Source organism: Vanacampus margaritifer, chromosome 6 (genome assembly GCF_051991255.1).
Source record: "Vanacampus margaritifer isolate UIUO_Vmar chromosome 6, RoL_Vmar_1.0, whole genome shotgun sequence".
Lineage (NCBI taxonomy): Eukaryota > Metazoa > Chordata > Actinopteri > Syngnathiformes > Syngnathidae > Vanacampus > Vanacampus margaritifer.
Window position 1 is genome coordinate 19,684,572 of NC_135437.1, and position 540,614 is coordinate 20,225,185.

The following is a 540,614-nucleotide window of genomic DNA, read 5'->3' on the forward strand; positions in this document are numbered from 1 at the left end:
GATAGATAGATAGATAGATAGATAGATAGATAGATAGATAGATAGATAGATAGATAGATAGATAGATAGATAGATAGATAGATTATATCAAAATGCCATTTAGGGATGGACGGGTGGCAAAAAATGAGATGATTGCCACTATTTTCATGCATTTTTAAGGAAAATGCTACATTGTTATATCTGTCTTTTTTTATTGAAATAATCTATCATTGTTTTTTGGTGGAAATTTTATATATCAAAAGTACTAGTGGTATTGGTACTTGGGATCGGTGACTAGTCAAGAGTTGAGCGCTGCTATCAGTTTGAAAAAAAAAAAAAACGTGACATCAAACATCCTTACATAAAAATATAGATATTTTTTTCCCTTTCTGGCACCTGAATGTTTTTCATGCTGTGGAAAGCATTTAAACTTATCTTATAAAAGACTTGACTTGGGTTTAACTTTGTAAATCTTCCAGAACACACATCCTTACATCACATCTGGAGGAGGGAACGCGTGTACTAAACTTTATACTGTCACTACAAGTTATGTTAGACATGGAAAAATTCATTGGATTTACTGCAGATAAGACCACGAAACATCATTCTTTTATGCAGTTTGATAATTTAAAACACATCTGCGGGGCCTCCGCAGCTTACATCAACAGGAGTGTTTTGCGTTAAGGCCTGGCGAGGAGGGGAGGACTTGAGGGAATGATCCATTTCTCTCACTCTTATCAGCTGCACCCCCACCCCCATAACAATGCCACTGTGTGCAGCCCCCGCAGCCTGGACGCCGGCCCCCCCCCTTCGCCACATGTGAGATGCTGTTTTGTTGTCTTGTCCCCCCACAGCTGGAGCATCTCCCTCTTCGCCCCCTTCACCCCCTGTGCTTTTCCTCCATTCAAGGCAAACAACGCCTCCCTTCTTGCCGCCACACTATGCAGATTGTTTGCGAGGACAAGCGAGACAGAGAGCCAGATAGATGCTGAGGGGGACAATGAAACAGCTGGCCATGTTAAGGCAGTTCATTTTGCTTTTCTATATCTCTTATCGCGCTTTTATAATCATGTGTGGTATATGCATATTTGTGTCAGGAGGAGTTTTGTTAGCTAAAGATTATCTTGGGTCAATATAATTATGAAGTGCCTTTGGTGTCCTCATTTGAATCACACATGCAGTCGTAATGAAAACTTGAATTCTTTTAAAAGTGTTTCCTTCCTTTTATATTACTATAAACAACAACAACAAAAAAGTATTTTGTTGTTGTTGGCTGACACTGATTTGCTGGATACTTTGTGTGCAATGAGTGGTTTAATTGGACTAAAAATAAAAAATAACAAATACAATTCTCATATACTTTTTACACCAAGTGCTCCAAAAAATACTTAGCTCTTCAAGTACCACTATCATGACTAAATTCAATAAACTGCAGCATGGTTGGACTAAGTTTGATTCAAAATTAGGGTAGAATTAATTCTATACACATATACATATGTATACATATATACAAGTACCATTGATCTGTGCTTAATTACGGAAGCGTATTGCATTCACTTGAAAAAAAATCATTTTCCTATTTTTTAGTATTTTTGGAGGGGGGGCTTTTTTTTATTTTTTTATTTATTTATATATATGTATATATATATATTTTAATTCTAATTTATTGAATATTTTTTTCAGGTTTTTTTTGAGTAATATTTTTCTATTCTGAATACTTTTTTTCCTGTTTTTCTGATTTTTTTGGTCAGTTTTCTGAATATTCACACCCCCTGTTTCTCTGAATATTTTTTTCCCAGTTTTTTTTCACAATTTTTTTTAATGAGAGAATTTTTTTTAATAAACAGAAAAATATTCAGAAAAAACATTAACATAAAAAACATGAAACATTATTTAATAAAATGGAAAGAATACACAAAAAATGGCCCATTTGGTCAACCAAGGTTAGTCCAGATAACATTCATCCTTCTTATCACACAAATTGACAATGCGGCCTGAATTTAAATCTGTGTAATTAGCATCTTATAGTCTGTTCTTTCCTATTGTGTTCTTTTTTTAAAACTATGTTTAAATTATTGATCAGAGTGTTATTCATTCAAGTGATATTGTACACCAAAGTGTAATTCTGCCACATCCTCAAGGTTTCAAGATACCAGTGCAATATCAGACTCACAGTGGATACAAAGTCTTTGTATATTATTTTCATAGGGACACAGATTTGCTCATCTGTCTAAAATAACAATATAAGAAGCACCAGGCTTGGAATGCTTCACAAGCGAATTAATTAAAAAATATATATATATTCAATAAATTTAGTAGGATGTCCAAATTCATGTATAGAAAATGATTGGAAAGTGAACATAATTTCAGCAAGGTCTCAGAAAATTCACTTTGGCGTGGCAAGTCCGAGTATTAAGTGCTGTTTTTGCAATAAACATCGGTTTCTGCTCTGTGACCATTACCACACATCCTCCAATAGAGGGCGCAGTTGCTCTGATAAAGATTAAACAGAAGTATGTAAGTACAGTACAAGGGTGAGAGGCTGGAATTCAAGCACTTAACACATTTGGTTTATTGGAATGTAGTGGAAAAACAGCATAATAAGATTTTAAACCATAGACATAAATTTGATAAGTTTAAAAATAATACATTTGCTCCTGTTAGCTGTCAAAAAGCTTTTTGTAATGGCCAAATAAGCTAAACACTATAACAACGACAATAATTTCAGGTTGTTGAGATAACCTCTTGTACATTAATTACACAAGAATTTCCAGCCACTTTTCCACCTGACATTCTTCAAGCAGGTGATTTGTCAGCGCTGACAACTTCGGTTAATGATCAAACTCCATAGAAAGGGTTTCCATAGCAACTGGCATAAAAACAAATCACATAGAGGCCTTGAGCAACAATCAAGCGCATGGGTCAAACTTTTGTTTGGACAGGCTTTCATCACGCTCTCCCCTTTTACATGGCCCCTCGCTGCTGGTATGCGCACAATGTATGTGGAAAATTGTTTTTTAAACAACAATATCATCGCAATATAATGAGAAATAATCCATCTACAGATTAAAATGGAACCCAGGGCCATCAGATACAATGAAAACAGCAGGGGCCCCAGAATTGAACCCTGTAGAACACCATACGTTCCTTTCTACATGTCAATTCAAATTGCACATATTCATCTGACCACTTTCTTCTTCTTTTTTGCTTGACAGAGTTAGACAGAATTGCAATAATGTCTGTTTAAATTTCTATATTAACGAAATGAAAGAGGTAAAATCAGTTGCATGATTTGCATCACACCCACCCTCAGTGCCAAAGGAACTCCTCTCCTCACATATTGAATTACCTGGGAGGCATCTGTCACTCACCTGCTTCCTCATTCGCTCCTCAGCGACTGCTCCGGGGAACCAACAACAACTTTCCGTGTGCTGCTTGTGTGTGTGTTGTGTTAAAGCAGCCGCAGGAACGCTTGCAAATCCGGGATTAAACAGGTCGGCTGCGATACCAACTTTTTGTGTCTTTTGATCGGCGGCAGGTTGACGCTTCTATCCCCCACATGTTGTCACCTTGAGCATCCAGTGCAGAAAACAACGGAGTAAGTTGATTTATTTATTTATTTTTTAGTGTTCTTGTTCGCAAAGTGCATTGTTTTCTTCGTTCGTTAAAAAAATAACATCGATCAGTGCCACCTACATTTTTTTTAGTAACATCTCTGTGCACACAAAGCAATGTAATTAAGTGGCAGAAGACAACATAAATTATTAACATTCTTTGCTTATGTCATCCCCCTGAAATTGCGCACACCGATCTGAATTTGAGTCATAATCTCCCACTTTCAGTTGGACAGTTTTACTGCTTGTCGCTATCATACATTGTTACATCTAATCATGCTCAACATCAATGGCCGCAGTTAGCAGATTTAGCAGTTAGCTATACATTAGCACCCAATTGATAAACACTGATTGCTAACGTGCTAAATCCTGGCACAAGACTGCTCGTACTTGGAAAAGGAAACAATCAAAAAAGGCGTTGTTTTGGTGACATTTCATTCATCTTGTCACATTGATCCAGTTGTCAAAATGAACCAGGACAAGAAGCACCTAGATCAAGCAGCATTTAAAGATATAAGACCTGATAACTGTTATCTCTGACCAACTCAGAGGGTGAAGTCCACATTGCTCAAGTTTATAATTTTTCCATTCGTAAGCAGTATTGTGAACACTCCCCACACACTGATTATAATGTTTCAATACGATATTCACTCGACTATTGTGCTGCCATGGAAACAGCCTCTCCTTTATGCAGGCAAACTTTAAATCACACATGTCAGACTTGCTGATTGGTAAATAGTAGAACAGCCTGACTGGATTATTTATTTACCATTCATGTGTGAGGAATGATGTTGCGGATTAGCAGTGTAGTGTTGCTGCTGTGTAGCTTTATTTAATGGATCAGTTGTTTAATTCGGTGTTTCTCGATTTAAATTGAACCAAGGAACTGATAGCTCAGGTGGTAGTGTGGCAGTCTCCCAAGCTGAAGGTCGGGAGTTCAAACCTTAACCCTTGAGTGAGTTTTATTTATTTATTTTCATTTTTTTTTTTTTTACTCTCTTCCTAGTGTAAATCTTAGTTTACTCTAAAACTAAGTCCATTTGGCCCCCATCTAAATAGAGTCAAAATTGACTCTAAAAGAGTCAAATTTACACTACAGAATTTACCGTTATAGTATCTAAAGAGATATAGATCAAGTTTGAGTCTTCTTAAGATCGTAAACAAATTTTGGAGCATTTTGAAAAGTTTCTCTGTTGGTTGCAACCCAATCACGCACTTGCTTCAAGACAAGATTAATTCTAGATATGAATTCTTAAAGATGAGACTAATGGATTCGTATGCATATTTCTATCCTTGACGTTGACTTTTCCAGCTCACGAACATTGCAGTCATTTTTGGTCGTAAAAAAAAAATACAGTTACCATGGAGGCAAATTACGGGTCTAACTTCCACTGTACAGCATCAAAAATGTCAGCCTAATATTTGATTGGGCATTTGAGCAGAACAAGCCCTGTTGAGTGATACCACAAACGTAGACATAGACTCAACAAGAAAGGACTCGCCTCAGTGACTAGCTTTGAGGCTATTGTGAATGAGCAGCCGTCTAACCTCATTCCAGCAGATACGAATATCAAAACATCCAGTCTGGAAATATATTTCAGTCCAGCAAATAATGCTCACAATGAAAATCTTTATGCAGCGATCGCAGCTCTAATACCACATAATTACCTCGAAATGAACGTCTGGCTTTGTTAAACAAAGAGGTTGGGTAGCGCAGTGGGCCTCTTGACAACACCTGACACCCAACCTGCCCTCCACTGCCTTCACCTCCCCTATGAAAGCTGGCTCTGATCCAGAGGAAGGAACAAAAGAGTTACAGAGACGCTAGGAGATAAGGACAAAAAGAGGAAGTATTGCGTTGGTCTAGCTTAAAATGAGCAGGACAGTTTTTCTTTTCTAAATCTCTTGTTTTTTTTTTTTATTGCAAAACGTTGGTTTTGGCAGGAAAAGTTATTCTTCTGTATTTCTGCTGAAAGAACGTCTGTCAAAATGTGCTGCGAGATTGTTCTTAGTGATTTTGTTTTACATCACCCAAATTTCTGTTTCGCTAAACTGGTGCATATACGGTAATATTTCACATAATAAATCACAGAGAATGTTTGTGTAGCGCAGGTCCAAATGTTATATATGCTGCTTTTGTTCTTACACGTCTCAGTAAAATCCTAAAGTCAATTTATTTTTGAATTATGTTAGCAACCTTTTATATACAGTACAAGTACATTGTTAATTTATTATCTAAACCAAAATTAGCTGAATTATGTAAAAACTACTCAACCTATATCCATGACACTTCAGCGAGAGTGCACATATGTCCACCAAGAAACACATTAATAAAATAATAATAATAATCATAATAACAGTGATAAAACGTCAGAGTAGATCATGTTACGGTCGACATATCCTGCTATTTGTATTCTGACTATGACTTATAATTGTTTGTGTTGACTTAAATTGACAAGATGTTATGATAAACCGGCAGTTAACTGGCTCTTATCAGGACAGAAATCTCAGACAATATAATAATAAAAAACATTGATTGATATCTACTGCACACCATCATGTTGATTTTGGAGACTACTGCTTGTTTAATTGTGGTTGGAGGAACAAAAACATGGCCTTTCACCATTTAAAAAAACCCTTTTGATACTGTTATAGTTTGTTTGTTTTTAGGGAGGAAATTTGGTGTTTACAATGAAATATGATGGAGGCATGGGAAAATGAAGAACCTTAGATTTTCGTGTGGATCAAGAGCATGCAGAAAGTGGTTCTTCTTGTAACAAACTTGTTTTTAATGCGGGCTACATCCAAGTTATGGTTGCCCACGCTTGGGCCAGTTGTAATGGTGGGACCATGTACAGTAAATGGATAATTGCTCGTGGTGTAACAGTATGTCAAAAATCACATTACAGTGGGTAATTTGATTTTTAAAGGGGAAATTTGCAATTATAAAACTGCTAGAAAGTTTTTAATGTAGCTTCACAGCATTTAGATCATGCCCTGTCTCTGATTGGTTGTTTTTCCTCGACCTTGGTGGTTTCTTGAAAATCATATTAGAAGTACCAGAGAAGGATGGGACCCCCCCCCCCCCCCCACACACACACACACACAGATCATTTTAATAGGGCAGGTCAGACCGACCGCTTGTACAAATATGACTGAAGGGATTTTTACTAAAATTGTAAACTTTGCATGCAGTACAGTAATGAAATAAAATACACACACACACAAAAAATGCTTATCTTGAATGAGATTAACTAACAAAAGCAAGACAGAGCAGCTCAAATATTTTCTTTTTAGGAATGGACAACATTAATATCTTTTTTTTTAGGGTATGTTAGCAAGTGCAACAGTAACAGTTTAATTATTATTATTATTATTATTATTATTATTATTATTATTATTATTATTGTTTTAATATCCAACTCATTTAAAAACAACATATGGCTAGATTGTGGCGTCTACTAGTAAGAGGCTGAGCTGCACTGTGTTTGTTTACCGACCAGGCATGTGGCTCGATGCAAGGCAGCTCTCATACCTAATAAGCTTCTTGTGGCAAAATCCTAATTACTAGATTAGCCTGTGAAAATGTATGGCAAGCTTTGGCAGTTTAACACCTGTGATCTGCAACATAAATGTGCACAATTAAGCCATTTTCACTGAAGCAACTCCCTTCGCTCACGGTTGTGTTACTGGATTTTGACTGATTTTGCAAGGCCCACAGAATATTGTATTCTATTGATATAAAAACATGGAACCTACCAAAAGAAAGATTAGAGTCTCTTCTTTCATCGAGGAAAAAAAGTATATTTATCATTATTCACAAATCTGTTGAAAACAAAACATAGCCCTGGTTGATCTCTTATACTCTGCTGCTACCTGCTGGCCGTTTTTGTAATAGCCAAATTGCTTCAAGCATTCTCTTCAGTTCAGAGGCTGCATCAAAGCCTTCTGTATGCTCTAGCATAAAAAAAACATGTAAATACGTCTTTGGGAGCATGGTCATATTTAAAATAGAACATATTTGTCCGTTTTTGTTAGCAAATGAGTTAAGAATGCTCAGGCATGCCTGGCTGATTCCGATTCCAAATTGCAAGCTACCAATTGTTATCCTAACTTCCATTTTGACTCCGCGGCAGTTCCTCATTAGATCAATCCATGAATAAGGCCCCTCTGCTGTCACCGCATCATAATCACCGCATTACATATATGCAGTGAACTGCAGGCATTGTGAAAGAAAACAAACGGGCCGTTTTGTTGTGCAACAGCTTGTTAGGGTCCACGTTGATAGGAGAGGAGCTGGAGCATGTTTCGTCTGCGTGTGTTGGTATGTGTTACGTAACGTCATGAGGGCATGCCTTGACAGACAACGTGGAGGCTCCGTGCTCTGAGGTGACTTCTCTCATTTCCTGCTTCTCTGATTTCAACCCGCACACAGGCTCACCTCCTCGGAGGCCAAGCTAATTGTCGCTAATGAGCTAGACCGAGTGCGAAACCGAATCAAATGATTAAACGTGAGTGGATTTAATCAAGCAATTCATGTCTACCGCTGTCGCAGATGAGTCCCTCGGCTGCCAACAGTACCGACACAGCGCCTGAATGGGCGCAACTATTTCCATGTAGCACACTCATTCTACTTACACGCTAGGGGTTGTGTTTGGAAACACAGGATGGATTGAGAGACAGGAAAGGCAAGAAAAAAATAGCAGGTTCAGGCAATGGAAGATGGATTACACACACTTATATGGATGGAAAGGTCTCATTTGCCTTATTTCTTCAAGCTGTCAAGACCACATTAGTGTTCGGTTTCCTGTTGGATGACTGCTTGTAAAATTACAGAATTGTGCAGGTCTTTAATCCGTCACTGGCTTTGCTGTTTTGTTTTTTTTCCACAGCAGATATTTTGCCACTGAGCACAGATTACACAAATGCAAAGCTAAAATTTCATAGAGGGAAAGTCCATGGACCAAAGGAAAATATTTTTGTTGAAGCTCTAGATAGAGGTTGCGCTATATAGCTGCTGTATATATCAGTCCACCCTAAGAACCAGGAAGTTGACTGCTTGATGCTAACTGTAATAGAAGGACAAACAAACCTACCTGTTTGTTTTTTATTTATTTATTTATTACACTTTGTCCTTGGTTAAGGTCCACACGCCACTAAATGGTATTCATTCACTATATGTTTCATTTGTTATTACAGAATAGCCAAAAACAAAATAAATATTTTGTACTTTAGCACTAGCAAGAGCTTGCGCTTGAGAAGGCATGCTACACCTCATTTACAAGTATGTATGAGAAAGTATTAGACAACTACATTATAAATAATAAACATATTGTTACGGTAATAGTGTGGACCTCATTTGATTCTTTCTTTTATTTTTTGTATTATTATTATTATTATTATGTATTTTTTTACATTTCTTATATTTGGTCTCATTACACCAAGTGTAGGCCTCATTTGATTTTTTTTTAAATTCATTTTTGCACTATTAATATTAAATGTATGTATGTTTGTTTTGTATTTGTTTTTATTGCAATAAATAAATACAAAACAAATCACTTAATAATTCAAATTTAGAACATCAATTTTAAAGAAAGAATATTTTTATTCACCAAATTTAGAAAAAAACAACAACATCTAAATGGAACAAAAGGTTTAGTGGGTCAACCATCATGCCATACTTTGCACTCCCCTTCGAGACCGGATTGTATTGCAAGTGTACCTAATACTGTGGCCAGTCTTTCATGTTCTGTCGTCTCATTCCTTCCTCAGGTGGATGTCTTGAACCATGAGTACCTTGGGATCTCCAACAAGGCAAAGCAAGTGAGTTTGCTACGCATTCCATCCTCGCCCACAGTATTTACCTTTCCCTACCTCAGCTCTTTATCGCAGGTGACTGTCACAGCGGCCACAGAATCACTAAGCCAGTATGTGGAAGGTGGTGCAGGTCAGGGACCTCAGGCACAGAGCGCCTCTGTTGAGAATTATTTGCTTTGCCCGGGCTATTGGCTCCAGCTTCCCTGCGGGCCCCCTCCTCGTCCTCCTCCTCTCCCTTTTCCACTCTCCCTCCCTGGTCGGTCCATATGGTCTGGATCTCAGGCTATAATCTGGCGGACACTTTCTATATATCACTGCCGTTTTGTGGGCTTGTGACTCATGAAGAAGTGACAGAGTGGGAATTTTGGTTGCTTTTAGTAGGAGACAAGATGAAGGGAATGCAGCGTAATCCCATCTCTTCTTGTCATTGCAGTGGAGTGGCCAGATCGGACAGCAAGATCAGCGCCAAAGCCCTCTTTGGTAAGCGGTCTTACCTTTTACCTCACCGAGCACTTTATGCTTTGATTTGCTAGGAATTTATTATTTATCAAGCCAACTTTGTTTTTTTTAAGGGTTCCCTTTAAGTATTTGGGAGAGTTCACACATAAATGAACAAAATGTATGTTTCATTTAGGTGAGATGTCGTTTCTACAGTTGGGAGCAATTTCAGTTTAATGTGGAAATCCTTTTCAACACGTACACTGTACCATTGTCCAATCTTATTACACCAAGCCGTCGTTTGTTATGTGGGTGAAAAGTTTGAGCTAATTGTAATTGTGTAATCTGTCAAGATCCTACAGTGCAGACGTTCACTGGATTGTCCGTGATCTTGTTAGCACATGTTTCATTTCATGAGTGATTTATTAATGACCACTTTTGTTTGCTCTAACTTGACATGCACCTGTAATTGAACAGTCCTACACTTTTGTATTTTTTACTTTTTCTTTTTGAGGGAGAATTGAATATAAATGGCCAATACATTGGAGTTGACTTATTGATTTGAGGCCTACTCAACTTGACAAAACTATTTTCAGATGCAACCCATGTGTTTATTCAGTATTATCATATTTGTGCACGTATGCACTTGTTATCAACTCTGAACCAATCATCTATTAGTCAATTGAGCAATAAAGTAATCGGATGGATTTGTTTTTTTCTTGACTGCATTACTAACTTTTCTCCAATAGAGTGTGATAATGGACTGAGAAATTGTCATGAAGTTGAATGATGATGTTTGAATATGGTACAATCGAGTTTGATGTCGATTGGAAATGTATTTGTGGATGCCGTAACTACAACAACTCCAGTGGTGCCTTGAGATAAAAGTTGGTAACTCAAAGTTTGTAAGTAAGTAAGTACGTTCGTAACTCAAAACACACGTATATAAAATATTTTTTTCCAATTCCTGTGAATTGAAATGCCATTAATGCATTCATTCTATGCTCTGCCCCAAAAACAAACAAACTGACATATAAACAAACAAACATTCTTTTTAATTTTTTTAAACAACGTTTATGCATCATGATTAATTCATTGTGACTCCTTCTGGTGAGTTCAAGTTGGCCACCGGGGGCAGTATAATGCAGTCATAAAGACAAACAAAGAAGACTATCAACTACTGGAAGTGACTGAATGGTCATATTAGTTGTTTTTTCCAAAATATAAATAATATACGCCATTGATTAGTGTTATATTGTCTGTCTAAATGTGCTGATGTAGCGTTTGTTTACAAAAATAGCTGGTTTAAAGGGTTATAACACTGCGACTATTGCTATTCCTTAGCCTGTCTATGAAGTTTTACATTGTGTGTTAGCATTAAGCTAGCGAGGGTTCACTGTATATATAAATATGTCTCCATGGTTTTGTATACATAGCATGTGTGTTCTATTTGGCCTTAGCGGAGGGTGCAGGGCGTGCCTGTTTATAAAGTCTGCTTGGAACAGGGTGGGGATGCCCACGTCCTGCAGGTGAATAAAAGCCTCATTGAAAATGGGGGAAAAGACGAGGCAGACTTCTTTTTTTCTTTTTTTTTGTACCTCTGTTGCAGCCTCAGACTTTGGCTCGACTGCACACCGCACATACAGAGGAATGTTGATTCAGAAACAAACTGCTTCCATGAGTGGCTATTCTAAATTTAGAATGTTGTTGTATGATGGTCATACTGCCATGCAAGATGTTCCCACGCCGTCTGGCTTCACACCTTGTCATCTGTTGGTGCTTTAAGACAGTCTTCCAACAATCCGCAGGATGTGCCTGCCTGTGTTGTTCCTTATAATGTGACTCACAGCATGTGTGGCGACTCGAGGCTATGTTGTTCTCCTTTCGGCTCGCCTCAGCCTGCGCGGCAGATGGTCAGCACGACGGTGTGTGCGATATGAGAGCAGCTTGCCTGAGATGGGATGCTGTTGTGTATCAACAACAACAACAGCAGTGGCTATCCGCCTGCTGCCCATTCCATGCTGAATACACACAAAGTACAAAGGTCCAGTTTCAGTATGTTGTATGCAAAACTTGACACACTGATGCAAATGACTCTTTATCAGCGCCTTTGGGACAGAGAAAAGAACCGCAGAGAGACAGAGAAACGCACCACATCGCATTAGAATTACATTGGCTTACATCGAAAACATCCAGACATTTAATATTACAGGGGAATAAATAAGTGTGTTAAAAAGCTATACACTCAAAGGCCACATCATTAGGTACACCTGCAGTCTAATGACATTCAATATGAGAGTTTGATTAGAAATCACTATCAGCTGGAAAGGTACTTGGTCAAGTGTAGCGTGTTAACAGCAGTGAAAAATCAGAAGTTTATTTTTGTTTATTCGTCAGTTTGTTAGCAGGCCACTACTTCCTTGTTGATATGCATGACCGGCAGCCATTTTGATTTTGCGGTGAACTGTTGCGTTCATCTCATTGGAAAAGACAATAAATTAGATGTTGATGTAAGCTTTCTTCCTGTCAATTAGTTTTTTTTTAAACTAACAAACAAATGCGACAAAAGGTAACCGTTTTGCGCTTTGATTCCTGTTATTGTGCTTGTACAGTGCTAGCTTAAGTAGCTTAGCATCGCTGTCGGGCAGAATCCTCCTATGTCAGAATACGGTCAATTTCGTATTTCGTCGTGAATCAGTACTATTTGTCAGTTCCCCACACGGGTCTGTAAATAGCTGATCAAACATGCTGTAGTCGTATTTTTTGTTTCGTCACCCCCCAGAAATGTGAAAGTTTTGGAGATGTGACAATTCCACCACACATATGTAACTACATGAGAGGCGTGGTAAACAGTCTCATAGAGCTGAATGATGTGTAGTTCACTTAAAAATAAGAATACTGTATATTATTTTATGTTAAGACATCACTGTCAAAATCATTTATTATTTTTGTAAAGGACGAATTACATTAAAAGGCAAACCATTATTAATGTTGTTTCTTGGACTTCTTATGGCTGGGCAATGATTCTCAAAGTGTGGTAGTAGAATAAGTGCGCCCTCTAGTGATACTTAAAAGAATCACTGTCTAAGTATAGGTCACTTGTATTAACAGTCTTCATTTATATAGGTACACTTTTTTATTTAACTTTCGCATGCAGTACATTTTAAGTGGATCATTAGTTCCCTTTTTTAAGGTATATGTTCCTAATTTTAAGCACAATCTTAATGTTAAAACTGTGCATAATGTTTTAGTGGCTTACAATGATATTAAATAAATATCTCTTGTCTGTTTTCTGATGAAGTCCTATATTCTAGAACTTTTACACCACTGCATTTTTATGTTGTTTTGTTGGTTATACTTGGAGTGCAAATTATTTTTTTGTTCGTAAATGTTGTAAGAAGCTTGACAACCATTGCTGTAGTGAATACTTCCTGTTAACAAATAGCCAAATGTTTGTGAACACAGTCCTACACTTACATCCAAATGTTGCTAGGCAGTAAAAACAAAAGGCAACTGCCAGTAAATGTAAATGTTCCACATCATAATCACACGGCAGTTTATTTGTATGCACTTAATGTCGACTATGTCAAATTGATCTGGACCCCATGTCAGTTTGACAGTCTGCCCTCTCGCCACCAATGTTTATCTTTAGTCATTGACTCTGGCTTCTCGGCCCAACTGCTTGCTAAATGGATCTCACTGCGAGCTGTTACGGCCCTGTGAAATGATTGCCATAAGTGGCATTAATAAGACATGGCGGCCAGCTCGGTTTTCAGACAGACACCTGATGCCTTTCTTTCACCTGTGTGGAGACAAGCAGGAAGAAATGAGCCGAGAGGGATTGGCTGCGAGGCAAACGCTGGCGTCGTTTGCACATGGTGGCTTGGACACAAGCTATCACTTTTCAAAATAGCACTTGAGTCACACAGTTTCCAACAAGGTGCATGGGAATGAAAGGACACTTGACAGATTCAGTGAATTGTTGTTCAAACTCTGTGCCTTTGTGTTGTATTCAACACACAGTACAATGTGTCCAATGCGGAGGGAACAAGAGCTTTTAATGTTGTGTGTGGCATCCAAAGTGTTTGCTCTCCTGGGCGGAGGGGGGAGAAGACATCTGGCATTGTGAGCCTGATAGCAACATGCTCTCATTTAATAATCGTGTAATGGTTACCTGTAAGCCATTTGCCTGGTAAATAGGTCAGCGGGCGCAGTGGCACACTTTTGTTACGTGCCAGTTCAAGCACAATAGAGTATCGCATCATGAGTGTCGCTAATTTCTTTTGGCTGTGGCTATATGAAACTCAACACAACCAAAGTGTGAATGAAATTTAAATAATTAAACAGGAGCATTTCTTAAGTAGCCAGCCATTTCCACTGAAGCAACCCTCTTCGCTCCTGGTAGGGAGGCCCACAAAATATTGTGTTCATTGGTTATAAAACCATGGAACCAACCAAAAGAAAATTTCTTCTTTCATCAGGAAAAAAAAAGGATATTTGTATCTGTTTCAGTTTTGCAGCAATTAGCATTAGAATATAGCTAAGTTTCATCATTATTCACAAACCTTTTGAAAACACTGGGGAAAAGAACTTGTCGCAACATGGCCCTGGCCGATCTCTTATACTCTGCTTCCACCTGCTGGTCGTTTTTTGTAATAACTACCATTGCTTTAAGGGACCTCTTCAGGTCAGAAGCTGCATCAAAGCCTTCTGCATGTTCTAGCAATAAATAAATAAAAAACGGTTAAAAAAAACATATAAATACGTTTTGGGGAGTTAAGGACATTAAAACCATATTTATACGTTATACTCTATTTTTGTGACTGGCGCAAATTTGGCGTGGCAAGTAGTGTAAATTTGTGTAAATTAATTAAGCTTTTTTTTTTTTAAGAGCACATTTTTCAGATCAATATCTGGTTTCTTCCTGAGGCACAAAAATATTACAATACACAATTTGCTGCCTTAGCATCATCATTTATGCATATATAGCAGACAGCAGTGATAGAAAACAAGACAATAATTTATTATAATGAACATGATTTAAAAAAAAATCTAAACAATATTAATAATTTAAAAAAAAAGTTTGGTAAATTATTGTCTGCCTGAACTCAATAAGAATAGACGCACAATACAGTAGTTCCTGGAAAACTGTGGTCTAAAAATAAATTATTATATCATAAATGCACTGTATTATATTTTTGCTTTGAAATTTCTCAAAGGCCTTGCAGTGTTTTTTTTAAAAACAAACTTGCTGTAAATCTAAGTTACTAGCAATGTTTGTAATAGGGTCCATTATTAAACCAAGTTATCCACAGAATCATTCACGACACACTAACTGGGGCACTGGAAGTCGAGTTGGAAGATGACAATTTGTAGCTTGCATCAATAGCGCACAAAGATAAAGATGAGGAGGTTTCTTTGTTGTTGTGTTGTCGTGTAACGATCATCTGTGATCTTTGAGCCTGAAGTTTGGCGCTTTTATGGCGCATTTACTGTACGTAATCCTTATTATATAAAGTGAGCAGGAACACTTCAAGTTGCACCGACTTTTTGATAGCGTAATTAATATTTAACTTTTTAGATATGCATTGGGAGTCAACCTTTAGGAAAACAAATAAAAACATTCTTTTGTTGGTTTATTTGCAGCAAAATCTACTTGTTGAGTAATCTAAATTACGACATGAGATTACTTCCCGCTGATATGGTTTCCTTTGGTTCCTATCATTTTCCAGTAGCGTATTTAAAAAAAATATAGAGCAAGCATACACAAAGTAGGTGTTCTTCCTTATTGCCCTGCTGGTGTTGTAAGTTCACTCATGTGTGTTTCTTTGGTCCATTCACTCCTACTCTGGTTGGTGCAACATGTGGTTCCCAGGCGAGTCTTCTTACGGTTACTATTTTTCTTTAAAACGGCGACATTTTCTAAATGTTTTTTTTTCTCCTTTTCAGAGCAAAGGAAAAAGTATTCCAACTCCAATTATATTATGCAAGAGACGTCACAGTATCATGTTGAGGTAAGGCTGTCAATGTTTGTAAATGTTGAAGTGAAGATTTTTTTTTAGTTTGTTTTATGTGTTGAGTTGCTCTGCTTTTTTTTGGTATGGCGTTTTTTCTTCCTTTCATATCGTTGCTTAATTATTTTTTTACTATACAGTATTCATTTGCATTAGTATTTAATGAATTCATAATTACTTTTGTAAATTAATCGCAAATAGGAATGTGAACATTGTTGTGGTATGCGAAAAAGTTAAGCTGATAAATAAATTCTAGTACTTTATAATGTACTTTATAATGCAAGCAACCCTCCTCATAATCACCATACACAATAGAAGAAATTATATTAAAATGATGATTGAAATGATAAGCCATGTCAGGGTAAGCCAGTTTTTATGATTTTATGACAATGCGGAAGAGATTTCTTTAAATGTCATAATCAGCTGACTTGTTATCGGTCACCGCATATCGAATGAGGAACTGTTGATGTCTTGTGCAAAGTGGAGCAAACTCACAAATATAATATAAAATTATATATGGTTGCCAGCTAAATTCTGAGAATAACACATTGAGTGGACCAATAGCTATGCTCTTTAAAATAAATGTTCTTTTCAGGAAAAGTGGAGCATCTAAACCACTGCTTTTGGTACTATTAACCCTTTGTAGTACAAGGAACCATATTTGATAACTTGAACATAAACCGGCCAATCAACAAAGAATCAGATTTGAAATTTACCACGTTAAAATGATTTTTTTGCTCAGTCTAAACGTTCAGCAAAATTTGCGTCTCACTGATCTGTATATATTACTGGATGGCCGATACACGCCCATGCAAGCTATTGAAGGCGGCCATTTTACTCCTTCCATCTCGCGAGCAGACTACTGTATAAACTATACGTATATGTACAGATTAGACATATACAGCTCGTAGGCTCTTAGTATAGGGGCGGAGGGGTGGGGGGTATTTGGCGGGGTGGTCACTTTTTTTTTAAAACATGTACTGCATTTAAGACCTTTTATTTAATTCTTTAATTTAAAAAATATATACAAGTTTCCTCCTATAAACGTCATTAAGCATATCATTTATACATGTATTTAAGGCAAATTGTAAAATGTATGAAGTCCTCTTATTTATGTTTAACAAATTTGAAACATCATAAATCATGCTGTTTCTACTAAGTACTATCTCAAATGTTCTCCAATTTCGACACTGTAAATGTATACGTCGTATGCCGAAAAACGTTTCATGGGAGGAGCAATATGGCGGCCACGAGGCTTCAAAATTCTTGGCTATTCAGTAATGTAATAATGCTATCGATTATTTTCATTTTGGACTTTTACCTTTTTTATAAAGTGCTCTTCATGTTGATATTGTATGTTGATGGGAGGAGTTTTCTTTCTGTTGGTATATTCGTAGACGGTCACATTTACAAATGTGAGTTTGCGCCGCTGTGAGAGTGAACACAGCCGTCTTGATTCAATGTACGTTTATTGGGGATTGCAAGAAGATCTCAACCTGTGGATGATGTAACGTCAACCGCTGTAAAGTGGGCACTGCCAAATTCCCAGCCCTGAAACTTGAACGAAAAAAAAGATGTAGCAGTTTTTACTCTCTACGAGAATAGGACCCACTCCACTTAACAGTACATACTGACTTAGTGCTCCACTTAGGGAACTAACTTAACGGTATACCTCGTACTTTTTTCCACCTCAAGTAATGCTTCAATCGCCTTTTCCTTATGTCACCTTTTCTCTGTCCCACGGTCAGCATCTGTCCACCTTCATCATGGACAAGACCGAGTCCATCGCCACTGTAGACGACGCCATCAAGAAACTTGCACTTCTGGATTCAAAAGACAAGATTTGGACTCAGGAAATGCTCCTGCAAGTCACTGATAAGGCCGTCAGGCTGCTGGACTGTGGCACACAGGTACTGCTGCCCTGGAGCAGCCTTACATGGTTACATGAAGTGCAATTAATTAATTAATTAATTAATTAATTGCAGGAGGAGCTGGAGAATTTCCCCCTACCCACAATCCACCTGTCTCAGGCCGTGCTGAATCAGACGCGTTACCCGTCCGTGCTGCTGCTCGTGTGTCAGGACAATGAGCAGCACCGGCCAGACATTCACTTCTTCCATTGTGACGAGGTGGAGGTAAGTGTTGCTGAGCATCCTTCACTTTGCATCCTGGATCCTGAACTCGATTGCAGTATTGGCTGTATTAGTTTAAAGTCACATTTCACATGCTCTTTAGCGGCTTTGCACTTTTGTGTGAGGACTCAAAAGTGTCTGACAGCTCAGCAGAGTGTACATCTGCACATTGGTCTTTCTCATACGATATTAGAGATTTTTACATTATTTAAAATGAACGCATTCACTGCCATTGACGTCTATAAACGTCAAATATCAATTTTTACTGGGCTGGCGAGTGAATGAGTTAAATGATATACTCCTGTGTAAATATATAATATTTGACTAAATCCTTTCTCTCTTTCTCTCTCTCTCTCTCTCTCTCTCTTTTTCTCTCTCTCAGGCTGAATTGGTTCACGCAGATATAGACAGTGCCCTTGGAGACAACAAATATGGAAAGAAGTCGAGGCTTCAGACACTCAAGTAAGACATGCGCACACGCAAGCACTGAGGTAAATTTTTGAGCAAAGGTCCTGATGTCCTCTTCCTCTTGTAGAATTAACCAGGAGAAAATGAAGCACCGAAGAGAGACCATCCTTCCCCAGTCGCCCCCCAAGGCCGCCCCAGTTGCGAAGGGACGCGTCGCCGCCCCAATCCCACAAGGTGAGATCCCAAAAAAATATTCACATCTTGACAGTGGCCAAAATCAATCATAGAGAATTGATTGGTCATCACTTGTGTCTATCAAATCCAAAAAAAAGAGATATGCCAGTAAGCCTGTTTAGTTTTACGTATTGTTAAGACTAAGACTTTTATTGTCATGAATTGAATATTTAAAAGTAAAGTGAAAATAAACAACTTCAAAATTGACGCAATTGTTAACAACCCTGCCAAATTTGAATGCTAACCTTATTGCTAGGATTTTTCACACTGTGACAACGAGGCGCTCTAAAGTAGCCACCGCCAGAGCAAACCCCATGTCCACATGTTTGCTGTCAAGTTGGACTTTTTAAAAAAATATATATTTTACTCTTGTGCCTTCTCTCCGTTACGTGCGTGCACTCACAGCTGACAACGAGGCACTCTAAAGTGGCCGTGCGAGCCCAAAGCTCCGATCCACACACTCCACTTTAATTGCATGCTCTCTTTTATGTTCAAACATGTATACTGTACTTTAAAGTACATTTCTGAATTCACTTTACAGGCTCTTTAAACTTGAGAAGCAGCAGTATTACATCATAACTAATGTTTTGTCATGAGCTACCTGATTGAATGTTAATGGTTGTAACTTGTTATGGATTGAAATTTGCAATGTAATAATATCTCTTCAGTTTAAAACTGTGTTTTAATGGATGGTTGTTATAAATGAAAGTTGTTTATTTTGATATGAGATTTTTTTTTTTTTAATTTTATGTAAAAATAAAATTTCTGATTTTGCGTAATGCCTGACTTTGTGTGCTTTGGGTGCAGACAGACGATCCTCTGGGCACAGTGACCCAGAGTCACATGAAAAGTTGGCCCAGCGCATCGAGAAGGATGTGGTGAGTGTTTTCCTCCACCTTCAACTGGACACTTCATTAGGTACACTTGTGGAATTTAATGACACCTAATGCAAGAAAAAAAAAGCTCCGTTTTGATTCACACTGTTTACTGCACTGTATCAAATAAAATAAATTTCATACCCCAGTTGTGCAGTGCAGGTGTACCTAATATTTTGTCGGATGTCATCATGGGACACCCTCATCATGCAGCTTGTTCTTCTCTGTAGCAAATCCTCAACTGTGCCCTGGACGACATTGAGATATTTGTGGCGCGGGTGCAAAAGGCAGCCGAGGCCTTTTCCCAACTTAACCAGCGCAACAAGAGTAAGAAGAATAAGAAGAAAGGACCAGCAGGTCTGTCTCCCTTTCTTCTTCTGCGGTGGCAACTTTGAAGTGACAATATGTTGAATATTGCTCACACTGCCATGTTTGTATCTCTTTGTGTTCTCCAGTGACATGCGTGGTGGTAAACACCAATATTACAATATGGCCTTTGCGAACAAGTCATTTGGCAAATACTCAGTTTCCATTGCAGCGGTATTATTATTATTATTATTATTACTACTACTACTACTACTAACTTACAATGATTTTATTTGTTTTATTTGGCTCTTTAGTGTTTTAACATAGTCCTGCAGTATGTCAAGTCGCAAAAATAATAATAATGCCGTAATGTGTTGGGTGATGTTTTATTTATGACATTCTCATTTCTGCATGTTTGGTCAGTGGTGATTCAATTTGAGCACATCAAAAATTACACAAATTTAGATGAATGCTGTCGCTGACTACACATACAGATGACAGTCATGTACAGTATTCTCTATTCAGAGAGTTTGACTGTTCTGTCATCTCTGGAAGTCTTGGTATTTGAGGATTTAAAGATTTATCTGCAACTAAAATAATGTAAATAAGATTACATTATTGAAGTTGCATAATCCTCAATAATAACAAGCAACACACACGTTGGGCTCCAAGAAGAGAGACACTTTTAAAACTGCTGGACCATAAATAACTCAAATTGGGTGAAATAGCTAACGCAGTGCTGGGTCCAAAAGAAACCGAGCCAATGCTGGGCTATTTAAACCCAGTGTATTTTTGGGTTGAGGATTTGGGTGAAGATTTGGATTTAACAAGGGGTAAAAACTACCCACTGATGCGATACAGCGACCAAGAAATAGGTTTCCAGCCTATCAGAACAGCTGTATTTAAAATTAATATTCATTTTATTACAAGAAGAAGAAGAGGCAGTTACAACTTGAACCCCAAATTCTGTGTTCAAAACCAGGCGTGCTTACCACAGAACCATCCAGCTGCAACCAATGTTTTCCAAAATGTAACATTAAATTTACTGTACTTCAACTTCAGTACGCAATCAAAATGGCGTCCAGCTTCAGCTCTGAAATCTTATCTACAATCTGCTGGGTCAAAAATAATAACCCCACCCTTGGGTAAAATTAACCCAGTCTGCTCCAAATCCACTTCTACCCAACAATCCAGCATTAAAAAAAAATAAAAAAATTGGTTGCAAGTTCTGTCTTGGACTTGTTTGGCCAAGGTCAACAACAGTAACTATACTAAAGGTATTCATTTACCACATGTACCTCGAACCCTGGCAATAGGGTGAAAGGGTGCTGCTTGCTCAGACTGTAAACGTGTGTGTGTGTGTGTGTGTGTTCATTGTCTGCGGTCTTGTGGTTGTACGCAGAGGGCATGCTGACCCTGCGAGCCAAGCCCCCCTCTGAGGAAGAGTTCATCGATAGCTTGCAGAAATTGAAGCTGGCCTTCAACCTCTTGGTGAGATAGCTCAGATCATTTAACCTCACTCTTGTTTTTGGCCTCACTGCCTCCTCACTGGCTCTGTCATTGCACCCCCTGCAGGCCAAACTTAAGAAGCACATTCAAAATCCAAGCGCCTCAGAGTTGGTTCATTTCCTCTTCGGCCCTTTGGAGCTGGTAAGAGCTACAAATGGAGTGTTTGTTGTATACTATGATGTCTTTCTCCATGGATAGCCTACATATTGCACACAGGTGTACTTACAGGTCCATTCTTTAACATTGGTTTCTCAGGCTGTAGCCACACCTTCCAAAATGGAAAAAAGCACTCTGCTGTGATTGCTTTCATATTGATATGGTGCACTTACATCCGGACACACCATATTTGCTTGATAAGCTACAGATAAAGCGTCAGTTTGAATTTTCCTTGTCCTCGAGTCAACACCATGTTGGTGACGCCTGCGCTATTTGGCTACGGCTCACATGTTTTCTGAACCTGAGCTGTAATTGGTCGCTACCTGAGCCCTGAGCAACTGTGATGTCATTTTCAGTCGACAGCAAGTGGCAAAATGGCCGCGCCCTGAGGTGGATAAAAAACAGGTGTATTAGATGGTAGTAGGTGATGTCTGGTCGGTGCTGGATTTCACTTTCCTTTCTTTTATTTGATCCTTCCTCGGGTCTCCTGACAACCTCACGACTCTAGCTGGATTCTGAAGTATTCGGTTTAGGTGAGCGGTATGGGATTTTTAATAGGTTTTAGGTGAATTAATGAGTACACACTCACATGCACGCACACATGCACACACACACCCGCACATGCACGTACAAAAAAAGAAAAAGAGGAAAAAAGAAAAGAAAAAAAGGCTGGATTTTGCTGATTAACTCATATTCCACAAATGCAACATTAATAAGAATGCTGTGTTTAGACTACTGGGGGCACATACAAATTATTATTGCAAAGAAAATGTTTGGGTTGACTTCCTCTTTAAGTATTATGAAAATCATGAAGTGTATAGTACTATAATACGTTTGCCTGCGATAGGTGAATTTCCGCGAAGTAGAGGATGTACAAAAAAAAAGTTTTTGTTTTTTCGGGGTGAGATGTGTCATGTCATCATCATTGCACGCTCTTTTTTTGTTTTGTGTGTGTGTGTGTGTTCATAAGTGCGTTTGTGTGTGTGTTTGTGCTCATTAATTCACCTGAAACCTGTTAAAAATCCCATACCCTTCACTTTAACCGAATAATTCAGTGTCCCGCCAGAGTCTTGAAGTTGTCAGGAGACCAGAGGAAGGATCAAAGAAAAAAAAGAATGAAATCCAGCACCAACCAGACCACCTACTACCCACAGCGTTACAAACCAGAATCTTTCACCAACCCCAGAAACATCTAAATTCCAACAAATTAGGGAGACCTCAAGAGACCAGAGGAAAGACTAAAGAAAAGAAGGAAGGATAGATGAAGCAGAACACCAGCCTCCACCGATTCAGCGACCAGAGGGAGAAGCAGATTGTGTTTGAATTTCAGTAGATGCTGGTGTGGGGGATCTGGCACGCGTGAGAACCTCCACCAAAGAGGGAAGCCGTCGACCTCTGCTAGACACACTTCGACTGCACCATAGTGAAGCTACCACACTGTTCTCGCCCTTCTAAACACTTCTTAACTTTGTAAATATAATAAGGAAAATGGCTAATAAATGGTACACCTTTTTGGAAGTTGACATGTTTGAATCGCCTTTGCGGGCCACATAAAATGATGTGGCGGACCAGATCTGGCCCCCCGGGCCTTGAGTTTGACACCTTGCCACTTTCTGCTCGTTCCATCTGGAGTCATCGCATGGCACAGTTTGTCGTACAAAGCATAAGAAAATCCATGTAAAAGTGTGCCGTGCTGACAATTAGCTGTCTGTGTGTGCAGGTGCTTCAGAGTTGCGGCAGTCCTGAACTGGTCCGTTCTATTATCTCCCCCCACCTTTCCAAAGATGCTGTGGACTTCCTGCGAGGGCACCTCACCCCCAAGGAGACCACCATATTTGAGCTTCTCGGAGAGGGTTGGACCAAACCCAGGTTTGTCGTCAATACTCAATAGGGGCACTTTTTCAAGGATCAAATTGAATATTGATTTATTTTTCCGCGTTCAGAGCGGAGTGGCCGAGGGATCAGTGCGCTCCTCCTTACTATCCCAAGTTCCGGAATGGCTGGGAGCCTCCGGCAGAGCTCTTCAGGTTGGCCCCGTGGGAAACAGAGGGTCCCGCTGCGTCTCTGGGTTCTCCCACTTCTTTGAGGTCCCCTATTAGCCCCGATTACAGGAAACACTCAGCTGATGATGTAAGACTTACTTTATAACTGAATAGACATCCAAGGCTCAGCAGGTCCAAACAGTCTGTGTGTTTTGTTGCAGTTCTATGGAACCCATTCCTCAAACTCACCCACTGGGTAAGAAATGACGTCTTTAATTTGTGGTAACTTTGAAATCAGCCAAGGTAAAAAGTCGGACATATGTTTTAACAGGTCCTACAACGGGATGTCCCCCACGCGCAAATTTGCCAAAATCCGCTACCATTTTGTAGCGCGGAATGCCAACGAACTGTCAGTGCTGACGGATGAAATTCTTGAGGTGACAACATTTTTTATATAATCACAGCCAGGCCAAACCAATGTGGCACACTATTGGGTATTTTATATCCTACTTCAGGGTATCCAAATATTATGCCAAATGATTTGTTTCATAATAAATTCATTTCTAAATCAGTGGTGGGCAAACTCGGTCCTCAAGGGTCGGCGTCCTACAGGTTTTGGGGGTTTCCCTACTGCAACGCAGCTGATTCCAATCAACAGGATCGTTAACAAGCTTATGCAGAGCTTGCTGATGAGCTGATCATATATCAGCTGTGTTGGAGAAGGGAAACATCCAAAACCTGCAGGACTCCGGCCCTCGAAGACCGAGTGTGCCCACCCCTGCTCTAAATGTTGAAATATATTTAAGTACATAATAAGCACGGAGGAAAATTTTTGCACATTATGTGCTGCTTATTAACAATGTACAAAAACATTTAAAGTCTATGAAATAATTAACATCAGTGTTTAACATGAATGAAATTTTAACGCATACACTAATTATTCTTCAAGCTGTTTTGTGTTATGTTTAAGTATCTTATTTTGAAATCTGTGCTTTTAATTTGGCAGTCCGTACTTCTGTTTCCTGTTTCACATCTACGTTTGCCATCCAGCTCAGGCATTTATTTTTAGCTTGTGCAAAACAACATTAACTTATTGATGTCCGTCCAAAACAATTGATCTGAACATAAAAAATATTTTAAACAGTCGCTCAGGTCTCACAGGGAAACCAACCCGACATTGCCAAAAACATGACATCTTGATTGGACTCTGGATATTCCTCTTCCTCAGACTCCTAGTAAGGTAGATTCCAACATTTTGTGGCAAATAGCGCCGGCTAGTGTGCAGGAGAGGTATAACAATTAGTAGGCGTCGAATTGAAAAAAAATGCTGGCAGGCTGCAAGACGTGCGCCGGTGTTGTGATATGTCAATCATTTGGCGCGTGCAGGATCCAAACACATTTGATTACATGATTATTGTATACTAGAGGTTAATTTTTTGATAATTTTGTGGCGCCCTCTTGAGGCTATGACATCCTTTGCATTTGCCGACACACTACACAGTATTGCCTAAATGGCCAGTCAGCTCATCATGCTTAGCCAGTATTTAAATTGAAAAGCCTGTATAGCATATTAAATGATGTTTGTCATGTCTTAGGTGCTCGAGGACGGCAAGCAGTGGTGGAAACTAAGGAATCGTAGCGGCCAAGCAGGTTATGTCCCTTATAACATCCTGGATATTGTTAAGCTAGAAGAGCCTGATGCTATATACAGCCAGGTAAGATGCAACACCTCTTTTGCCAACACTGGATCTAGCATCTGTATTCAGATTCTATATTTTCTTCCTTTTGACCATAAAATATTCCTAATCTAATAAAAGAGCAAGCATTTTGCATTCATAATATATGCATACTAATGTGCAATTTTGATTGACATTGCGCGTTTGTAGCAAGGCTACAGTGCGTCCTCCCTCAGCCCCTCAGGAGACAATTTCAGCAAAGGTCGACACATAGACAAAAGTAAGGCAACCTCATATTTATAATTTTTTTTAGATCACATTACTCTTCCATTGATTTGCGTTGCTGCTGCGTTTCAGAGATGGATGAGGTCAACAACGAGCTCCTGAAGATGATCACCGCTAACAAAAGCCAGCCACCCGCCAGAAAGTTCCGTGTTGAGCGACCGGCTGCCGCTCAAGTGCCGCTCACGTACAACTCCAGCCCGGAGCAAGTCAAATACTGGCTTATTTCCAAGGGCTTTTCCGCACCGTGAGTGACACATACAGCACTCAGCTTTAAATATTCCCATGATGTAAATGACTTTTTTTTAAAAAAAATTTTGCCACAAACAGGACAGTGGAATGTTTGGGCATCCTGACTGGAGCTCAGCTGTTTTCTCTCAACAAAGAAGAGCTGAAGGCCGTGTGTGGAGAAGAAGGCGGTCGCGTCTCATCGCAGATTACCGTGCAGAAGACGCAAATTGAGGTTAGTCGCATATTCGCCGCCCAAAAATATGACATATCATTGGAAAAACATAAGCGAGACTGTGCTGCGTTTTCCCGCCCGGGCAGAAAACGTGTGGCGACAGCGAGCTCCAGGAGGTCATGAAGCGCAGACAGGAGCGAATCGACTCGGGGAGCACAGACTGAACCCACAAACCCCGCCCCTTTCAAAATGGCGGCAGACCATATTCACACGTTGTACACATTTTAATTGTATATTTATTTTCTCCCATTTTGTATCTGCGCAAACTAATTTGCATCTTTAATGTCTCAAGCTTCGTGCGGATCAGCAAATGTTAACGCAGGATGTACAGTTTTAGATGTACATGCATGTAACTTACAGTACATGCGTGTAAATGCGACATGTTGCATGTTGTTGCGTAAAGGGGAAGTCAACCTGAAACATTTCTTGACAATAATATGTTATATGTAACCTCACTAGTCTAAACAAGACATTCTTTTTAATATTACATTTTTGGAATATGACTAATGAAGCAAAATCAAGTTGTTTTTAATCCATCTCAGGGAGCAGCCATTTTGGAACTTGCTGTCGACTGATGACATCACAGTTGCTCAGGGCTCAGACAACGGCCATTCACAGCTCACCTGTTTTCTGAAGGTGAGCTGTGACTGGTTGTTAACTGAGACCTGAGCAACATTGATGTCGTTTAATTTGGGGTTGACTTCCTCTTTAATGGCAGTTTATTTAATGACTCAGTAAGATTGTTGCATAATTTGTGCCAGATATTTTGACACATATCTCATGCTGTAATGTATAGCCAATGATTTGCATATTGCTGTTTACAGTAGGAAGCAGAAGATACTAATCGTGAGGCTGGGAAACACAGGTTCGTCATTCTACATTTCACCATAATTCTGCATGGAGTCTGTAAATTGGAGTCATTTTGTGTGTTTTGTTCAACTGTTCTGCTTCAATGAGTAAATGAAGATTGACACAAAATCAAAAGGATTGTAAATATGATGGGAAACAATTGTGCAAAACAAGCTGATTAAAAGTTGCTGAATGTTTGATAGTGAAAAATCTTTGTTATTCATGATTTTCCTTTTGGATAAAACGGGACACGGACATTGCCACAGATGAACTTTTGTGCGCCATCTTGACACTCCCGGGGCACACCTTAGTCCAAAGGACAACTTTTTTCTTAGCCCTTCATGTAAATCAGAGCGTACATCTCCGTTAAGTTATGGGACGCATTGTGCCGAGGCTTCAACGTGCGTGTTGAGAATTTATAAAGCGTATATCAAAGCCTGATTGAAATACTGTATATAATTTTGCTTTTCTCAGAAGTGGTTCACAAGCTCAGCCAATTTTCCACATTAGGTGTGAATGTGACAAATGAATTCCTGTTTGCCTATACTGTATATCACCCAAAGACAACTGAGATATGCTAAAAGTTTATTAAACATCACGTTACAACACAAAATACGCAAAACTGTATATTTATTAACTATACCAAATATATTCTTATTTGGTGCTACCTACATCACAGCGTGGTCCTTTTGATGATTCAAACGGAAATTCTACCTATTGATGTATTAAAAGCGATACAAGAGACATTGCAGTATTCCTGAAAAAAAAGACACTCACTCCATTTTACAGTACAGAATCAAAGTAATTGATCCCAGATTAAGAAAATCAGATGTGAGAAAATGATCATTTATGAAGATAAGCATCAAGCCAGAGATTCCCTGAAGTCTTCAGTGATCTGCAAAATGAAGGTAATAAGTGGTTAAAACGCCTCTAAAGATGGATTTCCGTCCTGTTCAGACACAAATACTTCAAACAGATTTTACCTGAAGACATCAATCATGCCTTTCCCCAGTGTCTTCACTTGGTAAGGAATGTTATGTTTGTCACACAGGGCGTGCACCAGCGGCGCCACCCGGTGGTAGTTGTGACGCGGCATTGTTGGGAAAAGACTGCAATGCGGAAAATGTCAATCATTTATTCCTTAAGTCTCATTATCGTGCTTATGTGACTTACTGGTGTTCAATTTGAAAGTTGAGGTGTCCGCTGAACCAGTCGTTGAAGGGCGACTTCTCAATGTTGCAGGTGGCTTGTAGCTAACACACAAATGCATGTAAAGAATGAAGTAGTGACAAGAAAGAGAAAGCGTAGTACCTGCATGGTGAGCCAGTCTTGATGCTTCTCGTGGTCAATGTCCATCGGGAGGTGATTCATCTGGGTCACCCAAACGAACCAGTGGCTCTCCAGAAATCTGAAAATCACAGCAATGACATCAGCTGTAAAGGTCAAGAAAATGAACGACACCAGCTCGGCTTGATGGCTTTAGTTGAACAACAGTGGCCTCTGCAGGTAGTTGTTGTCATTGCAGGATACATCCTCTGGCAACAATCCTCTTTAATGGTCATTTGTGTTGGACTTGTTCTCAACACAAGCTTGTGAACATGTGTAAAGTGAATAATAACAATGAGGGAGCACTTTTGCAAGTCAATATAAAGCAATATTGTCAGTTAATAGTCGCATGGTGCAGTTTCAGCGAGCACTAAATCATTTGCTTCACATCTGGGCGCAATTGAGTGTTCATTTTCCGCTACAGTATTATTCAGCGATGATTTAAACCCGCGACCCAGCAGCCGCAGTACATTAACTTTACATTAAAAAAGGTGATTTTAAAAAGCGTAAGCCTTATGAGATACTAAATCACTGACCTGACAAAGATGATGAGCGCCACTGAGCCCAGGACACCATAAAGGGGAACGTAACAACTGAGGTAGCGAAGATAGTAAGACAAGCACCAGGCCATATCCTGCAGAGGGGAAAAATGCTTAATGGCTGGCATTTCTTTGTTGAGAACGTATTGTGTATTACATAGAAACATTTTTAAACTAGAAACTATTGTGAAATTGTATTATACGAATATCAAATAGTACACGCACTATACCGTGACTATAAAGTGTTCTACACCTTAACAAAGTTTGGTGGACACATTAGTAAGTGAATTAACTATCATGCTAAAAATAGGCCTACTAATGAAATCTCTAACATGTTATTGAGCTAACTTGCTTAAGAGTTGCTAATAAGCTAACTAAAAAACAATCATGCTGCTAAGCTGCCTGTTCAAACTAAATAAATATCTTAAAAATATTATGAGCAGCTAACATGTTAAACTAACTAACCTGCTCATCTAATGCTAAAGAGCTAATAGACTTTAGAATTAACCTAAATGACAACCTAACGTGTATTAAGCTAGTTAACTACTGCTAATGAAGTGACTAAATAAGTAGCATGATAATGAGCTAAGTAACCTGCTAATAGGCAAAATAACCAAAGACTTAGCATGGTAAAGCTAATGAGCTAACTAACATGTCAATCAGCTCCGTAACATGCTAATGAACTCACCTCCCAACATGTTAATGAGCTAAACTAGTGAGTTTATAAGATTGATATTAAGCAACTAATCTGATATTGCAGAAAATAAGTCAACAATTAACATTCGTATGTGCTAACTAACTTGTTAATGAGTGCATTCAAATGAAGCTAGTTAACTAATTAACCAAAGAACTAACAATACATCCCTATGCACGATCTTTATAACAAGCCAATGAGCTTACTAGACTGCTAATGAGCAATAATATAAACAAAATAAAAATAAAAGTAAAATACTCAATCACTAACTTGCTAATAAGTTAACCAACTAAGATGCTAATCAGCTACGTGCAAATAAGGAAAACTAACCAAATATAAAACATCCTAAGGAACTAACTAACCTGCTTATGAGCAAATTGACCAACAAACTCAGATGTTATAGAACTAACTCATGTTAGTGTTTTTACTAGCAAGTTAAAAAAAGAAAAAGGCCTTTTTTTTTCAAATATTATACAAATTCTCGATTGAGCAGAGAGGAAAGTAAACAGGTAGGGATCTTCTTACCACCCAGTCACGCCGCGAGATCATCACATGCATGATTTGAAGGTGAAAATAAACTGGAATTAGCAATGGAGGTCCAACTAAAAGACAACAAAAATGTTCAACATTAACTTCATTGTTTCATTGTAGTGTATTTATAAAAGCGTGAAAAGAGGAGAGTACCCAGGAAGAAGTAATGGTGCTGATGGTTGTAGGGCATACGTTTGATCTTTTTGGTGCCATACTGTGAAAGAGAGAGAAGCGCTAAGTTAGGAGGACAGGACGTCGGTGGTGAAGCCCGTATGTCCTACTTGCCTCCACGGGCTGAATGGCTCCAACAACAAAAATGCGCAGCATGTTGACGTCGGGGTCTTTACTGAAGATGTTGGGCTTAGCGTGATGCTGGAAATGTCGATGATTCCACCAGTTAGCCGAAGCTCCCTGTGGGTAAGAAAAAGTTACGGCGCGTATCTCGGGGGCTCTAGGGTTGCAAACGATGTTGTTACCTTGATGTGCCCAATGAGCAATTTTTGCCCAAGATGATTCCATGAGGATTTTTTGAAGACAGACAGGTGACCGAAATCATGCTGCAGCCATCCGGCCTGAATCTTATACCAAACACAAAAGAGGTGATAGTTATTTAATTATTTTTAAATAATGTTTAACTGTCATTATTTTAACCAATTGTTGACCAATCAATAACATTTGTGGAGATAAGCTAGCAGGCGCGACAATAATGAGATGATTTACCGCCAAACAATTTAAAGAGGAAGTCAACCCCAAATAAATGTTTTGACAATAATAAGCAGCCCTACTAGTCTAAATATGGTTAATATTGTGTTAGTGGAATATGAGTTAAGCAGCAAAATCCAGACGTTTTTATCCATCTCAGGGGGCGGCCATTTTGCCACTTGCTTGCTGTCGGCCGAAGATGACATCAATGTTGGGCATGTCTCGGGTAACAACCGATCACAGCTCAGCTTCAGAAAACAGGTGAGTTGTGATTGGTCGTTGCTTGAGTCCTGAGCAACTGTGATGTCATCGTCAGTCGACAGCAAGTAGCAAAATGGATAATAAGATTTTGCTTCATAACTCAAAAAAATGGAATATCAATCAGAATGTTATGTTTAGGTCACATACAACATATTAAGAAATGTTCAAGGTTGACTTCCACTTTAAGCAAATTTTATCTTTCAGAAGTGTGCATGTAACTGGTAACTCTTTGAATTTATCGGTACTAAAGAAGTAGCTCTCCATTTCAAAAACATTGGTGACCCCTGACATATAATAATTGCTCCTGTTACCTGTGCAGTCGCCATCAAGATGGCAGACAGCACCGTCCGGATCCAGCCGGTTCCCCCGAACCATATGAGCAACCAGGCCAGGACCTCCAGCAGAAGGATGTGAGCCAGGTGGGCCAAGAAGAAAAGCGAGTGTGCCCGGAACAGACCCTGTTGCTCTACATGAGCATGTAAAGCCTGAAAGTCCTGCATGATTGCAGCCTAGAAGCACAGAAGCGCACACGAGGAAGGACAAAAACAAATCTTGGGTTTGGTTCCCCTTTACAAGATGCTTCTTACGTTTTTCTGCCTGTCCTGGTTGGGTTCTGTTTCCGCCAGCTCGCCAATCAGCAGTGGCTTCAGAAAGCGTCGCACAAATTTCTTGTCCGGATGAAAAGCAGTAAACGCTTCCTAGAAAAGAAAATGAGAGGGTTGAACAAATAATACAAAAGCGTCGATAAGCGTGGCATACCGTGGCATCCTCTCCGGCGTAATGCTGGATGACCCGAAAGCCTCCAGGGTGCCTCTTGGCCCACTGAGTGATGTTGTACACCTTGCGATCAATCACCAACCACTGGTCACTCTTGCTGCAGTGGCTTTGCACCTCTTCCCAGGTGTAAACACCGCTGCCCGCTGGCTCGGTCTGCTGGCCTCCAGCACCCATTCCTCGGACCCTCCACACACTACAGCAAACAAATGGCGGACACTGAGAAGTTTGTACAGGCCAGCAACAGGGGGTGTTTGAACCTGTTGCTGTGTGTCCGCGCAGCTTGCTTGTGACACAAGTTAAGGAGGACAATGAGCAGTGGAACATGCGCATAAATAATTCATGATGAATTTGATATGCGGGATGCTATTAATGTGAAGCTGGTCGTGCATCTTGCGTCTGCTACACTTGATGCAATTCATTTCAATTCAGATCTGGGAATGTTATGTATTTATATGACGTCATGCAGGCATGCCTTGTCTTAAGTGCAAAATTAGACACGAAAACGTCGGGATCAAACCGCAGCTAACATTTTAGCACTGCGCATTCATATATCGTATTATCATAGTTGCAGTACAATGACTGACTGCAAGGCTTTTCGCAGCATGAAGAGAGAAAAAAAAACAGACTCACATGTTTCGAGTTGGTCTCACACGCTGCGCGTTCCAAGCTCACGGGCGCGCCTGTTTGCATCCATTCTAAATGAGTAAACAGCCGAATTCTAATAAAGCTCCCTCGATTTTGCTCGCGGACACTTCCACGCTTTCATTCAGTACAAATTCCGAGGCGATCTTCCGACGGTTTTTGGGCCAATCGGTGTACAGTAAATAAAGGACCCGCTTCATGGTGCCCAATTGTGTCATACAAACGCCCATCTATTTGTAGGAATATGTGCTGGTGCTACCAAAAATGAACTGAAGTATTGTCAAATGTCATTTCACATGGAAATATTATCTTACCTACACTATTATCTTTGTAAAGCCCTTATTTCTGTAATTGATGATCGATCTAGCTCTTATTCTTTTCTGTCTGTGATTGATAAAATAGCTAGCTAGTTAACTAGGTAGCTAAATCGATCTATAATGTGGAAGGGTTGTGTCTTATTTTTATTATTTACAAATAATGCGTTTGTATTGTTTGTGCCATATGCAATAAATTAAACATAATAATAATAATAATGATAATAAAAAAAAATATATATATATATATATATATAGATACACACACATTGTGAATGCATTTTAATACTGACCTCGACCAGCAGTTGGTGCAAGAAAGTAACTACTCAAAACACCTTGTCTTCAGGTGAACTGACTATGCTCACATCTGAGAACATCTTTAAAAAATATATATTCAAATTTCATTTTACATACATCTGTGGATGTAACATGGCAGAGTGAGATAAAAGCACTCAATGTGTGTTGTTATATTAACAAGAGCTGTGATTCTTTGGGTCGCTGTCCCTCAGCTCAATGAACAAGCGAGAGATTGTCAGACCGGCGCTTCACTTTTGTTTGCGGCTCGGGAGCATCAAGACACTGTTTGCAGTCATCAAACACAACAAATGAACAAAATGTCAGTTCAAAGCTCAAGATAAAATACAATGAAGCGCGCGGACCGTCAATCGCTTTAAAAAGCACAATGACCTTGTTCTTTGTGAATATAAAAGTCAACACTTTAGCTGTTTCTTCATACGGTAGCGAATGTTTAAAGATGAAACATTAATAAGATAAATCAAATTATCTACATCAAACAAACATTTTATTGTGTTTGTCAATGGCAATAATGTGAGAGCTATAATATACGTTCGGCCTCTTTAAGGTTGCATTCCTGTGCTGAAGCTCCTTTTTTCCTCAAGTCCCAATCATCTGGTAGTGTGAACTTGTCCCAACTACATTTGTCACACTAAAAATGAAACAGTTTGACACCACAATGTAGTTAGCCAGTAAGCTAACATGTAGCCTAGCTTCTTTCATTTCATTTCTTTTCTTTGACATCACAAAAGGAGTACAAAATGGATGTATGGCTATTTGGCATGGCATCATTTGTTCATTTGCATTCACCTCTGCAGTCACATTCAATGACCTCTTCAGCCGTCTTGTCTGTCTGCTGCTCAAAGTGGGCCGAGTCATTTCAGGGCGCTTTCAATGTGAGGCAGAAATGTGCAAATCAGCAAATCAGCATATCAGACGGGATTATCCTCAAGCAGCCAGAAGCCCGCAGTCGGCACCTCGCCTCCTCTCGGGGCCGCTTCAAAGACTGAGGTGCTGAACATCTGACCCCAGCAGCTTTGCCAGGCTTTTCTTCACAGTTGTAACGCATTTATACAGTGATGATGATGTCATTTTTATATATATACGTAGCCTTTACTGCAAAAGTCCAGGTCACTTCTGACTTTCTTGTTTGAACAACCTTTTTGTCATTTTGACCTGTAGATAGTAGGACAGCTGTTCATTTGGGTTACATTCAATTCAATTGGAAATCAATAAAAAAAATTAAAAAAATCTTTTTAAGGTGATTTATTTTTTAGACACATTTTTTGTGTCTAAAAAAATCGTGTAACTTGAAAGAAAATAGTTTTACAGTTGTCTTATGTATTTTATGAAAACATGAAGTCATAATAATAACACAATAGAATAGTTTCCTTGGACACCAGGGAGCAGAATAATAAAAACATACGACAAAAAAAAAAAAAGAGTTGGACAAATAAGCAACTTAGTAACCTGCAGTAACATCAGTTGTCTTTTTTTTTATTCATTTTTTTATAAAGAAGAAAAATAATGTATTATTGTATTGTCTGTCTGTGTGTGTTGCTGCACCATTTTATGTTCACATATCCATTTATCCATTTATTAAAAGAGGGCACTAAGTTGAGCTACAAATGAACTCACTGTTTTTCAATTGATTGCATTACATTAATGGCCTGAAATTGTATTTCATACACATATTTACAAGTAGGCCCATCATTTTAAGCGTAGCCTGATAGACTAAGATTGTTCCGATTTACACATTCGTGCCCTGCAAAAATAGTTACGTGTGGTCATTATGACATTGCTAAAACAACAAAATTGTTGTTGGTCAAGGACTGTTGAACCGTGTGCCAGTTTTGTGTCCTAGCTGAATGTTACACACGGGTTGTCATCACAGCTTTTTTTAACAGGTCAATAAAAAGCTGTGAGACAAAACAGTAGCCATCTTTGGTGGTCATGTTTTACTTCTCTAAATGTACAAATACGACTTGAAATGCCATTAATCCACAAATAAATAAATCGTGATGTTTTTTATGGGGGAAATAGCACTCGAAAATAAATACCTCAACAGCAAAAACATACAGTAATAGTATAGTTAAATAGAATGTAAAGAATTGTGTATAATCATTTCATTGTGCGCCTTTTGGTCAGCAGCAAGTTTATTGTAGAGTTTCAAAACTCAGTAAACTTCAATAATATTGCCCCGCCCCCTGTTTTTGGTATTTTGTAATTTGTAATTTTGTATTTCTGTTTTGTTTAATTAAGGATAAAGAATACAGTATATGCTTGTGAATATTTTTATATCGTCTTTCCGGAATGTTTGTGTTCAAATATCTGTTGCTTAAAGGCTTGGAACTACCACGGGATCGATGCTAATTTTGTTAGCATATGGAGTTTTGTGTTGTGTGTTAGCATTTTTTTGTAAGTAAAGTATATTGGTTACTTATATTACATAATGATCTGTTTTGTGTTCGAACTTAATCCGATAATGTCAATAAACACCTTGAAGCAAGCACTTGACCTCTTTTTTGAAGAATAATTCCACTGTTTGTTGTCAAGTTTGCTGCGTAGCGCTACAATGACATGCGGCGTCGAGTATCATTATCATGTTCCAAACTGGCAAACCTACCAAAGTTCATTCGTAATTATTTTTGGGCCAACCTTAGTTTTGAAGTGAGCTTTTTAGTGTTAACTTTTACTTTGTTTTTATTTTGAAAAAGAAAAGAAAATTAGCATGAGCTATAGCAAGTTTTTCTCAAGAAGCTTATTTGTACACATACTCGTGCACTTCACAATGTGATTTGATGACCAGCCGTTCTGGTTACACGGTGGTGGTGGTGGTGGGGGTGGGGTGGTGGGGGTTCGGGGGGGGGGGGTTGAGTTAGAGGGGGAGGCAGCAGTTGTGAATGCGAACCTCCTCACTGATGGCAACAAGCGGACCACATCGGGACGAGGCTTGCCGTCGCATTTGCGGTGTTGCTAAAAAAGTGCAATGACTTGCTCCATTGTGGATCGGACCTTTGGACAGACCTCGGCCTCGTTCTAATGTGAAGCAGCTGAATTAACTTCCTTTAAGTTTTTTTTTTTTTTTTGTCAGGAGGGTCGCCGTGCTGATCGCTCTTTGGGCTCATACACAAGCGAGGAGCCGGAAGCAAGACAGTAGGCGGCAATTGAATGTGTTCATGTGGTGCTTTTAATAGGGAGTGGCGATCATGTGACCTAAAAAGTGTGTTAAATTAACAACTGAGAAAGAGGAGTGTAAGACTCAAAATTGCGTTTTATATACTAGAGCTTGACTACCTTCAGTACTACTACTACTACTATTATTACTACTACTATTATTACTACTACTACTACTTGTATTACTCTGCATTGTGCTAGATGAAGACACAAAGAGCCGCCTCGCCGAACGTGGCGTGGCGACATCTAATTAGCCTGAGGGGCCATGTTTTTTTGCAAGCTCAAAACGAAAGCAGCGACTAAGTTGGTCTGTCATCACATCACATGACTCGGCTCTGACTCGAGCACGCAGTCCGGGGGCCGACCGAATGGGCAACTCCTCCGGGAAGGGCGAGGGAGACGAGGAGGAGGACGAGGAGGAGGAAGAGAAAGACGGCGAAGAGGTGGAAATAGTGCGGAAGAAGAAGAAAAAAGAGGAGGAAGTGGAGGAAGAGCTTCCGCTGGGGGTGGATGAGTTGTTGGAGAGCGGCGACCCGGTGTTGGACTTGAGCTACCGTAAATTCAAGCGCTTACCTGCTCGTGTTTGCGGACTGACGCATGTGGAGAAGCTCTACGTTTGTGGGAACGGCCTCCGCGGGCTTCCCGACGGCATCGCCCGGCTTCAAGGTCTGCGGATCCTCGCTCTGGATTTCAACAAAATGGAGGACGTTCCCCTCGCCGTCTGCCAGCTGGCGAACCTCAGTCGCCTCTACCTGGGCAGCAACCGCCTCATGACGCTCCCGCCCGAGCTGAAGAACCTGCGGAGTCTCCGCTGCCTGTGGCTGGAGAGCAACTACTTCCAGTGGTTTCCCAAAGAGCTGTATGAACTCCCCAACCTCAAATCCCTGCAGATCGGTGACAACCGCCTGAAGACGTTGCCTCCCGACCTGTGCCGCATGGACTCTTTGAGGGGTCTGTGGCTCTACGGGAATCGCTTCCAGACCTTCCCCAAAGTCCTCCTGAACATGGAGGGCTTAGAGATCCTGGACCTGGACCGCAACAAAATATCCGAGTTCCCCAGCCTGAAGCGCCTCCCATCACTTCGCCTCTTCTCCTACGATCACAATCCGGTCAAGGAGCCTCCGAAAGTGGGCGAGGAGGTGACGGTGGTCGGCGAAGGCGCTGCAGAGTTCTTGGAGGAGCGAGAGGCCAGGAAGGACAGGAGGCGCCAGGAGGAAGAGGAGGCGGCCCTGGTGGGAGAGGAGCCCATCATTCACGGCATTTTGAAAAACAGCTCCAAACGAGCCGCCGATGACGAGGACGAGGAGGAAGCCGGGTCTGCGGTCCTCGAGTACGACGAGGAGGCGTTTGAGTACGAGACGGAGGAGCTGATCTACGAGGGCGAGCGCTTGGAGTACGAGGGAGAAGAGCTGGAGTACGACAGGGCTTACATAGACTACGAGTATGAGGAGGATATGGACACCAAGATGGAGGCATGAGGTCAAACCTCCATCCAGATTGAGAGGATCTGCAGGCAGGTGTACAGCAAGGCTCTTTACTTTGACACTGCTAGTTTTACATTTCTCGTGAGCGGTGAAAATAAAAGTACGAGCTTCATCTCAGGCCACTGTGAAGCAAAGCAGAACTGTGTGTGTCTGTGCACACATGCGTTGTGTACCGTTTAGGGGTGGGAATCTTTGAATGTCTCACGATTCGATTCGATTCCGATTTTTGGGTCTGCGATTCGATTCAGAATCGATTTTCGAGTGAGGGCGATTTTTGATTCAGAATGATTTGATTGACAATGATTTTTGCTTCAATTTATAGATGTGCAAGGAATTGTAATGATCGACTCCAGTCTGACTCGCTAATGCTAAATAGCGCGCTACTCGCGGCACTTTTCTCACTCAAAAGAACGGCTCCACACTTAAAAAAAAAACTTTTATTGGAATAACTTGATCGGGACTTTTGCCTTCTACTCTCTAATGTGGGTACAACTTAGCAATATATTACACCGCGTGGAACCACACTGCCCCACAGTGGCCAAAACGGGTACAACACCAACAGCGCTCCAAATAAAGGCACACACAAACAAAGGCAAGACAGTATAAAATAATTTAAATAAAATTTATTTTGGGACATTTAAAATCGATTCTGAATCGTATTAAATGATAATCACGATTCTTATGAGAATCGATTTTTTGGCACACCCCTAGTATCGTTATTAAATTGCCGCCTACCTGAGGAAATCACTGTCAATTATTTCTAATAAAGGAAGCCCACTAGTTGTGTCATCACTGCAGCTTTTGTCAAATGGCTTGTCACTACTTTGGTGCTCGGGATAATAATTAATTTGTCAAATGATTAGTAATCAATCAAAATGATGTGATTGTGTGCAATAGTTGCAGCAACAACTAGAAGTTAAACAAGATTTCAGTTCTGGCAAGACGAGCTATATCCACGCTAAGGGAAACATTCAGAGACATTCTCAACAAAAATAATGTAATTGATTACTGATGCAAAAAAGCTGGGTTTGGAAATGTAATAAAAGTTGGCACCTGCCATGGCACTATACTAAACCTATAGATAAAGGTACAAATAGTTACCCCGAAATCCAGTACCCATTAGGCTGAATTATGCTGCTCAATTATGGGGGACTATAATTTCACAGACAGCCACAAGAGGGCACTCTAGACTTATACTATAATATACTATAGATACTTAATGTGACTTATACTCCAGTGCGACTTATGTATGTTTTTTAATGCATTTTTGGCCTTGTGCAATTTATACTCTGGAGCGACTTATAGTCCGGAAAATACAGTATCTGTTTAAAATCTTGTAAATTATGTTTTGCCATTCTTGGTCTATCTCTCCATGGTGTTGTCAATTGAAGCCGGTCAGTGAAGTCGGGATCCTTTTTTCCCCCCGACTTCCTGGTATAAAGTCGTAAAAATCTGACTTCCCATTTACCTTGCTATAGAGGTAGACTGTACAAAAACATTAATTCAATATCTTAAATATTCATCTTAACAAGATATTGTAAACAGGGCTTTCATTTACAACAGTTCGGCCGTAACTCTTTGCGAAAAAATGCAAAACAAATTTGGGGAGAAGGTTAGAACGAATTAACAGCATTTCTATTCGTGTCAATGGGGAAAGATGATTTTACATACGCGTCGGGGTCATGTAAGAATGAAGCTGCCATCTCAAGTCACCAGTGTATTCACTACAAATATTCTATCTTGGTTCATCTATCACTGCCAGGATCTGTGACAGGAAGAACAATGCTATGCTTGTCCACTAGATGGCAGAATGTACAATTAGCCAATGAAGCCACCTGCTGCCACTCATACAAAAGAATAAGACTTACTCTGAAGGTGATTTTTCTAATGTAAAATATGTGCCAAGGCTCAATTAGGTTGGAAAATACTGTCCTGCATTTCTTTCTGGCAGCGTACACTCATCGTGGTCCGCGTGTGTTTTATGTAGCTAGCGGCACACCTCAAGGCCACCGTGTAAAAGTCCGTATTGGATTTAGAGCTACAAAATATTTATGACGTGCTAAACACACGAGCCCCTTCCCGGCGTCAGCGTCGCGTAAGCACTGCCGTGAGGCCCAACATAACAGATTCACCATATAAGGTAAGTCCACATGTAGGACGCCTTCAAACAGGAAGCAACAAGCAGCCCATTCTAAATTTTCCTCACTCGCCGCACCTCCTTGTAGGTCACGGCCTCGGGTCCATCATCAGCTTTGTGTACTTCTTTTTTCGCACCTCTGTGCCTCCGAACGTGAACATGTCCTGCTCTCATCCTCGCAGTCATTATTCATGGAGGGCTCTCAGCGTAACGCAATCCTCGCATCTTTTTTCCCTTCTCATTGAAAGAGTGAAATATTCATCCAGGCGCTGAAATATTCATGCCGCCGCGTACTCTCGTGTGTCGGTGTGTCGTCGCTGCCGGTGTTGCCCGGCACACTCGATCCGATGATTGCTTTGCTGGAATATTTATCATCCCGGGAACACAAGATTCACACATGAACGGGCATGCATTAAATGTCGAGATGTAACCAAATTCATTTTTCATTTTCACTGTCCATCCTTTTCCTATATGGCTCGTTTGCTTGTCCTCGTTAGAGTCTGGTGTGAGCCTGAGCCGCTGATTTCGGGTGCGAGGCGTGGTACAGTACACCATGGCACCGTATTGTCACTAAATATTCAGAAGTAATGTGTCATTTTTGGGGGTGTAAGGAAGGAGTTGTTTTGTTTTACACTGCAAGAAAAATGTTAAAGGGATATTTGACTCATTTAGCCATTTTCAGCAATAAAAATTTAATATTGTGTCTATAATTCACTTGATACCTTTGTTATTTTTCATGTACAATATTTTTTTTAAATTTTTTCTAAGCAGGGTAAAATTTACATTTGGAGGAGTAAATTGTATTTATTTATTTATTTTATTATTTACCCAGAATTCGCCTATATCCCACGAAAAAAAAAAAAACTATATACAATTTTTACTCAGAAATTTTAAGTAAATTTTGTAAGGGGAGATTTTGACTAAATTTGATTAGTTTATATATAAAAAAAATGTTACACAGGAACGAACACGTGAGCTTCAGCTTGGGAGACTGCCACGCTACCACCTGAGCTACGCCACTCCTACGGTTTGCTTAATTTCAAAAGGAGACCAAAAAATATGTTTTTGGTCTTGCAGTTACGAAGATTCCATCTGACACGAGCGATATACTAACACAGCATATATATTTATGACAGACGTCTGTGGGAATCTGTGTCGCACCCCCTCGCAATATTTCGCGTTTTTGTTTACTCTCACCCGTCCTATGTAGGTCAGTGAACACCAGCAAGTGCCTCGCTCACTTTCCACTGTAAGAGAAAAGTCTCAACAGAGATGTGTTATTTCACCAAAATGATGATGTGACTGAAAATCGACTCCCTATTTATTTTTTTAATGCACCACATACACTCACTGACATGCCCGGGAGGCGGGTAGATCGGAGTGTGGGGATATCATTTCCCTCTGCTCCGGTTCACCTGCTCCCAATTTTAATGCACCACACACACACTTGTATATACACTGGGTGGGGTCACATTCAAGGTTTAGGGGTAGAGTTCGCCAGTCGGCGAGCTGGCGAACTCAGTAACAGGGTTAGCTTTCAACTAAGAACGCTGGAGTGACGACCGGGGCCTTTCCCCGCTGGGCCTGGGGATCGGGGGTGCCGCCCGTCCCCCGGTGCCCCCGGTGTTCCGTCCCTCCATGCGGCGGGAGGTGGGGTGGGCGCTGTCCGGCCCCTCTTCGGCACCGATGCCTGGGTGCGGGGGGTCCCCGGGGTCTGGGGGGCTGGCTGTTGGGGTACTGGGGCTGGATTGAGGTGGGGGCGGGGGGTCATGGGAGGAGCGGGTGCTGGGGACCGGTGGGGTGCCTGGCAGGCCTGCAGTGCCCTGTCCTGCTGCGTTGGGTTGGGGGCGCGGGCCGTGTTGGGGTGGGTCCGGGGGTTGTCCCTTGGCGCTGCCGTGGCCTGGGGGGCCCTGGGGGGTTGTGCTTGCTCTGTCCTGGTTGACGGCTCCCCTCTTTGGTGGAGGTTTTCATGCATGTCAGATCCACCACACCAGCATCTATCGAAACTCAGACACAATCTGCTTCTTCCTCTGGTCGTTGAATCGGTGGAGGCTGATGTCTGTGGATCTCACTCTGCTTCGTCTGTCCTTCCTTCCTTTCCTCAGTCTCTCCTTTGGTCTCTTGAGGTCTCCCTGATTTATTTCTGGGGTTGGTGAAGGACTCTGGTTGGTGGCCTGGTGGGTGATGTCTGGTCGGTGCTGGATTTCACTTTCCTTTCTTTTCTTTGGTCCTTCCTCAGGTCTCCTGACGGCCTCTCGACTCTGGCTGGAAGTGATCGGTTTAGGTGAACGGTATGGGATTTTTTAAATAGGTTTTAGGTGAACTAATGAATACACAATCACACGCACGCACACACGCACATGCACATACTCACCCACATAAAAAAAATAAAAATCGACTGACAAAATAGGTCTCAGTAGAGAGTTGGCTTTGGCTAAACTTCTACAAAAGAAAAAAAAGAAAAAAGAAGCTACTTCTTAGTCTGTTGGCATATTTACACTTGATGTTTTGCATGTCATCTATCAATCTTTGTTGTGTTGACTGAGATTGAGTTTTGTTTCCTGTTTTCCCCGTTTCCTTTTTTCATATCTTGCTTCATTAGGTTTTTGTTTCCACATGTTCTCGTCGGGCCTGGTCCCTTGTGTCAACCAATGAGCTCCCTCCAGTTACTCGTGTTTTGTCCAGGTGTGCCTCGTTGTCTCATTAGTTTTCGTGTATTAATGCTGCATTCGAGGACAGTGGGACGTCGGATTTTTCTGACTTCATACCAGGAAGTATGCACGGGAACACCCATTTGAACTCGGAAGTCTGAGTTGCAAAGTCGGGAAAAAAAAAAGAACCCAGACTTCATCACCCGGTTTATATTTGAAGTCATTCGAAAAGTTATTTGCAAAAAGTAACTTTACATAACATAATTTCGACTGACTGCGTTAAGCAGAACAATAAATATTTACGGATTCAGCCATCTTTGTTGTTTACACTTTCCTCGAATGCTTTGAGTTTGGAACTGGGTGAATCCAAGTGGGATATATCCGACTTCCCACCTTCCTCGAATGCAGCATTAGGGTCGGTTTGTTATTTCTGTTGCTATTGTTATTCCACAGCGCCTTATTTTCTGTTTACTTTTTAAAATAATGAATAGTAGTAATAATAATAATAATTAATTAAAAAAAATTCCAGATTTCTTTTTCTGTTTCCATTCTTAGGTTTTCATTGTATGTTGCACACGTTTAAGACATCCAATGGTGGATGTAGCAAAGCAGCCCCAGAACATAGCATGTCTCCTCAGAAAAGTATTTTTTTGTGTGTCTGTCTTGAGAATAATTCCTCAAAGCCTTTTGTTGAATTCTAATGTCTTTTTTATAAGTTGCTGTCTGTGGAGTGTTTTTCAGTTGTCTGATTAAATCCACTTGTGAAACCACCTTGCAGTTCACCTCTAATCTCTTTGGAAGTTGTGGGCGCTTAATTATCTATCTTTTCAATTTGTCATCAATTTTCCTCTCGTGGCCACATCCAGGGAGGTTTTCTACAGCTGTGTGAAACTTGAACTTTTAAATGTATGCAACTGTTGTCAAAGGATTAAGTTGACTCCCTCTTTAGCTTTCTATGGTTCATATTCAGTGAGGCACCGTCCCAATTTCCCAATCACCCGTATTAACTCATTCATTGCCATTGACGGCTATAGACGTCAAAAATTTATTTGAACTATTTTTATTAGTTTACCATTTTTTCCCACTTTTGTTAACAAGAGTATGAAAACCTAGATTTTTTTTTTATTGTATTAGAACAGATATAAAATGTGTGATTAATTGTGAGTTAACTAGTGAAGTCATGCGATTAATTACGATTAAAACATTTAATCGCGCGGCGCCCCTAATTTTTAATAATCTTTTCTTTAAAAAAAAGATTATTAAAAATTAAAAGAAAAAAATTAAAAGAAAAGATTATTAAAAATTAGAGGCATCAGGCGATAAAAATTTGTAATCGTAATTAATCGCATGACTTCACTCGTTAACTCACGATTAATCACAAATGTTATATCTGTTCTAAATGTAACAAAAAAAAAATCTAGGCTTTCATACTCTTAACAAAAATGGAAAAAAATGTTAAACTAATAGAAATAGTTCAAATCAATTTTTGACGTCTATTGCTGTCAATGGCAGTGAATGAGTTAATAGTAGCGGTTGAAGCACCTGTGTAGCCAATCCCCGTGCTCCCTGTCACCGATGTAACATCCCTCCCGTCTTCGCCCAGCCAACCATCACATTCTCGCCCCATAAGAAGAAGATCATGAGGGTTGTTGGTGGTCAGTCACAGCCCCTCAGTCATCACGACCGTCCGCTCCTGCTCAGCCATGCGAGACCGTACAGTAATGGAAACGTCATTGGATACGCTGATGGATGAGTAAATCCTCAGGGCAAACCGGCCGGCACTGTAAGCACAAATAAAAGAGGCAAACATTGTCTGGACGCTTTTCTTTGAGATTTAATGGAACGCAACTCAACTGGAAGTTGTCAGAAAATGGGATTTGCAGTCGACACTGATGTGAATCTTTTATTAAATGAGTGCAGAAGAGCTTTTGAAAACAACTTTCTTGAATTGAATCCAGATAGCCTAAAGAGTGCTAACACGAGATGATAATCCAGTGAGATAATTTGCATATTGTTACATTTTCACCTCTCTATAAATTCAAATTAAAACCAAGTTGATCATTATGGTCAAGTTACGGATATCATGACAGTTACTTCTTGGGTATTGATTAATATGAACGGGTACTATTTATACAATTCTAAAGTGACAAATTTGCTTAAATTACCTTTAATTAGTTATTTTTTAATTAAGAATTACATTCAGCTGCACCACTACAGTTTCTCATTTTAAAGTATAAACCTTGTCAACATTTTCTCACAAAATTTGCAAGAAAGATAAAATAAGTTCTTATATTTTCAAATGATCACTTATAAGGCATTCCTTGGAAATCACAATGTTCCACTACTGATAAGCAATTTGTAGAACAGGCCTGCGGGACTACTCATTTGTTTTTTGGCGGCTACCCGGTATAGGAAATGTGCTGACAATCTTAACATGCTAGTAAATATTATCATTTGTTTTCTTCTCCTGCTATTGTTGTTGTTAGGGTTAGGTAATTTATCTTTCAGCCACTGGGTGGCAGTATGACGCCACACTGGCCTCGGACTGTAAAATGGAGGTTATAAAATGATGGATGGTTGGAAATTTGCATTGACATCTTGATAAAAACGTCGAGCAGAATGCTAATTGGAAGAAAATGTGCACACTCGCCATCTGTGTACGATACATCTACATGTACATCGCATTATCGTCTCAGACACCCTCAGGTGTATTTAAAAAATCAAATAAAAATACAGAACAGCCTGAGCTGAATATCTGTGTGGTTTTTCAGACAATCTAATTCCCTTGTGTGTGTTTTCCCCCTTGAAATTAACTCAGCCAAGTAAAAGAGTCGTCAAACTATTAAGCATTAAGATGTTTAATGTTTTATTGCTCACGCTATGTTTTTGACAGAATCTGAACCCCCCCCCCCCGCACCCCCCTTTGGATTAGTGCATCAGTAAATGCGACACTGATAATCAAACTATTTTAATTGTCATCCCTCTCTTTTTTCTTTTCTTTTTTCCTGTCTCATGCTGCATCCTCACCTCCGTCACGCCACTTTTTGCTCGCCTTCCTCCCCCCCATCTGTCCAAGGCTGCCAGTCTGCAGGGCCTATCTTTACCAAGCTGTTGCTTTCAGTGCAGTTTTTTTTTTTTTTTTTTTTAGCTTGACATGCTGTCATGCCAAGTCTGGAGCGCTTCATTATCTTCGCCGGCAAAAAATAACTTGAGGGAAACGCCTGCGTCATTGAAAGTGACAGTCTCATTTCCTGCTTCTTTTCTCTTGCACACAATGCGCATATCGCTGGCATATTTCATATTTCTAATGATCTCTTTTGCAAAGGTGGCATTTGACTGGAGGTAATTTTGGTTGCAGTTAAAGGCGCATCGGCGCCGCAGTTGTCACCAGGCCAACATGGGATTGTCCATCGATGAACACAAACAGGCTGAGCGGTCGCCAGTTTCGGTTATGATGCGGCACGAAATGGAGGCGAGCGAGATCAGCAACACTACAGAAGTCAACTGCAACAAACTTTTAAACTGCTTAGTTTAAAACCCTACTTTGAAATCATGCCAAATGTTTTTTTTTAAAGGTTCATGGTAAATTTCTATACATGCTCCTCCAAAGTCTATTAACTCATTCACTGCCATTGACGGCTATAGACGTCAAAAATTCATTTGCACTATTTCTATTAGTTTAACATCTTTTTCCACTTTTGTTAACAACAGTATGCAAATTTTGATTTTTTTTTATTGTACATTTAAAACAGATATCAAATTTGTGACTAATCGATTAAAATTTTTAATTACCTGACGCCCCTAATTTTTTTATATATTTTTTAAAAATCGTTTCAGCCGTCGTAATTAATCTCATGACTTTAATAGTTAAGTCACGATTAATCACAAATTTGATATCTGTTCTAAATGTACAATAAAAAAAATCTCCTAGGTTTTCATACTCTTGTTAATAAGTGGAAAAAATGTTAAACTAATAGAAAGTTAAAATGAATTTTTGACGTCTATAGCCGTCAATGGCAGTGAATGAGTTAAGTAACGTGGTGTGCCTCAAGGTTCCATTTTAGATCATTTATTGTTACAATATACAGCAGGGTTCACCAATTCCGGTCCTCGAGGGCCGGAGTCATGCAGGTTTTAGATGTTTCCGCCTACCAACCAACACACCTGATACAAAGTAGGCAGAAACGTCTAAAAACCTGCAAGACTCCAGATCTCGAGGACCGGAATTGGTAAACTCTGGTATACAGTATATGCTCCCTCTAGGTCAGGGGTCCTCAACCCCGGTCCTCTGGGACCACTATCCATCCCTTTTTCCATGTCTCCCACAGCCAACACAGGTGATTCATGTGATCAGCTAATCGGCAAGATCTGGAGAAGTCTGATAATGATCCTCACCTGTGTTGACTGTGGGAGACCAGGGTTGAGGTCCACTGATCTAGGTGATGTTACTCATGTCGAGTCGAACCCCGCACACCTGCAGATTTGCATATTGTATTTGTGGATCGTCCCCCCCCCCCCCCAGTTCTTTTCAAAAAAAAAATCTTCACGCCTTGGGGGATCATAATTAGATTATTGTCCTGAAAAATATTATGCCAAAATACTAGACTGCAAAAACATACATATCCGGTTCAGGTGAGGGTGCAACAGTTTGCCTTTTAATGAGATGGCATTGAAGATGAGAAAAGGCGGGTGCGGCCATTCCTAAAAATAGACAAAGGTGACGCAAGCGAGGCTTTCCTGTTGAGTAGCTGAGCTTGGCTCGCCTGCGGCAGTCTGTCGTGGTTCGGGGAGGGCCCAAAGCTCGGGTCCCGGCCGCTAAGCCCGCCATGTGTCTCGGCTCGACATACATACAAACATAAGAAGACAAAGTGGTGTGTCTGTGGCACCTTCCCTCCTGCCTCACCGCACCCATGTTCTTATCTCCTTCCTGCTTCATTCGGACTTCGCCTCTTAATTGGCCAATCTGGAACAGACAGCTCGGAGTCAAATACACCGCCATATTTCTGCCGCTGATGGAATGGAGAGAGGACAAATTAACACGGAGGCCTCGCTGTGAGGTCATTTACTGTCGTTTTACACTTTTTCATAAAAACACATGAAAAAATATATGAAAGATTTTAAAACAACATAAGGAACTTTTGTTGTTGTTGAAACATTGGTTAGCATAAATTCTTGCTTTTGAGCATTTTGGGTTTTATCTTAACTCAAGTATCTCTACAGAGTGGTGACCCACTTTTAGAAAAGTTAAGAACAATATTAGCCTATAGGGGAGACCTGGGCTGGTTGTAGCATGGGGTAAGTTGTCACATTGCAATTTTTCTTCTCCAACAGAGGGTGTGACAAAAAAGTGGAATACTAGTTTTCTTCGTATAAATGGTCAGGGGTTGTGTACTGTCTGAGAAAAGAACAGCACATTGTGAGCTGAGATGAGTTCCAGTTATCTGTTTTGCACAACCCAAAGTAAAATGTTTCAACTTTATATATTTTCTCAGTCAATTTGGGGTTGGTTGTCACATATGCAAAGAATGGGCCAGTGAAAAATGCACCTCTGGCAACTCGGTTTACATATATCAGAATTGTTCTTCAGATGATGAGTCTGAAGAATGAGGAAATGAGTTTGCTAGGTTTTGTTTTATTGTTTAAAAACGTATTTTCCAGTTGTTGTTAGAACTACAGTATGCCCACGTCAGGACTGGTTTAAGTTTCATGGTGAACCATCCATCAATCCATTAACCAAAATGCTTTATTTTTTATTTTTATTCAATTTAATCTCAAATTTCCAGTTTAAGGGAATAAAAATAGGCATTTGAGGCTGAGAGCTATGACCTACATGCCAGCAGTTCCTAACGACTTTAATCTATTTCACAATATTTTATGTTGAAGTTTGCTCAATGACAATGTTAAATTTTCAAGATCGATGATAAACAATTTACAGGAGAACAAGGATAGTTTTGTCGTTGTTTTATTAGTTGCAAAATCCAGTGTGACATCTTACCCCATATAGTGTGACAACTTACCCATTGGTGGTGGCAGCATGGCTGTTTTCTTTCAGCTGGAATTGGGGCCTTGGACAAATTGGAAGGAATTACGAGCAGTTCCAAAGTCAGTATTTTTTTGCTATTAAGCAAAATACAAGTCAGGAGAAGATTACTAAAACATCTCAAATGTATTTAAGGTTAATCACAGAACAATAAAAATGATGGCAGGTGTGTGTTGCCCCCATTTGTGATGAGTTTGAATGTGATTGGTTTATTCTAAAGAACTGATAAGAGGGTGTGTACACTTGTGCAACCACAGTACTTCAGTCAGTTTTGCTTTACTTCTAGCTAAGATTACTTTTTTTGTGCAACTTATAGGACCCATTAATAGAAAAATTACCTGGCATTTGGGCGTGTGTAGACTTTTAATATCCAATATAGATAACATTATATATGGAAACAAGTGTGGACATATTTTTGATGCTTAACAAAAATGTGTGTGTTTTTTTTTTAATGTTTTCACATTCTATATATTCACCTCGCCTTTCACTTCAAGTCAAAAGCCTGAATATTATGAGTAAGCAAGATTAGTAGTTAAATTCCCTCTCTTCACTTTCATGAGATTCTACTTTAGTATCAAGTTTATATGTGGCCATTCAACTGGTCACAATAAGCAACATGTGATAAATGCATAATTCATCCGTGACAATAATTAGCAGTAGCCCTCTGATGTTTGTTTTCGAAAAACGACTCATCAATCATTGAGAGAGCCGATGAATTATGTAGTAAAAATGATTCTTTAATATGGAACAAAAAAATCAGAGCGCAGCTCCATGGCTCCGTCCATCACACTCTAACATTGATGGGAGGAGAACAACGACCACCAGTAAGATCACAGTCCGCTCGGCCAAAAAACAGGAGAGGCTGAAGAAAAAAAACATGGAACGCCAAACCAAAGTGCTACCGGGCGTGACCTTCAGACGCCCTCAATGTGACCTCTCGATCCTTGATGAAACACTCACTCGCTGCCTCACTGGGCTCAGCCGCCAAGCCTTCCTCACCGCTTTGCATTTCAAGCCAGGTCAGCTTGACGGCAGGCGGGAAGCAGCAGAGCGGCGTAAGGGTGACATTAACCAAGCATCTCCTTGTTATTATGATCATGGCTTGTGCGGAAATGGCTGACTCAAGTGCCAAGTCACAAGAGGCCGAGGACTTCTGCGCAGGACGCCCGGTAACAACCCGATGCTACGCTAACACGGAGACGTCAACAGAAGCACAACACACGTATGTACAGAGCAACCAAGCAACACGTCAGAGCACTTAGTTATAAATTTAGAGTGTGCAAGGGAGGGGTCGTAATGGTCCGCAACAAGTAGCCCACTAGCGAGCGGGTCCCACCTTTAATTAAGGCTGTTCACAGTCTCTCGCTACAAACGAGGCGCCGAGCGGGCCTGCCCTTGATTTGAAATTTGCTGTGCTGACAGCTGCCCTCCATTGAAAAGCATGAACACTTATGAGAATGTATATTTGTTGTTAAAATGGACAGATAGGCCTGGTCATTCATGGATGAGGTTTAAAAGGAAAAAAAGAAAAAGAAAATTGTGTATGTGCAAAGTTTTGTAATGATAATAGTTACAATTCTTTTTCAATTATTTCATTGTATTTTTGTAATTATGTCACTATTAACTACGCTCAATAAAATACATTAAAATGTTTTAACTTGCATGTAAAATAGTTGATTTTAATCATAGTTTCATTGTATATAAATCAATTGACCAACTATTTAAAGACATAAACAGCTAATTTAATGCTTTTTTTTTTTTTTTTTTTAACCCTGGAGAACCCACGGGGTCAAATTTGGCCCCTATAAATTCTGCTACTCAAATAACAAAGACCTTTTTTTTTTTTTTTTTACAAATTTAACTTCAAAAGTCCAGAGTGCCACTTCTGACCCCTGCATGGGGCCATCTAGTGGATGAATATTGCACTTACATGAGCCAGAGTGGTGGTGACAAGATGGCTGCCAACATGCTGTTTTGTTGAGCTGGAAATCAATCCAAACAAAACCATCTTCTCAGCAAACCATCAGATGGTAAAATTGTTTTTTTTTTGTTAATCTATTTCATATCATGTTGCAGAATGCCTAGGAGTATGTTTTATATATATATTTTGATAAATTAGCAACTCTGAGCTAGTTCAAAAAACAAGGATTAAAATTGAAAAAAACATATATTTTGGTGTTCAGTGAACCTTTAGCAGTCATTTAATGTATAATTCATAATTTTCCAAAGAAGAAAAGGGTTCTTGGGTTCTCCAGGGTTAAATAAAGAATTCTTGACAATATAAATGAGTGTAATGTGCCCATCTATGTGTACTGTATTTTCAGGTACTGGTCATGAAAAAGTTAAATGGTATACTTAAAATGATGAAAATAAACCTGATTCAGGTTTGGCGAATAAAATCACCACAAAAAAAGCATTTTAAATATTTCGGTTTGCATTTGGATTTAAAGCACAAAATCTCATCAGGACACTAATTTATGGGGTAGCCTACCAATTTACAACAAGGGATTACTGTAATAAATAAATTACAGACGGCATTAAAAATCGGGAAAAAAATAAGCAAAAATGACTTGACTAGCTAATTCAAGTTGTAATTAATGTGCTGCCCAATTTATAATATGTATCCTGTCAAATTCCCTGTAAAGTGAAAAAAAAAAAAAAACATTTTCTAAATCTTACACACCACAGATAAGAGTGATGTTGTCAAATTTGAATGGCTAAATTTTATTATTATTATTTTAAAATCAGCCCTTATATAAAATGAGGCTTTGAAATCACGTCTTAACAAGCCGTTTTCGCTGCCGTCCGCAGAATGTGTGAAACCACATCCTGCTGAAAAATGGAAATCACCTCATCTAGTATCTTTCTCAAACCCCCCGCCTGTCACATCCTTACACGTTTGAGATGTGAAAATATATCTATAAAATATATATATTGCTTGAGCACGAGCAGTGCTAGCCAGCAGCTAGCTTGCGCGCTAACAAGCTCGGGTCTTGTAACAACGGTGCTTAAGTTCTTTCTGTAGCCAATACAGTTAGGGAGGAGGCCTCTATTGTGAACGCCCAAGTGTGTCAGTAGTAAAAAAAAAAAAATGTAACAAATAAAAATTAGGAAACTGAAATGTGGAAAACCAGTTAAACTCCACAAATCTTTAAATTCACTTTACAGGGGCTCTAAACTGCTTTGAACTCTTACGACTTTCAAATGGAAGTCTAGGTTATTATATTATTACCAACTGTATATCGTTTTTTAAATTGTTAGCATGTGCTAGCTAAACTGTACATGAATTTGACTGACCTGATTTAAACCATGCTAGCTCCTCTGCCTCTCTTTTATGTGTTCAGCCCTGGGGGAGGAGGTTCAAGCTCTACCTTCTTTTTTTGTGTGCTTGGTCACTGTCTGGTCCACAGAGCTCTGCCCAAAATAAATAAATAATTAAATTAAATAAGGCAAGGAATAAGAGCCGCTAATGGACACAGAATCCCAGATAGATTAGAGAGCATGGATTACTGGTAAATTAGACTCTGGAGGTGTATGCATTACCGTCTGAATGGGAGAGTAAATGAACAATCGAGTGGAGGAAGTGGAAATCTATACTTGGTGGAGGATTAAAATAAAGCTTTGTAATGAAGGAGTTGAGTGGTTATGGGGAGGCGGAGCGTCTGCCAGCTTCAGCCAAAACGGTCATCCGGCACCTTAACACACACCGGGTCACATCAGAGGAAAGGGGGGGGGGGGGGGGCTTTTGCACAGAGAGCACTCGCACTTGCACTAGCGTGGACTGACACACACTTAACACACACGCACACATATTAATGCAATGGGTCCCAGTCTGCGTTCCATTGCACTCTCCTGGCTGCCAGAACCTCGCTGTGTCTTGTAAAAAAAAAAAAAAAGAAAAAAAAAAGAAGGGGAAAAACAACAACAACAAAAGAACTAACTAACAAACGATGAGGCAAATTTGACAACAACACACTTTGGCTCCCACTGGTGAGAATAAAAAAATAAAGCAGAACTCAAACTTAGGATATAAAAAGCGCCAGTGGCAGCGAGTTACTGCGAGAATGTCAGTAACTGGCTTTTGAACAGCTCTACACTTCTTTTAGTCTACCAAGTATATACTAGGAACCTTACCAGGCAGCTAAAATCTATACAGTACCGTCTTGTTCATATATTTATAGATATTTATACACTTTACAAAGTTGGCAAAAATACAGAAATAAATAAATAAGTAAATACATGGAATTAGATTGTACACATCACAATTGTGTGTATTTAAGCTTGAGCACTCTTTGTTGAGGAGGTGAGTCACGGAAAGTTCTGGGAGGAGGTGAAGAAACAGAAGTGCTAGCCGCAACATCGCAAACCAATACCGGGTAAGTCACATTTTTCACAGGGCATATCCCCCCCTTCCCCCCCCCCCAATCAAACACGATGTTAGACAAGCCAAGATGCTCAAAGTGCAGCCAAATTACTTCTACTAGCAGAGAGAGCAAAACACTCGTAGGGTGTGGATCCGGAGTAAAAGATTATTTTTAGATCATCGATAAATGTGTGTTGTCTGCCCACCCCCACCCTCCAACCAGCCCTCGGGACGCCCAATATGGGATGGCATTACAAATGGAGGCGCAAGCGAATCTACTGTCCTTCCTGCAGGCTGCTGGAGTAACTTTTATGGTGGGGCCAGTCTGAAACATGAAATGCGAAACCATACCTGCATTAACAGTTGACATAGAGAGGGATGGAAATAACTTGAGCCAGATTGTACATTTGCTTTTCAGTTACGGCACACATCTTTGTGGAGTCCATTTTGGATTCAGTGGAACCCTAAAGATACAAAATAATCTATTCTGTTGAAATGATTAAAAATGTTCACACAAAAAAAAAAATACTGCATGTGAATGGGAGAATAAAGTTGAACTTTTTTTCCCAGCTTTACTTTCTGATGACTTTTCACATTTACCGCCATTCTGAAAAAAACTTTTTCTTTCTACTTCTGAGATGGAAGATATTCCCAATCCGTGACCTTATTCGTTTTAAAGTTATCGGCTACAACAATAATAAACATGGCAAATGCCAACCTAAAAACCACCAGCTTCTGGCATTTAAAAACATATATATATATATATATATATATATATATATATATATATATATATATATATATATATATATATATATGGGGATTCGATTCGTATCACGATTCATAGGTCACGATTCGATTCAATACCGATTAATCCCGATACGGATCTCTAAATTGACTATTGCGATTTTTTTAAAACTCAAATTTAGAAAATACTAATCAGTAAACATGTACATGTACACTGTAAGATTTGTATGAAAATAGATTTATTTATCTGAAAATTCAGGTTGCAGTCTGTTTCATGTTTGAACAGCACTGAAATCAAATATTAAGGCTTAATGTTCCATTAATATAACATTCTCCCATGCTTAATATGCAAAACCAAACCCTAAGTAAGACTTTTTGTTGAATATTCCCATAAAAAATGACTTTTAAAAATCGATTCGGCCGCATATTGAATCGATTCGAGAATTGCGCGCCGTAATATCGCGATATATTGCCGAATCAATTTTTTCTAACATCCCTAATGTATATGTATATATATATATATATATGATAAGTTGAGAATTTCATTGAGCTATTTTAAGAAATTGCACACTAACTCCCTAAATTATAAATGTTTTTGTCAAGTCTTATGTGTGCACAAAGTTTCCTGAATTTTTCGCCGAGGTCTAGACCCTCAAAAACAGCACAATTGTTCTTTGCAAACAGTGCATCGCCACGGCAACAGCGTGCCAATAACCCAAAAGCTTTCACTAACTTTCTGTCTTATATATGTTTAGATGAAACGCGCAAAATTTGAAGATGACTGGATCTCACTGCGCAAGACCCGAGTCTCTTTTGTGGTGTGGGTTGTGCTTAAAGAGAGAATCCGCGCAGTCCTCGGGGCCAGACGCTTGCTCGCCCTCTTCTGGCCTCTGGCTGCACAATGCCCGCCTCCAAATGTGCTCTGGCATCATCCGTGTGAGCGCAGGGTCAATCCTGTCTAACACAATGGCATTACAGTAAATCCCAAAGCCCATAAGAAGACATGGTAAGGCGTCGCCAAAGAGACGGACGGGGAGCAGAGCGACTGCCTTTCGATAATTCTCATAAAAAGACATATCTGAGTGCATTTGTGACTCAGGCTTCTCCCATATTTGATTTGCAGGAGTGAAGCCACGTGGCAGTGTTACTACAGTGGGCCCGGGGATGCGCCAGGTAGCACTCCTTCCCTCTTCCCTCCTCCAAGTGCATGACCCCCTCCCACAAAAATACAGCGGACATCAAAAGCCCTTATTCAAGAAGGGCGGTTATAATCAGCATCATCAACATCACCACTGTTATCATAAACGCGTTTTCGTCATCATTTCAAGTGACAAAGGAAAACTCGTACAACAAATGTTCATTTCCACCGACGATATTTACATAAAGTTCTCAAAAACGGAAGGATTTTCTTATCACGTTTGTAAAGAAAGAAACCCAACACAAGAACACCAAAGCACACACATACTGACCAACAATCAAATGTGAACAAAAAAACAAACAAAAAAAGTTTCTCATTATTGTTACAATTCAAATAACGCTTGCTTGAACCCTGATTGGGAGAAGTCACACTGGTTTTTGAACAAATGCTTCAAACAAGTCAAAAGGTGAGTTTGGGGGCGGAGGCCGAGTCTGCCTGCCAAAAGGTACGACCCAGAACAATATCAGCGAGCTGATTCAGCAAAATTCAAAATTCACGCCCTCCCCCCGACAGCTTCATTTCAATCCACACGCTCGGCCCAGCGTAGCTTGAATTTAATATTGCGCAACGACAGCTGGCACCTTTCCAAAGAAGTCAGACACTTGACGCCACATCCCAAAACTTGCATTGGACAATAAGAAAAGACAAACAATAGAGGGATAAACCGGCTATTTCGTTGCTAAGCGCTAAAGTAGTCCGTCCACTTATTGTTTGTTAGCCGTAGCACAAAAAGCTAAGCAAAGTTAATGCCGGGAGCTTTGTGGAGTCTCACCTAATTTGTTGCACTGAATCATTCTCATCTCGAAAGGAAAAAGTTTGGACCTCATTAGATAGTCCAAGTCGGAGCCGCTTGCTGTGTTTATAAGACAAAAGGGAAAACATGTTGCTGACCGAGCTTATTACCTTATTATTGGGGCCTGTTTTTTGTTTAATGGGACATATAGTGTACAACGTACGATATAATTGGAGGATGCCCGGCGGGATACATCGTGTTCGACCTCGGCCGTGCATTTCGAGCACTTTTAGGAAACTAAGGGCTCTTTACCAAACCTCAGATTGAATAATTAATTCTTAATTCTGGGGTATTAGGGCCAAGTATAAATATATCTCTTTTAGAGGGCGGGGGCAATATTCAGAGAAAAAAAAAAGGTGCAAATTTGCCACATTTGAACACTTTCTAAAGTGGCAAATTTGCGAGAAAAAAACTCAAGAAACTTACGACAAATACACGTAGCGTAGCTATAGTCTAATCATGTGAGGATTCGTTGGTGGTTAATGGGACGCTGGTTATAATATGAAAACAACAGGATGGAGACGGATTCATCCTTAAATTTAAACGTTACTCGTCATTCACCGCAACCAGAGCGACAACACTTCCTGATGCCCTATCAGCTGACTAACACGATCCAATCAGATGCTAGCATACTTTAGGTAAATGCAAGTGAATGACGGAGAGCAGCAGATTCGACACATCAATTTAGATACTTGTACAAAAAAAATACCAAAATGTATGAATGTGGAAATAATAATTCTGGAAACATAAATGTACAAGTAAATATAGATTTTAACAAATTAACTTAAATGCGTGATGGTCCGGGTGTGGACCTTCGCAAAGCGTGGCGTCTTTGTCGCTGGCCGGTGGTCGTACACAACGCTTCAAAGAGTGAATGCTTAACATGATATGGTTCATTTATGCTAAAGAAATGACTATCTCCTTATTTGGAAAGCCGACCGAAAAGTATCGGCACAAACAGTCGAGTAGTACGCTACGTGTAGTTCTCGTAAATGTCTGAGTTTTTTTTCTCGCAAATCAGCCACTTTATAAAGTCGCAAATTTACGAGTTTTTTTTCACGGAATATTGAACAGGCCCTCAAAAAAATTCATATTCATACGTCGTACCCCGTCGTACTTATATATGTCCATATAGTGGATTATAAAAGAATATTGCCACAGTCGGGAAGAAATCTTGTTCAGTATGTCCAGATTTGATGACAAATTGATAGTGTTGGTGTGTCAGCACGTCAACTGTTATTTTTGCACGTTATGAACCAATTTCAAGTGTTCCAATATCTTGAAAACCAACCCTCTTTTGAACACTCAATTGTCTGATGACTGTTGTGAATCTCTGCCACTTCCATCACTCCGCGGGAGCCGTACAGAATTATATCCCCTCAAGATTGAAAATCTGGATGTTTTTTTGTAAAGATAGTAACAAGTGAAATTTTTGTTTTTTTTAAAGGATGTTTTTAAAGGAATTGGTCAGCCACGAAGGGAAATAGCATTATTTTATTATTGTTTATATATTTCATTCTTTTTATAATTATTATTTCTATTTTTTTTTTTGCCTGTTAAACAGCAAAAAAAAAATAAAAATAAATAAAAATCAGCAACCTTGCCACATGCTATATTCATGAGCTGGAGGTTCTTTGAAGGTCACACATCTCACAGTTTTGCGGCGTGGACTCTTTTATATTGTTTAATGCAGCCTTCATTCTAATGCTGCTTGTTTTAGGGCTGCTGGCAAAGCGCGATTGTTTGTTATGCAACTTTTTGAATAGTCATAGAAAGCGCATTTAAATGTTTATTCACTTTGCAACCTTGAGCATGACTATTCATGCGGTTTGCACTAGATGTAATCACGGAAAAGATCCTAGCAGATCGTTATCACAAAGTGTCTGTGCCCGAGGGATATTTGAGTTCAAACAAAGGTTATTCAGTGATATCACAAATTTGCATGAAGGGAAACAAAAGCTGCCGTGAGTTTGAAACGTGCCACCTAGCAAGCTAACTGCCTCCATTCTGCCGGCACCAGCAGCAAAACGCAGACTACTAAGAATAATTCCAGTTTACTGGGTCGAGTGCGGTGATTTATTCCTCCTCGAGTGCCTTGTAATCACGGTGAAAAGAACAAACCGTGGTAGTACATCACCTGCACATTCACCTTAAGAAACCGACTGTGAGGTGATTATTTTCCTCCATTTTAGCACTTTCCAGCATCTTTATGGTTACCAATGAGGGCGCGCGCTAGTTTTTTTTTTTTTTTCCCTTGGCTGGTGTCGCCTCAGCAAATTGTGTTCCCTTCTGTCTAAGGAATGGACACACGAGCAGGCCAGAGTAGTTTAGAGGCAAAGTAGATGTCTAATCTTGTGCAGATAAGGCTAAAATGGAGCTTTATTTGATGGCAATTGCAAAATCTTGAACCGAAGTTTGTAGCTTGTGCTCTGGGCGGCCTACTTGTCGTACTTGCTAATGCGTAGCCGTACAGTAACATGGGAATGCAGCATAAGAATGAATGCTATATATATGTAGATATGATCTGGGTTAGATATTTCACCCAATTTGGGTTACTTCTGACTCAGCAGTTTTAAGGCCTGCATTTTACCATTGAACCTAGTGGAACATGTTAGATATTATAACATTTTTAATACTTCATTTTATTTTACTAGCCATTGTTACACATTATGAACATTCCAATTCTTTATATTAACCTTGTCGAGATGTTTTGTGTCCTTAGCAGAGCAGATGGTGTTGATCTCGGTATGGTCTGACCTTAGGCTGGTACACACTGATTGGTCCAAAATTCCTTGTTTTATTTTGTACACGCACATTTCGGTCTTGAAAACAAAATTTGCTTTGAAATAACACACACACACTCTTTACTTTCTTCATCAGTCACGGCCACCGTAAATTTGGTTCAACTTGTTTGTGAGATTTTGTTATGGGGAAAAATAGAACCTATACAGTCCCGAACACACACCCAAATCTGACCTTGTTTACGCCACTGCTCACGGAAAAGTACCAGAGAGTATGTTTAGTCTATAAATGAAAAGGAGGAGGTCTTTTTAACTATAAGAAGCTATTGTACACGTAGAAGAGTACATTTGACACTCTGAATCCCACGATGTTTAAGTGATGATAGAGGCTGTTATTTGTCCAGAGATTCTCTGTTTTTATTAAATCATTTTTGCAAAAGGTGTATTTTTCTTACATTGAATCTATCTTCATTTTTGGAACACGCAAAGAGGACAAAATTCCTTAATTCCTTCAAAAACTCACTAAATTATCATTGTTATTTTTAAAGGACAGAAAAAGACGCACCTATTAATCTAGAACTGCATGGTCGTTGACAACCACGATGCCTAATTGCCATCCTCCCAAATGTTAAAGAAAAATAAATATTAGGGGTGTGGTTCTTTCCACAAAAGACGATTCAATATGTGTCTCAATACATGGGGTACGATCTGATTGAAGGATGTAACGATTTAGTTTGGTTCGATTCAGTGGGATACGATTTGATATGGTATGGCTATAGCTTTGGTCGTGTGTTTATTAATATAATCTTTCTTTATATAAATTTTATTAGTATATAATTTGTGTTTACAAAATCAGGACTTTTCTGCCAACCACTGATCAAGGGGATGGCCACGAATAGCTAAAACCCTCGTATAATTGACGGCTATTGAAATGCATGGGGAAAAAAATGAACCCAAATAATTCTTCAAAAAACACTGCTAACCATTAGATATATCATGTATTGTCTTCTTTCGCGGAGACAATTAATGACCTAATTGATCAATCATCAGGCAAATTAAGACATTATAGGCAATCACCAATTTTGCATAAAATGCTAAATAACGTCTGATCTCGATCCAGCCGATCAGATCGGAGTGAAGTCTATATAGTCTAGTACAGAGGTCCCCAACCCTGGTCCTCAGGGACCGGTATCCAGCCTGTTTTCCATGTCTCCCACAGCCAACACAGGTGGAGATCGTTATCAGCCTTCTCCAGAGATTGCTGATTAGCTGATGATATGAATCACCTGTGTTGGCTGTGGGAGGCATGGAAAACAGGCTGGATACGGTCCCTGAGGACCAGGGTTGGGGACCTCTGGTCTAGTATATATAAAAGGTCAAACCAATTTATATCTGGTCTAGATCTCTCTTAAAGGACGATTTGATACGGTGCGATACGATTCAAGAATGATTGAAATGTAATGATTTGATTTGTCAAATCAAAGCCAAATCGTTTTTTTTTTTTGTTACAGCCCAAATCTTGTAAATTTGTCACAGCAAAGAAATATTGTGTAAACAATCTTGATAAATGTCCAAATACGTAAAATGGGGGTAATCCCATATTGCCAGGATTGGGCCTTCACTCATTTTTTACTACTGTAAAAGCATTTCCGAGGACGTAGCTTTCAACGGCTGCAAGTATCCATGCTGTCCACAGATGTCTGTTTTATTTACTGTGAAGGAATTTCAGTTGACTGCGGCTGACAAAACAGGCAGCCACTGAAACACTGCGCTGGTCTCAAGCACCCGGGGAAAAGATTATCTGCTTCTCCAGTATCTCGCAGTCACAGATCAGTCCATCTTCAAAAAATCACATCCACAGAGTGCCAAACAGTGCCATGTGGAGAAACACAAAATTCGACGCTATCTTTTTTTTTAACAACAAAGCCAGAATCCACTCCGGCTCGACTGATTACAACATCGCCGGCAACATACAGAAACCGTCAGTTGGAGCTCTGATCATGCGTTTTACACTTTGTGTCATAACAATGCAGGCTTGGCAAGCCTCCTCATGACAAGCCAAGCAAGCGCAAGCTCTCTTTTCTCACCGCAGCGGACCGCCAGCAGGAAACATCCACGCACATGCCAGCAAATAACAAGCGGCGCAAAAAAAAAAGAGGAGGACGAGAGCCCTTCATCCGTCCTCTGCGTCCTCGTCCTCGTCTGCACACCCTCGAGTCACAGCGCAGAGGCGGCCTCGCCCCAATCTCGCCTTTCGCACACTCCTCCCTTCATTTTCATAATCAGCATCAAAACCGTCCTCAACCTCAAGGTTGTCATTATTATTATTATTATTATTATTACATTTTTGAAAAAGTGCAGATAGAACTTCCCCGCGCCCTCGTTCGGAAGGCAGGGCAGTAAAGGAGGATGGGGAAGCGATGGCAGTAAGAAGAGAGAAAGAGAAAAGAGAAGAAGACTTCTGAGTCGCGTTGCTAAAAATGCACGTGCGCGCGTACGCACGTGCGCTCGCAGGCATACGTTAACACGGGTGGCGCCACAGAGGCAAACGGCTCGGGAAGATGGAGCGATCCTCTGAGATCTTCAGCACAACAGGGCAAAACAAGAGCACGGGGCAGCACGAAGAATTCAATCCACGAATTGAAGTGAGCGCGCACATCGGAACGCATGCACACAAAAAACAGCACAAACTTGGCGTCGCCTTTGTTGCGAGAAGATTTGAAAGCGGTTCCCTCCTTCGCCGTGAAAAATGACATCATCGTAGCGTCTGGGATTTCGAGCCGGGGTCTTCTTTTTTCTCTTTCCGTGTTCAAGGGCTTATTGTCTGGAAAAATCAGGAGTGATCCGTCTCATGAGTTTATCGCGTTCCCGCTTTCCCGGCTTCGGAAAAGTTCAGTACATGTACAGTATATTCTTTTAACCTCTATTTTTGTTTTTGTTTGGAGCTACAGCACAGCACCCACAGCACACAGACGACAAGTGGAGGGACGGTGGGTGGGGGGATGGGGGGGGAGGTAGGGGACCACTAATATTGTGCCAGGGGATACGAAAGTGGGAACAATAAAGAGGAAATGAAGGAATAGAAGAAAAAAGAGGAGAGGGACACGAGTATCAACAAAACCATCTTGAACTCAGCTGGTTTCATCAAAAATTGCTTTTGACGACTTAGAGGAAGTCAAACCAAACATTCTCTTTCCAATAATATATCGTACGCAGCCCACTAGCCTAAATAAAGCAATCTGAATAATATTGTGTTTGTAGAATAAGCTAAGCAGCAAAAGCCATTTATTTTTATCCATCTAATGGGGCGGCCATTTTGTCTTATAATGACAACATAGTTGCTCACGGCTCAGGTAACGACCAATCAGCAGCTTGCTTGTTTTCTGAAGCTGAGCCGTGATTGGTTGTTACCGGAACCCCTGAGCAACTGTGATGTCATTTCACTGATCTGAATATATGACTGGATAGCCGATAGCTCATACACGCCCGTGCAAGCCGTTGAAGAGACAGGGCGGCCATCTTGTTCCTACCATTTCGCGAGCAGACTACTTTATAAACTATACGGTATGCGTACCGATTAAACAGATACAGCTCGTAGGCAGTTAGTTTAGGGCTGGGGGGTGGTCTCTAATTTTTAACAAGTAAAAAAAAAAGAAAGAATGAAAACGTGGGCTGTATGTGCTGCTTTGAAACCCCCCTTTTTCTTTTATCGCTCAGTTCCTTAGACCCCAATATTAAATCTGGCAGAGGCATCTAATGTTGAATTACAGTTATAATTTTTTAATAAAAAAATACGTTTTCTTCTGTAACCATCATTAAGCATATCATTTACTGTATACATGCATTTAAGGCATGTTGTAAAATGTCTGAAGTCCTCTTGTTTATGTTTATCATAAATCATGCTGTTTCCACTAAGTACTGTCTCAAATGTTCTCCAATTTCGATACTGTAAATGTATCGTATGCCGAGAAACGTTTCTTGGGAGGAGCAATATGGCGGCCTCGCGGCTTCAAAAGTCTTGGCCTGTCGGCTATCCAGTCATGTATTGAGATCAGTGTGTCATTTACAGCAAGTAACAAAATGGCCGCCCCCTCAGGTGCATAAAAACAGATAGATTTTGCTGCTCAACTCATATTCCACAAACACAATATTAATCTTTATTGATTAAACGGGGCTGCACAGAACATATTATTGTAAAGGAAATTCATGAGTTGACTTCTTAAACCAAACATTAAACCACACGAACTGTAAGTAAAAGGAGGGAGCAACATAATGGAAGATACGGCACATTGGAGGCAAATGACTGGAAAGATGGATAATATACCCTATTTGTATAGGGGGAGGGGGTCCTATATAAACCTAATATATTCATCATTATGTACATACAGTACATACTAGATAATATTGTGTTCCTGGAATTGTCATACACTTATATTCCGTATCACTTAAGATTCTCTGTGATCCCACGGGACTGGCACCTTCAGTGGGTCAGTGGCTGCAGTGCAGTTCAGGACCAAGAGGCCCGCATATTGAAAGAAAAGATTATGCCTCACTCCACAAAAGTGCAGAAGAACCACGTCAAACAGGAGAGACTAAGCGGGTGAGAAACGGAAATGGAGACAGGAGCGTACGAGAGGAGGAGGAACGAGAAGAGCTGGAGAGAAACAGGAGAAAGAGTTTAAAGGTTTAAGAGAGCGGATGGCTAATTGTACCCGTGTTTCGCGGCCTGGCAGCAAGTCAGTCTTGTGCATAAGGACGGGACTGGGAGGAAGAGAGAGTGCGGGGAGAGGAGGGGCCATGGAGGAAGGTGGGCGGTGCCATCAGGCCTTGAGGGCGTGCCACTGGGCCACGTTGGTGCGCGGCCGGGCCAGCATGTCTTTCCAGTGCTTGACTTCTGCTGGACCGCTCTTCCACGACAGGTAGATCTAACAGGAGCAAGGAAAAACATGGAATATCTTCAAACGGAAATGGAAAAAGTCCATTTACCCTCAAATTTGCTTACTCATCCTGAAATCTGACTTTGCTTGATTTAATTCAGGGATGTGATTTGACCAAAGTGAAATTATCTGAAAATTTAGCCGGGGGTCTGGGGGCCGCTGGCACCCAGCTAGGTCCAGGGAGGCCCCCCGGAGCTCATGGGTTTTCCGTGTTTTTAAGTACTTTCAATGCACTCACATGACAAAGAAATAGACAAAACAACAGCATAAATTTTCAATGTATATTGAACTATCCCATATAAAATGGCAGTTTTAGTCAACTCAAAATCAGTCACATTCAAAAACATTGGACTGCCTTTGCTTTTAAAAACTATCACTGAGAATATCATCATATCTAACTAATGTGATTACTAAGTTAACACATAAATAATGTTGAAGAGTTCAAATTTCATGAACAAATAATTGTATCATGACCAAATGAAAAGTAACTCATATTAGAGCATACCACAAATGTCTTTGTTATAGCAGAAGATGTTATCTGTCGGAGTCATGTGCATACACAATGAACTACTAAAAAAAAAAAAAAAAAAAAAAACGGAATTTTTTGGGGGGGCGGAATTCCGCGAATTAGTGGAAAAATCACATCCCAGTTTAATTGGACCTTCTGCCTCTATACAGCGCTGTTGTAGCAACAGGAACAAAAATACAGTATTTGTAGGGCTGGAACAATACAGTATAACTTTCGTATCCACAATGACTTTATTCGAGGAGCAAATTTCTAACTCTTTCACTGCCAATGACGGCCATAGACGTCAAAGATCGATTACATTTTTTTTTTTTCAGGCTAATCCCAGGGACCTGAAACAAGGATTTTATCAGCTAATAAAAATATGACAATATAACAAAAGAACAAATGGTTTTCTTTGTCTTATACATAATCAAACATTTTTATATCTTCTGTTCACATTATGATTAGCAAAGTATTTCTCATGTCTGGAAACATAGCTAAATAGATTTTTTTTTTATTTATAAAAAATAAAAGATATGACCTGGAAATCTCTAGGACTCTCTTATGAAAACAAACTACATTATATTATACTATATTAATTTACGTTTAACTTTACAGGCCACCCCTCTTGGCAGACGGTAATTCATCCATCAAACTGAGCTCTCAGAATGCGTTTTTTTTTTTTTTTATATGTTAAAGCCATACTGTACTTAGCTGTTAGCAAAGACCCGTTCCCTTATGGTTGTGGTAGAAATTTGTGCCGGCAGCTTTCTGCGAGAAAGCCTTTCTATTTGAAAGGCTTCAGGATGTCAAGTGTAGTTTAAAGTATAAATAGCTTCAAAATCCATTTACTGATGTTGTCTTTGATTCAGGACACTGAGCTCTTAAACCTGTGTGAAATATTGTTTTTAACGTGGAACTTTGATTTTCAGTTTTGTGTTAAACTTTGGTCAAAACAAAAAAAAAAAACGAACTTAGAAAGACTAAGGAATAATAATTCACTTTGAGGTTATCACCTTGTTAAAGGTTCAACTAATTACCTAAAATAACAGCTCTGTCTCCGTCTCCAGTTTTACTGCTTCCGGCAGAAACCAGACTCTTTCAATAATTGACATTGCTGTATGCAAATGTGCCATAGGGCGCCCCAGAAAAGTCAGCATATCCACTTATCATTTAGACGTCGAGGACAGCCGTGCTGTCGCACAAAAAAGTATAATATTACTTCAATCAAGTGACAGTGAAGATGACTGATGATTTTTATCTGTATGCTTATGCGAGGATCGTAAATATTCATGAGGGATGGTATCCTTGCGCCAAACTTTGGACGTATTTACATTTGCGTGAAAATCTGAAGGGGACACTCCTGTCGTAATAAAGGGCAACGACAACAAAGCCTACAAGCCAGACTTTACCTTGCCGATAACATCATTGCGGCTGAGTCTGTCCTTGTCCATGACGGTGATGATGATGGTGGTCTCCCTCAGCACATGGGCGGGAACGTCGAAGGGGAAGGACTCGTTGAAGACGGGATTGAGACAGCGCTTCATCGTCACCGTCTTTTTCTTCTCTACGCGCCTGTCTTTGTGCATCAGCCACACCTTCACGTATGGATCTGCAATTGGGAGGCAATGCGCAGCAGGTTATCGTATTGTACATGTAAGCGATGATCGAGATGATTTTTATTTTACTTGCACTTTGGCAATTCCCTCTTAATCACTAACGACAGCAGCGATGCAGAGACATAGTTTGAGATCAAGGTCAACAAGTTTTTGTGGAAGCGCTGAAAGGTTTGGAGCCTGTGTGAATGCTAAGAAGGACAAAAGCATCCATACTTATTTTCTATTATTGTTCCTCTGTCACTCATTTCGAATGGAAAATATGTTTAAAAAAAAAAAATATATATACATATACATATATATATATATATATGCATATATATACATTTATGCAAATATTGTTTATATATTAGGGCTGTCAGTCGATTGCACATTTCAATCGTATTTGCTCCCAAAAACGTCTAAATATGTTCTATTTTAATGTTTTAAGTGTCCCAAATACGTATTCAAACGTTTTTTTTATGTTTATTTTTATGCTAGAGCATACAGAAGACTTTGAAGCAGCATCTGACTTGAAGAGTTCGCTTAAAGCAATGGTTGCTAATACATAAAACGACCAGCAGGTGGCAGCAGAGCAAAAGCGATCAACCAGGGCCATGTTGAAAAAAGCTAATTTACCCACAGTTCTAAACAGATTTGTGAATAATGATGAAACTACATTCTTGCTGCAAAACAGAAACAGATAGAAATATACATTTTTCCTGATTAAAGAAGAGTCTCTAATCTTTCTTTTGGTAGTTTCCATGTTTTTATAGCAATAGAACACAATATTCGGTTGGCCTTGCAAAATCAGTCAAAATCCAGTAAAACAGCAACAAGGGGGTTGCTTCAGTGAAAACGTCTGGGAATAAATGAGTTAATGGTTTTTAATGACCCACAGAACCCCTGTTTATAAATATTGAGCAAGCGTTGTGCAACATCACATAATCCAAAGTCGCTCGAGGGTCCCATGACTGCTGAGCAAGGTTTAGAGAAAGAAGAGAAAAAGCAAATAATAAAAAAAAGTCTACCTGAGGTGCCCCCGATATCCATGGCTTTGAGATTACGGGCTTTGATTATGTTCACAGTGATGGTGTTGGCGGTGGGATTATAGCAGAGAGACAACAGCAAGTCCCCTCGTCTCCCCTGAGGGACACGGAAACAAACACATGTTGGTGCGTGGCATAAATCATCTATCAACTAATATCTGATTTCATAAGGGAATATCAAATAATTTGGTTGGTTAAATTAACTCAGTTAAAGATGGATGGCATTGGTATGTTCAGTAAAAAAAAAAAAAACACCAATTAGACATCATCAGGCTGCCCCTCCCTCTCTTACACTGCCATCACTGCAGGGCTTCAGCTCCTTCCAGAAGGTTTTGATCTGACCCAATTCCACCTTGTTAAGGGGGATTGAGACCTCTCCAATGGGGTCATTCCTGCTGAAGCGGTCGTAGTCCAACACCTGAAGGTAAAGTGTGCGCTCTCTCACCTTCTCATAGGGGAAACCTAAAACAGAGGCAACAGATGCGATATGCATTAGTCTCGATTTACTCTCTCAAACCACTAGAGGGACTAATTATAATAACGACATACTTAAGAGTGCAATAATGCTCATGACTCAACCACATGTCAATCAAATCTCAAAGTTAACCCTAAATAGGATTTCCTGTCACATCAAGTGCTAATAATGAGGATGACAGCATTCTGGTGGGCGAAAATAATTAATATTTAACTCTTTGACTGCCAGACGTTTTCAGAAAAGGGATGCCGTGGGTGCCAGTCGATTTAAGCATTTTGACTGATCTTTCAAGGTCCACAGAAAATTAAACACACATATTACCAAATGAAAGATTGGACTCTCATCTTTCATCATTTTTCTCCCAAAAAAACAAAAAAAAACTTGGTGAACGTCTTTTAACGTCTTTGGCGCTCCTCCGTAGGATTTTACTAAACGTTATTTAACGTTTTTGGCAGTCAAAGAGTTAACGGAAAATAGCCCGAAAAATCTCCAGCAAAGAGACAAAATAGAAAGTCAGCATGCCAACATGCCGGCATCTGAAATGTAGATTCTCATATCCGGTTAGTAGCTAGCCAGATCCAGCAGGTGGTGCAGTGGTTAAACTCGTTTGAATTTTTCATAAAAACACTGGCCTCATAATCCTTACAGTTCGGATTTTCTTAGTACGAGTCTGCCTGACCGTCTGTGCTCCAGGCTCATACTGTGCCCCCCTTTAAGGAGCAGAATTTGAGCCTTGTTTATGCTTCTTTTCATCTAAGAAACTGGGTGTGCTTGAAAGGCAACCCGCCAGGCTTCCTGCTCTGTCTCCCTCTGTTGGTCATTGTTGTTTTCATGTTTCTTGAACGGGTTGTGGTTGTCAGATCTCCCGTCCTTTCTCTGCGGTGTGAGGCAGAAAACCTGCTGCACTATTGCCATGGATACAGTAGAGTAAACATGACTGACAATTCTGTTACTACTGAATCGCAAAGTGCGTTGGATGTATTAAAAAAAACAAACATTTAAAGAGCAGATTTACTAGAATAAGGCCTTGAATGAATGAATAGAAAAATGCTACACACCCTCAAAGAGGAAAGTTTCATTCCAGTGGGGGTTGAGGTTCTTCCTCTTGACCTTGGTCTCCAACTTGTGCTTCTTATCAGGCAGCAGGTAGATTTTGACGAAGGGATCCGAAGTACCGGAGAAGTCCTTGGCTGGGAGCTCCTGGCCCCTGAGAAGTTTGACAGTAAGGGTTGTGTTCTGGAAGCTGTAGCCTATACTGAACTGGATCCGACCCAGCTTCTCACTGATTGGCCCCTCGCCGTCATCGTCCTCTGAACCTGGAGACAGCTGTAAGGACCGAAAGTAGTGCTGTCACTATCGACTATTTTTAGAATTGATTAATCTACCCATTATTCAATCGATTCGACTAATCAGATTCATTTAAATTTTGCATTAAAGTGTAATAAAAGCACCCCCCCCCCCTGATTACTGTTTGTTAAAGTATTAGTATAGTGACTAAAAACAAAAAGGGTTGGTGTTGTACTGTGTTACCCGGATTGTTTTCCAAAGTAAAAATTGATGTTTGAAAACATCTTATTTTGATTAACTCATTCACTCCCAGACATGGAACCTACCAAAAGAAAGATTGGTGTCTCTTCTTTCATCAGGAAAAAAGTGTATCTCTATCAGTTTCCGTTTTGCAGCAATTAGCATTAGAATATAGCTGCGTTTCATCATTATTCACAAATGTTTTTACAACACTGGGGAAAAGAGCCTTTTTTGCAACATGGCCCTGGTTGATCTCCTATACTCTGCTGCCACCCGCTGGCCGTTTTTGTAATAACTACCATTGCTTCAAGCATTCTCTTGAGTTCAGAGGCTGCATCAAAGCTTTCTGTATGCTCTAGCATAAAAAAAAACATAAATGTATAAATGCATCTTTGGGAGCATGGTATTATTTAAAATAGAACATATTTATACGTTTTTGGGAGCAAATGAGTTAAATACAGAAGATAATGCATGCAGGACTACAGAAATCAGTAAACAATTACTGTTGATATGCTGAAATCAGAGGATTTGGACAATTTTAAATGACAAAATGTCTCCAAACAATTACTTGATTATTAAAATAGTTGTCGATTAATTTGATTACTTGTCGATTAATTTTGACAGCTCCAAGCGCATGTGACACACGCAACGGTTGCAAAAAAAAAAGCTCATGCTGAAGTTAGTCTTACCATCACCATGTCTCCAGTGAGGGAGTTAGCCAGGTCGGTAACAGAGGAGTGTCCGTCGGCATCAGGGGGTTGACCTTTGGGACTGTTGGCTGGCTTGTTGCCCCTGGAAGCACAAACACACATTGACCGACGGAACTACGTAAACCCGCCTCCAGAAAGAGAGAATGTCTGAGTCCAGCCTCCACCTGAAAACTACCTATCACAAAAATCCAATTGAGGCCAATTTTGTTTAGCGACAGATGTCACTTGAAAGGTGATTGCGCTTTCTCTTGCTTTTCTTTGAGAACCGCCAAATCAGATCTGCCAAAAAATCCACATATTAACAACGGGTGCTAGAACTGAGGACGTTTGATGGAACTTGGAATCTGAAATGACTGTACATATGTCCGGTGTGGCAAACATCCAAACCTCCAACAAAAAAGTTACCTCCAAGTAAACACTACAGTGAAAATGAAGCACTAAATTTGTATTCTTGAAACCAATTCAGTAGCCATCCATTAGTTCCCTGGGAGGACATGGACAAGACACCCACATTTAAATGACACATATAGACGACAAAGACATTGCTAAAAAGACACAGGACAAACAAATACAGCAACGTGTAGAAGACGAGACATTTAACACGACGTTTTGTGTAGTGTGTGTTTAAATCTGCATGATTAGAAACAAAATAAAAACTTGAGATCTGAGCTGATATTTAAATAGGAATAGATTTCAACACCTGTTCCTTTAAATGTTAGAAAACATTAAGGCGGAATCAACACTCGGACACATGAAAAGAAGAAGGTGTACAGAATGTAAACAGCAATACAATTAAGATAGTTGATATGAAATTAAAGAAAGAGAATGTGAATATCCGAATGTCTTGACCGATACAATGTGACACTTTGGAAAACGGCACTCCATCAACGGACAGGTTTAAACACTCAAACACTGTTAGGCACCAAATGAACAAAAGAGAAGAACCACAGAGAAACCAATCAAATGAGAGGATGCGGAAGGTTGAAGACACAAAGTCGACAGAAATCATAAAGACTGTAGATAAGAAAGAAAAGCAAGCAGAGAATCATTTATCTGTATAAGAAGAGATAGCAAGTATTAACAGCATGAACAGTGAAGTCACAAAAAACCCAAAAACAAAACAGAGTGAGATTGTTACAAACACCACGTTAGAGAGAAAAAAGAGAGAGCTGCAAGAAAAGATAGGGAATGAAGGAAGGAAAGCCTGGAAACACAAGAGAGGCTTAGTTTGGTCAGTCTGATAAGTATCAAAGAATAAGATACCAAAAGAAAGAGATCTGCACACAAAATCTATCTAACAGTAGACAAAGGGGACACGCATGCTGAAGGGAGAGAACGATAAAGAAAAGGACAGTAAATACAATTGATCATCAGCAGAAAAGAAAACATGATAGAAATAATCATGGAATCAAAAAAAAAAAAAAGTTGTCGGAGACCAAAAAGAAAATGTCAAAAGAGGAAATGCACATTTAGAGTGTCACAAAAGAGGGTGTCATGTCAACTTGTGTAATTCGAGCCTGATTTCCCAACCATTTAGCAACACTCTAAAAGTGAGGACCGGGATCACAAAGGCCAAAGCACAAACTGGCATTGGCTACATGTGCATATAGGACATATGCAAGTAGGTGTCACTCACGGAGTGAAGGCAATGCCTTGGACAGGCCGGAAACAAAGAGCCCATCAACAAGTCTGTCTGTCTGACCAGCATCTGTCAAGTTGATTTGAAATTGAAAATCTTTCATGGCTTGTTCCAAATTTGGAGAGCTTAAAGGTGTTCATGTCGATTTTTCTCTCTTTTTTTTTTTTTTCCAGACACAAGGACAGAACTGGGGAAAATATACTGACAAAAAGACAGACAGAAAAAGCGAGCAAACAGGACAAGCACAAAATCACAACCAGCAAAGGAATTGGAGCAAGAAAGGGTGGAAGGAGGGATGTTAAGCAATGTAGCACCCTATAATGTCATCATTTTCTCAGAATGTAATGGCGCTTGAAATTGTAAATTTTATTGCACTTAACTCAATTAAAAACATAACAAAACCCAATGTAATAACTTCATAATGTACAAGAAATCCTGACAGACATTATAATACTTTTACCTATATGTAATGCTTAATACATTATTATTATTATTATTATTATTATTATTATGTAATAAATCCTTTATTACGCTTTCAGATGGGTCTTTTTTCTCAAAACAGATAATGTGATATATATTCATTTTCAGTCCAAAGTTCCATTGTGTTTTGAGAATCTAAAACTTAAATACATTCACAGAAAAAATTGGAGTGTTCAAATGTTGGTGTTAAATGTTCCAGAGTTGATATCAAACCCCCAAGTCAAATTTTAACACTGTCTGATTTGAATGGAGGTCAGTGTTAGAGTTATTTGCGTTGATTCATTTAGGGTTCAACTAACTCTGCAGAGAGTTCATCTAAATAGGCTCCGCCCACTTGGTTCAAACTTCTATGCTGCAAAGATTTCTGGGAGTTCTAAGTGTTATAGTGAAATGTACCTGTTAGTTTTTATTTACCAATGTTATGTTCATGTTTGGTTGTTAATCAAAGCCACGTTACGTTCGCTGCTACATCAAAGTATTTTGTTGTTATAATAACTGGGCAATAAGGTATTACATTATTGTTAAACTGTTATTACAATATCAATCAATCATTTTTATTAGATTATTGCGTTTGTATTATTATTTTTGATCAAGTTAAGTGCAAATTTAATTACATTTTCAGGCATTATTACATTTTCAGGAAATTATCACATTATAGGGTGCGACAAACAATTCCAGGGGTGAGGGGGCTAGTCATCATTGGGGTGTTAGTTGGATTAGTTGCCAGGGAAGGTCATTCCATTTCCAGGGGCCTTCTTTTCATTTTTTTTTTTTCTAACTGCAGGCAACAGGTTAAAGGCGAGAGAAAAAGACATCTCAAGCTCTAAACCACAATTTGAGACTTAGATCAAAGGAGCTGTGAAGCAGAAGGTGATGCTTAGGATTTAGAGTAAAGCAAGGCTCCTCCCTCCTCCTCCGCCTCCCAAGTATCGATGGGGGAGTCAACATCCTCAATTATTCATTCTCCTTCATGCTTCACTCAGGGCTTCATTGCATTCTCAGATTGTAGGAGCTCCTGGAAGCAGGGCAATGGCTTTCCTACCAGCACCTTAGGTGGTCCTCTGCTCCAGTGCTGCTTGTTCTTTTAACAAAGTGGCTGGTACCTCACATTAGTAGCAGGAAATACTTCTGTCCTCCAGGTCTTATAATGTATCATGAATTTAAATTAAGGGTTGGTTTCAGGCTTATCTAATCTCCCCAAAAATCGATGAATCGAGGCATTATGGCGCCAATGGCGATTCGGCCTGACCCCGTGGGGCTTGATGGAGATCTTGTTGATGCGTTAAAGCCTGCAGTTCCCTACAGTAGCCAGTAGAAGGCAGAGTCGGCCCAACCAGATTCCCCTGCAGCTCAGAAAGTGGGCTGTTGGCATAGCAACGGCTTTTAGAAACATAGATCATACATATTGGGATTTAGGGGTTAGGGCAGGGGGGGGCATTTGGGAGTGGGAACGGGGGCAGGTGTATTCAGAGGGGGGGCAGCAAACAGGCAAACACAATGAGAACGAAGAGTTTAGGATATATGACAGGTACGGGTGAGAGCCTCGCGGACACACACACTCACACAAACACACATGTGGAGGCAGGCGGGGCCACTGTGGGTTTCACCGTCCTGTGATACTATCCTGTTTTTGTTACCTGACCGAGGGGAGGGCCAGCAGCTCGAAGAGGGGTTGGGGGTAGGGGGGAACGACACTCCGCTTCAAGGCTGGAGAGAGACGCGGGAAACAAAAGCCCAACCCAGCCCCTCCTTCTTTTTCCCCTCCCCAAGACACACTCAAACCCGCCTGAGACCATGCGATGACGTATTTCAGCTACACGTCCGGGGCCATGGTGGAAACTCCCCAGGACGGACGGCACAGTCACAGCGAGAGCAACCGCTCACACAGCTCATCATCCACATGAACGTTCAGCCAGTCATCCCTGCTGCTGCTTGACCCTCCAGACCAAAACTCGGATGCGCTCACTGTTAACTAATTGCTGCCTGCGTGTCAGGGCTGCTGCAAACGTGACTTAAATAGCAACGTCTGCTGAAATCCAATTTCATGAAGAGGCAACGCGGGAGGCACTAAATGTTTCCCAGCAAACGAGCTCCTGAATGCTGTTGCGCAATTTTTTTAAATCACGGTTGTCGATTGAAGTCCTGTAGCCATGGAGAATACGATCAGATTGTCCAAAGCTAATTGTCCGGACAATCAATGACAATCCAGAGCCTTTCAATACTGTCTGTAATTTTTACTCCGAGTTTAACTCAATCACTGCCAGCCCAGTTAAAATGGAACTTTGACGTCTATAACCGTCAATGGCAGTGAATGAGTTAATAGATTTCTCTAACATTAACAGATCACAACAGATTTTTAAAAAACTCCTTTACTGCCAAAAACATCCATTGACGTTAAGGACACGCCCACTGTATAACGGCAATAGCGCCAAATGACGTCAATTACGTTCTTTTTTCTCAATGGGCAGTCAACGTCTTGTGCAGCGCTGCTTTGTGAATGGGGTTGTGAAAATCCAAAACCACTATGGCCAGGAGATGGCAGCATTGTATCTCTTTTCAATGGGCTCCGAGTATCAAATTACATGAAAACATGGCGGATCTTAGGAAATAAATCGTTTTCAAGGATGACGTGAATGATCAAACTCTTTGTCACATTAAATCTGATTCACATAGCGTTACTAAACAAAAAAAATATTAGTGTCAAAGTCACTGTTGTGCAGATAATGTATCTTTTCATAAAAAGCTTGTTTTCAAATGTTTTCCATTTTCGCTTAATGTCACTCAAATTATCTATTTTCAAATGGTAATAACTAAACAATGGAATAAGGTAGAAACTGTTTGTTTTTTCTAATGAAAGAATGGAATCCAATCTTTCATATGGTATCCACCATGTTTAGGTAGTCACATGTCTACCAGGCTCGTACCTGCTGACGGGCCCACATACCGCTGGGCACAGCCTCCCATTGCTCAATTGGAAGGAAGATACCACATGAATATAAGTATGTAAACTTCTTTTGTGTTCATGCTAATGCTAATCCCAAGGAGATGTACACATATGAACGACAGCCACAGTGATAGGAAGATTCAGGGGCCAAATTAATCAGCACGCCTGGAGAGAAAACTGATTAGTCAGGGCTGAAAAGCTCCCGTGATTGGAGGCACATAGTGTCAGAGCAGCAGTGTTCAAACTAATCCAGTGATTCTCACAACATGTGGTACAAGGGCTCCCTCTAGTGGTACATGTAAGAATCACTGCCTAAGTCCAGCTAAATTATTTGTGCTTATCTTTTATGTTCTCGTTTTTTTGATGATCTTCACGATATTGTATTTTAATGTCTCACATTCTGCTGGTACTTGCTTTTCTAAATTAAAACCGGGAAACTATAATTTCTTTGAAAATTAAATAGACAATAAATTCTCACCAGGAACTATTTCTAAATTTAATCGCTAGTCAATCTGGTTGTTTAGCTAATGTTAAATGCTATCTTGGTTGACAGTTCAACAGCTGTAAATAAACCAATGCACTCGTCATTATCCAACCTTTTTTTGAAGCTATTCTGGAAGCTGGCTGTGCCGTTTACCTCGTGTCAGTCCCACATTGTCACATTGGAAATATGCTGCCAGAAATACTCTTGACAGGCGACCGCTGCATTAGGCTAGTCGAACTATAGTTCCCATGATTCTTCGACAAGGAAGCAGGAAGTAGTTATATTTTTGGTATGAACACACCTGATAGCGATTTAACGGCTAAATTCTTTTTATTTGATTGTAATTGATTGATACGTATATGGCCCAAAGAATTGGCTTACTGACTGGAATTAAAAATAAATAAATAAATAACGGGACACCAGGGCGGGACCTGTGTAAAAGTGCGACATTGGGGCTAGCGAAAAGACCCAGTTAATCTGGGATGTCTGGTCCCCTTATGTAAACGTTTGCGAACCACTGGTTTAATTAATTCGTATGACATATTTATTTTAACTCATTCAGTCCGAGCCGTTTTCACTGAAGCAACCCCCTTCGCTCCCGCCTGTTTTACTGGATTTTGACTGATTTTGCAATGTCCACAGAATATTGTGTTCTATTGCTATAAAAACATGGAACCTACAAAAAGAAAGATTAGAGTATCTTCTTTCATTATTATTCACAAATCTGTGGGCTCTGCTTGATCTCATATACTCTGCTGCCACCTGCTGGCCGTTTTTGTAATAGCAACATTGCTTCAATTGTTCTCTTCAGTTCAGAGGCTGCATCAATGCCTTCTGTATGCTCTAGCAAAAAAAAAAAAAACATTAAAAAACAGGAATACATTTTTGGGGACCTTGGTAAGATTTAAAATAGAACATATTTATATGTTTTTGGGAGCAAATGAGTCAAATGCATAGATTTTTTTTTTTCAACGTTAAAGGTCAAAGGTCACAGCCTCCATCTATATTGTTTGATTTTATTGTTCACATCGACAGTAAGTAAACGCCACGCTCATCTCATAAAATATACAATACATTATATAACCCACTTGGTAATAAACAGACACTCTCACAGAGTGCATGCCATCTTTCAGGCTCGGAAATTTGCATCTATATCTATTAATATCTCCCAGATGTATTCTAAAACAAGCAACGTCTCCGCTGGCTTACACCAAATGATGCAACATCCATGCTTGAATAATTGAAAGGCCACAGGCAAGTGGATTGAATGTTAATGCGGCACAAGTATACATCCCGCCTCCCCTGTCCCGAATTTCCATCTTCATTGGGCGTCTGACTCGCCGCTCACACAGAGATCTAGATTCAAAGCTCTTGGGGAATGTGGCTTCTCTTTATAGCAACACTGGAGGATCCTGTACTGTATAGGTTCACTGAATCGCAACAGAATTGTATGAGTAAGGACCAATGAGGCGTTAACAAGCCACTTTAACATTCTAATTAAGCTTTCTAATATCAACAGCCTATGGATGCCTGCGACATAAATATCTCAGCACGCTTGCTTCCAGTCAGATTTTCCAGTCCGGCTGAATTTACGCGTTCTTTTGTCCCGCAATCATGCCTACGCCCCTTGCATTTCTCTGGCACGTCAGAAAATTGTTTGTTCAGCCCAAGCTCCACCCCATAAACTCATGGCCATGCAGAACGCGTTTATCGCATTTCCATCGTGCGATGGCACATACACAAGGTCAGTGACAGCGCCTAATGAACGTCGCGGCCTGTATCAGCTTCTCACGGCCGGTGGGGATGATGCCGTGTTCGTCCGGATGGCTTTCAAGCACAGCAAAGGAACAATTAAGCATTAGCACGCTGCTGAAGGGCAAGGAGGAGGCCCATTAAGCTGATATTTGACCCTTTGATACATTACATACATGCACTGTTGATTACTAAGCAAGGTTAAGTGTGTCAGAATATACTCCATCATGAGATCAAATATAGACCTTTTATCAATTAGCAAGTTTAACGTGGAATATTGATTTTGCAGTTTCGTACACTACGAGGCAGCAAGTCCGAGTCTCATGTGGATGATGTGAATGAATGTGCATCATTTTTTCTTATATATTGCAGTATTTAAGCTCTGTAATTGTAAAGAATATTAAAATATACCTGTTGATTGTTTAACAAGTCTTTATAAACTTTTTGACAAACTCTTACTCAAATTTGTGGAGTAGTGCAAACACATCATGAGAGTTGCATGTGATCCATTGGAGAGTTACACGAATAATCCACTTCAGCTTGATGTTTGACTTACGCCATCAAAATGTTGCTCATAATGCCAAATGGTTTCTCTATATGGACAAAAGTATGGGGACATTTACAGGAAATGAGCATGGAGGGAAATATGGCAATGAAAGTTTCTGGGAAGACTTTATGTTTTGCGCCATTCATTCCGAATTTATGATGCTATTTGTCTCAATACTATCCATTTAGAGTGTATGGATATGCGACAAGCGCATGAAGGGCATGTTTGATGTAAATACACGTTTTTTGATGAGATGGAGAACGTGAGATGAAAGCGAGTGCTGTTGTGTCTCCAGCTCGAGGCAGCTTCCAGATGATAATAAGCAGAATGCAAAAAGCTTGATCGATTCGATCATAGTCGCACATCTGTGAAGTCAGCACTAACGCTACAGGGAATCATAAAGTCCCAGAAAGTGTTCCCTGAGCATTAATAACACACCACGGATTTCGTTTGAGCCTCTGTATTTAGCATCCAATTACAGTGTGGCTGAATCGCTCATTAAAACACTTCAGTCTGTAATTTGTCAATAGACAAACAAAACAATAGGGAGCTGTAGTGGTTAACAGCACAGGTGAAGGACACTCACCAAAAGGTTACGACATTCAAATATTTCAATATAGCTAAAAAACGCCTTGACCATTTTTTATTCTATTTCTAAGAAATTACTTGAGCTTCGGGTTAATCTACACGCACTCAATCATAGCTAATCAAGGTGAGCAGTTGAGCCTCTGTGCTAGTGCACAGAGAAGCCTCACTGTGCCTTTCTTTTGTTGCTCCTATTAGTGGATTTCACAAGCCATTAAAGGAGGTTTCCAGGTGAGCACAATGGCTGGAAAAGTCAGACGTAATATGCAGGAAATGGCAGAAAAGGCTAATTCTCTGTGGCTGAATTTCACACTAAGCCTGGGCAACGGAGATACTTTTGATGTTCATAAAAGAGGTGTGCTTTCACAAAGAACACTTTCATATTTGCAGTGTTACATTAACCCCGGGGGAAAACATGTCATGGGAAAGTTTTGAAAGCACTTAAAGGGGAAGTCAACCCAAACATTTTCTTGACAACACTGTGTTAGATGCAGCCGCACTACTCTAAACAGGGCACTCCGTGTTATGACTGTGTTTTGGGTGAGGTCAATGGGTCAGGTCATGAGGTCATTGTATTATGACGTTGATGTTGTCAGTTGTTTTTGCAGTTACTATGTCCCTTACGATGATAAAGATGATGATGTATTAGCCACCTCTTAGTTTGTCTAGTCTTAATACGGTTACTATGTCCCCTAAGATAATAATGTATGATGATGTATTAGCTATTCTTAGTTTGTTTAGGCTTATGAAATATGCAGTTATGATGTCCCATATCATGATGATGATGATAATGTATATATTTAGCCATTTTGTCTAGTCTTATGCAATTGCAATGTCCCATATGGTGACGATCATGTTGTATTAGCTACTCTTAGTTTGTCTTGTTTTACACAGTTACTATGTCCCTTATGATGATGTTTGATGACGATGTATTAGCCGCTCTTAATTTGTCTAGTCTTAATGCAGTTACTATGTCCCCTATGATAATGTATGATGATCAATTAACCACTCTTAGTTTGTTTAGTCATATGCAGTTGCGATGTCCCATATGATGATGATGATGATGTATTTGCCTCTCTTTTTTTGTCTAGTTTTACACGGTTACTATGTGCCTTATGATAATGTATGGTGGTGATGTATTAGCCTCTCCCTTTTGTCTAGTTTTACACAGTTACTATGTCCCTTATGATAATGTATGGTGGTGATGTATTAGCCACTCTTAGTTTGTCTAGTCTTACGCAGTTATTATGTCCCTTATGATAATGCATGGTGGTGATGTATTAGCCACTCTTAGTTTGTCGTCTTATGCAGTTACGATTTCCCATATGATGATGATCATGATATATTAGCCACTCTTAGTTTGTCTAGCCTTACGCAGTTACTATGTACCATATGATAATAATGAATGATGATGATGATGTATCAACCACTCTTAGTTTGTCAAGTCTTATGCAGTTTCTCTCTTATGATGATAATGTGACAATGTCAGTTGCTTTGCAGTTGCTATGGGCATGACTCTTAGTTTGTCTAGTCGGTCCTATTTTATCATATAGGTCTTTATTCTGTCATATATAATTGCGCATTGCACTAGCAAGAGTTACTGAAAGACATTTTGTCAGTGCGTCTAAGTTCCTTAGGCGAGATTTTCTCTTAGCACGTCAAGGTTTCCTGTCCCTACTCTTCTATGCAAGCTGTTCGTCCATGTGTTCGAGGTTGCATCCATACATCCAGGACTACTCTCTCCGTCAGGTTTCTCCGTCACGTCTTCGAGGCCCCCGTGTCTTGTCTGTTTGGGTCCAAACGCCGCTGATTCCAGCCCTGCGCCCTGTTGTGACTTTGTATTTTTGTACTCTGTTTCCCAACTCCTTTATCTTTATCTGTGTTTGGGTCCTAATTCCTCACCTCACGTGACATACTGAATAATATTGCATTTGTGGCAAAATGGCCGCGCCCCCTGAAATGGATAAAAATTGATTTTGCTGCTTAATTCATTTTCCACAAACGCAATATCAATCAGAATGTTTAGACTAGTGGAGGCACATCCGTACAGCACATTATTGTAAAGAAAATGTGTGGGTTGACTTTAAGGTTCTAACTTGATATTAAAGTAGGAGAGTGTTTGCCTTTTGCTAAAAACATTTGCAGCATGTTGGGATGCTCAGACGGCCATTATGTTGTCCAACAGATGTGTAAAAATGGTTAAAACAGCTATGTCTTGTAATACAGCGAATTTCATGTCTTCTCTGTCTCATGCTGATGAAACACCTGCGAGTGAGACATAATTGGTGTGACGAATAATCAAAATTTGTTCACCCTACTACGCCATTTCAAGGCGTGTGTCACATCATGTACCTCCAAATTGTCTCCAATTTGTCACAGAATCAGAAGTGAGGTTAAAAAGAGATTAATAGGCCAGCGGGGGAAATCAAACGTGCCGCTTATGCCAAGTATTGGATTTCACCGAGGTACCGAGAGGGTACAGATACTGTAAAACTGACCACATTCATGCACAACACGCTCAGTGCACTTTGAGCATTTTGTTTCACAAGAACAAACCACTGTTGTAATTTGTAATGCTTGAAATGTTTCCTACCACGACCCCCCCCCTCCCATGCTGCAATTCCTGTAAAGAATGCAAAACCAATTATTTTGGGAGATGAGTGTAATGGATCCTCATAGATGAGTGGAAATCTTTTGGCTTGTGGTGCGTAAGGTGGCAGGCAAGGAAAGGGTTTATTTTTAGCAGCATATTTATGTAAGCGACGAACATGTTGTGGAATAATGAGAAGGCTCTCTGGGCCCTTGGTGGAGCTACAGAGACGGGACTCTCAGAGCAGCAGAGGGTGATTGAAGGCAGCTAATGAGCATGAGGCAAAAAAAAAAGACAGCAGAAGTAGAGCCTGGAATAATAAAAGCGTGAAAATACAAAGGAAATGTGATAACTATAGGGGGTGGCAGGAGTGAAATGACAAACAAAAAGGTAATGACAACACGGAGGAGAATGTCAGTGTGATACAGGGGATGATTATCATCCCAGATTAAAAAAAAAAAAAGATCACTAGTTGAGAAAACACAATTTGATGTGATTGGTTCTAATGTGTGGAGAAAAAGGACTGGCGCACCAGTGGGTGCAAATGATCCTGCTTCTCGTGTAAAGTAGTTCTTCATTATTGTTTTTACAGCTAACATCCAAAGTGCTTTGCATTTTTACTCATTTCAAAATTGCAGCCATCTTTTTCCCCGCGTGTGGTTGCCCCGTCATCTCGTTTTATTTCTGTGTATATCTACGGTCTTATTTCAGCTACAGTCTTTATCACAAAGCATTTAAGTGCCGTGACTCACCACTAGACAAAACTACTCTCCTCTACCTTGCTGCGGAAATCCTCTCTAAGCTTGTTCTTCGAGATCATACCCTTCCCGTTCTTTCATTTGCCATCCTTTTCAGTCTCCCAAACACGCGCACTCGCGCACGCTCATACATTATCTGGTACCTCTTCTCGAGGGGGGGCTCCTGACTGGCTGCTGGGACTGGCTGCTGTGTTTCTTGCAGGTCAGGGAGATTGGCAAAGTCGTCTTGCTCGGCCACACCGATGGCCAAAGACAGGACCACCAGCTTCCCTTCACTGGCTCCCCAGGAAACAAAAATCAGATAAGAGAGAGACAAACGGAAGAAAGGAGAACAGATGCAAAGTGTCGAGAAGTCGAGCACACAAGAAGGTGTGGCGCAACGTGGGGGGGGGGGGGAGAAGAGAAGAGAAGTCAATTAAGGTGCATGAGGACAGACAGCAGCACGGTGACAGGACATTTCAGGACCTTATAAGAAGGACAAGTCACAATCATTAAGAGAAACTTCACCACATTAGAGAACAGTAACGCTGTCCAGGGAAGGATATTAACGAACCTGAAATAAAAAACAAATGAAAAACTAATAATTATGGCACTGAGTGCTATTGAAAATCTCTGCTGAGACTGAACTAGCGACGTGTGTTTGACTAAATTTCCCTCAATGACTGGAGGGGAAATTAATAATCTATTAAACCATGTCAGTGTTGCACTGAGCTGTACAATGCTGACTAGAGGAACTGGTATCGTGTGGATGTAGCTCAACTTCCAAAAGTTTTACTTTTAACGATTCGAACAGCCAATTAGCAACATTCGCGTGAATGCTTGCCAAAGTAGCGAATGTTGGATGAAAAATCAGGGGTCACCTCTATTATTAGCAACATTTAGTGACTTTTAGCGTCGCTAACAGACAGTAAGCAACATTTGTGTGAATGTTTGCGAAAGTAGCGAATGCTGGATTTGCCAACTTCTCTGACGAATCTTAGTGAAAATCAGGGGGGGTCGCCTCTGTCAGCGACTTTTAGATAATGAGAACAAACAAATGCACAAATGTTTGCGAAAGACAGTTAGCGACTGTGAGCGACTGTGAGATTAGCAACTATTTGCCAATCCTTTGCCACTGTTATTGAATGTTTGGGACTTTTTTCCAACTCCGGTAAACTCTGGTAAAGTAGCAAGTGAATCTATGGACCCAATCCTGTAAAAAGGGTCAGCAAACCTTCCTCAGCATTCAGATTTCTTTTGACCACGAGGAAGCGGAGTTAGCATGTTCATGACGACATGTCTTACAATTGTTTGCAAAGGCTTACAACTGTTTTGCAAACATTTGCAACTGTTTGCAGTACACTAAATTTGCATTATTTGCGACAAATAAAAATGGCTGTGAATACATTTTGCAAAATTTTATGAAGCCTGACAGAACCTAACATTTGCTGTGTTCGCATACATTCACCACTCAGTGAGATGCTAGCTTTAAATATCAGTTTATAAATTAGCATTTCAATCGCTCAGCTGAACAATCCTAATTTAGTTCAATTGCATCATGACTCTGCAGGATACCATTACAAACCTCATGTGGATACATTTGTTTTATCAGTTGTACTCATGCAATATTCACTGAAAAATAAAGGAAAATGTCAATTAAATGATATGCTGTAAAGAGTCATGTAAAACATTTTTTTTTCCCATAACCCTACTAACAAAAAAACTGGTAAGAAAATTACCTTTGTGGCAGGGAATTAAAGACTTAACTTGACACAGACATGAACTAATTCAGGCAAACTGTAAGTGAATAATTAATGCATGTTAATGGATGTAATGTTCAACACATTCGAAAGTAACATCCATGCACTGCACATCTTTCGCCAAACACGTCCTCCACCCAATATGGCTGCTGTCGACTTTGGCCAGAGTTCGGATTGAATTAAGCCTCATTACAAGGATCTGGACTAATTGTTTCTATTTGAGTGACATAGCGTCGAGAGGTGCTCGCCGTGTGTCGCCGCTTTCTGGGTCACTGCTCTCTCGCTCGCCGTGCTGCACTCCTCACACTTCACTATTCAGCCACACTTCCTCCCGCAAATCCCCCGCATCCCTATCCCCTTCGTCTTAACCGTCCTGCCTCCTCATCGCTCCCCGCCGCCTGTCACACACACCCACGCTTCTATAGCTTAAGCCGCTGATGCCACTACTGTACCTCCGCTTAGAAAATATGCTACTGTCAGACTGCAGAAATAGATCCCCCTTTTGCTTCACAATTTTGCTTTTCATACACGCAATTCAGAGCTTTTCTCGCAAAAAGGATTAAGCTGTTTAATCATCTTTAGCTGCACATATATATCAGTAGTTCCCCACCTTTTCTGTCGTCCTAGCAGATGAAGGTACGTCCCCGGTCATAATTTGTTAACCAAAGATGTCCCACATTGCTCACTTTAAAAAAAAACTTGAGGCTCTTATAAAATTGGTAACCCAAATCTGTCCAATGAATTTCAACAAGAACCTAAAACAGCTAAAGGATTACAAACGGCTGGATATAGCATGCCCAGCTAGCAACTAGCATTAGCATAAACTTTTTGTTGGGCGTACTTTGAATTGGCATTACAGTAGGCCAATTCTGATACACATGTCATCCAATCAAATAACTGGTCATTATTTTCTTAGTTTACCATCAACATCCATATTGGTTGTCACATTGTAACATGTGGCGGTGTGAGCGGAGGAGGTAGCTAACTAGCTAGCTATAGTCACGTGCTATTAGATAGCAAAAGGAACAAAAACTTGTAGATTTTCACAGGTACTTGTTCGCCATAATAATGTCTGTTATAACTCATAAAATACACTCCTAAATATTTCAATTAGTTCCAAACATTGCCTCAAAATAGTAATATTTTCTTTTGACAAAACAATGAAAGCTCCTTGTGTTCACATTGACTTTCTGTTTAGGGATAATCATTGTTGTGTCAACTTTTTTTTTTTTTTTCATTTTACAACTCCATCCAGCCATCTATTTTCTATTCCACTTGTCCTAATTAGGATCGGGGAACAGCTGGGGCTTATCACAGCGGACTTTGGGCTGCTTTCCAGGCAATCGCAGGGCACAAATAGACAAATAATTCACACTCACATTCACACCTAAGGGCAATTTGGAGTCTGCTATGAACCTAACTTGCAGGAAGCCGGGATATGTGGAGAAAACCCAAATATGCAAAATCCACAAGGGAATACCAGAGCTGAAATTCAAACCATGAACTGTAAGGCAAATGTGCTAGCCACTCGAACACCATGCCACCCTTAATAGTTTTAAACTTAACTTTTTTCATCAAATGAATTAGCAGTTTTCCATTTGCTGTGCACTCTTCAATACAATGGTACAATGCGTGCACAATAGAGTGAATGAATAGCTATTGGCCCGCACTTGTTGATGAAGGCATTTACACTTCAGCAAAACACTCCAACTCTCAAGGTAAAGGAAGATGAAGTGAGAAAGGTAACAGACATTCATGACACCAGGACAAATCATTGATTTAAGGCTTAAAAAGCAGTTGCATCTCTCTTGAGATCCATTTAAAAAAAGAGCTGAAAGACCCGATATATATCTGTGTCAACGACTTTGACAATTTCACTCGACAATGGTTCACTTGTTTATCAGAAATTGAAATTAACTATTGCGAACGTTGTCTTGTGTCTACTACTGCACTGCTCTGTCATCAATCATCCGAAGTGTTTCTATTGCGCAGAAAATATAACAATGACCTCTACCTCACATTAACAATGATGAGTTGACTATTATGGGCAGTTCACTCAATGACCTTGGCGCTTGCGTGTGCTACATCGCTAACGCCCATTGAGCTGAAGGCATTAGTCTGGCTGTGTCATTCACATACGCCCGCAGAACCATAAACCTCACATAAAAGGGCAGGCTAATGTTAAAAAAAAGACTATTGTAGCACAGAATCAGCGCAAAGGTACAAAGAAGATACTGTATGCAGTACCTCATGCCTTCATCACCCCCTCCTCCCCTGTGTGACTCCATCCTCTTATGGCCAAAAGTAACAATACGTTGGAGACGTAATGGTGCTGTTGACATAAGATCAATGCTTCAGCTGCTTAACCCTTGATCTTATACTGATGCACAGTGACACGAGGCCTGGTGATGCGCCCTTGCAGACTCACGTCAGTGTCCGAGCAGCCCAACCCGCCAGCCCAAGTTTACCATTAGCACGAAAGTGAGCAAATGTCCCCAAAAAGATGGACAAATACTTGAATAAAATATGGATTGGGCCTACTTGTGTGTTTAACCGCATTTAATAGTCAGTCCAAAGGATGGCAGAGAAATAACATCATGTAATTGAGTGTGACTGTATGAATATAAACTAGAGATTCTCACTGACATCTCATGAATATTGTAAACTCATGCCACCGTCCTGTTAAGACAATTGCACGCGACAGGCTGAATTCTATCCAAGCAGATGTTAGTGTTTAGCAGAGCATGCAGCGTAAACATTGAACATTTTATCATGGAATAAAATAGCAGCAGCTGACATTTAGTGACCACTTTCCATGCTTGTTGTGATATTTAATTTATGGTTATAGGCAAGAACGGACTTTTGACATACCGGGGAACGTTTTGAAAAAAAAAAATTGGTGTGCTGATTCCAAAATTGCACTCATTTTTTTTTTTTTAGCACGTCAAGTTTTTCCTCCACAGCTCACCCTCCAGAAAAGCAAAATTCCACTGATTAGCTGTAGTAAAAAGAACTGATTATATGATTGGACTCATCTACAACTACATGGCAACTTGTTTGTGCAGTCAAAATTGAGATGCGGTGAGAGGTGTGCGTATCTCCCACTAGGTCAGTACTATCAATATCTGCAAACAGAATGCTAGCATATTAGCAATTAGCAATTAAGAGGATTTGTGCTGGCTTTTCTCTCCATCTTGTAACCATTGGCATCATTTTTTAGATTTTTAGTTTTCAACGGTAATTATTCCATCTTAGTGTTATATTTACATGCAGACATTTTTTTTTTAAGGAAACGGGGTTCTCATAGCTCAAAAACTTGACGTGATGGAGAAAAAGTTAAAAACTGCTGTCAGACCTAACTCAACAAAAATTGTAATTAGCAATGTAATACTATTCAACTCATAACTGCTAAGACTGCATGCATGAACATGTTCAAGCATTTTGTTAACCACTGAATAAATTAACATTAATTTCCATAAAAGATATCAAGAACCACCCATCCTCATATCAGAGGGAGATATATCCTGTCTGAGAGATGTTGATCCAGCTCAAAAAACAATGCTTGGAGCCATCAACAGCATCGAATTAACATTTATATTACAGATTTTTCATACATGCCAACATCACCATGTTGGCCTTCAATCTAATCCGTCAAACATTAGCCGGTACGCATGAACACCAACAGAGCTGACTTTATACGGAGACTTGATTAATATTAATAAGTTTTACTCAAAGTTTGAGTGCAATAACAATGATGCGCACACCCAGATTAATTAAATGCACATACAGTAAATTAGTGTGCAAATTTTGACAGATGTAATATCCTTCCCTAGATCTCAGATACAAATGAAAACAGAATAAATTAGTTGCATTGACGTATTGTAGAGATTAGGACAAATTAGTAATTAGATATAATTTAATGGATGAGGAGATTGCACAAACATACTAAGGTAAATACTCACAGAAAGGATTTGACGTCCAGGCCACGATTCCGGATCTGGTCCATCATGTAATCCCAACTGCCAGGATTGGCACGTGTGCGCCCTCCTGCACCGCCTCCTCTATAGCGAGCGGCACCCGCTCCTGTGGGGCTGCCCCTCGCCGCCCGCGGAGCAGCTCTTTTACCTGCACCCCCACCCTCACCACCGCCACCACCTGCCTCTCCTCTCCCGGCAGCCCCGCCTCCCCCGGGATGTCCGGGTGCTGTGTGCAACTGTCCCAAACTCTGGGATGTGGTGGGTGGCTGGCCAAATCCAGAGCCCGGCGGGTTCATGAGGGGCTGTTGGAGACTCTGCTGGCGTAGCAGCGTCCGAGGGCGGGTCGGCCCACAGGGGATGTGTTCCAGAGTGGACGCGTAGGACAGTACCGGATCCCCAAAACTGGGAGGGCAGAGCAGCAGGGAGGAGAGAGAACGAGAGGATGGCCACGGCCGGCAAAGGATGTGGCGATGGAAAGAGAAGGAGGAGTCAGGAGAGGAAGTAGGAGAGGTGTTAGGGCAAGAGGGGGTGAGTAGGTCAGGAGAGGAGGTGTAGCGGAGGGCGACAGAACCGTCAGAGGTGAGGCAGGGTGACCGAGGGCGGCAGGGAGTCACGGCAGAAACAGTCAGGTTGACGTCAGGGTGGATCGAAAGTTCATCCGCACGAGAAGTTGATGTCGGCGACGGGGTAGAGGAAGTGGAAGGGCGGGTGGGGATGGAGTCAGAGGGTGGATCATGGGGAGTTGGAGAGAGGAGAAGGAGGAGAGAGAAGGAGAGCAACGTGAGGCAGCAGCAGTAACAGCAGTAGCAGAAATAGCAGTAGAAGGTGCAACCCGAGTGAGCGCCATGTGCCGTCTGCTGGTCGCACGCCGGCGTCAGCCAGCCGTGCGCCAGCTGCGCGCTCGCCCTGCGCGTCTGCGTCACGTGCGAGTGCAGCTTGCGTGCCTGGCTGCCGTGAGCGTGCTGCTTGCGTAGAAGAGTTTTTCGAGGCGGTAGCGGTCGGATGCGCGGAGTCCGAACGGGCGCGGGGCGTCTGTGCGACGTTTGGTTTGTAGCTTTGCAGCTTCCAGGCCTTCCCGGTGAGGTTTTTTTGCTCTGATAAGAGATCCCCATTTGCCTCCACTCACAAGTGAAAATTATCTGACAGCCTCTCATCCTTTCTCCTTTTGGGTCTTTTAAACACATGCTGCCTCTCTAGAGACATCCACCAGCCAACCAAGGCCTACATTATGTCTCCCTCTCTCTGTCAAGTTCTCATTTCCACTCCCCTTTTAAGACTGTCCGTATTAGCACATTTAGCAGTCACTTGATCATAAAGCTGTGTGACATATAATCAAAACTAGTTACTTTACTGATTGCATGCTGTTAAATCGTTCACTCCCAGCCATTTTCACTGAAGCAACCCCCTTCGCTCCCGGCTGTTTTACTGGATTTTGACTGATTTTGCAAGGCCCACAGAATAATTTGTTGTATTGCAATAAAAACATGGAACCTACCAAAAGACAGATTAGACTATCTTCTTTCATCAGGAAAAGAAAGTATATTTCTATCTGTTTCCGTTTTGCAGTAATTAACATTAGAATATAGCTAAGTTTCATCATTATTCATAAACTTGCTGAAAACACTGGGGGGAAAAGCTTGTTGCAACATGGCCCTGGTTGATCTCTTATACTCTGCTGCCACCTGCTGGACGTTTTTTGTAGTAACTACCATTGCTTTAAGTGACCTCTTCAGGTCTGAGGCTGCACCACAGCCTTCTGTATGCTCTAGCATAAAAAAACAACATAAAAACGTGACCATGGCAATATTTAAAATACAACATTTTTATACGTTTTTTGTGAGCAAATGAGTTAAAAGTAGCCTAGTTACTTTACTGATTACTTTCTTTAAAAAGCATCCTAGCTACTTTACTGCTTTTAAAAGTAACCTAAAGGAATACTTGGATTAAAAAATAACTAGGTTAGATCACAAGTTACTTTAATAGATAGATTTAACAGATACCAACACAGTGCTTCACACAGAAATGATACCCAGTTTACCCAGCAACTACTCAAGTAACACTAAAGTATTTTTAGTCTTCACTGAACAAAATACATTAAAAAATTTAAAAAAAATCACAAATAAAGGCAGTCTTATTTACTTGATATATTTATAATATACATTGTTTATAAATATAGCGATTACATTTGAGAATTTGAGGACCCTCCTGCAGTCCCACCATCTGGTGTGATGGGAATGCATACTGGACTGAGAGCCTCTTTTTTTAATTTTTTTTTTACATAGTGTAATTGCATATAAACTTATGTACACATAAGTACTAACCTAAAATACGCATTCATACATTATTTACTGTCGACTAAATACTGTATATCCTCCACCATCAGCTGACTGCATTACCCAGACTACCCGAATTAGGTCATGAGAACTATTCACCTCAGTTTACTCCGCTTTGCATTACTTCACCCGACGTTATTTTGCAATTTTGGTCTTCGGTGCACTGTTAATCATATTTAATGGTCGTACATAAAAGATAAAAGGGGTGATATGAGGTTGTGTCAAAATGAAACAGGAGAATGGTAGGAGTGGCTGTACACACAAACAGTAAGATGGAGAGCGATAACAGCGGGGGATGAGGATGGCGGAGAGTCGGAAAATGGGGTGCGAGACACAAACACAAGACACAGAGACTCTTATGGCTGCCCGAAAATAGAAACCAATTATAGAGAAGGGGTAAAAAAAAGAAAGGGCGGGGGGGAAGGGGGGTGGGGGTTGGGGGGTAGAGCAGATGAAGGATGAGGTAGTGACGAGCGTGAATGCGTTGTGTTGGAAGAAAATCACAAGGTGGCAAAAGAAGGTGCAAAAATCACACCCAACTGAAAATTAACAGCCTTATATGCGCTGAATATAGTCCCGGTGATGTCATACGTCACGGGAGAGCGAAATAACAAAGTCGACATAAACTCGGTGCCAGATGGATGACACATCATTTTTGCCATTGTGTGGAAGTTACACTTTCCTGTGTTACATTTTTAGTAGGACCACTTGCAGGCAGTGCAGTCCCAATTTGGTTACATTGTGCAGTGGAGCTGAAGACTTGAGTCAGTGTGGTGTCAGCTCAAGGTCTTACTGGGTTCGCACCAAGATCTGCGCCCACACGCTCACCTTGACACCTGAGCCCCTCACACCTCGCTCCCTGCTGAAATTGACCGGCTTAGTCAGAACACTAAACATAGCTGTTGATGATTTGAAAATGTGCAACAGACTTCTCCTCTTTGCAGGTTATAAGGCCTGCCGCACAAAACAGGCTGATGGCGGGCAAATGGGCCCCGGGCGACTTACCCTAGCATGCAAAACTCCTGCCTCTGGTGTTGTTATTGGGACATATACTGTACTGTACTGTAATACTTTTATTTAACCCCAAGAAATAGCGCATCAATGAAAAAGCGAATGAAGATTTGGCTAAGTGCACAAGGAGAAATAAAGGGTACTTTGTGGATATTTGAGAGGTTGTCAAATATCGGCACATTCATTGACTTTCCACCCTTCACTTTTTAGCCAGCCACAGGTACATATGAAATTATAAGTATAGTTAAGTATTATAGTAAAACACCTTCTATTCCGTACCCACCAACAGTATTGGAACAGCAAGTTCAATTCCTTTGTTTTAGCTGTTTATTGAAGACATTTGGGCATTAGATCAAAAGATGAATATCAGACAAAAGTTGGGAATTCTTGCTTTGATTTCATGGTCTTTATGTGTGTATATATATATATATATATATATATATATATATATATATGGACACATAATTGAAAATGTATGTTTTATGTAGCCTGGACGAGTTGAGGAAGCCATCTTCTTTTCAAGGTGCAACCAGGAAGTAAACAGCTCTCGTCATGTGATAATTTATTCCAAACATGTACACATGCACAGATTTCATACGAATAAGGTATTCTGACAGTATATACTGAAAATATTTTTGAAAGATTACCCAGTAACAATTTTAGAGCCCTGTAAATGAAATTATTCTTGTCCATCACAATTGTGACCGGCGGGTTGATTCATCTAGATGTAAATACCATGAAATAAAAGCTGGAATTCTCAACTTTTGTCTGATATTTGATCTGAAACTGAAATGTTTTCAGCATACAACAAAAACAAACAAATTAACCTTGCCGTTCCAATACTTTTGGAGGGGAGTGTATTCTGTTTACACTGTTCTGGTACAGTTTAGCAGCAGTCGACTGGATCTCAATTCATACCTGGGAATGTCATTTTTGTTGTGAAAGCGAGATGGAATTTTTAACCCTGGAGAACCCACGGGGTCAAATTTGGCCCCTATAAATTCTGCTACTCAAATAACAAAGACCTTCTCTTTTTTTTCCAGCAGTGATTTTGTCCCTGTGTTCTTGTTTCCATTGGCCAAAGTGTGTTTGTTCATTCAAAATCCAGTTCTAAAATGCAACAAATAAAACAAAACAATTATATTGTTCAATGTAGCTGTGTATTTGATTGATTATTTTCTTAAATTCTAAATAGTTTACTGACAGTTTTTGTTATTCTGATTTTCGAAATGATACCCCTAAATCCCAAAAGGGTCAAATTTCGCCCTAATCCTAAATTAGGGAATAAAGGGTTAAAATTGAAAAAACATATATTTTGGTGTTCAGTGAATTTATAGCAGTCCTTTAATGTATAATTCATAATTTTCCAAAGAAGAAAAGGGTTCTTGGGTTCTCCAGGGTTAATCGGCCGTTATATGTGAGACTGAAATTTCAAACTAGCTGCCGTCGGCCGCTGGTGAAAACCGGTTGCAAAACCCCGCAGTTCAGTCGCGCTGCGCCTCATCGCTCGGTACGCGGCAGGCCAAACTCACTTGCTGGGTCTGAATCCTCCAGACTGCACGTGGCCCTGGACCGTCTGCCATCTCCCGGCCTTCGCTCCCTCCGTCATCATGCTCTTCAGGCTGTCACTGTGATAAGGCCCACCCCCATCATCCCCATGCCCAGTCGCTGCCCCCTTCTGACACCCTGACACTGCCCCACTAAGGGAGACAGACAGGATGCAGAGGTATGGCAGCATAGGGAGGATACAGAGAGAGAGAGAGAGAGTGCGACGACAAGCAGAGGAGGAAAAAACACCAAAAAGCGTGTGAGAGAGAGACACACATACAACATACACACAGGAAAAGAGGTTGAGCAATCACATGGCAAAGTAGGTGAGACACATTAGTTGAGCGTGTGTGAGGAGACAGCTTTCCAAGCCCAGTGAAAAGCAGGTAAATGAAAAGGGTCTTGAGTCCAGTGTGTTGAAAGACAGAAATGGGGAGTGGAGAGCGGGGACGAGGAGAAGCGTTTTGCAGGGAGCCTGTGGAAGGTGGAAAACCAACAAGGTCACTCCGTTTGGGCCGAGAGGACCGATCTCACAGCTGCCAGCGTTCGCCAGCCGCGGCAGCAGTGCGTGGATGCTGCCCATTAAACTCTCATTCCCTCCTTCATTTATGCGTTTGGGGCTTGCTATACGAGGCAGTTCAACGATGGCAACAAGAGCGATGGTTTGTGGTGGAGTGAAAATAATAGACCATTTTGAGGAGCCGGTGAAAGCGAAATTTGGCTAAATAGTGTTCCGATAAAACGTTGATTGCGATCTTTTTCTAGATGTAAATAACTGATATTTTAACTGCCATTTGATTACCACTTAGTCAAAGTGAATAGGAAGATGTGAAATACACTAAATGGACAAAAGTATTGGAATGAGATCCTTTATTTTAAAGAGTTCACTGAATTTGATTATTATCGTAAAATAATTTTCTCTGTAGATTTGTATAATACCTGGTAGGACCAAAGACCACTTTATGGGGCGTTGGGATTTTCTGCGAATGTATAAGTGATCATTTGAAAATGTAAACAATGGAAGACATTTATAGAAATAAAGGTGAACAGGATTACTCAGGTAATATAGTCCATATTGACGGAAGGTCTGTGAATTCGTCAATGACGGATGTCGTTTTTTTTGGTTTTTTTTGCCAAATAACGGATGACGGCAAACTTGGAAAATTGACAAACGAAGCATTGACGGAATCGGTTTTTCGTCCATCAACGTACCGTATTTTCCGGACTATATATATCAACACTTTTTCATAGGTTAGCTGTTCCTGCGACTTATAAATGGAAAAATATACCGGGGTTGTATAATTTCACAGATAGCCACAAGAGGGCATTCTAGACTTACGCACCGATATCTCGTACTCCTTAACAATTAAATATTTAAACAGTAAACGTTAGCTTACAAAGACAACTGAGAATGATTGAACACAAATGCCCCCCCCCCCCCCCAAAAAAAAAATCAAGATATGATTTAGCATATCTTACTCCTATTCAACCTGTTCTCTATTATTTTAGTCATGTTGTAACTTGCCTTCCAAGATGATGTCTGCTTTGGGTCAAGTCGTTTGTAAAATAAATTACCCATAAAAAATGTGACTTATGTATGTTTTTTTGTTCTACCTAATTATCAATTTTTGGCTTAGTGCGACTTATACTCTGGAACGACTTATCGTCCGGAAAATACGGTAATCATCATTAACCGGGTCAAGAGCGACTTATGAACTCCCGTTTCGTTGTTGCCTGAAGCTTGGTTTACGCTTGACACGTCCGCCTGGCGAAATTAGATCATTTCAACAACCGCATAATAAAGTTTTTTTTATTTGAAAAACATTAATTCACCACTCACAAGGTAATCACGATAATAACGATGACAGCCTGACGGACTGGGGAAATTTATTGACGGTCCTTAAATTTACTGAAGCGGCTATAATTTAGCGATGACAGAATGGCAGTTAAAATAATGACAAACTGACAGATACTTTTGGTACGGATTGAAATAATTGACGATGATGGACGGGTGTCTCAGCCATTGACGAATGACGGCCCATCAATGATGCGGCATCCTCTGGATGTTACCATATAGGTTACCCAATACTTTTGCCCATATAGAGTACTTATGACACCATACACCAAACAAGTAATAATTAAAACTTGATTTGAGTCTTTACATGATTGTTGCCAACTCAAATGATAGCTCAACGCTGTTTTGGGGTTTGAACATAATCGTGTCAAATTTGAAAGCAGCGGTAATCAAAATAAAGCACATTAGTGCCCTCTGGTGACATGACTGCTTTTCATCAACATGCACAGTCCTCCTGTAGAGGCAAAATATGAGGAATCACAGACGCTGAGGTCAGGGAACGCTAATATTTGTCTTGCTTCCGTTCAAAGGTCAACCTTCCTATTTGATTGTGACCAAGTGACCTGAATGTGCACGTGGATAAGCCATCAATCACAACAACGGCATGGATGACACTGCTGGAGCCACAGTCAACACAGGAGACATGGGCCTCGTTTATCGAGCTGAAGGAAAGGTGGGCAAGGTCTTACTTAAATTAAAAGTAGGAAAATGTAAATATATGCGGCCCATAAACCAACACGAGTATTTACAGGAATGTGCAGTAAAGTCAGGCATCAATCCCTTTACTGCCTAAGGTTCACTGGGAGTAAAAGTGATTTACAAAAGATAAATTGCCACATTACCCTTGACACTTCCTCCCAGTGTCAGATTGATCAGATGAAGTATCAAATACAGTATAGAAAGTTCAGTCTCATGGTGAATATGACAAATGATTGCTGTCAAGCCAGCAATTTTTACAATCGTGTCATTGTCACTAGGGACAAATAAATACACTGTACTGCAAAAGACTGAATAAAAAAAAATTATATCGACTTTAAAATGTAGTAATTCCTTAAAAATGAAGATGAATCACACAGGATAGCAACCTATTTGATAAATGAGGGCCAGTGTCACCACAGAACGCTGAAAGCTGCTGATCTCAAGGGAATTTTAAACAGGAAACGATGCTGTAGCTGTCTGCTTGAAAATCATATAAAAGTCAGAGACAGGAGGTCATCCTCTGTCTCTCCTTATAATAACAAATTGCTGATTTCTTCAATTTTTCAATGCCGATATATTTTCTGGCATGCTATTGAGAAAGAAATCCATTTTTCAATTTTTTGCAGGGAAAATTGTCCATTACTACGAGTGGACAAAAGAATAACTGCCGCATAAAGCAGTTTTATGGACAATAAATGCCAACCTTGATTTTTTACTTTTTTTTTTTTTTTTTCTTAAATGAACTACTCAAAACACAAGCACTGCCGGCTGGAGTAAGGCTAGTTAACCGGGATCAGCAGCCATCATCTTCTGGGGGAGTTTTTTGACGGGAAAAGCATATATCAAGCACCTTCACCAGCACACTGCAGCCTCATCTCTCCAGGCCATTTAGCACACGTTTCTCAACAGCTCAGCCTATTAAAAATGACCATTCATTAGACAGTTTATCTGACAGATTCCTGGTAGCAGGAACTCTAAGCCGCGAGCCCTCACACTGCCTGGAAGGAGATAAGTCTGACCTTGCTTGAGCTTTTACTGGATTCCAAACATGACTTTTATTGCATCACGTAAAAAATGCCATATCTCCCATTGTGACCGACAGTACATGCAGCTCAAGTGTTACGGTGTTAGTGTCGTTCACTTTGGAGATAGATATAATGGGAGATCAAAGGAAGGGCACAGACGAATGTCAACTACAGGTGAACAATGGCATCACACAACAAACTGGTCTAACGGTCAACCCTCCACAACAAAGGCAGGCGCATTTTTTTTTTTTTAGCTAGGAAGGCTAACGAGGGTTGTCCGTCTCCATGGTTACGCTCCATGGGAGAGAGGTGAGAGGTTAGAGCTCAGGAGTTAGTATGACCGGCAGGGCTGTAGGGAGTGGAGCGGGCATCGGAGTGTTCATTAAAAGGTGACAGGGAGTGAGGAGGATCAGCAGAAAGGAGCCAGAAGGAGTTGCAGGGCTGCGCTGCTTTTCTCTGCAGGAATAATAGGACGGCCGTAATGTGCGTGTATGACATTTTAATCGCTCACATTTCCAGAGCAGATTATGAGTAATCATTAGTAACCATTTGTGCCCTCCAGAATGGTTACATTGGCTGCATTTGTTTTTCTTGTTGTTCTTACAATAGTTCATGAAAATTGCGTTTAACAATAACACGCAGCCTTGAAAGCTGCAATTTGTATTCATTTTGCAGTTTATTCGAATATTTATACTGTGGCCTTTAAACTAAACATTTTGCCTCATTACTCATGTGAAAAAGTTTTTCTTAGGGACAAAAAAATAAATCAAAATCATTTATATTAGATTCGAAATGTCGTCTGACTAATCTAGGGATGCTTGATACCACTTTTTTTCAGACCGATACCAGTACGAGTAGTCAACTCTTGAATAGTCACTGAAATACTTTTGATCCATAAAATGTACCCCCCCCCCCCAAAAAAAAACAATAACTTTGATTTTAAAGAAAGATACATCCTCATATTAGGGATGTAATCATATCCAAACGTTACAATCAAATAAATATCACGATACGAACGTCACAATATGATAATTAACACAATATTATGGGGGGTGGTCGTCGTCAATCTATAAACTTTGTAGATTCTCAATGAAGGCATCAAGACTATGTATGAACTGATGTCGAGTTATGTACTTAACAAAAAAAAAGGTGAATTAACTGAAAACATGTTTTTTATTATTGATTCTTCAAAATAGCCATCTTTTGCTCTGGTTACTTTTTCGCATACTCTTGTCATTCTTACCTCTGGTAACTTCTTAAAGACTGTTGGAAAACCCTTTCAGGTGACTACCTTATAAAGCTTATCGAAAGAATGCCAAGAATGTGCGAAAATGTAATCATCATAAAAGGTGGCTTTTTATTTCTATATTTATTTTATGATTTTCTTTTTTTGTTAAGTACATAACTCCACGTGTGTTCATTAGTTGTCATAGTTGCCGTCATAGTTTTGATGCCTTCAGTGAGAATCTACAATGTACATAGTCATGAAAATAAAGCATTGTATTGAATGAGAAGGTGTGTCAAACTTTTGGCCTTTACTGTATATATTTAAAAAGAAAAAAAAGAAAAAAAAAAAAGAAAACTCACGGTACTCTTATATTGTATAAGAAGCTCAAGTTGGGGGAAAAAAAGCACAATATTGTGTTTTTGTTCATAACAGCAGTGACAAAGAAATAGGCTTAGTCATGTCACATGTCATTGTCATGTGCTCCTCTTGGCTCAGTGGCACAAATATCACGGTCAATGTAGTTCACAATGCTGTGTTCAGAAAAAAATAATGTTTTTTGATGGAGATATTGAAAAATATTTGCAGGTATGATTGATGTATGGGAGTGACAACCACTGCAGTGGCCAAAACATTCCTAATTAAAATTAAACTGCACTAATAAACCAACCACTAGAGGCTGTTAGAACAGTACAAATGGAATACAACCTGGCCTTTTTTAACAGATGTGGTGCTTTGAATATCGTGACATGACGACGACGATATCATGGCAGTTTTAATATCGCAATATCAAGATATTGGCATTATCGTTACATCCCCTACATCATATAGCAGTTTTCCTTAAAACTGTATGAAATGAATGGCAATTTTCTAGGAGGGTGCATCTCTCCACAAAAGAGGATACAATTCAGTTTTCAATACGTGTGGTGTGAAACGTTTCAAGGATGGTTCCATTTGAAAGTGGAACGATTCGATTCGGTTTGACTATGGCTCAGTTCGAGAGGGTATGATGTAACTACTTTTGTTGTTATTTTGCATACGGATTTGTCTGTACTGTAAGCGTGCCATTTCCTATGTAATATGTATCACGATATATCTGAAAGTGTAACAATTCGATTCATTTTCTAGTTCAAACTGTTTTGTTTTTTTTACACCTCTGCAATTTCCTATTCTTCTATTTTCTAGTTCCTGATTGTAAAACGGCCACCGTCACAAATATCTTGAAAAAGGGCCGATACCTGGTATAGGTACGCACCCATTCCTAGTTTAATTAGATGAGTGGTGGTGACTGTGAAGCCAGGGGGATAAGGGGCAGGGATAGGGATAGAGATAAGGATAAGAAAAGGAAGGCAAGGGAAAGGAGTGGTGGTGTCGCTGTCTCGTTACAGCCCTGCTCAAGGGTGAAGACTCTTACCAGTCTTGGACCAAGACTCACTTGAGTGTAAGGCGAGGGTCTCCATATGGGGCATAGGGAGAAATGTTAAGTACGAACTCCTTCGGCGGATAGGAGCTCCACCTCTGCTGCACTGTGCTGCTGTCATTGTTATTCCAAAAGTCTCTGTCTAGATCACTGCGGCCAAAGAGAAAGACAGGTCAGAGCAACACAACTGCGCACAGCCTCGGCACTAACCAACACTTTGCAACAAGCGTTCCTTCTCTGGAGATGAGGAAGAGTCGGCCTAAGAGCTGCATGAAATGGGAGGCTGTTTTCCAGCCTGAATTGGAAGAGTCACCACAGCGATTTGAAGGTAGCAAGGAAAGAGGGAGCACAATAGCATGTGATGACGTTTTGTTCACCTAGCAAGGCACCCCTAATGAAACACATTTGAGCGAGAGCAGAAATCTGGATCCCCCGGCCCCGCCCACCCCCATCATCAACATGAGAAGTAAGAAGGACACAAATGCACGAGACATGTGGCGGAGAGGTAAATCACAGTAGTAAAGGAGGAAAAGGTGAGCAGAATCACTATACAAGTCACACAGCAGTGGTCAGAGTTGGCAAAGCACAAAGAGAAGAAGAGTTGGAAGCAGAGATGAACAACAGAGCACATTGATGCTGCTTGAGCCCGTAAGTAAGAGAGAAAATGGAAACAAAATAAGTCACTCAAATCACAAAACATTCACATAACCCTCTTTAAAACATTCAAGTAGGAAATAAAAGGTCAAGCGTGACATTCAAAGAGGAAGATTAACAGAATATAAGAAGAGAAGTGGTGATGAACAGGTTAAAAAGACATTTGTGGAATTAAGAATCATACTTAGCATTACAAAGCTGACATTTTCCAGTATTGACCTATAGCTTCAATTCACCAGAGGGAGAAAAGCAACTTGAAAATCATTTCGTACCTTTACACTCTGACAGTTACACAAGGGGGAAAAAAATGAAATGAAAAATGAACGCACACCTCTTGTTTTATCAAAGTTAACATGGGCATGGCAGGCTGCCTGATCATAGGCCTCTTTTTCATACCTGGTTCGTGTCACTGTTTAAATTGAGAGCTTTCGAGATGAACCAAATGCAGGTCATTATCACCCGATTATTCAAGCCCAACCAGTTAGCAGGCACTTACTTGATGGCTTTCTTCTCCCCTCGCCCACGTGCTGAGTCTGGAGTATCTGCCGTTTCCACTCCCGGCTTATTTCTCTTCCCCTTGATCCAAGCGCAAGGAAAGGGAGCACAGACACAGTAGAAGAAAAAGAAAAAAGGTTAGCATACATTTGTCATTTGAAGCAGTGTTTTTGCATGTAAAGACGCCACCCCATTATCTCTTGAACGCCAGTCCTTTACCTGATGCTCTCCTGATTATACTCATCTTCGTCAAATCAAATCTGCGGCCGAGTGACATTTCTGGCTATGATTACCAATGGCAGCAACCCAGAAATTTCCATGGCAATTGCCTCTTTAAAGGTAATCATCTGGGCACTGGAGAGAAATGTCTGGAAAGTCCTGCTCCATTCTGATTTTAAGCAGCTCGAGCATGACCTGCCGTTAACGGGGAAATAACGACAATTGAAAAAGTTAGGTATGCTGGGCGCGTTCCACTAGAAAAGCTCATTAGAATCGAAAGTGTTTGGCCATCATCACAATGGCGGTAATCTCCATTGACATTTGGCTACATATGAGGCAAAAAGCGAGTGAGTCAAAAGCTGCCCGAATAAGTTGGAGTGCTGTGATATGCGGTGGATAAATGGACTAAGATTATATAAAATAGGCTTCTTCATCTTGACTACACGCCACCCCGGCTCACCATACTGGAGCTATATATATATATATATATACAAACATATATATAACATATAAAATTAAAATAAAATAAAATTATATATATATATATATATATATATATATATATATTTATTTATTTATTTATTTATTTATTTTAAGTCTATGTAAGTGTGCGGGAGATTCTTTATCCTTGCATCACATACATTTTTTTTATTAATAATGTTTAAATCTTTTGTTTTATATTTTTTAATCTGTACTGAATTCTACAAAAACATGATTTTTTTTAAACAAAATGGAAAAATATAAACAGCATGCAAAAATATTAAAACAGTTTTTTTTAATAGGACAAGTGTAGAAAAATATAAAATAACTCATTGTGGTGTTGCTTGTTTTTTTAGGACAGCAACCGCCGGCATACAATCGGTTTAATTTGTTCCACATCGCTTTGGAAATACCGCCACACAACCAACAGTGAGTCACTTATTTTGTCAAAATAGCCTCATCTTTGGAGGATGGCATCAATTTCATTGCTCTTTGCTATGTGTTTGGCCATTTTTAAAAAAAATTTTTTATTACTTTCTCTGTGTGTTTTCAACTTGCAAACAAATGAAGAGGAAAACGTCAACTGACTGGATGTTGTCCTGCACGTTTTTGCCACTTGTCATTGAGAAAATAAAGTTGTGCTTGTAAATTTACATACCCTATGTGAAAAAAGGCTTAACTCATTCACTCCCAGCCATTTTCACTGAAGCAACCCATTCGCTCCCGGCTATTTTACTGGATTTTGACTAATTTTGCAAGGCCCACAGAATATTGTGTTCTAATGATAATAACAATAATAATAATTGTATCTGTTTCCGTTTTGCAGCAATTAGCATTAGAATATAGCTAAGTTTCTTCATTATTCACAAATCTGTTGAAAACACTGGGGAAAGGCGCTTTTTTGCAACATGGCCCTGGTTGATCTCTCTGCTGCCACCTGCTGGCCGTTTTTGTAATAACTACCATTGCTTTAAGCGACCTCTTCGGGTCAGAGGCTGCATCAAAGCCTTCTGTATGCTCTAGCATAGAAAAAAACGTTTAAAAAAAAGAAGAAGGTACAAATACATTTTGGGGATCGTGGCAATATTTTAAATAGAACATTTTTATACATTTTATACAAATCCATGACTAACTTGCCATGAGCCATGTGACAAAAAAAGCACATTTACCTTTAAAATGTCACATATTAGTATTCAAAACCACATAATCTTCAACAGGGAAGGTTTATGGCTGTAAATGTGTTGGTCAGATTTGTGCGTCAGTTTAAGGTCTTAACTGTTTTCTGATCGATACACACTCTGGCAACAGCACTGATGAGACCTGCCCTGAGAAAGATTTGTTTGCCAAGAGCTTCATGACTGCCACTCAAGTATACACCCGCCCATCTTCAGCCTATCTATGTGAATGCAGTCCTTAAGAGCCAAGCACTCATCACTGCGCTTACATATGACTTTTTGGTAGAGACCGAAATGACTCGCATCTATCTATGATTCATTCACCGAGTACATCGGGATGCAAATAGCTCCTAAGCCTACATGGGATAGTGCACCAGGCAAACTGCTTGGCCCAGATAACTCTTCATTTTATCATTTCAAACTACAGCCTGCATCTTGAATACAGCAGGTTTGGACCCATTACAAAATCTGTGACCACAATCTTGTTGGCGGCACCCCACCAGTTTCTTATATGCCTTCATCGAAAAATGAAATTTGTTTGTTTGTTCGTTTTTTCAAATTTCAGACATAAGTATAGGGTTTACTGGTGAACACAATGCACAGGGAAAGTAGTCTGAGAGAGTAGTTCCGTTTTCGTATGCATCTTAAGGGAAGTGTTCCTTTCCTTTTGCTTGTTAGCTAGCTAGCTAGCTGTCGTTACAAATCTCGCAGCAACCAACCTATATTTATAGAGCACTTTAAAACAACCACCACTGTTTTCTTAGGATGGAGCCCAGGGTCAGCAGATACAATGAAAACAGCAACGGCCCTAGAATTGAACCCTGTGGAACACCATACGTTCCGTTATACATGTGAAATAATCTTGCACTTATTCATCCTACCACTTTCTTTCTTTGCTTGACATAGTAATAATAATAATGAAAAAATCACATGGCATAGGCAAAGTGGGGTGTATCATAACGAATCATATGAATCGGGTGTGTGTCTTGACCATTGCAGAACCCCTGGTATTTGACTGAACACCAGGTTAATAACCACTGATTTACAGGGAAGAAATATTCTCCCGAAATCTGGCGCTTTCGCTGGCTAGTCATATATCATTCAATGATGTCGTAAAAATTTCAGGACGTTGGGAAGACAAAGAAAATGAGTGAGAGTCCACTGCTCAGAGAGAGCTAAAAATAGAAATTAGATTTGTACTAAATAAATAAATAAAGGTGTCAGCCAAAGGTAGAGGGGGGAAATAAAGGGACAGGGGAGAGGGGATGGGAGGGGAGGGACAGGTGCGAAGTGACTGAGGCAGCGAGTGGCAGGAAGTCTCAAGTGGACTGCTGGTGAAAACAAGAAGAGACTCAAACATGCAGACTGAGTCCCACTGCTTTCGTTTCCACACACACACACACACACACACACACACACACACACATGATGCAACAGTTTCAAGGCAGTCACCTTCCTCCTAATCAACACTTGCGTGTGTGCGTGCATGTGAGACGAATAAATGCTGCAGGGATCCATCGCATATGACAAAGCTCTTACGACATGCGCAATCCAGAAAAATCAGCTCAGCGCCCCAAATGAGGGTTAAAGCAAACCAAATGGAAGAGTGAGCAATTTCCCTCTAATCCTCCACTCAAATACCCTTGAAAATACTTAAGTCTAATTTAAACCTGATACTTTTTCTGTTACAGGACAAAGGAGTTTCACGATTAGAATGCCGCTTGGCTCGGAGCCATCGGTTCAAAACAGCTCAATGCGATGTAATAATTGTGAGAACGACTCAAATTGCCACAAACTACACCAAATGCGTTTTAATTCGGGAAAGCTGAAGTGAGGTCTGGTGAAGTAGAGGAAGACTGCCTGCAGTGATGATGAGCTGTTTTTTTTTTTTTTGCTTTTTCTGAAGGCTCTAGACATGAAGGATGAAAGAAGCTAGCATTCTGTCTGCATCAGTTGGCAGTGTTCTGCCCTCCAACGCCCAGCTGTGTTTGTTTGAACTAAGACAGCAAGGGTCCACATGCTCGCTCAATATTACACTCATCACACCATAATTACAAAAGAGTGATCGTTTGTTTGTCAAAACATTATTGTATGTTAACCGGAATTAACTTTGAATCATATGATTCCCAAATTAACACAATCATGGACAGTCTGTCACTGACAACATTAGGGCATTGGATAATGGTAAATGCTGCATTATCATACTAATTCATTTTATTTAACTCATTCACTGCCATTGACATCAAAAATTAATTTTAATTATTTCTATTAGTTTGACTTTTTTTCTCTCCACTTTTTCACACAAGAGTATGAAAACCTAGAAAAAAAAATTATTGTACATTTAGAATGATTAATCACAAATGTTATATCTGTCCTAAATGTACAATAAAAAAAATCTAGGTTTTCAAACTCTTGTTAACGAAAGTAGAAAAAAAAGTTAAACTGATAGAAATAGTTCAAATAAAATTTTGACGTCTATACCCGTCAATGGCAGTGAATGAGTTAAAATCTGCAATCATTGATTGCCGATCCTCCTCCTCTTTCGGTGACTTCCAATATCCAAACGGATCCAAAATAAAAATGTTGCTGATACAATTGATTCAATGGAGCTCCGAATGTGGTCAGGTCCAATCTCGCAGTTATGTCACGGATCAAACAGCACAGCGCTCACAGAAGCAGACAGAGGCCTTCTGAATGCCAAATAGCCACTGCTGTTGAAACAGATGTAAGCAACACCCGCACTGATGTGTTCAAATCCCACCTAACACCAACAACGTGAGGCCCCACTGCACAGAACCAGCAGCTCCACAACATGAATTTAATAGTCACTTGATCTGCATGATCACTGTGAATTTTGCCAGTGATAAGGAGCTTTAGAGTCATGAAACAGTCAAAACAAAAATATTGTACAAGCAAATTCTCAAATCTAATGAGAATTCATTTCTGCTAGCATTACAGTTGAACATTTTAATTACTGCTACAGCGCAAGCTCAGTCCATGAATGACTAGTTGACGAATAAATTCAGTTTACAACAAACAAGCTTAGCGAAAAAGTGTGACCTCGTTTCACGACGTGTGTAATTGGAGGCTTCTGTGTATTTTTTCACTGTTAAATCAGTCTATTGTATGAATCCAAAGAAAGTGTAAACCTCTAGCAGTAACAATTGTGTTATTTGGAAGACTAAACTGTTGGGAAAAACTTGAGAATTTTGTTCATGCTTGTGATCTCACTGTGTAGTTTGGTTGGGTAAAATCTACCATCTGTAATATGGTAATACTATTAGATCAAATTTGTATGGCGCATTCCTCAACAACTAAAGATGATTAGTAGGTGAAGAAGACAGGAGCTGCTAGTTAGCAACCGATCGCTAGCAGGCTCATAAAGGAGGCATCTGACCCAGCCAGGGCGTTTTAACCTAGGTTGACCAGATGTCCTAGCTTTTGAACCTTGTGTCCCGCGTCTCATCGAATTTGGCCAGCCCAAAAGTTTTGTCCCACTTTTATGCGGGTCCCGTCAAGTCAGCAATACAATTGTTTGGGCCATGTGTATGTCAATCGCACAGTCAAAGTGATGTTAAAGTGATTTCATTCTCATTCTTATCTGCTTCTAATCACTAGCAGGCGTGTTTTCGTCATACAGGAAGTAGAACTTCTTCTTGCTTCCATATGAGAAATGCTAATGGATAATGCTAATAGCCTAATGCTGCGATTGCCAGTCAGATCCAAGGCAAGCGGAGGTTTTCTGGCAGCATATTTCCAATGTTAGAATTTTGGGACCGGCGCGAGCTAAACAGCACAGTCATCTTCCAATAGCTGCTGGGACCAAGCAAAAAAGTTTGGATAATGGTGGGTGCATTGGCTTGTTTAGCGTTATTGAAGTGTCACCCAAGATAGCTGTTAGCATTAGCTAAAGTAACACTACCAACAGTGACCAGATTGACTAACAATTACAATTGTTATAAATAGTTCCTGGTGAGTATTTATTGTTTATTTGCTTTTCAGCTAAATTTTTGTGTATTGGTTTTTAATTTTGACAATCTGGTCACCCTATTCACCGCATCAGAAGAGTTGAAAGTTTTTTTTTTCAATAGGTTTTAGTGTTTTAGTAATGAATACACACTCACTCGCACGCACGCACGCACATACACATCACCCACATACAAAAAAAATAAAAAATAAAAATCTATATATTAAAAAAAAAAATTTAAAAAGGAGAGCAATGATGATGACATGTCGAATCGGTAAAATTACCGAATGAACAATACTGAGCTTTCCAGAAAAAAAAAAAGAAGAAGAGTTGAAAGTAAGCTGGGTTCACCTTCGGCCACTGTATGATAGCTTACTGTTAATAGTGTTAGCGAGGTAGTGTTCGCAAACAATCACGTAACAAATTTATGAACCTGTACCGTACTGAACCGTACTTGACGTCTCTGAAAGGAAGTTGTCTTTCAGCTCACTCATTCAGTCTGTGCCATTTCAGCAAACAAACAAGAAAGGAGAATATGTGAGCCATAGAGGAAAAAAGAAGACAAAAACATTGTGCTACGAAACATGGCGGCAGGCAGCCCAGGTGGCAGTGATACACTCGTATTTCGCCTACAAAGAGGGCAAAGGGGCACAAGTGTGGGAGTTTTTCATTTTCTGAACGATGACAGATGGGAAATTAATTCAAGATAGTTCATCTGTATACAGAGTGTGTGGGATAAAGAAGCCACAATTGGAGGTGTGGCCAAGACGTCAACTCTTTGGAGTCAAAATTTAAATTCACCAACCTCTGTAAGTTAGAGCTACTTCTTGGGTAAACCAGCATCCTGGGATGGATAGTGTTTAACCTTTAAGGTTGCAATAACAGGTGACAGTATTTCTCGCCGGCAATGTGCAAAACCAACCTACGCATCTAGTGCTGCCTTTAAAAATGACACAGGCTTCTTAGTCATTTCCATAGATAGCAGGTAGTGTAAGGAAGTGATGGCGGGTTCACGATATTACACAACAGGAAGCAATACACATGGAGGAGTTTTCAAGACCAATGCACACAAGGAGTTTTTAAATAAAACCTTTTGCACTGGTTGCCAAAGCTAAAACACCGAAAGCAACACTTACTCAAAATGTCTTGCCTATTAACCTATGAATCATAAGCAAAACTGGCATGGGCCTCCTCACAAGTGACACGTGAAGCTGCGGGCAAACATTTGCTCTTATGAAGGCTGACACCGCCGAAGAGTAAACTCGGACTTTTGGGAAAAAGAAAGGTTTAGGATACTCGGCTGTATCGTGCAAAAGGAGAGAACATTCTTCCTGCGTGTATATAGAGCATAACCTCTATAAAAGGCACGCGATGCTCTCATGCAAATTACAGTGTGTTTACATTCTAATGACGAGTCCAGGGAATATAGGGCTCCTAAAGAAAAGAGATCAAGAGAGCCCAGATTGAGTACCTGCTAAGCCTTCATCGTATGTGTCGGTGATAATGAATGTGTAAGGCATTTGCCACGAGAACTCAACATACTACTTATAACAATCTTGTTTAACGCATACTGCTATCACCAAAGGTAAGATTATTCTTAACTACATTATACATCTTGTATTACCACTCACTGCTGTGTGTCTTTTGTAACGATCAGTACACCTTCACAATAAAATGAGATCCAATCGACAATATTGTGGATAAATGTTAAATGCAGTGAAACTCTCACACTTAACATGCATATTTTTTACTAACTGGCATCTTGGTGCCCCAAAAATCCATTGAGGTGAGTTGAGGAGCTTCATTCATAATTAATGAGGTCCAATAGAGAATATTGTGTATTCATATCACTGATGTTGGGCTGGAACCTCATAAATCACAATTTGGTAAATTTAATATATTTTTTAGACTATTAATCAGTCTATTCGTGAAGGTCACGAATAGAATAGGAAAAATTTATTGTGAAACAGTTGAATAATGGCAATTAATTTAAGTCAACAACGTGGATTCTAAAACAAAGTCCAAAAAGAAGGAAAGCAAAAACGTAATTTTAAGCAAAGGAAGAGCCTCAACTAAGGAAGCCTAAACTAACTAATAAAGAGTGTTATTTTGCTCTTAAAATGGTATAAATAAATAAATAAATAAATAAAATGTTCCTCATGCCAAATAATCTTCTTGTTATATATATAAAAAAAAAAAATTCTGATGTGTCAAATGAAGAGAAATGTTATGCCATCTTTACACAAGCTGATTTTTTAAAATAATAACCTTCTATTGGACGTTTCGATTCTGCATGTGTTACGTAAGTGTCTACACGGATATTGTTGACTAACGTGCATGTTAACAAAAGGATCTGTCTGCCACAGCAGGGTAATACATTGAAAGGGCTTTTGTGCAACATGCCAATCACATCACTTTGTAATGCAGGACAAAGCCGAAATAAAACTTTAAGGGTGATGATATCATCACATGAAATGGAGACAACACTAATGACCCCTAAAATATGTCATCAATAAATTGTCGTGCATTCCTCCCATTTATCACTGGATGTACCAGGAAGTGCTTATTGTGCCTTCACACCAGTGAGATGCTGACACTTTCTCAAGGAAAGTGGTCGAAAAACAAGGAGCTTAATCGACATCAATGTTACCCCTCCGCCGCCACATCACACTGACGTGAGAGAAAAGTACGACATCATCACGCACGGGTCGCGGGGCCAGCAGATCACCCGTCGCCTCATCCCGTGCAGCCTCTGCTCTGTCGAGTTGCTGCTGCTGCTGCTGCTGCTGCTACTCCAACAGCACTGTCACAAGCTGGAAATAAGATCCATTTACAACAGAGCTCCCGGAGAGGGCCGCAGGGACGTTCCAGAGAGCCGGCCGCTGCACTCGCTCACTCCGCAACAGGATATCAGGACCCATTCCCTGCTCCATTTCCTTCCAGGTTGAATAACTCGTATAACATGTTTCAGTGAAGGAAACAAGAAGGGACAGTATGCCGCTGAGATCATTACCCTCCTGCTTTATATTCGCTATAATGGTGTAATCTAGTTACAACGCCATTACGGGCGTGTCTTTAATGCAAACATTATGTAGAGAAGCTTGTTGTCTGCACAGCCTGCTGGGATGCCAAGGCCTGCCATCTGTGCGCCGGTAAGTTTCACAGCAATGCAGCGGTGAACTGGTTGCTCTTGTTGGTCGTTGTAGTCGACTACTAGCTAAACACGTTTTTTTGGCATCTCGTCTTACAATCAATTTAGTGGACTTTCGACTTGCCCGTATGTTAGTTTCGCCGGGCTTTAACGCTCTGTGGAGCATCAAAATGTCCGTCCAACAAGGCAACACAATGTTCGTACATCTGCGTGGGTTTGTGAGTATGAAAATAAGATGCTGATGGATGATATTAGCGTTTAGCCTCGCTAGCTTCAGCAAGTCTTAAAATATTTATAAAGACATGTTCAAATTCGCCATATGATCGCATTAAGATTTTCAGTTGAGAGGGGTAAGACAAAAAACAACAACAGCGCCGAAGCAGAGGGCGGCGCCGCGCTCTGCGCTTCACCGTTGCCATGGTGACTCGACGAATCGGGGCTCCATTGATGTGGTCTTTTTAGTGTAGTGGCAACGCCAGGCGAAACTACTCTGCGTTGATATAACTACCTCAAATCAGCTGTCCTGGAACCGAAAACGTAGTTTCCTCTCTCAGGGTATGTCAACTCGCTGTTCAGGGTTCGTCTCGGTGTTTGTTGAATATGCTTTGTGAAATGCAGTTAAAACAGTGAAACAGAGATTTTTTTTTTTTTTTTAACACGTCTTGTCTTTGCAATATGCTACACTATGGAGCTAGGGTGACCGGATGATTAAAACGGGACAGTCCCGAGATGAAACTTGTGTCCGAGCCTTGTGTTGCCAGCCCTAGCGTCTCATTTTTGTTTTTTGTTTTTCCATCTAGTCAGCAAGACAATTGTTTCGGCTGTGTTTATGTCAACAACACAGTTGTCATAGCGATTCATACAATACCAATTAAAAATTAATTTAACTGTTAACTTCATCTAGTGGCTAGCAGGCGTGTTCATCAAACCAGAACTACAACTACTTCCTTCTTCCACGTCTAAGAATTATGGGAAATGTAGTTCTACTAACCTAATGCTTCAGTGGCCAGTCAGACCCAACGCGAGCTGAGATTTTCTGGCGGTATATTTCCAACGTTACAATGAGAGACCGGCGCAAGGTAAACGGCACAAGCATCTTACAATAAAACCCGGGACTGACCAAAAATGTTGGGTAATGGTGAGTACATTGACTTTTTTAGTGCTGTTGAACTGTCAAGCAAGATAGCATTTAGCATTAGCTATAAAAAAATAAAAATAAAATAAAAAACACAAGCAATGGCCACCAGATTGACTAAAGTTTAAATTTGTTATAAATAGTTCCTGGTGATAATTTATTTTATATTTAACTTTTCATTTTGAAAATCTGCTCACTCTATATGGAGATGGGCCTATTTGTAGAAAACAAATATGCTCAGAACTCCCAATAATTACAACTACCATTCGCCACGCCGTTTGGTCTTCATTCTTTTTACATGAAACCAGTTCATTTTTTTAGACTGTTGAAAAATACCAATTCCAACTTTGTATAATCGATTTTGACATGACTTTCATCTCATTAGCGTCAACTACAAAATTCTTTGTTTGGCAAACCCCTAGAAGGTTGTAGGGCAAGTTGAGAGTAAACTTTCACACAAAAAAGTGACGGAAAAGGCAGTTTTGGCATGCAGCTCAGACCGACTGAAAAGGGGTTGCCACCCTTTTAATCAATCACATTTCATAGCACATAATCACAATGATGTGCCCTTAACAGAGGTCAGCGCGCTCAATCTTTGTTGTCGTCTAACTGAGGCTGTGTCAGCACACTTGGCTAATATTGTAGCTGCTTCTGGGAATGAATTACAGTCCTGAAGCTGCTGTGGTTTTTGGAAAGTGACGCAACAGGGGCCCCGCATTTCAGCTTCTGTAATCGGTTTTCATTAATTACTGTCTAAGAGGCCGTAAATTTCACTTATATGAGCATGTGCATCATTATTTTGGATTAGGGAGTCCCGTAAATGTTTGCACACATTGCTATTTCTTAAATAAATTACCCTTTCAAGATCTAAATTCACAGCACACAGTGAAGCATCTCTGATTATTAAAACATTTTGTGGCGCTGCTAATGTGACTGGGAGCTACAGTTTGTGGCGTGTCTGTGTGTGTAGGTGTGTGGGCGTGCGTGTGCGTGGGTGCGCACACTCACCAGCTTGCGTTGACACCAACCGCAGACGCCACAAAGAGCCACAAGCCAAACTGCACACACTGTCACTGCTAGGGAGACCAGGAACACACTGAGAGACACCGAGCCTGCGTGAACAAACACACACGCACGCACACATATAGACAGAAAAAGTCAAGAAGGGCATTTTTGCATTCATTAGATTACATGTGCTTACATGTACTGTAAAGCATGTATCAGTTCTATGAAAAACACATTTATTACTATAATGCTGTGGCCAGTGAGTGAAGTACATACAACAAAGGGAAATCTCTGCCTCATATCATATTCATATCAATTAGTTTGCTTCAAATTGCAGGGATGTGATTTGACCAAAGTGAAATTATCTGAAAATTTAGCCGGGGGTCTGGGGGCCGCTGGCACCCAGCTAGGTCCAGGGTCCGTGTTTTTAAGTACTTTCAATGCACTCACATGACAAAGAAATAGACAAAACAACAGCATAAATTTTCAATGTATATTGAACTATCCCATATAAAATGGCAGTTTTAGTCAACTCAAAATCAGTCACATTCAAAAACATTGGACTGCCTTTGCTTTTAAAAACTATCACTGAGAATATCATCATATCTAACTAATGTGATTACTAAGTTAACACATAAATAATGTTGAAGAGTTCAAATTTCATGAACAAATAATTGTATCATGACCAAATGAAAAGTAACTCATATTAGAGCATACCACAAATGTCTTTGTTATAGCAGAAGATGTTATCTGTCGGAGTCATGTGCATACACAATGAACTACTAAAAAAAAAAAAAAAATCAGATTTTTTTTTTGGGGGGGAGATAAAAAAAAAAGCGGAATTCCGCGAATTAGCGGAAAAATCACATCCCTGAAATTGTTTTTACTTAGTAAATATAGAGGCAATGTTTTTTTGTGTGTGTGTGTTTTTTTTAAACCATTTTAACATAGTTTACTGTCATACAAGTGAAAAACCCCATCCATTCATTCATTTTCTGACATAAAACAACAAAATAGTGTCAACTTCAGTGAGTAATAACATAGGCATATTACAAAGACAATTCAACATTTTATTTTTAAAAGATGCACTTCAATAATTGTTAACATTCTTCTTTTGTCACAGTAAAAAGAGGTTAACCACTGTAACAACATAAAAGTATTGGGAAACCAGTGCAACCAGGTAAAACCTTCAAAAAATTACATAAAAAATCCCTACTCCAAAAAGTTGTTTTTTCCTGTTGCTGTCCCTTTAAGAAGTGGCCAGTGAAAGTAGCATTGTCATGCTTACAGTAAAGTTGTTGTTTTTTACATTGATGTAAGTGTTTTCTTCATTGCGTGTCAACAACCATTTATTTCCAGGGAGTTGATTTTACGCCACAGTAGCCCATCTTGCAAGACGGTGGCACCAAGCTAAGTTTCGCCTGCTCCCGACAGATTTAATTGAAAAGCAGGAGCGCACTGCTGCCATTTTAACATTCTGTCATAAGCAGTCTGGAAATACAATCTCATGTGCGGGGGGCATTTCAATACCTTTCCGATAGGAGCTGAAGGCAGGCATCACTCAGAGGTGCACACATCACTGTCATGTGTCACGGCTTGTTAACTGACAGGCTGCAAGCAAAAGGGAGGGGCCGGGGAGGCTGACAATGCAACACAGCTCATGATTAATGGCTATCAGCGCAGGTGCAGCGAGAGAGTTCTAGAGGGGGAAAAAATTATACTTCTGCTTGTACAGTATGTGTCTCTCACACTCACAAATGCACCTGAGTCACGCTGCTTTTCAAAATGAGCAGATTCGCCCCGGTGAGCTATTTAACCAGCTCAGTGGCCTTTACTTGAGAGGACAAGGAACTAAAGCCTCATTGAGCTTTGATATTTGCACAGCAGGGGGAGATGCTAATGCATTCAAATGTGGGAGTCCCTTCCAACACTTCTTAAACCCAAATATACGGCGAGAAGCAGGTGTCAGGATGCATTTCCACGCCGTTGAGTGACAACCGCCCACACTTTGCCTTCAATAAGTAGATTTGTTTTCTCCCCAGTCGCCGTCTCCTCGTCTTTCCCTCTCTTGTCACGGCTGGCCTTTTCATCCCGTCATATTTTTGTCTTCCCCACCTCCAAGTGTCCTCTGGGAAGGGACGAGCGCGGCAAGGAGGAGAAGCGTTTCATATGGAGAGCCGGGATGGGCTCGACATCGGGTTGCGCAGCCTTCCGCTGGCTTCCGGCTACAGCTTTGAGGTCAACGGGACACCTGAGGCCGATTGAAGTTGGAATGAGCACACAAACACACACACATACGCACACACACGAGGAGCAGCTTGGAGACGGCAAACACCAAACGACAGCTTGATGATGACTCCACTTTTTGCACTGCGCATTCCTTCAAAATCAAGTCGCAAACCAAATGGCAGCAAAATGAAGAGGGAGAAAGATCGGCGGTCATAAGTGGGGAGAAGGGGGCTCCTTTGATGTGAGTGAACAAATGGGAAAAAATGCGAAAAAGTAGTCAAACCAAAAAAACTTATAAATAATTTTTTTAATACTTTGTCCTGCACTCCCAAAAATGTATTTAGATGTTTTTGATGTGTTTTTTTTTATTTATGCTACAGCATACAGAAGGCTTTGATGCCGCTTCTGACCTGAAGAGGTCGCTTAAAGCAATGGTAGGTATTACAAAAAACGGCTAGCAGGTGGCAGCAGAGTATAAGAGATCAACCAGGGCCATTTTGCAACAAGCTCTTTTTCCCAGTTTTGAACAGCTTTGTGAATAATGATGACGCTTAGCTATATTCTAATACTAATTGCTGCAAAACTGAAAAAGATACAATGTACTTTTTTTCCCCGATGAAAGAAGAGACTATAATCTTTCTTTTGGTAGGTTCCATGTTTTTATAGCAATAGAACAGAATATTCTGTGTACCTTGCAAAATCAGTAAAATCCAGTAAAACAGCCGGGAGCGAAGGGGGTTGCTTCAGTGAAAATGGCTGGGAGTGAATTAGTTAAAATATTGTTAATATAATAATGATAACAATTCATCAATAAATTAATTTCTACAATGATTCAGAGGGATTGTCCCACGTGGTCATATTTATGAATGAAATGCATTCACCAAACGCTGATCTGTCTTTCAATCGACCAAAATCGCGTTACTCCACCTATGCTACCATTTAGACCTGCTTTTACCGGGTCTAAAATCGAGTTTACTTTACACATTTGCCATATGGGTTGGGGGGCTTGGCAGCTCGGAAAGTGCGCCGGAACGCCCATGAAGGCATAGCGCAATTACCACATTCACAAACATGCTAAACTAGCTTTGCACGGTTCGAAAAATGACATGTGCCCGTTTTTAGCGCAGCTGCGTCTATATAAAAAATAGAGCCCTTTTTTTATTTAAACAAGTATATTAACTACAGACAGTTGAAGTTTCTGGAGAAAAAAATAGCTATAAATCGGGTACATTTAACAAGGCTCATTATTTTTTGACACCCCTCGTATACATACACACACGCACACTTATACATAATGCTAATTTTAAAAGCGCTACAAAGCGGAAGCATGCAGTTCTATTTATTTATGCAGGGCAATGGATTAGTAAACCACTTCTTGCTTTAATGTGAAAGCATATGCATATGATTAAAAAAATGCAAGTCAAATTAGGGATTACTTTCTTATAATAATCCCTCATTTTACAATATCCATCCCATGCGTAGTCCGCCAAATTACGAGCCATTTTGCAAAGAATTTGTGTGCTGCAGCCAATTTATGGACCGCATCCTAAACGTCTCAATCATCCCACCCAGCATCGTTTTATGTCCTGACATCCGCCTGGCCTCCTCTTGATTAATCTTGTTCTGATCGTAAAGATGTGGATTTAAACCTCGCGAGCATGTTGCCCCTCTCACCCGCTAATATTTATCTGCACTCAAAGAGGCTCTTAACGGCAAAAGCTACATTGTTGTCCTCCTCAGCAGAAGAAGGTCGAAGAGGGTTCATGCTTACCGTCTGCTGTATGTCTCCATTCAAAGCGGGTCACTAACAGTGAGTCCATTAGATGCACGACATCATCATTGGGAGCAAAGGGTCTTAAATAAGTAGAGCAAGCGCAAAGTGGATCAGCGATGGAGGTTTTGTTGGGCAATTTGTGAGCAAGGTCAGACAAGGGTGGTGTGGAGGTGCCATGTTTTATGACGTGTGTCAGGTGGATGGAATAAAATGCGGCATCCAATCAGGATTAACCACTGATAGACGCTGGAATCCTGCCGCCTGGCTGAAAAAAAAAAAAAAAAAGTGACTTAATTTTTGCAGCGCGTGCAGCTGAGTAAAGAGCAGAAATACTCCCTGAGAAGATATGCAAATCCTCAGCACTGGAGCACCAGCATTGCCTACATCGTCTTCGATTGTTTGTTTGTTCGGCAGCAGGATTACGTAAATACTACCAAGCTCATTTTCATAAAACTTGGACCAGTGGAGAATCAGCTTTGGGGAAGAAATATCATTCTCATTTTCATTGTTGGATCCTTATTGGGTACGTTTATAAGAGCATCTTTATTTGCCTGATGCCAGCTTTTGCACTTTTGTTGCTAGATTTAGCAACTTTTTAGGCTATGCCTTTCAAAAAAATCACCTAGCAACAACGTTAGCTACTTTTACAATGTGTTCAGGAACTGATTCAGATGCTAAAATGCATCAATTTCCCACCTAAACACAAATTAATTAATTAATTAATTTATTTATTTATTTCTGTCAAAATTGATATTTGTGTAATTGAAATTGTTAGTTTTAGTTTGACGTTTAACTACTTCGACAACCACAATTACATAAAACATCACAAATACAGATACAAATATTTATGTTTATATTATATGTATTCTGTTTATGAATAAAAATGTGATAAAAGTAAACAAATTAAATGAAAGCGGCAATTTGCAGAAGATTTTTTTAACAAACCATCGCACCCACGAAAGTTGGCTGGTCAATTTGAATAATGCCACTGTGTTAACGAATGTCCTATGTATTTACACAATTACATCATCACACAATTTAGCAATGTTTAGCAACTAATAAACACAGCTAAAACCTGATTCACACGGAAAGTTTTTAAAATTGGCGGCCGATTTCAAAACTGTGAGAAACTCCACACGTGAAGAGAAAAAAATCCCGGGAGTAATTTTGACCGTACCGTACGAGCCGAGTTCATTCATGAATGTGACGGGAAGTATCACAAAACCTCTCGAGATTAAACGTTACTTCCGAGTCAACAAACATGCAGGACCAGTCGCGATACTTCCTGGTTTGTTTTCAGCCGAAAAAGCGGCATAAAAACAAAAGGCGTTGTTTAAAGGTGTGTAAATGGGCTCTGGAGGCGATCGAGGTATCGCTTGCCCTCCTGGCTGGCGCCGCGGGTTCGCTTCCCACCCGGAGAACACGTTTATTGGTTAAGTATGTGTGTGTAAAAAATAAAATAAAATTGAAAAAAAAAGGAGTGTAATAGCGCAAGCACGGACTTTCTACTGCGTCATGAGTGTTTTGATTTTGGATTCCCCATCGGCTTCCTCGCCGGTTAACTTTCTGATTGGCTGCACGTCACCGTCAACCGGCTGCGCGGGGCACACCGCAAACGGATCGAAATCGGGCCAAAACAATCCAATATACTAAATATTCCCGATTTCAAGTCGGAGGTTTTTCCGAGGGCCGGACACACACGACAAGATTATCTGTTAAGATTATCGTTTGCGTGTCGGCGCGTACTTACGATTGTCAGGAGGGGAGATTCGGGGCTAAAATCGGGCCAATTCTCCTGCTGTGTGAACCAGGCCAAGGCAAAATTACTGCAACTACTTTATATCGCTACAATGTGTGGACAATTCTAAATTAAATATTCTTGTTAGACGTTTTTGCTGCTTAACTTTTATAATCATATTTATTGTCACAGAGGGCTCACAAAGTCTCAAGTCTACTCAGTTGATTATGTATGCAATGGGTCGCCCTTAACTTATGCTCTCTGGTTAATTCACGAGTTTATGTGATATGATAATGTCGTGCTGATGTTAATAGGAATGCTATCAAATGGGCCCTGCATTAGCTCGTATTCAGCAGTCAAGTGATCATTTGCAGTCAGCCCTGGAGAAAATAACATCACCACTATTCTAAACTCGGGATGTGAAGTGGGGAGGAGGCCATGTATGGATTTGCTCACTGAGTAAATGTGACAAGAGAGTAGAAGAAGCCATTGAGCCATTTGATCAGAAGCTTTATAAGTCACAGCCCTGCTGGTTCTGACAGGCACTTGTTTCCTTTAGATTTCAATGGTCATTTATTTTATGCGCACATAAAAGAGAAACCAAATGGCCAGAGGTACAGTATGTGAAGGTGGGTTATGCACAGTGACGTTACAAATGATCTTTTAAAAGTTCACTGAAGGGAAAAATAAAGTCATGCAAGAGGCTTCGTGTGGACATTGAAAGGGTAGCAGAGGTGGGACTTATATAAAAATATAGAACTTATGTAACACGCCGGCGTTTTTTAAGAGTGGAAGGTCTGCGAGTGTAACAAGCACCCGTGCTACTGTACCTGTAGGTGATGTGGCCCACATGAAGGGAGCTAAGCCATGCAGAAAGGGACCACTTCTCAGGGGTAAGAGAAACTGCTAATTGGACAGGCGGACCTCGAGCCGTGTCCAGTCAGCACAGCTGCCACAATGCATCACGCAAAATATTGTTATGCTGTGACTGAGGTGGAACAGGCAATGTTTCATAGCCACTTTGGTCCATATGCCTAAGGGTAAACGTACACCACTGAGATAGTATAAAAAATTTGATTTTGGTTTTTCTTTGTGTTCTTGAAAAGTTTTACATACAAACGATATTGTCACTCACGAAAACGAAAAAAACTGAAAAGCCTGTAATATGGGAAGTCCGTTTGTAAAGAAGCACAAAGCGCACACCATCTGCTTGTCCTACAATGAGAGGAGACAAAAAAATGTGACTTGGAATTTTACCTTTAAAGGAACAATGTGTATTATTTATTGCCATCTAGTGGTGAACTAACAGAATGGAACGATTTTGATGCAAGCACACTACGATGCCTCAAAGAGACCACATTTCACAAGGCTACCACCAATTACTACCAATTATTATTTGGCGTGGAGCAAGTGAGCAAGCGGGGGCTGCCAGCAAGAGCATCTAGCGAGAATTAGCAAAAGCTAGCAAGAGCAAAGCAAAGTGAGATAAGCAGCGGGAACCTAAAACACTCAGTGACAACCACCTGCGGGCCTCAGCTCTGGAAAGTAAGCGGCGGTTGACCCACAAGTTGCAAGCGCTACCAGAGACTAACTAGGTTCACGAAGTTCTTCTCCTTCAGGTATCCATAGCAGAAAGATGGCGGCGAAACATGTCGCAGCCACGTGTAAGGGGCGGCGTGACCTATGTAATATAATTGGTGATTACTAGACCTATATATCAAATGTAAAGTTTCTGGCTCACCCATGACGCTAATGTGGACAAGCAGATGAATAGATGTTGAATAAAGTTAGAACTAGCCCTAAGTTGTTGTTTTTTTCCTGATATTTAACACAATGTAAAGGCTTCCTTTACACTGCAAAACTGTCACACCGCGGTGAGGGTATCTTGTCATTTCCTGTTTTATTTTGAAAAAACGGAATCCTCTCGTTTCAGGTCACTTGCCCTTCCTCGTGTGGTGTCTGTGTCAACCCTGATCCCTGATTGTGTCCACCTGTGCCCCATTACCCTCATGTGTTAAATAGTCTGCGTTCCCCCTGTCTTGTGCCGAAGTGTTTTCGTTTGAGCCACTGAAGCCTGACATAGACCACAGCCTTGTTACCTTATTGCCTTGTTGCCTTTATCGCCTTGTCTCGTGAAAGAACTTTTGTTTGTAATTTTGTATAGCTTAGCTTTGTTTAGTCATAGAGTGATTTTTGTTTTTGAATGTAGTTTTGAACTTCCTCCCTTTTGGAGCGCTTTCAGTTAATCTTTGAATAGCATTTACTTTCTCCCTCTCAACGAAGAGCTTTTGTTTTGCTAAATAAAAGCTGCTAAACCCTCCACCTCTTCCTCTGCGTCTGGGTCCTAAAACAACCTCTTTGTGTCAAAAACAAATGATGTATTGTATTGCTTTTGCCTGTGACTACCATACAAACCAAGTGTAATGTTATAATAGTCAAACGACATTTCATCATATTTTGAAATCAAAATAATCCTCATAAATCAAATTACAACTTGGAGTTGGCCACCATTTTAACTTGATCGCCGCAAACCGAGCGGAGACGTCAACTACAGCACAATGAATGGGAAAAAGTTGATCTGAACACAGCGTGGCAAACAAGAGTTAGCCTGTTAGCGAGCTAGCTAGCTAGCTAGCTAGCTATCTAGAGCTATATAGAAAGGATGCATCTGGTCCCAGCCAGCAAGGATATATGCCACCAACAGGCACAAAACCGACCCGGCAATATTTACATGAAAGTTTTCAATTTAACAAAGCATCACGATGTGACCAATGTTCAAATGTTGTGTTTTCAGGCTCCTAACAATCTGTAAACTAACAGACAAAATGACCCCCATTTCAATTAACCATTAAACTATTACTTCCCTCCCACATCAACTTCTCCCTGTTTTTTACATCTTTGTGAACATTTAAGACTTTCGGTGGTCCTCAGGTGTCACGTCTACTGTGGCATAATATTCATGCAGTCACAAAATGGTATTTACCGAGGATTTCAGACTCCTTCTGTCTGCCTTTGTGGTTTAATTAAATGCCGCATTTAGGAGCTTTTGTCTGACAGTTATCACGCAGCGCGATAGAGAGCAAACCATTTAAATGCATTCAAGCTAAACAATTCTCCAGGTGCATAAAATAGATTTGAAGCTGTGAAATGCAGACAAAAAGAATAATAGCTGCTTCCACGTGAATAATGTCATTGTGACTTCAAGAACTGGGAGGACATTTCACACTGTGAGCACGGAGGCTTCGCGCGATGGGCACGCCAGGAGGATTTGGGGATGTTTTGTACTCATATGAGCATAAGAGCATTCACGGAGTGACATGACGGATGATTGACTGGTGTCGACTGAATGCCCTTCATGGACATTCATGCTACAAATGTGCGATGACAAATTTCACACCCAGTTAGATGTCATTTTTCATAATCCTTTAGAAGCATAGTTATCTGTTTAGCTGCATAACATTTGTAAATCTATTATGATGCATCTGAGATGTATACTTTCCGAATTCATGAAACCCAAACAAACGATCAATGCCTCTCACTCCTAAATTGAAATTGCTTGAGAAAAAAAGTCATCACTGCAAGTGTTTAGATTTTATAGACATTGTGGAGAGCAATTCTTTATTTTTAGCGCTCAAACATATTTGACAATGGCATGTCGTCCATTTATGGAGGACAGAAATTGAAATGAACCCCAAACACATTTCTCTGGTGTTTGCGTTTCATTAACGAGTGAGTGTTGAGCAACAAATTTCGATCAGTATTTTCTCCACCATTTCACACCCACAATGATGACTGGAGGGCTGTGTTTTCCTTTGTCATTATGCAGCAAAATGCTAATTAGGAGAACAAATAGGCACCTTGACAAGTTCTGAGTGGGGCTGGTCTTGGCCATTTATCAATCGTTAAAACAAAAGGCTTGTGGAATTGAGGATACAAGTGGATGTTTTTCCTGTATTGGCGCATGCAGGACGCAAGAAAAAAAATATTGGAGTATATTGGAATGAGGCAGTAAAGCACATGGTAAACCAGTAGGTGGCGTTATGACCCCTACATGTAGTATTAGCCACGGGTCTGCAACCTGTGGCTCTGGAGCCACATGTGGCTCTTTAGTCCCACTCCTGTGTCTGGTTATCTAAAAAAATAATAATTAAAAATGGGGAAATTTGTATTTGTATTTTTACATAAGTCCAATTTTTTTTTAAGTTGTCAGAAAAAGAGAAACAAAAGGTAGATACAAAAAAAAGTTTTTTAAATGGCCTAAACATGTCCAAAATGTGACCATAACATGTCCAAATAGGAAGAGGAAGAGCAGAAAATTACCATAAAATGTCCATGATACTGCCCAAAATGTCAGAAAATTGATTACAAAAAGGCAGAGGAGAAAACAAAATAAAATGTCCAAAAATAAAAGAAAAAAGGCAGAAAATCCCCATCCAATATTTTTGGGAATGGTAAAAAAAATGTTAAAAAAATAGAAATAAAAAAGTCAGAAAAATTATAAAATTAATTTGAAAAAAGGCATAAAAGAAAACATTCAAAATTATATTAATTAGATCTTGGGCACTCAGTCTATTCGACTAACACACTATTTCCTTCATCACAATCTTCAATTGTTTTTGTTTATTTATTTGGACTACTAAATGTTGCCGACCGCTGTACTAGACTAATAAATCCAGGACAAGGGGAATCAAACATACAATCTGTGATGTTATTTGTGAAAGTCATGCTTGAATATAAACTTGACAAAACAATAAAAGCTACATTAGCACTCATTAGAACGTAGACCTCCACCAAGGCCCAAAAGTCTTAAACCCGTTCTACTCATTAGGTCATGGTCATGCAGATTAGATTGGGCAGCGCTAGCTCTACCTGTAGGGACTTGGGCTTTGGAACCGAAGGGTAAGGTCAAATTAAAACAATTTGGCCTTAAGCAAGAATAATATAACAAAACAAAGATGTTAAAATATGCATGGAGGAAGATCATTTTGGTGATTTGTAAAGTCTTAAAAAGAGACAAGCCAAGGTAAACTCTTTCAAAAAAAATTGTTGCTATGCTCCTTCAGAATGGTCCAAGATCATCTGAATGCAGAGTTTATGTTACTGTAGCTGCATCGGGTAGAGGATTATTGTCAGGTGGAGAACACCTGTGGTTAAGAGCCACTGGCCCTGTAGGCTACACAAAGCGCGGCCTCCTTTCTGTCCTTGTGTACTCCCCGTGGCTCAGATGTAGCAGCCACACAGGCTGCGGAGAGGATGAGGGACGCCACCCACGTCCTATCTGCTCTCAAACCAGGGAAGAGCTCCATCAGCGACAAGCTTGGCTGGAGTTGGAATCGGGAAGACGTCATGTGACATGTCACCTATCATGGTGCCATCTTCTTATTAGCACCTCTGACACCGAATGAGAAAGCAACCGCGGAGATGTGGACACATGGGAGATAGGAAGAATTTATGTGTCGCGTGTGTTGAATGCAAAATGAAGAGGAAGGCCGGAGAAGTGAGTGATCCGAGATCTTTTGGGACTGAGATGAATAAACCTTCTGTCACAAATTAATTTCATATATACATAAAACACTGAGCAAAAGGTGTTTTTTGTTGTTGTGATTTTTTAAGAACCACGTCACCTTGTGACTGAATGGGAAATAACACCCACATCTATTTCCTTCCACGGCATCTCTCATAAGGTCTTTATAAAGTATGCATGGTCTTGATCTATCACATCATCTATCAATGCCTCAGCCTCGGAAAGACGAAATTAACAAGCCGGCTTGAAATAGATGGCTTTCATATGCAGACCGCAACATCTTATATAAACAACGCCTAACGGGGTGATTTGTTTTCCCGTTGGTACGTGCCCTTGCCTTCATGAAACTTGCATTAATGAAAGATTACAGTCATATATCCTGCACCACTTCTTGTAATCCATCAAGACTTTAGATTTGATTCTGGATCATGATCATTGATTAAGCTTCTCACCGCTGCTGGATTCAAATCCCCTTGCCATCAAAAACTTTCCTTTCCATTTTGAGTGTCACAGTGGGACCTTTTACGGAAAAAAACTGATCGAACTAAAGGAGCTTCTCCTGTTTAGTGGTCCCTCAGCTTTGGTATGTTATGGCGGTTTCGAGCGGTTACAAACAAGCCATTAGTCAACAGCCCCTCTCGCGCCCTTGACTTTATTGACTCGAGTCCGTGAGGTGGCTCTTAGTACTCGGGAGGTAGACGAGTGTCCATCACATTGATGAGTCTGTGAGCTAAGTCACCCATGACTAACATCAAATTACAGGTGTTGCCTTTATTACTTGGCGAGAATAAATAAAACCAATCAAATCAGATCGTATTTGTCGTAGATGTTTTACAATTCTTTCCTGGTTGGTTTGTTCCCCGTTTGCTCAGCTTTATTTGTATGTTGGGCACAAAAACCCCTTTCGCCCTCAATGCAGTCATTCTCAAACTTTAGATTTCCAGGGAGCACCGATGCAGCTGGAATTGATACTGTGCCTCAAACCAGAACCTTTTTTCTGTGTACCGGAGTGCACACTATGTGCTTACTCCAATAACGCCTAAGGTTTGGCAAGGTACATAATTTTTAGTGCACGTTTACAAAAATGGGAGTCGTGCTCAACATTTACATTACGGTTTGTGGTATGACTTTAACCAGCGAAGCATTTGCTGCAGGGTTCACTTCCTTAGAGAGAATTTTCAACTAAGGCTCGTTGCCCTTTTCTCATGTAGGAGACCATTGGGAAGAGTCGAACCCCGCTTCTCATACTGCAATATTCATCAATGTATTTCAAAACAAACCCCCCAAATCACTTCTCAAGGTCTTAAAGTGGACAGCATGCAAAGTTTTGTCAAACTTCTCCCCCACAGGTGGAACCCTTGCCCCTTCAGCCATTCTTTTACTTGTTGGTGTATTACAATTATAACTCAGCTCTCGCACCCAAAGTCTCCATTGGCCATTCTTGTTAACGTCAGTGAATGACGGCTGAATTTTTTCCATGTGTGCCATTACACAAAGGCAGAAAGCAGCATGCTCTCACTGCCAAGGTAGGCGGCTTCCTATAAGTCGGTGCCTCGGGGGAGGCAAGGTGGAGCATGCACCAGATTGTCTTAAGGTGCTTTCACACCAGCAGCCTTTAGTCTGTTTTAATTGAGCTCGAGTTACTTTTCCCCCTTGGTGCGACTCATTTGCTCAAGTGTGAACACAATAAGTGAACTCTAGTGCGAATACATTCAAACAGGTTGTCTGTTCTTGCTCTTTCTTTCTTTCTCTTCCTCTCTCCTAACCTCCCTCCCTCCCTTCGGTCCTTCTTTCTTTCTGTCCCCTCCCTCTCTCCTTTACACCCTCCCTCCCCCTTCTTTTCTTCCTTCCTTCTATCTTTTCTTTGTTTCTTTCTTTCACTCCGTCCCTCCCTCCCTCTCTCCCTCTCTACTTCCCTCCCTCTCTTCCTTCTGCCCTTCCTTCCTTCCTTTCTTTCTGTCCCCTCCCTCTCTCCTTCCCTCCCCCCTCCGTTCCTTCTGTCTTTTCTTTCTTTCTTTCCCCTCCGTCTCTCCTCCCCTGCCCCCTCCTTCCCTCCCTCTCTCCTTACCTCCCTCCCTCCTGTCCTTCCTTCATCCCTTCCTTTCTTCCTTCTGTCCTTTTTCCTTTCTTTCTTTATTTCCTTCTTTCTTTCCCCTCCCCCCCCTCCCCTCTTCCTCTCTACTTCCCTCCCTCTCTTCCTTCTGTCCTTCCTTTCTTTCTTTCTGTCCCCTCCCTCTCTCCTTCCCTCCCCCCTTTGTTCCTTTCTTCCATCTGTCTTTCTTTCTTTCTTTCTTTCTTTCTTTCGTTCCCCTCCGTCTCTCCTCCCCTGCCACCTCCCTCCCTCCCTCCCTCACTTCCTTCCTTCTGTCCTTTCTTCATCCCTTCCTTTCTTCCTTCTGTCCTTCTTCCTTTCTTTCTTTCACTCCGTCCCTCCCTCCCTCTCTCCCTCTCTACTTCCCTCCCTCTCTTCATTCTGCCCTTCGTTCCTTCCTTTCTTTCTTTCCCCTCCGTCTCTCCTCCCCTGCCCCCTCCTTCCCTCCCTCTCTCCTTACCTCCCTCCCTCCCTTCCTTCTGTCCTTCCTTCATCCCTTCCTTTCTTCCTTCTATCCTTCTTCCTTTCTTTCTTTATTTCCTTCTTTCTTTCCCCTCCCTCCCTACTTCCCTTCCCTCTCTTCCTTCTGTCCTTCCTTTCTTTCTTTCTGTCCCCTCCCTCTTTCCTTCCCTACCCCCTTTGTTCCTTTCTTCCTCCCTTCCATCTGTCTTTTCTTTCTTTCTTTCTTTCTTTCTTTCTTTCTTTCTTTCGTTCCCCTCCGTCTCTCCTCCCCTGCCATCTCCCTCCCTCACTTCCTTCCTTCCGTCCTTTCTTCATCCCTTCCTTTCTTCCTTCAGTCCTTCTTTCTTTCTTTCTTTCTTTCTTTCCCCTCCCTCCCTCCTTTCCTGTCCTTGATCAGGGTAAAACACAGAGTAAAACTGTTTTCTATCCAAGTATATCCACAGTGCATTGGTGAAATTTCTACACTCTTTTCCTCTAGTTTATTTCTTGTATATGCCTCCTGCTTGTCGTTGATCGGGCCACTTTAGGAAGCCGCTGCATGCGCAGGTAAACATGCTCTAATCCATCCGCTGCACTTTTGCGCTTGTATTTGTAGTTTTGAGACAGCTAAAAGAATGTATTAAATGCAGCTATCACTATCACCTCGCCTGCGCTCGCTCCTCATGCAAACATTCAAAGGTTTGCATTCATTTAATAAAGCATATTTGTTACACTTTACCCTTTTTATTCAGCCCTCCCTCTATCATCTGTGTTGAGTTGTGCAGTTCTCTTGTATGATCACACACACTAATAAACATGTTTTTAACGCTCGAGGGAGTGTAAACACAGTGACATGAGAGGGTGCCATGTGTGCTTAGGGTATGTTAAGACCTCAAAAAAGTGGAGAGACAACAGATCAAGCGGGAAAAAGTGGGAGCAGTGGAAGCGGGACTTAACTATAAAGCTATTGAGGAGCAATTATATGCATACAGGCCTAGAGCCCCCGTGTGCCCACATCATCAGCTCACTGCTAGGGACATAAACCAAGACAAAGCGGTCTCCGATGCTCCAGATGTATTATGTGGGTGGCATTCTAAAATCTAATCCAAGTCTATTGTATTTGCGTAAGCATACAGGCAGCTGAATGCCTTCACGGTATGTCTGTTTGTGTATGTGTGTGATTTTGCAGTGGGCTTTTGCCTCTGTGTCCAATTTTCATCTCTCCTCTTCACACTCTGGTGTCCTCTCTCCTTCAAAAGTGGCAAAACAATTATTGAGAGTGTAATTAAAGTATTGGCAGGACAAGTGCAACTGTAATTGAATGACAGCTAAATGACAGTGAGGCAGCCTCGTCCCACACTTTTCGTTGTTTTTTTTTTTTTAAACATCTCATCATACTTAGCTAGTTGCAAGCGAATTCACTAACACAACATTCACACGTGCATTGGATGCTCATCATGAATGAGTAACAATACCTGGAGCTCTTCACCTGCGCATTCTTCATTCAGTTAAATTCTGCTTCTTTTATGACCTGTCTACACCAGCCATTAACTTATTTACTGCCACACGTTATTTAAAAAAACAACAACTGTGCCAGCCAATTTCAAGCATTTCAACTCATCTTTCAAGGTAAACAGAATATTGTGTACTTTGACTACACGAACATGTTACATACCAAATAAAAGATCGCGTTCCATTCTTTCATTCAAAAAACAAAATTGTTTCTACCTTATTCCGTTCTTTAGTTATCACTATTTGAGAATAGGTCTTTTGACATGGCAATTTTTTTTTTAGTGCAGTTTAATTTTCATAAGGGATGTTTTGGCCCTTCTATGCTTAACTCATTCACTCACTGAAGCAATCCCCTTCACTCCCGGCTGTTTTACTGGATTTTGACTGATTTTGCAAGGCCCACAGAAAATTGTGTTCTTTTGCTATAAAAACATGGAACCTACCAAAAGAAAGATTAGAATCTCTTCTTTCATCAGGTAAAAGTATATTTCTATCTGTTTCAATTTTGCAGCAATTAGCATTAGAATATAGCTAAGTTTCACCATTATTCACAAATCTGTTGAAAACACTCGGGAAAAGCGCATTTTTTCAACATGGCCCTGGTTGATCTCTTTTGCTCTGCTGCCACCTGCTAATAACACAGTAGTTGCAGTTGAGAGGCTGCATCAAAGCCTTCTGTGTGCTCTAGCGCAAAAAAACCCCATAAAAAACGTATAAATATGTCATTGGGACACTTAAAACATTTAGAATAAAACGTATTTATACGTTTTTGGAAGCAAATGAGTTCAAATCCATGCTAATCGTCAGATGAAGGGGAACGTAATGTGCTTGTGAGTCAATATATGGAGGAACTCAATGTGTGCGTGCATTAGGAAGTAAGTGCCTCAATATTAAGTGCTATTAGAGATTGGAATTTGTTTACATGCTTCGCTGTTATGTATGAAAGCACAATATTGTGCTTTTTCTTTAGTATGAGCTCTTTTTTTTTTACAATAGCGTGACCTTTTCTTTTCTTTCGCCAACCTCCTTACAATATCGTGATAATTATCGTATCACGAGCTTCATATCATGATAATATCGTATCGTGATGTTTGGATATCGTTACATCCCTAATACGTTGTTATTGTTTTGCGAAATCCCGCTTAATGTGGTTTGTCTACTTGTAAAAATGGTGGTTTTAATTGGGAAGAGGAAACATTGGGGGACCACGCATGACGCCTTTCAAATAAAACATTCTGCAGAAATAGAGGTTCCTTTCAGATTCAAAGTCCACCTTTTAGCAGTCAGATTTGTTTTGCATATCCATGCTGGTCTAATATTTTTGTTGTTTTGCTTCTTGCTGTTATGCTAAACAGGCATTAACTGTTTGCGCCCTTTGTCTGTATTGCTAGTCTGATCCTCCTCGCAATATAATTTAGTAGAACTTCATATGAAGGTGAAAACAAAGAAGTGACATTTAGTTGAAAAATCCAAATAAAGCATCCGTATATCAGTGCAGTGTGTTTGAACAGGCGGCGTTGCTGCTGGAAGATACAGTCAAACGCTCCTGTGGTCATGCAAATTGGATTTCAGCCAAGATTTTTGTCAACAAAGTAGTGCAGTCAGATGTGTTTTATCAGCAATCAGTTCCACGCAATCAATTATTATGCCCATCCCAAGATAAAATGTGACTTGAAACATTGCCTCGACAGTTGATAAATATTCCACGATGGCAATAGTTTGACCCTGAAATTGATGATTTAATTCTTTCAAGCACGATGAGGAAAATATGTCCAATTCCTGTAATTTATTGGTCAGGTTGATTAGGATGATTTACTACTAAATTCTTAAGAGGAAACTTTAGCTGGCCTGTAGGCTTGACATTTGTCAGATGAGTGTTGGCAGCTTGCACAAAAAGGGAGGATCTGTTCAAGCGTACAAGTGTGGCAGGTAAGTGAGGGGCGCTGAAAGGTTACCGCGGAAGGCGTAACAGTTGTGATCCTGTCTTTGTATGAGCAACGGGCTGCTTTATAGCTATAATTTACACTGTCAAGGGTGCACCAGAAGAATGGTGTAACGTTACAACAGACTACATTATATTTGTTCAGGGGCTTTGCTCAAATTAGACGGAACAGAGATCCACCTTTTTCCCCAGGTGACCTCTCATCTATCGGAGGCGAACCTCCACAATGGTGCCGCTGATCTCGTCCCCTTAAGCGAGTGAAGGGAAAGGCTCTGGGGAGGAAACTACATCGGTTTAGAGGCACCTGCTTTTAGACTCCTTCTGGACAGGCGGTGCCAAAAATAACCCTCATTAGCATCAGCTAGTGTCAAAGGAAGGACACATCAAAGTAATGAAATATAGCCCATAACCTCTACTGCCAGTGTTGGGAGGTAACCAAGTACGAGTTATTTTTCTGATGACTTTTTACTTTTACTCCTTTTATTGACAGATCTCAGGGACTTAAAAGGTGGAGAGAGAGAGAAAAGAGAGCAGCAACATGGGTAAATTCAGCAGTTTCACAGGAGCAAAATAGTCCCCAGATTTGTTTGATGTTGTCAGCTCTAAGAAAAACTCATGGGGGAATACGTTGTGTCTTGTGCCATTCCAGAAAACACCAGCTTCTGCTGTTCAAAAGAGTTCTCCGATTAATCTGAAAACGCACATAACGTTGGGTTTTCATTTCAGTAAGCTAATTTAGCCATTTTTCTTAGCCAGTACACAACGTTAGCAGGCTACGTGAACATGTTTTCAGAGTGAGTCCAGATAGACCTGATAGATCCTGACCTGTATATTAGTAAAATGATCTGTACAGGGAAAAAAATCAGCCATCTCTTACCCCATCTTTAACTTTAGTGGGGTTTTTAACAAACCCCTGTACCCGAGGAAAAACAATGCAGGCACAATCGTTGTAGCATAATAATATAACAAAAAGTGTTGGTGGGGTTTTGCAAACTACCCCTTTTAAATAAAGAGTTGAACTAGTACTTCTACTTTTCCAAGTATCTGCATTTCTACTTAAATACAGAGTGCGAGTACTTTTTCCAGCTCTGTCCACTTACAGCAATGCATGGCTGTCCAAACTACACCCTGGGTTTTAATAGCCCACAGCATAATATACTAAATTTAATAGGAATGGACGAGTACCATTACCAGGTATCGGTATCATACTGATACTAGGCCTTGATTAAAAGTATCAGCACATTCTTGTGGCCTTTTACAATAAGAAACATAAGGCACATCTGTCTAACAGATGCCCATTAAGAATTGATGTGTTTATTTAAATTATTTTTATTGTATGTTCTATACAAAATATGCATTGTATGTACAAATGGGGAAAATATCATTGAATATTGCTAATCATTTTGTGCATTAAAAAAAAAATGCTATATTGTGATATAAAAGTGTTCCTTTGAAATTATTTGTTATTGTTTTTTTAGGAACTTTTATGTATCCAAAGTACTAGTGTTATCAGTCCTTGGTAGTGGTATCGTGACTACTCTTACTTCTGATAGTTTAATGTCTGTTAAATTGAGGGTTGACTGTACATAAAAAGTAAGTAAGTGCTTTACCCACACTGTTTAATGTGAATGTTTAAGGTGAAAAATGTCAAAGTGGCATTCTTTGATTTTTCTTGATGCTCTCCTTGGAAGAAAAAGTTTGGACATGCAATGTATCGCCTGCACCGAACTTACAAATGGGCCTCATCCAAGAAACACGATTAATAATTGATGACACCATTTAACATGGACTTTTCTTTGGAATGAAGTTTTTTTGTTGTTTTAGCCCACAGCGAGTGCTATATAAACACCATTTGCTCTCCATAAGCACACACAGGCCCTCAGCCCGGCTGTCTGTTGCTTGACTGCCCATTGATGTGTTTGCTTGTAGAACTGTCAACAATTTACAGCGGCGTAACACCCAGCAGACTGAGACTTATTGACGACGACGCGCAGCTGCTGGCTCTCATCAGGATGGAGTCGGTGGCTCATGGGAAATATAGTTTTCTTCTTGTGGCTTTCACTCTGCCAAGACGCAGACTGTAATTTTCCCATTGCATTAAACTCAATTATACAGCACCAGGGGACATTTTAGCCGACTTAATTCCTACTCACAAGTATATTAATGGAAACTCTTATGGCGCTAGCATGAGCGCAACACTTGCGTAGTTGCCTAAGAGAATGGCTACATTACCTGCATTACCAAAAGGGATGTCACGGTTTGTCACATCATCGAATACAGCAGCCCGCCGGCAGGGAATAAATGACAGGTCTGGCGGCCGCCATTACACGGAGTGACACCCAGCCCGTGCTCTATCACCTACTTCAGACGCCGTCGTCGCACAAATCATGACAATGATGTCAGTTGGCTAACTATTGCAGGCATAGCCAAGGCGGGGAAATAATAGGAGTGCGAGGCTTAACTGAAGAGAGACATTTAGGTTGTTAGCAGCAATCAGACAACGTCCCTACTGCAGATAGAGCTTTTAATTTAATTTCCTTGACCGACAACTGTGAGTGTCCTTCCTAAAAGCAGATACTACGTAGTAGGCCTACCTGTCCAATCCTACAGGAGGAGAAGGGCCACTATAGTACTTGCATGACATCATGTGGGCCACACATTGTGTGCCGTTCACGGGTGCACGGAATGTTGAATATCGAATGCGAACTAACAAAGGAGTGTACGGACAGAATCGAAAAGATAAATCGAAGAGATTTCCAAAATACAAAGTCTATCAAAGTGTGTTCTGACCATTTTGATTAAGTTAAGTATTATTGTAAAGTTGTTCATGCTTTTACCGCCAAAAACGTTAATTGACGTTTACTAAAATCTAAATGGATGCTGCCAAAAACGTTAATTGACGTTTACTACGGGGGCGGTTCTCAATGGGCAGTGGAACTTGTTGCGCAGCGCTGCCTAGTCAATGGACTTGTGAAATCAAAAACGCCCACTAAATATGGCCAGCAGATGGCAGCATTGTATCTCTTTTCAATTGGTTTCCGGTAGTATGAAATTACATTGAAACATGACGAATCTAATGAAATGGAACGTTTTCAAGGACGACATGGATGATCAAAGCCTTTGTCACATTCAATCGAATTCACAGAGTGTCACTAAACAAAAAACATTAGTTGCAAAGTCACTGTTGTGCAAAAAATGTATCATTTCACAAAATGCTTGTTTTCTCCTTATCTTTTCAATTTTTGCTCAATGTTACTCAAATTACCTATTTTCAAATGGTGATTACTAAAAACGGAATAAGGTAGAAACATACTTTTTTTTCTAATGAAAGAATACGATCTTTCATGTGGTAGCCACCATGTGCATGTAGTCATAGCACACTATATTGTTTGCCTTGAAAGATGAGTTAAAATGCGTGTGGCGGTAAAAGAGTTCAAATGCATTTTACCATAATGCGTTAATGATACCCGCTCTGGCTAGATCTGGCTAATAGATCGAGTGGTCACAGGTTTTGATTTTGAGATTCCTCCAAGTACCCTCCTTACGGTCTTTATTTTCCTTTACCAGCAGCCCAAAAGTTTGAATTGTAGTCAAAGTGTACGAAAATAAGTGGTGAGTCAACAATGTTGTTGTAGTAAACATGCTAGTGCTAGTAGCTAGCGCGGTCGGAAAACTAGCTTGGTCTCAAACTAACCGAAGATTCTTCACTTCTAATTCATAAATTATTTGCATAAATGCACATAACAACCTATAAAAGCCAAAAGTACAGACGCAAGAATGTCCGTGATTTGGATTTGAGCCATCCTACCTCACAGCATACGTGAATGGAAATGTTTGTAATACAAACTCGAAACGTTTCAAATACATCTTCTTTACACAAGTAACGTTAGAGGAAGCTGAGGATGACATAACAAACTAACATTCACTGTAAACACAACGGGAAGCGCTTTAAAACTAGCCACACCATAGAAACACAGCACAACTAAAGATTTTGGACTGAAGAATCCTTTTAGATTAAAGGTGAAACATCTTCAACAAAAAAGAAAAGTCAAGTTATCTCAATTCAACCTTTGCGAATGACCATGACCATGACCTGACTGACTGAAAATCTAAACAGAGGTTGTAACAAGACTACCCTGTGAAAGGCAACATGATGCTACAGGGCGGACAAAACAAAGACATATTACATAAACACTCAACTAAACTAGCTTTTGTTTTTTTCTTGAAGTCTGGCAACAACACAAGCTTCAAGTCGCTTCTTATTCCGTTTCATATCACAGTCGCAGAGAGTGGATTGGCCAACCTGTGTTGACCACACACATAAGAATTGCAATCAGAAATACCCAGATTCAGGATTATCTTTTAGAGACAACCAGTAAGAGGGCCTTTGCGGACTTTAATCGGTTAAGGGAAGAAAATGCTCAAATTCAGCTTGAAGATTGGTATCAATCAGAAACAGACAAAAGGATTTAAAAAGAAACACAAGCTAAGGTACTGTAGAAGAAAACATCTCAACTTCTGGCAACATCTGCTCACCCACAACTAACGAGCACACTCAAATGTGTAGTAAGTAATGGTCTTGTTTTCCCATTGTTTTTCCATTTTACTCACAGCTCTTTTGCGAGCTCGCCGCACTGCCCAGGGCACACGCATGCTAAATTGCCACAAAGCATCTCACTGGTACCACGCACATTATTTATTGCGATTGGATTGGAAAAACAAAGAGGCAGAACTAACCTGATCAAAGTTGATTTATTAACTGTCTTCAGGAGACCTATAGCTCCCTTCATGTGTCACGGCCCAGATGGAGGAGGCTCAGAGTAACGAATGCTAAGAGGCAGCCTCTCAGCCTGGTCTCGATGAGGTTTGTTAAATTACCGAAAGGACAAACAGGGCGCTTCAGCTATTTGTATGCAACCTGACCTTTAAGACAATTGAGGTGCTCTCGAGAGCATAAACCGATCCAGGAAAAGCTTCCAAACGAAACGAGAACAATACAGTTTTGTTCTAGTCAACTCTTCTTTCTTTCCTCTTTAAATGAGGTCGCATTGCAAGAGGGATTTAAAATCAAGTACAATACAAATGTGCTTCATTTTATATTTAAAGCAAAGGTTTAATTTTTGCATTGTCAGTTTTTACAATCATTGATAGCGCCATGAACATCTACATCTCGAGTACATGATAAAACAAGCTTATTTGAGATATAAAATAATGACATTTAACATATCCAACAGCAGAAATTCTGATAGAACTTATTCTTATCTTTCATAGTGCAGAATCAGAAATTGATAATGTCAACCTAAGGATGAGTTTTGAATGTCTGTAAATCTCTATAGGGAGGCATGGCAAAGAATTTGACATATAAAATGGCATTTATGTATGTTGTGGTAGACCATAGTGTTGTTCATTACGCCGTTCCCCGACTGCCAAAAGATACTCTTGAAAACAGAAGCGAATCCGCAATACATCAAAACGTCAATTATTGCCATTTGGATGAGGTATTTGCTCCAATTGGTGGACTCGCCCTTTGGATTGGTCTTAGAATTGATCTATTGCTTCCTGTCACTGTGGATCAATATTTGTTTCTAGATTTACGCCTCATTGCACCGCTGCAATTCTTAAGCTAAGTTTGCTAACATTGGATGGTTAAGCTAGCAGCTGCTGCTAATGACATCGTAGTTCCGCCACACAGTCAGACTTCATCATGAGCTTTGTGTAAACATCACGTTAAATAAAAACAAGTCACTTGTTATCATTTTTTTGTAATCATTTGTAGTCATTTGTAGTCATTGGTGAAATGATACTTGGAGGAATCTCAAAATCAAAACCTGTGACCACTCGGCCGCATCGCACCGCTGCAATTCTTAAGCTAAGTTTGCTAACATTGGATGGTTAAGCTAGCAGTTGCTGCTAATGACATTGTAGTTCCGCCACACAGTCAGACTTCGTCATGAGCTTTGTGTAAACATCACGTTAAATAAAAACAAGTCATTTGTTATCATTTTTTTGTAGTCATTGGACTGCTTGTTTAGTTCTGTATTTTGTTTTAGCATGTGTGTCTATAGATGTAACAAAGTCAAATGTGAATAATTAAAGGCAAATAGCACATGCATGGAATAATTGATTGTTTCAACCTCACACAGATTGAATGTTGATTTTTATGAGATAAGACTGAAAACATTGCATCCAAGCCGCCATAAGCCAACATTAATAAGCGCAGCGATATCAATCACAACACTGAAATAAATATCAGATCAGTAATTGCATACGTGTGACAAAAACACACCACTCCGCTTAAACATCAGCTAATGGCTCCGTTTTACACAAATTCCCAGCAGTTACCTAATAGCTATGTGTGAAGTGGTTACCACCGCATCATTCCAAAGACTAATTGATGCGCAAATGAAATGTAAAACAGGATGTGTGCGTTTCGGTGTGTGTGCCTGATGTACCGTGCACAGCCTCTGCTATTCCAGGCACCTCTAGGGGATTCCTCACAGTCCTGGAGGTTTGGACCTAAGACGACGGGGGTGGTGGTCCAGAGGAGTCCACAAGGGACCCCTGGTACACATGTGTTCAGGGACTGGTGAAATGACAAGTGTCACTTCCACTGCATTTCTGGCTGATTACTGTACAGTTGAATGGTTGAGTGGTCACAAACAGATGATGTAATAATGTGCGCGGGGAGGATTCTAGAGCATCTCCTCCATCCGGTCCAGTTAGATTATGCAAACCTTTTCTTAAAACACAGCAACCAAAATAGGTTTGGACGGACCGGCGAAGGGAAAAACATTAAGGACTGCTCACATGGCTTACCTAAAGGCTACGTTAGCTGCAGGCTGACAGGCCGCATCGTGGGGAGGGGGGCAAGGGCCCCCGCACATATGGTTGGCTGCGCTGGCGACTTAAAGAGGACAATGATGATGGCAAACAGGCCAACAGTTGCTCACGGCTCTTCACCGTGCAAGCCCAAAAAAACGACTAGGCAGGACTTTCTCACTTGCTCACATCTCTAAATTCCCCTTTGAAGAACATCTCTGCATGTTGTCAGCAATGCTTGCCAAGTGGGTTAGAGCGCTTGATGAAAGACTGCAGCTTTACCTGTTTACATTCATAACGGGGAAGAGGATAGGATCTATTTACCGTATGTAGTGCGTTTTTATCTTCAAGATACTGAGGGTAAGTTTCACATGTATACTGTACAGGGATGGGAGCTGATTATTATTTTTTTTATTGATGACCAATTCCATAATCAATACTGATTATTAAGTTGATGCTTTATTTAAATTTCTTATCTATTCTTATCTCTTTGACCGCCAGACGTTTTCAGAAAAGGGAAAACGGATGCCTTGGGTGCCAGCCGATTTAAGCATTTTTGACTGATCTTTCAAGGTCCACAGAAAATTATGTGTTTGGACTATGGAAACACACATACTACCAAATGAAAGATTGAACTCTCATCTTTCATCAGAAAAAAAAGTTTGTTTCTACCTTATTCCGTTTTTCAGTAATCAACAATAGAAAATGGTTAGTTTCACCTCTGTTTTGAAAAAAAACGTCTTTTAACGTCTTTGGCACTCCTCCATAGGATTTTACTAAACGTCATTTAACGTTTTTGGCAGTCAAAGAGTTATTGGTTGAAGAAATAATATAACTCAAATGGGTTGGTTTGCTTTCAATTTTGTACGTAACATTCAGCATACCGTAAGTATGCACTCATAATCTGTAACGTATTATTAACGGGACAAAAGTAAAAACACTCACTTTTCAAAGTATGTCGAGATATAAATGTGCAATGCAATTTTTTGTAACTTAAAATATATCAGATTGCCTTTAGAAATTCCAGTTCCAGCCTATTGTTGTCAAAAATGTTGAATATTGACATTGAGAACAATCAAAGGGCTTGTAACTTTCAACACTCCTCAAAGGACATCAGCTCACATTTAATCCACCAGGTATAGATTTTTCTCACCGCATAAAGTTACAAGTTTGCCATTGCATGACTCATCAGCTATGAGCATTTGGGAATATTTACAGTACTTATTTTACATCCAACTTCATCCAAAACCTATTAGGACATAAAGCAAATGATTGTTTTGTTAAATAATACTTTCCACATGATTATAGACAAGCACTTTTTCAGAATTGCCACCTTCAGAGAAAGTTGGGGGGATCCTCCCGAGAGACCAGAGAAAGCAGCACACCATCTGCCCCTGGTGATTTTTTGTGTGAAATATTCCATTTTTGCATTGTGTATAATGTTGATTATCTTGGACCTAACAAAAAAATCACCATCTCAAGAAATGTGACTATTACATAAGAGTCCAAATACTTTTTAACATAAGAATTAGGTAGGAATTTATATGCAGTCTTTGGTTCGTTGGAGCTCCTTTGGCATAAAGCATCAGCTTTACTATGATATTCAGTTTTTTCTTTTTGCTGGACCTGGGAAAACGATTTAAAGTACTAAAATATGCAATCTCTAGTCTTTTCTGAACCCTTCATCATAATAACTGTGGGCTTAGAAGTGGACTGATGTAAGCAATGTGTCTCAGTTGGGCTTCCTAATGGTGAAGTAAATGCTCACTTTGTGGGAGTGACAACAGTGCTTAGTTTGCCTACACTCAAAGATATATTTTTTATTTGAGATTAGAGAATCTATGGCAGTATCATACATTAGTGGTATGCATGCCTCATACTTCTAATGTTGATGATGATGATTGTATTCTCTAATAATCTGGATTTTATTGAACAAAATCACCATGACCACAGGAGTATTTTTTCAGATTACGATGAGCAATAATATAACGTAATCTTATTTGTAAAAATGTGATGTTATGGAAATAAAGAAATATTACCAACTTTGTAAATGACTTTATTTTTCCCCTCATAATTCTGACATTATTGTCTGAATCACTTTTCATCGTGCACTACATGGCCATTTATAATCCGCTCTGCAAAGCTATTCTGACACCAAAGAAAAATGAAACGTTCAGAATGGACTGAGTAGTTTGTTTACAAGTGGCTCCCTCTGAAAATCAGTGCAAATCATCCCTCTGCAAGGGCTCAATGAATGCAAAAGTAGAGCATCCCTGTCACACAATTGTAGATCTAAGAGCTATCATCAAAAAAAAAAAACAATGGCTCCATACACTGGTACTCTGCTATTACCACAACTTTCCACATTCTTATTCAATGTTTCATTCTTATCCCTAATTAAACGGCATTTCCTGATTATATGCTGCTCTGTATTTAAAATCAAACCACATTCATGGTGAGGAATGGACTTCTTTCCTGAAGAAAATGGGATGAATTCCCCCCGAGGCAATATTTTAAACTCACAGGGAATCCTTCTAAACCTCATTGCTAACTCACCCGGCCCTCGTGTCCTCAAGCTATCTTTCCATTCCATCCATTTCTTTATCTCCCTTACTCTGTCTAAACTATGAATCTCTAAGTACATGCCGGTTGTGATCCACCGGATAGTGTAGTGCTCGAGCAGGAGATGTTTTATGGGCCGCGTCCAGGTAGTCAAATGCGTGTGGAGTACATCACACAAAGTGCTGCAGCAAACAGTGGCTAGTAAACAGAGGAAGACATATGGGAGTTTTTTTTATTGTCTTTTACAGGTAGTTGAGGGAAAAGAGGGAGGGAGGGAGTAATAGAACAGACATTAGGACAAAAAGCTTTTTCTAGCCAACTCCTTGAGCCATTTCAAGCCGGTGCAATCACATGAGAAAGAATCAGACATTAAGTAGAAAATATAACCACGCCCACGGTGTAGTATCAGATTTTTAATGCTTCTTTTTAACATTATGAACATTTGGGCGACAAGAACACTTCAGTGTTAGGTAAAAAAAAAAATTCCAAGTCCAAATATAGTTATCGTATATGCCTGTGATGTGTTTTTGTTAGCGCACCTTTAGTATTAAGCTAGCAGTGTCCCATTAGATTGAATTATATGGTTGAAATTGTTTATTGATTTGATTAAATACACAATATTTAAATCTGTAAATCTATTGTTGTATGTTTTAATGTCCTGTTTGTCTTTAAATAGCATTTGTATGAAGGTTTACATCTATGCTAACTTACGTTAGCTTGTCTATAGTGTTTTATGTGCAGCTCAGGTTAGCCGTTTATTAGATGAGATTATGTGATGTTGTTGAACATTTTAGTGTTTAAATATACATACATTCTTTACTTTTTTTGTGTGTTTTATGTGTGAGTTTTACAGTTTAATTTAACTGGGAGCGACAAGCAGCTTGAGCGAAGCACAGTGCGAGCAAGAAAGTCATTTTTTGTCAGTAAGTTGGGGGCTTTAGGACCCAGATGCGGGAAGGCAGAGCAAGGAGGTGCAGTCCAAAAAGAGGTTTTAATTTCTAATCAAAAAAACTAACTTCAAAATACAAAATAAACTGAACTAACAAAACATGAAGCTAAACATGACAAAACAACTAAGGCGAGACTAACAACATGACATGGATCCTGATAAGGCAAAAAGGTCAGCGTGACGTGGCGAAAGACTTACGACAGTGGCAACAATGAACCGACACAGACAGGGGGGAGACAACCGACTAAATACACCAACACTAATGACATAACAAGACACACCTGGCTGAGGGCACTGATTGGATGACACATGAGGGTAATGGGGAAAGGTGGACACAATCAGGGTTGACAAAGACACCAAACAAGGAAGGGCAAGTGACCTGAAACGAGAGGAGTCAGACTTTTCACAATAAAACAGGAAATGACAAGACAAGGGGAAAACACAAGGAAAACAGAAGCTAAACATGACAGGGAGTAAACAAGACTGAAAATAAACATGACATTTTTGTTGTCTCAAAGTGATGTTACATGGTAGTCTCTGATGCTTAGGCATACTTTAGAAGTATGTTTTAAAACATTTTAGTGCATTTTAATTAGTTTAAAATTTTTAAATCACGCTAAAAGCGATTTTGGAAAAAAAAACAAGCTTTTTAATATGATCTCGATTTTGCAGAAATGAAATGGTGATTCACTATATTACGATCTACTGATACTTTGTGCCTGTGCTGTCCATAAGACTTGTATGTCCAGAATGATATTGACCTCAATATTAAGACATGCAACTGAATACAAGACCAATGGTAAATGTTCTCTGCAGCTTCTCTAATTGCTATAGATCCTTGTTTAAACTGTGCCACATAACCTTGGGTGAGTCATGTTTAATACATGACGCTTCCTCGTGTCCACGGAGCTCGCGAACTGTCTTTTAATGAGCTTTGCCAGGCGCCCCGAGACCAAGGAAAGATTGTCGGAAGAAGCCGGCAGCCACATGCCTGTCAATGCTCAGCCGCGTCCAATGTGCACTGGGTCTGCCTGGCCGTCAGGGGCTCACTGTGAGTATTATTGGTTTGAAAAGCGACGTTTAAGAGCAAACCTGAACGCGAATCCCTTCCCCATCGCGTGTCACAGCTGCCACCATGCGTTTTACCTCAAACTTTCCGTATTTGCTTTGTCCTCACCTCCTCCGCCTGCTAGTCTATAATGGTAAGTTTACACTATGTTCCCCACGGCCACGGCAGCACTGTTTACCCGAAACGTAGCGCGCTGTGGGATTTTAGCCATTTTGTTCTCGGTTGTTAAATCTTGGTAAGCTATCTCACAGTCTTTCAAGGTATCTGTGATGGGCCGTGGGGGGAAGAGGCTGCTGAGTCCCAGAGGCTCCAGGGCACACTAAGTTTCATTCAGCCTGTGGTCCACCACGGGTGACGGTACTTTCTCCCTTCTGGCTTGTCACATTCTAATGGGGTCCCTCGACTGCTGTGACAATTTTTTTTTTAACAGTTTACTAATTTAGCCAGTAGAAGTGCAACAGATCCGTGGTCGGTTCGGATCAGGCCCCACCGTTCGGATCGCCTACAATCCGCGGATTGGTTGGTAGGGGGGGGCACCAACAAAGTGCGCATTCACAGTGGACACGAAAATAAATTAAGACAAAGTACTATTTATCTTCCTTTTTTTCTTTTTTTGAGGCTGATCCGAAAAATGATCCGATCTGTGTCTCAAATCCGTGATCCGATTCGCACCATGTCACCTTTGCACATCACATCCACCCGTTTTGTCCACAGTGGCCTGAAATGTGATCGCTGTGGTCGCCAGGAACATAAAGTAAACGGAGCATATTTAAGCAAGTGTGTTTCAGAGGGCAGACAGGATAGTGTGAGAAGCCGATATTATGTTGTCCTATGCATGCATTCTTCTTCTTGGATGGCTTAATTAACGAGTTAAAACGCACGTTGTCTCGTTAAGACTGCTCTGAACACCACTGATGGGCAAACAAAACACTTTCCCAATGGATAATCACATAGCAGATATCATAATTTAGCAGCGTGAGTCTTATTTACTGTAGCGCCCAGGAAAGAATGCCACCACAGGCAAGATGCACACGGGATGATAGCATGACAATTACCATATACTGGAGTTGTTGTTTTTATTATGTAATCAACATGCTTTTTTTTGGGAGGGTGGTGAGTGAGCTGAGCTGAATCACTGTTGCATTCTGGGAGCTCTCTGTTTGACCTGCGTGTTTGTTTTTGCGGACTGTGCAGCAGGATTGTGCCAGTGACCACACATTCAAGCGCATGCAACTCACCGTGGGACTGCGGAGTCCAGATTTGACTGTTTGCTCTTGCAAATGCAATCTGAGGTCATTTGACTGCCTGCCAACTCAACTGTGGGAAAATACACTTCAACAGCTAGTGGCCCAATATTTATAAAGCAATGTCAAGGCAATTGGGGAGTATCTTATTCTATGCCTTTTATGAGTCATTAATGGTATCAGCAGCCCCTCCTAAGCCAGAGAGCCATAATCAACAGGAGGGGTCTTGGGCACTTGGCATTAATCAATGAATGTGGCGTACAAGAAATATGATCTGTAGATATGGAAAAGCAGCACTGCTCATTAGTGTGAGAGTGAATATAGCGCTACAGATCTCAAACTATTCAAACAAGTTAATTAAATTCAAAGAAACAGCATAATCTCATGACTTCATTAGTTAACGCACGATTGATCGCAAATTTTCTATCTGTTTTAAATGGACAATAAAATGCACAATAAAATAGTTAAAAAGTTTTCATACTCTTGTTAACATAAAAATATGTTGGACTAATAGAAATATAGCTGCATCATTTCATCATTGATAGATTAATTTCCTAGCAATTCATAAAATTTAGTTAAAATAAAACAATATACTGTACTGTAAAAAAACGAGTGTGACATTGATTTGTGTTGAGGTAATTTTTCTGCCACTAGATGGCATAATTGCATTTCTAAGACGGTGACAGCTCACTGCTTTTTCTTTTCATATTAAGAGCTATCTAATCTTTAACATGAAGTAACTTGCGATATATATATATATATATAATGCTATTTTCTTGACAATGTGTGTGTGTAAGAGTGGCACAAAAGGCCCCATTCCAGTTTAGTGGCTCAAACCAATCTGAGATGCATTGCTTGGCCAATCCTGTGTGTCTCGCCTCTAGTAGGTCCATGGCTGAGCTCATTCACTCGCTGCCATGCATGCACAATTGCTTGCCTCCAATTCACTATGCTCCTCCAGATGCACAAATTCCCCCTGCTACCAAATCAAACACTGGATAATACGCTTACAAAAGTTCGATGACTGATGGGCCATCAAAAACAATAAAAGTGATAATTTTTTGAAGCGGGTGGAAGCGAGAACAATAACAGTGTCTTGCAGCCATCAGCGATATGATTTTTGTTTCCTTTTGGCGCAGCCATAACAGGCACAATCACGCTCGTGTTTTCCCCCACATCAGACTTTAAATTTCCCAATCAGCCCAGTAAATGCACATCTTAGTCGAGAGACACGAGTGTGTATTTGGGCTCTCGATGTCCCACTTCATCTGTCCCTCCTGGCTCGGCTCATTACTCCCCTCCCTGCGTGCTCCACCTCCTGCTCCTCCTCGTCTCCACCTCACTCCACATGGCGCTCCATGCAGTCGCGAAAGTCCAAAAAGACAATGGTTCAAACACTTACAGCTTACATATTTGGACATGAATATGGATCAAAAGGCCAAGTAAATAGGTAATTGTTTTGTACACTTTTATTTATTTATTTATTTTACAACTTGGGAACACCTTTTTAGCTTTTGGAGTGCAGCAGATTACCTTGAAATTAAATCTTTTTTGTGTGTACATTTTTTTATTTGGTGGTATGCTAATGTGAAATTTCAATATGTGCCTTGGCTCAATAAAAGTTATAATAACAACTGCAACTGCATTTTGGCATACCATCCACTTTGGCACGATACATAATGGGCGAAGTCTCGGAAAAAGGAAAAAGTCACTTCTGTGCAACAAGGCAAGGGAATTGCAAAAACAAAAAACTTGTTTCTCTTAATCTGCTTTGACGAGAGAGCCGAGGCAAAAGGTGAAACTCTTGATTTGCCGGTTGACCGGTGTTCCAACCCTATGGCTACAAGTTTTGGGTAGTGATTGAAAAGGACGGCATCATGAGCAGAAATAATTCCTCCAACAGGGAGTCTGGGCTCATCCTTAGAGATATAGTGAAGGACTCAATTTTGAGAGGAACCAGTCGAGCTGAGACCTTCGACACGCTGAACGTTCACAAAGATGTTGCTGAACCCTGATCGGTTTTGCAGTACATTTCCACCTTGGTTGGCAGAATGCTTGTTTTTTTGTGTTAAATTTAAAGCTTTTGCAATTAAATAAATACTAAACATTAGGGATGTAATGATATCCAAAAATCATGATACGATATCACGATATGACGGTCACGATACGATAATTATCACGATATTGTGGGAAGGTAGGCGAAATAAAAAAAGGTTACAATATAGTAAACAAAATTAGCTCATACTAAAAAAAACACAATATTGTGCTTTTGTGTATAACAGCAATGCATATAAATAATCTACAATCTTTAATAGCACTTAATATTGAGGCACTTACTTGCATATTCGTGGGGTTTCCATCCACCCATTTTTATTCAAATTTTCAAGAAATGCGAAAATAAAACTGAATGGAAACGCTAGAAATTCTAAAAAGGGCCCAAAATTCGCAAAAATGTTTTTTACGCTTTGAGCGGGTGGATTTTGAAGCGTATCAAAAAATGTGGCTATGAAAACAGGTTTTGCGAATCAACGCTAACATGACCGGATACACGTCACATGTACGTTTATAGTCAGTCACAAAGCAATGGCGGACGATAAAGTAAAGTAATGTTTGGGGGCATGACGAAAGAGAAATCTCTTTGGAATTAATGAAAGAAGTGAATATTAATGCTATTTTAGATAGAACACAGCAAAGAAACGCTGCAGTTTATCAAGAATTACAAAAGCAAATGCATACGATGTCATCGCACGGCGCAGTCGCTTCCTGTTGTTGTTCTTCTTTTAAATTGCTGGTGGATCACATCTCTGGTGGGTCCCCTCTCAATATTTGCAAAACGGGCATAAGTCGCTTGTCTGTTTTTGCGCATTTTCAGTAAATTTTCTTAAAATATTCTAAACAATTGGATGGAAACCCCACTATTGAATTCCTTTACATATTGACTCGGTTCACAAGCATATTATGCTTCCCTTTATCAGACGATTAGCGCGGATTTTAAACATAGAGGGTCAAAACATACCATGTGAAAAATAAACTGCACAGAAAAAAAAACTGGCCACCAGGGAGTGCTACAACTGCACAAATGGATATCAACCTGACTTTTTTAACAGATGAGCTGCTTTTAATATTGAGACATGACGACGACGATATTGTGGCAGTTTTAATATCGCGATATCACGATATCGCCGTTATTGTTAAATCCCGAAATTCCGGCGGCGTTTTATACGTCATATTATATCACTACATCCCTACTGCTCAGTGAAAACTGGGTTCATATTTTTTTCTCACAGCTTTTCTGGGACACCTTTGAGTCCTCTTTGATGGAATAGCAGCTCCTGTTTAGACTGCTACATTCAAGACCCTAACTTACCTAAGAAGAGGAGTACAAGGTGTTTAGAGCACATGGTGAGGAGGGTCGAGACGGACGCGACTGACCCATCAGGTATTGTTGCGGCAGTCATGGAACAGTGAGTGGACTTAATCCCGGGAGAGGGTCTAGCTAGATAACGTGAGCAAAATGTCCCCTGCCCTGCTGGCCACCACTGAAGCGGGCTAATAGCGAGATGAGATGAAGCGAGGAAGGAAGAACGAGGGAGAAACGCTCAGGCAGCCAAGCTGAGGAGATGGCACTCACACAGCCCAATCTGTCAGTCGCACTACCTTGCCAGATACCGAAGGGGGGGGGCTGCCACAAAACCACACACTCATTACTAAATGCCCATTGACAGTACAGTGAGGGGGGGTGGGGGGAGGGGGAATAAAAAAAATGAAAGTCCAAACATGCACACTAAGTTTGGGAACATGCTGTACTGATCCCAAACCAAACATCGTCCGCCAGCAATTTTTTTATTTAACATTTAATAAGAATTGCTCAGTTCAATGACATCCGTTTGACGGAGATAAAGTTAGTTCCTGGATTTACAAACGCACAGTTCCCTTTCCTTTGTTTTCATTCTTTCTTTTGAACACAAACTATCAAAGTCTCCTTTAAAGACCCGCGGAGGTTTCCAGTCCATTAAAGTTAAGACGACCTTTTGATCGGCACCGCGTCAACACGACGATTCACTTCCAGCCAAGCGTCTCTCTTCTTGTCACATCTGTGCCGTCTCTCACCAGAACTCATCTTCATGTCCAAGGGTCACCTTCCACAGTCTCTTAAAGATTAGTGAAATTACATCTTTGAACGTAGTATAACAGAGGCTCTTGCATTGGCATGAAATCATACTGTGAAAAGTCGTTAATTACCCTTCGGAATGGTAATGACGTCTGTCAACAGGATCATTTGCTGGGAGTCTTCAACTGAGAGTGATTGTGTGGACCACAAGAGGTTTCACGTGGATTAGTGATGGTGATTGCCTTTTATAGCATCACAAAGCGTGAAAAGGAACAATTCCCTGACGGGATCAAAACAACATGGCGATGCGGAATAAGAACACATTTAGATAAACTGTCGAAAGCAGCAAAAAGGAGAAGCTGTTGGTGACCCGAGGGTGGCAGAGGAACCGAAAAGTGGGACCTTTTGACCCTGCGCAAATGAGGAGGTCATATGTTATTACAGCTCCTCACACCATCGCGTCGGAATAGCCGCCGAGCCACATCCGATCTTTCACATCAGCTCCTTAGTGTTGCGAACCACTATAGCAACAGCTCACGCCATCTCTCCTGGGTGTGACATGCAAACAACAGGCCTAATGTGTTTGTAGAGGCAGAGCTTAGTGATTCCTCCAATTTAGCCAATCACAAATGAATGTCAACCATAATCGGCAAAATGGTTACCTCATGTTTGATCTGACCACAGCTTTATACAAAAAAAAAAAAACACATCATTTAAGACATTAATTTTTTAATTTACCGTCACTTCCTTGTTCGTCAGTCAGGGTGCTTCTTATGGCTACATTCCCGTTACATCATAGTCTATAAAATTACATTTTGCTTCTCCCACATACATGAAGATTTTTGGTTGAAAGTATGCAACCCATTTAACATTTTTGGCCCGACCTATTTCAGACCCAATTATTGGGACAGATCCGCATTTGACACACCTCAGATTAAGGCCTAAAGCGCCTGGCAAACTATGCCTCTAAAACCTATAAGGGTGGCTTTTGAGTCACTTCCCGAAAACCTGAAGTTTAAAAAATAATTGTTATTTCAACTCCTAAAGCGGATATAAACATAATTCCAAAAACATTTCAGTTTACACCTGTGGCGTTCACACAAACATAAGTTTATTATTACAAACCTTAATTTTTTATTTTATTTTTTAAATCAACAAACAAATGTCGCATCTGTGGGTATATTTACCTTCAACACTGGAGCGCATAGTTGTAATAACCTCGGGGAATCGAGTGGTAATTATTTGTCGTCTATTACGTTACAAAGCCGTTGAAATTTTCAACACCCTCATTGTTTACAAAAATATTTCTTAACAGTATATCACTGTCGACTCGTTACACTGATTCGAATTCCTCCCGCGCCGTCCTCGATGGTGGAATTTATTTCATAACACCCGCGAATCTGCGTCATCCATAAATGCTCAAATAAAATTCCAGGACATGCAACGAGCCTACGAGGCCCACGTCATCGTCTCTTGCATATTCTGATGCACTTAACTCATTTGCTCCCAAAAACGTATGAAAACGTTCAATTTTAAATGTTTTAAGTGTCCCAAAAGACGTATTTATACATTTAAAAAAATAAAATAAATATATATATATATATATATATATATATATATATATATATATATATATTTTTTTTTTTTTTGTTTTGTTTTTTTTTAATGCTAGAGCATACAGAAGGCTTTGATACAGCCTCTCAACTGTAAAGAACGGTTGAAGAAATGGTAGTTATTACACGAACGGCCAGCAGGTGGCAGCAGAGCAAAAGAGATCAACCAGCGGCCATGTTGAAAAAAAGCTCATTACGCACATTTCTAAATAGATTTGTGAATAATGATGAAACTTAGCTATATTCTAATGCTAATTGCTGCAAAACGGTAACAGATAGAAATATACTTTTTTATGATGAAAGAAGAAACTCTAATCTTTCTTTTGGTAGGTTCTATGTTTTTGTAGCAATAGAACACAATATTCTGTGGGCCTTGCAAAATCAGTCAAAATCCAGTAAAACAGCCGGGAGTGAAGAAGAATTGGACAAAACAAAACAAAAGGACCTATCCGTTAACCAGGCTTTAGGAGAAGAGGGCTTCCGGCTTTAACAGTAGAAGCGCGGTCATGCGCTCCCAGCCTTAATGGGTTAAAGGATGTCCTTGTTCGGTAGGGGGCAAAACCGGAACAAAAACAGCCCGATTGTCTTTATGTGTGTGCATGGCCTAGGGGACTGTTTACTTGACACGGTTTTAAAAGAATGATTGGGTTGGCTATTTGTTTACACAGCAACATTGAAGTGGGGTACACACCGATTTTTAACAAAGAAAAAAAATCTGTGGACTTCCCAAGATGAAATGCCATAGGCAAAGGCTAAAGATTAGCATTTACCTGGTGGTGTTTAAACAATAGATAGTTGAACACAAACAGTGCAGAAACATGGGCTGAGTTGTTATCTGACGATACAACACTACTCACAGGTATCTATTCTTTATCCTCTACATAGAACGATTGATATTACTGCTGTACTGAGAAGCAGAACCGGTCTCCAGGTGGTCAGGTCGCATACACCAGAAAGAGTAGCACATAGTGCATTGAATTGATGTCAAAAGTGTGACAGAGACCAATTAATTCTACTTCATTATGCCATGGCCCTATGTTTTTATGAAGTAAAATGTTCTCATTAAAAAAGTTTTAAAAAGAAAAAATAGGTTGGAACAGATTAATGTCATTTCCACTCATTTCAGTGAGAGAAGATGATTTGCGATATAAATGTGTTGGGTTACGATTGTGCTCAAGGAATAAATTAAACTCCCATCTTACGGCACCACTGTAAATCACGAAACGGACGTTTTTACATTCACAATAGGCAAATTTCCCACGTCACAGTATCCTGGAATGCCACACAAACCCACCGACCAAGCAAACTCCGCGACTAACTGAAGAGAAATACAGCGATGAAATTGACGATGAAGAAACAGATGAAATCCGGTGTGACGGGGGAGGTCAGCAAATGGGGAGTGGGGAGAAAAAGCCCACCACAGGACGCGATGGTTACACAACATCTTTACATGAACGAGGGGCTGCAATCGCTCACTGTATACATCGCAACAGCTCAAACGTCAAAGCTACACATTCACAAATGCACCCGTTGTAAAACAAAAAAAACAGCAGGACTAAAGGGAATCTTAAGTATGATGACAGTGTCGTGCGTCCATATTACAAGCTCTTTTCATCTCTTACTCTGCTTTCTTTCTCCGTCCCTCCCCCACAACCCCGCCGCCCCATCCCAGACAGAATCAATCCCTTCTTTCTTTACTATGTAGGCCTCCGATTGCACACACACACAAGCAGACATGTACACACAAGGCCTCCTTTTTTCTCCTCTCCTCTGTGTGACCTTGACTGGCTAGCACTCCAGGGCTTGTTCTTTGCTTCTGCCTCTCTCTCTCTCTCACTCTCACTCTCTCTCGCTCCCTTCATCTTTTCGTGCTCACTCCCACTCCATCGTCTGCCTCTCATCCGCTTGCTTTCTGTCACTCTCGCCCGGCCAGCTGATGTTAAGCAGTGCCCTTTTTTTCCCTCCCCTTTTTCTACTCCGTCCCCAAGACACACAGGGACAGAAGATGGCAGAAAAGGAGTAGAGAGAGAGAGGCTGAGTGTGCCCACCCGCCTCCTCCTCCTCCTCCTCCTCCTCTGCAATCGAGTCAGCATAGTGAGAGTCAGTTGTAAAAATAACCCTTGATCAACAAGTCTTATTTCTCTGTTTCTGAGCAAACAAGTAATGGGCTATTTTCATTATCTATTGAAAAAAAGAAAAATCAACAAAAAATGCAGGCCACTTTCACATTAGTCATATGGTTCTGCACGATCCCGAATGCAATTGTACCTCTTCACGGGCCCGGTTTTACATGAATGCAATACAACTTCCTTTCCCACTGGAGGATGACGAGCGCTCGCAAGTGGCAAGCGAGTTCAAATCAGCGTTTCTTTGCAGGTGTTCCAACAAAAGCGTCTAATTGCCACCATGACGCCATTGTAGCCGACTCCTCCGATTCTGAAACGTCTCTTGTGGTTTTTCCGATGGCTTAGCGCACTACACATCCATCTGTGAAATAAATTGAAGCCTATTAACCATTTTGACTATTCATTGGAAGCTAAATAAACTTAAGCCGAAGTGACGGAGGGATCTATTAAATGTCAAATTGATGCGCTTATTATGCGCTCATGCAATTACGCCATTCCTGTGCCAATTCCTGCACTTCGCACATCTCGGAAGGTCTCTAGAGGGATTGTGTTTGCACATGGCATGCGCAAACTCAATCTAATTCCCTTCAGCCTGCTGTTGTGTAATATGACATTTTCCAGGGCGCATCTGATATCAATACCGCAATCGCACACAAATGGAAGAGTGTGAGGTAAATAAAAAGAGGTGAGGAAAAACAAGGGAAAGAACGGCCTTAGTATTTATTCATAACTTTTCTGATCATTCAACTTCAATGAATCGTAGAAGCATTCAAGAGGATAACTTGATGGCCACAACAGATGACTACAATTATTAATATGTATCAATATGTACAAACAATGGAACCTCGGTTTCTAGAAATTCTAACTAAAACCTACAAAGCCATATTTTCCATAGGGAATAATGTAAATCCGAATAGCACATCCATCCATCCATCCATTTTCTGAACCACTCACTACGATTGCTGGAGCTTATCCCAGCTGTCTTTGGATGATATGTGTCGTACACAATGAACTGGTCGCCAGTATATCCATTCCAAAAATATTCATGCATGAAAAATACATTAAATAGAGAATAACTATAGATTTCCATACAAATAAACAGTGAGGGGTACAGTTTGGACTGGTTGCCAGATTATCGTAGGCAATATAGTAAATGAGATAAACGCATAGGGATGAGCATAAAAACCAACAGAGTGAATCAAAATGAAGTGTAGTACTTGGCTGCAACCTGCAAAGACACCGTCAATTTATCCATCTATCTATCCTTGTCCTCATTTGGTTCCAGCTGCCTTTGGGTGAAAGGTGGCGTCCCCACTGGTCTTGTCAGTCTTAACTAATGAATTAATGAATTGTGATCTGAAGAACAACAACATAATATCATCCATCCATCAATTTTCTCTACGGCCTATATCCATGCATAAAACGCCCCCAGGCAGTATTTATCTTAATACAACAGCAATAGAAAGAGGAGTTCAGAACATGCAGATATATTAGCCCACCCCCGGAGACTTTTTTTTTTTCTTTTTAATTGTATTCTCGGAATAACCCAGTGGTGTCCTGCAGGTTTCAAAGCTCCGACACACCTGTTCCAATAAACAGGATCGTTATCAGGCTTATGCAGAGCTTGCTGGTGATCTTTAGGTGTGTTGGAGAAGGGAAACATCCAAAACCTGCAGGACTCTGGCAATCGAGGGCCGGGTTTGGACACCACTGGAATAACCCATATGTAAAAAATTAAAAAATTTAAAATTTAAATAAATAATTAAATAATAAAATAAAAAAATTAAATAAAAATACAAATGAAATAAAAACACTTTTTAGTAGTTTCTACCAACTAAAATAAATATCAAAATATCTGAGGGCCATCTTGGGCATCTCGAGAGCCCCCCCAAAAAAGTAGTTTCTAACTTTCTACCAACTAAAATGATATCATCTACACTCCAGGACTCACTGATGGTGTAACGATTCACTTGCCTGACTTCCCTGCAGGCAGTGTGGGTTCAATTCCCACTCCATGATGGTGTGCATGTGAGTGTGAATGGGTCTCTGTCTTATATATTCCTTGTAATTAGTGGCAACCAGTTCAGAAGTCAGCTGGGAAAGGTTCCAGCTCCTCATTATCCGGAAAAAGATCAGCGCTACAGAAAATAGATGTATGGATCTTTATTTTAGTCTTTATTAGGGAAAAAAAACACACACAATTAGCAATTTTCCACATAGTTGATCACGGAAATAAAGTGGAATGCCCCATCTCGTTGTTTCAGCCCACTTGTTTAGGCAGTAGACCTGAATACAATTGTGTATACTTATTTGTGTTGGATTCTCTTGGGAGAATGTGAATAATTAAGAATTAATAAAATAATTCAATAAGGCAAGGACGCTTACTTGAAATGAATTTGTGGTTATCGCGTTGACGGCTTTCATGCTTTATTCATAATGTGTTACAGCCTTGACAAGCAGAAAATCTATATCCTTCATAAAGATGCTCCTTAAGGGATGCTAAAATGTTGCCTGTCTCTAAAAAGGGCTCTTCCTACTGGTCAATAAATGTGTCTGTTTTTGGAACATTAATTATCTCAGAGTCTTAACCACAAATTACTTTGCTTACCTGTAATCTCGCCCTGCAGCAAAGGAACCTAATTTTATGCTAATCGAATGTGCATTAGCATCAGGTGTTTGCTCACCTCACAAACTGTTTTGGGAAAGCAATACAAATACACACAATGCACAAGGCGATATAAAAAAATAAAAATACATGTCAACCACTGGTGATAGTTGAGAGCATAATTTGCACCCTCTTGTTGAGTAAGTGAACATATTACTGTACAGAGTGAATGTGAACCTCGGGGCTGAATCGGTGACTGAATGATGAAGCACTGAACAATTCAGTGAACGAATCCTTTGAATGAATTTTCTCATTTATCAGATTCTAGTAAATCAGGACAGTCGGGCGAACTGCCATTCCTAGCACTAATATATATATATATATATATATATATATATATATATATATATATATATATATATATATTTTATTTTATTGTTTATGGAGAGCTCAGTATTGTTCATTCTGTAACTTTACCGATTTGACATGTCATCATCATTGCTCTCTTTTATTTTTTTTTATTTTCTTTTCCTAGCACTAATATAATGTGGCGATGAACCAGGTATATACACAAGAAAAAACATTAACTCACTCATAACAAACAAAATGATAACCAAAACACGCGACAAATGCCATTTAAGCTCGATACCACTCGTCAGGGTATACTGTACACCATACTCATTGTACACAAAGTAAACAGGCTATATTATTTTACATGGTAAATACAACAGCAATACAGCAAGCTTATGAGCACCTCAAGAAAAACCAAGGAAACACCAACATTAGCATAAGTGTACAAAATGTGATCAATATGTTGACGAACAGCCCGTAAATCCTCTAACAGGTTTTGGAAAGAATAGAAAATAAAAATGTATTGGAATCGTAAATTGACTTTTTTTTCCTTCTAGAACAATCCAAGTGTTGCAAGAGGATTAAATACAAGCACATCTACTTGCCAAAAGCCCCTGAAAATAATGCACTCTACCTGAGGGAGCTGTCTTAGTGCAGGTCCCGCATGCCAAAAATAAGTCATTTGGATCAGTATCCCTGGCTGGAGGCTTGGACCTGCGCCCATATCTGTGGAATAGCGTCAACTTAAATCAACAAGAACCCTGACAGAATTAAATATAAATCATATTCAAGAGGTAGATAGGGCAGAGTGCCACAGCTCTCATCTAATAAATCTGCGGCAATTTGTTCCCAATGCAGCAAGTCTCCATCTGAGATAGCGAAATGACAGTGAAAGATGGAGAAGAAGAAGAAAAAATCACACTGGTGGTCTAGCTTGAGCTGGAAAACAAAGAAACTCAGCTGACTTTTTGCAAGTGGGAAAGCTCTTCTAATTGTGTCAATAGTGATGGCGGCGGCGATGGCGCCTGCATGATAATTTCTCACACTTGATGCGTGCCGATGGAAGAAGCGGAGAAACACACGCAGTTGTATAAAAGGGACAACTAAGATGAGGAAAATCGGCCTCAAACTGACCAAGACAAGGGTACTTTTTCACGAGCAACTACATTTTGAGTAGGGATGCACGATAATGGTATTTTCAACCCATACCGATAAACCAATCATTTAGAACGTGCCGATGTCGATAACCGATAAGTAAGCCGATAATCGTTTGCAATATTAACTTGAATACAAATATACTTTCGAGTCCTACTATAAGTACAAATACATCAAAACATTTGTAACGCACCATGAAGTAACTAATTTTGAGTTTGCCAAAGCAAAACAGTCATGTTTTAAAAATTTAACAAAAAACTATGAGGGTAACATTTTGGGGAGACATATCTTGAGCCACAACCACAACAGATGGACCAATGCACCAAGTCTATTGTTATCGGCGGATTTCTTTATTATCTGGTTTATATGCTTGACGTCAAATTGGTCGATAATTGCCAAATATTATCCGCCACCGATATTATCGTGCATCCCTAATTCTGAGTGTATTAAAGAGTGAATTTTTCCACATGATCTGCTCGGGAAAACCACCCGGTCAGACAATCTTAATTGATAAACCTGCTGAATAATTAAGCTTGGAAATCCTTTTGTATGTGTTCAACCTCAAGCTAGCACTGTTGCCAGACTGTGTCGTGTTTGTATAAATGTCACACGTCGTGAAAATCTTTTAAAAACTGGTTAGGATGTTAAAAATCGATACGACAGTCATCTGTAAGCACATAAGTGAACCTAATCAATGAAGCTAACTTGCAAATAGTCACATCTTAAAAGCTGTAGTAAGAATTGTTGTCAGACATCTGTATCATTCCAAGAACACAATTACATATGGTTGCTTTAAGGCAAACAAACATCGTAATGCATTTTGAACATCAGCCAAGATTCCAAATAGCTCTTGATTGTTTCCCGGTGGATATAAATAAGAAAGCATTAAGCCATCAGACTGCAGCGATGATAAGACTGCCACATTATCCTCACGATCCCGCCTCCTCCCTACATTTCTCTTCTGTATTGACACACCCCATAATATTTCTGCTTAGCATTTGACCCAGGATCACATATGGTCAACCTCATTGAACTCAATGCCCCCCTTAATCCTCCATAATCAATACGTCCTGAGTGGACTTTTCCTCCCCCCTCCATGGCACACCACCTTGAGACACGGAATGAATATTAAGGAGACGCCAGGGAAACACCCGCCACACAAGAACGCCCTTTTAATGGAGTCAATTAGCTGCATGTCAATCAAGAATCGAGTCCCTTCTAAGTTCAAAGAAAAGCCCCAACCACGTCATAAGCTTACCATTTGTGTCTCAGGTGGACTCAAAACCAAACGGTCCATAAACACACATTACTCTGAGGTTCGCACTGACAACAAACCTAATCTTTGCACAATGCCTTTTACCGTCTAACTTCATGTAGGGCTGATTGAGAAATACAGTCGTCTCTGACTATATCACAGATTTAGTACACCACAGACTTTTTTTGTTGTTTAACCGTCTTCTCCTGTAAAGTAACATCATTAACTAAATGAATATATAGCCTAACATTGCTAATTATAACGAATTCCAATCCATAACAAATAGCGGTCTTATGCTGCATTCGAGGAAGGTTTGAAGTCAAATTTGTCCAACTCGTGTGTCCCTGTTCCGCCCTCAAAGCGTTTGAGGCGACTGGAAGCAACAATGGCTGATTCCGATAAATTGTTTGTTGTTCCTGTTAACGCGGTCATCCCAAATCACATTGTGTCACGTGAACATAATGTCAGGTGTTTACACGAACGCTTTGAGTTCGGTAAAATAAATCTATTTTTCCTACTTTGCTCGAAAGCAGCATATTTCTCGGTGAAAGGGCGCATTGAAAAGCATTGGACGTTGGATTGTTGTCATTTATTTTTTTTTTTTTTTTTGAGAATGTGATAAAATTATGTTTGACAACTTATAACAATATATCTGTTTTGTATGCTAGTCACCGGCAAAAGTAATATAATGCATCGTGGAAATGAAGCGTTGCTTTGAGGAAATGTCAGAAATGCCCGGATCATTTGGAATTCTCAATAGATTGGGGAAGGATTGTGTTCTTTCAATGGCTTTGTTAAAAATATGGTCATAAAATAATCAGAAGTACATGTAGCACATCTGCCGATAGCTTCAACGAACACCGTCACTGTACACTACAATAGCAAGGAACTATCTGGTTAATTTGGGATTTTGTGGGAGTTTTAGGATATACTGTATGAAGGGATTACAGAACCGGTTCTGTTTAAAAAAAAAAAAAAAAGGCATTTCATAAAAATAAGTGCTAAGGGATGTTACACCATACAGCCATTAAAATCAATTATTAGAGCAGCTTTTTCAGACCAGGTTGATTGTCTACAGGGCTAAACTTAATAGTATAAACAAAAGTATTTGGACACAATTTTTAATTGATAAGGGGTGTGCTAGACCTCTTGAGCCACAAAAATCTCAATCAGAAAGACTTGCATGCAAATGACCCTGACTTCAACCCCACTGAACATTATTGTTATTTCCAACCAGCTATATTTGTTCCCATCCTGATGCTCACTATGTGCCAATACATTTACTGTGCAATCACTCTTTTCTTTAGAGGTCATATCATTAAGTAATCCTTTTTTCTTTGTAAATACATGCAAAAATATAACATGTAGAAACCTTCCTTCCAAGTTGCAAGACTAAAATAGACATGCCCACATCTCGCATCAGATATGCTCTGCCGCCTGCACGTACACTACTGTACTCTGCTGTTGTCCACTGAAATGAACAGGAACGGCTCCTCCCACTCTGCTTTTTTTTTTTTTTTTTTTTTTACACCCTCCTTTTCCTCATGCTCATCCCTCTGGCTCCTCTGCAGCAGCAGGTGTTATTCTAACCTGAAGATTTTTCAGGCTGCAATTAGTATTATGTGCAGCGTTCTAACAGCAGGGGCCACTAGTGGCGTGTGATGAGAGGAGAAATCACGCCTCAGTAACACGTGGGAGATTACTCAAATATGCCCCCCCCCCTCCCCTTCCTAACCACACACACAAACACCCCCTTATACCCCCATGGCTGCTGCGCTGTTCTCTACCCCAATAAAGCAAGATGCATTTGCGTGATCTTTTTATTTTATTTTGATTTACACTTTGGGTTCCAATGAAGGAAGGAGTGTGGGAGGAGGAGGAGGGGGGCTTTGACCTTGCACAGTGTTGTCCTTAAACATGTGCAAAACATTGCAATCACACACACACTCCCCGACAACAGGTCAACAACGCACACGCTTCTCACGGTAGGCACGATGCACACTTGCTACATTACATAATGAGAGCCCCACACACACTTTGTGGCGCCAGCGCGGTGTCAAAAGGACGCTGAGGAGGATGCACGCGCGCCCCTCCTCCGAGTCCTGTCGTTGGTGAAACACCTTGAAAGTGTCACACACACACACACACACACATATCTCCCCGGCTTACCTTTGCTATTGTTCTCCTCCCTGTTGAGATACATGGCTCTTGGAGTTGGCGGCACAGGCGATGGTAGAGGTGGTGGTGATGGTGGAGGTGGTGATGTCGAGCTCGCAGCGGTGTCAGTGTACTCCTCAACTCCTCCTCCGGTGTAGTTGGAGCTGTTTTATTGTTTTGCTCCTGCACAGCCTCTCTCTCTCTCTCTCTCTCTCTCCGTGTGTGTCTCCTCCTAAGAGTCAGAGTGTGTAGGTACAGGCTGCTGGATACTCTCACTCACTCACTCACTCCCTCCCCCTCCTCCTCCTTCTTCTTCTTCTGACTCCCTCCCTCCCTCCCTCCCTCCTAATAAGCAGTATCTGGCTTTGGTGGCTCACATGACAAAATAGAAAAGGTTTTTTTTTTTTCTTCCACAACTGCATGTGGATTTTGTTCACTACATGGGTGCATGGGCAAAATTGCTATTGCATTGGATTGGTTTCCAAATAAAAACCCAAATAAAAACTAAGACAGCTCTATTTTCGATAGACAGCAGCCGTGCGCTCAGGCGTAAAAAAAAAAAAAGCGCATCTTGATTTGGGGCTCAAGCCTCCTTTAGCATGTTTGGGCTAACAGCGCCTGACAATTGTGTGGCAGAAAGTCGTCAAATTTTTAGATCAGCTAAAAGCAGGTCTAAGTTGGGGCAGACCTCAGTCTTTAGGGGGCACATGAAACGCATGTAAGGGGCCAAATGGGTGCGTTCGGGAATCAACTCTGATTAAAAACACGAGACTGTGAATACCCTATTTCCGTAGACAAGCGCCTCTGCACTCAGCGTAAAAACTGGGGCATCTTTATTTTCATGTCTAGTTTTAGAATTTGGCAGACTGGGTATTCCAGCCAGACAAAGGGCGTTTTCTATTACACACCCACGCAAGATAATCGGTCCAGCCGATAAATCGGTTTATCTAGTATGTATCTTCTATTTATTTATTCTTGCTCAAGGGCACCTTGACACAGACATTTTTTGCTTTTATCGCAGGCGCAAACTTGAGGTACATGTGCATTTCTCTGAACTCTGTCAACCTTTTATCTCAATTTAGCACATCTAAAGAGTGTGGGGAAAAATATAACAGCTAATATTTAAGTAGCACTAAGGAACTTTTCAACCTTGATAAAATATTTTCATAACTCTTCTGATGAAACATCGACTTAAAACTATTTGGATGGTGCCTTTGTCATGGCCTGATGGGATCTGTATCATTTATAATGGCCCTATGCAACTTTGAGAAGGATGGTAGGAACACTGCCACACAAAAAAAATACAAATGCGTTGACTGCTTTATGGCATAGGTCACTTCCCCTTTTTCCATTTGTTACAAAGACGGGAAGTCAATTTGAATGTTGACGCATGAAAAAAAACAACGTAATGCGCTTGTCCTCATGGGAAATGTGGTCTTCCTTCAGGCATAACATTACCGCTTTTGTCCAACTTACAAGGATGATACAGAAAACTTTGAGCCTAGCTTTGAGCCTAGCTTATCCCCCCCAATCTCCATCTCCAACATGGTGGACTAACAATATGATTCATATTTTTTTATTTTTGTTGGGGGGGACTTTTCAGCCTGAATTAAAAGACAGAAGTTTTAGGATTTCACTATTTCACAAAGGTATGTCTAGAAAAAACCTTTTCAACAAAAAAATAAATACATTCAATTTTGTAACAGTATATCAGGTGGTGTGCACCAATAATCTTGGTAAATATAAGCATTTTCAATATATTCACCAGCTAGGTAAGCTAACAGGTAAGGTAAGCCGCCTCTATGTCTTCTTCTACTACACTTTCTCTGTATTTTCCAGTATTCAGAATGACACGTGGCACCATGCTGCCAACCACAGGTCAGTCTTGGTACTACGCTGTTTTGTTTTTTTTACCCATCATGTGGGCTGTCTCTCACATTCTAAAAATCTGTTAAAACTGTTAAAAATCGGTATGCATATATCGCCCACTTTAGCAGACATTGCTTCATTTGGTCAAGTGTTAGAAAAACCTGCAACACAGCACAATGACACTGATTGGGAAAAGAAAGGTGGCACCCATCTGGTCCACCTACTGCTGCATATCAATATCCCATCTTCCCACAGATGGTGGTCAGATGGCCTTGTAGAAGAAACCTTGCAGCTCTTTATTAGGCTGGACCTCAAATAAAAAGATCTCAACGTGTAATCAGCAATGTAGTTTGCCTCAACTTTGATGCAAGGTAACACGGTTGCTAATATTTTAGCGCATGCAAGTGGCCACACTGTGAGCAGAGAAGGCCACCACTGATTCAATCCCACAATAAAACCGTCAGAAGGCCATTTAAAGACAATCGTTTCATTATATTTGGTACATTTGTTCCTCTTCTTCACACAGGCCAATCTGTAAAAGACCTTCTGGGAAATGACACAACAGATGGACTAAAACCGAAAAAAAAATTGTTAAACCCTCACACGCCAGCATCTCTATATTGGCAGTTAGCGCGGGTTAAAAATAGGTTTATGATAAATGTATGATATTAGAGCGTTTTTAATGGTTTCTGTGTGCGCGTGTGCGTAAACATTGCATCTTCGTCCTCACGAGCTAATATTGTATTCAATCTTGCGCTTCTCTTGCTGATATTGCAGATTACAATTCAATAGGATATGAGCGTATCTGCACTGTATAGATGCAAAGGCTTACATGTAGTGGCGATGGCTCCACTAACAGTAAGCCGGCGCTCTGTCAACAGAGACGGGAAGGTCGTTTGCGCGCAGCATCCCGCGGTGATTTCCGTTTGATAATACTTTGTTTTGCGCCACTCACTGTGCCGTTACACTGACAATCTCTGGCCATTTGTTATGTGAATCCTCTGCAGACTCATTTGAACACAAGCTCCCCTTCCTGCATTTTTATATGCTTGACGCCTGCCACTGATGTCTCCACTGCTATCTTTATTGAAAGTACATCCTTCTTCCCCTTAAAAAATACTGATTCCCATTGATTTTGTAACCTACTGTATGTATGTAGTTAGTTTCAATTTATTTTCAGGATGTCTCTCTTAGTTTTTATTAGTTTTAGTTATTTCAAAAATGCTTAGTTTTAGTTTTTGTTTGTTTTAGTATTAGTTTTCGTTTTTAAGAAAAAGTGTATTGCTTGTGTGCTAGATTTAATAAATGCCAGGGTAAAATCAAACAAGTAACGCACTTCTTACCTAGCATTGCGTTTTGGCTGAATTAAATGAAAAAGCAGGCAAGGCGAGCCATTCGAGCCAAAAGTCAAACACGCAAAATTGTCAGCTAGGAGCGACGTCACTTTAAAGGTATATTCAAGGAACTTTTGTGGCTGTGTCTTCCGGGTGGATTATCTTAACGATTGGTTCTCGACGCCGTCAATCAAGCTGCTATAACGACGTCGTGCGGCGCATGCGCACTTCTAGTGTTTGTAGCATGTAGCCGCTTAGCTTCGGATTCAGCCATTCATCGTTATAGCACCACCAATCTTACCGCGTACTTTGAAAATGGCCTACTTTGAAAATGGCAAGAATACATCCGTCCATGAAGTGAGGCCGGCTGCAGAGACTGCTGAAGATGAAGATGAGCTCGCACATTCCCGACATTTGATGTATCAAAATCTAGTAAAGAGTTCCTCATTGTAAAATTTACTTAGAATTTCTGAGTGCATCAACATTAACTAGGATTTTTCAAGTAAATATCCCCCCTCCAATGATGATGTCAAATCGAATGAACAATACTGAGCTCTCCTGGAAAAAAAAAAGAAAAAAGTAAATATCCCCTTCCCACACACACACACACACACACGCACACACATTTTTTAGAGTGTAGGCATTTCCCCCAGATGAGCAGAAGAGCTGGTAAAATGGTCTTTTGCATGCGCATTTTTCAAAAACTGACAAACAGACGTTTGGCTTCTACTTTTCAAGAAGATCCTTGAATACACCTTTAAGGTGATTTTCTATTGGTTGCTAATAGATGACATCACTTCCGTGCAACACACTTTCAAACGTCCTTAGTCCGGAAATAAATATACTTACACCACATTTAAAATCAACCCAAAAGGCTCATGTATTAATTTCATTACCAAAGATGAAAACTAGGGACATTTTAACCAATTAAAATAATAATTATAGTTAGTTTTAGTTAGTTCTGTAAATGTAAAATAGTTGTAGTTTTTTTAAAAGCATTTTCGCTTTTCCGTCCTAGCACAAAGGTAGTTTCCAAATGAGGAGGTTGGACCGGAGAGATGAGCTAACGCAGGTTAGCTTCGCACTAGCTAGCTGGTACAACAGACTACGGATGGATTTAAAACTTTATCAAAAGCGGAAAAAACAACCTGTATTCTGCCATCGCAGAGTTAAAGTAAAGTAAGTTATTTTAAACAAAAAATAAATAAAATAAAATTACATTTGTTGACGCGGTTGCGCATCGGACGTGCCAAAGTGAATATGAGGCTTGGTTAAGAGATTTGAGCAGCGTGTGGTGTATATATATACCACACTGATCAATTGTCCGGAATCACGCAGCAGACTCCCAAATTGCAACTCCCGATCAGTAATTTTTCTCCCTAATCTCACAAATTTACAGTGCAGTAAACAGTTTACATTGTGGAAAATATACAACACGGTATCTGGCAACCCTGGCCAAAAAAATAGTATATTCACGAGACGTGTACGTGTACGAGAACTCGCTCCATAGATATGACATGCTCCTTTTGGGCTGCGTGCCTACAGTAATGCTAAGATAATGTCAATGCTTTTATTTTTTGTTTTGTCTATGCTTTCCATTGCCTTGATGGGACAGTTATCCCTGCCAATATGGCCGCCACACAGGGATGGTCGACTGTATATCTGTGAAAACAACGTGTACCAGTCCATGTCTGTTATTGTGCCACAGAACCGTTAACTGGTGCTGTGGCCAATTGCGGTCAATTCTGGAACTAACAAATTTTGACAGCAACTGTACAGAGGGGTGTTTTGAGTGGACTGGAAACTATATTCTGTCAGTTAAATCTGGAGTCTGTTGGTTCAAGGTCCATTAATATTGGGGTTCCACTGTTATGGCATTGTGACATTATCTCCGTCAAGGACAGGCACTCGCTGACACAGATTTGTGAACAACATTTGAGAGAAATAGGTCTATTGTTGTACGTTGAAAAAGGCGTAGATGTTTGAGTTCAGCTCGTGAAAAGTAGGTGTAAAAACATCATGTTGCATTTATATTTTTGCTCCATATAATACCTTTGCTCCATCTTCTCTCCTCTCTTCTTGCTCGAAAGCAGAGAGGTTAATAATAGTGGGCAGCGCAATCTTAAGTCATGTCACATGAAAAGGGATTTAGCGCCTGCTGTTCAATTTGATATTGTCCAAGTTTCTCTCATTGTGTTAACCTGGCTCATCTCATGTGGCGACACTGCAGAAAGACGGATGAAAAGACGCTCTCAAAGATGAAAGCCCTCTATAGCCGAGAACACAAATATGCGGCACTGTACGTGTGCGTTGTTATATGAAGGTGCTCGCTTGTAATTATTCAGCAGGGTGCCTCGAAATTGCACCCCTGGAAACTAATGCTCTGAAGCGTAATGTTGAATATGGTGCAAACAGCGGGGGATTAATAATGTATCACCTTCTGCCATAACATCACTTCTGCTAAAATGTGCAGGAACCACGCTGGATGGTTTCACTGACCCCAAAAACAGTAGGTGCAAAAAAAAAATAAATAAATAAATCGAGATAGAAAAACACATTTTTCAATCATCTCAGCATTAAACTGTTTTCTAGTGGGGAGCCTGCAGGGATCACGAACATAGTCGCTGCTGGATGCGTATGATAGCGGGATGACGAGCAGGATGGGAAGCTCAGCATACACCTGTAGTGCAAATAAAGAGCCATGCCACTTCCCTATTTTTTCCTCAAGCTGTCTTGCAGCACTCTACCGACACCTGGTGGCTATTTGAGGCATACACCATTCGAATATTTACTAGTAAGACATACAGTTAAAATGGAAGTCATTTGGTACGTACAGATTCAATTTACAATGGCACCGTAGGACAACCAAGGACGGCCTCCTGTATCTAGGCTGTTAAGGCCTTGTTTGTATCATGGTCATCATTAGACTATAGAGACAGCTGGTCATTAAACCATATAAATGTATCATTGCCAAGGGTCTAAAGTCATAGTACTTTTGGCATGTACGTTTTAAGCTCACAGTTTTCTTCACATTTTTATAGTAAATACTTTTGGGCCCAAATGTGTAACATTGGATAATAGGCACAAACCTAATGATCTCTCACGGCACACTGATTGGGAATTTGCGACAAAATCCACCTCATGGTACCGCCATCATGTCTAAAAATGATACACAAAAACACAATATACTGTAACTATGTGTGCCATTACAGAGAGAGACATTTGACATATTTGAGGATGAGCAGTTGAATACCATTCGCAACAAAACTATACACTATACACATTCCTCTTTGCACAATCTCTCTTAATCATCCAGCAAACTGGGTCATCTCTGCATTTTCCTCTTTAGCCCCCTCCAAGGGTTGAGGTCTAGGAACTGTGCTGGCAATGGGAAGAGCTTGATTCTTTGTCTAATAAACCATTTATACAATTTTCAGTATACAAATAGGCTTATGCAATAAAAAATAAATTTATTTTAGGGCTTTTAACAGATCTAAAACAGGAGTGCCAATAATTGAAGTTGTGCTTGAAAGTTTATATAACCCTGGGGCAAATACAAAAACAAAAGCTAAACGTCGCATGATGGCACACAAATGTTTTGAATCGTCACCAAAATTCACATACTCATGTCAACTTCAACCTCTGAAAATATCAAAACAATGGCCAAAGTATTTTGGATTTTTATGGGCATTAAGCTTTTTTTCTCACCATAATGCACTCATAAGTTGACATGACCAAAAAGGGAATGTAAACTTTCGAGCACAACTGTAAATTAAACTTTTATCTTCCAATACATCACCTCCAAAACTTTTACATAAAACAGTGTAGCAGTTCACAATCAATATTTATATCCTAAAATGACAAAAGCATAAAAATGTTCAATTACGCCTTACTCACCATAGACGCTTATTTTTTACAGACCAAATCCCATCTTCTTTTGCTCCTCAGCTAGCTAGTGTTGGTAGACCGAGCTAGCAAGTTTTTGCTGCTCCTGAAGTGCCCCTCCCAAAAAAAAAAAAACTCCTTTGATGGGTGAAAATAACTGTGTTGCTTGGCCGACCTATCCTCACAATGTCCAGTTTTTCTTGAAAAGTCCATCTTGAAAGTGTTTTTTAATCGTGTCTGATATGGGGTAGATGCCACGGACTTCCGACTTCCGGGTTTTACACATGCCCCCCACCCCCCGAAATTTAATAAAGCATTACAATAATAGTTTTTGTTCTATGTTATTATAAAATTTATTTTAAAACTTTTAAAAAATTTAAAGCGCAACAGCAGAATTTTCTACATCGTGATTTCTGATACCATACTATTTGATTATTTGCAGTTTTATAATAGAAAATTAGTTTTAAACAGAGGTTAAGTAGATTGATGGTGGGTTTTTTACATTCCACATAATTAACCTGTGCTACTTATATGTTCTCAAATCATTTTGGTGGCACATAACATTCATACTGTTACTCTTTTGTTAAAATACGACCATACATTTTCACTGATTTGTGCTCTACAAACACGGAGAAATTATTCTCGTGACTTTGACCATTCACAACCCAGATGGTCGTCAGTGGCAGTGCACACCATCTGGGTTGTGTACGACACAATCAAATAAATCACTGCCAGTCAAGAGAAGAATCCCAAAGCACTCCCTTTATGGTGGCAGTGAATTCAACTCACTCACTTTATTTATATATGTTATTTTTTGACACATTTTATCACTTGGGGAAAATAAACATCTGCTGAACTGTATCTCGCTATCCTTTGGTTACATGAAGTCTGAGTAAAAGATTGCATATTGCACGTATAGGCAAAGGATGTGTGGTCTACTATACTGCACATTTATGGAGGGTGTGGTGTATTTGAGTGAATGGTCATCCATTTACTGTTCCCTGTGATTGACTGGTCACTAGTCCAGGCTGTTGTGCGCCTCTCTCTCTCTCTCTCTCTCTCTCTCTCTCAAAGTCAGCTGAGATACTTCAGCTTCTCCTTGACCCTGAATGAGTGATAGAAAATGGATGGTTTGAATTTCAAGCAACCGTGAGCTGCTTGCAAGTGGGTGTGAATTATTGGTTCGTGTTCGATGCTGGTGCACAGTCACATGCTCTTTCCCTTCTGAATTAAAGAAGAAAAAAAAACGAAGGACACAATAACAGAGGGAGAAAGCTGGAGGACCTTGAAAGCATCTCCAGAGATGTGTGTAAAAACAAACATGACCCTGATTGATTTAGGGACAGTCAGTTTATTGAACAGCAAATTGTGACAGGAAACACTTTTTCTTTTCTTTTTCTTTTTACCATGGCATCATAAACAATGCATAGGACACGTGTCAATCACCGCACATGAAGATAAACACCCTCTATGTCATGGAGGTAATATTGTGTGGGTGGATTAGTAGGGATTGTTTTTTTTTTTTAAAGTGCTGTGTAATGCACATTTCCTCTTAGAGGAAGTGAACACAGGTCATGAGAAGGGCTCAGACCCCAAACGTTGTGAAGGTCCCTTTATTGTGATGCTGACATTGACAAGTTTATTTTTGTTTCTAGTGTGTGCCACTTCTCTACTTATTGCATATCAGCGAGCTGGTTTTTGTGTGCGTGTGTAAGTTTTAGGTGAATGTGTAAAGCAATAAACTTTGGATAAATTATTCACTAAATAATACATCTTATAATATCTAAGTTACATTCTTATATCTGATTCATTTAGAATATGTAGGCAATATATATTCTGTGGATAACTGCTGATAGTGCACGCCATCACATGGATCTCTTCATGTTGTCTCAACCCGGCATATAGAAACACTTCTATCATTTTAAATGAACTGAAATATATTTCACGCTGTCTACTCTGAACACCCTTTGCAACCGTCAGTAATCAAAGTGTGCCTTAGTCTTTCTTTGTGCTTTCTTCGGCGTAAACCTAAGGGCTCTATTTTTGTGACTGGCATAAATCCTGCGAGTGGCGTACAGTATTTCTGCACAACCGGTGATTTGTAATGCCCGGCCGATAGGGTTTGTATTTTTTTTTTTCAGGCTGATGCGATAACCGATTAATTGGCGGAGTAATTTAAAAAAAATAGCTGTGCTGAGTAGAATGATTTAACAAATGCAAAATAATGATTCAGAGAATTTAGAGAGGAACCAGTTGAGGTGGCGCGGGCATCTGGTTCGGATGCCTCCTGGACGCCTCCCTGGGGAGGTGTTCCGGGTATGTCCTACCGGCGGGAGGCCCCCGGGGACGACCCAGGACACGCTGGAGAGACTACGTCTCTCGGCTGGCCTGGGAACGCCTTGGGATCCCGTCGGAGGAGCTGGGTGAAGTGGCTGGGGAGAGGGAAGTCTGGGCTTCCCTGCTAAAGCTGCTGCCCCCGCGACCCGACCCCGGATAAGCGGAATTGAAGACGACGACGACGAGAATTTAATGAATTAGGCCAGCTGGCTACCCTGTTCCGGTGTGCCACCAAATTGTAACTCATTTTCAACATTTGCGCAGATGTGCCGTCTACAAAAATAGAGCCCTCGGTTTGGTACAACTCCTTTGCACGGGGAGAGAGAGGGATGGCACGCGAGTGTGACAGACAGACAGAAGCAAAGAGAACCACTACACATCAGCTACAACACTACACTGTCCGGACACGCGCACTCACGTAACCAAATTCACAAGGTCAGCAATAATTCATGGCATAAGTAAAGCTTCATGACTTGCACAACATCGTCAAAGCTCAAATAAAAGAAAACGGGGAAAGGTTTAAAAAATAATCATCAACGACAATCAAACAAAAATAGGCATGATCACAGGAACATCAGACGTGAGGTGAAAACAGCAGCTGGAATGTTGAGAGAAGCGTAACGTAACGTTTACAATGATGAGCTTACGCAATTTTTTTCCCCGTGGCTCAGCTGTTACAGTCATTACGGCCGGAGGTGCCGGGCGACCTTATGGCTTTCGCTGACAACTGCCTGCTTGCGTTTCAGTCGCTTTCATCAGTGGCGTTTCCATCGTAGCGCGGCCGCTTAATAGAGGAAGCAGCGGTCAAAAAGATTTACGGTCTCAAGTCAGCGGGTCTCTGGTGGCCTCATCCAGGGTACACTTCATTTCAGTGGGATCAAAGGCTATTCACTTGAAGCTTATTATAGTCCTATCACCATTACAGTATATGTTGCTTCATTTGGTCCGAATGGACAACAGTGAGATCTGTGAGACCTATGGAAAGCCTTTGAGCATTTATTCAATATCCTTGATGTCCAGCTTAAGATCCATGTACAAGTATGCTGTTTGTCCTCACATTTCATTGCACCTGTGGCACGACTAGTGGAATGACTACAGTGGAAGTAAAAAATAAATAAGAAGTCTGCACAAACCTGTTGAAATGCCATGTTTTTAAGACCTAGATAAATAATTTCAAAATGTTCGCACCATTAACTCATTAACTGCCATTGACGGCTATAAACGTCAAAAATTCATTTGAACTATTTCTATTAGTTTAACATTTTTTTCCACTTCAAATCTAGTTTTTTTTTTTTAGTTTTATACATAAAATTAGTGATTAATCACGAGTTAACTAATTAAAAACTTTAATCGTCTGACGCCCCGAATTTTTAATAATATTTTTTTTCTTTTTCTTTTTTAATTCATTCACTGCCGTTGACAGCTATAAACGTCAAAAATTCATTTGAACTATTTCTATTAGTTTAACATTTTTTTCCACTCTTGTTAACAAAAGTAAAAACCTAGAATTTTTTTATTGTACATTTAGAACATATAGAATTTGTGATTAATCGCGAGTTAACTAGTGAAGTAATGCGATTAATTACGATTAAAAACTTTAATCCCCTGACTCCCCGAATTTGTAATAATATTTTCTTTTTTTTTAATTCATTCACTGCCGCTGACGGCTATAAACGTCAAAAATTCATTGAACTATTTCCATTAGTTTAACATTTTTTTCAACTCTTGTTAACAAAAGTATGAAAACCTAGAATTGTTTTATTGTACATTTAGAACATATAGAATTTGTGATTAATCGCGAGTTAACTAGTGAAGTCATGTGATTAATTACAATTAAAAACTTTAATCCCCCGACTCCCCGAATTTGTAATAATATTTTCTTTCTTTCTTTTTTTTTTAATTCATTCACTGCCGCTGACGGCTATAAACATCAAAAATTCATTTGAACTATTTCTATTAGTTTGACATTTTTTTCCCACTCTTGTTAACAAAAGTAAAAACCTAGAATTTTTTTATTGTACATTTAGAACATATAGAATTTGTGATTAATCGCGAGTTAACTAGTGAAGTCATGCGATTAATTACGATTAAAAACTTTAATCCCGACGCCCTGAATTTTAAATATTTTCTTTCTTTCTTTCTTTTTTTAATTCATTCACTGCCGCTGACGGCTATAAACGTCAGAAATTCATTTGAACTATTTCTATTAGTTTAAAAAAAAAATCCACTCTTGTTAACAAAAGTAAAAACCTAGAATTTTTTTATTGTACATTTAGAACATATAGAATTTGTGATTAATCGCGAGTTAACTAGTGAAGTCATGTGATTAATTACAATTAAAAACATTTAATCGCCTCTTGCCCCCTTCTTTTTTTTTTTAATGAATTTATGGCAGTGAATGTGTTAATAGCAATTTTTCTTTAATAGCAACGTTTAGTTGGTCTCATCATTCATGAAGTTAGCCCTAGTCATTCCACTAGTGAGGACAAAGAGTGTACTAGTCGAACCACGAGATGCATATCAAGGTTATCGAACAAATGCTCAACCAGCTTTCAGTGAGACCCGCAGACTTGAACGAGAGCTACTAAGTAATGACACCTCCAAGCACGCGTGTTCCCGATTGCATATCTCCACTGGCATGTTGCATGCAAGCAAAAATGAGAAATTGTTGCATTCCTTCATCATAACACAATCAATAACAAAATCACCACACTATGGGGAGGGAGAGGTAGGTGTGCAAATAAGCCATCATGTACAAAACAAACAATACATCCTAAAGCAGAGACTTGATACCGTCTGCATATGTTACAATATAATTAAGGTGGACACGTCAACAACACATACAAACATACAGTGTCGTACCACCCATAGAAAGGAACATTGATAAATAGTTCTTACTCCCACAGATGAGTACACATTAAAAAGTTGCATCAGATATATCTGCAGTGCAACAATACAGCAAAGTGGGCGCTAGAGTGGAATGTGATTGGATTAAAAAGACGTCAAAGTCACCTTGATCTCCGGTTAGATAAACCAATGGCAGGGCTTTGGAGGTGCGATGCAAATGAGATATGACGGGGCTGCTTTCCATTGCAGCTTAAAGCAAACAAGAGCATTGACTGACAAGTATGTTTGGTAAACAAAACAATTTTGATTTCGTATTTCATGATAAAAGTTTGCCATTAGCTCTTTGGGCCCTGCCAGTTAATTCAAGTTCAGATACGTCTCATACGTCAACAACCGCTGAACTGTTCTGTAAACAATGATTTTAAAACTGCTTTCCACAATAAGTGACTCCACTGTTTTCTCGCTTATCCAATATATTCTCATGATCGTATCCCCAGGAGGATCTTTGAGACCAGGTGAACAGTAGAGTCACTGTGGATGCATTGGATGGAATCTGATCATCTTAAATGAAAACAACAACAAAAAAGCCAACAGAGGTAATGAAAGTCATCTTATGGTTTAAGGATTGTGGCTTCTCAGATGTGCTGGTATCACATCAACACTTTTCCTGAACTACACTGCTTAAAAAAATGATAAAGGGAACACGTTCTTATCCCAGCGTACACATGAGGGTTGATATCAACCTGCAAGCCATAACATAACGATTGAGAATCAGTTTTCCCTATTGTTGTGCAAATCGGACATTGGCCCAGTTTCCAGCGCCCTCGCTACAAGTAGATGCACGAGGCCTTATCTGCGGCCCACACAAGTTGCTCAGGCAGATCCTCCAGAATGACACATGCATAATCGCCACGGCCAGAAGGTATGCTGCGTAGCCAGCCTAATCCAGAGTGTGGAGGAGATACCAAGACACAGACAAGTAGACCTAAATCGGTAGCGCTGCCAGAATCTAATAGAAGCAGGACGTTTATGTGCATGTTTACAGACCTGCATCCAGGCACATGGAGGCCATATACATTACCAAGACACGCAACTTGGATTTGGATGAGCCTTTGAGCAAGAAATTAGAATTGAGTTTGCAGTGATAGGTATCGCGTTATTTTGTTTGTAAAATAACTAATTCCCCCAAAGCCATTTTCACTGAAGCAACCCCCTTTGCTCCCAGCTGTTTGACTTGATTTTGCCAGGCCCACAGAATATTCTGTTCTATTGCTATAAAAACATGGAGCCTACCAAAAGAAAGATTAGAGCCTCTTCTTTCACCAGGAAAACAAGTATATTTGTATCCGTTTCCGTTTTTGCAGCAATTAGCATTAGAATATAGTTAAGTTTCATCATTATTCACAAACACTGGGGATAAGAGTTTGTTGCAACATGGCCGTGGCTGATCTCTTATACTCTGCTGCCACCTGCTGGCAGCTTTTTGTAATAACTACCACTATAACTACTTGAAGCAATCTCTTCAGGTCAGAAGCTGTATCAAAGCCTGCTGTATGCTCTAGCATAAAAAAACTTCTTTTTTAAAAAAAACGTATAAATATGTTTTTGGGACCATGGCAATATTTAAAATATAAAGTGTTTATACGGTTTTAGGAGCAAATGAGATAATAACACTATGAAATCCAACATAAATATTTTACACTGGAATATTTAATTAATCCAGTGTTCCCTTTATATTTTTCAGCAGTGTGTTTTGAGACAAGAGTATATCCTGAATGGCATTGTCTCAAAATGTGTGCTTCTAATTAAGTGCATTATTCTATTTCTATTTCATTTGGAGATGAGCACTGTTTTAAATAATCAGGTAAGAAGACCTTGCAAACCTGCAGCAACCAAGGGCAGTCAGCCTACCTTGAAATTTCCACAATCATAATATAAAACGACTTATTTTGTAATTACAAATTCCAGCCTCCTTCCAAACCCAAGCTCGCACTTGTGGCTCGATATCAGGATTGACACGTGCCGACACGGGTCGGCTTGGCAGCAAACGGAGGCTCCCCCTCCTGCATGATTTAAACATTCAAGACAATCAATTTGAAACAAAATGTAGCACATAATCATTAAAATTACAAACATAGAGGTCTTTAAGAATGAGATGACTCCTCACGAAGGTGGCGGTGTGATGTGATCTGGGCAGGAAAGGCAGACAAGGATGTGCTTCCTAGTTGTCCCTTTTGGGCAAGAAGCTGAGGATATACTCGCCCACGCCCAAGAAGTAGATCACCTGGGCGATGCCAAAGAGCGGTGCAATCACCAAGGCTCGACAGTAGGCCCCTTTCAAGAAGGCTGATGGGCCCTCATTCCGCAAGATTTTCCTAGAAAGCCCATGACGACAACGCATTATACAATCTGGAGTACAAGTCGTTTTTAATAGGTTTTAGGTGAACTAATGAATACACACACACTCGCACGCATGCACGCATGCACACACGCACATACACATTCAAAAAATATATATATATAAAAAAAAAAATTAAAACTAAAAATTAAGGAGAGCAATGATGATGACATGTCAAATCGGTAAAATTACCGAATGAACAATACTAAGCTCTCCAGAAAAGAAAAAAAAGGGAGTGCAAGTCATGTCGTTCGAGACATAAAAGACACAACGAAGTCACCTGATACAGTCAGTCACTCCGTCGTACGTGTCCTCTGTGCTCCCCCGGTTCAAAGACTGAAGTCTCGTCTTTATCACTGCAGCACACAAGAGTTCGGGTCAGAATATGAGGACGGCTCACGTCGCATCGATAACGCTCACACACTCGCTCGCTACTCACCGTCCACCGGGTTGACCGCAACGGCCGCCGTGCTTCCTGCTAAGCAGCCCGATATGAAGGACACGTAAAAAGGCGCGGGTCCCTCTGCACCTCGCTTCCCAAAGTTATTCAGGTTAGCAAAAAGAGGGAAGTAGATGATGGAGAATGGAACGTCCCTAAGGAGCAGAAGACGATGTGAAATGCTTTTGCATTAGCAAAACATACGACGCGGCGCCAGCTTTGGTTTACCTGAGCAATGTGGCGCCAAGGCCCTTGTATAATCCAGCAATTCCCTTTTCCCTCAGTAATTGTCTGGTGATCTGCATTGCAGTTGGCGACTTGGCTTCCACGGTGCCTGCTGGCACGGACTCTGGCATCAGCTTCCTCTGAGCCGCTAAGCAGCACAGGAAACCATTATGAGAGAAAATCATTGTAATGATAGGAAAAATCGGGTTGAAATTATTAGTGGGGTTCTTCAGTACGTATTAAAGGGAAAGTCACTTTCTAGTCTAGGATTGGATGAGGGGTGATAACTTAAAGCTTCTAGTTAAACATGCTAATTTGGACCCTAGGATTCATTTTCTCAGGAATAGTATAGTGCTGTTTTAGAATAAACATTTTTAACTTGCGCTAACTGGCAATTAAAATAAAATTGCAACGCGGTTTGAATGTACTCTAAGACCAGACAATGGGCAATCTCAATGCCCACTGGTCAATCTAAAATGATATGTTTAACAGTTGGCTAAACAATGGAAGTTGGTTGGCAGCCAATTGCAGAGCACACAAAAAAAAAAAAAAACGTTTACAAATTTGGGGTTCAAAATCTTAATTGCCGTGTGGATTTCCAGGATATCCCTGTGCTTGCAAGGTTTATCGGTGGGTGCTCCAGCTTCCTCTCACATTCCAAAAACATCCATGCTAATAGAAGACTAAATTGTCCACAAGTATGAAAGTGAAAGTGAACCCCTTACTCTTGCCAAGTCAGCTGGGATAAACTTCAACTCACCCAGATCCCTAATGAGGACAGACACTTAAGAAATGGATGAATGAACGGCTGGATCATCATTATTATAATAATGATAATAATTTAACAAGCTAGCAAAGTCGGGAAAAAAAAGGTTCCAGAATAATTTTCTGCGGTTAACATTTTTCAATAACATAGCCTTTATGAAACAAAGATGGATGTTGTTGTTGCAGTCCCCTCAAAAGACCACACGGGGTCACTATTTGTCCAATTTATGCATCTACACCAGCCACGTAACAGTTTGATTTCCTTACCAATACGTCCAGCATCTTGGAGCTGAATTTTCAACATCTCCATAGGAGTGGTGACAATAACCTATATATAAAAAAAAGACAAACACACAGTTTATATGTAAAAAAAAAAAAAGTCCATTCTTTGCTTTGAACCTCACTGTACTTGTAGTGTATGCCCAAAAGTGTGCTTTGTATTCAAGTTTTAACTTACCATTAACTAAATCATGTCAGCCCTTATTTTCTTTGTCATCCAAACAGGAGTAATCAGTTAACTGGATTAAAGGTGAGATGGTCATGTTAGCCGCTACAATCTTAATCCAAGGTTAGCTACATTTAATCTAATCATGTTATTCAGGCTTGAAGCCTTTGCCCTCAATGACAACGGGCATTTGGTTTTGAGTCACTCAATAAACATAACCAACCAAAGCAGAGCTCACTTATCACCTGGAAACAACATTTTACATTCCAAACCTAAGAACAAGCTTCAAAACAGTTACATATGGTGCGGGCTAATTGTTCCTGCAGGCAAAAAGACAAATGAGGGAGAGATTTGGTGCTCTACAGCCACCGTCAGCGCTCAAGGCGGCGGCAGTTCCAGATGGCAAACAGCAGGATGCTATCCAAGCGCCACCTCAATTACTCACCTGGCAAGTGCCTGCACCGCACCCAGCCAGCATCTCTTTGAGCAAAGTGAGTTTTCTGGAGACAAAATAAGAAAATAAATCAACTGGTTTTAAGGCATGGAGTTCTGTGGCAGTGTGAATGTAAGAGTCAAGTTTTCTTTCTGTCATCAAAAACAGCGACTGCGACTCTTTGTCTGCCGTTTCAACAGGCCAGACACGCATGAGGATAAATAATTGACAAGCCGCTGGGTCAGCCAAGTCAATCATTCATCAGCTTGAATGTATGTCACACAAAGATGGCGACATCTTATCTCAAGGGGGGGGCGATGAATAGCCATAGCCTAAGGCACATAACTGCTAGTGAATACGATATGTGACGTAGGATTAGACTAGATTACTAAATTAACCCTGGAGAACCCAAGAACCCTTTTCTTCTTTGGAAAAATTATGAATTATACATTAAACGACTGATATAAGTTCACTGAACAACAAAATATATGTTTTTTCAATTTTAACTTTTTTTTTAACTAGCTCAGAGTTGCTAATTTATCAAAATATATATATAAAACATACTCCTAGGCATTCTGCAACATGATATGAAATAGATTAACAAAAAAAAACACAATTTTACCATCTGATGGTTTGCTGAGAAGATGGTTTTGTTTGGATTGATTTCCAGCTCAACAAAACAGCATGTTTGTTGCCAGCCATCTTGTCACCACCACTCTGGCTCATGTAAGTGCAATATTCATCCACTAGATGGCCCCATGCAGGGCTCAGAAGTGGCACTCTGGACTTTTGAAGTTAAATTTAGGGAAGAAAAAAAAAGGTCTTTGTTATTTAAGTAGCAGAATTTATAGGGGCCAAATTTGACCCCGTGGGTTCTCCAGGGTTAAGTAACTCTATACTACAAACTGTCGCCATGCAATGTTTGGCACCTCAGTGATGATGAAAGAGCAGCGGCGGTACTAATGTGTCACGTTACACGTTTGTAAACGCAATAATCACTGTGTGAATGAGACGCAGCCTGGAAGCGCGTTAATCCCTCACCCATCCTTGGAGAGGTGATGCCTGAAGAGGTCATTGGCGGCCAATTTGATGGCTTTCTCTGGTGTGACCAGTGTTAAATTCACCGCCGCTCCTGGGGGGGGGGAAGAAGTGGCAAAGCGTAAATGATAGCACAGGAAGAAAGAGGAAGAGGAAGTAAGGGGCGGGTAATTTTTTTTCCAAATTGAGCGGAACCTCTATATTTAAATACCCCTAATGTTGTACAAATTGGAATTCAAACATACTTTACAGGAAACATATGTAAAAAAATAAATGCAAATTGGCTTTCGCTTGTTCAGGTGCATCTCAATAAATTTTAATACAGTACCTATACAGTACATATTTAATATTTGTACCGGGGGGGCAAAAATAGTGCATTTTAATAATAAAATAATTCATTCTCATATTTAATTAGAATTAAAATGAATTTACCAATTATTTAAGCAAATGCATACGCAGCAAAATCAACAATGTTAATTCAACACTTACGGAGCTAAATTTAACACTTCAGAAGTGTTTAAAGACACTTTTGAAAATGTTCATTGAGATGAAGAAATAACTCTAATGGTAAAGAATTGTGAGTTGAATGTGACTCTGTGCCAGAGTTATTCAGTTAATATTAACATTTGTAACTCTTTTTGAAGTTCAACACTAGATGATGGATTATTTTAAAATCAATTATGTAAAATCAACACTGACTAGTGTTATTTTAACTCCTCAGTGTAAAAAATGTAACACTTTCGAAAGTGTTGTTTTAACTATATTTAGCAATAAAGACACTTTTTAAGTATAATATTTAACTCTGTAGGTGTTGAATTAACCGTAATTTTGTCATTTAAAATAAAGTACTGCAGTTTATTTCCCTAATGTTTTTTTGTTTAATCGTTAACAATGAATTAACAAAACATTTAGTGAAATGAATGCATTAGAAATGTATTTGAATTGACCAGTTTGAGTGACCAAAAAACAACAAATGAATGCAATAAATATTAGAGAACTTTTCTTCTCTAATATTTATTAGTTATTAGTTTATATAAGTCAGCTGGGATAGGCTAGCTAACTCACCCATCATGAGCCCAAATTTGCCAAACATAATGCGAAAAATGGATGGATGTTACAAGGGACACGATATCAGAAGTTGACCAGCACTCGGTGAATGGATTGCGTTTGACCTCAGAGGTCATCAATGCATTTCATGTCCTCAGTCTCTCCTTGCTTTCCTAATCCTTATCTCATTTTTCCTAAACTTCCATACTCACCTCTGTACATCCCAAAGTATCCCTCTGACCGGATGGTCTTGATAAGGCAGTCTGACCTGAAATACAAAAAAAAAAAACAACAGACGAGGAATGTTACACAAAAACGCTGATGTCGGGTCTTATGTGTAAAAGATAAGACGTACATGCTGGTGTAAAGGCGAGATCCATGTTGCTGGTTTTGCAAGCGAGTCTTGGCCAAGTCGATGGGAAACACGCAGGTGACTCCAATTAGACCAGCGACACCCCCATTGATCAATTTGGCAGGCAAACTAGAAGGAGACGAAAACATGAATGAGCAAGATAAAAAAAACAAGGACAAAGTGCTGCGGTAATTATAGCGCAAGCTTACCTGATCTGCTTGTCAGCCATTTATATGAAGCCCTTGCTCCTCACTGTTGTGTCAATGTGTCTGTTAACTGTGAACGATGGGGGCAGTCGTGTTGTATATTTGGTTGCTTGTTACAGAAGGGTGTTGCAGTTGAGGGGGATTATAAAAAACAATGATTCTTAAGGAGGATTTTTAGTCTGCTTTGTCTTCTTGCACTTGCTGTAGGTCAAGTTGGGGGATATCTGAAAGAAAACGTAGAGATTTCAGTAAAAAAAGATTTGGAAACATTTTATAATTTTATAATTATGCTGATAACAAATATTGGCTGATTCTATTTCTCCATAATGTAAACTCCCACTACAATAATCCAAATTATATAATGTGTCCCAATTTATTTATTTATTTATTTTACAATATTTCCCAGTTTAATAACATAGCCAATTGTTAATCAAATGATCTCATATTTGCACAAAATGTGCAACTATGTTTATTGTTAAACTTAAAAGGGAAGACAACCCAAAAAGTTTCTTTACAACAATATGGCCTATGTGGCCCCACTAGTCCAAACATGGTATTTTCTAGGGGTGGGAATCTTTGAATGTCTCACGATTCGATTCCGATTTGTGGTTGTGCAATTCGATTCAGAAATCGATTTTCGATTAAGAACGATTTTTGATTCAAAATGATTTGATTGACAATGATTTTTGCTTCAATTTATAGATGTGCAAGGAATTTTAATGATCTACTCCAGTCTGACTCGCTAATGCTAATTAGCGCGTTACTCGTGGCACTTTTATCACTCAAAAGAACGGCTCCACGCTGCAAAAAAACAACTTTTATTGGAATAACTTGATCGTGACTTTTTCCTTCTACGCTCTAATGTGGCTACAACTTAACAGTGTATTAGACCGCGTGGAACCACACTGCCCCTAAGTGGCCAAATCGGGTACAACATGAACAGCGCTCCCAATAAAGGCACACACAAACAAAGAGAAGACTGTTTTCTGAGTTTGGTCATGCTGATCCGTGATTCGTCATGAGCCCTGAGCTACTGTGATATCATTTTCAGTGAGCAGCAAATGACAAAATGGCTGCCCCCTGACAGGTGGATTTTACTGCTTAACTCATATTCCACAAACACAATATTAATCAGAATGCCACGTTTTAGACTAGTGAGGGTGCACAGAACATATTTAAGTAAATAAATGTTTTAGTTGACCTCCTCTTTTAACTCATTCACTGCCATTGACGGCTATAGACGTTTTAAAAAATTCATTTGAACTATTTCTATTAGTTTAACATTTTTCCACTTTTGTTAACAAGAGTATGAAAACCTAGAAAAAAATATTGTACATTTAGAACAGATATAACATTTGTAATTAATTGTGAGTTTACTATTGAAGTCATGCAATTAATTACAATTAAAAAAATTGATTGCCTGACGCGATAAAAAAAAAAGAGAAAAGATTCTCAAAAATTAGGGCCGTCAGGCAATTAAAATTTGTAATCGTAATTAATCGCATGACTTCACTAGTTAACTCACTATTAACCACAAATTTTATATCTGTTCTAAATGTACAATAAAAAAATTCTAGGTTTTCATACTCTTGTTAACAAAAGTGGGAATTTTTTTTTTTAACTAATTAAAATAGTTCAAATGAATTTTTGACGTCTGTATCCGTCAATGGCAGTGAATGAGTTAACGATGTATTTTAAAACACGTCCAGCTGAAAAAAGAAAAGAAACACTAAATATGTGTCATGCAGTTTCTGAGCCATACATAAGCAATTGGCTGACTGTCATCATGAATTTGCCACTGTGCCACTCCAACTGAAAACGCAATTCAGACTCCAGGTGAAGATTGGGATCATTGGGCAAAAATAAATTATCTATCGGAAACAAGCGAAGAGAACTTCATTAGACACTGATGTTGTAAAGATTAATATGTGCTGCTATGCTGCCTGTGCCTCTGTCTCACATGACCTTCACATTTTGTGCGCTATGCTCATACAAAGGAAGCCATGTTGTTGTACTCCTTCAAACAAATATTTTTTAACGGACACATTTAAGAGGCCAGATGTTCCCTATTTTTGACACTGTGCTTCAGTGTGTGAAGATGCTTCCTCTTCCCACTCTCAATCTCCCCTCCCCCTGCATCCACCAATCACCGGCCACCTCCGCAGGAGACCAAAGCCCACCCCCCACCCCCCCCCCTCAGTAAACCGCCTCAGTCACGAGTCACGACTCTCAGCTTTTCCCAATCCCAACCCTAGTGAGTGGTGAGTTTCTTTGTGTACAGCCCACATTAGCAAATATCATTAGGCCGTCACGCTACACTTGGACAGATTGCACAAGGAGTGAGGATGTTTCCATTACAGATAACATGGGGGCACAGCTGGTGTGTTTTGCTTGGATAGCTTGAAGTAACCCCAGCCCCCGCTGGCCCCGCCTCTGACTGTGTGTATGTTGAGTTGGGGGGGGGGCTAATATGAGGTCGGGAAACTGCCTCTGCAACTTTCGACAGGGTCTTTTTACTCAGTGACTAAACAGTTGGAGTCATGTTTTTTTTTTACATTGGAAATATTTGCGAAGGAAAAAAACAAAACACACTATGTAATGTGTTTTGCAGTGAATGACATAATCCGCCTCACGTTAGAAATGCAAACAACTTTCCTTTCTTTTCTTTGGTCCTTCCTCGGGTCTCCTGACGGCCTCACGACTCTGGCTGGAAGTGTTCGGTTTAGGTGAACAGTTTGGGATTTTTTAATAGGTTTTAGGTGAACTAATGAATACACACACACACACACACACACACACACACTCGCACGCACACAGGCACATACACATACTCACCCACGTACAAAATAATAATAATAATAATAATAATAATTTTTAAAAAAGGAGAGCAATGATGATGACATCAGGGATGTGATTTGACCAAAGTGAAATTATCTGAAAATTTAGCCGGGGGTCTGGGGGCCGCTGGCACCTAGCTAGGTCCAGGGCAGTGCCCTGGTGGGGGGACACGGGGGGCAAAGCCCCCCTGAGCTCATGGGTTTTCCGTGTTTTTAAGCTCTCCAGAAAAAAAAAAGAAAAGAAAAAAAAGAAATGCAAACATGCACAAATGTCATCAGCGCTTTCCTGTGACCTTCACATTTGTGCTAAATTGTGGCGTGTTTGGAAAAGAACATAGCGTGTGTTTTTTCCCCCGAGGATGAACCATGTGATTCTTTTGTTCATTGATGGGCGACTTATCCAGGACAACATTAGGTACGCCAAGCTATGATAAAAATAATGTTCACTTGTTAATGTTTTTTCTTTATCATTGGTTGACTTAAAAAAAACTTTTCATACTCATTTGGTGCAAGAAAATGAATGCTAGCATTGCAGCTGACAGGGCAGAGTGAGGTGTTATATTTTACCACCATGCTTGAAATTCTTTCTGGTGACATCTTCAGGGGGCAAGTAAACAGATTAGTTCATTCAACTATTTGCTGATGTGTTCTAGCCCAATTTGAATAATAATTTGGACAAACACCAGTTTCGCTCCATTTTGTGTTTTATTTGTGGTGCTTTATTTGATTTTGGCTTGCTGAATGTTTATTTTGTTTTATTTTGACTTAAAAAAAAATGTTGCAATGATCTAGGTCAGGGATGGGCAACTGTCACACACACTGGGCCCTTGATTAACTATAAAAAAAAACGTTTATTTATTTATTTATTTTGGGGGGGGGGGTTGAACATATTTCCTATATATACTCGTGAATAAAACCTCGGCACCTGCAAATTTACTTCACAGATTTTTTTTCTTTATTTTTTTTTTGGGGGGCATTTGTTATAGAAAAATACATCACTTTTTTTTTCCTCTCTCTCTCTCCAGAGTTAAAAACTTTATTGGGTGTCTATTATACACGGATTTTTGTCGGCCCAGTCCATTTACCTGCAAATAGAGGGGTTCTACTGTATAGTTTTAAGTTGCAATTTCATAATTCACCACTAGTTGGCAGACATGGCTTAGTTGCACTTGCACCAAGATGAGGGGGCCTCATCATTTTTTGCAGATTTGTAATGGCATGCAGGAAAATGCATTACCTCAATAATGTTACAATTTTGAGTGAGTTGATTTTTTTTTTTGGGGGGGGGGCAATGCACAAAAATAGTTCTTGAACTCAATGTTGATTAGCCGTTCTGCAGTTTTGAACGTTTTTTTTTTTATACAAGAGAAAAGGAAAAAAAAGTAGTTTGCTTCAAAACTTGAGTTGTTGAATCGTAGATCTTTTTTTAAATGAACTGAGAAATGCATTATGAAAAATGAAATATACTAAGAGCATGCATTTTGCGCGTATTTTGTCCATATTTAAAATGGCATTCTTGTCATACATGTGGTTAGGAAGTGCAATGGTCCTATGTGCCCATAAAAGTCTCCATAAACTATACAGTACTTCTGAGTAGTACAATCTGAGTAGAATGACATTCCACGCACTTCCATGAGTCATCCCAAAAAAACGGAACATTTCACGTTTATTTAGCCATGCCCGCAGCTCAACTTGTCCAATGTATTCCATCGCCACACCACACCACGCTGTCGCATCAGTACGTTACTTATTTGACCTGCAGTCTTTTTGCCAGGCTGCGCTGTCATGACAATCAAGAGTCTGTGCGAATGAGACAAGTGGCCTCAGTGTGCAGCGTCTGCACACTGCTATCACTCGCCGACCAAACCCTAGAGGAATTCCGAGGCTAGAATTACTTCCCACTGGACTCAACCCAACTGCAGTACACTTTGGCGTAACTATGGATAAAGGTGCACTGAGGCCAGGTGGTGAGAAAGGCCCACCATATCCAGAAGAATTAAAAATAATTTAAAAAAAAATAAGTTTGGTACTGTGTGGCAGTTGGCTCCTACTTTGCAATGCGCATTATCGCCACCTACTGGACTGGAGTGGAACAATCTTGTCCTGCCTCATTTTACAGTCACCAAACATTTTAGGAATGTTATGCGACAATATAGATCACGTAGGAGTTGTTAAACCCTGACATCAACACACATATTTGAAAGTGTGTCCCTTTGGACAGATAAGCGCTGTTGAGTAAATAAATAATTAGTCAGAGTGATTGTGAAAGTAGTCTAGTCTCCGATGCAGAACCTTGAACTCGGGCAATTTAAGTACCCATTGGACACGTTCAATAAAACCGGTGCGTGCGCCCACTGACTCAGGCAGATAACATCTCTTGCTGTGACCCTTGTTCATCATTTCAACAATGAGCCCATAAATAAATGCTTTGCTCACAAGGATAGCGCCAAGAACCAAGACAAACAAGTTCATAATTTCATATTAACACAACACGGTTAAAAACACACACAATGTGGTCATTTCTATGCTTGTCATTTTAAAGAAATACAAGGGTCATCATTTAAGGACATGCTTGACAATCAAGTGACAGTTATAATGTGCTCTGTGAGTTTTATGTTCATCATAAATCAGTTGCTGCTGGCATGCTGATACAATATACGGCTGCCTCGGGTGTGCAAGTTTGAATAATGAGCTAGATTTGCAAAACTGCAGTAAAAGGTCCTGCTTTTTGGTCATTAAAACGTTCCTAAAAATATTATTTGGCACCATGCAATATTAAATTATCTTTACTGTTACGATATAAAATAGGTGACGTAAAAAAAAAAAAGTCACGAAGGTCGATAAAAATGGTTGCTTAGTTTATATAATAATAATAATAATAATCAGTAAAATACATGGACAAGAATAATACACACAACAGGTTTTTTTTAAGTGTTAAAAATGATAAACTATCGAAAGAGTCGAATATTCAATTATTAACTCATTCACTGCCATTGACGGCTATAGACGTAAAAAATTTATTTAAATATTTCTATTAGTTTAACATTTTTTTCCACTTTTGTTAACAAGAGTATGATAACCTAGAATTTTTTATATTGTACATTTAGAACAGATATAAAATTTGTGATTCATTGTGAGTTAACTAGTGAAGTCATGCGATTAATTATGATTACAAATTTTAATCGCCTGACGCCCTAAATTTTTAATAATGTTTTCATCTTTTTTTTTTTTATTCATTCATTGCCATTGACGGCTATATACGTCAAAATTTCATTCGAACTATTTCTATTAGTTTAACATTTTTTTCCACTTTTGTTAACAAGAGTATGAAAACCTAGAATTTTTAATATTGTACATTTAGAACAGATATAAAATTTGTGATTAATCGTGAGTTAACTAGTGAAGTTGTGTGATTAATTCCGAAAGATTTTAATCGCTTGACGCCCCTAATTATTAATAATCTTCTAAGTAATTTTAATTAGTATTATTATTATTTGTAATAACCTTTTCTTTTTCTTTAAAAAAGAAAATTTTGTTAAAAATTAGGGGCATCAAGCGATTAAATTTTGTAATCATAATTAATCGCATGACTTCACTAGTTAACTCACGATTAATCACAAATTTGATATCTGTTCTAAATGAACAATAATTTTTTTCGCCTAGGTTTTCATACTCTTGTTAACAAAAGTGGGAAAAAAATGTTAAACTAATAGAAATAGTTCAAATACATTTTTGACGTCTATAGCCGTTAATGGCAGTGAATGAGTTAAAGGAGGATAACATACTGTACATTTACTTGCAATATTTATTGTCAATGTCAGATATTGTACCACAACAGTAGTTGCTTTAAAATCGCCGGAGATTAAGCTTTAAAATGCGATACATTAAAATGACATTCACTGAAACGTTGAATAGATGTGCAAATTTACTGAGCCAATTGAAAATAAAGTCAAAAGTATGCACATTTAAAGTGTCCTTCCTACAAGACCTTAAGTGACATTGAGCTTTCAATGGCGGCGCAGATAAGACAAGTAAAAAGTGGTGACACGGCACGACACGGCACGGCTGCTTGATTTGATCAGCTCTGACGCATGCACAGAAGAACACTCACAAAAAAAGGACAAAAATAACACTGTAAAGCAAATCATATCTGCAGCCCAAATCACCTCATCTGCATTTACATAGCAAATTCTTTCCACTCATTCAAATCAGAGTACCTGGTGCGTCACGCCTCCTTCACTGCCTCTCGGTCCTCATGTGGCCAACATAGTGGAATGGGACCCTTGCTCATTGACACTGTGTCACTTGGTGAATCATTACAGGAAGTGGCCCTGCATTGAGGTAGTCACGTGCGTGCGCCTCGACTCATAACCTCAGCAAAATAACTAGAAGACGTGCTGAAGACTACTTAAAAACTGTCACGGATGTTTTTTTGTGATCATCTGCTAAAGCAATATTTCCAAAAAACAATTTAATTGAATCTATTTTCACCATCACGTCTGGGGACCTGACGTTTCTCATTAACAATTATAGAGGAATGTCGAACGGAACTTTAAACTGCCATGAGCCCATCTTGTGAGAGTTCAGAACGATTAACTGATATTCTTCGCCGTTTTGCCGTCAAACAAAACTGCCGCATATTTATTGTGTGAGACCTCACAAAACTTTACAAGAGCACAATGAAGCCACAGCTAAAAGATTAACTCAACATGTTTTGCTTTTTCTTCAGTTTTGGTAGTGTTAGGTGGGTGGCCGTGGGAGGGGTCAGGGTTCACCAACATAGTGCCCGTGTGGCTGTTCTAAAGATTACCTGATGGGACGTTGTGATTTTCTAGGAATGTTGTATAAGTGATCATTTGAAAATGTTAAACACTGACATATTTATAAGTATAAAAAAATAAAGTGCTGCATAGTGACAGTATATGTTACCTAATTATTGCAAAAAAAAAAATCATTAACATGACCAGTGTCTTCAACAAAGTGAAAATACTTATAAATAAAACATTAAAGCTAATTTGAGCAAATTTGCCATTTCAGAGGTACAGCGTCACATTAATCAGTACCTAAGAAGTAGCTTCCATTTTGAAAAAGGTTGGCGGCCCCCGCTGTAGATGTTTTCAACCTCAACACGGCATTGTACAAACGTCTCTAGGGTTCTACTAGTGCCCAAACGATTAATCGGTTGTCCGATTTAATCTGATTTAATCAATATTAGCTCTTTTAAAATCTGCCAAAAACTGACTATTTATTGCCCCCCCCCCCCAAAAAAAAAATATTCTTTCTTTTCACACATTAACACATTAAAACAAGACGAACACAATGATATTCAAACATCCTGATCCCCTACCCCCAAAATCAGCAAAAAATTGTAAAATTTTTGCCACTATTTCTCTGTTGTAAAGTTAATCAAATAGTAAAGGACAAAGTAGGCTTTGCCTGTACACAGTAAATTTCATAGAGTACATTTTTATATAAAAAAAATACTATATTTGTAAACTTTGAAGAGAGTAAGATATATACTGTATATATGCTGGGAGATGGCCAGTCTACCCACTGAGCCATGCCGCGCCAACATTTTAATCTCTTCAAAGTGTAAAGTTTACTCTGTTTAGACTGGGACAGTCTTTTTAGAGCAAAATTTACTCTACAAAATTTACTGCGTCATTTATATCTTTTTTTTAATTATTTAATCGACCGATTAATTGTTAACTGAATGTTATTCTGCCAAATATTGGAAATTGAATCGGCTTTAAAAAAAACACACCAAAAAACATATTGGTCAGGCCGTATAGCCACCAACAAGTGTGAGATGAAACAATTATGGGTGTGACACCCCTGCTATCATGTTTAAGCCAAAAGGTTAGCGGAGCTGCGTTGAGTTTTGGTGGCTGCACAGATTAGCATTAGCTAAAAACCATAAACCTTTGACCAAGCAGCACATAAAATGGGTCGGCAGCGGTTTTATTTCGTGTGTCTGTAGTTTAACGTGTTTTAAGAGTAGGAATGCGTTTTACAGCTCTCACAACTTATTTTGCTGCGGCAGCTGGTAGTTGTTACGCTTGTTTTTGTGGCGATTTGTGAAATGCTATCTATTTTTGGACAGCTTGGTGGAAACAGGGGATGATCTATGTGGTATCACAGATAAATCTGATTACTATTCCCTCTTGCCTCCAGCATGAGGATTATAAACCCAACTCTTTGAAATCACCCTTTGCAAACCTGCTCTCGGTGCAAGTGAGAGTTGTGAGCCGGCCACAGCAACACATTCTCACCACTGCGATGACTAAGAAATAACATCTTCATAGCAGTATTTGCAAGGACGTGGTGTTGGGTTTAGTCGCTCTCCCGACTGCACAAATACAGTGTCCCTTGTGGCACCTTGATTTGCCTGCCTCTCTTCTTCCCTACAGTGCGGATATGGAATAACAAAAGCATTGTGAGCGGGCCCGCCTCAAGCACAAAAAAACACACAATCTGCAGCATTGAAGCATCTGGTTTCACTTTACAGACTACAGTGAAATCCTTCAATGACCTCAATGACTTTCACATGCCAAGAACGGAGCTCGGCGAGCCATCGCAAACACATACTGTCACAAGTGACATTCAGAGTCCTTCCCTCGAGGGTTCGAGCATGCTCTCGAGGACTGTAGCTGAGCATACTGATTATCAGAATGTACGTACAGGGTGTCACCCTACACCAAGAATGGTCTGCCTCATCAATAATTTCATGGCTGCGGGAATGTTTTTGCAGGGCCAGCGAGCCTCATAATACAGTAAGCCATAAGCCAAGACTGGTGGTGAGGCTACATTGTTGGCCTACTAAAACCAACAATTATTGTTAAGTCCCTCACATTTGCGTGACCTCTTTACTCAACAACCCAATTTAGTTCATTCTTCATCTTTGGTGTACAGTAGTCCGCAGAATCAGCAATAATGACACACCAGAATTAATAGCGACAATATGACAGCATCAGTGATAAAGGAGGAGATGGTGAGTCAGTGAACTCACAATGCACACTACTACTAAGCACCCCCCCCCCCCCGCACACATGACAGCGCCAAGTCATCATTACCGGTTTCAACACTAAAATTGTACATTTAAACGCATTTGTCACAAAGCGGGCTGCAACACCTGCCCTACTGCATGAATTGAGCGTATGTGAAAAACGTAGTAATACGCTTAGGATTCGTTCCGATGTCGGTTTTTCCTCCTCCTCGCACATCCCCTTTTAAATCACATGTCAAATAACGGCGAGGTTGTGTCGCTTCCTATCGCAACCACGAGGCTCGCAGGTTCTCGCCGAGCTTAGCTAGCGCGCTCACGTCGAGCGGTTGCACTTTTTTTTTTTATATCCATATGACGCACTCGCGTCATTATTTTTTCCCCTCCGATAAATTAACGTCACGTCGATTGGAATCGTCGTAGGATCTGTGCGCCTCTGGCACCCGCCACACGCACAACAAAAAAAAAAAGATAACATTGAGTACATACCACAAATATCTGCCTCTCGTTAACCCCGATGTCTCCGGTGTAAGATGGTGAAATCAAAAGCCTGACACACTGTGAATGTTGTACGTTGATAGAGCGACTAAGCACGGGTCTTACTAGCATCTGGGAGAGGAAGAGGAGGTGGGGATGGAGGGAGGGTGGGATGGAGGAAGGTAAGGGGAGGGGGGAAGCTGACAGTGGATGGAGGATGACTTGAATTGGAGAGAAAAAAAAGCGATATAAAAAAGGCTGCCCTCTAGTGGTTTTATAGTGGAAGTGCGCACGTTTTGTAAGTGCATAAGAAAAAGGTGTAGGGGGGGGGGGTAGAGCAAGTGACCTTGAAAAGCAGTGCAGAAAGCCGTATGAAAAACATATCAACAAATATGTACGTTATGTCCACAAGGATCAAAAAGGGGAAAAAATAAATATTTTTAGAGGATCCATGGCTCCATGCCATCAAAACACAGATTTTTTTCACTGTTTTATGCATAACATGTCAAATTGAGTTTGTGACATGGTTTTAAAGGAAAATCAACCCAATCAAATTTTTTTTTTTTAATGTCCTAAGCATCCCCACTAGACTAAACACAATAGGCAATTCTGATTAATATTGCGTTTGTGAAATATGGAAAGAAAAAGAAAAAACAACAACAACAATATCCACTAGTTTTTGTCCATCTCAGGGGGCGGCCATTTTGGCCCCCTAAAACAGGTAGATTTTGATGCTTAATTCATATTCCACAAACGCAAAATTAATCAGAAAGCCATGTTTAGACTAGTGTAGGCACATACAAACATATTTTAAAGAAAACATTTGGGTTAACTTTCCGTTTAAGTTTGACATATATGCAGTTTGTCGATTGCATGCAGCAGTTGATAAAAGTTGAACCGTGGCAGACATGCTATTTTGGCGTCGGAGTCACATATAGGCCACTCAAAAACAGCTGAAAGGCTGCAATTGTAAAACTTGTTGGAGATGAGGACTGAATGGTTTTGATTTAATTTGGGAAAAATTCCTAAGAATTTTAGAACAAGTATTGTGCGATGTTCTGGCCCATTTTATGAAGGACGGCTTCATAAACAAGCTTTCACACATGCTAAAAATACATTTCCTGCATTTCAAGATCAGAAAAAAATAATGGACAATGTGCACAAAATGCCAGATTTGGATGACACAATTCCGAGATGCTGGATCACAGTATAAAAACAAAAAAATTTGAATAAAATGGAATCTGACCTGACCTGAAACTCAACTGGAATAAGGCCTCTTCCTAATGTGGATGAAAATTAGTGCTGTCAAAGTTAAAGCGTTAACTAATTAATTAATCGCAAAAAAAATTGCGCATCAATCATGTATTAACGCAGATTAATCACACTATTAATTTTGACATGCATTAAAATAAAGCATTTAATAAATGTTTGCGTATGACATTCAGAATATTTGTTCATGTCAAACTATCAAGGTCATTTTTTTTCCATTTTAAAATATGTAAATTAAATTAAATTAAGTGATTAACTGATTAGAAACAAGATGAGCGTGTGCAGCGGATCAAAAAATGTTGAAGACGTCCTCATACCATTAAATGTTGAAAGAATTAGCACAACAGGTGCTCTTTAAATTTGGCAGGCAAAAAATGTTGATAAAAAGCCTTTTTAATTAAGCGATTAATCGTGATTAATCAAAATTCTAAGATGTGATTAATCAGATTAAAATAATTTAATCATTTGACAGCTCTAATAAAAATATGATACGTATTCGACATTTGCCAAACACACAGCTATATTACAGACATTTATAAAATAACATAATAAAAAAAACATACTGTACAAAACTACAGGGAAAGCATAGACAATTAAATATGATCTAAATATGAATATGCTACAGAATGTCAAATGTCGATTATCACAGGTGTGTGTGTGGATAGTAAAATAAGCAAAATAAAAGCACTGAAATAATGTAGAGGTTACCCTCATGTAATTAATGGAAGGAAGTGGGCCCATGCCAACTAAATGGGATGTAACATTGAATTCATATTTTTATAGTAGTTGAGCTTTTTCCCAAAACTAGCATTCTGTTGTGCAACCAACAGACAGCTAAAGTGATTTTCGTGATAATTAAAGAAAGCTCAACAGCTGTGAGCATTAGCTCAGCCGCTTGATCTTATCCTGACAGGTCAGATTGAAACCGAGGGAACCTAACATGGGCCAAATATATTCAATTCAATATCAGAACTGCAATGTCTTTCAGTGAATGCATTTTTACAAAGTAGGCCGTTAGCCCGTCAGATAAAACATATGCAACCATCAGAAAGTGAACGTGCATGCTATGGTTGTGTAAAGTAGGACAAGAAAACAAGAAAACCACCTGCACCCAGTGAGAACTTGTCTACTGCTGGCTTTCACCGAGGGGCTGCTCCGCCTCCAGGCCCACTCTCCTCAGTGACTCTGTGTACTTTTGCTTTCCCAGCCTGACGATATCTTCCAGCTCCTCTGCAAGATCCCTCCTGTCACTCTCAATCATGGCCGCCGTCAATCGTGACACTGCCCCAGGCCCGGCGCTCTTCTGTCCTTGGGCCCAGTGGAAGAGCATGTCCAGCACCAGAGCTCCAAGATTGTCCCTGGTGAGAAGACAGGAATGTCCCGATTACATTTGAACTCATGTTAATGATTGCTAAAGAAGTGATACAACCGGTAGTGGTAGCCACCATCTGTGCATGAAATGTGTGATGAAAAATATAGCATTGGAAAGTGCTTTGGGCAAATCTAAATTAAAACAGTGCCATCTTAATGGACCCCATTTATCATTTCATGGCCATGATTTACAGCTTGTGCTCAATGATTTTGTAAATGTTGGGCGTGCTAATTATACAGTATACACCAAGACAGCAAATGCATCCAATAGAACCATGAAAATAACACTTGGCTCATCAAAGACATTCTTAAATATCAAAATGACATTAACCACCATAAAAGCCATCACATTGCTGTTGGTTTTGCTTGTACGCCTGCAGGATGTGTCATGCGAGCAAAAGGAGGGTGTTGGGGGAGGGAGATGAGCATGTGTAATCTCCTGCAATGTCCCAGATGGTTTAGCAGCATCTAACAGCGCAGATTAAAACAATCAAAATTCTCGACCATTTCTCTCCCGCTGCAGATACATCTCACTCACCCTTTTTTTTAGCTGCACTAAAGAAACAAACACCGTCATTGTTGTGTCTTTTACTGTAAATGTTAATCTTGATATTCTTTAAACATTACAAGGCAAATAAAGAAGCCATAGTTAGCAATTGATTAACATAAACCCCAAAATATTTTTTCAGGTATGATTGGATTAATGCAGGAGTTTTGTTTATTTGCAAATACATACTTGTGTTTGTATTGGATGCGCTCTAACTCCTGGTAGCTTAAACCGAGATTGATGCCAATAACGCGCCAATCCTGTCCAATCTGGAGGGAGATGGAGAGCAGATTTGCTTCTGTCAAGTAGCCGCTCTCCGGGTCGCCGAGGTTCAGGGGCGGAAGCTGGAACTCTTCCATTATGTACTTGTTATCGGCATCTAGCGCCTACCAAAACAGCGGAAAGGAGGTTGCCGGTCAAATTGAATTCATCAGTACACATTCACTCACGTCACTGTTCAAATGAACAGCTAATACAAGAGCTATATTAAAAATGTAAACTTTACGATAAAATGCTCACTTTGACAATGTCAGAGAGAGATTCAGTTAACACTTTACATTCATATACACTCTAAAAACGGGCCAAAAATTGGGTCAGAAATGGACCGAGCCTCTACTTGGGTCGATTTGACCCAACTTTGAGTCAAGAAATGGGTCTTTTTGTGTATAACAACAATTCATTAATATTGGTCAGATCCTTTACTTGGGTTAAAAAAATTGGGTCATTTCGTATAAAACAACCCAGAAATTTGGGTCAAATTTTTGATCCATAATTGGGTTACTTTTGACCCAACTGTAATAATCTCTATATTTTGGTTGCCTTACTTAGCTGTACAACGGATATTAAAACTACCTCCAAGTCTGATAAATTCAATACAAATGTAAAAATTACAATTATACTACTCTGAATCTATATTGTTAATGTGGCGCTTGTATCAGAATTCATTGTGCAAGTGTACTTAGTGAAGTGTCTAGGAGAGTAATATCAGTATCATAATAACATAATGCACAATAAAGATGAGCATATTGAATTACATAAATGTGTCAACTGAAAATGTTCAACTGACAGGAAGTCTTAGCGGTAAAGTTGCAAGCCACTGGCTGTCATGTCCTTTCCTCTTCCTCACTACTTCCTCTGGCAAACCACTGGGAATCTTCCCTCTGTAAAATGAGACCTATAAAAGATGTACAATATAAAACGTACACTTTCAGGGTGATGGTTAACAATTTTAAAATGGAAGGTGGGCAATCATCCAGGGGTAGTTTGAATAAGTATGCGATCAACGAGAGAAAAATAACATTTGTCAAAAGACTTTCTGGGACTGGAAAATTGCTTTCATAACATTCATGTGCTTTACATTTTTCAGCCACTGTGGTTATTACTTGGCAATTAAGAAAACTAACTGTCTTACTTCTCCTCTCACTGGAACCCGGAGGCCCTTTGCAGGGGAGATGTAAACTTCCTTCAGATTTTTCAAGCTGGAGTAAAACACAAAACACAGTCTTCCCCCGACACAGTCTGGTCTGTCTGGTGAGAGGAAGCAGGAAACCAACATCAACAACAAGTCAATTATATCACAAAACTTGAAAATAGTGACTTGTGATGAAATTAATAAAATGGGACGTCTAACCTGTGCAGATATCTAAGCCTCTCTCAAAGCCGGCAAAGAACTGCTCTCCTTCCAGAAGGTCACACAAGTCTGAAGGCTGGGGTCCATCGTACTGTTCTGACAGTGATCGCACTCTGTCTTCCACCTGGGAAGCAACCGTCAGAACGACTTTTAGAGAAATGGTCTTCACCACACACATGTTTTCACCATTCGTTTTGTTTTCCTTAGCAACTACAAGTCGCAGGCAAACACAAGCACAACCACCAACCTTGTTAGATGGTAAACACTGCAGCAGGACTTGTGAAGGGTCTGTTTTCCGCTGGAGCACCATGAACTGGACTTGAAACTGCTTTAGCCTTTGGTACACCTTTCTTACCATGCCACTAACACAGCTCTGAGTCTTATACCAAAGCCAGTACCTATGATCAAGTACAGAACACAAAACTGTAACACTAAGACGTTAACTATATTAGGGGTACCAGGTGATTATCGTTTTTAATCGGAATTAATCGCATGACTTCAATAGTTAACTCAAAATTAATCGCAAATGTTATATCTGTTCTAAATGTACATTAAAATATTTTTTTCCTACTCATGTTAACATGGGTGAAAGAAATGTTAAACTAATAGAAATATGCCTGTGTCTTTTAGTCATTGATACAGTAATTTCATAATAATTCATAAAATTGAGTTTAAATTAAAAAGATATACCGTACTGTAATAAACCAGTGTGACATTGATTTGTGTTGAGGTAATTTTTCTGCCACTAGATGGCATAATTGCATTTGTAGGACGTTGGTGACAGCTCAATGTATTTTTCGTTTTCATAATAAGAGCTATATCTAATCTTTAGCATGAAGTAACTTGCAAAATTCTAAACATTTTTAAAATTGTAAAATACAACTTGACCCCAGTCTCCACAAATACATGCATTATTATTAAATTGCTAAATTTTGATATGGACGTGTGTGCTCCCCCCAGTGTAGGCTTTCCAAGTAAGGGGCGGTCATTCATCACGCATTAGAAAAATTTGTGGAGTTAAAGAAACTTTAAATTAACGCACTAATTTTGACACCCCTACTATATATGCATATCGAGATTGCATTGGAAACTTACCAGGAGAAATGTGTAATGTAGAATATGGCATACAAGTGTGTGACATAGAGGGACACTTGAGATGTGATGTCTGTCCAGGTTTGTGCAGTGGGGTCTCCATGCAGCAGATACAAACACGACTTATCAACTGTGTGACCTGTAGACAGATCAAACAACATTAAAAATAAATATTTTACATAAACAATAAACGAGGAGTATTGGTAAAAGCATATAAGCACCAAAAAATGAGGGACATCATTGGAGGAACGCCAAACCATAATATATATATATATATATATATTTTTAAAATCATGCCTGGAGATTGTGGGCAAAATAAACAAATAAAACCTTCTATATTGTGTAAACTAATGATGCAAGCAGATTGTACCTGTTATCCCTGGTGGCAATGGGACCTGAACTTTGATTGGCTGCAGGAAATGCATGCTGGGATTTTGTGAGAGGCAGATGAGAGGACTGACACTCGCTTGCGGATCACCGCACAGAGCCTGTACCTCTGACACTGACACCTGCAGCACCTACAACAAAAGAACACTCCAAAGATTTATAAAAAGAAAAAAATGCACGTTCATTTTTCCCGCAAATTCTACACACAACACCCCAAGAAAAAAATGGTAACTCTCTCAGAGTTCCAGCAATAAACTGAATAAAAATAAATGCTTTTCATGTTGTCATTATGGATGTTGTGTGTAAAACTTTGGGGGGTGAATTGATTTCATTTTGGAATACAGTTGTAGCATTAAATAATGTGGAAAAGGTGAAGTGTTGTAAATACTTTCCATATGCGCAATATATTTTGCTAAGGTGGACAGTCAAAGTGTCCCAAAAGTCTTGTTAAAACTTTTTTTTCAGTTATTATTTGGACATATGTGAGGCCATGAGCCTTTAACGCCTCAGGGTTTGCAGTTTGTTTAATCATACAGGTAAGGCAAGACACCTACAAGCATCAAACACAAAAGTCAACGACATTCAGAAGCAAAGCAGAAAAGAAAAAGTAAAGTAGCTTACAAAAAACATTTAAGCGGAGAGAAATAAGACTAGTTTTCTAAAATATGTAAGAGGGGAAAATGATTTTAAAATGCTTAGAAACCTTAATCAAAGTTAGAGGGGGAAAAAGCTCAGTTTTAACCTGGATTTAAAAGCATTTACACTCAGAAGTTGTGGCTGACTTCACTTCTTTTGACAGTTCATTCCATTTGTGTGCGGCATTACAGTTAAATGCTGCTTCACCATGTTTACTTTGAACCCTGGGTTACACTAATTGACCCAAGTCTTCAAATCTCAAGAGACCTACGGGGTTTATATTCAATCAGTATTTATTTTCAGGGACCAAACTATTCAGTGATTTATATATATATATATATATATATATATATAACTTTCCATGAATAGAGTAAACTGTACATTAGAGCATAGGTGTCAAACTCTGGTCCTGGAGGGCCGCAGTCCTGCAGGTTTTGGATGTTTCCGTTCTCCAACACAGCTGATATATGATCAGTTCATCAGCGAGCTCTGGATAACGATCCTGCTGGTTGGAATCAGCTTGTGTCGGAAGAGGGAAAACCTCCAAAACCTGCACGAGTGCGGCCCTCGAGGACCGGAGTTTGACACCAATGCATTAGCAATTAGCAAAGTGTGACCGCCTTTATGGGGAATCCTAACCTCAGGGATGTGATTTGACCAAAGTGAAATTATCTGAAAATTTAGCCGGGGGTCTGGGGGCCGCTGGCAGCCAGCTAGGTCCAGGGCAGTGCCCTGGTGGGGGGACAAGGGGGGCGAAGCCCCCCGGAGCTCATGGGTTTTCCGTGTTTTTAAGTACTTTCAATGCACTCACATGACAAAGAAATAGACCAAACAACACCATAAATTTTCAATGTATATTGAACTATCCCATATAAAATGGCAGTTTTAGTCAACTCAAAATCAGTCACATTCAAAAACATTGGACTGCCTTTGCTTTTAAAAACTATCACTGAGAATATCATCATATCTAACTAATGTGATTACTAAATTAACACATAAATAATGTTGAAGAGTTCAAATTTCATGAACAAATAATTGTATCATGACCAAATGAAAAGTAACTCATATTAGAGCATACCACAAATTTCTTTGTTATAGCAGAAGATGTTATCTGTCGGAGTCATGTGCATACACAATGAACTACTAAAAAAAAAAAATATATATATATATATATATATATATATATATATATAAAAAAAAATCGGATTTTTTTTTTTGGGGGGGGGGGGGGTAAAAAAAGCGGAATTCCGCGAATTAGCGGAAAAATCCCATCCCTGTAACCTGCTTTTCAAAATAGCACTGAACTCCAGTCAGGGTCAGGAAAACCTGTCGCTGGGCAACGATTTTGCAGCGCTTCTCCAATGTGTTGGTGAGCCATGGGCATGATATGTTTACAAAGACAGCAAAAGGCTAGCCGCTAAGCTGTCAAATGCGGATTGACCTCACATCTGTCCAACTAATACCTGAAACAAAATTGCAAAGATAAAGTGTATAGCAAATCCGGGGTCACCCTGTATATTTTGTAGACGTTACTGAGATTACCTGTAAAGTTACAGTGCGGGTTTGACTGGTGGAGTCTGGAGGAAAGTTAAGCTTGACTCCAGGGTCAGCGCTGGACACTAAAAGGGCTCCTGCTGGTGAAACTGAGCAGATGTCCCGCACTGGACGGCCTACCACAATAAACCAGGAAAACTGGCTCACGGAACAGCAGGCCAGCTACAGACACGCAACACATTTACTGTAACTGATGCTATTGTAATATTTCAAACAATTTGATTTACAATATGTGATATTGATTTACCCTGGTTGGACGCCCCAAGTGGTGAATGCTGTGTCGTTCACTTTCTTTCCTGAGAGAAGTAGGCAAAGTATTCCACGACCTTCCATCATACTTTCGTACCACCACCTCCTTCCATTTTTTGCGATGATGTGCTATGCACACCTCTACTGGCTGCAAGGAAAGTGTCATCTTTCTTTACATATGGCAGATTTTTAAAAGGGAAGTCCACCTTAAACATTTCTTGACAATATGTCATACTGTATGTGACATCACTAGTCCAAAATGATGTTCTGATTAATATTACATTTGTGGAATATGAGTTATGCAGCTAAATCCAGACACTTTTATCCATCTCAGGGGGCGGCCATTATGCCACTTGCTGTCAACTGAAGATGACATCACAGTTGCTCAGGGCTCTGGCTACAACCAATCACAGCTGATCTGTTTTCTGAAGCTGAGCTGTGATTGGTTGTTACATGAGACCCGAGCAGCTATGATGTCATTTTCATTGAACAGCAAGTGGCAAAATGGCTGCCTTCTAATATTGATCAAAACTGCTGGATTTTGCTGTTTAACTCATATTTTATAACACAATATTAACCAGAATACTGTAATTAGACTAGTGGGGCTGCATAGAACATATTGTCAAGATTTTTTTTTTCTTCGGTTTGACTTCAGGGATGTGATTTGACCAAAGTGAAATTATCTGAAAATTTAGCCGGGGGTCTGGGGACCGCTGGCACCCAGCTAGGTCCAGGGCCCTAACCCTAACAAAGAAATAGACAAAACAACAGCATAAATTTTCAATGTATATTGAACTATCCCATATAAAATGGCAGTTTTAGTCAACTCAAAATCAGTCACATTCAAAAACATTGGACTGCCTTTGCTTTTAAAAACTATCACTGAGAATATCACCATATCTAACTAATGTGATTACTAAGTTAACACATAAATAATGTTGAGGGGTTCAAATTTCATGAACAAATAATTGTATCATGACCAAATGAAAAGTAACTCATATTAGAGCATACCACAAATGTCTTTGTTATAGCAGAAGATGTTATCTGTCGGAGTCATGTGCATACACAATGAACTACAAAAAAAAAAAAAAAAAAAAAATAATATTTTTTTTTTGGGGGGGGGGGATAAAAAAAAGCGGAATTCCGCGAATTAGCGGAAAAATCACATCCCTGTGACTTCCCCTTTGTGCAAGCAATTTAATCGCAATTTAATATGCAGCACCTTAAGAAATGTAATGCCATGAGGACGAAGTTCCAGGGGACGACTGAGGAGAATGTCATGCTCCTCGAGCAACACCCACTTTCGCTGTGGTCTCCTCTCGGCCCACTCCAGAGTTGTCTGTGACTGCAGGCACCCCGGGGGGAACAGCAGTTGCGTCCCCCCTGGGAGAAACACATGACATCCGGCAGACGTAACACTAAAACTGAATAGTCACAGGAACGAAAATGTGCTCGTTATATTAGGAAAAACAAACATAAAATCATAAAGTAAACATATCCACCTGTGCTGGTTGAATAGCAGATGCAACTCAGTAATATTTGGCTCTGCTTCATCTGGTGAGAAGATAATTTCAGAAGGGAGTGACTAACTTAACATCAATGAACAGACTGTAAATAAAGCATCTGTTGATGATACAATAAGTAGATTGGAGCACTACTGAACCCCTCGTTTGCTTACTCACCCGGTGCAGGGGGAAGAGGTGGAGGAGTCGGCGGTTGCCCCAAAGGATTATCCCGATCATCTATTTTCAACAAAGGCAAATCGTTCAGGCATGCTGGTATGAAGCGGAGGTCATTGCTGAAGACGACGAGCTCCCTTAGAGAGCGGAGAAAGCCTGGGCATTACGTGGACAAGTGATTTATTTGGTTATTGTTTTGCCTCACATAATTGGACATAGCAATTAATTACACTCATACCCATGGTCTCTGGAAGCCTCTTCAGCTTGTTGTGGGACAGCTCAAACTTAACAAGCTCTCCCAGGCAACCAATTTCATTTGGCAGCTCCTCAAGGAGGTTATCTGAAACATCCAATGTCTGTAATTCTTGTAGCTGGCCTAAACTCGCAGGGAGGGAAACCAGCTCGTTTCCAATGAGGGAGAGATAAGTAAGACTGGAAAGCTGGCCTATATCAGGAGACAGCTCCGAAAAGCGGTTGTGACACAGGAGCAAGGTGGACAATGCGGGTAAGCCGAGGAGACACGATGGTAGGACGGAGAGCTGGTTGAAGGAGAGATCGACGTGCACCAGAAGACTGAGAGAGACGAGGGATGTGGGCAAAGTGGTGAGGAGGCCAGGTAAGGGGTTTCCTTGCGCGTCGTAAAAGCAGTGCCCTTAAATTAGAGGAAAAACAGTTAAAGACAGACAAGGAAACTCACTTGACACTTCAATAGGTAATCTTGAGTAATATGATGATGATGTGATGTTTTTTGCTGTGTATTTTTTTGTTCAGATTTTTTTACGATGTCAGCAGAGAAAATTACAAAGAGGAAAAGTGTAATGATAACATTGGAACCATATATTAAATATACATATGAGTTCAATTTAAAAAAAAAAACTATTACACTGCACTTTTATGTTGAAAAAGACAGTTCAGTTCTTTTTGCTGTGACATTGAAACTCGGGCTTCAAGTCCCTTTTCTTGTCCAGTTAGTCTTGTTAAATGATCACTGAGATGGATGATACGGTAACTACAAAAGTAGGCACTAACCCTAGTTTTATTTTAGTTTAATTAAGACTCATCATACAGTGGTTCTCTTTTTATTTGTGTTACAATCAGGAATTTTACTTAAAATATTGCCTGAAAGTTTACAACAGAGTTAATAATGGCAGAGGTTTGACCATGAAACAAATTATTCACTTATTTTTACATTATTTCCTATAGGTAAATCGTTTTGAAATTATAACTTGGACGTAGTGGTGAGAAAATTCATTGAATGTGCTTATGTTTATTTTGTTACCATTTGCTCAATAAATCAATTGAAAGTACATGAAGTACCTCGTATTGCAAGTGAACGTAGTTCTGTCAAATGTAGAAGGACATCGAGTGCACCATCCAACGCATGTTTATCCTCAGAACCAAGTCTCAGGTACCGGAGCCCCTTGAGGTGCCCTGGAATGGAACCCCACAGCAGTGGCAGTGCAGATGCTCCTCCCAGGTAGACATCCAGGGTCAGCCTGGTATTAGTCAAAACAGCTGAGAGCTCCACAGAGGGAGGTAAAGGTGGTGTGAGACACAACACAGAGGAGGAGGATGACGAAAGGCTGGATATGGAAGGATTGCAAGTGTCCATGAAGCAGGAGGGTGACACAGAGGCAGCATCTTTCTCATCACTGTGTCTCTGCAGTCCGGTTGTCTTCTCTGATTCAAGAAGCTCCCATGCCGTCCCTAAAATCTCAGAAGAGTCTGCTTCAGCACATCTGGATGTATGGGTCACTGCAACCTGCTCGCCTTCTAATCTGCAACCAGCAGCTTTATCTCCATCCTCATCGTTGGTGTTTTCTTCACCGCTGCTTTTCTCCATTAAAGGCGCTTCTTCTTTCTTTCTTTTTACACTTCACTGTGAGCAAAGTCGAGTGATGTGGCCGAGTTTTCTTATCTGCTTTATGCATGAGTACGTGGAACACGACCGGGCATTGTTCGTGTCAGTAAAAATACGAACTATAGATAAAAATACTGAGAAAAATGCATGATATCAGTTCAAATACGCGAATGATAGCCATAGCCAGTAAACGGGAATTTTTGCCCAGTGTCTATCAGTTATGTCGAACGATGGACTTTGATATCACGATCAGGCTTAAAATACAGAGTGGTGTTACCTTATTGTGTAACAAATAATGAGTTTTCCTATTTTGCAAAAACAACTCTGGCTCGGTTTTGACTTCCTCAAACTCAACCGGGTGAAAAAGTAAAACGCCTTACGTCACTTTAGTGTTTGCTCGTTTTGTGTACAATCGAGTGGCGGTGTCAGGGGAAGATTGGGTGAACGTGGAGTTCAGTTGAAAAGCGACAATCTCCGCCTTTCTGGCTCGTGTCGATTCAGAAACGAACGTCTCTTGGCGGATGCCGCGAAAGTTTCAACTGAAGGCGGGACCACTACGCACATTATTTTAAAAACAAAAACAAAAAACACTGGTTATATTAAACAGATAAATATATATATTTTTTTTTTTGTTTGTTTATAATTTTGTTTTATTATTTGATTTAAACAGACATTCAGACAGAAAGATATGCCTTTTCTCTATTCATTTATGCACTTACTGGTAACTTAAAATGACAAAAATGGAGTCAACCCACTCTAGTGCTTCACAGCAGTGACTCAATTTATACATTAGATTTCTTACACTGCCTTTGAAACATTAACTGTTGCACTTGCACCTACAAACATTTCAATCGCACGCAAGTCCATCTAGGTCTATTGAGTAATAATCTCAGTGTCATGATAAACTACTTTCATTTTCTGTAAAGTAGTTTATTAAACAGGGTTAGATGGAGGCAACTGATTCGCTATGGCGACCCCTGAAGGTAAAAGCCGAAAGGAAAAGAAGAAGTTTGCTAAACTGTAATTTGATTATAAGCGAGCCATAAAGTGCACTGCAATATTCTCTGAACAGTTCTATTTTACATGACACATGCATTAATCTTGCAATGTAATTTTGTCTTCTTTTTTTAAGGCCTGTATCTTGATCATGTTATATGACTATTTAAATACCTGGTAACATTTTAGTAGTTCAATTTTAGAATGTGACTGTCAGGTTTATGCACAAATCTTTCCCAGCTATTGTGACAGTTCTCACAATCTTAACAGTTGAAGATAAAACTGGCAGGATCATTTTAACCTACTTACAACAGTGATGATAATTATATCAGTGTGGTAAAAAAATAAAAATAAGATACTACCACGACTCTTGAGAGATTATCTTGTAAAATGTTCTCTCTCCAAAAGTAGAGTAGTTAATGTAGTTAATGTAATTTTTTAGTATTATTAAATAAATATGCAAATGCATTACATTATTTGTTATATGTCTATTTAACCCCCTAACTCTAGATGTCTTTTAACATGCCAAAGCAGTTATCATAATAACAATGGCCAGGTCAAACTTGACAGATTGGCTGTCTGAGGTCCTTATGACCCCCACCTTTAACACTCAGTGTGCATTTATTAAATTGACAACACACACTTCCAAGAGAGGCTTTCTATACAGCGACAGTATATAACCACAAAATGTTCAAATGTAAAGTGACCTAAAAGTAAACTTTTTGTAAGGATAGAATAAAAACAATGGTCACAACGTGAATCAGATGGTGTTTTTGTTTGAGTTAAATCTAATCTTGTTTTGACTGTCAACAATCAATACACACTTTTTTTTTTGTACTATCCTCTGAAGCCGTTTCACAACAGAATATCCTCTCTGGGGGATTGTGTTGTCACTTGGATCACCGCAAAAAAACATTTTGAAATGAACATTTCTGAAAAATAACATTCAAAACAGTCGTAAATACTAGGATGTCATTCTCCTAGAATGCACGAGATTCAGAATTGCAACATTTCTTGTTGTGAAACAGGCTTTCCTTGTCACTTTGCGACCAATTCGCTGGCCCTATTTGCTGCATTGAGCTGTTCCTCCTACAATAGGCTACGTGATGTTTTCTAGCACAGATAGCCATGACAAAAAAGGAGGAAAAATACCCGTAAATGAAAATACAGCTACCATAAGAATTGTCTTGATTCTAATGCGGTGAACCAGGGTGAGAGATCTTTTAGGGGTACCGCGGGATATTATCCAATTTCACTTAATGTATTCGAAAATTATTTATTATATTCATTGCAAATAGCCCACATCTGTTGAGCTGTCTATGTCAGCGACGTAGAGAGAAAGACAAAAAATAAATGGCAGATGGCACAACAATGTTAAAAATCCATTTGGTTCCCTGTGATTACATCAGCAATTGTGTCCAACCTGTGTAAATTGAGATTAGATCGTCACTGTTTCAATAATGAATATACTTTGTGTGACGTTTTTGTTTAGTTAGGTGCAGTGAGATTTTTCTAACGTAATATGATGGAAAATGACACACTAAAGGATGGGCAGCACACTGATGTAATGTATGTGGAGGGGGGGAACCAGACACATTCTTCCAAACGTTACAAATTAAGTGAAAACATAAATTACAAAAACACATAGACAAATATTATTAGCAAGAAAATAAAATACAAAAACAACAATCTATTAGCTCTCCACGTGACGTTTATTTGTGGTGCAAAGTCGTCCAATCACGATCGTAGTCACTAGTGACAACACCACGGCTTTTAATTGGTCATACGGTTTACGTCACTTTTTATTGGTCAACGTGCTTTGCGTTCTGGATTGTGAGTGGGCACTGAAGTTACTTACTGCCCGCCTCTTTGTGCATAAAAGCACAACTGTATTCGGCAGCAAACAAGGGTCAACCACCGTGTCGGAATCATTTTACTCGGGACGTGTTCAGTCAGTAGAAGCTTATTATTGGTTTATAATTTTGCTGCTGCTGCTGCTGCTGTTGTTGTTGTTTTTAAACATGTGAGTTTAGTGGATTTATTTGGGACAGAGGTTACCGGCTTATTTGCTAGTTAGCCAGCGAACTTGAAATTGTTCGCTGCCAGAGCATGTAAACAGGCTAGCAAACTCCCGAGCGGCACTCCGACCTAACAACAGAGAACTGTTTGAAATATATTTAAATATAGTTAGTCCCTAAATCGGGGAGAGAACATCGTGTTCTCCTCAGGCCGCGGCCGATGACCTTCGACCCTCCTGTCAACGCACGCTATGTTCCCTTTAGACTCGTCTTGGAACATCTCGTTTGCCGGTTGCGGATTCCTGGGCATTTACCATGTTGGCGTCGCAAGCTGCCTGTTGGAGCAGGCTCCTTTCCTGGTGCACAATGCCAAGCACATTTATGGGGCCTCAGCCGGAGCTCTCACCGCCACCGCGCTGGTTACCGGCGTGTGCCTTGGTATGTCAAAGTCTTATTGTAGTTTGTTTATGCGGGTTGGCCTCTGGAACTCGTGCTAGAGTACAGTACACGACATCTAATCTTTCGCAAGTGAGAGCTTGTGCTTGCAAAATCTAAGCCTGAATTGCATGACTCCAGCATTTGTATCGAAGTAAAACTGAAAGTATTTTTTTCCAAAGCGAGTGGTTAGCATTTTGATAATTTTTATTTCTTTCAGTTTTGTTTACATTGATTTCACTTAAGGCAGCACGGTGACCTAGTGGTATGTTTGAATCAGAGTTTAGGACTCTGTTTTATACAGATGAAAAGCAGCGTTACACATCAAACTTAACAAGTAAGCAAATATCTAACTACATGAGATTAATTACAACGTGGATATCACAAAGGAATATCAAATGACACAATGCAACAAATGTGCATAAGACCTCTCTGGTGAACAGGCAACTAATCACAATATTTGTGTGTCTACAAGTAGCAACATTCCACATGTAGAAACATTATGTAATATTGGCAAACAAAATAAGTAATGCCCTCAAATTTTCTTACTGCAGAAAGACGATATACAGTACGCGGATTTTGTAACATTACACACAATAGTTGTTAAATTTTTTGTAGTTCAATGTTACTTGAGAGGACTTTTATTCCATAATTGCATATTGTAGGACCTTGAGGCAGTTAATTTCCACTGTTTGACTGTTTCAATTCTTGTCCTGTTTCATATACAGGAGAGGCTGGTGCCAGTATTATTGAGGTCGCCAAAGAAGCTAGAAAGCGCTTCCTCGGTCCCATGCATCCTTCCTTCAACCTGGTGAAGATCGTGCGCTTCATGTTGCAGCGCACTCTGCCCGCTGACTCTCACCAGGTCGCCAACGGGAGGTTGGGAATCTCTCTGACCAGAGTAACAGACGGAGAAAATGTGCTTGTATCCCACTTTGACAACAAGGAGGAGATTGTGCAGGTGTGACGGATAATGAGGTTTATTTAATACTTATTCAGATTTGGAAGTGTTAATACCCATGTAATACGTTTCTTGTTTTGTTTCCTGCAGGCATGTGTTTGCAGTGCTTACATCCCAGTGTATTGTGGCATTATTCCTCCCACACTGCAAGGAGTGGTAAGTGGCACAATAATGTATGTATAACAAAGGGCAAAAGCAATCTATATCACATTTAAAATCAGTGTACAGGTACATCACAATCACCATCAGAATGAGTAGCACAATATCCGCTGGGGGAAAACGATTTGAGATGTTCGATTGGAGTTTTACATTTACTTTTATTGCCTCTTTTTAGCTACCCTACTGAAGTCATCCATTACTTTGGAAAAATACTTTTTTTGTGAATGGTATGAATGTGCTAAAACAAAACTTAGTTTCTCATTAATGGGCACATTTGAACTTTCTCTGGATACTGACGCACTCGCTTAGCTGCACTGAGGTCTTCTACGAAATGTTATCGAGCAATGGCAGCTCCCAGCACCCTCCCCTTTGTGGCCTTTGTGCTGGATTTTGGCAAGTACACAGATGCTTGTGTGTGTGCACAGGGTTTGTGACCAACATTTTAGAGTGGCAGGGCCAGTTGTGAGCGCGTTGGCTCTGACTTTTCGGGTCGTTCTGTCCTCCACATACCCTCTGGGGAGCAGGGCCTGATGTCACTCTGATCGCATCAGCTGACAATAGAGAGGAATCCATTAAACCAAGCTTAGATTTTCTAAAAATAAATAAAGCGGTGTCTATGCCTAACAGCAAATTAAGAGATGAGGATGATTGATTTCCTGATGTCTTGATGATTGAGGAAATCAATTGAATTCATTGTCACCTCATCCCTGCAACGGGAAAACAAATTCAGTTGAGAAAAAAAAAAGTAAATAATTAGATAGGAGTGAAAGAGGTTAGTGATAGCAGCACAGTGGTCTAGTGATTAGCATGTCTGCCTCACAGTTCTAAGGTTCAGGGTTTGAATCTTGACTCCGGCCTTTCAGTGTGGATTTTGCATGTCTCTCTGTGCTTGTAGTTTTTTCCCCCCAGGCATTCTGACTTCCTACGTGAAATGACTCTTAGTTTAAGTGAACACGCTACTGTTACTCTGTGAGTGTGAATGGTTGTTTGTCTATTTGTTATTTCATATGAGAATTTGTATCAGGTAAAAAAAATTGGGTGGATAGTGTTTAAGAATAACAAAATGCTTGCAAGTAGTCTTTCGGTGATTGACAACTACCATAGTGCATGACTGCATTGCATGTCATATTTTAATATTCTAGCAATTGGTCCTCTCTTTGCTGTATCCTAAAGCGCATTTTGTGTCTACAATTCTTTTCTGCAGCGATACGTAGATGGAGGAATCTCTGACAACTTGCCTCATTATGAGCTGAAAAACACAATCACTGTGTCCCCGTTCTCTGGCGAGAGCGATATCTGCCCGCGAGACACTTCCACCAACATACACGAGCTCCGCTTCACCAACACCAGCATTCAGTTCACCCTCACCAATCTTTACAGAATTTCCCGGGCACTTTTCCCACCAGATCCAATGGTAAGGTCACTTGAAGGCGCCTTCCCCGATCTGTTTCCACAATCCATGAACTACAGTGAACTTAATGATTTTTGTTGTGTCTAGGTTATGAAAGCCATGTGTAAACAGGGATATAATGACGCGCTGCACTTCCTGAAGAAGAATGGTAGGAATCAACACAACGTGATTTAGACTTTTGTTTTTCAAACATCTTCAAAGTTTACTGCAAAGTCAAATGGTCATTAAGATCATGATCTACCCAACTGGGTAATGACTGCTGTCTGGCTACTTTATACTGTGTTAAAGGGGAAGTCAACACAAAAAATAATTCTTGACAATAATATGTTCTATGAAGCCCCACTAGTCTAAATATGGTTATCTGGTTAATATCGTGTTAGTGGAATATGAGTTAAGCAGCAAAATCCACCAGGCTGCCATTTTGCCACTTGCTGTCCAGTAAAAATGACATCACAGTCGCTCAGGACTCTGGTAACAACCAATCACAGCTCAGCTTCAGAAAACAGGTTAGCTGTGATTGGTTGTTGCCTGAGCAACATTGATGTCATCTTCAGTCGACAATAAGTAGCAAAATGGCGCCCCCTGACATGGATAAAAAAGGCTGGTTTGTGCTGCTTAACTCATATTCCCCAAACGCAATATTAATCAGAATGTTAGATTTAGACTAGTGAGGTCACACATAAAATATTGTCAAGAAATATTTAAGGTTGACTTAACTCTTTAACCTACATTTCTGTTTCTATTCAGGATTGCTCAATTTCAGCGACCCCCACATAGACCGAGCCTTGCTGGCTAACAGAGAAGAGCATGAAGATCAAGTTGACTATATTCATACTGATTCTAAAGGTGTTGGAGAAGAGGAAAAGATGCATACAGTCGATGGAACATTAACTGTTCATCCCTCAATAGAAGAGCACATCATTGTACGCCTTCCACCTACTCTGCACAAAGGTAACTTGAGATTATTTGTGTACACGCACTAAATCAATATATAGTCATGGAAAATTGTGGCCAATTAAATCAGTCAAAACTGCTTTATCACAGCTTCTGTGGGCAGTTTTCTATACAGTAGAGTATTTGACTGTTGCAATGTGTGCTTCTTTGCCTCCCTCTGCAGCCCTAATTGATGCCTGCACAGAGAGAAGGAGCCTGGTGCAGTCGCTTAGCAACCTGCTTCCTTTCAGGATGGCATCTGCCATGATGCTCCCCTACACTCTGCCTCTTGAGTCCGCTTTGTCGTTGACTCTCAGGTACTGGTAGACTACGTCACATATGTACTCAGGGACTCCTTCTCTGAAACCATCACATATTCGAAATGCAGTTTTGTCTTTTTGTGTATTTATTTAGTCATTTGATTCTGATGTCATATGTAGACTTTTAGAGTGGTTGCCAGATGTACAGGAGGATATCGGGTGGATTCAAGAGCAGTTGGTGAAAATCCTTCAGCATGTTCTGCGCCAGGCCTCCAAAAGCATCACGCAGCATGTTTCTGCCAGGTAGGTGTGACTGTGATTATGCTTGTGCAAAAAATAATTGTTATGTAGCCTAATATTAATTAATTAATTAATCAATCAAGAGCAGAATGCTAGCACCCTACTTTCTGTCTAATAAGAGAAGTGTAGGTTTCGTTATAACACTTTTAAACAAGGGATAGGTGAGTGCCAATACATGGCCTTATTAGTACTCTGAAGGCGATAATGGTATCGGACCTCGGTCACCCTCTTGTGGCTGTTTTATGATCCGGAACTAGAACTCTCTGCCCCCTGATCTCCGCAATTCACCCTCTTTGACCATTTTCAAATCCAAACTAAGCTCTTCAAGATTACCTACACACCTTAAACTACACTGCTTTTTTATTATTCTTTCTAATCTGTAGAATTGTTGTTTTAAACTGTTGTACAGCATCCTTGAGGGTCTTGAAAGGCGCTTTTAAGTGAAATGAATTATTATTATTATTAGTCTAATCACAACATATCTGATTCATATTAACATTTGTGGACTACGAGTTATGCAATAAAATCCAGCCGTTGTTATACAGTACATCTCAGGGGGCGGACATTTTGTCATGTCACTGACACTTTAAGGAAAATGCTACATTGGGATATATATCTCTTTAAAATTATGTTGTGTTTTTTTTTTTTGGAAATGGGGCGGGGGGTTCTGTATCAAAATACTAGCGGTATCGGTACTCTGTATCAGTGACTACTCAAGATTTCGGTACTCGTATTGATCTCGGTCAAAAAAAAGTGCTATCAAAATGACTTCAAACCTAACAATACGTTAGTTTACATTTATTTACCTTGGAGCACCACCAAATCTGACTAAAAACAGGAAAAATTAGTTCAGTCTTGAAGACAGCTGTATTATGGGGAGTCCGCTTACTTGGTGTACAGAAGCTGTGGCACACACAAAGTAAATATTTATTGTATTTACGCAAAAAAAACAACATTGTGTTAATTTCAGCGCTCAGCCAAAAAAGGGAACCTAACTAAATAAAGTAGACGATCCTCTATACAATATTATTTACATAAGATGTTGCCCTTTTTTATGTTTTTTTGTTTTAGTCCTACTGTGTGTTGAGGACCACAATGAAAATAAGCCCTTGGTCTTTGTGGTGTTTTTATCTTCGGGGATGCCTGACTGAGTGACTGGAAGTTTGTTTGTGCAGTCTTCTGCGATATCACCAAAATCAATTAATCAATCAATCATAAAGCCAACATTCCCTTCTCATGTAAGTAATCAGCAAGTTCTCTGAGTAGCAATCTGCACACTTACAAAAACAAGACAGTAGATGGCAATGAATGGCCTTGTTTTTGTTTTGTTTTTGCACTCACAAAAACTTGCTCAGCAACCATTTCACAAGGTTTCAATAAAATTGATGCTTCCCTGAAAATCCCTCAGGCAAACAAGTTAATTGGTAACATGCAGGCGTTATTGCATAATGCCGAGTTATGTTCAAAATAGTGGAATAAAACCTACTCTACTCATTCTGCTGATCTGTACTTTAGATTTTCCTGTCAGCTGGAGCTGTACCACTACCAGTCCCTGCCATCCCAGATCCGCTCCACCAGCCTGTATGCCACCTGGGTGGGTAGCAGCACTCTTTCAGTCCAGGACATTTTTACGCGTCTGGACCAGTACAAGAGACAGCTGCTCTCCGGATCCATTTGCGTCAACATGGATCTGAAGGGATCCTTCAAAGCAGGGTCGGTGACTGTGGACAAAAACTCTGCATCCTTCCTCCCCGCAGAAGGCTTCCCAACACACACAAGCGGTCTTAACGACTCCAAAGATGCCATGCGGCACTTTGATTCCGACTTGCCGCTTTTAAGTCCTGGTGCACATCAGACAAATTACTATCAGTTTTAAATATCTGATTGAAAAAGCAGAGGGCTGCTGTACATCTGAAGGTCCAAGGCATGTTGTGCATAATCGGGTGCAAACAATAATGCACACTTTGGAAGTGAAATGGTTGAAGGATGTGAGTGTTTATGTTTTCGTGGAATGTGGTTTGACTTGTATGTAAAGCATAGGTTAGGGTTGGAGACGGAGTTTGGCCTTATACATGCAATGTATTGTATCGGCCCCTTGGTGCTCTTTTGAGACTGTAGGAAGGAAATGGTGAAGCCACCACTCAGCCTTTTGCAGGAAGTTACTCCAAACATTTTACGCAATATGTCAATACATAGTGTTTTGGTTCATGTGTGTATGTACTGTATTGTGTATGTACTGTATGGTAATTGATGCACGTGTATACTGTATATACACGTAGCTGTCAATAATTTTTTATCCATAATCTTCCATGTACAACTTTTAGAAACATGCTTTTTAGTATTCTAAAGGTATTTTTACCTCAGGTTGTGCTATGTGACCTGATTGTAATTGTTTAAACCAAAGAATCAACTTATTATGAACAGGACTTTATCACAGAATTTATTTTGTGCTAGTTAATCTACCTACTGTACATTGTTTTGGACTTTAACTTTTGTAATATGAGAAATCGTGCCTGAGCCTCAATTATGTTAAACTCACATTTTATAGTTTCCACATGCATTTAATGTGTAATTAAACGGGAACAGGGAGAAACATTTTGTGACCAACAAATAAACTGGTGTTGTTGTGACTGTTTTGTGGATATCTGCATTATCAAGAAAAAGCTGTGATTTGACATGAAGGGTGTTCATAGAATGAAGAACAAACAAATCGCACACAGTTCAAACCAAATGCCACTAATAGAGTTTTGGGGAAATGATCCCAAGAGTTACAAATATTCCAGCGATGATTCATGACTGTAAAGCACTGTGATAAAGACCATTTTATATGCTTTGGAAGACATTAGCGGCGACTGTTTATCCCAAAACAAACATCAATGAAACTAACTTGTGGATTTATAGTACAAATCTTCACAAAAACATTGTATTTTTTGATGATCCCAAGCATACAGTGGGTCCATTTAAACAGTTGTATGGAAAATGTACACTTCTCTCAAAAGTTAAGGATACAGTTAGAGTATCTGAAACATGTAACCTTTGGAAATGGTCATTCAAAAGGTTACAGGAGGTCATTTCATCCATCCATTTTCTGAACCGCTTATTCCTCACAAGGGACTTGTAAAAGTTAAAGTGTATGTTAGGTTAATCTTGAAATTTCACCAAAAGCTAAATCTCAATAAATTTTTGTGAATAGTTTTTTTCTCTCGTCATACATTTCTGAATTCTTCAAGTGGTATAATATCAAATGTTTTTTTCTTCTTCTTTGAGATCGTGTTGATGAAGAGTGCATTACAAATTTGTTATAATTATTATAAAACCTGAAGTACAGAGTTCCTTCATTTTCTGCTGGGGTTATATTCCCAAAAATACCCGCAATAAACGAAATTCACAAAGTAGTAGCTTTATGTTTTACATTTATTATAAATATTTTGAGGCTCTAAAAACCCTCACCACAGTTTATACACTTTTCTCATTGAGACATTTACATTTTCTCACATTTCTCTCGTTTAAAAATTGTCAATGTTCAAACCTTTCTAAATTTGATAAAATAGGTACATTGCTTTAAAAAAAAGAAGAAGCAAAATTGCACTAAAAAAGATCCGCGAAACAGGTAGAGCCCCAAAAAGTGAACCGCGTTATAGCGAGGGAACACTGTATATGTATTTTGTTGACAACCTGTAAATGTATCTCTCGGCATGATTGGTCTTGTGTTTAGTAGGCTTGTTCCATTGATCAGCCATAGATCAATGCCAACATTTGTGTTACTTCCACTAAGTGATTTATCGCTCTCACAAATCATTATATAATTGTCATCCCACGCTTATCTTGTTGTGCTTTCTTGCATAAGTGGTTAAACAATGAGTCACTGATAAGATGAGGGAATCATGGTTGTAAAAATGCTGATGCTGCCACAATTGTAGGTGCAACACGCTCCTGGGGTTTCCACAGTTCATTTGATAATGCCTGCTGGAAGTGGGGGTGGGGATGGGGATGGGGAGCGGGAGATTGGGGGGGATTGTCGCATAAAATTACGTACACTTGCACAATCACATAAAAGCAAATTCAGCAAATGTGTTAATGAATATGACAATGTTTAGCTTTGATTCTCACTATCAAAACAATTTTAATTGAATGATTATTGCATTTGAAAACTGTCAAATTGGCATGTTCATTTTTTTTCAACCACTTTACCAACCAAATTACTCAATGTAGAAAAGAAAGGGAAAGTCAACTGTTGAGATCTATGAGACATGCTTTATATAAAAAATAAAAAATAAATGAAGGTCGGAGAAGAAAGATGAGTTGAATAGGTCACATATAAATTGGGAAAAAACATTGAAAAAAATGCATTTTGGTTTCTTTTTCCACAAAAAGGCATTTGAACAAGGGTGTGTAGACTTTTTATATTTGTTGCAGTTCTTTGGCCACAAAGAGAAGCAGTTGAATTTGAGAGGACAATTTGCTGATGAAAAATGTGTCTGCCCCTCTACTGATATGATGGCTACGTGCCTGATTTCGTTTTATTTTTTTAAACATTTACTGAAGTAAAGGAGTTGAGTCAGCACTTTAACCAGTCTTTTTTTTAAACAACTGTATATAGGCTTTAATGTATTTATCAAATACAACTACACACAAGTAACAAAGTACTGTGCAACATTCTTTGTCTGTTATTATGATTTCTGAGGCGCCTTGAATGCAGCACCTGACTGCCACTAAGTCATAAGTTTGTCGTAAAGTTCAACAGCGTCACTTGGGGCGTCTCTCCAACAGGGGGCGCACCCCGGGAGAGCCTCCCAATCCAAGCAACTTCTCCCGCACCATGAGCTGATTTGGTCCGGCACAGACGAGGGAAGATGGCGGCCACTGACCAGTCCCGGTCCGAAGCTGCCAAACAGCGACGGCAGGATCAGCTGCAGCGGTGGCTGGGCTCGGAGACTGACCAGACGGACTCGGAAGCTCGGGATACCGCGAGCAGCTCGGGGACTCGGAGGCCGAGGGTCCGTTTCGCCCAGGGCGCCGTGTTCATGGCCGCCTGCTCCGCCGGGGACCAGGAGGAGGTGGCGGCGCTTCTCCGCCAGGGAGCTGACATCAACCACGCCAACGTAGACGGGCTGACAGCGCTCCACCAGGTCGGTCAAGTTAGTCTGGAAACTTTGAACAGAACATTTACAAAGTGGGGAAACTCAGTAGGGGGGCGGTTATTGTGCAGCGGGGTTAATCGAAACATTTCCGTTAGCCGCTAGTGGCGCTTAAATTCAGTCTATCACTTTGTTCTCTTTTGGTTGTGTTTAAAAAAACAAAAAAAACAAGCCTCGTCATTAGCAGCGCCATTTGTGTTTCGCTCGAACACTTTTTGTCTCACGGCGACGCCTTTCACGTCACATTTGCGGCAAACAAGAGGGCGAGTTGCACTTTTTGGACATGACAAGTTCTTAATGGAGTGTACTGGCTGATTGGATTCAGTGGCGTGTTTCATCAGCTGACTAAAATCTCTTCTCACACTCTTCGCATGTGTTTTCGAGCCGATGCACATATTTTAGATTAGAAAAGTCACACAGCATTTATAAGCAAACAGCGGCAATCCGAAATCTATGCACAACACTGAAGAAAAATATGTAAAATGGCAAGGTGTTGAATTGTTATTCTTTTATACATCCCTGGCACAGAGAAGAAAAGCAACACATTATTTTTTTGCAACATAAATTATATCTATGGTTTGGAAACACACACTCCTCAATTATCACAGTTTGATCGTCCAAAACAACATACAGTTATTTTCTTTTTTTTTGCAATGTAAGAATCTGCTGTGTTCTGTTTTTCGAGGCACTCTGGAAATCCTCACTGTCACACAAGCCCTCACCGATGCACTGTTTCCCATTTTACTGCCATGCGTCATGTCATAAACACACAATTTGCCTTATAAAGTCCCCACACGTGCATGGATTTAGCTGTAAAATTGCTATTTAAGTGTCTGCACACTCCAAAAGATTGTTCTGGCCCATGTGCACCCCGTGATGTCATGCTCGCAGTTAAAAGCGGCGTTCCTGCCTCCCGATTGACTTGTATGGTGCAGATTGTGTGTGCCAACAATATTCCGCAAACGTGCCCTCTTTTGGTTGAGTCACACGCGTCACCCAGTGTGGTCCTCCGCTGCGCTCCATCCCTTTCTCCAAGTGTTGCTCATCAGTTGCCGAGCAACCAGAATTAAATATAGTCGCGCGCACTCCAAACTTTCCGTCCCCTCCATCCAAAGGCTTTATGTCTTCTCCGCCATTTCTCTTTCGTCTGCCACCCCCTCCTCCTCTCACCAATTCCCCATAGAGGGGACTTTTGGGAGTTCAAGATGAGGAAATGGAAAACTTTTCTGGAGCTGCTGTTGTCAAAGGCGCGTTCCACAATGAGTCACTTGATGAGCGAGGGAAGGAGTCTGCTGGGAGGCTGCGCGTTGCCCCCCTCGTAACATACAAGGGTGCCACAAGTACCCTCTGTTCATTCATCCAGCCTGATTACTCACACAGTTGCCCATCTGGAGGTCTTTTATTCGATACACCAAACTGGCAGGCTTGATTGGAAATCTAAATGAGGACGGAGGCTTGCAACAGCTTTGTCTGATTTAGCCCAAAAGCAAAGCCTCTTTATAGGTGGCTGCAGTGAGAAGCTGCTAAAGAGCAACAGTGCAACAGCGGGGGGTGCTCAGATTGTACTTAAGAACGGTGATTCTCAAGTTTGGTCAGGACCCAAAATTGGGTCGCAGACAGGTTGCAAAAAATTTACAGCAGGTTCTCGGTTTCTGATCGCACTGACATACGACGCTTTGGGATTACCAATGGCACAGCATTTTCTGGGCGGTGTAAGAATTCATCATAAAGCTCAGAATCCCCGTTGATACATCCCATCCACATTGGAAATAGTTTTAGACCTCCTACATGGTTTATACAAATGTAAACTTATTAAAACACATTGTATCAGTAGGGCTGAGCAATTAATCAAATTCAAATCGACATCGCAGTGTCATAGCCTGCAATTTTCAAATTGTTAAGGCTGCAATTTTTGCATGACCCGACCAATCAAATCAAGACAAACCCTTTTCTTCTTCTTTTTTTTTTTACCTTAAGTTATATTGCGTGTAAATTGCTTAGATATGCCTGGAGAGGGAAACATCCAGATGCTAATGTTAGCGTAGCGATGGAGCTCAGCTAACCCAATGTGACTGATGAGCTGCGCTAGTGTACTACTACGTTAGTAGTACCTCACTTGTAGCTTTTAAAGTGGGTGCTGATATTGACTTTTGAGTTCTCCACAAGTTCTCAAAATTACATTAGTTTTTTGTAATCACTTACAATTTGTGTTTGAAATTGCCCCACCTAAAATGTTTGTTGACAAGAAAATACAGTTTGCTGCAATACACAGTGGAAATTTAAGAAATAAAAAAATTTGGTTATATAAAAAAGAAAACTAATTTTCTAATCATTATATTGGTATATTTTTATTGTTTAATAAAAACTTGCTTCAGGTGCCTGGGATTAGCCTGCAAAAAAATTGCTACTCAAAATTAGAACAAATGAAGTCATTGATTTGCAAAACTGCAAAAAAAATAATAATTGAGCCGTTGTTGGATTGGTGAAATTGAGTCATGTGACAAAAGCTTCTCGCCGAGTCAAATTTCCATTTCTTCATCACTTCTTCTACTCCGGTAATGATAAATGTAGGTCCTTACTACACGCCTGTGTTCACAACTCCGTGACAAGATGAAAATGTGGATCCCAGGTGACAACGCGGCTTTAGAATCACTGCTTATTGAGACGCATGTTGGGCTATTGCTTCTGAGGGCTGACAACACATGGAGTCAACTAAAACTCAAGTCTGCCAGCCACTGAAGCCAAACTGCATGGATTGTCGCCACTGTTACATGACTCAGATTTGGGAAATGTTGACAGAATGTTACGTGGCAAAAAAAAAAAGAAAAAGAATCCCATCAAACTCATTCAACAGATGTTGAGACGCTTTCTTCTAATCAATGAAATTGCAACTCACTGATGACACTTCCTGAGTTGTTGACCCTTTGGGCAGGCAAAATGTGCAAAACTGTTTCCAGACGATTTTTGGTTCAACGCACGGCATTTTGCTGTCTTAAGGGGATTTTGGACACAAGACACTTCAAGGTGCTGTACAAAAAACATGCAAGACGGAATGTAAAAGCAAACAAACTGGACATTTGAACAAAAAAAAACCCCAGAAATTAAAGTTCTAAACTTCTAACAAACATGACAATGTTGCATTTATGGAACTTAATGTATAGTTGGATATGATCACATGGAATTTTAAAATTAGGGATGTCAAAATTAGTGCCTTAATTTTGAGTTCATTTAAAGTTTCTTTAATGCCACAATTTTTTTTAAATGCGCGATTAATGACCGCCCCTTACTTGGAAAGCCTGTACTGGGGGAATTCCAGTCGCAACGCAGCACTTGTGTCAAAATTTCGTAATTTAAAAAGAATGCATATATTTGTGGGGACTGGACTCAAGTTGTATTTTACAGTTTTAAAAATGTGCAGAATTTCACAAGTTACTTCATGTTAAAGATTAGCTCTTAATATGAAAAGAAAAATGGACTGAGATGTCACCAATGTCTTATAAATGCAATTATGCCATCTAGTGGCAGAAAAATGACCAACACAAATCAATATCACTCGTTTTTTACCGTGCAAAACATATTTTTAATTTTAGCAAAATTTTATGAATTAGTATGAAGTAGTAAATTACTGTATCAATGAATAAAAGATACAACCATATTTCTATTCGTTTAACATTTTTTTCCCACTTTTATGTTGAGTATGAAAACTTAGAAAAATATTTTATTGTACATTTAGAACAGATATAAAATCTGCGATTAATCGTGAGTTAATTATTGGCAGAAAAATGACCAACACAAATCAACATCACTCGTTTTTTACCGTACAAAACATCTTTTTAATTTTAACAAAATTTTATGAATTAGTATGAAGTAGTAAGTTACTGTATAAATGACTAAAAGATACAACCATATTTCTATTAGTTTAACTTTTTTTTCCCACTTTTATGTTGAGTATGAAAACTTAGAAAAATATTTTATTGTACATTTAGAACAGATATAAAATCTGCGATTAATCGTGAGTTAACTATTGGCAGAAAAATGACCAACACAAATCAACATCACTCGTTTTTTACCGTACAAAACATCTTTTTAATTTTAACAACATTTTATGAATTAGTATGAAGTAGTAAGTTACTGTATCAATGAATAAAATATACAACCATATTTTTATTAGTTTAACATTTTTTTCCCACTTTTATGTTGAGTATGAAAACTTAGAAGAATATTTTATTGTACATTTAGAGCAGATATAAAATTTGCGACTAATCGTGAGTTACCTATTGAAGTCATGCTATTAATTATGATTAAAGTTAAAATAAAGAGTAGACAGTGCAATAACAAGTAGACTGGATATATGACCGGCCACAAGATTAGGTACACTTGCTTAATTAAAGTAGTGACATTCAATACAGTACAAGGGATTCCTTGCAATTCCTCCTTTGCAAAAATAGTAATGATCGCCTTTTAAATGATTAATGTAGCCTTAAGCTGGGATATGATGAGCATTGATGAGCATGACATTGCATTTCAATAAAAAAAATCGAAGTGACAACAAACACACCAGTTCACAATGTCACAGTATGAACTTGAAGTGCTCCGTTTCTGTTGGCCTCAGGAAAAACCGCGACATAGATTTGCTCATTGATGTTTTGCAGTCTACTCGAGGGCCTTTTTGCAGCCCTCATCACTGGAAGTAGACACAACAAATAGACAGAGCATTCATTGTTTTTGAGTTTAAAGATGATTTTTTTATAGATGGGTTTCAACTTTTTTTCTTCTTCTTCTTCTAACAACAAACCAAAATGACCTCTTGACTAACACACACTTCTATATCTTCCTAACAAAGCATTGCGTGTTTGTTTATCCTCTGGCAGGCCTGTATCGATGAGAACGCAGAAATGGTTCAGTTTCTGGTGGAGAGCGGGAGCAACGTCAACACGGGCGACAACGAGGGCTGGACCCCCCTGCACGCCGCCGCATCTTGCGGCTTTATCCAGATCGCAAAGTGAGCCTTGGACGCAATTTAGTTGATAACGTGTTGGGCTAGAGGTCTTCCTTTTTACAGGTGCGAAGTTCTGGTGAGCTTCACACATCAGTGGCTTGTGTGTCTTTTCGAAGGTACTTGATAGAACACGGCGCCCATGTGGGCGCGGTGAACAGCGAAGGGGAACTTCCGCTTGACGTGGCCACGGAGGACCCCATGGAGAGACTGCTGAAAGCTGAAATCAAAAAGCAAGGTGATGAAATCAATGGAAATGTTCCTAAATTGCCGAGGGATGAAACAGCTCCAGGCACGGTTTCTTTATTTGTCGCTCGCTGTCACAACCTTAGAGAACTGTTAGTTTTGTGTGGCGTGATACATCTTAGAGATGAATACAACACAGTGTCATTGGAATCTCTCCTCTGGATTGCCCATGAATGCAACACAGTATTTCCTTTAGTAATGGTTGCAGGTAGACAAAAATAAACACTGTTTTTTTTTTTTATGAAAATCTGTATAGTAACTAAGTGAAATTGTAGTTGCTCTGTCATGGGGCGTGACAAAAATTAAATGAGAAGGAGCAATGTCTTTACGCGAGTTTTCTAATATTTAGGTTTTTGAAAGTGTCCATCAAATTAGCTAATCATGCGATATAGTAGTTGCTGAGTATAGCGATTATATTATTGCAATATTTAACATGCACGAAAATAAATTATATTTTTATGATCTAATGAAAGGATTACATTTTTTCATGCAGCAAAATAAGCAAATTCAATATATTTTTACCTAATCAATTGTAATTACCTCTCGATAATATTCAACTATTGGGTGGTCAAATTCAGATAAAAGTAGGAGTTTGGCAATATATCGCGATATTAAAACGCGCAATTCTTGAATCGATTAGATATGGGAATATACAACAAAACGTCTTACTTAGGGTTAGGTTTCACACATTAAGCATGGAATGTTATATTAATGGAACATTAAGCCTTAATATTTGATTCCAGTGCTGTTCAAACATGAAACCGACTGCAACCTGTTTGTTAAATGCAGTAGCTCAGTTATAGGCCTGAATTTTCCGATAAATAAATACATTTTCATACAAATCTTACAGTGTACATGTACAAGTTTACTGATTAGTATTTTCTAAATTTGACTTTAAAAAAAAAAAATCACAATAATCAATTTATAGATTCGCATCGGGATTAATCGGCATCGAATCGTGACCTATGAATCGTGAAATCGTCAAACCGCCAGGTACTAGGCAATTCTCACCCTTAGATAAAAGCATAACATTTCATATGAAACTTATTGCACGTCCTTTGCGATATTCAATAAGATGGGCCAATATCGCAATATCAATTTTTTTTTTCCCGATATTGAAACATTTTAAATCCCTTATGTGAAAATCTAATTTACAGTCTGATTTATGTGCATTTTTAGAACCACGCAGAACCCTGGGGTTGATACTGGGATGGCTTGTTGTCATGATCAAGGGCATCTCGACAATGGCAGTTTGTCCAGCAACTAGTTGCAATTGTTTTTTGCTTATACAGTACACCAGTTTTGCTCGTCAATCAAAGTATTGTTAAAAAAAAAAAAGTCCCTGATGTGGAAATCATATTTACCCTGATTGATGTTGGGGCTAATACTGTGATGGTTTGATGTCATGATGCTAGCTAGCAGTTTGTCCAGCAACTAGTTGCAATTGTTTTTTGTCCATACATATTGCTCTTGTTTGGCACCATATTAAGTTGTACAAGTGTACATATTGAAGTGTAATGTGTGCAGAGAATGCATAGTAACTGACAACCGAACACTGGTCGCTTGAAGAGGCAGTTGATGATTAAAATGTTTGCTCACAGTAGATAACTATTGTTGTTTTTGTAGTGACTTGATCTCACATCACTGTTAGCATCAGTTCTTTTCTTTTTTTTTCTTAAAGGAAAGCCAACTTCCCCCTCAACAAAATCTTGACAATAATATGTTCTATGCAGCCCCAGTAGTGTAAATATGGTATTTTGGTTAATAGTGTGTTAGTGGAATATGAGTTAAACAGCAGTTTTGATTCATATCAGAAGGCGGCCATTTTGCCACTTGCTGTTGAGGGAAAATGACATCGCAGTTGCTCAGGTCTCAGTTAACAACCAATCACAGCTCAGCTTCAGAAAACAGGTGATCTGCGATTGGTAGTTGCCTGAGCAACTGTGATGTCATCTTCAGTTGACAGCAAGTGGCAAAATGGCCGCCCCCGGAGATGGGTGCTTCATAAACTCATATTCCACAAATGTAATATTCATCAGAATGTCAAGTTTAGACTAGTAAGGTCACATTTAACTTACTACTGTCAAGAAATGTGTCAGGCTGATTTCCACTTTCAAGCCAGGAAGTCAGTCAATTGAAAGTTTGGTTATTGTGTTATTGAGGTCTGCCTCTTTTAAGAGACAATCCTCAACAGAATCATCAGTATAGAAAACGCCTGGATTCCGTCATTGCTTGAATTTAATGGCGCGCTCATGTTTTTATTTATTTATTTTTATTCTGGAGAGCTCAGTATTGTTCATTCGGTAATTTTACCGATTTGACATGTCATCATCATTGCGCTCCTTTTTTTTTTTCTATATATATTTATTTTTTATTTTTTTATTATTTTTGTATGTGGGTGAATGGCGCGCTCATGTTGACGTTAACAGGAATCGATGTGGACCAAGCCCGAAAAGAGGAGGAGAGGATCATGCTTCAGGACGCCAAGGCCATGCGAGAAGGTGGCGGCACTCTGACCCCGCACCCAAACACCAAGGCGACGGCTCTGCATGTCGCGGCGGCCAAAGGATACATCGAAGTTTTAAAGTGAGAATCTGACGGTGCGGGTCACAACTTGACTTGTGGCAGTTCTTCATGCGATCTCTTCTGCCCTTTTATCTCACGTGGCCCAGGGTGCTGTTACAGTGCGGGGTGGATGTGGACAGCCAGGACGTGGACGGTTGGTCGCCCCTGCACGCCGCAGCTCACTGGGGGCAGGAGGAGGTGTGCACGCTGCTCGCCGACCACATGTGCGACATGAGTGCCGTCAACAACGTGGTGAGCAGCTCGCAAACAATCTTTCGCCACGTGACGTGCGAAGCCGTTACTTAGGACCCGGCCGACCGCTGTGAATGTCCTTGTAGGGCCAAACACCTTTAGATGTTGCAGATGAGAACCTGGTGGACGCACTGGAGGAGCTGCAGAAGAAACAGAAAGCTGTGAGTGTGCCCGCACGCCGGCGACACAACTCTTATTCTGTCAGATGAAACTGATATGACTGATAATGCAAGAGTGCTGAATGTCCTCTTGTGTTTATGTGTGTTTATATTCCTTTTTCAGCTCCGCACCGAGAAAGAGAAACAGACTCCTGTCATCGACACCAGCCTGCAAATCTCCACTGTACCAGTACGCACACGCAGGTCGGTGCCAATTATCCGTCGGCTTGTCTCTGTGGCGGGCACAAAGCTGAAATGAACCCGAGTTCAACGGCATTCTCACCGACCATGAGAGTTCGCAAGAGCTGTATCAAAAATAACGCCTTTACCAATGACATCATCTGTTTTGATTCAACAATATTTGTTGGTTGTAGTTGCGGCGTTGACTATCTCGCACCTTTCATAGCTAAATATGGTCATCAAAATATGTAGTTTGTCACTTGCTGCAAATTATAACCACAATGAATGATATCGTGGAAAATCTTTCTGAAAGGATACGTTCCAGGACTCTCCTGTTTGCCAAACACTTTATTTGGAGTAGAGCTGTCAAATTAATCGATTATCAAATTAATTGACAATTCTTTTAATTATCGAGTAATCGTTTGGAGACATTTTTTTATTTAAAATTTTCCAAATCCTCTGATTTCAGCATATCAACAGTAATTTGTTCACTGATTTCTGTAGTCTTTCGTGAAAGAAGACTGATTTTCTTCTGTGTTTAATCAAAATAAGACAATTGCAAACATCTGTGTTTACTTTGGAAAACAATGACAGAACCAGTGACCCCACCCCCCCCCTTTTTTTAAAATCACTATATGAATAGAAAGTACGAAATAAACACCAATCACAGGTTAATAAACAGTAATCGGGGGAGAAAGGGCTTTTGTAATACGCTTTAATGCAAAATAAAAATGAATCCGATTAGTCGATTAATCAATTTCATCATCGATAGATTAATCGATTCTAAAAAATATTTGAAATCACATTTTTTGAAAACTGCCGTTCCACTGTAATTCTGGGATATCAAAAGTCCAGCCTGGAGGTTATTTAAATGGTTCAGCTTTTTTTTTTTCCTGGCCTGCGGCATATTGTAAAAACAAAATGACATGACCCACATCAGACCATGACAAAGGAGGATTAGGGCCACATAGAAAAGAAATGCAAACAGTTGACCCACATTGAGATGGTATTAGCATATTTAATAAACAAATGATGAAGAATATTAGAATCGCATGGCAACTAATGTTAATGTTAGGCCTAAACTTAGACTGCAGCCCCACTATTTTAAACACGGTATTCTGACTAAAGTTGTCTTTGTAGAATATGAGTTGAGCAGCAAAAATCCATCCGTTTTTATCCATCTCAGGGGCGGCCATCTTGTCACTTGATGTTGACTAAAAATGATACCACAATTGCTCAGGGCTCAGCCAACAACCAATAAAGGGCTCACCTGTTTTGTGAAGCTGACCCGTGATTGGTTTTTGCCCGAGTGACAATTGATTTTGCAGTTCATATTCCACAAATTCAATATTAATCAGCGCTGTTTTGACTTTAATCATAAAGAAAATTTTCGACTTGATTTCCCTTTTTAAGGTTCACTAAGATTTTTAGAGGATAATTCACTCTTAAATCTAAATTGTATCAGAATAACTCAGGATAATGTTTTATGACAGGTCAAGTCAATTAAAAAAAAAAAAACACTGACAAAATACAGTGGAAAAATGTCAGATCAGTTCAAACAAATGGTTCGTAAACACAGCTATGACGTATGTGGCACCTGATCCTCCCATATTTATCATATCGTATTTCATGTGAACATGCACACAAACACTGTGATTGGCTGGCAACCATTCCAGAGTGCACCGCACCTACTGCCCGAAGACAGCAGGGATAGGCGGTTAAGAAAATGGATGGATGGATGCACACAAACATGGGTCAACTGATCCTAATGCTAACCACAGCTGTGACAGGGTTCGACCGTGAAGGTGTTTGGTTGAGTCCGCTAAGAGCTCATGAACAGTTTGAACTTGCTTTGTTGTGAGGGCCTCTTGAAGTCACGTCTGTGCAACCGGAAAGTAATGACAGCGCTTCACTTTTTTCACGTTTTGTAATGTTACAAATTACAATCTCATTCCATACAACGGAAGAGGATTAGGGCCGGTGAAGAGAGGGGGAGAAAAAAAAAAAGTTTGGCAGGATTCTCACTTTATCTTTAACTCATTCACTGCCATTGACAGCAGAAAATATATAAAATTTGTGATTAATCGTGAGTTAATTATTGAAGTCATGCGATTAATTACAATTAAAATTTTAATCGCCTGATGCCCCAAATTTTTTATAATCTTCTTCTTTTTTTATCGTGTCAGGTGCATACAATTTATCATTGTAATTAATCACATGACTTCAATAATTAACTCACGATTAATCACAAATTTTATATCTGTTCTATATCTATAAATGTACAATAGAAATAGTTCAAACGAATTTTTATGTCTATAGCCGTCAATGGCAGTGAATGAGTTAATCTCAGAAAATTCAGACTTTAATTTTAGAAAATTCTGACTTTAAAGTGAGGCTTTTCACTTTATTCTCAGAATTCTGACTTTAAAGTGAGAATTCTTACTTTATTCTCAGAATTCTCACTTTAAAGTGAAAATTGTCACAATTCTCACTTTAAAGTCAGAATTCTGACTTTATTAGTGAGAATTCTGACTTTAAAGTGAGAATTCTTACTTTATTCTCAGAATTCTCACTTTATTCACAGAATTCTCACTTTAAAGTGAAAATTGTCACAATTCTCACTTTAAAGTCAGAATTCTGACTTTATTAGTGAGAATTCTGACTTTTAAACTTAAAAGTGAGAATTCTGACTTTAAAGTGAGAATTCTTACTTTATTCTCAGAATTCTCACTTTATTCACAGAATTCTCACTTTAAAGTGAAAATTGTCACAATTCTCACTTTAAAGTGAGAATTCTGACTTTATTAGTGAGAATTCTGACTTTTAAACTTAAAAGTGAGAATTCTGACTTTATTAGTGAGAATTCTGACTTTTAACTTAAAAGTGAGAATTCTGACTTTTAACTTAAAAGTGAGAATTCTGACTTTATTAGTGAGAATTCTGACTTCAAAGTTAGAAGTCAGAATTCTGAGAATAAAGTGTGAATCCTGCCAAACTTTTTTTTTTTCTCTCTTCAGTGGCACCTAATCCTCTTCCGTACATTCCAAAATGGAATAAATGATACATACATGAAATTAAGTGTCCATCAAAGTAAGCATTATCATTTTTAAAGGTAGAATTCCTTATAGTGTCCAAGTGTGCTTAATGAAATTTCACTTTGTGGTTGACCAACTTAAGCCTTGCACGTGTTGATTGGCGCGTTCCTTCCTTTTAATTGGCTGCACATGGAACTGATTAGCTGTTGGCATGCCACCTGTGTCTCCTCTCCACACCCGCTCAGGACTTCAATCTCGCGCATGAGCAGCAAGGAAAAAATCTGCCTCCATGAGCGAGAGAAGCACCCGCCACCTGCCCTGCAGAGCAGCCCCGCCGAGGACGAGGAGGACGAAGGCCAGACCGCACGGACCCAAAGTCAACCCAAAGCCTCCAGCAGTTCCAGCTCGGAGGAGGAAAGCGAATCGGAGAGTGACGCAGAGTCTGGTGAGAGAAGTTGCCTTAAAGGAGAAGTGTAGATTTAATTGCTACACGTGAGATTAATGTCACCTTTGACTTTTGCATGGCTGCAGAGAAAGCAAAAAACCGAGAGATAATAAACAACTTGAACAACAAACGCAACACCCGCAGCCTCCTTCCTACCTCCATGCCAGCAGGCACCGCTGCAAACCAAGTCAAAAAGGTAAAATGTGGAGTTGTTTAAATTTGGACTGGTGTCTGCAACCTGTGGCTTTTTCATTGTTTTGCTCTGTTGCTCTCTATTAGTTTTTCATAAAAAAATAATAATAATCTAAATTTGATGATGGTGCTCTTGTAACATTAAAATATATCTTTTTTTTCCCCCCACTCAAATGTACATCATTAGCACCTGGCTACTTACTTGTTTAGCAATTTTCAGCAATAAAAGTTAATATTTTTTCTAGAATTTTTATTTGATAAGTTCATTTTTCTTTATTTACAATTACTACTTTTTAAAACTCACGTTGCCACTAGCTGTCGACTGAAAATGACATGTGTGCTCGGGTAAGGGCCAATCATGGCTTAGTTTGCCAAAATCACATGACCAAACCCAGAAAACAGGTGAGCCGTGATTGGTCGTTACCGGAGCTCTGAGCACCTGTGATGTTATTTTCAATCAGCAGCAAGTGGCAAAATATGCTTTGGCAAGTGAAATGAAAAATAATGATGTTTGAAAAAATATTAACTAGTATTCCTTGTAATGTACTTGCTACATGAATTATATTAAATAAACATCACTCACACCTCTTAGATGACAACTTGAAATTGTGTGTGAAAAATTAAGCTAACGTCTCTCGCTCTGATAAAGTGACGCTGAAGTTAAGGAAGGGGGGAAAAAAATCACACTAACCAGGTAAAATTAATATTCTAACTATACTGTGTATTTTACAGTGTTTAGTGAAATGGTCTTTTTATAGCAGACGCCATTTGCGGTTGACATTTTTGCATTTAAGATTTAAGTTTGGCTTTAATTTTATGAATACAGGGACTCAGTTATTGAGTTATTTTAAAGTAAACATCAGCTAAGTGTCTATTTTTCAGAGTTGGGAATGTTTGTGAAGTGCAGAAACAAAATTGTGTGCTCTGTGTTGCAGTTCTTTAATTTCATAAATGCAACACTATTGTTTTGGCTATGGATGAGTGAGTACCGATACAAGGTATCGGGCTCATACCTGGCCTTATTTGAGTATCGGCCATCCTCTTGTGACCATTTTACGATTGGAACTAGAATTATTAGAAGAATCAAAAATTGCCGTTAAATTAATATAATTTTAAGGAAAATGTTATATTGAGATATGGGTCTTTCTTAGAAATTAACTTTATTTTAATTAATTAATTTATTTTTAATTTGTATGTATTAAAATTACTAGTGGTATCTGTGACTACTCGAGTTGAGTACTTGTACTGGTTATAAAAATGTGGTATTGAACAACATCCTTATCGAATCCTATCTAACAGGAACCAGGCAAACCCGCAGCCACTGAGGCTCCTGGTTCGTGGAGAACGTCACTGAGGAAGGCAGGCAGCTCAGTGACTCTGGGCTCAGCTGGACTGTCTGACTCCATCCCAGACCCGAACAAGTCTTCAGAGTCCGGCTTGGGGATGACCCGCTCAGCCTCGAGTCCCCGTCTCAGCTCTGAGACCGAGCCCAAGGTACGAAGCGCAGACTCAGACTTTGTCCACCAATGCACGCTGTTCTTTTTTTGTAAATGCATCATCTGTTTGTCACAGGAACCAAGACTGGCCCGGGTTCCTCCTATTCCAACAAGGAGACTCTTTAGTATCCCCGACAGTAGTTCTGACGCCACAAATAGGTGAGTCTCTGCTCTGATGCTTTCCTGCACTTGTGACCAGCATGCGTTTCTCACCGCGTTCGTCCCCTTGTTCACCTTGTCAGTTGGCTGAGTCGTAGCTCGTCCTATACCCGCCGCCTTCACAGCCAATCGGGGAATGATTTCACTAGCTCCACCCCCTGTTTGCCTCGCAGGTTGGTCATGAATGCCTGGCCTGTTTTTTGTGCTTGTTTTGCCCGTGTTTCACCTTCTTGCATCTTGCGTGTTTGTTTCCAAGTGGTCTTATTCTGGTTTTATTTACAGCTCTTCTTACGGAAGGAGGCTGGACGAAACCAGTGTGAACTCGGGTATCACAGGAACAAGCGCATCTGGACTCAGTCGCCTTAACAGTGCTTTGGCACAGAGGTGTGTGTGTGTGTTCACTTTTTCTTGGGCTACATGAGCACTAATCACACACACACAAATTATCTACGCATCTTTCATAATTTTAGTTTTCAACATGCAGACTCGCTATGGACTTTTTGGCCAAAATAAAAACTTTCCTATAATAGTTAAGGGTAGACTAGAAAATGTGTATTTGATGCTTGTCTTGTGTAATGTTAGAATGTGCAACGTTATGTTTGATTGGTTTAACTCACAAGTATGATTATGAGTAATTTACTTAAAACAGACTTTGCCGAAGTTTGGTCAACTGCTTTCAAAGGAGGGCACCCGGATGCCAATTTTTCCAAATTTCAGCGTTGTCCCCCGCCCCTTTGTGAGCAAAGGCCCGATTCTCGGACGTCTCTAAAAGATGAGCGATTAATCTTTGTTGTGGAGTGTACTAAGATTGAGACATCAATGTATTCATTGCTGCCCTCTTGTGGTCGTTTTATGATCAGGAACTAGAAATTAGAAAGGTCGTTCGCGACGGTAAAAAATTACAAGTATTTTAAACCATGATGTACAATAGTTACCAGACAAGCTAACCGTAAGATTCTTGTATTTCTTTTACGCCAGGGGTGTCCAACATACGTCACACGGGCCGGATAAAGCCCGCTAAGGGGTTTAATCCGGGCCGCGAGATGATCATGTAATGTCAGACCAATTAATCAGACAAGCCAACATCAAAACATACATTTGTAATTTCACAAGTAATCCTCAGTTGAGCAATGCAACTTGTACACAGAATTGACTTGAATGTCATTATTTTACACACAACTTAAAGTTACGGTTTGTACATAGGCTAACATAAACATACTGAATATGACACACATTCAGCTACTGCTAACACAAACATATATGACATGGATTAACATCCTACAACTTCATTAATTGCGCCACACAATGCATTCTGGGAACAACATATATGCAAACCAGCTAGATATAAAACAAGTTTTTTTTTTTAACATTATATTTACAGTTGAGCTCAGCTATTTAGGGCTGACCTGCACATCTGTGTATAGCTGATGCTAATTGTTTTTAAATTATATACCATGATTTTACCGGTCCGGCCCACTTGGTAAAATATTTTCCTCCATGTGGCTCCTCAGCTAATATGAGTTTGACACCCCTTGTTTTGCGTCTTTCTTTTTCTTTGGATTTTCCAGCGGTACATATGCCCTGTGGCATCATGCTGCCTCTCAAAGTTCAATCTGGGTATTACAACCGACATGTGGTGTACTGTGTTGGCCATATTGAGTACAACACACAATAGGAGCAGTAAGCGTGGTGATATTTCCTTCATGTGACGGAATTTTATAAAATGAGTTATTGTGTTGAAAATAGCTTCGTGTGTACCCTGCTTTAATAGACGAAATGACCTTAGAATTAGGAGTCACAGCACCACCTATTGCATTATCTCATGCGTGACAGTCTTACAATACATCATCATGTTTGCATTAAGATGCACTATTTTATAGCTCATCATGACAATGTAACCTTTTTTTATCTTTAGACTTCCTCAGGAACAGACAGAGAAGAAGGATCCGTCAACGTTGGACACCAGCTCCAACCCTCAGAACACAACCGGCCCCGAATCCGAGACCAAGCAGCGGCGCAAGTGAGTCAGCGCAACAATCCGTGGAGCCTTCTTCTTTGTGTCAGGTTGGTCATTAACCTGATTTTTGGCACATCCAGGTCCTACCTGACACCAGTTCGGGATGAGGAGGCAGAGGCACAGAGGAAAGCTCGCTCGCGGCACGCACGGCAGTCTCGTCGCTCCACTCAGGTACGTCGCAGCTCAGAACTACAGGATGTGCGCGGCAGCCCCGACGCTGTGGAGTCTTACGCAAATGTCACTCTGTGATTTTTTTTTTTTTTTTTTTTTTTTTTAAAGGGGGTGACGCTGACAGATCTGCAGGAAGCTGAGAAGACGATGAAGACCATGAAGCAGGACAACAAAGCGAGAGAAAAGGAGGAAGAGGAGAAGGAGAAAGAAGCAAAGTCTAAGAAGGGAGAGGAAGGGGTGGGCTGCTTTTCTTGTTGTGGGACTACATTTAGTGCTGCTTTTCATGTCATGTGACCTCACAAAGCCACAAACTCTGCTCTGCAGGAGGTGAGCTGGAGGTCTCGAATAGCAAGCTTGCAGAAGTCCGACCTGCTGGGTCTCACGCAGCCCGCCGGCACCCCACGGCCTCACACCACCGACGGGAGAGGTGAACGTCTCCACTTGTCTTTTCTTAACGCACTACTCAACTTGATGTTGAAGTACTAGGACTGAGCGATATCAGCTTTATTATATACTGTATAAATGTTTTGGTCTTGTAAGTTAGACTTGCTCTACAAGGAAGGCAAATGAACCATTGATTAGTCTTTTTTTAAGCGTTCACTATGACAGTTTAACAAAATGTTACCAAACAAGTGCAGCGTAAATATAAGTCAGTCAATAATGCTAACAATTCACGTACTTTTTCAGGTTGCATAAAACGATATGTAAACATGTGGACTGCACTTAACTTATCTAGACCAGTGGTTCTCAAATGGGGGTACGTGAAGGCACTCAGGGGGTATGTGAGATTTTGTAATGTATATGCAAATGTCAGAAAAAAATTTAAGTTCATGAAATAAATTTTATATTCGGTAAGCAATTCTATTTCATGTCCTAAAAACCAGCATCGTGGTTCAACCCAACTTGTCATATGCCACCTAGAACCACCTGTCAATCACCTAAACTTTTTAAAAATTCAGTTAATTTTTTATTTTTGAGAATAAGCTTTACTATGGTCCTAAAGGATAACACTTTATGTTGATTTGTGTGCACAAATCTTTTTTTTGTTTTTATATATATATATATAATTAAATTTGTTCTTTTTTTGTTTTACTATTGAAAATAGTTCGAGAGACCATGTAAACACAATTTGAGTTTTGAAGTTTAATAAATGCTTTGCGCTGGTTAGGGAGTACTTAGCTGAAAAAATATATCACAGGGGGTACATCACTAAAAAAAAAAGGTTGAGAACCGCTGAGCTAGACTATTGAAATATACATATCAAAATTAAAGCCTACTTGTACCACTGACTCATCGATATGAAGCAAAGAGCTGTCCCCCCCCCCCCCCAAAAAAAAACACTTCAACTTTTGTGATTTTGCAAATGTCATTCTACTACATCATGATGTCTATTTGAATTCAATAAATTGTTTAGCTCTGTGAAGTACTTTCCTGGCTTTCTTCCAGCGACTGAGGCCAGTGCCGGGGAGAGCGAGACTGAGCGATGGGCCCAGGAGCGCCGGGAGAGAAGACAAGCTCGAGCCAGGAGGAAGGCTCAGAGGAGCGGGGAGGTATATTCGCATCTCGATAGAATAGAAAAGATAAAAGCACCTGGGAAGGTTGTTATTGAAAAGAACTGTCATCTCAAGCTTGATGACAACGATCCCAGCGGGGAGGAAGAATTCTCGGGCAGCCGGCTGGATCCGCAGGTGTGTTGTGCTTTATTTGTGGTCTCAACGGACCCGTAACCAAAGACAGCACTCATAACTTGTCGGTCTGTCTCCTCTGTTTACAGTCAGACCTGCTCTTGGGTTCCAGGTATGACTCATACTTTTGACATGTTTCCTCCTCCTGTCAGCGCTACAATAGATGAGTTTCTCACTTCCACTCAGGTCCAGCGCGCAGTGTAATGAAGGCGGTGAGAGCAAGGATTTCAAAAAGGTCAGCAGACAAGTTTTTTTTTTTTTCTTCTCTGTATGTCTTTTGAATTTTATAAATATGCCCATATTTGCTCTTGGACTCAGCTGTTTGAGGAGATGACCAGAGAAAACAGCCAGCTGCAGTCTCAGCTGCAGGACACGCAGAGGATTGTCAGTCAGACCAGGCTGGATCTAGAAAAGGCCACGCAGGTGCGCAGAACACATACAAAGACGGTTCAAATACTGTCTGTCTGTCAGATAAGGGGCAGCATCTTGTGTGGAGGAGAGTCCGCTTCCGCATGTAAAAACTTGACTAATGTAATGCTTTTTAAAAGAAATGCTGAAGTTTTTGTTTGTATTTTAACTGTTGGGCATTTTCCCACAAAACATTGATTATGGATTTAAAAAAAAGATTATAAAACGGCGAGCAGTCATTCAATCTTTCCACATACAAAACTTCCCAAATCAGTATAGATAATCAGCCTCCTACCATAGAAAGGCAGTTTGCAACGGTGGAGTGCAACCCAAGACATGCTTAGGACTGCCCCCTCATTTGAAAACCATTTCATGACGCATTTCATGCTGACAGCGTCTGCAGCATGAAATAAACATGAGAGCAGAGCCTTTGTTTGTTGATTGGTATTTAAATCTATTTATATGTTTTTGTATTAACACATTTGTTTTAATTATTTCATCCTTTTTTTTTTCTTTTTTTTTTTAAACTTTTTGGTAAATTTATATATAAATAAAAAATGTTGTGTGTGTTTGAATTATATTTTTATATCTGTTTTTATTTACAATTTTATTTATTTTGGCATTTTTGGTCCTCCATAAACTGAGGGCTTATTAATAGCAAATGGCTGTAAGAGAAAGCCCAAGTGTTCCGCAGAGATGCAAAGGGATGACTTTGTAAACCGAAGCCACATTTGTTTGAAAAGCTTAAACCTATTTGTTCTTCTTGAACAGACATTCCACTAAACTTGAACATTGTGTGGCTGTAATTCCATGACTTCATCTGATCATTATAATCATAGTTGGTTCTCTGACTTGCTCCGTTCCAGAGACAAGAGCGCTTCACCGACTGTTCAGCCCTGCTGGACCTTGAGAGAAAGGTAAAAGCATCCTCGCGGTTCTCACCTGGTTTTGCATTTCTGCGGCCTTCCTGCGCCTCACTTACTGCCACCTCCCCGCTCCCACCGTTGACACTCCACCCCTCCCAAAACCACTTGACAATCACTCGCTGCCGCTCAACGTTCTCGGTCCCTCATCACTTCCACTCCTCCTTCGTGTTCCCCTGACACTGTAGGACCGCAGGATTCTGGAGCGGCGGATGGCAGAGCTGGAGGAGGAGCTAAAGGTGAGCACGGGCGTGCGCTTTGCATGCTGCCGCTTGGTTAGCTTTGCTTTAGGGTGTGCCGTTCAGCATCGTGCGCATGCATTTGATAGCTTGTTCTGAAAGTTCATGGGTAGAACACCTGTGATGGATTTTTGTCATTCAGCTCCTTGTTTGGAGAACAGCAAGTTATGCAAAAAGTACTGAAACGTTGAACAGGTAGACGCCACCGCTCTGTATATATTACTGGATAGCCGATAGGCCAAGACTTTTGAAGCCGCAAAGCGGCCATATTACCACTCCCAAGAAGCGTTTGTTGACACACAATCCTATACATTCACAGTATCGAAATGGGGGAAGGTTTGAGTCAGTACTTGGTAGAAACAGCATGATTTATGACAGGGTTGTCAAACATACGGCCTGCAGGCCAGAACCGGTCCGTCAAGAGTTTCAATCTGGCCCGTGTGAGCAGAGCACAAAGTGTAGTTTTTCACTAAAATTAAGTGTTGTTGCTAATTTTGTCCACTGGAGGCCACACTGACAACCACTTAAATAACATTCTAAAATTTGGCTGTTATTCGGGATTTGATGCAAATATTGTGTGCTCATTTTTGTTAAAATTCCAATTATTCTGCAATAAAATAAATAGGAATATTTTCAGAATGCATGTATAGTTATTTGTACCAAAAAATTAAATATTTTGACCTGTAATCTATACCTTATTTGGCCACTGACAAACTGGTCCGGCCCACTTGAGATCAAACTTGCGTTAAAGTGGCCCCTGAATTAAATTGAGTTTGACACCCCTGATTTATGATGTTTTAAATTAGTTAAACACGTGTATATGTTTAATGATGTTTATAGGAGGAAACTTTTTTAAATATATTTTTTAATTAAAGAATTATACCTGTAATTCAACAAAAGCTCTGCCAAATTTAATATTGGGGTCTAAAGAACTGAGCGATAAAAGGGGTTTTTCAAAGCGTGTATGGGCTTTCGGCTATCATGTATCATTCAAAAGTTTAGGTGAAGTTCACATGAAAAGGTTATAGTACATTTTAGGTCCATCCAAAAATGTACCCCAAAAGCTAAATATCCCTGACTTTTGTGCGTACATCTCAATTGAATGCATGTGGCTTTTTACCACCAGGTTCTGGTTGACCTGAGAGCAGACAACCAGCGTCTTAAAGATGAGAATGGAGCCCTGATCCGCGTCATCAGCAAACTCTCCAAATAGACGGAGACGGGGGACGAGCCACAGAAAGCAAGGGACCCTCCTTCTCCTCTGCCGCCTCCTTCCTTCAGTCCCTCCACACACATTCCTCCCAAAGCCAAAGAGCAAGAGGAGGGGACAGCTGAATGTTGACTTGGCTTGTGATGCCTTTCAAACAGCTGGAGTGGCTTTTGTGTGCCTTGTTGTGTCTGTTTGTCACAGGGAAGAAGCATTTTGGCGTGACTGACCGGGTCCCACAGATGCCAAAATGTCCACATGGGAGGGCGCCCGTGCGTCCTATACATCTTGGAGGCCGCTTTGGTATTTAGTTTTTGTGAACACATTTGCATCACACATTCACAAGTTTGTCTTGCTGGCCGTCCTGATCTCATGTTAACAAGCAGGAAAGGTTTGGTTTCTTCCAGATTCAGCCAAAAGATGGCTTCTCACGACATGCAAGTGTTTGAACCCACCTACCTCTCCACATATGCACCCTCCCTTACTCCTATATATGTTTCATTTTTTTTTTTTTTTGAACACACACACTCCATGCTCTTAAATGAAAAGACCGCAGAACCAGGTCACGGCACTTTACTCTCTGCAAAGCAATAGAAAAACAAAATTGCTGTTCAGCTGAAGCCTGTTAAGCTATGAATGTTTTATCATTGATAAAAATAAAACAAAAAGTCATAGTTTTTCATTGTAAATTTCTCTCTTCCAAGAGAGCATGGTTATGTATATTACATATGTATAAATATTAGTCTAATACCCTTTTTTTTTTTTTTTTTTTGTAAACTCATGTAGCCTTCCTTCACATTGTTTTTTCTAATATATTAAAATGGATGTTTGCACTCACAAAAACATAGTGTCTTGTTTGAAATGTACACGGCGAGGACTTGAGCATCACGATGGGATTCTTTCTCCGTTCCCTAACATGGTGTAGTCATCTTGCTCACTTGTAATTTGTGGTTACCTGGTTTACTGCTGCCTTTTGTTCGCACACTCCCTGTGAATTGTTTGTTTTTAGCAGGCTGGCATTTGGTCACATTCAAGTCGACGTTCAGGGGGGGGGGGGGTCTTGTGTATTTACACGTTGGTGACAAGTGTTATTTGCAGGGGATGGACAACATGAGATGGCTCTGTATCTTCTTAGCTTTAGTATGTGAAGATCCATCAGTTTTGACCTCCGTAGAGCAAAGCAATGGTCCTCTATCCTGCAAGCTAGACAATAAGCCAAGCTCCTAATAAGGAAGGAGCTCTCTGTAAATATCCCAAAGGTCTGAGAAAGGCAGGGAAGCTGGGAGGAAGAGGGAAGCGGATGGATCGCGGCCTTATATGGACAAAGCACTGCTTTTCCCAGGATTTGCTGCTGACACCCCCCCACTCCGGTTTAATGCCAGATGCTGCACAAACGGCTCCCTGGCGCCACCAAGAGGTAAACCAAATGTTGAGCGTTGGTCTAACTGGGCCTTTTGCCTTCCCGGGACAGCACGTGTGTTGAACTTGTGGATTTTATAAGTTCCTTTTTAAAAATGCAAAGTTAAAGCCCTAATGAGTTCAACGGATGTGTGCCTGGATTATTTTTTTTTTTTATGAAACATTTTGTTGAACTTTGCGCGTTGCATTTCACTAACCAACATGGTCACTGATAAAGTGGAATTCTGCACATTTCTTCCAGTGCACTTTACAGGCTCCAGGTTCAGCAAAGATTATAGGTTATATTCTAATTTTAGAATTGGTTGCTTAGTGTCCTTAAATTTGACATTTTCACCCATTGAACTCCATGAAGGAAAATACATTAGGTGAAAACAAACTGGTAAATGGTTAGAAAAAAAAAAAAGATACTATACTAATATAGTTTGGTGTTCTTATGGTAGCGCAATCTAAATTCCATAAGTCAAATATTTGTGCAGAGGTGGGAAAAGTACAATTGTGTTTAAAAAATAAAAATTTGGGTGAAAGTACACTCAATTACTCAAGTAAAAGTTAAAAAAGTACATGCTCTGAAATGTACTTGAGTAAAAAGTATTTTTACCGGATGTTTCCTCCTACGTCAATTTGAAAGAGATTAGCTAATGGATCAAATTATCCTTTGATGAAGCAATAAAATAAAATAAAAATCAAATTATCCTCTGTAATGGCGACGCAAATTGCCCTCATATTTACGGTTGTTCTAGAGCCAATCACAAGATGGGATGTAGGCCATGTGTAAGCTTCATATGATTGGCGGAGACATTTTACTTTTTCTTCCAAGTACTGTATTTAAAATCATTTTCATCAAAGTAACGACCACATTTTTAAAATGTATCAAGTAAAAAGTACAGATACTCATATTAAAATGTAACATACAAGTAAAAAGTAGTCTAAAAAATAAATACTCAGGTACGAAGTACTGGGAAAAAAACTTCTCAAGTGACGAAGTATTTGTACTTTGTTACTTCCCATCTCTGATGTTGTGAACCTGTGAGCGTACCTCGAGTACTTTGGTTCTGCCGCCACAAAAACTCCGCGCCAGGTTTTGTGTCTGACAGCTAGCCACCTCCGCATTTTGTGAGCTGCATGCAGAACGCTAGTTTTTCCTCCTCTCACCTCGACTTTTGACTACTTTGGGTAGCTTGCGCATGTGAACATTTTGCTTTCAAACTTTTCATAAACTTCTACTCCAACTTTTACCATCATTTCCCAGCTATCCGGTTTTGTGGCAGAAACAGACGCTTCCTGCTTCCTGATCACGTGAGAGAGCAATAATGCGGCTAGAATGGAAAAAGGATCAAGTTACTAAAGATATGTTTGTTCGCTGTTAAATGCAACAACGCACGCTGGACTAGTGTGTGTGTGTGTGTTTTTTAAGGGCAATGTGAAGTGCTTTCTACTGTACAGGGATGAAAATAAGTAACGCATGCATGCTTATGTCGCGTAACTAATAATAATATACAGGGTGTCCATAAAGTCTCTTTACCATTTCAATTTTTTTTTAAATGCAATTGATTAGATATTTTATTCAGATTTGTTCTATTGTATTCAGTGTTTATTAAACGTTTTTTTTTATCACACTGCATTTGTGTGTTTCAGGGATCCTGTTTGTCAAAGAGGTGATGTTGAATGAACCCCTACAAAATGGCCCTTAAGAGAAGGCGCAATGTGTCTCATGGTTTATTGAAACAAAATCGGATAGGCAGACTCAGCGAAACTACAGAACTAAGTATGGAAGAAATCCACCATCACGTCTGTCAATTCGTGCATGGCACAAGAAATTTATGGAGACAGGGACAGTGTTGGATAAAGGAAGGAGTGGGCGACCTTTGACAAACAGGATCCCTGAAACACACAAATGCAGTGTGATAAAAAAAACTTAAATAAATGCTGAATACAATAGAACAAATCTAAATAAAATATCTAATCAATTGCATTTTTAATAAATTTTTGAAATGGTAAAGAGACTTTATGGACACCCTGTATAATCTAAGTTGGTCCGTCGTAAAGTGAGGACAATTATCATTTGAACGTTGTATGCATAGCGCCCTAAAAAGCTTCCATAAAGTGTCTTCTCCAAGTTGTGAATTCATGCAAAAATAGCACTAAAGATGGTCATCCATATGTAGCTTCCTCGCAAGACGACCCCCAGCTCCGCATCATGTCCGGAGACCCTTACACCTTCACCAGTGATTCTCTTCCCGCCGACCTCCGCTTCCTGCCTCCGCTGGCCAACGGCCTTCTGGGATGGCGGGTGTACGACAGCATCATGCACATGGGCGGTGTGTACAACGGGGAACGGGGGGGTTGTCACCGTGCAGATGTTCCTTGTCCTCTAGCTGTAACGTTTGAGACGGAGGAAGCTGGTCAAGACTCCTACAGCCTGGATGCGCACACAGGTCGTCGCTTAAGTACCCTTTTGATTTCCATTTGTTTGTATAAAAAAAAAACTGTGTGATTCTCAAACAGGTGTTTTCACCCACACGCTGACCTCACCTGGCGTAACGGTCTCCCAGTCTTTCTACTCTCATCGCTACCACTCCAACCTGATGGCGATGGAGATTCTGCTGGTGCGGCATGTGACCTCAGACGCGGCGTTCACATTGAAGCTGGACACTTCCTTCAGCCCTCAGAGCAAAGATATCGATTTTCACACTTCTGCCGAGTACAGAGGTGGAAGGTGAGTTCATCCCCACAGAATCGAATCCTTCTTCGGTATAGATTAACGTGTTTCTCTCCCCTATGGCATAACCCCGACTTTCAACTTAACAACCAACCGTTTTATTTAGGTATGTGGGAGCAGAAAGGAATTACACATCTCCACCATCTCTTCTCAGATAATATGTTTATATCATATACATCCTTGCTCCAAAAATACAATATAAAAAAACGGAATTTTTTTACATTATCTACAAGTTAAAAATATGATAAAGAAAAAAATTCCAACACTTCGGGGTACGCTCCAACCGCCTGTTTTAGCTAAAGATATTAACAAGCTTTCTCCGACAACAACAAAAAAACTTTCAAAAATATATAAGTTACTTTCATATACTGATAAAATGTCTTTACCCACCTCGAAATGGGAGACAGACTTGTCTATAGCACCGGAATCTGACTTTTGGATTCAAGTTTGTGAAAACGCATTTAAAATGACAAAACACACAAATTTACAACTTATCCAATATAAAATTATTCACAGAACATACATTACTCAATATATGATTAAGAAAATGGGACTCTCAGACTCCGACATTTGTCTCCAATGTTTACAAAACACTACAGACACTTATGTTCATGCTTTATGGTTATGTACTCCGGTTATGTATTTCTGGACTAAAGTCTTAGAAAAACTTTCCGCTATTTTGGACTGTAGGATACCTTTATCTCCAAACTTGTGTTTGCTAGGTGACCTAGCAACAACTGACTTACCACATAAACAATTTCAATCTACACTTGTAGCCCTTACTATTGCTAAAAAAACAATTCTTGTGAACTGGAAAAATAAACAAACTCTGAATATCGACCAATGGTCTAACCTCCTCATAAATCACATTTTAATGGAAAAAATATCTGCCTCAAATAAAAACCAAATATCAAAATTTATAGAAACATGGTCTACGTGTATAGAATTTTTTAACCTAATTCTGGTTACTTAATTCTGTCTGTTAGCGAGAGCCACTACATCGTGATAACTTACATTGATGTTTCTGCATTTGGCAATTTATTATTATATTATATTATTAGTATGGGATTTTTTTTTAATGGGCTTTAGGTGAACTGATGAATACACACACGCACGCACGCACGCACATGCACATGCACATGCTCACCCACATACAAAATATATATATATATATATATATATATATATAATTATATATGTGTGTATATGTATATATATTTAAAAAAAAAATTAAATTTTTTTTAATTTTTTTTTTAAAGGAGAGCAATGATGATGTCAAATCGAATGAACAATACTGAGCTCTCCTGGAAAAGATAAAAAAAAAAAAAAAGATTAACGTGTTTCTGTGAATTAGCCACATTCAAGGTCACGCGCACACTGCAGAGTTCCCAGGAGGCCCCCGTCCCACAGTTCACCTCATCTGGACCCCCATTCCCTCGACCTTGACACTGCCGCCTGAGCAAAGCCAGGACCGTTGGTGCTTCATTCTGGCGGCGGCCGACTCTTTAGAGGTCGCCGAGGCCAGTTTTGGCGAAGGCCTGGAGCTGATGGCGACGGGTGGCCTGCGTTCCTCTCACGAGGCGGCGTGGAAGGAGATGTGGCTGAAGAGCGAGGTGGAGGTGGCGGGGTCCGAGCGCCTCTTGAAAGCTGTGATCGGCTGCATGTTCTACATCCTCAGTGCCTTTCCCTCCATCTCCGACGCTTCCGGCTTTTTTGGCGGCGTCAGTCCAGGCGGGCTGTCAAATGGTTCGGAGGCTCAGGATTATTGGGGTCACGTCTTCTGGGACCAGGTTGGGATAACGTCGCAAATGTCTCATGTTCTTTTTTTTTTTTTACTTTTTACGTCACCTAACGGCAACATGTAACCCAACAGGAGATCTGGATATTTCCCACTGTAGCTTTATTCTACCCCAAACTGGCTCGTGCAGCACTGGAGTACAGGGTGCGGACTATTGACGGAGCGAAATACAATGCTGAAAAGCAGGGATACAAGGTATGGCAGTGTTTCCCACACCATGTTAATACTTGGGCGGGCCACCCAAATAAACTGGCCACCACCCAAGTAGATTTCAAGAAAATGTAATAATAAAAAAAATATATATATATATATATATATATATATATATATATATATTAGGGGTGTGAATTGCCTAGTACCTGGCGATTCGATTCGTATCACAATTCATAGGTTTGATTCGATACGGATTAATCCCGATACGAATCATTGAGATTTTTTTTTTTTTACTCCAATTTAGAAAACACAAATCAGTAAACTTGTACATGTACGCTGTAAGATTTGTATGAAACTTCAGGCTTATAACTGAGCCACTGCATTTAACAAACAGGTTGCAGTCTGTTTCATGTTTGAACAGCACTGAAATAAAACATTACGGCTTAATGTTTCATTAATATAACATTCTTCCATGCTTAATGTGTAAATCCTAACCCTAAGTAAGACGTTTTGTTGAATATTCCCAAAAAATAAAAAAAAGATGTTTAAAAATCGATTCGGCCGCATATCAAATCGATTCGAGAATTACGCGCTGTAATATCGCGATAAATTGCAGAATAAATTTTTTCTAACACCCCTAATATATATATATATATAGGGGTGTGAATCTTTGAATGTCTCACGATTTGATTTGATTCAGATTTTTGGGTGTGCAATTCAATTCAGAATCGATTTTTGATTAAGAAAGATTTTTGGTTCAAAATGATTTGATTGACAATGATCTTTGCTTCAATTTCTAGATGTTCAAGGAATTGTAATGATCTAATCCAGTCTGACTCGCTAATGCTAATTAGTGCTCTACTCGCGGCACTTTTATCACTCGAAAGTACGACTACACGCTGCAAAAAAAAACAACTTTTATTGGAATAACTTGATCGTGACTTTTTCCTTCTACTCTCTAATGTGTCTACAACTTAACAGTGTATCAGACCGCGTGGAACCACACTGCCCCTAAGTGGCCAAATCGGGTACAACATGAACAGCGCTCCCAATAAAGGCACACACAAACAAAGGGAAGACAGTATAAAAGAATTTAAATAAAATCGATTTTGGGACATTTAAAATCAATTCTAAATTATCCTAAATGAGAATCGATTTTTTTGTAGCAGGACTGGTGAAACATACTTGCTTATCATAGGGTGAGCTACTGTTGAGTAATGGGATAATTCAATTGATAAAACTCCATTTTAAGTGTCTGTGAGACTATACTGTTTAGAGGGTGGTGTTCTCTGTCCACAGGGGCTGAAGTTGGCATGGCAAAGTGCCACGTCAGGGAGGGAGATGTGCCCTGATGACGTTTACGGACAACAAGAGATTCACATCAACGGAGATGTCGCACTGGGCTTCCAGAATTATTACTACCTCACTGAGGTTTGTTGCTCCGCGCTAACATGTCACCTCGCGTCTCCTGAGATAGACTCAAGGGGACTCGGCTCTTTTGTTGCAGGATGTGACGATGTTCACGGACGGACAGGGCAGTCAGCTGATATGGGGCGTGGCTGATTACTGGGTTTCCAGGGTAACCTGGAGGCCAGACCACCGGAAGTATCATCTTTTAGGTAAAGGCCGCATACTTTATTGTTTTACGTTAGCTAGCAATTCTAGGTATTGAAGAGGGTCTTCTGCCCAGATTTAGTCATAACTGTTTTAATTGATTTATTTCCTCAGTAGAACTTTTATCTGTGGACGTGTCTTTGTGAGTGATGTCGCAATTTCTGCCAAGTGTCTGTAATCAATGATGTTTTTAAAGTCTTGTCGTCATGACTGGGATCTCATCAATTTCCACAACAATGGGCCATTCTAAATGTGCAATAAAACAATTCTAGTTTTTCATACTCTTGTTAACAAAAGTGGAAAAAAATGGTAAACTAATAGAAATAGTTCAAATAAATTTTTGACGTCTATAGGCGTCAATGGCAGTGAATGAGTTAATGGAATATATAGTGTACATATTTAAGCAAGTTTAAACACAGAATATAAATGTGTTTTATGCGGGGCAAATTTTTATTAAAATTTTCATTTATCTATTTACATTTTATTGTTTGCAGCATAACAGCTGCAACATGCTAATTGGAATACTGTATATCATACTGTACACAACAGTAGTTATGGAACAAGGCTAAAGCATATGTGTACTTGTGTAAAAAAAAAATATATGTATATATATATATACATATATATTTTTATTTTTATTTTTTTAATTGTTGTGCATTTCAGGTGTCATGCCACCAGATGAGTATTACGACAATGTCGACAACTCTGTCTACACAAACACAGTGGCCAAATTAAGGTGCTTTCATTTTTGTATTTCTTCCATTTCTGAAACTTAGTTTCTATTATCGTATATAATACTACAATTTCTAACGGTCTCGTTTCCAGTCTGCAGTTTGCTGTGGAATTAGCGGATCTTCTTAAAAATCCTGCACCAAAAGAATGGCAAGATGTGGCCGACAACCTTCATATACCCTTTGACCAACAATCTCTCTACCATCCTGAGTTTGATGGCTATTCGAAAGGTTTTTTTTGTTTTTTTTTACCGTTTACCTTGCTTATGATGACCAACATATCTACATACTGTATATGTTCTGCTCTGCTTGCAGGTTATCCAGTGAAACAGGCCGACACTGTGATGCTGAGCTATCCTCTAAACCTTCCCATGTCGCCTGAAATCAGAAGAAATGACCTTGAAGCTTATGAAACAGTCACTGACCCTCATGGACCAGCCATGACTTGGGTGAGGCACAGATTCACAGTTTAGTCCACATTAACTCATTCACTCCCAGACATTTTCACTGAAGCAACCCCCTTCACTCACGGCTATTTTACTGGATTTGGACTGATTTTGCAAGGCTCACGTAATATTGTGTTCTATTGCTATAAAAACATAGAACCTACTAAAAGAAAGATTAGAGTCTCTTCTTTCATCAGGGAAAAAAGTACATTTGTATCTGCTTCCGTTTTGCTGCAATTAGCATTATAATATATCTCAATTTCATCGTTATTCACAAATCTATCTAGAAATGTGAGTAAAAGAGCTTTTGATCTATTTTGCTCTGCTGCCACCTGCTGGCCGTTTGTATAATAACTACCATTCCTTCCACTGTTCTTTGCAGTTGAGAAGCTGCATCAAAGCCTTCTGTATGCTCTAGCTAAAACCAAAAAACAATTTTTTTAAAAAAAAATAAAAATTTTAACGTATAAATACGTCTTTGGGAGCAAATGAGTTAATAAATCTTTCCATATTTATGAGTTGTTTTACACTAAAATACCCATTTCTTGACTTAAAGTTGGGTCAAATCGACCCAAGTAGTGGATCGGTCCTTTTTTTACCCATAGTTGGGTTATTTTTGACCCAACTGCTTTTAGAGTGTACTCCTTAAAAGTAATCTAAATAGTCTTAGGTGGACTCTTATTTTCCAAAAGTTGCCGAAATACTCCCTAAAATTGAAGTAAATACTCTGAAATCTATTGAAATACTCCCTAAAGGTTAGATGTACACGAATAATACAAATTGTACCAGAACACACGTTTAAAAAAACAAAACAAAAAAAACTTTCTAATTGATTAATTGCAGATGTATTGCACATAAAAAATATATTTAGCTAGTTATGCCAATTTAGAAACAACATGTTCATCATTTAAGTCAGCCAAACCCGCTATGCGGAATCTCGGCTGACCAACTGAATTTATTCCGAGTTTGTGAATTGACGTTCCTCTGTGGAAATACACTTGCCTGTTCCCTCTTAACTCATTCACTGCCATTGATGGCTATAGACTAGGTTTTCATGCTCTTGTTGAAAAAAGTGGGGGGGGGGGGAAATGTTAAACTAATAGAAATAGTTCAAATGAATTTTTGACGTCTATAGCCGTCAATGGCAGTGAAGGAGTCAAAAATTAGGTGCATCAGACAATTACATTTTGTAATTGTAATTAATCGCATGACTTCAATAGTTAACTCACGATTAATCACAAATTTTATATCGTTCTAAATGTACAATAAAAAAATTATAGGTTGTCACACTCAAAAAAAAATGTGAAGCTAATAGAAATAGTTCAAATGAATTTTTGACGTCTATAGCCGTCAATGGCAGTGAAGGAGTCAAAAATTAGGGGCATCAGACAATTACATTTTGTAATTGTAATTAATCGCATGACTTCAATAGTTAACTCACGATTAATCACAAATTTTATATCGTTCTAAATGTACAATAAAAAAATTATAGGTTGTCACACTCCAAAAAAATGTGAAGCTAATAGAAATAGTTCAAATGAATTTTTGACGTCTATAGCCGTCAATGGCAGTGAAGGAGTCAAAAATTAGGGGCATCAGACAATTACATTTTGTAATTGTAATTAATCGCATGACTTCAATAGTTAACTCACGATTAATCACAAATTTTATATCGTTATAAATGTACAATAAAAAAATTATAGGTTGTCACACTCAAAAAAAAAAGTGAAGCTAATAGAAATAGTTCAAATGAATTTTTGACGTCTATAGCCGTCAATGGCAGTGAATGAGTGAACTTTTCTCCCTTCATCGCTTAGGGCATGTTCGCCATTGGTTGGCTGGAACTGGGGGATGCAGAGAAAGCTCAACGTTTGCTCGAGAAGTGCTTCAGAAACATCCAAGGACCGTTCCAGGTAGCCCTCTAGGATACACAAACTTCCTTCATCCTGACTCCATGTGTGATGACCTTGCAGGTTTGGAGCGAGTCATCAGACGGTACGGGCGCAGTTAACTTTCTGACGGGTATGGGAGGATTCTTGCAAGCGGTTGTGTTCGGTTACAGCGGCTTCAGGTCAGTCGTCAGTCATCCCACCTCGCTTGTTGAATCAAATCAATCGAGACAAAGATGACTTTGTTATTTCTAGAGTTCAGAAGGAATGCTTGGCTTTTTCCCCGCTTCTTCCCGATGGCCTGAGTCAGCTCTGCATCCGCGGTGTCAGCTACTTGGGCCATCGGCTGGACTGGCTGTTTCGGAGAGATGACGTGCGCGTCATACTGAGGGAGCAGGAAGGCGGTGATGCGGGCGCTAAGATGTGTGATCTGCAGGTGGTCCTCAAGGCATCGGGGACTAAAATTCCTTTAACTCCAGGTAACGCGCACACACAAATGTAATTAGGAACAGGCCATCGTCAAGGTTATGTGTGCAAATGAGAGGATTTTTTTTTATACAGTAGGGCTGGGTTTCATAAAATCGAATTATCGATATAGAATTGATTTAAAAAAATTTAGCCTGATGTCGATTCATAAAACCATGAATTCATTATTTTAATATCTCTTTTTCCCATAAATTCATAAGAAAATATAATTTTAAATTTTTTTTTAATTTATTTTTTTTACCTTACCGGTTTCTTGAAATTTACGGTTCACATGAATTTAAAAGTATTTTCTTACATTTATGAAAGACCTGACTTATTGCACTTTAAGACAATTCCGGATATTTTAATGTATTATATTTACAATGAATGAATTATAAAAATATTATCATCTCATCCTTGCTGATGTCAATGTTTCCGTAACACTTAAGTGATCATAACACGTTACTTTCATTATAACTAAATCATTTAAGTTAACCAGTTACTGCCTGCAAAAATGTAATTTGGAATTTAATGTTTGTGGAGTTTTTATCATGTTCTTGATATTTAACAAGAATTGATGTTCTATAATTAATCAATGTCAGATTGAATTGAGGTGAATCGAATCGGGGAATAACGAGTCGAACTAAACTCCTCTGAATCAAAATTGAATCTATTGAGGAAATTAGAATTCATACCCAGCCCTACTTAACTGTATGTTTTTTTTTTGTTTGTTTGTTTTTTACTTTGATGCCTACGGAAGCGTATTGCATTCACTTGAAAAAAAAACCTCATGTTTTTCTGACTGATTTTTGGGGGGAGCTTTGTTTTTCTGAGTTTTTTTTTTTTTAATTGTCAGTTTTTCTGAATATTTTTTTCTGTTTTAATGGGAAAAAAAATTCTGTCAAAAAATATTCAGAAAAACAGGCTGGAAAAAAAATATTCAGAAAAACGGGGGGGAAAATTATTCAAAAAAAAAAATTCAAAACAGAAAAACAGAGCTGGTGTTCTTTTTTTCTGAGTATTTTTATTTTTTTTTTTACCTCTGAACTCCAAGTGACTTGTTGCACACTTGCTATTAGCAGAAGCGGACACTTTCCCGCATACCTCCATATGCAATAAGATGATCATGTTTACTCACTGGCTCTCAATAAAGAAATGAATGTGTATGCTGTATTGTGGTTTGTTCCCTAATCTCTGAGGGAAAACCCTTTTAAAAAAAAATATTCAGAAAAACAGAAAAAATATTATTTTATAAAACATTGAAAAATTACTCAGAAAAACAGGAAAATATATATTTTTTTAAACAGAAAAAAAATACTCAAAAAAACAAAGCTCCCCCTAAAAATGTGTCAGAAAAACAGGACTTTTTCTTTTCAAGTGAATGCAATACGCTTCCGTAGATGCCAGTTACTTTACACTCAAAGGGAAAATAAAGTACTTACACTTTTTTCACTCACACTTCTACTTTGGATTATGCCCACTTAATTTATTAAGTGATATTAATTGTTATTATGTCTGTATTTTTAGGGACACCAGTAACATTTCCACGACAGCCTGGATGTGTTTGCAGACATGAACTGTCATCTTTCTGCTGGCCTTTCTGAATAATTTGTCAATAATCAGAAACGTCTTCACAAGCAGCAAAAATAATGTTATGAGCCATATTTTATATCCATCCATCCATTTTTATTAGCCAATTTTTCTGGGACATTAAATTTCTTCTGTCTTGTTTACAACAGATCTCTCTGTATGTGTCAAGTTAATGAGACCATTTTTTGTCTTTAATAAAACTCTAACATACCTTTGCAGTGCTTTCATGTTTGTATCTAAGAGGATTTACAACGAGGATAAAAAAAAGAAGAAACATATAATCAAAACCAAAAACTAAGAGTTTACACAAATAGTTAAATTAATCCTCCTTCCCTCTTTTTTTTAGGCTTTTAATAAATTATATTTCGTTTCATTTGGTTTTCCATTTAGCAGACTACGAACAACATACACAAATAATATTCAGGGATTTTATGAAGACTCCGAATCATATTGTCATCAGAATAGGAATATTAGTAGCTAGGCTGTAATTCAGAAGGTGGGGTTATGTTTACAAATTTTAAAACATCGCAAATCATGCTGTTTCTACTTAGTATTGTCTCAAATGTTCTCCTATTTTGATACTAATGTATAGGATCGTATGCCGAGAAACGTTTGTTGGGAGTGGAAATATGGCGGCCTCGTGGCTTCAAAAGTCTTGGCCCAGAACCCGCCTTTATATTTTCCATTGGGGTTTGTTCGATTTGAGTCTATGTTTCAGTTGTTTAATGGCCCCGTATGCTGTTTGGCCGAGTCACCCGCCCGCTTTAAAGTACATGATTCCCAAAACAAACATGGGCTTTAGAAGAATGACGTCACCAAGGACGACCTTCTTATTGGCCAATGCAAGTTCAAATTTAAACAGTTTTGGCACAAGAGTAGAGGCTGATCTGGACGCCGACGGTAGTCTATTTGTATGACTTTTGCATAAGGTATTGACTTTTTGGAGTTACGGAGAAGCGAGTGCTGCATTCTGGTGCAATTTGTTCCTGTTGTGAAGGTAAATAATGTGACTTTACTTGCATCATTAACTAGGGACGAAGTGAGCTTCTGAATGTGGGGGGAAGGAAACCGTTGCCGCCAGCACACAAAGATCACAGAAAACGTTTGCTACTCAATGTTGTAATATGTGGTGTAAGTTTAAAACGTGACAAAATAGCTAGCTATATAACCACTAGCCTGCTAAACTATGTTGTTTTAGTTGTTTTATTTTATGCGAAGGCGAGGCCAGCGCACGTTAATCCTCGTCGAGTGTTACTAAAGTTGCTTGTGATTAAAAATGTCGGTATGGGCTGGTTGTTCGGGTTTTTTTTTTCGTTCTTTCTTTCTTTTTCGTTCTTTCTTTCTTTTTCGTTCTTTCTTTCTTTTTCGTTCTTTCTTTCATTCGATGTCTGTGCTGCGTTTTTGATTGTTTGTGAGCAACTATTTGACGCATTATCAATAAGGAGATTTCCTGTTACCTGTTTCTGAGCAAACCCAACGGCAAAAGTGCATGCTTAAAACCTGTAGTAAGCTTTTGTTTTCTGCTCGTGAATTCTACACTCAATTCTAATACTTCGGATCAAGTTATTTACCCTGCAGGGGTGTCAAAATCAGTGGTGGGCCCGCAATGCCTTCTCTGATGCCTTCAACATCACCAGAAGCCCTGACCGGCGTTACAACCTACCTTTTTAACATTGGTATAATTATAATGTATAATATTGGTTTTAATATGATACACATACTGTACGTCTGTGCGCGGACTGGGCCACCCTATATAAAATATAGCTTGTTAATGTGCACTTCCGTCTGATTTGATCCGTTTCAGGGAGGGAACCGTCCAGCTGCCACCATGAGTGCTGTAAAATCGACTTTGAAGTCTCTCACTCAGATGTTTGTGGTTAAAACGCAAGACTTTTTGGATGAGATCGATAATGTCCACATGGTTTGGCTTCAAGAGATCCAAGAAGAGGCCAACCTCATGTTTTCAAGGTGGGTGTAAAATTCATGTAATAAAAGATGGATTTGTTTTAGTCAACGTTGCTGTTTTATCAGAGGAACTTGGACACACACTACTCACAAAAAGTTAGGGATATTTGGCTTTCAGGACGAGCCTAAAATGCATTCAAATCTTTACAGGTGAACTTAATGTGATCTTCTCTAAGCTTTTGAATGCACCTGACCAACTGTGAAATGTTTCAGTACTTTTTTTCTTTTTCACAAGTTGCTGTTCTCTAACGAGGGGCTAAACTGCAAAATTGTCAAACAATGCTCCAGCTCATCAAGGTCGCATCATCAGGGAATGACTGTTGGGAGACTGGTGTACCTCAAATAGAATGTCTTGAGGGCTGCCCTTCAAGAAGAGCGGGATTCTATACCTCAGCAGACGATGAGTCGACTTGTGAACAGCTTGAGACCTCGTTGTCAAGCTGTAATAGATGCACATGACAACTTATTGAGATGTTGACATTTTTTGTTGTGTACCCGCCATTGTTAACTTTTGTTTTAATGAATTGTTTGAGATGAGGATACCACCAGTGCATCCTTCTACTTAAATGTCACTGTAGCGTGAACTTTTTACATGCTCTATAAATTTCACCTGAAAGCCAAATATCCCTAAGTTTTTGTGAGTAGTGTATAGTCGGCGTTTTCTTTTTATCGTCTTAAAATGGTTCTTGGTTTTGTCTTCTTGAATGAAAACCTTTTTGATGAAGTTACGAATTTTAAATGTACAGTAGCATGAACAATGGCGTGATCCTTATGCCAATTGTGTTTTCTTCTAATTGTAGGGATTTTAATTCTGAACCCGAGCTAATGCCCAAGACGCCGTCACAAAAGAAGAATACTCGCAGGAAGCGTGTGTCTGTTGGTCGGCAGGAGGAAGTCAGGCGAAGGTTTGTTGCACTTTTATGAAGTCTCCATTTTCAATTATCATTCAAACCTGGTGTAATGTGACTTCAATTAGTTTTTTTTTTTTTTTTATGGTGTAGGTTCTCGAAGGGCAGACGTAGTAATCTCCGCGGCTCCTCTGTCAAGCATCTTGATTTTGTCGCCGAAGAAGCCATTCCAGACACTTCTGCGGCCGAAAGCAGCGCCAGCACTCGGCCTAAACGCACGACTCGCAAAAACAAACAATCCAAAGCAGGGACCGGGGAGGATGTGAGCCAGCTTTCTCATATAAGCCCCGCTAGTGTAGATGAGTGCAATATAAAGCCACAACTGGTCGAGGATGAAGCCGTGGATACAAATAGCGAGGCGGACGCCGCAGAAGACAAGCCGGATGAGCCATGCGAAGTAAGCCAGTCCTCTCCAGTTAAGATACCGTCGCCTAGCGACGTGTCTGCTGAGCAAGCAGCCCAGCCCAAGCTGACTCCTGGACACACCGCCGGCAAAATTGCGATCGCCGGCAACAGCAGTAGCTCGCGGCGGAGCTCGCTGAAAATCCGGCACTCCCTGGGCGGTTTGCGGCACAGCATGAAGCAGGAGTCCCTGCGCCGTAACTCGCGGCAGTCCAAGCTGAAGAGGAAGGCGGCAGCTCGCAAGGCCAACACATCGCGTAACAGCAACATTGACGGTGAGAGGCGAAAGCTCGGCGGTGTTTCTTCAGGTTCTTCGTCAAATACGGGATAATTATGTATGTGTGTAATTTACGACTTTTTTTCTGATTGTAGCTTCTTCCTGTGAGTCCATGGAAGAGCCAGATGAAGTGTAAGTACAGTGCAAAATATAGTCCAGGCCAAAAGTTTGGACACACTTTCTTATTCAATGCATTTGCTTTATTCTCATGATGACGAGATACTTTCTCACTGAAGGCATCAAAACTCTGTATGAACTGATGTGGAGTTGTGTATTTAACAAAAAAAAAAAGTGAAATAACTGAAAACATGTTTTATATGAGAGATTCTTCAAAATAGCCATCCGTTGCTCTGGTAAATTTATTTGCATACTCGTGGTATTCTTGCCTTTGGGAACTCCTTAAAGACAACCCTAATTTCCTTTTAAAGGGATACTTGACTCATTCAGCCATTTTCAGCAGTAAAAAGTTAGAATTTTATCCAGTATTAATTTGATAACTACATTGTTTTTCATGTATAATTAATACCCAGGGATGTGATTTTTCCGCTAATTCGCGGAATTCCGCTTTTTTTATCCCCCGCCCTAAAAAAAAAAATTCCGATTTTTTTAATTTATTTTTTATTTTTTTTATTATTATTTTTTTTTTTAGTAGTTCATAATACCCAGGGATGTGATTTTTCCGCTAATTCGCGGAATTCCGCTTTTTTTTATCCCCCGCCCCAAAAAAATTTCCGATTTTTTAAATTTATTTTTTATTTTTTTTATTATTATTATTATTTTTTTAGTAGTTCATTGTGTATGCACATGACTCCGACAGATAACATCTTCTGCTATAACAAAGACATTTGTGTATGAGTTACTTTTCATTTGGTCATGATATAATTATTTGTTCATGAAATTTGAACTCTTCAACATTATTTATGTGTTAACTTAGTAATCACATTAGTTAGATATGATGATATTCTCAGTGATAGTTTTTAAAAGCAAAGGCAGTCCAATGTTTTTGAATGTGACTGATTTTGAGTTGACTAAAACTGCCATTTTATATGGTATAGTTCAATATACATTGAAAATTTATGCTGTTGTTTTGTCTATTTCTTTGTCATGTGAGTGCATTGAAAGTACTTAAAAACATGGAAAACCCATGAGCTCCGGGGGGCTTCCCTGGACCTAGCTGGGTGCCAGCGGCCCCCAGACCCCCGGCTAAATTTTCAGATAATTTCACTTTGGTCAAATCACATCCCTGAATACCTTTTAAAAACTCTTTTTTTCCCCACTTGCTGTCGACTGAAGATGACATCACATGCGCTGAGGAAGTAAGTAATGACCAATTATGGCTCAGAAAACAGGTGAGCCCTGATTAGTCGTTACCTACTTCCTCAACACACGTGATGTCATCTTCAGTCGACAGCAACTGGAAAAGTTTGTTTTTAAAGGTATTAATTGTACATGAAAAATAATGTAGTAATCAAATTAATTCTGGACAAAATATTAACTTTTTATTGCTGAAAATTGCTCAATGAGTGAAGTATCCATTTAAAACAAGCAGAACGAATCAGATTTATTCTTTTCTCTGCGTCTTTTTTTCTTCTCTTATTTGTATTCATTTTCACACTCGCCTGAAATTTGATCAAACTGACAAGTCAAAAGAAGTAATTACATTGTCCATGTCATGTAATTTACTCTAACGTAAGTTTGCTGTATTAATACTAACATTACATGTTATGCGAAATGGCAGTAATTAAAAACCTTAAAACAACTCGTTAGCGTGCATGGAGCAGCAACACATACTACAAATAACAACATACAATACTCAGGCATATTTCTTCTCTGTGGAAACGGCTATTACTACTGGAGCTTAATTCAGGACCTTCGTTGCTATTTCTTGCTTCTTACAGTTCGTCTCTTCCAGTAGAGCGCATTGCTAATTTTGTGCTTGTGCTGTACTGTGTTAAAAACTTGCAATCTGATGTATAAACACTGCATGTTACTCTCTATAAAACAATTTCTATGTTAAGATTTTTTTATTCGAAGTATAAATAATATTTTTAATAATTAAATAAAATGTTTGAATTGCTGTCATTACTTTCAGAGAACCAGAACCTGCAGATCCAGTTGTTGTGACTGATAGTTCGGATGAGTCTCCTAAGGTAAATGATAATGCATGAACTTGAAAGTGACTGTATTGTAATTTCCTTTTTGGATTATTCGATAGGGTAAATCCATGTATACACGGAGCCGGGTTTTTTTTTGTTTTTTGTTTTTTTTGCAAACGGGAGATATTTTTCTGCGGCTTGCCCTGTCATCCACACGTCCGCGAGGATTTTTTTTTATTTTTTCATTACAAACGAAGGTTTCTAGAAAGTCTGGCCAAAGTGAAGATTTGCGTATTTCTCCGCCTCCGCGGTCACATGTGTTTGTCAGTAAATGAAGTTTTATGTCGTTCTCTACACACTCCACTCACATACCTCAAGTGTTTAAAAAAGAAGGGGAAAACCTGCTGCGAGGTTTTGCTTCCCCACCGGGGAGACTTGTTTGTGTATATATACGCTTTTTAAGATTTTGTTTTTATCCGCTTTGTTTTCCCTCTATGCTCCGTTTATGATGTACTCACTGACTGTTTACAAGTATTTATTTATTTATTTATTTATTTATTTATTTATTATTAATTAAAAAGAAAAGTCTCTTGTGCCCTGACAGCACAAATCCGCATATATACAGATCAGCGGCTGACAGTCCGTGCTTGTGTGACGTCAAAATGAGCAGTATTTGGCTAACTACTGCCACCTAGAGGCTTGGCATGCATCTCATTGTAGGCCCAATTTGTGGAAGTGGCTTCGTTAGATGGGGTAGGATTGGATAGGATTTGGGGAACTGCTGCCACCTTAAGGTCTGGAATTGTTATGAACTTACTTAAAAATGCATTAATGCGGTGAGCTGTGGATGTTTTGTTTTCTACAAACGTGGTGGTGTAGACACTATTTTGTTTTCTACACTCGGAGGAGGGAAATATCCGTTTTTGAAAATACCCCGCTACGTGTGTACATGGGCAAATTCATGCTTTCTTTATAACCTGTATGCAGGCAACGATGAGTAAGCAACCGTCTTTGGCACGTATCACTCGTTCTGTGGCGGCAAACTCCCCAAAACTGGCCCCACCGCCACTGTTCAGCCCTGACAGGAGCAACCTGCCAAAGACAAGTATATGATTATGCTTTTTATCTCATTCACTGCCATTGACGGCTATAGACGTAAAAAATTCATTTGAACTATTTCTATTAGTTTCACATTTTTTCCCCACTTTTGTTAACAAGAGTATGAAAACCTAGAAAAAAATGTATTGTACATTTAGAACAGATATAAAATTTGTGATTAATCTTGAGTTAACTAGTGAAGTCATGTGATGAATTACAATATTAAAAAAATGGCTTTATGCCCCTAATAAAGAAAAGGAAAGATTATTAAAAATTAGGGGCGCCAGACAATTTTTTTTTACTTTTTATTAATCGCATGACTTCAAGTTAACTCACGATTAATCACAAATTTTATATCTGTTCTAAATGTGCAATAACATTTTTTATAGTTAATCATTAATTTTTGACGTCAATGGCAGTGAATGAGTTAAATGTATAAAGGTCGGCCATTCAGAGTTGGTTATTCAATTGTTCTGCTTTTGTTTCAGTTGTCACTATCACACAACAGACTGCAGAGGCGAGTGAAAGGTGAGTTTCATACCGTTAAACGCGTTTCGCCCCATGTCGGCCATGATGCATAACACATTTGTTCTTTGAGCAACAGAGGTTCTAAAATCTATCCTGCCAATACCTGATATTGCACGAATGGTCAAAATTAACTACCACACATGGTTAATAATGATGGTGATTCTGCATTCAAGTGACGCACCCCCCCGTCTCTGTAGATCTTTTAAGAACATCAAGCGCAAAGCCCCCAACACGACAGCGGAAACCCCTATCAAGAGGCTCTCTCCCAAGAAGAGTCAGAGTGTAAGATGACCAAATGAGTCAAAAATAAAATGCACAATTAAGATTCTTTCAAATGTTGTCCCATAAAATGACAGTTTTATAGGTGTATCTTTTTTTCCCACCCCTTTACAGGCTGTGAGACCAAACAAGAGCTCATTTCTTCACACTGTGCGCAGGAATGAGATTCTGATGATGACGCCAAATTCTTTCAAGCAAACTAGTGTAATCAAGTCCTTCATTAAACACACTACTCCTCTGAAGATCGATCATAAGGTCAGTATTAAATTCCATGACACCACAATAAAAATAAATAAATGCACAGACGACAATCATTGTCGTCCTTTGTTTCCTTGTTCAAATTTTAAGGAGGCTTTAGTTGAAATCTGTTCCCGGCCGAGCTGTCATGAATCCTTTAGCAACTATACAGGCAATGAGTTGTATTGATTTTGAGTACTTTTATTTCTGAAAAAGATATTGTTATTTTAGTAGTAATATTAATATAAAATGTAAGTTGAGTCTGAAGTAACACAGTCACCAAAAGTCCCTTCAAAATACATGTCTCGTCATGTTTCAAAAATAATTTGGTTGAGCAGTGAATCATTACATTGCTTTTATTTTTTTTTCTCCACTCCCCAGATGAACATGAATATAGTGGTAAGTGCATGAGCACTGCGTGTTGGTGGTCATTTGGTGAACGTGTCTACTCATTTCCCACTCAACACCCCTCCTCCCTCAAACACCCTTCCTACACCTGCTAACCTGTGCGTGTACACCATTCCATTTGTCTTGAAAGTCATTCTGTTAGGAAGTTTGCAGTTTTAACAAATGCCCCCCAACTGTACTGTAGTTGATGTAACGATATCGGCAATATCGTGATATTTAAATTGCCACTATCCTCGTTGGCATGTCACGATATTGGTAGTATTTCATTTGTGACGTTCTAGCACCCTCTGGTGGTTAGTTTAATAGTGCAGCTTAATTTTAAGTAGGAACGTTTTGGGCACTGGGGCAGTTATCAGTCATACCATAAATATTTTATAACATCTCCGTTGAAAAACAATTACTTTTCGCCCGCTTCAGCTGAACACAGCATTGTGAATTAACGTGACGTGGCCAAGCCTGTTTTTTTTTTTTTGTCACTGCTGTTATGTATAAAAACACAATATCCACCCCCACCCCTGCCAATAGGAGCTTTTTTGTTTTTAGCAATATCATGAGATTTTATCGTTTTTTTAATATCGCCAACCTCCCCACAATAGCGTAATAATTATCGGATTTTGAGGTTTGTATCGTATCGTGATGTTTGGATGCCGTTACATCCCTAGTTGATCGCATTTTCTGGGATTCTAATGCTCATTACCTTTTTTTTTTTTTTTTATTTTTTTTTATTGGCATCCTAATACAGCAGTAATTCATTTGCAAAAAGCTCACATTTTCATGTTAATAAAAGTAGTTATAGGGCCTCTGCATTATGGCCACAATGTATTTTTCCCCCCCTCATGTCTGGAGCTGCTTCATTGTTTTTCTGATGGCACGAATTCCACAGGCCAAAGAGCGGCAAAAGCTGGAAGCACTGAAAAAGAAGCAGGAACAGGAAGAGGAGCGAATGAGGAAAATGGAGGAGGAGAAGAAAAAGAAACTAGAGGAATTCAAAAGGTCAGGTCCGGTTAAAAGCTCTTCTATTGTGATTTGATTTGTCAAATGATATTTTTGTCTTACAGGAAGCGGGATGAGAGGTTAAGAAAGGTGCATGAGGCCAAAGAGCTCAGGGAAGAAGAGAAGAAGAAGAAAACTGAGCAAAAAATGGCCAGCATTGATGAAAAAAATGATAAGGTGAGCAAATCGTTTCAATGATTAGCATAATGACATGGTCTTGTTGGGCCCTGTCAAGATTGGTCAATGTTGGTCCATGAATGCAGCGTCAGGCGGCGGAGATGGCCAAAAAACGAATTGCCAATAAACGGCAGGAAGATCTTGACCAGAAACGGAAGCAGGAAGAAGAAAAAAGGAAGAAGATTCAGCAAGCCGTAAGATTTATTTATTTTTGCCGTTTCACATTTAAACCTATTGCTTGGTGTCGAACTCTCCATGAGTCTGTTTTTTTTTTTTTTTTTTTTTTCAATTTGAGGAGGAGGAGGAGAAGCGCCAACGCGAGTTGCAGGCTAAGGAGGAGGAATTCAAAGCTAAAAAGCTGGCAGAAGTTCGCCAGCTTGAGAGAGAACGCCAAGCTGCTGCTGAAAGGTCTACTTGGAAATACGTTTTACACTCAAGCCCCCTTTGAATGCAAGAAAAGGTCCAAACCCACTAACAAAAAAAATGAAAATCTGCAATACAGAGAGAACACATTTAAAGCTCCCATTTTATTCAACTTTTCCACACTCGAAAATAGTTCTCAAACGTGTAAAAGACATGACATGCATTTGTCAAAATTGACTTTTGGATTTAATATTTTTGCTGTCCCAAAATCAGCAGGAAAACGCCCTGTTCAAAATGGCCTGTTTTAGGTGTGTCACTTTTATGTAAATAGCTGCACCGGGCCACGCCTAGGCTGTGATTTCGGCTCCGGTAGCCAATATGCTAATGGGAATGGAAACGACTTGGCCATGGCCAAGCAGAAGCAGTGTGGTACAACCATACCAGTTTGAGCCAAACGGACGTGTCTTTTACACATTTGAGAAATATTTTAATATGTGGAAAAGTGGCATTAACGTAACGTAAAGTAGCATAATGTTACTACTCACATGTTGTACCGTTTGTTTGCGGGATTATTTTTGCCGTAGCCGGCAATTCTCCCACGGGCGTTATTTTGCCGTGAATGCTTGTAGACATTTCCAGGCGGTTATGAATAGCACAAATGTGCACATTTTAGGCCACTGCGTGAGCGCAACGTGCAGGCCGTTATCATCACAAAGTTGCCAGTGCCGGCAAAATAACCACCGCGGATTGTATCTTGGTAAAACAATACGCAAATAATAATAAAAGGGGGAGATTTGGGGGATTTCCCGCCCCCTGAATCTACGGAACGCTAAGTCCTACCGGAGACATAAACACACCACCGGACTTGGCCCCGACGAGAGCGTTCCACCGGTGTCGGCGCTGTCTCCCCACGACTTTTCATCCCAGAGGTAGAGGGCTAACAAATGCCCAGATTTTACCCGAGGTACGCTCCAGCGGCCATGGGATGCTCGGAAAGAAAGCTAAAGAAGTTGCGCACACTTTTTTCATACCTGGTTGGATTGTTGGATACATATTATTGTTTTTTTTGGGGGGGTTTTACAACTAATAAAGTGCATTTTCATAATATGGGACCGTTAAAGTTATTAAAACAGTTATGAAGTTTTACTGTAAAAATAAATAAATACTAGAAGCATTTTCAATATAACGCGTACACAACATACACTTGAATATTGATTATGTTGTTTCTCCAGGGAGCGAGTCGAAAGAGAGAAGGCTCTCGCTTTGCAACAGGAGCTGGAAAGAGCAGCTCGAGAGAAGGAGCGACGAGAACTGGAGGAGAAAAGAAAACTGGTGAAGATTACCGACTTTTATGAAATTGTTAAGCATTTCTTTAACATGCAAAAAATAATAATAATCAATAACAAATTGTTGCCTTGTGATTTGTCATTGCATATTCTGAAGTTTTTTGTTTTGTTTTGTTTTGTTTTTCGAAGCAACAATTAACTGGTTTATCCGCTGTAATGTTATGTGGGATTTGTTCCACCAGGAGGCGCAGCAGCAGAAATTAGCTGCAGAGATGGCTGCTATAGACAAAGAGGCTGCTGCTGAACAAGTTGCCAATGCAAAGGTGAATACAAACAAACATGGGAGCGGAATGGCCACCGGGGTCATGACCCCTGTAAGAATCTGACTGCCACTCCTTGTAGAAATAATGCAATGTGAATACATGTACATACAAGTAATCAGGTGCCCTATGAAATACTGTGTAGTGTCCCAGGCCATTTAAAAATGCTTCTTTTTTTTTTCATTTTCTTTTCATTTTGCAGAATTCTTTGCTGAAAACACCTGCCGCAAAAGGCAGTGCCCTCAACGTGACTGTGGTTGTTGAGGTAAATGAGGGGAAACGATGCATCCAAGGCACATGTTGTGCTCACGTTTCCTTTCAACGTACATTGTATACACTCTCACAAAGTGCGTTTACTCCTGTGCAGAAATCACCGCAGTCATACGCAATCACTCCAAAGGGTGGCAACAAAATTGTGACTTTGACCACAAATCCAGAGAACTATGGAATGGACCAAAACAGTGATGATTCTACTGATGATGAGTCTGCTCCAAGAAAGCCCATTCCGTCTTGGGCAAAAGGTATGCATATGAAGTATCATTTCAATGATACTTTGATGTTAAAAAATAAAAATAAAAAAGCATTAAGGATAGATGAAACCAATTAAAATCAAATGAAAACAAAAGGTTAAATTGTAAATGTTGAGTGTTGTAATTATGCTAAAGCAATATTTGTACAATATGCACACATTTGAGAAGTAATGAATGCTAAAAATTCCCAATATTGAACATTTCTGTGAAAGCTCTATTCTTGTTAATTGGATGTTACGTTTACTAATGTATTTACCCTTATTGAATAAATAAAATTAAAAAGACCCATACATAATATTCTTTGCTCATTGTATGAATGGTGAATATGGTTGTCTTCGTCCCAGGTCACATTCTACAGCAGATTATTACGACGCAGTACTTCAACCCTCCTGACTTGGACTCTTTCTTCGGAACGGTCGCGCCACTAAAACTGGAGGACCTGTTTTACAAGAGCAAACCACGCTACTTTAAACGCACCAGCTCTGCTGTGTGGCACTCGCCCCCCAACATGATCAAGCACTGAGATCATGCTGTACATGTTTTCAAATTTTAAGTTCTTTCTAATAAAAGTGGAATGGTTTTTGGGAAAATAAATGTTGACTGTTAACATTTGTTATCAGGTTTGTTTTGTTTTTCACTTCAGTACATTATTTAAAGCTGTGGCATTGAGTGAGGTCATGTTGGTGTTTAATGCACGGTGCAGGCTATAACAGTGGTTCCATCAAGTCGACGATCATCCCTTGTCAATTCCCATATTAACGGGTTACTTGAATAAACCAAATCGAACTGTAATCCAGTTCTGCAATCCTATCAAAGAGTGTATGCAAACAATAGTTGTCCGTCCGTCTTCTTCCGCTTATCCGGGGTCGGGTCGCGGGGGCAGCAGCTTTAGCAGGGAAGCCCAGACTTCCCTCTCCCCAGCCACTTCAGCCAGCTCATCCGACGGGACCTCAAGGCGTTCCCAGGACAGCCGAGAGACATAGTCTCTCCAGCGTGTCCTGGGTCGTCCCCGGGGCCTCCTGCCGGTAGGACATGCCCGGAACACCTCCCCAGGGAGGCGTCCAGGAGGCATCCGAACCAGATGCCCGAGCCACCTCAACTGGTTCCTCTCAACGTGGAGGAGCAGCGACTCGACGCTGAGTCCCTCTCGGATGACCGAGCTTCTCACCCTATCTCTAAGGGAGAGCCCGGCTACCCTGCGGAGGAAACTCATTTCGGCCGCTTGTATCCGGGATCTTGTTCTTTCGGTCACGACCCACAGCTCGTGACCATAGGTGAGGGTAGGAACGTAGATCGACCGGTAAATCGAGAGCTTCGCCTTTCGGCTCAGCTCCTTCTTCACCACAACGGACCGATACAGCGTCCGCATCACTGCAGACGCTGCACCGATCCGCCTGTCGATCTCCCGCTCTAACCTACCCTCACTCGTGAACAAGACCCCAAGATACTTGAACTCCTCCACTTGGGGCAGGACCTCCTCCCCGACCCGGAGAGGGCACTCCACCCTTTTCCGACTGAGGACCATGGTCTCGGATTTGGAGGTGCTGATCCTCATCCCAACCGCTTCACACTCGGCTGCGAACCGCTCCAGTGAGAGCTGGAGGTCACGGCTTGAAGAAGCCAACAGCACCACATCATCTGCAAAAAGCAGAGATGCAATGCTGAGGCCACCAAACCGGACCCCCTCAACGCCTCGGCTACGCCTAGAAATTCTGTCCATAAAAGTTATGAACAGAATCGGTGACAAAGGGCAACCTTGGCGGAGTCCAATCCTCACCGGAAACAAATTCGACTTACTGCCGGCAATGCGGACCAGACTCTGACATCGGTCGTACAGGGACCGAATGGCCTGTATCAGGGGGCTCGGTAACCCATACTCCCGAAGCACCCCCCACAGAACTCCCCGAGGTACACGGTCAAACGCCTTCTCCAAGTCCACAAAGCACATGTGGACTGGTTGGGCGAATTCCCACGCACCCTCGAGGATCCTGCTGAGGGTGTAGAGCTGGTCCACTGTTCCACGGCCGGGACGAAAACCACACTGCTCCTCCTGGATCCGAGATTCGACCTCCCGACGGACCCTCCTCTCCAGCACCCCTGAATAGACCTTACCTGGGAGGCTGAGGAGTGTGATCCCTCTAAAGTTGGAACACACCCTCCGGTCCCCCTTCTTAAAAAGGGGAACCACCACCCCGGTCTGCCAATCCAGAGGCACCGTCCCCGATGTCCACGCGATGCTGCAGAGACGTGTCAACCACGACAGCCCCACAACATCCAGAGCCTTCAGGAACTCCGGGCGGATCTCATCCACCCCCGAGGCCCTGCCACCGAGAAGCTTTCCAACCACCTCGGCGACTTCGACCCCAGAGATAGGGGAGCCCACTTCAGAGTCCCCAGACCCTGCTTCCTCAAAGGAAGGCGTGTTGGTGGAATTGAGGAGGTCTTCGAAGTACTCTCCCCACCGGTTCACGACGTCCCGAGTCGAGGTCAACAGCACTCCGTCTCCACTATACACAGTGTTAACGGTGCACTGCTTTCCTCTCCTGAGACGCCGGATGGTGGACCAGAATTTCCTCGAAGCCGTCCGGAAGTCGTTTTCCATGGCCCCACCGAACTCCTCCCATGCCCGAGTTTTTGCCTCAGCGACCGCCAAAGCCGCATTCCGCTTGGCCAGCCGGTACCCGTCAGCAGCCTCCGGAGTCCCACAGGCCAAAAAGGCCCGATAGGACTCCTTCTTCAGCTTGACGGCATCCCTTACCGCTGGTGTCCACCAGCGGGTTCGAGGATTGCCGCCACGACAGGCACCAACCACCTTACGGCCACAGCTCCGATCGGCCGCCTCAACAATTGAAGCGCGGAACATGGTCCACTCGGACTCAATGTCCCCCGCCTCCCCCGGGACAATGGAGAAGCTCTGCCGGAGATGGGCGTTGAAACTCTTTCTGACAGGGGATTCTGCCAGACGTTCCCAGCAGACCCTCACAGTACGTTTGGGCCTGCCTGGTCGGACCGGCATCTTACCCCGCCATCGGAGCCAACACACCACCAGGTGGTGATCAGTTGACAGCTCCGCCCCTCTCTTAACCCGAGTGTCCAACACATACGGCCGCAAGTCCGATGACACGACTACAAAGTCGATCATCGAACTACGGCCTAGGGTGTCCTGGTGCCAGGTGCACATATGGACACTCTTGTGCTTGAACATGGTGTTCGTTATGGACAGTCCGTGGCGAGCATAGAAGTCCAGTAACAAAACACCACTCGGGTTTCGATCGGGGGGGCCATTCCTCCCAATCACGCCCCTCCAGGTCTCACTGTCATTACCCACGTGAGCGTTGAAGTCCCCCAGTAGAACGAGGGAGTCTCCAGGGGGTGCGCTCTCCAGCACACCCTCCAAGGACTCCAGAAAGGGTGGGTACTCTGAGCTGCTGTTCGGTGCATAAGCACAAACAACAGTCATGACCCGTCCCCCCACCCGAAGGCGGAGGGAGGCTACCCTCTCATTCACCGGGGTAAACCCCAACGTACAGGCGGCTAGCTGGGGGGCAATGAGTATGCCCACACCTGCTCTGCGCCTCTCACCGTGGGCAACTCCAGAGTGGAAGAGGGTCCAGCCCCTCTCGAGAGGATTGGTACCAGAACCCAAGCCGTGTGTGGAGGTGAGTCCGACTATATCTAGTCGGAACTTCTCAGCCTCGCACACCAGTTCGAGCTCCTTCCCTGTCAGAGAGGTGACATTCCATGTCCCCAGAGCTAGCTTCAGTAGCCGGGGGTCAGACCGCCAAGGCCCCCGCCTTTGGCTGCCACCCAACTCACTGCGCACCCGACCCCTTTGGCCCCTTCCACCGGTGGTGAGCCCATGGGAAGGGGGACCCACGTTGCCTTTTCGGGCTGTGCCCGGCCGGTCCCCATGGGTATAGGCCCGGCCACCAGACGCTCGCCTTCGAGCCCCACCTCCAGGCCTAGCTCCAGAGGGGGGCCCCGGTGACCCGCGTCCGGGCAAGGGAAACGAAAATCCAATGTTTGTACTCATCATTGGGGTCGTTTGAGCCATGCTTTGTCTGGTCCCTCACCTAGGACCTGTTTGCCTTGGGTGGCCCTACCAGGGGCATGAAGCCCCGGACAACATAGCTCCCAGGCTCATTGGGACACGCAAACCCCTCCACCACGATAAGGTGATGACTCACGGAGGGGACAATAGTTGTGATATATATATATATATATATATATATGATTTTAAAGTGGTCTATATGGTTAAGAGACAGACGTGGACTTGTATGAATGGATTGCCAATAGACACTTGTGGCTAAAGTATTTCTTTTTTTGCTGTTGGGCTTTCACTTGATTAATGGTTCCGAGTTTTGACAATTAACATGATGCAGACGAATCTGTTAGTGTCCGGAGATACACTCTATTAAGATAATTTTGTCTTTCTTAGCACTTATTGGTCTTACACTGTTGGTCCCAGTTCCAAACGCCACGGAGAAATCAATGTATTGTACAATTCAAGTTTGGCGGGCTTCGTGAGTGGCACTGTAAGATGGCCACCGGTGGCTTCTATTCTGCGGGGGCACCTTTTACTACGTCACTTCCTGTTCAGGTTGCGTTCATTATTTGACGTTTCATAAATAAATTACGCAAAACCAAAATCAGATTTTGTGCTAGAGAACTAGCTTGTATCTTTTATGATAAATGTATATATTTTTAATCGTTTTAGATTAAGTTCCACTCCCTCCTCCCTTCGTCACGTACAGACGCGCGTCTTGTTGACCGAACGTTCGTCTCTTTTCCAACCCACTTTATGGCGTTACGGTAACAACTTGTCACAGGGACTGCAGTCAGCAGTGGGATACATTTCAACTAGGTACTGCGTATGCTATTCTGTTATGCATGTTCATGTTTACCCGTGTAAATAAATGCGTGTGTGTTGTCAAACCTAGCAAGCTAACGCGCCGATTGCTACCGCCGCAGCGATAATTACAACGTTGCGGTGAGTCGTGAGATAAAGACTACCGTAATTGGGCTTATAAAACACATTTCCAGTTAAATTCTTTGTAGGCATGGGAACAGGTGTTTGATCTGCGAATGGGCCAATGCGTTTCCTGATAGAGATGGTCGAATTATTGGAATTAAGTTAACGTCATGGTTATAGCGCATTTCACGTTCATTCTAAACTTGATTAGAACTTTTGTGAGAAGTGTATATGTATTTTTCTGTTTATTCTCAAAAGAACATTTATTGAGTTTAGGAGTCACTTAAATCACAATCTGAACACCAAAAGGTGATGATGAAGGGGGCATATACATCTGTAGGTGTCAGTGTTGACATGAAGGGCACATCTCTTTTGTCCTTTTGGGCCTCCAGCTGATCTGAAGTGTTGTATTTGTTGTATTTAAGGTATCTGCAGTGCAGTGTGCATTCTAACAAGCTGGAGCTCAGCCTAAAACATCAGCTCATTTTTGTCAGAGATCATGGCTTCCCAAATCCGGCAAAACTTTCACCAAGACTGCGAAGCTGCCATTAACAGGCAGATAAATCTTGAACTATATGCCTCTTATGTTTATCTCTCAATGGTAAGATATTCCCCAATCAGTATAACATATGTCTTTCTTGATGGTGAATAATGATTTCCTTCTTATTTTTAGGCGTATTATTTTGATAGGGATGATAAAGCTCTGCCGCATTTCGCCAAGTTTTTTAGCGCCCAGTCCAAAGAGGAGCACGAACACGCCGAGAAATTGCTGGCTTTCCAGAACAATAGGGGAGGCAAGATTTTCCTGCAGGATATCAAGGTATCCCTGCCATCATCACAACAACAAAAAAAGCCAGGATGTCTTATAGTGTGTTTAAAAACAAGCAAAAATACATCTCCATATCAAAAATACTTATTTATAGACGAATGTAAGGTTTGTTATTGCAGAATCAATGTGAAATAAGAGCTAAAGCCAATATTGTCTTTCTGCTGTGTGTGTGCATGAAAGAAACCTGAGCGAGATGAATGGGGGAGCGGCCTAGAGGCTTTGGAGTGCGCCTTGCAGCTGGAGAAAAGTGTCAATCAATCCCTACTGGAACTACAGGAAATGGCAACGCAGCACAGCGATCCTCACGTACGTGACACATTCATTTGAATGACGAGCACAGTTTTAATTTAAGAATGAATCCGTCTCCATCCTGCCTTTTCATTTTATAAACAGTGTCCCATTAACCACCAACACATGATTAGACTAGGCTACGCTATGAGTATTTCTCGTAAGTTTCTGAGTTTTTTCTCTCTCGCAAATCTGTCACTTTATAAAGTTGCAATTTAGCCAGTTTACAAAGTGACAAATTTGCGAGTTTTTTTCTCTGAATGTTGCCCCCGCCCTCTTAGAATATATATTTTATACGTGGCCCTAAAATACGCCGTCGTAGATTATAAGTGTTTAATTGTTATTAATTTTTTCTTAACATTACAACAGACTTAGAAAATTTTAAAATAACAAGTGGGTGCGGTGGACTGTATAATAGGTCGCAAAGTCCAACTCCGACCAGCAGAGAGCAGCGTTCGCTGCCTTTTCGAGAGGTTCCAAACTAGAGGCGTTCTAAAATCGAAGAAGAGCCACACATTCTGTGGAAAAGCGTTGTGATGCCAAACATAATGAACAAACGTTTCATATATATATATATTTTTTATTTTATTTTTTTTTGTTTTTGTTTTTGTTTTAGAGAGAGAGAAAATAAAAACCAACGGATTAAGACAAATCGTTTCATTACCATACTACACAAATGGACGTGGAGCAGAAAAAGGTTGACTGATTGCCTGTTGCGACCACAACCATGTCAAGTAAACATGCTCGCAGCTGTTCTCTATGATCGATCTGTAAGTGATCATGATCATTAATCACGATGATAAAATCGCCCAACCGCTCGTCAAAAGCCAGCTCACCTGTGTCCTAAAGAGGATAACCATTATAGAAAATGGATTTGTTATCCTGCCGTCTAACATAAAAGGCTCCTTTCTTCACCTCTGTCACCGTTTTGACATGAACTAAAATAGCTGACTTTACACATCTGTTTCCCCCCTACAGCTGTGTGATTTCATTGAGACACACTATCTGGATGAGCAGGTGAAGTCAATCAAGCAACTCGCTGACTGGATCTCGAACCTGCGTCTCATGGGAGCACCGGAGAACGGCATGGCTGAGTACCTCTTTGATAAACACACCATGGCCAAGGAGGCTGTTTAAAAACCAAAAAACAATGACGTCATTTTAAAGCTACTGAATGTCGAATATTCTATTTCGAATCGCTACTGCCACCTGCTGACAAAAAATGAAACTGCACATGAAGTCACATCCGCCGACAGCTGTTAATTTACTAATTAGAAGACATTTCAGTCATAAATGGTCAAATAAAATCGGCTACTGTAAAATATTTTGGGGAGAATAAGTTCTATATTGCAGCTTTAAATAATGACCTATTTATCCTAATGTAACATTTAATTTGTAGTTCTTGATCGTAAAACGGCGAAAGAAATATCAGTCGCCGTGGCGAGTACCAATACCTTAAAATAACACCTTGTATTAGCCCGATCCCAGTTCACTCATCGCTAGTTTTTGCCATGTTCCTCTAACGAGTGCAAAAAAAGAAAAACTGATCAAATATAAATGGCTGTCCTAATCCTGTCCCATAAATTTGTCTGGTCAACGAGTGCGAGATGAGAATTCAGATCATCATCACTGAGGAACAGAGAGACGCAAGATAGATACCAGTAGATGCAATACATTTTGATTAGCAACACACTTGAATGTACATCCTAAAAATGTGCAGTTGTGACTTTATAAAACAAAACCTTTATTTATACATTTGTTATACAATAAACAAAAACATTCTATAATTAGCTAAATATTTTCAATATTTATATAGTTCATTAAACTAAATAAAACGGATCCAACTGCTTAGGAAAATATTAATTAAAAAAAAAAAAATCTCATTGTTGGCTGGCAGGATTTTTTTTTTGTTGCTTTTATAATAAAGTTGGTTAAGAATATTTATTGTAAGCCTCTTATAGCAGAATGGTCACATCACACTGTATATTGGACAGCGGCAGTAAGATATCAGCATTAAGTGTACATATTGTTTCCTTGTATGAAAAAATAAAGTATCAAAAACGTTCACGTTTAATGTTTTTATTGAAAAAAACAAAACAAAGCACCGTTCAAGGTGACGCAAAAAGGCACGGAAGCAATGTGTTTCTTTCTTCCTCATATGTTAACACTGAAATCTCTTAAGATGCTTTGTGTCTCACAAGTAGGTTAATTGTTCTGTAAGCACTCACCAGGAAGTGGAGATTACTTATTATACTTGCTGTTTATAAGGCTCCAGTTGAGATTAATACTGAAATAGTTCTGTGTGTTGATTGGCATGTGACCAACAAACAGCATTTTCTCAGTCCTGCTTCCTGCTCGTAGCCGCTTTGTTCCCGCCGCCATCTACTAGCACGCCCAGCAGGTCCCCTTCAGCCAATGAGATTCCAGAATCATTAGGGGAATTGTGCTGATTGGCTTCTTGCTGCGAAGGCGTCGAACTGGGAGCGGTCAACGTATTGAGCCCGCCGTTGCTCGCCTTAACATTGGCGGCGAAGTCACTAAAGCTGCTAAGATTGGCGTTGTTGAGAAGACTTCCTGTTGTGCCAGCGCCGTTGCTGCTTGTCACGTTAATGCTGCTCGAGCTACTGTTGGGATTATTTGGATTTGCTGGTCCATGACGTGAGGGAGGGATGAATGAGAACACCCTTTCCCCCCCGCTTCCTGTCGTTCTAGCGCTTGGGGGTCCTGCCTGGCTGTCGGCGGACGGCAAGGCCTCCAGCGTCAGGCACGGAGGCGGAGGCCGGCGAGACAGCAGGCCGTGCCCGCGCCTGAGTTTCGATATGGGACAAAGCTCGGGGGGAGGGTCTGGGAATGAGAAGGCCGGGGCGGCGGGCGCGTCGCCTTCCTCGCTCAGCCAGGGGAAAGCCGACGATGGTGGCGGGATGTGACTGGGGGTGTCGGGGGGCAGAAGTTGTGAGCCAATCGTCGGAGGAGCGAGGGAGGTGCAGCTGCGATCCCATTCGTTCTGAGGCCGCCGCGCGGGTCGGGGTCGGGCCACAGCTGGGGGGATGCAGTCGATGGGTGTCTGGGGGCAACTGTAGAATCCGGCTCGCTCATACAAGGGCAGGCAGGAGAAGGCGTAATCTTGATCCCGCTCCGCGTTTAAGGGCTGGCGGGCTTGGTGAGCGACCGACGGGGCTTCTGGGTGTAAGTAAAGGGGGAAGCGACTCAGTGGGGCTCCGGGACGGCGGCGCAGCAGAGAGACCCGAGAAGAGCGAGGGAAGCTGGGGGACTGGACACCCAGGAAGCGGCCCAGACCTCCCAACAGCGGGGTGGAGTAGTTGGCTTCCTCATTTTCTTTAATCTGCTCCAAGTTGGACTGAAACTCCATCTCCTCTTTAGGAACACTGGAGAGTACAAAAAATCAGCAAACATTCTAAAAACAGTTGGGTCAAAAAAGGAACCAAAAAGGTCAAATAAATAACCTAAAAAATAACCCAATTTTGGGGGATGGTCTACCCAACTTTTTGGGTTATTCATTTAAACCAAAATATTGCATCCAGTGAATAACCCACAATAATTTTTTGTGAACAGTTGGGTTAAAAAAAAATAACCCAATTTGGGTCACAAATGGAACGATCTCACTACTTGGGTCAAATGGACCCAATTTTCGGCATTTTAAAATACAAACAATCTTCCCCAAAATATGTCGTTTTACACAACCCCCCCCCCCCCCCCCAAAAAAAAGGTCAAATTTACCCGCGTACTCTTTTGGTCCAGTTTTGACCCGAACTAAGTTATTTTGGACCCAACTGTATTTGTTGAGTTTGTTCATTTTGACAACCAAAAATGGCTACATAAAATGTCAGCCTCCTTGCTTGGGAAGTCCCCACTCGTCTAAAAACGGCACTCTGATTAATGTTGTGTTTGTGAAATATGAATTAAGCCGCACCGATTTTTATTCATCTCAGTGGGCGGCCATTTTGTCACTTGCTATCGACTGAAAATGACATCGCAGATGCTCATGGCTCGGGTCAATCACGGCTCAGCTTACGAATGCCACATGACCGAACTCAGACAACAGGTGAGCCGTGATTGGTCGTTGCCTGAGCCCAGAGCAACGATGATGTCATTTCCTGTCGACAGCAAGTGGTAAAATGGCCGCTTCCTGAGATGGATAAAAACAAGTGGATTTTGCTCCTTTATTCATTTTCCACAAGCGCAATATTAATCAGATTGTCATGTTTAGACTAGTGGGGTCACATTGTACATTATTGCGAAGAACATTTTTTGATTTAACTTCCACTTTTGGCATACCTGATATCCAGAGCGGAACCCATGAATGATGGTTTGCAGTGATCAGCGCTGGCGGTAGTGTAGGGAGGCCGAGGCTCAGACTCATTCCAGTACATGTCCTTCTCAACCAGAGGGAGGCTGTCATACATCTCATCCACGGACAACAAAGATACCTGAAACACGATGAAATACATCTAGTACTGACTCCGTGCTAACTCAAATCAGTGTTTCCCAAACGCTTTTCAGCCAAGGTGTAAATTTCACATTACACTGGATCAACCACCAAGTGAAAAACGGATTATTTCCCCATCAAAACCTGTAAATTGCGGTCAACGAGCCAGTTTGTTTCAAAGTCGTCATCGTCTTCGCCAAAAGGATTGATGAGTTGCTCAGCCACCTGGAAGCAAAACCTCATCAGACCCGGACCAGGCGTCAAACGGACTGAATCATGTAATCTGTAGCGTCAGACCTTCAACCAACCCACGTAGAAGAAAAACTGCAGCAGCGTGAAGACGGGCAGATAGAAGTCCAGGTCGTGACCAGGATAGCCTTGAGCCGGATCCAAGAACTGACGACCAATCAGGCAAGCCAGGAAGAAGCTGTAGACCGCCACTGTTGCCACCTAAGCGTCATACACAGACCTTATGTCAGCTCTTGAACCTTTTCGACCGCTGTGTACATTTCTATTAGGGGTGGGAATCTTTGAATGTCTCACGATTTGATTCGATTCAGAATCGATTTTCGATTAAGAACAATTTTTGATTCAAAATGATTTGATTGACAATGATCTTTGCTTCAATCTTTAGATGTGCAAGGAATAGTAATGATCTACTCCAGTCTGACTTGCTAATGCTAATTAGCGCGCTACTCACAGGCACTTTCATCACTCAAAAGAAGGGCTCCACGCTGAAAAAAACCTAACTTTTATTGGAATAACTTGATCGTGACTTTTTCCTTCTACTCTAATGTGGCTACAACTTAACAGTGTATTAGACCGCATGGAACCACACTGCCCCTCAGTGGCCAAACTGGGTACAACATGAACAGCGCTCCCAATAAAGGCACACACAGACAAAGACAAGACAGTATAAAATAATTGAAATAAAATTGATTTTGGGACATTTAAAATCGATTCTGAATCGTACTAAATGAGAATAGATTTTTTGGCACACCCCTAATTTCTATGTCACATAAATGTAAAAACGCTTCCAGGGTCTGAAATTGAAGCTTAACTGTTTTGTGCCTGACACCTTATATTGCACATGTAAAACCGAAACAGAACCTGAGTATACACGAGAGGCAGGCTGATCCAGTCATATCCATACAGCTTCATGCACTTTGCACGCAAACTGTTCAACTCCTATAAAGTGAAAAACATAACACATGGTTAATAAGTATTTTCTAAGCTTTTCGTGCCCACAGTCTGGACCAGGGGTCAGCAACCTTTACAGTCAAGAGAGCCATTTTAGGCCAAATAAATAATCAAAAATCTGAAATGGTGTTTAGTGTTAATTTAATGTACTGAGGGCCCAAGAGCTGATTACAGAGCTGCACCACAACACAAAAAATGTGCTGCATCTAATACAGAGATTCATTTTCTTCTACCTTTTGGATTTTTTGGGGGGTAATTTTTCATACTTTGTTTTTCATACATTTTTAGACTTTTCTGCCTTTCTGTCAAATTTCGTGACATTTTTGGCAATTTTATGGACATTTTATGGTCATATTATGCCTCTTCGTCATTTTTTGGACATGTTATGGTTATTTGATTTATTTAACTTTTTTTTCAGCCTTTTTTTTTTGCCATAATTTTTTTTGATATTTTTGGCAATTTTGTAGACATTTTATGTCAATATTCGGGACTACTTTTGTTTTCTGGCATTTTGTAGTTAATTTTTAAACATTTTTCTTTTCTGTTTTTTTTTTTTAATCACTTGTCTGACTTTTTGGGCAATTTCAAAGGCATTTCATGGTAATTTTCTGCCTTTCTTCTTTTGTTACTTTTCGAACAATTTCTTTTATACCCTTTTAGTAGAACTCTTTTGACATTTTTGGCAATTTCATGGAAATTTTATTGTAATTTTCTGCATATCCTCTGCCTTTTGGGGACATTTTTAGGTAATTTTTTAAAAACTTTCTATCTTTTGTCTCTCTTTTTATATTTTAATGTTAATTAAAAAAAAAAAAAAGAAGTCTAAATCATTAATTCATTTAAAGAATATTTTATCTAAAAAAAAAAAAATACATATGTAAAAAAAAAAAAGAAAGAAAAAGAAAAATTTGACTAATTTTCTTAGAAATCCACAGGGAGCCGCAGGAAAGGGACTAAAGCCACGGGGCTCCAGAGCCGCAGGTTGCAGACCCCTGGTCTGGACAAGCACATACTGTAAGAATGGCGGTGAGAGCCACGTCGTTGTTGATGCGACCCTCGGTGCGGGCCCGTAAAGCCAGACTGACAAACCACATGCAAGGAACCCAGAACTTGTTATGAGGGGAGGGCAAGTCCTCCAGGTGCCTCAGTTCTTCTGATGTCATCAAACCTGATGAGCAAGTAAAAATGCATGAAGACAGAAGATGACAAAACACACTATTAAATCTTGGATCAAACAAAAGAAAAAAAAAATCATCCCATTATATTCTAAAAGGCCAAAATCTCATCAAGACGTACCTGCCTGGACCAGGTGCTCCATGGTGGGGAACCTCTTATAGACGGCCGTGCTGACTGAACGGTAGATGAGCACGCCAGAGAGGTTGGCGTAGCGCATCAGAGTGCGCCGGGTCAACCTGGCGGCCTCGTCTGCTCCGCGCACGTGACCTCCCACTAATGACGCCAACCGGTCGGGCCAGGGGACATTTTCAAATTGACCCCACCAGCGGGATACCACCAAGGTCACATAGAAACCTGTAATGAAATGCGGAAGTTGGCACCCGCTTGGGATTGTTTACTTTGAAGTAGCATCAAGCTCAATGTAAACAATCACGAGCTAGCTGGCTGATTATTAGGTTTTTACATAGCTTAGTAAAATTTAATCCAAAAGGAAAATCAGCGGGACTCACCGAGAACAAAGGACACTGGGATGAGCTCTGCGTAGCGGTCACAGTACATGGACAGCTTCTCAAACAGCCTCTTCTGTTCAACATTTAACACAAACCTAACGTGGAAACACATTTAGACATCTTCTCATCAAGTAAAAATCAAAGTTAATATAGATAGTTTGAATGTCCAAATCAATCTTTAAGATGTGAAAATACCAACGTGGTGCGTGCAGGCACAAGGTAGACGCTAACCACATGAGTAGAATGTGGGCCTGTTCTAAAAAATAGCTCACCAATGATGAGACATTGGGATTTCCTAGGAATGTTGTGTTGAAGTGATCAATTTAAAATGGGAATATTGGTAGAGCTTTTGTATTTGTGACATTTACTTTTTGCTTATATATATATATATATATATATATTTTTTTTAGGGGGGTAATATTCTGGGGGGGAACTTGCAAATTTAAAATATACGACTTCATAAAGTGGCAAATTTGAAGAAGAAAAAAAAACTCGCATATTTGTGAGTTTATAAAGTGGCAGATTATTTGCGAGAAAATAAATAAGGAGATAGTAATTGCTTGAGCAGAAGGTCCACACCCTGAGGATCAAGCATTTAACCCCTGGGCGTTATTATAGTTTGATTAAATTCTTGTAATTTTTGCCAAAATCTGGCATTTCCTTTGAAGTGTGATAACTTAGTCATTTATGAATATTTTTTTCACTTTCAACCGCTTTTTTTTAATGCCCTCTATGGACAATAATAGCAGTATTATGCTAACAGCAAAATTAACTATGCTATTTATATATATGTAAAATAAAGGTCTAATTTGAATATTTCATATGACATATTTAGAGGCTTGAATAAGTCCATAAGTCATAACAATAGAATTGTTTTATGCATGCCCAGTTTTTCACAATGGCATTTTTCTGAATAGCACAAAACTCTTGAAATTTTGCCAAAATCAGGTATTTCCTTTGAAGTGAGATAACTTAGTCATTTATGAATATTTTTTTCACTTTCAACCGCTCAAAATGTTCAGTGGCATCAGACCTATCTACACATATATAGTTTTAATTTTTTAATTTTTTTAATTTTTTTTAATGCCCCCCTATGGACAATAATAGCGGTATTATTATATTTATTTATTATTATAGCAAGACTAACTATGCTGTATATATATATATAAAATAAAAGACTCATTTGAATATTTCATATGACATATTTAGAGGCTTGAATAAGTCCATAAGTCATAACAATAAAAAAAAATTCTGCATGCCCAGTTTTCACACAATGGCAGTTTTCCGAATAGCACAAAACTCTTGTAATTTTGCCAAAATCGGGCATTTCCTTTGAAGTGAGATAACTTAGTCATTTATGAATATTTTTTTCACTTTCAACCGCTCAAAATATTCAGTGGCATCAGACCTATCTACACATATATAGTTGTTGTTTTTTTAATGCCCCCTATGGACAACAATAGCAGTATTATGCTAATAGCAAGACTAACTATGCTGTATATATATATATAAAATAAAAGAATAATTTGAATATTTCATATGACATAGTTAGAGGCCCAAATAAGTCCATAGGTCATATCATAACAATAGAATTTTTTTATGCATGCATTTTGTATTCATTTATTAGCCTTTGGCGCCACCTAGTGGGTTTTTTGTGTTAACACTCACAAATTCCTCTATTTTTCTGTTTATGACTCGTCAAAGAAGCGATTGCATCAGTAATCACGGAAAATGCATTATAACACATCAGGTTTACAGCATATCAAAAACTGTGATTTATAATGGGAGTCAATGAGCCAAAATCGGGCATTATTACAACAATTTCGTGTCAATCTCTCCCGCCTGTTTGGTAATAATTATAAATTACAGCATGGCGCCAATTTGAACTTCTACATTTTTAAACAATCCTGGTAAAATGTCAGGTCCCTAGTGTATTTTTTTCAAATGCTTTTTCTTTGATGAAAAACAGAAAAACATAAAAAAGCCAGAAAATGGACAAATAACGCCCAGGGGTTTTAAGAGAATTTGTTAAAATGTATATATCCTTGTACATTTATGTTTCCAGAATTATTATTTACACATTCATACATTTTGGTATTTTTTTTGTACAAGTAGCTAAATTGAAGTGTTGAATCTGCTGCTCTCCGTCATACACTTGTATTCACCTAAAGTATGCTAGCTTCTGATTGGTTAGTGTTAGACAGCTGATAGGGGATCAGGAAGTGTTATCGCTCTAGCTACCATGTATGATGAGTAACGTTTAAACTAAGAATGAATCCGTCTCCATCCTGCTTTTTCATTTTATATACAGTGTCCCATCAACCACCAACGAATCCTCACATTAGACTATTACTACAGGATACTACGTGTATTTGTCGTAAGTTTCTGAGTTTTTGTCTTGCAAATTTGCCACTTCACAAAGACGCAAATCTGCCACTTTTATAAAGTTTTTTTTTTTTACCCCGCCTCTGAAAAAAAAAAAATTATTGTTTTAAAATGTCATGCTACGTTAAACTTTTTGCACAGTACAGCACACACAATACACTAAAAATACAGATGTCACCTGTTGAATAACGAATCATGATTACAATGATCTAAATAATGGTGATTATCATTTTATTTATCAGTACCCAAGACTCTCAGCGTCAAAAAGATTGGTGACCCCTGTACTAATCTATAAGGATGATGATTATACCAATTAGGAGAAGGGAGGATTTTTTTTTTGTGGTACCTATAAACAACGCTGAAGAAGTAGTAGAGCAGGGTGAAGATGATGAGCTCCCTGTAGAGGAGCTTATAGATGCTGCCCTTCCAGCGCAGGAGCAGGTGGAAGAAAGTGCCGAGGCCTGCGTCCGCCACCCTGCGGGAGTAGGTCACTGTCATTGCCGCTGACGCTTCTTCTTAAAGGCCGACTTCCTCGTTCTGCATTGGCCTGACATGAAGGAAAACTCTGTTGCCTCGTCAGATCGCAGAATCAGCAATCGGCTTGCTTAGTCTGCGGTCTACCAACAAAAAACACAGACTTTAACAAAGCCATGTAGCAAACTTTGAAGTCATCTAATAATGATTCGGTGTAGCCAATTCTGGTGTGCCATTTCAAAGACGACTGTTAGTCACCCGCTAATGTTTCGCCATGGCTGCAGGTCCGGAGTGGAGGAGGTGCACGGTCGGAATGTTGGAGAAAGAGAAGCGGGACCAGAAAAAGGAGAGTGGAGCTTCTACACCTCCGGTCACTTGATGTCTTAAGCTGTTTTGAGCAACAAAGCTGCATTGTGAGCTCTCGCAGGCTCCATTAATCTCGACAAATCACACACAGCCGCAACAACCGGTTGCTTAGATACATATATCACTTTAGGAACGCAATTTAGAACTCTCGGGTGCTCTCGAAGGGGGAAATCCGTCTTTTATGAGTTTTTGTTTGAATGGAAATCATTATTATAAAAAAGCGGCAGCATGTTGAGCCCTCTAACGGAAGAAATGTGCACAGTGAGGGTAGTCGTGGGCCAGGAGGTGTTAGTGATTATTAACCCTTGCTGTCTAACCAGAAAAGCAGCGGCAAGGGCGAAGTGCGGGCAGAGTTCAATCGTCTAAACTCTTTACGCTGATCTATCACGTTTGGTTTACATTTGAAGCAACTGGACAGTTGGTTCCGTCTACTTTGGTGAGTGTGACTTATTTGATATTATTAAAACTGCATATGCTTCATACTGGATTGACCTCAGTTAGCACTGAACAGTTACTTTACTCCAATGGTGAACACTTTGAATGCTTTTATTGTGTGCTGCTGTGAGGTGTGGTGGCACTTTTGAAAACATTTAAAGGCTATTCATATACTGTATAGTGTAAGCATTACTTGTATGAAGGATATTGTAAATCCCTTCTCTCTTTTCAGGGGCCACCGACAAGCTCTGTTGCTTCCACAAGAGTAAACACAAACCAAATTGCTTCTTTTGAGTGACATGGATGCTTTCGAGGGAATTCACAGTGTTCGGATTTCCTCCTCTCCGCCGCCTGCAACCTCCTCCAGTCGGGCCTACGAAGTTGTGAAGGCAGGCAGGTCGGGAATAGCGGTGTATTCCTCTGCAGTGTTCTTTGGGACGCCATCCGTGGCTAAGGATAAGGGCTGCGTGGTAGGAAGGTACACCATCCTGAATCCTGATCAACCTGAGGGCAAATAATCTATTATATATATAATATATCATCTATCTATTTATGTATTCATTTATTTAACATAGAAGAATCATACAAATACCAGTCAATCCAATTTACATAAATCCCATATTAACTCATTCACTGCCCTTGACTGCTATAGACGTAAAAAAAATCATTTTAACTATTTCTATTAGTTTAAAAATGTTTACATTTTTGTGAACAAGAGTATGAAAACCTAGATTTTCTTTATTGTACATTTACAACAGATATAAAATTTGTGATTAATCGTGAGTTAACTATTGAAATCATGCGATTAATTACGATTAAAATGTTAATCGCCTGATGCTCCAAATTTTTTATCTTTATTTTTTATTTTTTTTAATTCATTCTCTGCCATTGACAGGTATAAATGTCAAAAATTCATTTGACCTGTTTCTATTAGTTTAACATCTTTTTCCACTTTTGTGAACAAGAGTATGAAAACCTAGAATGTTTTTATTGTACATGTAGAACAGATATCAAATTTGGGATTACAAATTCTAATCGCCTGACGCCCCTAATTTATAATAATTTTTTAAAAGCTTTTCTTTTATTTCAAAAACAAAAAAGAAGAAAAGATTATTGAAAATTAGGGGCGTTAGGTTATTAAAATTAATTGTAACTAATCGCGTGACTTCACTCGTTAACTCACAATAAAAATAAAATAAAAAAAGAATATAAAAAATTTGAAATAAAATAAATAAAATAAATAAAAATACAATTTATAAACTGGGGGACAACAACAACAACAAACAATAACATTCAGGTAGCTCCAAGAGGTAGGCTATATTTTTTTTAAAATAATTCTACATGGGTATTAATGATCAAATTACATTTATTGTTCGTTACAAATTTAAGAGACTTAAAATGTACAAGATTTTATTTTAGCTTCGCTTTAGCAGCTGGTGTGACGTATATTGTATCGGTCACGTGGACACATACCGGGACTCTAGCGTAGAGAGTGGCAAAAGAGTGGATGTGCAGTTACGTGACTTGGAAGACAGGCAGAAAGTGGGCAATGATCGAATGTTCGTCGCCTTGTTTCACGAATAAACTCAAAGGAGGAGTATTGGTGAACATTACGGCTGGGAAAAGTGCAAAATAAGCATCATGTGGTCACTGTTTTTTGCTGCATGCTGCGCCCGTGCTTGATGACGTCAGCGTCCGCATTCTTTTCCGTTGTGTGTGCGGCACTGATTTCAAACTCTCCGCTCGTCGTCTCATTTCGACAATTTAACAGCACGGACAGCCGGTGGACGCGGGCGGGGGACAAACTGAACTGGCGACTGGGTCTTCTGGACGCTGATAGGGTAAACGTGTCACTCTTTATTGAGGGGAACATATTAACAAAGTTGTAAAACGCCTGGCTAGCTTAAAGTTTGACGACTCGTTAGCGCGAGACTGGCTTTACATTTTAACGTCGTAATATTCAGCTATGGAATATTCAGTTGGCCAGAAATACAATTGTTTAGAACTGCTCCTTTCATTGTTGTTTTTCAAGTTTATAACCATACCATGCCAGTAAAGTTAACGTACGTTTTTCTGTTTAATGTTTATTACAACCAGATGTTTGAAGTCACGTGAGTTCACTAACCCTGACAGCACTCACACTCTGTATTTTATTTAACTCTTGTAACTTACTAAAACTAAAAATTAAATGTACTGTTGGTATCTATCTGTGCAACAAAGTTGAGTTGATAAAGACCTACATGAAAACAGCATCATCGGACATCTCTTGCTGAGACTAATCTAGTGATATATTTTTTTTTTCCTGAGACAAATATTGAAAAAAATTATGACTCTTTAAAATCAGTGAAAATGCAACAATTTCTCGCTAACATTTTAATGCAAAGACAATAAGGGCCGAGATTTTAGCTACGAGTCTTGATTTTCAATACTGTACAACCTTTTAGTCCTATTTTCAAAAGGCAGATATCATTAGAAAGCTTACCAAACACAGTAAGATACAACAAATAATAATAATGAACTGGTTAACTTAAAATAATGATAGAAAGCCAAGGGTTCAGGTTTTCAAAAATGGTAATAGTAAAGAGCCAAAGTTGCAAGTCTGGTCATGTGTGGTTTACTTTGTGCGGTTTAATTTGTCACTCAAGCATGTGCAAATAAAAACAAACAGCTTGAGATAATGAACGTATACTTCGTAAATTGTTGCAATAGATAGAAAGGTAAGTTAAGTGGCATTTGTAGTTTGTAAAATTCATTAAGTGTAGGAAGTGACAGGAAAATTGTCAAAAGCTAGGGGAAATATGAGCCATCATGGCAGGTCAGAATAATGTCACAAGTCACCTGGCCTGCTGTGGGTCCAAAAATTGTCTACGGATTAACAAATGTACATCACTTTTGGCAGATGCATAGAAAAATATAAGGGCTATGTAGTACATACATGTTTTTAAAAGTAGATAGTAAAAGTAAAAGCCGTCATAAAAAAAAATGTAAAGAGACCAGAAAATACTTGGACCTGCTGAACCTTTGAGGTTGAATAACAATTTGAACTTGGCCACACCACTGAACAAAGAATACAACAGTAAGAGAGACAAGGCGTTAGAAAACTACTTATCATTGAGAAGAATGGCTTCAATTTGCTCTGGAACATAAAGCTTGGACCCTGCCGCGATGGGAAAAGGTCAAAAGTTCTGGGTGATGGAACCATTTAGATTGGGGGCTGATGTGATGCAGCCGTTATGTATAGCCTGAACTGCTTGGTTCAGTTGGCTACATTTAACAAAATTGCAGCATTAAATGAATGTCAACTGTGACTACCTGAATGAGGATGATGATGAGTAGATCGCAATTTAGGGCCTTAAGCCTGCATTATTCCTATTTAACAGATCAATTCACAAATGGACAAAAAAATAAATCTGATGGCATGGCATAATTTGAAACAATAGGCTACAAATGTGGGCCAAAATGAAGCGCAGCACAACATGTGACTTATTCTTCCTGCTTGGATGTGATAAAGTATCACTGAGGCCAACAAAGAAAAAAAAAGAAGAAAATGAACCCCAGCTGTCCGCGTGGCATATTTGTAGACAAAGCAGAGTGCTCATGACTGTGGCTCCTTGGTCTAGGGGCATGATTCTCGCTTAGGGTGCGAGAGGTCCCGGGTTCAAATCCCGGACGAGCCCATGAACTTATTTGTGGGGGCAGCAGTCGCTCGTCTGGAAGGACTTGTGTGTGATCTGGTTGTCTGAGTATCCTACTGTAATGATGGGAAATCTGATCTGTTTGAACATAAACATGATCGTTTATGTTTATGATCCCGTTTAGGTTGATAGATCTGGATCCCGAACCAGAGCCCAGATTGGAGGGAAGAGGCCAGGTTGGGCCCACAATGGAAATAGACCATGGCGTCCATTCCCGCCTGCGCAGCTCCTCGTTGGAAATCCGAGAGAAAGAAATTCGTGAAAAGGGCTCGGAGATCCTCAGCCAACAGTTAGATGCTGCAAAGAAGGTGCTGTCACTCAGTGCAGTGAAAAAAAAGTGCAAGTGCCACAAGTGAACTTCTTTCTTCTCATCCTTTTCAGGAACTAAAACTAAAAGATAAGGAATGTGAGCGCCTATCGCAGATCAGGAATCAGCTAGAACAAGAACTGGAGGAGCTCACCGCCAGTCTGTTTGAGGTCAGCATCTCAAAGTTCCACTCTTTCGAACGGACGGACGCCAGAAATAAATGTATGTATGAAACTGCCGGCTGACATGAATCGGAATTGTTTCCATATTCCCGACAGGAGGCTCACAGGATGGTGCGAGAGGCGAACGTCAAACAAGCAGGAGCAGAGAAACAACTGAAGGAGGCTCAGGGGAAGGTGTGTGATGTACTTTTTTGTTAAAGTGTTGCTGATGTTTGATGTACAGTATGTCCCTTTCTCAGGCTTGTTTTTGTTTGGTAAAAAAATAAAAATAAAATATTCGCATTGAAGCGTGCTTCTTTTCAGGAAAAAGCTCATTTATTCCACTTTTTGATGAGACGGGTATTTTTGGTGAAACCAACCTATGTTCTACTGATGATTATTAAAGAACAGAAAGCAGTTGAAACAAGATTTGTTTTTTTTCTAGTGACAGTACAGACTGTACTTTTTTTGGGAAGGTTCAGTGTTTCTTATACCTACTTCCTGAACTCGATACCACGCCTTCATTTCCTGTCTTTCATGATTGGAAAAACTGATTAATCCAGGTGTGTCTGGCCATTGTCGTCGTGGTTACTGAGGTCTGGCACACCTGGATTAATCAGCGTGTCCAATCATGAAAGACAGGAAATGAAGGAGTGGTAATGAGTTCAGAAAGTAGTGGATTTGTGCAAAAAGCCCATTGTCACAGAATGAAATGTTCGGTGTGTCTTCAAAGATCAAGCAATATGCTCCAAAACGGTAGAAAATAGAAAGAGCTCGGCTTTGAAAATGGCTGGCAGAGAATGAATTGATACAGGGTTAAATACAATAGATGTAAAATGTTATTCAAGGTTTATTTTACATACAACGTTGTGCAAGGGAATTTCTGTCACTTACGTCCAACATGAAACACGAATGCCATCTAGTAGCAGAACAGTACCTCAACACAAATCCATGACTCAATGTTATGCACTCATTTGAGCTGTTTAATATATCTTTTAAACTTCAAATAACCTTTTGAATTACTGAACTTTTTGAATCAATGAACTAAAATATACTAACACTAGTATTTGGTAACCATATTTGTCCACTTTTATGTTAACAACAGTATGAAAAACTAAAAAAAAACTAAAAAACATTTGATTGTACATGTAGAACTGATATAATGTGCAATTAATTTACAACTAATAGTGAATTAACTATGGAAATGGAGCTATTAATTATGATTAAAAATCATTATTGATTGACAGCCCTAATATATAAAGACAGAGTTATGCATGTATGTACAGTATGTAAATGTATGTGCGTGTATATGCACTACGACATGGGCAGTAAATTAGTTTTACGTTGCATTTAAAAGCATTAAATTCCATCTGCAGAAACCCTGTGCTAGTTTGACTGTTTTTTTTTTTTTTTAAATTGCATTATGTTAATTAACCAATGATTTAATGAGGTAAATTAATAAAAACAGCCAACAGCAAATATTACAGGACTCTTGATCATATATAAATGCTGGGTGGGTCATATTAACTCATTTACTCCCAGCCATTTTCACTGAAGCAATCCGTCTGTTTCATTGGATTTTGACTGATTTTGCACGGCCGACAGAATATTGTGTTGTATTCTATACAAAAATGAAATCTACCAAAAGAAAGATTAAAGTCTCTTCTTTCATCAAGAAAAAAAAGTATATTTCTATCTGTTTCCGATTTGCAGCAATTAGCATTAGAATATAGCTAAGTTTCATCATTATTCACAAATCTATTTAGAATTCTGAGTAACTGAGTTATTTTTTTCAACATGGCCCTGATTCATTTCCTATGCTCTTCTTCCACCTGCTGGCCGTTTGTGTAATAACTACCATTTCTTCAACCATTCTTTGCCGTTGAGATGCTACATCAAAGCCTTCTGCATGCTCTAGCATTAAAATAAAAAATCAAATATATATTTTTTAATATATATATGCATATATATACATATATACATATACATATATATATATGTATATATATATATATACGTATATATATGTGTATATATATATATATATATACGTGTATATATATATTTATTTATTTATTTAAAAAAACGTCTAAATACGTCTTTGGGACACTGCGCATTTAAAATATAACTTATTTATATGTTTTTGGGAGCAAATGAGTTAAACGATGAGGGCTGTATATTCTCACCCCTGGTCTTGCTGTGCTTTCATTCGCAATGCTTTAGAAAAGCCTGAAGGTGTTTTTTTTTTTTTTTTTTTGCATTCCCATATCCGACTGCCAGATCGACGTCCTTCAAGCTGAAGTGACGGCGCTCAAATCCCTGGTGTTGACGTCCACGCCTTCCGCGCCGAACCGGCAGCGGCATCCCCAGCTGCAGCCATCACTCCCGGTTCAGCCCGTAGCTAAAGAGGAACGAGAGGTAAAGGATGGCATCAAGTGTGCAAGCTTTTTTCGTATCGTTCCTTTCTTCCCTTTGGCATTCTTACGCTTATTTTCTTCCTTGTAACTTGTCTTTTTTTCTCTCAGCCTGCTGTTCCTGCTCTCCTCTAATTCTCTGTCAGGTAAACTGTCTTCCCTCTGTCGAGCTCCGTCTCTTGGTTACGTTGACCTTTGGACTTGCGCTAAGACGCTTCACCCTGTTTTTGCTGACAAGATGAGTGAGGGACTGTCTTGTCTCCACAGATGGACTCAGTCCTGTACGCAGAGTTCCTCATGTGGAAAGAGCATCCGGGTCTGGATCGCTCGTCCGCCCTCATGAGTCGCATCTACAGAGAAGACATCGCACCCTGTCTTTCTTTTACACGATCTGAGGTCAGGATCTCTTGGCCGCAAACATTTTCTGATTACGGCGGTCTAATCAGCGCATCCGCTTGTATCCACAGCTGTCCCAGCTGGTTCAGAACGCCGTGGAAAACAACTCTCTGACTATCGAACCCGTGGCCATGTCAGCGTTACCAATGGTTAAAGCTTCGGCTGTAGAGTGCGGAGGACCTAAGTGAGTTGCTTTGTGTGTGTAACAACTGCGACATTGTCTTTCTTTTCACCCGTCGCTGCTCTATTTGGTATGTGGAACCAATGAGGTCAAAGGCAGTACATTGTTTTAACTTTAATTCATTCACTGCCATTGACGGCTATAAACGTCAAAAATTCATTTGAACTATTTCTATTAGTGTAACATTTTTTTCCACTTTTGTTAACAATAGTATGAAAACTTAGAATGTTTTTATTGTACATTTAGAACAGATATAAAATTAGTGATTGTTCGTGAGTTAACTAGTGAAGTCATGTGATTAATTACGATTAAAAACTTTAATCGCCTGACGCCCCGAATTTTTAATAGTCTTTTCTTTTTTATTCATTCACTGCCATTGACGGCTATAAACGTCAAAAATAAATTTTAACTATTTCTATTAGTTTAACATTTTTTCCCACTTTTGTTAACAAGAGTATAAAAACCTAGATTTTTTTTATTGTACATTTAGAACAGATGTAAAATTTGTCATTAATCGTGAGTTAACTAGTGAAGTCATGCGATTAATTACAATTAAAAATTTGAACCGCCTCTTGCCTTCAATTTTTAATAATCTTTTATTTTATTTTATTAATTTATGGCAGTAAATGAGTTAAAGGGGAAGTCAACCTTAAACATTTCTTGACAATAACGTTATATGCAGAGGTGGGTAGTAACAAGTTACATTTACTCCGTTGCATTTATTGAGTAACTTTTTTTTTGGGGGGGGGTACTTCTAAGAGTAGTTTTACCACACAATACTTTTTACTTTTACTTGAGTAGATGTGTGAAGAAGAAATGCTTCTCTTACTCCGCTATATTGGGCAACACTAGAGTCGTTACCCCCATTTTATACATTAGATTTACCGTATTTTCACGGCCTTGTGCGCTTAAAAGTTTTTCATTTTCTCAGAAATCTCAAAATGTTGTTGTGCGACTTTGGTAAGTGCTCCGCTTGACTGACTGTGTGGGAGCATTTCCGCGGTCATTGCTTATATACGGGAAATGCGGCCCTGGTTGAGGACTGGCAGGCATGATGAGAACCCGAAAGAGTCAACTGACAGATGACGTCTTGGTGCTTTCGCTTTAAGAAATTGCCACCTATGGTGATTAGACTCACAATTTGTGAATGGGATTGTGCATTCTTGGGCTAACATGTCTGCTTGCACTGTTGTTCGAGCTCAGAAAGTTTTTTATTTTTTATTTTATGATTTGAAGATGCCAAAATTTGCACATCATTTTGTTTTTGTCTGTCTGATGACATTGTTTTATAAAATAAATCAGACTTTATTTCAAGCAGTTCTTTACTGTGAATACTTTTTTACTTGTACTTGAGAGATTTTTTTGATGACTACTTTTTACTTTTACTTGAGTAATGTTATTTTGAAGTTACACTACTCTTACTTGAGTACAATCTTTGGCTACTCTACCCACCTCTGGTTATATGTGACCTCACTAGTCCAAACATGCCATTCTGATTAAAATTACATTTGTTGAATATGAGTTATGCCGCAAAATCCAGCCGCATTACAGTTGCTCATAGCTCTGGCTACGACCAATCATAGCTTACCTGTTTTTGAAGCTGAGCTGTGATTGGTTGGTTCTTGAGACCTGAGCAACTGTGATGCCATTTTCACTCGACAGCAAGTGTCAAAATGGCCGCCATCTGATATTGATACTAACTGCTGGATTTTGCTGCTTAACTCATATTCCACTAACGCAATATTAACCAGAATACTGTATTTAGACTAGTGGGGCTACATAGAACATTTGATTGCCAAGAATGATTATTTCATACTTCATTCATATCACAAACTGTCGAAGAAATGTTCCATTTAACGTTAACATAGTCATGAAACTGTAAAACACATTATTTCCAACTGTACAACGTTAGCATCTGACTTCATGTGTTCCAATTGTATTTTGAAATCTAATTCTGAAAATCTTTAACAAGGGTATTTAATCAGCGGGCACTTTTCCAATCACTGTCTCACTTCCAAATCTTGTGTTTGCAGTTACTTTAGGGCAGCAGTGGAGACGTAAGTCCACTCAGAAAGCTTGTCGCTCTTTCACTAACGCGCATTTATTTACTGCAGCATGAGATGACTCCTGTGCCAGCTGATATCTCTGTGACCAATGTCAATAAATGCACCAGATGCATGCCTAACCTAACCTCTGATTGTGCACCTCTGGTTATTTTTGGCCTCATTTCTCATCCCGGATGAAAAGTACTCAAATTGAAAGACTCGACAGCATGTGTCCATTATTGAAGCTGCATCTTTTTGAACAGTTCAATTTCCTTGGCAGAAAATGTGCGCTAAGCGGCGTGTCGCGACTGTGCAGACATCGCATCAAACTCGGCGACAAGGGGAACTACTACTACATTTCGCCCTCCAGCCGAGCACGGGTACGTGTACTTTTCTTTCTCTGCGCTTTGACGTCATCTGCAGGTTTTTTCCACATGACCTCGTTTTGCCTTTCCAGATCACGGCCGTGTGCAACTTTTTTACGTATATCCGCTACATCCAGCAAGGCTTGGTGAGGCATGACGGTAAGTTCCTTCCCAAATGATGTTTTTCTGCTTTCAAGTCTTTAGCCACACTTAAAATGGGATTGTTGTTATTTTTGCTGGCGTCCAGCGGAGCAGATGTTCTGGGAGGTGACGCGTCTCCGAAGGGAAATGAGTGTGGCCAAGTTGGGTTTTTACCCCACAGAGCAGAGTTAGAGGACCTGATTGACCAGTGTGATATGAGGACCAGGACACGTCAGGCTTACAGAGCGATAACTTAGAAGAGGTCAACCAAGAAAACCGTTCAATAAGACAATGAAAGGCAAAGTATATTTTAATATGCTTATGATGTTTTCATGTCTAGTTTTTAAACTTAAGTCCGTACCAATAAATTACAGTTCAGGCATTTTTACCTGCAAACTTATATAAGTAAATATGCAGCATAAAACAACAATATTAGACACGTGTCAAAGGTTTTACAAGCACCATTACCTTTTTGGTTCAACGACCGCACCAGCTCAGACATAACTGAGGGTTAAGCACAGGTAAGCTCGACACACTTTAACACAAAAGTGAAGTTTTACACGTCCAAAATCAACATTACATATTTACTATACTAAATGAGCAATACACAACAATACATAAATGTCGTCCGTAGCCATGTTGTATAATTTGCATTGGCTGTTTTACCTCATAGTATATATGTATTGTTATAATTATTATTTGTAACATTTAACTGTATTTTGAAAAAGGAAGAAATGCGATAAGTGCAATATCCACTTCTTGGCCTGTAAGGCTTTGAGGTCTTCACTGTCAGTGTACTGATAACTTCCAACACTCCATTAAAATCTGACTATGCCACACGTGTCCCATTTGTCATTTCATAAAACTTGTAACGCCTAGATTAGTTGGAAATTGAGGTCTGGATTACGGTCATCACCATGACCTGTTTGCAGCGACATAAACCACTGTTGGGACACACCCACACTTGTTATACAGGTTTCCAAGCAGGAATTCAACACAGGCGTACTGAATAAACATCAAGGCCACGTCCCACTCGGAGGGGCTTTATGGAAAGAAAATCGTTCTTTGGAGCAGACATTCCTGTAAGCCTGTGGTTTCCGGCTTGAAATACCTTTTGTAAGCTTACTACTCTGATTCCGTGGCCTCACAATACAGTTTGCAAGAGACCTCAATAAATCATTTGTTAATAATTGAGTACAGTGAGAGTGCTTGGTGACGTAATGGCACAAAGGACAAAACATTTTGTTGCTGTTGTTTCACACACACAAACATGGTCCCCTGGGTGGGAAGCGATCCCACACCGCCTCCATCAAGGACAAGCGACGGGACCACTTCGACCCAGAGCCCTTCAGCTCAATATGTTTATTATTTATACATTATGCATCAAAAAAGTGTGAACTAGAGATGTTACGCGCGAGCCTTCCTGCTTGAATCTGATTCGACCAAATGAAGCGGAGGCGTGTCAAAGCAGTGTTTTGACAACTGCTTCGGAGATGCCCAAAATCACGTGACCGCGACAAATGCGGTCACAGACGTGTCAACAACTTGACGCTGTTTCGCGGTAAAGATGACCGAGTTCATCTTTCTGCAATAATTAAAGCCCCAATTACATGATACAAAAAGGTTATGATCATTCGGCTCATTTTTTTTTTTCCATTTCAGGATTATGGAAATACGTATACCATATAATAAAAACAATATCCCTGTTCACAAGCACTGCACCAACACATTAAATTCTGTAGAGTACATTTGACTCTTATTTAGATAGGGGCCAAATAGTTTAAGAGTAATATTTACACTTGGAGTTAAAATAAAGAATTGGGGGGGGGGGGGGGGGGTGGTAAATGTTATCTTTAAAAAAAGAAAAGATTATGTTTATGAGAATTTCTTGTGGAAAAAATGTGTACCCTTTCTTCTTTTTTCCCTGATGGAGTTTTCTTGTACAAATCTAGTTTCCACGTTGGAAAAGGTGAATTTTGGCAAATGCTTGAGATAATGTACACAAGGACCGGAAGTTGCGGATACCCAATGATGATGTAGCTACCAGTTTTTGTGAAAACGAGCCATTACCATTCATTATTATAATTACGCCAGACGGTGTAAAATGTGGCTTTCTAAACTGGCGCTTCTCAAAGTAAATGCCAGGCGGCAAAAGGGGGAAGAAGCAGAGTTCCGAACGCCGTCTGACGCTTTCTTTTCTTTTTTTTTTATCGCGAATATGCGTTGTATGATACCATCGGCCAACCATTAGGACAGGGTGACTCAGAGAGCGCAAGCAAGCAGAGAGAGAGTTTTACGCTTGCTTCACCAATGCGTTGGATCCATTTTGCACAAAATAGCGGCCAAAAGCTCCATAATTCTGACCGACCAAGCGGGAAAATTCGGGCCACTCCAGGTTAGTCACTCTAGGCCTGGCTAGGTCTATCAAAAGCACTTTATTTGCTGATTTTGAAATGAACCCGCGGCCTGAAATAAACAGCGCTCCCTGTCGGCCAAACCGGAAATTTCCCGTTCTTCCCGCCGGGCCAGACCGGGCCTGGTCTGGAGACATAATACCCATAGTGGAGATGGAGTCAAGTTTAACAAACAGAGGGTGAGCTAAAAGGAACTTTACGTTGTTGTTTATATAACAAAAACCGCCGTGGTTTGGCCCACATCGTATCTCAGCGCATCAAAAGATAAGATTAAAAAACACACAAAAGTGGTCAGAGACAGGGACCTGCAGGATATGAGAGGCCAGCATAGACACCTTTTGTAAAAACAAGGTCCAATGTGTTGCAATTGAAAGAGGAATAAAATTATTTGTCCTCTTTGCGTGTTCCAAAACTTGAAGACAGATTTAATGTAAGAAAAAACACCTTTGCAAAAATGATTTTAATCTAACAGAGATCTCTGGACATCGTGACAGGCTCCAAACATCACATAACAGGTGGAATTTCAGAGTGCCGAATGTGTCTCTTCCGCGTGTAAAATGGCTTCTTATAGTCTTATCTTCCGACCGCCTCTCTTTCATTTGTAGACAAAACATACTCTCTGGGTACTTTTCCGTGAGCGATGGCGAAAACAGAGTCAGGGATGCGTGTTCGAAACAGATTCTGTTCTCAAGGACCAAATGTGTTTTCCCACAGAGAAGGAACTTCTAGACCAAATAATATGTCCCAGCTTAAGGTCAAATTATACTGAGTTCAACACTACTTGCTTTACACGTCTATAAAACCTTTCAACATGGTTAATATAAAGAATTAAGATGTTAATAATGTATAATAATGGTTAATATATGAAAATAAAGAATTTAAATGTTAATAATATCTAACAGTCCGCCCTTTGGGCTTAATTAAATAAAGCCCAATAACTAAACATTTAAACATCTTTACACAAAGATTCCAGTGGGATCTTCATCATCGCAATGGCAGGTGCAACATAAGGAAGGAAAAAAAATGAAAACATTCTTTTTAGCAGGAGAGGAGGTCAGTCATATGTCAAAACAATGTGATTCATTAAAAGATTTTTCAGAAAAATAAGCATATCATATATGAAGACAATGTGTTGTGATTATGTTCAAAATTTGTGGTGGGGGATCCCAGAAATAGCAAATTGGCATGACAGTCAGTATGAGAAAGAGTGTCATTATGTACGCAATTGGAGACTTGTTGTCGTTTGGGCTAGGGAAGTTTTTGTTGACGTTTGTCAGTTCCATTTTCGTTCTTGCGTTTGTTAGTTTTTTTCTTTTCAAACAGAGTCCTTCAGCTCTGCGATTGGCTGGCAACCTGTTCAGGTTCCACCCCGCCTACTGCCCGAAGCCAGTTGGGATAGGCTCCAGTACCCTCACAATCCTTGTGAGGACAAGCGGTCAAGGAAATGAATGGATGGATGGGTCCTTCAACTCTTTTAGAACCCACATCAACTGCCAGAGATGCAGGGGTTGATCACCGGGGTTTGTTTTCCCAAGGTGTGACTCATTCTTTGTGGAACGCCCCGGAAAAGGGATACGTTCCTCCTATCTCCAGTGAGGGATGTCCTCAGCGAAACTCAATCTCCATTGAGTGATGTCTTCAGCTCATCAGGTGGCTCCTAGAAACAGTTGAATGGTTTCTCGGTTGGCTCGTCTGGTGGCTCGCTCCTAAAGGTGGGGGTTGAGTAGAAGGCGGACCCCCGGCAGGTCTGATAGGCAAGATGTGGAACCAGGTGCCCCCCGTGGACTGGACCATATTGACCTTTTCATCACCTCATCTGGGTGCAGAATATTTTCATTTAGTCACTAATAATATACATATTCACATCCTTCTTTTTGAAAGAGCATCTGGTAGTTTTATTAGTTTGGAGTTAGTAAATGTTAGTAAAGTTCTGTAGGCCTGTCCTGTGGGAAAAAATTCTGTTTGTTGTGACATTCAATTAGAATCCAGCCTTTGGCTGACTTTAATGACCTAAGCACATTCATTAATGTAAAAATGAAAATCTTAGCCAATTCAAATCTGACGAGGCCAATTTTGTTTACAGAGTGTAATGATTATTGGAATGTTTTATTATAATATTTACTGTTATAGATATGGCATGAATGTGTTTCCAGCCATTAAATAAATGCAACTTTCGCCAACAAATAAAATCAAAAAATAACATCTAACCCCAGGGCCCCTGGGAAAAATAGAAATGGAACATATTCACCTTATTTTCGCCGTCTCTGCCAAAACTTACTCCTTCTCCATGGTCAAGGAAATCCCCAATTGTCGTCCTGTAAATTTCATTCATTCTCACGGACTAGCTATAATTATCACATTAAGACTAACTTTTAATTTTATATTTATTTAATTCAACATGGACTGTTTGTGTCCTTCGCGACGATATACCCAGACCGACCAATAATTCCCCCATCTGAAAAAAGTCAACTTAGAGAATTTTTCAGACTCTAATAATATACAAGTTCTGCAGTAAATAAATTTTGCTTGCTTTTTGTTTAAAAAGAGGGGAAAATTTTACATTTAACCAGTAAATTCGACAATGCGCCCCAAGCAACTATTCAAATTTCAAAAGAAAATTTGGAAAATATTAAAATACTTAATTCAATAAGCGTAAAATATAATAATTAAGATTGAAATAAATTTTATCTTATCTTTATTCACATTAGCTGTTTTCAATTTCTGAAACTACACAAAATTTACCTGTATTATCTTTTGTACTATAAAAATATTGTAGCTTAAGCCAATGAATTTTACAAAGAATCTCAGTTTTCAGCCAATCCATCAATTATTATTAATACATAAAGTTGCCCTTAATTTTAATATTTTACCATAAAGCTTGCTAGTCCCCCTTTTGTTGATGTTTGTCCAAAAAGCTGACTGTTTTAAAATAGACATAGATAAACAAATCAGATCAAATCAAAATAAACATCAAAAGTTTTAAAATATAATAAATCTGTGTGTATAGAATGTTGCCAATCAGTTCGTTATATTTACGAAATGTTTTACTGTAAATGTTATCACCTTATATCTGTCAAAAATATAGAGTGCCGTGTAAACAGTCAGTATCACATCATATGGTCTGGTATCACTAACTCAAGGAAACATTGCACCACGCCCCTCTTCAGGTGGTAGCAGCTGCGGTTTCTTTGTTGCATCGGTCCACTTGACCTTGTTTTGAAATAATGACCCCGACCAATGAACCCCACTCGACTGAAAACATTAAAATCTGCCCCAACAGTATTAGGTTATAACATGTCAGTAAAAGTTGGAATAATAAAATCCTCCTTTATTTCAAAAAAATCAATAAATTCAAAAAAATAAAAAAATATATTTTTTTAAATAAAAAATATAAAAATATAAATAATTCATTAATTAAAAAAATAAATAAAAATGACTAAAACAATGAAAGTTTACAATTTTAAATAATTGCTAATTATATTTCAATATTTGTTATGGTTTACAATATTTAATTTAATATGTTTTGCATACCTTCATAAATAATACTTAAGATGAGATAGGACAGATATACTCTAACAATTTACAAATATAATACCGAGTCAATTAATAAGTGTGTAGTTTTCGATTAATATGTTTCAAGAAACGCCTAGTCAGCTTTTGGTCAAACATCAAAGCAGAAATGATTTTTTAATTACATAGCACCTCAAATTATGTCAAAAATGTTATCCTCCCAGATGGCTCCACCATAGAATGCAGTCTTCCAGGACTCGCAAGGACTGCTCCAAACTCTGAAATGGGACTTCAAATGTCGAATTCAAAGGTTAAATATATTCAGGAGAGATTAAAAATTATTTTTCTATTTATAAACATGGGAAAAACTCCTTTTTAAATTATAATTAACACATTACTTCATCCCCAGGACGGGAGATAAGGAATTTGTCGTCTCCTCCTCCTAATGGGTGATAGCCGCTTCTGAAAAGATATTTCAAGGTTAAATAATGTTCTCGCGTATGAGAAAAATCATAAGGGAAAAACAATCAACTTATAACAAAATATTCCACATTAGTTCCCTATTCAAATTATTCGTTTTTTATTATTAATATTATTATTATTATTAAAATGTGGAAAATATGGCTGAAATATTTAATCTAATAACAATCCAAAAAAGTTAAATATATATTTTCTCATTAAACTTCAAAAGCAGATTAATGATCACACAATTAACATATTCCTTTTATAAAAACATTATATTACCTCTTTACAAAAGTTGATTGGCTTTTGGCATTTTTAATTTGGAAAAGGGTGACACCAGGCGGTCAGAATGAGTCATAGCAACTACAATCAGTCTTACAGTTATTTATGTTCAATAAGCGTAAGATATGCATCGAAATTTTACAATATTTTAACACTATACCTGTCTATGTTATTTGCGTATTAATATTCGTTTGTTTTGTATTAAACATAATTTTAAATATGACGTATTTGCACTCGTGAAGCCAGATTAAGTATTTACCATCAGTGGCCAGGAGATTTATATAAGGACTTAGAAATGTATTCAACATTAGTCGTTTCAATTATTTAACGCAGACCCTGACGCTCGCAGTTTTAGTGTTAGAAATTTTATTAGTAATTTTACCGTCTAATTAATTCATCCCGTTCAGCGTTTATTAAACGGTTTCATTTATTTTATTACGTAAATTCAAAATTATACGAGCTGTCTGTACGAAACAATCGAAAGTCAATATTACAGCATCAATCATCATTTAATACACTTTTCTTAAAGTTACGTCCGGGATTTTCCTCTATATAAAAGTTACATACACTCATAACACTATTAACGAGCGGTCGCTGTGTACGCACATTCAAAGTTAAACTGCCGCCTTTAAAATCATCGAACAAATGACATATCTTATTAGAATAAACTTACCTTTTTCACAATATAATCAAGTCTCGTCGTTCAATATTAAATACATTTTATATAATTTATTTAACGGTAATATATAACCTAGAAGCTTTAGCGGTCTAGGGGTCACGTCTAGCGGAAAATCATTTAGTCCTTCAGAATAAAAGCGCACCGTAGCCCCAACATTATTACTTTATTAAAGTTATATAAATGGTTATAACTTCACAAAAATACCTAAAGCTAGTATTCTAGCATTATTCATCATCTTATCCAAAAATACACGATTATGTCTCGCTTTTGTTCCACATGCGCTCTCAACTTTTTCATAGCGTCATCATGTTCTCGCTTAACGGAAACTCATTTGGGTCAAACAATTCTGTTTCGCGTTCAAAAAGAGCGTCCTTAATTTCTATTAATTATTGACTCCCGTATTTTATAACTTATTATATTATATTATATTATATTGTAGTTAAGTCGTATTAACATTTATAAATGAAGTGACGTGTCACTTATAACAGAATTAGTCAACAACATATCTCATCGCGGTCCCTTTAACGTCTGACTATTCTACCAAATACCAAACATACAAATAACACACAACAAATATCATGATCTCCCCTCAAAATAATAAATACTGCTTTTAATCAATCACGAAGCAGTCTCTCGACTAATATAGCCTGTCTGTTCACAATTATTCGATTTTAATTGTGCAGAAACCCCCCGTAACGTTACGTACCAATCTCTGGTAATATATTCTCATCTGCGCATTCATATTTCTGTTGTCTTTCAGCTGAACAGACTTGTCCATGAATATACATATCCAATCATCCAAGGACCTCGCGATTGATCTCAAAACGGCGTATCAACTCCGCTTTCTGTCAACCTGACTACCAACGCTGAATAAATAAATGTTCAAGGATCTTTACAATGTCAATCAGGGCAGTACTATTCCGCTGTCTCAATCGTAGTATCTCCGAAATTAATCCAAGAACCTCTCGTTTTTTAATAATAAAAAACTGTTTTCCTTGCACAAGGACCTTTAAGAACAAATCATCCAAGTGCCTCTCGTCTGCGTGAACAAAACTGTTTTCCTATTCAGCTTTTATTATACAAGGAATTTATGTCAATCCTCCATGTATCTCTCGTCTTGTAAAAACATAGAAATGTTTCTCAAAACTGACTACAAAACGATCGCGTACAATACAACATGACAGCATTTTGTAAACAATGCTACGTCACCACATGTGTTTACTTCAAATCCCGTGGTAAAATCCGAAATCTGGGACTTCGCGTCCAACCAAACGACTTCAAAATTTATCACAATTTTTCTTACATAAATTCCATCTTCAATATAATTTTGCAAGACGAATTTACTAGCCGCAGCGTTCTCAAACAGACAGAACTCCTAAAACGTGGATAAAGTGTCCACTTACAGTGATTAATGTGGCCGGGAGCTCTATTCGTCTGTGAACGCCCCGCTGCGAAACGTCGCTCTTAGTTGGGGTCACCAATTTGAAAGAGGAATAAAATTATTTGTCCTCTTTGCGTGTTCCAAAACTTGAAGACAGATTTAATGTAAGAAAAAACACCTTTGCAAAAATGATTTTAATCTAACAGAGATCTCTGGACATCGTGACAGGCTCCAAACATCACATAACAGGTGGAATTTCAGAGTGCCGAATGTGTCTCTTCCGCATGTAAAATGTCTTCTTATAGTTAAAACCGACCGCCTCTCTTTCATTTGTAGACAAAACATACTCTCTGGGTACTTTTCCGTTTTTTAAAAAAACATACAAGAACCCACACTGGAGAGAAGCCTTTTGCCTGCTCAGTTTGTGGTCAGAAATTTGCTGAGAAGGGAAGCTTAAAAATACACATAAGAACCCACACTGGAGAGAAGCCTTTTACCTGCCCAGTTTGTTGTCAAAGATTCCCAAGTAAGGCTAAAGCTAAGAGGCACAAGTGTGCTGGTGAGAATAGCAGAGATGAATGATGGTGCAAAGATCATGTCTACCGCTGAATGAACGAATGATCTGTGTACCTGTGTTGTATGTGTCTGACTTAACCCTATTTTGAAATTTATTTTGTATATAAAATGTTACATCAACCTGACAAGGGGCTGCAGATTTAAACTATCTGACAGCTATAATCTGGCATGTTTACCGGTAATTGTCTATTAATATGCATTGTGCCTTATATCGTTTTTAAATTACATTTTCCATGTTTAATATTAAAGGTAATTACAATGACAGTGATTTTAAAAGTACAATTTTGTGATCTATTTGTATTCATAAATACTTTCTTATCATTATTGTGTGTGCCAAAACACTCAAAACATTGTATATAGTTTGTCCTTTTTTGTTACATTTACACTAGTATGACTCACTCTGTAAATATAATAAAAAAAAAAGATGTAATCCATTATTACTGAAATAACTTTCTTTTTTTTGGTAAACCCCTTAATAATTTTAAAGTATGTACGTATATCCATCCGTTATAATCTTAAAAAAATAAATTGAAAATAAATAATGACATACGAAGTGGAACAGAAGGGAGACAACGGTCCATTAAAAAGTATTACAGTGCATACCATAATATGGACTGAAGGTCTATGTGATTATGATAATTATGTGGCCGGGTGGTAAATACAAGAGTTTAGAAGTTTACAACAACACTGTACATGAACTAAATATGCAAAAATTTTTTTTAGTTTTTTTTATTTTATTTTGTATGTTGGTGAATATGTGCGTGTGAGGGTGTACTTATTAGTTCACCTAAAACCTATTAAAAATCCCATACCGTTCACCTAAACCGAATACTTCAGAGTCGTGAGGTTGTCAGGAGACCCGAGGAAGGATCAAAGAAAGGAAAGTGAAATCCAGCACCGACCAGACATTACCTACTACCCACCGGGTTACCAACCAGAGTCTTTCACCAACCGCAGAAACATCTAAATTCCAACAAATTAGGGAGACCTCAAGAGACCAAAGGAGAGACTGAGGAAAGGAAGGAAGGATAGATGAAGCAGAGTGAGATCCACAGACATCAGCCTTCACCGATTCAACGGCCAGAGGAAGAAGCAGATTGTGTTTGAATTTCGATAAATTCTGGTGTGGTGGATCTGGCATGCATGAAAACCTCCACCAAAGAGGGGAGCCGTCATCCCGGGCCAGGACATAGCAAGCACAACCCCCCAGGCCACGGCAGCGCCAAGGGACAACCCCCGGGCCACTGGCTGGAGAGCAAACCCAGGAGCCAGGAGCGCTCCCCACCCCAAAACAAGCTGCGCCCCCAACCTAACGCAGCAGGACAGGTCACGGCAAGCTCGCCAGGTACCCCACCGCAATAACGAAAGTCAAGTACAAAGAGGAGCTTTGTGGCGCACAAGAAGAGAATGAGCGACTACGTCAACTGATGGACGCTTTTTGCAAGCAGCATCCAGTTGTGTTGAACAGAGCAGGTTTGTCACTTATTTAATCAATACTTTTCAACAATATGTCTATTTTGAAAGGATCCTTCATCCGGGCACTTTTTACCTTACGTTTACAGTTTTTCTCAAGTCGCTTTGGTACATTTCTCAGATCAGAATTGTATTTTTAAAACTACTTGTTCAATTTTCACATGACTACAGCAGTTTCTCCTCTTTTTTTTTATATTATAACAAGCTGTAGGAAAAATGATTATGTAATTTTCTGTTGTTTCCTACAATATCAATTTCTTATGTCTGTTTCTCAACCTTTTTTCGAGCCACGGGACCCTTTTTTCATTGAAAACATTTCGAGGCACATTCCCCATAGAAAATCAACCAAAAAAACAAACATCCTAACTAAACTAAATGGCTGTGGTGTTTCATTTTTTTAATATGTTTATATTATATATATTTACACTAGTATGACTCACTCTGTAAATATAATTATAAATAAAAAAGGATGTCATCCATTATTACTGAAATAACTCTCTTTTTTGGTAAACCCCTCAATAATTTAAAAGTATGTAAGTATATCCATTCAAATATATTTTATTTCTACACTCTTATAGAAACCAAACAATGAACATCATGGACAAGTATTTAGTTATTAAATGCAAACAATAATAAGTCAACATAAATCATAATTTCTGAATGGGCCTTAGGCCACTTTTTACAACAAAAGTTGGGCCCCAAGTTAAAAAAAAAGAAGGTTAAGAACACCTGTTGTAGCTGCCAGCTTTGTTATTCTTTCACTCGTGTAGCACATGTGATTATCTTAAATATAAAATATATTACACCACAATAAAGTGACTTTTCCAAACCATGTGTATCTTCTGTCCCGCAGACGTCGGTGAAAAACATTGTTGTCTTGAGCGACAGGAGCCAGAGTTCCGTGGCGAAAAAGAGGAGGAGCGGCTGCCACCGTACATTAAAGAAGAGGAGCATTTCACAGAGTTGCCCGTGACTGCTGTCCATTTTAAGACTGAAGATGAATGTCAATATTAAGTATTTATATCCATTCAAACATATTTATTTTCCACACTCTTATTTTGTATCATAACCGAATGACGAGATGAACGTGATACGCTGCACTGATGAACACTAACATAACTGTACATTAACTAAACATGTGTAATGTTCGTCCAAATACGATATAAATATTATTTTTTTATTATTCATATTAATGTATAAGTAAACGTGTTATTTTAGTTTTTTTTTAACAATATAATTTTTTCGTGACATGAGATTGTCCCACTGGCGTTGCCGTAGATTTCTCGTGACGAAGATAGATATTCCTTTGCAGGCTGCTTTTACGGATTTGCGCAGCCACACTCGCTTCGCGATATAATTCATTCTGAATTCGTACTCGATGAACCTAAACGTAGACACTGTGCGTTTGTCACTACTTTATTGAAGTCAAACATAATCGCTACATTTCGTGTCTAGTTAAATTCGTCTCAGACAGTGCTCGTCGAAATCTCTCGGCCCTGTTTATTTTAGCCTAGCTTAGCGTAGCTTGCTAGCCACCAATAAAGGAGACGCGTTTGTTATCGACAAATTAGCGCCAAGTGTGAGCGTAAAGTGTCGTGAATACCGTGTGAAAATGTTCTCAAGAACGAAAGTAAAGTACGAAGAGGAGCTCTTTGGAGCACAAGATCAGAACGAACGTCAACTGCTGGACGCTGTTTGTAAGCAGACTCGAGGTGTGTTGAACAGACCAGGGGGGTATTAAATCAATCAACGAAGCTAAAAAATAAAGCCAGGTTCATGCAAAAAAAAAAAAAAAAATCTAATGGTTGAGATTAATCAACAAAATCAGGTTGAAACAATTGGAAAATCCAAATTGCTCAAACTTTTGAGCAGCACATATATATATATATATATATATGTATGTGTATGTATATATATAAATATATATATATATGTGTGTGTATATAGATATGTATATAGATATATGTATGTATGTGTGTGTATGTATATATATGTATGTATGTATATATATATATATATATATGTATGTATGTATATATATATATATGTATGTATATATATGTATGTATGTGTATCTATATGTATATATATTTATATTTGTGTGCGGAACAATCAGTGTTACAGGGGTTACAGAGTAAAGTTGAGTGATTTCTAGAACAAAATACAGATACGTAACATTTGCCAGTTTGTTACTCTTTCACTCAGGTGGCCTATGTGATAATCTTAAATATAAAACACATAATGTCACAATAAACGGTCTTTACCAAACCATGTGTAACTTGTGTCCCGCAGACATCAGTGAAAAACATCGTTGTCCTGAGCGGCAGGAGCCAGAGTTCCCTGGCGTGAAAGAGGAGGAGGACTTGGAGCCTCTTCAAGTTAAAGAAGAGGAGCAGCCACAGCCTCCCAACATAAAGAAAGAGGAGTGGCTGCCACCATACATTAAAGAGGAGGAGCATTTCACAGAGTTGCCCGTGACTGCTGTCCATTTGAAGAGTGAAGATGAATGTCAATATGAAGAGAACAAAGGGGCGGAGTCTCCAAGCAGCAGCTCAAGACAACAAACAACAACAGAAGATGACGAGGACCACCGTGGAGGATCACAAGCAGACAGCCTGTTAGCTCGAATGTCAGATGGTGAAGACACGTCACACTCTCCTCAAACTGATGACTATGAACAGTCTGACGGTGATGTGACATGTCACGCTGCCAGCACATGGTGGAAATGCTTTCAGTGTGGTAAAACTTTTGGCTGCCAGTCTCTATTGAGAAGACATATGATCAGCCACACTGGTGACAAACCTTTTGCATGTTCAATTTGTGGTAGAAATTTTGCTTACAAGGGATACTTAAAAATACACACAAGAACACACACTGGAGAGAAACCTTTCGCTTGCTCAGTTTGTGGTCAAAAATTTGCTCACAAGGGATACTTAAAAATACACACAAGAACACACACTGGAGAGAAGCCTTTTGTTTGCTCAGTTTGTGGTCTAAATTTTGCTCACAAGGGATACTTAAAATTACACACAAGAACACACACTGGAGAGAAGCCTTTTGCTTGCTCAGTTTGTGGTAAAAAATTTGCTGTGAATGAAAACCTAAAAATACACACAAGAACCCACACTGGAGAGAAGCCTTTTGCTTGCTCAGTCTGTGGCAAAAAATTTGCTGTGAATGAAAGCTTAAAAATACACACAAGAACCCACACTGGAGAGAAGCCTTTTACCTGCTTAGTTTGTGGTCAAAATTTTGCTCAGAAGGAACAGTTAAAAATACACATAAGAACCCACACTGGAGAGAAGCCTTTTACCTGCTTAGTTTGTGGTCAAAATTTTGCTAAGAAGGAAAACTTAAAAAGACACACAAAAATCCACACTGGAGAGAAGCCTTTTGCGTGTTCAGTTTGTGGTCAAAATTTTGTTCACAAGGGAGACTTAAAACAACACACAAGAACCCACACTGGTGAGAAACCTTTTGCCTGCTCTGTTTGTGGCCAACGTTTCTCTTTGATGGGAAACTTAAAACACCACATGCGAACCCACACTGGAGAGAAGCCTTTTACCTGCTCAGTTTGTGGTCAAAATTTTGCTCGGAAGGGAAACTTAGCAAGCCACATGAGAACCCACACTGGAGAGAAGCCTTTTGCCTGCTCAGTTTGTGGTCAAAATTTTGCTCATAATGCACAGTTAACAAGACACACAACAGCCCACACTGGTGAGAAACCTTTTACCTGCGCCGTTTGTGGTCAAAGATTCCCAAGTAAGGCTAAAGCTAAGAGGCACAAGTGTGCTGGGGAGAATAGCAGTAATGAATGAAGCTTGATATGATCTCACGTATAATTTTTTTTTTCAAAATGGTGTATAAATCATGACTACCACTGAATGAACGGATGATCTGTATACCTGTATTGTATATGTGTCTTGACTTAACCTATTTTGAAATTGAATTTGTATTTAAAATATTGCATCAACCTGACAAGCGCCTGCAGATTGAAAATTTGGCATGATGGAAGATGATTCATCCATGTTTAAGATTAAAGGTAATTACAATTACATTTATGTGATCTATTCCTTTTCCTAAATACTTTCTTATAAGTATTGTGTTGGCAATTAGCACTAGTGCCACAACACTCTAAGCGTTGTATATAGTTTTTCCTTTTTTGTGTGTCATTTTAATATCCAGTAAGTGAATGATTGACTGAATGAAAGTGACTTTGGAGAAACTTTGAGAAGAAAAAGTGTACCTGATTTTGATTCTGAATAAAGTACTGTTATTCTTATGCCTTTCTCTCCTTGACGTGCACACACAACTGAAAAGTTCAAGGGTGTTAAACTCGGGTTTGTTGCAGTCCTCTTTGTAGTTACGGGCTCACCTCAGAGGGCTGTTATAACAGTGAAACCAAATAAATGGTTATTCGTCTCATCAAATTATTATAAATACACAAAAAAACTGATGGATCAGAAATCAAGGATAATAGTTAGTTCAGTTATTCAGGGTTAGGATCATTTCTAACAAACCCAAGTGTCAGTTGAGCTTCTTCAAACCTCCACCACTAGATGACGGCAGCAAACAGCCATTGGTTTGTTTACTGTCAGCCAACCGCAAAAAGACACCACAGAAGAAGAACCAGGAAAGACGATGCACGACCAGGTACAGTAATGTTTCGTGCTTATTTTCAGAGTTTGAAGGTTATGAAGAGAACAAATGCTTTTATTTATTTATTTTTCCCCAATACAAATTGCGCACAAATATTGCTCGTCACCACATGTGTATACTTCAAATACCGTAGGAAAATCCACAATCATGGATTCCATACAACCAAACAATTTAAACTTATACCTCTGTTCACACAAATCCCACCTTCGATTTAGTTATTTACAAAACGTATGGCGGCCGGAGCGGTCCCAAACAGAAAGAATTCCTTAAACGTGGATAATTACTCCACTTACCTCAGTTAATATGGCGCCAGGAATTCAAACCGTCCACGAACGCCACAACCGTCAAACGTCTTTGTCGTCAGGTCGTCACCATCTGAAGAAGGTAAAAATCTATACTTTTGCGTGTCCAATAAATCAAATTATGGGATAAGAAATGAACAGAGTTCCTGCGCAGGATGATTTATTCCGGAGATCTCCGTTACATCATTGAATCAAACTCCAACAGTTTCAGATCAATAATGCCACTCCTCTTTCGAAGAGCCCACACTTTATTACAATCAAATCGCAAGAACAGTGTCTCCAACACCGCCCCTCATGAATAAGTAAATGTGTTATATAATGGAAAAATACAGGTTGAAAAACAGAGTTCTCAGCACACAGATACAGCTGTGTTCGTCTCTAGTCAAAATATACTTTCAAGGCACTTCTCAGTACTTTCTCCCATAACAAAATCTCACAAACAAGTTGAACTCAACAGCTCCTAATGTAACATAGTTATATGAGTGTGCGCTCTCTCTCACGAACAGAAATGTGTTTTCGCACAGAGAAGGAACTTCTAGACCAAACAATGGGTCCCACCTTAAGGTCAAATTATACTGAGTTCAAAACTACTTTACCTACTTCACATCTATAAAACATTTCAACATGGTTAATATAAAGAATTAAAATGTTAATAATGTATAACAATGGTTAATATATGAAATAAATTTTTAAAAATGTTAATAATGTATAACAGAAGCCAAAGTTATAAAAGAGAAATGGGAAAAAATAGAAGGCCAAATTCAACAAGCATCAAACAACGGAAAATATAGTATTTAAAGATTAAAATAAATTTTATACTACCCTAATTCACATAAGCTGTTCTCAATTTCCGAAACTGCGTTGCTATAGATCACATCTCCTTTCTGACATAGTACAGAGTGCAAATGTCTACAAACAGAATACAACATACGACCTCAGGCACCAAACTCAGATGATTCCAGAACTTTAGCAGTTTATGCAGGGCAAAGTTCAAAGCGGGCACTGGGCTTTGTGCACTGGAGTTCTCAGGAAAAGTTTATCATGGCAGAATCGATGATAATCCTGTCTGCTCAAAAAATTGCTGGACATTATGCTCAAACAATGCATAAGAGTCATTGAACAGTCACAGGACGAGCGGATTTACAGTGTACCATCCTTTTCGCAGTCCGTGTGGTCACTTCCCCCCCAAAAGTGACCATTGTTCAGTTCGCCGTCCACTCTGAACATCAAGCAGAATGCTGTCCATTCCATTTCCAGCACTTTTTGGTTGAGTCACCCAAGTGAAACACCTTTCAGTCAAAGATTGAACCTGCTCGAAACACTACACCTCGTAACAGACAAGAGGAAGATGAGATCATAGCAAGAGAACACTGCTTGTTGTCATAGCAAGAGAACACTGCTTGTTGTCATTCAATTTCCAAGTAAAAATAAAATAAAAAATTCCCCCAAAATCTTTTGTTTTTCAAACCCCTAATTTATTCATTTATTTATTTTGGTGGTTTTATCTAAATTTGATCACTACACTATAGCAAGTAGTAGTACTATATTTACGCATATGTCTACCATAGACATCTTCATTACGTGTTACCTCAAATTTAAGAAAATGTGACAGCTGTCAGTCACCCTGGCCACTTGGAGGAAAGTCCTCTCCAGACTTCTAGAATGGGACTCAGATAAGGACAAAGGTTAAATCATTTTCACACCTACGAATAAGTTATCAGAGATGCAGGGGAAATATAAAAAAATCAAAAATGAAAAGTCTATTTCAATTAAAATTTGGTTTTATTACTTATTCAACTATATTAAAATTTGGTTTTATTACTCATTCAACTATAAAAAACACAGATCTGATTTTAAAAATAATATGGATAGTGGCCTGTAGTTATCATCTAGACCTCTATATCTTTCCGCATAACAGGAAGAATTTGATTTTAACAGATTAGCATTAGAAGACCCCTGCTATTCACACACAACAGACTACAAGTCTCCCAAATGGAGACAATGGGAGAGAGGAATAAACTTATCACACCCCCCTCCCCACAGGGGACAAAGAGGAGAGAGAGAGAGGGGGGGCGGCAGAAGAAAAACTTATCATACACACTCCCCTGTCCTTTTTATTTAGTTTAATTTAATTTTAACAGACAACAGTACAAATCACCACCTTCTTAAAACAGCAGCTCACGGCCCCCATCCTTTCAAAATATGCAGATTTCCTGCTACCATTCTTTTTCACCCTTTTTTGAGGACAGAGAAACTGGAGAGAGAGGAAATTTTTTTCCACCTCTTTTCCATTGAAACCTACTCTTTTCCTCTTCCTACAAAACGCCATTCATATACATCCTATCTTATCTCGCTCATTTTTGGAGACACAAAATACCTGCCTTCCAACAAACTCAGTCCTCCTTTCACTTAACTTCAGTTCCTCTCCATTGTCATAAAGGCATTGAGGAGAAAAAACACAAAACCAAGAAGAAATTCAATCCCCCCCTTTAAACTCACAATTCACACATGCTTCACATATTCACAGTTTCAACTCACCAAACTAGCATAAGAAACGGCATATGACATTGAGTACCACGGAGGAATAGGCTGTTTCTGTTGTTGTGGTGTTATAAGCAGCTAGTGGTGATCGCACTATGTGTTGCTGATGTGTGTTGTGATATAAGCAGCTCGCGTTGATCACGCGTAGTGTTTGCTGAGCTAAACGCCCGTATGTCGCGTAGTTCGCTACGGTGCGTGGAATGATATAAAAGGAAGCCTGCCGTTTTTTCGGTTCAGAGCTGTGTGATATAAGCCGCCCGTGAAGATCCTGGATATATTTGTTGAAGTCGCGCAAAAGGTATTTAATATCTGTTTCATTTTCGTCTTGTTTGTGTTTGTCTGAAAAAAAAAAAAAAAGAAATTTTTTTTTTGGGGGGGGGATTAATGAGAATACTTTTGATCTGTTATATCGTAGTATCATAAGTGAGACGTCACTGACTTTATAAATATTAAAAACGACTAATTACTACATATAATGGACGACATTGTTGATCAAGACTCCGGCTGGTTTGATTTGCATAAACTTCCGGTCCATATTCTGAACTCTTCGCTGAGCGAACAGATAAAGGCTGCAACGCTCGTGATGATTGAAGCGCTCCCACCACGCCAGAGAACACAGCAGGAGCTGAGGAGCAAACGTGAGACGGAGGTTGCCGATCTCAAGAAGATTGTGGAGGACGAGGCCAAGGCCCACGAGCAGCTGATGGCCGACATGAGACAGAAACACAACCAGGCCTTTGACGAGCTTAATGAACAGCTGGAGCAGGTCAAGCGGAACAAGATGTCTGTGGAGAAATCAAAACAGGCCCTAGAGAGCGAATGGAACGAGGTGCAAATCGAGCTCAAGACCCTGACGCAAGGCAAATCCGATTCAGAGCACCGTCGCAAGAAAGCAGAGTCCCAAGTTCAGGAGCTTCAGGACAAATTTGGAGACAGCGAACGGCAGAGGCAGGAGATGGCGGACAAGATGGCCAAAATGCAGTCTGAGCTGGACAATGTCAACAGCCTTCTGGCTGAAGCCGAGGGCAAAACCATCAAATTCAGCAAAGACCTTTCTTCAGTGGAGTCTCAGCTTCAGGATGCACAGGAACTGCTCCAAGAGGAGACTCGTCAGAAACTCAACATCTCCACTCGCTTGCGGCAGCAGGAGGATGAGCAGAACAACCTGCGCGAGATGCTGGATGAAGAGGAGGAGGGCAAGAGAAACGTGGAGAAGCAGGTCTGCTACGTTTCAGGCACAGCTGGCCGACATGAAGAAGAAGTTGGATCAGGAGACGGCCAACCTGGAGAGCGCGGAGGAGGCTCGCAAGCGCGTCCAACGTGACGCCGACTCGTTGCAGCAGCAGCTGGAAGAGAAGACGGCCGCTTACGACAAATTGGATAAGACCAAAACCCGTTTGCAGCGGGAGCTGGATGACCTCATGGTGGACCAGGACAACCTGAGGCAGGTGGTTTCCAACCTGGACAGGAAACAGAAGAAGTTCGACCAGATGCTGGCTGAGGAGAAGACCATCTCCAGCCAGTATGCCGAGGAGCGCGACCGGGCCGAAGCAGACGCCAGGGAGAAGGACACGCGGGCGCTAACGCTAGCCCGTGAGCTGGAGGCCTTGGAGGCAGATGCCCTGCACTACCAGGAGGATCTTGCCACAGCCGAGAGACTCAAAAGACAAACGCAGGCAGAGAGAGACGAGCAGGATGAGATTAACTACGGCAATGCTAAAAATGCTCTGCTGACTGAAGAGAAGAGGAGGCTGGAGGCTCGCATAGCCCAGTTGGAGGAAGATTTGGAGGAGGAGCTACTCAACACCGAGATGATCAACGAGCATCTGAAGAGAACCACACTGCAGATGGAGCAGCTGACCACGGAGCTTGGCGCCGAGCACAGCAGCGTCCAGCGACTGGAGGGCGCTCGTTCCCAGCTGGATTGCCAAAACAAGGAGCTGAAGCTGAAGCTGAAGCTGCAGGAGCTTGAAAGCACCATCAAGTCAAAGTACAAGTCCACCATCGCCTCCCTGGAGGCCAAAATCGCTCAAATGGAGGAGCAGCTCGACATTGAGTCAAAGGAGCATCAACAAGCATCCCGGCTGGTCAGGAGGACTGAGAAGAAGCTGAAGGAGGTCGCTGAAAGAAGATTCATTGGAGTGCCTTTTCCATGGGCAAAGATGGGCACAGTTGATTCGCCTGGAAAAGCTGATCAAGTGTCAATCTGCTGGTGAAAGGGGGAAATCACTCAATGGTGATTTGAATCACATGCCCCTTTTCATCAATTCACAAGGATAGAGTCACACTGGGAATGAAGTCCCGTGACCTTTCCTGCGATCTCTGGCAGTCAGCCAGGTTCAGAAAGAGGCTGACAAACGCCTCTTTTTAAAAAATTGACCAACTGTCGAACACACTTTTCATTCAACAAAGACCTTCATCAGGAGATGGCTTCGAGGGACGGACACATCTGCTATTGCGTCGTGACACTTAACCACATCACATAGTGTTATGCCTCACATTTATTATGCCCCTTCCACTGAATTTTTTAATGAATCAATGAATTCTGACTGCTAAGCCCCTCTATCTTTCTCTCTCTCTCTCTCTCTCTCACCTGCTATTCTTTTTTCTAAACTCCACACATAAACATTGCTTCATTTTGCGACGATCAAGATCCGCACTGGACTTTCTCTCTAGACTATTGTGGGATTAAATGTCCGGTTTTTGAACTTATAGAAGTTCAATGGTAGGACTGAAGACATTTAACATTTTCAATTTGATGTTTTACTGTTTTTGAATTTACTTATAGGCATATCAATGTGATATAATCATGAGTGTTTAAAAGAATACAGTGGGATGGTGATTTTGTGAACTTTATTTGATCTTTGTACCCTCAAATGCTGTTGGAGGGGCAATGTGCATGATGTTGTCAGAGTCTCTTGTCACTTAGGGACTGAAGGTCTGGGGTCAGATTTTGATTACTTCTGTTCCCCCAATCAAGAAGGGGAACTGTATAAAGATGTCTGTTTACCATCAACCTTACACCTTTGTTCAATCTAGGAGATGACATGTCTGCCCTTTGTTCAATCAAGAGCCGGGAGGAGGAACCTTTTATCTTTTGAGTATAAATGAGTCGATGTTCTGTAAATTGTCACACTCTTGGGGGGTCTACGTCGCATTCAGATGTGGATGTCCTAACGGTGTCTTTAGAAGCTTCTAAATAAATTCTTGCAAGAAAACTTCTTCATCAGATCCTGAATACAATTATTTGGACACGCAAAGATTACACTTAATATAGTGTGAAATATTCCTTCAATAGCCAGCTATAATATTGGCTGACCTATACTCACAATGTGTATTTTTTTCTTGAAAAGTCCACCAAAATGAACTGAATTCCACATAAGTTGTAAATGTAGGTCAGTGCTTCTGTTCGCGTTTGGTCCAGCAGAAAAGGCTTTGAAGGCCCTAACAGCACCAAGCAGTGCTTGTTTCCAGTCTGACGTACAGAAGCTTCAACTGACACATTTTCTTCTGTTTTGGGAAATGACAAATGACAGTGTTATTGTTTTGGAAAGCCTTCACTTTGAGACGTTTTAAACTGCCCTTTCATATAAAGCCAAAAAGACATGCTTTTTTTTCATCCTGTTTCTGTTAAAAAATAATGTAACGTAAGAGCGACACGCTCACAAGAAGACTTTATTATCTCAGTGGTTTGTTGTATTAGTTGAAGTCTCGTTATCTAATAGAAAGCAACTGGACATCTTTTTACATGTTTTTCACGCTGCGTTGTCATCCACTGAGGTTGAAGACGTAACAACACTATTTAAAAAAAGTAAGAAGTACAAATCACAGATATCCATTCTCAAAAGTTGGAAGCAGAGGTAAAACGTCATCTGAAAAACAGTCAACTAAAAAAAAAAACACACACACAAAACATATTTGAGTATAGTTTTCAAGGTGTGCTGTCTCTCGTCTCATTCAATGTCAATCCCATCCTGCGCTCTCTTCCATCAGACACCAGACAGAAAAGCAGCCATCCATGATCTATTGACCTTTTGCAGGTGACGTCACAGCCCTCATGGGAACGTCCCCTCGGGGACGCTGGACGCCAAAAGAGCTACTTGCTTGTATTGTAACCATTGAATCTCGTACAGCGTAAAGTCCTTTATCTCATCGATTATCTTATAAATCGGTCATATCTTGCTGTGCGGTCGGTTGTACAGACAGACAAAGGAGCAAAGCAAATGTTGCTTTTTATCGCATAGCTACTAATGAAGACAAAAGACGTCGATTGATAGCAGCAATCAACAGGGAGGACTGGCAGCCCACAAAGTATTCACTGATTTGCAGCGATCATTTTTCTTGCAAGGTCAGTAGATAAATGTTGTAATTAGTAGATAAATATTCATCCATTTTACTAGTAAACGTACACTCTAACAAAGATTGTAACAGAGGTGTCGAATTGCGTGTTTCAAATCACATTAACGAGCCAGTTAGCGTCCGCTCCAACTGCACGAACACACAGCTCTGGAGCCGGAGTCATATTCATGAAATGACTGCATCAAACAAGTTTTACCTTTACATTACGAGGTATATTGTTTCCCGGTGTGAGCGTAGCATCTCGTCCCAAAGACTCAGCCAGCGACAAGCTTTTGAATCAGCCCCGAGACGGCATTGACTACAAAATGATATCGGTCGTGCGATGTGACTTCGGCTGCGATTTGATTAACTTGGTAAAAACAGTAAGGGGCTGTTTTCAAACTAGCGATCTTGAAGACATTTAACATTTTCAATTTATATTTTTACTGTTTTTGAATTTACTTATAAGTATATAGGTGCCATATAACAGTGTGTATTTTAATGAATAACACTGATAATGATTGTGTGAAATATATTGGACTTTTTACTCCCTTTCCAGCTCTTGAGATAAGAATGTGTATGTTTTAAAGGTAGTCAAGTTCTCATGCCATTACTCATTATGTCGTAAAAACTGAAGGTCCAAGGTCAAAGCCTGTCTACATAATTTCTTGGAGGCTGGTGGGGAGTAAAGGAATCTAAGAGTTTGTGCAAGTGGGGGTTTTAGGAATGGAATGTTGCAGAACAAAGGATGCTAATTGCAGGGGGAGATGCAGGTCAGAGTAGGTTGTAAACCACATTTGTTTTACACCTGGGTGGAAAAGTACAAAACAGGAGAAGCCACCCAGTGACGCTGCGGATGAAGATCGGCCAATGAAAAGCAAGCTAAAGTTAAACTGCAGAAAACACATAGCCAATAGAATAATGTCAGGATGCCTTTGTTTCTGTGTCATTTAAATATTGTGTAGTATAACTATTCACTGGGGCAACTCGGATGAGACTACGTTGGCTGCTTGAGACAGAGACGTATAGAATTGTATTGATAGGGACCCGGGACCCCAGCTGTTATGTATTAGATTTGAGTGTTAGGGATAAATCCACTCGTGTGTGAAAATGCCGGCTTCCTGATACCTTTCTATTGCAGAACGAGCATGCTATTGTTGGATGGGTGATAGTTTGGTAAGGTCACAAATTGGAGTCAGATTATTAACTTAAGTTTATATTAATATAGAAATAAATTCCAACAGGAGTTTAGATAATCTTATCAGTATCATCATGTCTGCTTATTAAGAACACTACTTCTTTGTCAAGCCTAAGGGCGGGAGTATTCTTTTTTCAAGTAAAAAGCAACTGTATGTTTTCATATTCGTCACACACTTAAAGACTTGAGGCTTAAACATCACCTTCGAATGTAAGCCATTCTCCTGTGTCTTTAAGAGCTCTTAAATAAACTCCTTAAGGGAACTTTTTCATACGATCTCAATTCTGCAATTTATTTGAACACGCAAAAGATTACACTTAATAAAGTAATCAAATAATGCCTTCAATCTCCAACTTAAGTAAATATCGCACTCTATGAGTCCCGACTAAATGTGCAACTTCGACTGACAGGCGAACTTCGGTTGAAGTAATAGATTCCATGGCTCTATGTGCAATCATAACTTTTAATTTGTAAAATAGCAGTCGCTAAATCACTAAGTCGCTCCGGGTCACGTCCACTTCCATTCAACAATCATTTCCTTCCACAGTCACGTGATCACGTGACGTCATAGGACACGCACTGACCTGCCGCCTCTTGCCTACCATGGTAACAATTTAAATGGCTAATGGAAACCTATTAAGTCCCACTCCCAATCTCATCAATATCAAGCTTTGAAAACAAATTTAGCTATTTTCCTGCAAATAATAATAATAATAAAATCCCTTCATAAGTAAGTGGAGTAAGCACATTCACTGACACTAGATTTCAAGAATATTAAATTTGGGATCGTAAAACAAGACAGAAAGGGGCAAATGAAGCTTTGCTAATAATGGCAAAACAGTTTATTGATAGATGTAGATTTATTAAATGCAGACCTTTGTTTTTGATTTATTGTAAGAAAATGGAATTGAAAATTTGAAAGTCGTGAGTGTGAGCACGTCGTTGAGATAAAGGCATGCGAAGAGCAGTACTTTATTCAGGATCATAATCAGGTACACTTTTTCATCTCACCACAATGAATCAAAGTTTCTCCCGAATTGTCAACACTTGTCCACACAATACAAATAGAGCACAAAAATGGAGATCATTTAAAACCACTGTCATTGTAATTACCTTTCATGCATATTAAACATAGAAAATGTATTATAAAAAAATATATAAGGCACAGTGTAGAGCTGTCAGAATTAATCAATCGATAACTACTGTAATAATCGACTAATTGTTTGGAGCCATTTTTTTCTTCAACGCCACCTTTTTTTTCTTTTTAAATCACTCTACGAATATGAAGTATGAAATAAACACCAATAATAAACAATAATCAGGGAAAATCCTTTTGTAATACAGTGTTATGCAAAATTCCAATGAATCTGATTAATCTATTCTAAAACTATTTGATAGTGACAGCACAGCACAGCGCTAATGAACGGACATTTACAAGTAAACATGTCAGATTATAGCCGTCAGATAGTTTTCATCTGCAGCTCCTTGTCAGGTTGATGGAACATTTTAAATATGAATTTAAATGACAAAATATGGTAAGTCAAGAGTAAGACACACAACACAAGTACACGGATCATTGGAAATTTATGCACCATTTTAAATGTAAATTCATAAATGAGATCATATCTTCATTCATCGCTGCTATTCTCACCAGCACACTCGTGCCTCTCAGCTTCAGCCTTACTTGGGAATCTTTGACAACAAAGTGAGCAGGTAAAAGGCTTCTCGCCAGTGTGGGTTCTTGTGTGTATTTTTAAGTTTTCCTTGCGAGCAAAATTTTGACCACAAACTGAACAGGCAAAAGGCTTCTCGCCAGTGTGGATTCTTGTGTGTCTTTTTAAGCTTAGCTTGTGAGCAAAAGTTTGACCACAAACTGAGCAGGCAAAAGGCTTCTCGCCAGTGTGGGTTCTTGTGTGTATTTTTAAGTTTTCCTTGCGAGCAAAATTTTGACCACAAACTGAGCAGGCAAAAGACTTCTCGCCAGTGTGGGTTCTTGTGTGTATTTTTAATTTTTCCTTGCGAGCAAAAGTTTGACCACAAACTGAGCAGGCAAAAGGCTTCTCTCCGGTGTGGGTTCTCGTGTGTATTTTTAAGTCTCTCTTTTGAGCAAAAGTTTGACCACAAACTGAGCAGGCAAAAGGCTTCTCTCCAGTGTGGATTCTTGTGTGTATTTTTAAGTTTCCCTTCTTAGCAAAAGTTTGACCACAAACTGAGCAGGCAAAAGGCTTCTCTCCGGTGTGGATTCTTGTGTGGATTTTTAAGTGTCCCTTGTGAGCAAAAATTTGACCACAAACTGAGCAGGCAAAAGGCTTCTCTCCAGTGTGGGTTCTCATGTGTATTTTTAAGCTTTCCTTGCGAGCAAATTTTTGACCACAAACTGAGCAGGCAAAAGGCTTCTCTCCGGTGTGGATTCTTGTGTGGATTTTTAAGTTTCCCTTCTCAGCAAAATTTTGACCACAAACTGAGCAGGCAAAAGGCTTCTCGCCAGCGTGGGTTCTCGTGTGTATTTTTAAGTCTCCCCTTTGAGCAAAATTTTGACCACAAACTGAGCAGGCAAAAGGCTTCTCTCCAGTGTGGATTCTTGTGTGGATTTTTAAGTTTCCCTTCTCAGCAAAATTTTGACCACAAACTGAGCAGGCAAAAGGCTTCTCGCCAGTGTGGGTTCTCGTGTGTATTTTTAAGCTTCCCTTGTGAGCAAAAATTTGACCACAAACTGAGCAGGCAAAAGGCTTCTCTCCAGTGTGGGTTCTCATGTGTATTTTTAAGTTTTCCTTGCGAGCAAAATTTTGACCACAAACTGAGCAGGCAAAAGGCTTCTCTCCAGTGTGGATTCTTGTGTGGATTTTTAAGTTTCCCTTCTCAGCAAAATTTTGACCACAAACTGAGCAGGCAAAAGGCTTCTCTCCAGTGTGGGTTCTTGTGTGTATTTTTAACCTTCCCTTGTGAGCAAAAGTTTGACCACAAACTGAGCAGGCAAAAGGCTTCTCTCCAGTGTGGATTCTTGTGTGGATTTTTAAGTTTCCCTTCTCAGCAAAAACAGTGTGGCCAATCAAATGGGTTCTCAAATGACACTTGTAGCCAAAAGTTTTCCCACACTGAGAACATTTCCAACGTTTGCTGTCAGTGTGACATGTCACATCACCGTCAAACTGTTCATAGTCACTAGTGTGAAGAGAGTGTGACGCGTCTTCACCGTCTGACATTGGAGGTAACCGATTGTCTGCTTGGTCCTCATCATCTTCTGTTGTTGTTTGTTGTCTTGAGCTGCTGCTTGGAAGCTCCGCCCCTTTGTTCTCTTCATATTGACATTCATCTTCAGTCTTCAAATGGACAGCAGTCACGGGCAACTCTGTGAAATGCTCCTCCTCTTTAATGTATGGCGGCAGCCGCTCCTCTTTTTTTATGTTGGGAGGCTGTGGCTGCTCCTCTTCTTTAACTTGAAGAGGCTGCAAGTCCTCCTCCTCTTTCACACCAGGGAACTCTGGCTCCCTCCGCTCAGGACAACGATATTTTTCACTGACGTCTGCGGGACACAAGATACACATGGTTTCGTAAAGTCAATTTATTGTGATGTTATGTATTTTATATTTAAGATTATCACATGGGCCAAATCCGTGAAAGAATAACAAATCTGGCGAATATTACGTATTGTCTCAGTCTTCATTTTGTTCCAGAAATCACTTAGCATAACTTTGTAACCCTGATTGTTCCGGATATAATAAAACAATTTTTATATACAAACATTAGGGATGAAAACACCAACCACTGTGTGGACTCCAGTAGTCCCAGGAGAGGAGCTACAATACATAATTTACATTAAAAAAAATCTAATAAACAAAATAGCTTTAGTAGCTACTCAAACGGCTTGTATTTACGTGTAATAAGAATTTTAAGCAATTACATCATTACAAGAGCTCAAGCCGTTAAAATTACGGCTCTGGGTGATCTAATTAGTCGTTTTGAAATTCTGATAACATAGTATTAAAGCAAGGAGCGACTCCTGTTCTTTTTCAGTGGATTAAAGATTTAGGCTTAGAGTTTTACATCACATCAACAGTGCGCTCCGCTAAAGTCTCCCCGCACCGGAAGGTTGGGTGCACTCGTACGTCGAATGCGGAACTGATTTGTGCATATAGTCCATGGCGACTGAGGAAAAACTGTAATTGTACGTAACAACGTGCCCGGATGAAGATTCCTTTCAAAAATAAATACGGACATATTGTTGAAAAGTATGAATTAAACAAGTGACAAACCCGCTCTATTCAACACAACTCGAGGCTGCTTGTAAACAGCGTCCAGTAGTTGACGTTGTCGCTGGTTCTCCTCTTGTGCTCCACAAAGCTCCTCTTCGTACCTGACTTTCGTTCTTGCGCACATTTCCACACGAAGTCACGACACTTTACGCACACATTTGACCGCCGTATCCTTTTTGGCGGCTAGCAAGCTAAGCTAAGCTAGGCTAACGAGCACTGTCTGATACGATTTAATCAGACACGAAATGTAGCAATTATGTTTGACTTCAATAAAGAAGTGACGGCGGCACAGTGTCGATGTTTAAGTCCGTTCAGTACGAATTCAGGATGAATTATGTAAATAAACGTGTGCGGCTATGTGAATGCAGCCTGGAATGGACTAATACTTTCTGTCACCGTCACGTGAACTCTACGGCAACCACATTTGAACAAATCTCATGTAACGAAATACATTATTTAAAAATAAAATAACACGTTTAATTCTATATTCATATAGAGAGTAAAATTAAATAAATCTTCAAACTCCATTTGGACGATTAAGAAACATGTTTAGTTCCTGTATATCCTCAAGAAATATGAATAAAGCCAATAGCGTTATTTTTCAGTTTTTATGGCGGAATAAAACGCATTATATTAAAAGAACCCAGCTAGTTAAGGAATATGACAAGGATGGTGTGAAAGCTCCATAATTTGAATCGATGATTGGTATATTTAGAGTGAATTGGATTAAGTCTTGTTTGTCACAGCCCAATTCTACAGTCCCTGACAAAAGTCTTGTCGCTTATCCATTTTGTGGAAACACCAGCTTGTAACCTGACTTTTAATTAACCCATTCGTTTTGGAAATGGCTCATATAAAAGCTAAAACCCTCCCAAATGATGTTTAATATACAAAAATAAATTTGCTTCACTGAAGAAATTTTGATCATTTAATGAACACAGAAAGGTCAGATTTTGGCAAGACAAAAGTTTTGTCGCCTACAAAAAGTCATGTGAAAATGGAACAAATAATTGACTTCAAATACAAAATAAAGTTACATAACACCAGAGAATGAAGTAGTGGTGCTGTGAGATCCATATCTAATATCTTGTATGACTTCCATGAGCTTGAAGGACTGAATCCTTGCGGTTCGGCAATGATTCATACAAGTAATCAGGAATAGCAAAGAAAGCAGTCTTACATGCCTCCCAGAGTTCATCAAGATTTTTTGGTTTGGTCTTCCATGCTTCCTCTTTCATTCTACCCCAGACATGCTCAATGATGTTCACATCATCAAAAAGATGTGTATTAGAGACGGCCATTATGAATGATTGGTCTGTTTACAATAGGCCTACTTGAGGAATTCATGCACAGTAATTGGATTTTGGATTAATCATGTGTTGAACCAAGTTCAAGGTCAACACAGGCGCTGGCAAGTAAGTCTAAACTAGTGTGTAGCCCGATGAGAAACATGGCTCCTCCGGGCTCCATATTGCATTGGCATGAGAAATAGAAGTTGAAAGCATTCAGATAGCTGTACTGTATATCCTACTGTGGTTGACAGTTCCGTTTAGTGCAAATATTTTATTCTTTTGTTCCCCCAAACTGAATGTGATCTCAATGTCATCTGAACCTTTCATTGAATTCTGTGGTGTTGTGTTTGTCAATACTGCTAACAAAAACAAACACAAAACACTATCTGAAGATGTATAAAGTAATATTTAGTTCAATCAAGTGTTCATTTTCATGCATGTGTACAGTATAGCGTGGTTACCGCATTTAACAGAGTATGTTGTACTATTTGAGGAAATATGATCGTGGATCTAGAGTGCCTTGTTGTTAGCTGTGAGTGTGCATTCAAACATGGCAGTGTTGTCACAACATTTTTCCTGTGGTGTGTTATATTTTAGAACTTATTTTCATTTCACTGGGGCTTTAAATTGTAACTCATGTTGTGAAGTCAAATTAATTCATTGGTCTTTAAAATAAAAATAAAAAATCCACTTTCACCAACCGTAAGTCCTCAGAGGGAACAGCAGGGGTAAAGTCATCAACGGCCTGCTTACAGTGGGGACAGACATACATCTGACAGGGGACCAAGCACTTTTGGATGCATGCGGCACAGAAGATGTGCTTGCAGGGCAGACAGACGGGATCTTGTGGGTCTCCTCGACACAGTAAGCACCACGGGACAGAACGAAAGCTGGACAGAAAAATAATTGACAATTGAAGAGACTGATTATGAGCAATCATTGCTAAAATGTACTTGAAGATTCCTTCGAGAGCTTCATTTTTGCAGGTCTTCAGCAGGCGATCATCACCTCAAACGGCTGCTGACTTTTCAGATCAGAATTGTTTTCTAGAGCCTGAGAAAGAAAAGTTAATTCCTTTTTTTATGGTGCCTGATGTCATCTGTTTATCAGGCACAAAACCCTCACCAACCTGGTTCAGAAGTCGCCCGTGTTTCAGAACTAAAGATGTTATTTCCCTCTGGCAGGTTTCAAAGTGCTCCATAAACAAGGACAGTGAAAATATCCGATTCCACCTAGCTCTGAGAAGTAGGAGTAAAAAAAAGGTGTTTTTGTTCAAAAGCTCCTTTCGTTAAATGTTGACTTACCGGACAACGCAGGCAATCGTCTTGCTCCTGTCTTGGTAACCTCTCACACTGTCCTCCGAGCAGATCAGCTCAATCGGAAACTTGAGTTTGTTTACACGTCTGACCCATGCTTGTCTTTGGGCATCCGTCTCCAGGACTCTGGGCTCCGGGTACTCCAGGCAAGCCAAAGCAGCATACACATCAAGCACCTTGAAGACAGTGCAATCAATGCAAACGTTGCACATTGATGAAACACCATTTGCAAACCCAGCTACATGCAAATTTTTCCATAAAATGCAACTAAGAGTACTTGTTGAAAAAGGCACCTTTACTGCATGCTTGTATTTTTTTACGCTGTTGGAATTTATTTCTAAATCAACATAAACTCAAGTTAGTAATCTGACTCCAATTTGTGACCTTACCCAACTGCCACTCATCCAACAATATGCGCGCTCGTTCTGCAATAGAAAGGTATCAGGAAGCCGGCATTTTCACACACGAGTGGATTTATTCCTAACACACAGATCTAATACAAGCACCCGGGTCTCGGGTCCCTCTCAATACAGCTCTGTACGCCTCTGTTGCCAACAGCAGACGTACTCTACATCCGAGTTGCCCAGCAATGAGTTATACTACACAATATGCAAATGGGACAGCATCAAAGGCATCCTGGCATTATTCTATTGGCTATGTGTATACTGCAGTTAACTTTAGCTTGCTCTCATTGGTCTTTCTTCCCCTGCAGAATCGTTTGCTTGCTCCTCCTGGTTGTAGTTTCCTCACAGTATTTTCCCACCAGCTGCCTCTGTGTTATCACCTCTGGATCCTCTCCGCGACTGGCACCGTTTGTTCTGAAACATTCCATTCTCGCACACCCTTGCCTCCCACATACACAGGATGCAATGAACTACTTCAAGCTCAAACTCTTATGTTCCTTCAACGCTTTCACCAACACCTTAAAATGTGGCCCTAATGTCCAGCTCCTGAACATTGGACTCCGCCAACGCCAAGGCAGTTTGTCACCAATTCTGTTCAGATTTTTTACAGACAGACATTCTAGGGGCAGCCAATGCGTTGAAGAGGTCCGGTTTAGTGGTAGAGGCCACTAGTGAAGCAGTTGGAATGAGAATTAGTTATAAAAGGATGGGGGCCCCTCATTGGGTCGAGAATAGAAGCTTCCCCAAGTGGAAGGGGAACAAGTATCATGGGCTCACGAGTTTGGTAGACTGGGCTGGAGATTGACAGTAAAGTGAAGACTGAGCTGAGCTGAGATGCAAAGCTCTTGATTTACCGGTCAACTACACCCCCACCTCACCTAAGGTCATGAACAGCGGCTCACGACTCAAGGAACAAGATCGTGGACACAAGTGGCTAATATGAGTTTCCTCTGGCCTCTATCTAGAGATAAGGTGCTCGACAAAGGTTAGAAAACACTGAATGGAATTTATTGAATGAATTAAAAGGGACAATGCACATTAATCAACAAGTCCAGCAAATTTAAATTGCGGATGTAAAAGACAGCCTAAAATTAGTCATTAGAATCACAAATCAATTTCCAACAAAATACAATAATATTACACAAGTACATTTTCTGTACAGTTGATAGTGCTTACTAATCTCTCTTATTCAATGAGTCTAGAAATTAATGTGATAAACCTTTTACTACACACAGCAAAAAAATACAAAAATCACCAGCTCATCATCTCCATTGCTGAAATCAGGACTCCTTAAGAGGTCAGCGGTCACCTGCGGTTCAAAGCAGACCATTCTGGAGAGGTTCTGCAGTCGGTTCTTGGACTTGTGGTAGGCAGCATGGACCCATTTTTCAGCTTTCCCTTTCTTCAGATTTGAGTCAAACGTCTTTTAATCCATCCTCAGTGCCGCTCTTTTAGTTTTACTGTGTTAACATGAGTGTTTATGTGACTATTGCTGCTGTGACAATTTAGGTTCCCATCAAGGAATGTCAAAAAAAATTAAAAATAAAATCCAATAAAGTACTGTATTTATTCATCTATAACATTAACCATGTTTGAACACAGGCTCCCTTTACACAGCCAAGGCAAATAACTCATTTTGACAATAACGAGCACATATTTGTTGCAGCATGTGTTTGTTCCAATTGTTCTCATCTCTGTATGTTTACTGGACACCTTCAACACAAAATTAGATGTACTTCAAAAAATGGAACAAAAAAGAATCATAGCAAAAAGGCAATGCAATGTGAGTATCATACAACACACTTTAAAGAGTGGAATTCGGGACAAGTCCTGGCGTGTTAAGATCTAAAATGTTTCCTTCTCTTTTATGCATTCCAGACATCCCTCCTCATATGTGGGTGTGATTAAATTCACAGAACAGGTCAAGGCTGTTGGGTGAGCAGAAGTCCGAAGCGTTTCTTCAGGGTCACCCGGTGTCGAGAGAACTTGTCATCTGGGGAGAAGCGGGCTGGATGGGCCGAGCTGGTCGTCCGCCCGTTAGGCCCCACTTTCTGTCAATAGGGAGCAAAACAAGATGGGTTAATTACTATTAAAAACACACACACGCAGAATGAACTTTGGATTTCACTTAACCACAAACATAACATACAAATACTGGAAGCATTGCTTGCAGCCAAGGTAAATACTACAGAATGCAAAATAGTTGGTGGTAATTAATCAAAACAATTTAGTGAAACAAATATTGGAATTTTAACTTTAAAAGGTTACTTATAATGGTAACAGACTTACAAAGAGGCCACATTTGACACAGGCCAGACAACATTATGACCCCTTGCTCAAGACTGTATATCATCCAATTCACGAGGCGTATGTAACATAGTATGTATGTTTTTGCTTTTAATTTCGTTTAGCATAATGGTCATCATTGTGGTTGTTGTTTGCAGAACTGTAGTGCTGTAACACATCAGACTAAAATACATTCTTTTGACTCCCATGTGATTGCGGGAACTAAAATAATGTATTGGACACAGCTCTCATTTTAAAAATGAAAACAAAAAAATTATTGCACTGTTTGTTCCTTAAATTATTTTTACTGAAATCTATTTTATTTCTGTACTTTGTTCTTTTACAACAGAGTTACCTTGTGGAAGTGTAACCATGCGTGATTGGTAACACCGCCTCCCAGTGGATATCACGTAAATTACATATTTTTCTTTTTAAATCGCAAAACAACAATGAAAATCCATTATGACTTTGGAGCCATGCTTTCTTCAAAAGAAACAAATCAAAGAGTGTGAACAAATAAGTTGGAGAAAAAAAATCTTTCTAATGATTATGACAAAGATAGCAATAAGCCCATTATTTATTGCAAAAATGCATGAGTACAAATATGTGCTTCCCTTTATTACCATGAATCACTTCTGATTTGTCTTTGAATATCCATCCATCCATCCATTTTCTTGGCCGCTTTTCCTCACAAGGGTCGCGGGGTGCTGGAGCCTATACCAGCTGGCTTCGGGCAGTAGGCGGGGTACACCCTGAACTGGTTGCCAGCCAATCGCAGGGCACACAGAGACGAACAACCACACTCACAATCACACCTAGGGACAATTTGAAGTGTTCAATTATCCTGCCATGCATGTCTTTGGAATGTGGGAGGAAACCAGAGTACCCGGTGAAAACCCACGCAAGCACGGGGAGAACATGCAAACTCCACCCAGGTAGGCCGAAGCCTGGACTCGATCTCACATCCTCTGCACTGGGAGGCGGACGTGCTAACCAGTCAGCCACCGTGCTGCCATTTAGAAATGTGTCACTTAAAAAAAAAAAAATCATAATTAGTCTGCTTTTATGGACTAGAGATGTTGGCGATAAAATTTTGGCCCATTTTAAGCTAAAGCGTGTCTCAAAATAATTTGTCGCTTCTCAAAATAGTTGTGGATTTCACGCTTGAAATGAATCGCTTGCATGTCGGACGCTAAATAACGGAAGGCAAAAAGTAAGAGGCAGGCAACAGCTTTTATTGAGTGCTTGCTGGTGACATCACAGTGACGTCATTGAGGAGGCGGGGCCTGGGCTTGGTTGGTCCAGCTACATGGTTTTAATAATATGATCAACAAGAGTAGGAAAACAAGACAACAACAAAAAAGTAGGAAATGAAATAGCATCCAACCTCTTAAAAATTATTCCCCTGTACACTATTTACAGGCACACGCACACATAACTACAGTACAGCTCACACTGGGAGGAGGAACGCGGCAGCGGCGGCGTGTCAAGTTTGTAGTCCTGATGGCGCTTGACAGTGTCTCTTCTTCCTGTTGTTTTGGGTACTGAAGAAGGTATATTAAAAATCCATACTTTTGCGTGTCCAATAAATCAAATTATGGGATAAGAAATGAACAGAGTTCCTGCGCAGGATGATTTATTCCGGAGATCTCCGTTACATCATTGAATCAAACTCCAACAGTTTCAGATCAATAATGCCACTCCTCTTTCGAAGAGCCCACACTTTATTACAATCAAATCGCAAGAACAGTGTCTCCAACACCGCCCCTCATGAATAAGTAAATGTCTTATATAATGGAAAAATACAGGTTGGAAAACAGAGTTCTCAGCACACAGATACAGCTGTGTTCGTCTCTAGTCAAAATATACTTTCAAGGCACTTCTCAGTACTTTCTCCCATAACAAAATCTCAAAAACAAGTTGAACTCAACAGCTCCTAATGTAACATAGTTATATGAGTGTGCGCTCTCTCTCACGAACAGAAATGTGTTTTCGCACAGAGAAGGAACTTCTAGACCAAACAATGGGTCCCACCTTAAGGTCAAATTATACTGAGTTCAAAACTACTTTACCTACTTCACATCTATAAAACATTTCCACATGGTTAATATAAAGAATTAAAATGTTAATAATGTATAACAATGGTTAATATATGAAATAAAGTATTAAAAATGTTAATAATGTATAACAGTCCGCCCTTTGGGCTTTCTCAAACAAAGCCCAATAACTAAACATTTAAACATTTTTACACAAAGATTCCAGCAGGATCTGCATCGGATGTTGCAGCAGGCAGGACTGAGGAAGCAACAGACTCCATCATCATATAAGAAGACTTATTTCGTACGTCCTGTTTTTCAATCGCGGCCGAAATAATTCTTTCGCAAAGTGAACGTATACAGGGTATACAACAATATCCGCATATTGTTAACAGAGCCATAAATACAGCAACAGATATCAAAATTGTGGAAATTAAGGTTTTGTAGCGGCCAAATACAGTCATCCAATTATCCCATATTGAAGTATCTATACCAGAGTGTTCATTCATCTTTCTATTGAGTGTCCGGAGTCCTTCAATTGCAATAGTTAAACTTCCATCCGGTGCAGTATTATTAGGAATGAAGGTACAACATTGATCTGCAAACATTGAGCAAACTCCTCCCTTTTCTGCCAATAACATATCTAGTGCAATTCGGTTTTGAAAAGCCATCAAAGATGTGGCAGCCAATTGGCCATGTACAACCTCAAAACCAGATTGAGTCCAATTTCCTAGTCTTTGTACATTGTAATGCACATAATTAATTCTGTCTACGTTTTTGTTAATGGTGCACCACCAACAAATTAGGGATTCAAATCCCGAAGTTATTTGATTAGTCAATTTGTACTCATTTGGCACACCTCTTGGTACTCCAATTGCATCAATGTAGGTGGGGACATTTTGCTGTTGCCAAGAAGATCGTTTGATTCTCTGAAAAGGAGGAGAAGTTTGTGGTTCCCAAGTGTCAATCATTTGTAAAAGGTTATCAACCGAGGTGGGGAAAAGTTGTACTGGCAGAAGGAGGGTAATGAGAGCGCAATATCCTTTCCCATTCCAAGGCAACTTGTCAAATATTTGATTATTTCCACACCACCACCAAATGTCAGCTCTTGATTGAGGCTTGAACTTTTGACCCACATTTATTATTGTAGTGCAGTGTGAAATGTGATTTAGTTCTCCCAATTGTTCTCCGGTACCTGTCATTTTAATACATGAAAAATTACCATCTGCAATTTCATTTGAAAATATTGGTTTGGTTGTCTGCCAATTCACGAGTGGAAACACCTTGTCCCATTGAGAGCATTTGGTATTTGGGACAGTTTTATTCATAATTTCCATTATACATTGTTTCTCGATTTTAGCCGGGATTACTCGCAATAAAGGTCGTGGTCCCACACATACCACACAATCCTTACCAGAGGCGTGTCCTGCCTTGTTCGCCAGCAGTAGCCAGTTGTTGCTGCCTTTGGACACTCCTGTTGTAACACGAAACCATTCAATTACACCATCAATCGGTACACTTGCAGCTTTTACCCCATTCTCCCTCGAGTATTTAGTCATTTTTGGTTGGTCTAGCTTACTCATAGTTATTTACACAGATTAGAATGGGAAAACGTGGGTCAGCTCCACAGGACCACGCCCATAACAGTAATCCAAAACAGGAGGTTATATAGAGTTACATTAGCCGGTCGTATATTCCCGTCGGGAATGGAAAAGGTCAATTCAAGTTGACCTCCCATTTTACGCAGTGTTATCCTTTTAGAAAAGAAGACAGCCTCCTTGCTCTTTCCTGGTGGCCAATATTGTCCACTCTGGGTGGTTATAAAAGTGCCCCAATCTAGTTGCGCAACATTCCCTGTCAAATACCACCAATATTTCACCCATATTCCTTCAATGATGTAATGGGAATTTTGACAGAAGTGTAGGCCGACTGCCATTGGGCAGTGGAGCAGTTTTCCTTTTATCACATTTGTATATGATGGCACAGTCATTGTGGCAACAGGTGGCGCCAGGAACCTCCCCTCTCCATCAGGTATTGGCAGGATGTTTTGTGATGATGGCTGCATCACGCCCCTCTGATGGTGGTAGCAGTTGAAGTTTCTTTGTGGGTGGGGGGGTTTTAAAGAGGTCTGTGTTCCGCCAGTTGACTTTGTTCTGAAATAATGGCCCCTGACCAATAATCCTCACTCGACTGAAAACATTAAAATCTGCCCCAACAGTATTTAGGTTATAACATGTCAGTAAATATTAAAAACAAAAACTTCCTTTATTAAAAAATTCAAAAAATTTTGAGAAAGGGGAAGAAAATATATATATTTTTTAAAATAAAAAATAAAAAATAATTAAAACAATGAAAGTTTACAATTTTAAATAATTGCTAATTATATGTCAATATTTGTTATGGTTTACAATATTTAATTTAATATGTTTTGCATACCTTCATAAATAATACTTAGGATAAGATAGGACAGATATACTCTAACAATTTACAAATATAGTTAATTAATAAGTGTGTAGTTTTCAATTAATGTTTTCTCAATGGAGGCCGCAGCCCGTAAAGTCAGCCTTTGGTCAAACGTCAAAGCAGGAATGATTTTTAATTACATAGCACCTCAAATTATGTCAAAAATGTGATTCTTCCAGATAGCTTCCCCAGTCTGTTTGTAATGAGACTTCAAATGTCGAATTCAAAGGTTAAATATATTCAGGAGAGATTAAAATTATTTTCTATTTATAAACATGGGAGAGAAAAAAAATAAAAAAAATAAAAAAACTCTTTTTAAATTATAATTAACACATTACTTCATCCCCAGGACCGGAATATGGCACTTTGGTGGGACCCCAATTGTCCTTAATGGGTGTGTGTCCTGATTCTGAAAAGATATTTAAAATTTATTAAACAATGTTTTCGCGCACAAACAAAATTATAAGGAAAAAACAATCATCCATATAAAGAATTATTCCACATTAATTGCCATCCAAGTTATTCGTTTTTAGTTAAAGTTATTTATGTTCTATAAGCATAAGATATGCATCTAAATTTTATAATATCTTAAAACTATACCTCTCTATGTTATTTGTGTATTAATATTCGTTCGTTTTATATCAAACATAATTTTAAATATGACGTATTTGCACTCGTGAAGCCAGTTTAAGTATTCAACATTAGTGCTTAAGAAATTTATATAAGGGGCTTATAAAATCAGTTACGGCAACAATTTATATAATGTCGTTCAATTATTTAACGCAGACAATTGCGGGTTTTAGCGTTAGAAGTTTTATTAGTAATTTTACCGTCTAATTAATTTATCCCGTTTAGCGCTTATTAAACGGCTTCATTTGTTTTATTACGTAAATTCAAAATCATACGAGCTGTTTGTATGAAACAATCGAAAGTCAATATTACAGCATTAATCATCATTTAATACACTTTTCTTAAAGTTACGTCCGGGATATTCCTCTATATTAAAATACATATAACTAATACTTTTCTAATCCGCGGTCGGCGTTTACGGAAATACAAAGTTAAACTACCACCCCCAAAACCATCGAACAAATGCCATATCTTATTAGAATAAACTAACCTTTTCCACAATATAATCAAGTCCCGTCGTTCAATATTAATTACATTTTAAATCATTATTTAAACGGTATGTTTAATCCGGAAACTTTAATTCCGACTAGCGGAGGTGATATCAGGTCAAATCATTTAGTCTTATATCATTATTTAAAGTTATATAAATGGTTATAACTTCACAAAAATACCTAAAGCTAGTATTCTAGCATTATTCATCATCATCTTATCCAAAAATACACGAATATGTGTCGTTTTTATTCCACTCGTAAAAGTGTTCTATATCTCGTTTTTTACGTCGAACGCCCGCGGCGCAAGCATCAACGTCCCCCATCAATAAAATTAACTTACTGTATTTTATAACGGCGCCATAAGATTTATTCCACCGCAATCGTGCACCCAGTCGTGCAATTATTTTATTTCTCGCCTTATATTTCATAACGATTCTCCGCTGACACCAGCGCATGCGCACACAACTCCCTGTCGCGTCGTGACGCGGCATCCGGTTGCAACCATTTTTGTAGTTCTCAAACAGTGTTTTCTTTCTATTAATTATTGCCCGTATTTTATAGCTTATTATATTATATTATATTATATTATATTATATTATATTGTAGCTAAGTCGTATTAATATTTCTAAATACAGTGACGTCTCACTTATAACAAAATTAGTCACCAAAATATTTCATCGCGGTCCCTTTAAGATTTTACCGTGCTTCACTGACAGACGGCATACAAACAAACATAAACGGACAGACAAGATATGTCGCTTTTGTGCGACATACCAAAACATATAAAATCCGGATAACTGTGCTTTCCTCAGCTAAACAGTCTTGTCTAAGAATTTTAATAACCGAATATTCCAAGACCTAGCGACCGATCTTAAGGCGTTCCAAATATTCTTATGTCGGTCTGACTTCCACAAGTTGAGCAAATATATCTTGTCTAAGAATATCAATAACCAATTATTCAAAAGACCTAGCGATTGATCTTAAAGCGGCATATTAAGTCCGTTTTATGTCAATCTGACTTCCATAAATTGAGCAAATATCTTGTCACGATTACATAACAGCAGCCGTACTCTCTGCTGCGTCTATCCGCTGACTTTATTTTATTCAAGGATCATTTCTAATTACCCAAGAATCTATCGCTTGTAAAAACAAAATGCTTTTCTTGTAAAGACAAAAATGCTTTTCAAGCTGACTTCCCCTCAACTTCAATACATATATGGACCAAACCAATTATCCAAATATCTAACGCTTATAAAAACAAAAATGCTTTTTAAGCTGACTTCCTCTCAACTTCAACACATATATATGGATTTCAAACCACTTATCCAAACAACTTCAACACATATATATGGATTTCAAACCAATTATCCAAATATCTAACGCTTATAAAAACAAAATGCTTTTTAAGCTGACTTCCCCATGCAATTGCACTCAATTCAACGTGACAGCATCTTCATAAATATTGCTCGTCACCACATGTGTATTTTTCAAATACCGTAGGAAAATCCACAATCATGGACTCCATACAACCAAACAATTTAAACTTATACCTCTGTTCACACAAATCCCACCTTCGATTTAGTTATTTACAAAACGTATGGCGGCCGGAGCGGTCCCAAACAGAAAGAATTCCTTAAACGTGGATAAGTACTCCACTTACCTCAGTTAATATGGCGCCAGGAATTCAAACCGTCCGCGAACGCCACAACCGTCAAACGTCTTTGTCGTCAGGTCGTCACCATCTGAAGAAGGTAGTAGTAATAGAAAGCAACTGGACATCTTTTTACATGTTTTTCACGCTGCGTTGTCATCCACTGAGGTTGAAGACGTAACAACACTATTTCAAAAAAGTAAGAAGTACAAATCACAGATATCCATTCTCAAAAGTTGGAAGCAGAGGTAAAACGTCATCTGAAAAACAGTCAACTAAAAAAAAAAACACACACACAAAACATATTTGAGTATAGTTTTCAAGGTGTGCTGTCTCTCGTCTCATTCAATGTCAATCCCATCCTGCGCTCTCTTCCATCAGACACCAGACAGAAAAGCAGCCATCCATGATCTATTGACCTTTTGCAGGTGACGTCACAGCCCTCATGGGAACGTCCCCTCGGGGACGCTGGACGCCAAAAGAGCTACTTGCTTGTATTGTAACCATTGAATCTCGTACAGCGTAAAGTCCTTTATCTCATCGATTATCTTATAAATCGGTCATATCTTGCTGTGCGGTCGGTTGTACAGACAGACAAAGGAGCAAAGCAAATGTTGCTTTTTATCGCATAGCTACTAATGAAGACAAAAGACGTCGATTGATAGCAGCAATCAACAGGGAGGACTGGCAGCCCACAAAGTATTCACGGATTTGCAGCGATCATTTTTCTTGCAAGGTCAGTAGATAAATGTTGTAATTAGTAGATAAATATTCATCCATTTTACTAGTAAACGTACACTCTAACAAAGATTGTAACAGAGGTGTCGAATTGCGTGTTTCAAATCACATTAACGAGCCAGTTAGCGTCCGCTCCAACTGCACGAACACACAGCTCTGGAGCCGGACTCATATTCATGAAATGACTGCATCATAAACATGATAAACAAGTTTTACCTTTACATTACGAGGTATATTGTTTCCCGGTGTGAGCGTAGCATCTCGTCCCAAAGACTCAGCCAGCGACAAGCTTTTGAATCAGCCCCGAGACGGCATTGACTACAAAATGATATCGGTCGTGCGATGTGACTTCCGGCTGCGATTTGATTAACTTGGTAAAAACAGTAAGGGGCTGTTTTCAAACTAGCGATCTTGAAGACATTTAACATTTTCAATTTATATTTTTACTGTTTTTGAATTTACTTATAAGTATATAGGTGCCATATAACTGTGTGTATTTTAATGAATAACACTGATAATGATTGTGTGAAATATATTGGACTTTTTACTCCCTTTCCAGCTCTTGAGATAAGAATGTGTATGTTTTAAAGGTAGTCAAGTTCTCATGCCATTACTCATGTCGTAAAAACTGAAGGTCCAAGGTCAAAGCCTGTCTACATAATTTTGGAGGCTGGTGGGGAGTTTAGATAATCTTATCAGTATCATCATGTCTGCTTATTAAGAACACTACTTCTTTGTCAAGCCTAAGGGCGGGAGTATTCTTTTTTCAAGTAAAAAGCAACTGTATGTTTTCATATTCGTCACACACTTAAAGACTTGAGGCTTAAACATCACCTTCGAATGTAAGCCATTCTCCTGTGTCTTTAAGAGCTCTTAAATAAACTCCTTAAGGGAACTTTTTCATACGATCTCAATTCTGCAATTTATTTGAACACGCAAAAGATTACACTTAATAAAGTAATCAAATAATGCCTTCAATCTCCAACTTAAGTAAATATCGCACTCTATGAGTCCCGACTAAATGTGCAACTTCGACTGACAGGCGAACTTCAGTTGAAGTAATAGATTCCATGGCTCTATGGGCAATCATAACTTTTAATTTGTAAAATAGCAGTCGCTAAATCACTAAGTCGCTCCGGGTCACGTCCACTTCCATTCAACAATCATTTCCTTCCACAGTCACGTGATCACGTGACATCATAGGACACGCACTGACCTGCCGCCTCTTGCCTACCATGGTAACAATTTAAATGGCTAATGGAAACCTATTAAGTCCCACTCCCAATCTCATCAATATCAAGCTTTGAAAACAAATTTAGCTATTTTCCTGCAAATAATAATAATAATAAAATCCCTTCATAAGTAAGTGGAGTAAGCACATTCACTGACACTAGATTTCAAGAATATTAAATTTGGGATCGTAAAACAAGACAGAAAGGGGCAAATGAAGCTTTGCTAATAATGGCAAAACAGTTTATTGATAGATGTAGATTTATTAAATGCAGACCTTTGTTTTTGATTTATTGTAAGAAAATGGAATTGAAAATTTGAAAGTCGTGAGTGTGAGCACGTCGTTGAGATAAAGGCATGCGAAGAGCAGTACTTTATTCAGGATCATAATCAGGTACACTTTTTCATCTCACCACAATGAATCAAAGTTTCTCCCGAATTGTCAACACTTGTCCACACAATACAAATAGAGCACAAAAATGGAGATCATTTAAAACCACTGTCATTGTAATTACCTTTCATGCATATTAAACATGGAAAATGTATTATAAAAAAATATATAAGGCACAGTGTAGAGCTGTCAGAATTAATCAATCGATAACTACTGTAATAATCGACTAATTGTTTGGAGCCATTTTTTTCTTCAACGCCACCTTTTTTTTCTTTTTAAATCACTCTACGAATATGAAGTATGAAATAAACACCAATAATAAACAATAATCAGGGAAAATCCTTTTGTAATACAGTGTTATGCAAAATTCCAATGAATCTGATTAATCTATTCTAAAACTATTTGATAGTGACAGCACAGCACAGCGCTAATGAACGGACATTTACAAGTAAACATGTCAGATTATAGCCGTCCGATAGTTTTCATCTGCAGCTCCTTGTCAGGTTGAGGGAACATTTTAAATATGAATTTAAATTACAAAATATGGTAAGTCAAGAGTAAGACACACAACACAAGTACACGGATCATTGGAAATTTATGCACCATTTTAAATGTAAATTCATAAATGAGATCATATCAAGCTTCATTCATCGCTGCTATTCTCACAAGCACACTCGTGCCTCTCAGCTTCAGCCTTACTTGGGAATCTTTGACAACAAAGTGAGCAGGTAAAAGGCTTCTTGCCAGTGTGGGTTCTTGTGTGTATTTTTAAGTTTTCCTTGCGAGCAAAATTTTGACCACAAACTGAACAGGCAAAAGGCTTCTCGCCAGTGTGGATTCTTGTATGTCTTTTTAAGCTTAGCTTGTGAGCAAAAGTTTGACCACAAACTGAGCAGGCAAAAGGCTTCTCGCCAGTGTGGGTTCTCGTGTGTATTTTTAAGTTTTCCTTGTGAGCAAAAATTTGACCACAAACTGAGCATGCAAAAGGCTTCTCTCCAGTGTGGGTTCTCATGTGTATTTTTAAGCTTTCCTTGCGAGCAAATTTTTGACCACAAACTGAGCAGGCAAAAGGCTTCTCTCCGGTGTGGATTCTTGTGTGGATTTTTAAGTTTCCCTTCTCAGCAAAATTTTGACCACAAACTGAGCAGGCAAAAGGCTTCTCGCCAGCGTGGGTTCTCGTGTGTATTTTTAAGTCTCCCCTTTGAGCAAAAGTTTGACCACAAACTGAGCAGGCAAAAGGCTTCTCTCCAGTGTGGATTCTTGAGTGGATTTTTAAGCTTCCCTTCTCAGCAAAATTTTGACCACAAACTGAGCAGGCAAAAGGCTTCTCGCCAGTGTGGGTTCTTGTGTGTATTTTTAATTTTTCCTTGCGAGCAAAAGTTTGACCACAAACTGAGCAGGCAAAAGGCTTCTCGCCAGTGTGGGTTCTTGTGTGTATTTTTAATTTTTCCTTGCGAGCAAAAGTTTGACCACAAATTGAGCAGGCAAAAGGCTTCTCGCCAGTGTGGGTTCTTGTGTGTAGTTTTAAGCTTTTCTTGCAAGCAAAATTTTGACCACAAACTGAACAGGCAAAAGGCTTCTCTCCAGTGTGGGTTCTCATGTGTATTTTTAAGCTATCCTTGTGAGCAAATTTTTGACCACAAACTGAGCAGGCAAAAGGCTTCTCTCCGGTGTGGATTCTTGTGTGGATTTTTAAGTTTCCCTTCTCAGCAAAATTTTGACCACAAACTGAGCAGGCAAAAGGCTTCTCGCCAGTGTGGGTTCTCGTGTGTATTTTTAATTTTTCCTTGCGAGAAAAATTTTGACCACAAACTGAACAGGCAAAAGGCTTCTCGCCAGTGTGGATTCTTGTGTGGATTTTTAAGTTTCCCTTCTCAGCAAAATTTTGACCACAAACTGAGCAGGCAAAAGGCTTCTCGCCAGTGTGGGTTCTTGTGTGTATTTTTAATTTTTCCTTGCGAGCAAAAGTTTGACCACAAACTGAGCAGGCAAAAGACTTCTCGCCAGTGTGGGTTCTCGTGTGTATTTTTAAGTCTCCCCTTTGAGCAAAAGTTTGACCACAAACTGAACAGGCAAAAGGTTTCTCACCAGTGTGGCCAATCAAATGGGTTCTCAAATGACACTTGTAGCCAAAAGTTTTCCCACACTGAGAACATTTCCAACGTTTGCTGTCAGTGTGACACGTCACATCACCGTCAAACTGTTCATAGTCACTAGTGTGAAGAGAGTGTGACGCGTCTTCACCGTCTGACATTGGAGGTAACCGATTGTCTGCTTGGTCCTCATCATCTTCTGTTGTTGTTTGTTGTCTTGAGCTGCTGCTAGGAAGCTCCGCCCCTTTGTTCTCTTCATATTGACATTCATCTTCAGTCTTCAAATGGACAGCAGTCACGGGCAACTCTGTGAAATGCTCCTCCTCTTTAATGTATGGCGGCAGCCGCTCCTCTTTTTTTATGTTGGGAGGCTGTGGCTGCTCCTCTTCTTTAACTTGAAGAGGCTGCAAGTCCTCCTCCTCTTTCACACCAGGGAACTCTGGCTCCCTCCGCTCAGGACAACGATATTTTTCACTGACGTCTGCGGGACACAAGATACACATGGTTTCGTAAAGTCAATTTATTGTGATGTTATGTATTTTATATTTAAGATTATCACATGGGCCAAATCCGTGAAAGAATAACAAATCTGGCGAATATTACGTATTGTCTCAGTCTTCATTTTGTTCCAGAAATCACTTAGCATAACTTTGTAACCCTGATTGTTCCGGATATAATAAAACAATTTTTATATACAAACATTAGGGATGAAAACACCAACCACTGTGTGGACTCCAGTAGTCCCAGGAGAGGAGCTACAATACATAATTTACATTAAAAAAAATCTAATAAACAAAATAGCTTTAGTAGCTACTCAAACGGCTTGTATTTACGTGTAATAAGAATTTTAAGCAATTACATCATTACAAGAGCTCAAGCCGTTAAAATTACGGCTCTGGGTGATCTAATTAGTCGTTTTAAAATTCTGATAACATAGTATTAAAGCAAGGAGCGACTCCTGTTCTTTTTCAGTGGATTAAAGATTTAGGCTTAGAGTTTTACATCACATCAACAGTGCGCTCCGCTAAAGTCTCCCCGCACCGGAAGGTTGGGTGCACTCGTACGTCGAATGCGGAACTGATTTGTGCATATAGTCCATGGCGACTGAGGAAAAACTGTAATTGTACGTAACAAAGTGCCCGGATGAAGATTCCTTTCAAAAATAAATACGGACATATTGTTGAAAAGTATGAATTAAACAAGTGACAAACCCGCTCTATTCAACACAACTCGAGGCTGCTTGTAAACAGCGTCCAGTAGTTGACGTTGTCGCTGGTTCTCCTCTTGTGCTCCACAAAGCTCCTCTTCGTACTTGACTTTCGTTCTTGCGCACATTTCCACACGAAGTCACGACACTTTACGCACACATTTGACCGCCGTATCCTTTTTGGCGGCTAGCAAGCTAAGCTAAGCTAGGCTAACGAGCACTGTCTGATACGATTTAATCAGACACGAAATGTAGCAATTATGTTTGACTTCAATAAAGAAGTGACGGCGGCACAGTGTCGATGTTTAAGTCCGTTCAGTACGAATTCAGGATGAATTATGTAAATAAACGTGTGCGGCTATGTGAATGCAGCCTGGAATGAACTAATACTTTCTGTCGCCGTCACGTGAACTCTACGGCAACCACATTTGAACAAATCTCATGTGACGAAATACATTATTAAAAAATAAAATAACACGTTTAATTCTATATTCATATAGAGAGTAAAAATAAATAAATCTTCAAACTCCATTTGGACGATTAAGAAACATGTTTAGTTCCCGTATATCCTCAAGAAATATGAATAAAACCAATAGCGTTATTTTTCAGTTTTTATGGCGGAATAAAATGCATTATATTAAAAGAACCCAGCTAGTTAAGGAATATGACAAGGATGGTGTGAAAGCTCCATAATTTGAATCGATGATTGGTATATTTAGAGTGAATTGGATTAAGTCTTGTTTGTCACAGCCCAATTCTACAGTCCCTGACAAAAGTCTTGTCGCTTATCCATTTTGTGGAAACACCAGCTTGTAACCTGACTTTTAATTAACCCATTCGTTTTGGAAATGGCTCATATAAAAGCTAAAACCCTCCCAAATGATGTTTAATATACAAAAATAAATTTGCTTCACTGAATAAATTTTGATCATTTAATGAACACAGAAAGGTCAGATTTTGGCAAGACAAAAGTTTTGTCGCCTACAAAAAGTCATGTGAAAATGGAACAAATAATTGACTTCAAATACAAAAAAAAGTTACATAACATCAGAGAATGAAGTAGTGGTGCTGTGAGATCCATATCTAATATCTTGTATGACTTCCATGAGCTTGAAGGACTGAATCCTTGCGGTTCGGCAATGAATCATACAAGTAATCAGGAATAGCAAAGAAAGCAGTCTTACATGCCTCCCAGAGTTCATCAAGATTTTTTGGTTTGGTCTTCCATGCTTCCTCTTTCATTCTACCCCAGACATGCTCAATGATGTTCATGTCTGGCCAGTCTTGGAGCACCTTGATCTTCTTGGCCTTGAGGAACTTTGATGTAGAGATGGAAGTATGCGATGGAGCGCCATCCTGCTGCAAAATTTGACCCCTTTTATAGTTGGGAATGTAAGAGGTAGCCAATACGTCTTGATATTTTAGGCTATTGATATTGCCTTCCACCCTGCAAATCTCTTGAAGGCCCCATACTGGATGTAACCCCAGACCATGATTTTTCCGCCACCAAAATTGTGTTTGTCAATACTGCTAACAAAAACAAACACAAAACACTATCTGAAGATGTATAAAGTAATATTTAGTTCAATCAAGTGTTCATTTTCATGCATGTGTACAGTATAGCGTGGTTACCGCATTTAACAGAGTATGTTGTACTATTTGAGGAAATATGATCGTGGATCTAGAGTGCCTTGTTGTTAGCTGTGAGTGTGCATTCAAACATGGCAGTGTTGTCACAACATTTTTCCTGTGGTGTGTTATATTTTAGAACTTATTTTCATTTCACTGGGGCTTTAAATTGTAACTCATGTTGTGAAGTCAAATTAATTCATTGGTCTTTAAAATAAAAATAAAAAATCCACTTTCACCAACCGTAAGTCCTCAGAGGGAACAGCAGGGGTAAAGTCATCAACGGCCTGCTTACAGTGGGGACAGACATACATCTGACAGGGGACCAAGCACTTTTGGATGCATGCGGCACAGAAGATGTGCTTGCAGGGCAGACAGACGGGATCTTGTGGGTCTCCTCGACACAGTAAGCACCACGGGACAGAACGAAAGCTGGACAGAAAAATAATTGACAATTGAAGAGACTGATTATGAGCAATCATTGCTAAAATGTACTTGAAGATTCCTTCGAGAGCTTCATTTTTACAGGTCTTCAGCAGGCGATCATCACCTCAAACGGCTGCTGACTTTTCAGATCAGAATTGTTTTCTAGAGCCTGAGAAAGAAAAGTTAATTCCTTTTTTTATGGTGCCTGATGTCATCTGTTTATCAGGCACAAAACCCTCACCAACCTGGTTCAGAAGTCACCCGTGTTTCAGAACTAAAGATGTTATTTCCCTCTGGCAGGTTTCAAAGTGCTCCATAAACAAGGACAGTGAAAATATCCGATTCCACCTAGCTCTGAGAAGTAGGAGTAAAAAAAAGGTGTTTTTGTTCAAAAGCTCCTTTCGTTAAATGTTGACTTACCGGACAACGCAGGCAATCGTCTTGCTCCTGTCTTGGTAACCTCTCACACTGTCCTCCGAGCAGATCAGCTCAATCGGAAACTTGAGTTTGTTTACACGTCTGACCCATGCTTGTCTTTGGGCATCCGTCTCCAGGACTCTGGGCTCCGGGTACTCCAGGCAAGCCAAAGCAGCATACACATCAAGCACCTTGAAGACAGTGCAATCAATGCAAACGTTGCACATTGATGAAACACCATTTGCAAACCCAGCTACATGCAAATTTTTCCATAAAATGCAACTAAGAGTACTTATTGAAAAAGGCACCTTTACTGCAGGCTTGTATTTTTTTACGCTGTTGGAATTTATTTCTAAATCAACATAAACTCAAGTTAGTAATCTGACTCCAATTTGTGACCTTACCCAACTGCCACTCATTCAACAATATGCGCGCTCGTTCTGCAATAGAAAGGTATCAGGAAGCCGGCATTTTCACACACGAGTGGATTTATTCCTAACACACAGATCTAATACAAGCACCTGGGTCTCGGGTCCCTCTCAATACAGCTCTGTACGCCTCTGTTGCCAACAGCAGACATACTCTACATCCGAGTTGCCCAGCAATGAGTTATACTACACAATATGCAAATGGCACAGCATCAAAGGCATCCTGGCATTATTCTATTGGCTATGTGTATACTGCAGTTAACTTTAGCTTGCTCTCATTGGTCTTTCTTCCCCTGCAGAATCGTTTGCTTGCTCCTCCTGGTTGTAGTTTCCTCACAGTATTTTCCCACCAGCTGCCTCTGTGTTATCACCTCTGGATCCTCTCCGCGACTGGCACCGTTTGTTCTGAAACATTCCATTCTCGGGTACATGGACGGCGCTTGCTGACTGGCCACCATCGCCGATGACGACAGACCTGCACGACACACGACGTCACCACCATGCTAGCCAAGTTGGGCTAACGACGTGACAGGACAAAACGTCTCGTGGTCACGATGGGCAACGTGCAAGGAAGGACGGAAACATGGAGGGAAGGACGGAACACTGCAAAAAATGGGGAGTCATATTTGCTTGAAAAAAAACTTTTTCACTCAGAAATTCAAAGTACATTTCTGGGAGGAGAATTTTGAGTACGTTTGACTAGTTTATTAAAAGAGGAGAAAAAGAATGAACGCAGACTGATTGGCTTTGCGCTTAATCAAAGTACTCTCACACATCTGTCAGCACGTAAGCCATGCCCCACCATTCGCACGCACGCACTCACACATATGATGAAGACAACCCAAAGGGGACAACCCAAAGGGGGCAGCCCAAAGGGGGCAGCCCAAAGGGGACAACCCAAAGGTGACAGCCCAAAGGGGACAGCCCAAAGGGGACAGCCCAAAGGGGACAGCCCAAAGGGGACAGCCCAAAGGGGACACAGGTAGACTACATCTTGTGTAGACGGTGTCATCTGAAGGAGATCAGCGACCGCAAAGTAGTGCTAGGTGAGAGTGTAGCCGGACAGCATAAGATGGTAGTGTGTAGGATGACTCTGGTGGAGAGGAAGACAAAGACGGCAAAGGCAGAGCAGAGGACCAAATGGTGGAAGCTGAAAAAAGAAAAGTGTTTTATGACTTCCAGGAAGGAGTTGAGACAGCCTCTGCATGGTCAGGAGGTGCTTCCAAATGACTGGACAACTACAGCAAATGTGATCAGGGAGACGGGTAGGACAGTCCTTGCTTGGTGTGTCATCTGGAAAGAAAGGAGATAAGGAAACTTGGTGGTGGAATGAGGAGGTGCAGAAGTGGATCCAGAGAAAGAGTATGCTAAGAAGAAGTAAGACACACACAGAGGACTGAAGAAAGTAGACAGGAGTACAGGGAAATGCAGCGTCGGGTGAAAGTAGAAGAGGCAAAGGCCCAAAAAGGGGCTTGCAATGACTTGTTTGTTAGGTTGGACAGTAAGGAGGGAGATTGTGATCTATACAGGTTTGCAAGACAAAGAGACAGAGACGGCAAGGACGTGCAGCAGGTTAGGGTAATAAAAGATAGGGATGGAAGTGTGTTGACAGATGCCAGTAGTGTGATGGGAAGGTGGAAAGAGTACTTTGAAGAGTCGATGAATGAGGAAAATGAGAGAGAAGGAAGCGTAGGTGCGAGGTGACTGTTGTGGACCAGGAAGTAGCAACGATTAGTAAGGGCGAAGTGAAAAGGGCATTGAAGAGTGGAAAGGCACTTGGTCCTGATGATCAACCTGTGGAGGTATGCAAGTGTCTAGGAGAGGTAGCAGTAGAATTTCTGACTGGGTTGTTCAACAGGATCTTAGATAGTGAGAAGATGCCTGAGGAATGGAGGAGAAGTGTGCCGGTGACCATTTTTAAGAACAAGGGTCGACGTGCAGAGTTGTGGCAACTACAGAGGAATCAAGCTGATGAGCCACACAATCAAGCCATGGGAAAGAGTAGTTGAAGCTAGACTGAGGGCAGAGGTGAACATTTGTGAGCAGCACTATGGTTTCATGCCCAAAAAACGAGTAGCACAGATTCAGTATTTGCTTTGAGGATGTTGATAGAGAAGTACAGAGAAGGGCAGAAGAATTGTGTCTTTGTAGATCTGGAGAAAGCTTACGACAGGGTGCCTAGAGAGGAACTGTGCTTTTGTATGAGAAAGCCTGGAGTGGCAGAGAAGTATGTTCAAGTGGTGCAGGATATGTATGAGGACTGTAAGACAGTGGTGAGGTGTGACAGAGGAGTTCAAAGTGGAAGTGGGACTACATCATGGATCAGCTCTGAGCCCCTTCTTGTTTGCTATGGTAATGGACAGGATGGCAGACGAGGTTCAAACGGAATCTCCATGGACTCTGATGATATTGTGATCTGTGGTGAGAGCAGGGAACAGATGGAGAAGAAGCTCGAGGCGTGGAGGTTTGCCCTGCAAAGGAGGGGAATGAAGGTGAGCCGTAGCAAGACGGAGTATCTGTGTTTGAATGGGAGGGACTCAAGTGGGAGAGTGAGCTTACAGGGAGAACAGACCAAGAAGGTGGAGGAGTTGAAGTATTTAGGGTCAACAGTCCAGAGCAATAAAGAAAATTGTGGGAAAGAAAGTGACGAAGCGTGTGCAGGCAGGCTGGAACGGGTGGAGGAAAGTGTCAGGTGTGATAGAAGAGTTTCAGCTCAAAGGAAAGGAAAGGTTTGGTCTGGAGACAGTGGAGGGTGCAGAGGACAGGGCTTGATGGAGGCAACTGATTCGCGGTGGCGACCCCTGAAGGGAAAAGCCGAAAGGAAAAGAAGAAAATTATGATTTTTGACTTTCAACTGTATTTTGAAAGTAAGAATGAGGGAGAAAGGGGCTTTGTATAGAAAGAAAACCTTTCTTTGGGAGCAGAAATTCCTGCGAAAGCCTGTGGTTTCTGGCTTGAAATACCTTTTGTAAGCTTACTGCTCTGATTCCGTGGCCTCACAATACAGTTTGCAGGAAATCATTTGTTAATAATTTAGTACAATGAGAGTGCTTGGTGATGTCGTAATGGCACAAAAGACAAAACACAAGCTCGATCTTTCATATTTGTTCATGCTGCTGCAGTAAAATGAAAGCTTCAGTTTGCAGGTTTTTTATTTTTATTTTTAGGAAGGGGCAGCTTAACTTTGCCTTTGGCAACATCCAGCACAGCCTGACTCTTGTTTGTTTGGCAAAAACCTGAAACAAAGACATCCAAGATTTTTATTAAACATTGGTCTGTTTCTATTAAAAATGACTGAAAAGTTGCGATTTCAGTGTCACGTGTGTGTGTGGTAACTTGCCTTCGAAAACAGCTAAGGATGATCAGCATTCCGGCAACACCACCAAGCACGACTATGGCTGCCGTCACGACCAACGCGGCGGATGGCGAGGAGAACTCTGGATCAGTGCACACAAGCAGAAACAGTCACAAGGAAAGCTAAATGCTAAACAAAACATAATGCACAGCGTGTAGGTTGGTGGTGCTGGTGGTGTAAGAGTTCTGTTTGAGAAATTGTCTTACACCAACCTGAGCAAGAAAATGAGCCCGGCAGGTTGAGGCACTCCAAGTTTTGGTGGCAAACAGGAATTTGTTGTTCACATTCATTCATGTCTGAAATGAAAGCATATCATGGACAATTTTGGTGAGACTGGCGTAGATAAGACTTTGACAACTTTTTATGTTTTAACCCTGGAGAACCCAAGAACCCTTTTCTTCTTTGGAAAATTATGAATTATACATTGAATGACTGCTATAAGTTCACTGAACCCCAAAATATATGTTTTTTCAATTGTAACCCTTTTTTTTAAACTAGCTCAGAGTTGCTAATTTATCAATATATATATATAAAACATACTCCTAGGCATTCTGCAACATGATATGAAATAGATTAACAAAAAAACCACAATTTTACCATCTGATGGTTTGCTGAGAAGATGATTTTGTTTGGATTGATTTCCAGCTCAACAAAACAGCATGTTTGTTGCCAGCCATCTTGTCACCTCTGGCTCATGTAAGTGCAATATTCATCCACTAGATGGCCCCATGCAGGGGTCAGAAGTGGCACTCTGGACCTTTGACGTTAAATTTGTTTAAAAAAAAAAAAGGTCCTTGTTATTTGAGTAGCAGAATTTATAGGGGCCAAATTTGACCCCGTGGGTTCTCCAGGGTTAAAAGTAAGATTTGTATACCCTGGCATGTTGGCGGTGGGGAGCTCCACTGCTGACTTTGTGCGTCACAGCTGATAGATGAAGAACCTTGCAGCTCAAAACCAGGTTGACACTCATACATGATCACATGGTCGCAGAGCAGGGAGTAGCCGGACTGAATTCTGGGTATGGGACCGCAGTTTGGATCTTGGAGAGAGGTTACCGAATTGTGACAATGTTATGGACGAGCTTTACTTTTTTGTTCACCGTCTTCACCTGAGTGCGGTTCTTTCCACGGGCTGAGGTCGAGGTTGGGGATGAGCGAGCTGGAGCAGGTCAGCATGGCGTCTGGGTTCTCTGTGCGTGAGAAGGGGTCTTGGGGCACGTGGGTGATGTGGCTGTTGTCGCAAATGATTCGGGACAGAGAGACGGCGCGGAGGTGTGTCCTCTGCGCGCTGGTGAACACTCCCGTCCTCGCCCACCAGAACCTTCAGAGAGGACAGGGGTCGGCGATCATTACTGCCAAAAGAGACATTTTAGGCCAAATAACAAAAAATCGGTCTGGAGCCACAAAACATTCGAACATTGTGATGAAGGTCTTAGCGTTAGTCACCGTAACACAAAAATATGCAGCATCCAATACTTTGGACATTTATTTTCTTCTAACTTTTGTTTTCAGTTTTTTCATTATAATGATTTTTTTATACTTCGTTTTTCATACTTTTAGACTTTTCTGCTTTTCTGTTGAATTTCTGACATTTTGGGCAATTTTCTGGACATATTATGGTCAATGGTCATTTTCTGCTTCTCTTCTTCCTGTTTTGGATGTTTTATGGCTATTTTTTTGTGTGCGTGTGTGTGTGTAGGGGGGTGTCAGCTTTATATTAGCATTTTTCAGACTTTTTGGGGCAAATTTATCGACATTTTATGGTAATTTTCAGGATTTCCTCTTTTGTTTTTGGACATTTTATACGTAGTTACTATTTGAATGTTTTTTCTGCCTTTTTATTCAATTCTCTGACATTTTTTGGGGGCAATTTCATGGACATTTTATGGTAATTTTCATCTTTTCCTCACATTTTTTGGACACTTTATGGGCACTTTTGGGACATTTTTGAGTTTTTTTTCCCGTCTCTCTTTTTCTGACAACTTAAAATTTGGGACTGGCATTTTAAAATATTTAATTATGAATATTTTATCCAAATCATTAATTACTTTGAAGAATATTTTATCTAAATAAATAAAACCAAGTATGAAAAAAAATATTTTTAATTTCTACTAATTCTTTTAGAGATCCACAGGAGAGGACTAAAAAAGCCACATGTGGCTCCAGAGCCGCAGGTTGCAGACCCCTGAGATAAGAGTTTTTTTGTGATTAAGGGTGCGGTCACACTGCAGCTCAATTTTTTGATTTTTTTTCACAAGTATCAGATTTTTTTTCATGCAGTGTGAACGGTAAAATTCAAATTTTTCCACACCAGACCTGGGAGTCTTTCGTATGTGGATATAAATCGGATATGTATGCGATGCGTCTGCACTGTGAACGCTCATCCGCACGCATCTGATTCATACGTCATCAAAAGCCTGATATGCGCTCTACGTGGGCGGGAGAGAGCGCTTGGAAGGGAGACTACTGACACGTCTGTGAATATATACAAGGCTGTTTTGAGTAACAGTGTTACATTTTTATTTGTCTTTAATTTAATCACACTTGAAACATGAAGCATAAAGTTGACGTGTGTGGCGTAGAAATTCAGCCCTGCAAGACGGTTCATCACGTACGGCGATGACGCAACGTCATCTTCGGTAGACTTCTCAATGAAATGAGGAGGTCGGGGAGTGTCCCCTAATTTCCCCCAAATATTTCTATTACCTCTTCCAACCTTGCTCCTCTGGCGACATGAGATGAAAAAAAAAAAGTTTGTAAACAGTTGCACGTTCAAAACTCTTTGCGCATGCGAGTCGCTTCACGGGCCGGTTGCGTTCACGTTAGATGTCGCATTTGTTTATGTCATGTGAACGGTACATAAAAAGATCGGATTTAACCAAAAAGCCGAATTGGCCCTGCAATGTGAACGCAGCCTAAAACAGTTAAGTAGAGACTGAGCAGAGATTACTCTACCTGTCACCATCTCTCAGAGCTCTGAACTGTCTGGCCAGCAAGCAGGACAACAGTGGTCCCACTCTGCCTCCGGGTAGAGCCGGTTCAGAGATGGCCCCCACCCACACGTCAATGTTATGCGGTGTTCCATACAGTTTCTGGAATTTGTGAGCTAGAATCGGACTACCCAGGATGTCTGCCAGTGTCAATGTTGCGTTGGGAACGGAGAGACCGCAGAACCTTCGCCATGAGCTGTAGCCTGGTTGGGGATCAGTTGAGGAAGGTCAGCAAAAGTTTACACGGGAAGGGCTTTTCGAGTCAACGCTGGTACCTTGCAGGCCGTGGTCCCGGCCTCTTTGAAGGTTGAGTGCCCCGAGGTCTAGAGGCATTCCGCCTTGCGCCTGAAAAAGACGCTCTGTTAGCTCCTCCACCATCATCTGACCAGGAGTCTGTAGCTTGGCAGGAGATAGCAAGAGGCCGCGCAGCACTGGGTCTATACCGCCTGATGACGACACCATATATCAATATCAGGACACCACTTCCTTTCCATGTCTCATCTGACCTTCCTGGACGACCCTCCACGAGGCGAACAAAGAACGATGCAGGGGGAGCGAGGGATGCTGGGAGTTTGCGGCGTACCCGGGCCCAAGCCTGGTCACGATGGGCTGCACGGTGACGTGAGCAAAACGAAAAGCGGCGGTGGCGAAGATGTTGGCAATGCTGGGATCCACGTCGGGGTCGTAACCCTTGTAGGGAGGCATCTGCCTGGACATGGCCTTCTCTCCGAGGACTCGTGGGAGGTAGTGCTCCCATGTTAGGATCTGGAAAGCAACAAGACTTAAGTCAGCCACTGAAGGACACAAAAAAAAACTGCCATGTTTGAAGCATTCTACCTGGTGGATGGCACCTATGATCTTCCGGGCCTCCTGGTAGAGGGTGTCGGGACTCCAGTGAGGGTTAAGGTCATGTAGTTTTTTGACCAGACGGTTGTGTTCTCGCAGGAAGAGTGTGTGCAGGACCACCATGCCGAGATGTTCGTTGGCTCTTGAATCGCCTGTCAAACATGACTCCAGCTCCAGTTGTGCAAAGTAACAATGTGCAGATACTTACAATGGAGGAAGCCTAAATAAAATGAGTGAGTGCAGTGTGAAAAGGGGTTTACTCAGTACAAAACAGATACCTGCCATGTCGTTGTCATTGCTCCTATTGGCTCAGCGGCGCAAACCGTCATGGTCTGTGTAGTTCACAATGTTGTGTTCGAATGAAGTGGACCAAAAGTTTTTATTTTTTATGAAGATGTTGAAAAATATTTGCTGGTATGGCCAATTTATAGGAGTGATAACCACCCCAGTCAGCGCAGTCCTAATTAAAATTATACTGCACTAATAAACAAACCACCAGAAGGTGCTAGAAGTGCACAAATGGAATAGTACCTCGCCTTTTTGAACAGATGTGTGCCTTTAATATTGTGAAACGACCACCACGACGATATTGTGGCAATTTTAATATTCATCCCTAATGAGTAATGACTATCACAGCTCACTTTTTGGTGAGATGCATAGTCCATCGCGGACTCGACTCACCAGCTTGGAAGCAGGACGTGGCATTGTCCCGTGGCACGGAGCCCTCTCTCGGGCCGCAGGGATCCAAATGAGTCTGCGGGCGTGGCAAGAAGGGCAGATAAGCCAGTTCCCCGTCCGAGTGCTGCGAGTTGCAAGCCATCGAGCCGAGAGGCGAGGAGTGATCGCGTAGCGCCACAGCCTGACTGTCAGAGCTACCGTACACCATACTGGCGTCCACAAAGGAAGTGATGGCGTTGAACTGCTCACGGTGCAGAGGGGGCCCGACTCCATCCACACAACTCGGAGCAGAGCGGAAGAAGGGCATGCAACTCTGGATGCCATAACGAGGATCAGATGGTGGAATCTGAGGAGAAAAGTTTTTGATTGTAACAAAACACAACAGTCCCTTTAAGAAGCTATAGCTTCTGCCTCGTCGCCTCTCCCTGCCCATCCTCCGCCTCCCTGTTCCTTCTCCCTTGTCGCCCTTCCTCCTCCTCTCCCCCCCTCTCTGCGGCCCTGCCGCTGCCCCCTGCCCTTCTTGTCGTCTCCTTCCCCCTCCCCTGTCCGCCTTCCTTCCCCTCCCCTGGGCCGGGGGCTCCATCCGTGGCCCGGGTCTCGGCGCTCCGGGGGCCGGGAGGGTGGATGGGTTGGTGTCGTAACCGCCCCGCTCCGGTGGACCTCCGGGTACCTCGGGCGGAACCCAGTATCCGGGGGGCGAGCCCTATCGCCCCGCCGGGCTGGTCCCATATGCCCGCCGGGGTACTGATGGGGTGGGAGGGGATTTGGTGGGCGGGTGCGCTTCCCGCCCCCGCCCGGTTGGGGGGTGCCCCACTGGTCGCTCCTCTTAACTCATTGCACTAGTTTTGCACAATTAAAAAAAAGAAGCTATAGCTGAAACACCTCTATGGGAAAGCAGGGTAAATCTCGGCTGCAGGTCTGGGTGCAGTCCGCCCCGGTCCGGAAAGCCACCATGCTGGGGCTCTGTGGGGTCAGCACGAGGTCGTGGTCAATCCATTGGCCCCACTCAACAAGCAGGTGGGACAGAGTGGAGTCCAGAGAGATGTTGTCATTGTGAGTGAACAGAACTTCCTGAGACACCAGTCGGACCTGCGCAGACCAACAAGGAGAGGTGAGGGGGCGAACCTGCTGTCAACAGGACAGAGAAGACAGTGGTGGTGGAGGGAGCACTCTAAAATAGTTGGGTCAAAAAAGGAACTGAGCCACCTGTTGAGGTTGTCTATTCAACACAAAAAGTTAAATAACCCAACTTTTTGGGTTACGTATTCAACCCAAAGCGGATAACCCAATTTTGGGGGTTATTTATTCAACCCAAAAAGTTAAATAACCCAACATTTGGGGTTATTTATTTAACCTAAAAAGCTTAATGACCCAACTTTTTGGGTTATTTATTCAACCAAAACAGATAATCCAGTTACTGAACTTTTGAGGTTATTTATTTAACCTATATTTGGGGTTATTTTTTTTAACCCAAAAAGTTAGGTCCAATGATTAAATCACACAGCAACCCTTTTTTTTGTGTGTTGGTAAAATAAACGGGGTAGGGGTATTTGTTGTGCAAAACAATCCAATTTTGATTATTTGACCCAACTTTTTGGGTTAAATGAAGAAGTTTGGTCGGTCCCTTTATGACGCATTTTGTTGAACGTTTTGTTAAACTGTTTTTAGAGTGTGTGTCTTACTGGCGGCAGGCTGAAGTTGTGATAGGTGTGATTTGGATCCCAGCCTCTTGGTGTCCCCCATGCGTCTTCATACTCTGGAGGCAACCAGCGAGAATAGGGAATGTTTGCAGAGCCCCATCTGGGATGTTGTCTGAGCAGGAGGAATAGTAACAAAATGTACCTATTAAAATTGCTTTACTCTCCTTAACCAAGGTCACACATAAACTAGCAATCATCAACTTAAAAAAAAACAGCTGGGCCCCCAAAATCGAACCTTGTGGAACACCATACGACAAACCGTATGTAGAAAACTGTATTTCAGCTGCAGTTGTTTTTGAAGTGTTGTATAAATAAAATTAACTTGAGCGTGATTTTTAGCAAGAGATTTGAAAGAAAATGACCAAGAGCTGACCTGTTGTTGCAGTTGGCAGTGATGGATCTGTAGCGTTCTGCCACGCAGCCAGTCGGACATCCGGCTGTGCGCAGTTGAGCCAAGCAGCCAGTGGCTTGCAATAGATTCTCTACATCTGATTCCCTCAGCAGATCTTGCGGGACAAACACAGTCATATCAATGAAAAAGAAGTATGCCCAGGGACGGTGCTGATGAATGACGGACCAGCAAAATTGTACATATTGCCTACCTACGGTTATTTACAACCGCACATAAAAAAAATACAATACTATACAAACACATAACCGTGGGCAGGCGTACCTAATGAAGCGTCCGCCAAGCATATTAGTTTAAGTTTTCATACCGTGACCAATGGGCTGCATCATAGTGTTCGTGTAGACCATTTCTCTGATCTGCTCCACCGTGTTGTCCAGCAGCTCGGCGGCCCGGATGTGAGCCCTGCTTGTGCTTTGGGTCTGTTTGAAGTGAGCCAGCAGATCAGTCGGTCTCAGGGCACCTTCTGACAGAGACTTCTTCACCCTAAAAGTGGCACATTGTTAAAACTGTTGGGGGAAAAAGTCTTTTTGGGAGATGTTGCAGGCAAGATGTGGTGGACCTTTCGCTTGTGCGAGCGTAGGCGCCATCGGTCAGCTCAATAGCCCTTCGAAGAGCCTCCTCCACAAACACAGAGCCCGCATGCACTTTTTTAGACAGAAAGAAAACATTACTAGTTGGGCCTAGTAGTGTTGCAACTCGCGAGAGCAGCACAGTAGTAAAGAAGCTCACTTAATTATTATAAGGGCCCCAGCAGCGACTGCTGTGAGGTCCCTATGGATGTTTTTTCACAAAAAAAAAATGCATTAAAATACATCATCATTGTGGGGCTCAACGTCTGGTCCTTATATTAGGCGCTAGATACAAGATGGATCGCGGAGTATATTGTACACTATCTCAAGCATTTGCCCAAGATCACCTTTGCCAAGTTCCACGAGAAACTCATCAAAAAGGGACCAAAAAGTATGGAGGACCAAAACGGCATGTGGCAAAAACTTTTAACAGTCGGACTACTATTGAGCTGATATGTCTGACTTGTGAGAACAAAGTGCATACTTGTAGATAGACCCTAAATATATATAAAATATTTTGAGTAGTCGGTTCACATCTTTCCATAAGTAACGAGCTGAGGTCCTACCTGAGGTGTTATCAAATGACATTGCTCGCCATGGGAGGGACAAGAGCAGGATGATGGTCACCTACAAGGAGTCGACATTGAAAAGAAGACATCCAGCACAAAACTGAATTTCAACCAACTCACCCCGTGTAAAATGTCCATCTTGATATGCTCCCTGTTAAAATCGGGCTGCTGGTACAGAACAGTATCTTACTGCTGTGCTGACTGAGGCTCATGGCCAGCGCCAGCAAGCGTGTGTGTGTGTGTGTGTGTGTGTGTGTATCAAATGGCCATTTATACACTAGCAGGTATGTGCAGAATCCCCTTATCAGTCCCGCTGGTGACAGGAAGGCAACATCAAACAAGCTGTGCTGCCTACGCCTCACAATGTTTTTTTTTTTTTTTTTTTTTAATTAATTCAATTTATGATGAAAAGCATTCTGTCATGTTAGGATCATTTCAAACAAATCAAAGTGTGTCAGTTGTGCTTCTTTAAACCTCCACCGCTAGATGGCGCCAGCAAACTATAAAACAGCATTGGGTTGTTTACCGTCAGCTGATTTGCCAACCACTAATAGACACCACAGAAGAAGAACAAGGTAAGACGATGTCATGTTTCGTGCTCATTTTCTCTTCGAGTTTGAAGGTTATGACGAGCAAATGATTTTCTTTATTTATTTTTGTTTTAATACATTACAGTTGATAGTAATTTTTCTCATGAAGATTTTTTTTTTTTTTTTTTAGTGTGTGTGTGTGTGTGTGTGTGTGTGTGTGTGTGTGTGTGTGTGTGTGTGTGTGCGCGTGTGTGTGCGTGTGTGTGCGTGTGTGTGTGTGTGTGTGTGTGTGTGTGTGTGTGTGTGTTTTTATGGGCAAAGTCGCCGAATTTGTGAATCAAAGGTAAGGTTGTCTCACTCCTGAAAACGTTTGCTTTTTCTTTTCTTTTTTTAATTAAAAAAAAAAAAAAGTACTACCGGCACTTTTCCGAGTTTATGTCACAAGTACGTCATAAGTCAAAATGGCGGTCGTACTCTGGGAAAGCTGGCTCTCCCTCATTGAAAAGCATTGGACTTTTTAATTTCATTTATGAGGATTATTTTGATTTCAAAGAATGATGAAATGTCGTTTGAGTTACTAACAATCTGCCTGGTTTGAATGCTAGGCACAGATAAAAACAATGCAACACGCTGTTTGCTTTCACCGTGTAAAGTGCGTTGCATTGTGGAAATATCACAAACGTCGTATGTTTGGAAGTGTCTATACTAATTAACTTTGGGTCTAGAAAACTAGATTTGTTTGTACTTTACTTTTTTTTAAAACTAAATTAAGCTGTATTTGCATCTGTAGTTATAATCTAAGACAATAAATAAATTAAATTAAATTCCATCAGCGAGCAGTGTGCCTTAAGTGTGCAAGTCCGTAAAAAGCTTGAAAGCGGCTGATTGTTTGTGTGCCAGTCGGAGTCGGAGGAAGGAATTCTTGCCTTCAGTTTGGCAGTTTGACGCAGGAATGAGGTTGAAAGGGTCGAGGTGACTCATAAGAAAGTTATAAAAGGAGAACATTAAAATGTGAATCCCCAATTTGCTCCTTTGATGCGGCAGGTGTGTGATAAGATCACAGGAATCAGGTGTCATTAATGTTGATCCACATTAGCTTCATCTGCTGTGTGCTTTCATATGTCACATCCAAAAACATCCACTTAGAATCAATTGTTCTGGTTAAAAAAAAAAAAAAGGCATCACAATTTTTGTTTTTATAAAAAATGTTGAAAGTGTCAGGCTGCGTCAGCTGTCAGTTTTCTATAATGCAAGTCCTGATTAGAGCCTACGCTAAAACATAAAAGGCAACTTCATGGTACATAATGCGTGTATTTTTATTTATTTATTTAAATAATACCTGGTTAGAACATATAGTAATATTACCGTTAAGGTCTTCGGTACATGCAAAACAAACAGAAAAATCAGTATTGCACCAACATTACATTCATTTTCAAACAAGATGATTTCCGTGCAAAATACGAGCAGTTAACATTTTTTTATTTTAGTTTCAAGGGTGAGTAGTAGTACCTTCATTAGTAAAAAAGCAAATAAATTAGTCCGTATCAGTTTGAGGTGACGCTCGCGTAAAATGCTGGCATCTCATGCGTGTTGGGACCACAGGAAGCGATCGCAGCGCTCGAGCATCGTCTGAATGGTTGCCCTGAAACACAAGATACGACTCAACACGTCACATGCAAAATTTTAGTAGCAAATAGCCTTTAACGACATCCACAAGTATTATGTAACGCTTGCACGACTTTCTCCGCATAACGCAAGCTCGAGGCCCGACTCACCGCTGCCTCTTCTCAGCCACCTTCAGCAGCTCGCACACCAGCTGCGAGTGAGGAGAAAGACTCAGCTGCACTCCGCACTCCTCCAGGACGGCCACGGCGCGCTCCGGCCCGGCCGTGCGGGCCAGCCGCAGGGTCAGGGCCTCGGGGCTGATCTTTGTGCTGCGGTCCGCGGAGCCGTTGGACAAAGTGTCTGACGTTCGGCTGCCGTCCTGAGCCAGCTGGATCAACAGCCTCCACTCGGCCAAGTTTAGAGGCTCCACGCCTAGATGTAAAATCTGTATTTTATTTATTCATTTTATTAGGTACTATTATTTATATATATATATATATATATATCGCCTGATGCCCCGAATTTTTAAGTCTTTTCTTTTTCTTTTTTATTCATTCACTGCCTTGATGGCTATAAACGTCAAAAATTCATTTTAACTCTTTCTATTAGTTCAACATTTTTTTCCACTTTTAACAAGAGTATGAAAACCTAGAATTTTTTATTGTACATTTAGAACAGACATAAAATTTGTGATTAATCGTGAGTTAACTATTTAAGTCATGCGATTAATTACGAGAATTTTTTTTAATCCCGTCACCCCTAATTTTTAATCTTTTTTTAAAATGAATTTATGGCAGTGAATGAGTTAATATTTAATATTCAGAATCGATTTCGAATGTCCCAAAATCGATTTTATTTAAATTATTTTATACCATCTTGCCTTTGTGCGTGCCTTTATTTGGAGCGCTGTTCATGTTGTACCCGATTTGGCCACTTAGTGGCAGTGTGGTTCCACGCGGTCTAATACAGTGCTAAGTTGTAGCACATTAGACAGTAGAAGGAAAAAGTCACGATCAAGTCATTCCATTAAAAGTAGTTTTTTTGCAGCGTGGAGCCGTTCTTTTGAGTGATAAAAGTGCCGCGGGTAGCGCGCTAATTTGCATTAACGAGTCAGACTGGAGTAGAATATTACAATTCTTTGCACATCTATTATAGATTGAAGCAAAAATCATTGCCAATCAAATCATTTTGAATCAAAAATCATGCTTAATGGAATCGCAGACCTAAAAATCGGAATCGAATCGTGAGACATTCAAAGATTCGCACCCCTAGTAGTAATGTTGGTGTATCACAATTAATTAATGAATTCTTCTGGTGTGCGCAACCTGGCCACTAGGGGCAGTATAATACAGTTGTGAAGACACAAAGGAAGAAGAATTTCACATCTACTGTAAACTGTGGTGCAGTGAAACTGTTTTTCACAGAGGATAAGATGCGACCCCTTATTAAAAAAATTAAAATAAATCAGTGATATAATTACAGCTTTTGATGGCCAGTGTATGGTATGGAAACGAGGAAACCGAAAACCCACCATTCGGCTCCTCCAGTAGGCTGATGTCATCCAACTGACAGATTGTTGCAAAAGCTTCGCTTCGGCGCTGCAGCTCACAACAAAGGTGGATATAACCTGTCCAGTAACTGATGACACAATGTCACATGACATGGAATTTAAACTTTGTAGTGAAAATGAGAGAAAACTACTACGACCACCATTATTACTACTACTACTACTACTACTACTAATAATAAATTGGTTTTATATAGAGATTTTCTAGCAAAGGTCCGAACAGAGTTTACAACTAAAATCGGAAGAACACTTCTCTTCATAAATGTGATTCAGCTGCTGCTCAGAGCTCAGGCGGATAAACTTGAGAAGTTTGAAGTACCCGTGACTGCGGCACGTTTCTGCCATCTTCTCCTTGGACGACAAGTCTGCGGGAAGTTGGATGAGCAGAAACAGGAGGCGCCCGTAACCCCAACTGAAGCAATGAGAATTCCATCTGCAAAAGAGGTCATTTCACGCCGGGTGCGAGTTTGAAAATGTTGACGATGCTAAAATGAGAGCTAATAAAAGACAACATCAAAAATACAGCAAGTCGCTGTTCAACAGATTTAAGCAGACCTCGGCTGTCCTTCGGGAGTCAACGTATCGCAGCGCTGAGGTGCATCGTGGGTAAGGGCCAGCTCAAGCCACTCTTCACGCAGTGATTCGGGCTCAAGAAGAGACTGCAGGAACGGCAGCCTAGGGAGAATTCATCAAAATGCATAGTCGAGTGCGGATTGTTTGAAAGTGCCGAGATGCGGGTGTACCTGAGCTCCTCTGGTTGGGACAGGACCAGATTATCCAAATAGGCCAAGAAGTGGCTTTTGTGAGCCATCCGCATCACATCCGCTGGGACGATGGTGGGATAGAAGGGGGGGAAGGAGCGGACAGCCGCCTCCCCGTGCTTCCCGTACAACCTGGAGGTCCACGTATTCAATGACGTACTCTGTAGAAGTCGCTCACGCAGACAATCGGGATTTGGACCGACCTGTGCAAGTGAGCGAGCAGAACCGGAGGACTCCAGGGCTGCAGTTCTCGCAGGTAGCGAAGCGATCTCTGTAAATCTCCTTTGTGAATGATTTCCACCACTTTACTGGACTGCGTCACACCTTTGGGGAAAAAAAGACAACTTTTATGAGCTTTTTCCATTTCATTGTGTAAAAATTGTAAAACGTTCTGCTGGTCTCTGGGTGTCAAACACAGTTTTGTCACGGGCAAACCAAAAAACAAATAAATGTGTAATTGTCTCATCATATTACATAAACGACAGATTGATAGATTACTAGTTTTGAAATCAGAAGTTAAGAATTGTTTGTTCAATTATTGTTCAAATTTACTATGAAAAGTTGGGACGTAACAACCTGTCAACAGTCAGGCCTTCAAAATAAAAGCACGACAGTATAACAGTTGAGAAGCCACACTGAAAGTGTATATATATATATGAGGGACGAGCAAGTACACCACTATCGATCTGGATAACCATCCAAATGATCCGTAGTTGTATTCGAAGAGGGGGCGTGGCATAAACCGGACGTGGGCGTGGCACACGTGGGGCTTACCTCGATAGTATTTTTTTTAATATGGATTGATTAAAAGTTGCTCGAATTTGTTTATTTGGAAACTATTGGCAAAAGCTTGATTGAGATTCAAATCGGTGCTTTTGATCACAAAAGTAAGAACTATTTTTCAAAGTTTTTATAAAAAGAAAAAAGAAGCAGTCTGCAGTGAGAGAGGAGCGCTGGAGCACGGATATTGATAATAAGGAATTATATCGGGGCTACTCGTGATGTACGGATATCCGGCTCATTCCTAATATATATTTTTTAGTGTGACTGATAAATAAGCCGCCACCTGGCCAAAGAATGTGTAGTTCAACTGCAAATATACAGCGATCTTTTATTTTGAAGGTCTGCTTTTTGACATGATGTTTTTGCCAAGCAGACTGGGTGGTTATTGTTATGAGTTGCTAACATTGTCGCACACATTCTACACAACTTATAAAATGTTTTGTAACCAAAATTAACATGAAAAAATGTGTCAAAAACAGAAACATTCAAAAACTACAGCATACCAAAACAAAGGTTCCGCTATAGTGTATTTTAGGTTTATCCTAAAACTAGAGATAGACCGATATGCTTTTTTTATGGCCGATACAGATTATCGGTAGTCAGGGAGGCCGATAACCGATATTTAAAGACAATATATATTTGCAGAAAAAAAAGTTGGTGTCAAAATTTTTAAGAATAAAATAATAAAAACTCTAGCACTTGATTGCTTAAATGCTTTCAAGGACGTGTTTATTAAACAGCTTTTGTGATTTGCAACATGTTTAGAGTTTTTTGTTTGCCATCAGCTTTAGCACCAACTATGTGGCTACCGCAAAAGTAACTCCCAAATAGCCGCTAACTGTTAGCTCGCGGGCTAACCGTTCACCCACACGCTAACCCCCGGGATAACTCCCAAATAGCTGCTAAATAATGGCTATTAAGTTAGCCCGCGAGCTAACCTAATAGTTTTTAATTTACAAGCTAGCCGGTTAGCACGTGGGCTAATAGCCGCTATTCGCGAGCTAACAGTTGGCTTGCGGGCTAATCATTCACCAGCACGCTAACTCCCAAATAACTGCTTATTCGCGAACTGTTAGCTCGCGGGCTAACCGTTTACCCACACACTAACCCAGGGATAACTCCCAATAGCCGCTAAAAAAACGGTTATTAGGTTAGCTCGCGAGCTAACGGTCTATCCCTACCTAAAACGCTACCATTTTACACCATATTCACGTGATGAGTGACAAAAATGAGTTTTTTTGATTTTTTTTTTTTTTACCTAGCATGGCCTCGACAAAGCACCTCTGCACGTCGTCCTGCTCCTGGCAGCAGAGCAGACACATGCGTCTAATGCGCTCTTGGTCCAGCAAGAAAAAGTAGCGGCGCAGGAACGTGGCGCAGCTCAACTCCATGGCATCTGCCTCCTTGCTGAAGCAGCTCATCTCTGTATAAAGCGTAGCCAGCTGAGTGAGATTATTCAAGAGATCGGAGGGTAACGCTTTAGGAGACACCAATCGAACGGCTTCTTCATGTGCCGCCGTCTGGTTTTCCGAGGCCAGTTGACAGTCGCGCTCCGCCTCTGGAGGGATTTTGGTGTTCTCTTGTAGCGAGCTCTCTGTAGGTTCTGTTGACTCTTCTGGTTTCTGCGGTTCCCATGAATGTCTGGCTTCATGCATGTCTGAAGGAACTCCAACATCTGACTCAGGCTGAGCCGGCCTGAGGACTCGCTCCAGTGCCTTCAACCACTCTTGGAGACTTTCTTCCAGGAAATCTGGATCCAGCAGAACCGAGGGATCTTGGATCTGGTAACTGATGTCAGAACAGGGTTTCATGCGCTGTGCATACCAAGCTAAGCTAGCAATGTGTATGATACATAAATTGACTTATTTGTAATTATTATTAAGTCAGTCAATGCCAGCAATTTGCACTGACCCTATGATTATTTTTACATTAAATTTACCAAACGAAGAATACACAACGTTCTCTAGTAATCAACAGAAGAACGCAGGTAAGCTTTAAGAAATTTAGACACTTTTCCCAAAATCTGGAGAAAAAGAGCCTTTTATGTAAACATCAAGCAAAAGAGTGATTTTGATCATTTCTTTGCAAACAGCCACGGTAACAGCGTGCAAAAAAAAAAAAAAGTATTCGATAACTTTTTATCTTAAATGTCTTTAGATAAACACCCAAGTTTTGACATTTTGTAGTGAAAAATTAAGACCTCTTTAAGAGGGCAAAATTGGCACACAATTTCAAAATAAATTCAAAATGGCTGACCTCATGTTAGGTTTAGCATATGGCTGCCAAATACTTAGTTTTTTAGGTATTGGGTTGATGATGTATTTTAGGGGTGTGCCCCAAAAAATTGATTCTCATTTAGTACGATTCAGAATCGATTTTAAATATCCCAAAAATCGATTTTATTTCAATTATTTTATACTTTCTTCCCTTTGTTTGTGTGTGCCTTTATTGGGAGCGCTGTTCATGTTGTACCCGATTTGGCCACTTAGGGGCAGTGTGGTTTCACGCGGCCTGATACACTGTTAAGTTGTGGCCACATTAGAGAGTACAAGGAAAAAGTCACGATCAAGTTATTCCAATAAAAGTTGTTTTTTTGCAGCGTGGAGCCGTTCTTTTGAGTGATAAAAGTGCCTGCAAGTAGCGCGCTAATTAGCATTAGCAAGTCAGACTGGAGTAGATCATTACTATTCCTTGAATATCTATAAATTGAAGCAAAAATCATTGTCAATCAACTCATTTTGAATCGATTCTGAATCGAATCGTGAGACATTCAAAGATTCCCACCCATAGTATTTATGCCTCACAATTTTCACAAATCTAGGTGAACCGCTCAATTAGGAATACTTTGAACCTTATTATCTCAAGATTTTCTGTCATAAAATAAACTAAAATACTAAAAAGTACTTACATGGCCCGCTCAGTGGCTGACTGAAGCTGGAGCAGTTCAGACTCCGTGTTGGGCACGTCTGTGTCAACACTGTGACAACAAGTTGATTGTCAGCAATTTAATCACATGCCCCAAAATGCGAACGACTTCCAAGTGAATCTTGGTGTACTCACTCAATATCTGCTTCCTCAAAGTACGGAGAAGATGTGGCAGACATCTCAGCGTGAGCACTTTCTCTAAATTCCGGTCGCTGCCAGAGCTCAGAATTCATCTGGAGCGTGTTTATCTTCTCGGTTGTCTTCTTGACAAAACTAGAAACACTGAGAGGGAGCGGGTGGCGGAATTCAATGAGATTGTCAGGGCAACTAACATGCACGACCGGTTGGCAAAATGAGCGTGATGCTTGGAAATGAAACGTGCCACATTTTTACAAACAGATGAACGACATGGAAATAAAACTGACGTGGGTTGAAATCTTCACGGGAAAGGGGAAGTTAAAAAGCCACTGCTACAGCTCAGTCGCTCGTTTCTGTTAAGTTTCAGTTCATTGTTTCGAGTAAAAGCCAGTAAGCAAATAACTAAAACTAAAATAGAATTGTCTTGGGGGGGGGGGGGGTCAAGTGAAAATACATTCTCCATTTACAAAAGTAACCATAATTATAACGAAAGTATCCTATGAGCTTTTAATGTTGAAAATGTATTCATTTTGCATGTTTTTATAACAGCTGTACCACCTTACGCCGTCTGAACGGTCTTTTGGGAATTCTTTCACCCAGAAGCAACGCCATTGGGAAGCGCTGCCATTAAAAATAAAAATAAATAAAAATATATAATCATGTTTTTGGTACCTACCTGTATAGTTTTTTATTTTGTGGATGGTTGTTCATCTAACAATTAAAAAAAAAAAAAAAAAGTTTTAATATTACAAACAGTAATTATTGCGACTTTTTTTTTTTTTTTTTTTTTACTCATTTATCATATTCATCTCCCATTGACGGCTACAGACGTCAAAAATTCATTTGAAGTATTTCTATTAGTTTAACATTCTTTTCCACTTTTGTTAAGAGTATGAAAACCTAAGGGAAAAAATATTGTACATTTAGACCGGATATAACATTTGTGATTAATCGTGAGTTAACTATTATAGTCATGTGATTAATTACAATTGATTAGTTTAGTTTTAATTGTAATTAATCGCACAACTTCAATAGTTAACTCACGATTAATCACAAATTTCATATCTGGTCTAAATGTACAATTAAAAACTTTTTTCTAAGTTTTCATACTCTTGTTAACAAAAGTGGAAAAAATGTGAAACTAATAGAAATAGTTTTATTAAATAGAATTTTTGACATCTAAACCCGTCAATGGCAGTGAATGAGTTAAATCTTGTATAAAAACTAAGACTAAAACTAATAAAAACTAAATTAAAATAAAACATTTTTGAAAAAAGAAAAATTAGGGCCTGACTGATATAGATATTTTTATTATTATTTTTTGTTTGGCAGAATAAAATTCAGAAAATCAATTAATAGGCAGATTAATTAAAAATATATACATCAATAAAATAACTTTTTTTTCCCGGTCCATTAATGCGTGCTTTAAACATTATTATCTTTGCCTTATGTTGTAATGTGTAAAAAAAAAAAGAAAAAAGAATCAAAAACCAATATGATTTAATTAATTTTAAAGGAGTCAATATTGGCCAATTAAAATCATCCAGCCAATTAACTCATTCACTGCCATTGACAGCTGTAGACGTAAAAAAAACATTTGAACTATTTGTATTAGTTTCACATTTTTTGAGTGTATTGTACATTTAGAACAGATGTAAAATGTGTGATTAATCATGAGTTAACTATTGAAATCATGCGATTAATTACAATTGAAAAATGTAATTGTCTGACGCCCCTAATTTTTAATGATCTTTCCTTTTCTTTTTTTTTATTAGGGGCATCAGGCGATTAATTTTTTTTAGTTGTAATTAATCACATGACTTCACGAGTTAACTCAAGATGAATCACAAATTTTATACCTGTTCTAGATGTACATTAAAAAATTTCTAGGTTTTCATACTCTTAACAAAAGTGGATTTTTTTTTTGAAACCCATAGAAATAGTTCAACTGCATTTTTGACGTCTATAGCCATCAATGGCAGTGAATGAGTTAATCGGTTGGTCCCTTCTAAAAACTAACAAACCTGCTCTAAAAATAAACTAAGACTAACCAAATCTGAAAAAAAAAAAAGCCAAAACAAAATAAAAGTCCAAAACTCTTAGGACCCTTCTGCTCCCGCACGGCAGCTGCTGCGACACTTTGTTCACCTGTCTTTGACGGCCTGCAGTGCAATGCGGGGGGGTTTGGTGCGGAATGAGAGGGGCAGATGGAATGGCAGGCCCTGCTCGGCTCGCTCGGTTTCCGCGCGCTCGCCGCTCTGCGGATCTGAATGGAGATCGGGGCGAGAGCCAGAGGACAAACACAAAGATGGATGGAATACGATGAGAGGGTGGAAACCACATGCATGTGGCTGGGGTACCTGGGGGGGTCAATGCTGTGCAATACAAATAAAACTGAACACAGCTGGTGATGCATATGACACAGAGAAGAGCACTCCAGAAGATTGTGCTTGATAAAAAGTCCAAATTAAATTGAATTTCTCACATGGCATCAACTACATGTTCATTATGTTGGACTGGCACATTCAAAGTAGAGATAGACAGATATGCTTTTTAGCGCGCAAGCTAACAGTTAGCTCACAGGCTAATCTAATAGCCTTTAATTCGCGAGCTAGCCGGTTAGCTTGCGGGCTAACCATTTACCCACATGCTAACCCCGGGATAACTCACAAATAGCCGCTAAAAAACAGCTATTAGGTTAGCGTACGAGCTAACCATTAGCTCACGGGCTAACCTAATATGCGGTAATTCGCGAGCTATCCGGTTAGTTCGCGGGCTAACCATTCACCCACACATTAACCCCGAAATAACTCCCAAATAGCCGCTAAAAAACTGCTATTGGGTTAGCGTGCGAGCTAACCGTTAGCTCACCGGCTAACCTAATAGCCGTTAATTTGCGAGCTAACGGTTAGCTTGCGGGCTAACCATTCACCCGCACGCTAACTACCAAATAGCTGCTAATGTGCGAGCTAGCCGTTAGCTCGCAGGCTAATAGCCGCTAATTCCTGCTTATTGGCTGCAACCAATCAGATGGTGCTGTGGGCGGGCCAATGCTGCAGGGACACAGAGCAGACTGAGGAGAAAAGCACCCATCGGAGCAAAAATAACAGTTTTTCATATCGGCCATCAAATCAAAAAAAGAGGCCGATGCCCATATTCATAGAATGCTGAATATCGGCGCCGATTATCTGCTGGGCCGGTCTATCCCGAATTCAAAGCAGGCGCCTGCAGTTTAAGTGACTCCTACCGTGGTCCGCTTGATCTTCTTCCTGCGCAAAGCTGAACTCTTTCAGCCTCTCTTCCTCCGACGTGGACTGATTCACCAGCGAGCCCGTCTCATCGTCGGACTGGCTCCCTCGACGACTGATCACTCGGTAGATCCCGCAGTCCAGCACGTTGAAGCTCTCCTGGATTTTTACAAGAAGCGAGACTCGAACGACGAAAACACAACCGTCATCAAGTGTGATTTTCACATACGTGTGATGAGATGCTGCTTCTGCGGCTGCTGCAGGCCGAGTCCAGGGGTTCCAGCTTGGCCATCACCTCATCCAGTTGGCCGATCAACTCGGGGTGAGTGCTGGAACTGAGCTGGGAGTGAAGGTGTTCCAGGCGCTCCATGGGAATTGATTTTCTGGCCTGAATTAGACAAAAATAAGGTTTGTGTTCAGAAAGCACCAATCAGAGACAGGCATTTAGTTGCAATGTTTCTCAATTATTCTTTGTTACGCCCGCCCGGGAAAGAAGAAAATATTGCGCGCCTCAACTCTTCGGCACGATTATAAATAGTATCATTTGTCCATAAAATTGGTGTAAGTACACTTTTGTAGAAGAGCTAAAATTCATTCCGAACTCTCAGACAATGAGCGCGCCCAATGCCACCTAGTGTAGTGGATGTGCTATTACGCTTCCCTATTTGAGAAGCACTGATTTTTTAATGAGAGAACTACTGGTTCTGCTTGGTATGCATTTAGGGGAAGAACACTATTTTTATTGAGACTTTAAAAATATAAATATAAAAAAATATATATAACAACTGACCTCTATGAAGAGTGACAAAAGTCTTGAATTTTTTATTATAATAAGTTTTTAATTTCGTCTTAACTTTTGTACTCAAATTCAATTAGTCTTCTTTTGTTCTTAGAGCAGGATTGTTAGTTTTTATAATTTAAAAAATGCTTCATTTTAGTTTCTTTTTTATTAGTTTTAGTATTAGATCTCCCCCCCTCCATATATGGAGCATTTTTTAGAAAGTATTGTGTAATAAAGTAAACTACAGTTCCCAAATGACAGTTTGACCTTGCTTCGTCGTTACAGTAATATCAAAATAAATACGTTTAAAAACGATCCTGAAAGATCATCAAATTAATTGCCGAAAGATGGGAAACACTGTTCTCTCTCGTTCTCGCTCTCATCGTAGAAATTGGAATCCCTCGAAGTAATCCCCATTTTGATTAAATGTACTTTCCTGTAACTGTAATGGAATACATTTTACATCTTTTTTTTTAATAATCTAATTACGTAACGGTGGTACATGTATTCCGTTATTCCCCAAGCCTGGTTAGAATATTATTTATAAAAAAATTAGGCCTACTTAATTTCCTATACATACAGAAGGTCGTGTACTTATCCAGATATTCAACATGACAGCAGCAAAATGACATCACAGGTTTTGGACCGCACGCGCGCACGCACATCTGTGGAAATACAAGCCGGCGTACCCGACTGACGCAGATGGTGTGCTGGAAGATACAGCAGACGGAAGCCGCCAGAACCCAGGACTCCCGTCGCAGGAGGCGTTCAACGCAGCGTTCTGCCGACAGCAGGGACAGATGGGACAGACGGCCGCCGCTGTGGAGGCAGAAGAGCTCGTTGCGGTAGACTGCGATGTCCACCACGTCTGCAAAACCGGAGGGAAAAAAAAGCAGCTTGATGGTGGCATTTACTGTAAATATTTGCGTGTGTGAGTAACAATGTCATTCACCTTTGAGCTCTGTCCATAGAAGAACTTGGCCATTGTGAGGTGTAAAAATATAAATGGCTGAATCAGTCCAGGTAAGCAAGTTTTGGTCTCTGTCAAAAAAACAAAACAAAACAAAATACAAGTGGTCAATTGCTTCTTCCATTATTTCTTGAGAAATTGTGTTTTGATTTCACACGCTGTGTATGAATCAACCAAAATGACTCTTACCCAAAATATAGTAATTTTGGGAAGGCAATGGATTGGGGGCTCTTCTGGCCTGGATTGTATTGTGGCTCATTTCTGCAGACATCACAGACTTTTAAAGGCCTTCAGTGTTATTTCACTTACAAAAAAGAAAAACAATTAGTTTAGCAGTAACTTTACCTCCAAGACCCCGGAGGTTATTACCTGTATGTAACAAGAGGTAGAGGAGGGCAGTTGAGCACCTGTTTGAACTGCTGCGTGCTTAAAACCTCGCCATTAAAACTGGCTTCCCATATCCGAGACCCCGGCCGGGCACAGTAGAGCAGCGGCGGCTGACCCGCCAGCAATCCCTTGTTTTGAGGGAAAAAACAAGCTCCGTAGTCCCCGTCACGCTCTTTGTTCCCCACGCGCCAAAATTTCTCCCTGGCGACAGGATATTAAAGCATGAAGAAAGATGATTGTGATGTTACTTCTAAATACAATTACTTCTTTAGGGGGGGGAAACAGAATTACAAAATGAGAAAAAAATTCTTGATGATGACAATTATGTTCTATGCAGCCCCACTACTCTATGGTATTCTGATTAATATTACATCTGTGGAATATGAGTTAAGCAGTGAAATCCAGCAGTTTTTCCAATATCAGAAGGCGGCCATTTTGCCACTTGCTGTTGAGCTCAGGTGACAACCAGGTGACCTGTGATTGGTCATTGCCTGACGCCTGAGCAACTGTGATGTCATCTTCAGTCGACAGCAAGTGGCAAAATAGCCGCCCCCCTGAGATGGATAATAACGGCTGGATTTTGCTTCATGAATCATATTCCACAAATGTAATATTAATCAAAATGTCATGTTTGGATTAGAGAGGTCACATATAACATATGATTGTCAAGAAATGTTTAAGGTTGACTTCCACTTCAAGTCAGAATTTAGATACAATATTGTTCATTATTATTGGCATAATTAAAGGTCAGTTGAGCAAAACTGACATTTAGGTGTGTATCCGGAAAGTAGCTCTTCAGTTTAGTAAAGAGCTCACCAAACTCACCTGTCGGTATCACAGAGGTAACAGCGGCTCAGAGAGGACACCAGCAGCCGACCTTCCTGGTACCCAAGCTGAACCACTTTGGAGTCAACGGTGGTGATAGTCTGAACAGGAAACATAACAAATCCTGATCCCTGTACAACAAACGACAAAAATATTTTTTTAATTATGAAATCATCATTTAAAAAAAAAAAATCTGCTATAGTGGAATTTATACGACTTTCACTATAACGTAAAATCACAACACAATTTAATTAATGAGATTTAATAAAAAAAATTTAGTCTACTGCAGCGTTCCAAAACCACTTGTCCCAGTTCATAGTTCATTTAGTAGCAAGCTGCACAGAGAAACTGGACAAAAATTATTAATTTTTTTTTATTACTCACCACTCACCTCGATCATGTGATACAGTAGTAAAAAAAAAGGAAGCCAATTAGCTAGCAAAAAAAAAAAAAAAACAAGAATGCAAAGGAATTTAAATATATATACACTCAATGTTTTTTTTTTTGTTTTTTTAATCATATCAAACCTATAACCTATACACATGTTTGGGAAAAAAATGGCAAAAAGAGGGAGACAGAACAGGAAACTTAGATGGAAAAAAGGAAACATGAGAGAGGAGGGGAAAAATAAGACCCAATCTGTGGTTCTTTAAACGACAAAAGATACAACAAATTTCAAACAAATTAAACCTGTCAATGCAGAAGGTTGAATTTTGAATCGCTACTGCCACCTGTAGCCGAAAAATTAAACTGCACATTCCCTTCTTCACATCCACAATGCGCACATTATGTCACATCTGCAGACAGAGGGCGGGAAATTCAAACCCGAATCCAGAGGCGTGCGGGACTGCCCATAGTGCATTTAGAAGATGTTTCCATCATAAATGGTCAAATAAAAATGCTACTGTAAAGAAGAAAGAAGAGTTTTTGGCAAAATTGTTACATAGAGCAGCTTTAACTCAATCACTGCCATTGACGGCTATAGACGTCAAAAATTAATTTGAACTATTGCTATTAGTTTCACATTTTTTCCACTTTTGTTAACAAGAGTATAAAAACCTAGAATTTTTTTATTGTACATTTAGAACAGATATAAAATTTGTAATTAATTGTGAGTTAACTATTAAAGTCATGCGATTAATTACAGTTAAGATTTGTAATCGTCTCACACCCCTAATTTTTAATAATCTTTTTTTCCAATAGTTAACTCATTAGTTATCTGTTCTAAATGTACAATTAAAAAAAAAATCTAGGTTTGCATACTCTTGTTAACAAAAGTGGAGAAAAAAAGTGAAACTAATCGAAATAGTTCAAATTAATTTTTGACGTCTATATCCGTCAATGGCAGTGAATGAGTTAGCAACAAATGAAGGCAGAATATTTTGTTGGGAGTACCTTTCCCATCTTAGTCGATCCTGCCCGGAGAAAAGACACCTTGCCTGCCGAGTCTCCGACAAAAACCTTGAGCGCGTTGGTGTCCCAACAGAGCGCCGTGATGTTCTGGCCCCTGTGCTCCCAGGACACGCTCACTCTCTCGGGACGTCCACGCCGTTCCAGCTGCAGCTCCCACACCACCACCACACCCTGACTGGATCCCCACATTGTCAATCATAAAGATATCGACCAGTAAAATGCACTTCCTGTGCAACGTTTACCTTGTTGCAACAGCAATGAAGTCTTCGTCATGTGGACAGCACGACACCTGAGTAATAGACCCTTCCTGAAAGGGAGGTCTTGTCAATTAATCAGAAATGACTTTCATGAATCCGCTCAACATTGAGTCACATATTACCTTGTGGGTAAGTATAAGTCTTTGTTTCCAGCCCTCCCTCTGAATCAGGTGCAAGCCACCGGCCGATGTTCCTAATGCTAGCCACTTCCTCGACACAGCCAGACATGTGCACTGAAACACAACGTAAAGGAAATATCAAAACCAAAAATTTATAATTACGTTTTTAATACTTTGTCCTGCACTCCCAAAAACGTATTTTTACGTTTTTATGATTAGTTTTTTTTTTTATGCTAGAGCATACAGAAGGCTTTAATACAGCTTCTGACCTGAAGAGGTGGCTTAAAGCAATGGCAGTTATTACAAAAAAAACGGCCAGCAGGTGGCAGCAGAGTATAAGAGAACAACCAGGGCCATGTTGCAATGAGCGCTTTTTTCCCAGTGTTTTCAACAGGTTTGTAAATAATGATGAAACTTAGCTATATTCTAATGCTAATTGCTCCAAAACGTAAACAAATATAAACACAGCCGGGAGAAAAGGGGGTTGCTTCAAATAAATAATAAATCTGCTTCAAAATATTAAAATGAAACACGATGTTAACTATAAGCTACAGGTCATCCACAACTAGGGTGACGAGACAGTCCCACGTTTGGTCTTGTGTCCCGAGACCAGGCGGATTTTGCTAGTCCCAATGTTTTGTCCCGCCGTTTTTATTCAGGTCCCGTCCCATTTTGGGCCATGTGAGTGTCAATCACACAGTTGTCATCGCAATTCATACAAAAAAATAAAATAAAATTGAAAGGGAATTTAGCTGTTAAATTCTTTCCTATTTACTTTCAAATTCTCATCTAAATCGCTAACAGCTGTGTTTCCGTCATACCAAAAACTAGAACTACTTCCTGCTTCCGTGCCTAAGAATCAGAGGAAATGTAGTCCTAGTAGTCTAATGCTGTGGTTGCCGGTCAGACTGAACGCAAATTGAGATTTTCTGGTGGCATAGTTCCAATTTGTTACAATGTGGGACCGGCGCGAGGTAAACGTAGCGTTGTTAACTGTCAACCAAGATAGCAATTAGCATTAGCCTTAGTAATAACACCACTACTGGTCACCAGATTGACTAGCGATTAAATTTGTTATAAATAGTTCTTGGTGAGAATTTGTTGTATACCTGTATTCAATTTTCAGCAAAATAGGAGTGTCCTGTTTGTTTGTTTTTAATATATGTGGTCCTCCTATGCTTAACTCAACAGAAATGGATAGCTACAAAAAAGTCAAATAATGACAATATGTGAAAATACCCTCACATTACACTTTCGAATGACACGAGAACGCGCGTACAAAACTTTCAGGTTGTGCTTAGGAAGTCAATTTCCATAAACAAGACGCATCTTATAGTCTGAACTTTGGTGATTTGCGCTACCTTGAGTCTGCCAGAGTCTAAGCGCAGAGTGGAAAGGAGAGGATCGAGGCAGTCGAATTCTGCCAGGACGTGACTGTGGGCATCTGGTACGACCGCTATCCGAGGCATCTTCCCTCGCGCTCGTCGGCAACTGGAAGAGAAGCACACAGACAGGCAGCCTGTCGCAGTCACGATTGTGCTTGGTCACGTATGCTGCAGCATCATATGACTCTCAGCAGGGTTCTTAAGTCTCTCAAATTGGCCAGCCATGACTCTGGTTGTACAAGTACAAGCCCACACAAAACTATCACATCCTGTATTTGAAAGTGAAATGACCATTTTGCACTTTTTAAGAAAAAAAAATGTCACAAAATATTAAGATGTATGTTTTATTTCCCGGTGGTTTAAAGATACAAGGAGGCAGCTGTTAAAGTACATTTTCCAAAATTGAACTATAAGGTTAGAGCTTTATATTTAGAACTAGTAGTTTATTCCATAATCTCGATAAAAGTGAAATGTATCAGCCATTTGACTTTTTCCTTTATTTGCCACTTGCTAGCACTGTAGTGTAGGTGGGTGAATATCTCGCATCATAGTATTATTTGTCATCAAGAATTATAATCCAAAACATGTCTTTGCTCTGGAACAAATGACCCTACATTCCCTAAAGGCTTCTTATTTAAGATGAGTTTTTAAACAAGAATGACTGCTTGCTTCATAGCGATAGAGCAGAACGTATTTGCCAAACTGATTATCCGTGATTTTGGGTTCGGATATCAGCTTGTACCTTACACACGCTGGTGGGGGAAAACACCAAGGCCTTAATGAGTCAAAAATAGCCCTTAATTTCCTGCTTTGCAGGGAGGGAGAGTTCTACCTATAAAAGGGATTAGTCAGGCATCTTAATTGGGGATAAATGTAATCAAAACAAGAAGAAAGCTGGAGTTACGCAACTACATTTGCAAATTTCTGGCCAATATGCATTAGTATTTGTTTAGTTGTACAAAACTACACCACATCATGGGGTGTTTCAAAAAACGTCTTTAACTTGAAATGTATGACATCAATATAAACTAGAAATAATTTAGTAGCGCCAAAACAACAGGCGGGCAGGTTAATCTGACAAATAAATTATCACCTTTTTGAAGGCCTCTACGTTACGCCTGGATGTCATCTCTCGACCCAAAGGTTGTAGGTGCAATTTTGAGCCTCTGTTACCATGTTTTAGCGTTCTTGACCAAGAGATTTGTGCTGCTTCATCAGTAATTGAGTAAGGAAACTAAAGCGCATGTAATATACAAGGGTAAGTTAGGGTTACCCTAACCCTAACCCAAGGGACAGTTTATTTACAACCAGTATGGCGGTAACTGCACCTCTTCTAGGACAGTGTTTCCTAACGAGGGCAGGGGTACAAACAGTTTTAAGAATTTATTTCCAAGATGTTAAATATTCTGTGTTAGCTCAAGTGTTTCATTTTTAACCTCAGGTGATTGATGAAAAGAAAGTAAACCTGCTAAAGTTGTCTACACATTATTCTTGTTAAGTGTGTTTTGTTTCTTATAAAGTTTTAAATGAAATGCCTGTTTAAAGTGTGCTTCAAAGGAGCTCCATGTTTTGTGGTGTCAAGGCAACATACTGATAATTATCTTTGTGTGAAAAGGAATTTAGGAAACGAAATAACCTTTTCATTTTTATTTATTTAATGGTGTTACGTTCTACTTTTAGAGAACCATCAACGCGTATGAGGGGTTCCTCATGCTATGACAAAAAAGTGCGGGGTGCACAAGATAAAAAAAAAAAAAGTTTCTAAGGTACAGACCCAACATTGTAAAGCGAGCAACCCTCAGCCCATAATGCATGTCACGTGACTGCACCAGGAAGTGTTCTCAAATCTGTTGTAAACTTGCCGAAAGTGACGTCACACAATTGAACTGTAGTTACCTCGATAAATAACGGTTGACGAACCTTCACGTGACAAACATTTGTCATTACATTTCGGTTGAATGAAGTGTTTCACTCGTTTTCGTCGATTAGCAGCGCTCTCGCAAACAACCTAGGGGCGAGTCGGTCACGAGACGACACACGTCTGCTGATGACCCTGGGAATAAACACTTGTGTCGAAACTAAACGGCAGCTCAACAAAAGCTTATCTCACCATAAGCGTACTGGAAATAAATTTGGAATTGTTTTTACATCGCTGATTTTTTTTTTGTATGAAAACGATTGCAAGCATGCTAGCTGTTTTGTTTTCGTTCAGTCGTCGTTCAAAACAAAACAAAAAAACAAAAACGAAATGCTGAACGTGAGGACAAAGACACATTTAACAACTTATTTCCGTCCGGCGTGTTTACTAGGTCAACTTTTTGGAGAAAATCACTCACGTTACCTTTGGAGCTGCAGCCGAGTGGTCAGCCTCCCTCAGCCGGCGAAGAGTAGACTTCCTGAAAGCGTGCTGACTACTGAGCATGTTTTGAATCTTAAGTGGAAGGACGACACGCCTCATGAAGAATCCGCAAATTAGGAGAAAAATCCATCTCTCATTAGAGGAAGTTTATTTCTCTCCCTGAAATGAAGCTATGAATCCAAATGCTGCAACTAGCAACAAAAACGTTCTACCTTTTAATTCATAGTAACATTTTGTATATACAGTACAGTGCAGACAGAACAGCCAGAGTGAACCGTGTCTCAAACACACCAACACTCTCCAGTGTGATGTGTCTTTAAAATATTGCTAAATTCACTAAATCTGGAACACTTTTCCATTCTCTGCCGTGTTCCCAGAGGGGCTCTCCGCACTGATGAAACGTCGGCAGTCCTCTGCTTGTCATCCTGAGAGCCTACACGATTTTCATGAGAAACTTGGTGTACAGCGTCATAAAAGTCCCATGACCGAAACCAATATCTCATCCGTAGAAAGAACACAAAGATTAAGAAACAAGTTTTCATGACTAAAATGCCATATGCCTCTCGTAAACGTTAACTGATGCGGCGGCGGCGGCGGCCGTCGATGTCTTCGCCACGAGCGTCCGGTGAAGCCGCCTGGCTGCGATCTGTCGTCTCAGCAGGCGCCGAAGGCTTCCATGGGACATCCTTGTCCGTTTTGTCTTCATTGTCCTTCGCCGACAAAGCGTCAGGCCTCAGGTTTTCCTCATCATGCGGCGCGTTTGCCAGACGTGGAACTTGCTGTATGCCGTCTGTAACATCTGCTCTAAGTGTGCTGTGAGCTGCAGGGGTGTCAACAAAACAAGAAGTGATTATATATGATGTTAAAACTAATCAGTCGTTTCATTTGAAAAAAAAGATATCTCTACTTCTTAGTCTTTACTTTCTTAAAATAGACTCATTACTTTTTCAATCTTCTGCTGATGACATGATGTATAAAAAATGTAAAGAGATGTCAAGTTAGTTGATATTTTGAGGGTTTTATTAACAGTAAAAAATAAATAAAAATAGAGACGGCAGTGCCATGGATGAATGTCAACCAGGGACTGGGAGCGATAATGACAACAGATTTGGACCAGCAAAAAATTTCTCCATCCATGGCTTTATTTAATTAAGATAATTTTTTGATGTTGTCAGCTAATGTAATGGATTGTGGCGAGCGTGCAGAATAGGTGACCAAAAAAAAATTGGGTTGAACTATGGGAAAGAAAAATAGATACTTACGTTTTTATTTAAGTACTGACGTTGAATCTTCTCTTGAAAAGGACAAAGCTTGGTTGTCTGAAATCTCTCCAGGTTGGACTTCATTTTAATCAACTGTATAAAAAAAATAAGACATATGAAGGTTTAAATTAAGAGGAGAAATGCAAATGGCGCATTTTTTTTTTTATACATATTGGTCGGGGGGAGGGTGTTAGAGTCTGTCTAGGCCATGGGTATCAAACATACGGCCCATGGACGGAACCCGCCCATCAGGGGGTTTAATCTGGGCCGTGACAACAGGACACACAAAGTGCGGTTTTTCACCCAAATGAACTGTTGTTGCTCATTTTGTCCACTAGAGGGCGCACTGACAACAATAACATTCTGATAGTTGTTACTCAGGATTTGACAGAAATGTGGATTACTCTGCAAAAAAAATAATAGTAAATGTTAATATCTTTATAGTGTACTAGGAATTATTTGCACACAGAAAATGTTTTAACATGTCATTATGTATAACTTACTGGTCCGGCCCACTTGAAATCAAATTTGAGTTAAAGTGTCCCCCAGAATTAAAATAAGTGTGACACCCCTGCTCTAGGCCAACGCAGTGGTATGGAATGTTAAATCTGCTGCGTAAATTCATCTGAAATTAAACTTAAAGCGGAGGCGCTATTGTGATTTACAATGGTGTTACTCAACAATTAGTCACCTTCTCCTCAAAAAATGGTGTGTTGGCAGGAAAACAGGACCAGAAATGTCTCAACAACTCCCCCGCAGCTGTATAAAGATGCTTCAGTTCCCCTTGTATGTCAGATGGTACCATCTCTGCCAGTATCACAAATGAGAAAAGACAAAAGAATGGAAATCAGTTTGTGGGATAAAAAAAACTAAAACAAAATAAAACAGTATGTATGCCCTATGAAAGGAAGTGGGATGTTTTCGACTGTGATTCATCAACAGCGGCGTGACGTACGATTTATGGCTTGCTGCGATCCTGTCTGCATGAGGAGGCCGCCGGGAGAAAGCGCTGCGATGGCGGAAGTTGCTGCCGCGCTGGTTAGAACCTGCAGAGAGGAAATGGCTGAGACGTTTTTCACAGCCGGATCTGATATCACAAGTCATCAAACGGAAAATAATCCTAAATGGACTTGGTTGGAGAATACGCCATCGCACTGAGTTTGTTGTACTGTCATTTTGTTCGATTCTTTATTACATACATTAGCGAATGTAGACTATTTGTTTTTGGCTCTCAAAACAAAAATATCATTTAATGAAATTGCAAAAGTAGTGCGAGAGCAAATAATGGAAACGTATAGCGTTCACTTGATCAAACCTGAGTTAGGTTGGGTTTGTAATTGGCCATCTCGTGCCGGATGTGGTTGACGGAGTTGATGATTTCTTGGCTTGTTGTGTACTTTAGGGACTGAAGAGGCACAGGACCATGCGCATACCTTTACAAGAAAATTTGAAAGAGAACTCCATTAACAACACTGTGGAGAATAATAATAATAACAATAATATACATAGGCCTTTTATGTGGAAATAATTCTAACCTGTCTGACTTTTTGAGGTTTAATGCAACCACTTTTGGTCCGTTTTCCCTTTGCAAATCCTCATACTCTATGGCTTCTTGTAATTTCACCTAAAAACATTGCAAGTCAGTGATTATGCACATTTTACCTTCATCAGGGATGTGATTTGACCAAAGTGAAATTATCTGAAAATTTAGCCGGGGGTCTGGGGGCCGCTGGCACCCAGCTAGGTCCAGGGTGGGGGGACAAGGGGGGCGTAGCCCCCCGGAGCTCATGGGTTTTCCGTGTTTTTAAGTACTTTCAATGCACTCACATGACAAAGAAATAGACAAAACAACAGCATAAATTTTCAATGTATATTGAACTATCCCATATAAAATGGCAGTTTTAGTCAACTCAAAATCAGTCACATTCAAAAACATTGGACTGCCTTTGCTTTTAAAAACTATCACTGAGAATATCATCATATCTAACTAATGTGATTACTAAGTTAACACATAAATAATGTTGAAGAGTTCAAATTTCATGAACAAATAATTGTATCATGACCAAATGAAAAGTAATTCATATTAGAGCATACCACAAATGTCTTTGTTATAGCAGAAGATGTTATCTGTCGGAGTCATGTGCATACACAATGAACTACTAAAAAAAATAATAATAAAAAAAATCGGAATTTTGTTTTTGTGGGTGTGTGTGGGGGGGGGGGGAATAAAAAAAAAGCGGAATTCCGCGAATTAGCGGAAAAATCACATCCCTGCTTCATGTGATGGACAAAAAATAAAATGAAAATAAAATAACAGAACAATTGTACCTTCTTGATGGGAGGCTGAAAGAGGTCTGAATCCCGAGAGTTTCCATCAGTGCTGCTGGTCTCACTACCTTGGTCATTCTCCCTTGAAAACAATGGCGGGGAAGATTTCGGATGAGGACGTTCTTTGGAAATTGACAACGGACATTCCTATCTATATTTGTACCCCTTGCGTGAGCCTGCTGCCAGCACCATGGCGCTGTGATGGTTGAAGCGCTTTATAATGGCGTAGTTGCTGCTCTCCTTCACTGTTCTGTTTGAATTGGAAGTGGAGGGCAGCGGTGTGCCAACACCGTAACCCTGCAACAAACACAAGCAAGAGACTGAACAGTTGTTTTTGTTAATATTGTAGAGAAAAATAGCACTCTGTAATATTGTACTTCATGAACACAGAATAAAAATATTATTAAAAAGAATGTGAATAATTAAGTTTGTGCATTATGATTTAATGCTTCAATTCATTGGGCTGCTCCTTCGGGTGTGCATACCTTGGTCAACAGGGGGCAGTATATTATAATCTACAGTGCTACTACAATCTATTTAAGGCTGTCACAAGCGAATCTTTTACAATTGAATATCCTATCAATTACTTTATCGATTACTAGAATAATAGTCGTTGCTTAAGAGCTGAAATTATCGATGCTATCTGTTAGCCAGTCTATGGCGTTTTCTATTATGTGTTTGCGTTAAGCTCGACGGCAACGTTTTGGTGTTGTTTTAAATATACACGGTGTAATTCTGTTTCGTTTATGTTCACTTTAACAGGATTCACTCGCATCTCAAGGCAACACTGTATTACTACCTCTTGGTGTGTTGTGCAGTTTCTTTGGCTATTGGGGCTTTTTATTGTGACAATTATTCAAAAAGAATGCACATCCTTAATTGCTTCTGATGCAAAAGTTTTCCTGTTAAGTTGTATTGTTTTACATTTCAATGGTTCAAATTTTAGTGTATTATTTGCAGGCAAAAAAAATAATAAATAAAATAAAAAATATATATATATATATATATAAATAAAATTTTGATATTATATATAAAACATCTTAATCTCTTACGGCTGGTTAAGAGTATTTGTTTACTTTTCTTTCTTTCTTTTTTGCATGTGTATGATCATTAAGAAAACATTGCCTGTACAGTTTTGAAGGTTTTATGGTGACAACAATTTGACTCCGGAATAGATTCATTTTCTATGATTTCACATGGGGTGGAAAACCTGAACAGGTCAACCAGGGTCCTGGAAGAGACTGTTTTCTATCAGTAACTCTTACCTCATCCAAAGATTTATCTTCTAATGACTGCAGGTCAACCAGGGGGTTCTTAACTCCTTGCACCACCATAGATTTTAACCCTTCATAAGAAACACGTTTTAAATACATTAAAGTATCACATAATGACACACACTGTACATATTACTACCTGTACATATTTGCAACATCTAAATGCTTTCTACCTTTTTCATCCAGCTTGGCACATTCTGTGAAGATGTCCTGCGTGCCGGTGTTGATGCGATCTCGGTGAAAATACTGCGACTGGAAGAAGCACGTCCAGAACTCCTTCTCGGTCAGGTCACTAGGCACACTCTCACAATACTTCTGTTTGACTGCAACGACAAGCGGCGTTGATGTGGATTGCGTACGCTTTTGTGAAAAAAACATTCGCAGCCTCATTTACCCGCAGGATAGGTTCTGAAGATAGATTCAATGATATCTGTTGTCAGATTATATCTCAAGCCATTGCAGCCGTCTGTTTGAGGCCGTATGTCTGCCTATAAAGATAAAAAAATATGCCAAGAATGATTTAAAATGCAGCTGAAATTTTGGATAAAGTTGTACACAAAGGTTTATTGAGTCACTCACCAAAAAGGCTCCAGATATACCAACTTCCTGTTTATTGTTGCATACTGCATGAACGGTGTGGTTTAGGCCTCCTGATCGGTTAGCCCAGAATTCCTCAGCACTGATCACTTGGCTGACCACTAAATCTTTATATAGTTGAAAAAGCACCGGATCTTCTTGAAGCATCCTATGGGTGAAAAAGAAACATTTCTGAATTTTTTTTAACAAGGCTACGTATAGTTTAACTTTTTTTATCAGTAGAATAAGTCATGTATTTTAGCATCCAATTGTTTCCCCCCCATTTTTTTTTTTTTTTTACATGTTATGGATTATTTTAGACACATATTAAATTCTCACTATGTTTTTGAGAAAATTCACGTCTCGTTATTAATGCAAGCTCACCTGTTTTTCTCCTCCAGTTCCTTGTTAGCTTTCTTCTTAAACTTGGGCAGGAGTTGCTGCAGAAGCTCTTTAGCAGCCTCCCGGTCTTTGAGTGCAGTGCTCTCATTTGCAAAGTGGAATGTGGTACTCTCGCCGGAGTGAAGGACCAGCTGGAGCTGAACTTTTGCTTTGCCGTCTGGGCTGATTTTCTGACCTGATCAGACGAGAAATAACGCTCCATTACACATTGTATTTGCATTTTAATGTTTACACTAGAAGAGCTCTCACAGCGAATATCCGCATAGAGGTGGCTGATGGTAAAACGGTCCTTGCCCTCTGGACTCCAGGCTATGCGTTCAGCCATCAAATAAAGAGTGCCATCCTGTTTCTTCTGGCGAACCTTTTTCACCACCAGAAGCACCTCTTCTGACAGTGAGGCCATGGCTCGGATGTGTAAACTGAGAGGGACTGTGGGGGAGAAAAAAAGAGTGTCATTGTTTCTGGTCGTTATTAATCATGCATCTGTAATAACAAAACACGTGTATTCTTGAGGGGAATAATAAACAATAAGCCATGACAAAATGTACATCGACTCAATGCTAATCATCCATACAAGAGGATGACTGCTGTAACTGAACAAGTAGTGCAGTGGCGTATTTCAAATGAATTATAACTCAGCTAGCCAGCATTACGTTAGCTAGCTCTAACAGTAAAAAGGAAAAGCCTGAGAGCAAAAGTCGGCAGAAAATAATTTACTTTACCTTAAAACTGGCGGACTCCGCTGCGGATACTTCACCTTTATTCAACGCATTATCTAAAAATAAATACCTGGTAGTCCCTGAATCTAAATAAACGAGTCATCTATCAAAAAAATGTAGACTAGTCTAATAATGAACAGACATACTTTAGCGCCGACATAGCTGGCTGATACTGTGTTACACTCAAAATTTCCGACCGTAAAATAAAGCGCAACGTTGGTTCCGACCAGAAAATACTCCCCGTGCAAACAAACAACGGAACCTCTTTAATTGCATTAATTTAAATTATATTTATCATAAATTTACATAATAATAATAATAATAATACGCAATTTTTTTTGTTATACTTAGCAGTATTTTTTTCGACTACACTGACTAGCGTCTAACGAGTGTGTATTAAATTAACTTAAATTTATTTAAATTAAACTACATTATGTTAAATTATAAACCCTCAAGGGGAATTTCCGTTCACACTTTGCTGCCTGTTGATGCCTTTCTTAAGGGCTTCTCAACAGTAGTCAAGAAAACAGACTAGCATCTTGTTGCTATTTTCTGTTCGCTCACATTCCTGAAGTCATTGGGACATTTTCCTCGTTTTTAGTTTTTTTTTTACAATAAGAATTTATTTCACCGTAAAACATGTGAATATCGATTATCCTTTCAGACAATCTGTGTTTGCGTTTTGTTAAAATGTGGTGATCATCATAAATAATCCCACTCAAAACCTATTGCACCTTCCTGGCTATTTCAAATTATAATAGTATAATAGCCTATTTAATTTTTTTACAGCCAAGTAAGTAAGCAAGTAGAATTTGATTATAATTCAAACATCCTGCATAATGATAGTAAAAATAGTACAATATGTAGTGCTACCCATCTATTTTAAATAAATATGTTGAGGGAGGGTGGTCAATTCAATCTCACATTTACCACTATGAATGTGAAATGTAAATTGTGTACTGTATTTGTACCGGGTACTGGCAGAATATTTGACATTGCACAATAAAAATAAGACATGAAGAGCTGCAATAGGAAATTGTTTATTGGAATTAAGAGTGTTAAAGAATGCCAAGTCAAAGAACATCAGTGGTCGTGTTGTGCAATAAACCAGAGTGAATGATAGAGAATCAATGTTCATAGCAGTGGGATGCATTTAGCCATCATCAACTTATTTAGCATTGAGGGAAATTCAAGTGTCAATGCATTACATTTTTTGTAAAACAATGTATGTGTTAGTTACTATGAACACATTCCTCTTCTCGATGTTCAACAAAACACATTGCACAATGTGCAGTTCGTTATCTGACAGCACTTTTCCCATTTTAAATCCCAAGATTTACAGTATGCAGGTACAGAAACACCGCCAATGCTAAAAACAACCAGATGGAAGACTGAAATGCAATGAAATCAAACAATTTACTCTCAACAACTAAAAGAGTCATCAAGGCTCCAATATTTGCTAGACCTGCATGAAGGTATTTTGGTCTAATTTCCAAACATAAAATATTCTCAAATTAAATATGAAGACATAGTTAATGAATTCATTATTTATTAGGCTTAACTGTTTCTGAGCCATTTCCATAGGTCTGAATGGAAGTTTAACAGTAGAATAAACATTTTGTATTACTTAGTCATTATACAAGTGGTCATCATTACACATACTGTAGAGCCTTGATTCTCTAATTGTTTCTGAGGAAGAATAAATGATTTCATATGAATAGTGACTGTCCTCCTCACATATAATACAGCCTTTAAAAATGTCAGATTTAATGGCTTGTGTTTTGTGTACAATGTGTGAGTTGACAGCCACACTTTTCAATTGAGATGTAGGAGTGATTCATCTTGCTGCCATCAGCACAGATCATCTCCACTTCCTTCTTTTTGGTGGCCGTTTCTTGACAACATGAGCAAGAGTGCGTCAGGCTGTTGCTCTCCGCAGAGTACCTGAGCAGATAGATATAGATCCACACATAATTACTATTGCTAAGCATATATGAGGAAAAAGTGCTGTTAATGAGAAATCTCACATTGATGTCGACGCTCCGCAGGATCCCTCGCAGGTTGACATTTCCACCGGCACGGCGGAAGTGCAATTATTCATGTGCAAGTAGGTGTTGTTTGTGTTTATTTTACATTTGGAGGGAAGATCAACTAGGAAAGACAACAGAATGCACATTTGTATGTATTAGAAAATTCATCACACAATATCTTAAGTGGATGGGAGGATGTCTATATCGGAAAATGCCATCAAACTTCTCTTATGAAATATAATACTTGGCTCATTGAGACATTTTCAGCAGCAAAAAGTTAAAGATTTTGTCCAAAATGAATTTGGTAACTTCATTATTGTTCATGTAAGATTAATACCTTAAAATATTTTTTCCCCCACTTGCTGTCGACTGAAGACGACATCACCCGTGCTGAGGAAGTGGGTAACGACCAATCATGGCTCAGTTTGCGGACCAAACCCAGAAAACAGGTGAGACATGATTGGTCGTTACCCACTTCCTCAGCACGGGTGATGTCGTCTTCAGTCGACAGCAAGTGGAAAAATTTGTTTATAAAGTTATTAACTAATTTGCTCCCAAAAACGTATAAATACGTTCTATTTTAAATGTTTTAAGTGTCCCAAAGACATATTTATACGTTATTATGTTTTTTATGCTAGAGCATACAGAAGGCTTTGATGCAGCCTCTGAACTGCAGAGAACGAGTGAAGCAATGGTAGTAATCACAAAAAATGGTGGCACATGGCAGCGGAGTATGAGATCAACCAGGGCCATGCTGCAAACAGGCGGATTTCTCCACAGTTCTAAACAGATTTGTGAATAATGATGAAACTTAGCTATACTATAATGCTAATTGCTGCAAAATGGAAACAGATATATAATAAACAGAAATATAATTTAATCTTTCTTTTAGTAGGTTCCATGTTTTTATAGCATTAGAACACAATATTCTGTGGGCCTTGCAAAATCAGTCAAAATCTAGTAAAACAGCCGTGAGCAAAGGGGGTTGCTTCAGTGAAAATGGCTGAGAGTGAATAAGTTAATCGTACAAGAAAAACAATGAAGTTATTAAATTCATTTTGGACAAAATATTGTCGATGAGTCAAGTATCCCTTTAAAGAGCCTCATTATTGTTAATTATTTTAACCCATTTCTACTGGTCTCCTGATGAATTGCATCTTCTCCAACTCACCACATGTCAGGGTCTGGCAGCAGTCTACCGTTTGGTTCACCAACACCTGGCCTTCCTTACAGGTTATTGGCGCTTGAGTGGGACACACGCGAGGTACACAATGCACACTCAGCGTATCCGCATCGCAGACACACTGCTGGCAGCCGCTCTCCCAGGTGTCACCAATCTTTAGGTAGTGAAACACAAGTAAACCATGATCAATATATTAACTAACCTGAAGCAGCAAAACGACACCACAGGTACCTCTTTCGGTTCGCCATCAGGCCCAGTGCAACCTTTGACAAGAAACATTCTTTAGGGCTTTCAATTAATTTAATCACATGATAGTTGATTATCAGCGGCTCTTACAGGCAATGACGCAGATGTCGGAGGTTGAACTGAACAAGGTTGTGCCAGGTGGACAGAAACATCCCTCCACAAATGTATTACAGTCAGACCTCTGGTAATAGTTTTCTCCCTGGCATTGCAGTGTATACTTGTTGTTGTATCTACAATGACGAAAAGGGATGGCAGGAAAATACGATGACATCAAAACAAATGTTTGAGTGTGTGCGAGTTGCAATACAGAACTGCACAATCACGTGAGTATATAAATACATATGGAGTGAGTGAAATGAGAGTTGTTACCTTGCATTGCAAGTTGGTTCCACAATCGGCCCACAAGGTTTGTAGACTTTATGTGCAGGGCATTTATATTCTACAATTAGAGAAATGTGTTGATGAATCAAAATAAATGAATATCCCCTTTTATAGATCGATATAAGCTATTTAAACGTCACAATACGATAAATATCGCGGTATGAACCTCACGATACAATAATTATCACGACATTTTGGGGATGTTGGCCATATAAAAAAATAAAAAAAAGCTCACAATATTGTATAAAAACCCATAATATTATTATAAAAAAAAGAGAAGCAAATATTGTGGAAAAAAAGCACAATTGCTGGTATGATTTATGGGAGTGATAACCTCCACAGTGGCCAAAACATTCTTACTTAAAATTAAACTGTACCAGAGTGTGCTAGAATTTTGCAAATGAAATGCAAATTCGCCTTTGTAGATGTGCTGCTTTTAACTCATTCACTGCCATTGACAACTATAGACGTCAAAAATTCTTTTCAACTATTTTTATTAGTTTAACATTTTTCCCCTCATTTTTGTTAACAAGAGTATGAAAACCTAGATTTTTTTTGTACATTTAGAACAGATATAAAATTTGTCATTAATCGTGAGTTAACTAGTGAAGTCATTCGATTAATTACGATTACACATTTTAATCTCCTGATACCCCTAATTTTTAAAGAAAAAAATATTAAAAATTAGGGCAGTCGGGCTAATCGCATGATTTCATTACTTAACTCACGATTAATCACAAATTTTATATCCGTTCTAATACCCCCCCAAATTCTAGTTTTTTATACTTTTGTCAACTAAAGTGGGAAAAAATGTTAAACTAGAAATAGCTATGAATGAAAATGAATTTTTGATGTCTATAGCCGTCAATGGCAGTGAATGAGTTTTTAATATTGTGACATGATGACAACAATATAGTGGCAATTATAATATTACAATATTGCCATTATCGTTGCATCCCTATTTATAGGGCACACATACAAAATGAAGATTTATTTTTTCCTTAAATACCCTGGTTAAAAAAAAAAGAATTGTTACTTGATTTCATTAATTGGTCATTATTAGCATGATCTTTTTTCACTGTTTGGCAGGAGAGAAAAGCCATGATTCTAATAATCCCTTACTGTGAGGTGTGTGTCATCCATGTCTACTATACAGAAAGTTCATTAAGTTTCCTTGGCGTAAAAAGGGCTACGCTAAAACCAAATGGTCTTACCGCAATGCCCCTGCGTCGCGTTCCTCCAGTCGACACAGATCGACGCCGCAGCACACATGCCGGCGTACGCCTCTAAACTGGAGCAACCCACTCTGGAGTTTGGCATGTGGCAAACATCAAATATACAGGCCTCGTAAAAGTCATCTGGTGCGATGAATCTGTGGCATTCCCCAAATACACTGTGTACAAAACACAGCCAGGAAGACAATTAGTCGCGGGCCACACTTCAGAAACAATGCATATATAATGCGTACTTACCCGCTCATTATGATTTCACAAATTTCCGGTTTACAAGTAGGTTGAGTTGGTGTTGGAATTGGTGTCGGCGGAGTAGGCGGCTTCTCGCAGTATGGTTTGTTCTTATCTGGTACATGCCACTCATGAGCCATTTCGGCGCAAGATGAGTGAATCTGCCCGCTGGGTAATCTGCAGTCGTTCTTTCTATTATTGTCACATGTACCTGGTGAGATCAGAAAACAGTTGCGATTGTCACCGTAACATGAAGACTTGTTTCATGTTGTTACTCTGAGAGCAAATACACGATTAGCTCACCGCACTGTCCCTCTGTGTTGTTGTGGAAAAGTGAAAAGGGTAAATCAACGCTGAATAAAAGACCCTTGAACATCACAACAGCTTCGATGGCCGGGATTCTCAGGAGCAGCTCGATTGCAGTGCTGGTGATGATGAAGTCGTCGTTGGCGTAAGTTGGAATTACTTTCTTGCCATTGACGTACACCTGAACACATAAGATTTGAGATTCAACAATTCTGATTTATGTTTAAACTATACTTTCATTTTAACAAGGATCAACAAAATATCAAGTAAAAAGAAGTAAAAATTGGTACCGTGTTGACTGTATTTGTGCCCCTCTCCTGTGTGAGAATGACCTCGTAGCTTTTGTAATACACAATCAAGCTGTTAGCGCAGGTTACTTCACCAGTGGCGTCACAGTTTTTGTTATCAATAAGGACGGTAAAATTGTGTCGAGGAATAATCTCTTTAACCAGTACGTAGGTGCAGTTTTTCTGAAAGCTGTAGTATTGACCGTCAAATGTGATATAATGTGGATCTCCCCAGCCGCTGCAAATACCTAGAAAGTGATAGAAATCAATTTGGACAGGACTGTTAGTGATTTTAGGATCTTTTTTTTTTTTGCATGTGAAATCCCTGAAATGCTTCCAGTTGAACTCACATGTGCATTCGTAATGGAAACAGCAACCGTTGTCATCATAAACCCTCACTGGTGGTTGGCCATTTTCACACACAGGAATAATTATTGGGTCGCATGGCGTATGTTCTGTGAGGACTTTTCCATCATCACACTTTGAAAAAGTACAGTTGCTTGAAATCCAAGTCTCACCATGCTGGAAAGGACAAATGACACACAAGTACACAAAAACATTTTACCCTGGCAATCTAAGCATTGTTTTTATTCAGACTTTTTCAGCTGTAGAATAACAATATATAATAATATCATATGAAAACATGAAAGAAATGCTAATTGAATATTAACCCAGTAAGACTCTAAGGTCTGCAAACTCGGGACAATTAGTGGAGCCCACAGTTCAAACCAAACATGGTGAAGTAACATTTAGCTGTTATGCTGCACACAAATGGAATAAGATGCCAGCAGAAGATGCCATTTTGATTGTTTTGTTTAACAGTTGTTTTTTACAGAAGTATTCTACTCAAGTCTCAAAGAATGCTATTACATCAGTCTTTGATTCTAAAAATACTTTCTATTTGATGATTTTAAATTAATTCCATGATTTTACAATAGCAAAAGTAGACAAAATGATAAATCGCGATTAATCCTGATTAATTATGGAGAATTGTGTGATTAATTAGTAAAAACAAATGATTTTTTTTACAGCACTAGTAATTTTTAGTAAGTTACATTTATTTCTTTACTTTGCTTTTAAATGTAGGAAGCTAATTTGTTTGTAAATGTTTTTAAATGTTGAAATCAGTGACACCACAAAATTTAGTTGAACTTTTTGGGATTTCCTCTAGGAAGTGAATTTCCTGATTTGATGAAATACTGCCATGTGATTCTTGGTGAGATTAGAAGAGGCAACAGTTATTCAAAATAATATTTGTAGAAGTTTGGTACCTTTCTTGGTGGGATGAGGTAATCACAGTCTTTGGGAGGCGCTTCAGTGGTTACCCTTGTGGTACTGGCGGTTGTTGTGACAACTTCTGTTGTTATGGCAGTTGTTGTTAAGGTGGTGGTAGGTGTTGGTGGAGTGGTTGGCTGACACGGTCCTGCAAACTTCTCAATATTGCAAGTCTGATTGCAATATGCAATGAAACACCAACCTGCTTCATCGGTCTTATTGTAAACGATGGTACCTAAAAGCAATCATTTAATAATCAAGTCAGTTTGAGAAAAACACTTGCAGTACTTAACATAATTAAATGATTGTTTTTTATGGTGATGGATTGCGCCAAAAAGGTCACCAGGCTTTTGTTATCAGCTGTGAAACAGGTCAAATATATCCATAGATATCATCAGTACTTACCGGGAGCAAAAACTTGATCAAGGTATTTGCAGAAGCATTCAGTGGTTCCACTTGTTGTCTGAGTTGTTGAAGGTTTTTCTGTTGACACTGTGGTAGGTTTTGCGGGTATGGTGGTTTTAGTAGATGTAACCAAGGGCCCCGTTGATGGAGCAGTTGAAACAGTTGTATCTGTAACAACTTCATGGGTTGTGGTAATTGGTTTTCCAGTTGTGACTGCAATTGTTGTGGGACCTTCTGTTGTTGTTCTTGGTGGCTTTGTTGTGGCTGCAATTGTTCCAGTTGTCGGTCCTTCTGTTACTGTAGTGGGTTCTTCCGTGGCTCTGATGGTCGTAATAGCCACAGTAGTGGGCTTTTCTGTGCTTACGGCAACAGTAGTACTGGGCTTTTGTGTGACTATGGTGGTGGGTTTTTCAGTAACGGAGGTGGGTTTTTCTGTGGTGGTTGTGATAGTGGTGGGTTCCTCTGTAATTGTTGTGGGTTGCAGGGTTGCTAATGTAGTAGTTTGTGACTCTGTACTACTAAATGTAACCAAGGGTGTAGATGATGATGGAACTATTTCAGGGGTTGTAGTAATTGGTTTTTCAGTAGAAGTGGCTGCAATTGTTGTGGGACCCTCTGTTGTGGGTTTTTCTGTGGTAGTGGTGGCTTGTTCAGTTGTTTTGGCAGCTGTGCTTATCTTTTCTGTTGATGCTGTGCTGGGTTTTTCTGTAACTGCAATTGTTGTGGTTTGGATCTCTGGTGTTGTGCTTGGAGATTCTGTAATGGTTGTTGGTCTTTCTGTAACTGTTGTGGGGCTTTCGGTGGTAGTTGTGGATTTTTCTGTTGTTGGAACAACTGTGCTTATCTTTTCTGTTGATGCTGTGCTGGGTTTTCCTGTAACTGCAATTGTTGTGGTTTGGATCTCTGGTGTTGTGCTTGGAGATTCTGTAATGGTTGTTGGTCTTTCTGTAACTGTTGTGGGGCTTTCGGTGGTAGTTGTGGATTTTTCTGTTGTTGGAACAACTGTGCTTATCTTTTCTGTTGATGCTGTGCTGGGTTTTTCTGTAACTGCAATTGTTGTGGTTTGGATCTCTGGTGTTGTGCTTGGAGATTCTGTAATGGTTGTTGGTCTTTCTGTAACTGTTGTGGGGCTTTCAGTGGTAGTTGTGGATTTTTCTGTTGTTGGAACAACTGTGCTTATCTTTTCTGTTGATGCTGTGCTGGGTTTTTCTGTAACTGCAATTGTTGTTGTTTGGATCTCTGGTGTTGTGCTTGGAGATTCTGTAATGGTTGTTGGTCTTTCTGTAACTGTTGTGGGGCTTTCGGTGGTAGATGTGGATTTTTCTGTTGTTGGAACAACTGTGCTTATCTTTTCAGTTGATGCTGTGCTGGGTTTTTCTGTAACTGTAATTGTTGTGGTTTGGATCTCTGTTGCGGTGCTTGGAGATTCTGTAACAGTTGTTGGTCTTTCTGTAACTGTGGTGGGTTCTTCTGTGGCTCCGGTGGTCGTAATAGCCACAGTAGTGGGCTTTTCTGTTGTTACAGCAATAGTAGTGCTTGCTTTTTCTGTAACTGTGGTGGGTTCTTCTGTGGCTCTGATGGTCGTAGCAGCCGCAGTTGTGGGCTTTTCTGTTGTTACAGCAGTGCTGGTGGGGTTTTCTGTAATTTTGGTTGCTGTTGTTGGTACTTCTGTGACTGTTGTTGGGTTTTTGGTGGTTGTGGGGGTTTGAGCCTGTTCAGTAGTAAATGTGGTTGCCTCTGTTGGAGTAGTCGTTGGTATGGACGGCTTTTGTGTGGTTGTTGTCAAGGTGGTGGGTTCTACCGTAATTGTGGTTGGTTTTTCTGTGGGTGGAATGGTTGTTTTGGCCGTAGTCGTTGGCTCTTCTGTGGTTGTGGCTACAGTAGTTGTGGCTTTTTCTGTTGTAACTGCATTTGTTGTGGCCCTTGTAGTCGTAGCTTTGGTTGGAGTGACACAATTGTTGATGCAACATTTGACTCTAATCTCATAGTCATAACAAATTGGAGGTATGCCTTGTTCGTTGTTATGGCAGATCAGTCCATCTGTTGGATTGCATGTTACTTTTTGACCTAGCTGATCCAAAGGTACATCTGGAAATGATTTTGCTCTGCATTCTATTTCAAGTGGTGATTTACAGTCACTCAGACTTGGATCAGTTATGTTTGCGATAGATTCATAATCTCCACCACTGGGGGTCGGGTCAGGGTAATGATTGTTGATCCAGTGGGACCAGTGACAAACAAAACAGTCAGATGGTGTTGATGGTGTTTTTTCTGTGGTTGTGGTGGTTTGGGCCTTCTCAGTTGTGACTGTTGTTGGAGTAGTTGTTGGTGCAGATGGCTTTTGTGTAGTTGTTGTGATGGTGGTGGGTTCTTCTGTAAATGTTGTGGGTTGGAGGGTTGCTGTGGTGGGTTTTTCTGTCGTTGTAGTTTGGGTCTCTTTAGTAATTGTTACCACGGGTCCTGTTGATGGTGCAGTTGGAACAGTTGTATATGTAACAATTTCAGGGGTTGTTGTAGTAATTGGTTTTACAGTTGTGACTGCAGTTGTGGTGGGACCTTCTGTGGTTGTTCTTGGTGACTTCGTTGTGGGTGCTTTTTCAGTGGTTATGGTGGTAGGCTTTTCTGTAGTCTCTGTGGTCGGTTTTTCTGTGGTCTTGGCAGTGGAGCTAGGTTGTTGTGTAGTTGTTCCAGTTACTTTTTCTGTAACTTTGGATGTAGTGGTGGTGATACTAGCAGTTTCTGAAACTGTGGTTGTGGATTTTTGTACTACGGTGGTTGCAGTAGTTGGATTTTCTGTAACTGTTGTGGGGCTTTCGGTGGTAGTTGTGGATTTTTCTGTTGTTGGAACAACTGTACTTATCTTTTCAGTTGTTGCTGTGCTGGGTTTTTCTGTAACTGTAATTGTTGTGGTTTGGATCACTGTTGCTGTGCTTGGAGATTCTGTAACAGTTGTTGGTCTTTCTGTAACTGTGGTGGGTTCTTCTGTGGCTCTGGTAGTCGTAATAGCCACAGTAGTGGGCTTTTCTGTTGTTACAGCAATAGTAGTGCTTGCTTTTTCTGTAACTGTGGTGGGTTCTTCTGTGGCTCTGATGGTCGTAGCAGCCGCAGTTGTGGGCTTTTCTGTTGTTACAGCAGTGCTGGCCTTTTGTGTAACTACGGTGGTGGGGTTTTCTGTAATTTTGGTTGCTGTTGTTGGTACTTCCGTGACTGTTGTTGGGTTTTTGGTGGTTGTGGGGGTTTGAGCCTGTTCAGTAGTAAATGTGGTTGCCTCTGTTGGAGTAGTCGTTGGTATGGACGGCTTTTGTGTGGTTGTTGTCAAGGTGGTGGGTTCTACCGTAATTGTGGTTGGTTTTTCTGTGGGTGGAATGGTTGTTTTGGCCGTAGTCGTTGGCTCTTCTGTGGTTGTGGCTACAGTAGTTGTGGCTTTTTTTGTTGTAACTGCATTTGTTGTGGCCCTTGTAGTCGTAGCTTTGGTTGGAGTGACACAATTGTTGATGCAACATTTGACTCTAATCTCATAGTCATAACAAATTGGAGGTATGCCTTGTTCGTTGTTATGGCAGATCAGTCCATCTGTTGGATTGCATGTTACTTTTTGACCTAGCTGATCCAAAGGTACATCTGGAAATGCTTTTGCTCTGCATTCTATTTCAAGTGGTGGTTTACAGTCACTCAGACTTGGATCAGTTATGTTTGCGATAGATTCATAATCTCCACCACTGGGGGTCGGGTCAGGGTAATGATTGTTGATCCAGTGGGACCAGTGACAAACAAAACAGTCAGATGGTGTTGATGGTGTTTTTTCTGTGGTTGTGGTGGTTTGGGCCTTTTCAGTTGTGACTGTTGTTGGAGTAGTTGTTGGTACAGATGGCTTTTGTGTAGTTGTTGTGATGGTGGTGGGTTCTTCTGTAAATGTTGTGGGTTGGAGGGTTGCTGTGGTGGGTTTTTCTGTCGTCGTAGTTTGGGTCTCTTTAGTAATTGTTACCACGGGTCCTGTTGATGGTGCAGTTGGAACATTTGTATATGTAACAATTTCAGGGGTTGTTGTAGTAATTGGTTTTACAGTTGTGACTGCAGTTGTGGTGGGACCTTCTGTGGTTGTTCTTGGTGGCTTCGTTGTGGGTGCTTTTTCAGTGGTTATGGTGGTAGGCTTTTCTGTAGTCTCTGTGGTCGGTTTTTCTGTGGTCTTGGCAGTGGAGCTAGGTTGTTGTGTAGTTGTTCCAGTTACTTTTTCTGTAACTTTGGATGTAGTGGTGGTGATACTAGCAGTTTCTGAAACTGTGGTTGTGGATTTTTGTACTACGGTGGTTGCAGTAGTTGGATTTTCTGTAACTGTTGTGGGGCTTTCGGTGGTAGTTGTGGATTTTTCTGTTGTTGGAACAACTGTACTTATCTTTTCAGTTGTTGCTGTGCTGGGTTTTTCTGTAACTGTAATTGTTGTGGTTTGGATCACTGTTGCTGTGCTTGGAGATTCTGTAACAGTTGTTGGTCTTTCTGTAACTGTGGTGGGTTCTTCTGTGGCTCTGGTAGTCGTAATAGCCACAGTAGTGGGCTTTTCTGTTGTTACAGCAATAGTAGTGCTTGCTTTTTCTGTAACTGTGGTGGGTTCTTCTGTGGCTCTGATGGTCGTAGCAGCCGCAGTTGTGGGCTTTTCTGTTGTTACAGCAGTGCTGGCCTTTTGTGTAACTACGGTGGTGGGGTTTTCTGTAATTTTGGTTGCTGTTGTTGGTACTTCCGTGACTGTTGTTGGGTTTTTGGTGGTTGTGGGGGTTTGAGCCTGTTCAGTAGTAAATGTGGTTGCCTCTGTTGGAGTAGTCGTTGGTATGGACGGCTTTTGTGTGGTTGTTGTCAAGGTGGTGGGTTCTACCGTAATTGTGGTTGGTTTTTCTGTGGGTGGAATGGTTGTTTTGGCCGTAGTCGTTGGCTCTTCTGTGGTTGTGGCTACAGTAGTTGTGGCTTTTTCTGTTGTAACTGCATTTGTTGTGGCCCTTGTAGTCGTAGCTTTGGTTGGAGTGACACAATTGTTGATGCAACATTTGACTCTAATCTCATAGTCATAACAAATTGGAGGTATGCCTTGTTCGTTGTTATGGCAGATCAGTCCATCTGTTGGATTGCATGTTACTTTTTGACCTAGCTGATCCAAAGGTACATCTGGAAATGATTTTGCTCTGCATTCTATTTCAAGTGGTGGTTTACAGTCACTCAGACTTGGATCAGTTATGTTTGCGATAGATTCATAATCTCCACCACTGGGGGTCGGGTCAGGGTAATGATTGTTGATCCAGTGGGACCAGTGACAAACAAAACAGTCAGATGGTGTTGATGGTGTTTTTTCTGTGGTTGTGGTGGTTTGGGCCTTTTCAGTTGTGACTGTTGTTGGAGTAGTTGTTGGTACAGATGGCTTTTGTGTAGTTGTTGTGATGGTGGTGGGTTCTTCTGTAAATGTTGTGGGTTGGAGGGTTGCTGTGGTGGGTTTTTCTGTCGTCGTAGTTTGGGTCTCTTTAGTAATTGTTACCACGGGTCCTGTTGATGGTGCAGTTGGAACATTTGTATATGTAACAATTTCAGGGGTTGTTGTAGTAATTGGTTTTACAGTTGTGACTGCAGTTGTGGTGGGACCTTCTGTGGTTGTTCTTGGTGGCTTCGTTGTGGGTGCTTTTTCAGTGGTTATGGTGGTAGGCTTTTCTGTAGTCTCTGTGGTCGGTTTTTCTGTGGTCTTGGCAGTGGAGCTAGGTTGTTGTGTAGTTGTTCCAGTTACTTTTTCTGTAACTTTGGATGTAGTGGTGGTGATACTAGCAGTTTCTGAAACTGTGGTTGTGGATTTTTGTACTACGGTGGTTGCAGTAGTTGGATTTTCTGTAACTGTTGTGGGGCTTTCGGTGGTAGTTGTGGATTTTTCTGTTGTTGGAACAACTGTACTTATCTTTTCAGTTGTTGCTGTGCTGGGTTTTTCTGTAACTGTAATTGTTGTGGTTTGGATCACTGTTGCTGTGCTTGGAGATTCTGTAACAGTTGTTGGTCTTTCTGTAACTGTGGTGGGTTCTTCTGTGGCTCTGGTAGTCGTAATAGCCACAGTAGTGGGCTTTTCTGTTGTTACAGCAATAGTAGTGCTTGCTTTTTCTGTAACTGTGGTGGGTTCTTCTGTGGCTCTGATGGTCGTAGCAGCCGCAGTTGTGGGCTTTTCTGTTGTTACAGCAATAGTAGTGCTTGCTTTTTCTGTAACTGTGGTGGGTTCTTCTGTGGCTCTGGTAGTCGTAATAGCCACAGTAGTGGGCTTTTCTGTTGTTACAGCAATAGTAGTGCTTGCTTTTTCTGTAACTGTGGTGGGTTCTTCTGTGGCTCTGATGGTCGTAGCAGCCGCAGTTGTGGGCTTTTCTGTTGTTACAGCAGTGCTGGCCTTTTGTGTAACTACGGTGGTGGGGTTTTCTGTAATTTTGGTTGCTGTTGTTGGTACTTCCGTGACTGTTGTTGGGTTTTTGGTGGTTGTGGGGGTTTGAGCCTGTTCAGTAGTAAATGTGGTTGCCTCTGTTGGAGTAGTCGTTGGTATGGACGGCTTTTGTGTGGTTGTTGTCAAGGTGGTGGGTTCTACCGTAATTGTGGTTGGTTTTTCTGTGGGTGGAATGGTTGTTTTGGCCGTAGTCGTTGGCTCTTCTGTGGTTGTGGCTACAGTAGTTGTGGCTTTTTCTGTTGTAACTGCATTTGTTGTGGCCCTTGTAGTCGTAGCTTTGGTTGGAGTGACACAATTGTTGATGCAACATTTGACTCTAATCTCATAGTCATAACAAATTGGAGGTATGCCTTGTTCGTTGTTATGGCAAATCAGTCCATCTGTTGGGTTGCATGTTACTTTTTGACCGAGCTGGTCCAAAGGTACATCAGGAAATGCTTTTGCTCTGCATTCTATTTCAAGTGGTTGTTTGCAGTCATTCAGACTTTCATAATCTACATTTGCTATAGATTCATAATCCCCACCATTGGGAATGAAATCAGGGTAATGATTGTTGATCCAAGATGACCAGTGGCAAACAAAACACTCGGGTGGTGTAGATGGTAGACCAGTTGTAACTGTTGTTGGAGTAGTAGTTGTTGTTGTTGAAGTGATTGTGGTGGGTTTGTTTGTAAATGTTGTGGGTTGGAGGGTTGTTGTGATGGGTTCCTGTGTGGTAGTCTGGGCCTTTGTGGAGGTTGGTCTTTCTATGATAGCCAAAACATAACCAAAAACAATCAGTGTGTTGCTCCATAGGGCAATATAATGTATGCTGATTAGAATGCATAATGCTTATCATTAATGTTTTTCATAGTTGAACATTACCTGTTGTCACAAACACAAATTCTGTTGTCGTTGGCATCGGCGTGGTTGAGGAACTGCAGGCCTTTACTTCTCTTGTAATATTTCCGTGTTCTCCACAAATAGCAGTAATACAGGTTCCGTCTCCATCATGAGTGTCATATGCTATATCTCCATAATTGTATATTTCGCCATTATATAAACAAGTGCAATCTGCAAAGTAAAATAAAACATTAGCTTGATAAACTGTGTTTAAAAAAAACTTAAATAATTATGGAAACAGCAATGTTTTTACCTTGAATGCTGTTGATGCACTGCCTCTCTGATGAAGAACAGTGGCTAAACAGCAAATTAGACAATAAAATTTAAAAAAAAAAGTCCAAGTGTTTTTGAATGTTTTGATGGATATCCTACCATTTCTGACAGTTTTCTGTCTGAGGCATCATCTCTCCTTCTGCATAATGCTTCCCTTCATCATCATAGCACCCGCATTGCTCCAGCGATACACACTTCATTGTTACCTCTTCTAAATATGGTTGAGCGGGTGGACACCTTGGATAGCAGCCTTAAAGACAAAAATGTAACTGTCAATTGCACAAGCACATAATAGACAAAACTAGGAAGCAAACCTTTCGGAGTTCAAACAGCTGCATACATTTTATTGACTGATGCTGATCATGACCAACGTACCTTCTAAAGCTGGGATGTGAGTATAGCACTTTCCAGAGGGATTCCTGCAGGTCTTCATACAAGGTTTTCCACAAGGTTCATAATGCCATTCACACTCACCGTCAGGATTGTAGTAATCACAGAATAGAGCTGATTTAAGACAAGAAATTAATATTAAGATGTAGATTATAGAAGAGATAGTTTAATAATTTAAACATGTTAATCCCTGAAGGCAAATGTACTTATATACCATTTTATTACTTTAAAATGAACAGAATATGCATTCATCTATAAGAAATAACCCATAGCGTGGTTCAATTGTAAAATAGTGAGGATTATGCAGGATTAGATGTCGATTAATTCTGGAAAAAAAAGTAAAATGAGTACTTACGACAGACAGAGGGAGTTCTCCATTTTATACAATCTCCGGCCTTATTACAGGCAGCTGCATAGGCAGCCACACCCGAGCAGAAGCACTCACAATCTCCTCCGGTATTACAGGCACATGTATCTCTTACGCAAGCGTTATAATAGTGCTGAGGGTCCACCTTTAAAGATTAATACATGTAAAAATAAATAGAGTTAAATTTATAACCCCCAAATGTATTGCACTGAATGTACAAAGTAAGTGCAGCATATTGGATTTTACCTTTGAATGGCAGGCACCAAACACCGCACTGTTGATGATGCTGCAGCGTTTTAGTGCCCACGCCTGCCTGTGCGAGTACAACGTGCAGGGGCTTTTTATCACATTTGTGTTGGCACAGCTCTGTGACACTTTCCAGCTGTTTCCAAACTCAAAGGCATCTACCACCACCTCTTTGTTTCGGGTGGTAAAATCATTCTTGATGTTGCCGTCGTAATTCCCACACAGACCACAAACTTTCCCCTGTGTTGAAACAAGACCGTGTTAGTTTACCGAGACGACACAAATCACTGATGCGGGTTCCCTCACCTTAAATGTGGAGCTGAGTTTGATCATGAGTGTTGTCTTCTTATTCCAGATGAGAACAAGACCATTCTTCGCCTCAATGACAAGATATAATCCAATCGTATGGACTTTATAAGGTATTTCTAACCCGGTGTTTTTCTTTATTACAGTTCCATCTTTAAGGACAATTTCACTGTTCTGAAAAAGAAAAGAAAAAAAAGGTTAATCGAATTTAAATCAGCATCCCAATAGTAGAAATGCCATTTTCAAATTGCAAAGATTGCAATTTGGAGAAAAAAGCGGCTTCTTTTTGGTCGGTTGGTAGGTTTTATTTTTCTATTTATATGTATACTTTATTTTGTTTCTTAAATTTTTTTAGTGTCTACATAAAGTCCAATGCTTACGAGGCGTATCAATCATGAAACATAAAAAGTTGAGGTGATCAAGTCACGGATTTGTTTGCATTATTGTAATCTGGTTTATGAATTACTGATTTATGTGTATGCCACACTTGTTTTCTGAAGTTGTCAAAGGTCAAAGTGTTTATTCAGTTAACAATTACAACTGAGCTACATAAATAAACTCTTTACTGATTAAGGGTTAATTTGCTTTATTTTAGCATAATACTAATCAAAACACAAAAACATATTTATATTAAATATGATATTATTTATTGTAATACAGATTAAATTATTGCTTGTGTTTGTTAAAATTTACATGGGAAAAGAACCTTGAAAAAATAATTGCATATTAATCATAATCACAATGTTTTTCAAAATCATTTATTAATTGTTTATTCGTATTCATACTAATAAGGGGTCCTCAGTTTTCAAAGTAGTTCCGATCCTATGCTGGTGATGTAACCTGAATTTGTACATAAGTCAGAACTGTACTGTATCACTAGCCCACACTAATGCAATGTATACTCTAAAAAGAGAATTGTTGAACCAATTTAAGATTACAAATTGAATTGTTGACCAACTTTGAAAAAAATTGCTTCAATTGGTATCACACGATTGAATTAAGTTAGTCCAAAGTGAATATATTAAGTTTAATTAATTATGAGTTCATTAAACCTAATACTTTGGATTGGAGTCACTTTGGATTAATTTAATTCAGGTGATATTATTAAGCTTAATGAACTCATAATTAATTAAACTTAATATATTCACTTTAGACTAACTTAATTCAATCGTGTGTTACCAATTCAAGCGATTTTTTAAAAGTTGGTCAACAAATCAATTTGTGATCTTTAATTGGTACAACAATTCTCTTTTTAGAGTGTAATACTGAAAAAGTGATATCGAACATCCCTAGTCATACAAATGGAACCCCTGTACAACATTTTACATGCAATAATTTAAGACAAAACAATTTACCCCTAAGTAGAGCTTGATCGCAGTAGAGCAGATGCTTTCACTAGGTCCACATGGAACGCTCTCAGTCAAGACCCTGAAGGTGCCGTCCTTGTTGTCCCCGCAGTAATCCTAGATGACAATGAGGTCAGATATCAAAATAATCGCGCTAAAGCATAAAAAAGGTAATTACACATTGAACACAAGTGATACCTGAGAGAAGACGTAGCCACAGTCCCCATTAAAGGTAAATTTTTTGTCATCATAGGTGATGTAATGGCCTTCTCCATATATTGTACAGGTTCCGTCACAATGCTGATTGGTGCATTCCCATTGTCGGCTCTTGCAAGTGCTTTCATCACGTAATAAAATTTACATAAGACAAGTTGGATACAACGCTAATGAAAAAGGACACATAAGAGAGTGCTGACCAGGTGTTGCAGTCCACTTTAACAGTCTCCCCAGGTTTGTAGGATTGTCCGTTATAAGTGCAGGGACAATGCGTCTCTTCAATACAACCTCCTTTACCATCAGACAACAGGCCAGCAGGACATACGCAGCCCGAGACGCAATGTGTGCTAAGCTGTCAGGCGAAATCACAATGTTAAATTATGTACACATCAGAGGAAAACCTGCATAGTCACATTCGACAATTATCTGACGGTATACATGACTAATTCTGAATAATTGTTTTGAGTCTTACACATTCTGTGTCCAGAGTCTGACAAGTCTTTTGGCACTCTGACCCTGAGTCACCGGGCTTTGCACTTGAGCAGTTGAAGAAAGTCATTGGAGCGCTGCATGCTGATTAGTCAACAAATTTGTTAGAAAGAACACAAGTGTACAATACATTGGCATTGGTCAAAAAAATCCATCCACCATTCTCATTCTCACTTATAGAAAATCGATGGATGTCAGTATAATTAAAGAATAAGGTTTTTCTGAACTATTTTTTAAAAAAATGTTGCGAAGGATGCTTTGTGTTGTACCTACATTCAGTCAGATGGTTTCCTGTGCAGTTAAGTTTCCCACCACGGCAGATGCTGAAATGCAAAGAAAATATGGATAAAGTTGACACTTTTACATGATCAGGATTTTCAATCACCAATCAGCAAAAAAAGATAATTGATCAGCACTGATGGACCGCTCTATCTAATCTATTTAAACAATTTGTTTATTTACTGTACAGTTGACCCCCGCAATTCATGGAGGATTGGGGTCGGCCCAGCCCACAAATTCACATACAATTTATGGCCACTGAAATGCATTGGGGAAAAAACTCAAAAAACAATTAAACCTTAAAAATGATCCCCCAAATGCTGATAAACATTCAATACATGGAAAATGAAAAAATGAAAATATAATTTAAAAAATAATCTGGGAATACTATCTAATAGCGTTAAGGATTAGTGAAGTGAGGCTACATTCAAATAGCAATTTTTTTTAAATTCGCCAACTTCAATTTAAGTTCACCTGTAAAGGTTCTAAAGCATTTTAAGTTCATCCTGCACTTTACCAGAAAGCTGAATATCCTTCACTTATTTTGAGTACCAGGGGAAGTTCTAGGGTCAGAGGTTTAGGGCTATTGAGCTCCCGGCCAGACAAGATAAATGTAACAATTTTGAACATTTTAACGGAATTTCATTACCACATTTATGAAACAGAAGTATAACACTTTTCGGTCATGGCCGTTCAATCAGTTAGCTTGTCAGTAGCACCTTGGCTTTAATATTAACACACGCACAGGACATAGAACAAGCTTCTCCCATTCCTATTCAGAGGATAGTGTTGCTGACTGTGACCACCTGAAGTGTCTCCTAGAAAAAAGGGGCAGTTAACGCCTAGTAATTGGTGTAATTGTGTTAGTTTCTAGCTTGTTGAACTCGTTTCACTTCCAGACATTCTCACTGAAGCAACCTCCGGTTGTTTCCTGGATTTTGACTGATTTCGCAAGACCCACAGAATATTGTGTTCTATTGCTACAAAAACATGGAAACTACCAAAAGAAAGATTAGAGTCTCTTCTTTCATCAGGAAAAAAAGTACATTTGTGTCGGTTTCCGTTCTGCAGCAATTAGTATTAGAATATAGCTAAGTTTCATCAATATTCACATTTCTGGTGAGAAAACTGACAAAAAGTGCTTGTTGCAACATGCCCTGGTTGATCTCTTATAATCTGCTGCCACCTGCTGGCCGTTTTGTAAGCACTGCCATTGCTTTAAGCCACCTCTTCATGTCAGAAGTTGCATCAAACCTTTTTGTATGCTCTTGCATTAAAAAACAACAACATAAAAACGTTTAAATACGTTTTTGGGGTGAAGGACAAAGTATTAAAAAAAACGTGTTTATACATTTTTGGGTTTGAATAAGTTAAAAAAAATAACCAAATAATTTCTTAAATTTTAGAGGTGCTGGGATTCAATTTAGGGGTGCTTGAGCATCACCCAACAGGGGCTAAAAATGCCCATGGTATGGCACTCACCAAATTTGTCCATGGACCCTGATGACCTGCTTCGGCCGCAGCACCATGTCCCCTGCATGGCAGGAGCACTGATAGGCTGGCACGCACTCGCCCTTCTCATTGAGGTAAGTGCCCTCAGCGCAGCCACAGCCATCCACAGGTGTCAAGTCGGCATCGCAGGTTAAGTCCGGCTGACCCAGAGAGCGGCAGGTGCGACCACAGCTTGTCATGTGGTAGTCAAACACTAAAGTTGAAGGGCAGGTTGATGTGTATTTGCCTGTTGAACGAACATGCAATACAGTTAGGCTTAATCCAATTGATTAAACTGCGCAATGTTTGCGTGAAACTCACCACATACGACCTCACGCCATCCTGCCAAAGAGACGCCAGCGGCGGCGCAGGCGTGAACGTAGGAGGACATGATAGCACATATAGAATCTAAACTGTTTTCACCAGCGCACGTGTCATATATACAAGACTGTGGGAAGAGAACATATCAAATGAATGTGTTGTTTAATATTTTATATTTTAATACTTTATTTATTAACCCCACCAAGGGAATTCTTCTCATTTGGTAAAACTGTAATTTCGTAGTGAATAATGTTAAATCTCACTGCAAAATGGCAGCCAAATGGATAATGTGTCTTTTTGTTTGTTCAATATATAAAATTGTCTGGCCATTGAAATATTAGCGTGGTCCCAGATACCAATAAATGAATGAATTTTCTTTCTACATGTAGAATTTTTATTTTATTTTTTACAATATTTTAGTCATTTATTATTATTATTATTATTAGTAGTAGTAGTAGTAGTAGTAGTAGTAGTAGTATTAGTCTACTACTTTAGTAATGAATGTATGAACAAAAATGACAAAATCCACACACAACCATTTTAGACAAGTATGTAGCACAAGTGCTTACAGTTAGATAGTCCTCTGGGTTTATCTCGGAATGACACTTGGAAAACACTCCTCTTGTGTCGATGAGCATGGAGCACCAGTGGTGAGCATATTTCTCTAAGAAGACACATATACATGCAGTATAAGGGAATGCAGAAGAATGTAAAAACTAGAGCTGTCAAACGATTACATTTTTTAATCAGATTAATCACATCTTAGAATTTTGATTAATCCCTTAATAAAAAAGGCTTTTTTCTCCACAAAAAAATTCCCGCCAAATTTGAAGAGCACCACCGGTTATGTGTTCATTCTTTTGACATTTAATGGTATGAGGACGTCTTCAACATTTTTTGATCCACTGCACACGCTCATCCTCCTCTTTTTCTAATCAGTTAATTACTTGCATAATTTAAAATGAAAAAAATGACCCCGGTATTTTGACATGAACAAATATTCTAAATGGGATACGCAAACATTCATTAAATTTACTTTAAAGCATGAAATTATGTTTATTGCTCAAACACAACTTGTGCTACCTTAAATAAACGTAGCCATCCGCTGTCACGCTAAAGGATCATCTTGGCAAAAATGAATAGTGTGATTAATATGCTTTAATTCATGATTAATGCGATATTTTTTTGTGATTAATTAATCGATTAACGCATTAACTTTGACAGCACTCGTAACAACATTACCCATCCATCCATCCATTTTCTTGACCGCTTTTCCTCACAAGGATCGCGGGGGTGCTGGAGCCTATCCCAGCTGGCTTCGGGCAGTAGGCGGGGTACACCCTGAACTGGTTGCCAGCCAATCACAGGGCACACAGAGACGGACAACCATACTCACAATCACACTTACGGACAATTTGTAGTGTTCAATTAACCTGCCATGCATGTCTTTGGAATGTGGGAGGAAACCGGAGTACCCGGTGAAAACCCACGCAAGCACGGGGAGAACATGCAAACTCCACCCAGGAAGGCCGAAGCCCGGACTTGATCTCACGTCCTCTGCACTGGGAGGCGGACGTGCTAACCAGTCAGCCACCGTGCTGCCCGTAACAACATTACATTACTTTGAAATACAATTTAGTACAGTTAATGAGGGTTTTGAGATGGCTGACCTATGAAATAGATTATTCCTAGTTACGCTATTTCCTATATTGATTTTGGCATCATCACTGTATCTTTGATAACATATTGCAATTTTATATATATAATTTTATTTTATTTTTTTAAATATAACTTACCCTTGTCTACACTCAGAAGACAGGGGTCACCAAGTATATTATTGACATCTGGACAGCTTCCTTTAGTCTTCCACGAGTTGGCAAATGCGGCAGCGGTCCCCTCAATCATCCCACTTCTGGTTCTGAAGTCATTGCATTCGACATCGTTAAAATCGCCACAAAGACCTGCAAAGAGAGGAAAAGAGAGAGAACAATCACCAAACAGATAGAACAGAGTAGCCAGGCAAGACAAAGGATTTGGTCAGATATGACAACTTACCGAGGAGTTTGCCTTGATGTGGAAGGCTGGCTTTGATATAAACCTGCATGATGGGCGTGAGCTGAATCTCAAGGTGAAGCCCGTAGACAGTGTGGATCACCATGTAAAATGTGGATGGGCTGAAGATTGTAACGTCATCTGTAGGGAAAAACACACACATTTGAATAAACAGGATCCGAGTCAAATGAATGCCTTCATTTTTCATGACAAGAAACGAAGAGAAAGAAAGCACTCACCCGTGAAGAAAGGCAGACGAGAGGTGAGTTTGTTGACTAAAACTTGACCGCTGGAGTCAACAGCAATCATCTGTATGTGGAAAATGCATTAAATATGATCAAATATGTCTTCTATTGTGGGTAAACAAAAATATCCTTACCATGGATTTTGGCAGCAGTAGAGTGACTGCAGTCAGGCAAGTTGATTTATCGGATTTTTCACATTTGACAAGGTCACCCAGGACAATGAAGGTCCCATTTATCTCCTACAGAGGAAAACATGTATTGTACCACTATTTGGGGAATAGCAAATAGCGAGGGTCATTTTATTAGCTACAGTAAAAAAAACATCTAAGTTTTTGCCCTAATGGTTGGAAAATTTTGAATTAGAGAGGAAAAATATGAATCTAGTTAGCCTTTAGCTTTAGCCTTACCTTTGTAAGAACATAAGAGCAATCCCCATGGAATGTGTATGTCTTATCATCATAGGTGGAGATGTGTGAGCCACCCGTTACAGAGCAGACACCAGGACAGTCAGTGTCATGACACCTCCACTCGCCCTGAGTACACATGCTGCCGAAACAATGAAGTCAGTTTCATAAAGCAGCTTCATAGAAGAAGAAGAATAGAGCATAGTCACCATGTCTGACAGGCCCTGGAGTAGGATTCGCCAGGTTTGTAAGGCTTGCCGTTGTGCATACAGGAGCACTGGTCCACGGGCAAACAGCCGCTACCGCCAATGTCGTCCAGGAGGGTCCCTTGGTGGGAGATACATTAGGAAATTATTCCAACCAGCTTGTTTCTCAAATCTCCAAGTTGAATCACACCTATTTGAAGGCAGCACCATATATCTATATATGTAACTACGACTGTGCAATTAACCCTGTCCTGCTGGGCAAAATGTATTTATTTATTTATTTTTTGCTGATTTTTACTCTTTTCCCATGTAAGAACAACATGGAATCTTTTTGGGGGTTATCTCATGTTTTTAGTTGTTATGGTGGACGCCAGGATAATATGGCTGTAAACTTACCAAGCTTATATGCAACATGTATAACATGAACATTATGCAAATATACTTGCGATTGTGATTGGATTGTTAGTTGTTGACATCATCCAAATTATGCGTTTTATTGGTTTAGACGCAAATATGTCATGTCCACTGAGACCATCAATCGGTCTGAAGGGGTTTAATCCAAATTCAATTCCAATTTCAATTATTACACTCCACAATTACAAAATCAGCATAATCGCACAAAAAAAGATCATTAATACTATTTTTGGGTTGTTTAAATAGATAGTTTATACATTTACACCCTTTTTAGATTTTAAAATAACAAATTTAATAGATTTTGTTTCATCCAAAAGGAACTTGCATAATTTTAGTGTTTGAAAGAATATATACATTTATTTGTCATAATATTTTTTATTTGTTTTTTATGTTTAAACATTTTCTTGTTTTGTACCAAAAAATGAATAAATTATCGTCCTGCTGCACTCCAACTTCAAGCTTTTGCCAACATAAATAAATACATATATATTATTATAAATATATATTATTATTAATTCTGTTTGGTCCAAAAGGGACTTACATAATTGTAGAGTTTCTATTTTTTTTTAAATTGGTCTTAATATTTTTAAATGCTTAAACATTTTCTTGTTTTGTACCCAAAAATAAATAATCCTTTGAATAATCATGATTTCAATTATTGCCAAAATAATCGTGATTATTATTTTTTCCATAATCGAGCAGCCCTATATATATGTAACCCTACCAGGTGGACAGAAACATCCATCGACGCAGTGTTCCTCACATACTTGGCTCCTCTGTGGGTCAGTACAGGTGTCCATGCAGGGGCTCCCACATTCTTTGTACTCCATGTTAAATGGGCACGTTTTTTTAGCTATTAACCATAAAATAGGAGTAAAAGTGAATAAAAGTGATTCCGATGAATGAGCATGTCAAACATGTTCTCCTCACCGCACAAATGTGCATTCCATTCCTGTGGCTCCCCGCCCGCGTGAGCGCATTGGCGCGAGTACTCGGCCATGGTTGAACACAAGCAGGACGTGGAGTTGCTTTTACAGGAGCACAGGTCCTGCACGCAAGCTTCCACGAAGGCGTCACTGTTGATTCGGTCGTGACAGCTGAGGAAAGAAGCACCTGACACGAAACTCTCACAGTCGGCTCTCTGAGGGGGCAAAGCAACATGTTAAATATGTGTTTGACAAATCTTCATTTTTGAGGCCATCCTTCCATTAGATACCTGACTGAGGGAGCAGGTTTGGGTAGGGGGCAAGATTTCGTCACAGTTGTCAGTCGGACCGTTGGTTTTCCAGGCCTCGTCTAATTCCTCGGGAGAGCCTGGAAAAGTGGGTTTAGTAAATTTTAATACTGGGATTGTGGTCAATTGTAAATTTTAAACATTACACAGGGTGTTCTCAAAAACTGACATCATTTCAGAGTCTTATAGCCGATTCTCGCTTACAAATGAAATTATAATTTTAAAAAATGTTTTAATTTGTCTTTTTTGGGTGGTAATTACTCAAATGGGCGAGTAATCGGGCCAATACGGGCCATATTTCAAGGGAAGGTAAGGTAAGGTAAAAATGATCTAACATCAAGCAAGTCCTCCTCGCCAGTAGTTGGCGCTATACTGTGTCAGTTTGACACATTGGTGAATCATCATGTGCGTCGGAAAGACTAAAAGATCATTCTTCACATTTATTTGTCATTGTGTTAATTGGAAATGTATATACAAAAGAACTGGTATTGGTACTCAAAGTGAATAATTGTACTTTTATCAGTTTGAAAAAAGGGGTAGCAAATATCCCTAGTACAATATTTACTTACCATCAGTGTGATCTCCATTGAAGTCGCCACACAAACCACAAGTCTGATTCTTGTACTTAGCATCCAACTCAACCTGTAAATTGCACAAAAAAATGTAAGAAAGGGCCGCTCATCCATGGCATGTGAGAATTACAATTTAATTTATCCGCTGAGTTGATAGAGTTCAATGTCATACTCAAGGGCACTTACACGGTTTAGAATTCAAACCTGCAACTGTTCCCATTGGTTCATGAGGTAAGTTGGTCGTCTCTCTTATGTTTTAATTAATTGTACAGTTCAACTATGCAATATTAAAACATTTCATTTTTAGCAACTTTCCATCATGAATAAATCATGCTAGCAACATAGCATTTTTAGCGTGCCGCCATGCATGCGCCTTTGCGAGCTAGCAGTTTAGCTTTTTTTTTGGTGGAGTTTCCCAATCGCTGGCACGTCACTCACTCATCCTTTTTTCTTTTTTTTTTAGTTTAAATTTATTCTGACGATGATTTGGTGGATGGACTTACCCAGAGAGTGTCTTCTTCATTCCACATAACAACCACGCCGCTCGTCGCCTCAAACTTAACGTAAGAGAACGTTCTCACGATGGAGAGGCCCGCCTGACTGAAAGGCAACGTCACACTAGACGGAGAAAAGTCATTGCAGGTTAACCTCCGTGTATGACCCATAAAACTTGCATTGTGTCAAATGTTCTCACATGCTCACCTCTCGTCATTGACCGTGATGGAGGAGTTGGACAGTTCCACCACCACTCCCTCCAGCCGCATCGTGACCCGCTTGAGAGGAGCGGCCAAGCCAATCTTTTGCCGTTGCAACTGGATGTTAAAGTCCTCATAGTTGCCGCTGCCCTTACAGTTGGATGCAAGGAGATAGTTGCAACTGGAGCGAAGCTGGTAGAATTCGCCGTCAAAAGTCCTGAAATGGTAGTTTCCCCATGTGCTGCAGAACTGGTTGTCGTGGAATGCGCTCACTTCTGTAACAGGGTGGGAAATGATGTGACTTGTGGAAACAGGTGAATAGGATTAAAAAAATACAATAATAACTTTTTTTTAAAAAAAATCTTTAAACAGGACATAACAACATACTTTTTATAACCGATTATTTGCTAGCCGAGTACAGTAATAATAAAAAAGTATTACTATCGTAACTAAAATACATATTTTTTGGTCCGATAAAGAATAAATAAATTACAGACTGAACAGTATGGTATTTCACAATATTTTATCCATTTGTATTTTTTTTTTAGCTTTACAACACAGAGTTAATTTGGAAGCTGTAGATTTTATTTATTTATTTATTTTTGCAGATTTACCCCCCCCCCCCCCTCGTGGTTATCGTTATCTTAATCTTCTTTTGTTATGTGTTAATGTGAGAAATTTGGAGTTGGGCAAAAATTTGAAGATTTAAAAAAATTGACAATTTTTGCCCATTTGAAATTGGCTAATATCATCAGATTATCAGTTTATAAAAATTACGCACAAATGTCTTAAACTGTATTTATACTAAGAACATTTTTATTCAACAGTATTGGACCGTCTGACAAAATAAAACAGGAATTATAAAATAAATACATAAATAAAAAGGAAATGGCTCATATTGGCTGTTGAAGTCGAATGTCTGATTAATCTACAGTATTTGGTATAGCTTTTACAAATTGGTGTATTTGCGATAGACTGGAGAGACTGGCCACTCATCAAATGTGAAATTTGATGAATACCGTACCCATTTCTAAAAATGCTGTAATTTTTCTATGAATACAATAAATAGGGGGTGTCAAGTGAAATATAATTATTGATCTTTTAGGTATTTTGACAAAAACATATCACAGGCAAGTTATTAAGACACTTCAGAACATTACATTTTTGACTCGTGGAAAAAACAACAACAACAACATATTTGTCTCTTTAAGTTGACCTTACCTGTAAATACCGGCACTGTAGCCACCGTCTCAACTGGTACTTGAAAAAGAAGAAACAACTTTTTATTGCTTTCATTAATTAATTGATAGTAGCTACACATATATTATTATTAAATTTTAGACACACAATCAAAATCATACAAATATATACAGTATACAGTCTGATTCAATCTGAATCAGAATTTTATTTCAACACTAAGCATGGTTTACACTCACTGGTCACTTTATTAGGAACGCATGCGCACAGACACCCGTGAGATTCAATACAAGAGCTTTATCGGCGTAGCGTAAAACTGCATTGCAATATATTTCTAACACTGCATTACAACTTCACCTCATGTTTGCTAGTTTAATGCTAACACATAACGGGAAAGGGCTAACAAATAGCATCTAAGTGGCGGTGTTATAAGTGTTTATTTGAAAATAAACGGTGCAACAACAGATGTACACAGAAAATATAATAATCACGGTGACAGGCATATATTCTTTATCCTCTGTGAAAAATGATTAATATTACAGCAGCATGTAGCCAAATCACGCATTTCAATTCTTTACATTCAATTATGTTATTACTACGTTTTTTTTATTTTTATAAAGTATGACATTATAAAGTGCAATTTTCCTTTTATAAAAACACATTACCAAAACTTTTATTGTCTTTTTTGGGGGGGGGGGCACTTGGATTGGATGCTAATGTGCAGGTGTGCCTAATGAAGAGTTCAGTCATGAGCCTATACGTACCGATGGATGCAGCAGCCAGTCCAAAGCAGAGGCTGAGCCACGATATCACCCATCCATGCGCCATCCTGCGTGCTTTCATTGGCATCAACTGGGTGAACTGGGCCTAAATGACCAGTGCCATGTAATATAGTTCATTGGCTGTTTGCAGTTTAGGAGGAGTGACATTGTGACACTGTGGGTGTTAGTGCCCTGTCACACACGTATGAAGAGTTTACTCATAACAACACATCTTCTACATCTCCATGTGACGCACATCGTGCTCCCTTGATATGTTTCATGCTAATCTTTCGACATCACAGTACGTCCTCCTGTAAGTAGAACAAACATTTGAAATGGCGCTACCATATTGTCAATGTATGCTTTCCTTATGACGCTCTTTTGTTCATGTACTTCCCTGGTTTTTGTACAAGGAAGATGCCAGCGTACTCTATTGGTACTTCAACAAAGATTGTATGCTCTTCTCAGTCAAGTAGAACATTTTAAGCAGTGGGTTGGCCCTCTTTATCTATCTTTTTGTTTTATCAGCCAAGCGTACGCTGATTAAATATTAGCCATCTACTCATTCCAATCAAACATGGACCCACTAAAAGTCAAATCTAGCCAACTGTGATAAGCGCAGGGTGAGTTTAGAACAGGGATGGCGAGATCTGGTCCTCGAGGGCCAAAGTCCTGAATATTTCTCTTCTTCAACACAGCTGATTCATGATCAGCTCATCAGCAAGCTCTGCATAAGCCTGATAACGATCCTGTTAATTGTTATCAGCTGTAGTTTGAGTAGGGAAACCTCTAAAACCTGCCGGACTCCGGCCCTCAAGGACCGCAGTTTGCCACCTGTGGTTTAGATTGTTCACGCATGTACACAGGGCATGTTGGACATTCTACAAGGACAGAAAAGTAAATAGAAATGAGGCCCAAAAAATATTTATTAAAAAAATATATATAGAAAAATCTCATTCTCGTCATAAAATTTCTCACTCACACAAAATCTCTCACATTCTCAAAAAAAACACACACAAAATATTGTTGTATTCCCATAAACCTCACTCACACAAAATCTCTCATTCCCCCCCAAAAAACCCTCATACACAAAAATGTATTGGTTTTGCAGAAACCTCACACACAAAAAACTCACACATCAGTAAATGTTCTTAGTCACAAAAAACTCACACACAAAAATACGTCACGCATCAAAACCCTCTCATAAAAAATGAAAATAAATAAAACTCTGACCTGGCTCAGCATTCAAACTTTGTGACACTTTTTTGCTTCAGTTCAGTTTCACAATAAAAAAAAAAACTTTTACTTAGACAAAAAAAGGAATGAGATTTTTTGTTTTTTAATGTTAAGGTTTTTTTGGGTGTGCGTGTGTGTGTGTGGAAGAGAGAGAGAGCGTGAGCAAGATCTTTTGGTGTGTGAGAATTTTTTTTTACTTTGAGTGATATTTTTGCGTGTCAGAGGTGTTTAAGTGTGCGTAAGAATTTATTTGATGAAAGTGAAAGATTTTTTCAGTACGTGTGAGAGCCAAGTTTTGGTGTTTTTTTTTTTGTTTGTTTGAGTTGGCAGGTGAATCTGGGATCAGACACAAAATAGCATGTACATAATATTTGACTTTAATTTATCCAAAATGCATAAGTATATTTATGACTTTTTTTTTTTAAGTCTTGATCCGTCTCAACTCAGTGAATTAATGATAGCTCAGTTTTAAGGAATAATAACACATGTTGAAATTAAACACTGTGTCAATACGCATTCACAACATTTGGAAAGGTCCAGCCTCTCGTCAAAACTATGCCAAACAATTTGGCAAACCCACTGGCGCGGAGCTTCCCCATCTTTTATTGTAAGTGTGGATCACAACAATGTTTGCCAATGGTGGACCTCCTTGACAGTGAAGATGTAAGGCAGTGCCATAAAAGATCTGGTTATACTGTGAAGAAACAACAAATGTTGTTTTAGAGCAAGGTTTTATACTTGCACTGCATTACTCATAAAGTTGTATGTATATTTTAATGCTGCTATACTTCTGCAGTGTAGTTCTACAACAGATAGAAAAAGTCTACACACCCATGTTCAAATGTCTGGATTTTGTGCCATAAAAAAATGAGACCAAGGGAAATAAATTAAAAAAAATTTTTTATCATTAATGTGACCTACAACCTATACAGTGCAATCCATAAAAAAAACAACAACTGTGATATTGTGGTTGCACAAGTGCACACACCCTATGAACAGGGAATGAGTGTGTTCAGAATTAACCAATCCCATTCAAACTCATGTTAAATGGGAGTCAACAGGACACACACCTGCACGATTCAAAATGCCTCCGATTAACTCAAAATAAAGTTCAGCTGTTCTAGTCGGCTTTTACTTATATTGTATTTGCTTTTTAGCAGAAGCCTGAAGTTTTTGTGATTATACTGACTGCTATTTAGAACAGTTCCAAATGCTTTCCACTTTGTCCAAGGCCCCAGTTTCAACTTTTGACGTTTCAACAATGGCCAATAAGTAAAAACTTTTATGAAGATGTTATCACGTGTTTGGAAAATGTTGTTACAGTTCGATGAAACCAAAGTTGAACTTTTTGGCCATAATTCGAAAACGGCATTTTTGGCATAAACACAACAATTCGAAATAGTGACAGGTGCAAAAGCTTCAGGCTTCTACAAAAAAAAAAAAAAAGGCCAGAAAAAGCCTAATCAGAGACAATTCAAATTGTTGGAGGTGTTTGCAGACTCCGATTAACTTACAGTACAGAACAAAAGCTTGGACACACCTTCTCATTAATAAATTAGTTTTATTTTCATGACTATGTAAATTGTAGATTTTTACTGAAGGCATCAAAACTATGACAACTAGATTAAGTGCAATTTCTGCAGAAATCGCGTGAGAATGCCGAAAGCTGAATGCTAATACCTGAATGCTAAGCATTCCCACAACTATCGAACACATTTGTAGTTACGTACTTAACAAAAAAGGTGAAAATAAAAAAATACATAAATTATTAGCCACCCTTTTCTCTGGTTACTTTTTTGCACATTCTTGGCATTCTATCAAAAGGAGTTCCCAGACGTAAGAATGCCAAGAGCATGCAAAAAAGTAACCAGAGCAAAGGATGGCTATTTTGAAGAGTCAGTAACATAAAACATGGTTTCAGTTATTTCACCTTTTTTTTTTTAGTACATAGTTTTGATGCCTTCAGTGAGAATCTACAAATTAAAGAGTCATGAGAAAAAAGCAAACGCATTGAATAAGTTTAACTTTTGGTCTGTACTGTACGTTTGAATGTGACTGGTTAATTCTGATACACTGTAAGGAAGTGTGAAACACAAAAGCAAAGAAGACACTGAGGAGACATGAGATGCTGTACTTTTATTTGATTTTGAATGCTGATAACTACACAAGTGTACAAATTTGACTTATTGAGTGTTTGGCCAAAGTTTGACCTGGAGATTACAAAAGGGTAAAACTTCTCCTCCTTCGAGCTGGGGCTGCTGGCGTTTTGGAGCAGTCGCTGTGTTCGCATCTACACTCGTCCACGTGGATGTAAGTGTAGGGAATAACGTCTCCATTCAGACACAGCAAGTCAATAGTGCGATTACTCGATCGCACCCCCTTACAAATGGAGCAGGTAGGCTGCAGGGTGTACGACTCCTCTGAGTATCTGAAGGAGAAAACAGAATGTGAGATCAATAAATATTGAAATGTTCTATTATTGATTTATTCAGTTGTTGGACTGGTTTGTGTGTGTAAAAAGCTTACTTGGTGTAAGTGTTGCAATATCCTTCACAATATGGAATGTCTACCTCCTCGGCAGACTGGCAGTTCTGATGCATGATTTGCACTTTTTTAGGCACTGGCTTGCAAGCCTTCTCCTGCTCCACACCTTTTCAAAATAAAAGAATAATTCAATTCCTTTTACTGACTTCAGGCAGAAAGGTAGGATGTCATGAGTACTCACAAACTTGACAACAGCCATTTGCTGCAGTTTGAATAGTGCCCTACAGGAACAAACGGAAATACAGCATGAAGCAGTTTTTACTTTGTGATTTATTTTCCAATCGATCGCTGAAACTTACGGGTTGGCAGTTGCTTTGCTGGAATAGCGGACACACAATTCGCGTGCCGATGGCTGTAAAAGTCTCACCGCTCCTCAGGCATGTGTAATGCTCACATTTATCGTCCGGTGGTGACCACGTATCACCTTGCTGGAGACATGATCTTCACTGTTACTTTTAACTACGCACCATGAATATGTTTGCAATTGCTTATAGTTTAAGTCCAGTGATTTCCAACCTTTATTGAGCCATGTCATATCATTTTACAAATCTCACTATTTTGTATGAATGGCAACAGGTGGATACAAAGGTTACTTGTACCTTCTGACATCTAGTGGAAAAGAATGTTCTGCCTGCCATTATACGTTGCTGGCATGGATGGTTGAACCCAAATTATTTTCAGTAAATAATAATTGTCTGACTAATTTGTGAAACTCGATCATTTCCCGAGGCATTCCTAACAAAAAAACAAATTTGCCGCAACAATATGTTAGATTAGGGCTCTTAGAAACCATTTTGGACAGATTATACCTTCTTCCGCATATTAAAGGAAAAAGGCTCCACAGCTGTGTACTCGATCGATCTTTCTGGCATCCAGTAAATAGTTCAACTGAGAATATGCAGTCTTCTGGTCATTACTGTTAGTATAATATCGCAAGATTTAAGGATAAAATAACCACGCATGGGTTCACTTAGAATCTTTCAAATAGTTGGGAATCACTGGTTTAGACTAGGTGGCTGTCTTTTGAGTAAAGTCAAAACATTTGAAGTCATCGTACTCACCCTGAGCATCTGCTCACTACCACTAATGTTGAAGATGCAGTGTGTCTGTACACACCTTCCACAGCATTCATTTGTCCTGGGTTCCGCATATATATGACCCTGGAAAAACGGACGTGATGACGACATTGATAATTGACATTGTCAATAATTCAACTGTTTTTTGCCACACATGTACAATTTAATGTACATTGTGCCGCTTCTTCTGGTATGCATGGAGACAGTCACAACTTCTCAGTGAGAAAGTAATATTAGTTCTTCATGTTCAAATATCTATTGCTTAAAGACTACAAAACAGATGCTAATCATTAGCACGTCTATGGTGTTTTGCATTGTGCGTTAGCATTAAGCTGGCAAATTTGTATACGCCCGTCTTTGTTTTTCTTTCTTCAAAATAACTCGTCAGTCGCGCCACTCACATCTCACATATAAAGAACACATTTGTACTGTATTTATGTATACATACCTGTTCACATAGTTGTTGACATTGCAGAACCTCACAATTTATTTGTAGTAAACCAGTTTTTGGGTCCACAAGATTGGTACAGACACACTCCTGACATGGAACCACGGGAACCGACTCACCAGGCTAGAAAATAAAGTGTTCATAATTGTGTGTATGTTGCCTTTAATCTACTGAATGCATCAAATATATGAAATAAAGTACCTGATATTGAGCGTTTTTGTGGACACAAACATTTTTCGGCTCTAGAATGGAGTAAGAGACATGCCAAGGCGGACCATATGAATAGGTTAGGCCTATTAGTATTCATACAAGTTCAACCATAAACTGAAAAACTCACCGCACGTGTGTTCTGGACAGCATTTCCCTTCCGGCACACTGACAACTACAGTAAATCCAATCGGACACACCATGTCGATGTGTGGACACGTGTTGCTTTGACATCCTGTGATGACATGGCAATAATAAATACCTGAGACCACCTGCATCTTCGTGACTATAAAGATGAAAATCGACTGCACATCTTACGACAAGCTAGGAGAGAGCAGCATGGGTTGGCTGGGTTGGTCTGGTTGATGAGGATGAAACCTGGAGCAGTGCAGTTAACAACAGGCGATGGTGGGCAAACCTTAGGTTGGCATGTTATGATCTTGGTGGCCTCCTCACAGATACAGTTTTGGCAGTTGTACTCAAACCTTTCATTAAACTGATGGAATAAACCACAGCAGTGACTTATTGAAATTGACCTTTGGGGCCTCAATGGCCAAAAAAATTCTGGATTTGACTCACCTCACGAGGAATACCCTCAGGATCAATGCACCCTGTTGGAATATTAGCAATCCCATTAGATTTTATTTAGAATCAGTGATAGAGGTGTGCTCATTAATAGGGAGAGGATAAGCTCACCGCACTTATCAACACATATGTCCGACTCTTTGTTGAAGAGCTTCATTCCATCAGGACAAAAGCAGCCTTCCGTTATGTAATCCAGCCTTCGGTTATTGGGACTGTGAAGGTCAAATCATCAAGAAACAACAAATATATTTGAAACGTGGTCTATTCAGTGATGCAATGTTGGAGCGTCTGACTTGGAGTGAGTCACAAGAAGGAGTCATGTCATATCTCTCTCCTAGAGCAGTTTACAAGATAGAGATCAATACAGCTTTTAATTGCAACATACCTGTCTTCACACGTTGGCTGCTCTGCAGGACCACATGGTTTGTAGACTTTGTCGGGTGGGCAATCAATTTCTGTATGTGAAGAAACAAACTTTCCTTGTTGGATGATATTTCTTGAACAATAAAACACACCAAGCTGGACAATATGATTCTGATTGTACTGAAACACAATGGGCTATTTACCGCAGTGTGTGGTATGATTCCTCCAGTACAAACAAATTCCAGCCTGAGCACAAGCGTCAGCATACATGTGTAAGCTTATGCATTCTACTGCAGGGTTGGACACATGGCAGTTGTCAAAAACACATCCTTCATAGTAATCGTCAGGGTTGACAAAGGGGTGGCATTCTTCGAAGACACTGTGGAAGAAAAACCCAAGTTGAAACTGAATGGCAAACAAAAATGCTGGCAAATGACAAGTCAATGTTACGACCCTTGTGGGATATCTGTACAAAATGTTGACATTTTATGATTAATATTAATATTCAAAAAATCACTTAGGGAGCTGAGATTTGACCGATTGTCCAAACATCTTCAAAATGGCTCCAACCATCCTTTTTTAATAATTATTGTCATTAATATACGTGGGAGCCAAATATTTAGTGCGTAAGGGGTATTTGTACAAAAATTGGACCCATTGACTCCCATTATAAATCCTAATTTTGCATGTTTTTTGATGCACTGTACACCTGATGTGTTATAGTGCATTTCCCATGATTGCCCAATTTTTCCCTTCAGTGGGACCTCAACTAAAGGTGGAAAATAAAAAATTTGAGTTGAGAACCTTAAAGGCCACAATCCACCAGGTGTTGCTCGAACAGGCCTGTGTGTGTGTGGATGCAGTAATACTCAACATGCACACGAGTATGTGTGTGTGAGAGATATGTGTGTGCGCAAATGTGTTTATATACATTATAGTTAGTTTTGCTGATTGCACACTATTGCTTTTATTGTCCATAGAGGGCATCAAAAATAAATACATAAAAACTACATGTATATGGATAGGTCTGATGCCACTGAACATTTTGAGTGGTCAAAAGTAAAAAAAAAAAAATTCATAAATGACTTAGTTATCACACTTACAAAGTGTATCCAAATTTTGGACAAAATACCACATATGGGGTAAAAGTGTTTTCATGCCCAAGAATCTACCTGCTCAAGAGAAGATCACATTCAGAGTCTGGCCTGCATGGAGCTAGTGTGGGTGGAGGTAGAGGTTCATCGGTCGGCATCACAGATGGTATCTGGCAGTTTGGTTGGTAAATGTCTTTGGCAGGCCAGAAGTCAGCCATCACACTGCAGCTCTGCACTATCTGGCCTCCGGGCAGCATGCAGTCATCTGCCTGGTTGTTGTTGCATTTACCTGGTAGCAGTCGCAACAAAATAATATTGACATACCTCACAGTAATGATGTACAAATGGAGCAACTGGAATGGAAGACTTACCACACTGGCCCTGTGTGTTGCTGTCAAAATGCTTATGGGGCAGGTTGACAGTGAAGTGACTTAATCCAAATGTAATAATCACTTCTAAGGGCAGAATCTCGACAACCAAGTCAATGCCAGAATTGAAGATCTTAATGCTTTGTTGTAAATAGGGAAGACCCACTCGCTTTTCATCTTTGAAGGCCTAAAAGACAAAAATGTCATTATAAAAGGATCAGTGGCAAACATGAGGAGTTTAGGGGTAATTTGGAACTTGACAATGCCTCATCTCTCATTAACTCATTCACTGCCATTGAGGGCAATAGACGTCAATAATTCATTTGAACAATTTCTTTTAGTTTCACATTTTTTTCCACTTTTGTTAACAAGAGAATGAAAACCAAGAATTATTTTTTATTGTACGTTTAGTTAGAACAGATATAAAATTTGTGATTAATCATGAGGTAACTATTGAAGTCATGCGATTAATTACAATTTTAAAATTTAATCGTCTGACGACCCTAATTTTTTAATAATATTTTATTTTTTGTTTGATTACTTAATTAATTAAACTCAAGATTAATCACAAATTGTATATCTGTTCTATGTGTACAATACATTTTTTTTCTAGGTTTTCAATACTCTTGTTAACAAAAGTGGAAAAAAATGTGAAACTATTCGAAAAAGTTCAAATGAATTTTTGACGTCTATAGCCGTCAATGGCAGTGAATGAGTTAATAGGACCATCTTACACTTCAAATCATTAACAAGCCTCTCTGTCAAATTAAAAATAGTATGTGGTGTTGATTTACAAAATAGTACATTGTCATTTACACATTTTAAAAAATGCGACATGTGACAATTACATTACCTCCAGTTCTGACGTCCCAACAAGGTTTTGACTCTTGAGTACAAATACGTCTGATTTGTACGATATAATTAATGACCGCGGGCATGAAACATGTTGATTGGCATCACAGTAGACGTTGTCAACATAAATCTTTAAGTTGTGCTTTGGCGTAATCTCCTCCATTAAGACATATGTACAATTTCCTTGATAGGTGTAATAGAGGCCATCAAATGTGATGTAATGCGGATCTCCCCAGCCTTTGCATTCACCTGAAAAGAACAAATGATAGAAAATAATAATGAAAACTCAAGTCAGCAAACACAATAAGTCAATATAGAGATCAGTTAGTCATAAATCAGCAACTTACAGTCACAAGCACGATGCTGGCAGCAGTAGTTCTCATCATAAACAAGAACAGGATCCTTTCCATTGGCGCAAGTGATGTTCTTTAAGGGTGGACATTCGTATGGAATAATTTCAATTATATTGTTCTCGATGCATCTTGCCATAGTGCAGTTACACAACACAAAGGTCTCGTTTTGCTGGGGGAAAAAAAGAATGTTTAAAAACATTTATTCAGTTGTGCTACGCTTTTCTTAGGTAAAATTATATATAGAGTATAGGGGTCAGAAGAGTCACAACTCCTTTCACTGACTTGCATGTCAGGGCATCACTATATATCAGTATAAAGGCTTAATAGATTCTAGATGAATGAAAGTTCTTACAACAACATCCCATTCAGGGCACCAGGGAACAGAGGGGGTGGGTGTTGGCAAGGGAGTGGTCCAGCAAGGTTCAGTTTTGTTATGAATCTCACAAATATCAGAACAAATCATTGTGAGACAAACTCCCGATCCAATGTGTTCCATGTCCAAAATTTTTTCGCCTGAAAGTATGGGAAAATAAAGTTGAACAAACAACAAAACCTATAATGAAATGACAAAATGTGCAGAACATTTGTACAAATTAACTTATTTACCTGGGCTGTACTGCTTGCCATTTATTACACAGAAACATTGTGTGGTGGAGCCTGGAGTAGTAGTGATGATGCTTGGTCCTTCACTTGTGGTGGTGGGTCCTGTGGGTGTAGTTGTAGATTTTGTTGTGGTTGTCAGACCTTCAGTTGTAGTGGTGGGCCATGTAGGTGTGGTTGTAGATTTTTTTGCGGTAGTTGTTCCTTCAGTTGTGGTGCTGGGTCCAACGGGTGCGGTTGTAGATTTTGGTGTAGTTGTTGGACCTTCAATAGTGGTGGTGGGGCCTGCGGTTGTCGTTGTAGATTTTGTTGTGGTAGTTGGACCTGCAGTTGTGGTGGTGGACCCTGCAGTTGTGGTTGTAGATTTTGTTGTAGTTGTTGGACCTTCAGTTGTGGTTGTAGATTTTGTTGGAGTTGTTGGACCTTCAGTTGTGGTGGTAGGTCCTGGGGGTGTGATTGTGGATTTTGTTGTAGTTGTCTGACCTTCAGTTGTGCTAGTGGGCCCTGCGGTTGTGGTGGTAGATTTAGTTGTGGTAGTTGGTCCTTTAGTTGTAGTGCTGTATCCTGCAGGTGAAGTTGTGGATTTTGTTGTAGTTGTAGGACCTTCAGTTGTGGTGCTGGGTCCTGCGGGTGAAGTTGTGGATTTTGTTGTAGTTGTTGGACCTTCAGTTGTGGTAGTGGGCCCTGCGGTTGTGGTTGTAGATTCAGTTGTGGTAGTTGGACCTTCAGCTGTGGTGGTGGGCCCTGCGGTTGTGGTTGTAAATTTAGTTGTAGTTGTTGGACCTTCAATAGTGGTGGTGGGGCCTGCGCTTGTGGTTGTAGATTTAGGTGTGGTAGTTGGACCTTCAGTTGTAGTGGTGGGCCCTGCGGTTGTGGTTGTAGATTTTGTTGTAGTTGTTGGACCTTCAGTTGTGGTGGTAGGTCCTGGGGGTGTGGTTGTGGATTTTGTTGTAGTTGTCTGACCTTCAGTTGTGCTAGTGGGCCCTGCGGTTGTGGTGGTAGATTTAGTTGTGGTAGTTGGACCTTCAGTTGTGGTGCTTGGGCCTGCGGTTGTGGTTGTAGATTTAGTTGTAGTAGTTGGTCCTTTAGTTGTAGTGCTGTGTCCTGCAGGTGAAGTTGTGGATTTTGTTGTAGTTGTAGGACCTTCAGTTGTGGTGCTGGGTCCTGCGGGTGAAGTTATGGATTTTGTTGTAGTTGTTGGACCTTCAGTTGTGGTAGTGGGCCCTGCGGTTGTGGTTGTAGATTCAGTTGTGGTAGTTGGACCTTCAGTTGTGGTGGTGGGCCCTGCGGTTGTGGTTGTAGATTTAGTTGTTGTAGTTGGACCTTCAGTTGTGGTGGTGGGCCCTGCGGTTGTGGTTGTGAATTTGGTTGTAGTTGTAGGACCTTCAGTTGTGGTGTTGGGTCCTGTGCTTGTGGTTGTAGATTTAGTTATGGTAGATGGACCTTCAGTTGTGGTGGTGAGTCCTGTGCTTGTTGTTGTAGATTTTGTTGTAGATGTCAGCCCTTCAGTTGTGGTAATGGGCCCTGTGGTTGTGGTTGTAGATTTTGTTGTAGTTGTCGGACCTTCAGTTGTGGTGGTGGGTCCTGGGGGTGTGGTTGTGGACTTTGTTGTAGTTGTCGGACCTTCAGTTGTGGTGCTTGGGCCTCCGGGTGTGGTTGTAGATTTAGTTGTGGAAGTTGTGCCTTCAGTTGTGGTGCTGGGTCCTGCGGGTGAGGTTGTGGATTTTGTTGTAGTTGTTGGACCTTCACTTGTGGTAGTGAGCCCTGTGGTTGTGGTTGTAGATTTAGTTGTGGTTGTAGTTCCTTCAGTTTCCACAGGGGCAGTTTCTGGGCTTGTGGTCTTCGTGGTTCCAGTTACAGGTTCTTCAATTGTTGTTGATCCCGTTGTCGATTTTGTGGTTGTTGTTCGTCCTTCAGTTGTAGTTGGAGGTTCTGTGCTTGTGGTTGTAGATTTAGTTGTGGTAGTTGGGCCTTCAGTTGTGGTGCTGGGTCCTGCGGATGAGGTTGTGGATTTTGTTGTAGTTGTTGGACCTTCAGTTGTGGTGGTGGGCCCTGCGGTTGTGGTTGTAGATTTAGTTGTGGTAGTTGGGCCTTCAGTTGTGGTGATTGGTCCTGCGGGGGAGGTTGTGGATTTTGTTGTGGTAGTTGGACCTTCAGTTGTGGTAGTGAGCCCTGCGGTTGTGGTTGTAGATTCAGTTGTGGTAGTTGGACCTTCAGTTGTGGTGGTGGGCCCTGCGGTTGTGGTTGTAGATTTAGTTGTTGTAGTTGGGCCTTCAATTGGGGTGGTAGGCCCTGCGGTTGTGGTTGTAGATCTAGTTGTGGTAGTTGGCCCTTCAGTTGTAGTGGTGGGCCCTGCGGTTGTGGTTGTAGATTTTGTTGTAGTTGAAGGACCTTCAGTTGTGGTGGTGGGTCCTGTGCTTGTGGTTGTATATTTAGTTATGGTAGTTGGGCCTTCAGTTGTGGTGATTGGTCCTGCGGGGGAGGTTGTGGATTTTGTTGTGGTAGTTGGACCTTCAGTTGTGGTGCTGGGTCTTGCGGGTGAGGTTGTGGATTTTGTTGTAGTTGTTGGACCTTCAGTTGTGGTGGAGGGCCCTGCGGTTGTGGTTGTAGATTTAGTTGTAGTAGTTGGACCTTCAGTTGTGGTAGTCGGCACTGCGGTTGTGGTTGTAGATTCAGTTGTGGTAGTTGGACCTTCAGTTGTGGTGGTGGGCCCTGCGGTTGTGGTTGTAGATTTAGTTGTTGTTGTTGGGCCTTCAGTTGGGGTGGTAGGCCCTGCGGTTGTGGTTATAGATTTAGTTGTGGTAGTTGGACCTTCAATAGTGGTGGTGGGGCCAGCGGTTGTGGTTGTAGATTTAGTTGTGGTAGTTGGACCTTCAGTTGTGGTGGTGGGCCCTACGGTTATGGTTGTGGATTTAGTCATGGTAGTTGGACCTTCAGTTGTGGTGGTGGGTCCTGTGCTTGTTGTTGTAGATTTTGTTGTAGATGTCGGCCCTTCAGTTGTGGTGCTGGGTCCTGCGGGTGAAGTTGTGGATTTTGTTGTAGTTGTTGGACCTTCAGTTGTGGTAATGGGCCCTGCGGTTGTGGTTGTAGATTCAGTTGTGGTAGTTGAACCTTCAGTTGTGGTGGTGGGCCCTGCGGTTGTAGATTTAGTTGTTGTAGTTGGGCCTTCAATTGGGGTGGTAGGCCCTGTGGTTGTGGTTGTAGATTTAGTTGTGGTAGTTGGACCTTCAGTTGTAGTGGTGGGCCCTGCGGTTGTGGTTGTAGATTTTGTTGTAGTTGAAGGACCTTCAGTTGTGGTGGTGGGTCCTGTGCTTGTGGTTGTAGATTTAGTTGTGGTAGTTGGGCCTTCAGTTGTGGTGGTGGGTCCTGCGGGTGAGGTTGTGGATTTTGTTGTGGTAGTTGGACCTTCAGTTGTGGTGGTGGGTCCTGCGGGTGAGGTTGTAGATTTTGTTGTGGTAGTTGGACCTTCAGTTGTGGTGCTTGGGCCTGCGGTTGTTGTTGTAGATGTCGGCCCTTCAGTTGTGGTACTGGGTCCTGCGGGTGAAGTTGTGGATTTTGTTATAGTTGTTGGACCTTCAGTTGCGGTAGTGGGCCCTGCGATTGTGGTTGTAGATTCAGTTGTGGTAGTTGGACCTTCAGTTGTGGTGGTGGGCCCTGCGGTTGTGGTTGTAGATTTAGTTGTTGTAGTTGGGCCTTCAGTTGGGGTGGTAGGCCCTGCGATTGTGGTTGTAGATTTTGTTGTGGTAGTTGGACCTTCAGTTGTAGTGGTGGGCCCTGCGGTTGTGGTTGTAGATTTAGTTGTAGTTGTTGGACCTTCAATAGTGGTGGTGGGGCCTGCGGTTGTGGTTGTAGATTTAGTTATGGTAGTTGGACCTTCAGTTGTGGTGGTGGGTCCTGTGCTTGTTGTTGTAGATTTTGTTGTAGATGTCGGCCCTTCAGTTGTGGTGCTGGGTCCTGCGGGTGAGGTTGTGGATTTTGTTGTAGTTGTTGGACCTTCAGTTGTGGTAGTGGGCTCTGCGGTTGTGGTTGTAGATTTTGTTGTGGTAGTTGGACCTTCAGTTGTGGTGCTTGGGCCTGCGGTTGTTGTTGTAGATGTCGGCCCTTCAGTTGTGGTGCTGGGTCCTGCGGGTGAAGTTGTGGATTTTGTTGTAGTTGTTGGATCTTCAGTTGCGGTAGTGGTTGTAGATTTAGTTGTTGTAGTTGGGCCTTCAGTTGGGGTGGTAGGCCCTGCGGTTGTGGTTGTAGATTTTGTTGTGGTAGTTGGACCTTCAGTTGTGGTGGTGGGCCCTGCGGTTATGGTTGTGGATTTAGTTATGGTAGTTGGACCTTCAGTTGTGGTGGTGGATCCTGTGCTTGTTGTTGTAGATTTTGTTGTAGATGTCGGCCCTTCAGTTGTGGTGCTGGGTCCTGCGGGTGAAGTTGTGGATTTTGTTGTAGTTGTTGGACCTTCAGTTGTGGTAGTGGGCCCTGCGGTTGTGGTTGTAGATTTAGTTGTTGTAGTTGGGCCTTCAGTTGGGGTGGTAGGTCCTGCGGTTGTGGTTGTAGATTTTGTTGTGGTAGTTGGACCTTCAGTTGTAGTGGTGGGCCCTGCGGTTGTGGTTGTAGATTTAGTTGTAGTTGTTGGACCTTCAGTTGTGGTGGTGGGTCCTGTGCTTGTTGTTGTAGATTTTGTTGTAGATGTCGGCCCTTCAGTTGTGGTGCTGGGTCCTGCGGGTGAAGTTGTGGATTTTGTTGTAGTTGTTGGACCTTCAGTTGTGGTAGTGGGCCCTGCGGTTGTGGATTCAGTTGTGGTAGTTGGACCTTCAGTTGTGGTGGTCGGCCCTGCGGTTGTGGTTGTAGATTCAGTTGTGGTAGTTGGACCTTCAGTTGTGGTGGTGGGCCCTGCGCTTGTGGTTGTATATTTAGTTGTTGTAGTTGGGCCTTCAATTGGGGTGGTAGGCCCTGCGGTTGTGGTTGTAGATTTAGTTGTGGTAGTTGGACCTTCAGTTGTGGTGGTGGGCCCTGCGGTTGTTGTTGTAGATTTAGTTGTGGTAGTTGGACCTTCAGTTGTGGTGGTGGGTCCTGTGCTTGTTGTTGTAGATTTTGTTGTAGTTGTTGGACCTTCAGTTGTGGTAGTGGGCCCTGCGGTTGTGGTTGTAGATTCAGTTGTGGTAGTTGGACCTTCAGTTGTGGTGGTGGGCCATGCGGTTATGGTTGTAGATTTAGTTATGGTAGTTGGACCTTCAGTTGTGGTGGTGGGTCCTGTGCTTGTTGTTGTAGATTTTGTTGTAGATGTCGGCTCTTCAGTTGTGGTGCTGGGTCCTGCGGTTGTGGTTGTAGATTTAGTTGTTTTAGTTGGGCCTTCAGTTGGGGTGGTAGGCCCTGCGGTTGTGGTTGTAGATTTTGTCGTAGTTGTAGGGCCTTCAGTTGTGGTGGTGGGTCCTGTGCTTGTTGTTGTAGATTCAGTTGTGGTAGTTGGACCTTCAGTTGTGGTGGTGGGCCCTGCGGTTGTGGTTGTAGATTCAGTTGTGGTAGTTGGACCTTCAGTTGTGGTGGTGGGCCCTGCGGTTGTGGTTGTAGATTTAGTTGTTGTAGTTGGGCCTTCAGTTGGGGTGGTAGGCCCTGCGGTTGTGGTTGTAGATTTTGTTGTAGTTGTAGGGCCTTCAGTTGTGGTGGTGGGTCCTGTGCTTGTTGTTGTAGATTCAATTGTGGTAGTTGGACCTTCAGTTGTGGTGGTGGGCCCTGCGGTTGTGGTTGTAGATTTAGTTGTTGTAGTTGGGCCTTCAATTGGGGTGGTAGGCCCTGCGGTTGTGGTTGTAGATTTAGTTGTGGTAGTTGGACCTTCAGTTGTGGTGGTGGGTCCTGTGCTTGTGGTTGTGGATTTTGTTGTGGTAGTTGGACCTTCAGTTGTGGTGGTGAGTCCTGCGGGTGAGGTTGTGGATTTTGTTGTAGTTGTTGGACCTTCAGTTGTGGTAGTGGGCCCTGCGGTTGTTGTTGTAGATTCAGTTGTGGTAGTTGGACCTTCAGTTGTGGTGGTGGGCCCTGCGGTTGTGGTTGTAGATTCAGTTGTGGTAGTTGGACCTTCAGTTGTGGTGGTGGGCCCTGCGGTTGTGGTTGTAGATTTAGTTGTTGTAGTTGGGCCTTCAGTTGGGGTGGTAGGCCCTGCGGTTGTGGTTGTAGATTCAGTTGTGGTAGTTGGACCTTCAGTTGTGGTGGTGTGCCCTGCGGTTATGGTTGTAGATTTAGTTATGGTAGTTGGACCTTCAGTTGTGGTGGTGGGTCCTGTGCTTGTTGTTGTAGATTTTGTTGTAGATGTCGGCTCTTCAGTTGTGGTGCTGGGTCCTGCGGGTGAAGTTGTGGATTTTGTTGTGGTAGTTGGACCTTCAGTTGTGGTGGTGGGCCCTGCGGTTGTGGTTGTAGATTTAGTTGTTGTAGTTGGGCCTTCAATTGGGGTGGTAGGCCCTGCGGTTGTGGTTGTAGATTTAGTTGTGGTAGTTGGACCTTCAGTTGTGGTGGTGGGTCCTGTGCTTGTGGTTGTGGATTTTGTTGTTGTAGTTGGACCTTCAGCTGTGGTGGTGGGTCCTGCGGGTGAGGTTGTGGATTTTGTTGTAGTTGTTGGACCTTCAGTTGTGGTAGTGGGCCCTGCGGTTGTGGTTGTAGATTTTGTTGTGGTAGTTGGAACTTCAGTTGTGGTGCTTGGGCCTGCGGTTGTTGTTGTAGATTTTGTTGTAGATGTCGGCCCTTCAGTTGTGGTGCTGGGTCCTGCGGGTGAAGTTGTGGATTTTGTTGTGGTAGTTGGACCTTCAGTTGTGGTGGTGGGCCCTGCGGTTGTGGTTGTAGATTTAGTTGTTGTAGTTGGGCCTTCAGTTGGGTTGGTAGGCCCAGCGGTTGTGGTTGTAGATTTTGTTGTAGTTGTAGGGCCTTCAGTTGTGGTGGTGGGTCCTGTGCTTGTGGTTGTAGATGTAGTTGTAGTAGTTGGACCTTCAGTTGTGGTGGTGGGTCCTGTGCTTGTTGTTGTAGTTGTAGGACCTTCAGTTGTGGTAGTGGGCCCTGCGATTGTGGTTGTAGATTCAGTTGTGGTAGTTGGACCTTCAGTTGTGGTGCTTGGGCCTGCGGTTGTGGTTGTAGATTTAGTTGTGGTAGTTGGACCTTCAGTTGTGGTGGTGGGCCTTGCGGTTATGGTTGTAGATTTAGTTATGGTAGTTGGACTTTCAGTTGTGGTGGTGGGTCCTGTGCTTTTTGTTGTAGATTTTGTTGTAGATGTCGGCCCTTCAGTTGTGGTGCTGGGTCCTGCGGGTGAAGTTGTGGATTTTGTTGTAGTTGTTGGACCTTCAGTTGTGGTAGTTGGACCTTCAGTTGTGGTTCTTGGGCCTGCGGTTGTGGTTGTAGATTCAGTTGTGGCAGTTGGACCTTCAGTTGTGGTGGTGGGCCCTGCGGTTGTAGATTTAGTTGTTGTAGTTGGGCCTTCAATTGGGGTGGTAGGCACTGCGGTTGTGGTTGTAGATTTAGTTGTGGTAGTTGGACCTTCAGTTGTAGTGGTGGGCCCTGCGGTTGTGGTTGTAGATTTTGTTGTAGTTGAAGGACCTTCAGTTGTGGTGGTGGGTCCTGTGCTTGTGGTTGTAGATTTAGTTGTGGTAGTTGGGCCTTCAGTTGTGGTATTGGGTCCTGCGGGGGAGGTTGTGGATTTTGTTGTGGTGGTGGGCCCTGCGGTTGGAGTTGTAGATTTAGTTGTTGTAGTTGGGCCTTCAGTTGGGGTGGTGGGTCCTGTGCTTGTTGTTGTAGATTTAGTTGTGGTAGTTGGACCTTCAGTTGTAGTGGTGGGCCCTGCGGTTGTAGATTTCGTTGTAGTTGAAGGACCTTCAGTTGTGGTGGTGGGTCCTGTGCTTGTGGTTGTAGATTTAGTTGTGGTAGTTGGGCCTTCAGTTGTGGTATTGGGTCCTGCGGGGGAGGTTGTGGATTTTGTTGTGGTAGTTGGACCTACAGTTGTGGTGGTGGGCCCTGCGGTTGTGGTTGTAGATTTAGTTGTTGTAGTTGGGCCTTCAGTTGGGGTGGTGGGTCCTGTGCTTGTTGTTGTAGATTTAGTTGTGGTAGTTGGACCTTCAGTTGTAGTGGTGGGCCCTGCGGTTGTGGTTGTAGATTTTGTTGTAGTTGAAGGACCTTCAGTTGTGGTAGTGGGCCCTGCGGTTGTGGTTGTAGATTCAGTTGTGGTAGTTGGACCTTCAGTTGTGGTGCTGGGTCCTGCGGGTGAGGTTGTGGATTTTTTTGTAGTTGTTGGACCTTCAATTGTGGTAGTGGGCCCTGCGGTTGTGGTTGTAGATTTAGTTGTTGTAGTTGGGCCTTCAGTTGTGGTGGTAGGCCCTGCGGTTGTTGTTGTAGATTTAGTTGTGGTAGTTGGGCCTTCAGTTGTGGTGGTGGGTCCTGTGCTTGTTGTTGTAGATTTTGTTGTAGATGTCGGCCCTTCAGTTGTGGTAGTGGGCCCTGCGGTTGTGGTTGTAGATTTTGTTGTTGTTGTCGGACCTTCAGTTGTGGTGGTGGGTCCTGGGGGTGTTGTTGTGGACTTTGTTGTAGTTGTCGAACCTTCAGTTGTGGTGCTTGGGCCTGCGGGTGTGGTTGTAGATTTAGTTGTGGAAGTTGGGCCTTTAGTTGTGGTGCTGGGTCCTGCGGGTGAGGTTGTGGATTTTGTTGTAGTTGTTGGACCTTCAGTTGTGGTAGTGGGCTCTGCGGTTGTGGTTGTAGTTCCTTCAGTTTCCACAGGGGCAGTTTCTGGGCTTGTGGTCTTCGTGGTTCCAGTTACAGGTTCTTCAATTGTTGTTGATCCCGTTGTCGATTTTGTGGTTGTTGTTCGTCCTTCAGTTGTAGTTGGAGGTTCTGTTGGTGGGTTAGTTGATTTTGTGGTGCTTGGCCCTTCAGTTACAGGAGTTGTTGACGGAGGGGCTGTTGTAGTGGCACAGGTTTCATTTCCGAATATTACTGTTTTATTCATACATATTGCATAGTAGCACATTCCAAGGTTGTCAGTCACATTGTAAATAACTTCATATTCATCATATCTTGTTCCATTGTAAAAGCAACCTTCACACTCTTCAACACATATCTGGTGATCCTCATCAAATATGGGCTTATCTTCTGGACAGACAGGATAACAACCTGCAAACGCATTAGCATAAACCATCAGACATTTTTCCTTTTTTTAGATAAATGCTGTCTACAAAAGACAAAATGTATGGTTAAAATGAATATTAAAGGAAAACACTTAATTAAAAAAATCACAGCAGATGAAATATATCATGATCTATAATATTGCATTGGTATGACATAATGAAATAATAATTATGACTGAATAAAAAATCACTTGCAAAGTTTTGTAATAAACCCCTGTAATTTAAACTGACCCTTCTAACTTTGGATTTGTAACATATTTAGGCGAAATCCAGAGTCTTAACATGTCAGCGTCATATCAGTTATACAAGAACTTAACTACCATTTTATCCTTGAACATATTAAATATGATCATTTAATAATCTTACCCTCCAGGTTAGGTAAGGGGTTGCTACAAATTCCCTCGAGATTCAAGCAGGTCTTGTAGCAAGGTTGATGACATGGGTTGTAGTGCCACCTGCATTCGTCTGGGTTGTTATAGTAATCACAGTAGACGGCTGAGGAAATAAATCAACATAGTGAAATTGTCATACTTTCATTTTCTTTTCCAGCTTAGAGTCACAGGTAACGCTACTAGTTGCCAGTCAATCAAAAGGCGCAAGAGACAATCACTCACACATATTGTCACTGAGCTAAAATGTATCCCACGCTGGCACAAAATATGTATACATATGCATATAATTCAATACAGCATCAGTGACTACATTGTAAACTTTCACTTTAGAGTGAAAAAAACTGAGAGCTTATTAGTAACTTCAAATGAATGAACACTAAATCATTTAAATCTCAATTCTGTTGCTCAGGACATATTTATAAAATGTACTCACGACAGATGTCTGGTGTTCTCCAAGCAACACATACACCAGCCTCATTACAAGCTTGAGCATAGGCTGCAACTGCTGTGCAGAAACATTCACAGTCGCCGCCAGTATCACAGGCACATGAGTCTCTCACACAGTTTTCATAAAATGGAAGCGGATCCACCTGTTAAGACAAATCATATGCCCAATCAGATAAACTGTATAATTTCTAATTCAAACGTTTACAAGCCACATCTGCCATTACCGTATTGTGACAAGCATGGAATGTTTTTCCAGTGATAATGCTGCACATCATTTTTGACCAGTGGGAACGAGAAGGTGTAACTATACACGGATTGACGTTTGTTTCCACATTTGGGCAATTGCTGCTGGTTTTCCAGCTGTTTGCAAATTCTAACACATTTGTCACTAACAGCTGACCCTGAGTGGTGAACTCATTTTGTTCACTGCTATCAAAATCTCCACACAGGCCACATACTTCTCCCTGTGGACACAAACAAATGAGTTAGTACATTTCTCCAAATTATTGTTAAGTATTGAGGTGACAAGGACCGGCAGGCAATATTATTTGTCATATGTATAACGTTTATTTCTTTATTACTGCTTATTTTGATCCGGGTTGCATGCACAGGTAAGATGGAGCCTAGTAAAGATTACTCAATTGCAGGGCATATACAGACAAACAACCATTCATATTCATACTCCCACTTATGGCCAATTAATTGTTGAACTTGTAGTTTACAATCTTTGGCTTTCTGAATGATCTCAGAACACAATATTCCTTAATTAATACGTTCAACTTGAACTTACACTGTGCTGTGGTTCCAAGAGGATGCGAACGGTTGTTTTGCGATCCCACATCACTGCCATGCCAATGACAGACTCGACGACCAGATACATGCCAACTGTCCTTATTGTGTACTTTATTTCATTGCCCTGTCCAAGGTTGATCTCTTCATACTTTCCTTTGGATAATTTGATTTCCATTCGCTGCAATGTAAACAAAGTTCATGTTGATTGTGTTACAATGACAACAACCAGCAATATATGTATGTTTTACAATAAGTCTTACCCCCAACTGGATTCGGACAGTTTTGGAGCATGTGGTGCCTGTAGTTCCACATGGAACATTCTCTGTGATAACTCCAATGTTGTCCTGTACTGTCTTATTGCCACAGTTGTTCTTAAAATGGAAATACGTAAAAATGTAATTGCAAATCAATCATTAGTAATTCCTAGTTGATAAATCTGGTTTAAAATTCTTGTATTATTCAAACTCTGTAGTTAAACAAAAGTGATAATGGATGGATGGATGCGCCTCTCATTGACTAAAAGTGCATAAAAAGCTTTGGTGTTTCAACAAAGTCTATATTTGTAGTGTTCGACTAACCTTGACTGCAACGTAGCTGCAGTGCCCTTGAAAGACATACGTCCGCTGATCAAATGTACTATAATGACCACTTCCATAAATAATGCAGGTTCCAGGGCATTTTTCCTCTGTGCACTCCCATTTTCCACTTCTGCAGGTACTGGATTACGAACAGTAAATATAAATCTTGTTAATATATTGCTTATGTAAATAATCAGATATATAATGTACACTACAATGTCAAGATCATACCATGTGTTACACTGATTTGGAATCCGTGTTCCAGGAGCATAGAATATTCCATCATGTTTACATGGACATTGTGACTTTTCTACACAGAAACCTCTGCCATCATCAAAAAGCCCAGCTGGACACTGACAACCTGATTCACAATCGTTGGAGTCCTGCCAAGAAAGACCAAAGAGCTACCTGAAAATTAACTGGAACTGTTCCCAGATGCGAGGGGAAACTGGGCAAAAAAGAGCTTACACAATCCTCGCTGTCCAGATTTAAACAAGTTGGTGCACATTGGACTCCAAGTTGTCCTGAGCCAGGATTGGAGCAGTTGAAGTACACTTTGTGTGGAGGACATACTGTAAAATAGACAGAATGTTTGCCTTGTTCAACCAAATGCTTATGTCAATTAATAAATTAGACCAGTGATGGGCAACTTAAATGCTGGAGTGGGCCACAATTTTCGTTCAGTACAACTGGGAAGCTAGATATGACCACACACTTCCCAACCTGATGTATGACAAAAATTTTATTTAAGATATGGACAAAATACGAGCATATGTGTGAAATACATGTTCGTAAATATTTTATTTTTGATAATACATTTCTCGGTGTATAAAAGATCCACTACCCACAAAATAACATATTTTTTTCCCCAGTCCAAAGGGTTCTCTTGCATAAAAAATTACCATTCAAGGACAGCTTTCAACTGTTTAACAAGAAACATTTTGTGCATTTTTTTTCAAAAATCAACTCACCGAAAATTTTTATACTATTGAGGCACTATGTTTTTTTTCTGCAGATCATTCGAAATCAGTCCAAAAAATATTCAGCTTGTTGTCATATAGAGACTCAGTGCAACTAAGCCATGTCTGCCATCTAGTGATGATTAGTGATATTACAACTTAAAAACTACACTCGCTGGATTTGCATATTTGCTGACTTTTTTTCCTCCTTTTTTTTGTACATATTTTTATTTTTTCTGTTGTTTTTTGTTTAAAAAAAAGACGCCCCAATTTCCCTCTTTTATTGAATATTCATCATGTTTTTAAGGAATTATTTGGGCTTGTAGAAAAAAAATATTACAGACTACAGTATTATTAATATATTTTTTAATTAATCAAGTGACTGATCCGCAGGTTTCAAACACCTGAATTTGACAAAACAAACATGATTTACCTGATGAGCGGGCTCTCCAAGGGTGGCAATGCAGAACCCCATTACTGCACACACTAAAGAGCCACATTGGGCAAAAAATGTTAAAAGCCCCTTCAAATGACACAACACTGTTGAGTATACAGTATGCTTTAAAGTGGCCAAACTAACCAGTGTTCATCCTTGATGTTGATAGACTTCCCTGGCTGGATGATGGCCTCATTGCGATAACATGGACACTTTTCTTTGGGGATACAGATGGCATGTTCATCGAGGTATTGACCCTCGGGGCAGGAGCAGCCGTCCACAGGCAGGAAGTCAGAGGAGCAAGTCTGCAGTGTTGAACTCAACGATCTGCAGGTCAGCTCGCACCGTTGATGCTTGTATGAGAAGATCTGGGATTGTGGGCAGGTCTTTGTGTATTTGTCTGTTTGTAGCAGAATGCAAGAAAGGTTAAGTTATAAGAAATTTAAAAAAAATTTAACGCGCAAGTAATGACTGTACTTGGAAAATTCCAGTTGCAATGTAGCAGACACGTCCACGTCAAAATTGAGCAGTAATAAATGTAATAATAATGCAATAATATAATTTTGGAGACTGGGGTCAAGTTGTATTTTACTATTTTAAAAATGTGTAGAATTTCGCAAGTTACTTCATGTTAATGTTTAGATAGCTCTTAATATGAAAAGATAAATGTACTGAGCTATCACCGATGTCTTACAAATGCAATTATGCCATCTAGTGGCATAAAATGACCTCAACACAAATCAATATCGCACTCTTTTATAGTACAGTAAATCTTTTTACAATTTTTGAATTATTATGAAATTATTGAATCAATGACTAAAATATGCAGCCATATTTGTATTAGTTTAACAATTTTTTCACTTGTGTTATGTTAACAGGAGTATGAAAACTTAGGGGGGGGGGGGATTTATTGTACATTTAGAACAGATATCAAATTTGTGATGAATCGTGAGTTAATGTGATCAATTGCAATTCAAATTTTAATCGATAGTCCCAGATGAAAATGAGTTATCCAAATCTTCTGACAGGGTGTAATGGCTTGTTAGTTACCAATTATCTGCCCATCTTTTTTTCTATAAAATGTGAATAAAAAAAATTCAACAAAAAAAACTAAAACATGTAGAGCCCCCATTTTATAGGACGTATAGAATAGTTTTATAACAGAATGCCATAAGGAAGCTCTTACCACACACAAGGGATCTCCAGTCCATCAAGAAGACTCCCTTTGATGCACAAGCTCGAGCATAGGAGGAGAAGACGGCACACAAGCAGGCTTCACTCTTGTCACAGTTGCAGCTGGCGTAAGTGCAGCGCTGCGGAATACACCACACATTGCTAACTGCTTGTTGTAAAAGTTTGCTTCGATTCACTACAGCACTACTCGCCGGCATTTCCGTTGTCAAAAGTTGTGAAGGGTGACCAAAATAAAACAACCCCAAAAAAAATCACCAATACATCCATTCTTGCTTGGCACACATCACTTGGGATATCGATATCGGATTTACCGTATTAAATAAAGGACTATACCTTGTAGTATGCCTCAGGATCCACAAAAGAATGGCACTGTTCAAAGGTGCTATTTGGGCGTAACAGCAAGGCGCACCAATGTTTGGCGTACAAGTCTGGAAAACGTGCAAACCATCTCTTATGACCACGACAAACCAACACGAAGGTTTAAGCGGTGTGAACGTGTACCGTTTTCCACACTGAGAGAACAGGGGTCGTCGAGTCTTTCCCTTGTGTCTCGGCACATGAGGTTGGACTTCCAGGTGTTACTAAACGTGGTTGCTGTCCCTTCGACAATCCCCTGAGGGGTTTTCAAGTCATCCGACACCACCAGGTTGTAGTTGCCACACAAACCTGATGAAATAAAGGAATTTAAGGTTTATAAAATGTTCTAAGCATCTCAAACTGGCACTGAGCTGCAGTCGACAATGACACATTTTGCATTGTTGTGCTAATGTCAATTTGCAAGCCATGGGCAAGGGAATTCGCTTACTGTATAAAAAACACAATGCAATGTTACATGATGTTTGGAGATTAAATAGGAAGATAATCACCCCCAAAAAATTCTTGCCAAATAATGTTCTAAATAATGTTCTATGCAGCCCCACCGGTCAAAATACAGTATTCTGGTCAATATTGTGTTTGTGGAAAATGAGATAAGCAGCAACATCCAGGAGTTTTTATCCAGATAAGAAGGCAGCCATTTTGCCACTTGTTGTCAAGTGAAGATGACATCACAGTTGCTCAGGGCTCAGGTAACCACCAATCACAGCTCAGCTTCCCAAAACAGGTGAGCTGTAATTGGTCGTTGCCTGAGCCCTGAGCAACAGTAATGTCGTCTTCAGTCGACAGCAAGTGGTAAAATGGCTGGGATGGATAAAAACGGCTGGATTTTGCTGCATAAATCATATTCCAAAAATTTAATATCAATCAGAATTTCATGTTTAGACGAGTAAGGTCACATATAACATATTATGTCAAGAAATGTTTAAGGTCCACTTTAAGACCTATTTAACTCATTCATTGCCATTGACGTATTAGTTTAACATTTTTTCCACATTTGTTAACAAGAGTATGCATACTTAGAATTTTTTTATTGTACATTTAGAACAGATATAAAATGTATGGTTAATCGTGAGTTAACTATTGAAGTCATGCGATTAATTACAATTAAAAATTGTAATTGCCTGATGCGATTTAAAAAAAAGAAAAGATTATTAAAAATGAGGAGCATTAATTAATTGCATGACTTCACGAGTTAACGCACGATTAATCACAAATTTTAAATAAATACAATAAATAAAAACATTCTAGGTTTTCATACTCTTGTTAATAAAAGTGGGAAAAAATGTTAAACAAATAGAAATAGTTAAAATGAATATTTGACGTCTATAACCGTCAATGGCAGCGAATGAGTTAATTTGTATCTTTACAAAGAAATGAATAATCTGTTTTATGTAGTGAGTGTAAATCTGCCGAGGCAAAAATGAAGAAACAGAAAGAAAAACAAAATAAACCTATCATACAGGATCATACAGTGCAAATTGTAATTGCATTCAGAGGTGATATATACTTTACATTTTTAGAAATGTAAAACTCACCACGCGTTTTTCCGTTGTAGCTCTCATCCAGCCGCACATACACTTGCATGATAGGAACGTGCTGAATCTGAATTTGTAACCCAAAACTAGTATGTAGCAAGATGTGGAAAGATGACGCATGGAATATGTTGATGTCCGCTTTGAGTGAATACAAACACAACAACCAACGTTATCACTTATGGACATGAGGGCACAAAACAAAATGAGGGTTGGGGTTGTGCGATCCACCTGTATGGTACGGCAAAGTGATGGTTTGCTGGTTCTGCTTTACTGTCCCATCAGAAATAAACATTAACACCTAAACACAAACATAATTAATCAGTTAAATGGAGCAGCCAACTGGCACAACTCGTATAAAAATTCAACTCACATTATTTCTGTCATTGTTTAGCAGGATTTTAAGGGCCTTGAGACAAGTGTCAAAACGTTGGTTTATACAAGGCACTAACTGCACCTGGATGGTAAACTTTGGACTTGAGGCATCCTGGAACACACATAGACATGTAAATGAGATTCATGTCATACACTGTAAAAAATAACAATCCTAAAATGGCAGAATTTTGATGTTCATTTTATTTTACAGACTTGTCCTATATTTTTAAAATATCATTTAATTTTCAAAAATACACTGTAACCTCATATGCTGAATGTAAAATAACATGAAATCACTGTAACAGTGAAAACACACAATATTTCTGTTCTTTTGTCCAAAGAAATGCATTAGAAATAAATATATTTAATGTTAAAATATGACAAATATTTGTCTGTCATTTAAGGGAATCAACAGTAAAAATGATCCTTAAAACTCTTGGGGGAAAAGGAAAAAAAAAACATTAAAATGACAGAGAAATGTAATAATATTTTTATTTTATTTTATGATAAATTATTTGTTAATTGACTTTTTTTTTATTGAAAATAAGTATACATTTCATCATGTGATCTAAAATTACACACACAAAAAAAAAACTGTGGCGGCGTGGGTCAGTCGTAGAGTGGTTGTCTAGTACCCCTGAGGTTGTGGGTTCGATCCCCTTTGTGAAAACGTCTTTGAGCAAGATACTGAACTCCTAATGCTGCGTCATCAGGAGGTGAATGAGTAGTCAAAATATAAAGTGTTTTGAGAGCCTTGTAAGGTGATAAAATACTATATAAATGAATGACTAAAACAGTTAATTCTTCAGATTTTAAAGCCAATATCTAATTTTTCAACAGTTTTGGACATGTTTTGAAAGATAATTTTGTGTGTGTCATATACTGTTATATTACATCAAACGCTAATTATTATAAAACATCTTTCAATAAAATCATGACATTAAAAACAACTAACAACTGTATATAATAATAATGTAATTTAAAGCAGTACTATTCGCAATACAACGTTTACCTACTATATTTCTAGGTCATTTAATTCAAAATGTGAAAATGTTTCTAATTAAACATTAAAAACAACCTGAAAATAAGGTAAAATCTTGTTGAAATGACAACAGCAAACTGTTTTTTAATTATGGAAAAACATTTTTTTTTATGAGAAATAAGTAAAAATACGTTTCTGTTATTTCACTGTATTTTTTTTTTTTTAGAGCCCCAGCTGCCGGAAATTTACAGTTTTTTTTAAGCATATTTAAAAAAAAATTATTATTTTTTTTTTTACAGTGTATAGCTGCAAGATAATGGACAGCATTTTCTCTACCAATCAAGGCTCTGATTCATTCACCTTGCTTTCCACCTTGGCTAGTGTGTAATAACAATCTCCATGGAAGGTGTAAGATTTGCCATCGAATGTGGTTATATGAGAACTTTCCTCCACTGCACACGTCGCCGGGCCCTGAAGATACTCACAAGACCATCTGCCCTGAAAACAAGTACTGAGATAACACATGGCATTTAAACACACGATCAAGAGGAACCTATGACATATTATTACGAAACATTCCACTTACCATATCTCCTTGTCTCGTTGGTAGCCCTCGCTAGAGTTGTAGATTCTTCCATGCTTGCACTGACATTCCGATTGATCAACGCACCCTCTCATGGAAATGTCATCAAACACAGTACCTAAAACGTGGATATGACAAAGAAAAAAAAAGATTTTACGGGTATAAAATTAGCGCAAACCTGGATTCCAAATGTAGAGAGGACTGACCGGGGGGACAGAAGCAGCCATCCATTCTGTGGTCCTCACACAATGAACTGGTGTCCAGGTGTGTGCACGTGTCCATGCAAGGAGAACCGCTCTCCTCATACGCCATGTTGTAAGGACACTGCTTGGCTGTGGAGAGAGAAAGCGAGATGTGGATTAATGCAAGTAACATTATTGTAACTTTTAGTTTTTTTTTTTTGTTTTTTTTTGCATTAAGCAGCGAGTATATTGCAAGAATTGCATTTTATATCATATGATCTATTTAAATCTAAATTCATATGGTTTAAGTGCTGTGATGTTTCAGGTTCCTCCTTTTTCCATGTCAATTATTAGTATTTTATATCAAAGAACTAACTAAATTATTAAAGTTTTTGATATATGAATTCCCTAGTGTGTTTCTGTCTTACTTACTTGAGTTGTAGTTGAGACACACACTTGACTACCAATTTTTTTTTTTATTATTGGCCTACGGGACAGATAGGATTTAACCCTATGCATTCTGCCTTGGAAAAAAGTTGCCATGCAAACATGGAAGAATAATCCAAACATTCAATTTTATTTGTTGTCTGCTACTGTGTTAAATTTGTGTTTCATTTGTTACATTTTTCGAATGAATCATAAACATCTAATGCGGTTTATAATATTGCTGTTGTTAAAATAAATTGGAGGTTAAAAAAATATCAGTAGGAATGGGCAAGTATTGATATTATGTATTAGTATTGGGATCCGGAGCTTGAAATTAGAAGAATATAAAATTGCCCTTAATTTCAGGCAATTTTAAGGAAAAATGCTATATTGGGATATATGTCTTTCTCTAAAATGATATGTCATTGTTTTTTTTGTGGCGTGGGGGTGTTATGTATCATAGTATTAGTGGTACTGGTACTTGGAATCAGTATCAGTGAGAACTCACTTTACCAGGATCAGTCTGAAAAAATGTGGTATCAGACATGAGAATGTTGTAATTTTCTGCTGTTTTCTTTTTCTTTTCTTTTTTAAGTGTCAATAAAATATAGGAAGTAAAACTTTACCACAGAACAGTGTTGTCCTCCAGTTGGGAGGCACTCCGCCAGCGTGAGAACACTGTCGTGAGAACTCGGACAGAGTGCTGCAGACACAGGTGTCGTTTGTGCGGTTGTTGCAGCTGCACAAATCCTGCGCACAAGCCTGCACGTAGGGGGCGGGGTCAATAAGCTGGGTGCAGGGGCTCCAAGACTCTGAAAGCAGCATTTGGTCGCAGGTCGCTTTCTATAAGAAAACCAGATAAGTATTACTTGTGTGTCAAATAGTGTACTTTTGTTAACGGAAATAAAAGGAAACTCACAAACTCCTCGCATGAATCAACAGCTGGAAGATCTTCAAGCGATTCTCCAAAGTCCTCAAAGGGGTCCTCACAATCGTCATTTGGGTTATGAACCTTCTGGTTATTGCCAAACTCAATGTAGCTGATCATCCGATCTGCAATGGATTTCATTTATACTGTCAAATGCTGGAAAAAAATAAGACAGAATTTTCGGAACCAACCATTGTAAATCAACTCATTGTCGAGAGGAAGGCCATTGTAATCGCCACAGAGTCCACAAGTGCGATTAGCGTAGTCACGATCAACCTCCACCTACAATAACAGATAATTGAAGAAGAATAAGATTAATTATTTATCAGTTGGTTTTACACTTTTAAAGGGTGAAGTGAAGTAGGTAACTTAGCACGGTAGAAGAATGATTAAAATTAGGATGTAATTAAAATGAGACATTTAGCAGTCCTTACCCAAGTAATGGTGGTAACATTCAATACAATACAAAACGGGCTTTAAATAGTGTATTTAGTTTACAATATGCATTTAAATTAGAGCTGCCAAAGGATAATTTTTTTTAATCAGATTAATCACATTTTAGAATTTTGATAAATCATGATTAAATGCTTAATTAAAAATATTTTTTTTGATCAAATTTTTTTGCCCACCAAATTTGAAAAGCACCTGTTATGTGTCATTTTTTTTGGACATTTAATGCTATGAGGACGTCTTCAACATTTTTTGATCCACTGCACACTTTCATCCTCCTCTTTTTCTGAGATAAATTAAAATGGGAAAAAATGACCCCAATATTTTGACATGTCATGAATGTCATACCTAAATATTTATTAAATGCTTTACTTTATTGCATATAGTTATTAAGGGTGTGCCAAAAAATCGATTTTATTTAAACTATTTAATACTGTCTTCCCTTTGTTTGTGTGTGCCTTTATTGGGAGCGCTGTTCATGTTGTACCCGATTTGGCCACATAGGGGCAGTGTGGTTTCACGCAGTCTGATACACTGTTATTTGTAGCCATATTAGAGAATAGAAGGAAAAAGTCACAATCAAGTTATTCCAATAAAAGTTGTTTTTTTTTTGCAGCGTGGAGTCGTTCTTTTGAGTGATAAAAGTGCCGCGAGTAGAGCACTAATTAGCATTAACGAGTCAGACTGGAGTAGACCATTACGATTCCTTGAATATCTATAAATTGAAGCAAAAATCATTGTCAATCAAATCATTTTGAATCAAAAATCGTTCTTAATCGAAAATTGATTTTGTATCGAATCGCACACCCAAAAATCGGAATCGAATCGAATCGTGAGACATTCAAAGATTCACACCCCTAGTAGTTCTGTTTATTGCTCAAACACAACCTGCGCTACCTTTAACATCAGAATAACGCGGCCAGCGGTCATAATTGATGTGTGATTAATCTGTGTTAACACATTATTAATGCAATAATTTTTGGGTGATGAATTGTTTAGTAAAGTCTTTCACTGTACAATATTAATTTTGAGAAGTCTTTACCATGACTGCATCGTCACCATTCCACATGACAACAAGGCCAACTTTAGACTGCAATTTAATGTAGACAGCATTATTTTCCACTTGAACGCCACTATTATAGTATGGCAAATTGACCCTAAAAAAACAAAAGACATCTCATTATATAAGCTTGTAAATAAATTAAAAAAGCAACATTTTTTTGCTTAGTTTTCCCACTTACGGTTGGCCATTAACAGTGACCAATTCCTTGGTGAGGTGGAAAGCAAGGTCATTGATGGTGACCACCAAATAAGCGACAGTCGGGTTGCCGTCATTCTGCTCCCTCCTCATGTGAACCGAAAACTCCTGCATGGCCTCGTGGCAATCGGAAGCGAGGTTATACTCGCACGCGCCGGAAAACTGGTAAACGTCACCGTCGAATGTCTTGAAGTGCTCTCTGCCCCACGTGCTGCAGATACTGCTGACATGGTTCCTGACTGAAGGAGATGGAAAACAGTCGGGGTGAGGGTACAAAGTGACAAAAAAGTGAATTGATTGGTCTTACCCAGTCTGCCCTTGACTTCAATGACAACAGACAAAGCAAGGAAATACAAAGCCCCACATTTCCACCTCATGGCTGCCGCAGTTCCCATCAGCAATGTAGGTAACATAGGCTGACTCTTTTTCGCTAGCTCCTTATATTTAGACTGCTCAATTTGATCACACCTTCTCTCGGCCAAGTTTTATTGCCACCACATGGAAAACGTGTTGATGGACGTCTGACGCCAAGATAATGATACCCACATCCTCCTTGTGACATCATTAAGCAAATTTACTTGCAGATCAATTGAGAGATTTTCATGAACAATATATAAAAAAATAAAAATTAAAAAAAAGATCCCCTCTGGTTATTCAAGTATTAATCACAAAGAATTAATAAATTGGAAAATAACCCATTTCTAGTCCTCTATAAGGTTATTGTCTCCTAAACGAAGACTTTGCTATATTGAAAGTGACCCAGACACTGTTGTAAATTCAGCAATATTTTAGGCTATACGTTTGATAACACCACACACACAAAAACACACCAACAAAACATTTGGCTTTATCATACAGTACAAACAACCCAAAACCATCTTGTCTCCCAAAAAATAAAAAATAAAAATCTCCACAACTCATGTTAAATTCTCCCTGAATTACTTTACAAGGACAGTGTGTAGAATTTAGTGCCATTTAGTGCTCAACAAATAGAATGCAACAAACCTAAGTTCCAAGCGTGTGCATTTTAAAGCACGCCTGCCTCAGATAGACCGAAATTCATAAGAATTGCATCAATTGTAACGTTCGCTAAGTCCTTTTCTTTCAGGTATCCGTAGCAGGAAGATGGCGGCGAAATATGTCAGCCACCTCCCGCAAGGTGCGGCCCGGCCTTTTTCGGATAATTAGTGATTACTAGACCTACAATTATTCTTTTTTTTTTTTTTTTAATTACATTGATGTGATAGAACATACTGTTTTTGCATATTATTGAAATTAATAGCGTTTTTGTCATCAGAGGACGGTCTTGGTACCTTTCAACAATTATCAGAAAAATATAATTTAGGAAAAGGGGACTTTTTTAGATACTTCCAGTTAAGACATCACTACTATCAACATTAACCAAAAAGCGGGTCTCTAAAATCTACTCAGCATTACAAACGAAAAAGAAATCGTCTACTGTATACATTAAACAAAGATGGGTAAAATAAATTGGAATGGAAATGACACAAAATGATTGGTTAAATATTTGTGTAACTATGTCAACCACTTCAATTTCTGGTTAGTGGTTAGTGTTACTTTATCACTCCAAGAGTAAAAATGCCGAATATGGAAAATGTTGGAGGAAATGTGGGATTATTACATCAGTAGGTCATTTTCATATTTTCTGGGAGTGTACAAAAATCACACACACGTGACCCACCGACCATAACAGAATGGATGGACATTATGCAAAATCTTTACACAATGGAGCAACTAACTTTCTCTCTCAGACGTTGCACTTTGAAATGTAAAAAATATTGGAAGAAATGGAGTTGTAAATTGGATTATATTGCTGGATGGTTTACCCACCCCCTCTTTTTTTGTTGTTCTTTTAATGTTAAGTCGGTCTCTTAACTCATTCACTGCCATTGATGCCTATAGACGTCAAAAATTCATTTGAACTATTTCTATTAGTTTCACTTTTTTCCCCTTTTGTTAACAAAAGTATGAAAACCTAGATTTTTTTATTGTACATTTAGAACAGATGTAAAATTTGTGATTAATTGATTAATTACAATTAAAAAATGTCATCATCTGACTCCCCTAATTTTGAATAATCTTTTCTTTTTATTAGGGGGCATCAGGCGATTAAAAATTTTAATTGTAATAATTCACATGACTTCACTAGTTAACGCAAGATTAATCGCAAATTTTACATCTGTTCTAAATGTACAATACATTTTTTTCCAAGGTTTTCATACTCTTGTTAACAAAAGTGGGTAAAAATGTGAAACGAATAGATATAGTTCAATTGAATTTTTTGACGTCTATAACCGTCAATGGCAGTGAATGAGTTAAAAAAAGTAGGATTTATTTGACTACTCTGATTTAAACAAGCAGGGAAAAAACAAAACAATTTCCCCTATGTAAGAGTGATGTGCGGGTGCATGCATCATTAATTAGTCCAAAGATGCTCAAAACATCCTTACTATTCCTTTATCACATCCCACCATGCACGCTAAGCCTATAAAATAAGTTTATTCATGTATTTGATCTGTGATTACTTCTTGAAAACAAACAGAGTGACTTTGCACGATCCCAAATAGTGATTTAGTGGAAGCTCCTCCAAGTGCAAACAGGGTTTCGGACTACTCCCATTATTGGACAGCTGTATGATGAGGATGTGTCATGAGTCATTCTTGACTGACAGCTTTTATTGTGTTGACCAAAGGAAGACAGCAGATGCACCAAAATGTCTGACAGCAGTTTTGATTAGCATGTAAACAATTTCTGACTTGGCAATTCTTGTTCATCAGGTTTGGTCACGTTAACTGTAGATCATATTGAATAGAGTCGGCTTGCATTGACTCCCTCTTTGTATGTCCAGACTGCATATCCACACTAGATGCTTAATCTTAGATCTTGTGTATGTTCAGGGCCCGTGGTGTTGGTTAATAATAACAGAAAAGGAAGAAATTAAAAGACAGGTTACCTGTTCCATACGCTTACCTTATTCTGAATTTGTGAATTTTTCAAACCTTGACAGCACAACATAGATGTCACACTCCTATTGTATTGTCAGAGCTTAGTTTTCTATTTGCATGAAGGCATACAAAGTGAACAGCTAACGTAACACATACAAATATGTTTCCTTTGACTTGACAGGTTAATTGTTGTACCTTGGCAGTGATGACCCCAGTTCTGAAAGCAAAGCAAACAAATTGTGCCTATTTGGTTTGGTATGGCTATTTGGTTTGAGATTACTTTGACATAGTAGTTCTATATCTGAGTAGTCATTCATCTATTTTTTTGTGTTAATTCCTATGAACTTCATATATGGATGATTAACTTTAGCTACAGTGTTTAACTACTGTCCTTCAGAAAAATCAAGTGTGTTACCAGCGTGACTACTAACCTAACCTCTATGGTGCACTCACTGCACAACACTATGGTATCAGAGATCATCAGGTTTGCCGAGGTAAATTGTTATAAATATACATGAACACAACAACAGAATGTGAGCTTGCTGACAGGGTGGACAATGACAGTGGACACTTTTTTTTTTTTTTTTTTTTAGCAAATGTTAGCGTTACAAGATGACTACAAAAATTTCGATTTTTTTTTTAAATGGTTTATATCTATTGATATTTCACCATAATAGAATGAATAAATGGTCATGTTAAGCTTTACAACACACATAATATGATGACGAAACTGAGAAGTGTGTGTGTCATATCAGAATCAGCCACCGACCTTTCTCAGCTAGAACCCATTAACAATATGTGATCTCTCAATTGTCCGTATGGGGGCGCCATTAATTTCAACTGTGACGCGTTTACTACACGAAGAAGATAAAGATGACGTTTGATAATGCGCATGCGCTCGCGGTTTAACTTGCTGAGTGGAAATAATTTCAAAAGCCGTCTACTTTGATTCCAATGCTCCCCTAATGGATAGCGATTAATTATGTCTTCCAAATAAACTGTAACCATGGGTGAGTCCAAACTCCATCATCTTAGGCGTGCACCCGAATAATCGCTACGAAACTCTTGCCAATGGCTAGCCGCTAGCTAAAGTTGTACATTGTATTACAGTAATTATTTCATCACTTTAAGGAGACCTGAATTTTTCTACACATTGCCTCGTAATTGTCAATGTTAGCTCGGACTATTAAGGTCTTCCTCCCCTTTAGTATAACCTCATTGATGGTTTGTAGCCTAAAATGTGTTCCTGTGTTGAACTACTGGGAAAAATAAACAAACTAAACTAAAACGAACTACTCACGAAGTCAGATTAATTGAGGAATGTAGACTAAAAAAAATATTTTCCAGCCTTAATATAGTCTATTTGTTAAGGACTGTAGAGGAGCATCATACTGTTCTCTCAAAGAATACATTATTTCATACACATTCTATACGCTTTCTAATTTCAGATTGCAGTATTGATGGTGCTGAAGACGTAGCAAGTGAGACATACACACCACAGAACGGAGATCCCTCTCCAGAAATGGAACGTAACCCATCACCTCCTCCGGAAACAGCCGATGGAGATGAGGCTGAAAATGCAGATGCTATTGGAGACACAGTATATAGCAAGCACTGGCTTTTCAGCACACTCTCTCACCTCATCCAGGTTACAAGACAAAATTTGTTCGTTGTAATCTTCTGAGTGAAATTTTGAGAAAACAACTAATTTTGAATGTGTAAATTATGTATTGTTAATCTACAAGTTTTGCAACATTAAACTATTTTGTATGTCACACTGTAATCATGATACATGTGCCCTTCAGGTGGTCACAAAATCTCCAGGGGAATCAGATGGTCAGATGCAGCTCACTGATGAGGAGGAAGAAGATCTGTGCCGAGTTTGGGACATGGCAATGGATAAGGTGGGTGCTTCATGATTGTTAAGCATCCTTTATTGTTTGTTCCTGATCTGTACATTCAGGGATGTGATTTTTCCGCTAATTCGCGGAATTCCGCTTTTTTTTTTATCTCCCCCCCCAAAAAAAAAATCAGAATATTTTTTTTTTTTTTTTTTTTAGTAGTTCATTGTGTATGCACATGACTCCGACAGATAACATCTTCTGCTATAACAAAGACATTTGTGGTATGCTCTAATATGAGTTACTTTTCATTTGGTCATGATACAATTATTTGTTCATGAAATTTGAACTCTTCAACATTATTTATGTGTTAATTTAGTAATCACATTAGTTAGATATGATGATATTCTCAGTGATAGTTTTTAAAAGCAAAGGCAGTCCAATGTTTTTGAATGTGACTGATTTTGAGTTGACTAAAACTGCCATTTTATATGGGATAGTTCAATATACATTGAAAATTTATGCTGTTGTTTTGTCTATTTCTTTGTCATGTGAGTGCATTGAAAGTACTTAAAAACACGGAAAACCCATGAGCTCCGGCCCCTTGTCCCCCCACCAGGGCACTGCCCTGGACCTAGCTGGGTGCCAGCGGCCCCCAGACCCCCGGCTAAATTTTCAGATAATTTCACTTTGGTCAAATCACATCCCTGTACATTGCTGGATAGTTAAATGATATAATTCCCTGACATGGCGTGTATTAATAGAACAACAATAGAGGAAAACATTGTGAAACAAGCAGCATATATCTGCTGCTTTAACATACTTCCTTCACGTGAACAACTTTTTTTTTTATTTCACCAACCACTCCGCAGACCACATGCATTCCCACCCATGCACGGTGAATAAGATGATCCATTGCACCCCCTAGTGTGTGATGCAGTGTCAGCATTTGTCAGGTGTTATTGTAAAACCCTGTATAAAGAATGTATTATATTTAATTGTTTCTATTCGCTAACTGTATGCAGGATGTGGCTGATTTCCTGCAGGAGTTCAAAGCTCCAGACATCCTACTTGGAGTGATAGCCAAATCTGGTAATCCTCGTCTGACAGTGAGTGCTCCTGTTATACCAGTTCAACTCTGCAATATTTTAATTGTCACCTCAAATCAGCATTATTTACACCTATGTGTCTGAAGAATGTATTAAAGCTCTTTGTTGTTCTTCCTTAGGAAATTTGCGTAGGAATACTTGGGAACATTGCTTGCTTTCCGGACACTTGTTTGACTCTGAGCCAAAATGAAGATTTGGGGTAAAAAAAACATTACCTGCTTTCAAAGATATACAAAGTTGTTGTTCATCCTTTTTTGATGCAATACCTTGGTTGTCCACAGGGCAGTGCTGTTGCTTCTGTTTGGGGATTCAGATCCGCCAACCCTTCTAGAGACGAGCAGGTGTCATGAGCATCTTCTGAAAGGGAGTCAGACAACTCTAAGCAAATCGTTCATTTTCTCTTGTGATGTTTGCAGGTTGATTCTGACCTGCGTTTCCCAAAAAGATGTCAGCTCCATTTGGCTCCAGCGAATAAGAAAGCAGACGTCTGTGCGCTCCAACCTCCTTTTCATCATGTCCAGTTCAACCAACAGTATTTACCTTTCTCACTTATACATAATGCTGCAGTGTTTTGTGCACTCACCAGCCACAAGGTTAGCTTCAACTGCACAATGTATTGAGACAGTATGTATATAAGCAGTATATGTATATAAGCAGTTTGTTATCACATTTGGTTTGCGAAAGATGATATAATTTCCAATTCCAATTTGCCAAATAAAGTTGACCAACATCTTTTGTGATCCAGCATAAACACAGATCATTTCACGGGTATCACAAACTAAAAAACAAACAAACCAAAACAATAATGACATGGATCTTTTTCTTTTCTTTTTTAGGTTTATATACTGTTTTGGCTGGTGTATGTGTATATTAAGCATAAGGCGACTGCATGTTAGATAACATGCGATGCAGTTATGCAACATTGTTGTCCTTGTCAGCAACTCTTTGTCTGCTTTGTACTGGTAACATTGATTGCTGACGTTAGTGGCGCTGTTTTTACAGCGGACCTGCTTGAGAAAGTCGGCGAGCTCATTGACAAGCTGTTTGACCTTGATGAGGAGCTGATGAAAAGTTGGATCACAGCTTGGCCTAGTGAGGAGGGCGATGATGGTGACAGCTGTCTGGATTTAGCCCCGTGCCTTCTTGAGGCTGCCAAGCAGCTTAGGTATGAGTCTCCAATCCGAAAGTGTGATAAATGTGGGTAGCACTTGGCAATATTGTCATGTACATTCACTGGTCACGGCATCAGGTACACCTGCAACACCTGATTTTATATCAGTAATAATAATTGGTGATTGATACTGTCTTATATATATATTGATTTAACACTGTTTATTATTTATGGTGTTGCAGGGGTGGGCAAAATGTTATAAATTCCTCTCTCTATAACATAGTGTTGTGCAAACTACAATCATAATTATTTGCATCTTGCTAAATTATACTTAATAGAGAATTTTTGTTTTCGGTGTACCTAATTTTGTGGCTTTCTGCTGATGCAAGTGTCTTACGCAGTAACTGCTTTTATATTTGCTTTTTCTCAGTCTTTACTCATGAATGTATTAATTCTTCACAGATTAGAGAGTCCAAATGGCTTAGAGGTTTACCTTCATATCATGCAGCTTTTAACTACTTTAAATGAGGGCATTCAAATGTTTGGTAAGTATGATAAACCAGTTTAATGTGCCCCACTAAACAGTGAAACAGAAATAATTGTTACATTGGTTTCTTCCAGCTTCCAGTGAAGGACCAGGAAAAGCTGTATGGAATTTTGTATGTGAGGTCGTCTGTGATGACCTCTGCCAGCCAAATGATCTTGCAGTTGTTCTGCAGGAGCAGAAAGGTGCTTTGCTGCAGGCCTTCTCTGTTTTACAAGCACTCTACGGATTCCAGGAACAATGGTGCAGCACAGATGACAAAAGTGAGTGTAATTGGTCATGCAACAATTGTTGAATATCCTAAGCAGCATGTAGCTTGAGTGGTATATGTATTAAATTACATTTATATAAAACAAAGTGCATATCCAGTACATAGAATGTCAATAATATTCAGGTGTTTCTAAAGTTCTAGTAAGCATCGGCTATTACCGTCAATATTGTGTATTTAAAGTAGCCACACAGTTTCAAAATGTCCACTTTATATAGCGCTTTTCTAGACACTCAAAAACGCTTTACAATGGAATGGATACATTATTCATTCATGCACGCACACATTCACACTGTGGTGTGGTGGCAAGCTACTTAAGTAGCCACAGCTGCCGGAAGCTTGGCTGCCAGTGTGCGCCTACGGGCCCCCCGACCACCACCAAACATTCCCACCTTTCATACACCAGTGTGAGTAGCACTGGAGGAAATGTGTGTGAAGTGCCTGGCCCAAGGACACAACGACACATGATTTGGGGAGAGCGGGGATCGACACCCTGAGGCACGGCCTCCACAATAGCTTAATGCTAACAAGCAATGCAATACGCCATAGATGGGCTAATGATTAGCATTGGTGTCCCATTAACCAACACTAATGGCTCAGCAAAACATTGACAAACAATATTACACATGCATATCTCTTGAGCAATTTGGACTTTCCAATTTTCACATTTCCACTCACTTTTTATATATTACTGATAAATGGGCTGAATTGTAGAGCTGGACTTTGGACGCATTCAAAATATTCATGAATTCAAAACAAAAGAAGCTAATCAGCGAATGCTGTGCAGTATACAGGTTGGCAATCTGGATCCCTGAATAGCATATGTTGTTCTTTTTCTCTGAGGTCTGCCTCTTCTTGGAACCGTTTTGCGGGTGATACAGTACCAGAGTGAACACAAAGAAGAGCCCCACAATAAGGAAAATGCACAAGATGAGCAGCTCCTGACTTTATCAGAAATCACAAGTGAATTTCTGTCCGACATATGTTGCCAGACAGCCAAGGTAACGCTCTAATATTAACAATGAGACTTAGATTATTTACATGCCGATGTATTTTATAAAATTGTGAAGTTAAAAGACTAATAAAGATGATTTTGTGTTTTTGCAGGACACAGTAGCAGCCTTAGTAAAGAGAGGTTACATGACGGAAAAGAACTGTCTAGCAGCTTTTGGAAGTTTGCTTCCCAACTATCAGAAATCAGTAAGTGAACTTATCTTCCCATATAAGATCACATACACAAAGATGTCTACAGACCTGAAATCAATTTGTTTGAGAAATTATTAGAATGATAAAATAAAAATAAAAAAAGCCCACCATAATAAATAAGACATATCATGTTTCACTTTTTCATCTATTTGTAATACAGGGTGTCCATAAAGTCTCTTTACCATTTAAAAAAAAAAAATTAAAAATGCAATTGATTAGATATTTTATTCAGATTTGTTCTATTGTATTCAGTGTTTAAAAAAACACACAGTGTTTATCATTACTGACCTTAAGCAAAGGATTACTGATGCCATTCCCACAATTGATGAGGCTATGCTACAGCGAACATGGCAAGAAATCGAGTACCGTCTTGATGTGCTTCGTGCAACTAATGGTGCCCATGTAGAAGTGTACTGTATTAAAAGAGGTGAAAAAAAACCTTTAATAAACGCTGAATACAATAGAACAAATCTAAATAAAATATCTAATCAATTGCATTTTTAATACATTTTTGAAATAGTAAAGAGACTTTATGGACACCCTGTACTTTTTCAATTCGTTTTTTGCACCAGGTAAGCATCGGGTAGGCTTCCAAATAGTTGACAAATTATTTAGTTTTTTGTATCAGGTGAGGACATGTGGTGCTGCAAGCAAGCAGCTCATGTGGAAAATTCAAACATTTTTCCCCCCGCTTCTTCTCTTTTCTCTCATAGTTTCAGCACCTGCTGTTCATGTTGTCCCAAACGAATCCTGAGTTGGCTGACAAGGTGAGGAAACAGTTTCCAGACTGACGACCCGCCGCAGGTCAATGTTCAGCCCGCGCTTGGACAGTTCAGCGTGCTTTTTCTAGAAGCAGCCCTAGTCCTAATATTTGACTTTCCACTGGAGAGTCCTGTTCATTCATCCAAGGCAGTCCGTCATTATTGGCAAACAGACCTTTTTATTCTTAGTATTTCCCTTCTGTTTTCATTATTTCGTAAAGGTTATTTTTGTATTTTGTGATTATTATGTTTTATCATTAAAGATTCTCTCTTTACTGTAAATGTGTGTCTGTGTGATGAGTGACCCTGAATTAAATCAGATAAAAAGGTCACTTAAGCAAAGCAGTCGTATTTTTGCGTCAAATGAAAGATTACTTAAGAGGATCTCAACCTTCTCTCCACACCTGCTCATTATAAAGTAATACAGTAGAGCTGCACTAAAGATTCTGACTTTGCAAAACAAATGCTCCGTTTTGACTGACATAGTAGGAGAACTACTAATTTATCAATATCCTCATTATTGTGGTTACAGTTTTCTCATAATGTTTTTCCAATGTTTTGCTGATTGTGTTTAGGTACCTGTGAGCTGTATTTGATGCAATGCAATTTATGAAATGAATACCTCTGACGTTGTCAATCAAAACTGAATATTGCTTTTTGTACCTCTAATGAAGTCATTGGTGAGTTTATGTGTCTGTGAAACCGTTCAATACCACTTTATTTTTCCCACCAATAACTACTCGCCCTTCCCTAAATATAATTTTTGAGGACATATAATGAAAAACTGTACACTATGAGCCCTTTGAACCTCATTCTTTTATTTCTTCATGTATGAGGTGAACCTCACTGAACTGGTATTGAGTCATCTCCAAGCGTATGAGTAATGGTGGCAACATCAAGTGTTTACTCGAGGGTGACAGTCACTCAGTAAGGACAATAACATTAGATGAAAGGCTCGGGCCTGGCAACAATGAGCTCATTTGCTTTCCAAATGCACCATTTCGTCCACTCATGACGAAGAACAGGCCTGCCTATGTATTACCAGCGTGCTTACTGTGAATATAGCAGCTTTTTAATTAAAGCTTGGATTGATATGTAGAACACTCTTTCTAATGCAAATCTGGAGATGGTGATCATGTAAGCTGGGACACGGATCACCTCATGGAACAAGTTCTCCCTTTTTCCCAAGCGGTACCTTAACTCGGCTTGTGATGCGCATCGATGACCACCAGGGCCTCAGTCACATCCTGTTTATGTCGTGAACGCATAGAATGATTCAGATAGAAACGTGCATGGCCTTTAAAAATGGCCGGCGGCTTGTGTCTTGCACTCTAGCGGGCATTCGGACCTAAGGCGGCCCTTCTGGGCGAGTCACGTCATCCAGATGAGGGTGAAGCGCAGATGCTTGCCGCTGCCCTGCCAAACATGATCGTTGGCCTGCCAATCTTCGGCGCCGTGTGTTATGATCCGACGCCGCGCTCACAACGTCAAGGTGCCGATTCGCGTGAGGCTGTCCAGCTGACGCTAATGTCTGATGTCAGTTATTAACTTTTAGCTTTTCGCCGTCGCCCACGCGGTTCTTTCTCTGACATTTCAGTGAAATGTCTTCTATTTTGATCTTGTCTTTTTGTCAGTTTAGAGGTTAATATGACAAACTTATGTACATGTTATTTTGTGACGCTATTCCAAGTTAAAGGTTAATGGGATGAATCGCGTCTTTGACGTTACATTTCTATGTTGTGCCCTGAGTTGCAAATTGATGCAAGATAAGGAAGCAAACAACTGTTGTCAAAGTGAAATGACGGGTAAACAAAAGTGTTGCCTGGTGAGCAGGAGGAATAATGAAAGGATGAAGAAACACGTCGGTGGTTCTGTGTCCTTTGATTTCAAGGCCGAGCCTATTCACAAGCACCTGGTCTAGGCATGCTCATAATGAAACGTGACGCTTTTGGGCGTAATCAAAGCAGCGTTCTGCTTGCCTATTGCCTTCTCTGGCTTTCTGCCGCCTGTCAGCCAATCAAAAAGAAAAGACAAGTGACGTGGGTGTGAATTGACGCAAATTCTCCCATTGGTATTCACTACTTTTTATGCTCATGCGGGTTTTTCTGGATGAGATACCAATACGCTGTGCAGTGATTTTAGTTAACCCTTTCAGACCTTATTTTTTTCTGCAGGACAATAAAATAAAAAAAAAGTATAATTTTTTTTACTGATCTTGACTCTTTTCCCACATAAAAACAACATGGAATTTTCTTTTGTCTTTATTTGTTGTAGTGGACGCGTTGTAACATGTAAACTTACCATGTTTAAATGTAACATTTTTAACGTGAACATCATGCAAATCAACTTGTGATTGTGATTGGTTAGGTAGGATCCAATCATGAATCAGAAGTGTTGACATCATCCAACTTATGCGTTTTATTGGTTTAGACAATAGGCAAATATGTCATGTCCACTACAATCATATATGGGTCGGAAGGGTTTAAGTTTTCATTTTTCTTTTTCTGTTTCTGTTTATATATACAGAGAGACTTTATTTTCTCAACAGTAGTGTCATAAAATAAAGTTGGGCTTGTGTTTTTAAAAGAGTACTGTCAAGTTTTTTTTTTTTTGGGGGGGGGGGGATTTTTTTATTTTAAGACAAAAGTAATATTTTTAAGAATGAAGTTTTAATACAACATTACTGTTCTATAGGTAGAAGAGTGGTTGCAATTCATAGTAATAAAGTTATGAAAAAGAGACATTTAAAAAAAAAAAAACTACAGATAAAGTATAATGATAATTGCCAAAGTCATTTTTTCAGATTTTTCAGGAAACACAAAAAAATGAATCATTTGCATCAAGAAATTTTTTAGGCACTAAAATATTTTTTGCAGAAAAAATGACTTGGGCAATTATTTTCAGAGGGTGTCAATAAGCAATTCATCTGAAACTAAAAATATTTTACATTTTGGCGTTTACACATAGCCTACATTAAATACAGATACAAAGACAGTAACTGTATTGTATGTATACTATACTTAAAAAAAAAAAGATTTATCTGTGATTTAACTTAACCTGCGTATTCTTTTTTGGATCTTGAGTTTTCCCATAAATAAAATACAAGACAAAAAATTGATTAATACAACATTTGCATTTGCAACTCTCTAGTTGCTGTCAATCCCGTGCCTGTGTTGTTTCCACTATGAATATGGCAGGTGTTTACAAGTGTGGCTCTGCCCTGTCCTTGTGTACATGATGCTTGTCACCAAGTAGCAGATGCCGCTGTTTGCTGTGCAATGAAAGAATTGCAGCTAATTAAAGAGACGGGAGGAAGTGCACGCAGGCTGACCATTCACAGTTCTCATTAGTTTGTTGTTCAAACAACGGCCAGGATCATGTGAAAAGAGCGGAATTCTATTCACGGTAATCAGCCGGAGGACACTGTGGAAATTCAAATAGCAAAGTTTCCTTAATAATATATCTTTATGTTGATGTAGAATAACACATGCTAAGAAGTGTTCATGTAATTTTGTCCCTGCTGTCACTATATAAAAGGGCAATATTTGACACCCAAATTGATTTAACACAACAATACCAGCGGTAATTAGTGTCAAATCCATTTCCATCTGATACTACCGATCAAAATTTACTTTTACCCACTTTTCTACCACTCTTTCTTTAATAGATGTCATAAGATTGTGCATATGTAACTAATATCATTGCCATTGTAAATAATTTCGATTGCATAGGTTTTTATTCTGTCATAGCAAATATTTGTCTTATTAGAAAGTAGCTCGATATGCTTAATCTCAAATTTTCAAATATAATTTAAATGCAAAACTAAATAGTTAAAGTATGTAGGTATGTTAGATACTGGCTAATGTTGTTTGTTGTCTCTAATGGTTAATACACAAAATTTAGAAAAATACAAATATGGAAGCACAAACAGAAATTGGACTATTAGCCATAAAAAAACATATTTACTATTTTACCCTCCCCCCAAAAAGCTGTAAAATAATCTATGCCTTTTATATCATATATCACTTGTCCTGATTAGGGTTACAGATGAGCTGAAAATGCAAACTCGTAAAAAGGAAGGCCTGAGTCGAAATTTGTACCTTTGACCTCTTGACTTTGAGGCAGCATGGTTACCTCTAGGTCACTGTGCTGCCTAAAATTTAGGCATAAAAAAAGTAAAGTTCATTAAGTTTAAAATTCCTCCTTCCTTCAAATTGGTAATCAAAGCTAATATCGTAATGGCACCTCGTGACGCTTGATAGTCTTCTTGTTTTTAAGACAGGTTGTAATAAAATTAATGCAAAGCCCAGCAATCGAGTGCACTGATATGTTTTTTTAAATTAAAATTTTAATACCTTCTCATGGCTTTTGAAACATTAAAAGGGAAGTCAACCCCCCCCCCCCCCCCAAAAAAAATATATTTACAATAGTATGTTGTTTGCTCCTCCACTAGTCTAAACATGGCATTCTGATTACTATTATTATTATTACTATTACTATCATTATATATCAAAATCCGCCTGTTTTTATCCATTTCACGGGGCGGCCATTTTGCCACTTGCTGACGATTGGATTTAGGTAATGACCAATTACAGCTCACCTGTTTTCTGAGTTTGGGCTTGTCCCTTTTGCAATATGAGCCGTGATTGGTCATGACCTGAGCAACTGTGATGTCATTTTCAGTCGACAGCAAGTGACAAAATGGCCGCCCCCTGAGTTGCTTTATTCATGTTCTACAAACACAATATTAATCAGAATGCTGTCTACAGACTAGTGTGGTTGCATAAAACATTATTGTAAAGAAACTGTTTGTGTTAACTTCCCCTTTAAAGATTGGTGACTTTAACAGGAACTTTAAATCTCTGCTTGGATCCTCTAATTGGTGAATTATTAGTGTATTATAGAGCTTTCCAATGTCCAGTAACGTATAGTCAGATTTCAATTTGTAATGAATGTGTTGGGCAACGCCTCGAGTGAGATTAGCCATCCAAATCTCCTGTAGCTTGACGCTCAGACACGGAGTAAATCCTCTGCGATTAAAGTGAACAGAACTGGGACAGACTCAATCACGTCTGCGACACAACATCTCAGAGGAGAAAGTCATTCTGATCTGGAGGTTTAATGAATCTTCAAAACGTTACATTGTCAAATTAGGGAGTGGGTGTTGTCATGTATTGGGGCAACCATGACACTGTGGCTGTGTGGCTAATGAGGAAACTCTTTTGTTGCCATATTTGGTCGTGCGTCATAAATGAGATGTGTGAATGTATGAAGTAGTCTACTCTCTCATTATGTGACTGCGGAAAAGCAGAAGAGCCTCTTTGGGAAGTGAAAAATCAATACTGAGGTCTTGTTTTCAGGCTAGCTGATAACCATAGACGCGCATATGTATTGAATACAAACACTACAAACATCCTAGTTCACAAAGACAAATTTATTTATACACCACTGATATGCTTGAAGTTCATTCTGGTTTCTGCAATGAACCATCTTATTCATTAACATCCGTCTGGGCACTTCTCCGAGTGCTTCTGCTGTTAAAGCAACTGTCAGTCGGTGTCAGATAACACAAGCAAGAGCACATCATTAAAGGAACACGCCGGATCACAAAGGAACACAAATAAAATGACATCTGCTCCTTGTCAAAACATGTGATCAGAAGCTTGGCCACAGTGATGTCTGAAAGTGTGTTTTGAAGTTGATCTGGATAATGTTTGGGCCATTATTATCATTTTTTTAAAATTAGAATCACGATTCAACCTATTATGTAATGTGTTTATTTCCTCATTGTTAAATTTGCTAAGAACTTCTTGGACCCATACTGAGTCCGAAGTCTTAGCACAGCTTAGTCTTTAAACTGTAGAAAAATAATTATACATGTTTATTGCTGTCTGTTTTTGCGTACTTGTTTCTTTTATATATGAGCACGTACTCCCTGTGCATGGAAAACATTGATTTGTGGTGGTATGGCTCAGTGGTAGAATGGTTGTCTCAGAATTGGGAGGTTGTGGGTTTCGATCCTCACCCTTGGTGACCCTGTCGAAGTGTCCTTGGGTAAGACATTGAACCCTAATTTGCTCCCAGTGAACCTGGCATGGCAACAGCTGACGACTGGCGTATGAATGTGTGAGTGAATGGAACAATGTGAGGCTTTGTAAAGCATTTTTGGGCATCTATTGTGTAGATATACAGGGTGTCCACAAAGTCTCTTTACCATTTCAAAAATTTATTAAAAATGCAATTGATTAGATATTTTTATTTAGATTTGTTCTATTGTATTCAGCGTTTATTAAAGTTTTTTTTTATCACACTGCATTTGTGTGTTTCAGGGATCCTGTTTGTCAAAGGTCAAAGGTCGCCCACTCCTTCCTTTATCCAACACTGTCCCTGTCTCCATAAATTTATTGTGCCATGCACGAATTGACGGACATGATGGTGGATTTCTTCCATACTTAGTTCTGTAGTTTCGCTGAGTCTGCCTATCCGATTTTGTTTCAATAAACCATGAGACACATTGCGCCTTCTCTTGAGGGCCATTTTGTAGGGGTTCATTCAACATCACCTCTTTGACAAACAGGATCCCTGAAACACACAAATGCAGTGTGATAAAAAACTTTTAATAAACACTGAATACAATAGTACAAATCTGAATAAAATATCTAATCAATTGCATTTTTAATACATTTTTTAAATGGTAAAGAGACTTTATGGACGCCCTGTATAAAAAAAAACAGTTCATTTACCATTTCTAATGTGTTAATGTTAAGCCTGATGCATTTTTAATGCTCTCTAAAGACCACCATTTAACACTTGTGGTCCCTAAAGAGCATTAAAAACATTCATCTGTTAGCGCTTGCGTTATTGTTGACTGCTGCCCCCCTTTAACATTAAACATCATATCTACAATAAGTGCTGATCTGGATTCAGCTTCTGACGAGAGGAAGTCGGGCTCGCTGCTTCCCCGATTGTGTAAACCCGCCTGTCCCTGTCACGGGTGACACAGGCCAGGACCACCTGAGACGAGGCAGCATGCGCATCAGCCACATGGACCACCACGCCACACAATCACAGGAACAGCCCACCACGGTCGTCATCTCATCTGCTCATCGACAGCGGGTGAGAGCGGCCGTGTTGTTTTAAGTGTCTTAAGTCTTGCACCCCTTTTAATTGGCCTTTTTCACTGATTGCTTTGATCTTATTAAAAGGCTCACTGTGTTAGAGAAAGCAAAACACGTCGATTATTGGTGTCATGTGCACCCAAACCCCGGAGCTGCTTACAGTGCAGAGCAGTGGATTTTAAAAAGTGGGTGTGGGGGGCATTTTGGGATCACCGCACAAAGAAGGCAGGTGGTCCATTCCTAAATCCTCTTAAACCTCGACTTCCTCTTAGGCTAAACAACGGGAATGAAATACAACACATGAAGGTTTTTGAACATTATTGTCAACCTATGCTTAAACATATTTGACTTTTTTTTTAACCATGATAATTATATGCATAATGACTTCTCAACCATGAAAACATTTTTTTTTTTACTGTTTGCCAAAACCAAGCTTTGTGATTGGTCTTTAACACAACTGAAAAAAATAAATAAAATAAAAGATGGCACTTTTTTTCCCCACCCAAATGACATGAGTGATGCTGCTCTTTTTTCATTTGCTGCTGTCCCTGAGATTATTGCCCTCCTAAGCCCCCTCCTCGTTCTCTCTGTGGTTAAATAGCAAAGCGTGCTGCTTCTCAGGGTTACGCATGCTACTTTACATAGAGGGGGTTACACGGATAATCCACCTGCAACCACTGAATAAATAAAGTTGAAGTGGAAAAAGCCAAGCTGCACTTTGAAATGTACTCCAACAGGATCGATGGACCTCGAAGGGGGAGATCGTTTGACTCTATGAATAATGCCTATGAAGAAAAACTACTCAACAATGAGGTAAAATGAGTATTTTTATTCTTTTGACCAAATGTGTAAAGATACTTTGCCACATGGAGTCTGGGTAAGGTCATGAGCAAGAAGGCACAGATTCATTTTAGTTGTGGTGGTTTTTTTCTTCAATAAATCAATTGAACAATCACTTATTACTTCTTTTTTTTTTATAAACATAACACATTTTATTTGGACATACATGCTTTTAAATAAGCTTGCAATATCAATAGTGACATACTGTGCTGATAATATTGGATGTATTATAAAAAAAGAAGAAGCAGATTTTATTTGCCACAAACTATGCATAACAATAAGTGAAATAGGCGGTATAAGCAGCTGCAACCAAAATCATCCCATTTCCACGAGATTATTTTTACAGAAAAAAATGTAAGGTACTTTTACACACTGGGTGGTTAAATGCATGTTGCTCGTTCAGATTTGAGTCCACTTAGGGGTTAATAATAAGCTTTCCCTTACTCTAAAAGCGATTGCTGCAAGGGATTTGGGGAAACAGAGACAAGTTCATCTTGGTTAAACCAAGACGCAGAGTTGACCCAGAGCAACCTGATCCAGTGATGTTTTCAGGGGCTCTACAGACATGGATCCACCGAAAAATACTCACCCGGGTGGTCTGTGCTACGCTTGAAAGGCAAAATATGGTAGGCGACTACATTTTATGGGAAAACGTGTCCGGGAATGGAGAGAAATATGTCAATGTGACACTTTAATTGATTTTAGTTTGTTCCAGATTAGCGTTTTATTTAAAGTTTTTTATTTTATTTTAATGCTAGTATGTTAGAGGGTACTTGAGCAGGATTATAATGAATGTTCCCATGGCGTGAGCAGACGTGCGTCAACGTGAGGGTACTGTCCCAGGTTCTGAAATGGAAGTCTCGTGACGTTAATCTCTGCATGCGTACACGCTGCGCACCCTCCTCTGTGTCCGTCTGAGGCATTGACATACTTACCACGTTCTTATCTGCGTGCAATTTTGTGGGTAGAAGAAGTGGCCCATGTGGTAATGCACATTCCCAGGATGTTCCTTATTTTCTGATGGCTAGATGCTTTTAAGTGATAATGAGTTTGTGTATTGGCGTCATGACCAATCCTTGGGCTACGTCTCACTTCTGAGAGATGCATATTTGATTTGAGCTATTGTAAAATTAGCTAAGAAAGGGAAAGATGTTTATTTTGATTATGTTTTTATTTTACTAACGCAATTATAATACAGGCATTTCATCTTCATGCAAGTAACTTTTACTTATGCTAAATCTATGGTGAGACTACACTGTAAAAAATGTTTTTGCTTTTAAGGGGATTACCAGGGAAATTCTGTAAAAAAAAAAAAAAAAAAATGCAGTGGAAATGTAAACAACTTTACAGAACAACTTGTTTATTTGACTGGTATTCAATGTACAATAAACAGAATCTGCTTATACATTTTACAGAATTAAATAGTATAAAAGCATCATGTTCTTGGAAAATGGTTCTTCATTTGTATAGCACTTTCCTCCTTTACAAGGCCTTCAAAGTGCTTTGCATTTTAACTACTCATTTCACCTACTGACTACACAGCATCAATAACAACTGGAGTTTTATTATCTTGCTCATGGATCTTCAACACTGCGCCAATATTTTGAAAATTTTGTATTTACATTTTTTATGTCACAATTTTACAGAAATGCACTGTTTATTCTACAGACATTTTTTTTACAGTGTACAACAAGAAATGGGAAGTTGTGTATCATTCATGATTTATCCTCTCAGTATAACTATCAATAATTACTGTTTCCAGATAAACAAATCAACCTTCACAAAAATCGAAGAAAACACTGAGAAGAACACACCAGAGAAAGGCAGAGCAACAATTATCTTTTCACTCAAAAATGAAGTGGGAGGACTTGTAAAGGCGCTCAAACTCTTCCAAGTACGGACACATTTTCATATTCATATATTCAATTCTTTAGCTGGCTATGATCTACATCATACATGTTGTTTGTCTTTAGTTGATGGTCATATTTACACCACATTTTAACTGGATGGTAAATTTAACAGTGATTCTTATAATTGGCAGGAAAATCACGTCAACCTTGTGCACATCGAGTCCAGGAAGTCAAAAAGGCGCAACTCAGAATTTGAAATCTTTGTGGATTGTGACAGCAACCACGAACAACTCAATGAAATCATCCAGCTGCTGCGGAAGCACGTGAGCGTGGTGGATATGGAGCCTCCAGATAATTCCTGTCTACAGGAGGAAGGTATCGATCGTAACAGATTTTAGGATCCTTTAGGATGCTTTAGGTTGTCAATCACTTTCTAATTCAAAGTGTTTTCTCAGATATGCATAATGTACCGTGGTTCCCAAAGAAAATATCCGACTTGGACAAGTGTGCTAATCGCGTCCTGATGTATGGTTCTGATTTGGATGCTGACCATCCGGTATGTAGGACAAATTCATCTAATTACACTCTTACTTTTCAATCCTTCTCATTTGTTGTATTTTACTCCTTAAGGGTTTCAAGGATAATGTGTACCGCAAAAGAAGAAAGTATTTTGCAGATCTCGCAATGGCCTACAAACAGTAAGCTTTTGTTAAGGCTCATTTAGGATTTAGGTGAATGTTTTTCTTGTAACTGACTGGGGGATTTCCTGTTTCCCACAGCGGTGAGCCGATTCCTCGTATCGAGTTCACAGAGGAGGAAGTGAAGACATGGGGTGTTGTGTACAGAGAGCTCAACAAGTTGTACCCCAGCCACGCTTGTAGGGAATACTTGAAAAACTTGCCACTGCTGTCCAAATACTGTGAATGTCGAGAAGACAACATTCCCCAACTGGAAGATGTCTCTCGCTTCCTCAGGGGTGAGTTTCATTTCATCCAAGTATTCCATCATGTTGATTTTGAAAGAATAAAAATGTTTGTGTTCTCCAGAACGCACAGGGTTTACCATCAGGCCTGTGGCCGGTTACCTGTCTCCACGTGACTTCCTGGCCGGTTTGGCCTTCCGTGTTTTCCACTGCACCCAGTATGTGCGACACAGCTCTGACCCCTTATACACCCCTGAGCCGTGAGTATTACCCAGCATGCAAATGTGAAGAAGAAAGCCGGCATTCATGAAAACCTGGTCATTATCCAGGGACACGTGTCACGAGCTGCTGGGTCACGTCCCCCTACTGGCAGAGCCCAGTTTTGCACAATTTTCCCAGGAGATCGGCCTGGCTTCATTGGGAGCCTCGGATGACTCTGTTCAGAAACTGGCCACAGTGAGTGACCCAGCTAAATTCTGCAATTAAATCGGTGCTTTCAGGCTGTATTTTCATCATATTTTATTTTATTTTTTGTCATTTTTGTTCCAGTGTTATTTTTTCACAGTGGAGTTTGGCCTATGCAAACAGGAAGGACAGCTGAGAGCATACGGGGCTGGACTGCTATCATCCATCAGTGAGCTGAAGGTAAAAATGGATTGTTTATAAAAGAACTCCCAACAAGACCAAACAATTCTAATCTTTTTAGTACTGACCATGTTTAAAGGTGTTTCTCATTATGAATTACACTTTTTAACTGCAGAAGTGATGAACGTGCGTTTTCACTGAGCGAAAAAAATATATATATAAAAAAAAAAAAGCCAAAATTTACACAGATTGCAAATACTGTACATACGAGGTGTGTCAGAAAAGATACATTCCAAATACAAACTAGTTTCCCCCTTTAAAATAATCTTCCTGGAATCTAATACAAATTCACTACTTGAACTTTTCTGACATGCACAGTAAATCACAGGTACAATTTTTTCTGCATCTACAGCAAAGAGTAAGGACTTTTTCTATCAATCCTACGTTTTTTCTGTACGGCTTTTCCTCACTCGGCTCATTGGTGAGCTCGAGTCTATCGTAGTTGATGAGAGGTGCAGTAAACCAAACTGGATCAGTCGCCTGGCAGTTGGGGCACATCAAGACAAATAACCGTTCACACTTACAATTTAGTCTTCAGTTGACCTAAAAAACATGTTTTTAGAATGTGGGAGGAATTCCTCGCCTCTTTTCATCGCTGTATAGGAATGTATGGGTGGATGCCTGACTTACTAGTCGTTACAAACTCACTTACTTTAAAACGTTAGACAAGTCACTGTCTCTAAAACCCAACGATCAGATTCAATCAAATGCCTGCCATTTCTTAAATCTATTGTTCTCTTTTGCAGTACGCACTTTCTGGAAAATCAAGGATCATGCCATTTGACCCCAAAGTAACATCCAAACAAGAATGCATCATTACAACCTTTCAAGATGTTTACTTTGTATCAGACAGCTTTGAGGAGGCCAAAGTCAAGATGAGGTAAACGCGATCGACTCGCATTTCTTCATCCAAATTTCAGATCATGGTGACATATGAGGAAAGTTACGTCATATTGTTTCTTTCAGGGAGTTTGCCAAAACCATCAAGCGTCCCTTCACAGTACGGTACAACCCCTACACCCAAAGTGTGGATGTGCTTAAAGACACTCCCAGCATCAACAGCGTTGTGGAGGAACTCCGACATGAGCTGGACATAGTGGGCGACGCTCTGAACCGCCTCAACAGGCAGCTCGGAGTCTGAAATTTCAAAGTCCATTTGCAGTCTGTTTGTGTCGCACCCCCAAGCACTGCTCTAGACATGCTGCTTATGTATCACCTTTGTAATTACAATGGATGTGCACTAATTTTGGCAAAAAGACATCAAGTGAATTGCACAAACCCAAAGAACACTGTTTTCATCCATTTGGCTTCTCTGCGACCTATTGTCCAACCTGTTGTTGTATATCTTGTGCTATTGTTTTGTGTCATTATCCAATTAATCTTCCTCACGCCAGTGATTAAATAACAAATGTACCTTTGTATTCCTATTTTGTATATATCATGGTTCTTTCTGTGTAATGTTGAGGGAAGTTATATGAGAAATGTTATGAAAGTATTTTGGAGGTTTATGCTGACAGATTTAGCCCATGCAGCTCTTAACAGTCCTACATTTTAAAAAGCAGATATAAAGCCCGACTGAAATGAAAAAATATTTTTTATACAAATCAATATAGGCATAATAAATGGTGTACGTATAGGGTATGGATATATGTATGTAGTATGTATATATGTATATATATATATATACATATATATATATATATATATATATATATATATATATATATATATATATATATATATATATATATATATATATATATATATATATATATATATATAAATTAGTGTTGAAATGTGTTTATGACTTCTTTGCCTCAACTGGCAAAAATTGTAACGTTTGTACTGTTGTGTGATGTAGTCATTTGCTGGATTTCATTAAAATCTCGTTTGAATCACCTTTTTGGAATTCCAATTCAAGGACAGGATTGGTAACGTAATAATTTAAACTGGATGGATGGATAAAAACCACTGCTTGCGTTGGAGGTACGTTTCAGTTGTTTTTTTCCTCCACTGCACAGCAACATACCAAGGCATAAGTGTCCATTTACGACAGTGTCGCGAATTTTCCAACGCAATTATTTACGGCCCATGGCAACTAGCTCGCAGCAGGAGTTTTGTTTACTCGCGTGGGTAAGTTTGTAACCCTATATTAAATGTATATATTTGGAGTTAATTGTGTTTTATAAAGTTCACGAATACTCTCATGCGCTTTGATACCTTAAACCATGCTCTTTTTCTATCGTTAGCTTAAAATTCGTTGAAAATGTTTTAGCTTCAACGCTGCGTAACTTACGCGGCGGGCAACCAAAATTCAAGAAATATTTAGACAGTCAAACTGTTTTACGAAAACTCCTGGTTGATACAGTGAATGATAAATATATTTGTCAGGGGGCCAACAGTTATGGGCAACATGGACAGGGACATGAAGAGGACCGGGCAATCCCTCGGCTCTCGAACAAAGTTGCTCTGCATGGAAAGACAGTCCAGGCTGTTTGCGGTGGCGGGGGGCACTCAGTGGTTGTCACTGGTACGTACACATTAGACTGAACGGCATAGAAAAAATACAAATTGATATGTAAATTAACATTATGCCGAATGCAGTTGTAAATAGGAGGTACTCTGCACTTGTTTCCCTTCAACGAGCAGGTTCCATCAAAAACCTAATAATTGAATTGCTCATTATTACCGTTAGAATATTGACAACATCTATGTGTATAGTGACAGCATTTATGTGTACTACGTCATAATGGATCGGTTTCTCAATGAGTGTGTACTTTAGTGAAAGAGTTTTTAGGGTGCATATAAAAAAAAAGTGTAAACAGTTTCACCATTATGTGCTTTTGAACAGACGATGGAGAGGCGTTTGTGTGTGGGCAAAATCACAGAGGCCAGCTTGGACTTGGCCACACTGCCAGCTGCTCAACACTTCAGCGCTGCTCAAGCCCGAATCAGAGGGTCACAAATGTTGCCTGTGGCTGGGATTTTACTCTTCTTCTGACTGGTGATTAATTACAGCATTCCGCTTAGACACACTGCAGTCTTAACTCATTTCCTTGATATGTGGTGTTCTACTTAGATTAAAAGTCCTACGCAGAGAGGATAAAATGGTTTTATTTTTCATCGACCTGGGAATGTGTGGATTGCTGACACGGGATTATGTACGCATTCAGAAAGCACAAATTGTCGTGGATGATTTGATCCTTCATTGACATTCAGATCAGTTTTTCTTTTTTGTTCTGTGCACACAAATATAAATATTAATTCATTTCTGGGTTTACACAATGGAAAATAAAACAAAGTATGAATTTCCCACATTAGGATGATGAAGCATGAGTGTTTTGAGTTAAGCCGTAAACAAGGCAATCATTCCAGTACAGTACTAATTAAACTCGTAATTTTTCACACAGATTGTGGTAACCTATTAGCGTGTGGCTCCAATGTGTTTGGACAGCTGGGTATTGGTCAGGTGACTTCACATTCGGCAGAGCTGGTGCTCATTGAGGTGAGCACATCATCAATTCAGCCATTATGTTTGTGTGTGTTTTTTTTAAAGGGGAATTCAAAAACATTGGTCTGTGATTTTTGTCACAATAACTTGACTTGTCACAATATAATTATGTTGCTTATTCTTAGGTTCTAAAGGAGCGTGTGATGAATGTAGCAGCAGGCCTCCGGCACGCTCTTGCAATCACAGGTATACACTATAAATGGATCACTGTATTTCCTGTCAGCAATAAATCCTGCCCGATCATCCTCTGTTCTGCTCCCAGACTCTGGATGTGTCTACCAGTGGGGGACAGGACTTCGTAGCCTTGCCAAGAGAGCACTGAGTCCAGACCCTATTCCGTCACACCTCAACTCCAAGGTTCCTTCTCTGGTACCAGGTGAGTACAGCGAAAGGAGAGGACTGATGGCTGGTTTGATGTTTGCTGCGGTGATGGGATTGTTTTGGCCATGTTATAGGTCTGAATCAGAAGATGCCTCGCGTTGTCACAGCGGGCTCAGCACATTGCGTGTGCCTTACAGGTATTGCTTGCAGCATGGTGCACCACGCGCACACACACACACACACGCACACACACACACACACACACACACACACACACACACACACACACACACACAACTATATTCCGAGAGAATGCTATTTACTTTATTAAGAATTAAACTCGGATCAAGGCACCGCTGTAGATTCTAAGATCCCATCTGTACATTGGTGAAATAGTTCACTAAGTCTTTAAAGTACATTAATATGTATGGCTGTCAAGAGCCCGTAATTTAAAAACATACTCTATGTAAATATAAGTGCCTTTCAAATAATTTTCTGCCCGCAAGGTCTCCTGGTTTTCACTTTTGAACTGTCATGCACAACATAACCATCTTCTCTTTAGTCTGTCCTGTAATTAGTGCATGAGTGGTTCCTGATTACTGCGCTGACTCTGCCAAATGAAGACTAATGTTGCCCCCATCGGTACATGCAGGAAATGGTGATTTATTTCTGTGGGGAAGCAACAAGCACGGCCAGCTGACTGCCACCGAGCCCTTCTTGTCCACTCCCGCTCCACTCAAGCGCTCACTACTGAATGGAGAGAAAGTTGTAAAAGTATGGAGTGGTTGGACTCACATTATTGCCCAAACAGGTCTGCTGCAGTGAAATCGTCATGTTTTTTTTTAGGCTCACATTTGCCGTAATTAAAATGAGTCATACATTGCAGAGACTGGGAGAGTGTTCACTTGGGGCAGAGGGAATTACGGACAACTGGGCCGAGCTCTGGCGATTGGCCCAAATCCTGAACACCAATCAGCAGAGAGTGTGAGACAGGCTTTCCTGCCTGCAGAGGTGGATGTCCTCTGTGGAGCAACACAGGTAAGACTTATTATAGTAATATAAAACAATATCAGTAATGGACCGCACAGTGACCTAGTCACTAGGTTCTAGTTCAGGCGTAGGCAAGTTCGGTCCTAGAGAGCCGCAGTCCTGCATGTTTTTGATGTCTCCCTCCTCGAACACAATTGAGAGGCTCCTGCAAAACGTAATTATGAGCTGATGATTTGAAACACCTGGGTTGAAGGCAGGAGACACCGAAAACATGCAGGACTGCGGCTCTCTAGGACCGAACTTGCCTACCTTTGAACTAGTGGTTAGGATGTCATAGTAGAGTTTGTATGTTTCCCTCATGCCTGTGTGGATTTTCTTCTGGGACTCAGTTTCTTCCCACTTTCACAAAACATCCATGTTTGGTTAATTAAAGACTCAGTTATCCATGGGTGTGGGTGTATGGTTGTTGTTCTGTTTTGTTTGTCGGGATGTTTGAGTTCCTACAATTTTCTCTAACATCAGCCTGGTGTTCATCATGTCATACTTGAGTAGCCCAGCAGGAGGCAGCCAACACCCACAAATGGAAGACAAGGAAGCTAAAAGTTGTTTAGTATGGGAGGCGTCACAGTTCACCTAGTGAGAATGAGAGACTTTGATGAAATACATCATTATATGTGCAATAAAAAGCATGCACACTTTTCCCATTATCGTCCACAAGGGAGAGAACCATTAATATCTTGCACAGTCAAAGGTTTCCTTTCCCATAGGGGCCATTGTATGGGACCGTGGCAGTTAACCTGTATTCCAAATGGTTGCTGTATGACAGGAGAAGGCTGCCAATAAAGTAGATGTCAAGGTTCGCCAAGGGGGAACTCGCAATCCTTCTTATCCAATGTGTCGGGGATCGTCGATGCAGCAGCGGCAGCTTATGTCATTGTGCCGTCACCTTTCGTGCGTAAAGCAAAAGGTGAAGATGGATTTGCTGAGTGGACAATGAATCTCCTAGCCCGCTGGGACTCTGCGTGACGTGTGTACACACCCACAGAGTCAATGTTTAGTTAGCTGTCACATTTTTATGAGGCATATGAGCATAGCAAATAATAGCCTGTTGTTGGGTTTACCTGCCACTCTTCTATTCTGACGCTGAAACCGATAGTGAGGAGACAAAGCCCTATTAGTAAAGATGTTGATTGCAAGTGGAGAACGCTATAGCCATGTATAGTAGCACTTAGAGACCTCTGTGCTTTCACTCAAGTGAAGATTTATACTGTACATTTGCTGGTAGGTGTCACTTCCAATTTCTGCCGTTGTTGCAAACAGTGGAAAGCCTCCAGAATAAAAAGTCATTGCTTATAAGTCATCAATGTGAGGACACACACTCGTCCTTAGCATGAACTCCCTTGGCTACACAGGAATGTTGTGTTTTAATAAGACTGCTGCTCATTTTTCTGTCCTTTTTTAAAGATGAATTCACCATTAAAAGGAGGTTGCTGCTGTTTTTCTTTGATGTAATCGGAAACGATTTCTGTAAAACTTACTGTTTGCTGTGTCTGGTGGCTCAGCAGTCTTTGGCAGTGACATCCTTTGTGAAAGTTCAGTGTCAGCCTCCAGCATGCATTTTAATGCCTTGTCGTCTTCCCTGCAGATTGCATGCGGATCTGAGCATAACCTTGCCATCGTAGGTGAGTACTGTCCTTCAAGGTACATTAATGTGAGTGTTTGTTTATGGTGTCTGAGATGATGTAATATTAGTAAGATTGTGGGGAAAATACCCACACAACCGTACTGGAAAAAAAACAATGCTAAAGCGATTATGTCATATTATTACAACTGTCTGTAACAAGACAGGGAAGACATAAATAAGTGTCTTTGTTTTACCAAAGATTTACTGGGGAGTCGTGCAATAAGTTAGATATTACACATCATTGTCATACACATCAACATTTATCCTTCTGTTGGCTTCCGAAGATTTCTGAGGTCAGTTCATCGTTCTGTGGCCTTTCCCGAAGGAAGTAATTACACGTCGCTAGGATGGGGATCACTGACAGATGCAATTATGAGAGCAGGCCTGCAAATGAGCCGAATTAGTCACACACGGATTTTCAGGCGACTTTTTCCTGTTTGAGGATTTGGACAGGGGTGCGACTTTGAGACCGACAAGAGCAAATCTTCTTGTGATTCCTCATCATTAACACAAAGATTTGCGCCTTTTTCCATGATGAGGAATTTTTAGAAGTCAAATTTTTCCCACATTAAATTTTGAACACTGGCCCAGTTGTTACATCAGAGTGAATATTAATACATCTGAGGAAGAAACATGAGCAGAATGTTCCTTCAAAGCACATGCAGGTATTTTTAAAAAGCTGCGTTGTATGCTATTCAGACGGGCTGTCAAAACACGCCTTCAGTATCGGCTCTTACTGCTCTAGAGCAGGGATGGGCTACCATTTGTGCTTAAGGGCCACATTTGACTTTTTACGCGGGCAAGTGGGCCAGGTTAATCATAAATGATGGAAAATATAACATAATTATATTTAAATGCTGATAAAATAAGTTTTATTTTTATAATACTGTTAAATTTAAATGGACAGTAAGTTTCTGTGGTCTGGCAGATTACTTCCATCTACAAAAACATCACTTTTCAGGAAACTGAAAAAAGAAAAGTTGCTAGACCGTTAACATCGTATTGTCAAAGAGAGCAAGCCATTTCAACAATTTAAATTGGTCAATAATTTGTATAAACAACACATCGCCATGGGGACTGAGCAATAATATTGATTTGAGGAAAAAATTAAAATGGAGCAAATTTTGTCATGACAGTGAGGATATATGAATTTGTAAGTTGTTGATGGTGTGACGGTTCAGTCACTTGACTTCGGGGCTGGCTGCGTAGGTCCAGTTCCCACTCAGTGTTTGTGTGCGAGAATGTGAGTGTGAAAGGTTGTCTGGCTCTATATGTGTCCCGTGATTCAGTATTGTAAAATTGTTTATCTTACCAATATATTTTTTAAATTTAGAAATAAAAATCAATGAAGTTATTATTTACTAAAATGGATGAATACAATAGCGAATACATTTTAATCAACTTAATTTAGGGAGGAAAATTAACGTAAAAAATATTTCCCCAAAGTGGGTTGCGACAAGGGTATGGATATTTGTCTGTTTTTGTCATTTCCAACTTCAGTTCTTCAAATACAGTGGACTCCCACTATATGTGGAGGCGGGGAAAGGACTGGGCTGGGCTGCAAATATGGAAAATCTGCTTATGAAAGTTGCCACTGAAATGCATTGGGGAAAAAAATATTTAAAAAAAGTTTAACATGAACATCCCAAGTCTTCTTGCACTCAAACGAAGCAAACGAACAACACAAATGAGCTTTTAAGAATTGTTGTGGGCCCACAAGCTCTACTTTGACCACCCCTGCTTCAGACCATTAGAAGGCAGAAGAGAGAACAGGAGCGCTCAAGTCAACCTCACGTAACTCCTCGTATCTTCCATCCATCTTCAGCATGGCGGCGGCAGGAGCAATGAAATAGCAAAACAGGATTGGAAGTAGAGACCTGAGTGCTGCTATTTCTGGTGCTCAAGTAGGTCAGGCGGAAACCAACCAAGAGCACTGCATGCTGCTTATGATATCTGTTGCTGGCTCTGCCTCTCCACATTTACACCTGAGGAAGAGCTCCTCTGCGGTCCAAGGTGGGAGCGGGTCCGAAGATGCTCTTCATCCAATCTGAGAAAAGATTTCCGTTTATGACAGAACATTGTTCCCGTGCCTAAAATTGTATGCGAAGTGTTAATCATTTGACATTTAGACGACCAAACAGAAAATCATCAACAGGATGTGTTGAGAAGGAAATTGCTTTTGGTTTGAGCGTCTTGATTTCAATCTTTTTATGTTGTGCAGAAAGTGCAGCACTTTGTTGCCATGGAAACGCTGATGTGCGGTATGCTTCTGTCAGTGAGTCCATGAATGAAGCACGGCGCCCAAATAAGGCTCTCTCCCCCATTGAGTATGATGCTTCCAAACTTTTAAAAATTCACTGAGAGATTACGACTTGTTACTGAATAACAAATGGTGAATTGTAAGGAAATGCATTTTCTGGCGCATTTCTGTTCGTAGCCCTCGTTGGCAGAGTGTCACACTGACATAAGCTTGCTGGCATGACATCTTGGTCTGCTTGCTGGCAAACGCATATGTTTCGATGCACGTGTCCAAATCTTCAACGCCGAGCAAGCGGACGGACGGACGGAGAGACAGACAGAACATGACAGACACACGACAACCAGATTGGGAGAGCTCAAGGATGTGTTACCCTTAAGAAAGCAAGCTCGCTTCTGTTGCCATGGTAATGGAGCCTATTAGGTAACGGTGTTGCCATGGCACGTGTCTCCTCGGTGATGCAGCCCTGACCACACCCACTAACAAGCTGTCCAGCTGTGATGAGCAGGAAGGCTTTATTACCCGCTGACTGGGTGTCAGCATGTGTGCGTGTTTGTTTTCTGATTTCTTTTCTTCTTTGCGACTCTGCTTCATCCGCCTCCAGGCTGCTAATATTAGCTCACGCGTTGCTACACTGACCCCTGATCCCTCTCCTTCTCAGGGGAGCGTCTTCTTTCCTGGGGCTGGAACGAACACGGAATGTGCGGAGACGGCTCGCTGGCCGACGTCGTTGAGCCGCAACCCGTCCCCAGTCTCAGACCTCTTGTCATTGGCTGCGGGGCCGGACACTCTATGGCGGTGTGTATCGGGAATACGCGCAAAGACAATTGATAAACTCTGCAGGCATGCGTCCTGAATTCCTATTATGGAATTATTTTATGAATGAACACTCATCTGAAGCACTCTTTTGGTAGTTAAGTGGCAAAAATTATGTGCATGTCTTAAATACCTTGTTAAGTCTCAGAGGTCACCATTTATCTCGTCAGTCCGTCAATTTGATGGCCATTATCGAAGGCACGTGACAGGGCCATTTCTACGCCATGTTGGCCCTCCCGAATGAATGAAGGTGTTAAATATGTGAGGGATGGGCCCGGCTGGGGCTACACTGTCATCTTTCCATATCAGCGCCTTTATTGCCGTGGTCTTGAGTGTTAGGAGACATTCACACTCTGATGCCTACAGTGAATATCTCCTATCACCCTTTGATTTACTATACACGTGTGAATATTTTTGGGCAGAAGTCATGTTAAAAGGAAGTCAACCCCCCCCAAAAAATTTCTTGACTATATGTTATATGCAGCCCCACTAGTCTAAATATGATATTCTGTTTAATAGTGCGTTTAGTGGAATTTGAGTTAAGCAGCAAAATCCAGCATTTTTTATCAATATCAGGTGGCGGCCATTTTGCCACTTGCTGTCGAGTGAAAATGACATCACAGTTGCTCAGGCCTCAGTTAACACTTTGACTGCCAGACGTTTTCAGAAAAGGGATGCCGTGGGTGCCAGCCGATTTTAAGCATTTTGACTGATCTTTCAAGGTCCATAGAAAATTATGTGTTTGGACTATGGAAACACACATACTGCCAAAACAAGATTGGACTCTCATCTTCCATCAGAAAAAAAAAGTTTGTTTCTACCTTATTCCGTTTTTGAGTAATCAACAATAGAAAATGGTTAGTTTCACCTGTTTTGGAAAAAAACGTCTTTTAACGTCTTTGGCACTCCTCCATAGGATTTTACGAAACGTTATTTAACGTTTTTGGCAGTCAAAGAGGTAACAACCAATCACAGCTCAGCTTCAAAAAACAGGTGAGGCCGCCACCTCAGATGGATAAAAACGGCATGATTTTGCTTCATAACTCATATTCCACAAATGTAATATTAATCAGAATGTCATGTTTAGACTAGTGAGGTCGTGTATAATATAGTATTGTCAAGTAATGTTTACGGGTAACTTCCTCTTTCAAGATTACAGCAATCTAATCGTCTTAATGCCACTTTCATACTGTACATGCCATTAATTCTACTTGGGGAAGTTTGCCTGCTGCATGTGACCCATCTTGCATACTTATAAGCTATGCAGACATCTGCAATGCAGTACCTGGTGACCACATGCAGGTGAAGGGCAATGTTGCATTATGTTATTTTTTCTTGATTTTATTTATTACTGTTTTCATTTATATATATTTATGCTAATATGGACACCAAGTTTTACCAACATTTTCAAATCGATAAACGAACACCCTCTGAAAATCTCTTGTTTGTTATTTTTTATTTTATTTTATTGAATACTATTTCTTGTACAAGTCTGAACTGTATTGTCCAGAAAAGACACCCCAAACCCTGAACCAACAAACCAATCAAAACTACCACTGAACAACCGACTAAGATAGCTAGCCACAAAATACACGGTGTTCAAAACTCACACACTCAATTTCACACATTCGTTGCCTCGTATATTTTATGAATGTTTTAATGAGTGTTTTTAACCGTAACGTTGCTGATATTTCGTTATTTGTCAGACAATGACTAGCACACAGTTCCCAGTGTTTGGTTGGCAGTGTAATCGCATTTGTTTGTTAGAAAGTTGGTCCCTTTCATCTTCAACTTTTCCAAACAATGAAAGCTGCACTTCAAACAAGGCTATCATAGTTGTTATCTACTCGTTATGATGCTCGTTGCCTGTCCATACTGATCCACACTGGGGTCCTGCGCATATATAAAGTCAACATTCTCCTGTAAAATGACATTTAGCGAAGATTGGATCATTTAAAACTACGTTAAAAATATAAAAACAAGTAACTTATCGAAAGTACAGTTAACTTCTGGTGTCAGGTGGAGCCCTCATATCTCCAAAAACAGTTTTTGAATTTTCACACAACCCCCCAAAAAAGAGCAAGGTATTGTTGTGATATTAACAAACATCGCATCGCCATCACACAAAAAATAACACACATGTGGACTGACCAATTGAAAAGATTTGTGCAAAAATATGCAGTTAAACAATTTTTGGACAGAGGTTTCCACCTGACGCCGGCGATAGTGGTTAACTTAACAATTTTGCAGGGTCCGACATGAAGCCTTTTTGGTTGAGCCAAGTTTTGGTTGCACTTACAGTACCAGCATTTACCCTTACAGTATTTAAAAAAAATAAAAATACTTGACAAAATTCATAATTATATATGCAGGCCTGCCTGCGGAGGAAATAATGAAGCATGTAGTCTCAGCGGGCAAAATCTACTTACTGTATGTACGCGCAATCAAGTAAGCCACTTTTCAAAAAAGATATCCACACCCCAAGTTTACAGATAATGTGATTTAAAACAATATTTAACAAAATTTAACATGATATACAGTATGTAGGCCTAAATGCGCACAAGTATGTAACACACTTTGTCAGTGAATGGGAGTGATGGAATGTGCACAGCAAGTGTAAAATGAGCAAAGATGATTGATCAATTTAAGTGGATGAAACTAAAAACATCGAATTTTAGGTATTAAAAAAATAATGTGTTGATTCCATCACATTTATACCAGTATCAGTGAATTTCGGGTGCCCCAACAGTCACATGGTGGCCCTGGGCTTTAGCACCACTTCATGTCGGACCCTGATTGTGTGACAAAAACATTAATTAGAAGTAATAAAGTTTTTTTTTGTGTCAACAGTTTTTGGGAATAGATTATGTCTATGTGCATAGTTTTCCCCCTAAGTAAAAATAAACAAAAAAAATAAGTCAAACTTTAATTGCCGGCTGTATTATATTAAGTTGTTGCACAATTATTGTACAACATTATAAGATGAAATAATGCACACTTGACCATTTTGAGGATTTTCATTCACCTATTTAGATTTTTTTCTCAATTTTTTTTTTCTTTTAAATAATTTGATTACATCGTCTACCACTCCAAATTTGTTCTTTTACAGGATGTGTTAACTTTATATATGAACTTGTCTGAGCTCTATTCTGATGTTAGTCTATCAGTTGCTATTGACTAATTAAAATTAAATTACCGGTATACAACTGATTATTAAGAATTTGTATGAAGAGGCACTTGTCCAGTATGGTGTATACAGTGTTTTGGCAGCTGTTAGTACAGGTATTACTAATTTGAACTATATGCCAATTCTACTTGATTGTCAACTGAAAATCACTGTTAAAATGTATGTCCTTCATTATTTAGGGTAGGGTTGGCTATCTTCCTATGAGTAGAGTAACCAAATAAGCAGGAAGTCCTTGACTATTTTCTGTGAAGTTCTTAGCAGCACTTTTGACCATTTAATGCCTCAAAAATACAAGATGGAGTTCAAGTACGACAATTTTGTGGATGTTTGCCAAAAGCTCATCAAAAGAATGTTCCGTGGTGCAAAAAAGTGCAAAAGTCTAAAAAAGAGGTGAGCATGAGTGTGCAAAGTTAATCTGGCGTGACTTCAAATCAGAGCAACCATTTTTGTCTTTGAACACAGGAATCACACAAATATTTGATGATCACTCCAAAACATTGGTACACACGACATCAGCACACACACACACACACACACAAAGCATATTTACAGCACTGGCACACACAGAAAATAGGCACACTTTACAACATCAGTCACAGATACATATAGCTACATAAGGCTTGACAACAAAACGTCCTCAGTGCTACATCTATGCTGAGTTTGTGATGTTCAGGTTGCCGCTTTCACACCCATTTAAAAGTACTAAGTAATACACACAACAATGCTACTGCACTATCAGGTGGGTGAAGGGCCATTATGGGTCATACACATAGTGGTCGGTACACCATGGTTCATAACACAAACTGACTCAGTTGGTTGTCTGCTCCGGTGCTGTCTCTGGGTCTCTATAAACATATAAAAAAAAAAAAAACAATAATGAAAATAAATTATTACACCAATATGTTTTATGTTGGAGTTGATGGTGATGGCTGATAACTCTGCGGCGCAGGGAGAGGTGAAATGACACTTGGGAGGGTAAAGAAAATGTGCTCCGTTAGTCGCCCATGGTAAAGGCAGGTTTACCATGTCTATTCCCATGCGTAGCCAAGGCATCAGACAAAGATGTATTGTCTGGTCCGGACTCAAGAGTCGGTTAATCAACATGCCCGATCATGCGGCCTGTTACAGGTTGAGGTACACTTTTCTGTCATTGTCATGCGGATAGTTTGTCATGCTCTCACCGTCGGTCCCCTTGTTTTGTTTTTCGTCGTATCAACAAAAGCAAAAGATGTGTATGCATGTGCTGTTGAATAAAAATGGAGTCTAAACGCTCATTGAGTACAAAATTTATTTCATGCAAGGACTTATCTGTACATATTTTTATTTGAATACTTTTCCGTTGCATAAATGGAAAATACATGCATTTACCTTTCCCCAAGAAGACCCACATTCCGTAGTGTTTTGTATATTTTTTCCCCACCTGCATCTCTTCACAAAAAAATCGTCACATTTTTTTTTCTCAATATATAACGTCTATTAATCACCACAATTCAATTCAATTCAAGACATGACTTGAAATGTAAAACTCATACACTTAAATATTCTAGAAATTTGTTAAATTTCTGATTGGTCAACATAAAATCTTTTAAAGTGCCTTGAAAAGATTGTGTATAACTATTGGGGACATGTGTATCAGTACTGTATTGATATTTTTCAAATGATTAGATACACGGCACTCCTCTTGCAATGTATTCTAACCTGATGTATATATACCCTATATGTTTTGGAGTGGCCCTAGATTAATATTATGTGCTTCATTAAGCAAACAGATTTTTTATTTGCTAACAAAATAACCAAAAAGTCATATTTCCTGCGATTAAGCTGTGTCGTAGAATGAAATCATAAGCAGCTTTTAAATGTATTATTTATGCTACAACAAAGTTGTACTGTGTCAAAAATATTATATTTTTACTTTGCCTCACCTGGTATAAAGGCACCATTATTATAATTCTTGCCTTGATTTCTGCATCTTTACCATAAGAGCGTTTGCAGCAGACAATTTTTGTTTTTGTTTTTAAAAAAAAAAAGGTCCTAACTACCGGTGAATATATTTGTTTAAAAAAAAAATGCTCATGGCAGCTCTGTACCAAATACTTCAAGTGAAATAATTTCCGTTGTCAAATGAAGTCAAATAAATTCAAGGAAATCTATGATATATTGGGGAAAGGCAAAGAATGGCAGCTACATAAAAAATCTTGCTGTGACTGAGTCTCTTGTAAAGCTGTCTCAGATATGCATAAAAATGGCAAAGCTTTTTGATGCTTTTGAAAGACAATGTTTTCTCTTACAGGTACTGCGATACAGTTAGCTTCTTGTAGAACATAATTTCTCATGCAGTTCATGCAAAGGACCAAACATTTTTAGTTCTGCTGACATTATTCATCACTAGTATCATAGGAATTGTCATCTTCTCCAGTGCATTGGACATCATCTTGTTGTTTTTTTTCTTCCTTTTCTTTTTTCTTTTTTCTTTGAATGTGGCCACTCCGATAGCATTGGCTGGTTTGCGCTTTCAGAATTTGTAACGTCTCCACTTTGCAACATACAAAGCACTTAAGAGGAGTTTCCTTAACACCTGGCGATGGTACATTTTGGGATATGTTTTGAACGCAATGTGTTGTTAATGTCCAGCATAATGTTACATCTTATGAAATTTCTTTCACAGAATTGTCAAAAGCAGATGAGAATAAAAAAAAGAAAGAAAAAGAAAGAAAATCATTGGCTGAAAAGTATGCGAGATCAAAAGCAACAGAGCAACAGGCAATGAAGTCAACATAGGGAAAAGAGATGCGGTTAGCCTGTAGAACGGCGCTTTGTCAGCAACTCGGGTGACCCATGCACATGTGGCGTCTTGCCAATGTGACTTCTAGTCTAGGATATGATGACACCCGCAAGGACAACCCTTGGGAAGCTGGAGTATCAGAACAGTTGAGATACAGTTTTTTTCAGAAAAAGGAAACTCAAAATGAGAAAGCAGGAACAAAGGAAAAGTGTCAAAAAGCAACCCAAAAAAAAAGAGAGAAAAAAGCGAGAAGTGTGGACTGGCCTTCCAATGCCATTGTATCTGCTACTCAACCATGCTACATAATGGATGGGATGGGAGAATGTGAGTGCTGCATTAGACAGGGTGGGCTGCAGGGCAGGGCGGACACTGAGGACGCTCCAGAGGCATCCCCGCTCATGCCAGACATGCTGTTAAGGCTCCAAGGCTTTTCATAACCTTCAGTTGAAAAACAGAGAACGTTCTGAGTACACTGCAGCACTGGATCCATGACATGAGTGTTGCTGTTTTTAAAAAATATATTATTATTCTGCTCCTCATTGGTAATAATACTACACCTGTTGCTTTCTTGTTTTTGTCTCCTAAGAGAGGTCAACACACACTTGAGACAGATCCGATTTCTCCATGCATTGAGTGCATCCGGAGTACAAGGGCATGCACCGGGTGGTACTGGAATGGTTTGGAGTAGAACACTATAAAAGGTAGGCACCTCAGGCAGGGAATGTACAGCTACTGCTTGGTTTTGTAACGCACAGCTACACAGTCGTAGCTTTTATTGGGAATGTTTGTGTCAAGTCCAAAAATTGGTACGTCAAAAGAAATCCTCTCCAATTGTGTTGTGCTCCGTCACCATTCTGATAGCACCCATCAGCAAGACACTTCATGCACCATTATGGCCAAGAGCAATGTACTCAAAGTCAGGATCGCACATGGTATTTATCATTAAAAACACATACATACATACATGGTACACACATAGCACATCAATATATTCTTAAGCATAGAAGACAGCACGTTCTAATCATATAAATCTTCAAAATATTTTTTTTCTTCTTACTGGTAAATAAATAGGGGTATTACATTATGCATGGTATCAAAAAATATATTATGTCGATGTAGACAACTATTATTGACATTTTGTGGGCGATTGTGCTTGGCCTAAACTTGGAATATGTACAATTCCCGAGGGAATAATTGAGGAGACGCAGCGGCTGTGAAGGTGTCGTGTTAAGAGGTTTGCAGTTGTGCCGAGTGTGTTTTTTGTGAGTGTGTTCCTGTTAGTAATTACACTCTGCAAAGAAGGGGTGGGGAAAAAAGGGGGCATGTCCTGTCTAGGGCCTTAGAGTGTGTCAGTATCTTACAGGGGCCTGTGATTGGCTGTTACTGTACATACCCCTCCTCACTCTGCCCCCTGTGTGGTTGGGCCGCTCGGCCGTGGTGACCAGGAAGCAGGGCCGCTCTCGTTCGCTGGGGCTGAAGATTTCCTCGGGAGATATGGCCTGGTCGATGTGAGGGCAGTCCTCATTGGCTAGAGCAGCGTTCGCAGCCTCGCCGTTCAGCTTGGAATCTTTACATACAACAACAACATCAGAGAACAAATAAAAGAGCATATAACGGGGGCAGGGGGGTAAAAAATATTTTTACATTTTTCCCATACTGCGGCGCCACATGTGGACTATTTGATACGTTGTGTAGCTGCTGCGTAATGTTTGTCTTCCTTAGGTTTGTGTGCACATCAGGACTCTGTATAATTACCAAGGTAAAAATGTAAGTGCAACAGGTAGCCCACTGTTTGGATTGCAGTTGTTTGTTGGCTTGGACGATTGAGGTGACCACTGACCAGATTTTTAAAAATTAAAAACCAGGACGCTACAGTTTCACTGAAAATCAAATATACAATACATTCTCTCCAGGAACTATTTATAAGAAATTTAATTGCAAGTCAATCCGGTTGTGTTATTGCTTCAGCTAATGCTAACTCAATCTTGGTTGACGTTTTAACAGCTGTAAATAAGTCATAGCACACACCTTCACCTAAGCTATTGGAAGCTTCATAACTTATATTCCACAAATGTGTGAGGTCACATATGACATATTATTGTCAAGAAATGTTTAAGGTTGACTTCCCCTTTAACATTGCAAGGACATGAAGATGACAAACACTTTGCGTTTCCCTAAAAGACATTATGAACGAATTGCTGAATGAAGTTCTGAACAGTCAAGTGCAAAAGTACTAATGAGTTGCCTAAATCTCAATTTCTCTCCATTTAGAGTAAGAAATCAAGTATTTTATTGATCGTATGCTGGGAAAGTCTACTGTTTAATCTCATGCCTGACTTATCAGCTGACTGAAATGTGGGACGAGAGAAACAGCTGAATAGTGATATGTGTTTTTTCAACAAGGCATGGGAATGTTGTAGTTATATATAAAGCGCTTTAGCCTACCTTGAAACTTTATCTCGAAAACGTCGTCGTGGGCCACAGGGCTCTGATGTTGCGAGCTGATGCTTGATTTACAGAAATTCGGAGAACCGGGTTGGGGTGCCCGTGGGATATGCCGATTTTTTTTCTTTGGTAGTTTCTGTTTCGCCATGGCCAGGGAGTAATACATTCCAAAGTTGTTGACAATCACAGGGACAGGCATGGCGATGGTCAGCACGCCCGCCAGGGCACACAAGGCTCCCACCAGCATACCCGAGGTGGTCTGAGGGTACATGTCGCCGTAGCCGAGGGTCGTCATGGTCACCACGGCCCACCAGAACCCGATCGGGATGTTCTTGAAATGCGTGTGCTCGCTGGCTCGGGGGTCGTTGGGGTTTGCGCCGATCCGTTCGGCGTAGTAGATCATTGTGGCAAAGATGAGGACACCCAGGGCCAGGAAGATGATGAGGAGGAGGAACTCGTTGGTGCTGGCTCTCAGCGTGTGGCCCAGCACCCTCAGACCCACAAAGTGGCGAGTGAGCTTGAAGATACGCAGGATCCTGACAAAGCGGACCACTCTGAGGAAACCCAGCACATCCTTAGCTGCCTTTGAAGAGAGCCCGCTGAGACCCACCTCCAGGTAGAAGGGCAGGATGGCCACAAAGTCGATAATGTTCAGGGCGTTCCGGATGAAGTCAAATTTGTTTGGACAGAAAGTTATTCGCATTAAGAATTCAAAAGTGAACCACACCACGCAAACGCCTTCGATGTAGGTGAGGTAGGCCGCCGTCTCGGGTTCTTGGTAGGTGCGCTCCACCGTGATGTTGTCTACCAGTTCCACTTCGGTGCGGTTGATGATGGGGTTGAAGGCCTCGTGGGTCTCCAGACAGAAAGTGGTGATGGAAACCAGGATAAAGAACAGCGAGGCCAGAGCCACCCACTGAGTGGGAAATTGGAGAGAGAGGAGAAGGCAATGGAAAGGAAGAGATTGGAGGGAGGTGGGGGTAGAGGGTGAAGAAGGACAGAGAGTGAGCACAGTAATACACACAATGTAATCAACCCCAGCCAGTCGTTCTTAGCAATGCAATTTAATCGGAGACATCGGCATCTGCTTTAGTGACAGTGACGGTCCTATGCTCCGCGTCTTGATTCCATTAAATGGAAACAATCAATGCGAGCTCAACACTCGCATACCCCTCCTCCTTCTGCTCCATCTCAAGGTCACGGTATTTTCAAGCACGCACTCCATGCAAAATTTCGCAAGCGCCGGTCAGCGGTAACATATGAGACATTTACGAATACGTGTAAAACTGGAGCTCTTGCATTCAGCGCCATAGTTACAGCAGGTCTTTCCCAACTCAAGGTCACATTGGTGAGATCCGGGGGTCAGCAACCTTTCTTGTCAAAAGAGCCATTTTAGGCCAAATAAATAATTAGAAATGTGTCTGGAGCCGCAAAACATTTGAAGATTGCGATGAAGGAAACAGTGTGTTAGGGTTAGTCTAATGTATTGAGGGCCCATTTAGAGCTGCACCACAACACAAAAATATGCAACATTCAGTACTAGTTCAGGGATTTGTTGTGTGTGTAATTTTTCATACTTTGTTTTTCATACATTTTTAGACTTTTCTGCCTTTCTGTTATATTTCTGACATTTTGGGCAATTTTATGGACATATTATGGTCATTTTTGCCTCTTTCTTTTTCGGGACATTTTATGGCTTTTTTTTTTTTTTTTACATTTTTTCAGCTTTTTTTCTGACATTTTTGGCAATTTTGTGGTAATTTTCGGGATTTCTTCTTTTGTTTTTGGACATTTATAGTTACTTTTTGAGCGTTTTTTTAATGCCCTTTTCCCCCTTTAAAAATAAATACATAAAAATTCAGACTTTTTTGGCAATATTTTTTGGTAATTTTCTGACTTTCTTTTGTTTTGGACATTTTAGATTACTTTTTGAACATTTTCTTTTCTGCCTTTTTTTTTTAAATTCAATTCTCTGACATATTTGGCAATTTCATGGACATTTTATGGTCAATTTCTGCCTCTCTTCTTCCCTTTTTGACACTTTTTCTACATTTTTTGCTAGCTAATTTCTGACAGTTTGGGCAATTTTGTGGGCATTTTATCCTCAGGGAGCCACAATAGAGGGACTAAAGAGCCACATGTGGCTTCAGAGCCGCAGGTTGCAGGCCCCTGCACTAGATAATCAACTCGTGGGAATCATGGTGGGCTCAGGTTGAATAGGATGAGGTCCGCTTTTATAGTATGACGAACCAACATCATCCCTGATTACTGTAGAGTGCTTTACCTTTCATCGGCATTGATCTGGCGATCACATTTCATCACATTTAGCCTCTGATATTTCTGATACGTGCTACATATGTAGGTGTAACTGATATAGCACGCTCTCCTGTGTATTGATCGCAGCCCTGTCCTTGCGCTATCCTCTGATTATACTGGATTACAGTATGTGTTAGCCCGCCTGCGAGTTGGGGAAAACAGCTGGAAGCGTGCCACCAGCAGATGAGTTGATGCACTGAGAAATGGCTCGCGAGATCTGTTATCACTCTAGGAAGTCACCAAATTTGTATCCGTTTGGATTTAGTGGGGTACGTGCGCTCTCAAGCTAATAATGCACAGCCTTGTCAAGAGGCTGGGTGGAGTGATGAATGAAGGAGGTAGTGACAATGGAACCGGGCATGTCTAGGCAGGAGAGAATCATATATTCCACAGAGCAAAGGGGAAAAACAGCAACACGGCCATTCGAGTCCATTCAATGCAGGCTGAGATGGAAAGCAGGCCCTCATTACAGCAAGTCATCAGTGGCAATTGTTTGAATTGCGCTGCTTATGAATGTCTGCTTCCTGTCCAAGTAAGCGCTATTGTTGACGTGACTCCAGCGCAATGACTTTTGTTCTGTCAGCATCAGCCTTCCCTTTCGATAGCTTCAGCGTCACTTTTTACCATGCAAATGTCAAATTAAACGTGAAGACAAAATGTAGTACGGAAAGTTTAGCACTGCATTACGCCTCTGCAAGCTCAGCGCACATACACAAACCCCCGCAGCCACGCACTCTAGAATAAAAGGTGAGCTCTGCAGTAACAAACACCACACGCATTAAATAACCACTCATGCTCAAAATGATGTATTTTGTCCCTGAAGTGCTACAGTTTACTCCCAAAACTATAATTACTCATAATACCGAAGTGATTAGAGTAAGATGCATAAGATGCAAATGTTCTTTACAATAATATGTTCTACACGCCCCCACTAGTCTTAACATGCCATTATGATTAATATAGCATTTGTGTAATATTAATAAAGCAGCAACATCTACCTGTATTTATCCATCTAAGAGGGTAGCTTTTTTGCCACTTTTTGTCAACTGAAAATGACATCACAATTGCTCACGGCTCATTTCTTTCTGAGTTTGGTCATGTGACGTTCACAAGCTGAGCCGTGATTGGACGTTGCCTGAGGCCTAAACAACTGTGGTGTCATATTCAGTTGACAGCAGGTGGCAAAATGTCTGCCCCCTCAGATGCATAATAATATTCAATATTAATATATGTATATTAATGTTAATATAAAATATATTCTATGCGCCCCCACGAGTCTTAACACGGCATTATGATTAATATTACATTTGTGGGAATATGACTTAAGCATCAAAATCAAACCTTTTTTTTTTTTTTATCCATTTTAGGGGGCGGCCATTTTGCCACTTATTACCTCAGGCCTGAGCAACTGTGGTGTCATATTCAGTTGACAGCAGGTGGCAAAATGGCCGCCCCCTCAGATGCATAAAAACAGGTGGATTTTGCTGCTTAATTCATATTCAACAAATGCAATATTAATCAGAATGTCGAGCTTAGACTAGTGGGGACACGCACACGCAACATTTTACTGTAAACATTTTTGGGTTGACTTTCCCTTTAACAGGCTTTGATCTCGACTGTTATTTTTAAGAAGTGACACGCGCACACACAAGCCTCATTGTTTTCAAACATTGAGGAGCTAACACTTGAGTGTGTTTTTGTTGTGATGCATTACATAATGTTGCTGTGCAATACGCCTCCTCTACGATGTGGTGTGCACAAAATAACTCCCTACAATAAAATGCCAATACAATAGAGCGTAAACTACAACCTCCAAAAAGCAATCCAGGCCTCGCAGGCACGTCGTAATGTGATTACAAAAAATGCCTTGGGAATACCTGATCTCTAACTTATAGCTATAATCAGATCATGCATAATTCAAAAGTCAAACAGGCCAATGAACTTTTTACATTGATGAATGTTTGATGTCAAACACTGAGGTGAGTTAGTCTCGTCCGATGTTTAAAGCAATTATGTTTATCTTTGTATTTTGTCAGCACAAAGTATGTCATAATGTAGATACCGTAATTGCTTTTGGCAAGTGATTTTATTATTATTGATCACTAAGTTTGAATTGCTTCCCCTGACTATTCTGCATTGTTATTTTTGGCAAAGTCGAGGTCATGATCGGTCACCCGCCATTAGTGTGATGAAGCCTTTTTGCTCCGTTCGCCAGTTACTTGCTCAGGCCTGCGAACAATCGCACCCTTCAAACGCTTCATGTCATCACACCGCCCTTTGCATGATGTGACTCGGCGACGCTTGGGAACAGTGCGAGCAATGGGGGAGGGTGCCAGGTGAACACCGTGGGCTGCTTATTGGTTAACTCTCACTGTTGCCGGCAAACCGCGAGCTCGCTCTGATGTGCTGATCTGACATGGCTTTTCCGCTGATGTATCCACTGTGAATAGAGTCTGTAATTAAGTCTGGGGCTCAGTTCTAATTAATTTTCTTGCCTGTCTTAGTGGAGCTTTGTCCAACCTTGTTCTAGAAGACGTGCTGTGCTGTGCATCTTGGCGGTGGGAAATTTCAAGGTGATCCTTGAAAGATGATCAATGTGAGGATTTTAGCTTCCTAGCGGAAAACTAAAGGATTTGTGCTAACACTGACTTCTATTTGGAACTGTTCATAATTAACAAAACTGTCGATGTCCCCAGTTCCAGGTGAAAGCAAAAAATAAATAAAAAATCTGGAAAAGCCTACTTCGCGGCAGTTTTTTTCCCCCCAGCTGGGAGTTGGGAACTTTTTCACGGTGGAGGGAATTCTGAACGGCTCCAACATTCACATCACAGTTTTCTCAGTTGTGTTTACTTCCTGTCTCATATGCAGTAAATTCTGTAGAGTAAATTTTACTCTAAATAAAATCTATTTGGTGCCACTCTAAACAAAAGTAAAATTTACACTTGGAACAGAACAAAATGTTCAGAGTAAATTTTACTCCAAAGTATTTTTAGTGCGTACGAGAGAATTGGCCTATGCCATAAAAAAAATAATTTAAATAAGTTAAAGATTTTCCACTCTGAAAATCTAAGTAAATTTTGCCAGGCGAGAGTTTGACTAACTAGTTTATTTTATTATTATTTTTAAAGTTGCACAAGAGTTAGGAACAAACTCATGACCTTCAGCTTGGGAGACTGCCACTCTACCACCTGAGTTATGCCACTCCTACTGTTTGCTTATATCCAGGAGACAAAAAAACATTGTATGTAGATTCCAGCTAACACATAGCAGGACCTGCGTGGCTCAGGAAGTAGATTGGATGTGTCCCAACCTGAAGTTGCGGGTTTGTTCGTCAACCCTTGAATGACTTCTTTATTAATTTATTTATTTTACTCTCTTCCAAGTGTCTATTTTACTGTTTGGAGTGGGACCAAATAGACTGTTTACAGTAAAAAAAAAATTCTCTACATATTTTACTGTGTGAAAATTCATTAATTAATTAATAATTATATATAAAAATAATTTAAGAAGGTTTTAAATGATTTGTCTTGGTCTCATTTTTATACCCCAAAAAACTCTGGCACACAGGGGTGTGTCGACTTTTTATATCCACTGTAAAAGAGTGAGAGACAGCAGATAGATACAATTGGCTACCGCTGGATAGGGGAGCCTGCTAATCAGGTGGCTGCAGCTGCTCAAGCAGCATGAATCGCAGCAGGCTTCAGAGGAGGACACTTGTCAAAAAAACAAAAAAAACATGTGGAGATGTTAAGTAATTGTCACTTTTTAGAGGCTCCAATGAGAAAAATGCCCAAAAGCAAGGACCAAAAATATCACCTCCTACAGCAACCTGATTTAGTCTGGAGGCCTGCCATTGAAATGTTGCTGCCTGGTGCTGAAGATCTGCTTCCCTAATGTGTTGTTGACCTATTTAGTCAGTCTACCCAGGGAACCTTGTACCCCGGAAAGATCATTCCTAATTTTTCTCAAATGAGCTGCAGAGACTCTTAATATATCTTAATGATATGTATTTGTATTTAGTATAAACTAGTGGTGATTGAATTGAAAATAGGGATGGATAAGAAATGAGAAAATCTTACTCTGAATATTTTGAACTGATGAGCGGAATAATGCAATCTGTTTATTTATTATTCGATTCAATGTTATTCAAAAGACATTTGCTCTAGTCTTATTACTGGAACATGATTGTTGAGCAACTTCACTCTTTTCAGAAATAGATGAAGGATGCTTGGTGGAATAAAGCGTCGTCGTCTACTGTACAATCATGCATTTTAAGTCCCCTAGATCAGTGATCTATACAGTTATGCTCATAAGTTGAAACTGACAGGCGCATATACTGAAATAATGATGATGTCATATCAATGTACTCACAAATTGACCTCCTCAGTGAGGAATCTGGGTTTGTTGAATTGAACAAAAAACTCATTTACTCGCGGGAAGCCATGCAACAGGTGGTACACTCTGTCATCTAATCAACGACAATTTAATTGTTCATAGATTGATAAAGATATATCTGTAATGAATGAATCGGATAAGCGGTAGAAAATGGATGGATGATGGATGGATGAATAAATAATTTCCTAGTGATATTGGATTATTTCCCACGGGTCCTGATTATCTCTCATGGTTCACCAATGCCACAAAACCACTTCTTGAGTGCATTTCTGATTGACTTCCTATTCCTATTGGTTCTCTGTCCAGGGCAGATCACCATCAGCTACTTGCTTGTCAGTCGAACAGCATCATGGGTTGAGCCCTATTAACTCTGCCTAGCAACAAGTGTTGAATATAAATATTTGTATCTGCATTGTTGTGTGTGTGCTTGAAATGTTACATTGCAGTTGATAAGTTTTAGAATGAATCACCTAATTATTTTGTCTTAACAATGGAAGATAAATGTGATGAGTGTGTTGTAGTTTTTGTGATGTTAGCAAAAGAGTTATATTGTTCCTGTGGCCCGCTAGATTTTTTGGTTTTGCGTCCCATCCATGCGTTGGGAGATCAAATTCAAGGTCATCAAGCGCCTTATGACTCCCAGTAACCAGTCCTTCAAAAAATAAAAAAATAAAAATAAATAAAGCATGCAAGCAACTCACCCTTGCATATTTGGAGGAGTAGGGGTCTTCAAACAGAGCCCAAACGCGCTTCTGCCAACGGCTCCACAAAGTGCCGCTCCGGGCGTCAGGAGAGTCTCCGTGCGCCAACCTCCTCGTCATCTCATCCACGTCGTCCTCCCCCCCGTGCTCCTGCTCGGGCTCGGCATCGTCGTTGCCCAGGTCCAACAGCCCCCCGCCGCCGAAACTATCAAGGGCCTCCTCCGCCTCCCGGTGCTGGCGATAGGTCATCCAGCAGCACGGCTCCACGTCCGTCTCGTCGATGCCCCAGAACGCCAACTCCTCCTCGTACAGCGGCCCGCACACATCGGCCGGGCAGTGCAGCTTACCTGTCCTGTAATAGTTGAGGATATGCGCGAAGACGCCGGGGTGGCGGTCGAAAAAGAACTCCTCGATTTTGGCGTCATAGTCAAAGTGGTTGGGAGCGTCCGGCTCGGCCAGCCACGACAGGCGCGTGCCGGGTAGGGTGCGAAGCGTGCTGCGGTACGTCTGGTGCCGGATCCCTCCCACGTTGATCACGATGCGATCCTTGTCGTCGCTCAGGCCCATCGCGTCCCTTAAACATCGCTCAGCAAAGTTCCCCTCGTCATGGCGGCAAAGGTGAGCCACCTGTCGTCTCCCCGCCAGGAAACAAAAGCGACGCGCGTCAGGCGGCGCGCTTTGGGGATGCGGACGCTGGCGTGCACGTCGGGCTGGAGGCGAAATCCAAAATGAACGCGCCCAATGGCATCACATGGACAATGGGCGTCACATCGTCGCCAAATCCAGCCGGAACTAACACACGATGCTCTTCGCCGTTTACTGGCTCACCTACGTCAAGGTGACTCTGCTGGTGCTGAGCGGACAGCGCCTGCCCTGCTGCTTGTGGTCCTCCCGGTGTTCGATCCCACCTCCAGACGCGCCTCCTTCACACCGACGCGCAGCAGCAGCCTATGCAGCTCTTTGTCTCGGCACCACCGACACGTCTCCCTCTCCTCTCCTCCTCTCCAAGCATCCAGTCAGAAGCACACATCCAAGATCGAGGAAAGGAAAAGGCTTGAATGTGATTCACAACATCTCCAATTACGCCGCTTCACGGTGCCCAATTTCCCCCTTGTCACTCAGGAGGTGTGCATGCATGCACGAGACCCGCCCCTCACAAAACAACAACAATGAATGGAAATGGCTGAAGGCGTCCACTATGATGAATGGAGATTTCGCCCTGTCAACAGTGTGCATTGACCACCATTCACTGGTTTTGTTTGCAATAGCTCGAGAGTTCGGATGAGTGAAGATGAGATGTGTCTTCTGTGCGCATCTGCTCTCGACAAAAGGGAGCGTTTGTCTGTTTTTAATCCGCCAGCAGAGGGAGCTGTTGTTCACTGCAAAGAGGAGAAGTTCCTGTCTGCCCATTATTATATTTGCTGATCTTGAAAGTATACCTCATTCCCCCTCTGGACACTTCATTATGTTCTTCTGCTGAATGTAATGATTATGGTAATTCTCTCTGAGCTAATATAATAATGATTACAATTGGCACACTTGTAGCATGGTGGACTAGTGGTTAGCATGTCCGCCTCACAGTTTGAGATGCGGGGTTCAAATCCATGCGTCTACAAACTCCTGTTCAAATGCCAGGATTTTTATGACATGAAAGAATGAGACTCAATATAAATCATTTGGAACTGTTCCTAACTCCATCTTGAGCAAGACCCCAGTTGAAAAAAAATTACTCCAAAGCATAATGCTGACACCGCCATCAGTCATTATAGTTTTTTTTTTTCATCTGCACCTGGAGTTTTAAAGAAGGTGGAGGGAATTATGACCAGTTCCAAATGCTAGTCAGTGTTTACACAAAATATTTAGGCCTCTGCTAGACAGCAAAACAATGTCAGGAAAAGTTTATTAGAACATCTCAAGTAGAGCTGTCAAATTAGTCGATTAATTGACAAGTAATTGATTATCAAATTAATCAGCAACTATTTTAATAATCAAGCAATCGTTTAGAGCCATTTTCAACAGTAATCATTCACTGATTTCCGTAGTCCTACATGAAAGAAGGCTGACTATCTTCTGTGTTACCGAACCGGTAACATAGTACATCTATCCCTCCTACTTTTTTTTTTTTTTTTTAAATCACTATATCAATACAAAGTACAAAATAAACACCAGTTAATAAACAGTAATCAGGGGGTAAATGCTTTTGTAATACATTTTAATGCAAAATTAAAATTAATCCGATTAAGTGATTGACTAATCAATTAAAAATATTAGATAATGACAGCACTAATCTTGAGTTTGTTTGGGGATTAATCACAGGCTCGTTAATGGTCGCAGGTGGCTTACATTTAACATGATTTTGAACGTGATTGGTGAATTATGAGCACAGGGTGTGTACACTTCTGCAACATTATTTCCTTTGTTTATTTGTACTTGCCCTCTCAAAAACATCTTCTTCTTTTTTTTAATCAGTTGAGTTATGAGGGTTATAGGTCACATTAATGGTGAAAGAAATGATTTATCTTGGTCTTACCTGTAGCATTTGAACAGGGTGTGTAGACTTTTTATTTTTTTTTATTGCTGTATGGGCTCGGTTGATTGGCTGTTGACCAGTCCAGTATGTAGAGTGACTTTTTTAAAAAAATGTGGGGGGGGGGGCTATGCATATGTTGATGTTGCCTTTCACTTTTCCCTTAAAAATCAAACTTATTTATTTTCTTTGGAACGCGAGTTCAGTCTTGGAAACAAAGTGGGGCACCCCGTTGACTCGTGCCAGACGGGGGCCATGTTCTTCCCTCGGTCTTTCCCCCTCCTGGTGGGCAGTTCCGTGTCTCAGTTTTCACTCTTCATTATAAAGGAGGAGTTTGCAGCATTGAGGCTCTTATACCTCAACTGGCAGAGAGCGTGCGTGATTCTGGATTGTCGACCGGCCTCAGATCCCAACTGGGCTTAAAAGAAGAGAAACTGACCAAAAAAGCTGGCAACATGGCGGTGACCGGATGCACGCAATGCATTAAATATATGTTATTCTTCTTTAATTTTATTTTCTGGGTAAGTTGTTTCTTATCATTTGAACATTTTCATGTTTCGGGTTACAAACTTTGACTGAAGCTGTGAGGTTTCTGGATTACATGCAGTGCATTTCCCAACTTGCGTGTGAATGTCTGGCGTAGGAGAGCGGCATCAACTGAGTGCACCAAATGTCGCTGTAACCTCACCGTTATTTTCTGCACGGTCAAGCAGCAGTGTGGGATGGCTGAGAGAGGAAGGAGAGGGGAGGATTTCAGGGCTGGGTGGGCTTCAATCCAAACATCTCACGTTAACCACGCGACCCTATCAGGAATAGAGTCATGGGGGCTACAAGGAAAGATTTTTAAAATTCCACAATTGATGCATGATTTCTCACAGATGCCTCGCTTCAGAATAAACACTTAAAAAAGAGATTGAACAGAGCTTTTGGGGGAGGGGAGAGCTGTGTTGCCTTTGAACCTTCCTCAAGCTCAGGAAATACACAGGCACCACTTTTTTTTTCCTTTTTTTTTTACATCAATTTCTATATGTAACTTGTCAGCATCACATAATACTTCCTGAAATTATGCTCACATTTGCTTCCCAAATACCCGGAATTGACCAGCTGTGAATTTCCACTTGCTTTTTCTCGCCACTTATCTTTTTTTAGATGAACGACATATCCTGGACACGCCACACCAGAGCGTTTCCTGTGTTGGTTTTTGCCCTGCTTGTCATTGTGAAAAACTGCCATTTTTCATGTCGAGGATTTGGCTTCCTGTCTCTTGGAGAACAATGCCGTGCAGTCATGGCACTAAATGTGTGGATGACTTTGTATAAACAAGAATATAAGGACAATTTTGTACAATCACAGCCTGTGGTCTGCATTCCAACGGAGGGGAGATAATGTAGAAGTTTTTTTTTTTTTGTTGAGGCCATGGACGGTGCTATAGGTCACTGTCATGTCAGGATATCCTCTCATCACTTTTCAAGTTCCCTTAACCTATTAAGGCCTAAAGCGCCTGGCAAACCATGCCTCTAAAACATAAGGGTGACGTTTGAGTCACTTCCTGAAAACCTGAAGTTTTCCTGGAAATTCAACAATATTTTAAAAAAATTATTGATATCTCAGCTACTTACATTTCAGCGCTTACACCTGTGGCGTTCACACAAACATATGTTTATTACTATAAACCTTCAATATATATATATTTTTTTAAATCAACAAACAAATGTCGCATCTGCGGGTAAATAACTGAAAATATATTTACCTTCAACACTGGAGCGTACTTGTAATAACCTCGGGGGATCGGGATAATTATTCGTCGTCCATTCCGTTACAAAGCCGTCAAAATCTTCACCATCCTCATTGTCTACAAACATATTTCTTAACACTATGTCACTGTCGACTCGTTAAACTCATTCGAATTCCTCACGCGCCGTCGTCAATCGCGTCTTTTATTTCATAACTCCCGCGAATCTGCGTCAACCATAAACGCTCGAATAAAATTCCTGGACATGCTACGAGGCACACGTCACCCTCTCGTGTATATTCTGGTGCATTTAATCGGCTAATAGACCAAGAATTGGTCAAAACAAAACAAAATGACATATCCACTCTCCCAGTGTATACACGCACAAATGTTAGCAGAAAGTTTTCAACACCAATTTAATCTTAACATGTAACTTCCATAAAGTTTGGATTTCTCCTTGCAAGACTAGAATAACTATGACATAATGATGACGGTTTATCCCTCCTTTCATTGCAGCTGGCTGGAGGAGTGATTTTAGGAGTGGCCCTGTGGCTCCGTCATGACAGTCAAACAAGCAACCTCCTCATTCTTCAGTTTGAAGGCCAGCAGGCACCAGGCACCTTCTATATCAGTGAGTCAAGTGCTTTCTCACAACAACCAATCACGGCTCGCCTGTTTTCAGAGTTCGGTCATGTGATGTTCACAAACTGCACCGCGATTGGTCGTTACCTGAGCCTTGAGCAACGTTGATTTTCTTTTCAGTGGACAGCACGTGGCAAAATGGCCGCCCCATTGGATGGATAACCATTTTATTTATATTCATATTTTACAAACACAATATTAATCAGAATGTTGTGTTTAGTGTGGCTGCATAGAACATTTTTAAGAAATGTTGCCACCATTATTGGTTTTGTGGGGGAAACAAAGTAGTTAGTTACTTAACACGTTTTATATCAAATAATCTGTCCTAAATAGATTAAACAAATTTTTTATTATTATGATCGAAAAAATGTTTATTGTTGTGATTTTAGTTTGCTGTGGTGTTGTCGCCAGCAACTTGGTTACCTTATTTGGTTACATGAGATTTCGTCATATTGAGGACAGTTTCTAATACTGTATTTTTGCCCCCCTTTGCAAAACATTACGTCCTGTTTTCCAAAAGATTCGTATTCTTATAGTGATAAAAAAAAAAAAAAAGTGTTTTCAACATTGTTTTCCAAAAAACTGATGTTTGCAAATGTCTTATTTTGATTAAACACAGAAGATAATCAGTCTTCTTTCATTAAGGACTACAAAAATCAGTGAAAAATTACTGTTGATATGCTGAAATCAGAGGATTTGGACAATTCTGAATTAAAAAATGGCTCCAAACCATTACTCGGTTATTAAAAATAGCTGTCGATTAGTTTGATATTCAATTACTTGTCGATTAATCGATTAATTTTGACAGCTCTATTGCCATCTTTCATTTCCAAAACCTGTTCGAATGGCCAAAATTTGCATTTTATTTTTATCGACACGCTGAAAAATGCACCCCTCCAAATGTACTTTCACAATTCTTGAAAATGTAAATAAAAATAGGTGGATGGAAACCATTATTCAACTGAGTTTGATCCTGGATTTGAATGTGTATACCGAATGAAGTGATCGTTGAGTAGGCGTCCATCTCCAGAGCGATGCTTAAATATTTAATAGTAGGAAGGGAAACAATGGCTGGAGGAGAATGTTAAATGGAGCCTTGGCACATATCCTTATTAAATCAACTGTATTTTATTTTCTAAATGTAGTCAACCCTTGCAAGTTGCTCCGCCATGACTTACAGACATCTCGTCTCCCGTTAGGAAGGACATTTTGAAGAACACCCAAATAAAGGCTTACTTTCATATGGAGGCACAAATGTCAACTTGTATTTGACCTCTAAGAAAAGACCAGGAAACGGGACCCGCGTCAATCCGCAGCGTGACATTTTTACCCGGCTGTCAGTCTGACACTCCGAAGGTGATGCATTCAATCTTACAGCCCCGAGTCCATTAAAAAAAGAAAAAGAAAAATGGCTCTCATGCTCCATCCAGAGAGGCCATATGTTGTCAACAGATGTTGCGGCTGGTGTGGGCACTGAGTAACGAGCGTGTGAGCACGGTGCGAAAATAAAGCCATCACGTGTGTTCACCCGCTCTGAAGTTTCTGAGTGTTATTCAGTTTCTTCTACAAAATCTTAACTGAATACCAGAATCAGGAATGTGCCCCTCAGGTTGCCTCAGCGCTTTAGCCACTGGCGTCCATCATTTTCCTCCTAGTTCCTTCAGTCACCCGCAAGCTGGCCCCAAAACATGCGAAACATGATACGATTTAAACATTTTCCTCATGTTGCCTTGTTGTGGCGGTGAACTGCTGTGAACCCATTCATTTCAATTTGGCCTTGCCATGTTCTCCCATACTTCCCTCCTCACTAAGTATAAGGAAGCATCACAAACTCGGGCTTTTTATAGACGAAAGGTCCACTAGTGATTTTGGAGAGGCCCACCCAAGCGAGATCAAGGGAATGTTGCTTTCTTTCGCCCGCCCTTAAACATACGCCCCGGCATAATTCAAATAACCTTGGACATCTGCACATTAACCCTCAAATTAGAGTTTAGCCTGGATGTTTTTAGCACGCTGGCGCAGCAACCTGGTGTTTATGTAAGGCTCAAAATACATATTGTCCAAACTCTGAGGCAGTGCTCGAGCGCAGTTGCTGCTGGCACAGCGCTCGACTGACAATCTTCTCAGACTTGTTTCAGAATGGAGGAAGGGAAGGTCAGTGAAACAAATTACAATTTTGAGACGCACCTCTTAATTGGATAGTCTTGAGGGTATGCGAGACCCCCTGAATCTTTGTTACATGTTTTCCGGATTAGTCTAAACACAGAATTCTGATTAATATTGAATATGTGGAATAAAAATTAGGCAGATTATCCCGTCTGTTTCATCCATCTAATGAGGCGGCCATTTTGTCTCATCAAGTCTAGTTTAATGCTTTTTAATTGTGTTTTTAATGCAACTTAAAACAAATTTATTAATCAATTATTTTCCCTTTAAAATGTTAGCATCGAATAAAAACGAAGTTTCCGACGCTGTGAAAGTACCCTGAATGCACCATTTTGCTTGCGTACCATTAGCAACTAGCAAGTGTGTAGGTTAAGTTATCCTGTTGTCGCTAAGCGACCTTGAAGCAAATTACACCCCAGTTGGGGTTAACTGTAAAACTAAACACACGACGGTTAGAATTACATCCAGTGTATATTTAAATACAAAACATGCTTTGCTTTTAAAACCTCGCTAACCTCGCGCTAATGCTTCAAGCGAAGGGAGGATCCCATTCAAATGCTAACAGAAAGTTAGCATCGACGTCGGGAGTGTTTTTCCTTCAAATAATTAATATTCACACACAAGTGCTGTGGTAACACATATCTACAGGTAAGATAACACTACGCAAAGGCACAAATTCTTCCCAATGTGTGAAAAATGAGTTATTTTAATAGAATTCAATCGAGTCCAGGCCAGTAACTTTCTTCTGTACTCACTTTAAGTGTGTACACCGTGAATGCACGGCACCACACTGCCCCCAAGAGGCCAAAACGCACAGGAACAGTCAGTATTTGTTCTTACTGTTTTTTCAGTTGCTATTTTAGTTTATTCTATTCTTATTTCACTTTCTTGTTTTATTTTGTCATTGTCCTTACAAGTTATGTTTAAAGTTGATATTTCAAGAATTCAAATACTTTCTATACTCAAAATTCAAGGATGCAAACATCCAAGGAGATATTTTTAAATAATCGGCAGATTAATCGGTAATCAGTATTTTTTTCTGACAAAAATAGGTATTGGCGTCGGCCTAAAAAAATGATTATCTACACATGCACACACATGCATACTTATATGCATATACTGTTTATACATTAGGGCCGTTAATTATAATCTTTCATCGTAATTAATTGCATGATTTCCATAGTTAACTTGCAACTATTCGCAAATTATATCTGTTCTAAATGCACAATATTTGTTTAAATTTAATTAAAATTAGGGTTTTCAACCATTCATACAGTAATTTTAGAGTAATCCATAGTGTTATTTGAAGCTAAAAAGATTTACTAAACTGTTAAAAGGAGCGTAAAACATTGAGTTATGCATTTGTGTTGAGGTAACTTTCTGCCACTAGGTGCATTAGTGTTTCATGTTGGACATTGGTGATAGGAACAGTACACTTTTCTTTTCAAATGCAGAGCAGTTGCTTTTTGGAACATGAAGAAACTCGTGGACTCCAGGCCATTTTGTTACTAGTCACTAGTTCCCACAAATAGTGTAAATATATTTTTACACAACACAATGGGTTTCCTTATAATTCATCATCTTACCAAGACACATACAATTAATTGCTTCCAACTTTGGGGATGTATGAAAAAAAATGTGGAGGGGGGTACGAGCCACTTAAGTAGGCTATATACTGTTCTCTTTCTTACCGCCCGATGTGCTTTTATTAGTTCCAATATATCTTTTAACTGCAATGTACTAAACCAAGCAGGTAATAAATAGTCAACATGATCTGGAATAAAACTTCACAGCTGAAATAAAATTTTAGTAGGCACTGCCTCGTTGATCATCGGAATCGTCCCGATTATTTTTCGGGGTCAGGTTCACGTGGCACCCAGTAGCTAGGCGGAGTTCGTCGGGCTAAGTCATAAGAGCAGGCCAATGCAAATAAATAAATAAATGGCATAGACTAAGGAAATTACTGTAACTGCTGTTATGGTACTTGTGTCCCAGTACACAAAGCAAGGCCACATATTCTACTTTCGAAAAAATCTCATCACCACCAAACAAAAATTCTACAAAAGGTAGTGATTAAGTAATTGTAGCACTCTCAACTATATGTGCTCAGCCACTTTCACTCTGTCTCAGTCCTGAAGGCTCATTTACAGTATGTCCCCTTTTAATGATTAATCCTTATCATAGATCAACAAGCACTCACTAAAACTGGGACCAATGTGAAAGACGGCTGGGACTGAGTTTGCAACCTTTTTTTTTGTAAATAGTGGCTAAGAAGAGAAGAAGAGAGACATCCAATTGGGGCTTTTAGCGGCGGTTCGACCCCCCTGCCTCCCCCTCCCCTATAGAGATTACACAGAGAGACAAGAAATAAATGAACCTTCCCCGGTGCCGTCTCAATGGCCTTCAAACCTCAAAGGGTGTTGTCATAGTAATGGAAGGCAGTGGAAATAATGACTGCTTTTGCCACATTGCTGGGTTACCAAGCCTGGTAGCTGGGCTCGCTCGAAAAAAAAAATAAAAATAAGCAGGGTCCTGAAAGAGGAGGGGGGTATAGCAGCAAGGCTGATGGAGATATATGGACGCTTTTCGCAGAGAGTCCGAATCTGTCCGTCTCCTTTTCGAGCACCGTCAGGCTGCATTAGTGTGGCCGCTGTTTTCCGAATCAGACTGCTCTCAAAGCATCTGCCTGAAAGGATTTCATTCTTCCTGCGACGTTTCAGTGGAGAGGGAAAGATGAAGGGCAAAAGGCCTTGGAATTGCTGCGTTTGAAAGTACGCTGACACGCTGTTGAATGTGCGGAACACTTTTTAGCTTAATCTTGCTTTTACCTGATGAATTCTGATGTGGTGTCAATGCATATGTATGAGATCGTTTTATTCCTGTTCCTGATGTAGGCTTACTTATAATGTGCAAAGAAGCGGGCATCCGACTATTAAACGCACTGTGTTGCAAGAATTTTAGCTTTTGTTCCATTTTCAACTTTGTATTATTATCATTATTGTTGTTATTGTTATTGCAGAAAAATTGCACAGTGTGTAAATGTGCTTTTTATTTGTATTTTGTATTTTTTAAAGCTTTTGCAACAAATTATTATTTCAGTAATTTCTTTGATGAATCAGATTTAAAAACAATGTTCATATTCCTATCTCCTGACTTTAAAAAAGAAGAAGAAGAAAAAAAAGCATTTTTTCAAATCGACAGTGCCCAAAAATACATTAATTATGATCCAGTTACTGGTTACTGGCTATATAACGTTATTTTTCAAATTAAAAGTTTGTTTTTAATTATTATTATTTTGGTTAAAAACAAAGATAATCAGTCTAATGTCATGGAGGACTACAGAAATCAGAAAATCTTTACTGTTGAGCTGAAATGTTGAGCATTTGGGCACATTTAAATGAAAAATGTTTTAATGCGTTTATCTTGGTGGTTGGTGCGCACGTCTCCTGCGTGGGATGGATAATGCCGGGGGGTGAGAGGTCAGAGGGGTTTATTACACGTGTGTGTCTGAAAGGCACTTCCCGGCCTGAGGCTCCGCCCCTTCTCCCCACACAGGATCTGGGAGCTGTTTATCTCCAGGATGTCAATAATGTCGTGTCACCCTTCAGGGAGCGCGAGAGACATCCAGGAAGTCCATTACCGAACAGTGTATGGATCAATGAACAAGGAACATACAGTGCACGCGCTCCGTTGTCTTTGCCGCCTCCTGGTGGCGGTGGCCAGCATAACTTCTTCGCCTCATGTATTATTTCACGTTTGTGTTTTTTGGCAGGTGTGTACATACTAATAGCTGTAGGCGCTGTGATGATGCTGGTGGGCTTTCTCGGCTGTTACGGTGCCATCCAAGAATCTCAGTGCTTGTTGGGAACGGTGAGAAATTTTGACTTTAGAACACAAATGACACAAAACGTCTTGGGAACTGGAATTACATTCAAACTCTTTTCTGCAGTTCTTCTTCTTTTTGGTCATCCTCTTCGCCTGTGAAGTGGCTGCAGCCATCTGGGGTTTCATGAACAGAGACACCGTGAGGACATTTGCAACAGTCGCTCAGTGATTCTGATTGACATTAACGACAAGCTGTCCACAGATCTCCAAAGAATTGATCAACTTCTACGACTCGGCATACATCAAGGCTGTGGACGTCTCGGGCTCCCCCAGTAAAGACGCCGCCATCAAGGTGCTGGATGTTTTTCACACCACGGTAAGTAAGCATGTACAAAATACAACTTTTGTACTAAATGAAACTATGCAGGTGTACCTAATTTTGTGGCCGGTTAGACTACATTTGTGATTTGTGTCTTTGGCTCCATCCAGCTCGACTGTTGCGGTAAAGGAGACGACACGGCGCTCTTCAAACAAGTCGTCGGCACTTTATGTCCCAGAAAGTCTCCAGATGATTTTCTCAGGTCTCAGGTAGTGAAGGTTTCCTTATTTATTCATGCATTTTCCATTCCATTGTTTATGCATAGCCAAATTGATCTTTAATCATGTCACAGCCCTTTTCTGTATTATGTATTTTGAATACTGTAGACTGTCTCAGTTCTGTTAGTATTAATTGACACTAAGGACGCACACATACCGATATTACTCAAAATCCACATGATAATTTCATGAAGTACATACGGTACTTTTGCTAGTTAAATGAACTTATTTCTTCTTATAACCAAGGTTATTTTAGTTAACGAAAACGAACAAAAAAAACTAAAACTAAAATTCAAAAACGAAATAAAATAAACGAAAATGCGTTTTAAAAAACAAAAACTAACTGAAACTACATTTTATGTTTACAAAACTAACTAAAACGAACTATAATTATAACGAAAATGTCCTTTGTTTTAGTCTTTGGTAATTAATTTAATACATGAGCCTTTGGGGATGATTTTTAATGGGATTTTAAATAGATTATTTCCCAACTATTAACCGGAATAAGGACGTTTGAAAGTGTGTCACACAGAAGTGACGCCATCTAGCGGCAGCCAATAGAAAAACACCTTCAGATGACGTCACTCTATTTGCCTGCTTGACGTTTGGCTCCAATGGCTCTGCTCGCCAGCTTTTTCATTTAACTCAGCCAAAATGAATGTTTTTGTTTTTTTTCATTTTACCATGGTGTTTATTAAATATTGCACACAAGTAATACATTAAAAAACAAACAAAAAAAACCACAAACTAACTAAAACTAAACTAAAATTAAGCATTTTTTAAAAAATAACTAAAACTAATAAAAACAGAACCACTCTGAAAACTGATTAAAATTAACTACATTTAAAAAACTAAACAAAATCAAAACCCTGGTTATAACTCAATTGCGTTATTTTGGGTGTAATTCCACATTAATGTGCTCAACAATTAACTACTGTTATGTTTTATGTACATTTGAAAGAACAAGAGTGAAAACAGAAAGTATTTCAAGATCAGCCTCGTTTTTGCTGAAGAGAATACAGAGAGATTCTATTCAACATCTCATTCCTCTCCCATCCTGCATTTTATGCCTACAGCAAGCAATGGTTCATTTTATGATGTACAGTGGAGCCCCGCACACTGCAGATTCGTAGATTAACAAACAATGTTTACAATATATATATTTTTTATTCTGTTGTTTGTTTTTTAAGTAAAATGTAAAAACTGTCAAAACGAAACGTGTCACTCATCACCTGCGATTTACTTCCAAACAGAGCTGTCACGACAAACTGATCGAGCTCTTTTCCGAGAAGCTTTATCTGATTGGCCTCGCCGCCCTGGTGGTGGCCGTCATCATGGTGAGCTGGGTGCCCCCGCCCGTCTCACTTGCATACAAGAATAATGTGAGTCAAAGTCGATTTTTTTCTTTCCTTCCCTTGTAGATCTTTGAGATGATCTTCACCATGGTGCTCTGCTGCGGGATCCATAACGCTCCGGCGTACTGAACCCACACGGCGATGAGCTCCGTAACTCTTTGGCTGTTTTTTATGCAGTCGCTCATTTCTCCTTTTAGTAGAACACAGCATGGTGAATATTTTTGCTTTTATTTTATTTTATACTAAAAAATACATTTCGGATGTTGTCTATTTATCATAGGGCATAACCATAACTTCCTATATCTATACAGTGTATATACAGTATGCTGTGGAATAGTTTGTTGTTTTGTTTGGATGTATAAATTGTACATATGCACGTCTTATGTTCATAACAGGACAAGTCATGTTTGATTGTGACATCTCCGTGTTGCAGACTTACTATCTTATTATCACACCGCAGTGTGTTTAATAAACAATCTTCGTGCTGTATCATCTGTGCAGATTATTTTGTCTTCTGCAGCATTGTGGGTAAGTGGTTGGTGCGAATATTAAGATGTCAAGCAATTACTGTAGCACTGAAAAAAACTGAAAAGCAGTGGCATTGGTTAAGGCATTACTGGAAGTTGATTGAGTGACTGTAATGCCTTACGTCACCAGAAGGAGGCAGACTAATCAACATTTCATCTCTGAACAATTCGTACCGCACACTCCACACAACATCCAAAACCCACTTGACTTGTATTTCTGGCACAGACACGCCCAGTGCACGGTTCTCGTCACTGAAACTCGCTGATGATGTCACGGGCTCGAATCCCGCCAGTTTGGATTGCTGCAATGGAGCCCGTGAGTGGTTAAGATATTTTTTTAGTTCTTTGTGATGCACAGGTGGTGATCAACTGGTTGACTGAAGCTTGCGGTTGTGAATGGGAATGTTAACATGTCATTTATATTAGTGAAGAAAGGCCTACATAGAGAGACACGTTAAGGCAAAACTGGACTTTTTAATTGCTTGTACTAAAATTGTTGGGGCTCCCTCGAAATCAAGTGTAAAAGAAGCCATAAACAAGTAAATCTTTTGGGATCTGTCGCTGAAAATGTGTGTTGGTGAGCTGTTCTGTACTTTGTCCACACTGTTACATAACCATATGTAAATTAGCCCTTATTTGCATAATAAACACACCCAGTTTCCCTGCCCATGGCATGATCAGCAAGGCTGGATCAAGAGCCACTTTCAAGCAGAGGCTGGACTACTGTACTACTTTTGTCCTGGATGCGAAAAGTTCACTTTTCTCAAGTCCATTTTTTGTTCTTCATTTATCTAATGGATGGATTAAAAAAAAATAAAACTCTATGTCAATCCCCCCCAAAAAATGATTTGAGACATTTTGTATTTCACTGTAGCGAATTCTGTTTAACTCCTTTTCATTTCGTTTTAATTTAATTTAATTTTCTTTCTTTTTCCCCCTTCCAATTTCAGTTATTTCGTGACCTACAATAACCTGACTCAATACAACAGGGGGCGCAACGTAACACATTGTGTAGCCGGTAAAGTTGGGCCTTCAAAATAAAAGCATATGAATAAAATAATATTGTTACCCCGCATGATTTATTTTATTTTATGTGTTGATATAGGCTATACTACAAGCTACTAACTACTACTAGTACTACTACTAGAGGCAACAAATGATTATACCACAAACAGTATAGCATCGTTACAACTTAGCAAAGACTTCTGGTTAAATGTTGTTTGAGGTTACCAGCAAGCCTCCCTGGTACTTTTAATGAGAGCAATGGAGTGTGACGTTCCCGTGGCACGATGCAGCCATTGTGTGCGACCAACCGCAAAGTGTGCGAGAGCAGCTCAAACAATGACAAACTTTTTGGGCCTGATAAACTTGAACATGTTTGACGGTCATCTGATCTCGATTAGGCAGCGATGACGCATAGTTTACTTTATTGTTCTGTTATGTAGTTAAGTTTCACTTTATCTCAAAACGTTGTTGAAGTTAACCTAATGTTTCCCATTATTGATCATCACAGATCAGATTATAGATACAAATTGTTTAACGAGCCATATAGTACACACACATTTACTGTAGTTACCAAAGTGGCCAGGAGAGGTCGCCGTTGCAACTACTCCAAAGCTACGTACACAGTACAGTACATTCATTTAACTGTACCGTTTAGTTCTTATGAAAAGAATTCTTGAAAAAAAGAAAATAAAAAGTTTTATTCAATATGAACCAGATGTTTACATTGTCGGTGTCAGATATTTTCGCTAAATCCCTACATCCAGCTGTTGTAACGGGATATTTGCCAATATCTTCCTGACTGTTTGGATCATTCCATCAAAAAGACAATTTTATTGTGGACGCTGTTAATCATAATAACGTTCTTCCGGAGAATTATCTGGCAGAGGGATGAGAGAGGATTACTGTACTAGCACCTTATTATTTGCAGAGCAGTTGCCTGGCGACGGTTGCAGATATCAGGTTGTTTCTGGCATGTGCCAACAAAAATTCTCCCACATTAACCCGAGATCCCCTCCTTAAAAACAACTTTGAAGAAGAGGCCTCTGGCAAATTATCTGGAGCTCGCTTTAGAAATGATTACATTGATTTCATGGTGTTATGTATGAAAGGTTTCAATTTTTACCAAAACATTTTTTTTAGGTTAATTACACATTACAAAAACCTGGTTGCCCATTTGACTACATTTGTTTACTTGAAATTGTATTAGTAGGGAAGTGTGTCTAAATGTAAGCGGCCTTAAATATACAATAGTCAGGTTTCCATCCAAATGTTTCAACATTTTTATGCGAATTTTGTGAAAATGCGCAAAACGGACATGCGACTTATGCCCGTTTCCCTCCGCTCTTCTTTTGCGAATATGCGTCACGAGATGACGTTGTAGTGGCGGAACTTTGGTACAATGGGGAGTTCCAGGTGGGAATGTTGGTTTTGACGGACTGAACAGAAGTAGTTTGTCTTGCTGGCTTCCCTCCAGCATGTAAGTGAAGTGTGTCTTTACATTGAGAGCTGATGTTAACTCATTCATGGCCTTACGGCTATAGACATAGATATAAAATGTGTGATTAATTGTGAGTTAACTAGTAAAGTCATGCAATTAATTATGATTAAAAAATTTAATCGCCTGACATCCCAAATTCTTAATTATTCTTTTTTTTTTTTTTACTTCATTCACTGCCATTGACGGCTATAGACGTAAAAAATTCATTTGAACTATTTCTATTAGTTTAACATTTTTCCCCACTTTTGTTGAAAATAGTATGAAAACCTAGAATGTTTTTATTGTATTATAACAGATATACGTTTTTTGATTAATCCTGAGGAAACTAGTGAAGTCATGCGATTAATTACGATTAAAAATTGTAATCGCCTGACGCCCCTAATTTTTAATAATCTTTTCTTTAAAAAAAAAATAATGATAAAAAATAATAATAATTACAATTATTATTATTATTTTTTTTTTTTAAAGAAAAGATTTTCCTTTTTTTCAGTTTATCTTTCGCAATTCTTAAAAATTTCAATAAAAATAGGTGGATGGAAACCCACCTAATAATAACAGCGTTTTCACTCATGGTGGCAGCACTTCATACAGTAGTGTTTATTTGGTGCATAAACATTCCCAAACACAAATCCAGGTCATCAACAACTTAACTGAAATGTGGATTTTGGCCTGTTTTACTGCCTCTTCTCCTCTCCTCTCTCTGTCAATAGACAGACAAACAGATCGATCTAAAAGCAGTGCCTGGTGCAGACAGTTTTGCCCTCAGGTATGAGACAGCTTGCAAAACAAGCTTATCACTCTCACTCGCCAATCGCGCTCTCGTATCAACCCCAAACACACCCTGACTTGAGTGAGTAATTGTGACGAGAATTCCTGTCGGAACGGGACAAAAAACAGCTGTAAACTTTCAGTTTTAGTCATCCATTTACAAATGGAAATAATAGCAGAGTGCGAAAAAGACTATAAATAAAACTACGGTATTCAGCAGGGAAGAGTCCGAATCCCACCTGACTTCTGGTGAAGACTTCCCACGTCTTGTAGGGAAGCGTCACATTCATTTTCTCACTTCTCCTTTCTGTCACTGTAGACTCCCCTGCGCTGTTTCGCTAACACACCCTGCTGCGCTGTCAGCGGCTCCTGGTTGACTCATCTTTTTGTTTGGGGCCCGTCTTGTATTTACACGCAGACAGAATTGACACATTTTCAGGGCGGTGACAGTTCACACACACACTCAACAATTCCTACTTTGCAACAAAATCGTAACATATCTGACCACCTGCTTGGAAGAAGGAAGGTGCATCATATCCGCAATCAGCTCCGTGGTAATGGTAGGTCAGCCTTTATTCATGAGCACTTTTATCTGAATATGAATACAGTATGTATCTCTGTATGTTTTGGAATTGCTGTGCATTTTTTTTCAAGTCACATGCTTACATTTCTCCATTCAACAATCTAATGTAAACACGTAATTCAAGCAAGTAAAATATTTATAGTATACTATATATATATATATTTATTTATTTACTTTATTGTAACTTAATTATTGTACACAAGGTGTTTCCATGTTTTACTATTTGCTTTTTGACCTTTGCCCATTCTTAAACCCAGACATGTTTTGTTATTACTTACACTGTAAACACAGTTGGGTCAAAAATAACCCAATTTGGGCTTTACTTTTTTTTTTTTTTTTTATTACAAAGCGATAAAAAAATTTGAGTTGTTTATATACTAAACGACCATATTTTTGTGGGTTTTATACAAAATTCCGTTTTGTTTTTTTGTGGTTTTGCTTTTAATAAATGCACAAAAAAATTGGATTGCTTAGTACAAAAATATACATATTTTTAATTTAGTTTGTTGTTGTTTTTTAATACAAAACAACCCTTTATACAAATTGACCAAATTTGGGGGTGGGGGGGACGGTTCTTGCACAAAATAATTTTTTTTGAGGGGGGGCTGATTTATGCATAACAACCCATTTTTTGGGAGTTGTTTTATTCAAAATGACCCAATTCTTTGGGACTGTTTATAGAAAATAACCCGATTTTGATCCAATTTTTGGGGTTGTTTTATTAAAAAATAAAAATGTCACAATGTACCCAGAAAGTTAGGTTAAATTGACCCAAGTAGTACATCGGTCCATTTTTAACCTAAAATTGCATTCTTTTTTTTTTACCCAACTTTTTTTTTTTTTTTTTGGAGTGTCAGAATGTTAACGTGAGACTATGAAATATTACCTGACAGTTGGCAGCCATTGCTTTGCTTTTTTGTGTGTGTATTGATAGGTTGGGTCAACTAGACTAACACTACTAACTGTCTAGACGAACTAGTCATTATTTTTGTCCTACAACTGACGTTAAAAGTGGAATGTCGAGCATAAACGTGTGTGTTTTTGTAAAATAGTCTGACAGTATCCAGGCATATGCAAACTTGCTCTTTGCTTGCTGTTCGAATTCTGACTCATAGCAACACACTCCTGATAAACGTTGGGCGTGGAGTCACCTAACGACTCTGCCACACCTAAGTTGTACCCGTTTGCTATTCACACGTACGGTCAAATCCAAATTTTAAATCTACAAAATATATTGCTGTCGTTTGTCATGTATGTGCAGTATTTTGTACATGTGGAACATTTAAGACGCTAGTGTGAATCAAAATACACGTCATAGTTTGTGTTTAATCCCCAAATATGTCATTTGAATAATTTGAAATGTAAAAACAATGCTGACAATGTTTATTTATTAGAACTCTGAGGACAAAAAAAAAAAAGCAATGTGAGTCATTTGCTGAGCTTGTTTGTCAGGAAAGAGTGTCTGCTTCCTCAAATGCACACGGGCACGATCAGCGTGTCTTCTGTCACAAATACTCAGACAACACGCTATGCATGTTGTCGAGGAGAGGAGGTGTACCTAAAGAATTACAATAGGCGATATAATTGAAAGTGCTTTTTTTTTTTTTTTTAAGTCATGATGACATCACAGTGTGGATTCCCACGGTGTGAATTCTTAACGGGAGCATCCTGTCCATCCTTAAACCTTAAAGCCAGAGGGTTGCTCACGATGAATAATCCAGACGGACGTCTGTGTTGTGTCTGGGTGGCAAATCTTTGTGCTCGTTTCATTTGTTAAACAGACAAATGGGCCGGGTCGTCAGAGTCAAGGCCTGTATGTGATTTAGAAAAAAAAATGTCACGAAAAGTTCAGATGATGAACTCATCTCAGTTTCCTCTCAAATACACTCATTGTGAAATCTGGGCATGTCTGGTTCAACACGAAGCGATTGTTCTGTTGTATGAATGGTCAACATGTGCTGAGATACACATGTTACTTGTACCTTCTGTCATGTAGTGGAGGAGTTCTGTCTGTCACTATACGTCGCTGCCTTAGAAAAATTAACAATGATACAGTATTTGTTGTAAATAAATAATTTTTTGAACAACTAAATGATTATCTCTCATTAAACACAGTTTCTTTAACGCTGTCCATAACAGAAGTAAATATTTGTTAGATTCATTAGTAACTTCAAAACCTCTTATGTCGGGACTGTTAACTCATTAACTGCCATTGACGGCTATAGACGTCAAAAATTCATTTGAACGATTTCTATTAGTTGAACATTTTTTCCCACTTTTGTTAACAAGAGTATGAAAACCCAGAATTTGTTTTATTGTACATTTAGAACCGATATAAAATGTGTGATTAATCGTGCGTTAACTAGTGAAGTCATGCGATTAATTATGATTAAAAAAAATTAATCCCGACACCCCTCATTTTTAATAATCTTTTCTTCTTTTTTTTTTAATCATGAGTTAACTAGTAAAGTCATGCGATTACTTACAATTAAAAAAAAAATTACCCGACGCCCCTAATTTTTAATAATCTTTTCTTAAAAAAAAGAAAAGATTTAAAAAAAAAAAACTAGTTAACTCACGATTTTACATCTGTTCTGAATATAAAATATTTGTTTTTCTAGTTTTCATACTCTTGTTAACAAAAGTGGAAAAAATGTTAAACTAATAGAAATTAATTTTTGACGTCTATAGCCGTCAATGGCAGTGAATGAGTTAAGGACCATCGTAGTGTCTTTAAAAATCTTTTACTTAAAATGAATAATAAAATACTTCCCTACAGTAGTCAAGTAGTAGTTCATTTGAAAACAAATTTTTACTTTGTCGAAATAGCCTTGTTACTTTTTTCAATCTCCGCAAATGATGCAGTGTTAAAGAAATGCATAAAGAAAATAAATATAGAGATGTAAAATCGACTACGGTTGAGAAGCACAGCAGCATTTAGAAAAAAAATAATCCATGCCTTCGTTACATTTTGGCTGGATTGCTATAATGCAGTATTCCTATAATACTGCCACTCGCCTCCCTTTACTCCCTCCTGTACACTTTAGAATTATTTTTTTAAATTTGTTTTCAAATCTTGAAATGGTCTCGCCCCACCGAACCTCTCTGAGGTCCTTCACCTCTACGCACCTGACCGGTGCCTCAGTTAAGTGGACCACATGCTTACTGGAGGTACTGAGGACAAAACTCTCTGTCAATTTTTAAAACTCGTCTTAAAACACATTTTTGTTATTTGAAGATTTGCTTCACAACTCTGAGGTCGGGGGTTTGAATCCGAGCTCTGGCCTTCCTGTGAGGAGTTTGTGTACATTTTTTTCTGTTTTACTTTGAAGCTCATGAATTGAATCGGTACTTCTACTTTAACCTGAGTAGCCTACGTTATTGTTTTTACTCAAGTATCTGTACTTCTACAAGCCGTGAGTACTTTTCTCACCTCTGTACCTATGTTGTTAAAACTGTGACGGTACGTAAGAAGCGTAGCGCTTACCTGTTTGCCAGGTAGACGACACACGCCACGGTCCATGAGCCGTCGTGTGGCTCCGCCCCCTCCTAGTGCACCTCTGCTGAGTGGGGGAGCCTCAGCTCGCCTCTACTCACTCACTTCCGCGAGCACCGCGCCGGAACGCGCTACTATTTTTCAACATGAGTACCGTGGCCTCTGAGAATGTTTTTCTGTCCGCTCTACAGCCAAACAACTCGGTCACCACCTACGGCCTGCCGTCCGAGATCCATCTCGGGAGCGGCACCTCGGCCTCGGACGAGGTGTTGCGGGTTCGCCGGGTCCAGCAGCAGGTTCAGATGCGTTTGGCCGAGAAGTCCACACTTCCGCGTCAGAATGGCTCCGCCATGTCAGGTAAGACAACAACTAGTCCGCCTTTATTGAATTTAGTTAAATTCCCAGAAGTTTCTCGTAACTCTTAGGTTTTGTTTGTTTGTTTGTTTGTTTGTTTGATCGATTGTGTTTTACCTGCCTGTGGAATTTAACAGCTGAAAAATTATTGCAACAATATCGCTAGTTTAATTATAAGGCGACCAATGCTAAACTGTGTTACTCGAACGTTTAAATAAAGTTATACAAATAAATAAAACACGTACACACAAAAATTAAATGGCAGATATAACTCAACTACGCTTGAGAAACAATTACTGGATGACTGCCAAAAATGTAATAATTAATGTATCATTAACTGAAAAAAAATAACTTGACAACAGTGTGTTTGCGAAGACGTTGCATTAAAAACATCTTATATCCAAATTTGAAATATTTCTTGGCTCAAGCCCCACCCCTTCAAAAGGGTTCAAATCGATAAGCCAGCCTGTACCCAATCATGAACCTACGTTACATAAACAACTGTATTAAGTAATTGAATTAGTCAGCACAGACAAACCACCTACACAAGTTTACAATAAATTAAAACAAAGTTGGCTACATTGACTAATCTAATAAGTCTCAGAAAATAAATTTTGTTTTCCATAATCAATCAACAAATCTAAATGTCACTAAAAAGTCCAAATTTAGAAACATTTGACAGTGTAAAATTTGCATACAACATCAACTAATGTGTAACAAAAAACAACTAACAAAATGTGTCCGTTCAGTTGGTCTGCAGGTTCTTTCCACACCAACCCGAATTTCATGCAACCTGCACATTTGAAAGGGTTAATGTATAACAGGCTGCAACAAGTGTGGCTTTCATGAACGTTCCTGTGATAGCTGAGTGAGGTGAAAGTGTGCCTCCCAGCTGCGGGTACGAGTTTCTGCTCTTACTCAGACACTAGAGGCGACAGTGGGTTGGAGGGATGGCCAAACGGACACCTCAAAGCCAGGTGACGGTGTCGTGAGAACCAGATGTTGTCTCTAGTTAGTGAGTGTTGTTTGTTAAGAAGTTTGTGCATGGTCACGTCACAATTGGGTGGTTACGTAAACTGCGGGTCTCCAAAAGGGAAGTGCAAGGTCGTGAGTAGACTTCCATAAGCTGTGTTTGTGTAATTGGCAACCAAAAATGAAAATGTTCCATTGGCAATGGAAGACTTAAAAAAATGTCTTTTAATTTTGTGATTTGTTTTCTTAATCTTAAAAAAATGGCTGATTATTTATATTTCAATTTTAGGTTTAGAGTTCAAAAATACAAAATGGAAACATTTACATAAACAAAATTAAGTAAAAATATTTTAAAAAATATATACTGTATATATATAATAATAAAAAAAAGAGCGTAACTAAAACTAATTTTATTTATAGTAAAAATGTATTAATATTAATCTTTGTCAAATAATTTAATATATGAGCTTTCGGTTTGATTTTTAATTTTTTACGGAGAAAGGTTAAACAGTCGTTTCTTAGGAATTTACTTGATTACACAATACTTATTGTGATTTCTTGACAACTACTCCATATACAGTTTTTTTTTTAAACCAACAACAAATCTAATATTAAAACTAATAATAATAATTACAAAAATATGTAAAAATAAAATGAAGCAGTCTTGGAAAAACAACAACTAACAAACCCGCTATAAAAAGTAATTAAAACTAACTAAATAAAAAAAAAAAAGTAAAAATAAAATATGAATCTAGTTGAGTTGTCATGTCACATCATACGCCCTCTTTTGCAACCACTCAGCGCAACAAACAGCGGCTAAGGAGACGCCCAAGAAAATAGAAGTGAGTGTTCAAAATTTGAATTTACAATGAAAGCCCCTCCTCTGCTTCCTGTACAGTACACACTAACCTGTAAATATCAGCATGTGAGGGAAGATGTGGCGTCATCGGCGACGTTAGCGAGGCGAAGAAATGAATAATACCAGAGTTTAAAATGGTGACATTTTATTTGTGATGTCTCAGGTGTGCTTGGGCGTTGTCGGGGGGTGGAAGGGGAAGGGACGTGTCAGTCACACCTCTCTGTACAGACCGGTTTGTGTTTTGTCTTCGTGTCAAGCGTGAAGCCACTCCACACTTCACTTTTGCTCTCAGGTGGCAAGACGAACTTGCACGTTTGGACTGGACTAAAAGACGTTAACAAAAGTCCCTATTAGGACTGCAACCGCCTGGTTGTGACCATCCCATCTTTGTTTAACCCTGGAGAACCCACGGGGTCAAATTTGGCCCCTATAAATTCTGCTACTCAAATAACAAAGACCTTTTTTTTTCTTTTTTTTTTACAAATTTAACTTTAAAAGTCCAGAGTGCCACTTCTGACCCCTGCATGGGGCCATCTAGTGGATGAATATTGCACTTACATGAGCCAGAGTGGTGGTGACAAGATGGCTGGCAACAAACATGCTGTTTTGTTGAGCTGGAAATCAATCCAAACAAAACCATCTTCTCAGCAAACCATCAGATGGTAAAATTTTTTTTTTTTTTGTTAATCTATTTCATATCATGTTGCAGAATGCCTAGGAGTATGTTTTATATATATATTTTGATAAATTAGCAACTCTGAGCTAGTTAAAAAAAAGGGTTAAAATTGAAAAAACATATATTTTGGTTTTCAGTGAACTTATAGCAGTCATTTAATGTATAATTCATAATTTTCCAAAGAAGAAAAGGGTTCTTGGGTTCTCCAGGGTTAAATTGCATTTTTTCAAATAGCCAATCAGGTGTTGCGACACTAAATTCCCTCAAGGTGACTTCTCTGCCTTTTTTTTACAGTTGTAAATGCGTAACTGTAATGATAAAAGTAATCGGAGCCTTTCACCACGAGTGAAGTTTTTCAACACCAAACCCATGCAGTCATCTCTTTATGGAGTTTGCTTTGTTTGCTGGAAATAAAAGAACTTTATTCATTGATGAAGAGGTGTGTCCCAAGGCTTTTGTCACTAACATGCCCCTGAGGTGTTCTTGGTAGGCAAATACGGCGCAACTAAATAGAATAGCACCTTTATACAGGACTGTAGAGGCTTTGCTGTCCTCTGTTGACCCACTTATTTTGAATAGTTTTGTGTTGTGCAGCAAACTGCTGACAAAGCGGAGGGAGGGTGTTTGTGTTGTTAGTAGTTGGAAAGTGTAAACAAGCGTCAAGGAGGGATGAAAAGTTTTTGCGCTCGCATGCACACATGAATCCTCAGCGATGGGGGTTAAGCCTAATTATCATCAGAATATCATCAAAAATGGAGTCTTGACTGAATTAAAAAATAAATACAGTACAAGCCTTAGCCACAAAAATGTTGTTAAATTAAGACCGTCAATCAAAACTGAAAAAAATGTCTTTTTGACATTGCTCTTGAGCAATATGTACCTAATGAAATGTCTGTTGAGTAGGACTGAAATTTGAATGTAAATTTCAAATTGTAAAACCTGCAATTTGGGTTTAAAAAAAAAAAGGCTGCTTCATTTCGGTCAGTCGTTAGACTTTATATTTTTTGTATAGTCAAGGATGCCAATAACTGACATTACGAGACAAATTTCATGTTCAGTAAAAGGGAAAATAACACATATTTTTAAAAATGCAAATTCCAGCTGTTTGTTGAAATGTCTTAAAGTATATGTTGATTGAACAACTTTTTACATTTGCAAAATGTTTTTTCCCCCCTCTGGGACCTCCCAGGGTCATCAATATGTCTCAAAAAGTTCAATAAAAACTTATAAGTAAATTGCATTTTTACAGTAAATATTTTTTTACAAAAAAAAAAGAACTTTTAACCTTTCACGTCTTTGTTTTAATTTCAAAGAAAAACAAAAGGTCCATAGAGTTCCCAGGGTCAGCAGCATCTCTTATAAAATGAAAAAAAAAAATGTAAATAAATAGTTTTAAATGCATATTTTATCGGCTGTCACATTTTTTATTAAGGTCGATACCCATATTTGTCAAAATGTGGACTATCGGCACAGATAACTGGTCTGTCTCTAGTATATACAATATTTGTGCATTTTTATTTTATTTTATTTATATGGTGTCTTGATAAGTTGCGTGTTTAAAAAAATGCGGTCCTCATGTTTACATATCATCGTTGCATGAAACATTAAAAGTGATAAAGCCACAGATTTGTTTGCATTATTATTGTTAATTGAACTTATGACTTACTGGTTTATGTTTACGCCACACTTGTTAGGAATCGGGGGGAGGGAATCTGCAATTAGATTATTCCTCAAAATGGTCCAGCCTTACTACTGAGTGTTTATTACACATACAAAAATGTAAAAAAAACTTTTTAAAAAATGCATGAGTCAGATTTTCCAATCGCCTCTGAGTGGCCTGCACAAGAATACAGTCAGATGCTGAGTCAGCTTTTATGAAGCGCCTTGCTCGTAAAAAAAAAAAAAGGGGGGGGCGGATTCATATGAACAGAAACAGTGATGGTAAGTTAAAATATGCAATGCGTGGGAGAGCACCTTTTGGGAAAAGCCTCCAGTTGTCTTTGTTGTTTTTCTGCCTTGACCTGTTTGGAATCTCTCTCTAACACGTTTAGCATCGAACAAAGTGTACTATCCTCATTTCAAGTAACAAATGTGGTTCAAATAGAAACGTGAAATTTCTTGCTCTACATACACTTTTTTTTCTTTCCCCAGCCATGTGAGAAATTTTGCTGAAAGATTTAAGAGGCTTGTATAATTGACATCACTGTGATATTGTAGTCACGACCTGGCGTCATCGTATTTGTTTCTCTCCAGACTACGGTGGATCTTCCACCATGAAATACCAGACGTACAATCCCGGCTCCAAGTCGTCCTACATGTTCTCGGGCTCCAGGACAATGGTGAGTATTTCACCATTCCGCTCCCACTTCGAGCGTGTATTCCGCTAATTTGTCAAGTGTGAGCGGTCCCTCTGCCGGCAGACGTGGTATTTCGCAGACCGCTGTAAAAAGATCAGTCCGGGGATTTCAAATGCACCCTCTAGATTCCAGTTTTGCTCGTTTTGCAGGAGGTCACCGGATTTAATGCTGACACGGAATTTTAGACCTCTGTAGAGCATATGACAAATCAATAACATTTGCCTAGTGCTTGTCACGTCCCTCGCCAGATTGGGAAACAGCTGATGATTCCCCTGTATTGAGTGGCGCATACGCGCGCTCCCACACACGCAGCACGCACATCGTAATAAGTAACACTCCCTTAACGTTGAAGTCTAACACTCTCTCCCTCCTTCATCTCCAGACACCACAGATATCACAGAGGCCCGGTTTTAGCTCTCTCTCAACCGGCCCAGACATGGCCCAGTTCAACAGGATCAGTGTCGGCGGCGGCGGCGGACGAGTCGGAGGCGGCGGGGGTTATTACCGCGAAGATGTCCACATGGGCGCTTACGGGAGCCAGCAACCGGAAATCGTCTCCTTGCAAGCCATGAGGCAGCACACCATGCCGGCAAACGCCTGGATGGTGGACGGCAGCGACGGCGCCAGCATGGCCTCCGACCGCGACGCCGGCTTCAGCCGTCACTACGTGCAATCCAATGGCTACGTTGGCCAGATGAGGCAAGGGGCCGGAACCATGACCTTCCCGGGGTCCATGCGTCGAGCACACAGCGGCACCATCCCACGTGGCCCAGAGATGGACATGGGAATGGTCCAGCAATGTTCCTACAAGGGCCCGGCGTACCGCACCATCAGCAGGATTAACCAGCGGAACCGGATGAGCATGGGCTCCATGTCGGGGACCCTGCAGCGCCAGATGTCAAGCGCGTCCAGCATGTACGGAGGAGGGGTGGACAAAGTGGACTCGGGCTTCATTGGGCCTGGAATGTCCGCTGCTACCCAGGGGAATTTAGCCATGCAGCGGCGTCAGAGTACCATGTCCCGGGCCATGTCCATCAAAAGCATGCAGAGTGTGGGCCGAGGGGTCGACATCTTCAATGGGCAGATGGGAGTCGGAAGTATGGGAAACCTCGACGGGTAAGACGCTCGCCATTATTTATTCCTAATGATCGTAAATTCCCGGTGTTATTTTTGTTCTATCACCAAATTGTGTACATGTGAAGATTTGTTGAGTACAAGGCTTTATTAAACTTACATTGATTTAAGATAAGCACTGGGCTCAGTGGCAAACTGTACACATTGGTTGATCCGAGACATGGGCCAGTATGAGATTACAGTGGTATGATTACCTTGAGCAAATATATTGTGGTTTCAAAGCATCACGGTATAGCAATTACACATTTAAAATGTATTATCTTGAAAAAAAATTCATGGAAGGCAATCTATTTTATTTTTAATTGTGTAGAATGTTTAGTACATTACTGAACATGGAAATAAACACAATATTTCTAAATAAAATGAAACATGTAGTACAGCAGTAAAAGTATTTAATTCTCAGAAAATGAGTAGCTGCTGCTTTGCTCTTCTTAATTTCGCTACATAACATCAGAGCGGAAATGAGCTGATGGTATGTTTTGTTTATTTCAGGACAGCATTATAGTGATATATTGTTTTTCTTTAATTTGTTGAAAATTCAAGAAAATTAGAAGCTAGGGGCAATTCATCAAACGGAACCACGCAATAAGAAAACTCAACGTCTCCCTGAGATTAATGTTGCTGCTGTTGCTTGTTAAAAAAAAAAGAAGAAGAAAGAAGTCAACATATTTTGTGCTTCAACAGCTACTGTCTTGGTAAAGTTCTCATGTGTTCCCCCGAACAGGATCGAAACTTTGGACATGGCCCGAGCTGTCCAGTACCTGAGAGAACCGGACCCCGATTTGCAGGTCCTGGGTGCAGCTTACATTCAACACGAGTGTTATAATGACAGCGACGCCAAAAATGAGGTATGACAAACAGATGAGCTTTGTGGTTGGAATTCCTCAGGCTCATTTCTCTGAAAGATATTATCCAGGAACCCGAGCCACAAAAATTCATTTTTGCCTTCTACATGTTGGAGGTAGCGCTCTGTTTTCCATGTTGTTGTCCTTTTGGTTAATACGTCTAACAGTCAACATTAAGGTGTCAGATGGCAGGCATTCATGATGAGGCAGGAACCATTTTAGCAGCTCACTTTGGCGCAGTGCATTTGAGCTATTTTCGTTTTTATATTTAGTGGTGTCTTGAGGTCCAAAGTGGTTTACATTCAAAATAAATGATGACCTTAGAGCACTTTTAAAAGTGAGCTTGTGTCCTCCCTACTAAAAGTGCAGGAATTATTTGTGGTGGGTTTGACTATTTTAGTTGAGGCTAAAAATATGTAGCAGCCTTTCTCTTCATCAAATTACAACAACAAAAAAATGTTAGTTTTAAATTACGGACCAACTGTTTCTATCGTCCAATATTTGGCCTTCTCATAAATATTAATCGGCTGGAGTTTTGCCAATTAAACGCCTATATAATCTTACTTTATCGTGAAACAGAAAATACTGTTCAGTCAGTCTGGGAAAGGAAGTAAAAGGACATGCATAGATGACTGAAAGGTTTCATCAAATAAAAAGCATTCAGTCTCTGAAGAACCCAAATTTAATTGGATGCTATAAAATGGGGTTACCTAAACTGAATCTGAAGCGCTCTTGTGTGCTTTTAAGGTGCGTCAATCCAAGGGCATCAGCGAGCTGGTGAAGCTGTTCAACTCAGACAATCAGGAAGTGCAGCGCTACGCCACCGGCGCCACGCGCAACCTCATCTACGAGAACATGGACAACAAGGTGACCCTGATCGAGGAGGGCGGCATCCCCCAGCTGGTGGAGGCGCTCAAGGAGCCCGACGACGAGCTCCAAAAGAACATCACAGGTAGGAATTCGCAGTCGGAGCGTGACACGACATGCACAGCTCAACTTGTTTTGTGTTTTTTTTTTGTTTTTTTTTTGCCCCATCTCCGAACTTGAGCGAAGCAACCCGATCTCTCTGATTTTTATGCATCATGAAGCACTTAAATATTCATTTGACAAGAAACAAACTTAACTCATTCACCGCTATTGACGGCTATAGACGTCAAAAATTCATTTGAACTATTTCTATGAATTAATTAATTTATTTTTTGTTAACAAGAGTATGACAACCTAGAATTTTTTATTGTACATTTAGAACAGATATAAAATGTGTGATTAATTGTGAGTTAACTAGTAAAGTCATGCGATTAATTATGATTACAAATTTAAATCGCCTGACGTCCCAAATTTTTAATAATGTTTTCTTTTCTTTTTTTAATTAATTCACTGCCATTGACGGCTATAAAAGTAAAAAAATATTTTATTTTTCTATTAGTTAAAATTTTTTCCCCACTTTTGTTAACAAAGTATGAAAACCAAGATTTTTTTTATTGTACATTTAGAACAGATATACAATTTGTGATTAATTGTGTTAACTATTGAAATCATGCGATTAATTACAATTAAAAAATTTAATCGCCTGACGTCCCAAATTTTAAATAATGTTTTCTTTTCATTCATTGCCATTGACGGCTATAAAAGTAAAAAATTAATTTATTTTTCTATTAGTTAAATTTTTTTTCCCACTTTTGTTAACAGAGTATGAAAACCAATAATTTTTTTATTGTACATTTAGCACAGATATACGATTTGTGATTAATTGTGAGTTAACTATTGAAATCATGCGATTAATTACAATTAAAAAATTTAATCGCCTGACGTCCCAAATTTTAAATAATGTTTTCTTTTCATTCATTGCCATTGACGGCTATAAAAGTAAAAAATTAATTTCTTTTTCTATTAGTTAAATTTTTTTTCCCACTTTTGTTAACAGAGTATGAAAACCAATAATTTTTTTATTGTACATTTAGCACAGATATACGATTTGTGATTAATTGTGAGTTAACTATTGAAATCATGCGATTAATTACAATTAAAAAAAAATATTCGCCTGTCGGCCCTAATTTAGAACCTGCTGGAATTTTGAGTTCAAATTAATTCGATCAATATTAACCTCTGCATTTGCTCCCCGTGTTTTTGTGCAGGTATCTTGTGGAACCTTTCATCCAAAGACACCCTGAAGGAGAAACTGGCCCGAGAGGCTCTCCCGGATCTGACCGATAAGATCCTCATCCCTCTGTCGGGCAGCGAAGGCTCGGAGGGCATCAGGCAGTCGGCCTCCGAGGCCGAAATCTTCTACAACACCACCGGCTGCCTCAGGTGCGACTCACTTGATATTTGGCTTGCTTGCTAAAGCTGCTTTGTTGACATTTCTTTGTGTTTCACCATTTTTTGTTGTTGTTGAAAACAGCTCCACATTCGCATACTCAAATTCAGGCGGCTGGCTTCAGCTTTTATCATTCTTTGTGTTGGAAAAGCTTCGAGGCACTGCAGTTGCTTCAGTTCTCTTGTTTGTGCGCAAACCGGATGTTGAAACTTTCCAGTTCGACACTCATTTTGCAGACCCGCATGGGCACAAAAGGCGCCGGGAAAAGAAAATGTGCCAGAATAAAGCCACGAAATGAACAAATGGAGAAAAATGGAGCTCTTTCCAAAAAATAAAAAATTAACCAACCTGTTACAAAAACGAATGAATTTCAAAAACCAAAACAAATATAAGTTAATTTGTTGCGCATGCATTATTGTATGCACAGCAACATTTTCTCATCAAATTCCAACTTCATGTACTCGAATTTATGACTTGGTAACGTGACAATTTTTACTCTAAAAAATGATGAATCAGATAATCTGTGCGAACAAATTATTTTGGTATTGATAGTTTCATACATTCACATATGACTCGAAAAAGAGTGAGTAAGGAGCAAGGTTATTATAGTTAACAAAATAAAATAAAAACAAAAATGCTTTTAAAACAAAAAGTTACTGAAACTGCATCTTATGTTTATAAAACAAACTACAACTAACTACTGTATGATTACAGCAAAGTTTCTGTTATTTATGAGCTTCCAAAGTTTATTTTAAATATTAATTATTTCAAAATTTCGATATATATACTTTTTATTACGCAATACATAGTGACCTTTTTTTTTAATATATTGCGCTAGTCAAATACTCATTATATAAAAATAAAAAAAACAATTAAAAACTAAACTGAAACATTTTTGAAAAAACAACGTTCTCTAAAACTAACAAAAGTCAAAATAAAATACAAACTAGCAATTATAATGAAAAATCCCTAATCTATTCTAACCCTGATTAAGAGACTTAATTGCCATTCATTGTTCCCTTCTCACCCGTTTTGTAGAAATCTGAGCTCAGTGAATGAAAAGACCCGTCAGCAGATGCGACAAACTCACGGGCTGGTGGACTCTTTGGTCAGCTACATCAAGTCCTCGCTGGAGGACAACAAGACCGAGGACAAGGTGAGCGCATGAGGAGCCCCGAGCTCACAACCACTTTGTCACTTTCTTAACACGCGTGGTGTCCTTCAGGGAGTGGAAAATGCCGTGTGCGTCTTGAGGAACCTCTCCTACCAGCTCTACAGCGAGATACCGCCGTCGGCTTTGCTTCGCCTGGAGGGGCCGACCCGAGCCGAGGACTCCGGGAAGACCGAAGCCATCGGCTGCTTCACGCCTCAGAGCAAGAAGGCCAACAATGTACGCGCGCATGACGCTCCCTGTTCTCCTGTTTGAATTTTACGAGGTGCTTTATAACCAGTGTCGCGTGCATCCAAAACACTTGTACGCGTTAGCCCCGCCCACCAGGCTGCTTGAATGACGCTGATGGCGCCGTACCTTTGGAACCCAAACACGGCGCAAGCATGGAAATAACACAATTAATTTGCCAACCAAATCACTACTTCATATTTGTATTAATAATATGGTTAGTAACTTACCAATAATATTACTAGTAAATATAAAATATGTTCTTTAAAGAATGGTATAAAAAAATAATGGTCAAAATATTACAAAAAAATATCAATTTTATCTGAAGGATGAGAATAAAGTTGTAACTGAGGATTTTTTTTAATTATTATTTTTGAAGAAAACTCAAACTGAGTTATATATATATATATATATTTTATCTTAATTTAGATGGCAACACAACTATAAATGTATATCTGTGTTTACTTTGAGATATTTGAAATATTTTCATCAAATATTTGGATGAAATGACTAGAGCCTGACCGATTAATCAGCCGATATTTACTCTTTTAAAATGCCTGCTTTTTTGTTTTGTTTTTTTGCTGATTGACTTTTTATTATACATTAGCACATTACCACAAAAGATAAAGATAATGATATTCAAATATCGCCCATAAAATAAGCCCCCCCCCCAAAAAAAACGGCTAATTTTTACAGATTTTTTTTCTCTTTCTGCTGATAAACAAATGATGTTTGTAAATCTTTTTTTGTTAAGTGACCAAAAAATAAGTGAGTTTTACTCATTTTTTTAATTAATCGCTTCTTAATCAGTTGACATTGGGCAAAAAAAAAACAAAAAAACATATCAGCTGGCCCCCTGGAAATGACCTGATTAATATGTAGAAGGTCTAAAGAGAGACAGCAGTTCTTAAGTTTATCCCCATGTGCAAATTTTGACATTCTGACTTTATTCTGGAAATATGAATTGTTTGTTTCTTGTAATCCACCCCTCAACCTCCCCCCTTTTTGATCCTTCCCTCCCCCACAGAGCAGGAACCAGGACCTGTCCACGTTCACCGAGGTGGCCCGCGTTCCGAAGGGCATGGAGTGGCTGTGGCACCCGCAGATCGTGGGCTTGTACAACCGCGTGCTGCAGCAGTGCGAGATCAACTCCACCACGCGGGAGGCGGCGGCGGGAGCGCTGCAGAACATCACGGCCGGAGACAAGCGGGTCAGCGCTCGGCGACGCGCACCTCAGACCGCATCCAAACCATGAAACTTTGACTAACTCAATTGACTTTGCTTCAGTGGGCGGCGGTGCTGAGCCGCGTTGCCATGGACCAGGAGCGAATGTTGCCTGTTCTGCTAGATCTGTTGCGCAGCAACAACGACCCGGAGCTGCGCTCCATCACGGGTTTCCTACGAAATTTGTCCCGCCATGCCAAGGATAAGAATCACATGGGTGAGTCCTTCTCGGTCACCCGCTGTTTATCACCGGGGAGACGCGGTTATCTTGAAAAAGTCACTTAGTTACTTTGCTGATTACTTGGTTTTAAAAGTAACTAAGTTAGATTACAAGTTACTTTATTAGTTACTAGTTTATTAGTTACTTTCCGCTGATGCAGACAATTCTGCTTAACATAAAAATGATGGTTTTGTTGCCAATATTTAATTAGAAATGCGTTTTTAACAGTAATGTTTAATAGTAATTTTTATTTAAATAAAGCCATTTTGTTTTGACTCAAAAATAAATGGAGAAAAAGTGTCTTTCTTTCTCAAAATGGCTGCTTTTATTGAGTGTTTTCTAAATGAAAAATGAGTGGAATAGGGACAGAGCCCTGCTGAGTTCTAAATGTCATTATTCCAGCAAAAGTCTCGGAACATCTTTGTAACAGGAGTTCCTGCAACTAAAATATTCATGTGGATATATTTCTCACACTAATGTGGAAAAACAAGCATATTGTAATACAATTTAAATGTTTACTTAGATCATTACTCTCTCTTTAGGAAGTACAATCATAATTGGGCCCGTCCAATTAAATGGGACGATTTTAGCCCTTTTAAATATGCAAAAATTAGCACACTTATTTATTTTTACCCCATTTTCTCCCAAAAATGTATAAATATGTTCTATTTGAAATGTTTTAAGTGTCACAAAGACATATTTATACGCTTAAAAAAAAAAAAAGAAAAAGTTTTTGGTGTGCTATAGCATACAGAAAGCTTTGATGCAGCCTCGAAAAACTGCAGAGAATGGGTGAAGCAATGGTAGTAATTACAAAAACGGCCATCAGGTGGCAGCGGAGTATAAGAGATCAACCAGGGCCATGTTGAAAACAAGCTGATTTACCCAGTTTTAAACAGATTTGTGAATAATGATGAGACTTAGCTATGTTCTAATGCTAATTGCTGCAAACAGATAGACATATATGTTTTTTTCTCCTGATGAAAGAAGAGACTCTAATCTTTCTTTTGGTAGGTTCCATGTTTTTATAGCAATAGAACACAATATTCTATGGGCCTTGCAAAATCAGTCAAATTCCAGTAAAACAGCCGGGAGCGAAGGGGGTTGCTTCAGTGAAAATGGCTGGGAGTGAATGAGTTAATGCTTTACAACATAACAAAACAAAAAAATCTCTTCGCTGTAAAGTTAATGACAAACTATTTTAATTCATCTTATTGTTGTTTTTGTGCAAATAAGTGATTTTATTCATTTTATATTATATAATTAATCAACTTATTAATCTAAACTTTATTCTGCCAAATATTGTAATTGGCACCGGCCTCAAAATAAAAATCCAAATGAGATGTTTGAAATGGAAATGATGTAGGTTACGTAAAACTCACACCTTGTACAACAGGTTCTCTATTCACAAGTTCACTTTTTCATTGTTTTTGTTTTTTTAATCCTATCCTTCGTTATTTGCTGAAAACCTTGGCTATTCGTTATTTAAAACCAAGCAAAACATTACGTCAGCGGCATCTGTGTTGAATCCATGTTTTTCTTCTGCGTGTGACATATCCTCTTTTGTGGGCGGTCCTTCAATGTACCTTGTGAACAGTCAAAAGTCAAACTGAAACATGTTCCTCTAAAAGTTTCTGCTTGTCGATGTTTTCCAGCCACGAAGGTGGTGAACAACCTGGTGAGCAAGTTGCCCGCCGACGGCTACCAGAAGGAGCCGTCCAGCGACGTGGTGGTCAACATCTGCGGCGTGCTCAACAATTTGGTGACGTCCAGTTCGGTCGCCGCCAGAGACGTGTGCTTCTTCGACGGCCTGCCCAAACTGGTCGCCATCAAGAACACCAACGACTCCAGGTGAGGCGGAACTCAAGTCGGACCGGCGGTGAAAAAAACAACACTGACATTTGAATCTGTGGTGTGCAAAAATGTTGAATAGACAAGCGTTGTCTCCAGAAAAAAAAAAAAAAGGAAAAAAAAGTGTTGATGCCACGTGTTTTTTTTGTTTTTTTTTTTGGTGTTGTCGCAGCTCTGGAAAGATGAAAGCCGCCAAAGCAGCCGCCACCGTGCTCAGCAACATGTTCCAGTACAAGAAACTGCACAAAGACTACAAACATGTATGGATACTCTCACTAGCCTTGTGTTTTTTTTTTTTTCCATTTTAAATTTTGCAAGAAATTAACTGATTAGAAAAAGATGAGGATGAGCGCGTGCAGTGGATCAAAAAATGTTCAAGACTTCTTCATAACATTAAATGTCAAAACGATGAACACATAAACGGTGCTCTTCAAATTTGGCGGGAACATTTTTTTGATAAAAAAAAAAAAGAGGCTTTTTTAAGCGATTAATCGTGATTAATCAAAATTCTAAGATGTGATTAATCTGATTTTAAAAAGTGATCATTTGACAGCTCTAATATATATATATATATATATATATATATATATATATATATATAATTTTGTTCTTTCGAGTTATATATTATAAAGTAGAGATTTGGTAGATAAATACCAAATTTTGAAATCAATAAATAATCATGTTTATAAATCATGATTTCAATATGACTCAAAATAATTGTGATAATATTTTTTCCCGTAATCACTCAGCCCTATAATGAAATTAGTCCACACAAAAGTACTACACATAATCAGTGAATTCTCAAGGCCCACACCCTCACTTGAATTTAAAACACTTATCAGAAACCCCCTCATGTCAATGGACTCTTGGAATGCGTCTTTATGGCTTGTTGAGAACAGAAGTAGGGAAAAGGTGACAACTAAGTAGGGCAGATGTTATTCCGTGGAATTCTTCACTTTGAAAGCAAAAAACATAGATTTTCAAACGTTTTCAGCCGCGCACATCAGGGTTATTACAGTTCTGGAATTTTCATTTTAGTTTGTTTTTATTTTGTTTTTAGTTTTTTTTTTTTTTTTTTTTTTTTTTTTGAGTTAGCTTTCAGGGTGGTTCTGTTAGTTTTTATTAGTTTTAGTTATTAAAAAAAATGTTTGATTTTAGTTAAGTTGTAGTTGGTTTCAGTATTCATTTCTGTTATTTATTTATTATTATTTTTATGTGTATTACTTTGTGCGCAGAGGTGGCAAATCCAGGACCAGAAATTAAAAGCCCTGCCACAGTTTGGCTTTAGCCATTTATACTAGCTAGCTCCCTAGCAGGTAAACGAGCACCATGGGAGCTAGCCAGGGAGCTAGCGAGCTAGCTAGCTAGCACCTGCCTGGGCTTAAAGCCAAACTGTGACAGGGTTTTTACTTTCTGGACCTGGATTTGCCACCTTTGCGTGTGCACAATATTTAATAAATATCATGGTAAAATGAGAAAAGTAATTTCTTACCAATCGTCGCATTTCGTCGTCGGTCATCTGAAGGTGCTTTTCTATTGGCTACCGCTCGATGACGTCACTTATGTGTGACACTTTCAAACGTCCTGATTCCAGTTAAATACATTTACTTAAAATCATCCCCAAAGGCTCATGCATTAAATTAATTACCAAAGACTAAAACGAAGGAAATTTTTGCTATAATTATAGTCAGTTTTTTTAACATAAAATGCTTCTGACTTGCCCCACCCAAAGGCGCCGCATTTAGCTTATGTGCTAAAGAATGAACAAGTTCTGACAGCACTCAAATGCTTTCAGTCCCAATAAAATCTGCGCTGTCTTGTACAACATAGGGAGGTGTGTGTTTATTTGATGTACTTCTTCTAAGGTAATGTGGTGTCAAGTATGATATATGTTTGAAAGGAATGTCCATACGCTCTGTTTGTTTATGCACAACTATTTGAAAGGAAGCTTGAATAACTGTCACTTTGTTTTTTGAACATTACAGAAAGGCTTCACGAGACCAGATTTTTCAGACACGGCCATGTAAAAAATGGCGACTTCTGCAGCGATCAGCCCCGAGCGCCACCCGCGGAAGACGTCATCCGACGGCCTTTCAGCTGTCAGCCTTTTTCTTCTATTCCAACATAACCCAGGCTCGTTTTTTTTTTCTTTTTCTGCCGTAACGTTTGCGATAAGAACACTCAATGGACGTCAGCGGAGGAGGAGTCGAGTTTTTGTACAAGCAGATGTAAAAACTGTGTGAAACTATTGATATTTTAACCAATGCGGTACTTACACGGCTTATTTGTATATATTGCTTCAAGTTCTACTTAAAACTAATTCACTGCCATTGCCGGCTATAGAGGTCAAAGGTGAATTATTTTTATCTGGGCTGTCAGTCAATGAATTTAAAAAAAATCATGTTTTATACACTGTAACTAAGAACTTTCTCATTATGTTGTCATTGTTGTGACTTTTGGCTCGTCGCTCGCATGATTTAATAATATTGTGTATGAATGAATGAGTGAGAATACATTGTAAGTGAATGTACTCCAGAGATGCATTGTTTGTCTTTTGCTTCTGAAAGGTTGGGATATTGGTTCGACGCTAAAGCTGTCATGTTTTCTTTAGTCACGTACGCTAATGCTGCAAATGTATGTGATCTGTTATATTGTCTGCAATTAAAAAAAAAAAAAAAGAAGGCTGTAACGGTAGAGTATTAATTATGTGTGTGTAACTGAGAAAGAATGCATTCCTAACAAGTTTTCATGTGTTTTTGTTTAGTCACAGCTGTTTTATTTTTTATAAATGATCCGTGGCATAGTTTGACACCTGTCAAGATATGGAGTCTTCACTTTCTCAGTTTGACAAATCTGTCGTAAAATGACCTGGCAACTTGTTAGGCCGTATCAACTACTGTACCGGCATCTGTTGTATTGAAAATACAAGTTCTTTATTTGCTATATGTTCAGCTGTACCATCTGATTTAATAAAAGACATGGATTTACCGAATAAAGTGCATGTGTACTTGTGGCCAACACGTCGACCACTCCCTGTTAACATATTTTCTCTTGTTCAGACAGGAACATTTCCAGCCCTTCCCTTGCTGCACCCTTCTTCAAAATGACTCCCTGAGAGCACATGAAGGCAAATAAATAGCCAGCTATTTTACCTAAACGTGCTGTAAGATTGAGCCCATGTGGTCAAAGTTTGTGTTTATATCTCAAACTGAAGCTTGGCTTGTTCAGCAGTGTTCGGACTTTTTGCACATTGCACTCGTTATGCTGTCGGCTGTCAGTACTTTCATCGTATCTGTTATGAGTCTGCCCTCTGCTGGCAAAAGGAAGTACTGGAAATGAAAATTGTATTCTCAATATATGTCAAAATGCAAAAAACACTTAGAAATATTACTTTAAAAAAAAAAACAGGTCAAAAAATGGAAAGGGACGTTCTGGTTTAACCAACAAATTAACTCATTTATTGCCATTGACGGCTATAGACGTCAAAAATTAATTTTAACTTTCTATTAGTTTAACATTTTTTGCCACTTTTGTTAACAAGGGTATGACAACCTAGGGGGGGGGGGGGGGGGGTAAGTACATTTAGACCAGATATAAAATTAGTGATTAATCGTGCGTTAACTATTGAAGTCATGCGATTAATTACAATTAAAACTAAAACTAAACTAAACTAAGTCGCATGACTTCAATAGTTAACTCATGATTTATCACAAATTTTATATCTGTTCTACTTGTACAATAAAAACTTTTTCTAGGTTCTCATACTCTTGTTAACAAAAGTGGAAAAAATGTTAAACTAATAGAAATAGTTCAAATTAATTTTTGACGTCTAAAGCCGTCAATGGCAGTGAATGAGTTAAAAATAACACAGGACAAATGTAGCTTGGAGGTGACTCAGGTGAATGTCCGGGCGGGTTAGACGTCCTCCTTAGTAACCAGGCGGTAGAAGTCTGAACGGGTTCCGTAGTTGCGTGCTCCCAGGTCCGACACGTCTATGTCTGAGTTTTTTGGCTCTCGCTCGCTTCTGGATTCGAACGGGAGGACCGGCGCCTTTGAGGTCATCGCTTTGTATACGGGGAGACGCACACCTACAAGAACGTAAAATTCAATAAAGGAGAAGTCAACCTTAACCATTTCTTGACAATAATATGTTATATGTGACCTCACTAGTCTCAACATGACATTCTGATTAATATTACATTTGTGGAATATGACTTATGAGGCGAAATCCAGTCGTATTTATCCATCTCAGGGGGCTGTCCAGTGAAAATGGCATCACAGCTGCTCAGGGCTCAGGCAAGGACCAATCACAGCTCAGCTACAGAAAAAAAAGGTGAGCTGTGATTGGTTGTTACTTGAGAACTGAGCAACTGTGATGCCATTTTCACTGGACAGCAAGTGGCAAAATGGTCGCCTTCTCATATTGATCAAAGCGGCTTCATTTTGCTGCTTAACTCATATTCCAATAACGCAATATTAACCGGAATACCGGATTTCGACTAGTGGGGCAGCGTACAACATATTGTCCTTTCAATCAAAATATTAACGATGCTTTCATCTAGGGCTGCTTGATTATGAAGAAAATATTAATCACGATTATTTTGGTAATTAAAATCAAAATTAGAATGATCATTTATTTTTGGGGTACGAAAGAAGAAAATGTTAAAACTTAAAAAAATATTAAGACTAATACAATTATTTGAAACACTATAATTATTCAAATTACTTTTGGACTACACAAAATGTATTAAATTAGTTTTTTTTTTATTTTACTTAAAAAGGTGCAAATGTATAAATTTAAACAACTCAAAATTTGTATTTTTTTTAATAAATTTTTAGGATTATGCTGATTGTGTAATTGTGGAGTGTAATAATTAAAATTGTAATTGAATTTCGATGAATTAATTCATCTTTTTTTTTCATCTTACCCAGGTCTCCAGCGGGGTCCGTGTCAGAACGGCAGTCCAGATAGTCCGGATCGAGGGTCAGCATGGGGTCTTTATCATCTTGTAGGACCGTCTGGGGGTCTCCCGCCGCCTCGCTGCGGAAGACCACCCTGCGAGGCATGGCTAAGGCCAGCTCCTTCCAGAACGTGGAGGAAGGCGTCTGCGGACACGACGGCAGACGGGCCACTTTCCAAAAAACGTTGATTTCTTCAATGGAAGCGCTTGCTTGCGTTTTCTTACCACCGAGTTGCGCCGCCACGTGAGGATGGTGAGACAGTGTTGGTGCTCACTGAGCTGCTGCCTGATTTCCGGCCTCATGCGCCTCAGCTGACCCTCCAGCATGATGACGATGGGCTGCCGGCACAGCTCCAACAAGTGCAGCAGGCCCTGTCTGGAAAAAAAACACACACACGATGCAACATCTGATACATGACGTATGGTTCAAGTAATGCTCTCTGACCTGAAGTTGCTTGAACACCAATCCTGCTCCAGGTACGCGTGAGACAGCAACACGATGAGACGTCGAGAGCGACTTATGTTCGTTAAAAGCTCTGCCGAAGGTTCTTGGATGTGAAGATGTGGAACAAGGAAAGCATTTTTTTTTTTTTTATTAATATTTCAATATTTATATGATGACGTGTATTGAGTTGGAATATGGTCTTACCTGATCCAGGCATGATGTCGTTGTCATTGAGAAGCACCTTGTGTGCAATTTTATTCTCCAGGTGAGGCTTGAGAATAAAGTTGACGAACTTCCTGTCGTAGTCGTTGCTGACGTAGGAGATGTAGGCGTCGTACAACTTCCCATCTGACAAAAAAAAAAACAACAAAAAAAAAAACAGTGGATTTGTGTCAACGTCCTCACGCGCCGGCGCTCTTCGTACTCACCGCTCATCTCGTAGTCTCCGTAAGAGTCGCGGTACCACAGTTTGATGTTCAGGTGGCACTGGGAGTAGATGACGGCGGCCGCGGCCAGCAGGAGGAGGAGGACGAAGGCGCCGATGACGGCAGCCGTGTGGCTTGGGATGCCTGACGGTTGAAATTAAAAAAAAATTATAAAAATAAATGCTTGGATAATGATATCAAAGATGCAACGGTGCAACGGTTTCAGATTTTGCTGTACGATTATATTCGGAGAAAAAAAACATTTATAGACATTGAAAATGTTATGTCAAAATATCGGGGTCATTTTTTCCCCCCATTTTAAATTATGCAAGTAATTAACTGATTAGAAAAAGAGGAGGATGAGCGCGTCCAGTGGATCAAAAAAGGTTGAAGACGTCCTCATGATTTTAACTCTTTGACTGCCAGACGTTTTCAGAAAAGGGATGCCGTGGGTGCCAGCCGATTTAAGCATTTTGACTGATCTTTCAAGGTCCACAGAAAATTATGTGTTTGGACTATGGAAACACACATACTACCAAATGAAAGATTGGACTCTCATCTTTCATCAGAAAAAAAGTTTGTTTCTACCTTATTCCGTTTTTCAGTAATCAACAATAGAATATGGTTAATTTCACCTCTGTTTTGAAACAAACGTCTTTTAACGTCTTTGGCACTCCTCCCTAGGATTTTACTAAACGTTATTTAACATTTTTGGCAGTCAAAGAGTTAAATGTCAAAAGAATTACCACATAACCGGTGCTCTTCAAATTTGGCGGGGGAAAAAATGTAGATTAAAAAAACCTTTTTTATGAACTCATTCACTGCCATTGACGGTTATAGACATAAAAAAATTCATTTGAACAATTTTATTAGTTTAACATTTTTTCCACTTTTGTTAACAAGTGTATGAAAACCTAGAAAAAATGACTGTACATTTAGAACAGATATAAAATTTGTGATAATTGTGAGTTAACTACTGAAGTCATGCTATTAATTTTAATCGCCTGAAGCCTCTAATTTTTAATCTAAAAAAGAAAAGAAAAGATTATTTAAAAATTGTTTCTAGGTTTTCATACTCTTGTTAACAAAAGTGGGAAAAAATGTAAAACTAATAGAAATAGTTCAAATGAATTTTTGACATTTATAGGCATCAATGGCAGCGAATGAGTTAAGCAATTAATCGTGATTAATCAAAATTCTAAGATGTGATTAATCTGATTTAAAAATGTTATCGTTCGACAGCTCCATTTTTTTTTCTGACATAGCAGCAATATGCTTCTGTAGTTAACAGATCTTTCGTGAAATCATAAAATGCCCAGAACTACTGAAAGATGGCAGTTAAGCGACTAAAATACAAAAAAAAAAACCTGACGGTGATTTTACTTGATTTCTGCAGATTGAAGTCCGAGGACGAGTTCCTCACTATGCAGCTGTACAGCCCAAAGTCTTCCAACTCCTGAAGATGGACCACCAGCACACTGCTCACCACCAGCTGACCTCCACCCTGAAACCTAGCAAGAAAAAAAAACTGTCACATTCTTTTTCATTCCAATTCCAGTCTGAAAGTTGCTTCCAATCACCAAGAAGAGGCGTTTTGCAAAAGCAGAGAGCCGTTGCTCAGGGGACGGCCGTCTTTTGTCCACCGCAGTGAGGCGTCACATCGCTCATCTGTCGGGTCCCAGGGTAGCACGGCGGTGCAATTCAGATTGACGGTGGATCCCACCTTCCCCCAGAGGGTGCTCGGAATCTCATCAGACAGGAACCGTGGCGCTTTGGCGCAAATGGATGCTGTGGAACGGGATATGGAAAATGAAATGCTAATTCTAAATAAGGCTAATGATTTGAAAAATAAACAAATTAATGAATCAATATTATGATTTCATATGTGATTATTTTATCAAGGTCATCTTCCATTCACACGCAATAAATTAATTGTAATTGCTCAGCCCTGATCACATGCAAGGAGCATTTGGCGCTTACCTTGAACTACGAGGCGCACCGTGAACGAAGCTGTGCTGTTGCCGGGCAGAAAACAGGTGTAGTTCCCTCCGGCTTCCAAAGAAACGTTTGTAAACTCAAGGTAGTAATTCCCCTGCTGGGCGCTGAGCAGCTGACAGTCCTTGAGCCAAGTCAGCTGGGGTCGGGGGTCACCCTGGTCGTGAGGAATGGACTCCAAGGAGCAGTTGAGCCGGTATGGGGGATCCTGTTGTCCCGCATAGAGTACGTGTTCCTCAAAATGGTCCTCGTCAACGCACCCTTGACGTTGATTTGCAAACACAGGGCAGTTACACACCCGTCTTTCTTTTCCCTTTTTAAATTCAGTTAGCATTATGTAGTATTAGAGTGAGGTTATATATTTTTTTCTATTAGTTAAAAAAAAAAAAGTATATATATTAAAAAAATGCTCCATTGACCAAACCCAGAAAACAAGAGCACCTGTAGGTCATTTTAATTATTATTCTAGACAAATATAAACGTTTTACGGTTAAAATTGGCTAAATGAGTCAAGTTGAAATGATAAAGCATAGATTTGTTTTCATTATTGTAATCTGATGTATGCCTTGCTGATACCACACTTGTTTGATAGAATTATGTGAAGTCATAGTATAAGATGCAAATCAAAGTGTTTGGTATAACAACTGGTTAGTTGTAACAAAGACATACTAACAACTTTGAGGAGTCGCTGGTGGTGGACCAGTTCGACAGGCTATCTTGCGCATGCGCATATTTATAGCGTGATGTGACTAAAACTCCCAAATAACCGGCACGACTGGCTCTAACTTATAGCTCATAGATTTTGTTTTGGCCTCTTTGTGCTTTCTGTTAGACAATTCTCACACTAATATCACTCATCCGGGTTCGAAGTCCGGATCTGGTCCACCTGTTGCCAGGCAACAGCACGTGACTGCGAGACAACTAGCTTGACTGACGGAAAACAATCCATACAGCACTAATTATATGATTTTTAATGACGAACGTAGACTTAAATAATACACGGTGACACTATAAGCGTAAACGTCTTTCCGCTTCAAGGTAGGTAAACAAAACGCGTGATTTACAGCATCCTTACCAAGCGAGAGGACAGAGTTGCTCCACGAAGACGAGGTCACCAAAATCAAGGCGACAAAAAAGGAGGACATGTCTGCTGTCCTGTTCCGCTTTAAAAAATAGCTAAACATTTAAATTCCGGCCTTTTTGCTTGTTTCAATGGGGTTATTGTTGAAGTTAGTAATTGTACAGAGGTACGGAGTCAACTGCGCAGCCGTCAGACACCTGCACCTGGAGAGACATTAGAACCTCTTCCTATTGGCTGTGCCTTGTCACGTGGTCTTAGCCGCGAGTGTCACCTGCATTCCACAATAGAAAGTACTGAACACTAAAATCTGGGCCAATCTAACCAAGCTAATTAAAAGCACACCTACTTAGGAAAACAAGTTTTGCACATGAAGTCAGAGGTGGAAAAAGTACTCATAATACTTTGGTAAAAGTATAGGTTACCGATTCAACTCATTTATTCAAGTAAAAAAAAGAAAAGAAAAGAAAAGAAAGAAAAAAACACAGACAATGAAATGTACTTAAGTACAAAAGTAAAAATGGATGTTTACCGTCTGTTTATGCAATATCATTTTAATAACTTCACACAACAGAGAGAAATTTACACAAAATAGGTTCCGTGTTATATTAACTTACATAGAGCCCCTGAGGGCCCAAGCAAAAAACAAAACAACTCTCCTGTGTTTGCTTTAATCAATGTATGGGTAGCCAAAGGTCTTTGATTATTTTAAAACATTAAACAATTCAGCAACAACACCGTAAACAAACTTTAAAAACTGTGCAAATTACTTCAAAAACAGAACCATACAAAATCTTGATTAAAAACACAACCAACGTGGAGCTATGGGGAGGTGCTCGACTCGACATAGTTTACGTCATATCAAAGCGACGGCTCTGTTGTTGCCATGCAGAATTCTAGCCTAGTGGGCGACAGATTCTACACACTACAGTTTTGTTTTTTAAAGGCATGGAAAGTAAATAAAATACACCTACTTACCACAGTCGCGTTTGTGTTTTCATCCCACGTTTGTTTTTATTTTCATTTATTTACTTATTTGATTAATTTATTTTATTTATTGCGTTGACAAAAAGCCTGGCGGCTCAGTTAGGGACGCTAATAAATTCTGATGCGTCATCACAATGTCCATGGTGTTTCTAGGGCTTTTCATGCAAAAACCGTTGTTCCCATTACCCAAATTCACAAAAAAAAGAGCTAAATATTGTATGCTAACAAGACGGGGGGGGGGGGGGGGGGTACACTAGATGTCTGTGCCCTCCCCCCCCTCCTCAAATTAGAGGATTTTGAACGTGAGAAGCCTGTTTTTGCATTAACTATTAATTGAAATCCCAACTGAGCTTGACTTTCCTTCTCTTTTCAGATCCTTCTTGTGTCATCATCCTCAAAAGATGAATCAGTAACAAGCCTAAAATAGAGTAGAAAGTACATAAAAAGTAGTCAGAAAAATAAATACTGTAGTATACCTAAAAAATCTACTACAGTACAGTAATGTACTTCCAAACACTTCATTGAATATAATAGCTGGCATTGCAAAACTACTTTTAAATGAGTACACTGCACATCAAAGAAACATGAGCTGATGCATGCATGATCAGCTTCAATTTGTATCTAAATTGCAAAATGCAATTATGTTAACCATCAATTCCATTGGCAACAACAATCACATGAATACACATACATGACAGCATAACCAAAAAACGGTTCACTCCTCATTTTACATTAAAAATACTGTTAAAAGAGCTAAGTTTTGACCCTCCATCTTATTTGAGCACACCGTGCCAAGAAATCACACACACACACACACACACACACATATATATATATATATATATATATATATATATATGTGTGTGTGTGTGTATACATATGTGTGTATATATATATATATATATATATATATATATATATATACACACACACACACATCCACACACATATATATATATTTTTTTTTTTACTGATAACACAAATATTTATTCATTGTTGAGATGTCAGCCTTTCAGTTGATTGTAGTGTCGTAGAGAAATATACCATACTGTATGCTGAATGATTAATATAGTCAAGTGCTCCCCATAACCACCAGTTAGACGACCTTTATTTAGGTCCGGGTCAGAAAGAGAATCTGTCCAAATAACACTGACAAGCAACTGTAAACATTGTTTATATGTATATAAAAACCTTAGGCAGAAGTAGATTTACATGCATGCATTGTCAAAAATGTGTCATTTGGTATACTTCTTTAATATTTCTAAACTGTCACACTAAAGACAACCTTTATATTTCTGTTAAGATGTGAGATTGTCTTTAATTCATTATAAAACATTACGATGCAAAACATTTCGAAGCCCTGTGTCAGTCTCTTGGCAATAATGGTGATTACTACAACGCTTTTCACAATATAAGGCAACATTGTAATACAATTAGTACAGACTGTGCACCAGTAGTATAAATTATCATAAGGCGAGGACCACAAATAAAGTCACAAATTAATTAGGAAAAAAAACATTCAGTGCATTCTTACAATAGAATGCCAATAATCTCATTGACGACAACAGCAAAATGAGTGACTGTACACTTGTTTAGTCCAAAAATACGTCCGTTCATTTCATATGTGGGAATCCACACAGCCATTATATTGGGTAGATAGACAGTCGGCGCCGTCTATCTGAACACTTCAAGGTGATTAATGGCTTGGAAGTTGTGTGATCGTTGGGACACTTTCAGCGCACAAGGCAACACTGGGTTCACGTTCCACTTGCTCCCGCAAATGGTCAGCGCTGGCCCTCTTCAAATGGCTTGCAGAGAACGAATGGGATCTTTAGATTCCGAATCAAAGAAGAACTGAATTCAAGTAAACCGTTTTCCAGCAAACAGATGGACAAAACACATTGTTGGATTGCTTTGTAATAATTGCAGAGTCATGGCCAATTCTGTTAGATGACATAAGCGTTAAAATATGCGCTGGGAACAGTAAGAATCGGATTCGCTTTGCAAAGATGAAAATGGCTCGTTCTTGAGCATGGCTGGCTGTCACACATTTTCTGTAACAGTTAACTATGGATGCTATTTTGTTATTTGCCAACATATTTGATAACCAGCGCCGTAGTTATTACATTTGTGAGGATGGATGTTTTTTTTTTTTGTTTTTTTTACTGTCAATCAATATTTGTGTCACACCAATTTATTAATTTTCATCGTTTTATTTAGTGCATCACTCATGGCTCTAAGATCTTTGGAAAAAAGTGTTAAGGGATTATTATGTAAACACAGTCATGGTAATGCATTGATGTTGGTGCGCAATGGTATATGCTAGTAGTTTAATGTATAATATCAACTTGTATGATACAGTTTTTGGTAACTCAAGTAAGATGGCGTCTTTTTGATTTACCGAAAAGTAGTGCTAATTGAGACACGAAGATTTTGCCCCACAGTAACGATAATGTGAATCCATAGTAAGGATTCATTTTCAGATTTCTACATTAACATGTGAAACAAAATCACAAAGAAGCTTACAAACTCAAAATCTCACCCGAGCTCTTCTTTTAGTCTTTCGAGTTTTTCAGAGAGACTGTCGTTCTTGACCCGCACGGGGGCGGCTGGTACGAACCAGGCTGCGATAAATTTGCATATGACCACAATGTGCTGCAAGTAGAGATGACAATACAATATACACTATATTTTTACTGTCATCAAGTTAGTGATAACACCTTCGGCTGTTTTATGCTGAAGCTCACCTCAAACAGGATAACAAATCCAAAGCGCATAGCTAAAATAAGCCAGAATTGCGGAGTAAGGTTGTAGTCCTCGCTGTCTCTGTAGTCTTTATAGCTGTGAAGAAGAGGACTAATGTTACCTCACTATATCAATCCATTTGAATGGGTACTGAATCCGAATCCGTCTGCTCAATCTGTAATACTGTTCACACTACTGAAAAGTTGATGCCAAATGCTAACCAACCTGCAAGAAGAAACATTCATTCCATTTGGAGTCACCATCTGAAGAGGGGAAAACTCCTTGCGGATTTCCAGGTTACCCATGCTGACGGTGGATAGAGTATTGTTTATGTAGCCAACCATGCAACTTGGGGGGAAAAAAAGAGAGAAAAAGACAATTTGAGACATATACAGCATGGCGGAGCAGCATGTTGATATTTTCTTTGGAAAGACAACACGGGCTCACTCGATATCCGTCGCCGTGCCGTTGGCGCAAGGCCCGTAGTAGTAACGGTACACCAGCCGGGGGATGAAGTCTGAGGACACACCGATGACCAGCCCGTTTGCGATGACGGCTAAAACCCCGATAGCCTCCAGCAAATCAATCCACACACCTGAGGAAAAACAAAACATTTGGACAAAAATATAATAATGTATCCAACATTTATAGATCAACTCCATGAGAGGATTTGGCTCAAACCCGGTCCTCGGGGACCCCTATCCGGCCTGTTTTCCATGTCTCTCTCAGCCAACACAGGTGATTCAAATGATCTGCTAATCAGCAAGCTCTGTATGTGCCTGATAATGATTCTCACCTGTGTTGGCTAGGGGTCTCCGAGGACCACAATTGAGAACCACTGGTCTAAATCAGAAGTTCCCAAACTTTTTACATCAAGTACCGCCTAAAACAACAAAACTGGAAGTGGAACTTATTGCATAACTGAAAAAAACAAAAAGGACATCAACACAAGACATTCACATTAAAAGTTTCATATTTTATACATAGACATATTCGGACTTCCTTTTACACATGTAAAATAATAAATAAATAAGACTTTGGATTTAGTTAAAACGAAGAAAATAGCAAAAGTTGTATTCGAGATTTTAATGAAAAACGAGTCGTTTTGCTTGTTTTTCACATTCTGAAAACGGTTCTTGTGCTTCACAAACATTTTTTTTTTAAATTCAGCATTATAAAGGGCTGTAATACTACTAGATAATTCAACTAATCTTTACATTTAATAAATATAAAGTGGTACCTTGCGGTATGACTGAGTGACCTGATTTTTTATTTTTTTTCTCCAGATTTTTGCTTTTGATTTGCCAGTAAAAACTCTGGCATAGTGGACAAATCTTCCCAAAAAAGAGCTTTAAAGCTGTTAAATGCCACTCCTGGTAAAAGTTTTATGTCAAACTAAACTTAAAAACAAAATTTCACACTGTGTATGTAAAATGGGTACGTAACTTAAATTCACTAGCATAATGCTAACACATAATGGGAAACGTCAGAGACGCGCTAACAAATAGCATCCATGTAGAAGTGCTGCCTTACACACTTTAAGGAACAGATATTTGAACATAAACATTAACTTTGCAGCAACACATGTAGACTATAATATAACAATACTCACAGGCATATATTCTTTACCCCCCGAATATTAGGGAGCTTTTCTCCTGGCAACGATGTACCATTTTAAGGTCAGTATATAATTATTATAACACAATATCCTGTTGGTCTTGCAAAAGTCAAAGTGCTCTAAAATGGCTGGCAGTAAATGTTGTGAATGAGCTCTCCACCCCCCCACCCCCCATCCCCCCCATCGTCCCACTCACCGATATCATTGGTCTTCTTGGGAATTAGTCTGCGCTCGAGGGTGACCATCTTTATGGCATCCAGGCGAATCTCAATGACGTTATTGATGAGGGCCAGCAGTGGAGCGAGAGGAAAGGCCGCCACAAATATGGTGGTAAAGCTGAACTGGATCACTGCATGGAGGAAAAAAACAAATCAAGCAAAGAAGCCATTAAACTCATTCACTGCCTTTGACGGCTATAGACGTCAAAAATTCATTTGAACTATTTCTATTAGTTTAACATTTTTTTTCCCTTTTGTTAACAAGAGTATGAAAACCTAGATTTTTTTTATTGTACATTTAGAACAGATATAAAATTTGTGATTAATCGTGAGTTAACTATTAAAGTCATGCGATTAATTACGATTAAAATTTTAATCGCCTGATGCCCCTAATTTTTAATTATCTTTTTTAAAATCTTTTCTTAAAAAAAAAAAAAAAAAAGAAGCAGAAAAGATTATTAAAAATTAGGGGCGCCAGGTGAATAAAATTAATTGTAATTAATCGCGTGACTTCACTCGTTAACTCACGATTAAAAACAACAAAAGATTATTAAAAATTAGGCGCCAATGGCAGTGAATGAGTTAATTACAAATTTTATATTTGTTCTAAATGTACAATAAAAAAATATAGGTTTTCATACTCTTATTAACAAAAGTAGAAACAATTTTAAACTAATAGAAATAGTTCAAATGAATTTTTGACGTCTATAGCCGTCAATGGCAGTGAATGAGTTAACTTTTTTTTTTTTTTTCATGTACCCATTTCTAGGAACTCTTTGAAGAGGCTGAAGGAGTCCACAGCATTGAGGCGGTAGTTATTGAGCCAGTCTCGCAGCTTGCAGTTATCGCACAGCTCGGCCCCGTGTTTAGCCTGCGTTTCGTCTTTTAGGTAGCAGTTGGCGCATTTTCTCTGAAGCTTGTGAGTTCTTCTCCTCTTCAGCCACTTGCCAAACCACCTGATGCCAGCAGGAGGAAAGACAGACTATTTTTGTTGGCTGGGTCCGTAGTGTCTAATGTCGCTGCAACTGCTTCATACGTACGGGCCGGTGAACTCAAAGACATTGCTGATGGTTTGCTTCAGGACCATTATGATGGCCATTTGGATGAAGAGGTCTGTGAGACATCCGCTGGGATGACACTGGATGGACGTATTAGAAACAGTAATGTGCAAAGGAAAAATTGCAAACGTTACTCGTATCACACTCACTCACCTCTTCTAACCTCCATTTGCTCGCAATACGCACATAGTGACCGGGATGACCGTTTATCCTGTTGATTCAAGCCGAGACATAAAACATCCGTCATTAGAAATGCGCGTCTGAACGCATTCGAGCGCGTTTATCTTTGAGTCTCTTACCTGCCGAGAAAAAAGGCTACGTAGAAGAGCGAGGAGAAATAGGTGAAGAACTGGAAGGTGAACATCTTGACGGTGAAACTCCTCTCAGTGGTAGCAAATGATCGGGTTTTCTCTGCCGCAGACATAATTCTTATTAGCAACGATGTTAATCTAGTAACGAGGCAGCCGTCACTAGCTTGATTATGCTATGATTTTACGGTCCGGCCCATTTGACATCAAATTAGGCTGTATGTGGCCCCTGAATTACCATGAGTATGACATCACTGCTCAAGAGCTTTCTATTTATTTAAACTAGGGGTGTCAAAATAAGTGCGTTAATTTTGAGTTAATTTAACACCACTTACTTGGAAAACCTACACTGGGGGAATTCTAGTCGCAACGCAGTAGGCACGTCCGCGTCAAAATTTAGCAGTAATAAATTTGATAATAATGCATATATTTGTGGAAACTGCAGTCAAGTTGTATTTTACAATTTAAAAAAAATGCGGAATTTCACAAGTTACTTCATGGTAAAGATTAAGAAAGCTCTTAACTCATTCACTGCCATTGACGGCTATAGACGTCAAAAATTCAGTTGAACTATTTCTACTAGTTTAAAATGTTTCCCCACTTTTGTTAACAAGAGTATGAAAACCTAGGAAAAAAATTTGTATTGTACATTTAGAACAGATATAAAATTTGTGATTAATTGTGAGTTCACTCGTGTAGTCATGCGATTAATTATGATTAAAACAATTATTTTAATTTTTAATAATCTTAAAAAAAAACGATGATTAAAAAAAACAATACTTTAAAAAAAAGAAAGAAAAAGAAAAGATTATTAAAAATTTGGGGCGTCAGGCGATTACAATTTTTCGTAATTAATGGCATGACTTTACTAGTTAACTCAGGATTAATCATAAATTTTATATCTGTTCTAAATGTACAATATTTTTTTTCCTAGGTTTTCATACTTAACAAAAAAAAACGTATCAAAAGGGCATAAAATGTTAAATTAATAGAAATAGTTCTAATGAATGTTTGACATCTATAGCCGTCATTGGCAGTGAATGAGTTAATATGAAAAGAAAAATGCCCTGAGCTGTTACCAATGTCTTACAAATGCAATTATGCCATCTCGTGGCAGAAAGATGACCTCAACACAAATCAATATCACCCTTTACAGTATCTTTTTAATTTTAACTAAATGTTAACTTTATGTTAAACAGAACAAATATTTTATTGTACATTTAGAAGAGATATAAAATTTGTGATTAATCGTGAGTTAACTATTGAAGTCGTGCAATTAATTACGATTAAAAATGTTAATTTAAACATAATAAATATTGCTCATAGTGAGAAAGATTGTCGTCAACATATTTGGCCATTTTCAGCTAAAGGGTCATTCAACAAATAATTCTCTAACTAATAATAATAATACAGTTCTAAAGCAGCCACTGTGATTTAACCAGAGCAAAAACAAAACACAAAAAAACTGCATGTTTTAAGTATTCTGATTATATAATATCTTCCCAGTCATACTGCCATCTATTGTCTGCTTCCACCCCAATGCAACTAGTTAGGCATCGTCAACTTGCAATTCCTCAACCAGCCTCTCATTGTCATCAATGAGCTTCCTTTTAGAGGTCGGCCGCTGTTTCACGTGACTGGTATGTGGTGGCCCAGTTCCAAAGTTCACCTGGAGTTAGTCACCTAATTGTTTGTTTGTGACCACGCCTTGATGTCATAAATACATTTTGCTTTCTCTCTTATACTGTGTGTACAAGTAAACATGTCAAATCTGTTATGAGAACCCACAGAACTCCACTGAAAAAAAAAGTGTTGTCTTCACAAGGTTTCTCATTGAGCCAAAAAAAAAAGGAACAGTTTATGATCTAATGCGAGCCTGGATCGGGGCCACGTGGCTGTTGGACGTTTGGGCTACGCGTTCTGATGCCAGGCTGCTCTGCAGTGTGTCAGCTTCCTGTTTGACTGACAGCGCTGCCACGTGGGCTCACACCAGACAACTCAATAACGTTTTGGTAACAAATCCTGTCTGACCACTTTACGGTTACATCTGGCTAGTTTTTGCCTATCGTTTGCAAATCAATAATTCCACGACCATGTGAATGGATATTGGCATTTGTTTCTTTGCGTTTTGTGTGAGTGTGATTGCGTAGGTTGGACGCTCTTGTTTTGCTGAATGCAGGAATGTGTGTGAACCAAATTTGGCTCACCTTCAGCGCTTCAAACCAGTTTGGACTGTCAATCAAATATAAACAACTTTGAAACTCCTGATAACAATTATAAGGAGAAAGAATATAAAAATAATACGACTTTGGCATTTTAATGACCTTTGCCTCAGTCACACTATTCGTTTCGACATGCCACAATAGTAACAAGAAACTATACAAAGCGCAATTTCTGCAGAAATTGCATTGGAGCTGTAAAGCATTTAAACATTGCGATGAATGAAACAGTGTGTCTAATAATGTACCCAATAAGAGCCCAAGAGCTAATTAGAGCTGCACCATAACAGAAAAATATGCAGCATGATCCAGTTCATTTTCCTCTATCTTTTGTTTTCCATTTTTGGATTATTATTATCATTATTAATTATTATTATTGTTATTATTCATATATTTTAAAACTTTTCTGCCTTTCTGTAAAATTTCTAACACTTTTGGCAATTTTATGGAGATGTAATTTTATCGCTTTCTTTTTCCCTTTTTGGACATTTTATGGATATTTTTGATACTTTTTCTGCCTTGTTTTGCGATGAATTTTCTGACATTTTTGGCCACTTTGTGGAAAGTTTATGGTAATTTTCAGGATTTCTTTTATTGTTGGACTTCTAAAACATTTTCTTCTGCTTTAAAAAAAAAATAAAAATAAATTTGGCAATTCCAAATACATTTGAAGTAGGTTATTTTCTGCTCACTTTTTGTTCGGACATTTTAGGCAATGGAAAAAAAAACAACTTTCAATTTCCGTCTCTCTTTTTATGACAACTTAAAAATTTGGACTGACATTTTGTTTGAATATTTATTCATTAAATTTTTATTAAATAGAATGCTATTTCACATACTTACCTAATTCACAGAGTTTCGTGGCCACGCTCTTGTTGACCTGCAGACATAAAGACGTGATCAACCTCACAAAGGACGCTAAACGGACACAAAGATGCAATTAAGGCTTTTTGTACCTGAGTCATGACGGTGATGATCAGGTAATGAAGGACGGCTCCCAGCATCATGGCTATGCTGTTGGCGTGCGTGCTCATGAATTCCCATGGCCCCTCTGCCAACTGCACCGCTGCGATCACCCTGAACACCACCAGCGCGTGCGTCAGACCGATGATAACCAATATCTGTGGAAACACATTGTTTAGATCCCGAACCCTAATCACTGGGCTGCGGACCGATACCATGCCGTGGGCCTTTTAGTACCAGGCTGCACAGAGAATGAGAAAAAAAATATTTTATTGACCATCTGACTGAAAGAAGTTTTAGTTTAAAAATCAAGGGTACCTGCCTTGTGCAGACTACTCGTCTGGGTCACGTTTTCGGTGATTTAAAAAAAAAACGGAAACCCACAAGCTAGCAAAAATTAGTAAAAAAAAAAAAAAAAAAAAAGTATTTTCGGAGCTGTTTTGAAAGGGGAAAATGACAAATGATGATACTTCCAAACAACTACATACAGTGGTAATGGTAAGTACTATTACTTTGAACCTCTGTGAATTTACCAGCAAAGACAAAGCACCCACCATAATTATGACACAGATCAAAACCAGCGTGCTGCGCAGGTAGGAGTGCTTGAATTTTTTGGGTTCACAATTGACATCATTGACAATCTCCAAGATAAGCTCCTCCTAAAAACAAAGAGGAACAAACAAGTGAGAGTTAGCATAGTATTAACAATACGTTTAATTCCAAAATAAATATGATTGGTTGTACCTCCTCCTCACACCAATCAGACACCTTCCATTTACACACGAAGAAAGTTCGATGTCTTTTCCAGAACTCCAAAAACAGTGTGGCTGTAAAAAGAAAATAAAGTGTTTAGTGTTTAGTAATATTTTTTTCATGACAGACAAAAATACATAAAAAAAAAAAAGTTCAATGAAATAGAAAAAAAAAAGTGAATAATATGCTTCCGTTAAGTTACGTTCCGTAAGTGGGTCACACTTCAAATTGAATAGTCCTAAGTGCAAAGTAAGAAGATAAATGACAACATCCGTGCTCTACTTTATCTTTCTAGCTTGCCCCGCCCTTTTATGTACATGTCATGTAGTGCCTTTCTTAAATTGGAAGACATGCACTTCCTCCCAGTAGTGTACTCTTCAAAGGGCTGTTTAAATAAAGTTAGATCAACAGTCATTGGCTGAATCAATATTGTACTGTTTAACTACACAGGATGCAGCCAGAGAAATAGTGAGCAAAACCATACAAGTCAATTTATGCTGCTATTTTGTCCCTTTTTTGTATGTGGTAATATTTGTGTAAATAAAAACAGCTCTTTCATTCAACACAATCTATTACATTTTTAAACAAAATATAGAATATTTGGTCATGTTTAAAAAATGTTGACATTTTTCTTCTTTTCATTCTTCTTAGCAAGTCAGTGTCCCACAGCACTGGTGAGATATTTTTAGAACAGACCACACTTAGTAAAGCGTGTCTCATTTCACCGCCAGAATGTAAGGTGTTCCACAGGGTTCAATTCTGGGGCCTCTGCTGTTTTCATAGTATCTGCTGCCCTCTGGGTTTCGTCTTAAGAAAACCGCGGCGGTAGTTTTGAAGTGCTCTAGAAATATAGTTGAGTTGAGTGATGGGAATCGGCGTCCTAACTGCATGATTTGCAATGCCAAGTTGAGCAATTTGAGTCGTGCGCAACTAGCTATCTAGCAAAACAAAAGGAACACTTCCTTAATCTGCAGGGAGATGGGGAATGCAAGAACACAAGACTTGCTGAATTCAAGGTGAAGAGAGTCAGATTCGATGAAAAAACACTGTCGCTTCCAGGCTCGTGGAGACTGAAGACACAAGGAGATTCTCGCAAACGAGGCTATTATAGTTCCTTGGTTGGTCATTTAACTCCAGTCAGCAACAAAAGTTAAAGGAACAGTAAATGTGAAAAATCTACTTTTGGGAGCTTATAAGAAAATGGTTTGAAGCACACTGGACTCACCCCATACCGCCATTACCATGGCAAACAGCACCGTGCCTTCGTTGTCAAACAGCAGACTCACCTGTGAACATGTGAAACCAACAGTAAGCCTCAAGAAAACACCCCAAAAAAACAAAGGGAAGCTGATGCGCCGACTTACTTTGGCGTAGGTGCACGTGTCGGACAACAGCCACACTTTGCATCTCTTGTCGCAAAGTGGACACATGACCAAATCGATGTCGCAGACCTCTTTTCTAAAAGGCAACAAGCACTTGGATTTTTCACAGAGGCTGCTGTTTAACTCATTCACTGCCATTGACGGCTATAGACGTCGAAAATTCATTTGAACAATTTCTATTATAGTTTCACATTTTTTTCCACTTTTGTTAAGAGTATGAAAACCTAGGGATTTTTTTTTTAACATTAATTTATTATTTTTATTCTATTAGTTACTTTTTTCCAAGTTTTGTTAACAAGAGTATGAAAACCTAGAATTTATTTTTATTGAATTAGAACAGATAAAAAAATTGTGATTAATCGTGAGTTAACCAGTGAAGTCATGCGATTAATTACGATTAAAAATGGTAATCGCCTGATGCCCGTATATTTTGTAATAATCTTTTCTTGAAAAAAAAAAGTTTAATTAAAAATTGGAAAAAAATATTTATAATTATTCTATTAAATTATTTAAAAAAAGAAAAGGTTATTCAAAATGTGTGGTGTAAGGTAATTTAAAATTTTAATCGTAATTAATCGCATGACTTCACAAGTTAACTCACGATTAATCACAAATTTTATAAATGTTCTAAAAGTCCTCCCAATTTTTTTTTCTAGGTTTTCATACTCTTGTTAACAAAAGTGGAAACAATGTTAAACTAACAGAAAGTTTTAAAATGATGAGGCAGTGAATGAGTTAATACGCTCGAGTCGAATCTTACATGAGGGGCGACGTGTTGAAGAAGGCGAGCCCATAGAGGAAGACGATGACCCCGATGACAGCGGGAATGATAAGCACGTATGTGTACCAGCCCAACCACAGGTAGTACAAGGCCACCTTCTCTCCAAAATAGTTCCTATCAAAACACAAGAGCTGTGTTTCCCAACCATTATTAAGCCAAGACACCCGTTCAGAAAAACGTCACAAATGTCACAAAAGGATGAGCACTGAAATTATGATCTCATCTCTATAACCTCCCTGTGAACATTTTCAGTTTGAAGTTTTACGCAACCAACTCACAATGAAGTGAACCCAGAGGACCCAGCTCCAATCTTCATCGGCATTAAATACTGTCTATTATAATAATTACTCCAAACAAGGTGTGCGTCATATGTCATGTGTGAAGGACGACACCCTCACTTGAACCTACTTCACAAGAATAATGAAAACGCGAAACAATATGGCCGCACAGGCTTGATGTGTGGACAAGCAGAGTCGTGTTGCGATCCCAACCTGACAGCATCAATGGGTTGCCATTGGAAACAAGCAGTCCATCGAGCCCAGCTCTGCGTCAGCTCACGCTGTTTCTTTTTCTGCAGAGGTAAAACAAATGGGCGACAAAAAGAGAATGAGAGCACGCAGTGAGGATGGCATCACCTATTATTAACTATTAATATTGTCGTTTTCGTATAATATGATCAATAACGGTAAGGACACAAAGTTCTAAACTCAATTATTTATAATATTTTTAATCCCCCCCTCCCTGCATTTTAGCACCTTTTTTGGGTGGGAAATTCAATTATTTTAATGTGTATATATATATATATATATATGTAAGTATGCCATCTAGTGGCAGAATAATGACCTCAACACAAATCAATATCACACTTGTTTTTTTTTTTTACAGTACAGTACATCTTAATTGTATGAATTATTATGAAATTACTTTATCAATAACTAAAAGATGCAGCCATATTTCTATGAGTTTAACATTTTTTTCACAAGACTATGAAAACTACTATATATATATATATATATATATATATATATATATATATATATATATATATATATATATATATATATATTATTATTTTTTTTTATTTACCCCCCCCCCTGCATTTTGGCATCCTTTTTTTGGGTGGGAAATGCATATTGAATATTTATCAGTTTAAAAAAAAATTTTTTTTAGGGTTAATTTTTAAAAATATATATTTTTAATATTTTTGCTTAGAAACAATTACTACCATTTTAATGATAACATCTACAAAAATAATGCAAACACACCTATCAGTTAAAATTAAAATTAAAAAAAAATTAAAATTAATAGATTTTCAAAAGGATATTTAGTGTTGTATATCTAATGATAAGATAATATAAAAAGGAGCCAGACACAAACAAAAGCACAAATCAGCACTCTAACTCGTACGTGTCATTTTGCTTCCACTTCCCCTGAAAAACCTGCTGACATGAAGAGGCACATGCTTGAAGAAATCAAACTCTCACACTTGAATGCTTGGATGACTCACTGGCATGAGACATCGTTTAATGACTCACATGCGGCCGCTGCCAATTAAACTTCACTAGCACCAGCCTATTGTTTTGGAAAGACCTTTGCCGAGTTGTTTCACACTTCTCGTAAAACACTTTGCTGGCCTGTGATACGCTGATATTTAACAGTTGCTAACAGTGTTACAAGCGCTCGCTTTTCCTTGTTTGATTGGACCGATCACGTGGCCTGACTTTCGGTCTCTTTTCATTCACTTTCCTGGGGAACCAAGCAACTGTTAAACCTGAAGCCTTAAAACTGTCAGTCGACCTGGAGTAATTTGAGTTTATCCGTATATCGGGCAGAAACCCTGTATGTCCAAATTTGGTCATCTGTTATTTATTTATTTATTTTCCACATTGTTAATCAAATACAACTGTTGAAATTAGGTTGAGAAAAAAAATGATGAACTCTCTTAAACGCTTACTATCAAATATTTTTCGAATCGATTAATCTATGGATTACTATTGATTATTCAGATTCATTTTAACTCATTTGCTCCCCAAAACGTATAAATACATTCTATTTCAAATGTTTTGAGTGTCCGAAAGGCGTATTTATATGTTTTTTTATGTGTGTGTTTTTTTTAATGCTAGAGCATACAGAAGGCTTTGATGCAGCCTCTGAACTGCCTCATCAGCTCATTTTATTATAACATCACTTTTTTTTTACCTCATGCAGGCAGAACCTCGCCTCAAAAACCTTCATCTTCATCAGGTCTCGCAGACCCTCTGGCAAGATTAACAGAAGAGTCAAGATTAGATTTAAACATTTAAAAAATAATAATAAAATTTAAAAAAAAGTATCTTACCTCCGGAACTGATAGGCGTGTGATTTAAGATGAAGTGGACAACCCTTATCCTGAAAAAGAAAAGTAATCATTTCAACAGTAGAGAAAAACTTCAAAGTTGTGCAATTCAAGCCCAAAGTGTGGGGAAAAGGTTGGATAAAACCCTCTTAAAAGCAATAAATGCAATAAAAATAAATACATTTTATGATTTAAGTTGAATATAAAATATCAAAATAGTAAATAATAAATGTAAAAATAATTTAATAAATTTAAATAATTTACTTAAATACAATACATACAATAAAAATCTCCTTGCAAAAATTTACAGCCTTACACTCCCTAACTGACTTGAATCCGAGGTACCACTAAAAATATAATTCCTACGAAACAAATTGCGCCATCGAAAGCCAACCAGCATCCTGGAATAGTGAACTGCATTTTTATTCCAGCAACAAACAAACTCTTTGTATCACATGTATATCAAAACAGACTTATCCTGTCTATGTCAACTTTAGAGCTACTACTTTCCTATGCGAGTACATTTGTTATGTTGTCGTTGCTTACAGTAGTTAATGGTTTCACCTGGTACTGAGAGGAACATTTTTCTGGTCTGACCTCCAGTTACAGGCGTCAGAAACTTTGAGCAGATACCTGTACTTCTCAAAAATCTCTATAGGCGCTTGCATGCCAAAGAAGACCAGGTCGTCGTTTGTAATTTTCTGTTCAAAAGAAAAAGATGAACAATGTTACATAAGCGTCACACGAGGACAGAATTGTGTAATAGTGCATGAGAAGATAGATCTTTTTATTTTCACACTCACTTTGATTTTGAAATTCTTCTTTTTCAGTTCCTCAATTAGTTCATTTTGCTTCTTGATGGACTCTCGATCCAGGTGCTCTCTCGTTTTCGCGACCAGGACGTAGTCGTATGAGAGTGGGTTGTACTGTATCTCCAAAACAATGTCAGATGCCATTTAACAGAGACATTTAATATCGTTACCACTAGGGATGGACCGATTATCGGCCGGGCCGATTATCAGTGCCGATATTTGGCATTTTGACGAATATCGGCATCGAACTTTTTTTGAATCTGAAGGCCGATAAAGTTGGCATCTCACGAAGTGGTGAATGCTTGCGAACGTAGCGAATTTGGGGTTTTCATCAGGATTTGTAAGAAGTTCACAAACGGTTTTTACTTGTTGCAAAGAAATTTTTAACACGTTCAGACAATTTTTCACTATCTGCGAAGATCATTCGAAACTTTTTACCCAAACCCAAAATTCGCTATGTTCGCATGCATTTGTCGCTCAGTGAGAGACGGGGATTTATTCATTTATTATTTAAAATTCCAAGTTACTTTATAAAAGATGACGCTGACACTGGGAACTCCCTACACTTTTTATTTTCTTAAATTAAACATTTGATTAAAATTAAGAAATTACCGTTATTTGGAAATTTTGGAAAACTTTATTTGCAGTAGAAAATTTTAAGGATTTAATTTCGTTAAAATTAAGAAATTACTGTTATTTGGAAATTTTGGAAAACTTTATTTGCAGTAGAAAATTTTAGGGATTTAATTATGTTAAAATTAAGAAATTACCGTTATTCTGAAATGTTGAAAAACTTTATTTGCAGTAGAAAATTTTAGGGAGTTATTTACTTGCTTAGTTTTTAATTTTGGCTTAACACATGGTAGCGACTTGGAAAGAAGCTCCCTGCAATTTTTTAATCATTTTTAAACAAAGCTGTCAATTAAAAAATATATATATTTAAGATTAAAAGAAAAACCTTCAATGTGTTGAAAATTTGAAAAGCTGTTTTAATAAACACGCTTAATGGCATTTCAACAAAGTTGATTTGTTTAAATTTTGAAGCACATATTTTCTCTTTTACTGCAAAAGAATATCGACTTGAAATATCTATTATCGGCCTCCTTGACTACTAATAACCGCCATCGGCTCCGAAACCCCCCCTTTCCCCCACATCGGTCTAGCTGTAGTGAGATCCAATACAAAAGATGTATCCAAAAAGAGAAAATAGATCAAATATGGTGCAAAACTGCAGATGTTTGCTTATCAATTATAATTTACTTACCAATGGAGGAAGTGACATCTGCTCATTGCCATTCTCTCTTACAACTCCCATCAACTCCAGTAGCTCTGTGCTGGCCTATTGAACACATCAATAACAAGCAATGCATGACTTAGTCACCAAATAATTCCTTTTCAACACGTCAATGTGTGAGTGAAACATGATGGAATAACGCTCAGGTTGCTGATCAAAATCTGTGGAAGGATCACTATCTAGAAAAATAATTCAGTTAAACTCTCACGTGGGCGTGTGCGCGCGCCTTTTGCGTGCGTGAGAGGGAAAAAGAAGGTCCGCTGTTTATCAGCCGTCTGCGGCCATTTCTGACTCACTGCGGTCGGTGGACGAGGTTCATCTAATGTGACGGAGGCGCATGTGGTGGCATGTGCGTTTTCAGTGTCACGCTGTGTTATCCGCAGACGCGCTTCACACAACAGCGCATGCGGCAGGCCGTGATCGCGCTCCGACACCATGACAGCATAATGGACGACATTGGGTACACCTACGCGAGCCTCGCAGCAATCGGAGGCAACATATTGAACGTGACCATTTGAATTGGTGGACTAGTGGATAGCAGGGCTGGGCAATTCATCGAATTCAAATCGATTAATTACAATGTCAATGTCGGTCAGTCAGTTTCATATACACATACTGTATATGGGAGGACACGTTAATTTTTTTTAGTTAATTCTAAACAGAGGGTGTGCACAAGGGTTGTCAGTATTTATTTATTTATTTTTAATTATTATTGCATTAATCAGTTAAAAAATGGTTAACTTGGCATTAAAGTTGATTGCAGAAGCATTTTTGTCCTTGATTAATTCGTATCAATCTATTGCTGTTTATTTTGTATTGTATAGTATAGTGATTTAAAAAACAACTAAACAATTAAGCAATATAACACGTGATGGATTGATGTTGTACTCAACATTTTTTAAACAGATTCAGTGAATGTGTTGGGTCATTGCTTTCCAAAGTCAAAGCATTTGTTTACAAATGCCTTAGTTTGATTAAGCACAAAAGATAATCAGTACGCTTTTATGAAAGACTACACAAATCAGAGAATAATTAATTACTTATGAGAGGCTGTAATCAGAGCATTTGGACAATTTTATATTAAACAATGACTTGAAATGATCACCCTGTTAATAAAACAGTGCATTTAATAATAATTAGAATAATTTTATAATCAGTTAGTTGTCAATCAGTTGACTGATACTCCATTATAGTTTATTAACACCTCTAGTGTGCACCATTTTACTTTCCCTCTTGAAAGGAAATTTAAAATCTGATTGTGTTATAGTTATTGGTCACATTAATGGTGGATTTTTTTTTTTTTGAATGATTTATTTTAGTGTCACTTGTCTGATATTTGAATAGGGGTGTTTATACTTTTTATATCCACTGTGCAAGTGAATGTCAGTGAATTGCTATCCCTTGTCCACTTTTCGTTCGTTACAGTTCTTTATTACTACGTGTTGCTGCTATTCACACTGCAACAATAACTACCATTCAGTCGGTGCCTTGGTCTAGATAACCACAAATCCACTGACACTGTATAGTTGGTGTCATAAAAAGCTGTTAAACATCAAATAGGTTACAGTACTGACAGATAAAACCGTGACCTGGAAATCTCAGAAGTTTTGACTGACACAGATATTCATTTAATGTTTATTCTTGTGGTTGCAGTTTGAAGTGGCGAAGAGCTGCAAACTAGAACCAAATGGAGCCCAGTGATTTTAAGATTGTCAAGTGACGAAAGTGCAGTAAACGAAATATTGAGAAAAGCCTCTCGGTATGAAGCAGTGCAGTTCTACACCCACAACAATCTATTATATCACAGTGTCAATCAAAACTGAGCAGCGTTATCCTTTTAAAAGGGAAGACTGTTAAATGCTCCTCTCGTGTAGGATTCACACGTAATGACGTGAAAGCATTTCAGAAGGCACTTTGACCAGCGGCCATGAGGTCATGTTGTGAGATGTCGTGTCATATGTCAACCGCATGCATGTGCTCATGAGGGTGCTGAAGGCATGATTGGGTGACATAGTAAAAACAGAAGGAAGTATGCTAGCAACGCCATACGTACGTATATGTATAGCGTATGTTGGCGCTTAAGTGTGATTTCTTACCTGTCTCCTATGTCCTGGCATGATTGGCAGCCAGCAATAATAATACTAATAAAACAAAATAATACACCCCCCCAAAAATGAGGAAAAACAGAGAAGCCTCTAACGCTCCTTGGCGGAAATTCCAAGTCCTTCCGTGGCGTCTTCCGAGTTCCTGAGATCGGGCAGGTAACTTCCGTAGTCCTGTGCAACAAACGTGTCGTTGTTATTGCAAGGAATGTAGGAGCGACTTCACCTGTTGCTGACGGTCGTCACGACCGACAAACCTCCACCTTCCTTCGCTTGAGAGCAGCCAGCGATGTAAACACAAGAGCCACTGACGGACGGCGTCTTAGCTCCACGCAGAGCGGGCTTGTTTGCTTGCTGGTGTCGATTAGGTTCCTCTCTCAGGTGCGATGGAATGGATTTGTTGTTGCCTCCTCCTCAAGGGTGGAGTGACTTGTGGTGCCCACTAGGTGGCAGCAAACGCAATTATTTAAACCGGGGCTGGGCGAGCTTGAGTGCACAAGGGTGAAGATCAGGGGATGCTGTTAATATTTGTCAACTGCGGGCCTGTGAGACTCTTTAGTGATTTTGTGATAAATAAATTTGACTTGAATTTTTTTTAAATTCATTTTACTGAATTGTGATGATAGATAGATAGATACGTAGATCCCCTTAGCCTATGGATGTGAACTTCTATCTCTGCAGCTAGAAGCATCCATTAGTTTTGATTGATTGATTGATTGATCGATTTCTCTCGTCAATCCATTTTATAAACCTAAATAAAATGTAGCCCCCAGGAGGGCAAGGAAAAACTCAACTAAAAAACAAAAACAAAAAAACATTATACAATACAATCATGATATGTATAAATAAATCCATAACCCAAATGTATGCAACAATTATTACATGACTCTTTCAGGGGTGCCCAAGTCACCTCCTCAGAGCCCATATATCAAGCCTGTTTTCCATGTTTCCCTCCTCCAGCACACATGAATCAAATGATCCGCTCATCAGCAGGATCTGCAGAAGCCTTATAACGATCCTGATCAGGTGTGTTGTTGGAGGGAGACATCGAAAACAGGCTGGATAGAGGCTATCGAGGACTGGACTTGCGTACCCATGACTTCTTTTTAAAAAAAGAAAATATCTAAGCTTTTGATATTTTATTTTAAATGTCATAAAATCTGTTCCCATTTACACAAAGCACAAGTGGTTTGTGAACTTAAAAACAAAGGTATGTATCGAACCGTGATTTTTGTCCAACTGTTACTTCTCTTATGACAACGCATTTGTGGCTTCGCCGTTGCTACGCTAAAACCTTCAGCTCCCTCCACAGGTCTCCTTGACATTAATTAGTTTTTTTTTTTGCTTCAGCCTCTCCTTTGTTTGGCAGTTTGTTTTGGGTCATTGGATCCTTTTCAGAAAAGCAGCCCCAAAACGTGTTGCCTCATCCAACACTGACTGTGCGATTGTTTTTCTGTTAGACATACTTATACTCCATCATCTTCCAAACATGTCAGGTCGAGTTGATGCCAATAACTTTGGTCTCGTCTGACCACAGCACTTTCTGCAGAGCCTTCACTGTGTCATTTAAATGTTCACTGGCGAAACCTAAGGCTGGCTTCCACATGTGCAAGATTGCAGGGGGATCAAACCTGGCAGTCACAGGGGTTGGGTTGTTGCATATTAAGAGTCTTAAGCGGTGTTGTTTCTATGTACTATTATAGCACGAACAAGTGCGCCCTATAACTTAAGTTTTTCACTTTGAACTGTATTACATAAACTGTATAATCCCATTAAACAGCCTACCAGCTCAAAATCAAAGGTGGTCCTGCTTATCTTGTCATTACTGGCAACTGTTTACAATTAGACATTGGCAGTGCACACCCAAGAAGAGCCACATGTTGCGGAGACCGGACAATATGAGACTGAAGAAAAAGTGGTCTGGGGAAATGAGTAGCTGTATTTCTGTGCACGCTGCCACACCCGCCAGAGGAGCCTAGCGTAATTACACGAGTACAGGCCCGTGGAGGCCACATGAAGGACAGCAAGAGGGCCCTGATACTAAATTTAAACTGAGAGAAAATACATGGGAGATGGCAAGGGAGAGGCTTTCCTGAGCTTGAGGATGGAGTGCAGAGTGGAATTGAGGTTAAACACTGAGAACTGCAGCAGAGAAAAAAATGCACTCACAGAATTTCATCTTACAACAGAGCCCTTAAATTATTATTATTTTTTTTAATGCACCAGAAGTGTGCGAACCTACAGAAATCGTCTCTCATTTGAATCACTTTAGCATACTTCCTTGAGTTGGAACCAATTATTGTACTACTTTCCTATTTAGGCAGTGTTTTTGGCAGCATCTTTGGGAGTTTCAGAGAAAAACAAAACCCGGAAATCGGTACGTTTTGGGGCAAATAGAGATCTTTATTTTAGCAGGCTATACCTTTAGTGTAATTTTTCTCATGGAAAAGATGTGGCTTAACCCAATAAAAGCTAGTAAACACTGACATAAACAGCAGACATGGAAGAGCAACACACTTTTGTACTCATTCACAGAGAATATCCCTTTTTTTGGTACCATATATTTACACTGGACTGACTTCAATAATTTTAACCCCTTTAGACACACTTTTTTTTTTGCTGGGCTTTTTAAATTTATTTATTTATTTATTTTTGCTGATTTTGACACATGAAAAAATTATTATTTTTTATCTCATGTTTTTATTTGTTATAGGCTAGTGGACGCCAGGATAGTATGGCTGTAA

General features: G+C 39.7%; 32 protein-coding genes, 3 long non-coding RNA genes and 1 other non-coding gene across 71 annotated transcripts; 17 read left to right on the plus strand and 19 right to left on the minus strand.

Annotated features, from left to right (window-relative positions):
• The first annotated feature begins 3,373 nt into the window (after positions 1 to 3,373).
• On the plus strand, positions 3,374 to 27,326 carry eps8l2 (EPS8 signaling adaptor L2). 2 transcript variants are annotated; one of them, XM_077567837.1, is made up of 21 exons: positions 3,374 to 3,577; positions 9,366 to 9,416; positions 9,844 to 9,890; positions 15,798 to 15,862; positions 17,611 to 17,772; positions 17,848 to 17,997; positions 18,377 to 18,456; positions 18,530 to 18,636; positions 19,444 to 19,514; positions 19,742 to 19,868; positions 21,220 to 21,308; positions 21,393 to 21,467; positions 23,203 to 23,351; positions 23,426 to 23,612; positions 23,686 to 23,720; positions 23,796 to 23,901; positions 25,060 to 25,179; positions 25,351 to 25,420; positions 25,498 to 25,669; positions 25,753 to 25,885; positions 25,972 to 27,326. In XM_077567837.1, the coding sequence occupies exons 2-21, from the start codon at positions 9,382 to 9,384 to the stop codon at positions 26,047 to 26,049; spliced, it is 2,058 nt and encodes a 685-aa protein (XP_077423963.1). In that variant the 5' UTR covers positions 3,374 to 3,577; positions 9,366 to 9,381; the 3' UTR covers positions 26,050 to 27,326. The 2 variants fall into 2 exon arrangements, with proteins under 2 accessions (XP_077423963.1, XP_077423962.1); XM_077567836.1 differs by lacking the exons at positions 3,374 to 3,577; positions 9,366 to 9,416 and having other exon boundaries at positions 9,516 to 9,890; positions 25,972 to 27,325.
• fads2 (fatty acid desaturase 2) lies at positions 27,307 to 32,450 on the minus strand. The gene is made up of 13 exons (XM_077567838.1): positions 32,195 to 32,450; positions 31,547 to 31,757; positions 31,375 to 31,485; positions 31,099 to 31,296; positions 30,301 to 30,402; positions 30,110 to 30,235; positions 29,978 to 30,038; positions 29,819 to 29,895; positions 28,597 to 28,694; positions 28,046 to 28,142; positions 27,908 to 27,987; positions 27,718 to 27,843; positions 27,307 to 27,629 (listed from the first exon to the last, which is right to left on the minus strand). The coding sequence occupies exons 2-13, from the start codon at positions 31,736 to 31,738 to the stop codon at positions 27,578 to 27,580; spliced, it is 1,320 nt and encodes a 439-aa protein (XP_077423964.1). The 5' UTR covers positions 31,739 to 31,757; positions 32,195 to 32,450; the 3' UTR covers positions 27,307 to 27,577.
• Positions 32,451 to 36,064: 3,614 nt separating this feature from the next.
• Positions 36,065 to 38,057, plus strand: lrrc10b (leucine rich repeat containing 10B). Its single transcript, XM_077568687.1, has one exon. It carries the CDS (start codon positions 36,360 to 36,362, stop codon positions 37,467 to 37,469), a length of 1,110 nt encoding a protein of 369 aa, XP_077424813.1. The 5' UTR covers positions 36,065 to 36,359; the 3' UTR covers positions 37,470 to 38,057.
• Positions 38,058 to 59,507: 21,450 nt separating this feature from the next.
• On the minus strand, positions 59,508 to 162,455 carry syt7a (synaptotagmin VIIa). Of its 4 annotated transcripts, XM_077567776.1 has the most exons (14): positions 162,207 to 162,455; positions 161,399 to 161,468; positions 155,119 to 155,338; positions 109,842 to 109,945; positions 98,708 to 98,787; positions 97,573 to 97,707; positions 86,427 to 86,843; positions 80,869 to 81,000; positions 68,926 to 69,028; positions 67,768 to 68,035; positions 66,527 to 66,696; positions 66,217 to 66,331; positions 65,003 to 65,202; positions 59,508 to 63,070 (listed from the first exon to the last, which is right to left on the minus strand). In XM_077567776.1, the coding sequence occupies exons 3-14, from the start codon at positions 155,150 to 155,152 to the stop codon at positions 62,966 to 62,968; spliced, it is 1,863 nt and encodes a 620-aa protein (XP_077423902.1). In that variant the 5' UTR covers positions 155,153 to 155,338; positions 161,399 to 161,468; positions 162,207 to 162,455; the 3' UTR covers positions 59,508 to 62,965. The 4 variants fall into 4 exon arrangements, with proteins under 4 accessions (XP_077423902.1, XP_077423903.1, XP_077423900.1 ...); XM_077567777.1 differs by lacking the exons at positions 97,573 to 97,707; positions 98,708 to 98,787; positions 109,842 to 109,945; ... (1 more) ...; positions 161,399 to 161,468; positions 162,207 to 162,455 and adding an exon at positions 91,318 to 91,420; XM_077567774.1 differs by lacking the exons at positions 97,573 to 97,707; positions 98,708 to 98,787; positions 109,842 to 109,945; ... (1 more) ...; positions 161,399 to 161,468; positions 162,207 to 162,455 and having other exon boundaries at positions 86,427 to 90,122.
• Positions 162,456 to 163,525: 1,070 nt separating this feature from the next.
• Positions 163,526 to 185,204, minus strand: slc25a22a (solute carrier family 25 member 22a). Of its 3 annotated transcripts, XM_077567908.1 has the most exons (11): positions 185,056 to 185,204; positions 174,730 to 174,950; positions 174,524 to 174,649; positions 174,381 to 174,436; positions 173,125 to 173,215; positions 172,096 to 172,150; positions 171,473 to 171,533; positions 170,444 to 170,588; positions 170,216 to 170,370; positions 170,057 to 170,132; positions 163,526 to 169,753 (listed from the first exon to the last, which is right to left on the minus strand). In XM_077567908.1, exons 2-11 carry the CDS (start codon positions 174,747 to 174,749, stop codon positions 169,600 to 169,602), a joined length of 939 nt encoding a protein of 312 aa, XP_077424034.1. In that variant the 5' UTR covers positions 174,750 to 174,950; positions 185,056 to 185,204; the 3' UTR covers positions 163,526 to 169,599. The 3 variants fall into 3 exon arrangements, with proteins under 3 accessions (XP_077424034.1, XP_077424031.1, XP_077424033.1); XM_077567905.1 differs by having other exon boundaries at positions 174,381 to 174,649; XM_077567907.1 differs by lacking the exon at positions 185,056 to 185,204 and adding an exon at positions 181,781 to 182,003 and having other exon boundaries at positions 174,381 to 174,649.
• An 849-nt stretch (positions 185,205 to 186,053) lies between these two features.
• On the minus strand, positions 186,054 to 197,639 carry pidd1 (p53-induced death domain protein 1). Its single transcript, XM_077568557.1, has 15 exons — positions 196,775 to 197,639; positions 195,696 to 196,109; positions 195,461 to 195,613; positions 195,281 to 195,332; positions 195,001 to 195,202; positions 193,777 to 193,926; positions 193,518 to 193,691; positions 191,323 to 191,470; positions 190,956 to 191,091; positions 190,108 to 190,258; positions 189,861 to 189,984; positions 189,642 to 189,757; positions 189,297 to 189,404; positions 188,420 to 188,616; positions 186,054 to 187,670 (listed from the first exon to the last, which is right to left on the minus strand). Exons 1-15 carry the CDS (start codon positions 197,298 to 197,300, stop codon positions 187,439 to 187,441), a joined length of 2,883 nt encoding a protein of 960 aa, XP_077424683.1. The 5' UTR covers positions 197,301 to 197,639; the 3' UTR covers positions 186,054 to 187,438.
• Positions 197,640 to 200,216: 2,577 nt separating this feature from the next.
• pnpla2 (patatin-like phospholipase domain containing 2) lies at positions 200,217 to 207,421 on the plus strand. The gene is made up of 9 exons (XM_077569009.1): positions 200,217 to 200,770; positions 201,496 to 201,728; positions 201,819 to 201,884; positions 203,092 to 203,301; positions 203,386 to 203,446; positions 204,046 to 204,249; positions 204,416 to 204,548; positions 204,672 to 204,794; positions 206,307 to 207,421. The coding sequence occupies exons 1-9, from the start codon at positions 200,584 to 200,586 to the stop codon at positions 206,665 to 206,667; spliced, it is 1,578 nt and encodes a 525-aa protein (XP_077425135.1). The 5' UTR covers positions 200,217 to 200,583; the 3' UTR covers positions 206,668 to 207,421.
• A 2,131-nt stretch (positions 207,422 to 209,552) lies between these two features.
• LOC144053967 (protein phosphatase 1 regulatory subunit 12A) lies at positions 209,553 to 230,980 on the plus strand. The gene is made up of 25 exons (XM_077568933.1): positions 209,553 to 209,920; positions 214,801 to 214,931; positions 215,045 to 215,163; positions 217,601 to 217,757; positions 217,844 to 217,988; positions 218,075 to 218,149; positions 218,271 to 218,350; positions 221,607 to 221,806; positions 221,893 to 222,002; positions 223,298 to 223,492; positions 223,571 to 223,653; positions 223,737 to 223,826; positions 223,936 to 224,037; positions 225,569 to 225,673; positions 225,751 to 225,841; positions 225,950 to 226,078; positions 226,166 to 226,268; positions 227,288 to 227,391; positions 227,470 to 227,529; positions 227,616 to 227,638; positions 227,713 to 227,761; positions 227,845 to 227,949; positions 228,801 to 228,851; positions 229,046 to 229,096; positions 230,223 to 230,980. The coding sequence occupies exons 1-25, from the start codon at positions 209,645 to 209,647 to the stop codon at positions 230,307 to 230,309; spliced, it is 2,721 nt and encodes a 906-aa protein (XP_077425059.1). The 5' UTR covers positions 209,553 to 209,644; the 3' UTR covers positions 230,310 to 230,980.
• A 1,815-nt stretch (positions 230,981 to 232,795) lies between these two features.
• On the plus strand, positions 232,796 to 243,338 carry pgghg (protein-glucosylgalactosylhydroxylysine glucosidase). The gene is made up of 14 exons (XM_077568372.1): positions 232,796 to 233,018; positions 233,888 to 234,157; positions 234,228 to 234,438; positions 235,796 to 236,231; positions 236,315 to 236,434; positions 237,692 to 237,823; positions 237,900 to 238,011; positions 238,670 to 238,742; positions 238,832 to 238,968; positions 239,053 to 239,186; positions 241,001 to 241,096; positions 241,157 to 241,254; positions 241,328 to 241,551; positions 243,065 to 243,338. Exons 2-14 carry the CDS (start codon positions 233,920 to 233,922, stop codon positions 243,139 to 243,141), a joined length of 2,088 nt encoding a protein of 695 aa, XP_077424498.1. The 5' UTR covers positions 232,796 to 233,018; positions 233,888 to 233,919; the 3' UTR covers positions 243,142 to 243,338.
• Positions 243,339 to 243,979: 641 nt separating this feature from the next.
• incenp (inner centromere protein) lies at positions 243,980 to 255,601 on the plus strand. Of its 4 annotated transcripts, none has more exons than XM_077569428.1 (20): positions 243,980 to 244,124; positions 244,932 to 245,095; positions 245,893 to 245,997; positions 246,094 to 246,677; positions 246,775 to 246,811; positions 248,772 to 248,829; positions 249,763 to 249,880; positions 250,362 to 250,401; positions 250,599 to 250,683; positions 250,795 to 250,935; positions 251,299 to 251,316; positions 252,209 to 252,318; positions 252,384 to 252,495; positions 252,582 to 252,689; positions 252,791 to 252,903; positions 254,091 to 254,190; positions 254,387 to 254,467; positions 254,667 to 254,729; positions 254,832 to 254,985; positions 255,339 to 255,601. In XM_077569428.1, the coding sequence occupies exons 2-20, from the start codon at positions 244,956 to 244,958 to the stop codon at positions 255,515 to 255,517; spliced, it is 2,346 nt and encodes a 781-aa protein (XP_077425554.1). In that variant the 5' UTR covers positions 243,980 to 244,124; positions 244,932 to 244,955; the 3' UTR covers positions 255,518 to 255,601. The 4 variants fall into 4 exon arrangements, with proteins under 4 accessions (XP_077425554.1, XP_077425555.1, XP_077425556.1 ...); XM_077569429.1 differs by having other exon boundaries at positions 252,794 to 252,903; XM_077569430.1 differs by lacking the exon at positions 251,299 to 251,316.
• A 3,997-nt stretch (positions 255,602 to 259,598) lies between these two features.
• fth1b (ferritin, heavy polypeptide 1b) lies at positions 259,599 to 263,148 on the plus strand. The gene is made up of 5 exons (XM_077568321.1): positions 259,599 to 259,858; positions 260,392 to 260,567; positions 260,640 to 260,786; positions 260,976 to 261,101; positions 262,062 to 263,148. The coding sequence occupies exons 2-5, from the start codon at positions 260,466 to 260,468 to the stop codon at positions 262,218 to 262,220; spliced, it is 534 nt and encodes a 177-aa protein (XP_077424447.1). The 5' UTR covers positions 259,599 to 259,858; positions 260,392 to 260,465; the 3' UTR covers positions 262,221 to 263,148.
• best1 (bestrophin 1) lies at positions 263,142 to 271,838 on the minus strand. 2 transcript variants are annotated; one of them, XM_077568319.1, is made up of 10 exons: positions 271,533 to 271,838; positions 271,147 to 271,347; positions 268,416 to 268,510; positions 268,027 to 268,260; positions 267,744 to 267,898; positions 266,641 to 266,718; positions 265,828 to 265,980; positions 265,675 to 265,755; positions 265,380 to 265,531; positions 263,142 to 264,469 (listed from the first exon to the last, which is right to left on the minus strand). In XM_077568319.1, exons 2-10 carry the CDS (start codon positions 271,296 to 271,298, stop codon positions 263,422 to 263,424), a joined length of 2,148 nt encoding a protein of 715 aa, XP_077424445.1. In that variant the 5' UTR covers positions 271,299 to 271,347; positions 271,533 to 271,838; the 3' UTR covers positions 263,142 to 263,421. The 2 variants fall into 2 exon arrangements, with proteins under 2 accessions (XP_077424445.1, XP_077424443.1); XM_077568317.1 differs by having other exon boundaries at positions 271,147 to 271,417.
• Positions 271,454 to 282,617, plus strand: rab3il1 (RAB3A interacting protein (rabin3)-like 1). Its single transcript, XM_077568320.1, has 11 exons — positions 271,454 to 272,076; positions 272,308 to 272,553; positions 275,895 to 276,078; positions 276,152 to 276,247; positions 276,356 to 276,433; positions 278,519 to 278,656; positions 278,920 to 279,048; positions 279,120 to 279,232; positions 281,555 to 281,654; positions 281,732 to 281,798; positions 281,887 to 282,617. The coding sequence occupies exons 2-11, from the start codon at positions 272,375 to 272,377 to the stop codon at positions 281,970 to 281,972; spliced, it is 1,170 nt and encodes a 389-aa protein (XP_077424446.1). The 5' UTR covers positions 271,454 to 272,076; positions 272,308 to 272,374; the 3' UTR covers positions 281,973 to 282,617.
• Positions 275,681 to 275,752, plus strand: trnap-agg (transfer RNA proline (anticodon AGG)). Its single transcript has one exon. It is a non-coding gene; the product is annotated as a tRNA-Pro (tRNA).
• An 11,230-nt stretch (positions 282,618 to 293,847) lies between the features above and the next one.
• LOC144054201 (uncharacterized) lies at positions 293,848 to 296,839 on the plus strand. Its single transcript, XM_077569401.1, has 2 exons — positions 293,848 to 294,269; positions 294,850 to 296,839. Exons 1-2 carry the CDS (start codon positions 294,170 to 294,172, stop codon positions 296,373 to 296,375), a joined length of 1,626 nt encoding a protein of 541 aa, XP_077425527.1. The 5' UTR covers positions 293,848 to 294,169; the 3' UTR covers positions 296,376 to 296,839.
• Positions 296,840 to 300,642: 3,803 nt separating this feature from the next.
• LOC144053184 (uncharacterized) lies at positions 300,643 to 302,631 on the plus strand. The gene is made up of 2 exons (XM_077567319.1): positions 300,643 to 301,056; positions 301,121 to 302,631. Exons 1-2 carry the CDS (start codon positions 300,643 to 300,645, stop codon positions 302,273 to 302,275), a joined length of 1,569 nt encoding a protein of 522 aa, XP_077423445.1. The 3' UTR covers positions 302,276 to 302,631.
• A 3,791-nt stretch (positions 302,632 to 306,422) lies between these two features.
• LOC144054239 (uncharacterized) lies at positions 306,423 to 310,231 on the minus strand. 2 transcript variants are annotated; one of them, XM_077569482.1, is made up of 2 exons: positions 309,903 to 310,231; positions 306,423 to 309,118 (listed from the first exon to the last, which is right to left on the minus strand). In XM_077569482.1, exons 1-2 carry the CDS (start codon positions 309,970 to 309,972, stop codon positions 307,224 to 307,226), a joined length of 1,965 nt encoding a protein of 654 aa, XP_077425608.1. In that variant the 5' UTR covers positions 309,973 to 310,231; the 3' UTR covers positions 306,423 to 307,223. The 2 variants fall into 2 exon arrangements, with proteins under 2 accessions (XP_077425608.1, XP_077425607.1); XM_077569481.1 differs by having other exon boundaries at positions 309,849 to 310,231.
• Positions 310,232 to 311,492: 1,261 nt separating this feature from the next.
• LOC144053973 (E3 ubiquitin-protein ligase rnf213-alpha-like) lies at positions 311,493 to 313,029 on the minus strand. Of its 2 annotated transcripts, XM_077568949.1 has the most exons (5): positions 312,846 to 313,029; positions 312,445 to 312,632; positions 312,270 to 312,378; positions 312,149 to 312,193; positions 311,493 to 312,030 (listed from the first exon to the last, which is right to left on the minus strand). In XM_077568949.1, the coding sequence occupies exons 1-5, from the start codon at positions 312,858 to 312,860 to the stop codon at positions 311,890 to 311,892; spliced, it is 498 nt and encodes a 165-aa protein (XP_077425075.1). In that variant the 5' UTR covers positions 312,861 to 313,029; the 3' UTR covers positions 311,493 to 311,889. The 2 variants fall into 2 exon arrangements, with proteins under 2 accessions (XP_077425075.1, XP_077425074.1); XM_077568948.1 differs by lacking the exon at positions 312,846 to 313,029 and having other exon boundaries at positions 312,445 to 312,700.
• Positions 313,030 to 314,408: 1,379 nt separating this feature from the next.
• On the minus strand, positions 314,409 to 315,024 carry LOC144053185 (H/ACA ribonucleoprotein complex subunit 3-like). Its single transcript, XM_077567320.1, is given in 2 exon segments — positions 314,409 to 314,911; positions 315,016 to 315,024. Coding segments are annotated over 2 exon segments (150 nt in total). The 3' UTR covers positions 314,409 to 314,770.
• Positions 315,025 to 316,827: 1,803 nt separating this feature from the next.
• LOC144054223 (uncharacterized) lies at positions 316,828 to 321,221 on the minus strand. Its single transcript, XR_013294629.1, has 2 exons — positions 321,107 to 321,221; positions 316,828 to 320,054 (listed from the first exon to the last, which is right to left on the minus strand). It is a non-coding gene; the product is annotated as an uncharacterized LOC144054223 (long non-coding RNA).
• Positions 321,222 to 324,614: 3,393 nt separating this feature from the next.
• LOC144054139 (E3 ubiquitin-protein ligase rnf213-alpha-like) lies at positions 324,615 to 331,158 on the minus strand. 14 transcript variants are annotated; one of them, XM_077569258.1, is made up of 5 exons: positions 330,552 to 331,151; positions 330,377 to 330,485; positions 329,949 to 330,300; positions 329,261 to 329,435; positions 324,615 to 327,350 (listed from the first exon to the last, which is right to left on the minus strand). In XM_077569258.1, the coding sequence occupies exons 4-5, from the start codon at positions 329,346 to 329,348 to the stop codon at positions 325,420 to 325,422; spliced, it is 2,019 nt and encodes a 672-aa protein (XP_077425384.1). In that variant the 5' UTR covers positions 329,349 to 329,435; positions 329,949 to 330,300; positions 330,377 to 330,485; positions 330,552 to 331,151; the 3' UTR covers positions 324,615 to 325,419. The 14 variants fall into 14 exon arrangements, with proteins under 14 accessions (XP_077425384.1, XP_077425383.1, XP_077425386.1 ...); XM_077569257.1 differs by having other exon boundaries at positions 329,949 to 330,137; positions 330,256 to 330,300; positions 330,377 to 331,151; XM_077569260.1 differs by having other exon boundaries at positions 329,949 to 330,137; positions 330,232 to 330,300; positions 330,377 to 331,151.
• A 2,952-nt stretch (positions 331,159 to 334,110) lies between these two features.
• On the minus strand, positions 334,111 to 342,528 carry epx (eosinophil peroxidase). The gene is made up of 17 exons (XM_077568273.1): positions 342,212 to 342,528; positions 342,089 to 342,149; positions 341,513 to 341,597; positions 341,261 to 341,436; positions 340,918 to 341,050; positions 340,527 to 340,656; positions 339,727 to 339,933; positions 338,848 to 339,190; positions 338,158 to 338,318; positions 337,827 to 338,085; positions 337,596 to 337,766; positions 337,286 to 337,523; positions 335,440 to 335,651; positions 335,206 to 335,370; positions 334,544 to 334,627; positions 334,317 to 334,413; positions 334,111 to 334,212 (listed from the first exon to the last, which is right to left on the minus strand). Exons 1-17 carry the CDS (start codon positions 342,227 to 342,229, stop codon positions 334,155 to 334,157), a joined length of 2,598 nt encoding a protein of 865 aa, XP_077424399.1. The 5' UTR covers positions 342,230 to 342,528; the 3' UTR covers positions 334,111 to 334,154.
• Positions 342,529 to 342,632: 104 nt separating this feature from the next.
• LOC144053727 (uncharacterized) lies at positions 342,633 to 349,940 on the plus strand. Its single transcript, XR_013294499.1, has 2 exons — positions 342,633 to 342,666; positions 348,600 to 349,940. It is a non-coding gene; the product is annotated as an uncharacterized LOC144053727 (long non-coding RNA).
• hps5 (HPS5 biogenesis of lysosomal organelles complex 2 subunit 2) lies at positions 343,913 to 362,219 on the minus strand. Of its 2 annotated transcripts, none has more exons than XM_077568473.1 (23): positions 362,127 to 362,219; positions 359,762 to 359,891; positions 358,404 to 358,514; positions 358,267 to 358,331; positions 358,007 to 358,199; positions 356,612 to 356,742; positions 355,769 to 355,987; positions 355,589 to 355,660; positions 355,382 to 355,470; positions 355,119 to 355,297; positions 353,878 to 354,036; positions 353,648 to 353,807; positions 352,549 to 352,666; positions 350,398 to 350,544; positions 350,246 to 350,314; positions 348,596 to 349,125; positions 346,758 to 346,878; positions 346,537 to 346,686; positions 346,349 to 346,468; positions 346,113 to 346,226; positions 345,758 to 345,864; positions 344,397 to 344,671; positions 343,913 to 344,263 (listed from the first exon to the last, which is right to left on the minus strand). In XM_077568473.1, exons 2-22 carry the CDS (start codon positions 359,867 to 359,869, stop codon positions 344,409 to 344,411), a joined length of 3,225 nt encoding a protein of 1,074 aa, XP_077424599.1. In that variant the 5' UTR covers positions 359,870 to 359,891; positions 362,127 to 362,219; the 3' UTR covers positions 343,913 to 344,263; positions 344,397 to 344,408. The 2 variants fall into 2 exon arrangements, with proteins under 2 accessions (XP_077424599.1, XP_077424598.1); XM_077568472.1 differs by having other exon boundaries at positions 344,397 to 344,658; positions 362,127 to 362,218.
• A 56-nt stretch (positions 362,220 to 362,275) lies between these two features.
• Positions 362,276 to 368,927, minus strand: gtf2h1 (general transcription factor IIH, polypeptide 1). The gene is made up of 15 exons (XM_077568474.1): positions 368,709 to 368,927; positions 368,236 to 368,415; positions 367,969 to 368,161; positions 367,588 to 367,753; positions 367,403 to 367,496; positions 367,182 to 367,331; positions 367,000 to 367,079; positions 365,898 to 366,031; positions 365,735 to 365,816; positions 364,942 to 365,030; positions 364,722 to 364,839; positions 364,362 to 364,452; positions 364,098 to 364,213; positions 363,407 to 363,499; positions 362,276 to 362,964 (listed from the first exon to the last, which is right to left on the minus strand). The coding sequence occupies exons 2-15, from the start codon at positions 368,387 to 368,389 to the stop codon at positions 362,878 to 362,880; spliced, it is 1,647 nt and encodes a 548-aa protein (XP_077424600.1). The 5' UTR covers positions 368,390 to 368,415; positions 368,709 to 368,927; the 3' UTR covers positions 362,276 to 362,877.
• Positions 368,928 to 369,729: 802 nt separating this feature from the next.
• LOC144053359 (uncharacterized) lies at positions 369,730 to 397,197 on the minus strand. The gene is made up of 42 exons (XM_077567750.1): positions 397,122 to 397,197; positions 396,382 to 396,420; positions 395,168 to 395,435; positions 394,969 to 395,083; positions 394,463 to 394,535; positions 393,876 to 393,973; positions 393,590 to 393,800; positions 393,384 to 393,512; positions 392,249 to 392,366; positions 392,043 to 392,181; positions 391,770 to 391,874; positions 391,630 to 391,699; positions 391,394 to 391,531; positions 391,135 to 391,299; positions 389,908 to 390,002; positions 389,339 to 389,465; positions 389,009 to 389,264; positions 387,521 to 387,570; positions 387,231 to 387,331; positions 386,959 to 387,110; positions 386,741 to 386,879; positions 386,552 to 386,659; positions 385,197 to 385,370; positions 384,891 to 385,130; positions 384,633 to 384,789; positions 384,263 to 384,391; positions 383,987 to 384,137; positions 383,868 to 383,911; positions 383,597 to 383,785; positions 376,282 to 383,478; positions 375,873 to 376,111; positions 374,952 to 375,123; positions 374,605 to 374,849; positions 374,312 to 374,495; positions 374,018 to 374,219; positions 373,760 to 373,938; positions 372,534 to 372,603; positions 372,255 to 372,394; positions 372,150 to 372,181; positions 371,907 to 372,072; positions 370,733 to 370,856; positions 369,730 to 370,649 (listed from the first exon to the last, which is right to left on the minus strand). The coding sequence occupies exons 1-42, from the start codon at positions 397,183 to 397,185 to the stop codon at positions 370,472 to 370,474; spliced, it is 12,972 nt and encodes a 4,323-aa protein (XP_077423876.1). The 5' UTR covers positions 397,186 to 397,197; the 3' UTR covers positions 369,730 to 370,471.
• Positions 397,198 to 400,571: 3,374 nt separating this feature from the next.
• On the minus strand, positions 400,572 to 428,271 carry muc2.1 (mucin 2.1). Its single transcript, XM_077567751.1, has 47 exons — positions 428,184 to 428,271; positions 427,860 to 428,115; positions 427,661 to 427,775; positions 426,360 to 426,450; positions 426,160 to 426,293; positions 425,867 to 426,083; positions 424,839 to 424,964; positions 424,636 to 424,750; positions 424,410 to 424,560; positions 423,066 to 423,179; positions 422,924 to 422,993; positions 422,696 to 422,833; positions 421,284 to 421,448; positions 421,116 to 421,210; positions 420,775 to 420,901; positions 419,733 to 419,988; positions 419,586 to 419,638; positions 418,662 to 418,765; positions 418,425 to 418,576; positions 418,194 to 418,332; positions 417,876 to 417,986; positions 417,614 to 417,793; positions 417,048 to 417,287; positions 416,810 to 416,966; positions 416,351 to 416,479; positions 415,712 to 415,970; positions 408,569 to 408,820; positions 407,808 to 408,193; positions 406,851 to 406,928; positions 406,597 to 406,757; positions 406,239 to 406,413; positions 405,893 to 406,140; positions 405,043 to 405,226; positions 404,750 to 404,960; positions 403,781 to 403,956; positions 403,600 to 403,669; positions 403,326 to 403,426; positions 403,209 to 403,240; positions 402,948 to 403,125; positions 402,760 to 402,864; positions 402,624 to 402,664; positions 402,423 to 402,545; positions 401,960 to 402,058; positions 401,198 to 401,326; positions 401,080 to 401,119; positions 400,881 to 401,004; positions 400,572 to 400,782 (listed from the first exon to the last, which is right to left on the minus strand). The coding sequence occupies exons 1-47, from the start codon at positions 428,269 to 428,271 to the stop codon at positions 400,572 to 400,574; spliced, it is 6,906 nt and encodes a 2,301-aa protein (XP_077423877.1).
• Positions 428,272 to 431,700: 3,429 nt separating this feature from the next.
• Positions 431,701 to 437,964, plus strand: saal1 (serum amyloid A-like 1). Its single transcript, XM_077567752.1, has 13 exons — positions 431,701 to 431,852; positions 432,291 to 432,490; positions 432,648 to 432,746; positions 433,709 to 433,792; positions 433,912 to 433,991; positions 434,074 to 434,133; positions 434,209 to 434,324; positions 434,795 to 434,957; positions 435,366 to 435,448; positions 435,525 to 435,710; positions 436,559 to 436,716; positions 436,823 to 436,915; positions 437,635 to 437,964. The coding sequence occupies exons 1-13, from the start codon at positions 431,849 to 431,851 to the stop codon at positions 437,710 to 437,712; spliced, it is 1,404 nt and encodes a 467-aa protein (XP_077423878.1). The 5' UTR covers positions 431,701 to 431,848; the 3' UTR covers positions 437,713 to 437,964.
• A 7,418-nt stretch (positions 437,965 to 445,382) lies between these two features.
• On the plus strand, positions 445,383 to 450,470 carry tph1a (tryptophan hydroxylase 1 (tryptophan 5-monooxygenase) a). 2 transcript variants are annotated; one of them, XM_077569188.1, is made up of 11 exons: positions 445,383 to 445,613; positions 447,403 to 447,534; positions 447,682 to 447,865; positions 447,946 to 448,046; positions 448,121 to 448,188; positions 448,270 to 448,466; positions 448,537 to 448,672; positions 448,742 to 448,868; positions 448,962 to 449,057; positions 449,804 to 449,937; positions 450,024 to 450,470. In XM_077569188.1, the coding sequence occupies exons 1-11, from the start codon at positions 445,524 to 445,526 to the stop codon at positions 450,196 to 450,198; spliced, it is 1,440 nt and encodes a 479-aa protein (XP_077425314.1). In that variant the 5' UTR covers positions 445,383 to 445,523; the 3' UTR covers positions 450,199 to 450,470. The 2 variants fall into 2 exon arrangements, with proteins under 2 accessions (XP_077425314.1, XP_077425315.1); XM_077569189.1 differs by lacking the exon at positions 445,383 to 445,613 and adding an exon at positions 445,730 to 446,266.
• A 626-nt stretch (positions 450,471 to 451,096) lies between these two features.
• Positions 451,097 to 465,321, plus strand: sergef (secretion regulating guanine nucleotide exchange factor). Its single transcript, XM_077567691.1, has 12 exons — positions 451,097 to 451,190; positions 451,449 to 451,587; positions 451,909 to 452,061; positions 452,468 to 452,562; positions 452,694 to 452,754; positions 452,831 to 452,944; positions 453,024 to 453,086; positions 453,542 to 453,700; positions 453,776 to 453,927; positions 455,525 to 455,561; positions 458,482 to 458,618; positions 465,192 to 465,321. The coding sequence occupies exons 1-12, from the start codon at positions 451,149 to 451,151 to the stop codon at positions 465,291 to 465,293; spliced, it is 1,254 nt and encodes a 417-aa protein (XP_077423817.1). The 5' UTR covers positions 451,097 to 451,148; the 3' UTR covers positions 465,294 to 465,321.
• Positions 460,051 to 475,799, minus strand: kcnc1b (potassium voltage-gated channel, Shaw-related subfamily, member 1b). Of its 3 annotated transcripts, none has more exons than XM_077567689.1 (4): positions 474,463 to 475,798; positions 467,051 to 467,966; positions 465,999 to 466,172; positions 460,051 to 462,668 (listed from the first exon to the last, which is right to left on the minus strand). In XM_077567689.1, the coding sequence occupies exons 1-4, from the start codon at positions 475,027 to 475,029 to the stop codon at positions 462,559 to 462,561; spliced, it is 1,767 nt and encodes a 588-aa protein (XP_077423815.1). In that variant the 5' UTR covers positions 475,030 to 475,798; the 3' UTR covers positions 460,051 to 462,558. The 3 variants fall into 3 exon arrangements, with proteins under 3 accessions (XP_077423815.1, XP_077423814.1, XP_077423816.1); XM_077567688.1 differs by lacking the exon at positions 460,051 to 462,668 and adding an exon at positions 463,095 to 465,043 and having other exon boundaries at positions 474,463 to 475,799; XM_077567690.1 differs by lacking the exons at positions 460,051 to 462,668; positions 465,999 to 466,172 and adding an exon at positions 463,095 to 465,068 and having other exon boundaries at positions 467,073 to 467,966; positions 474,463 to 475,799.
• Positions 475,800 to 477,272: 1,473 nt separating this feature from the next.
• LOC144053332 (CD81 antigen-like) lies at positions 477,273 to 487,795 on the plus strand. Its single transcript, XM_077567692.1, has 8 exons — positions 477,273 to 477,510; positions 479,238 to 479,352; positions 485,302 to 485,399; positions 485,479 to 485,553; positions 485,617 to 485,730; positions 485,844 to 485,942; positions 487,205 to 487,288; positions 487,373 to 487,795. Exons 1-8 carry the CDS (start codon positions 477,445 to 477,447, stop codon positions 487,433 to 487,435), a joined length of 714 nt encoding a protein of 237 aa, XP_077423818.1. The 5' UTR covers positions 477,273 to 477,444; the 3' UTR covers positions 487,436 to 487,795.
• Positions 487,796 to 493,058: 5,263 nt separating this feature from the next.
• LOC144053876 (uncharacterized) lies at positions 493,059 to 495,323 on the minus strand. The gene is made up of 2 exons (XR_013294539.1): positions 495,175 to 495,323; positions 493,059 to 493,498 (listed from the first exon to the last, which is right to left on the minus strand). It is a non-coding gene; the product is annotated as an uncharacterized LOC144053876 (long non-coding RNA).
• Positions 495,324 to 495,329: 6 nt separating this feature from the next.
• On the plus strand, positions 495,330 to 512,387 carry LOC144053874 (plakophilin-3-like). Its single transcript, XM_077568735.1, has 13 exons — positions 495,330 to 495,540; positions 500,298 to 500,383; positions 500,784 to 501,517; positions 502,260 to 502,383; positions 503,128 to 503,332; positions 504,516 to 504,690; positions 505,736 to 505,853; positions 505,923 to 506,087; positions 507,124 to 507,306; positions 507,384 to 507,537; positions 509,196 to 509,391; positions 509,564 to 509,651; positions 511,377 to 512,387. Exons 1-13 carry the CDS (start codon positions 495,330 to 495,332, stop codon positions 511,416 to 511,418), a joined length of 2,481 nt encoding a protein of 826 aa, XP_077424861.1. The 3' UTR covers positions 511,419 to 512,387.
• Positions 512,033 to 518,510, minus strand: sigirr (single immunoglobulin and toll-interleukin 1 receptor (TIR) domain). Its single transcript, XM_077568736.1, has 10 exons — positions 518,293 to 518,510; positions 517,203 to 517,478; positions 516,803 to 517,010; positions 516,606 to 516,733; positions 515,226 to 515,366; positions 515,002 to 515,145; positions 514,798 to 514,900; positions 514,578 to 514,728; positions 514,320 to 514,497; positions 512,033 to 513,479 (listed from the first exon to the last, which is right to left on the minus strand). The coding sequence occupies exons 1-10, from the start codon at positions 518,399 to 518,401 to the stop codon at positions 513,307 to 513,309; spliced, it is 1,611 nt and encodes a 536-aa protein (XP_077424862.1). The 5' UTR covers positions 518,402 to 518,510; the 3' UTR covers positions 512,033 to 513,306.
• Positions 518,511 to 518,831: 321 nt separating this feature from the next.
• Positions 518,832 to 538,294, minus strand: LOC144054173 (anoctamin-9). 7 transcript variants are annotated; one of them, XM_077569314.1, is made up of 25 exons: positions 538,128 to 538,294; positions 537,865 to 538,044; positions 535,739 to 535,813; positions 534,466 to 534,594; positions 534,227 to 534,363; positions 533,666 to 533,715; positions 533,527 to 533,585; positions 531,819 to 531,898; positions 531,307 to 531,441; positions 530,529 to 530,622; positions 530,390 to 530,450; positions 529,156 to 529,238; positions 528,966 to 529,070; positions 528,405 to 528,569; positions 528,292 to 528,328; positions 525,221 to 525,332; positions 525,075 to 525,132; positions 524,904 to 525,001; positions 524,623 to 524,819; positions 523,842 to 523,994; positions 522,475 to 522,622; positions 522,253 to 522,375; positions 522,030 to 522,123; positions 521,825 to 521,937; positions 520,373 to 521,111 (listed from the first exon to the last, which is right to left on the minus strand). In XM_077569314.1, the coding sequence occupies exons 2-25, from the start codon at positions 537,883 to 537,885 to the stop codon at positions 520,979 to 520,981; spliced, it is 2,460 nt and encodes an 819-aa protein (XP_077425440.1). In that variant the 5' UTR covers positions 537,886 to 538,044; positions 538,128 to 538,294; the 3' UTR covers positions 520,373 to 520,978. The 7 variants fall into 7 exon arrangements, with proteins under 7 accessions (XP_077425444.1, XP_077425440.1, XP_077425441.1 ...); XM_077569315.1 differs by having other exon boundaries at positions 538,134 to 538,289; XM_077569318.1 differs by lacking the exon at positions 520,373 to 521,111 and adding an exon at positions 518,832 to 519,700 and having other exon boundaries at positions 537,865 to 538,285.
• Positions 538,295 to 540,614: the final 2,320 nt, after the last annotated feature.

Bases quoted from the DNA above. Each gene is read 5' to 3' on its own strand.
- eps8l2 (XM_077567836.1), top strand. From the start codon at position 9,677: ATGGTCTGGATCTCAGGCTATAATCTGGCGGACACTTTCTATATATCA. The intron at 9,891-15,797 runs GTAAGCGGTCTT...TCTCCTTTTCAG, and splicing joins CAGCGCCAAAGCCCTCTTTG to AGCAAAGGAAAAAGTATTCC. The intron at 23,352-23,425 runs GTTTGTCGTCAA...TTCCGCGTTCAG, and splicing joins GAGGGTTGGACCAAACCCAG to AGCGGAGTGGCCGAGGGATC.
- fads2 (XM_077567838.1), bottom strand. From the start codon at position 31,738: ATGGGTGCTGGAGGCCAGCAGACCGAGCCAGCGGGCAGCGGTGTTTAC. The intron at 31,297-31,374 runs GTAAGAAGCATC...CTGTGCTTCTAG, and splicing joins ACCAGGACAGGCAGAAAAAC to GCTGCAATCATGCAGGACTT. The intron at 30,403-31,098 runs GTAACAGGAGCA...GTTTGGTATAAG, and splicing joins TCTTGATGGCGACTGCACAG to ATTCAGGCCGGATGGCTGCA.
- lrrc10b (XM_077568687.1), top strand. From the start codon at position 36,360: ATGGGCAACTCCTCCGGGAAGGGCGAGGGAGACGAGGAGGAGGACGAG.
- syt7a (XM_077567774.1), bottom strand. From the start codon at position 87,625: ATGTGTTTAAAAGACCCAAAAGGAGAAAGGATGAGAGGCTGTCAGATA. The intron at 66,332-66,526 runs GTAAGAGAGGGA...CGTGTCCCTCAG, and splicing joins AGCCCTGCAGTGATGGCAGT to GGGAGACGAGGGGACTTGCT. The intron at 65,203-66,216 runs GTAGACTTTTTT...TCCCAATTGCAG, and splicing joins GGATATCGGGGGCACCTCAG to ATCCATACGTGAAGGTGTGG.
- slc25a22a (XM_077567905.1), bottom strand. From the start codon at position 174,749: ATGGCTGACAAGCAGATCAG. The intron at 174,650-174,729 runs GTAAGCTTGCGC...GTCTCCTTCTAG, and splicing joins ATGGCTGACAAGCAGATCAG to TTTGCCTGCCAAATTGATCA. The intron at 172,151-173,124 runs GTGAGGGATTAA...TTTTGTCTCCAG, and splicing joins CATCACCTCTCCAAGGATGG to AAAACTCACTTTGCTCAAAG.
- pidd1 (XM_077568557.1), bottom strand. From the start codon at position 197,300: ATGGAGAAAAGCAGCGGTGAAGAAAACACCAACGATGAGGATGGAGAT. The intron at 190,259-190,955 runs GTAAGTTTCCAA...ACTTGATCATAG, and splicing joins TACATTACACATTTCTCCTG to GTACTGGCTTTGGTATAAGA. The intron at 189,985-190,107 runs GTTGGTGGTTGT...GTTGCTTCCCAG, and splicing joins AGTGTTTACCATCTAACAAG to GTGGAAGACAGAGTGCGATC.
- pnpla2 (XM_077569009.1), top strand. From the start codon at position 200,584: ATGTTCCCTTTAGACTCGTCTTGGAACATCTCGTTTGCCGGTTGCGGA. The intron at 203,447-204,045 runs GTAGGAATCAAC...GTTTCTATTCAG, and splicing joins GCACTTCCTGAAGAAGAATG to GATTGCTCAATTTCAGCGAC. The intron at 204,549-204,671 runs GTACTGGTAGAC...TGTCATATGTAG, and splicing joins GCTTTGTCGTTGACTCTCAG to ACTTTTAGAGTGGTTGCCAG.
- LOC144053967 (XM_077568933.1), top strand. From the start codon at position 209,645: ATGGCGGCCACTGACCAGTCCCGGTCCGAAGCTGCCAAACAGCGACGG. The intron at 218,150-218,270 runs GTGAGTGTGCCC...TTCCTTTTTCAG, and splicing joins TGCAGAAGAAACAGAAAGCT to CTCCGCACCGAGAAAGAGAA. The intron at 227,530-227,615 runs GTGTGTTGTGCT...CTCTGTTTACAG, and splicing joins GCAGCCGGCTGGATCCGCAG to TCAGACCTGCTCTTGGGTTC.
- pgghg (XM_077568372.1), top strand. From the start codon at position 233,920: ATGTCCGGAGACCCTTACACCTTCACCAGTGATTCTCTTCCCGCCGAC. The intron at 238,012-238,669 runs GTAAAGGCCGCA...TGTGCATTTCAG, and splicing joins CCGGAAGTATCATCTTTTAG to GTGTCATGCCACCAGATGAG. The intron at 241,552-243,064 runs GTAACGCGCACA...CTGTATTTTTAG, and splicing joins TAAAATTCCTTTAACTCCAG to GGACACCAGTAACATTTCCA.
- incenp (XM_077569428.1), top strand. From the start codon at position 244,956: ATGAGTGCTGTAAAATCGACTTTGAAGTCTCTCACTCAGATGTTTGTG. The intron at 254,468-254,666 runs GTGAATACAAAC...TTCATTTTGCAG, and splicing joins AACAAGTTGCCAATGCAAAG to AATTCTTTGCTGAAAACACC. The intron at 254,730-254,831 runs GTAAATGAGGGG...ACTCCTGTGCAG, and splicing joins ACGTGACTGTGGTTGTTGAG to AAATCACCGCAGTCATACGC.
- fth1b (XM_077568321.1), top strand. From the start codon at position 260,466: ATGGCTTCCCAAATCCGGCAAAACTTTCACCAAGACTGCGAAGCTGCC. The intron at 260,568-260,639 runs GTAAGATATTCC...TCTTATTTTTAG, and splicing joins CTTATGTTTATCTCTCAATG to GCGTATTATTTTGATAGGGA. The intron at 260,787-260,975 runs GTATCCCTGCCA...TGTGCATGAAAG, and splicing joins TTTTCCTGCAGGATATCAAG to AAACCTGAGCGAGATGAATG.
- best1 (XM_077568319.1), bottom strand. From the start codon at position 271,298: ATGACAGTGACCTACTCCCGCAGGGTGGCGGACGCAGGCCTCGGCACT. The intron at 267,899-268,026 runs GTACGTCTTGAT...CTTGCTCATCAG, and splicing joins GGAGCACCTGGTCCAGGCAG to GTTTGATGACATCAGAAGAA. The intron at 264,470-265,379 runs GTATGCCAAAAG...TGTACTCTCCAG, and splicing joins GGTTCCGCTCTGGATATCAG to TGTTCCTAAAGAGGAGATGG.
- rab3il1 (XM_077568320.1), top strand. From the start codon at position 272,375: ATGGATGCTTTCGAGGGAATTCACAGTGTTCGGATTTCCTCCTCTCCG. The intron at 276,434-278,518 runs GTGTGTGATGTA...TCCGACTGCCAG, and splicing joins TGAAGGAGGCTCAGGGGAAG to ATCGACGTCCTTCAAGCTGA. The intron at 281,799-281,886 runs GTAAGTTCCTTC...GCTGGCGTCCAG, and splicing joins AGGCTTGGTGAGGCATGACG to CGGAGCAGATGTTCTGGGAG.
- LOC144054201 (XM_077569401.1), top strand. From the start codon at position 294,170: ATGTTCTCAAGAACGAAAGTAAAGTACGAAGAGGAGCTCTTTGGAGCA. The intron at 294,270-294,849 runs GTGTGTTGAACA...TGTGTCCCGCAG, and splicing joins TGTTTGTAAGCAGACTCGAG to ACATCAGTGAAAAACATCGT.
- LOC144053184 (XM_077567319.1), top strand. From the start codon at position 300,643: ATGATTGAAGCGCTCCCACCACGCCAGAGAACACAGCAGGAGCTGAGG. The intron at 301,057-301,120 runs GTCAACAGCCTT...ACCTTTCTTCAG, and splicing joins TGCAGTCTGAGCTGGACAAT to TGGAGTCTCAGCTTCAGGAT.
- LOC144054239 (XM_077569481.1), bottom strand. From the start codon at position 309,972: ATGTGCGCAAGAACGAAAGTCAGGTACGAAGAGGAGCTTTGTGGAGCA. The intron at 309,119-309,848 runs GTTTGTCACTTG...TGTGTCCCGCAG, and splicing joins AGTTGTGTTGAATAGAGCGG to ACGTCAGTGAAAAATATCGT.
- LOC144053973 (XM_077568948.1), bottom strand. From the start codon at position 312,668: ATGTGCAACGTTTGCATTGATTGCACTGTCTTCAAGGTGCTTGATGTG. The intron at 312,379-312,444 runs GTAAGTCAACAT...CCTACTTCTCAG, and splicing joins ACGATTGCCTGCGTTGTCCG to AGCTAGGTGGAATCGGATAT. The intron at 312,194-312,269 runs GTTGGTGAGGGT...TTTCTTTCTCAG, and splicing joins ACGGGCGACTTCTGAACCAG to GCTCTAGAAAACAATTCTGA.
- LOC144054139 (XM_077569253.1), bottom strand. From the start codon at position 328,204: ATGTGCGCAAGAACGAAAGTCAAGTACGAAGAGGAGCTTTGTGGAGCA. The intron at 327,351-328,080 runs GTTTGTCACTTG...TGTGTCCCGCAG, and splicing joins AGTTGTGTTGAATAGAGCGG to ACGTCAGTGAAAAATATCGT.
- epx (XM_077568273.1), bottom strand. The intron at 341,598-342,088 runs GTAGGACCTCAG...TGTCTAAAAAAG, and splicing joins GTCATTTGATAACACCTCAG to TGCATGCGGGCTCTGTGTTT. The intron at 338,086-338,157 runs GTAGAATGCTTC...GTTGCTTTCCAG, and splicing joins TCATAGGTGCCATCCACCAG to ATCCTAACATGGGAGCACTA.
- hps5 (XM_077568472.1), bottom strand. From the start codon at position 359,869: ATGCCTCGGATAGCGGTCGTACCAGATGCCCACAGTCACGTCCTGGCA. The intron at 358,332-358,403 runs GTAATATGTGAC...CCTCCCTTTCAG, and splicing joins GACTTATACTTACCCACAAG to GAAGGGTCTATTACTCAGGT. The intron at 356,743-358,006 runs GTACTCCCAACA...TTTGTTGTACAG, and splicing joins GATCGACTAAGATGGGAAAG to GGATCAGGATTTGTTATGTT.
- gtf2h1 (XM_077568474.1), bottom strand. From the start codon at position 368,389: ATGGCCTCACTGTCAGAAGAGGTGCTTCTGGTGGTGAAAAAGGTTCGC. The intron at 368,162-368,235 runs GTGAGAGCTCTT...TCGTCTGATCAG, and splicing joins CCTCTATGCGGATATTCGCT to GTCAGAAAATCAGCCCAGAC. The intron at 364,453-364,721 runs GTTTGATCAAGT...TCCTCTCTGCAG, and splicing joins ACAAACCCAACCTAACTCAG to GTTCTAACCAGCGCGGCAGC.
- LOC144053359 (XM_077567750.1), bottom strand. From the start codon at position 397,185: ATGGCGCATGGATGGGTGATATCGTGGCTCAGCCTCTGCTTTGGACTG. The intron at 393,801-393,875 runs GTATCTAATGGA...TTGCCCCCTCAG, and splicing joins AAACCTGCTCCCTCAGTCAG to AGAGCCGACTGTGAGAGTTT. The intron at 387,332-387,520 runs GTAGGTACAACA...TTGACTAATCAG, and splicing joins AGGAAACCATCTGACTGAAT to CATGCAGCGCTCCAATGACT.
- muc2.1 (XM_077567751.1), bottom strand. From the start codon at position 428,271: ATGGGAACTGCGGCAGCCATGAGGTGGAAATGTGGGGCTTTGTATTTC. The intron at 421,211-421,283 runs GTACACGTTCAC...CACGTTTTCCAG, and splicing joins TTCTCTCAGTGTGGAAAACG to ACTTGTACGCCAAACATTGG. The intron at 406,414-406,596 runs GTAAGAACTTTC...TTTTTCCCCCAG, and splicing joins GCCCTGAATGGGATGTTGTT to CAAAACGAGACCTTTGTGTT.
- saal1 (XM_077567752.1), top strand. The intron at 433,793-433,911 runs GTGAGTGCTCCT...GTTCTTCCTTAG, and splicing joins CTGGTAATCCTCGTCTGACA to GAAATTTGCGTAGGAATACT. The intron at 434,958-435,365 runs GTATGAGTCTCC...AATTCTTCACAG, and splicing joins GAGGCTGCCAAGCAGCTTAG to ATTAGAGAGTCCAAATGGCT.
- tph1a (XM_077569188.1), top strand. From the start codon at position 445,524: ATGTACTCCAACAGGATCGATGGACCTCGAAGGGGGAGATCGTTTGAC. The intron at 445,614-447,402 runs GTAAAATGAGTA...TACTGTTTCCAG, and splicing joins AAAAACTACTCAACAATGAG to ATAAACAAATCAACCTTCAC. The intron at 448,189-448,269 runs GTAAGCTTTTGT...TGTTTCCCACAG, and splicing joins CTCGCAATGGCCTACAAACA to CGGTGAGCCGATTCCTCGTA.
- sergef (XM_077567691.1), top strand. From the start codon at position 451,149: ATGGCAACTAGCTCGCAGCAGGAGTTTTGTTTACTCGCGTGG. The intron at 452,563-452,693 runs GTGAGCACATCA...GCTTATTCTTAG, and splicing joins CAGAGCTGGTGCTCATTGAG to GTTCTAAAGGAGCGTGTGAT. The intron at 453,928-455,524 runs GTAAGACTTATT...TCTTCCCTGCAG, and splicing joins TCCTCTGTGGAGCAACACAG to ATTGCATGCGGATCTGAGCA.
- kcnc1b (XM_077567688.1), bottom strand. From the start codon at position 475,029: ATGGGCCTGAGCGACGACAAGGATCGCATCGTGATCAACGTGGGAGGG. The intron at 467,967-474,462 runs GTGAGTTGCTTG...TTTCCCACTCAG, and splicing joins ACTCCTCCAAATATGCAAGG to TGGGTGGCTCTGGCCTCGCT. The intron at 466,173-467,050 runs GTAGGCTAAAGC...TTGTATGTAAAG, and splicing joins TTTCGAGATAAAGTTTCAAG to ATTCCAAGCTGAACGGCGAG.
- LOC144053332 (XM_077567692.1), top strand. From the start codon at position 477,445: ATGGCGGTGACCGGATGCACGCAATGCATTAAATATATGTTATTCTTC. The intron at 485,400-485,478 runs GTGAGAAATTTT...TCTTTTCTGCAG, and splicing joins CTCAGTGCTTGTTGGGAACG to TTCTTCTTCTTTTTGGTCAT. The intron at 485,943-487,204 runs GTAGTGAAGGTT...ACTTCCAAACAG, and splicing joins ATGATTTTCTCAGGTCTCAG to AGCTGTCACGACAAACTGAT.
- LOC144053874 (XM_077568735.1), top strand. From the start codon at position 495,330: ATGAGTACCGTGGCCTCTGAGAATGTTTTTCTGTCCGCTCTACAGCCA. The intron at 507,307-507,383 runs GTCAGCGCTCGG...ACTTTGCTTCAG, and splicing joins TCACGGCCGGAGACAAGCGG to TGGGCGGCGGTGCTGAGCCG. The intron at 509,652-511,376 runs GTATGGATACTC...TGAACATTACAG, and splicing joins TGCACAAAGACTACAAACAT to AAAGGCTTCACGAGACCAGA.
- sigirr (XM_077568736.1), bottom strand. From the start codon at position 518,401: ATGTTTAGCTATTTTTTAAAGCGGAACAGGACAGCAGACATGTCCTCC. The intron at 517,479-518,292 runs GTAAGGATGCTG...ATCAACGTCAAG, and splicing joins CAACTCTGTCCTCTCGCTTG to GGTGCGTTGACGAGGACCAT. The intron at 514,901-515,001 runs GTAAGACCATAT...TTCACATCCAAG, and splicing joins CGACATCATGCCTGGATCAG to AACCTTCGGCAGAGCTTTTA.
- LOC144054173 (XM_077569314.1), bottom strand. From the start codon at position 537,885: ATGCCAGGACATAGGAGACAG. The intron at 530,623-531,306 runs GTAAGATTCGAC...GTTGCCTTTTAG, and splicing joins TTCAACACGTCGCCCCTCAT to AAAAGAGGTCTGCGACATCG. The intron at 525,002-525,074 runs GTGAGTGAGTGT...ACGTCCATCCAG, and splicing joins GCAAATGGAGGTTAGAAGAG to TGTCATCCCAGCGGATGTCT.